This window comes from Nelusetta ayraudi, unplaced genomic scaffold, assembly GCF_046127955.1.
Source record: "Nelusetta ayraudi isolate G7.1 ecotype Tasmania unplaced genomic scaffold, CSIRO-AGI_Nayr_v1 ptg000071l, whole genome shotgun sequence".
NCBI classification, from domain to species: domain Eukaryota; kingdom Metazoa; phylum Chordata; class Actinopteri; order Tetraodontiformes; family Monacanthidae; genus Nelusetta; species Nelusetta ayraudi.
This window is the reverse complement of record NW_027466121.1, coordinates 186,247-719,347: the sequence shown is the minus strand read 5'-3', so window position 1 is coordinate 719,347 and position 533,101 is coordinate 186,247. Positions and strand designations below refer to the sequence as shown.

Below are 533,101 nucleotides of genomic sequence, written 5' to 3'. Positions count from 1 at the left end.
AACACCTGCATCAATTCCGTTGTGTTGAGCCAAAATGGCTGCAGTGTAAGATTTTTTTTTAATAATTTTTTTAATAAGCGGGAAAAAGTGTCGCCCCACCCAGTCTCGACACACCTGGAAAGGGATATAATGAGTATTTATGGCCAACGCACATTATGTCTGTTTCTGTTTTCAGCCTGACTGACTTTAACAACATCTCATAGTTTATTACGTTTTGGCTCATTTTTGCCTCCCACATGCGTAAACAAAGGCAAACAAAGGCTCCTTTATTGGACTTCACAGTAGCGTGTAAAAGGCCTTTGCCGGTTGTGGCTGAGTAACAAATGTGATGGATTGCGTTGCCACCACCGATCGTTTGTTGCGCGAGATGGGACATCCAGAAAGCTCAAGGACTGTTATGAGGAGTGTTTTGGCAACTCGAGAGGGATTTGGCCAAATCTGGTTGGCTGTTTTGGGCATTTTCGCAACTGGTTGCGATTGGTTGATAAAAAATATCACCTACAAATTCCCATAAAGGACTTTGCATATACTTCTAGGGTAACAAGGGTTACCGTGACTTAACAAACATTACTGCATTCAGTGTCTTCAATTCAAAACCTCCCGTTGATACAGTACCACCTGACTTAATGTGTATCGACGTGATCGAAGACAACCGACTTCATCAGTTAATTAAAATGAATTTGTCGGAAACACGCGCCCGGTTCTGATTCACCTGTCAGCTGGCAAATACTAGTGGAATCGATTCGATGTAGGTGCTTCCCTGGCGGTAATTATCATGCGCATGACATCGAAATCCCGCGCTTCCCAAGGTGCTAGCGACTGGTGCCGTGACGTGCCTCGCATCGGCAACAACCTCTCACTCCCGTGCTGTAAGCACGCTGTTTGATTTATAGCGCGGCGAACACACGATGGAGAGCCGCTAGTCGCTGAATGCTAATGTGCCAAAGTTGAGCCCTGCATACAAATGTGTCTCCCCGCTGCCTCCCGCCTCTGCCAGGAGACTCTCCGACTGCTTTCTCCCTCTTTCATGGCCGCTTCCCGGCTATCTCTCTCCGTCGCTCAGTTTCTCCGGAGACAACACGCCGATGACAAACTGTTGTCCTGCTCTCGCGGCACACTCCGACGCCGAGGAGCGGTTCCGGCAGTGGAAGCAACGCGCAAAACTGGGGGAGGCAGGGTCTCCGGCTCTTCCCTTTGTTCTCCTGCTGCTGCTTCTCTCTTTTTTTTTTTTTTTTTACCTCTCTCCGCTTCCTTTTGGGAGAGTCAGACGCTTCAGTGAAGACGTGGAACCGCAAAAAAACAGGATTTCAGACTGATGCAGGGGAGCTGCGCCTCTGTTTGGAGCAGTAATCCATCCATATGATGTGGTCGAGAGGTTTTTTTGCCGTTGTTGTCCTCAAGAAAAAAAACATTGGTTTTCGCCAGTAATAATGATGTGACTCGTACAGAACGGTGTGTCATCGTAGAAAGTGGGTTAAAGTGTGGCGTAACAAATTGGTTTTCGTGAAATAATTAGTTTCATGTGTCTCAATTTCTGGTCAGGACGTGGCCTTTTTTCCAGATGAATGTACATTAGCTGTGAAATGCAGACTAATTAGAGCTCTGATCAAACAGGCAAATGGAATCGTGGCATCATTTATAACTGGTTGTTGAAAGTTCAAAGGAAAAAGGAGGGGTCGTGCCAAATTCAATCGCGCTCATCCTGCCAAATTAAAGCAGAGCCTCTGTAGGACCATATGGAGCCCAGGTAATGAGATGATCGCAACCGCTTTGCGTTCATCCAATCAAACCCCAATCAAACTTTATCTCCAGTCTCTGTATTCGCGGGGGAGGCAGTGGCCCCGGGAAGGCGGGATCCTATGTAGAGCCACCCAGTGTTTGCCGACGAGCTGACAGACACTAAACAAAGACAAAATATGACAACAGCCTCCAACCAGTGGCCACATTTTTTCCATCCGATGTAACAAAATCAAATTTGGGTGTCTCCTAAACACGACAGCGCCTGTGCAGCGAGCACGGACTGTCTGAGATGATTCAAAGGGAACGGCTCGTTCAAAACAACTCGTGGATGTTTGTTTGATTCCCAGAAAGCACAATTGTGTGTGTGTGTGTGTGTGTGTGTGTGTGTGTGTGTGTGCCTAGCCTGTTGCTATGAGGAACAGAGCCAAACTGTAATTGACGTTATTGTCCATATTATGGTCTTTTGGGGGGAAGAATATCAGAGAATACCTCTGACAAATGTCTGTAAATAATCTCTATACGTGCCTCCAGTGCACGTATCAGGCCAAGGTTTGGTGTGATTAACAAAAATACATGTTGCTCACGACTGCTCCACTGCAAAAAAAAAAAAAAAATCACCCTTGCAGGTCTGACGTCTTCGCTGCCGAAGCCTGGGAGATAATGAGTGAGGAAAATGGTTCCAGTTCTCATCTGAAATTACAGAGCGCGTCCCCGCGCTGCAGCTCGGGCCCTCTCGTATATCGCCGGTGATGACTGAGAGTAAAATTCCTCCGCGTACACACTCACAAGGATGCCTTTTGTCCTCGCTGCACTTGAGGCGCCGCGATATTTCAAACTGTTTACAGCGCCCACTAGGATTACGCGCAGCCCCACTGCTCTGCAATTCCACCGGTTCTCCCCTGTGATATGGGATACGCCGGTACCAGGAGCTCCTGCGGGAGCCCTTTAATCTGTGCATCTTCTCAACGGGGAGCCGGGGCGGAGGAGGTGGCCGAGCAAAAATGTTTTGCCCCGGTGATAAACAGCGGCTTGATAATGTTTGGACGTATCGCTGCAACATTTCAATTTTGAAGGAGATTATGTTTTGCAGGTCCGTGTGTTTTTGTTTGAGTTTTTTTTTTTTTTTTTTTCTTCTATTTTTTTCGGTCAGGGAGGACATCTGGGATTGATTCGCCGAGAGATTTTTTAACCTTTCATGTACTCGGGGGTCAGTCGGTTTCTTGCGCTTTCCTGAGAGTATCGAGTTCCACACAAACTACAACACACAGCGTTCGCTCACTTTGGGGCACAATCCCACCGGGGATTCTCCAGCCACTCCGTCTGAGTGGGCACTTCTTCCTGTTTTTGATTGTGCTTTTTGGATAAGGAACGTGCTAAGTAAGTGACAATCGAAAGAAAAAAAGAAATCTTTCTCATGGCACCTGACTCAGGACAGATGTCTTTTAGGGACACCATTCCAACCACTCAGTGCTGCTCTACTCACTCTAACTGGAAACTAGTCAAGTCCAACACTTGACAAGAGCCACTGGGATCTATTTTTATTGCACGCTCTCCGTCCCCACCGCCACTTCCTGCTTTGTGACGTTGAGTGTCGCCTTTGCTAAGCGCGCACAATGCGATGCAATGGAAGTCTTCCGAGGCTTTTTCTCGCCACCGCAGGGTCAGCTGATGACCCCGTGGTGATGTCATCGGGGTCTAATAAAAGACGCCACCGAGCCGTATCGTGGCTGTTTCAGCCGTGTAACAGAATGCTGCTGCACGTACCCGAGCGTCCAAATGAAACTCTTGAGTTTTGGAAACGGCGCTGCGCGCATGGGAAGATGGTGAGACGATCAGCTTCGGTTTTCCCTAATGATAATTACACATTGAGTCATTCAGTGCAGGCCATAAAAAGGCAAAAAAAGAAGAGGAAAAAAAAAACAAGGATTAAAATGCTAAGTCACAAAATACGCTGATGTGACAAAAAAGACAATGATACATGTTGAAAACATGTTGATCCATTTTGACCAATAGGAAAAATTGTGTTGATGCATGTGTTGCTCAGAGTGGAATTTGTTAAAGTGTCGTGTATTATTTACTGTACTTACACATTTCATACCACAAACTTCACTTTGCTTTTTTCTTTTACTCTTGATTCATGATACTTTGAAATGTATTATGATGAGTAGAGGTACTGATTATCACATGATACAGCTGAGTTGGAATAATCAGTTGTGCGAGATGGAAAGATCAAAGTTTTGTTTCGTTTTCTCAGTGAACATAATCAAATGTCTCGTGGTTGTCGTTTGGTATTTCCTGGAAATAAAAATTGCATCACTGCTCCACAATGTCGTCGACAGCATAAAGACACCAACGCGTTCAACTAACTCTCCCGCTTGAGCTTTTCCGCGGCCTCTCACACAGCCTCCTCCTGCAGCGAGCCTGAGCTCCAGCGTAGAAGAGTTTGGCTGAGCGTCAAGCAGATGAAACGTCGTCAGCCTCAGCGTGTGACGACGCTTCAAGTGCCAGGCGCAAAAAAAACACACGAAATGTATTAGAGACTCTTCCAATAACTCCTCATATTTTTATGGCGGATCCAAATCCAGGATGTGTTCCCTCGCCTGGGAACGTGTCAGTATGTGTGCGGCACGCCGCTATTTCCCGTCTGCAGCTAATTCCGCCAGACTTGCGTGTTTTTAATGCGAAGCCCTTTGAAACCATAAATTAGACGTGCGGGTTCCAAGCCGCTCGAGTGTGACTTGGACGCGCCTTTGTGCCTCTTGGAGCAGGTAGCCGAACGCGTGTCAGATGTTGCGACATGTTGCGCTAGCCAAATCGGAATTAATTCTCCTCTCTATTTGAGCAACATGTTCTCCCCTTTCAACCACTTTCCACGGAGAGGCTTTTCAGTTTCCAGCAGCAGCTGTCAAAAAATACATCGCCTCCAATTCCCTTAATTGTGTTTCCCTGGACGTGTCCCAAGGACATGATTAAACTTGTTTACTAGCGGGAAAAATCCCGCTAGCGCACTTCCACCGTTGCGCGTGTGAGTCCTGTGCGTGGATGCCTGAGTGAGAAGAGCACCCGGCACGCCAGCGACAGGATATGACAACGCTATTGTCTCCCTTTGCTCTCACCCACTCTGCTCTCCTTCCTCTGGCTTTAAACTAGCATGTGAACATCTTGAAGCTCTTAATCTCGTCAGGGCCTCCTTTTTTGTTTTTTTGTTTTTTTTCCCACTCCTCTTCTGAAGTGGCTGCGCTGACGGACTGGCTGCCTGCTTGACTGACTGGATTGATCCCCGCCCGCAAGCGGCGTCCGGGAAAGCGCGGACTTGTGAAAAAGCAATTAGCCTCTAGTTAAATCCGTTTACGATAAAGGCATGTTGTTCAGATTTTCTACAGAGAAACATTGGTGGGCGAGGTGTGCTCGAAGAAAACAGCATCCCAACACAGGTGGGAGATGGTGTGTGATTTATAACCGGGGAATACCTGGAACAGAATAGTTCTCATGGATGAGAAAATGTGAATTCTGTAAAACTCTCAAGAAAAACTGCAGGGGAAAAAAATATACAGGAGACTTATCGAGATTTATAGAGTGTTTTCACGTAGCGTCATCAAAACCGGAAGTCGCCATCTTGGAGATACTCGCACTGCAACTAGGCTGCGTATGTAGCAACACAAACAGACCACAAATATGGCTTTTCACAAGTTCAACATAACTGAAAAAGTGATTGTATGTCAGTTCAGATGTTCCATTGACTTCATCGCATAAAAAAAAAGACTTACTGATGTGTTTCCGTCCATTTTAAACTCAGTTCACAAGTTCACAATATCTGGATATGATATTGATAGTAGAACCGCCGGCGGGTGATCTTTCCAAGAGGAGGGGGCTAACTGGTACGGAACTATACCTCCTATTTACCGTACATTTCATTATATCGCCGTTCTACACGTTCCTCTTGGCTTTCCGATCGTTTTGACATTTCAAATTCCACCAAAAATGTACATTCAACGTGCTGTTCATTGTATTGTTTACATCTGAGTATCGCCAATGCGGCCGTGCAAAGCCGGGTAACGGGCAAAAATGAGACTTCTGTGAAAACACTGTATTGCTTCTTCACTGTCAGAAGTTTCTTCCCCCCAACTTCACTTTGCGTGCGCCGAGGGACGTCCGCACTCGAGGAGCCCCAGGCACGTCCCATCCGACGCGAACCTGCTTGAGGATAAGCAGCGGCGCTCGAGTCTCGCTCGCCCACATCACAAAGCCACCGTTCATCCGCAGATCTCCTCCATCTGGAGGCCATCTTCACACTCAGACACACACCGACCCATCCCACAGGCGCTGACCTCACTCCCCGTGCACAAGAAGTGGAAGCATGACATCACCCTGGTTTGTCCTGTCCCGCAGGACAAGGGCTCGTCTGTGCACACGCACACGCATGCACGCACGCAATCGCACACTCGTGCGCGTGGAATTCCTGCACCGGTGAAACATGTTTATATGCACGCGCACGCACCCGATGGCGAATCAGTGCGTGAGTGGGCTGGTGCGGTGAACACAAATTTGACTCTGGAGTGGAAAGTTGGGCAGAGGTCGGATCATATTTCTGCACTATGAAGATGAGTTTGGATTCTGTGCCTGACTCACGGCTCTCTGTCTGCTCGGCAGATATTAGTTCTTCGCCCACCTACATCTTACATCAGTCGCCTGGAGCTGACTGATACATATTTTCTTCATAAAACAACCCCCCCCCCAAAAAAAAAACAAAAAAAACAAACAAAAAAAAAACAACAACCAGGTGCACATGGACATGGAAACACAACCATGCCAAATCACTGCAGAAAAAAAACAGCAAAATTCCCAAAGACTGGCACATCAATAAAACTGGTAGAGCAGTCGTGTTTACATGCGTACAAGGCGTCCAAACAGAAACAATGGAATGTTGGAACAGACGTTGTGATGTTTCCGCGGTGCCTCAGGAGGGAAATGCATTTCTACATTCACATGAATTTGCATCATGCTGAACACAGTTATAGGAGAAGAACAAAGCTTCTCTAGCTGAAAAAAGCAGCTGATACATTTCAAAACAAGACGAGAACAAAAGAACACCTGAACAAATCTGATTATTTCGTTCTTTATTGAATCAAGTGCAACATTTCTCATATCAGATTCCAACAATAAACACAGTACAACAAATTCATTTCCAAAAATAAAATGGTAGACAAACTGACACAGGTTGTATACACTGAAGTATCTCATTGAGTTTTCAACCAATAAGCCCTGATCCTTATTAAAACAATAAGGAACGGCTAATATTGCTAATCCTTCATTAGCATGATGAACGAGGTGGCTACCTCTCTTGTTGAAATTGACAGCAAAATCACTTTCCAAGTATTCATTTAACTCACTTTCTGAACCCTGCAGAGACAGGAAGTTGACCCCGTTGAAAGCCGTCTCGTCCTTTTTCACTGGGAGTTTTTGCGTCATGATTCCCAGGTGACACGCACCAATAAGCGATTTCAATATGAAATCGAACTTAAGCGGCTTAACACGTCTTTTTAGGGGGTTCAGTTGTAAACGATTTAAAGCCCCCTCGAAGTTGCGCCGACACATCTGACAGGTCCGGGATGAAAAACAGGATTCAGCTGTTTCATATCGTTATAATCCGAGTCTGTTTTTTGAGCCACTCAAAACACATAAACATGCCCGTGTGCTCGCATCGCGCGGCGCCAACAAACTGTAGAAAACACCACACTCGCTGAGCGCAGTTTGGAAATTTTTACCTCTGCTAGCCTGTCAAGATGAATGTTGTTTTAATCAGTGCAGTTGCAACGATTGCCGAACGCTCTCTGTGATGACATTATGTTGCATGTCACTGGGAATGTGGTTTGCCCTGCCCTGCCTTGCCTACTTTTCTTTTCTCTGACTGCGTTTGCATTGACTCCTCATGTTTTTGTGCACCTAAACATCGTGTCTCAATTTGAGGGGGAACAAAAAAACCATTCAACTCTATCCAAGTTCTGACAAACCCACTTTTGCAACCTGGATAGCTTTGGGGGAAAGCAGGATACTGTATATGTATTCATACACCTTCAGACGGTCGACTACTTGTGCAGCCCGGCTCCAGCCAAATGACAGTATTGCTGCACCAGAACTCCTCCAGACAGACACACTAACAAGGACTCAGGCTGAATCCATTTTTTTAATGGACATTTTACGCTTGTCTTTTAATCACCTCTTATGTGATTTTACTGGATGTATTGTTTTTCCTTGATTCTTGAGCCATGATAAAATAATGATGATTTGCATTTGACTTTTTTTGCTTTAAAACTGTTTGCAGATATTTTTATTTCATTCTACAGACAATGACATTGTATTTTCCTGAGCCCCAAGATGTAAACAGGATGAGGGTCACAGCTCAGTTAAATGATTCCAGTTTTTTAACATGGCATCATCTTCCTGATTCCAATCCAAATCAGGATTACTGCCAACGCAGTGTTGGCAGTTGGTTGATTGGAGCAACTTTAATAGTCTGCCTACCTAAAAATATGTGCCAATTACACTTTGCTGGCGGTCAAATATTTACAAAAAAAAAAGCTAAAATTTACTTTAATTTCTGCAAACCTGGAAGTAGGAACACATTTGGGTTGTGACTCTGCAGGTTTACGCTACAGACTATTTTTAAATTGTGTAAAATAAGTTTAGCTACTTGAGTGCCTTTACAGAATCTTTGTTCTGCAGTCTCCACGTGCACAGGCAGAACCATATCAGCATGCCATGTACATTATGTTTCCTGCCTCAGCGCAACATGTCAGACCGAGCGGCATTGTGTGGTCCCCAGAGTCTGGAACCGCTGTGCTGGAAATTACTGTGATGGAGGCAGTTAGTGCAGAAATTAGACACTGCTGTTTAGGCTGCATGTGGGGAATTTACCAGCACTATTGTACTCTGAGCACACAGGGAGATGTGAAGGGGTTCACAAAGACGTTGTCGTCTGAAGGGGCTTTATTGCCGCCTCAGAACGATGCATCCACTGCAGTGACCCCTCATGGCGTGGAAACGTTTGTCCGGGGGGAGGTCTTTCAAGCAGGAAAGCAACGGAGGAGTTTCCACCTTCCTATTTAATGTGCATTTCTGAGAATCACATAAAAAAAAGAGTAATGGAGGTGCAAACATTTGGGCGGGAAAAGTAAAATCCAGAAAGTGTATATATAGAGGGTTATTTTGTGCAGCATGATCAGTACCGATAGCAACTAATGTGTGTGAATTAATGATAAAACAAAGACAGAAAATACAAAACAAAAACCACGAACCTTCGCCCAGCTTGTCAAGTAAGATGTTGCCATGGCAACTTCTTGTTATATTTTTGGTTTGTAAACTCTACTTCTGTTTTTTGGAATGTTGCTTATTCCACCCATATATGCTGCTATACACAAACAGCATAGTTTATCTGCTCCAACCTCTTCATGGAAACATTTCTCCGTATTTCTTGGCTTGGATTTATATCCACTTCCCTGCCAGGTATTCAGAGCGCCTACACTGAAAACCATTATTCATTCACACTACATTCGTACTGGTGGTGGTAGCAACAGCTGCCCAGCCGCAGACTGATGAAAGTGTGGTTGCCAGTCCGCGATAAAACGCCCTGCCGATCACCACCGAACGAGATAATATGTGTAAAGTGCCTTCTCCAAGCACGCAATGACAGAGACAAAGACGCAGCCGGGTTCAAACTGCCAACCCTTTGGTTATTGGATGACCCGCTGCTGTAGAATTCAAAAGCTATTCCTTAATATTTAAATGCAAAGCAGGCAATTATCAGCTCCCTTTCTTACGAGCCTAATCACTACGGACCTGGACGCTTCGCTCAAGCCTGTAATGCTACAACTCTATAATCGTGCAGCACTGAGGCCGGTTTGACAAAGGAGGAACCCTAAATCACAGCCCATGTGGGAGCTCTCACCTCTCTGCACCATTGCATCATGTCCATAACTCAGCACTCCCACGCAGCGATAGGCCCAGCCGTCTTCGGGGACACAAGACCCTGGAAGACCCGCCGCAATCCACCAGAGGAAGTTCAGCTTCTCGCCCGGCAGGTGTGGAAAGAGCACGCCCCCAGATGTAACCGCTTATGGGGCAATTATGTGACAAGGAGAATCCCCTTTGGGTCCGAGGAACTTTCCCCTCTTTGCTCAGTAATCCTGATATCTGTCGCTCTCCTGCGACCGGGGCCTGCGGTCATGGAAAGCGATCAGCTGTATTGTTTCTGCAGAAAACTGGCAGATGGCTAGAGGTGACCTTATTGGGTTATGAATGGCGGCCGCACAATCTGATTAATCATAATACAGTTTTAATATCAGCAGTAATTTGCGGTGGCGGGAGGTTGGGGGCGCAGGGGGGGGATCGACTATCTATGAACCCTTCAGCTGCGTGGTTGATTTGCAGCAGCTTGGCCATCTTGAATGCATTACGGCAAATTCCGCGCAATGAAGCGCATGAGGCTGCGGGCTTTAAAAATGACGGATGGATACACATTGAGAAATATTTGACCTGACCATCAGAGGTTCTACCTAAACCGGTATGGTCTGAATGTACTGTACTTAAATCAGCGAAGTCAAAAAGCTCTCACATCCATGAGCAAAGTCTTACCGATGATTCTCGCTCCTTGTTCGGCTCCCGTAGAGTCGAGTGAGTTGACTTTACCAGGCACAAAGGACACACTCATCTCATTTTGCGATAAACTTTCATTTTTATCAATCTAATCTAAATATGATCAAATTAAACTACCTTTTTGCACCAAATAAAACCTATTTCCAGGGCAGAAACCAAAGTCCTCAATCCCGATCACTTGTCAATCATTCCAAAGCTGGTCTTCACTAGGGCCAAAACTTTATGCTTTTGATACATTCCTAAATTCCTTGAAACAAAATCAAAAGTATTAAAGTCAGAGGCAGTGATGTATCGCTGCAGTATAACTTTTTTATTTCCTCAGGTGCAGTACAAACTGAACGGACGGTAATTTAAAATCCATATATATTATTATCTGGTATTGATATAGAGTTTAGTTTTCCATTTTGGGCTGCAGATCATTGTTTGTTTACAGCTTCTTAAGTTCTTAATTTGATGCACAGTCCAGAGGGTGAGAGGGATTTAATGTAAAATAAGGACCCCAATATTTTGGTTGATTAAAAACAGACAACATTCAGAAACTATTTTTGGAACCAGGAATGTCAGAACCCATTTTCATATCGGTCTATTCAGTAAATATTGGAAAGGAACCTAAAACAAATAAATAAACAATTATCAAAAAAATACATATATATCCTGTCTTATTTTAGAAGGACCTTTGAACAGCATGTGTTGCAGCAACAAAGAAATGTGATGGAAAAGTACAAAGAAGCCAAGACACATAAACGTCAATAGTGAGTTTCTGCCATCTGCTGAGCTCAAATTTATCTACTGGTAGAACACTGATGTCAGTTCACTTGAAATGCGGTTATGAATGAAAATAGATTAGAATAAAGTGTTAGATCTTTTCAACTGGGCTGCGATACTTGAGTGTTGATGTGAAGAATCGTGTCTTCCTCAAGGGAGACATAAAACCGCTTGACACAAATAATAACACAACCCTGGACAGACACATTTTCGACAGCAGCAGCCAAATCCTGTTGGGAAAAAAAAATATGATTTAATAATCACGATCAGGAATCAAAGAACCAAATGCTGGAGGGGGCTGCTGCGGATGCTTTACACCATCCTCTTCTGAATAAGCTCGCTTGTGCAAACTCTGAACATGGTTCTGATTTTCTTGGAGGCTCAGACAAAACACATCACTGGCCCTCTAATAAGAATCCATCTTCTGCAGAGTGGAGAAGCCTTACGTCTTTGCACTTGACTGTGTTTTGGTTGGGCCAAAGGCCAGTTTGTAAATCGAGATTAAACCCTGAAGTGTGATGACCTCCAACAAACACTGCCTTGAGGCTGCCTGCACCACATTTTCCCCATTAACAACAGCTTTAGAGAACTCTCTTCTGTCTTCCAGAATTTATTTTTCTCGTTAACGTTTGTAAAATATTGGGCTACTATCTATCGATCTACTCAACAAGGTTTTATTGTGTGTCATGTTCCAGGAATCTGGTTTAGTGGTAATGGATTGGGTTTGAGTATGGTCTAAGTCTATGAAAGTTTGGACGCCTTTCTTTCTTGTTTTATTACAACACTTCACACAATATACAACAACAACACTGGCCTGGCTCTAGAAAAAGCTAGAATGCTATATCATTTCAGAAGGGGTGAGAAGAGACAAACATAGCACAGCCAGCAAGGGACCGGGCAAAGAATAAACCAAAGAACCAAAATAAACGGTTTCAAAACTATTGTTTCAAAAGACAAAAACTTCTGACACATTATGAAATATGGCGTCTAACAATTATGGAGCTGCAATTCAGAACTATGAATGCTGTGCACATAGATTTTATTTAAGTTTAGTTAAATTAAGCCAGAATGTGCTTATATTGAGTGTCTGAAGTAATTGCCGATACATTGCCACTTAGCAAGAAAACAACCAAAAAACAATTCAATGTCAGTTGTTTGGATTTTCAAGGTGTATGCATGAAGTTGGTTTGGTATTTGTAATATATAGTAGGGGACCCACGTGTAGCATTGTGATCCGTGGGAAGAAGGACGTCAAGGGAATATCTTGCAGCAGAAAAGTCTAAATAGATTATGAAGAAACCCACATTTCCACCCCATGAAAAAAGAGAGCTGTTTTTAACCACAAACAGAACCACAGCATGTGTTTCAACACATCATTTGCTCCCAATTCTGAACACTGCGCTAAATGTGTACGTCTCCAGCTGGAATCATGCAATCAAAGCCCTTTTATGGAAAATCTGAGTAAGTGTCCTAAAAAGACATTTCTTCATGTGGGGATGTAATGAATTATGAGACAAGCCCAGGAGGAAGCGTCAAACAATTGAGGAGTCTGCCATTCCTGTGCTGGAATCATTTTAGTACTTAAGTCATGTTTATTATATTTCACACGCAAATCCTCACAGTCCTCGGCCCGAAAACCAGCTGGTTGGTGTGGCCGTTGGCCGAGTGAGTGAGCATCACTGACAGACCTCAGTGACCTCAAATGTGTTATTTAGATCAGTCCAAAGAAAGGTAACATTATCAGTCAGGTGCAATGAAGAGTGGGATATGGATAAGCTCTATGCTGAATGACAAACCAGGCAACCAAGGTTAACAGACTTCCTAACCCTTCCTCCTTTTCCTCTTTCCTCCATAGCTAGATGACAGCTGCATTTGTCTGAGCTGAAAAATAAGGACTAATATACAATATTACATGTCAAAAAGAGCGTTAAATCAAACGTCTGGGCTTAAGACGCAGCCTTGAGGAACGCCAAGCTGATACAAATATGTCACTGTGGGACTTCAGACTTAGGATCCTATTGAAGAGTACTTGTTTGTGCCAACTTTGCTGATTTTATATGCACAGAAGACGCTGTCTTTCCACATAAAATATTACAAAAGCAAGATACTGGATATCTGTATTCACAGGTTAAAAGTAAGACCTATAAATTTAAATTAAAAGCGATGGAACAAATTTATTTATGTAAAAGACAATGTAAAAGATCAACCACAAATCAGAAAGAAAACTGTGACTCAGAATCAGCAGGCAAATGATTTGCTTTTGATGCATATACAGTTTAAGTCCTACGTGGTTAATTTTGTTTGCCTCTAAAGCTTTGTATCCATGCAAGGCTATTCAGCCTCCAGATACAGAAAAAACATGTCCAAACAAACAGGTCAGACTCTTCTCTGGGGAAAACATTCCAGAATCCGTCTTAAGGTGAGAGAAAAAACAAGGTCAAATCCAAGGGGAGATTGAGGATGAATTGCGTCATGGATCTCTTTCTCTCACAACAAAAGAAAGTTGATTTGTACTTGGGGCAATGGTCCAAGGTAATACAGACGATCAGACCCGATTATCACCCGACAGTGTCCGATAAGTTCAGCAGATGAGCTTCTCATGGGGTTTAATTTCCAATGCATTCAGATGTTGCACATTTCCGCCACTCTCTCCACCTACGCAGACAGGCAATAAAACACAAAGGAACTATTCACATGTGGTTCTTTATTATTTTGGACTTCAGCTATGAGTTTGGAACAGTTGAGAGATTACAGAGTTCAAAAGCGAATTTTCCTGCTACGCCTCAGTAGGAACAAGAATGCATTCCATACCGTCACCGATGCAAGACATTAAGAGAAAAATTAAGACGTTGGAAATCGGCATATTTATGCCACATGAATCATAACTGTACTTTTCTGAAACACCTGTTTCTAGCAATGAATAATAAAGCAATATGCAAAGAGATTCTTCTCTGTCTCTGGCTCTATCTGTAACCCTTGTCTCTTGTTAAAGCCGTGCACTTTTCAACAGCAGCATTTTTATAAAACGTTTAAAACGTTTACACTTTTTCCTCATTGTATTGAAACTTGTACAGCAGTTAAGTCAAGCCTCTGTATAAATAATTTAGGACAGGCATTGACTATTTGTCATAACAGAGTATATTTTGGACTGAAATGATCCACATAGATGGTAACGACAAGACAAGAAGTGCCTGTATCTGGTAAACCCAGACAAGCATCACTGCAAACCAAAACATTGCCCTCCTCGGGGGGTTTATAAAAAGCCGCGTTGTTTTTAGTGTTTCCATCCGAGAAGAATTGGCATCAAATTTACTGGCTTTTACACCCAGTGACTGACAGTAAACATTTTTTTTTTTTAAAGATCAGCCCACACATCATCTTTAAATCCTGTTTTGGATATGATGAGAAATAATGACTCACAGAAATATCCAAGTTCCAAAGTTGGTGCATTTATTAAGGGTGTTTGGTAAGTTTTCCTTCCTTGAAAGCTCCCAACAATCAAAGCTAAGACCAATTACTTGTCTCCAAGGCCAGTGGGGAAAAGTATCAACGTCAGCTCTGGAACATAATCGCTGCTTGTCGTTGGGGAGAGAAAAAAAAAGATGATTAGCTTTCAAAATCTCAAAATCTCTTTAAATCCTCTGAAAATCATGCAAGCAGTAGGGGAAAGAAAATATGTTTGGATCTGTTTATACCACGCAAGCGCTCCTTTCAAAATATTTGTAATCCATATTCATGGCTGACTTCATGTTGGCGTGTGAGAAACAGAACACAACAGCAAATACACATGGTTGATTAACCCTGAGAATGAATGAATCACACTGAGGGAACTGAAGACTGTCCAGTTTGTAAAAACAGGCGGATAATCAGCTCACATATTGACAAAATGTCAACACACTTTATGAAATGGACAAGACCTTCCATGTTGTCCTGAATGAACTTCATCACTTGGATCCTTGGGAATATTTTGGATGAAAACAAAGAGGGTCAGCGTGCAACAAACAAGTAACTAAGTTGTGATGTTGAACAGATGTGACAGTGGCGGTCCTGTCACTATGCCTCCAATTGATCCTCTGCGCCTTGCCACACAAAGAAGGAAGTAGCTATTGAACAGTTATATATGCAGTTAAGGTTAGCATGGCTCGTAGCGATGCTTTAATCATGCACGCTTTTGCATCTGAGGATTTTGCATTTAAAGAATCAATAAAGAATCTTGCAGTAATCAGTCAACCGTTTTTTTTGAGCGAGCTGGTCAAAATCATCATCATTTGCTGGAGAAGATCAGATTTGATTCATGCTTTCTATCTTTATTTCTTTTTAAATCCGAAACAACAACAACTGGAAACACATGGTGTGATGGAACAAAAAGCAAGATGAATGCTCTGCCTCTCAAAAGAGCAATTTACTTCAACATGCCTTTCTGTTTATTTATTAAAGTGAGCATAGCTGGTCAGTGCAGTTCGGAGGGATCGGGTGAATTTTCACCAAAATCTCATGGTCTTAGATTCAGCCATTGATTGGGGTTGCGCAGTTTGGGAACTGTTGATCATCTTCCCTCCACCTGTGAATTCAAAACAGAAACAGACACTAAATTGTACCAAGGACGCTATTATTCATTTCATTATTAAGCTCATTATAAGGGGTTAAGCTAACTGACACACATGAGTCGAACCCCTGTTCTCTGTTTGTGTTTACAGGAAAGGAGGCTGCAGAAAGGAAAGCAGAGCTACTATATCATAAAAAGTGGACAGCGAGTGGAAAATGTCAGTTTTGGCAAGTAGGAAGTTCTCTCTCTCTCTCGTTTTTATTTTTTTTTAACCTACTCCATTATGTAAGGTACGTAATGACAGCTTCATGTGGGTTTTATACACAGCAGTCCCTTACACTTTAAAACAGAGCTAGATTGAGCTCAGGACTTGGCCGTCACGGAGTCTTTCTTTGTTCCAAGAAGAGCAAGTGTGTCCTCCAAAGTTCACTTTCTTGTCTAAATATGATGATAATCCTTTCCAGAAAAAAAGAGACGCTACATACTGTAATTCCTGATCTCTTTAAATCAAAGACATGATTCCTCAGCTGATGTTGACTGAGTGATGTCACAACTGTCTTTGTCAAACTTTAACTACGCCGACGATGCTCACACGCAGCAAAGAAGGCCATCGGTTCAACCAGACACCCACAATCTGATTACTGCCCGCTTCTGCTTTAGTTTCTTCTCAGCTTGAATAATTATTTTTGCCAAAAACTAGAACTTGCCTGAAAGCCATCTCCAAAATGTTTCTACTTCAGGCAACATTCAGAGATGATTAATAAAATGAGCAGAACCAGTGGGACAGTGCCATTGACAAATCTGAAGCAGAAATCAAAAGCTTGCATCAAGTCAACTATCAGACTTTCGACTGCTTCATAGTTTGGTGATTTTTTTTGGAAGAACGCCTTGAAAGCTTGACAAACATTGCCAATGTTCACTATTCCCTCCTTGAGGTCAGATGTTGAGTGTTTGAATGATGATATTCAATACTCACATTGGCACAAAAGAATGATCTGTCACACGCCTGTCAGTCTTGCCTGCTGGGTTCAGTGTGCCCTTGGCTGGCGCGCAGCACCTGCGTTCTCTCTGCCATCACTGCTGCATATAAGCCCTGGTCCCACACACACTCGTTGCCAGGTTGTCCGCTAACTCTGTTATGACCTTCCAGCGGTTCCTGTTCTGCCTGCCTGCCTGCCCGCCCGCCCGCCCGATCCCGATCCCGACCTGTTTTCTGCCCCCGACCTGCGTTCCTGTCCTGGTAACCCGACCTCGCTACTGTTTCCGACCACAAGCCTGTTTCTCCTGCCCTGCTGCTGCCGACCTGGAAAGCCTTGGAAACAAACCCTCGATCTCCGCCCCGGACATCCGACCCGCCTTTCGTCCCCGACCAGCCTGCTCGGCCGCCGTCCCGGAGAATCCACCCGCCTTTCGTCCCTGACCACGAGCGTTAGCCTACTGTTGCTAACTGTCACAAATAAATCCTCTTTCCTTACCCATCTGCTGTTGCATGTGGATCCTTACATGACACGTGACATGATCATTGACATGAAACTGGTGGTTTCTGCTCTGTCACTCACACACTTAACTAAATTAATCCGACACAACGTGATGCTTTCTGGACAAACCTAACCCTTAAAGTCACAATCGATGCTGTGCAGTGCTCTTTTTTTTTGTTGACTGGAGGTGAATATGCCTGAATTTGGAAAAAGAAATGAGAATTTTAATGCCCAAGTGGAAAATGCTCAAAAATAAAAAACAGATTATGGATCTTCTCAATTCCGAAAACATCTGTTTGCGTCATTGCCAGAGGCTCCTCTGTAACGAAGGAAAAGTAACCGCTGCAGTTTTTGAAATTGAAACAGTCTCAAGGGCTCGTTGTTTGGAAAGTGAACACAACATTTCTCGTGATATTACATCACAGCCATAGGTGCTCACGCGGTGTTGCTGTAGAGCAGCTCAAGTGACAGTGTGCAGAGCCGCGCTTGTCTGGGGTTCGCGTTCATGACCCGAACATCACCGCTTCAAACTGGCGTTCCCACGTGTGAGCTGTGTGAAACGAATCTAATGTTAAACTTGTGTTTCCGTAAATCCGCACAGACAACCGGTGGCCACCTTTTCAGACTGTCCGCAACCAGTACCATATTCGTTCATACACGGCCCGCAACCGAGGAACATCTAGAACTCCTCCAAGATGTAGGCACAATTATCAGATTTAATGTGATGGCAGGCAGGAGCGACTGCAAAGTGGGTCTGCCTTGAGACAGACACTTGTGGCGCCTCCCATTTCACCTTACATCCTGACCAGGATGGGTGGGACTCGGTGTCTGCTATTGCACTCTTTCACAATGAGGCCACTGAAAATGGGGCTATATTAGCGTGAGCTGGAAAAGGTCTCGCCTCTGGATTCGAAAGAACCGAGGTTTGCAGCTGAGCACAACAGCTCTTCAGGGGTTTTGGTGCATAAAAATAGATCCACGTTCGGGATCATAAAGCGTAACGCTTCAAATGACCCGAGAGGCCTGGACAATCCATAATGTGGCTGTGCATCTGCGATGCAGTTTTACTGCAAATCCCGCTGACCTTTAGAAACCCGTGGCTGTGCTTTGGCAGCTTAAACGTCTTGCAGTTCAAACGTCAGATATTTCAGTCTACAAACTTCCACGATACCTCAAATTTGTCTCACTAAAGAAATGACAGAAACATGCAGCTCATCTAACAACAGCACGTTGAGCTCAGCTGCTGTGCAGCTGTGCAATTTTAAAATCTGATTTGTTACAGCTTGTCGCACCGGCAGGTTAAAGATAATCAGTTTTTAATAATCTGACTAGTTTTTATCGCACTTTTCTGCTATTATTCTTTATTTTTTTTGCCCCAACAGGCAAGAGTGTTTCCTCTATCATTTTGCTCTCTGATTTATCCTCAGTCTTTATGCTGTGAGGATGAGGTTATCCAGGCCATCAATCGGAGATCCACAGTGGTGGTGGAACAAATCTGTTTTTCAGTTTCACACGTGAGGGTTTTTTTTTCCCGTTTTCTTTCAGGTTGGAAGAACTGTTGCCTGCAATTTCTCTCCTAACACTTTCAGGAGGAAGATTGCGCGCGACGCTCTCGGGGGGACTGCCACTTGTGGATTTATTCCGCAGCGCACCTGCCTCCTGTTTTTTTGGTTGTCATAACGGAGACAGTTAGCTGTGCTTTAGCAACTCCTGGAGACAGTTTATTGTTCGTCACAAGCTGCAGCGTTCCCACAGAGTCAATTTACGTCGACATTAACTCCTCACTGATGATTCCCAGCGTTCCTGACGTCTATGATGGCATGCCGTAGTATTCGAACGGGGATCATTTTGCCACTGTTAGCATTAGGTAAATGTTCATTGCACAGAATAGGTTCGCTCCGTTGAGAAAGTCATTAAGCTTTGAGATATGGCTACGCTACTCAGTGACAGCTGTGCACTACTTATGCTGTCCTTATGCCTTCTGTTGTGTCACTTAAAAGTGTAAAGCAGGTGTACAGCAATGAAGGATAAACATGGAAGTGTTGGATTGAGTGACTGGGATGTTAGGGCTAATTCTGCTAGAACATATGCAACTAGGGGGTGTTTGGAAATGAATGCAATCTATGTTTGATGTAAGCAAAAGGAAGTTCTTGAAACTATTTTATTAATCAGAAAAAAATAATAAAATTTACATTCATCCATTAAAAATACACAGCAAGTCAAATATTTGACATAACAAGTAGCTTTTCTCTAATTTATTGTATGTATTGCATGTTTATTACTCATATACCTTCATTATCCATTGACATCACCTTTGTTTTATTTAAAAAAAAATCAATAAACTGAAGGAGTCTCCCTTGCACCCCTTTGATTAAAGACGCCAACATCCAACTCATAGATCACCAACCTTGTTTAAATCTCTTTATTGTGTCACCATCCAAGATGGATGGAGACCAACTAACCATTCAACAGCACAAGAATTCAACCCAAGCGCGGATTACAAATATAAAATGTAGGTGTAAGAAAACACAATGGGGATGGCTGCACTGCTCTCTCACCCTTTAAAAACCCATTGACCACAGTTAGAGCTCATCCAGAAAACTTCACTGAGTTATGGCTCACTGGCTGACATTTACAGCCTCACGGCTAAGCCAAAAGTTAATATATCCAATCGGTTTGAATTATCTATCAAGTTCACTCTTCGGCCCGGAGAATCTTAAATTATGTCTCGGGTGAAAAACTCTCCCATGTTTCTGGTGCAATCCGGACTTCAAGCTGCGAGGTGGAGGAGATTTGAGCAAGGACGCGGGACACTCGTGCAGACATACGGGGTTGTCTCGGTTCAATCCTGCTCTATTTAGAACTCCTTCGAAATAATTAAATTGGTAAGGAAACCGACGTCTCCGCTAACTGTAAGTCATCCTGTAGCCAGGAACCCGAGTCCTCTGCCCCCAAAAACCAGGCTGGAAATAATAAAAACCACACGAGAAGGCTGTCAGCTGTGGGTAGAAGGTCACGCAAGCATTCTTCTCTTCTGCCCCCTCAGGCAGACTGATGCCACGTCCTTCAGAGGGCCCGGGCCAAAACACGTGGCGGGCTCCTCTGTGGTATCCACCCTCCGGTTGGAGCCGGTGCCACCCAGAGAGCAGGCAGTGCCCATTCATCACACTGATTATCGCTGGGAGGTCTCCGCCGTCTTGCTTTCCATGTCTTCCCCACTGGACGTCTTATCTAGCGGCACGGTTCTCACGGCTCTGTGTTAAAAACTTACAAGATGTAATTATGGCATTTGGACCTAGACGCCATACTGCGTCGACCCGCTGCGCTTAATCTCCGTCCTAAAACACAAGCGGCGAGCCCTTAGAAGTCGGGGCCGCCTTCGCCTCTCGCAGACAACAGAAAGTCTCCGGGGCCACAGCGCTGTCTGGTGTATGGGCCATGTGGAGACGGCTGCCAGGACCGCTGAAAGAGGGCCAGGATGGAAAGAATCAGTAGGAGCCTGGCTGCGGAAAAGAAGCCGTAGCTCTTAACCGGACCCCCTCCACTCCTTACCCCCATCCCCTCCGATCCCGCAAGGAGGATACAGTTCTCACCACAGTGTGGAGCCTCCGTGCGATATTAAAAAATCGCCAAGAGAGCCTTGAAACCATTTACATTAGAGCATTTCTCACGGGGTGGAAAAGTCAATTTGATGTTTTCCCACAGCTATCACCAAAAAGAACGTCCACCAGATGAGGTAGGAACCATCGGCCATGGAAAAATCCTAATGTGACATGACATTGCAATGAAACGCGTGCAAGATACAGGCTTCTTTATCACGGAGAACAAGGTGGGAGTTATGTGTCTTTTAAAAAGTGGGGCAAAGTGCACTCGTGCATAAAGTCTAAAGCAAATGGAACGAGGCGACGGATGCCAGCCACTCCATAAGTAGGAAACTGGTGTGGTAACCAGATTTTCATCTAAGTATGATAATGGATCGACCACACACTTTAAAATTTTTGTTTCCAGTTCTTCTTTCTTTGAAATCTTGGAACCAGAGCCTTGATGCAGAGGGGTGGAGTTGCTCTGGAGAATAGAGGCTGTAAAAAGACTGGTCTTCACTGAAAAATCGATGTAGTACCAGATCAGCGTTTGTGGAGCCTGGGCAAACAGCAAAATGTAAGACAACATCGCAGTTGGACGGAAAGAACCTAACTTTGGCTAATAAGTACCAGCTATCAGTAGCCTTCTATAAGAGTATCACACAACCTTGTCTTTTTTTTCTTTTTCTTTTTTTTTTAAAAGGCAGCAATTTTTTGACGATGACGCCGACATCGAGAAGCTCTATTAAAGTGTTGCTTGTCACTTTCATTTCAGTCTCTTGAAATAAATCAAATGGCGAATGAATAAGAGAATGAATGTTTTCGGCGCCACTCTCAAAAACAGCTCAAAGAGGCTGCGTTTCTTTTTGTTGACCAACGTTGCTGCAAAGACACATCTGACGTGACGCTGACGTTTGTGCGTCTCCGCAAATGCTTCAAGATGTGGAATCCAAGGTTTTCTTTGCACGCTGTGTTGACATGCACCGACATGTACTTTGCTTCGTCTCATTCACCTCCTCAAGTGCTTCCTCCTTCACACATACTTCACCGAGCTGCAATATGACTTTCATCCGATCAAGAAACCTTTGCGGACTCTTTTATTCCACCTTTCAATGAGGTTTTGGCTTCCCAGATGAAACATTTCCCCCCAAATTCCTCGGATTTGCTTTGTGCTTCCATCTGCCAGAAGAGCCCATAGAAAACTTTTGGTGAGGTGCAACCCAATATAAAAAAAAAAAAAATCAATAAAAATTGGAAGATGATGAACAAACCCTTTGTTTTTTCTGTCTTCTTTCTTCTGTCTTGTCTTTCCATTCAAAAATACCATCTAGTTCAGATCTGCACCTATATTCTATGTGATAAACTCTTTGTTTTACCCATTTAGCTTAATGCATTCACTTCCTGCTTCATAACAATTTAAAAGTGCAACGTGTCAAAGTACAAAGTCAAGGATGTTTAAGCCCAAGTTGGCTCCATTCTTGAACATGATTTTGACATGATATTGAAGGCAAGTCGACGTCAAGTAAAAACCTTCGAGGCTGTGAACATTCCCCACTGAATAAAGCAAAGAATAAGACAGATTCACTGGAGACAGTTTAACTCAGACAATTAGACAGAAAAAATAAATAAATAAAAGATTTTGGGAGATTTGTGTGAGCCCTGTAAAAATAAAACAGGGTTTGAATGCATTTTTTATGACTTTCATTGCACCACATGAGACTAATTACAAGGCAGTTAGCAGCTCTTTAAGCGGCACTTTAAAAACGTCAAAGGTTGAAGTTATTCAAGCTCTCGGGCCCCAAAGAGAGGCTTCCTAGTCTCTTTAATTGATTTACTGCAACTGTGCAACACCAGCGCTAAACGTGGCTCGTCGCCAGTTCGGCTGCATGTTTCATGTCACGCATCCGCAGACCGACTGCTTTATTCTATCTGTCCGCACGACTTCTAAACAACCGCACACGAGCGACTCTGTAGGGATTTTCTCTGATGTCATCTTACGCTCTGGCTCCGAACCACTATCTTAAAATTCACAACTGGGCACCGGACCAGAAATGTGGAGGAAGCGGGAAGAGGAACATACCAGTGGAGGTGTTTATGAGACCGTGATTCTCTTCTTACAACTTCAAATTAATGCCGTGGGAAGTATTTTTATGCAGCCTTCTGACGAGCTTCCAGTTTCAGAACTCAAAATTCTAATCCATCATTGCCTCGCAAGGAGGCATGCCTCAACTTTATTCTCACAGCACGGCGTTCCATTGTCCTCTTGTTCTCTGGTTAGGCAGAAATTTGAAAAGAAGAAAGGAAAAGAAAAGAATCCAAGCTTGGTCCATTTAAACAACAATTTTGGACAATTTATCCTGAAGCGGGTCTATGACATGATTTAAATAACACCAGCCATTTATTTCTGAAAGCTGCATTTATCTTGTAGCAGCGTAGGCCACAAAAGTGACCTCTTTTTCTCCTTTAACTGCAGAATTTGTCTCGAGTGGGTTGTGAAAAGAGACCTGTTACAGTCTGAGGCAAATAACTGAAGAAAAGTTTTGAGCTTTGCAAAGTTATGCAAGTGACTGAAAGTAAAGTAGCTGGGACAAACTTTCAAACTTCACGGACGTCGGATCTCTGCAAGGTTCCACAATGAATGGGGAAGGGCGCATCGCTGAAATTTTAGTATTAAAATAGAATTACCAACGGAGTCATCCTAAAAATGAGTGTGAGAGATTTTAAGGATTTTTTTTTTTTTTTTCTTTGCTGGGGAGTTCTGGGGTACTTCATTGCAATCTTAAAGGAAGATACAAACATAGCTAGCTAGATATTCTTTAGTTGTTTTAGTTGTTAGATAAGCTTTATTTTGTTTTATATTGCAGTAATAATGACTCCTTCCCAAAAGGTAGTCTTTCTTAACCCTGTTTCACCCCCAACCCCTAAATGGTTGTCATTGCATCGGTTCTATTTTCACAGTATGGCAACGGTACAGTATGGCAGTGATTGTTGGCATTAAAAATATATTCTCTAATTGCTTCAGTGTGTTTTTGCTCTAAAGTACAAATAAAGACGCCCACGCGGCACCACAAACCTCCTGCTTTTGTGCAAATGCACAGAGAGCAACTCATCCTGTCCCCTGTTTGCCCTTCTGCAGTGTGTATGTGTGTATTCCTGCAAATATGGCATTGTGAGGACTTTTCCTCCTGACTTTATCATTAAATTTTATGGTGAAGGCCTGAATTTAGAGGCAAGGTATGAATCAAGGTCAGCTTAAGGCTAGGGCGAGGCAATCTGTGGTCAAAGTGAGCCAGCGTAAGGGGTTGGGTTGGACTTCACGGAAGAATGAAAAATGAAAGGAAGTCGAAAAAGGTTCTCTAAAAGGTATCGTTTGTGTAGTCGTGTGTGTCAGTGTGTGTTTGCTGCGCAAATCGTGGTGATGCAGGTCTTTGTTCTTGGCAGACCGAGAGCGCCGAAGAGAAACAGATCCAGCGACGGAACCCAGTTACATCTGGTTCGCCGAACATTTATGAGGCTTTATTTTCATGAGTCCTGAGTTCAACCCATGTGAAGTGTTTAATAACTTGCACCGTGACATCCAAAATCTCTGACGGCACGTCAGATAAGACCAACTCAAGACCACAGAACCAATCTGGCGGGCTAGTGTTATTTAGCGCGAGGGGGTTTAGGTAGCACGTTCCTCGAGCCAACATATCTGGCGCCGCTGCCAGCCTCTAGGGGGAGACATCGCAGCTGTCTTGTGTGATCAGGCTTTATTTTACGTCCAAAGACGCCGATGTTGGCTGGACGCTTCACACTCTCTTTCCAGTGACAAAAGCAGTGAAATAAGAAAACAAGCAGATGGAAGGATTGAAGGTACGTGACAACTTGACAGACCGCTCTGACCCTCAATGTGATTATTGTTGAGTACTTGCAGATTTTAAGGGAAAATATACGTTGGAAAAGAGAGCTGAGTCTAGCTTAGCTTAATATCTAAAAACTGGCAAAATCATCAAAACTATTTCCCTCTAAAATTAGAAAACTTTCCATCCAACATTTTCTTTTAAGTATTCAAAATCACTGTCCGTGCGTTTGTCCATTTCCTACAGCATTGAACTTGCACATGGAGTCCAAGCGCGGGTGGAACCTATCCCAGTTTCCATTGGATGGAGCCGGGGGAACATCACAGGGCCTGGCAATTAATGTCAAGCAAGCTAATTCACATTCATACCTCAGGGCAACTGAACCAATTCCAGTGGCCGGTTCTGACCACTGCACCCGAGTGTTGCCTTGTACATTAATGAATACATTACTTCTCTCGTTCAGAAATTTCTGACAAAATTTCTGCTAAATGCGTTTAGCATGACTGCACGCAGCAGCGTCCTTTGCTATAACGAACCCTTGCCAAGCCTGTCAAATGTTGAGAGTTGAAACAAGAAAAAGTAGTGATACGTGACTTTTGTTTTGCAATAACAGATAGCGATCTGATATAACTACTAATTAAATACTGGGAAATATTTTATATCAGTTTTAACCTTTGGAACCTACATTACGATGGAGAGAATTGAATGTTATGCTGTTCTGGCCCCTGCCAAGAAAAAGAAGTAGAAGCAGTAGCAAAAAAAAAGGTATATATAGAAGAAGTATGTTTCTGGTTGAGATGAAGGCTGGCCAGGGGTTCCAGGTTTGACCAATGGGAACTCGGTTTTGTAATTTGTCATCAGTGGGGGGGGGGGGGGGAAATACATAAATAACCGTGGAAATGCTTTCTATTGTTGATTGATACTTCCTGTGTTGCACAGTCTACACTTCAACTCTTAAATCGTAACCCTATTGCCCCTCCACTGGCTGCATATATATAAAAAAAAATAAACCTTTGAACGTTATCTCGTATAATTTTATTACCATTTCTGTAGTTATCTTGGCAAAAGCAACGCTACAAGGTTTCGCAATCAGTGCGCTCCAATTCAGAGCCAGCGAGACGCACTGTAAATTATGTGTGGAGGAAATTGGCCGCGCACTCAAAGTTTATCGCTTGCACCTATTCCGCTTTACTTCAACGACTCCCACGGTTGCCAACCAGCCCCGGAGTCGGACGGGACCACGGTGACGGAGAGCGAGCTGCGTCACGCTGGCTAGCAGGCCGAGCTAATCGAATTGCCATTGTGGTCAGTGCGAACACATGTGAAGACATGGCGGACTCTTTGCAATGTGATGAGAAACACATGTTGGCGCGTTCCCACGAGGGGAGGCCGATGGCAAGTGGTACTTACAGGGAATCATGTCTAGTGGCACGAATCCAGTGTCGTGTGTGTGTGTAAAAGGATGGCGCGCACAGATGTTGAGCCAGCTCGGCCACTCAGTTGAAGCTAACTCAATCATCTTCATTGGAACCCGCTGCGGCCGAATGGCGTGTGTGACACAGCGACGGCGGCCTCCAAACCTTTCCACTATGTCACACGTCAAGCCTAAATAAATATCTCAGCCCTCATGGCATGTTCGGCCGTGCCGTAAATGGAGCGTGGTACGGCTTGTCTTTCGCAATAAATCTTTGCATGATAAGAAGCAGAGCAGAAAAAAAAGTGCTCCTCTTCGGGGGGAACACCACTTTGGGCTTCCAGCTTGGCAACGGTCGGTGGCCAGGTTTCCACGTGGGCGCGCACCAACCTTCACCGCTTCCTTGGGGAGAGAGAAAAAAACAAAAAAAACAAGAGTGGCCGGGGTCCTTTCATCGCTGTTATGTATGAATGCACTGCAGAGAGCACGTCAGGCGGAGATGATTGGAGCAGATACATGGCAGTTGTGGTGTTTGACTGTAAAAGCATGTTCCCGTTATGCCCGAGACAGTGTTGTGTCTGTGCTCTCACAATAATATGGTTCTCTATAAAAACATTCATTTATGTACTAGGAGTTTGGAACACAAATGAAAAACACACAAAGATGTTTTTGTTCTGGAAAATATCATAAAGTGATTAATCGTATCACAATTGCAAAAGTCTTATTTTTTATATATATATATATACATATATATATGTATATATACAAGGCTGCCGTTCCAGATTAATCGCGGCACGTTTTTCCTCACATAGAGGTCTTATTAGTGTGGCTTCAGATTGAGCAGACAGGTGACTGTTGGACACTGCAGTAATCTGCTTTAGAGAGCCACCTAGAGGCCCTGCTGAGAATGCAAAACACAGGCTTTAATCTAAAGGAACCGCAAATGACATGAAACACATTTTGGATGAAGGGTGCAAAGAGGACGATGCATGAAGACCCAACAGCGATTATCAATGCGGTCCTAACACTCATTCTGATGAGAAACCATTCGTGGCAACTTAAACAGGCTGATTGTATTGGACAGAATAACGACGACAAAACACACAAAGTTTCTCTGCTGACAGCTGAATTTGAAATCACTTTCGGAAACCTCTTACACTGCGCTGACCTAAACATACATGACGCTCGAGTTCCAGCTGGAGTCCCGGATTAAAAATCAAAGGCTGGCACCGAAGCTGTCAGACATGATCCAAATGCGGAAAGCCTGGAGGTGGCGACAGCTCCTTTAAAGTGGGTCTGACCCACAAGAAAGTCTCCAATTGTTTACCCAGCAGAGGGACAGTGACAAAGGACCAAGAGCAGTTTGTAACGGTTCGCAGTCTCTCTGTCTGTGAAGGAGCTCTTTTGGACTCGTCTGGCACCAGAAATCTGAGGCTGGAAGCAGATCACAGACGGACCCCGAACTCTTTTATAACTGGCGCAGACAAACAGTGACGAAGCACGAGGCCCTGGCGTCGGACACAAGAACTGCCCTCGCTCGCATGCCCAGCCACTGGCGTAGCCGCGATCACAGCCGCTAGCGTGATCCCAGTGGAGCAGACGGAACGCTAGACCGACGGCGCAGACTGACTCCAAGGCTCCAACCGCACAACAGAGCCCTCAGTGAGATACAGAGCGAGAGTGATGATCTCCCAAGGCTGATGTCAGTCCTTCCAAGGCCTTAAACCGGGGCAGTGTGGTGACACGACGTATCGTCACTCTGCCTTTCCCTTTCTTCTGTTTTTTTATTTTATTTTATTTATTTTTGCCTCTATGACTCCCAGAGGACTGTAGCTAAGGGCTAAAATGTGTCTTTATATGCATATATTGGATACGGCCCCTTTAAACCAAGTTTTCGAAGTAAGGCAATGTTGATTTGTCATATTTAAGAGTAAGGATAATATACACGTACAGTATATATGTCTAAGCACATTTAACTTCAACATAATTGACAAAATGGCAGTTTGTATGCTACAATTGCTGTATAGGTCCCGCACTGGAGTATCAAGGCCTGAACGTCTACTTATCAGTGCGTGAAGTTTGGAAACAAGGCACAAGTTGCCGGGGAGATTTTTCACAACCTCTGGACTGCCGTTCAAGGGAGCGGACACTTTTCACGGTACATCAGAAGAATATAGGCCCATAGAGACCGAGTTGTTATGCAGCTACGTCTGAGCTCATCTCTGCACCATTTATTACAGTGCATCTGTCCAGTTGCGCTGCGTGTAAACAGGGGGTTGGAAGGACACGCACAAGTTTCCAACGCCATAGTGAAAAACAGGTGGAGTTTTTTTTTTTTTTTTTTGATTTAGTGGTGTGAACTTCTCACATGTCCTAAGATGCCCTCACCTGAGGTCTGTTGGTATTGCAACTGCGGGCTGCCAAACACTTCTGGTGGGAGAAATAAAAGGAAAAGAATTGTGGGGGGGGCATTTTATTTATTTCTGACTTTATTTTTGATGAGCTGCATTATAAAAATGTAATTTAAAAATGACCAATGAAAAATGAATTAAATTATTTATTCATCCCTCCAATATGTAAAGTTTAATTTGTTCTGACGTCAAGTCTATTTATTATGCCATCTGTGCCTGCTGACGTGAAGGTAAATCGCATTGGATTTATTATGCAATCACTGTCGAGACAAACCAATACTATTTGGTTCCAAGTTTCACAAACGCTGCACTATACATTGCATCTGAAGAACGTTTGACGGAGCAAAAGAAACTAGATGGTGTGTCGCCATCTAGCGGTGGTAGCATGCATTGCCACGTGATTTCACAGAAAAAGAAATAATATATATATATATATATATACATACAGCTGAGACAACAGTCAAGTTAGAAAATCATTTGGGGCCCTTAAAAAAAAATTTCAGTACTTTAATTTCAAAACAACATTAAGTTGAAACAATTATTGGTAAAATCAAGCAAAACATGAGTACTTTCACAGAGTTGCTTACTTTCACAAGACCGCAACAGATTATTTATGAACAGATACCAGTTAAAGTGACAGTGTGCAGATATCTATGCCCTCAAGGTAGCTATGCTTTGCTTGAGATAAAGCAAATTTGCTTAAAAACAAGAAAGTGATAAAGCATGCAGTACACTATAGGCTCATGTTCTCAGTGCATCAACACGACTTGTTATGGCATCGCAACCATTAACCTGAGGCACCAGCCCAAAGAACTTGGCAGACTAACTTCTTTTTTTTTTTTTAATTCTCTGCTGTCTTTGATCTCTTTACCAAAGCTCTGCAAATCTTTTGTCACTCTGGGCTTCTCTCGTCTTACTCTTCTGCAGTGAGCTGACCTTTGCCTGGCCATCGTGGTCATTTCTCTCCTTTCGTTACGGCTATCCTGGTCACGCCGCGCGCTGACCTCCAGGCCGGCTCAGGGTGAGAGAAGATCGACTGCCCGGCTGCAGCCTCGGTGGCCGTGGCCGAAGTGCACTTGCTTGCTTTCCTATGGGCTCGCGTGGCCTTGCCTTGTTTGGACTGCAACAGTTGACGAGTGTTTTCATATTGGGGGAAACGCTCCAAGAAATGGGCCCCTTTCTTTTCGGATTCGTCGTCTGAGCTGAAAAGAGATGTCTTAGGTTTCGGCTTTACTCTTGGGTTCGGCGGCGCAGTCTTTGAGCGGATGGCTGCTGGCTCACTCGCTACGTGAGAGGCTGTGGCGGACGGGCTGCTGTGCGGAGGGCCTCTTCTCTGACAGAACAGCTTGTGCTCGACGAGGCTCGCGATCGTCTCCCTGTGGCGCCAGGTCTCAGGTTTACCCTTCGCAAAGCTTTTCCTTTTTGACTGCACCTTGGCCAGAAGGGAAGTTAACTCTTTGCTTTTCAGACCTCTCTGTTCAGGATCAACTCTGAGGTTGGACAGCTTCTTGATAACAGCGTGTTCCATCTCTTTTCGGATATCCTTCCTGACTCTGCCGATGCTTTTCACACCACTCGAGACTGCTATCTTTTTCTTGGGTGCCGGCTCTGGCTCCGGCTCCGGCTCCGGCTTCCTCGCCTTTGGCTTTTTCTCAGATAAACATCTGGTGTCAACCCCATGCAGAGCCTTTTTCGGTACAAGCTCAGGAACTTCAGCGCTGTCGCTTGGGACCGCCGGTGCCAGTACAGCTCGTGCGGGTGGACTTGAAGACATTCTTCTTAGCTGCTTCTCCTGAGCCCTGAGGATCCTCTCCTTTTCCTGCAGCTCCCTCTCCATCTCCTGCTGAAGTCTCTGGTTGTGCTCCTGTTTATCAGAAACCGACAACTGCATAGTGATGAGCTGGAAAAGCAGATTCTTCTCGGACTCATGGTGACTCTCGATATCCCGTAATCTGGATTCCCATTTCTTATCGCGATCTTCAATCTCTTGTTCCAGTTTTTCCAATACTCGTGCCTGCGACTCAGAGCTGTCCAGATCCCTTTCTGCCTGTGACTTACCGGCAGACTCTTCAGTCATGGGCTGATCCTGCCTCGCGCCAATACAAAGTTGCAACTTGTGGTGAAGAAATTCCATCTCCCTGTGAAAATGATCCCTGCTGTCTTCCAACTTCCTGTCCGCGCACGCCACATCCGCCTTCAAGTGGCCGATTTCTCGGAGCAAGTCTTTGTACACGGACCGCTGCTCACTTTCCTGAGATCTTTTGCTCTGCAATTGCTGCTGCTGAAGAATCTGATCCTTGAGGAGGCTGATCTCCAACTTCAGGCTCTCCACCTGGGATGTCTTCTCGCCGCCGACACAATGCTGGGTCCCGCGCTCATCGGGGTGCCGACGCTCCATGTGACGCTGAAGATAGGTGGGATTGCAGAAGAATTTATCACAGTGCGGACATTTTGGATAGCTGTGGACACTCGGCGCGAGCATGGATTGCTGATGTGTGCGGATGACGTTCTTCCTCTGCTTGAGCTCAGTGGCCAAGGCATTCACCTTCTCCTCCTGCTTCTTCTGCTGAGCCAGCAGCTGCTTGCGCTCTCTGCTGGCGGCCGTCAGACTCTCCTCAGCCTCCTGCAGGCTGAGGGTGAGGAACTCCTGACAGTGGAGGAGCCACTCCACTGTCAGCTGGGCCAGTTGGAAGAGCTTGACCAGGGACGGGTCCACGGGGCTGCGACACCTCTGACACCGTTCGTCATCCAAACAGCAAAACGTGACGACTTTAATGTGCTCCTGGAGAGTATCCACATCCATGTGGTTCATGACCAGGTCAATGTCCACCGCACTGATCCGCCGCCAGTCCACATTCTCCCTGCGCAGTTGGAATTTGAAAGGGTGAACCGCAGCAGCACTGCCGGGAAGAGTCATGTCTGCAGCAGGCACATTTAGTGCAGGTTTTGGTTGTTAATATGTGTTTCTGACTACATGATGAAATCACTTATTTGAAGAACCTGGACATTCACTCCTCACTGGATTTGGATTTTGAATACAGAGGGAATTGTGGAGTTTGGTGACCACAAGCCATTTTAGCCTAAAATTGGATGGGGTTCTGTTGTTCAAAATGATTTTTTTTTTACCAGCTGATGACTTTGCATTAAATCATCGTTAGGGTCCTCTTGGGAAGATTTGTTACAACAACACTCATTTAGAGTTGATGCCTCGTAAAAATGTCCCTAAATACTAGTTGGAGAACTGGGGGGGAAAATGTGTCTGAAAGTTGAAGCTCCTCCAAGCTTGCATTATAAATGTGCTGCTTGCTCCGAGGTTATTATTTCAAGAAAAATAGAGAGTCTTAAAAATAGGTTCAACAAAAAAGAAATGAGTGGGTGGTAGCGAGAAACAGACTTGTGGCTGTGTGCATGAAAAAATAGTGGCAGGCACAAACCTTTTCTGCATTAAGGCAGGTATAACATTCTAGAATTAAACATCACAAGAAGGAACACATTAGAGTAGAAGAGAACACAGTCACTTTAGAAGCTCAGCAAAACAAAAAAGGCCTTTGCGGTAAATCATCATCAGCAGACTCTTGCTTCCCCAAAAGTTTTAGAAATGCCCTACAACCTCTTACCCAGACAACAGCAGTCAGAAAGTAACAACCTTTTTGCACACTGCCCAGTGTGAATGCACTTTGTAAAGAATAAAATAGCTGCTTTATCGTCATTTAACATTTCACATCGATTCAGCAGCAGACCACTGTGCTTAAGGTGAAATTACACTGCCCAAACACTCCTGATTCTGTGGAACCACCTCCCAGAGAGCAACAGGGTGACGGTGCCGTGGGCTCTGGTCGCACAGTGTTTATGTGCAATATCCCGGACGGAAGGAAGAGAAGCCCGAGTGACCTTCTCCACAGTTTTCACCACGCTTTCCCAATTTGAGGCCGTGCAGCTACCCCAAACAGATGGAGTTGCCACCCATCATCGCACTTTCTGGTCCACACCGGAAGTGCAAACGCCGCTTTCTTTGATGTCTGTAATCCATGAACTGATGGAGTGAAAAAATATCAAGCACGAAGGACAGAGGAGGGCACGTAGGAGCCAAGTGTCCCAAGTGTTTCCCTCACTTATCCATCCATCCATTTTCAATACCCGCTGCTTGCCGAGCTCAGGTTCACAGGGGGGGTCAGCTGTCATAGGGCAAAGGCAGGGTGACACCCTGGACAAGTTGCCAGTGCATCACAGGGCCACATAGAGACAAACAGCCATTCACACATACACAACTATGGAGAATTTTGAGTTTCCAACTCATCTCACACATTCATGTTTCTGGTAGAAAACCAGAGTACCTGGATAGAACCCACACAGACAGGGCGAGAACATGCAAACTCCACACAGAAAGGTTCCAGGCCCAGAATGGACCCCACAATCTTCTTGTTGTGACGCAGCAGCGCTAACTAATGCGCCACCGTGTCGACCTCCCCTCACTTTTCTCCTCTTTAATTTGGTTTTGGTCAGGTAGCACTAAAATTCCGGTAACCCTTGAAATGCCCTGTTCAAAAGGTTAAAAACAAAAAACAAAAAAAAACACTCAGTTCACACAAGGCGGTTTTGTCTGTGGCCCACCTCAGCCCTCCCATGAAGAGACAGCCGCAGCCTCAAGTTTCCACTTCCTTGTTACCGTTGCCAAGGCTCGAACTTGCTGTAAGCACCGCCCACCCGGTTTACGCCGTCACTTGTCCGTCAGTCAGAACAGAAGCGGGCGCCGCTGGCCGAGTTAACGAGCACCTCCGACCTGGAAGTCACTGTTCATTCATAGAAAGGTGAGTAACTTTATTCACTAGTCAGCCAAGCCAAACAGCCGAAGCCGGGTTAGCCGAATCTACCCCCGCCTCGCCGTGTCACAGCTGCACACGTCGCCCGCAGCCTCACGTTGCACCTGATGGGAACGTCGTCGTCGTCGTCGTCTGAGTTCAAGAGACAAAAGTTTATTTAGCGCACAGAAAACTCTCAAGACAGCAGCTTCACGACAAGTATGACTCTTCTTCTTCTTCTTCTTCTTCTTCTTCTTCTTCTTTTGATTCGACAGGCCACAGTTGCGCGCGGTTAAGGAAGTGTTGACATTGTTCAACGTGTCTCTCTTTGTCGAAGTTGCGCTTCGGATTGTGATCGTTGTCTCTCTCCAGGAAGTCGAGTCATTTACGCGAAAGGCGCCTCGACCTCGCGTGCCATCAGTGTTGTCAGGCTGTTCACGACAGAGACGCTGAACCTGCTCCGTTGAAACTTCATTACTAGTTTTTCAACACTCCCATTGTGTTGTTGTTATTCAATCCACATCTTCTTTCGCCTTTACAAAGTGTTTACAGTGTGTGTTTTGAACACACAAACCTCATTTGTTTGTTTTCTTCTATCACAGCACAAATGTTAAGCTGTACTTTACTTTTTGTTTGTTTGTTTGTTTGTTTGGAGTTATATTGCACGTTGACTAGAGTGACAAGTCGGAAAGTTTAAATCCGGTGTGGCCGTAACCGTCAAACCGCAAGCAAAAATGTGGGACGTGTAATGTCTTAAACATTTCACCGACATCCCGCTTGCAGCGTCGCCTCACCTCAGTCAGTGCAAGTAGGGGGGGAAGGCAACTCATGTCATCACACTTTATCTCACTTGCTTGCACGAGGGTCTTTCTCAGTAAATGGCTCAGCCACCTGTGGCTCAATTCGAGCAATTACTCATTTACCCTCTTGTTTTGTGAAACTTTGCTTGTGTGTGTCTTGTTTTGGCGAAGCTTGAACTCTTCATCAGTGAAGGCAACTTCATGTACGCGAAGCAGTTGAGAATAAAAAGCGAGATAGATTCAGTTTTATTAACTGCGCTTATCATTTACTGCAGCTCGGCGGTGTTTTGAAAATGTGATGTAACCTCGTCAGATAGGAACTCTTAACTTTTCCATCCTCCATCCCTCGTCTGTACGTCCTCCATCGCTGGCCACCTGCCTCAGTTGGCGACTTTATCAGCGGCGCCATAAAGTGTCTCATGGCCAAGAGGATGTTCTTCGGTTATTGTGTGCGTATTGTAAATATTATATCATGTGCCTGCGGGTCAAAAAAACACTGCGCTTTCGTGCTCTTTCCAAACACCAAGCCACCTTAGTTCTCTTTCTTGTTTCCTCTCTGGCGCGTGAGGTCAGCGTGTTGCTCTTCTTGTGGGTTTGCTGGGTTGTTGTTGTTTTTTTGTTCTTTTTATCCCTCCTCGTGAGTTCAGTCATGCCGGCTGACGAGCGCGTCAGCCGCAGTTTTCAAACGTAAAATATCAGCTTTTTGTGTGTGTGTGTGTGTGTGTGTGTGTGTGTGTGTGTGTGTGTGTGTGTGTGTGTGTGTGTGTGTGTGTGTGTGTGTGTGTGTGTGTGTGTGTGTGTGTGTTGACGTGCGTAGAACCGGACTTGCGGTGTTCGTTTTGCGGGATCGACCCAGACTGCCCTCCACAGCCGCTCTTCCAAACCGCTGCACAGAAAGCTCACAAAGTGACTGACGCAAGTCAATGTTTCCCAGGATGGCAAGACATTCGCCTTCATTCCACAACTTCTCTCTCCGCTTTGGTTTGACTCATCGTAATGTCAACCTCCCAAGGCAAAGGCCATCAGGCATGCATGAAATAGAGTGAAGAGCAGTTGTTGTTGAGTGAAGCATGAGCGAGTGTGTAAAATGTCACCGGGTTCTAAAATTTTTGTTATTTTCCATTCATGAAATAAATGAATGCTCGTGAAATTAAGCAGACAAAGACTACGGTCATTCATTGAAATATTGGTGTACAGAATCAAAACCTAGCGTGTTTCTGTGATGTCATTCATGTGATTATATCCATCTATCCATCTATCCATCTATCTATCTATCTATCCATCTTTTTATCTATCCATCTATTTATCTATCCATCTATCCATCTATTTATCTATCCATCTATCCATCTATCTATCCATCCATCTATCTATCCATCTATCCATCTATCCATCTATCTATCCATCTATCCATCTATCCATCTATCTATGAACTCCCGGGAAATCTCTCTCCACTCAAACTGAAGACTCTCCTCCCGTCCCTCTCCCAGGTTTTTATCGACTTTGCTACACGGGAGGTTGCTAAGAGATGACAACATGTGACATCGGCGATGAGCCTCTGATGCGGAGCGGCGCTGAAACTCCATTCAATTTTCCCCGGACGCTCCTCTCCCCCGGCTGCTCCGACTGAACCTGGCACATGTGGTTCTCGTAGCGACGGACTCGCGAGAGGCATGGCAGCTTCGTCCGCCGCCCGTGCCGCCAACCGCCGTAGCGGCGGCGGCGGCGGCGGCGGCTGCGAGGGCGGCACCGCGGTGCCCCGAGCGGCGCAGCAGAGCCGAGAGGGCGGCAGTGGCGAGAGCCTGGACATGGGACCTGCCACCGTCCTGGAGTTCTTCCGAATGTGCGACGTTGAGAACAAAGGCTTCATCACCCAGCGGGACATGCAGGTGAGGTCGCAGGTGCGAGCGGGGGGGGGGTGAGTGCTGGAGTTAAAGCTGCGTGTAAAGAGTTGAGCCAAAGATTTTAAAGAACCACTGGAATAATCAAGCTGCTCACTCTACGAGGTCGAGGCGTAAATGAGGCTTCCGGGAGGCATCGCCTGCAAAGCCACTTGATGTAATTTTATGCTTTCCAGCTTCGCCGCGGCGGCGGGGAAGCTTTGTCTTGCGGCTCCTCCGCTGGCATTGTGGTGCAGATTCACCTGCCCCTCACCTTTTCATGTCAGACAGCCCTTTGATGGAGCACTCGGCGGCCCGCTCGGCGGCATAAATACAAAGAGGGGAGCTTTGATCACGCGTTTACGGTAATGGATGGGAAGGCAGAGTGCAGCGAGCCGAGGGAGCGTTTCATTGGCTGCGGCCCGCGCTTAAAATAATATCTTTATACGCGTTGTCCGTCGTCGCCCGGCGTGCTCAAGGTGTTATGCCTCGCCCCAAATTATTTCAAACAGTTTTGTTTTTTTTTTGTTTTTTTTTTTTGTTTTTTTTTTTCACAAGCCAAGAGGACGTTTGTCACTGCTAACGCAGCAGTAGCGTTACAGCCCGGACTGTTTGCTGACACCAGCGATGTGGTCGGCCCTGATAACACACTTTTACAAGAACAGCTGATAATCTTACGCCGGCTCTCCCTCTGCTCTGCTCTGCTCTGGGATTCTAAGGGTGACCTCGGTCAACATTTTGCAGCAGTGCAAACACAAGCTGCTGGCAGCGATGCGGTCGAGTCGGGTCGGCTTTCTCTGCAGAGCCGTCCAGCGGCGGTGTCACGACTGACACATCGCACTGTGACGTGCGTTTTGTTTTCCTGCGGGGAAAAAAAGTATCGCAGTCGACTCGAATGCAGCCGTTGTTACTGTTGGTAAGTTCAACTGGTGAACTGAGCTGACGCGCAGCCGGCCAGTGTTTGGCCACTGGGGTTGGCAGCTGCAGAGCGGAGATCCCATGTGTTAGAAGGCTGTTTGACTTGCTGGTGGAAAACGTCTGTCATGCCTGATTAGATAGAATTCTTTCTGTTTGGGAGTTACATCATTATGTATTTGCACAGCTGCGGGTTAATGTCATTTGATATATTGTGGTGTGTATGACTATGTCATGTATTAAATCAGCATAAACTGTTTGGTAGTGACATAAAGGTTTTTTCTTCCCCCCCCCCTCAAAATTAGCAGAAAAAGAAGCAATGCATTATTTCTTTCTCAGCTACTCAGTCTCGTAAAACACAGAAGTTTCCTCCAGTCTGGCATGAGTATATGCCCCCCCCCAAAAAAAAACTGTTATTATTATGTGTCTGTTTTTTTTTCAACAATGTTTCTTTTTGTTAAATTCCTGCTTTTCTTTGTAGATGAGCTTTCAGGTCCAGTTGCACAAACTGCTCCTGCTGTCGGCGCTTCGGTAGATGCGACCCTTGCGACAAGTAGACAGTTCTGCCACTGTGTTCCGGTCAAGTGAAGAATGTTTTTCTAATCCCAGCAGATAAAGACAGGCTTGCACACGGGCACCGATCAGAATGCCATCAGCTTTTTTTTTTTCTTTTTCTTAGCAACATTTGGACCAAAGTGTCTTTTGAAACTGCAGGCCGATGGTGGATCAGAGACGTCGCTTGCAAAACCACCGCCGCTACCAGGCTTTGCTTTGCTGAACGCAATTCAACTCCTCGGAGCGGTAATGAGGCTGAGAGAGCCACTTGGAATCTATTCGCGGGGGGGGGGGGGGGGGGGGGGGACGCTTCGTCGAGGCCGTTTTTAAAATATTGGCGGGCGGCGGCCTCGATCGCCCGTGCGTTAGTTACAGCGCTTCTTGGCGCGGCAGCGGCAGTTGTTATAGCTACGCTCTGGTTAATGTCCTGGAGGCTTTGTTTTTGGCCTCAGCAGCTGCGTTTTGTGTCTCTCTCGTTAAACAGAGGCTGAACGGCGGACTCCCCCTCAGTGCGGAGGAGTTGGAGAACGTCTTTCACACCCTCGACTCCGATGGCAACGGGTACCTCACGCTGGACGAGTTTTCCTCCGGCTTCAGTATGTCCCCCACCCACCCCCCCCGCGCTCTTTTATTTATTCCTCTCTCTCCGTCTGCAGCGACGACGCTCGCATCGATCGCGCGCCCGAGCTGGCAATCGTTGCATTTCTCGCACTTCTTCTTCCCAGGTGAATTTTTATTCGGCCAGAGGAGTTGCGCGGCCGAGGCCGACATGGGGGAGGGGACCTCCGGCGAAAGCCCGGCGGAGGTCTTGTACCAGAGCCAGTGGGAGGAGAGCCTGGCCAGAGGTGACGAGGACGAGGAGAGGCGACACTTTGCCATGCTGATGGAGAGCCTGGGAGGCAACAGCGTGTTTGAGGAGTGAGTACTCACTGCGTGTGTGTGTGTGTGTGTGTGTGTGTGTGTCTTTGCGATGTGGGGCCATAGCAGTCCGCACTTGGCGGCGCAGCCTGGGACTGTCGTCACCTGTGTAAACCCGACCCGAGCTTGACGTTGTTTTTTTCCAGTCTCATGCAAAGCTGTCCCTCGTTGTACTCGACGCTACTGTACGCCAGGCAGCCTGTCCGGAACTGTTTGATTACGTGCGACACAAGACGCTAATATTCCTGAATGACTTTATCAAGACTCAGCCCGAGCCCCGTAACTGTTTGAACAGAGCTCTGCTAGACTGGCTGGGTTTGGCTGACTGGACTCACCTTTGACAAACAGCCTCAGCAGCGTCACTCACAGTAAACCTTGGCTGAGGTGGATCCCTGAGACTTTGTTGCCAAAACTAAACGGACTGGAGGCAGATCTAATGTCATCATGCAATGGACAGCTGCTACGCATTAGTAATTACTGCCTTCTCACAGTGGACGCGTATCCATTCAGTGATGTAACTGCACTTCACCTCGTTCACTACACTCAACAGAAACATTGCCCTGTTATCTTTTAGAAACAAATGAAAATTGCAAAGAATTTGCTCAACATTTTATTGTAAATGTACTAATCGATTATAACAGCAGCAGGGCATCAGAGAGAAGTCTTGGCCACGTGGAGGAGTCGGAAGACTAATTTATTATGGAAACAAATCTCAATCAGTTGTTGCTTACAGCAGTCCACACTGTGCTTTGTGCCGTCGCAGTGAATATGAACGCACTGCGATGAGAATAACAGCATAGGAGGCTGATATTCACTCACTCTTGCTGTCGCATTGCCCGCTGTTAAATTATCAGTAAAATGAAGAGTCAAACATACTTGATACAAGCTGATAAAAATAACTCCTCTTCAAAAGCGGCCGCACAGTTGCTGCACCGTTGCTGAAAAAACCCCACGAGTGCTTCACCTCAGTCTTACTGTGAATATGATAACTACTGTAGTTGCTTTGAAAGTGTCATTGTCGAGTCGTTGCCAGGCCAGACTTCGCACTCGCGTCCTTGCAGGATGCTTATTGTTGGTCTCCTTGAAAAGGCAGATTCTTGTAATACTGCAGGACGAAGGGAGCAAATGTGATAGAAAAATTATCATTATTATTATTGCTGTTGTTGTTTGTTTTTTGATTGTTTTTTTTAACCCACCTGTTGCGTCTGACCCGTCAGTCCGGCTGAGGTGCGCAGTCTGTGGGCCCAGCTGCGGCGGGATGAGCCGCACCTCCTGTCTAATTTCGAGGACTTCCTGGCCAGGGTGACGTCTCAGATCATCGAGGCCAACGAGGAGAAGAGCGAGATGGAGAGCGCCCTGAAAAGGTCCGGGGGGGGGGGGGGGTTACCTTAATGGCCGATCACTCCAACAAAGCAGCACAATCTCATTTATTTGCTTTGTGTCGTTGAACGTTGACTACTGTTGATTGTTTTTTTTTGTTTTTTTTCTAGTTTTAATTTTCCTTAGAGCTTTTACAGCGCTCGTAAAACAAATGTTTGTTCCGGGATTCCCATTAGTTCAATCTTTACAGCGGACACTTGAGTGGGAGGACAGATAAGGAATAAGCAGCTCTGACCTTTGACATGGCCATGTTTCTGCGTAGCGTTCACTCAGAAGTACGAAAGAGGATTGGAGCCGCACGAAATTTCGTCTTTGTTACGTCAACTTTGTTCTCGAAATTTCCACTTTATTCTCAAATTTGAAAACTCGGAAAACTCGGCCCTCATCCTCTTCCGTGCTGGAGTGCCGTGTGGCTGTTCAATTCATTCATGTCGGCTGAATTAAAAAATGACTTGATCTTTCTCTCCCGACAGAAAAGCGGCGACGCACGATTTCGAGATCCAGCATCTGTACGAGGAAATGGAGCAGCAGATAAAAAAAGAAAAAGACAAAATTGTCCTGCAGGTAAGGTTTTGACGATATTATACTATACTGTATTATTTAAACATTGTCTCTGGCCCCACTAAATTAAAAAAAAAAAAAAGATCTTGTTAATTGTGCAAAAACTTACAAGGATGTCTCCCGTTTGATTCTTCTCTTTTTTTTTCTTCTCCGTGTGTTCTTCCACTTCAGGACTATGAGCGTTTTGTGTCTCGCAGTCAGGACATGGAGCTGCAGCTGTCCAGTAAGGAGAAGGAGCTGGAGCAGCTCTTCCAGAAGCAGAGGAGGGTGAGGCGCAGGTCGAGAAATCACGCCGCAGAATGACCTTGAAACCGGAAACGGGAGCATCAATCAGCTCCCCGGCTCCCCTCTTCCTTTCTGACCGCTTCTCCGTCCCCAGCTGGAGCAGCAGTGCCAGACGCTCCACGGCGAGCAGCACGTCACCAAGGTGGAGAACGTCAAGCTGAAGCAGACCAACGACGAGCTGGTGAGCGAGCTGGAGCAGACCAGCCAGGAGCTGCTGCTGGCCCAGGAGCAGCTGAGCGTGCTGCAGGGGCAGTCGTCACGGCTGCACGAGGACAAGGAGATGTGAGTGTGAGGCTGGCCGCTTAGCGTCTCGACCGCAAGTGACGAGAGTTCAGCGGCGTGGTGGATTGTGGAGCACAGTGTGATAGTTGATGATCAGACTACTGTCCTGCATTCACTTTAAAGAGTTGTTTCAATGGTAGCGCAGACTCCTCGTGTTTCACGGAACATTTCGCACCCAAATTCACATTTATCGCCGTGTCGTAGGCTTTCATTTTCAATAAGGTCCTGCACTGGACTGAAATACAGTAAAAAGGGTGTTTTTTCGGGTTCAGGGAAATCTACCGACTGACCGAGGGACTCCAGCGAGAGCGAGCGGCTCTTCTGAAGCAGGTGGACCTCCTGAGGTAGGAACAACACAAAGCTTGAGTTCTAACCGCGGGAACAGGAGAGGAATGTGAGGCGCGCACACACACACACACACAAGCACACAAAGGATCCTCTTGTTTGGCTTTCCAACTGTCAGTCACTGCTGTTAATAGAAAGTAGCAGCAATTTTACCTTTCCTGTCCTCATTTGTTCTCTTTCGATCTCAGATGCAACAATCAATTATTAGTGAATCAAAGTCATCTTTTTTGTGCTATGCTACATCATTGTGTAATAAACACCGAAGATCACAATTAATGACATTTTCCTGAGATTCTATTTTAATATTTAATCATTCATGCACTTTTAAATGTCAAAAATATCACCATCAAAACAAAAGAAAAATTGTCATTTGACATACTGACATTTGACAAGTTTTGACTTTGGCCCCAAAGGCAACATTATGGATAGATTTTTCTTTTGAAACACACTATTGTTCATCATGCTGTTGTTGATTTGTTTAATTCATCTTTGTTGCAACCAGGGAAATGAACAAAAACCTCCGGGATGAGAAGGACATGTGTTTTCAGGTTGGCCGTCTTCCTGAACCGATCACCGCTGTCTCAAACCACTGTCCTGCTGTTGAAATCTCAATGTAGTTTAAAAAAAAATGTTTTGTTTTTTTAACAGGCGCCTAATCAAACACAGAGTTTGAAGCGGAGGCCTTTGATAGGCACTGCCAGCTACAGAAACTCAAGTGTCTTCAAAAGGTAACTCCTTAATTACTCATTGAATAATAATAATAATTTTAAACTTATTTTGTATGTTTGGAGGAAAACACAGAAATTGACTGTGTTTCATAGAAAAATGAAAAATGAAAATAGAAAATGTGACCAAAAAATGGAAAGATAAACTGATGAAAGAATATAAAAAAGCCAAAACCTATAGCATGAAGTAAAATCATCAAAAACAAAAAGTGCCCTTTCTCATGTGTATATGTTTATAATGTTTGTCTGCAGTGAGGATGAGGAGGATCAGAGCAACCTCACCTCCGCGAAGCCCCAGCCGGCCCCCCCGCCGACCAGAGGTCACCTCCGGAGGATCATCTCCATCGAGGAGGACCACCTGCCGCACCTGCTCCACAGCAGCAGCCAGGCCCAGAGCCCGCTGGAGGAGTGCAGCGAGGCGGACGAGGGCCTGGACAGCGAGGAAGACATAGACCTGGTGATGAGCGACATCTGCCCGCGGGCCTCGGCCGCCACCACCGCCGCCGCCGGGCCCAAGGCCGAGAAAACCGAGACTCCCACGTCTCAGAGGGGGCAGCCTGTGGGCATGGAGACCAGCATCAGCGTCAGTCGAGGAAACTCTCAGCACCACTGCTCACTTTATTAGGCAGAATGTTCAGTTGCTTGTCAGTTCGATGACGTTCTAACACTTTCCTTCCGAACCTGCACACTCTCTCAGGAAGAGGGCGCCGCCTCGCCGCCCGACCGCCTCTTCAAGATCGTCCTGGTGGGGAACTCCAGCGTGGGGAAGACCTCCATGCTCCGCCGCTTCTGCGACGACGCCTTCCACCCCGGCACCTCGGCGACCGTAGGTACGCATGATGACGTTCGTATTGGAAGGAACGAAGCCTTGCGCTCAGTCAGTTTTTATTGTCTGTGTCCAAAACATCAAAATACCGAAGCAAGAGTTTTCGCAACAGTAAAAAAACAACAAAAAAAAAACATCATTAGCATCATCATCATCCACTCCAAATTGCTAATAAGCAGCACAAGGATCAAGACTTTATGCAAAAAACAAAACAAAAAAAAAATCACTTAACAATAAAAAAAAAAAACTGGATTGATTTGTATGCTTGTAGATCCATTTGTAGTTTTTCTGTGTTGTAACAACATAAAAAAAAAATATAAACAGAACAAAGGGCGACTGACACTATGCTCTGTACCCTAGGCATAGACTACAGTGTTAAAACCATAACCGTGGACAACAGCCAGGTGGCGCTGCAGATGTGGGACACAGCTGGACAGGAGAGGTGAGGATCCGCTGCAGCACGTGAAGCCAAAGGAAACAAATGATTAAAGTGTCGGTGAAAACACTTCCTTCTCCTCCTCCTCCTCCTCTTTCACCCCCTTCCCTCGCTCTTCTTCCTCCTCCTCCTCTTCATCCATCATCTCATTCCCTCACCTCCCTCACCCCCCCGCAGGTATCGGAGCATCACCAAGCAGTTCTTCCGCAAGGCCGACAGCGTGATCGTGATGTACGACGTCACCTCCGAGCAGAGCTTCACGGCCGTCAGGCAGTGGCTGACGAGCGTCAAGGTCAGTAGCAAGCGATCAGAACAAACAACAAACTATGCGCTGCTCTTTTTAAAGGACAAACCTTTTCTTTTTTTCCCTCTGTAGTTTTTTTTTTTTTTTTTTTTTTTTTTTTGAAACATTTGTGAATTATTATTCAAAATCAGGGGTGGACAAACATTTTGACTGGTGGGGCCACAATGGTTTCTAAAATTTGAAAAAAAAAATGTATGGAGTGTTTTGGTGACCTACCTCATAGGAGGAAATAATATATTATTATTTGCTATTTTCTGTCTTATTGACTGTTAATATAATTTCTTCAAGTTTGACTGGCCGGATTAAAAAGCTTAAAGGCCTGCACATGGCCCCCGGGCTGTAGTTTGCCCACGCCTGAGCTATAAGGTCTGTCGGCAGCTGTGTAATACTTTCGTCTGAGATGAATAAAAGTTTGTTGGAATAATCAGATATCAAGCAAAAAGTGAAAAAGTGACCGGACACAGGCGGCACCTCCTTACTTTCTTCTTAGCAGCTGAACGCACATTGAGCTATGTGACGGGCCGGCCATGACAGGAAACCTTTCTGATGACTTTTTTTTTTTTTTTTTTTTTCTTCGCTGCTATTTTTGTTGGTCAGAGTAATTTGAGCGTTTCACTGTCTTTGCTTTCGCTTTGTCTCCGTTCGTCAATATTTTGAGCATCAGGCTCAAGCGTTCCCATTTTTGCAGGAGAGCGCCGGGGAGGACATTCCCATCATGCTTCTGGGAAACAAGACCGACAAGGACAAGGTGGAAAGACAAGTGCAGCAAGAAGTGGGCCAAAGGCTGGCAAAAGTCAGTTGCTGATGACAAAAAAAAAATGGCGTAATCATGACAAACGCATAAAGTTAGAGGAAGTTCTTGCCTCGCCTGATTTAATAGTTCTGTGTTCACCCTAACGTTCATATTTATGGCTGCATAGTAGTTCAAGCTCAGGTCGAGACACTCAAAATGATCTCCTCGCTCCCCCTCAGGACTGCCAGATGACTTTCTACGAGTGCAGCGCCTCCTCTGGACACAACGTGGCCGAGTCCATGGTTCATTTAGCGCGGTGAGCCGACTTAAACGCTGCTTTTGAACGCATCACTTTATGCAGCGGGAAAACAAATATGCGTCACATAAAACGAGTGATACAACTTTAATGCAGTAAAACTTTGGAAAAAAGAACAAAAAGGAGCACTGCTCTAAAGATAAAAGTTCTGATTAAATTATTCAGTCAGCTCTTGGGAGCTAATGCTCATGTCTGTACTCGCCCTGCAGAATTCTGAAAGAGCAGGAGGACCGAGAGAAGGAGAAGACGGTGCAGCTGGTCCACGTCCCCCAAGAAAAGAAGAGATCCTGCTGCTAACGGCTGAACAGTTCTCACACACACACTCAAAGAGTAGCACTACCCTCAAATGACACACACACTTGTGTGTGTGTGAGCACGTGTGGCCACGTGTGGCCACCACCATGGACACACCACCCTGTATGTCAGCAAAACGTCTTCTCTCTTGAGCGCCGAGAAGAACCCCACACAAAACTGTCTTCTTGCTGTCGCGTTCACACCAACGCACCGTGACGACGGCCGGTAAACACGTGCACACCCAGTTATTAATTATTTTAATAATTAGAAGCAGACAGCTCCGAGCCCAGTTGGACTTTAATTGTGATTGTTTCTGTGTCCGTAGCTCAGAGTCTGATTTATTTCGAGACATTTAGCTGTCACATCTGGGCTTTTTATGGTGTTGAGATGATGACCGGTGTCGATTATGTCAAGAACTGTGGAAATGTGCTGTTAAGCAGCTGTGCAATAAATCCTTCACTAGTGAAGCTTTGACTTTAGCTGGTTTTTAGGGCCAAGTCTGTGCTGTAACATTGTTATCGTATTATTTTTCTTAGATTGCTGGTCATTTTGGAAACAAACAAACAACAAAAAACAGCCAAATTAACATTTTTGTTAAAAAATAATAATAATACAAATGGGACTAAAGTTATTCTTAATCAACATTGTTTCTGTTATACAACTCAGTTTTTTTTATGCTGATTCTGGTCCTTTGGAAAATTGAGGCATTGATCAAATGAAGTTTACTGCAGAAAATACTTGTTTAAAGTATGTGCCAAGTATTCTTGTCAAGCTTTTGTAATTGCACTGTGGACCCCAGTGCATCACTGTCACCAATACAATGCCTTGCATATGACTTTTTATTGCACACGCGACATGTACATACATACCGAGAGCCAGGTGCATCATCAAACAAAACGATAGACCGCCATCTAGTGGATGAATTTGGCAATTGCCGTTTATTAAATCCAGACTTTGAGTTGCGCGTTCGCGTGTGGAACAACACTTTTCATATTCAATCCTCTTGACCAGATGTTAATATATAGAAAGTAACTTTTCAAAGTGTAAAAGGTTTTTAGAACACAAAAAGAAAATCTATTTTGTGTTGAGTTTTAAGCAGCCAGAACGTTTTTTATTTTTATTTTAATGTACTGTTCAATTAACGCAAGTGTTTCCTGTGAACAAATAAAATTAATATATTAACTCACCATCCGTCGTCGCTTGTTTTCGCTTCATGCTGTATTGCTGTTATTTGTACTACTGTGCGTCCTGCGGTGGCGGCAGTAACACCTTGATTGTAATTAGCGTTTATAACATGCTTGAATTATTGTCGATCATCTTCCCTTCATTTCATTGCTCTGCAGCTCTGAATGTGCTGTCGTCTCGGAGCCTCTGGGCGGTCGGTTGAGAAACCGAGGCTTTCCTTGGCTGTTAGAGGACTCGACAGTATCGTGACGCACACAGTCCACGTATTTAAGACATTTCTTTCTTGATATTCACAACCACAAAAGCAGCTTGACTGGTAAAAAAAAAAAAAAAAAAAAAGTGCCTTGTTGTCCGGAGTTTGCCTGGGAACTGAACTAAGTTGTTTTGCAGAGTCTGGAGAAGCGCAGCAACGCACCGAGCGTCGTTTCTTTTCTTACCCCGAATCGTCCCAAAATAATTCATAATCTGAGGTCAGATAGTTGTGAGGGGCTCTAAGAGGAAAATGGAGATAGCTTGGCAACTAAATACTGTGTCTTAAATTTTAAATTAGAACCACTTTTGTGTGTCTGAAAGTACAGTAAAAAAAAAAAAAAAAAAAAGCTGAAAGCAGCAGTGTACGGAGGAACCGGATACGCTTCGGCACTTGGTCAAGGCATTGAGGATGAAGGAGGAAGAGAAAGAGGAAGAGGGCTGGTCACATGTGGCCTGCGGCCGACCACCTTGGACCACGCGCTCACAGGAAGCTACAAGCACACGACTGACGGACGCAAGAAACACGTGTTACCATTCACATGACACACATTTGCAGCTACACTGGCAGAGAGTTTGTCCTTGGCTGTTTAGTCGTCCGACACCAATAAACATCCACTGATCAAAATATACCCGACTCCTAAATATACTCTACAGTGTGTAAAAAAAACAAAACAAAAAAACCTTCAAACAGATTAGCTATAATAGAGTGAAGCGGTGGAAAAATGTTTTTGTGGACGCCCCATTTTGGATTAGAATCAGTCTTAAACCTCAAAGTGAACTTTATTTTAGTCCAGTGACCCACAACCCACACACTCCCTCCTGCACGTGCACTCCACCGTCCCGGGTCAAAGCTGGATGTTCTAGAAATTATTGAAATTGTGTGTTTGTTTGTCTAATGCAGTCAAATCTTTTAAAACACACATACACACACACACACGAAAAAAAACATGTTTGCCCACAAATTTTTCAGATGATGTATAATCGTACGGTGGAATTTCTTAAAATTAGCTGTAGTGTTATTTCTAAATCCCCCTTACACCCAAGATTCTGAAGGGAAAAAAAAAAAATCAGCGAATCACATGGAGGGTGGCACAACACTCACGTCTAAACACGACAATCAGTAACATTCATCAAGAAAACGGAACGCGTCCCTGGCGGCCTTGACTAGGTCAGTTGTAACATTCAGGGACTGTTATAACAGTCGGCACCAGTGACTTCTTCTACATCTTTAAAGACAGTAGCAGTGTTTTGCCAGAGGGGCCGTGTCTCGCTCTCACGCTCTATTCTTTTGAAACCCTCCCACGCTGCCGGGGTCAGAGGAGGCTCTCTCCTCCTCCTCCTCCTCCTCCTCTTCATCTCCTCCCAGCGATTGTACTCCGGTCAGCCATTGCGCAAGGTTTGCCCCTTTCCCTTACTCCTCCCCAACGCCTCAGGCAAACCTAACGCATCTTGTAGTCGTGGGCAATGGCCGCTTCACACAGCTGGCCTTTGAAATCCAGCTCGAAGGTGAAATCCAAATCGCGCTGCAGGGGAGAAAGAGAAGGCAGAAAAGAGAGGGAAAAAGAGAGAGATGAGTGAGAGAAAGGAGGGCTGAGGTCTCTCGGGAGCAGAGCGGAGCGGGGCGTCTGTGTTAGACAACAGGAGGGAGTGATGGATGGAGAGGACAAGGTCAGGGATCTGTGTGTGTGTGTGTGTGTGTGTGTTTGTCTGGGAGTCAGTGAGGAGGAAACAGAACGGCAAACAAGGCTCGTCGTTGGGGCTGAAATCACACCGTGTTTGATGGAAGGCAATGACGCTGGGACGCTGCTGTAAACAGGCCCAGTGTGTAATGTTTGGCTTGATTTATGGTTTTGATATTGCTAAAAGTTTAATATACTGCCCATAAATACGTTAATAAAAGTGTATAGTCCCAGTAGAATAAAAGTCATTTGGTTTTCCTACCCTTAAATTGGTTCTAATATACACACACACACACATATATGTGTCGGCCACCGTAAGTCAAAGGGGAATGAGAATGACGGAGGAAGACGCCGCAATCTAAAATGTAAAAAACAAAACAAAAAAAACAAAACAATATCGACGCTCGGAGTGCTGAGCAGCTGCAGAATTTTTCAAACACACTCACGGCGTTTTTCTCATTGGGCTTCATGGCGACGCTCCCGCTGATCTCCTCCCCCCGGCGCACCGTCAGGTAGTCCTCCAGGTAGAAGACCGTCTGCTTCCAGTGGGTGTACGGGGCGTCTGGGGCTGCGACACACACACACACACACACACACACACACACACACACACACACACACACGCACATCTCACGTCAAACTGTGTCAAACTGATGCTATTCGGTAACTCTCGTGTGTTACGGAAAGAGCGTAAACGAGGCAGCGCCCTCTCCGACGTCACAAAGGGCCTCTCTCTGGACACTGTGTTTTAGAACACAGCTCCAGTGAACAGAATTAGTTAAGGATGGACGTGTTATGAAATGTGTTAATAAAGTTATTCTCCATAGTTTATTCTTTTCACGTCGTATAATATACACTTGGATGCGTTGCTCCCATTGTCGAATATTACGGTAGAATTTTTTTTAACCAATCATATTTCAGCTAGCTTGTGTTGCCGGGTGCCGAGGAATCTGCCTAAGGCCTTCAGAACAGAGATTGAAGGCTCCTGTCCGCTCTAAGTGAACTCAGTCCGTTGCGACAGCTAAATCAGACCTCGAGTCTGCGCCAACATGTTCAATAGTTTAAGAACTTAACAGTTCAATAGTTTGTTTCGTTCTCGCCTCGTTGGTCTCTCGGAAGACAAAGACGTCCGCCCGTTGCAAGAAATATCAACCAAAGTCTAGCGACACAAGAAACACTCAGAGTGAAGACGTCGGCATTTCAATCTCGACATTGAAGGTGAGAAGCTCCGCGGGGGATTTCTCTCAGCCAGACCAGACTCAGCTTGTTCCTGCTTGGAATTTCTATTGAGCCAAAACTCACTTCTTTTTTTTTTATCGCAGCAGCACAATGCTAATGTTTTTGCAGAGGTCAAGAGGTGGCCGTCGGTCCGCCGTGAGATGAAAACACTCCGGTCTAACTCTTGTTGCTACGTCCAGAATAAAGTTGAGTATTTCAGACTGTCGGGGTGTTTCGTGATGCGCTTTGCGTTCGAAAAGGTGCCACATCAATAAATAATGGACAGACCGTTTGTGCACTTGTTGTGAAGTTTGGCAAAGAAAACATCTCTGAGTTGCAGACGTGTGCCGAGCTCTTGTTGTGAACCAGGTGTGGCGCAAAAAGAAAACTTTGCTTCGCTTTTCGAATTTGAGATGACGGCAGCCTTCGGAGCCGAAGGCAGAACAGTGCAAGGCTGAGCTTTTGACTTCTCAGGAGATTTTTTTTTTTTTTTTTTTTCCTTGACTCAACCTTCCTTCAATCAATTGTCACTTCCCGTCTTCCTCGTGTGCATTCACTCGCTTCAAAATCCGTGTGCCCGTTTCGATTTTTTTTTTTTTCCCCCTCTGCCAAAGAAATGCTGCGAGGAGCTGCTCGGCGGTCCCGCCCCGCGGCAGGACACTCGGGCCAATATTCAGAAGGTCACTGGCCTTAAAATTGAATTCCTGCCAGCTGCTCGGTGGCTCCGACTTTTCAGGCGACCTCTTTTGGAGTCTGTCGACTGAAGGCTCTGCCAAACAAGACCGCTGCATTTTGCAACGGTTCAGTAGAGCAACGGACAAAGTTGTGTGCAGTGCAGGCTATTTTGGTCCTGTGTGGGCTGTGGAGTATTACTGAAATATTGCTAGCTACCACCAGGGGTCAGTCAGACACAAATATTAAAACGCGCTCCCCCCTCTACTCAAGTTCATTCAACAAACCAGTCACGTTTTGGAGAGTGTGGTTACTGTGATTGGTAGAAAGTAGAGAAATACAAACATGCATCCTGAATTTTCATCACACAGTGTGTTTCAGTCCCATTTTAAACCTTTTTTTTTTTTTTTTTTTTACTTCAGTCTCTCAACTGAGGGTTTGGATTTCAGGCCAACAGTAAATGGTTCCACAGAAAACGTAGGTCCACAATTATCTCTAATTTATGTGACGCACATTAAAATCCGTTTCGTGTTCCCAGAATTTCACTCCCTGGCAGTGAGGTATGAGCTGTTCGATAACACATTTTCATTCGGCGATCACACTCATTACCCAAACAATAAAAAAAATAAAATAATAATATTAATAAAAATACTTTCCAACTCTACTGTCGATGCTGTTAATAAAGTCATCGCGGTGATAATAAATAAATTGATAAATACATTTTTGTGACAAGATCATTTCATCAGCATCTTTCCATGTAAAAAAATAAATAAAGTGTCGCCCTACATTTCGTGGTATTTTACTGTAAACTACATTTGATTTATTTGTTTGTATATTTGAAAATATTTTTCAATGTACATTTTATTCTTATATGCTTTGAACCTTATTCTGTAAAGTGTCTGAGAACTTTGAAAAGCAATCTATAAATAAAATGTATCATTATCATTATCATTATTATCATTATCATTATTATTATTATTATTATTATTATTATTATTATTATTATTATTATTATTATTATTATTATTACATAGTGCATTATATCATGAGTAGGGGCCATTTTGGACAAAGTCAGTGCGTTAGTGTGTGTGTGCTGCACCATGAGGAGGCAGACAGACTCATCCAGTGCCTCGCCACTCTTGTTTCTTTTCCAAAGGAGAGAGCATTGTTCCTATAATAGTGCAATTATCTCCTCCATGGCAAGCTGCGAGGTTGCCCGGCATGGAGAATATACGTCAATATGGAGGTTGAGAGCATCCACAGCATCAGTATCCAATATCCACTTTCCACCGTGCTGCGTTCAAGGCTGTATTGAGGGAGCCAATCAGTTTGTGACTCAAGCTGCAAGCATCGCTGAGGTGTTTGCGCCCCCGTGATTCAGACGGCGGGGGAACGCGTGTTGCCGCGCGAGGCTCTCACCCGTGGAGAAGCTGGTCTTCTTGTGACACTTGGTGAACTCGATGTGGAAGTAGGTGACCAGCGCGTGGATGTAGTCGTTCCTCTGGATCTGCAGGCAGAAGGTCGAGGTGAAGGACAGGTCCTCGCTCTTCACCGTGTAGATATCCACCTCCTGCACGGGGGTCAACAGACGGCACACGTGACTCGCATTTCCCTGATTGCATTTTGTGCATTTGGTGTTAACATTTGCCAAACGGTTACTCTGAAACTCCCCCTTAATTGCCGTAAATCCATCAAAGCATGCAGAAAATGAATGGCAGCTTGAGATTAATGTTCATTTATTGCCTTAATTAGTACAGTGTGTAATTTGCTGTTAAAAAATAATAAAGCTTGCATGGAGCTACACCTTGACTGGTCAGCAGTTTATCTGGCAGCGTTAATGAACGCACTAGAAAAAAAACAACAACGTTTTTAACATTCTTGCGGGATTAAAGACGGCCTAATACTTCAATTAGTATGCTGCACATATGCTGGCAGCTTTATTTTGCTTCCTAGAGCCAAACTAGATGAACTGTGTCCTTTCAGCGCAGCTTCATTCTTTTAAATGCAAGAGGACCAAACATCTCGAATGTTTAAAATTTTCCTTTAACAGTACTTACTTCACTTTATGACCTCAACCTGACATTTTGTAGTGGCAGTGACTTGATATATATTTTCAGCCATACACAATAAACCTCCATTGTAAAGTTAGCAATGGAGAGTGAGGCCAGAGAGCGTGGTGAGGATTTCTTTGGCTGCAGAGGCGCTGGAACAGCTTGTTTTGCACTTCGCTTCGCCTCCTTGTGACACTGTGGCTTAAAGTACAGATGAAGTGCAGCAAGCGGTCTTGCTACTAAACAGGCAGTCTAGCAACTATATTGTTGTGTCCTTCAGAGTTTCTCAGCGAGACTTTTTACCGACTGCTCGAGATTGTTTTTCACTGAGGGGAACCGCCAAGTGGCTGACTTTAGAAAAAAAGAAAATGCCTTTTTGCACTTGGGATTAGCCACATTGGACAACGGCTGCGTTTCTCGTGAACAAATTCATTTAAGCAAGGCTGCAGCTGAAGCTTACAGTGAGCTGATCCCTCGCTCTGCACACAACACGCTTCTTTTGCTTTTCTTTTGCGGTTGTCCTTCTCGACCTGAATGGTAACAAGAGCTTTCCTGGAGCGCTTGAATCTAATTAGGGCTGTTAAGTCAGACTACAGTCAGTAGACCGGGCTCCTGAGCTTAATGTCCAACATATTCATTGATTTTCTGTCTTGTATTTTCACGGGTAGTGCAGATTGAAGGCCTCTCCTCTCTCTCTCAGCCATAGCCGCTCCTCACTTTCTGCCCCCTCTGTCCTGATTTCACAGGTAAAGTGTCTCGAGAGCTGTGTCTGTTAATTCCTGTTTTTTTGGCTTGGCAAAAGAAGGAATGACCATCACGTTTGTTGGGATATTAAAATTGGCATCAGCCTTATTGCGTTTTCCTGAACATGTAGAATTCTAGAACTGTCTGTAGGTACTGTTTAGGACAAGAAGGTGGACGGACACCTGGGTTTTAGCAGAAAACCACAACACTTTAATGTCTTTCCAGATTGTGTCCTCGGCTTCGACTGCTGCGCTGCGGCTAACCTGAGATCTGCAGCGTGCTCTGGGAAAAAAATCATGCAGGCAGAAGAGTGATAATCTAGTTTTGGGTGGCACCGGTGCCAATAAAGATTTCACAGCTTGTTTTTGGGCTTTGGTGCCAGATGGAGGAAGGGAAGCCTTATGCCTGCTGGTGGTAAAAAAATCACTGGGTTCCCACCTTCTGTGTTTGGAAGAAAGGCTGATGCACGCGCTCCGTTCAAGCAAACAATTAACTTTGCTGGAAAGTTAATAGACGTGATTAAATGCATGGTGCCGTTTATCGGCCAGCAATTAGCCTGAAACAACAATTAAAAAAATAAAATAATCTGCGCCACGATGCGGGTTATTCATCTAAAGCGACCAATTCTTCTTTGATCAGTGTTATCGAAACCGTCTAACATTAACCTGGAAAATCAGATGAAAAGGTGCCATCTGTGGGATTTATTTCATCCATCCATCTGGGAATGACCCCATAAAATGCAAACAAACGCTCCCTTTCAAAGCAGTGAACGCTGATTTTTACCGGATGCTGGTAACATATCTCCCCATTGGTTCGGGGCCACGATGTTTAGCGCTGTTTCTCGAAGCTCTTGTTAAAGCCAATGAGGAGATACAAACCTTTAGTGCAGTTCTCATGTCCTGCAGTGTTCATGACAAAAAAGAAGCCAGATTGCTAGACTACAATATTTAGAGTCGACCCCATACCAAATTAATACTAATACAATACCAATACTTTTTTTTTTTTGATGAAAGTGAATGTATTCCCAAAATTGTATCTGAATGAATTTTCACAACCTTAAAGTGTTTTTGAAATTTCCTTTTTTATATTTGCCCACATCTTTCAGTGCCTTTCAAGCACAAGTTTTCATAAAGAGCTGCTTGTTGTTTGCCTTCCATTCATTATTTTTTTTCTGCTCGAAATTAAGTTGCAGTCATTTCATGAGACAGGGTAAAAAAAAAACATTTTATTCCATCCTAATTAGGAAACTCTGTAGTTGTTTAAATATAGCAATCAATACAAATGCAATATCTAGATACAAATCTCAAGTATCGATCTTATTACAATCACAGTGATCAATACCAATACTGGAATAGGTATCGATATTTTTGGTATTTGGATCGATACGCTCGCTGCTATTCCTGGCTGTAACTCCGCCCCCTCAGTCCTCTGCGGACTCTGATTGGTCCCAGTCATATTCCGACTATCTAAAACTCATTCATGCGAAAGCTTTGTAGAAAAAAAATTGTCAAGAGTAAAGACTTGAAATCTCATCAATCCAGCAGCTTAGCACTGTCACAATGGGACTTTGCTTTGGGTACATTGGGGCAGGTTCGCTCGGTGATCCTGAAAGAAGCGAGGAGCAGCTCCATCGATAGACGGTGTTTCTCCGTTTGTTTAAATAAAAACCAGGAGATGATCCCTCTGCCCGGCTCTGTGGCTCATTTCAACGGGATCATTTCCAGATATCAAAGGGAGCAAAACGACAGAGTGCGCCAACAGCCGGCGTAGCCTCCGCCGAGGTGATGATCAAAAGGCAATATTCCCTCTAATGCGCGTCGTCTAATCAGCGGCGGCCCGAGGTCACCGCGACAAGGAGTCCAATCAGGGCGGGGCGAGACAGGGGCCGGCGTTGGCATGCCGGGCACGGCGGCAGTGGTGGCGGCGGCGGCGGCGGCTGCACGCCAAGGTCACACTCGCACAGCAGCCACACACCGCCAGACCAGCGCCGGCCGATCAGTCACCGCCACTACTTTAATGTATATCGGAGTGTTCATCATCGACTTGTAAATTGTAGCGTTTACCACGCAGCGCTAAGCCGGGGGAACATTTTATGTCGCAATCATTCCCGTCGGCTGATTTATTAAAAGTGAAACGTAGTTTTACAGTAGAGCGAAGCTTCAAAAGGACACGTTTTATTCTGATCTGCAACCGTTTCCCGGTCGGAGTTGTGCAGAAAATGTCTGGAAAGGCTCTCCGATCCGTTTGCCCTCCACTGCATGATGTCCAACATGAGCCCTGGTCGTCATGTTTCCATTTTTTTTTTTTTTTTCAAACAGTTGGCATGCGTAAAGTCTGGAAACAGGCTTTAAACTCCTGAGCAAAAAGCTTCCAAATGGGAATTCTTCCCAAATTATTTTCCAAGAGGAATTCAGAAAACCCCAGCGGCTACATCACTGTAAATCAGAATATTGAGCTCGGGGTGATAAAGTATGCTCTGTGAAGACGTCCACAGTTCTCCCTAAAGTCATGAGTCTTGAAAGTTATTCCAAAATTCCGTTGCAGCGAACAGACTGAGATTTGTACACTGTGTCTCCATAACCTCATAGACCAGCGGCTCCTCTCAGCCGTTTGTAATCATGTGTGTTTGTTTGCTTGGCTCTGCCTTCTTGCTAAAACCGGTGCCTTCCAGTGTTGGAAAGTGGATAGAGCGAAAACACACCTAAGCCGGTGGCGTCAGAAGGGAAGATCAAACACCACCAATCAGGGAGTTGTATCATTGCCCTTTGTGACATCACAGAAGGTGTCCAGAGTTGTGTACTTTAGCATAGACCCCATGAACAAGGCTATGCCAGAAAAGTGGTGAGCACGCAGATCTTTGCCGGAAAACTTGTAAAGTGGATTTTGTTGTTTGGATATTCTTGAAGCTGAGGCAGCGACTGCCGCTCCTTCACTCACCTTGATGAGGCAGGAGTTGGTCACCACCTGTTTGGAGTCGACCACGTCCACCAGCGGCTCCTTTATGGCCACGTTACGGATGCAGGTCATATCGAAGCCGTACACGTTTTCCCACCCTGGTGAACAAAACACATTGACTCCGCGTTATCTCCACTTTACTTCCAATTGTGGGAGTTCAAACAGATGGTCCGCAGCTACTTCTGGGTCTTCTGGGCGGAAAAGTCCCGGCTTTGCACCTCAAAGGAAGCCAGACCTTCTATCATTTTAGGAAAATAGTTCCCTTGGGCAGATGAAAGTGGCATTATATCTTGGATTATTGGTAAACAAGAGCCTTTTTCTCGAGAGCGCCTCTCCTCTCCTCGCCCTAATATGTCCACGTTGCCTATTGAGGAGCTCCCGCATGCATTATTCATGCTACTCCTTAAGATAGTGTGAGAGCAAAACATCTCCATCATGACCCAAAATGAGGGAGCTGCTCGAGTGAGTCGGGAAGCCACTGATAATGAACAGGTCATAAACTCCCGGGGGGGGTTTACTTTTTTTTTTTAATGTACTGCATTTAAATTGCAGGCTTCACAAAGAGTGCAGCCCTGTGAAGCTCTAATGAAGGCTGGAGGGTGTCGAAGCACCGCAGGGCTTCAGGAGGGCATTGAAAGTCATCTCTGGCCGACTTGACCGCCAACCTCTGCTCACATGCGTTCAGTCTTCACGTGCACCACTGACCTCTAAAAGTTCCCGCCAACGACTAAATGCTAACTAGACGTCAACTGCAAAGAGTGGCAAACTTCTTTTCGCTTTGTTGGGTTGCGATACGTGCCTTTGTTTTGTTTATGTTGTCATTTTACCTGTAATGCCCTCCGCTGTAGTCCACTGCATTCAGTGCACTTGAAGCAAACTGTTAGTTACTTTTTAGGCAGAACAGAGTTTGCTTCTTTGATCCTCACTGGTGTTTGACCGCATATCCACACCAAGCAGGCGCCCTGGTCTGAAGCTCTCTTGCTTGTCCTCTAAAGCTCCAGAAAAAACATTACACATGGCTGATGTTGCATGTTGCACTGGTAGGAATTCTGTAGTGAGCCGGCTAAACTATCAGTGATGTGATTTGCCCACTTGAAGAAGATAGACTTGGGTTTTTTGAATTCAATTCAATTCAATTCAACTGAAAGCCTTTATTGTCATTGTACTTTTCAGAACAACGCAGTTCAGCGTGCAACTCCACTTGGTACAAAAAATAGATATAAAGAAATTGCACAATAAAATACACTAATTTGTATTTGGAAGCTGAATTTGTATTGTCCTGCGATGAACTGGCTACTTGTCCAGGGTGTCACCCTGCCTTCGCCCGAAGACAGCTGAGATAGGCTCCAGCAGACCCCCGTGACCCTGAATAGGAATAAGCGGGTATAGAAGATGAATGAATTAATTAATTTGTATAGTGTCATTCCCTTCACACAGGGTGAAGTATCCAAAAATCTGTTTGGCCGCTCCTTTGTGCTGCATTTCCAAAAAAGTGCTGTAGAGGGCTGAAGGCCAATGGCCGATGGCCAGACGTCTGCATTAGGGAGTTGCACTTTTGAGATACGACACGCCCGCATGCACTCTGCAGAGCACAGCCACTGTGGTGGGTTTGCAGTCAGACGATACGGAGAAGGGCAGGCTTGTTGACGGCTAATTACAATTAGCGACCCCTCTGCTCCGCCTGACAGAAAGTTCAGACTTATTAGCGGAGCGGCAAAGGCCTCTGAACGTGCAGGTCTGCCTGCAACTGCGCGAGGGGATGCCTGATGTCTGGTACACACACAAACATCCGACTCTCCCTCTGTACTCACAGTGGATTTTGTAGTCCTTGTACTGCCTGTCCTCTATGGCCACCACATACAGAGAGGCTCGGTCAGGAAACATTAATCCACCCGGTTTCTGTCGGGGCGAAGAGAGAAAAAACAGTCACTATAAAAGGGTTGTAAGAGGAAAAACCTGTTACTGTTTCTTTTATTGTTTTGCTGCATCCTCTCATAAAGAGCTTGATTCATAATACACATTGAATTTGGTCGCATATTAACATGTACAAGTAAACCGCTGTGCGGAGCCCAGTTAACATCATCATCATCATCATCATCATCCTCATCATCCTCATCATTGTCAGTGCATTCAGTCAGGGCCACTTGCTGATCATTAAACTTGCACGGTTTGGATCAAATCGCCGCCTGATGCTCGTGCAAATAATCTTTCCCCCCACCCCCCCCACCATACCATCGTACTAAAACCAAATAACGTGCTTCCAAATTCCCGATCACGCAAAGTTCCCTTTTTTGGCGTATTTATTTTCCGCATGAGCTTCACATCCGTAGCCACGCGTCAACGGCGTCGTACCAGCCACTTGTCCCGCGCGAAGATGACGGTGTTGAGCATGGACTCGTAAAAGAGGCAGTAGCCCATCCACTCGGAGATGATGATGTCCACCTCGTCGACGGGGAGCTCCACCTCCTCCACCTTCCCTTTGAAGATGGTGATCACTGCAAACACAGGCGCGCCGGTTCACTCCTCACAGTCCTTGTTCCTTCCATGTCACTGCGGTTCCTAAAAACGTGTCGATTAATTCGCTCGTGCGGAGCGGAGTCTCTGCTATCCACCGTCCGCAGCTGTTGTTACCTCGGAGCTTTGATTAACAGACTTTAATTTTTACTCACACAAGTGATTAATGTGTCTGCCAGAGTGATGTGAGCACCTTAACCGTCTTAACAGAGACGGTTATCTCTGCTCACTTACTCTACAAATATTCTAAAAGGAATTTGCTTTGGCTTGACAGCCGGACGGCCTCGTTAGAGGAACTCTAAATTTGCAGAGGCACTATGTAAAAACCATTAAATGCGTTGGGGCGTGTTTGCGCCGATAAAATATTAACTCGATGGTGCATTTTAAAATAGAGTGATGAGTGCCGCCTTGTCCGCCCAATCTCAGTCCGAAGCAGCGGGATTGTATGCAACCAGCAACTCATCCTTCGCCTTCATCTGCCGGATGAGGTGCAACCGACGTCGGAGTGAAGGGAGCACAGGCAGCCGCAGATCTTACCGCTGTCGAGGTGGTTGGACTTGATGATCCTCTCTGAGTACTCGGAGATACTGGAGCATTCGATCTGCCGACAAGGAAGGAAAATGAATGAATCGCTGCGATGCGTTTTTGGTTTGACGTCGCGGACGGAGAGTCTGCTTCTAATGAGATAACACTCTGTGCTGCCGACACGTTAAGATGCTGTGAGTACCTCCGAAAAAACGTTGTCACCGTTCACGCACGTCGGAAAACTCTCAGATGAAAAAACAGCCTCTTAAGAGAAACGTCTATATAGAGAATAATTGGAGAGAGAAAAGTGAAAACAAGTCTTGTTAAAAAGTAAATACACAGTCATGAAAAAAGAACTACCCTTTGTGACATCACAAGGGGTAATGGTGCCTCCATCAGGCTAGTGACAGCCTTTCCTGGTGGCTGTGATCTGAAAGCCGGTATGACACGGGACCATTAAGACTCCAATTAAGCCCTTCAGCTGCTGCATTTGAGACGCCGTGCCTTCGCCCTCACCCTGTAAGGTTTTGTCACTCTGAATTCTTCGGATGAGTTAATTATATATATGCTGCTGCACAACTGCATACAACGAACCATCCGTGGCGTCCAGAAACAAGGTGAAAGATTCACGCGCCTTTGAATTTATTTCTTTAAAACCCCATTTTCTTTCTCTGCTTCAATGAGCCGCCTCTTTTTCTTTTCTTTTCTTTTTTTTTTTTAAAGGGTAACAATTATTTGAATTTCTGCGCTGAGGTTCAGGTTGAGCAATTAGGGCAAAAGAGTCCTTGGGCCAAGTGGACAAATTTGGCGTCGGAACCACTTTCCCAAAACTCTGCGGCTGCATCGCGCTCTGAGTACGTAATTAAGGTTCAGAATTAAGAAAGACTCGCTGGCACTGCTCTTATTAGACATTTTAAGTTATTTCAAACGGCCTAAAACGGGACACTTTGTTCATGTGTCAATTATCCGTCAGTCTTTTGGCTCGGGTCCCTTTCCTGTCTTTGTATTCCCCGTCCTGAGTTGCCAGCTCAATATATATACATATATATTTTGACTCTGCCCAGCTCGGTGCTACCGGGTAATTTATCACCAAGGCTGCGGCAATAACGGAATAACAGCCCCATAATACTCCCTCATTCGTCAGAATTAACTCTGGGCACATTCTCGTAAGCAGCTCCCAAACAAACTCGGAACATAATTTCGGTGGAAGGACTCTGTCAATACCGACCTCGTCCAGCGTCGGCCAGTCTGAGAGTATAGATTTTCCACCTGAGAGTGAGAGAGCACTCTCTCCCACCTGCCCCGGGACTTGAGCTCGTGTGCTCATTCACGCTGGTCCACCTGCTCCTCATTAAGCGGCAACCGTTGGGTGCGCAGGGTCGCTGAAAAGGTCGGAGTTGACTGAGACTAATGCGTAGAGGTCGACTGACCAAATTAAGGGAAGCCACTTGTGTATCTGTGCTTCTCTGCTTAAAGCATTAGTGTGTAATATTTGAAGATTTTTTTTTTTTTACGAAGCAACAGCAACATCAATTGGTTACATTTCAGATTGCAGCGCTCTTTCACTTAAGTCCCCTGACGGTCGCCGTACCTTCCCTCTCCCGAGCTTTCCAGTGAACTACAGCGCAAACCTAGATACCTTGTCCACCTTCTACCAGGCTTCCTTAGAAATACAGCGGTGCAAGATGGCGCTAACTAGGAGCCAGACCCTTGCTTTATGTACATGTAAATATAAGAACTGTTCTAAGGGTAGGAAAAGCAAATTACTTTAATTGTACTGTGAGTGTGCACTTTTACTCTTTTATTCATGTATTCATGGGTTTTTATCAATATAAATTTTCCACACTGGACGTTTAAGCTAAGCTAAGCTACGCTACGCTAAGTCCTGACTCCCTCCGTCTGCAGCCTCCTGTGCCGAACGCAGAAACAAAAGCCAATGCCAAAATGTAGGAACAGGTGTAAAACACGCAAATCATCGTGCGTTCGAATGTTTGATTATGAGCGTGCACGTGTGCGTGCCGATTTTGCCGGCACAATCATGGCGCCGCCGCTGAGCAGCAACACTAATTTGCAACAGTTCCACCCTGCCTGCGCGACAGGAGACAGCCGTCAGCCACATGTCCATCACAGACGCGCTGCTGCGGTGGGAGCGCCGAGACCCGGAGGTCCTGTTTACAGTCAACGGCTGGCACGCACCTCTCAGCCGGTGTCAGGAGGCCTCACTGTCACCGCCGTCTGTTACACCCGCGGGCTCTCGTTAGTCCCTGCACAGCGAGTGCAGCTTCCTCACTGCAACCCAGGTGGCACCGCTGCCGCTGCTGCTGCTGCCGCCTGTGATTTATCTTTTAGCTCCTAACTCTGTTTTGACTTTTTGTCAAGGATTTGCAGTACCTAAAGCACTACGTACAACCTCTCCGGTTTAATTGTTGATATTAACACGGCATGGTACCAAATAAGTCACTGCGGCCACTGCAGTTGTTGTCACAAGAGGACTTGCACCTCAGACCTTCGCCCACACAAAATAAAACCATAAAGGCATCCTGACAACATAGTTGTGCTCAATTTAGCAACGCCATGAGCATCTTCAAGACTTTAGCCTAATCTGAAAAACATGGTTGCATTTTCACAGGTTTGCAAAAGACAATGCTGTGCGTTTTGCTGCCTTCTGTCATTGCAGGGCCCAGCGACAGAGAACGCTCCCTCGCCGATGACTGCTCTCTACCTGCTGCGTGCTAGCGATGTTAGCATGCGCTCCCTTATGCTAAGGTCTGCTCCCCATCTGTCGGGGTTACTGACAATGTTTCAGGCTATCAGGGGAAAACATAGTCTGCTGAATGTCAGATTGAAACGTTGAAAATACTGTATTTATGTATGAAACATATTTGTTGAGTGGGAGACGTGCGCTATTTCTAGTACGCGGCCGGCTTTATGGGGTTCTGATACAGATGGCAGACACACATTTGATTCTTGGGCCAACACAGGTTATCTCTCTCACTTTAGGTAACAAGTTCCATGTGACGGTGTGGTCTCCTTGTCGGCCCTCAGCCCGACCTTGCGAGACCGTTATTCACTCGAATCTCCTTCTGCAGCTTCATGTTCGATGTGGCTGCAGCGCTGAGGGCAAGGGCAGCTAAACTGAACTGAATGCCTGGAATTTGAATCAGATTTTTATGGGAGAAGACTGACAGCGCAGAGTGTGTGTGTGTGAGTGATGAAGTGATATTTTGCCGCGGCGCGAAATGAAAGGACAGGAAAGCTCAGGTCGAAAAGGGAAAAACCAAGGTGAAGCACGAAATACGTGTCAATGAGAAGATCAGAATAAAATGCACCACTTCAAACTGAGACACAACCTCAGGAATGTCACCCATTCTGAGCTTTTTCTCCCCTTTTTTCAGTGAAATACCCTTTTACCCACTTGAATAATGTCTCTGGTGTCACACTGTCTACAGGATGCAACGAAGACCATACTTGTTGTTTCGTGTTCAAAAGCAGCTCTTTCTGAAATCGGAACGTGGATAACATGACCAATATATCATTTGTATGGTGCCGTTTCGCCGCATTAGAATCGTAATGCGATCCTCGCAACGTCTTACGTTACCCTGCTTCTGAAAGAGATACGGTCGCTCACGTGCATCTTGCTGCATCACAACTACAGAGAAAATCCCTGAGACTCGATTTGTCCATGGACAACAATTAGCTCAAATAGCAAAGAAACGAAGACCTCCACTCCAACCTGCCAACCAGTCTCACGTGATGCAGAGAGTTTGGAGATGAAATGCCTTCAGCGTGAGTATGAGATGGTTGAAATCCAGCAGCTCAGGCTCACTCCTCCTCCCCACACTCACCCCGTACACATGCTTGGCTCCAGCTTTGGCTGCAAACATGGACAGGATGCCGGTCCCGCTGCCGACGTCCAGCACTATTTTGTCCTTGAAGACGTGCTTGTTGTGGTACATGGCGTTCCTGTAGGTGAGCGTCCGCACTTCGTCCTTCAGCATCTCCTGGTCGGGCATATTTGAAATGATATCAGGGCGCTGTTGACTCAGCTAAGCCCCCGTGGAGGGCGCAAGTTTGTTTTGTTGAATTAAAAGCAGCGGGCAGCGGGGATCTGGACTGCCGGCGCTATCTGCCGCGCCGCACAGCGGCAAATAACACACAGGCCCTCACCTAATGCGAATCCGGCCCGGCGTTTTTATATTCAAACCCAGAGTTGTCTTTCTCACACAAAGCCCTTGAGCCCCGGGGGCTCAGCCTGCCTGCCTGCCTGCCTGCCTGCCTGCCTGCTTCTTTTTTCTGCCTTTGTCGCCTTTGCATGCAGGCGTGGAAGAAATATTAAGAAACAAAAGTGCAAAAAACAACAACTTGACCTACATTTCAAACACAGGAGATTCCACTGATCAGCTGGACAAGGCTCTTAATACACAGCTATTAGACTTTTCTGAGTTACTGACACAAGGCTGAAAGAAGATAATTAAGTATAATAGTGTCAAATATCAGAACCACAATTTACCCTGGCTGGTTATGCAAATTTCTGCATACTGGGAGGAAAATGTCTTTGGGAAAATGTTTTTCGATGGCTTGGCTGACTACAAACCCAAGCTATGTTACTGAGAATCCATGACAAAAAGCATTCGCTTGTTGGGCTGTTGGGGAGGCGTCGAGCAGAAGAGCAAACTACCTCAGAAGCTCAGCTTTGGAAAAGCATCAGACAGTTGTGATGAATATATTATAGTCACAGCTACTGGTCTCGGTCTTTGGCGTGTCCCCACTATGTAGTTTGAAAATCCAGCAAGCTGCTCATGTGCGAGGCTGCTAGTGGCGTTTCACAACATTAGCAAATCTCTCGGCTGCTTTGGGAATGGATCAAGATTGTGTGCACATATGAGTTTCCAACACAGTGACTCAAATGATTAACAAACTCGATTCCCCATGGTGGGTGATTTATTTAAAGAGATGTGAGATTGAAAGAATCGTACTCCCATCACCATTGCCTTCAAGCTGTGGAGCAAAATATTCCATTTCTGGAGAAATAAGCAGATAAGACAGAAACTGATGCTCAAGCGAGAAAACAATTTAAGCATAATATGGGATGATTCAGGTTGAAAGTCATACCATGCTACCTGAAAGTCTTCCTAATTATTCTCAAGGAGCTGTTCTTTTCCACGAGCAATCCGAATAAAGTTTCATCATTATTGCTGCTGCTGCTGCTGCTGCTGTGTGAGTGTCTACAGTGGCGTCGGTACCTCGTGGATGCCAAAGTGGGCGTAGGAGTCAAAGTAGTAGTCCCGCGAGGTCATCTCGTCTGGGCTGAGGAACTTGGCCATCTTGCCCCGGCCGGGGCAGGTAGGCAGGCTGGCGGCGTGAGGCGTGTGTGGCGGCCGAGGAGGCCGCGCAGCATGCTGGACGGAAGGCACAGGCTTGGGCAGCGAGGCGGGCTGCGCCGACTGCGACGGAATGATGCGGACGGGCTGAGGTGGTGGCTGCGGCTGCTGGTGCAAAAAAAAAAAAAGAACATAAAACATTTCCAGATAAATCGTGAGAATGTGTGTTTTTTTTTTAATATAGTTATATATTATTTGTAGCATTCGCTGATGATTTTTGAACAGCTATTCCTCGTTGGGTTTCCATTTGCTCCGGTGCCACGCGGCTCATCCGTCAGAGGCGGTTGGGTGAGTTCACAGAGTGCAGAACGCCCCACTGGCTCAGGAGAACATTCTGACCGCTGACAGGAAGTCAGCCTGTCTGTCAGAAGGCAGAGATGGCATGAGGGCTCTGTTCTGCACAGAAGGTACTCCCATAACGTCCTGATTATCACCTCTGAGACCCGCTGGGAAGGTCTGGCCAGGCGGAGGAGTGTGTGTGTGCGTGCGTGCGTGCGTGTGTGCGTGTGTGTGTGTGTGTGTGTGTGTGTGTGTGTGCTCGCACAGCCATGCAAGACCAGGCTTTTGCTGTGAGCACAGAGGAGAAAGACACTCCCACAATTTCAATTTGGAACAACTCTTTCTCCCAATTTCAGGCCTCTCAGAACACACTCGCCGGCCACTTTATTAGGTGCAATTCTCAATTGTCAAAAAAAACGGCTAATCAGCCAATCACATGCCAGCAACTCTTTGGATTTAGACATGGAGGAGGTGGTGGAGGCGACTTGCCGAAGGTCAAAGTGAGGATCCGAACGGGGAAGAAAGAGGGTTCACGTGACTTTGAATGCGTCAACGTGGTTGTTGGTGGCAGACGGGCTGGTCTGGTGAGATTTTCATCCAAACAACATCCAAATAATCAAGAGTTGAGTGGAGGAAAACGCCTTGTTGATATCAGAGGTCATACGTCAGAATGGGTGGACTGGTGAGAGGCCATAGGAGGGCATCAGTAACTGTGACTGAGTGTGTTTCCTCTGAGGTAGGTGACTTTCTGGAAGTGATTCAGTGCCTCTGGGTAACCTGCCAACATTCTCCTTCTCACCGCCTCCCAGCTGTTCTTTCACACCAGTCACTCATCTGCTCCCAGTCTTTTTTGTTACTGTTGTTGATTTACCGTATCATTTCTCGTTAACTTTGCTGTTTCTCCGCCCTCTTGCTGCGACCCTGTGAGGTGGTCTTTGCTCGTAGCTGTAACTAAATCAGCATTTCCACTGCACGGTTCAGGTGACACTATTCTATTTTCTCCCCTCTCCTAAACAGACACAGGTTGGATGTGGAACAGGAGCAGGAACAAAGCTCATCGGAATTGGATACGGCCACCGTGTATTTATGCCTTCCGCAAATGTGGAAGTAGAACTCGCCGAACATGAACGAGGCCACGGTGGCGCGGCCGCTAATGTGATAATCCGGCGACTTGTCCAGACTGTGACCCCGCCTTCGACCCTAAAACAGCTGGGTGCCGGATAAGCAGAGACTGAAAGGGGACTGTGCATCATTGAAAATGCTACTAATGCACATCCTGAATAATGTAGCACCACTACCTCACAAACATGCTAACATCCCAGTGATTCGCAAAATGAAACATTAAAGCAGCAGGTACAACAATGAGTAACCATAACCCTCATAAAAAGCCACGTAAAGTTCTAACTTTTGATTCAGCGTGAGTCATTTGTCTCTGTTCCGTGCATGGCATCAGATATGGGTTTCTATTAAAAACACATGAAGTCAATGAAAATTGAAATTGATAAGACCTCTAATGGGACTCGAGACAGAGCTGTGAGCCGATTTTGTTTTTGTCCTTTGCTGCCAAGTTTGATGTTTTGCTTGACTTGTGGTTGTAAGAAGACCTACTTCATGTTTTTCCACAGAGGGCATGTTGGCTTTGACGCCGCTTGCATGTAGCAGCGCCGTTCAGAAGGTACGTGGTCCTGAGAATGAGGCCAGAGGACCTTTTCCTCAAGGCATTTCTTGCGGAATTTTGTTTGGTGTCCAGAAAGAAACAAATTTCTCTTTTGGGACTTTTATTCAATCGCAGTTCCACAAGAGCCGCTAGCTTCAATAGCAATCGCGGGCATGCAAATTTCCCTGCTGTAAGATAAAAGTAGTATTTCAAAGCTCAGTCATTCTCTTATCTAGAAAACGTCCTCAGGCTTTAATGTGTCCTGCTGAGGTTCTCCCCAGAGCTGCCTTTTCACGCCGCTTTGACCGTTACATGCGTGTCAGCTCAGAATTACGTTTCCCCACTCCAGTCCGCCGACGTTCTCTGGAAAAACTGTTAGTCGCTCTCCAGCTGGCTGCCTCGGAAATATTACGCCGGTACGGAGCGGCGGCGTGCAGCCAGGTGATCGGTTCGCTCTGAGGTTTCCAAATGGGCACTTCTCGCGAGGCATCGCCTGTTTGGGATGGCTAAATTACAGCCAAGAACTTGCATGAGAGCCCAAGGTTTCAGTAGTAAAAGTTAGCGCGCTAACTCAGGCATTTTAGTAAAAAATAAAAAGATTTTGGTATTTTTTGCTCCATGTTCTGTTTCACTAATTATCAGAATTGTATGTTCTCATCTCATGGAGATTATTTAACCTGCTGCTATGTGATAAACTGAACAGATTATTACTGAACAGATCATAACAAATACAACCATTGAATGCCTTTGTTATTAACACATTTCTCGTGTACGTATCCATGAAACGAACTCAAAATGACCAAAGTTTTTGTGTATTGTAACTATTTCTGTACATAGAGACACCAGATAACTGACATATAGACTATTTTAGTAATCTGCATAGTCAACTGACAAATTAAGTGATCTGATAAAATGCCGTTCTTAATTAACCATGCAGCATTTATGAATCAGATGGGCAATAATGGAAGGTCCACATTTTTATTTAATTGTAATTCTTCCAATTCAATTGTGAGCATTTATAATTAAACCATTCAGAATTTTTCTGCTGCTTTTGGGTTTTGCCACATTTTCTCGCTCCTCTTCTCTCCCGGCTTTCCGTTGTTCATTTCGCTCCTTCCATATTGCTTCCTTTTCCTTAAATGTTGTTCGGGCTGCTTCCTCCTCCTCTTGGCTTTGTGCCTGACGTTAAGTGCATTGCGAGCTTAAAATGCAATGAACGACTAATCGAGGCAGAACATTCGCCTGGAGAAATTTTATGAACAGAAATTAAGGAATCCTTTCGGGCCCCCAAGATAACATCTTTTGCAAACGGCAAACCTGGAGACAACCAGCCCGTGTCATGTGACATGACACACTTAGGCGGGAAACCACTGCCACTGCAGCGGAAAAACTTAGCATCTTTCTGAAAAGAACTGCAGGAAAGGAAAACAAGGGGGGTGGGGGGGGAGCAGCGTGTTTGATAAACGCCTGGCCCTCGAGCCACTACTTTTTTCAAGGGTCGATAGATACAAGTCGGGGTCGCACAAGAGGTGATTAATGGCGCCGAGCTTTGACGCACAATCGATGAGGACTCTCCGAAAGTTGCTTTGCTGGGAAACTGAGTTGCCGCCGGCTGTCATTAACGGGCAGATGAGGTTTGGGTGTGAGAACAGCTGCGGTGAGCTCAGCAAAGTAGAACTGGGGATACGGGGAGTGAACACACGGCCATGAAGTCTGACTGTATGGAGAGCTCTTAGAGTGAGGCGCGGGATAGAACAATCCAAATAATTATATCATGGAAGGGGAGGGAAATAGATTCAAACACTTTGGTCTTCTGCCATTCTGCCACTTAGGAGCCTCTGAGGGGATGCTTCAAATGAGAAATGCCCCATCCATCCATCCATCCATCCATCCATCCATCCATCCCCGGAAGTATCCTCTCATTCCAGTTCTGACCTCTGACGTGAAGCCGACCGATCAAAGACTTCCTCTCGGATTGGTCCAGGCTGCACCCATTTTGAATTGCAGCGAACTTTATTTAATGAATAACGTTAGACAACACGAGGCAGCCTCCTCTGCGGGGGACCTCGGTCTTTTTGAGCGCTACTAAACGATGAGTCAGCATCAGTCTCTCCCGTCTCCTCCCCGGCAGCAGGCAGTCCACACTGTGCATGCAGATGTGGTCCATCACTCCGTCCTTAACACTGCAATGAATATATGGCAGGACGCGGGAGGGGAGGATCTTTCTTTTATCTCTCTATAGGGGGAGACAGAAAGTTGTTTCCAGCTCTTCTTTGCAGAGACTTCCAGGGGAGATGATGTGCTGACAACATTACATTTTATTATATTTTTTTGTATTTTTTGTATTTTTTTTTTTTTTTTTTTGCATGGAATTCCGCTCTGGTCACCTCCAGGTTTCCCTGCAAGGTTTGCTGCAGCACCTTGGAGAGCGCCAACTCGTCTGTCGGGAATTCGCAGGGAGTCGTCGTTGTAGTTGTTTTTTTGTTGTTTTGTTTTTTTTTAACGGAAACGCAGCTATCGGTTGTGTGACATCATGTGTCTGCTTCTGTTCTGCTAATCTTGATCGGAACACAAGAGAACAAGCACTTGTCGGAAGTCACAAACAGTCCAAACATGGTATCATGGAGAGTTGATCTGAGACGGTGCTGCTATTGCCGTTGGTTTGACTGAAAAATGTATGCGTATAGATTCGTTAAAAATAAATAAAATTACAATACACGAGCTGCCGAGTGGCAGTGTGGTCCGAGCTGCAACTTGCACCCGGTTTTAAAGCCAGGGCGCGTGCCGCAGGGACGCGCGTAAACGGCACGCGCGCTCCGGAGCCCGGACACTTCAATTGAAAAATTAGGGAAAAAAAGAAAGAAAAGAAGAAAAAAACCCGCGAGCAGGTGCCCACTTACCTCGCTGCTCTCGGACTCCGCCATCTTTCTCCTGAGCACCATGCAGCGGGACGAGTGCTTAATTCCCATAAGCGCCGGCGGGGGGAACGCGCTCACGCTCGGTCGCGGGGCAGAGAGAAGTCGCGAGGATGAGGCGTAAGTGCGGGTGGGGGTGGGGGGGGAGGGAACCAAGGGCGCGCGCCTCCTCTCCGAGTCCGACCGTTCACCTACACTCCGCCGATGCCCCCGCTGTGCGTGCGATTCTCCTCACACTGCCAAAAGTGCACCGGGTCCAAAAAATGCATCGCGGCCGGCGTCGCCACAAAGTGCGAGGAGCTCGTGGAGGTGGAGGTGCTGGTGCAGGTGGAGGGGCTCCACGGTGCCAAAGTTTGCAGCAGTCCGCCGGCGCGCTTTCCTGGGCAGCATCGCGCCGCAGCTGCAGCTGAGCCCTGGTGGTGGCGGCGGTGGCGGCGGCGGCGGCGGAGGTGGGACTCCGAGGGGGTGGGGGGGGGGGGGGGGGGGGGCGAGGAAAGAAGCAAGCGCGCTATCCGGTGGAGCCCGGCGTCTCGAAGGATTGCGGCGCTAAAAGCGGCAGATTGCCACGTCTTCACCGCTCCAGCCGCACTCCGACTGAACGACCCGCCGCCGCCGCAACATTGTTGCTAAAAATAGTCCCCGCCGCCGCACAGAGCGCAGAGACCGGCTGCGCAGTGAACGCGCCGCAGAAGTGTGCGGGCTCGCCTGAACGTGCCCGCGGATTTATTATTAACTCGTGGCACCATTAACTCCGCAGCCCCCTCCCATCACTCACACCCCTCGCGCAGTGCTGGACGCAAAGTTGTAGGGAGTGCAGACAGACAGACAGACAGACAGACAGACCTCGTGTGCACCGGTACACAGGTTCTCATCTTCTCCTCATCTCATGAATTGAGGGCAGCCCCAACATTCACACATGCTGGGAAGCCTTTTTTTTTTTTAAGGACCCATATTCTACAAATGGTGATGATGATAATCATCACCACGATAATAACAATCAATGCTAATGACCAGCTTCCCAAGCCTGTCATTGAACCCCCGACCCGCAACAAAAGCCTGCATTTTTTCCTTTTTGTTCGCTCCACTTTTCAGAAATTGAGCGTAAAAAGCGCAGTTGGGGAATCCAGCCCCCTGTGGTGTCACGGAGAGCACCCAAAACCTCTCGCCTTGTTGGTACGTGGCAACATCCTCAATAGGGGTGCTGGTTCCACCCTCTCTGATAGCGCCACACAGCAAGACTAAAATCACACATGTTTTTTTTATCAGATGACATTTTTATCAGATGACATGCCAAGAGATTAAATGTCACTCATTTCAAATGGAAGAGGACAAACACGATACACAGGAAGTGGCTGCGAGCCTTGCTGCTGCTGCTAACGAGATTAGCATGGATGGCTCTGTTTCAACGATTTCATCAGAGCTGGTTGACGTTTTCAAGAACTTTATGTTGGAACACGTGTTTTTGCCAAACCCGCTTTGGCAGGAGTTTAAACAACTCAGCTCACCACGGGGCTGAGATGAGCATGTCTAATGTTGCTCATTGTTCCAAATGAAGCTTTGAGCTATTGCTACCTACTTCAAATGTTGTTTTTTTCCTCTCAAAAAGACTGATTAGCTTTCAAGAAGGTTCCTTCAGTCCCTTGTTGTTGTTGTTGTTGTTTTTTTTTACATAGGCATCTCTTTCTGTGCACTCTATCCCACGTGCTCTTATTCTGAAAAAAATTCTCGACCAAGTTCACCTTTTTTCCCTCCCCAATTCTGCCCACGGCATCCAAGAAGAGCTAAACTGAATTGGTCTGGACCAAAGTGCCAGCGGAGAAGTAATGCGCTACTTCACCTCGTCTCCCTGAGTCTTCTACTCGAGCACCAAGAGTCTATTTCTAGTCGAGGCCCTCCCCCTACACCCACACCACTCACCGCTTCTTACATTATTCAGTGCAGAGAGTAGGCAGACACTCGGCAGGGGAAAAAGGCTGGCCACGGGAGAGGAGCCTGCCAAAACGCTCCTCCGATAGTCCACTCAAAAAAAGAAAAAAAAAATCACACAAAACATCCTCAACAAGTTGCTGTAACTTTTTTTTGGAACACCGGAGGTGTTCGTGTGAAGTTTTAGATTCACACCTAAGAGAACAAATGTTTAGTTTGTGAGATGAGCTCATGAATAAGTATAATAGGACAATGACAAAAACGACGTTTGGTCGCTGCCTTAACACGAGCATTTTCCTGCTTAGCAGGTTGTTTTAGATGGTCATGTGACATTGTGACTCGTCCTTGTTTGAAAAGTTGCCTTTAGGTGCCATTTTTGGCACCATTTAAGGTGCCATCTCTGCTGCTAAGGTGTCATGTCACGGCGGCAGAGCAAAACATCCCAAAACTACAGCTGCCAGCGACAAGTTGGGGAAATATTGAACTGGCCAAGATGGACCCAAAAAATGGACCCAGCGACTTCCCTTCCTTTTCTTTTACATGTGTTTGCAATTTGGACGTTGTCACTGGCAACGTTCATGTGTTGCTAAGGGTCAGTGTCGCCAAGCAGCCACGCCAGATTCCAACATTTTTTCCACTGCTGGTGGAAACGCGGATGCTTTATGCTGCCTCTCTTTGACGAGCCTGTCTCAGAATTACAATTTTCTGTCAATCCTGTGAAAACAGACTTCCTGTTACCATCCAAGAGGCATTAACTCACTCCCTCTACCCTGTTAGCTGATACTGAGGTCAACTGCATGCCCCGAACGTTTGCGCTGATGAAGCTCTTGCAGACTGAGAGCTCACGTTTTAAAAAGAAGGATCTCTTTAAAGCGGAGATCCTCTCTTTGCTTTTTTTTTTGCGACTTAGATGTTCCCAGACTGATGGAGGTTGACGGCTGTCCTCCTACAGCCGACACTGAGCCGAGTGGACGTGATCCTACTACTTCTCTGCACTTTGAAGATCAATCTCTGTCGAAGAGGCTGTCCACGCAGCAGTGATACGGCGGCTTCCCTTTTCGAGCGCTGGGTTGAATCCATAAGTTGGTTCTGGCTGAAAACACCCGACGAGCTCTCGGAATCCACCTCGTCGCGGGAGAACGCCGCGACGGAGCTCTCAGCGCGAGATAAAAAAAAAAGGACAACTGCGTTCAAGCAGATAACTGTTACGCCGTTCTTTCATCTCAGTCTAATTACTCTCCCGTGATGGGCGGAGTCACTCCACGACTGCTCAGAACTCTCTCCGACCTCCACAGCGGGAGGATCGTCGTCTTAAGCGAACGCCGACTGCTGTGAAAACACCTTGCCATTTCTGCTCCCAAATGAAATAAAAAGCAAAAAAAAAAAAAAAAAAAAAACGCAACTCATATCAGCGGCGCTGCCTGGTACTTTGTCTCAGATTCCAGTAATTGCCCCCCTCTGTCTGATGTAAGGCATAAAACGGCCTTGTGAGGCTATAACACTGACACGCAACACTGACTCTCCCTCGCCCCGGCATCCGTTTTTATTTTTTTATTTTTTTATTTTTTTGCTGGACTGCACTTTTGCATTCTAACGAAGACACGTAGCCACCTGGAAATGGGGGGTCAGGTTCAACGAGGGCAGCGAGAACAACTGTCACCAGTTGTGTAATTAGGCCCTACATTTTTTTTGTTTTTTATCTGCGGCAGCTGCAAAATAGAAGATTAGCGGCGCTCCTGCGTCGCCGTCTTTTCGCCGACGCGGCGTCAGATTTAATGAATATTCCGGCCGTGCCCGTGCACGCGCGTCGCCGCTCCGCTGTTTGCTTCCCGACAGCAAACATGACACGAGACGTGTCGCCGATGAAAGGCGGAACTGATGATTCCGCGTAGTCGCGCTCCGGCGGCGTGCCGGAGAGGCGCAACCTCGGCTGAAAAATGGAAAAATTCAGGCAGACACACACACATACTGTACGTTTGGCTGCCTTCCAGTTTAACAAAATACAATTAACTATGCGCTAACGTTACCTGCAGATAAACGGCCTTACTGCTTCGTTAAGTTTCTGAAGCATACATATTTTTTTTATTAGCTGATGCAATGAGAATGTTGATGATTGTTTTTTTTTTTGGGGGGGGGGGGTGCGTGTGCACATGCTCAAACAAAAATATTAAAACCAGGATGTGAACAAAATCTAATTACATTTCAAGTTGGGTGGTACAGTTAGAGGCAGGACGATCCATCATGGGGGAACAAATAGATGTAAAAAATGCAAATACAAAATTTTATGTATGCGCAAACCATTTATCTCAGAAGAAAAAAAGACAAGAGACAAGAAAACCTTGTTGCTGTTTCAGCTTCACGCTCATCACCATCGTACTGAGCAGCCCTTTCATTTTCTCCACTTCCGTGGTTACGGTGCCATGACTGAGGTGATGTTGCTGACTGAGAAGCAAACATTATAATATTGGAGCGTCAGTGGAGACTCTCTGCTGTTTCCTGCTGACTTGTCTTCCGCCCGGCTGTCATGTCCAGTGTTTCGACGTCTCATTTTCAAACTGCATAATCTCATGAATCATTTATTTCCCTTAATGGTCGCTCTGCAGTGAGATTTTACCTTGGAACGCCATGACAATAATCTTCTTTTGAATGACCTCAGTGAACTGGTCTCGATCATAAAGACTCCAGGAGAAGAGCCAATTACATTAATAAATATAGAACTTTAACACGTATACGCAATCAACTGTTTTGATTGGACTGGAGGTGTGTACTTGCTATCTAAACTTATCATTAAATTCTTTTTTTTTTTTTTTTCTTCCTCAAACAGTGAGCAGTTATGAAAGGACGTTCTCGCCAGCAGTGGAAACTCTCTGAATGCTTGTGTATAATATCGAGACGCTTTCTTGCTGTGTCATTCTCCAGTTGCAGCCCTTCTGCCGCCGTCTCTATTCCCCACTGATGTGAGCAACTGCTTCGTGTAGAATCAGGCCAAAAAACAAAAGAGGTTGCGTCATCGCTATTAAATAATCATGTAATATTCAGCAAAACAACCGCAAATTCAAAGAGAAAAAAAAAGTCTGGTTATTACAAGAAAGATGTAAAAATAACTAGAAGCATATGGGATGCATTTTTTTTTTTGCTCCTTGTAGAAATGAAATTCTGGCCGTCTTCAAAAGCTGCCAATGCTCGGCCTTCCGTGCCGCACCCTGTTTTTATCGTACCTCGGCTTTCTGTCTGCTTTTACAATTTGATTTGGGACTAAAAATAGAATCATTCCCAGGCCTCACATAGACTTCACCAGGGTTCTTAGATTTCAGGACGATGCATTAAAACCATCTGTTTTCGTGGATTGAATCGGAGCTATTTTTATTTGTTGTTTATCAGTCTTCCCTGCCTTTAGAAGTGCAGATTTGCTTTCGGTTTTCCCAGTACTGAGCCTGTAGAAAAAAAAAAAAGAAAGAAGACTTGATAGATTTCCCACAAGTCATAATTCTGGAAAGAAAAACCAAACTCACTTGTGCTTTGAGACCTTAGATCCTTATGACCTGGTTAAGAATGAAGCTCATTCTCTTTGCTGCCTGACTGAAAATAAGCTGCAGCTGCAGAGACTCAAACGGTCGGTGACTGTGGTGATCCACCACTGCTTTATTCACACTGCTACACCTTTCCAGCCCCTTCCACACTGGATCCCCAGGTTCATCCAGTCAGACAGACCCCCAGTCACCATCGCCGCTGCTTCGGCGTCGTCGTGGCCTTTTCAAGTGACGAGCCTTCTTGTTTGAGGCTCTGTTTTCCCCGTCAGTCATCTCTCACTCTGCCGCCGCAGCCCTCGGTAACCACCCCCCCCCCACCAACCCCCGGTTGAGGCGGGCGGCCCTGATGAGACGCGACGTGGCAGCATCAGATCTGATCTTGTCCGGCTTCTCTTGAATCCTGGCACGGCAGCCGTCTGCCGCGTCGCCGTCAGTTTTCTCCGCGTTTTGTCGGGCTGCCCTTTTGCTGTGCGTCAATTCGGACGAGGGCCGGCGTGGCCGTCGTCCGCTGCCGCACGGTCACCCCGCCCGTGATGGGAGGAAGCTGTTTGTAAATGCTGCTGACTGGACGAAGGCAAACTGCAGCTGGTTTGTGACACCGCCTCACTCACACAAACACACACACACACACACACAGACACACACTCCCCAGGCAGTCCTTGCAGCACGGCGCTGCGATATGTTGCGATGACGCTCCGCGTTGACGCTGACAGATTAACGAGACACGGCGGTGTTGTTTGAAGGTTGATGTGGAGCATTATATTTGGATTTAAAGGGCCAGTGGGTTGCATTCTCAGTGATCCATTGGCGTCAAATAGCTTGGAAGTCGATAGCGAGATAAATCGCCCCCCCCAAAAAAATGACTGTTTTGCTTTTAATTATACACTACCAGTCAAAAGTTTGGACACACCCTGTGAATTGAACGTCTTTTCTTTCATTCTCATGACTATTGGAATTGCAGTTTCTCACTGAAGGCATCAAAACTACGTTTGAATACACATGGTTTCTACTTAAATTCTTCAAAATGATCACCTTTCATAAAAAGCATATTTAGTGTTATTTGCTGCATAATTACATATATTTTCCTCATATATATCTTCAGTATCCATCTGCAGTGTAGAAAGATTAAAAAAAAAAAAAAAAAAAAAAACTGCATCAGAAGGTGTGTCCAAACTTTTGACTGGTAGTGTATATGAAGAGCTAGTTGACTGCAAGGGAGGTTTGGCCTTATTTTTGTCTCCATGTTTCCACAGTAGCTCAGAATATGGACCCACTCGGGGTTTTGGTTCCCTTGTCACCACAGCTGGGGGCGAGATGGTGGTTCAGCGGTTGCTACTGTTGCCTCACTGCAAGAATGTTGAAGGGGGGGTGTAGTTCTGATGCACTCACTGTACCTGTGTGGGTTCTCTTTAGGTTCTCTGGCTTCTCCCCCACAGTCCAAAGACGTGTCAGTCAGGCATATTGGGAACTGTAAAATGGTCGTAGGTATGAGTGCGAGTGGGAATGGCTGTTTGCCCGTGTAATAAACTGGGGGCTTGTCCAGGGTGAAGCCCCGCCTTCACCCAAAGACAGCTGGGATGGACCCCCCCAGCCGCCCTGTGACCCCGAGTGCAGGAGAAGAAGCAGGTACATTGAAAATCGCTGGATGTATGAATCGCAGCCGGTGCAGGCAAGATGTGCAATCAAAAAAAAAAAAAAACAGGAGTTGCATCTGTGTGAGCTGCACCCTCTTGTTTCTCAGCACTTTCTGCATTCTCGTCACCAAATGTGGTGTAACATAAATCCAGAGCGTCTGAAAAAGTTTCCATCTGGTGTGTTGGGATACTTTCCAACAAGGCTGAACTCATTTTAGAGCAAGGGAATCATCAATAACAATGATTAATCCAAAGGAGTGTATGGTTGCACTATGAGTTCAAGCCAAGAGCTGATGTATTTTTTTTTTTAAATAATTATTTACCAAATACGGAATCATTCTGCACTATGATAATTCCCCAGTTTCTCATTTTCCTCATTTTGTTTTTTTTTTTTAATTCAACCCTTATTTAACCGGGAAATCTGTTCAAATGAATGAATGTCTTTTCTTGGAGGATTGTGTTGCTTGTAACTCATTACGAGTCGCTCCAGCGAGACGCTCAGCGGGTCGCCACCGTGGCGGCGTCGCATCAAATTAATCGACTGTGGCGCGTTTCAGACTTGATGAGGTGCGGAGAGCAGACTGGCACGGGAGCATCAAGGACAGGCACGTACGGCCCCAGACACACACACACACACACACACACGCGCGCGCTCGCAGGCACAATATATCTACAATATAACAGAGACCAACAAGGTCAGAGGTTGCTGGGCAGAAAACGAAGCCATACAGCGCTAAGCCTGGCCAGCTGGGCTGTCGAAGTTAACGAGTTAATAACGAGTTAATAATGCGTTGCCTCGAACTCCTTTTAACGGCAATACTAATATTATTTCCACAAAGGAATTATTATTGTCCTCTCCAATTTTTCGGAGAGTTTAAGAAACAATTGCAATTCATTTGCGATTAATCGCGAGTTAACTCAAGGAACTCACGTGATTAATCGTGATTAAAAAAATTGTAATCGACTGACAGCCCTAAAAACATACATTGTTGTTTCAGACCTGTATGTTAATTTGTTTGTTAAATTGTTTTTGTTCATTTTAACTTGCGATCTACTGGTATACTATATACAGTATATACTATAATGTGCAGAGACGACATCTGATACATGTTGCAAGAAAGACCAATTGAAAAACAAAATGTATGCGATGTGTGCAGCGGGCACATTGTGGCTTTCCTCCAAATGCTCCGTGAGAAATTGAGGTCACGCAGCGGGGAAGTGAGATCGCTGAGCCCCGCCCACTGGCCAGCCTGAAGGAGTCCGCAACGTCAGAGATCGGGTAGATTTATCAGAGGAAGGGTTTTAATCCAGCATCTTCAGGCAGAAAGATGTTTTTGTTGTTTTTTTTATCATTTTTAATTACCGGTGAAAAATCAGTGATTTCGGGTCATCACATCTCTCCCAACCCACTAACAGAATGAAATGAAATTCTAAGGCTGACAGATTTAAGATAAATATCCTGTGGTCTGACTCCTGGCTTTTACCCCTTTTGTTTTCTGTACAAAAAGAGGGATTGGGCTCGGATCAGAAATCAATAATTCTTCTCAACATGTCAAAAGTTTTGTTGTTTTTTTTTTCTCCGTCTTCTTCTTTTTGCTCTCAGCACACGTTCACTTTCTTCCCGCCTACCGTTTTCTTTCCCTCCAGTCGCTGTGGTTGTGACTCTCTCTCCGGGGAGATGATCCATATTTAATGACCCAGCGGTCGTTCTATGGAAATGGGCCAGCGCAGGAGAAGTGGCGGCTGGCCCAAAAGCTCGTCGCTGCAGCGTAATTTGGGAAGACAAGGGACTCACGCTGGCGACCACATGTCCGCTTTCTGGGGCCTCGTTGCACTTTACAGTGGTTCCCTTTCAGAGGAGGCATCAGAAGAGGAGTAACAGATTGACGCTTTTGCCGAGACGAAAAGGATGATTTCAATAGGAGGCCAGCCAGTGTCATACTTCTTGTAACACTCAAAAGAGGACATGCAGAAATATCTGGGCAGAGTCAACGTTCAGACAAGTCTGGAAGTATTGCCAGGCTAATGTTGTGAGCTACAGATCTCTGTTTGAATCATGATCTTTATGTGTCATACCAAACTATTTATTCATTTCATTTGTACCACTCGAGATGGTCTCTTGTGTGCGTACGAGGCTGCGAGCGCAGCGTCAATCGCTGAGTCAACAGCCATTGTCACAGGCGTGAGTATCGTAATCCATCTCCGATATCACTTGACTCAGGGCAATGTATGCATGAAGGTACAAAACATTTACTAATACTGTTTGGAGCAGCAGCAGCATGGTGTGTGTGTGTGTGTGTGTGTGTTGCGTGTTGGCTTGATCATAAATTCCCTCGCTGATTCTTGTTTTCAGTTCGCGCTTTGTTGCCTCTGCCGTTATTAACACTGGCGGCATGTGTTGCTGTTTTGTGAGTGTGTGTGTGTGTGTGTGTGTCATGGATATACATGTACAACTAGAAAATCCCTCATCCAAACCCCAAACCCGGGCTATGAAACCCATTTCGCGTGTTCATCGGAGCTTGTCGGAGCTGCAGGCGACTCACCAAGTTTGCTGCAGCCCTCAGTGACGTCGTTTAGCGCCAGACTGCACTGATTCTTTTTTTTTTTTTCCTTTTTCAGCTGTTCAGTTGTGTCCTCAAGCCCGCACTTGTTCTGTTTAAAGATTAGAATCAGGAAACCTTTAAAGTGTGTGCAAGTGATTTTAGATCCGCAGCTTTCGTAAATCTCTTTTGACCAGACGTTTTGGTTTTTTTTCCATTGAAGGGGAAAGATATTTATTTCCCACGCTGGGTTGCACATTATTGGCAATCTGCTGCACTTTTAACACCTCAGACAGTCCAGGATTTATGTTGGACCATATCTCCTGAACATTAACCTCGCAACGCACCCGCACTGCTGCGATTTCAGGTCGGAGAGGTGCCTCGTATGTCTTGAAATGTGGATCTAAAATCAATCAGAAGCGTTTTTTTGTTTTTTTTTTGCAATCTGACTTTAAAAACCAGTCAGGTAGACAACCCAGCTGCATTATACTGTTGGAGAGGATGTGGAATGGTTGGCGACCACTCACACATATTTTGGGACTGCCCAAGGATTCATCCTTTCTGGACGGGGGTAAAGAGCGAGATAGAAGTTCTGGGAATTAATATAATACTCACTGCAGGGCAATTTCTGTTCGATTTAGCTCCGGAAGGCATGTGCACTAGAGACCAAAAGCACTTGCTACATATACTCCTGATGACTGCTAGGAAAATGATAACAATAAAGCGCATGAATCCACAGCCACCTACAGTGGCACAGTGGAAACTAGAAGCTGAGGGAAGTGTATGGAATCGAGGCTTTAACTGCTAAACTACAATTAAGGTCTGATGTCTTTGGGAGGAGGTGGCTACCTATAGCAAGATACCTCTGTAACTGAGGGGAACCTCACACTAGGCTGGATTGTCTTGGGTGTCCACTTGTTTGTTTGTTGTTTCTCAATGGCTGGCTCTGTTCAGCTTTCTGGACCCAACTGGATTTTGTTTGGTTTTGTTTTGATTTCTTGTCATGTCAGCTGCACTCATGCATGGCTTGTGATGTTGTCAAGGAACAGTTGTATTGTTTGTGCTGTGTTTCTATTAATAAAAAAGAATTAAAAAAAATAATAAAGTAAAAAAAAAAAAACAGTCTGAGATGGAGAAGAAGTACAGGAAGCGGAGTCGAGCGGCTGCTGATGAGATTATCGTGGATGCTTCAATGCAGTTTGAAACTAAGAGTTGCAGTTATTGTGTAGATAACACAAGATACATGATAAAAAAAAAAAAAAAAGTGGGCTATCGTTTTTATTTTTGTGGAATAAATGTGAGTGCTGTGGAATTAATTTGGGTCGCAACTTCATTATAGGTAAAAAGAATGTTTGCCCTGAGACTCCACCAGTTGAGAAGCACTGGCATAGACGCTGTGCAAAACCCACGTGCCCCTGGCACAATCCCCCATTTGTCATCCTTTGATCTATGGTTTGGTGCGTCAGATGTTTAAACATTTCGGATAAAGACCTGTAATTCAGAGAGATTATCACACCGTCGCCCCGCCATAAATCCTCCGACGGCGTGACCGGACGTCCGTCGGGGTCTAACAGACAAATCAGTCAGTCAGTCAATTGGTAGGTGGGAACCAGGGGAGCCATAAAAAAAAAAAAAAAAATCGGCTCATTGTACGTGATACCTTCCCGAGGGCGTTGTGCCAATATAAAGGCTGGGAACTCATCCATTCTGGAGCAGCAATTCATATTCGTTACACGTCACATCTGTGGAACATGACAGTTTGATTGAGGCCGCCTGAAATTGCCGATCCAAACCATTTCTCTGTTAGCCAACTCTCCGTCAGCGATAACCGCAACCCTGCGCCACTCGGTTAATTAATGGCCGTGGAGAGAGAGTGTGTGTGTGTGTGTGTGTGTGTGTGTGTGTGTGTGTGTGAGAGACACGCAGAGTGTGCGAACTGCAGGAGGATACAATAAAAAGAGATGAAACCTCCGTTGAGACTGTAAAGCTGTGCTGCCTCATCTCACTGTGTCCCGCACGTTGCTGTAGCTCCTGCAAAAAGAAATGAAAAAAAAAAAAGAAATGCATCCATTTGCAAGGCTCTGCAAACCAAAAATGTCACATGCCAACACAACGAACTGCACAAGATTTCCTCTCCTCCACTCTGAAGTCCATGAAGTTGAGGTTCTTGTTTTTCTGGTCGTCTGTCCATTTTTTTTTTATTACTGCCTTCAAGGGCATTGAGCTAATTTTATCGCCTCTCATTCATCATCTTACTCACTTATGGTAATAAGATAATGTCACACACTGGCAAAATAAGATACTGTCTGAGCTGTAACCTATTTTCAACATGAAGCAAGTACATTTAAAACATCTGCATTACCGTTGTGAGTGGAAACTCAAAACCTCAGCATATACGACAATAACAGGATTCTGAAAATGCAGCTGCCAGACTATCCAATCAGAGGCTTATTGTACATTTTATGAGCACATGGGAGGAATATGTAAAACACAATGGACGTTAATTGTATAATTTCCCCGCATAAATGTCTCATAAAGCAGGCAAGATTTTTGACACACACCAGCTGCAAAACTGCCTTCCGTCAAGTCTAATTGAAGTGGATTCTTCCTCAGCATAGGGAATTTTTACTGTCTTGCCATAACTTGACCAGCTCTGCATTAGTGCTAGTTTGGTAAAGGGTCAGTAGTTCCTGCATGGCATTGTGTTAAAAACATCCACATCCCCTGGCTGTGTTATAGATGGTCACACATACCATCAGCCCTCACCTACGTCCTTACATAAATGAACCTGATGACATTTTATTCCCGTACACCAACGATGATTCAGGGACGTCGCAGACTGAGGCCCCGTTTGCATTTTCTTCAGGTCACACCCACACTCACGAGATCTATGCCGTACCGCGCAGTTTGATGTGATCCAGCCACAGTAGATGTATTAATAGTGCTGGCAGAGAGATGCAACATCTCATTGGGTGCCATCCGCCACTTTAACCAGCTTCCTGAAGGCTTTGCAGTTTGACTTGATTTTAATTTAACCTTTCACTCAATTTGGCTAAAACAATCCCAATTAGCATCTGTTGCTTGAATTTGTGTCAAATGACAACAATAAGAACAACAGAAAATTCAAACATTGGCTTGGCCGCGTGGTTTAACTGGAAGCCGACTGGTGGAACTGCCCTTCAGTCCCACCTCCCATTAGTCCGACAAATTGCCCATTGGTCCGACCTCCCATTACGGTTAGAGTTAGGGTTACTGTTAGGGTTAGGGTTAAGGTTGCGGTTAGGGGAGGTCGGACCAATGCGCTCTGTCGGACTACTGGGAGGTCAGAGTAATGGTAGGACGAACCAATGCCATGCTCCCCCTTCTGCCAGGGGTTGGTATTTCGACGGCAGCAGAGATTGCGAGCCGCCCTCAGCGACAGCGCCGCTGATGTGTTTATCGATGGCTCTCCTGCTTGTCTGCGTGGCTCCGGCTGTGGTTCAGCAAGATAAGAGCAACCTGGCTGCTATCGCCCCGGCTGTGACGCGTGGGCCGCGGACGACAGAAGGCTGACGGACAGGAAGGTGTATGGATTTGACGTTGGAATCAAGGGGGGATCACAAGTTCAGACTGCCGCCCTCGCAGGGCATCGATGAAGACGCTCTGCCGGTGGCCTCGGGGGCTCGACTTCAGTCATCCCGTTGATACTTTATTGATTTAGATTTCAGAGATAAAAGCCCAAACCAAGTTGTTTGGTTTAGGCGAAGGTTGAAAAAGAGGATTCACTTTCACATAAAGCAACAAAAATGGTCAGTTTTATCTATTCCGGGTGGGTATTTTAGTGCCTTTTCTCTGGATGTTTGTATTAAAACAGATATTTATAGCTTTGTTCAGAACAGCATGCACTGGTTCCCTTATTGTTTGTGTGCGGATGGCTCTCTCTCTATGGCCCCTCAAACATATAAAAAGGTTTACATGAAAGCCGATCATTCGTCCGAGGGCATCAAGATGTCACAGTGGCCCTTAAATTTGATCTGGGCACCGTGAGTCTCTAGTGTTAAAGGCCAAAATCTGCCGGCACGAATGTTCTAATAAAAGATGAGGACGCCCTGTGAATTAATCGCAGCGGCTCCAAGGATACCTGACCTTAACTGGCTAAAAATAATCTGATATTTGCTCAAGTGACAACAGTTTAAGAGTGGCTCGATCCCTCCGACTACGATCTGGGAATTGGGAGGCTGGAGTGATAAGGACGTATTGGATATTCGGCCTGACCTTGGAATGAACTTCAACAGCAGATTCTATTTTCACTATCTTTATTGTAATAGTATACTAGCTTTCCATTGACGGTTGCCAAACCATTTCCATTTCGGATGGAATGGGAAAGTAAGACTAAGGAGTGAATTTTACTACCAGTTTGTAATCAACAGATAGGTGGTATCTTGTTTGACTATAATCTTGGATGTGAAATTTATTTTGCAAGCCATTACGCTTAAGTGGCAAGTCCAATCCAAGTTAATGTCATTTAGCTTTTTTCTACATTATTTTGAAAATTTACTTTGAGAATACTACTGCCACGTTTCCCAGAAACCAATTTTGGTGCAAATTAATGAGGCCAAGAGTAAAGTGTAGCCACATAATAGGACGGTGCAACATGTCTACCAGAAGAGGAGGAGGTAAATAAAGAACATGTAGAACGGAGAAAAGATTTCAGTAATTACTGTCAAGAATGGATGTTACATGTTTTTTGTGAAATAGGCCATGGAACATTTTGGTCTCCTCATTGGTTCAGAAAGCGGTGGTAATACAGCCATCCACAGCTCGTTACGGAAGTCCAGGAAAACTCAAACAGCACAGGTCACGTGAGCTGAAGGTTCAACTACACCAGAATTAATTCTGTCCTCGAAAACATTTCGCGATTAGCTCTGATTATAAAAGGACTAAAAGCTCAAGTGAAAATCCAAACTTTATTGGGTCTGTAAGTTTCCAATCTGTCAAATAACTCTCAAATAGTTGGATTTCTCACTGAAGCCTGTTTTGCCCCATGCACTTCAACACGCTGGTACGTGATGCGAAGATTTAAAACCTCAGCGAGTGAGTTTCTAGACAGAATAATTAGCCTCAATTTAGCCCCTCTTTCAAACACACTTACACACTCCAGGTCCTCATGAGATAATTAGAAAATGGTGGTGACGGAGGGGAGAGGAGCTCTGAGCAGCTCTTTCTCCATCAGTGGCTCCAAACGAATCTTACCAATCATCTCTAATCAGGTTTAACTCTGTCTGACTAGACTGTCTGATTGCTCAGTCAAAGCGTTCAGACCGGGCCCTTCCACTCTCAATCCGCCCCGCTACCCGCTGGGAGTAATGCACTTTGTCTGTAGCGTGATTACCGATCAGGCGGAGGGGAGAAAAGAGAGACTTGGAAGCCCGCACCCAAATTCAGTCTGTGGTTTGAGGAAACAGATTCTAACTCACACCAGGTGCAGTCCAGGCCCTCCGTTCTGTGGACAACGACGACAATTCAGTGCTTCACCAATTAGGAAAATCAGTAGAACCCGTAGCTGGAGATAATCCCATGGCCTTCTGAGGAAGTAAGGCACCCGATAGCTCTGGTGGGTTACACTGAACTCTTGAGCTAAGCAGCAGAACGATCAAAAAAGACACTCCTTTCAAACAGAGGCTACCAAATATTTTCGTACCAGGGCTGACCACCGACTCGCGTTTCAAATGAATTTCCCGAGGCCCCCCCATCTGATAAGATTTTATCTTTGTCGATGATTCACTCTGATCATTAAGCTTCATGAGAAACAATTTTTGCTTTGGCCCGAACTAGTGGAACCATGCCATCTACAGGAGGAAGTGGCTTCACGGCGCCCTCTGTGTGAGTTGTTCTCCCAAAGCTTGTTTCTTTTGCAAGAAACAACCCTCCAAAACAAACGATAACATAGCCTTTTACCGCGGTAACCCTCATTGTAATTTAGCAGAAACAAAATACAACAGAAACCATAGAGGGACATTCTTTCGATTGCATGACTTCGATTATCAGGTGATGGCTGCATTGCATTTGTGACGCAGGAAGTGCTTTAAACATTTGAGTCATGGCAACAAGAAACTGTCAGCACTGTCGCATGTGCACTGTGAACACTGAGAGTGCAGGACCAAAAGTTATCACCTAAATTGGACCGACCCAATTTTGTAAGTGTTTTTGCTATTTAATTCTTGCTCTAGACCAAAGCAATCAACCTGCAAGCTCAAAAAGCACCCCGGGACAGATTTGTTCAGTAAAGTTTGTCCCTGTTTCCCAGTCCCAACTGTCAATGCTCATTTGTTTTTAGTGCTTTTTAGAGAGTTTCATATCCCCATTTCCACAGGCCAAAAACAACTTCATAATTTTAAAGTTGAACTCCTACATGGTTTGTTTCTGCACGTTACCCCTGTGCAATACTCTTCCTGTGTCACCTCAGAAACGGTGGCGTGTGCTGGATGCTGGCGAGTGAGAATGCGGCAGGTGGCTCGGCCGGCCCGGCGGCTGCAGCCGCAATGTTCGCTGCGTCTGTCTGTCGTCTCCGTGTTGATGCATCGTTTCACAGGAACCAGCCGTCGTCTGCCGAGAAGAAAAGATTGTGCGCTGCAGATGCTCTCTTGTTGTCTGTAGTCCTGATGCCCGCCACACACACTCCCGCACGCACAGACACACACACTGTTTTTCATGGCGCCAATTACTTTGGCTGGGCTGAACATATCCATCAGAGAGAGTGAAGGGAGGACAAGGACTTGTCTGTCGCGACAGCGGCGTCTGCGGTTGCCGTCGCGGGTTGATTTCATGCCAAATTTAGCGGGAAACATTCAGTGAAGCCAGTTTATTGACATTGTGGAAGTCAGCGGCTGCCATATGGCACGACAGTCACGCTGGTGCGCCTTGAGGCCAGTCTTGGACCTGCTTGAGGAAATTCCCACTCTGACGTCGCACCGTGTCACAATTAGAATTTGGCCAGAACTGAAATTTCTCCCGTTTACCACTGAAGGCCTGTGGTCACTCCTCTAATCCACACCACCAAACTTGAATCTTGTGGCGGAAATTAATTCCGCCCACTTCTTTTCCACAGATTTTAAGAAAAACAAACACTTGCGTCCTTGCGGCGAGAGGCAAAAGAAAAACACATGTTGACTTTCCTCGGTTCTGTTCCGAGTCCTTGGCAACAACATTCTTGTGTTGAGGCAGAATTCTTTCCTGCTATAAAACAAAGGCAAATATTATTTGCACCAAGGAACATCACAACAGTCATCACATCAATCATCGGGCCGATTGGGAAATTTGTGTATTTTAAATTTGATGGAAACTTTTGTAGGGAGCTATTCCTTTAAACATTTTGTGTTGTTGTTGTTGTTGTTGTTGTTGTTTTTCCAAAAGCGCAAATCTGTTTGCGCCTCGAAAATTTGACTTGCCAATTCATGTCACTTTAAAGGCATTGAGCAACGGAGCAATTTTAAGGATGATGAGCCGCTTACAGTTCTTGTTACGCACCACTTTCAAAAGAGACGACGAGCTTGTGAAAAACATGCAAAGTTCCACTGGAAGTGCTTACTTTCTACCTCAGGACCTTCCTCTTATTTATCTTCAGGACAAAGGTTGGCTGCATTTCCTTGCCAGGCTTAGTAGCTGCACTGAGGCGAAGAACGTGGCGCGCAAAGAGCAAACAGGGGACAGTCTGAAAACAAAAAGCAAGCAAACACCGTAGACTGTGTACGATACATCAAGAACAAGCAGGATTGTGAGGACAGAGAAAACCCAGTCGGTTCAGACAGGGACAGGAAGGGACATGAAGCGGGAGCGGAGCGAGGTGGGTCAGACAGAAGTCAGTGCTGAGTGGTGGCTGGGAGACATCAAAGAGAAGAGTAGAAAATATTTCCTCCGCTAGATTTGAGAAAGTTTCTTCCGCTGTTTCCTGCTGACGACTTGTCTGACTTTCCGGCTTTTTGAACAACCTTGAAACGCGGAGGTGCAATGTGCCGCATTGCATCTATTATGCAAACACGTCCACACTTGAAATATTCAAATGCTTATTTCTATTCTACAGTTAGACACATTCACAACGACCAGCCCTCCTTATGTGTGGCAGAGCTGCTATGACTAACAGCAATAAGGAGACAACATTAAAATAGATAATACCAGGACTTTTCAAGTAGCTTTTAAATTAATCAAATTCAAAGTTTAAAGTTTCTGAGGAAAGAAAAAAAAAAAAAACCCTTCTAACAGCTGCAGCAAGGCAAGTTTTTATTTAAACGCTTCCAGAGGAAAGTGTTTACACACAGAGAGAATTCTTTACGTTGAAGGCTACCTGTCGGGTGGCTCAATAGTCAAAGCGGGCATTCCCCACACATGCACATAATGACATAGGGTTTTGTGTTCTGTTCATTGATTTCTTATACACCGCAAGTTAGTCAAAAATGACTGTAAAAAAAAAAAAATTGTAATTGTTCTAGCCAAACGTCTGCACACAAGCTGTTGCTGCTTTAGTGAGCTTGACACTGTACCGAACGTCTTGTGCTGTTTCGTCGTCAAATTTATTCTGAGATTAATCACGATTATGACATTGCCAATTAAGAATCAATTCACAATGCACTGCATTGCACTGCAATCCAACTCATGAGATGAGACCCTGACGCACATGGCATTAAAGACGACTGAAAAACGAATTTGACTGGCTCCTTTGGGGTTTAAAGCCAGCATGTGGCAGCATTTTGGGTTTTACGAGGTTGAGGGGGAAAAGAAACTCGACAAAAGACACACCGTTTGTAAGTTGTGTCACGCTACAAACAAATATTGTGGGAACATGACCAACACAAGGAACCTGTATTGCTTGCTGGCACACTAGTTGCTCCAAAGTCTATTGGGACTTTAGTGTTCCGCAGTATGTTGCATGCTTTTGATATATACATATATATATATATCTATATATATATATATATATAGATATATATATATGAATCGTGATAAATTGCAATTCTCGATTATCGCGATTAATTGCATTGTAGCCCTCTGAATTGGAATCGAATCGAATCGTCAGGTACCTATCGATTCCCAGCCCTAAATGCTGCAGTGCCTTCACTGGTAGCTGCAAGGCACTGCAGCTTTCATCCTCGCCTTATTTTCATCTGTGAGTTTGCCATTGACCATGACGAACAGGTGCTCCTGTGGGCAAGCGCTGACGTCTCTGAAGATGGCATGCAGGCCAATCTGGAGGCCAAAGATTGAATCAAAGAAGTTTCAATCTTATGAGAAAATGTGCTATTATTTGTCCTTAAAAACTTTCCTTTGACTGACGAACCAAAATCTTGTGAACCTTTTTTTCAATCATGACAACGAGACAGATGCGGGTCCATGAAGTCCGGTCGCTCGAGCCAAACTTGAACTCACTTCGTGTGCAGTCCGACAACCGCACCGCTACGCACTCGCACTGACGCACCTTCGGGCCAAGTGAGGCATAAAACAGGAGAAACACACAGTTCCCGCCACAGAGGCGATCAAAGCCACAGAATCGTCTCTTAAAATACTCAACACATGGCAAATAAAATAGTGGGTATGCCCCTTCGACGGGCGAAGCTTCGGCCGCTCGTGTGTGTCGGTGGCTGTAAAAGCAAGCTGTGTTGATGGCCGGCGGCCCCTGTGTGAGCTGTTGCTGCTGCTGGGCCGCCGTGCCTATAGTGGACATGCAGCTGTTCCTGCCTCCGTCTGATCCTCCGTCTACGGCTCTGTTGAGTCTCGCTGCCTCATCTTCCCACCGTCAGCCGACTTCTTTTGTTCCTCCCGCTGGTAATCAGTCCCTTCCTCTCCCGGCGGCCTGCAGCATGTTCCCTTTTGTGTTTCATCCTCTCTGGGAACATTTATGGTTTCCAATTAAACGCGAGGAGAGATCTGCTTTCTTTCATTCATAATTCCGTGAGACATCCCCGATTCTTTTTCTTTGTTTCTTTTTGTTTTTAGATACATATTTCCGCCGCTGCGCCCAGAGGAACAAGCCTAACGATGAGCAGTCCACGCCTCCGGTAAATCACATCAGCCTCTTCTGCGAACTGAGCCAGAAAATGAAAGGAACGGGAAAAAAAGTTCCAGAGGCAGGAGATGTGATTTGGCAGGGAGAGAGGCGGAGGTTAGATTCCCCAGTTTCAGGTGTATGCTCTCATAACTCCTCGCTAATAACACAGGCTGTGAGGAAAACTGCTGCTGTGAGACTCGAGCATCTCTGAGCACCAGAATTAAGACAGGCAATTTTTTTTCCCTCTCAGGCATAGAGTCAAAGCTTCACCATCATAGTCTTATTTTCATTCCAAGTTAAGACAATTCCTCAGTCTTGCTGCGTTATAAATGTATGCATATTTTATATTTCCATCTGACTCCTGATGTAAAAATAGAGCTGACGGTGCTTCAAGGCACCTTTTATCAATAGTGCATGAGAAAGTGTTACCATGCAGAGAATTCGGGACCTCTGGTGAGTCATTTTTTATAAAGGCTAGTCGCAAAATAATTACCAGGTCAGATTGGCTTAGGAAAAATCACACAAGCCGCCGTGAGTTCTTGGCAGCTCTGAAAGCAAAAATAGATCCCATCTAAGTGAAGGGCAATCTTACCACTTCTTATTAACACGGCAGGATAAAGTGTTGCTGGAAAGGAAACTCCTCACTGACCTCGTCAAGGCTAGTCACAAATGAAAACTTTAAAACGTGTTGATCTAAGACTTTCATTTTTCAATCTGTGATATCCATGCTTTAAATGTGACAAATACAAGAAGAGTTGCTTTGATTCTTTTTAAGCAGCTTATCTTGTTAAATCAAAGGGTTACACTGGATTGTGTGCCATATGTGTCACTTCATTAGCGCAAAATATGCTGTGTTAAATCTGTAATGAAGGTACACGTAACATTTTTTTAACGCCCAAATGTGATTCGATAACGCGAAGATGCGGCCGCGGCCGCCAACAGTGCCAGCTCCACTTGTGAGTGCAACCACACCCACCCACACCCGGGAGACACACTGTGCTCATCAGTCCTCACCGTTGCACAAACACACTCACTGTTTACACACGAGACCCTGCAGATTGGCCGAGATGAGGCGTTAAGCAAATTACAAAGCCATTAGCTTCATTGCTGCGGGGAGCAATCATTTCAACGTGAGAAAGTTTTTCGGGGATATTTCAGATCGCAGATGTTGGCAAAGAGCAAAATGTACGAGTGGCAAAGTCGTTTTGCAGGATGGAGTTTGCTAGGGTCACGGAACACGTGATGTGTTCAACAGGCTTCTTCATGGTCAGCAACGCTCTCAGCTTTAATAAAGGCATGTTTCATTCCCTTTACAGAATGTTCTCTCTGGAGGCCAGAAGGAGGAAGTTCAGAGAAACGGTTAAAGTCTCTGAAAACCAGCGCTGATAAATATTTGATCAAACAAATTTCTTGGTTATTTTTTTTTTTTGCTTTTTCAATGGAATGAATGAGTAAAGGCAGCTGACAGAAACATCAAACTGGTGCACAACTGAGACATTTTACACACTATTTTTTGTGAAATGTTTGGAGGTTTCATACAATTCAGAAAACAAATGAAAAAACATTTTTTCATCCAAATTGATGGATGCACATATCCAACATAGGAACATGAGTCTGTCACTACGATTCAATATGGTCCAATCAGATGTCTTCACTAGCACTTGGTGCACATCACATCTTAACAGTCAGCAGTCGGAAAATCCAGTAAGCGGAAAAGAAAAGGTCTTTGCTTTTGCTGGTGCTTGTCGTAAGAAAGTTGTCGTCCGAGAAATCCGGATTGCAGCTTCAGTGTTTACAGCCCCACCTTCAGATGTTGCCTCTTTCCCCTGATGAAAATGTCTCAGGCAGGAGCTTTTCAACCCCGACTGCAGAGGCCACAGCGAAACATCTGCAGGACATCATTTGCTTTCTTTGCATGGCAAAGAGTGAAGGTCAGGTGAGAAAACGCAACCACGTCCCGACGTGGGTTGCGACTAAAGGAAGAGGAGCGAAGCGTCCGGGAGAGGCACTCGCAGTGCAACGGAGCGCCAGGGGAGGCGGGGAGAGATGCTCGGCATTGCGGCGGGGTGTCTGCTGTTGCCCTCACACTGACCCGGCAGAACCCCGGCTGCTATATTTATCAAGCAGCTGTAAGATGTCAGCTGCGGTGAAAAAAAAAAAGCAGGCAGCTCCCCGGCTCCAACCCCCGAGCAGAGTCCAAGTGTAACAAACTGGAAAAAATGAACACAACCGGGCTGAGTGATTGTGTATATTTTCTGTTGAACTCGCGGCAAAGCACTGCAGGGGGTGAGGCCGATTTCCCGTCGTTCCTCGTTTCTTTTTCGCATGATTCAAGGAGAAGTGATGCAGAAAGTGTTTTTATGGGTCGCCTTCACGTCACAGAGTGTGAACTGGAGAAAGTGAAATGTTTACAGGCTGCCGTTAGACCGGGGAAAGAGACTGTGGCCGACTTCTTGTCAAGACATCGTTGAGCCTAATTATTTATTGCCATTAGCTGCGTTTCCATTACAGTTTTTCCCCCCCAAAAAAAGTACAATTGCGATTTGCAGTTGTTTCCATTGAATGGTGTGAAGCGCAGAAGCCGTAATTCCCGTAAAATCTGATTTAGTCCGTCTCTTCCTCCGTCCAATCATGTTTACTTGAAGTGAACTGGTCACGTGACCCCGTATGTCACGTCCGGTGATGCGCAAATGCGGGGGAAAAAAAGGGTTTCTATTACATTTTAGCAATATACCTCTATATTGATACGGCTGAAAAACCACCTCATGAGAGCATCAAAACCTTTCAGCAATATTTGAGAGGTTTTTCCGAAGTTTAGGCGTTTCCATTACCAGTTTTTATTGCGATATTTAGGTTTTGTTCAATTCTAGGGGTAATGGAAACGCAGCTATTGTTGCTGTTTGTTTCCATATTGACAATTTGTGTCCTCGTTGCCAGGTTGCCATGGGGTTGGATTTTCTCTTCCAGTTCTCTCCTGGCGCTGCAGTCCACAGACGTGCATGTTCGACTAACTGGCAACCCTAAATCGTCCATCGGTGTCAAAGCAAATATATTGTGCAGCGATTGCCGAAATAGATTGCAGACAGATGATGCATGGGTTGATGTTAAACAGTAAGAACAACTGCTGGACACTCTGCTGTATTTAAGAAAGAATGTCAACGTTGCTCTCAGCTCTGAGAAGTTCTGTGATCCATTTTTATGTGTGGAATATCTAAATTAATATATGTCTTTTTCTAATGCTTTGTTGACTTCATTTTAGGAATAATTTACCTCTTCCAAGCTCGCCATGTCTTAGTTGTCTCAGTTGGCGCTTTGCTCTTCAGAGTCATTCGCTAACAATAATGAGCAACTTCCTCCGTGTCCATTTAGACACATTTATTTAAAAAAGAAAAAAGACACTATGGTGGCACGTCTGCTCTTTCCACGCACCCTGTCCTGCCGCAGCCATTTGTAATGCAAAAAATATTCCATCCTTGGCTGACTCATGGCTATAAATAATAAGGCTCTGCTCCACAGCGGCGGAGGAGGATGTGGCTGCCGAGCGGGAGATAACGCCATTTATCACTGCTTTGACTTTCCTCCCGGCAAAATAATGCGGGACACGATGGATTGAGACGTGAGCGCCGTTTAAATAAAGCGTGACAGATATGCATTTGCCCGCCCCGTCCGTAATTAGAGATTTAGCGTCAGGCTTACGCTTCAGAATGGACGTCCAGCGTTCAACTTTGACAGCTGGATTCCTCCCAATCCCATTTTCTCTCAATTCCTTCTGCCGTCCCCGCTGTGAAATCTGCTCTGCGGGTGGCTTTTTTTATTTTTTTTATGTGGACGCAGATCCTCATTCAACACTGTACCCCAGCTATAAATAGACGCTCCAAGGGCCATCTGGACACCGGCTCCTTTTTGTCCTGGATCGTATCTCCCCCCCCCCCCCCCCACCCCCCCTTTACTACAACCCTCTTGTTTGCGCTGCACCAATAAGACGACAAAGCCTCAGATAATCTTTGAGCAGGGCCACACGGAGGCAGCCAGCCGTGGCGCCAGGAAATGAAAACGGGGGGTGGCGGACTACCCAGGAGCCTCGGGGCGTCGTCTCGTCCAGGTACGACTGCCTGCAGGATCTAGCGGAGAGAGAAAAAAAAAAACCCTCCTCCCTCTGCTCCCTCGCCACCCACCCAACTCCCAACGCACACACAGCCGCGTAACTAATCATTAACGGAGCGAATGGCGGCGCCAGATCAGTATTTCACGCCGTGTGCCAGCCAGTGTGAAGACAGCATGTGAGTACACGGCGAGCCAACGGTGAGAGAGAGAGAGGGAGACGAGAGCAGCGGCGTGAGTACGAACCCGAGGAGGTGGAGTGGTGGTGGTGGTGGTGGGGTTGGGGGGGGGTTAATCAGGCTGCCTACCAGGTAGCGCGGCTGGAGACGGCCAACGGCTCGATGATTTGTATGACAGTGAAGAGAAGAAATGAGAGAGAGAGAGAAAGAGAGGGACTGCTGATACAATTCCCACTTCACACTATCCTCCCCTCAGAGTGCTCTCTATTATTCTTGTTTTTAATTGCCTTCTCCAAGATCTCCGACTGCTATTCTAGTAATCCGATTCTGATTTAGTCCTCTGGGCTGCTCTACTATTATCTCATAACAGGCTGATCTCACCAAAACCAACTGATTCACTCCACCATTCTGAACCGCCGCTGAACTGAGTCTGTGGAAAGGTCATTCAGAGGCTGGTGGATGTAAATATGTTTTTTTCTTTTTATTATTTAAGTCCTACAATGCGGCTGCCCGATGTTCACTTGGCAGCCTGCTAAATTGTCCTCGCCCTGAGCCAACTCCCAAACTCCACTGTTCTTCCGGGGGCCGGTCAAACCTGCCACTGCAATTCTGTGCTTGAGCGTCGGCCAGTGATTGTTTTTTTTTTGTTCAGTTTAAACCTGTTTCGACCATGAAGTCCAGTTCAACCAGAGGGCTTCCTGCTCGTCCCTGTGGTTCCACGTGCGTTATCACCACTGGCAACATGAGTCTGAGGACTGCATGCGTGCCTGTACATTCACAGGGCATACATAACTCAGTTGCATCGCCAACGGTGGCAAATAATGGAAAGACTTTATGTTTGTGTTTCTGAGCTGCACCTACATTTTCTGAACTTTCAGTCACAATTTAGTCAGATGACATCCAACAGAATTTTTCTTTTCCGTTTTCTCTGACGATGGAATTTTTAACATGATAATAACAAGGCAGCCAATTGTGCTGCCAAATGAAATGTTTGCAACGTCAGTGAAACAATGTCAACAATGACGTGAGGATGATGTCATGATGTTGGTCACCATAAGTGTGGAAAAATAAGAAAAATCAACAGATGAGATAAAGCTTTTCTGTGACGTATATGGTAAGCTTCACTGTTTGAGAGGACCAATATAAATGCAAGACAAACCTAAAAGAGGGAACAAGTTCAGCTGAGAAGCCTGGAAATGCACAAATGCTTGGTCACATGCAGGATTTTCTGCATGCTTATTGGATGATACATCCCACTCACACCTTATCCAATCTCATTCTTCTTTTCACTTTCGATCAAACTGCATTAAGCTCATTCTCCTCTTTTGTTGCTGCCCCTCTCTTCTCCCCGTCTCCACTTCAGAGACACTCCCTCACCTGCACCCCCCCCCCCCCCCGCCCCCCCACAACGCCTCGACACTCCTCAGCCCTCTTGTCCCTGTTGTACCATCTCAAACTAATGGAGCACATTACAGCCCTTCTAAAAATAGCCGCCGCTGCCACTTGATTTATTTCCCCCCCCCTTTCCGTCTCTCTCTCCCTTCTTCCTTTCCGAAAGTCCCTCCGTTGTTCCTCTTTTTCCGTCCCTCCCCGGGGAGGGAAATGAGTAACGGCGAGAAGGCTTGTCAGCTCATTCATCAGCTGGCAGAACCGCGTGCGGCTCTCAGAGTCGGAAGGCTGCGGCGGGACTGTGGGAGCGAGCAGACCGTCGCCCTCGGCTGCGCGCCTGTCACGCTCGCTGCTATATGGCCGAGGAGCCACGGGGCAAAAGGTGAAAATGAATCAGTGGCCGGTGTTTATACGGGGGCTGGAGAAGCAGCGGACGTCACCTTGGGCTTCAGGCCGCCGGGCCTGGAATTCGCCAGGCGACGATGGCGGCAAAAGACAGACGGTGTGCACGCAGAATATCTATAAGGGGGCAAGAGAAGATGATCGCATGGGATCGGCGGCGTCCTTCTCAGGCTGCATTTACACCAAAATCCAGCACTGCGGCAGAAAGTGGAATTCATCTATTTTCCTGAACTGTACGCGGCTGCTTTCGCAGAATTGGCCACGATATGCACATTTGGTGCCCCAAGTGAGAAACGTTAACACATTAGACGTTACTTTCCAGACACCGCCGCACTTCGTTTCAAGCTGCGCTGTTGAGTTGAGAGCGATGCCAGCGGCCATCACCGGCGACAACTTGATACTTGCTGTTCCTCCCAACTGCTCTGCACTCCCTATTCTGCTCATGGCTCTGGAGTCATGGAAACGTCATGGTGACACCTTCCACTTCCCTTTCTGCTGGAGACTCATGGAAACTATCGGTGTGCCATGTGGACCATTTGGACCATTTGCAATTTTAGTTTGGACAGTTTCAATGGGAACGCACTTACTGACACTGGCAGGTCTTTCAGTTTGTGCATCGACAGAGTCAAGTCAGTGTTTTCATGATAACATTTAATTATATATAATCTTTAAGCTAAATATCAACATACACACTGCATGTGTAGATTGAATTCATTTTTAATCAAAAAGGCTTCTTTGTAATTTTTTTTCTTCTTAGTCTAGTGAGCTCCTCTTCTAAATTATTGGACTGCTGTGTGACTTTGACTGGCCTTTCAACTGTACAGTTTGGAAACTCTTGTCGCACAGATAGCCAAAAAAAACAACAACCAAAAAACATGCAAAATAGGCCTTTTTTTTTTTTTTTTTTGCCAAACTACAAATATTTGAAGGCAGCTTAATTCAAAACTAATGATCCCTCCAAAGTCTCTGCAACATTGCTCTTCCCTCAGACTTTGATGAAGGATGTCAACATTTCCAAACAACACAGCGAGACGGTTCGTAGTCTCAGAGATTGTGATATAATAAGGAGAGAGAGGGAAATGGGCAGAAAAATAATCAGATAAACGAGTCTTTATGATGTAAAATACGAAGATATTAATGGCTGTAAGACCGCAGCAGCAGCAGAGGTTAATGGTGGTAATCACAGAGTAAAAGCTCAGCTCATTACACTTGTTGTCCCAGTGTTCCTAATGAGGCTACTTGTGTTTCACACCCTTCATATATTCTCACTGTGTCAGAAGTTGTGGTGACGCACACGAATGCACGCGCACGCACGCACACATACACGTACACACACACACACACACACACACACACACATGCATGCAATGTTTGAATGAGAGTCCGTGGTCTCTTTGTGCAGCAGATATAATGAACTAAACAGCTTCCTTGGACTTTGTTAGAGGAGCTTACCAAAGACAAAGTCCCACAAATGAAAAAATTACAATGCAGTTACATCAGTAAGCACGGCACCCCCTCCACTTGTTTTTCCAACAGGTGACACTGAGAGGTCATTTAACAGAATTTCTAATTTCGAAACAAAAGATTTGAACTCCCCTGCTCATCTCCCCGAGCCCTTTGTCAGTTCTGTGTGAGAAAAGCCTCTGAGAGTCAGCGGTTAATGGAGGTGGCCGCGTGCCTTTGATTGCAGTTTCACTGGTTTGACCCGGAGACCCTCGTCAAGTCCGTCTGAGCCGAGTTTCAAAAAGGCGGGGCAAGAATGCAGCTGTTGTCGTAAGGCGGACAAAAAAAAGTGATTTCTGGTTGTCAGCTGTGGCAGCGATGCTCCGGAAGCAGCAGTTTGGTCAGAAGTGGAAGCACTTTCACATGAAAGGAGGAACATGGAATGGCACTGGAGATTTTGATGAGCGGAAAGGATTTTTTTTGCTTTGTTCCCAAGCAGCTCGAGAGGGAGTTTGGTCGAACGCAGACACAAAACGGTGTACTGTAGCTTATCACTTGGCAGTGATGTGTGTCTGTTACCTCTTACATCAACAGAAAGCCTGGAACTCATATGATAAACTCACTGGTGATTAAGAGTCAACTTTGCATGTAATAGACAGAAGGTTTGTCCATTCATTCACCTTACAAACAATGTGATTAATATTATTTTTTAAATAGTTTGGAAGGTTAAATTAGGTTAAAAGATCCAAATGTTTTCCATTCCAAAGGGCAAATGGGAAAAAAAAAGGATTTTGGAGACATTACTCCTGGCCTGCATGTTTGATATTGAATGCAATCCATTGCTTTTTCTCTTATTTGCCACTGAAAATAACAAACACTCGAGTGATGTGTGAGGTTGCATCATCTATTGAGCCCAAATGCCGCTGACGCCGCTAATGACATTCAAGGAAAATCAACGACAGTCACTGGGGGCCACTGGCAAATGGAGCGGCTGACATCACCGCCACGTGACGCAGGCAGGAGACGTCACAGTTGTGCGTTGCCTAATGAGGAGTGACACTGTGGTAGCGTTTCGCACGACAGGGGGAGGCTCCAGTGACTGCTGCGACTGAGAACTCGCTGGCTATTACACTTTGAAAGCGCTCTGGAACGAGAGTTTCGCAGATAGCATCTTTACTTGGATGCTGCTTTAATCCAAACAAACCCCTAAGTAGATTACTAGTCATTCAGGGAGAACTGTTGCGTGCAGAGCCTTTGCTCATGTCCAGCTGGGTCTGTCCTGTCAACATTAGGATCTGATTTTACAGGAAACTGACATCAGGCAGGCAGTGAAAGCTGCTCTTTTAATCTCTGGTCTTCAGGTTTCTATTTGTTCTCTAACTCCTGTTGGCCCGTTTGTGTCTGTTGTGGTCTGCCGTGTTGTTGCTATATGGCTGCTGCACCGATTTGTTTATGTTGTATCCCCAGAGAAGAAGAAGAAGAAGAAGAAGAAGAGGAAGAAGAAGAAGAAGAAGAAGAAGAAGAAGAAGAAGAAGAAGAAGAAGATGTTGAGCGTTATTAGTTTAACTGAATTTTTGACCTGCAGAGGGCAGTAGTAAGCAAATCAGATGTGATGTGATACACTATTTCTGTGAAGAGGGGGGCAACACTTAGTCCGGCCAGGACGTTCCAGTTTTGAAGGTTCCCATTTGGCACAAGAGGTGACATCATTAGCTGCATTTCCATTACCCCTGGAATTGCAGTTCACTTCAAATAGCTGCTCCAAAACGCAAAACGTTTTGTACCTCCATCCTCCAGCAAATCGCAATTGTACATTTGTAAATAACGCTTTCATTTTGTGACAAACTGAAATCGGAAATGTAGCTATTGATCATTATTCAGAAGCTCAGCAAAACAAACTTTTATCGTGAAATCCAGTTCTGGTCGAAGTAGCTGATTGGTTGGAATAATGAGAGAGAAAAAAAGACTGATCGATAATACTTTTCTGCTAAACGTGCGTATCTTCCACTGGCTCAAGTGTTTCCATCGGTGTCCTTATCACACACACACACGCACACACCCGCAGCATCGCTGTCACCAGCAGATGGGAGCTGAGCGGCTCCATTAATCCTGCTCCAGAAGGATCAGATAATTAGACACCTTGATTGGAGTTAAAACACCTTAATAAGTTAAATGCCACTTTCCATCTCCCGCCATGTCCCATCTGAAGCGGTTCATGTTAGCGGCCGACCCTTCATCTCACAAGCGGATCGCCCGCACGATTGGCCGCACGTTTTAATGCTTTGTGGCAGCTCCAGCACTCCAACGATAATTCATAGTGCGAAGCCTTAAACTAGATGGATTTAGTGGCTCTTTGTCGGGGGCTCACTTGCTCTTCTGCTACAGACTAATTTTGCCACTTCTTCTTTACGTCAGCGCAGCACATTATTTTGAGATATGATGAGAAAGGAGCAGAAAAACCACAGTGACAAGCAGCGTCGGCAGGCAACAAGCGAAAAGAGGCGAAAGGCCTCTAGTCATATAAACACAAATAAAAACAAACTGCCGACTTTCAGCTCCATTTAGTTCGCTTCCACAAAATCTTTCAAAGCGCATTAAGCAGAAGGTCGCGTTCGGATTAATGCGAGTTTATGGAAAACGGCATCATGGGAAACAATTCAGCTCACACCACAGAGGAGCCGGAGAGCGGCGTTCCCATTGGCTGTTACTAGCCCACCAACAACCTGAATATCAACTTCGAGTTGTTGCTGATATTTGATGCATGCGTCGTTCACGCGTGCATGACTTTTGACGAACGACGCCCATTTGCTGTCACCGATGAATGACGATGTTGTCGTCACTCAGGGCGACTTTGGGTGGAGAGTGAAGAGTAGCGGCTCCCCGTTTGTTCCACGTTGCAGGGCTTCACTGCTCTGTCCTGTTTACCCTCGGGGAAATTGCTCCATGCATCACGTCACACCCAAGACGCAATTGATCTTTTTTTTTTTTTTTTTTTTAATGGTGAATTAAAAATGATATGAAATCAATTCAATATGAATGTGTCCCCGCAGTCCGCTGCTTTCAATAATTTTTTTTTTCTGCATCACAGGAGACAATTTTACCTCAGAACGCACGTGTCCTCGCTGGCGAAAGCCTTGAAGTGTCTTGATCCCAATTCAGCTCACATCTGTTCTGTTCCGTCCACATCATCCTGAGGTTAAGCAACTGCACACACGCGCTGGTTTAGTAATCCACCACATCCTGCTTTGGCTAATTTCATTTTTCACCTCTCTTTCTGCTCTAATTAACACTGAAAATGGATTGATCCTTTCAAAAGATTTCCTTTCGTGTACCTCATGTACAAGCATGCACACGTGTGAAGTTTTCCTCCCTGGGCGTTTAAAAAAAAAAAAAAAAAACGTTTTCAAATCCATGCCTTTCTCCTTGACGTTCTCCGCCACGACCGAAAACTCACCCGCACTGTGGAAGCAACAGATGGCCAACAGATTCCACTTTGTTCCAGGTGATTATGGGACTTACTGGTGTTGGGTTGCGCTCCAACATAAATATGCAGTTTACCTTGGCAGGGCAGAAAATGTGCCGATAGTTGACACGTGTGAACGTTTTCAATGATTTGTGTACTCAGCCAGTTCATGATAAGTAGAAAATGTGATGAGAGCGAATGGAGGCAGGTTATATGTTAGTGCGTGTGTGCGATCACGATAAGCAAAGTGTAAACGGTTAAACAGCACATAGTCTGTACAGGACGGATTTATGAGCAAGATGTGCTGGAGCCTTGACCAAACTTCAACCAATAGGAGACTTGCTCTTGTCTGTGCTGCTTTTCTTAGCTCTGGATTTTCAGAGGGACTTTCCACCAAACCTTTCTGAAAGCCACTTAACTGCAATGTTGAACCTTCAGGAACAACTGACGGACGGAAGCTGCTCAACAGTAACTGTGTTTCCATTACTTTTTTTTTTTTCGCAAAATAAAAGCGCTATTTCTAAAATTTCAACAAAGTACAATTGCGATTTGCAGGTGTTTCCATTGAATGGTGTGAAGCGAATAAGCTGTAATTCTTGTAAAATGTCGTTGGAGGTTGGAGGTTAAAATAAAATTGCGATCAATCTGTATTTCAATGTTGTTTGCTGTCAAGAATGGTTGTTATATGTTTCTGTTTGATTACTTGTAAAAAAAAAAGATATTCTGTCTCCTCCTCTGTCCAAACAAAACGGACCATTTTCACTTGAAATGAACAGGTCACGTGATGTCCAGTGACGTGTAAATGCGAAAAAAGTGTTCCCATGACACTTTTGCGATATACCTCTATATTGATATGTCTGAAAAACCACCTCATGAGTGTGTAAAAACCTTTTAGCCATATTTGGGAGGTTTTTCCAAAGTTTCTGTGTTTCCATTACCAGTTTTTAATTGCGATGTTTAGGTTTTGCGCAATTCTAGTGGTGATTGATACACAGCTAGCGCCACAGACTCCAACTTAGGCTGCAGCCTCATTCTGACTGAAATCAGCATTATAATCTGTAGCCATATATCTTGATGGCGTGATGACCTAAAGCTACGGATCACTCTTAATAAGTAAGTAATCCGCACTTGTGTCACTTTAAAGCCGGTAAGAATTAAAGTCAACTCCCTCACTTCTCTAATGCGCCGGCATAAATCGGCTTCCTCCGTGAAGAATAGAGTGTGTTGAGAAACACGTGTACATGATCAACCCATTGCAATGCTATTAGAAGACCTCTAGAGTTGAAGTGATCTCTCTGAGGCTTGGCTGCACTGAAGCTGGAGTACAATGTTGAGCTCAGAATACTTGAGTAGCTCCTTAGTAAATAAAAAAAAGAAAAGAAAGAAAATCAGTCAACTCACAAGCAGAGTCAGAGTGTGGAGGACAATGGAGGATGTTAATGTAATTTATTGTGCAATTCCACTATTTCCTATTCTGATCAAGTAAACCAAAATTGCTCAACAATTTTGACATAAACCTAACATGTGAAGAGAAGGGCATTTTTAAACGCTGGGTGTTTCAAATTATAGCCATACAGCAAAACAATGAATTATTATCATTGTTATGATGAGAGTCAAGCCTGTGATACACACAATATTGTAAGTATTGACACATGAAATAATGCAAAATGGATATTGAAGAATGTGCTCAGCACATGCTAAACATGTACACTGAAATATTCCCAGAGCTGCTGTGCATGTCAGCACCTCATTCCGAATATTGTCTTAACCATAATACGAACCTTGATTGGAGTACATTGCTGGAGTAATGGAAGCCCATTAATCAAAGCCAGCCACCGAATACAGGTGTGAGGGAGGCTGAGATTTTGCCAAATTTAGAGAGAGAAAAAAAAGAAGAAGAACAAAAAATAAACAACTCTTCTAAAAGGTAGCGTGCTTGAGTTGTCGGAAGCCATGACAACATGTTTCATCTGAAACATCTGAAAGAAATCTGAGGTGACAGTGATTGGAATGGAAATTCCTAACGAGGAAAATCCATCATTGCTACCCCTGAAACTGTAGCTGCCTGGACAACATGCTGCAGTCGCTGCTTCTTTATCACCTTTTCTTTGCAGAGCTTCTCCCCCCCCCCGAAGAATATTGGCATTTCAAATGCAACCAGCAGATGTTTCACAGAAGCTCATCGACATTGGGTAAAATTAGATAAAACAGTCACCTCAATGCACAAAAAAAGAATTGCATTCTCACATTCAGTCCGTCCAGAGAAGCTGGCACGGTAGCGCAGGACAGAGCAGGTGGCCGCTGCGATGGTGGATGCAACGGCTCAATGACAGAAGGGTGATGGGAACAGCTGCTGTTTTTTTTTTTTTTAAATCTTTTTTTTTTTGCATAATCAAGCTGCTGGTAAAAAATGTATCACCATGAGCCACATTGAGTTCCAAGTCTTTGACCTCTGTGGGCCTGCACGATGGCTGCGAAATGAAATAAATAAAGGGCTTTTGTGAGTCCTGCTACACAACACGCTCAGGATTCCAGCTCTGACATAAATCTTGCTCATCCATCTGGCAATTTTAAGTGAAATCTGAAACTGTGGCTGCACCAATTATAAAAGGACAACTTGCATTTCAATACTCACCGATACTGATGCCGAGTACTTAATAAGGCCATTACACATTATGACTTAGATTATTATTTTTATTTTTTTCCACAGATGTTCTGTTATTTGAACAACATTCCTCAGCATGTTTTTCCAGAACATGGGTGACTGTCACAAGTTTCACTGCAGTACAAACACAAATTTAACAAAATTATCATATACATTTGCAAACTGGTATCAGTGCTGTGGTATCGGCAGTATTAGTAGAGTACTCAAACTGGTATCGGTATTGGTGCATTCATACCTAAAACTATACTGTTCCTGATTTACATGCAGCAGTATGCCAGCCTCAGATTGGTAAGGTGGCCACGTTAATGATCGGTAACTGGCAGCCTCACGTCACAAGGGGCCAGGCTTGACTGGCGCATGAGTGATATTCAACCCAGTAAATTAACTTTTAATGGCTTCCCAGAAAGTTGCAGCCAAGCGCCGTTGCAGCAGCTCACTGCACACAACGCAGCCGCTGCGTGCCAAAGCAAACGCCGTGTATAATCTCACATGAACACAGTCAGTGAGGTCGTTATACGAGCCGACACAGAAAGGTCCTTGTTGGCACTCCGAGTGACTCGGGCCCCAACATCCTTTTCATGGCGCAGTCAGGAGTGACTGTGAAGGTTTAACCAGCAGCAAAACGAGCGATTAGCCTTTGGTCCCCTGGGATATTAGCGCGGTGATGAGGGCCGAGGGCCGAGGGGACAAGATTTTTATGAGGAAAATGAGAGCGCCGTCCCGCTCGGTGGGAAATCCGCGTGGCAGTCCCGAGGTCGCGCGTCTGGGATCGGTTCACGACTCAGACAATAATGACGCTGCTGGGACGCTCATTACCGCACGCTGCGCCAGGGACTTAAAAGTGTGCTCAGAGCCCAGATGTGGTTGTCTGTCTCTTATTGGTCACTGTGGGAAATCTCCTCCACTGCTGGAGCAACTAAATGACGATTGACCCCGTCGATGAGCGCGTCGCCCAGCTGTGCGGCGAGTGCCGGCAGCCGCGGCGGAGGCAGGCGCGCTGGCTTGAAGAGCACTGGTTTAGACAGGGGAGCTTTAACAGCAAAGTGAGCACAGTGAATAATTAACCACGGGATTTCAGAGCGACTTTGATCTCCTGCCTGTCACATCATGTTCTGTCAAATTATTTTTGAGAGAGCATGTTTTTTTTATTAGTATGTAACATTCTGATCCAGTGGTTGCTGTTGCCACGACTGTCAAGCGCTTGCACCCGTCACGTCGAATATGGAGTTTTCAATTATATCAGCCAGTCATACACCGAGGGGAAATCATAGCAAATTTCTTGACTTCCTCCCGCAGGTGTGTGTGAGTGTGGGTGTCTCTCTATGTAGCTACGAGATAATTTGGTGGCTTTGTCCAGGGTGTAACCCTTGCCCAAGACATCTGGGACAGGCTTTGACGAGCCTTCTTGCACTGCGCTGATGGTAAATGGACAAATGGGAACATAGGTCTACAATATAAGTGTATGCAGAGTATTGTGAAATCCAAAAAAAAAAAACAAAAACAAGGGAAAAATGAGCATCAGATGATGCGCATCTTGACATTTTATGTGTTAAAAGCAGTTAATATTCACTTGTTTCATTGCGTATCATGCAAGGTTAGCTAATGTTAGAAAGCGTCTTATGTTAGCTGTATATTTAATATTTTTACGTAGCTTAGCAGTACATAAGACGAATCATGTCGTCTCACATCCCAAAGAAACCAACTACTCTGTGATCTCCTGTGTCAGCAGATGGTTGGCCACATGTCCAGCCTTCTGAGCTCTACACAGAGGTCTACTGCCGCCTCCAATCTCAGCCATAACGGCCAAGGGGGTACAGTTTTCCCAATACGACTAAAGTAAATCACACAACCGTTGGCTTGGCACTTTTCTGCAATTCTTATTGCTCTCTCTGCTGAAAGCTGCCTTTGTTTCTGACCTTTGGAAAAGTAATAAAATGGCCGATGGTACTGCTGTTGCCCCCAGGCAGGCACGCTGCGGATTGATCTGCTCCAAAGCTTTGCAGCAAATAGTTCACATGCTTGATGCTGGTGTGATGAAAATGTTATCCAAAGTTCTCGAGAAAGAAAATTAAAAAAAAAAAAGAAAATGGGGGGGTAGAGGGGCGAACATCTTTTCCTGGTCAGAGCTTTAAGGAAGCTGTGAGGAGGAATGTCGTGCCAGTCGGGCTGCAGAACAACAAGGAAAATGCAAACAGTTGTGGTAAAGATTAGGAGTAACACAATGTGCCACTTAATTCAAGACTTTTAAAAGCTGTTAGATGACAATTACTTTCTCCCCAGAATGAATGTGTCCATCCGTTTTCATGATTTAACCATCCAAAATTCTTCTCTGCATGTTCAGATCTAAATCATCTCCGTGAGATGCCCTTGTTGACTGGCCGTTATGTCCGTTTCCTCGTAGCACTAAATGGGTTTTCTTTTACCTGGCATGCACAGCTCTGCTTGATCACCTCTGTTCTTGGTGAGCGCTAATTGCAGGACAGGCTTCAGCAATTATCACCAGCGAGCTGGAACAATAATTAGTGGAGCTCAGACTCTTCTTCAGGTGCGCCCCACGCTGACCATACGGTCATTAACCCAGCGTGCTTCACCTGCTCGGCTGTCCCGCGATGTATATATTACCGCCACTGGGGAAGGCAATCCAATTATTCATGTTAGGGTCCCTGCTGCGATTCAAATTAGTGGTCATATTTAGATTTAGATTTTCAGATATACTGCCAAGCATCCTGCAGTGGCAGTAAATGTCTGTGGGATGGAGGGTGAATAAAGTGTCATTCCTTCCTCGGAAGGACTGCAGAGCAAGCACAATCTGCAAAAGGTTGGCAGCTTTTCAAAGCCCGTCCGCCAGTGATGAATTTTCGTGTTAGAAAAAGAGATTCACGCCTTGTATTAGATAAAGCCTGAGAAATTCAAGCTATTAAATAACAAACGATTAAAGTTTCAGTATTCTGAGGAACAACTGTAACATTGCATTAATGTCCACTTTATTTGGTGAAATATTTAAGTGCCTGTTAACACAATCAAGCAACACACAAGTCAATCAGTCAGTCACAATTCAGCAAAACAATGCATTTAGACTTGTGGATGTTGTGAAGGCGACATAAAGTAAATTGTCAGGTACAAGTATGTATTTACACAAACATGCATCAGGGCTATAAGAACCAGCACAAAATGATAGAAACCATCTTTGGTATGTCATTATTTTATTTGGCCTATTACATGTTTGATCGTCTGAGCCTTTTTCAGACTCCATATAACTCTATTGAATTCAACTTTATATAATTCTGAGTTGTGATGGACCTTGGACCTGCTGGACCCAGCTTCATTTTCTTTTATGCCTGAACAGCAGTAAAACCTAGTTCTGTTTAAAAAACAATGACCATCTTTTCACTGTTTTGATTCAAAACTGTTCACATGGTTGTTACATTGCACATATAGGTCAAACCCATTATGCTTTGCCATTACCTGGACAGAATCCCAGCAGAAATGAGTTTTTAAATACTCCATCATTACATTTAATTACATCAGGTTTTTTCTGTCTGAATAATCCCATTCACCAGGGGACCAGCTGATGAAGTTTAATGGTTATGTATTTTTAATTTTTCACTCAACAGCAGTGCAGCCATAGCAGGGGGACCAACAGACACTGAAAGAGACTGATGAGGTCAAGGTTTCTCACGCATACAGCAAGCAAGACAGAAAAGAAAAGAAAAAAAGAAAAGAAAATCTGATGCATTAAAAAAAAAAACTTTTACATTTTGTATTTAAAAAGTCCTCGAGTAGGATTAAAAGGTCAAATTGAGTTGAATAAATTGATGTTAGAAATTGAATAATTACCATGTTGTGTCTATACAAGGAGCTATATTTTCAGTTTTTCATTTCTAATGTTTTATATTTTTTATATGTTGTTTTTCTATGCTAATCTTAGTAGGCTAATTTATTTGCATTGTTTTTGCATTGTTTTTGTTTCATTTAATTTTCTTAACCGCGTATGCCGGAAATGCACATAATTTCGATGCAATTGTGCAAATGTCAAATGAACTCTAATGGACATTCATTGCTACAATAAAAGTGCAGCTTCTCCTCTTTTTTTGTCCACAATGTTTACTATGTTTTTTTCAACAGATATATTATATATGGTTAACACAGTTGGGCCATGTTAAAATCTGTTCTCTGAATCCATATGTACAATCGGTTTGAGATTAAAAACAAAAAACAAAAAACAAAAAACAAAAAAAAAAAACAACAGTTCCACCTGGGAGGCGGATGTGGTTCCCCTGTAAAAAGGCGGGCAGGGGCTCTGTTACGCCTGTAGGAGTCACTAAAAGTCCTCTTCGCTTCTTCCCTCAACTTCATTTCCTTGTTGTCCCGGCCGGAAAACTCTCAGCTCCCAAACCATCATCAGGCAGAGACGCGTTCAGCGGGAAAGCGGGCCGGCGCGGAGTGACCGGGGGAGCAGAAGGAGGTTCCTCCTGTAGTTGTCGACACATTTCCAGGGACTTTCCCCCCCCCCCCGCCCCCCTCCTCCTGTTCAGGACCAGAAGAAGCGGAAGGAGTCGGAGAAACGGCGCGACTGTGAAGTTTGCGTAGCAAACAAGTTGTGTTGAAACGGAGCCGGGGTCCGGTCTCTTTGTCTCGGACTGTCTGTCGTCTGTCACGTCCGCGGAGTGACACCTTCGAGGATTTGAAGCAGGTAAGCAGGCGTGACGTGACGTCCCGCTGCGGAGTTCGACAGTGTTTGTTTAACGGCGAACAACGTGACGTGATGACATGGCCGCGTCCGACTTTATGATGTAAGACGTGATGTGGGAGAGATCTCCAGAAGAGCTCAGGCATAACAAGCACTTCTTCGTATGTGTCTAAACTGTTCAAACAGTCCCAGTGTGGGCTTGTGATGTGTTAAAGTAGGAATGGTCAAAATAGAGCTCCTATCACGCTATTACAGCGTGGTACTGAGGCAAAAATAATATCAAGTAATATTAAAGTCTGTTGGGTGTTAAGTGGTTTTTAATTGCCTTTATGAACTCCTGTTAGGACTTGGCCCGCACTGCGAGCGTTACTTGAAGAAGGCAGACTGCTTATTCCTGGCAGTGAATCAACCGTCACATGGCGACAAGCTCTGAATAGTGACAAAACACACACGTATATATATATAGGATTCATCCTCCCAAAAAGAAAAACAAGGTTCCCTCATGACAAGTGTGCTGTCTACCATGAAGTTGCTGCTGGCAGGTGAGCTGTGCACGAAACATGTCGCGCTTAAGACATTTTGCATCAGTTGGAATTTTTAAGTTTAGCGGGAAGGAACATCCACGCAGGGACTCTTGTCAGGCTGCCGTGATTCCCGAGCAGCTCAGCCAGGGATGCCTTCGCTGACACTCACGGTCTCTCACTTTAGGGTTACAAGCTCGTTGTGTTGGAGCGAGGGCACCGCTGACAGCCCTGCTCATCACCAGCAAGAGGATCACGCCTGTGATATCGTTCCTAGTCCTGAGTGCAATTTCCCCGTCGGTCTCCCGACGTGCGTTAAGAGCTCCTGGAAAGCAGGTGATTGAAAGTGAGAGGTGAATGACGTCTACCGTTCCCTCTGATGAGGCGGCCAGATGTTCGGAGACGTCTGGCCCCAGGTTTATTTGACTGCGCCTTATTAAGTTGTGTTGCTCTTTAGCTGAGGCTTCTTTTTTTTTCTTTTTTTTGGTTCTTCTCTGCCCTGTTCAAGAAGTGCTAAAATCACAGATCCCCATTTCAGTGGTTTAGAGTCTCGGACCTCTTGGCCCCGTGGAGAAATCTCGGGGGACTGAATGAAAACAGCAGCTTTTTTACCTCGTGAGCCATGTGCCTCGCTGTGGATCGCGTCTATTTTGGTATGCAAGTGGGAAGAGGGAGAGGTCTCGACTCCGCATTCTAGTTTCTCTCATGGCACGGGGTCACGGCCTCCTATCGACTGTTGGCATGAAAGTACAACTTACTTTTTTTTTTGCAGTCCTGTGAGGATTAATGTTCTCTTCTGTCTGCCCCCTAGATTCTTTATGCCCCTCTCTGATCTTTTAAATTGCAAACACTGATTGCCTGAAGAGCTCATTTTCAGCTGAGTTGCCCAGCTGATTCCGCAAAATACGGGCCTCCGAATGTTTAGCTGTTGTTAACCATCAAATGCTTTGTCACAAGGCTTCCACTCTGGGACACACTGGCTGTTTCTCCACTGTGCTGAACAAAAGCACTGACATGAGCCCCTGGCTGTGTTTCCTTCCTCGGCTCTCTCTGTCCCGCGCGGTCACCGCCGCCCCCTTGGTTCATGAACGTTCCTATTCTCTGCAACAAGGGTTGGGAGGGAGCGGGACTGTCAGTTCTGAGCAGAGCTCAGGCTCAACAATGGGCGAGCTGTGCTGCTATATCAACATTTATTCCTCTCTGTCTGCCCCCCCCATCCTCCCAACCCTGCACTTCTCTGTTGTTTTAATCAGTCCCACCACGGACCAATCAGCAGCGGGAAGAGCCGCGCTTTGCACTCGCTCTGCGCAGTGACCATTGAGTTCAATGACTTACACTGACTTTCAAATCTCTGCACTATCAGCCTTATTTCAGGCCTGCATGGCAAGTCTTCCGGTGTAGATCAGGTATCGAACCCCCGGCTCTATTCAGAGCAGTGCATTCTGAGCCTATATTTTGACCTCGCTATATGTACAGCAAGCGGTTGTTTACGGTGGCATCTATTTTCAAGGCCGGGGGAATGAATGTGCTGCACGACTACTCTGTCTTGGAAACCGAGTCCTTTGCTAGAAATGAAAATGATTTATATCAATGGTATGAGATATTATGCAAATACTGTTTTCCAAATGTTTTGTATCACTAATTTGCTTGTGAACAGATTCGGCTTTACTCACAATTTGCTTACTATTTGCGTGGAATGACACCAGTGGTGGATGACACAGAGCTGGCTGTCTGCTCCAACTGTGTAACACAACCACAAGGTACCGAAACAAAAGTGGCTGGAGTTTACGGGACCTCCGCACTGTGAATGTACTTGTGCAGGATGGGTGTGGTTTAGCAGGATGTGTCAGCGCCTCAGCCGGCATTTTGACAGCCTCTAACTGCACGCTGTTAACAAACGATTTTGACCTTTGCAAAGATTAAAAAAAGATTTACAAAATCAAGTAGACAATCGAAGCAAGTAACCACCGTGTGACCACTGATTGGATGTAACCGTGTTTAGAAGGAAAAACAAAAAAAGGACAAGACATTGTGTGAATTAGTGTTTCACATAGAAGTTAGAAGCCCCCATTGAGATCCAGCTGAAAGCTAATTATGAGTGGATTCTTATCTATCTCCGATGCAATCCACTCATAAAGAAATATAGAATATTTTAGATTTTGTTCATTGGAAGTCAAATGAATGTGCAGTTGCTCCAGTATTACCAGAGTTTAATAGACATGTAAAAATGATTGTAAAATTACAACCACGCCCCTCTATCTACCTCCCAACACACTCAAGTCAAGAACCTCATGTTATGTCTATGAAACACACCGCGTAGAAATAAACTCTTGACTCTCTCATTTGAAATCTATAATTCAACTCCAGGTCCAAAACTTGTTCTTAAAGCGTCAGACATTTAAGCTATTTTAAATTTTCCCATTAAAAGTTCCCATTTTGCCCACTTTGTTGGCATACCTGGGGTCTGCTTCCTTGTTCTGTCTTATTTAGTCCCTTAAATTCTGTTAATACAATGAAAATGACCTCTAAAGAGAGATTTGTTAACCAGCTTTGAACCTACTGCGATTAATTGTACACAAGAGCCTCGTTGGGGCTGAGGCTCAGTGAGTTCTCCTCTTACCTCATGCCAGCACTCTAATCAAAAGCACATTGAGTCAGTGAAGTACCGGGCTTCTCTTGGAACAAGTCCTGACCACCCTGACTGAAAAAAAAACAAAACACCCAAAGCAAACAGCTGAAAACACGATTCTCCGTGCTTGAGGTTCTTTCGGGCTACACGACATGTGCTCGTCTCATCCCAGATTCTGCGAAACCAACATACAGTGAATATATTGTAACCATATATATGATATACTATAGTTTATTGTAATGAGGTTTATCAAGCTGTATCTCCAACATGATCCTGCAAAAAGCTGCAGGGGTCTGAATTTGTACCGAACAGAATAATCTTCTCCTTTGGGCTTCAGGTGTGGCCACAGCCAATCATCTGTCTCCATCTAACCCTGTCCTCCGCATCCTCTTTTCTCTCACCTTTTCCACTTTGTGCATAAATCTCCTCTTTGGTCTTCCTCTAGACCCCCTACCTGCTATTTCCACCCTCATTCTACCCTCATATTCACTGTTCATCCTCTGGATTTGTTCAGATCTTCTCAGTCTGGCCTCTGCGGCTCTCTCCCAAAGCGAAGCTCAACATTTTAATTTCTGCTACCTCTGAAAAGAATAAACATTCCAAATAGTCCAAAACAGGGATATTAATATTAATATCAATATTTTATCACGTAAACCTGGATACTAATACCGAGGTTTCTCAGTAAACTCGATATGAGCGAATTCAGGTTAAGGCTTATAATCAGGAAACTCCATGTAAACACAGTCTTTAAGTGATACATACACTTGCTTTTGTCCAAAGTCATTGTCTATAAGTAGCTTTCTGAGGGACCACTGTTGACAATTTTCATTCTTTATTATCAATCCATTTGCATAATGCCGTGCATAATATTAGTTTAAAATCTTTAAACTGTTCGACTTTATAGGAGTTTTTATGATCAAGTCCGAATGAGACAACAACAAAACCTCCTCAGGATTAATCTGCTCAATTAGATTCACTTGTCTGTGAAAACCGCTGTAGGGACTTGAGTTTTATGGATGCACATACTTCCTGGAAATGGCTAAATGTTGATTTTTCTTTTTTTTTTTTTTCATGCAAAAAGCTTCAAAGCATCGTATATTAAATCACAAAACATCTAATGTGGTTAAGTGTGTTTCTTATAACTTTTATAAAATTCCAGAAAGAGAGAGAGATTTCTTTTTGCTCTGCATCCTACGTTTCCAGATGTGATGCTTTCATGATAGGTCACAGATTGTCATAAAATATATTTCATATGGTCGTTTCTGAGCGTCTGGAGGCAATAAAAGCATCAGGGTTGCATTTTATTCTGACATCAGCCGTCTGTCTCACCCATTTTTGGTTTTTGTCTAATTCTTAACATTGCGGCAGTCCTGACATGAGCCACATGTTTCTGCACCTCTTTTTATGGTTTCCTGTGTTTCACAAATTGTCTTAACTGTGGAGTCAAATCCCTCTTGAACAGGCTGCCCTCTTGGTTACTGTCAGCTGGTCTTCTTTCATAGCAGTTGTACGTTTTTACTGGTGTAAGTTGGTTAGCCCTCTTCAAAAATCCACGATTTTATCATCTAAAACAAAGCATTTTTTTTTAAATACAGAAGTAAATGACCAACCAACCAACCAACCAACCAACCAACTCCAATAAAACCAGAACAGAACAAAAACATGCTGACCGACATCCAAAATCTCATGTCGATGTTCTCTAAAAGCAAAACCAAGCGTGATATCCAAGCGGTAGTAAAAGTTTCTGTCTGGCTCACTGGCATGACATCTTTGTTCTTCTTCTCTTTGTTGCCTTCTTTGTGTCGTGATCACAGACTTCCAGTTTAATTCCTTCATCAGCTCGAGGCTTTAATTTGTCACAAACACAATACTTAATGTTTAATCCCTGCAAAAAATACTGGCATTCCCACCAACCCTGAATCCTTTGTGCTAATTGCTTAATGGCAGCGTGCCACGAATAACAGAACTGAAACTGCTGGGTTTTTTTTAGCGTCTTCATTCATTCATCCTTTCTCTATTGCCACCTATCCTGTCCTCAGAGTCCAGTTGGGCACTGGATCTCATCTGGCTTACACCCTGGTCAAATCAGCAAAGTGTCCGACGCGACCAAGCTAACGACTTTGTAACAGAATGCGTACAGAGTCCTTAAAAATAGTCCTGTGTAACTGACGGAAGTTCAAGGCCACCGACTTGAAGCCTGTTGAAGTCATCCTGCGTGCCCTTTGCTCCTTTCACTGCAGCCCCTCCCCCCACAGCTTACCGGCCATTGCTGCTTAAGATTCAGCGGATATCTTGCTTTCCTTTATTTGTAGGAATGCGTTCCCAGCCCACAGTGAGCGCTAGTTTGAGAGGTAGTGAAGGCTTTTGATTGAGGGAAATCAAGCAGAGCATTGTGCTGAGTAACTGGCGCTGTCCTCGCATTGTTGGAAGAAAATGAATTTCTCCAGTCAGGCCTGCGAGGGTAGCGCACAGAGAAAACACATACGGCATGGTAAATTGCGCCTTGCAAGCTGTCAGCCTGTCGATGCGTGGAGGGGCATGACAATGACGGACTCTCGGTGGATTGAGCCGGTTGCTTTTTGCCGAGTCTTTTCTTTGTGCAGAGGGCATTTGGACGGCTTTCTCTTTTGGTGATCAGGGCCGTTGACTCCAGATGGTAGGCGGGCTCACACAAACCATTCCTTGGACCTTGCAGAAACATTTTGTAGCATATGGTGGGAAGCTTCTCTCAGCTCACTCGGTGGGATTCCGTCACTGCCACGTTTAGGGAATGTAAGAGGGTGTGCAGATTTCGGGTTAGAACCCGAGTACACTCAACTTGAAAGCTTCCCATCTGAACCGTCTTAATACAATTTGAGTTGCCTAGTTATAGTCGTACTCCCTCTCTTACTCCCTATCATGAGAAAGAGAGAGGAACCACAGCCATTGACTATACACACATATGGAGGGAACTTCCGGTTTAAAAAAGGAGGCCAACACAAGTGTATAAAAATCCTGCATTCTATCGTCTGGCCAGCAGGTACCGCTAAAGCTGGTTGCAAAAAGGCTAGAAATATAACTGGCTGTCAATACAGAAAGAAGCCCTGAATTCATACCGTTAGAAGCCGGTTGAACTTATTTTGTTGAACTAAATCACTAGTAAAAATAAATGAATAAATAAAGTATATTATCCAACTGTTGTCTGTTTACTGGCGTTTGATGCTGCACTCGCTCTCCAGTCATTGCTCACCCCCAGTACCATCCACGCATCCAAATGTGCAATCTTCTGGTTTCAAAACGGACTGGAAGCTCAAGACGGCGCTGACCATGAAGCCAATCCCGAGGCTTCAGTACGCATATTTGCAAACCAATGGGTGATGTCACGGTGACTCTGTCCGTCTTTGTACACAGACACTGGCCGCAGCATGTATTTAGTTCTGACTGTACAGGCAGCCCGTGCAAGCTTGTGACCCACACCAGGCGTGGCGAAGTTCTGTTGGTGGTGTGAGTTTGCTGCGATGGCAGTCAGTTCATCCGAGCTGGACGTCATTTCCTCAATGAAAGACGAGCTATTAAACAAACAAAAAACATAGCTATAGTTTTTTATTTTGTTCTGACTGCCATTGGAAAGAGTTTAGTCACTCACTGCAAGGTGTCAGCGACACAATGTTGGTGTTCGGCAGTTATTCGCCTCATACTTTGACTGGTGCTATTGTCGCCTCACTCAAATTGTGGGAGAACGCAGATTGTGCACTATACCTGAAGATTCCACTTGCTTATGCCCTGTATTCTCCTTGGAGGCGTGCCGCGCAAGGCTAAATTCTCTCGCTTGGCAACAGAAATTCCCTTTGTAAGATGTTTAAAGAATGCTACTTTTGACAGCCATGTGGTGCAAAGAGACAGCTCAGCTCCTCAGGTCAGAACTGCTTGGCATTTTGTGAAACCCCATTCCGTTTGGTCTGTGAAGCTCTTCTTTCTCTTTTTCTTCCTTTCCCTTTCTCCAAACACCCCTTGAGGGCTCTGTGTTCAGGCTCTGACTGCTCTTTGACACGAGCGTTCACAATTTTTGAGAGACGGCGTTTAACATGTGAATTTGGCGGAGCTGCCTCGTGCACGCTGGCTGGATCAACTGAGATGGAACTCAGTCAAAAAGTGCATATCTGGGTAACAGTTTGAGCTGCAGAGTGTAAATACAGTCAATCCACGAACGTCCTTATGGTCATAAAGGGGTAGGGTGATGTTTTTTTTCGGGTTGGTATTATTCTTTTTTCAGAGAGAAACGAATCACAGCAACGATTACCATAAATCATTTGAGTTTGGAATCTGTAAAAATGGATGTGTTCCCATGAATATTGTGCTCCTTCAGGAAGTGATTTTTTTTTTTTTTTTTTTTTTTTTACATCAAGTTCATTGGCTCAACAAGAATGACTTCCCGGCCGCGTATAAAATTGCATTCATTGCTGGCAGACTTGTATACTTTTTTATGTTATATATCTGATTACAAATACGAGTGTAAAGCCTGAGATTTAAAGTGTCCACTCACACAAGCAAGTCGATAAACTGTGTTTTTATAAGCACTGTTACATGGGAGCTTTTCTAAAAATATTATCCACCCGATCATGGTCACAGATGGCAAAAACTTAACCAGAGCTTTCAGAAATAGGAGGCTAAATTGACAGATGATCGGAGGCAAACTGATGTCATTTCATCAACCAGTCATTTATAAATTATTTCAGGTCAAGCAAAGCTTTTCCACAAAGAACAGTTCCTGACAGTTGCTTGGAAACTGCGGAATGTTTCGACACAGTGTGAACCCTTTTTTATTGTACAATTTTGCAATGGTTATTTATCCAAAAAATAAAATGATCTTTCGAATACTGTAATTCACGTCTCTCAAGAACGTGTTTGAAGTTCAAACGTTGCTATTTCCATCCTCGCTCACCAGCCGTGAGGTTTGAATTCATTTCAAGGATCCGGCCAGCGCTCCCGCTGCCTCTGCCAGGCCGGAGTGCCATCCACACGAGTGCTCGCCGAACGCTTACAGATGTTCCGTGCTCTTTTGCAATTTAGCTGCGACTCCCGTAAACAGCCGTCAATAGTGTGATTGCAGATGCAAAACTGCGTCGAGCCGCTGCCAGCGTTTGCACAATAGCCCCGCTTGTCAAACCCAGTCGCCAGCGCACCGCTGACTGAGGTTTTGTTCTCCGACCGGGTTTGTGGTCGTCGCAGCGCTGCAGCGGGCCTCGGTGCAGGCGGAGGCATAATGCAGAGTGTTGTTGGTGTAAATTTCACCAACAGCTCCCCTCTGTCTTTGAATAATGACTCTGTCAAAATAATCAATTACAGATGACTTCACTTTGTTTGTTTCGTGTCATATCAACCGTTCCCATCAGTTGTTGCGCACATGTTTCTGCTCAGTGACTACCAAGGCTCCGCCGATTTAAACGGTGCATCTGATATATTTGACTGCTTTTTAATGCCTTTGTGCTTTGGGCTTATGGCTCTTTTTTTCTTTTTTTTTTATAGTAGTTGTATTTATCAATTTTTACGATATCCTGGAAGGCAGATGTAGCATTTTCGAAATCGTGAATTTATCACATGTATCCCTTTTGCAAAAGGCATTCTGCTGGACCTTGAGGCTTCCTGCCTTACTATACTATATATCAATATATAATCTATAGGTATCATTAGGACAGAAAACGCGCAAAACATTTGCAACAAATTAGGCACTGTACATGGTTTCACATTTCTTGTGCTTTCAAGCTGTTTTAACGATGTCATGATCTATATTTTTTCCCATAACCACTGCACACATTTGTGCGAGCAATTTTTTTTTTATGTGATTGTGGTGAGCCTTTTACAGAACTTAATTATGCATGTAGAAATCATCCTTATACAACCATTCAAATTAATGTTGAGAAGAACCAGTCCCTTCACATTTGTGGAGGTTTTGTCTTTCTTTGCAGAATTTATTTATGCGGGGCACCGATCCAACTTGTCATTTAGGAATCTGTCTTTGCAGCCGATCGGCCACGGCTTGAATTGAGTGGAGTTGATCAATGACGGCTGTTTGAACGCGGCCTGCGCCTGATACCCGCTGCCTGCTCAGCAACAGTAGGACACTGCAGTCCTCGATAAAAACGCTGCGCTATCGCTCCAGGCCAGCACGACACACACACACACCAGAGTGATTGAGCTGTGTGTTTCAGGACCCATCTCACCTCCACGAAGCCAATCTGTCTGGCGGCCGACGGCGCTGTTGTTCCTCTCAGAGGGCACGAGCAGCTCCGGGTGTTGGGTATTTCCTGTTCAGCTGCCTGACCCGGTGTGACCCTTACCTTGTTTTTCCTTTGACACGGACGCGCAAGCAAGTGGAGCCACTCAAGGCTACGAGCTGAAAGGTCTTAATGCTCGACACTTGTGCCGCTTGTGCTAAAGTTAGCCCCCCCCACCCGATCAATTATTTACTGCAAGTTCCAAGCTAGACCCCACGCGCCTAAAGCCGTCATACATATTTTTGTTGAAGTGAAGCGTTGCACCCCTGTTCTCGAGACTTAAAATCTGCTGCCGCTTGACTGCAAATCAGTCCGATTTAATCGAAACACACAGTGTCTGACAACCGGTGGCTGTTGCCGCTGTTTCACATTTACAGCTGTTGTGCGAGGCATGCTAATGCTCGACGTCCCCCACGCAGGAGCCTCTTTGTGCGATTCTATTTGACAATCTGATCAGGATGCCTGTCGGGGAGGATATAAATAGACTTTATCTCGCCTGATTCAGCCTTCCTGTTTGGAAGGTGGTGGGCTGCTCCTCAGGCTCTACGGAGCCTGACGGCTCGCTTTGACCACACTGCGCTGTTTTCTCGGGCTAGAATTTCAGCCCTGATTCATCTCACGTGGGCAGGCAGACAGACGGGCAGGCCAAAGGACAGACACACGGAGAGTGGCGCACGCTCGGATGCAGACGGTTCGGTGGGCATGGGGAAGAATAAACAGTGTCTGCCTACTGAGCGGGGGGTTTAATAGAACAGAAGGCCAAATTATACCCGCCAAATCTGCGAGGTTAACTCCAGTCGTAGTGGTTGAGTGCTTTTAAGTTAGTTAGTCTATTTAGCACTCTTTTAACTGACCGACTGAGTTTCCCATCAGCCTTCTGGCCTGTCACCTTCATTTATTTCATCGTCCCTGGTGGCTCCTCGTGAGACATGTTTCCCTTGACGCATCAAAGCCAAGTGTCAGTCCAGTTGCTCTCCATCAAAGTAAAAGGGGAAAGTCAAAAGGGTTGTATGTTGCCGTCTCACGGCCGGATGGCTTTTACAGACTGAATGGAGCGTTTAGTGGGGTGCTTTTTCTTTCATTCTTTCTTGGTATGCGATGCCGTTTTTCCCAAAAACTATTTATTGTCAGAGTTTGTTATTTTTGTGACAAAAATGGAAAACTATTTTCTCATTACTCATGGACAATTGGAAATGAGGGCGGAAATGTCACTTCCTGACCTCAGGACGTTGACCACACACAGTTAGAGTTTTCAAGCATCAAAACTAATTAGGAAACAGGGGCTTTTTAACTTTCCATCTAGTAAAACTGAAAGGCAAAATAGACAAATACATTTTACATACTTATTTACTCTTTTTCAGCCCTTCTCTTTCGCTGTCCGTTGCCTGCAATCCTCGGGCTCCTCTTTATCTTCTGTCCTTCCTGTAAGTCTTTCCCTAATCTTTTTAACAGCAGTAATGGGCCCCGTATTAACTGCAGCACCAAATTTGGCTTTACAGAACCATGCCTGCTTGTCCAAAAACTCACATGGCAGCAAATAGAATAGCTGCAGATGACCTCAGCTCTCAGTGAGGTTATATACAGGAGTTGCTTAAGTAAATTATAGAAACAGGTTTAAGGATAAAACTGTGAAAATCTCTGCCACAGTGCAGGACAGAGCTGAACTCTGCATCTCCGTTATGCTAACAGCTGAGGAGCTGAGGACTGCGCTGGAGCCGGTTAAGCTTGTTGGGATGCTGCCCTAATGTGTTAACACTCTGTAGATGTTGCAGAAGGCAGATGGCAATGCCACTGTTGCCAACTTTGTGAGTTTTTTTTTTTTTTTTTTTTTTGCTGAGCCCGGGAACTTTCCAGAACCCCTCGGGCACATAACTTGTCAGAAACGACCAAAAAAAATAAAAAAAATGCAGCAACAAAAAAAAAAATTAAAAAAGTATAATTATACCGTCGACGCGAAAATTAAGACGTCGACGTGCTGTGTTGTTGTAAATTGATTGAATGATAAAATCCCACTCCAGCTGTTACGTGCTCATTTGTACCTGCAGTGCAGTACTGAGCGCTGAGGGTGGCAGTGTGGCTCGTTGTAAACATCCTGCAAAAAAAAACACAGAGAAGTAGAACGGGGTCACCTCTGAAAAGGCTCGAGAACTCCGACCCATAGTTTCTGAAGTTTAGGAATATTTCATTGAAAATGGAGCAGCGAAGTAGGTTTGGTGAAAACAATGCAAAGCTTACCCAGAATTTCATGGTTGCACTCCGGCGATACGCGAACACCTTAAACGCTGACAGCTTGTCACAAGTGACTAACAAATGCAGCAACTTTCAGAAAAATAATGTTATTGTTACATAACAGTGAGTTTTTGAATAATAAAAATCAAACTCTGTCCGACCAGTCTTGCCATCAGTCCAGTTCATTAAAAAAAATAACCGAAAAATAAAACAAATTTGAATATGAAATGCAATAACAACCAGCAGAACAAAACCATTTCTATTCATATTTAGGATTAGTTAAGTTAGTAATTAGTGTTAGTTATGTCCCTCCCTGACCACGTTATTTTGCTTCGATGTATCACTCCATTACAAGCAGATTACTTTCCTTGCCACAGCAGATAAACGGATGACATTGTTTTGGTGACTTCAGCCATGGCCAGAAGCTCCTTTTCTCACGTTGGCAACGAGGGTAAAAAAAAAACAAAAAATGGCTCGGTGGATATTCTGTAAAAACATGGAGTTTCCCCTGAAGATATGTTTGCGGCATCAGGATGAGCAGCAGGCTCCGTCCTGCAGCAGGACGGACCTGCCAGCTGCTGACTGATTGCCTGACAGTGAGCTGGCGGGAGTGAAGGAAATCCTTGTCATGGCCGGCGGGCTATGAAATGCATTATGGCCGGAAATGTTGAACGTGATTAAAGAAGAGTAATGCCCATAGTTGCCAACAGGGGGCGACCTTGCATCCTTTCTTTTTCTCAATTTTCCATGACACTTTTTCAGTTGTGATATTCAGTTTGTAATTATTGTCTTGTGTTCTGCTGTCCAGGAGTTTGTCTCACTGCCTTTTGTATGTTTTTATTTGACAGGCTGTCCCAGGAGAGAATTAGAATCCCCAGACCTCATCTGAACCGGTAAGAAATTCCACTGTGTTCCGGCCTATCCTGCTCTGTGGCCTTATTCTGTACCTGTCGCAATGCTCAATAGTTGTTGTATTTCTTTGCTCACAGTCTTATTAGAATAAGCAAGGCATGTCTGGTTAAGTCAGAAAACAAGCCGGCCCGTTGCTTGGCCTGCCCGGCCTGCAGTAGTGTGACGTGGTCGCTGTGTTAGTTTCCTTCGGGGTGTTTTAGGAGACAACAGACCATACAGGAAACTGACTCCTGGGACGAAATTATACAGTCTTCCTGGCCCGGCAGCAAACCTTGTATGGCCGTGCTTCCTGTCTGCCTACCTCCTCCAAACCTTGTGGCCAGTGTCTACAGGAAATAGCCCTTTAGGCATGTGCACAGATATTTTAAGCAGCTATGGCGTGTTATGAAAGTAATTTAATGTAATGTTGTAATATAAAGGTAAGATTGTTGTGCCTTTTATTTTATCGCCATGTCATTTGCAGTGTTAAAGCACAAACCTAGTGCTGGCCACTGCAAATAAAACAACCCTCCTCCAAGTCATCTGTGCTTGCTTTGTATGTCATAAAATTTTCATCCTGCTAATGAAAGTGTCAAAATGCGTCCTGTGTTTATGCCTGTGCACAATAAGCAAACATAGCACTGCAAATAACCAGATTCGTCAAAGTAATGAGGTGTCGTTGGATTGGCTGGTTTGCCAACAGTACAGTCATTTCATATCGAAGAAGGTGCTTAAATACAAGAATTTTTGTTAGTTTGGTTCTGTTAAATGTTACTTTTTTGTCATATTTGTTTATATATATTTTTTTTTATTTGTTTCACTATACACCCATTTTGATTTGCGCCTGTGTTTGGAAACAGCCTCTGGCAGGCGCCTTTATTGTGTTGTAGATGTGTTTATATGTTTACTATGTTACTTTGAAGGTGAATAGGCAGCAAACATTCCACAGAGGAGCTTGTATGCGAAGGAAAATGCCACTTTTCTTTTTTATATTCAGTGGCAGCAGCAGCCGGGTCTGCAGCGAGCTCTTTGGTAAATAAAGGAGGTTTCCCATGGAGACTGGCTGGTGTTGACGGGCCTTTTCTGGAGCGGAAAAACACAAATTAATTGGCCATGTTTGTGTTTTTTTTCCTTAAAGTGAAACTTTACTTTTGTACGTGGTGGCCAAAAAATAACCCTTGGAGCCTCCAAGGGGCTCTGACGAGGACGGGAGACAACGGTCTGCTTCTGGATACCGCCGTTCGACTTCTTCGACCAGATGGCTTCAGTCAAGGAAGTTATTTTGCAGATCTCATTTTGCACAGAAAAGTACAGAACTGGCTTAGGAGTTGTTGGTTATTGGTCGTTTGTTGCATTTCAGTATGTTCCTGTCAATGATTCATTCATGCAAACGCTTGGCCCTGTGTTGCCCATGTGATAGATGCATGAAAGATAAATCACAGATATCTATCCATCTGTTCATCTTTGTCAAGTATTAACCGCCGCTGCAGTCAGTCCACACTCTTTTGCACACAGGATTTTCGCAGTTCAGAGGGGATGGCAATGGCAGGAATAGGAGGGATTGCGGGGGGCGGGGGGGGACTTGAAGAGGAGGCGTCTAAAGGAAGCAGAGGTGGAAGCAGGGAGGCAAGGGCGCCGCATTTCACGGCCCCACTCATGTTGCCTCTGTGAAAACATCAAGGGCCGCGCTTCACTGCGCAGCGCCGGAGCCTCTGTTTGATGGCGGCTTAGAGAAACACAACCCGTCAGCGGCGTTCAGGAGGGGTCAAGTGGGTTCGGAGGGAGTCTCCAGAGAGAGCGGCGAGGAATGTGGCTGAATGTTGCTGCCGCCTTTCTCTATCTATTTATTTAGTAAAGTGTGAGCATTTGAGATCCACCAGGTAAAACAAACCGCACTGCAGTCGGGTTATTAAGGCCGCCTTTGCGCTTCTGCCCTTCACACTTTGTCTCTTTGGTCCAGTATTTTTGGATCGTCTCTTTGATGAGCCATATGAGCATCATCTGCATTTACACCTTTGTAGACTTTACTTGCGCTTGAGTCAACCTGCATTCACAAACAGGGAGTGGAAACGAGAACATACGTGATTAAAATGATTGATATCCAGCTCAGATTGTTATTGTTATTTCTATCATAAAGGAAGTGAGCTGACGATCATCCAACACCATTCCCACATCAGCAAGATGTTCGACTCGCATATTTCTACACATGAAGGCCATTATGAACTATTTACTTCCGACAGTCACATCTAAATGGTTTGTTTACTCACTTACTTACTCACTATATAATATGCTTAATGTGCTGTGCCAGAGAAAATGTACCTACCAAGACTAACAAAGCACAGAGAAGAGCCGATTTCAGTCTCTCACTGCTGATTCAGCCACTTTTGGTGACGTGAAATTACTGATTATCTTTACTCCTGCTTTGCTGCAGAGCTGCTTTGCCCTTGAGGCACCCGCTGCTGCTTTGACTTCAATTTGAAAGTGCATGTGGCTCTCCACATTTTTTTTTTCCTTTTAAAGCCACCAACCGGAGACCCAAAGCAGGAGCAACTAAGATAGAGAGCTTATAAAATGTGTCATAAAAGATAAATGAGATCCATTAAAAGGGGAAAGCAGTGCGTGCTGCCATTCCTTTTTTTTTTTTTTTGGTTGTTGTTTTCCAGAAGGTCAACAAAACTTTACATTTGCCGCAGCATCTGCTCAGCCATGATTTAATGAATAGTCTGTACTACAAGGGCTCGTTTTAGAGTTTGAACACTTGATACTTGGCTACACTACTTGGATACTGGCAAAAGATTTGGAAAGCAAATAAAAAGACTGTCCAAAGGCTACACGCTGTCAGCGATGATTTCATCAAACGCTTGTGAAACTCCTGCCTGCTGCACATTGCATGGCACTGCATCAAAGCGGCACCTGGCTGTGTGCAATTTTTCTTAATAGATTTACATGAAGTGAGCATAATTGAATGCTGCCCTTTGGAGCCAAGTTCACGAGACGCGCTCTTTAATGAAGTAGCAATTGACTTGGAGATCCAGGAATTCAGTCGCTGCATCCATCGTCTGTTTCTGCGCAGGGCAGAAGTGCTTCACAATCAGAACACGCGCACATGCAGCCTTTCATGGAGGACATTTCTGCTCCGAATCATCGGGCAAATCACTGTAACTATGCCTCAGATCAGCTCTCCGGCCCCGGCATAATTACACCCATATTCTCGCTGAGCTTTGATGGTAATAGTTCTGCAAATGGGGGGGGGGGGGGGTGTTGGGATGATGCCTCACTAAGAGAAACCGTGACGGCCCAATCATGCATTGTGTCTCCATGGTGGCAATGCGTACCTGTCAACGAAAGGATTTCAAAGGGACTGACTACATTGTGGCTACCTCATTTAAAAAAATAAAAAAAATAAATAAAAAAAAATAAAAAAATCCCCACACACGGATATTGCTGAGGACTGCATCCAGTGCACTTTGGGAATTTTTATTACATCTTGGCAAGACGGGAGATGTGTCAGGAGATTATTTAAGTACATTCTCATAAATCTGATAGCTCGACAGGTCATTTTAAATGAACCAACCGTGGAACATATCCACACGTTTCCTTGCATTGTGCGCCCTCTAGTGAATGCTAAGCGATGTAGCATTTTTACCTCCGCTTTGCAGGGCAGCTCGTTCACACAAATGTTGTCTTTATTAAGAAAATAGCTTAATATCTAGATAACACACTGCAGCTAAACCGCTGACAGGGCTTTAGTACCCAACCAAATCAGTTGGAGGAAACACCTGGAAAGTTTGTGACACCGTGGTCTCGCTGGGCCACACACAGTGATATTAAGCCTAGTCGAGATTTGGTCATGCTTGTGACTCACGGTCGTTTAACTGTTCAACCGGATTTCTTAAGGCCTCTTTTGATTACCAACACGGTGAGGACGAGGAGGCGGTGAGAAAGGCTTAAGAAAAAAAAAATAATAATACGGGAGGAGGAAGAATCCGTCGAAGAGTGATTAATAACGATGGAGTTGTGTTGTGCCCGGACAAGCTCTTCCTCCTCGGCCTCGCGCCAGTGTACCTCGAAGTTAATATCTCATTTCTAGGCCTCGGTAGTGCAGGGAACACGCCAATCCCCTTCTCAGTTCCATCGAGTGGCGCGACTGCCGTGTTCTCGTCGACGCCACTAGAGGTCAGTATGACCCTTGAGCGAGAGCGAGCGAGGCAACGACAATGTCAAGGCCTCCTCGGATGTGTAGGAGTTTTTTTTTTTTTTTTTTTTTTTTTTTTATGAGCTTGTCTCCAGAGTGACTGCTCGAGCTGTTTTCTCCTTCAAACAAAATATGTCTTTGCGTTGTTTTTTTCCCTTCTCATTTTCTTTCTTTTTTCTTTAAAAGTCCCTTTCCTTTTTTTCAGGTTCGAACCTGTTTATGACATTTGCATAAGCTGCCTTGACAAATGTACCTCCCGCTCCCTCCCACCACTGCCACCCTGCTGTACCGGGGCCGCCTCTTCCCAGAGTGAGAGCTGACGCCCTCATCAACGCGTGTCAGTCTATTTCAGGCTCTATTTCGAACGCTCTCGAACATGGCCAAGTAAGAGCTCAGCGTCGGTGTGGATGTTGCGGCTCACGCTCCGTCGGGAGTGTGATTTTTCAAGGGAGCCGGGTGGGTTGGGGTGGGGGGGACGGTATGTAATCCTCGCCGGCCTGTCTCCTCTCGTGTCACCGCCGCTGACAGCGGCTCCGCCCTGCGTGGAGGAGACGAGCCGGAGGTATCAAAACGTGTGATCTGACCTGATGCGATGGTGGTGGCATTTCTTCAACAGCCCCCCTCCCCCCGCATATATACCACCCTGCTCCCCTGCCATCCCTCCACCACCACCTCCATGCCCATAACTGGAGCCGTCCCTCAAGAAGGCCCCGCCGTCTCCTTATTGATCCCCATTTGGCCGGGCTTCATTCCTCTCCCTCCTCCTCTAGCCTCCGTACCTCCCCCCACACCAACCCCCCCGACATCCGTCCCGGCTCTGAGCTCATCCGCCGCTGACCCCCTGCTCTCAGGATGAGAGGAGCTGTAATTGGAGGGGAACCAGGGTGACAGTGGAAATGGGAGAGGGGGGGGGGCAGGTGACGACGGTGGCGTTTGGCCATAGATGGATGGGTGGGGTGGGGTTGGGGAGGGAGAAGGGGAGCGTGAAAGGGTGAGCGAAGATAAAGGAGGGGGTTGGGGGGCGGTGGGGGCGATCGGGCAGCTGGGCAAGAGATGAATGTCATTAGCCGGGGAGTGGAAACAGGGGCAGGAAGGGCACCGCCAGCTCTCGCATGACTCCCCTCCCGTTAGCCCGAGAGTAATAGAATCCCAACGTGATGCGTGGGATGCTCGCGGGAGGAGATGGCGCGGGGGGGTAAATTTAGCCCCGGCCGCAGGGGGGGGGGGCTCGAGAGAAGGGAGATGGGGGGGGGGGGGCGCTCTGCCCGACCGCATCGAGGAGTCACAGAGGACGACAATCACAATATGAAGCCACCTCCTCTCCATACCTGAGCAGGCCAAATGGCGAGGCGTATCTGCTTTCCGACGGGGATGAGGGTGGTCGGTGTGAATGGAGGCCGGCTTGGGGTGTGGGGACGGGTTTAAGTCAGCCTCGCATTATTTTCCAAGCTCTGTTTGGGAAGCGTCCGGCTGGCCCGTTGCTGGCTATTGCGTTTCAGACGAGTCACTGGCGTCACCGGCGCCCCCAGGTGCGTCTCCTCGTCCCTCAAGGTCACCACTCAACCCCCCCCCACCCCGAACCACCACCACCTTAAACCCATAAGCTCATCCGGCGTGAGCGATTCCGAGCCGAGCCGGCGGCCGTCCTCCCTCCTCATTAATACCTGCTTATGCAGTATCAGGTGAAGATCAAACGAGGGGCGGCGTGACTTTGAGGTCCGATCCTCGCATCAGTTGCTCTCGACCTGTTGTCTCCGCTTCTGCGACGGGTGAGGGAATGGATCCCCATTGGTCAGACGGTTCTGTGAGCCTGTGAAAGATTTCAGCGACGTCGTGTCTGTTGTTCATTCATTTATTTTATTTTTCAGACCAGACGCGAGCGCGCTCATTAACGTCATCATGTCCAATTACACCCTAGTCTAGTAAACAAAATAAAGGTGCGGTGTGGATCTTTGAAGAAGTCAAGATATGCCCGTGTATCGCAGTCCAAAGGAGGCCTACTAATTAAGCGAGAAATGATTTTTTATTTTTAACCATTTTTTTGTGCGATCACTAATTTCTGGAAGTAACTAAAAGAGCTTTGTTGAACATCAAACAACAGTCGTTCCATCAGAACCCCCGTGAATATTTATTTCACCTCATTCAAACGTGATATTATCCTCCACCATATGCCTCCATACCTCAACAAGTCAGCCCGGTTTCTATTTGTGGTTCGATCCGCCTCATGACACTGCCAAGAGCCACTGACAGACCGACGACTGCTGTGCATAATTGCAGCTTTATGGTATAGCTGCATCATCGGCGATAATAGATGCAATCCTATGAACAAAGACCTCGGCAGGCGGGCCATCTGTGCACTTTGCCGCGCAACGATTCGGCCTCTCGAAACTTGAATGCATGCACTTTGGGATCGGTCCGTAAAGGGATTCTGCCCTGCGTTGTAAAAAGCGGGCTTTAATTTATTTTTAATCTGTTCCGGTAATGGGCATGTTTGTCTCTGTAGCCAGGAACATAATTTCCGGTCTTTCTAGTCAGTATTTGCAGTTGCTAAGTGAGGACGTCACTAAAGCTGTGAAAGTAAGCATAAATATACGCGAATCAATCATACCTTTATCAGATTGGTCTCCATTGTAAACTGCAACCTAAATCCTATTTCAGCAACGGTCTTAAATCACATGCTAAAAAAAATACTTTTTCTTACGTTAAGACCCGCTGCAGTTTCCCGTAACACAAGTGAAGGACAAATGACCAAGATTGTATCCTATACATTATATTGTAAATACACATTTCAATGTTTTTGTAATAAGCCACACAAATGTACCAAACGACTGTTTTCTGCAAAGGTCAGAGACGAAAATACAGGCAAATACTTGCAACACGTTAAGTCTTAGTGAGATTGATTTTCACTTCGGCAGCAGAGATACAGAATTATTCAAAGGAGACTTTTAGTCTTTTTGTGCTCCTGTTCATCAGCTTCGGTCCGCTCTCGTCTGTTTCTCACACAGGGGGCTCGTATTAACGCTGCCTCCTCGTTAATGTAGAAGAAGAGTGTATTTTTTTAGACATTATGTAGGCTGCCTGCTGTGTCTTCGACGACTAATCAGCTCTCGGCACATCATTTGTCGAGATGATTGTGCAACAGCAACATAATATTCAAATCTGGCACTTTCCTTAAAGTGCAGATATCTGACGCAACACTTTAGGGGCCAGGGAACCAGAAGGTGTTGCGCAAGCTGTGATCTCGCCGCTCATCATCAGCTGCCCTGCCTCTGCCGCGGTCCTGAGAGCCACAATATGACAGTGACTAATTCCTTCCTAACTGCTTGTCTAGACGCCGTCATCCAGACTTGCCGGCACTTGAGTCACAGGTGGAGTTGTTCTTTATTTAGATGTCTCCAGCTCTCCTCGTTGCCTTTGTACGTAAAGGATGAGATTGTTTCCTGGGTGGTCCGTGACTGTGTTAGTGGTCACACTTCCAGCCTCCAGTAACATTATTGATAATGGGAAGTAAAAAAAAAAAAAAAAAAGTCCTTCCTGAGGCAACGGCTGCACCTTTGTTAACATCATGACTAACCATCATGATTCACTTCATTAGGCACCTTTAAGAAAGTAAAAAAAAAATGAATCGCATTAAAAAGATGAAAAGGAACTTTATTTAAAATCATCAAAAACATTTTTTTTAACAAACTGTCATCTTCACTGGCTTAAAAAAACCCACAAAAATCATTGTTAGTTTTGTGATGTTAAAACCAGTTCTTTTGTACTTGGGTGTCGCTGTCATTTCATCCCATCGTTTATTGTTTTAGGTGGCAGCCTGAGTTTATTGTCCCTGGACCCATTTATAGCTGAGAGGGAGCAGGTAGATTGAGGAGGATTAGACCCAACACTAAGCCTTGAGGCACTCCGCAGTAAACACCTGTTGCAGCTGACTTGCACAGAGACGCCGTGTCTACAAACTAAGCCTCTGCACCAGCAGGCCTCTTCCCCAGAACTTTGAACTCCTCTGATGACAGTTCAAAGTTCCGCAGCATCACACGCTGAGCATAAATCCAGAATTAGCAGAGAGAAATTAGCCTTTTCAGTCTTTTTTTCCACCAAAGTTTGAATAAAACTAGCGTGATGTTGCAGAAGTTGGCCAGCTGGAAATTTTACATTCGACACCCGCCCCAAAAAACCCCTGAAGGGATCAAAGCAAATCAGCCTCACACTTCAAGCTGAGCGACAAAACGAGACAAAACGAGACAAATACGTGTTAGACTTGGATACATGTCACAGATGCCAAAACATCAAAGAACACCCCACTCGAGTTTCCAAAATTTAGGTGTAACTGGTTTGTTTTTGTGACAAATCACTTGGTTCCATTACAGGTTTGATGAGCCACTCAAGAAACATTCCGCGACCGTGATCCAGCTCATATTTAAAACCTGCTGCTTTTATTAGCCGGCGAGTAATCCTGTATTGCACAGGGATGAGGATTTCAGCAGAAAAATAAATAAAACAATTTGGCCATGAATCTTCCCCTGTGTGTGAGTCCCAGGAAATGACTTCATATGCAGCACACCTACGTGCTCAGGTGTGTAAGTGGGGCAAGCGTAGGTAAAGGTGGCCGGTGAGTGATGAGTGGCGGGAGTGATCTTGACGTTCTGAGTCAGCCTTTATTCACTGTGCGCCTTCTGTCATCATGCAGCTGCCACGCTTTTTGTCCATGTCACCCACAAGAGCGCTGAGACACTTTAACAACACCCACACCCAATTCAGATGGCCTGCTTGAAAAAGAAAAGCAAAAAGCAAAACTTTCTGTACTGGCTGCACCCATATTTGAATACAATTGCCTCCCATCTGCAGCCTTGTTTTATTGGATTCCCCCAACTGCGATTTATTCTCTGAGTTCTGTGCTGAACTCTTGAGGGATGTCCTCTGCAAAGTTTTTCCTCTGCTTGATCATCTTGCAACTTCATTCTTGTGCATTTTCCCTTTAATTCGCACTTAATCTAACAGACCTCTTTTATGCTTCAACGCTGTCGTGATTACGGATTGTACTTTTGCACTTTTGTAGACCAGACTCCAAAGAAGCACGATGGGAATTATTGTGTAGAAAGAGAGAAGGCTAGACATAGACATAGACATAGACAGACTTTATTGATCCCCTTGGGATGGCTCCCTCAGGGAAATTAAAAACAAATTACCAGTAAACTCAGAAAATTGGGCAGATCAAATATGAATTAAGTGGTAAAAAGCTTGTTTTTTCTTCCTCGGTTTCAAATGTGCTGCTGCTGCTACTCATGACGTCTGGGATTTAACGTGCAGAATTATGCTTAAATGCCCTCAAAACACGTGTCTGCTAAAGTAAGCTTCAAATGATGTAACTTGTTCCAGGTGTCCTGTTTCGTAGGGATGGAGGTCACTCACTAATCCTTGTGACTGAGTGCGAAGGGCCGAGGGCCGAGGTGTTGGGGAAGGGCTAGTAGTAAAAATGAGAAATGGGACTGGGCCTTAGACCTCTGCTGTCTGGCAGCCATGCATAATTGGCTGCAAGTGGCCCATTCATGTGTCATGTGCACGGTCATTAGCGGAGATAACCTGCACCGACTAGAACCTAAATTAACGAAACATCTGCCTGCCAGTGGACTTTTAAATTCGGATCCAAATTTCTGAATGTGGGTGTGGTTACAGGTATTTTATATCTTATATCAAACTGCATTTCCCTCTCAAGGGCAAGTTGTTAAAAGCCCCGAATGAGAAAACCAGACAGACATGCACTGGAAGTGCTTGGGGATAATGAGGTCGGCCGATTTGCAAATATTGCCTTAAATGAAATTAACACGTAGACACAAAGTGCACATCTGGAGAAAGAGTTGTCGGTCGGTCAGTCAGTCAGTCAGTCACGGGCATGTGGTATGTCTAGACCCTATATACCCTCCAAATACTCCACAGGTGCTCTGGTGGGAGGTCGCCTTTGAGACATTCTGGTCACCGGAGCGCAGAGTGCAAACAGTGGCCAGGTGCCAGCGAGACGACAAGGCGCCCAATTCATCACTGCCGCTCACTGAGGATCCGACAGGATCGACGCTCGGTGTTCAGCGCCTGTCAATTCCCTTGCTTCTTTTCGGGGGGAACTGAAACGCATTTCTTTCCTCCCGCTGCCTCTTTCCGTCTTCCCCTTTACAGTGGAAAGGGGAATCGGTGGCGGGGGTGGGCATCAGTCACCCTGTCAGTCCCGGAAGGGCGATCAAAGCCGGTGGAGAGGTGCATGTCTCCCAGCCGCAACGCAATTTAGCCATTAGAGGAAGAGCATCCAGACGTCTCCGCCTCACGCCCTGCGTCTGTCGGTGGGATGAAAAATAGCAGTGGCGGGGGACGTGGGAGTAGACGCCTGGAGAGGGGAGAGAGAGAGAGCGCGCGAGGAAGATGTCGTGTCCTTGTTGTCCCGCGAGTGGATCAGGAGGCGACGTGGGCTGCGCGAAGGAGGAGCCGGGAGGAGAAAGGTTGGACGCTGCCCGAGGACTGAATCCGTCTTTGTCGCCGAGCAGCTGCGAGCGGCGATGAACCTACCCCCTGTGCCGCTGCACTCGTCCGCAGGCGAGGCGGCTCTCAATCATGTGACCTCGTCCACGAGGGGCTCGACGTGTCGCTATCCATCAAGCCCTCGGCGGAGACGACTTCATCCGTCTTCATCCGTCTCCTTCCTTCTTCTTCCATCCCACGCTCCAATTTCCTCGCCCTGTGAATCACGGCGTCTATGGGTTTCCCACTGTTTTTCTTCTTTTTTTTTTTTTATAAGTTTGTGATCTTAAGGTGCTCCAATGAAGTGGCGACTTGTCCAGGGTGTACCCTGCCTTGGCCCTATGACAGCGGAGATAGGGTATGCTGGACCCTATCCTATCCCGAGGGCAGTAATAAGCTGGTATTGAAAATCGATGGATGGATTGATCTTAAGGTGTGCCGTCAGATCGCCAGAACGCACGGATGGTCGTCCAGGATTCCTCACAGACACAGTCACAGTCCCAAACGACGGCCAAAGGAAGAATTTCGCAGTGCAACACGTGGCGCAGGAAACCATTTCTGTCAGTCATTTCTTGCTTCAAAATTCGACCTCACCAGCGTCAACGATTGCATTATTGAATGAATTTTAATATGTTCGCAGCAGCCGCATTGCACGAAGTTTGAACCAAAGTGCATTCTTGGGAGATAGCTTAACTTAAGCCAAACTTTCTGGACATGGCTTTGGTTCCTGGCCTTGTCTCTCGCCTCACTTCCCCTCTTTGCTCGAAAGTGCTTGTGACGAAAGCCGGACTTTTGAAAATATATATTCTTCGTCCGCGGTGTTCCAAGGCCTTCAAAGTTCTTGCCCCTCCTGTCCCTGTGTTTACGCACCATTGATGTCCCTGGCGGCCGCTTCCCTCGCTGAGTGTTCAGCAAATCTGTTTGTTTTGAGACGGCAGACTTCAGAGGTCCGACCAGGTCTGACCCTCCACATTTAATGTGCGCTTGGTCCATTACTCGTCAAGAGGTCGTGTTTACATTTCTGTTCTGCAGCCACTGGTTTATTTTTTTTCCTCTCTGCTTCTCAACATATCTTCCGCTGCCTCACTCTCGTATAAAACATATTTGCTTTTTCCACCGCTCCTGCTCCCGAGGGTTTGAAAGCGGGTTCTGCCTTCAAGCTCGGCTCGCTGAATTTTCCCCTCCTCCTCCTTAACGCATTTTAACTTTCCGCTCACACTCTCCCGTATTGGCTGTCACCGCGCCGGGCGGATGCCTGACACCCGGGGCTCCACTGTGTTCTCCTTCCCGCCTCGCGGGGCTCAGAGAATGAAAAGGCAAAGAGGAGGAGGAAAGGCCAGGATGAGCCCCGTGGTCCCCGCCACGTTAACGGGAGAGAGCCTTTTGCAAATAGCTAAACACCTGCGGGGTGATTCGAGGACAGCGGCAGGAAGACGTGGAGAACCTGGCGGTGGTCGTTGCACGCCAGAACGACCGTTCTGTCGACGGTTTCCTGCCCACAGTCGTTATTGCCATCTTTCAGCCTGCAGTTGTTTTTCTAATCACAGTTTCATTGAATAATAGCTTCTTTGCGTCGACCCACGCTGCCAGATTTCAAACGTCTAATGTTTAACCCGTCCCACTTTTACCCGGCGCCGTCTTGAGTTCTCTCATTAGCATTCCAAATGGTCCTAAGTGTTGCTGATTAGGTTTTCTCTCCGCCTCTGCTTCTTACCACGAACAGGTGACTGGACCCGCGTGCGAAAACAAATTGGTGTTAATGCTTTTATCTGACTGATATCTGTCCATTTATGTTTATTTTTTTTAATCATCCCCCATCTCGGTGGCTTTTGAATAAATGCTCCCCGGTTGTACATCTCTGTCCGAGCGGGCAACTCACCGCTAATTTTCTGTGATTTTCGCAGCTTTAAAAGCCTCATTTAAATTCTTCTCTGGCGCTGCTTTTCCATTTGTTTCACCCCTCCCTCGTTCGTCTCTTACCCATTTCACATTGGACCTCCAGAGAGCTATTAATATAACCTGTCTTGTTTTACTCGAGTAGTGTAGCACATATTCCCATTAGACCATTATATATCGAAAAATATATTTATATTTCACCCAATGTGACTTCTGTGAGTTGGAAATATATAATAAATGTCAGCACCTGCTATTCCATAAAGTTCCTAAGCAGCACAGTATTATTTTAATAGTATAGCACACAGGTTTTCCATTATTTTTCCTTCTATTATCTGAACACACTTAATATTTTTTCATCTTTTCACCTGTTAAATGTGTGACGGGCCAAATCTCTCCCCACACCATATTGAGTTTATATATTTTCTGTCTGTTTTTTCCCTCGAGTTTGTTTAATCTCAACTACATTTTCATTCATGGCCCCGGGCACAATTCTCGAAACCTATTTTTCTTTCGCAACGCCTACGCTCGGCACTCTGCCAAGTTGTTTCCCCATACCTGGCAAAAGCAGCGGGGCTGCCACATAAACTCACCGACCACTTTATCTGGTGAACCCATTAACTGTCTTAATGCAAAGTAGACATTGGAATGGGGAAGAATAGTGACTTTGAATGCGACATGCTTGATGGCGCCAGGGAAAGCGCCCAGCCGGGGGCACTTCCAGGGGTGAATATGCTTTGGCGAAGCCCGAGGTCACATGGAGAACAGCCAGGCCGATGACATGAAAGGCAACGATAACTCAACTATCCGCTTGTAACAACCGAGGCATGCCGAGGACCGTCTCTGAATGCACAACACGCCACTGCGTGTTGTTTATTGGCACCGCGCGCATGGCTGCAGGAAGGTTCCGGTTTCAAAGGCAGGGAGGACGAGGAAGTGTGCAGGCGTGACCGCAAGTGCGCAGCCCGGCTCGCCACGAAGCACACCACCTAGAGGGCGCTGTGTCTGCACCGTCTATTGTGGATCACCTGGTGCAAATAGTCGTGGGCTGAATTTGTCTTCTGTATGTGATACGGAGAGCGTCGATTGTCTTGTGATACTTGGAAGTGCATATTTTAAATCAGCGCTGATTGTCACGCGAGGGAATAGACTGAGTTGGCGTCTCCAAACAACAAGGGGAAGAAAATGATTTTACCGCCACATGGTAACAACTAAATGTTGTGGTAAAGAAAAAAAAAAAAAAAAGGCCTTGAGAGTAGTGCTTTGGGATCACATCTACATCGTGTCAACAAGTCGTCATGTAGACCTGCTAAAGTTCAAGGCAATTGTGTGGTGATGTGGTGAACATTGTGGTTGGTCTGACTGCTTCACAAACTGCTGCTGATCTACTGGGATTTTCCGCAAACAACAACCATCTCAAAGGTTTACAGGGATTGGTCTTCTCAAAAAGAGAAAATATGCAGTGGGTCAGCATTTGTGCAGTGGAAAATTCTTGCGCTTGTTGATGTACGGGGTCAAAGGTCGGACTGGGCAGGCCGGTCGGAGACCGTAGGAAGGCAACATCAACTCAAATCACCGCTGGTTGCAACCAAGGTCTGCAGAAAAGCACCTTCGAACACAGTGATTTAACAGTGTGTACATTTGTTGATATTTATATGTACAATCACCCCTCGCTGTTTCAGGTACTTAGCACGAACAAGGTGTACCTACCAAAGTGGCTGGCGAGTGTTTTGGTACGACAGAGTTCCCTTCTGCAAGCGCAGTGCGACTGCAGTCCATGACAATGACTTTGCTCATTAGAATTTCCAAGCACACACTCCTCTCGCCGCTGCCGCTTCCCCTGCCTGTAATTAACACACGCCCCCCTCGTTAAAAACCAGCCGCCGCTTCGGTTCCTCGGTAAGACAGTAGGGCCGACTCGCTCGACTGCCACTGTTTTGAAACGCCGGCAGAGACATGAAACAGAGGCCAGCGACGTCTGAATCCGGAGGGGGTTATCGTCGGAGCGCGCGATTTGCCCTGTCAGGAAGCGGTGTTGACGCACAAAAAACTTTTTATTTTATTTTTTTTAATATGCCATTCAAAAGCGTGGCTTGTTTCCGTCTCGTGAGAAAAAGGCAAAGGGAAAAAAAACCCCTCCCGTGTCAAAGGTTTGACTGCTTCCGTATTGTTGTACTCTGACGAGGTCTTTGATGCTCGGAGCTGAGTAGAGAGTCAAAGACTGTGCACTTCCCTAGCTGGATGCTGGATGCTGCTGCTGTGCTGTGCTGTTTGTCAAATTGTGAGAAAAACATTTCCTGCGGCATGCGAGATGACAGCGCACGCTAGCCGTAGCTCCTTTAACCTCCTTTCTCTGGTGCGTACATCAAATATATATATGTATATATATATATATATATATATATATATATATATATATATATATATATATATGTATGTATATATATATATATATATATATATATATATATATATATATATATATATATATATATGTATATATAATAAAAAAAAAGCCTGTGTGTGGGGGTGGAGTTGATTGGTGCACAGCTGTACCTCTCCGTGGCACAAGTGTCTCCAGACAGATGCTTCGCCGTGTCCGTGCGCATTTGTCAGAGAGGGTAGAATCCTGGCAGAGTGGATGCTGCAGATGCCGCTGATGACACGCTCCATTGGCGGAGGGGAGGGGGGGGGGATCAATTCCTCTCGGACAAGACTCGAGGTTGCGACTCGATTCGTTCGGCCGGCAGCGGCGAAGCGCAGCTTACGCGCTCGACCCCAGGCCCGTTTCGGACCAGCGGCGGCTCGTTTCGGCAGGCGAATCTCAGACCTGGACGAGGTCCAAGCCTCTGGTGGTGAGCACACATGCCGGCTGCTGTTTATCTCCTGTCTTAGGTGATAATCAGCTCGCGACGCTTTCCCCGAGACTCTCGGCCTTCTGTCGGCCGTGTGAGGGTTTGCCAGGGCAGCCGGGGACGTCGGTTGGGGCGGACTGGCTGCCTTCAGAGGGATAAGACGTTGTTGGTTTCGGTAGGAATTCAGGAGATTATTTTGGAAGCTGATCAGATGTTTTCTGATCCAAATTTCACTGTGAACTTTCCTCTTGTGAATTTATGTACTTTTCTTGTACTGGGCTCGTCGTCTAAAGGACCAGAGGTTGGTGATTTCTAATGTGCGAAAATAGAATGGGATCTCAGTCATGCCCTTGAAGTGTTCTGTAGGATGGCGGGTTGGGTTTTGGAGAAATGTGACCGCCGTGCGTTTAGCTCGGTGAATTAATGCGGCTGCCGCCTTTGCAAATGAAACTTTTGCGACTTGTCATGACTGGAATTGCATCTCATATCTTATTTGTGCTCTGTTGTGATTTTTTTTCCCCCCACCCCGTTCCACATCGCTTCTCAGAATCCATCTGTTTATGCAACTCCCACACACCAAGACTCATCTCAGACACAGAGACCGTTGAGAATTAAGAAAAAGGAGGGCGGGAAATGCCTGCAATCCTAATGTAATTGTCTTGCGAGTGTTTCATTGTTGGATTTTGATAGTCTCACATACTGCCGAGGAATGGCGGCAGAACTTGTAGCTTCGGTTTAATTACTCTGGATTTTACAGCAAGTAAAGTTGCTCGTGTTCAAACTAAATGCCAAAATGCTTCTGTTTCATTCTGGTTGCGTAATCGTGGTGACATTGAGAGCAGCAAAGCAAGAAGGTCGTGGGGTTAATTCTCCTCTTGTCTGTTGGACACTGAAGAAGAGGTTCTATGTATATATATGTTACTATTAAGTATCCTCTTCTCGAAAGAATAGTTGAGTAGATGGCTGCTTTGCTCAGCATTTATATTTAAATTACATTTCAGCCACAATAGGGAATAAAGGTTTTAAAAAAACAAAAGAGCATCAGAGCTGCTCTTTCTTTTTTCATTTTTTTTTGGTTGTTTTGTTTTGCTTTGTTTTTCAAATGACAAAGTCGAACCACGCCGCAGGGGCCCATTCTGGTCCGAGCGTTGGGAGATTTGTTTTTTCCATTTTGTCCGGAATGGGGCTAATGGTCGATTATCACAGCAAGCCTGCCTCAGGTCTATATATTTTTTTATTATTATTGTTTTTTTTTTTTACCTACTCTCTCCGTTTACACTGCACTGGATGTTTCTCAAATAGATGACTGTCAATGTGGGGGGCATTTCATTTATTCTGCTTAAAACTCTAAAATAAAGTCCTGGAACTGTGTAAGAAACAAAAAAAAGGTCATTGGAGCCGAGGATATGCAGGGCTGGAGTGAAACTCATGAGTCACACTGGCCCACAAACTATTCTATTTAAATAATGTGATATTATATGTATTTGAATATCAGTTACCCACAAGCTGGCTATAATAAACAAATTTCTCCGTTTAGCACATTCAGCTGCGTCAGTTTGTTTGCCTATTTTTTTTTTTTTTCTAAACCTTGCTTCCTCAGTGGCCGCCTTCACTGCCTCTGGTATCCATGTTGTCGCTGACGTTCAGCATCCTCCAACCAGCAGCACCACGTACAATTGGGCAAGGTTATGCCTGTGGGTGGAGTCAAAAGGTCTATCAGGGTGAGGCCCACAAGTGGATCAGCCCCAGGGACAGGAAAAGCTCTGAGCACAGCAGAGCAATGGCAAGGTTATTGGGTTATGAACAAAAAAAAAAAAAGAAGTTTTGTTGTAAAGAGGAAAGAACATTTCCCGTCCAATAAGTCTGAGAGGGAAACTTTGAATTTTAATCCAAAGCTGTTTTGCTCAATTGATTTGATCAGAACATTGTAAATAAAGATTGTCTGTGTCTTGGAGTTAGCCACAGCCCTGACTGAGCACTGAACACTGGACCGTGATGCCGATTGCAATGTTCCTATTCCTCTTGATTAGCAAATCCTGGCTCGATAAGGATGCATAATTACCTCCATCTGAATTGCATACGCTATTTCCACATTGCCTTGATATTCATTAGATTTTTGGAAATCCTTTTACACTAATGTAACCAGTGGTCGGTGTGTTTCCCTCATTATTCACTCTGGCTTTGGTCCGCTGGCGCTCTTTCCATTCTACATGTTTCGAATTTACAAGTTGTTTCCATTTATTTATAATGTCGAAAGAACTCCCAAACTAGCAGCAGACATCATGTGACCAGGTGCTCATTGGGAGAACTGCCCGACTCTGTATTGTTTGGTACGACATTCACGATTGTCTGTGAAGTGCACGTCGCACGGGTGGTCCCGTTGCACTGACGACCCCCAGGGACAAAAAAATAAATAAATAATGAAATGTTTTCTTCCAAACAATGGCCAGTTCTGTCACAATCTGTGTTCAACAGCAGTTTATGTTTGTTCTTTGGCCAATTCTGTGGTGTGGATAACATATGTGCCTAGCTATAAAAAGCTGTTTAAACTCTCACGTTTTATTTTGCTTTGTGGGGGAAAACATGTGTTGTGCCTCTAATTTTAATTTCTTGGTTTTAAAGAAGCAACAAAAAATACATGTGGTCCGTCTAATGTTTCATTTTGAATCTGGTACCGCAACTCAATCCATCCTCTGGTTGTTGGCTGTGGTCATACACATACATCCCACTCAGTCAATAGCTGTGTTTTCAGTACCCCTAGAATTGCGGAAAACTTAAATATCGCAATGAAAAAACTTAAATATCGCAATAAAAAAACTGGTAATACAATACATACGCCTACATTTTGAAAAACCTCTCAACATCGCTAGAAGGTTTTTACGCTCTCATGAAGTGGGTTTTCAGACGTATCGCAAAAGTGTAATGGAAACACTTTTTCGCACTCAGTTGTGATGTACGGCGTCACGTGACCAGTTCAATTCAAGTGAAAATAGCGTATGTTTGGATATTTTTTACAAGTAATCAAAGAGAAAAATATAACAACCGTTCTCTGCAGCTAACAACGTAATTCTCGTAAATCTCGCGGGATGAGATTTTGTGAGGACGATGCGCTTCATACCATTCAATGGAAACACATGTAAATCGCAATTGTACCTTGTCGAAATTTTAGAAATATCGCGAAGGAATATTGCGAAAAACTATAATTGAAACGTAGCTATAGATAAACCCGATCAATATCTCTGATGGAATATATTGACAACATTTGACAGGGAGGGGGAGGAGAAGCTGAAACGCGGCCCATTAATATTCACGCAGTTGCGACGCTCCCTTGCAGTCCGAGCCGGGGGCCCTCGGGGCTCGGAGGGACCAAGCGGGGTTGTCGCGACGTTTACTCGCCCGCCCCGACGGCGCGGCCGACTCGCGAGGCGGCTCGCTGACAAATCGTGGGCGGGCTAAGTTGACAGGTCGGGCTGATGAGATTGAGCGGCGCTGTCATAAGTCTTCCACACCAGCAAACGATGAACCTTGGCCCCCGCAGCTGACCCCCTCAACCCTCTCTTCCTCCAGCGACGGAGCGGCCGGCCGGAACGGGCGCGTCGGTCGAGAATGAGCGACGTCGCGACGCTGCTGCGACGGCGGGGCGGGGGGGGGGGCGACGGTCTCGGAGCGGTGATTGCCATTTGGGCTGTGAAAGCAAGAAAGCCGACGAATCGTATCTAAAGGCTGAATGACTCTCACATAGCCCGTGAAAACAGAGGGATTGTTTTGCAGTGAAATTATTGGTTCTGGATGGAGGCTGCTGTAGTTACTATCACCACGAGAGCCATGGCTACTGTTCCTCTTCACTGTTTATTCTACTGGTCTTTCCACTGTTCTTCTTCAATGTTTCTTCCACTGTTCCTCTTCCGTGTTTATTGAACTGTTTTTGCACTGTTCTTCTTCACTGTTTATTCAAATGGTTTTTCCACTGTCCTCCTACGCTGTTGTTTCCACTGTTTTCTTCATTTTTTTTTTTTACCAGTGTTTTTCATCACTCTTTATTCCACTGTTCTGCTTCACTGTTTTTACACTGTTCCTCACTATTTTTTACACTCTTCTTCCGTGTTTATTCCACTGTTCTTTGCTGTTTTCTTACACTGTTCTTCACACTTGATTCCACTGTTCCTCTCAGTTTTTTTCCACTGTTCTTCCTCACTGTTTATTCCGCTGTTCCTCTTCACTGTCTATTCCACTGTTCCCCTTCATTGTTTATTTCAAATTAAAGACATTATCTGTACTCTTGCTGCTTTGGTATATATATTTTTTTATTTAACCCCCAAGTGCGAAACAATGGTAATGTCGTTTTTTTTTTTTTTTTTGCGTTTAAGGCTGACCATTGATTTCCGTCCGGCCTCATATTAACACACAGACTCTGCAGGAGCCTCCAGGCGCGTATTTCATCACTCAGCAATGCGCCACACACCCTGGCACCGTGCCACAGCCCACAGTACAGTAACTCATCGGCAGCCCCCGCGACTTCGCTTCCAAACACATCTGCCTGCAACCAGAGCTTGGCCGAGCCACCCACCGTCTTGGATTACGCAGCCTCTCTACCCCTGATAAGGGCCCGCACGTTAGTCATGCATTCTGATTGAAACGCTGCTTCAACACCAAAACGGAAGTACAGTAGCGCGAAAAAGTGCGGGGGGAAAAAGAGCGCCCCCTCCTCCTCCTCCTCGTATATTTCGAAACGTGCCATTCAGAGAATTGCGTTTGCATAGTGTCACGTTGCCGTTGCTCACACGACCGCGCCGCCTGTCCCCCCCCCGGCTCCCCCAGTGGAAGAGGATATGTCCCGAGCGCCTTCCAGAATTCCCGGGATGTGGCGTCATGCACCCCCCCACCCCCCTCCGAAACCCTGCCTCTTCGCTCCGCTGTGAGGGATGGGGTGAGGTGGCAAAACTCTGCGAGAGCGAGGAGCCCGGAGGCCCATCTCTCACCCTCAGCTGTTGGGGATTGTGGAAGTTTTCTTTACTTTTCGCACTCCAGAGCAGGATGGAGCCAAAACCGCACTCGTCGTTATTGCGGCCTGAAAAAAATCTTGCTGTAAGAGAGAATTTAGGATAAAGTGCAGGGAGATTTTCTTCTTTAATCTTTTTTGTGAAAAAAAAAAAAAAAATACAATGGTGGGAGGAAAAAAATTGTTTTTGGACAAGTGCAATTTCTTTTAGTACAGTCACCCACAACCACATGCTCCCTTCGACATTCTTCCTTCTTAACAAAAGACAGAAAAATCTATGTTGTGCCTTATGTGGAGGTATATGTATACATATGGACGGAGCTTTTTGTGCTGTGAAACAAACTTATAACTCATTGCAACTCGCTGATTGGCAGTTCAACGGGAGCCTTGAAACTGGTGATTACCGAAAATTGAAGGCAATCCAAAGAGCCCAGCCCTGTTAAATGTAGCTATAACTATCGGCAGTTGTTAGTAAGAGGAAGAAACCCAGGTCTCAGCAGCAGCGTCATCGTTTCACTTTTCACCTCGGTAATACATCAAATGTGAAATAACACATCTAGTCCCAGGTGGCGGAAATTGAAAGGCGCAAATAAAGAAAAAAAGAAATCACACGCATTTAATTAACACAATGTTATTTCAGGAATAATTATATGCCAGTTGTCAGAATACACATTTTTCACCGGAAGAATGAATGAGGCTCAAAAAAAGAGAATTGAAGTTTACTTGAGCAAAAGTTAATGAAAGAATTCGAGACATGGCACGATTGGTTATCTGCTTTGTATTGTAAAAATAAGTCTACTCTGGTACTCTGGCACTCTTTAGACAAGAAAGGATGTCACAAATAGCTGAGAATCTCCTCTGAGAGTCACAAATAATTGTCTGTCAAAATGGTCAGAGGGTCTCTGATTCTCCTTCTGGTTATTTCGGGGTCCCCAGATTCTATTCTTGGAATCTGCTGTGAATAAATAAAAAAAATAATGTATTTAAATAAAATCTGCTGTGATTATGTCGTAAACTAAAAGTAGTCTTTGGGCAAAAATATAAATTTTTCCCATTTTACTGCAGTTCAAGAAAAGTAATAATGTATACAGTCTATAAATGTAATCAAGAGAGACACTGGGCATTGATTAAACTGTGGGATCATTTTGCATTCATGTCAGTGGAAATGAGTGATAATGTTTCGATCACATCGAAATACTAACTACTTAACTTAGTAAAAAAGTAACCAGATTTTAATTACTTTCTAAAATCTATGTCCATTGTCAATGTTTTCTCAATGGATGTCTTATTTTTTGTGTCTTTTTACTCTATTCTACTGCTATCTGAAAGGTCTCTCTCTGAATGTAATTTAAACACCTAATGAAATGTAATATTATTTATTCAATTACAATCATGTTTCCACTCTTCTGTCATTTTAAAATGTATGAAATACAGGCTTCCGCTCAGTGAATCTATAGATTTATTAACATTTCATAACAGCAGCCTTGTGCAGTCTGCCTCAGTGCACCTTTTGGGAGGTAAAACCATGACTGGCCTCTGTGAAAAGGGAATGAAGGGACAAGCGAGGTCGGCACTGAGCAGCACCAATCGATTATTTTGAGGACTGTACCCCCCAAAACCCCCCACCACCCCCAACCTCCAACACCCGCGACATAAATCCATTCTTGCGATGGGGTCTTTCTCGGAGAGTTCTTTCGATTTCTTCTTTTCTAGAGAAACAGAAACCACGCACTTCGCCAACAAGAGCTAAAAGAAAAAGATTCATTAACCAGTGGTTATATACCATGCATGAGAGTGGTCTACTACATAATATGAAATCCATAGAATACGTATGGAACTCCAAATTTCAAATGTCATAAGAGCCAAAGTGAATAGGAACTGCAAGTGACGTAATCCCAAACTGTCCGAGCGCCATATAATGACATATAGATTTTCCATGACTGCAAATCAAAATGGCATATTTAAGTCCAACGTGTCCCTCCTGGCTATGGGCAGACATCGTTTCTCTCAGGATGGTATCAAATATTTAAAGAACATCCCACAGCCATCCCGCTTCCGCCATATAATTGGCCAGCAGGAAAGGTGAAATCGGCACCTCCTGGAGGGAAGCTATAAAACGACTGGTCGCGGAGCAGGGCAAGGACGAAATGTAATGTTCCAATTAGAGTACCTTTAACACTTTTTCCAAAGGTCCAATGTCTTAATATTTCAAAGTGTTAAAAAGGTAAAACACACAGGTTGGAACAGAAAAGTTTAATTATTTCTGTGAAAAAGTTTCTAGTGCATTAAAGATCCATAAAAATAAATCTTGGCGTACAATGTAAAATAAATGTTTCATGTCTGTGTGTGGACTCAATTCAACATGTATTTTTTTTTAACTAAGGGAAAATATTTTTTTTTTTCAAGAAGTGACATGCAGGTGCATGTGACTAATCACCTGATTGCTTTTTGCTGCTACTGTAAGTTCTCATTTAGTTGCAGCACATGCTTCTGATGCAATAAGGGGTTGTGGTGTGGTTGTGTGTTGTGTTTTTAGAATCACAACTGTAGAGCACAACTCTTTGATCAAAGCATTTTTTTTTTACTTTGAGCTTACACATCTGAAAAGAATAGAAACGGAATAGAACGATTTTCACCAGAAAAACTAATATTCTTACAGACTAATTCAAATTATAAGAACCTGTTTGTCTCATTAACCTTCTTCCCCCGTTTGGATTTCAAACAATTCCAATTTATCTATTTCTTTTCAAACTGATTCAATCCGACAGTGAGGAACTGAAACATCCTCCAACCAGAGGGAGAGGAAATGGGGGAAGGCGAAAAGTCATTTATATAGATGATGTTCTTCTGGCTCCCCCTCTGGCCTGTGTTAAGACAGCAGAGTCAGCAGTTTGGGAACTGCAGTACAGCCTCAACACACCGATACACACCGATTCACACAATCAGGGCTGTGAAGCATTGATCTCAACGGCCTGTCAGCTCTGGAGGCATAGAAGTGATACCTTAATATTTCCTCCATTCCAATTCCGCCGGTATTTGCTTCTCCCCCCCCGTCTTAGAATCAAATAAAACGAAGTGAAAACGGAGGATTGTGGATACATTTGCACTTGAAAAGCATATTGGGATGGAACGTGTGAAACGCCGTCTCCACAGAATGCCGGCGCTTTGTTGCTCTTTACAGGCCGTTGAACATATGATGACATGATTCATGGAGGCGCAGTAAAGCTGGCAAAATAGCCCAAACAGCTTGTGGCCAGCTTATTTCAATCAGCAGACCTCTGGCAGCCATTTGAAAGGAATTATCGAAATCACGGCAATTAGGCAAGTAGACAACAAAGCAGCAAACAAACAAAGTGTCGTCCTCGCTCCGTCTGCTTTTACGACTCCGTACATCTTTCGATAAATAACGTTTATTTGCAGCGTTTTTTTTTTTTTTTTGGTGTTTTGCACAAGTCTAACACCCGGGCAGCATTTTTCATCTTTTTTTTTTTTACTGAAAGTTTGCTGGTGAGCCAGCTGTTGTCGGCTGACTTGCCGATGTTGTGCCAGCGCTCGGCCGATGGCGGCTCGTTCACAGCTGTGTGAGCTCAGCGGCCGGCCACAGCTGCAAAAGGCCGCTCTCGCTCCCATGACATAGACGGTATCCCCTTACGGGACACGGCACAGCAGGCAGCCTTTCAGCGCCTCTGCTTTCTTTTTGGGATATTTGTCCTCCAACACTCATTGCGTGACCACATTGTGTCTCCAGCCTCCCACAACGGACACTTTAAGTACCTCGAGTGAAAAGCAGCCCCCCCCCTCCGCCTCCCCATTTCCGACTCCGACTCAGCCTCGACACCGCAACGACCTCAAGTGATGAAATGTCAAGGTCGGCTCTTGTCTCTCGTACGACGGCGTGGGACCAGGATGAGCGCCAACGCCCACCATCCAAACGAAATCTCGGGTAATTCACTGTATACCATCGTAATCCCTGCGCACATCTAAGTCCCAGTGATTGTCACGTCCCTTCAGGATGCAAAATTTGTTCTCCGCATTTGACCCATCATCCCCTGGGTGAAAGCGCTGGACAGCAGCGGTGCCGCGCCTGGGAATCATTGGGTGATCTAACCCTCAATTCCAACCCCGAATACTGAGAGCCAAGCAGGGAGGCAATGGGTACCGTTTTGGTATGACCCGGGCGGGGATCGAACCCCCAACCTACAAGTCTCAGGACGGACACTCTCCCACTACACCGCTGAGTATCTGAGCAGATGCAATTGTGCACAGATGCTCCACATTCCGCGTGCAGACACACGTGGGGCGAAGCGCCGCAGATGGCGAGTCTAAATCACAGGGAGCAATTTGGATTGAACTCAAACCGAGTTGCGGTCCGTTCAGAGTGTCGGACCATACGCCTCGTATTGTACCGCGGAGCCGACAAACCACCGTGTATCTCCTCGGGGTGTCTCACTCCTCAGTGCTTGATCCCATATGAACGCTTGCAGCTGTCTCCTTCCCTCCTTCCTCGCGTTAAGAGTTGGCCATTGCCCCCTTTTCCAGTCCCTCCAGGGACAGGAAGGAAGCAAGCTTGTAAAGTTGCTGCGTAATTACGTCCGTGTCTCTGCTTCACAGTGAGCCATTGCAGCCCTAATTAATTTCTGTCTGCTAATGAGAAGAACACACACGGGTTGGACTTCGCTGCGTCACTCCCTAGTTGTGTTGCTGTTTGAAAGTCTCACCGGCTGCTAACACGTTTCCAGCGTATTGATCAGCCCCAGTCTCTCCCCTCATCGTCGAGTGATTGCTCCGTCTCCTAATGATCCACTGGCCAAGCATTCGTACTCACTCTCTTCTCGCCGTACCCTCTCCCTGCACCCCTCCAGTGTTGTGCCTGGCTCAAGTCTTTCAGCACTCAGCATCATTAGAGCTTGACAAGGAGTGGAATATACCATCTGAGGCTGATTTGTTCTGTCATCTGTGGCGCCACCAACAGTTTTTCGACAGAGAATGGACAGATTTGATCCACTTCACATCTTGAGAAGAACATTTCTAATGTGTCATCAAGTTGGAAACTATTAAAATGTAAATAGGACAGAACTAATTTGGCTGAGACCAAAACAGGAAGTGACAGCTAACCACCTTTAAAAGTGGCTGCAGCCTTGGGTAAAGATTTGAGCGGAGAAAACAGTTTTATCAATATTGGATGGAATTTCCACGTTAAAATAAGAACGGACAAAACTTTCCTCAGTGGAAACTTTAGTCCTCTTTACTTCCAAATGGTTTGGACAAGAATTGAGTTAAAACCCTCTGTGAGTACGTCCAGTGTTGCTACAACAGGAAGCCCTAAACTGCTCACAACTGGCTCCACTGGCAAAAAAATAAAAAAAATATTTGGAAGATTTAGAAAAACTTCTATCTGGTGTCCCAACGATTCAACCCTAGTGGAAGGAACGAGGGCAGATACTTGAAGGGTTTATTGCAGCGTGTTGTGTAGTTTGGTTGAGTCAAATTGATGGTGCCTCGTACTTCTGGCTGCAGGTTATTACTGTATGTATAATTTAATCATCGCTTTAAAACCTTTAAGAGGAAAGAGTTTGTGATAAAGACAAAAAAAAAAAAAGCTTTTGAAAAGCCAGAAAAGACAAAGCGCTGACAGTTCGGCTTTAGATTGCAGTTCATTCACTTATCGATCGCTGCCGAGGCAGTTTGGAAGACACCCTTCCTGGAAGTACAGCAGCCTTTCGACTCGTGCACTCAAAAGCGTGCATCTCTGCCCTTCTCAGATCTCGGGAAGACGAACCTTCCAATAGATGCACTGGATGAGCTTTCATTGCTCCCTTTGGAAGTAGCTCTGTGTACACTGGCGGGCGTCCTTGGAGTCTTTTACGGCAGGTGGAGGGAATCTTTACCCGCCGTACCTTCATGGTGTGGTGGTAATGTAAGCAGACGGTCTCTGCCCTCATACGTCATCCTCTGTGGTGAAAAGTGACCTCTCTTGTATTGGATGGAGGCGCTAAATCAGCCGGCCAACACCTCCTGCTGCTCCCGTGTTAAGGTGCACTCAGAGAAGCATCGCTCACGTTTAAGACCTGGCACCACACTTTGGTGTTTGGCACGCTTTTGTCTGCAGCCCTAAGAGATTTTTTTGACAGTCTATAGCACTCAACATATACAGTGTTAAAAAAAAAGTTTGCCTCTATGTCCTAATTGTCAATTCCGAGAAGTAGCTGCAACTCATATTCCGTAAAAACTTGCGCTTGGTGAACGCACCAAGCCGTGGAGGTTAAGCTCTTCAGACAATCAACTCGGATTTTAGGCTTTCTAGCAGCAAGCTTTGATATTCATTTTTTTTTGTTTTTTTTGTTTATTAAAAATATTTCAGAATACTGCCTGGAAGGAGAATGTTCATTGGTTGGATTGTCTCATAAATGATGCAGAAAGAGAAAAGTAGACAAGGTTTTTAACATTCCGGGATTTCATTTGCAGGTTTTGACCCTGAGTGAGCTGCAGACAGCCTCATCCCACCTGTCATTCTCTGAAAATAGGTAAGATCCTCACTTTTATTCTATCCCACCTCTCCTCCATCTGCTCTAACAATCTGTTAACATTGTGCGAGAAAAAAAAAATGAAAGTATGTGCCTGTGATTACCCTTGGGGATTTGACATTATTCATCCGGGAACATCTCCAGCACATTGCTCTATGTTCTCTGTTTATTTTTCTGTCAAAGAAAGCACCTCTTGCATTAATTCATGCTTCCAATACTTAGACCACATTGTTATCCCTTTGGTCGCTCTCTACAGCACGTTCATTAGGACAGAAACTTTCCCGAGTGGTTAATCTTTTAGGCCTGCTGGAACGGATTTTAGGATTGAATATTAAAATACAACTCATTGTTGGAATATCGTTGAAATCATTTGTCAGGTGTATGTGTTTTTATTATGAGTATTATATGTATTATATGAGGGGTTTTTTTTTGTGCCATTGTTTTCCTTGTTTTGCACTCATTTTTTTTAAGTAATTATCTTTCTTGTCCTGCTTTTCAATACACAGCAAAGTTGTGCAACAACCCACCCACGTTTTTTAAAAAAAGGAACAAGCAGTGTGTTCAAGGTATTTGAATGTACTTGAACCATTCTCTTCAGAAAAAAAGAAAAGCATCTTAATCTACAGAAAATGATGGACATTAACCAGTTAACTCCCGGGCTGACCCTTACGAAAGAGGATTAGGGCCACAGGAAGAAAAAAAAAAATACAGAGATTTTTATTAAAGTTTTCATTTTGAGTTTTAAGTTGAAATTTCCTGAATAAAGTCAAAATCTCGTGGAAAAAAGTCTATGTAAAAAAGACGAAACTTGAATGAATGAAAATGTATGAATAAAGTCGAAATTCTGTGATTAAAGTTGATCTTAAAAAAAAAGAAAGAAATTTTGTGAGTAAAGTAGAAATTCAGAAGTCCACATCAACTTTATTCTCAAAATTTTGACTTTAATCTTGAAATTTCAACTTTATTCTCGAATCGGAAACTTGGGGGAAAAATATTCTATCTTAATTTTTTTTCTCTTCTTGTGGCCCTAATCCTCTTCCGTACATGGTGCGATGACAAGATTTGCAGACTTTGGTTCGCTGTGGCTTACACCAAGAAACAAGTTTGAATTTGCTGCTCATGTGCAGCTAGCATTGAATATGGACGCGCATCAAAGTAAGTGCCCCCTAGAGGGAAAAATATCTGGTAACCACATTGGGTGAAAGAAACTGATGCTTAAATCTGAGTACAAAAACTTTAAAGCAATTTGAGCTACAATGAAATTTAAATTGCATAGCATTTTAAGATTGAAAGACCTTTTTTTCTCCTAAATGCGAAGCTGAAGTGCCTTCAGAGTCTCGGTGCGCCAGTGATAATCATCCACGGCTCCCTGCTGCATTGCTGCTGGTCTTCAAACGGAGGCGAACGTAAAGAGGTTACCTAAAAGTAGCTGGGTAAGAGATAACCTGCGCCTGCAGATCAAAGCGGCGTTGGACCGACAGGCGTTTCCACGGCGCCTGCGGTGGCAGAGGCAGAGGTGGGAGGAATGCGGAGCGAGAGCGGGAGAGAGAGAGAGAGAGAGAGAGAGAGAGAGAGAGACAGGGACGTAGAGACGAGTGAGCGAGCGAGCGAGCGGCTCTGTAATGCTATTCATGTGAAGGGGGGATGAGTGGTGAAGAGGCCCCCGTGTCGAGGTGTAAAGTTCCGCTGCAGGAGATTATTCATGGGGGGGTTTGGACTGAAGAGGTCAAGGTTTTTCTGTGCGCCGCACATCACACCGTCACCCCCGCAGTGAATGTGTGCCATACCCAGAAGCCTCAGCATCCTGCGCGCCGCCTTTACAGTGCAGCGAGGCGTGGGGCTTCTTGTGCCTGCTTGTACATTTTAACTTTTTCGTGCTGTTGCACAAGCAAAGCATGTCGTGCCCAGTGGAGGGGCAGCGTAAATTAGGCCCCATCTTCAAGTCGTCACTGTTGCCCGGAAGGGAAACCAAACGATAAAATGCGGAATTAATAAAACTGGCAGTGCATCCCTGCCGCTCCTGCAGCAGTTAACAAAAATGGCAGGCAGGCCAGAACTAAATGTGTTGTTTCACATTGTTGGTAGCGCCTAGTTTTGCTATAAGTGTCCACCGTCTCAAACAGTGCAGTGGGATGTAAGGTGAGTGTCTGCTGGGCGTTGGCAGGTGAAGACACATCGTATATCGGACAGCAGAGGACTTGAAGACGCAGATTTTAAAAGTCCATGTGTAGCCAACAGGGAAGCAATGGTCTGATTCCGACTCATGAACCCAACACGGCACTCTGCACGGAAGCCGAAGTCTGTGTTAACCCCAATCCCACAACTGGCGAAGGTACAAATCGAAACAACAGTTGTGTGATTCACCAAGACCGGCATAAACTCATTGCAACATATCCCACTCAATCTGCCTGGCGGTAGCCGCCAAAGCTACTTACCTCACTGAAAGAGAGACAAGCTTCATTGCAGGGACACACCTGAAGTATGTCGAACCAGACGGGCCACAGCAATTAAAATGAAGCTTGATGAAAAAGTAATTGCGCAGTAGAAAGTGAAAAAAAGTGAATTAATTCATTAAGAAATAGAAGAGTTCTTAAAAGGATTTACAATTGGAAATGGTAGATGAATGCGTTCCTTTTGAATTGCATTTATGTATCCCTTAATGAATACTTTCATTAGGAAATCAATTTTGAAGATCCAATTTTAAACACAGCATTTAAATAGTCAATTGCAAATCCATTTTGAAATTCAATTATCCCCGACGTTTAGACCCTCCGTGCCTCTTTGGTGCCTTGAGCTGGTGAGAGGATGCAAATGCGCTGTGGGTTGTTGCAAGCGTAGCCAGACGGAGACATACGGGAGGAGAAGAAGGTGGAAGACATCCAGAGTTAAAATGCAGAGATGATCGTTGAAGCTAGAGGGAAGTCGGGGGTGGGGTGGGGGGGGGGGGTCTCAGGAGTTGCCATGGAGGAAGGGGAGTTGGTGAACCGGCGGCGTGTTTGTGCGAGCCGGCGCCGTCAATGCCTGCCCGGTTTTGATTTGGTTTGAGTTATTCTATTTGCTCGGATGTCGCAATGTTGCGCTTGACTTCAAACGTAATTAGCTGGGGGTCGAGAGTGACACAGTCATGGGGCGCACGTTTCATCATCCGCGAAACACAAGTTCTCACCTCGGAGGAACCAGTGCGCCGCGTGTTTCAGCCAGTGAAAAAAACGACAAGTCCAACCGGCGCCTGCATGTGTAGAAAGCGTCATCCAGTCAAGTCCTACAGAGCACAGAAATGCACTCCGCACAGTGTGGGCGAGCCGGAGTGGACTTCACACGATTTCCCTGGCCAGAAATAGCAGCGACTCCCGTCACTCAAAAGGACCCCGTGTGATCCGCGTGAGTTCCGCGAGAGATCCAGACGGTTCATAATCCGTGTAGCGATCTGGACTCGCGATTATTATGTCCAGACAGATACAAGAAGTCCGGCCAAGTCACGTCAGTGCCGGCAGATGTGAGTGACTCAACGTGTTGGAGTTTTTTGGGAGATGTCGCCGCTCCCTAAAAGCTCGCCGTCGACAGCGGAGGCGATCAGAAGGGCGTCGTTGCAATAAATCAGTCATCTGTGCCACAATTTACGCTTGGCTGCCCTGACCGCTGCATCAGTATTCTTCTGCTTATTCTGAAAGAGTGTGACCAGATAAATACCGTGTCGGAGCTTCCATTAACATTTTAAATGAAGTTCCTACTTCCACCTGGTCCCAGGAGCCAAGTGGCCACAAGCTCCGTTTTCCACTTTAACGGTCCAAAGCAGCTTTAATTCAGCAGATAGTCTTTTCCCACTTAAAAGGATCGATGAGCCGTTCATTGCTCCGCACCTTTATTGATTTGTGCTTGCGATTGTGGCCACAGTTTACAAGCAGCCTTTCACGCCGCATCAAACACCCTTCGTCGATAAATTGGCCTCGTCCGTCGATTGCCAAATGAGGCGGTTAGATCATGCAAATTCCGCATGATTGCGAGCGTCAACGGAGGCTCGTCATTATCGAAGGGTTCTCATTTACACACCAGTCAAGCGCCTTATTTAAGACGCGCAGCGACGATGAGGACAAGCTGAACAGCAAACATTTGCCATGCTGTCTGCAGACGCACGCGTGCACTGTTTACAGTGGCACTTTGATGACGCTGAATAGCTCCCGTTTTAATCGCCTTTCTCCTTCTTGTTTTTGTTTTTTTTTTTAACTCACATCTGAGAATCCGTCCACATCCGGTTTGACTCCTTCTCACTGTGGAAATTGAGAGGAGATTGTGAGCAGCGGGGGAGAGGGGGTGGGGAGGTGGGGAGGATATATATATATATATATATTGTCAAAGGAAGAGGATGACTCATGTATTGAGTAGTTTAAATGAGCTGCTTGGAGAGAAAATTCAAAATATTGCCTTGTGCTTTTCGTCTGTACTGCTCATAGTTCAGCTACAAAATCAAACCGCCTTCAAAATGACGCAAGCCGATCCACCAATGAATCAGCCGTGGTTGCAGCGCAGTCTTCTGGTGGCAAACCTGCATTTTATTGCAGCCGTAAATAGTGTGGCAAAAGCCTTGGTAGTGAAAGATTATTTATCACAATTACATTGCAATCAACTTTCTATCACTGCCTACCCTTCATTCAGGGTTATGAGGGTGCTGGGTCCTGTCCCAGCTGTCTCAGGGTGAAGCGGGAGGGGTGGAGGGCGGGGCCACAGCCTGGACAAGTCGCCCGTCCATCACTGGGACGCAAAGAGAAACAAACCACATGCTGACATTCACACACCTGCAGAGATGATGTTGTGTTCCAACGCATTGCCGAAAAAACACCCAAATCCTCTAATCCATAAGTTATGACGTGAAGTGCAGGAAGCTCAGTCATTCATGACAAATTCATTAATTCAGAGACAGTCTTGTTGCTTGTTCGGTCTTGTGTGTTGGTTTCACAGAATAAAATGACAGTCACAATTTTTTTTTTTGGCTTAGAATTGAGATCCCGATTCTGTCACAATTTCTTTCTTTTTTTTATTTTCTTTTTTTTTACTATATTTACATATTCATGGCACATTTTTGTGATACAAATAGAAATGTAACAAAATGTAATGGTGCTTGATACAAGACTGTAGTTGTCTTTGCAGCGGTGCTGCTACTGAGGCAAGACACTAGCTGCGTTTCAATTACCCCTAGAATTGCGCAAAAACACGAATATCGCAATAAAAAAATGGTAATGGAAGCACTTAAATGTATGTATCAATGTGGAGGTATATAGCAAAGGTGTAATGGAAACAGTTTTTGTGCATTTACGCGTCACCGGACGTGACGTAGGGGGTCACGTGACCAGTTCACTTCAAGTGAAAATGGTGCGTTGGACGGAGGAGGAGAATGAACAATAATAATAATCATTTTTCCATGTAATCAAAGAGAAAAATAAAACAATCATTCTTGACAAAGAATTCTTGCATATTCTTGCAAATAAACGTAAACAAACAAAAGCAAACGTAATGCTCGTAATTCTCAGGGGTTCGAGACACCATTCAATGGAAACGACTGCAAATCGCAATTGTACTTTGACGAAATTTTAAGAAATATCGCTTTTATTTTGCGAGAAAACTTTAATGGAAGCGCAGCTGTTCTTTGCATGTTATGTTATTTGGACTTTCAATGTCGTCTCTGAAAAAGGGTTTATTTAAAACAGCGACAGGGACATTCGACAAAGCACAGGTGCATTTCACACGCTGTGGCGTTTTTTTCCCCTCCCTGCTGGCTTCTGCCGTTCCGCATCATGTGGTACGTTGTTGCTTTGTTGTTGAAGAAGAAAGTCGGAGCGCCACTTTCCACACAAATGTTGTCCCAAGTGAAAATGCGGCACGGTTATCCTCATTAAGAAATGAGATCGCTTATCAGTGTGACTCGAGATTCCCATCTTAATACGATTAATCGTGCTGCCCTACTTCCCTCTGTCTAAAAGTGCAAGTCGAATCTCTGGTTCAGATGTGTTTCAATGTCACTCTTATCCAATATGCCAGGAGGGCGGTCGGACATTTAATTTCTTTTTGAGAAATATTCAAAGCTGATTTTCGGCACCTGTGTGACAACTCTCAGTGTTTGGGCGTCTTCCTTGGAGGAGAGGAAAACAGAATTCGTGAACGCTCTGAAAGAAAGAGGTGGTCCAGAATATTTGTTTTTTTTGCACATGGGTATGCAAAGTGCGTTTTCACAAAGAAGTGTGCTGAAATGTAGCTCACTGCCCATGCACTCAGAATGTTCCAGCTTATCGTTGTGCGATGATGGACACTTCACACATTGAATAAAATAAAAGCTACGCCGGCGACAGAGCAGAAGTGGCCTCACGCTCTCGGCTTTGCTCATCAGGCATCAACTCCGTGCTGTGTTTTGCGGTTCGCGTGCGATAGTACAAACTGTCGTCTTTACGGCTTTAATTATCCGCTTGCAATTCAGCAGTGAAAAGGGGGGGAAAAAAGAAATTGCGTAACATAAAGAGGAGGAGGTTAAAATAAAGTTTGACTTCCTGCTGTGCACAAAGCGGCTGTGCGTGCCTGATTCCTGACAGTACTGCTCTGCTCCAGATTAGTGGGCCACACAGTAAGGGAGCTGCGCTGAAGTGTGCTGAGAGAAAAAAAAATGGAAGGCAGCTTATAAGCCTGATCCATTTGGCTTGAAGAAAGTGTTCTGCGAACCCGGAAAATCCAAACGGCAGCAGAGGGGATGTGTACACTGGAGATGTGTGTTAGTAATAACAGTGCAAAATGCATGTTAAATGTATTTTTTGTGTATTGCATTTTTATATATATATTTGGATATTTGTAGAAAGATGTAAAGATTAAAAAAAAAAAAATTGCACGATAAGGTCTGTCCCAACTTTTCACTGGTAGTGTATGTATATTGTAGAATGTAGTTTTGCAATAGTGCATTTTATCCCCTATTACGCTTCACAAATTGCCCCTGCGGGCTCAAACAAAATTCATGAATTTGAGTTTAGAGAAGTTGCAACCAGGTTGCAACTCAACCATGAGATCCCAAAATGTCCCGGTGAGGGTTCGGGTGGTTCACAGGGGCACGTGGCACCAAGTTTGCATCGGGTTGCATCGGCATCCAGGTTTTTCCCTGCAGATTATTGTATTAGTGAGATGATTCATGTTTTCCACTTGAGCCACCGCCGGCCTCGGCGCTGTGGCTAACCATAAATAAGATGTACAGCGTGAGCGCAGCTCCAGTGTCAGATTAATCAGTTATATCGGGAGAGAAGGACGCACACACACACACACACACACACACACACACGTATACACACTTTATCTCCCACAAGGCTCCAAGCCTGAGGCATGGGCTCCTTCGGGGCAACCCTGGCCGACCTTTGACCACCGTGCAGGGAGGTTGACCCACCTGGGGAATGTGGTGCCTGCGTGCTGGTGATGAAGCTACCAACCGGTGCTATTTTGCCAACAAGCTATTTACATATTTATTTCCTGGGCCAAACTGCACCACATGCACCGCTGGCCCCTGGAGACCCCCCGGTGTCCATATTTAATTGGCTATTGATTGACTCCGCTGCAGAAGAGGGAGACAATAAATTACCAACTGCTGGAGAAAGAGGGTGGGGTGGAGGAGCAGGTGGAGGAGGGGCGGGGAGATAAAATTGAGCAGGGTGGTTGGTGTCGGTGTTATTCACGGGGTGTCAAATCTGTGCTTGCATTATTTATACATCACTCATTTTTATTTATGTAGCAGGCAGCGGTGACGCCATACATAATGGAGCCGCAGCAGAGCCAATCCTTCCACCCCGTCCCAAACCACGCACACCTCCCTCGTTGGACACTGCTTATTTGTGCAGGTCATTTCACACACTGGCTGTGTTATGGAAACAACGGTTGCGAGCTGTTGCACAGAAAGACATGTTGTGTATTTGGCGAAAGGCGAACGTGGGTCCGAGGGGCCCGCAGCGGTCTCTCTCTGCACTCTTTGGTTAGTAATTTTTCCTAAAAATATAAAAAGTAAAAAAAAAATATCACAAGACACACGTGGCCGTTAATATATTTATTACGACAAATGAAAAACAGTCAAAGAAATTGTGCATGATAGCTTGCGGTTGCCAGATTGGGTGGTTTCACGCTAAATATTTAAGCCTGTTTCCGTGTGTTTTAGCCGGGGTTTCGCCTGGAAGGCTCTGGACATCTGGCACACTCCGAACTCTGAACGGTGCTCACAAACACCAGAATTATGCACGTTCAAAGGCAAATAATGACCGGTCCGCTCACGTTTGCCCAAAATAGCGTGAACCATCGTTCATCGGCACAAAAAAAAAATCCCACCGTGCACTGTTTTTATCAACTGGCATAAAGTAGGACCAAACAGTACTCTATTTTAATTACTCTGACTTTGCGGCCGCCGCTATTTCTCTGCTGTGTGCGTTACAGTAGTCGGAAGTAATTCTCCACGCCTGTGGTCAAGAATAAATCTCGATATTTTCTTAAAATTATCAACACGATATTTTACTCTCATTGTCGATCGATATATAGATAAAGATATTGACATGCGCATCACCACTGTGCAGCTGTTTTTTTTTCTCTCTCTCTCTCTCTCCCAAGCGCTCACGTGTAGGCGCGAAAGAACGAGCTCGTCTCATCAAAATGCGATATGCTAATTTGCGGTCCTTAAAGACCATAAATATGGGACGTTTGCTTCAGGTTGCGGCTGACAAATTACAAACGCCACCGCAGCCGACGAACAATAAGTGTGCGAGGGCGCATCCGTAGAGGGAGGCGTCTCATTTCTTCCTGCGTCGCTTCCGCAATTTCACAATCATTGTTATTATTATTATTATTATTGTCGTCCTCGTTCTGGTCCAAGTGGAGCCTGATGTGAGGAATCAGGCAAGAGGATGACTTCTAATGAATCCTCGCATATTGCACTCTGAAAATGAAACCAGGTGAACCCTGCGTGAGCGAGTCGCGGGTTATTGCTTGGATGGTCTTTATTACCCCACACGAAACCACATCGTATGTCGCGTGTCTTCCTTTTTAATTAAGTCATTCTCCATATTTATTAAAAGGTGTTGCTGAAGGTCAAAATTCACTTTGATAGAAATAACTGTTTTGCTGTTTTGAAAACCAAGATTTGAAAAGGCCAAGAGGCACTCTAGAGATTTTGGAAGCCCTAAAAGGAATTTATCAAGCTCATAAGTCACATATCAAAGCATCAGTCAAAGCAATTTGTTTTGAAATGACACGTCAACAACCATACAGACTCACCAGCGACTTCATTAGCTGCACCTGGCCAGCACCAGGCACCTAATAAAGTGGCCGGTGAGTCTATAAAGGCTTGACAAGTGAAAATTTTGCGTGCATTGTCGGGGCCTGTCGAAATAAAACTAAACTGAGATCACGGTGCAATTTATCATCATCCTTGCCTGTTTTATTGAATCCCATCATTCAAAGAACATGTTTAGCGCCAGCTAGCGCGCTCGAACTTGCCTGGTTGGGTCACAGACCTCCAATCTTTTGGACCACTTCAAATCCCTGTGTTTTTTTTCCTTTGCACGACAGATCGATAGAGTGATCAACGGGAACACAGCGATCAATTCTTCAGTTCGGCAGGGTAGCGGTGCGTGTTAGCAGCCCCCGGCTAAAATTCTCAACAGCTCTGGGACGCTGGGCCACAGATTTGGTGTGCCGTAACCTGTCGTGCAAAGAGCACGTGTTGCCCCTCGCTGGCAAACTGTCAGCTGCTGCCATGTGTAATTGATGTCCCTTCGTGTGATTCTCAGAAGGGGGAACAAAAAAAAAAACATCTGACTTTTCCATGTCGTGTTGCTCCAAAGGAGGGACCGTGATGTTTCAGGGCAAGACGCAAATTTGATTATCATGAAAGCAATTTTGGGGGGGGGGGGGAATAATGCAATTCTACTTAACAGACTCTGTTCCTGACTCTGTCTGTAGGAGCATGAAGTGCGTGCAGAATAATTGAATTTTCTTTAGTTTTCGAGTCAGTCACGACGAAAGCAGGAAGCGGCGGTTGATCTGGGGGGCGAGGTCAAGCCGTCACTTACAAACGACCACACACACACTGTCCCACAAAGGTGAAACACTCAGTCCGCCCCCCCCCACCCCCCACACACACACGTGCAAACAAGCGCACGCAGACGGGCGTCTGACAGGCGCTTGGAGCCGGCGATTGTTTCTTCAACCTGTTGCTTTGTTCACTCACTCAGCCACTTGGTCGGGGCAGAGCCAGAGGAATTTGCCAACAGAAATTCCTTTTCCTCCGTCATCCTCCAGTCACGCCGCTGCCGCTGCTGCTCCAGTCTGGGAATTATTCCAGGAATCCTCCCCCCCCCCGGCTCACCCCGCCTCATCCCCCTCCAACCCAGCGCCCCCCGCTGTGTCGCTCACATCCAGGTCTTGTTCCAGCAAATGCCACCCGGCTCAGCTCGGGCTTTGATGCCAGGCCTCTGCACGTGAACGCGTCCTGTGTGTGTGTGTGTGTGTGTGCGTGTGTGCGTGCACGGCGGGCGAGCGAGCAATGTGCTCATGTTTGTGCGAATGCTGACAGCTCGGGTATTGATCTGCAGCCGGCGCGGCTGCGGTGCGAAAGGGCAGGCTGGATCGTCTGTCAGTCGAGCGAGAAGGGCATCACGGACACACTGATCTAAGACCACCAGAGCCACTCAGCCGGGTGGGTGGGGTGGAGGGGGGGGGGACAGCGGAGGAAGTTGGAGACTAAGGAAGGGGCGGTCGAGAGGGGAAGCAGAAAGATGCTGAAAGCTTGAAATGGGAGTGGAAAGATACCGTGTGTGTGTGTGTGTGTGTGTGTGTGTGTGTGTGTGTGTGCGTGTGTGTGTGTGTGTGCGTGTGTGTGTGCGTGCGCGTGCGTGCGTGCGCGTGCGTGCGTGTCCTTCGCTGTTGATTGAGACAAACGGACACACCGCTAGCGGCCCCCCGGGGTGAATCCGGCGCTCCGCGGCGACCTTTTCACCTCCGCGGCCACCCACTTGCGTCGCTGATCCTCCGCGACAGGCCCCCCTCCACCCAACCCCTTCCCCGCCCAAACACAAACACGTTCGCACACACACACACACACACACACACGCACGCTTCACCGTGTCGGCTCCCAGCAGCAGCAGCACTGCGTCTCTCTACACAGTGGTGACAGCGGCATTACACACCACTCAGACAGCATTAAACACTGATACTCATCAAATAACGTACACGCACGTAAACATAGAAGCGCACACGCACACACGCATACTTGGCACCCTCCAGACAGGATAATAAATCACGTTGATTAGCGGAAACAAAACACAACTATGCCGATGATGTGCGTGAAATGACTTCAAAAGTAACAACTGCTCTCGCCGACAAAAAAAAATAAAAAAAATGTAAAAATTAGCTGATTAGATTCTTTCTTCCCACCCCGTGTTCCCTCGGGGCACAGTCTTGCCTTTATCCGGTCTGACTCACAGGCGGGAGGAAAACAACAAAGCGATCGCTGAAATCGGTTTGCGTTTAAAAGCGTCTGGCAGGTCATCGGCGTCGATCTGCTGAGACTCTGTGGTTGGACACGGCGCGGCGGTCGCACCGACCGTACGGCGGGCCGGAACGAGTCCTGCGTGACTGCGACGCTCCTTGATGTGCTCCTTCACGCCGGTTATTGCGTTATCTCCGATCTGCTGCAGCCTGTTCCCACCGCACATTTAGCGCGCTTGATGGGGAACCGCGTGGCTTCACTCGAACCCTTTCACGGCAGAAGCCCTCTGAGTGGGACCCATAAAGCACAACTGCCAGTAATGGATAAACAAGAGGGGCCCCGCACCAAACCTGATTAGGCTTCACCTTTTTATCCCCGCTAATGGACAAATGAACCGTGTGGGCAATGACACATGGACTGTGTGTGTCTTTTCACTAAGAGGCTATTGTGCTGGACGTCCATCGCTGTTTACGTGTCACTAAGTTTAGACCCCCCCAAAAAAAAGGTCACATGTGGCCTCGCCGGGCCGTCCTCAGACCATATTGGATAAAAGTCGCTTGTGCAACAGCCAATTAATTGGCACCAATAGACATTAAGCTATTTTGGAATTTTGGGCAACTGTGAAACGGTTGTTGTCCTTAATTGCCTTTCGACGAAGCGACGTCAATGCAACATTCAGGAACTTTATCTGGCTGGGTTTTAAATTATTGGAGGCACAGGCTGTACCAGCGTGACAGTCATTATTTTCAAATGCCTCCGTTGGATCATCCTGCCTTCGCTGTAAATCATTGCTAAAATATGACCTTTTTAATAACGGGGCGTTGGATTTAAACAACAGTTGGAATACGGGACTGGTAAATGGAGATGTTTATTACGAGTCACTGTATGCCATTTCTCATGTAAATGGGTTATCCGGCGCGTCTTCAGTGATGGATGTGGCCGTAACCTGGAGCTAAATCAATTACCACTCTGTGTGTTCTACCTTAATCGAGGAATTACTATGCATACTGTATTAGGCTGCATCCCGGGTTATTGTGTGCAGTCAGTGTTTCTTCATTTTCAAACTTCCGACAAACGGAATGTGAAAGTTCCACCTCGAACGGCAGATGGAACCTTTCCCAAATCCTGTGGATTTATCTCACATATCAATCTGCTAAATTGTCCATAAAAAACAAAAAGCCAGAAAACTGAGGCACTTTCCAAATGTGACGGGGCGAGCCGTTTGTCTATGATGTTCAAGTGGCCCAATAACACTTTTACTGTGCTACATTAGCCACCAATGGTTGCCCTGGGCCAGTAACTGTGCATCAGGGTGGTTAACTAACTTAAATATGTTGCGCACTAAGAAAAGCCCTCCGGGCTCTTTAAGCGCTCGTTTGAGGTGAAAAATCTATTTATCTGTGCTGCTACTGCAGCATCCACACCAGTATGGTGTTTAGCATGGACCACTGCACTGCATCTCCTGGCCTCCTGAAGTCTGTTAGCAGTATGAGTCTCACCAATATCTGCTGCACTTTTTGGTCAAGACAGAAGTCCACTTATGGCATCCACTGATATTTTTAGACCGATTGACAAAAATCCTTTCTGTCTGATTCTGGCCAAATGGATGATTTGGGCCCGCATCCAATTCCCCCCTCAGCCTTATCCCTCCATTTTGTGCGTTCACATGAAGGGCTTGGATGCCCCAATCCTCATTGAGACAGGTGAGTCGGGTGAAGTGTGCGAGCCCCTCAGACAGAGATTTTTCAGGACTGCGCTTCAAACGGAGGGTTAGGGGATATTTCCAGATCCCGCAACAGAATGGCAGCGGAAATGGCCAAAAGAACACCACAAACGCTAAGTACCAGTTTCCAAGAGCCGAGGGCTAAAGGCTAAGGGGTTGGGGTAAAAATGAGAGCTGGGATCAGGCCTTTAGATTTTAGAGGGATTATCAGAGTCATCTGGCTGCCCCAAATACTAATTCCATTGTTTAAAATTAGCATCTAACCCAAACAGATTATTTTAGCGAGCGAACTGTTTGCTTTCAACAACAACAACAGGAAGCTCCGAGCCCGTGACTCTAAGAGGCAGCCTGCATACGGCCCCACAATGAATGAACTGTGTGAACCAGTACGTCGCTTCATGAAACCTGCAGATGAAAGGTAGCGCACTTTGAAGGAGAGAAAACACTCTTCACACGCTGGCTTACGTCAACTCTTGTGGCGAGGCGCTGGCCAGGAACAAAGCTGAGGAGAGCGGCGGCGTTTTGTAACTGCTTAGACCGCCGCTCTGGGCGCAGACACGTCGGAGATCATCTCCGCCGGCAGGAATCAGAGTTTTGACCGAGCGGCACCACACAGCTCATTACTCAGAAATCTCTCGGCGTGCCGCTCTTAAAAGGTATGGATTTTTCACCCTAAATTAGTTTCTGAATCTTTGATCTCGCGTGCGCTTTCCTGACAGAGAATATGCTCGTGGGAGGAACAAAGGGCGCGCGCTGCTTCAATTGCGGCCCCCGCCTCCTCCTCCTCCTCTTTCGGAGGCTCCAGAGCGGGACGAGGCAGAGACGAGTCCATTTGTATTGAGTGATGGCGAAGACAGAAGGCACTTAGGGCTAATTGATTTTCCATTTGATATCAAAGAAGGACGAAAGTCTTTCGCCCCTGTTGCACATAAAGCTTCACCTTCTCTTTGCAAAATAACATCGCAAGACCTCATTCATGGAGCGTGTCTGGAGCCCAGGGACTGAGAGAGTCCAACATCAGCTAGCACACAAAGTAGAAACCCCATGGGCACCGTCAAACACACACACACACACATACAAACATACACACACACTCCAAAAAAAAGAAAAAAATGGAGCCGAGCTACCAACCTAGAGGGAAAAGCACACGCTCGCGAGCACGCGCACTCACATCAGAACAGTGAGATGAAAAAACAGAGTACTCCTGCCGGACTACAACTTGTTTGCAGCACAAGCTGTCTCTCACTCCCGTCCACTTGTTTGTTGATCTTGATTCTCAGTGGAGATTCAAAAACAGTGTTTGCTCAGCCGTAATTCTGAGACTTCTGCGGTAAATACGGCAGCATGCTGTGCTGGCCCGCGGTGTGTGTGTGTGTGTGTGTGTGTGTGTGTGTGTGTGTGTGTGTGTGGGTGTGTGTGTGTGTGTGTGTGTGTGTATGTGTGTGTGTGTGTGTGTGTGTAAGAGGCATGAGTGTGGGAGTGGGGGGATTATGATTCGGCACAGTGGCCAAACAGATCTCTGTGTCGCCATGGTGAGGTGTTAGGGCAGCCGCCATGGAGTCTCTGTGTCGCTACTGCATACATGTTTGTGCGTGCGTGTGTGTGTGTGTGTGTGTGTGTGTGTGTGTGTGTGTGTGTGTGTGTGTGTGTGTGTGTGTGGGTGGGTCAGTTTCATGTGCATGGTGAGAGGAGTGAGAAGGGATTAATGTGTGACATTAACCCCCAGTGATCTGGGGTATTTCTTCCTGTTGAGGTGTGTGTGTGTGTGTGTGTGTGTGTGTGTGTGTGTGTGTGTGTGTGTGTGTGTGTGTGTGTGTGTGTGTGTGTGTGTGTTCGAGCCTCCTTGCTAAATATGAAAATAGCGTCGTGTGGATTGACATCACAATCTGTAGCTAGCATGGTAAGTATATTGATACTTATCAGTATTGATACTTACAATAAAAGGCATTCAGTCTAGAATAGATTCCTATAATAAAGTATTTATTGTTAAGCTTGTCATTTAACATGCTAATCTGTTCTATTTGGGCTACATTCTCACGTGTTTGGTTGCTAGCGAATTAATACAAAATAATACAAGACAGATCATTTGTTGTTGTGTGCCATTGTGTTGCTATAATTTAGCCAAAATAATGCCCTTTTTTTTTTTTTTTTAAATCCCCCCTCCTTTAACATGCAATCTGTGCTTTTGTGAAGATGTTTGGTATCTTCAATGCCACCTTTGGCTATTTTTTCTTTTTCTTATTGATTTTCCAGTCAGAATGGAAATCACTGTTCACTCACGTCACTGACGCAAACATGGGGACATTTGCAGACGTCTCTATCCAATTCCCCGCGACACCCTGTTATTCCCCGATTATTCCCGGCCAGTTGTGAAGCCGATTGCATCACTGCGCTGGTATCATGCCCGCATCAAACATTTCATCCCATGTCCTCGCCCCCTTGCATTTCATTTTGAGCCTCGCCCTTTTTTATTTTTTTTTTGTTGTGCGTTCACCTCAACCCCAATCCTCTGACAATAGCGGCAATTTCCATATTTTAATCTCAATGGCGGGACGGACTCGCCTGCGTCACCGCCGTATATCTAAATGCAATATTCTGCGTCGATGCAATCTCTTCTCTCGCGGCCACGCCGTGCATGTGCCGTCGACACTCTGGAGACATGCGACGCAGGGACTCTTATAAATAAGGGATTATGTCATGATATAGGTCTGCGGCTGTTTTAATCTCCTGCCGGTTGCCAGCGCACGTGTGTGTTGGGCCAGAGGTGGGAGGCGGGGGAGGGGGATGGTGTCGATCTGAAGCAATCTTCCTCCGAATCCCCGAGGTCTCCGCTCCGGGAGCATGCAGACAGACAGATGGGTCGTTTTTAGCGGCGCTGTTGAATATTGCCACTAATGCCAAGGATCAAAGGAGATCAGTGGCGACCTTTGACACCCCCCCCCCTCCCGCCCCCATGTAAAGTCTCGCACAAAAGCAGGGCGACCTGGTTGCTCCGTGTGTGAGCTCGGGCTGCGGGGATGAAAAGCTCGCCCTGATTTGACACACACACACACACACACAGCAAATAAAGGAAAGTTCAAATACATGTAAAACCCTTTGAAACACCAGAAAGCTGATACGGAACAAACAATGGGTGCAGTACTTTACTGCTGACTTTACTGCATTTTATTCAAGGAGCCATTCGTGTTTTTCCGGTTATTAAACTTTTGGAAAAACATACTCGGCAGTACTGATTTAAAAGTGGCACGGTGTCGATGCTGATGCCTCCCAAACTGTTCTCTCCAACCCCCAATGCTGCGTCAATAAACAACAAACAGCAGGGGGGGGGCTGGGCACCCCTCGGTAGCTTAGCCCAGTGGTTTTTCCTGGGTGGACTGCCAGGTGCTATATAAAATTGGAAAGAATATTTTATAATTTTTGTTATTAACAGATAAAATAATGTAAAACAGGTATAACCTAATTATTGTTTAATCATTATTATTTATTATAACTAATAATAATATATCATATGAAGATGGGGTACACTGGGTCCTTCCCCTATTCCAAACTCTAACCCCAACTGAAACACCAAGCAGAACCCTGACCCCAGCCTTAACCCCACCTCCAACCCCAACCCTACAACTAATAGTTCGAACCCAATCTTCAGCCCCAACCATAGCTCTAACTCCAACTCCAACCCCAATCCTAAACATAGCTCCAACCTTAAGCCTAACCTGAGTTCCAACCACAGCCCTAACCCTAACCTCAACATAGACCTTAGCCCTAATTCCAACCCTAACCCGTACTGCAACCCTAACCCTAAGCCTAAAACCACCCCCAACCCCAAACCGAAACCCAACCCTAACCTCAACACTAAATTTAACTCTAATCCCAACCTAACCCTGACTTTAAACTATGACCTGTTATTGTTGAAGTGACATTGCATAGTAGTAGCAGCTCTGATTTCTAAGCAAATAGTATGAATGCTTTTGGATCTTGGATGCATTTTTTTCCCATCCTCTTCCAATGTTGTGTGTCACCGTTGCCAAACCCTTACATAAGTGGGATGCAGAGGATTTAAGAATCATTTCACCTGGACTGGAAATACATCTCACTCAAGTGTACAGGACTATTTTTGAGAAGGCACTTTCCTATTTTCTCCCCCTGTGGCGTCAGTGGGCTGAAAATGAAGACCGGCGCCGCTCCAAAGGTCCCGCATCTTGTCAGACGCGTTCCGAAATTCTGCTGCACGGCTCTCAAGGTTGCAGTAGTGCTTCCTGTGTGTTGCGAGAGACACCACCTACGGTGTTTGCCAGAGCCTTTCATCACTTCGACATAAATAACACATCCTGGTTATGAATAAAAAAAAAAAAACAACAAAACAATATCTCAGACTTTGGTGGGGGGGAGGGGGGAAGGGGGGGGGGGGGGCAGGATTTGTATGTTTACGTCAGGTGTGTGTGCTACCAGCGTGGTGGTATTTTGTGTGTTTTGTCGCACACGGCGGCAGCTGCCCGCTGTCGGCGGCGCTGGTTGAGGTGCCGCAGCCTTTGTTTGTCCCTCCTGAGGCTCCCTTTGTCTGCAGATCAGCCGGCATCGCATCCCTTAAGAGGATTACTTCATGTTATGACATTAAACTGGAGGCCCAGTTATCATCTCGTCACGATGACGGGGCCCTCCGCCGTGGCGCAGGCCGACGCCGTAGCGTCGAGACGTCCCTAAGCGCATTCATCCGAAGGAGCGGGTCGTTTCGCCCGCTCGGCGGATCTGCCGGATCTGACGGCGCCCGTGATGTTTGATTCCGGCGCTCCTCAGATCAGCGGCGGCCATTTGTTTAGCATTCCCCGCGCGTGCCCGCCTTCTAAAATAGCACCTTATAGTTTTTTTAGATTTATGAGGTGCATCCGTCGCCCCCGCGTCTCTGCGGTGCGGAGGCACATCAAGGTTCCTCTGTGGACCCCCTCCGCCCTCCCTCCCACCACATCTGGCCGACGCTTCGCCCGATGCCGACACATTTGCCTTGCGCTCATATCTGCATGCGGCTGATGGGAGAGGAGAGACAGTTGGGGAGATGAAAGGGGGGCTGCGCCGGGACAGGAGTGGGATGAGAAATGAAAGTGAGTCAGAAGACGGAAAAGTAATTGAAACACTGCCGACTGTTTTTTTTTCCCCTTTTTTTATTTTTTATTTTTTTTGCCTTTTTACTTTGGAAGGGTGCGTGTGTTTCCGTGAGTTGGCACATATGTTGGAATTGAATCCCTCCCAGATCGCCACAAGACTTTTTGTCTGTCATTCTCATGCTGTTTCTTCTCTTCTTTTTTACTTTTTTCGCATTACAGCAATGTAAAAAAAGAAAGAAAGAAAAGTTTGTTAAAAACTCCTCTTGTGCTCATTCAATCAATTTTCTTTCAGTCGGTGTTTGTCAAAATTAAAAGACAAAAAAAAACTGCTGCTATTTCCACGGTTCTCCATATCTTTGGCAACCTTTGAGGCTGTGCACCTGGCAAACGACACCTGCTAAAGCGCCTCCACTCCTGGGTCGGTCTGGACCTGTGCCCACCCAGTGTGACACATCCCAACATGGCCACAGGCTTCATGTAAATCAGGAACACGGCATCCGTGGCGTCTGCATTAAGTCCAGAAAATGCATTTTCCTTTTCCAACCCACTGAACGTTGCTTGATCCGTGTTAACTGTGGCACCGTGCAGGTGTGTCAAACCTGCGTTGGATTATGTGGGTTTATAAAGCGCTTTCGCTACACGTCGACTGCGTGTGTGTTCGTCCCCCGGGTTGTGCCCGACTGTACTCTGATTTATAGCCCGGCCCCTGCCTAATGGATCCGGTCTCGGCTCGGTGTGCCGCAACTCGCTCGCTCGCTCGGCCAGACGTCCTGATGAGAGTCGCGTCTCCTCGGCTCCGGCGTTCCGCCAGCCCTCCCCCTTGCAGCCGCGTTGTAACCAGGGGTGACGGCCACACCTGGCCGTGATTTGTGCCGTGTGTAAAAAGGACCGACACCTGAGCGGACGAGTGCAAAACACATTAGGTGAGGATAATGGCTTCAAGACGGCGCATGTGTTTGACTTTGAGATTGGCTCCGATTCTGACTTCCTTCGGGCCCTCCCCCCCACCGGCCCCCCCTAAGCGTCATCGTAACATCTACGGCACGTCTGCCCGCTTGTTTCCTGCCTCGCCCGCTGCGCCGTCGAGATTTCTTGGCTGAATCTAATGTTTCATGAACCGCCGCTTAAGCGCATCGAGCCCCTCACCGCCCGCGGCGACAGGACCTTTTCCTCTCGGAGCGTCTTTCAAAGAACCACGCGCGAGTTCCTGAAGAAAACAGATTATTCCGTTTCTCTGGTGTCATTTATATTCTTAATGCAGGTTTTTTTTTTTCCCCCTCCTCTGTCTTTTTCTCTGTGGGGAGTACGGAATAACCTCCATTATGCTGCCGCGGCTACCACCGGCCTGCCGAATAACCCGCGGAAGTCCGAGGGCGGTGAGAAACAAGCGAACGGCGCAATTCCGGCGCCGGCCCAAATGAAAGGCCTCGGGTGCTGGGAATTACAATGTTCTCATTTGATTTTGCCTGCGCCGTTAAACGGCGAACAACGCTAATCATTTGTCATTAGCACAGGTCCATTGCCTGCATTCTCGGCGAAAGTTCAGCCCATTAGACAAAAGGCTTCCGTTCGCTTCAGAGGATTTCGCAAGTCAATGGGTTTTGTGAAAATATTCTATTTCTCTTGCGTGACATAAGCTTGCAATAATTGTGCTTTTTGCTCAAATGTCCCGGGATGACTCTTTGGCCATTTTGCGTCATTAGAAATCACAACAAATCTTGCGAAGGCTCATTGAGTACGTGACTTAGAGGAATCAGCTGCGGTGTAAAATATGCATAATGTGAAATTAACAAATGTTCAAGAAAAACAGGAACAAAACCTGAATGTGTTTGGAGCTTCCGGCTTCGTAATTAAAGTGTTGGCATTTTCTGAGCTGTGGGCTCCATGAACATTCTGAGGTGGCACAAGACAAACTAAGCCTTAGTTTGTATATACATATATATATATATATATATACATATATATATATATATATATATATATATATATATATATATATATATATATATATATATTATATGTCAGGATCATTTTGTTAATGTTAATCAGTATCATTATCATTTATGCACATTAGCAGCCATTGTCACTGTAGGCACCAGGGTAATATGAACACTAAGTGCACTGACGATAAACTGTCCACTGGCAGCATTTAGATTGATTTTTTTATTTATTTATCTTTTCAATGGAATCATTAAAAAAGCCTCTAGAGGTGAGTTTGCAGTATGGCGATCCGTAATGGTAGCGACATGGTTCATAAATCTCAGTGTAGTAGTTGTTGCTTTCCCAGTTGTGTCCTAGGTGCATTTCAATCAACAAGTTTGTCGTACTTGGACCCACTGGGTTTGGAAACATTTGATGAAATCTCTAGTAGGCCTTTGAGAAGCTCCCCCCAGGTTCTGGTAAGAATTAATCCAGCCCCAGTAAGTACTACAGGACCGAACGGTACAGTAATACAATACTGTTGAAGTCTAAAGACAATCTAAAACCTTTAAGTTTAAGATCATGGTGTTGGACAAAATTGGAAAGATGTAATATAGCTGATATGAGATGCACAAAAACCATCTCTGTAGCCATCCTCCTCTGACACGAGCGGGGAGTGCCGCACTCGACATCAGCAACTTCCTGCTCTACTCCTACAAGGAAATCCATGAGATATTTGTCCCCATATTAGTCCCCAACAAGCCTGTCGCCACGGTATCAGTGGCATGGCTAAAGGAGGGGCTGAAAGTAAAGCAGATGAAGTTACACCGACTGCGTGTTTGTTATATAAGCCAAGCTTCAAAAATGATGGATGGTACAATTGGAACAAAGCAGCCAGCTAGTGTCTTTCATTTGACCCTCTCAGCTAATAAATAAATAAAATCTGTCATCCTAGAGCCCTACTCCCCGCTGTAGAAGGCAAGATAGTTTTAAAGCCTTGTAGCGTGACCTCCAGATATCTCAGATGGACTGGAACGGGTCCACTGTCTGCCCCCAGAATCGGAGTCACGAGCAGAATAACAACTCGACAAAAAGTTGGGGATATTCGACTTTAGGAGTGAAATTTATACTAAATGTAAAAATGCCCATGCTACAGTGACAGGATATATTGAAAGTAGGGCATTTAGGTAGAAGCATGAAACAGTGATATCTTCCCCATTGAAAGGTTTCGACAGTGTCAAGCACAAGTCTTGAGCGTCGGACAGATCAGAGAACTTTACAGACTCGGAGGCTTTTGTTTCCATCTGTGCTGCAGCTGCACGTGTTTGCGATGCCCATAGCATCTCAAAAACACCTCTTTTACCATCTCTGGCACCAGCGAGTGGAGAGGGACCATTAACCAAGACGTGCTGCTGCTGACAGTGATGGTGGGCGGGGCAAGCTGTTGCCGCCGGCCAATGAGACGCGAGATCTGGCAAAGCTTGCCTGACAACCCAAAGTGCAGACATACAACAAAAAAACTTTTAGACTTTTCAATTATTAATTTCATTAAGCACTCGAAAGCGGGAGGGGAAAAACTACATGATAATGTAAATTATGAGTTTATCTTGTTAGCAATACAATGCAATACAAATGAGGGACATTTTCCAATTTCCTATTTTTCACTCTTGCAATTGAAAATTGAGCGTTGCGTCGACCCTTCCAGCACGGCTGTTGGACAATGGAAAAGAAGGGGGGGAAACAAAATTCTTGGGCGACTTGGAAACCTGTGTCTTTGTCTTTGTGTGTGCGTGTGTAGGTACCCAAGTGGAGGCGGACTGTCTGCACGCGCTCCGACAATCTTATTCCACCCAGGAGAAAATTCAAAGAATGAGGAAAAAATTGGCCTTTGTGTCGAGTGCCCCCCCCCTCGCCCCCTCTCAGCCTTTGTTTCATGCCACTCAGGAGTAAATGTGCTCAGCGTGGGTTTCTGCTGGGGCACTTAGCCTGCCACGCAAAGCCCCTCCGTCACGATTCTCCCTGCTTTCAGTTTCTTTAAAACCTCCGCCGCCGCCGCTGCCGCCAACACACCTTGATCTCCGGCGCTGCTTCCCCCAGCGGGCCGGCTGCCAGCGGGCCCGGGCTCAAGACCCGCTGAACTCATCTGTTTTGCTGCGCACCGTCAGACATCAAACGGTATACGGGGCCATTTCATTAGTTTAATGCCTCGCCCAGTTGTGGCTTCATTAGCTAAATGCATCATTTCTCCGCTAATCAGATCAGAGGGAATCGGAAAAGGTCCGTATCATCATTTACCTGTTTCCAAACCGGGGAGAGCGGGGGAGGCTCTCGCGCTCCGTCGGACGCCTGCGAGCGAGATTGTTGTCTCGTGAAATTTGATCAAAACCGCCCCGCCGCTTCTTCATTTTCCTCTCCGCCTCCTCTTTTTTTCCTTCACTCCCCCGAAAGATATGCAATGACAAGTATGGCAGAACAGCTTTTTTCTGGGCCTTCATTTACTTTGCATTCCATATGCTCCCACTTGTTTGTGTGTGTGTGTGTGCGTGCGTGTGTTTTCCCCTCACCTCCCTCTCCCCTCACCCGCGCCCTCACCCCCGCTCATTTTAACCCAGCGCCGCAGCCACGGCGAGGGATGAATCCACAATTGGCCCCACTGTGCTTCCCAGAGGACTAAGTCCAAGGGGGAAAACTCAATCTTCCTCAATGTTTCAATCTGAAACAGCAACTCCGGGCTGACACCGGCGCGGCCTGGAAAAGTCGGGTGTTGAATTAATCATATTTCCGCGGCGCTCGGCCCAGCGTTTGGGGTTTTCAGGGTGACATCTGACGGGTGGCCGTCGAGGCGGAGATCCCTCCTCAGAAGGGGAAATAATAAAACCAAAGGGAAGGAATCGCATCGGGTAGCTTGAAAGGCGCCGGCAGCTGGAGCTCATTGGACATGAAACCCACCGGTATTCTTGAACCCCTGACCCCTCGGCCGCGGCGGCGCAGACGGGGGTGAAGCCCATTGATGAGATGTGCTGATAGATACTTTCGTCGTGAAGTCAGCGTTCTATGTTTTTTTTTCCCAAGCAGGACTCGACGCCCGCATCTGTTTTTGTGACTGGGCTCATAAACAGGCCGGGGTGCAGATATATACGATGTGTGTGTGTGTGTGTGTGTGTGTGTGTGTGTGTGTGTGTGTGTGTGTGTGTGTGTGTTAGTATAAAGTTTTTTTGTTTTTTTTTAAAAAAAAAGGAATTTGCAGAACCCGATCAAATCTATTCGACTTGATTTTTTGCTATTTTCTCCTTGATTGCACAAGTCAGTGATTGTTTTCCCGCAATGATGAGCTGGTTTTAGGTTAACAAGTTTGTTTGTTTTTTCCTCCCCTCACATACGTGCAAGACTTCCGGCACGGTACAGTTACATAAGCGTCAGTGTGAACTACATAAAAAGGGAGGGAAGTGCGCATTCCATTTACATATTAATTCATTTCTCCGTCTTTTTTATGTCGTCTCAAACGGCAGCGCGCCACAGAAAACACGGACTAAGCCTGCTTATGTTTGTCCTTCAGGATTTGCTGTGTTTCACGTGTGTGTTTCCCGAAACCGGCACGTTGCTCCACGCTCTTCAATCGCAAAAGGTGCCTCTCAAAAGTAATTTGAATGATCTCCCAGGTTCGTATTCTATTTTCTGCATGAAGAATGATTCAGGATGAAATGGATCCCCCGCCTCCCGCAACCATTGGCGGGCTGGATTCAATATCCACCCACAACTTGATGTTAAAAAGCCGGAAAGTTTAAGGCGGCAGAAGATTCTCCTTCTTCTCAGAAGCGGAACAAGTGGCTGTTTTCCCATCTTGATTGACGTCATCAGTCATCTGACCGCCGCTGAGTTGATCATGTGTTTCGGATCACTCTCCTCGCGGCGGAGCAGACACAACACCATCAGAAAGTTCCTGCGGTGGGGTCGGCTGTTCCGCCGGTAATTGACTGCAAGCCGCCACCGTCCTAATGTCACCGGATGGGATGTTTGAAATTTGGATTGCGGAGACACTCATTTCTAGGGGTTTTTGCGGCACTCGGGGAAGAAGGGGGAGGGGGGGATGAAATGGCTTTTGACAGCCTATTCTGTTCCATTAATGGTGTGTGGGAAAGAATGTTTTTTTTGGGCGGACGGTGCAGAGAAAGCCGCAACTTTTTAAAGTTGCCGTTCTCAGGGTGGACAATGCACAGGAATGACCCAACATTTCAGCATCAGTCCAAGGACTCTCGAGCCGTTCCAGAGCAACACTGTTTTTCTTCCTTTAAGGTGTGTGTGTGTGTGTGTGTGTGTGTGTGTGTGTGTGTGTGTGTGTGTGTGTGTGTGTGTGTGTGTGTGTGTGTGTGTGTGTGTGTACAACAAATTCAAGACATATATATATATTTGAAAATTCTGAACATTCTACCAATATACATACACTACCAGTCAAGAGTTTGGACACATCTTCTCATGCAATTTTTTTCCTTATCTTTACAACTTTTCTACACTGCAGATAGATACCGAAGACATCAAATATATGAGCAAGATATATGTAATTATGCAGCAAAGAAAAACAATTACTTTTGTTGTTTCCTAACTAATTCCATATGTGTTGATACGTAGTTGTGATGCCTTGAGTGAGAAACTGCAATGTCAAAAGTCATGAGAATGAAAGAAAAGACTTGACTTTGACTAGTGTGTGTGCGTGTGTGTGTGTGTGTGTGTGTGTGTGTAGGAAAATAGAGGGAATGTTTGTAGCCTGCGGACTATCCATCGATTTCCTATCACTGATTAGGGTCATGAGGTTGCAGGAAACTCTCCCAGGCAGTCTGAGAGTGAAGGTGGGGTTGCAGGTCTTAAAAAGAGCTACATTTCAACTAAAAAAAACAACAACAACACACCTCGAGCTTAAGGTCAGCCTTAACCTGGCATGCTGGGTAGTTTTCCGATTCTGTTGAATGTCCATCCAGCCACCCATCCATTTTCGATACCCGGTTTTTCCTGCACTCAGGGTTGCTTGGGCTCTGCTCTGCTACAAAAAAGATTCTTCACCACTATTTGGGCGAGTTTGGAACAGAGCAGCACTTTGTGTGGGCCACAGTCACGACAAACTCCTGCCTGGCCACTGGCACTGATAGTGCAGACACACTGCAGTACACTCGCGCAAGGTCGCTTCCGTTGTTTACCATCTGGCATTAGCATCTTGTTTGTGTCGCGACACAGAAAAATCCCACTTGCAGTTCCAGCCTCTCTCGCCTGCAGTGCCCCTGATTTATTGCACGCGACTCGGACGGTTCCAGAACAGAGATAAAAAGCTAAAAACTAAGCAGACCCAGTCGCCTTTTGATGTTGAGGGTTAGTTGTAGTTGCTGGAGTGTTGTTGTTGTTGTCTTTTTTTTCTATGACACAGGTGCCAAAAAAAAAGCCCAGATGCAGTGTTATGGGCGTGGAGCTTCCTGTGTTATATTAAGAGGACACCTCCACGGTAAAACTGGAAGCTGTCATGTTTTCCTTCTCCCCTTTCCTAGTCGAGACTTGCACCTTCTGCCCGTGAGTGTCAGGTGACTGACAGCGGGCACAGTGAGCTGTAACGTGCCTACTGATGTGAGACCGCTCCATTCCGGGAATAGTGATGCACCATAGTCCAGATAAAGGATTCATGTTTACTGAAATAGATTGTCAAACTGTGCAAGTCTGTATAAAGGCTTCTGCAAAAAAAAAATGAGCAAGATTCCCTGACAGGAGAGCATCATAATATTAACCAATTCATGGCTCTCTACTATGAAAATCAGACTTTTTCAGCTTTCGAGCTGTTCCAGGCTGAGCCACGGTCAGAGATAAAAACATAAAACATTCTCTTTAGGCTGACTGAGAGAAATTATTCAAACCTTATTTCTTTTTGGAAGTAGACCAGCAGAATGAATTCATCAAATCTGGAATTGGCCATAATGTTAACCTTTAATGTTAAACTTTTGATATTAACACATATTTTATATTGTATTATTATTATATTATTATATTAACATGTTTAACAGTAGATTAGAGAGTAGAGAACTGGTTATTATCACGGTGTCCTAGCTATGAGACGGACTCTATGACTAATAACACCACTCTGAACCGCTGTGTACCGGCTCACCAGCTTGATCTTGTTTGGAAAAATCCATCGGTCCAATGGAATCCAAACTGCTTGTTTTCATTGCTTTCACGTGCTCTGCAGAGCAAAATATGTTTCAGGCCTGTTCCCCTACATTCCGCTGTGACCCACTATACTTTTAGATTCCCACGTTGCGTCCCAATCAGATTATTCCCTGCTGAAGGGCGTCAATTTTTAAGTAAAGTTTCATGGGAATAAATGGGAACCAACCGTGTTGTAGCCTCAAATACAAAATGGAACGGGCTGGTCGCAGTGTGGAAGAGTTGCCTTGAAAGGACGGTGAGAGTGAAGCTGGGCTGGCGGTGGAGGTCGGCGCAGGACAAATAAAAGGGCCTGGCGATGGATGTTGAACTTGAAGGGCTGCCAGAATGCCCGGGGAGCTGCTCCATAACCGCTGTTTATGTGCGGTGAGGAGGAACACCGAACCTGGATGAAGCCTCATTGCGCAGGTCTCACGAGGCTGTGATGCCGAGCCTGGTCTCTGAAGCTGGAAGCTGAAAGCCTCCATGTGAAAATGTATCTCGGTAAACAAAGAGGCCGTTTTTTGGGGGGGTTTTTTTCCCTGTTTTATTTTCCCAGCGTACTAACCCTAACCCTGTGTAAATGCGATGTGGTCACAGGAGGAATTAAATAGTGCCAAGCAGACCCTCCAAATGGAGGTGGGCTGGTGATATAAAACCCGGTAGTTTTGTCAGCAAATACTCCCAGTGCAATCTTGGGAATTTTGTCCCCTCCTGTTTATGGTACACGCTTTGACTGAGCCCACCAGTGTGTGACTTACATGGAAATGAGCATCTGCTATAATCGAGCTCCTGGCAAACACATTTGTACATGCTGATTAAGCCTCTCGAAGCCAGGTAGGTTCCTCTGTATTCTCCAGCATGCCAGCGCGATTTGGCTCGTCGTGACTCTGCCTCGCCGGCGCACCGCTGGCGAAACGTCAGACTGAAAAACACGGAGCTGCAGGGCGGAGCAACTTTTAATATCGTGGTGGGTTGCGGCACAGTGGCATCTCGACAGAATTGTTTTTTTTTTTGTTTTTTTTTCTGCAGTGTGAAACGGAAGCCAATAATTTGTTGAAATCTATCCATCCATCTCTCTATCTATCTCTCTATCTATCATGTTGTTTTTTTAAATGGCCTATTCATCTATTGATCCGTTCAGTTCCACTCCAAACCAAAGTGTTTGAGAGGTTTTTCCTGAAAATTGGGGCCTGGGACTGAGAGCTTTGTGGTATACGAGTGAATGGCCAGCAAAGAGCCTGAATGATCTCTGTTTAGTTAAAATTTTAGATGGAGATTGAAACTTCTACTTATTTATCAGGACACCGTGACCTGTCGCATTATGGTTTTATGTTGGCAAGGAGTTGGAGGCCACCTCTGAAACCAAGTGACCCAACTGCAAGCTGCCTGCCGTCGCCAATAACACACTACAGATTTGAAACCATGGCATGCATGAGCAAGTGGCTGGCTGTGGCTGGAAATGACGTTTTATTGATGTACACTGTGTTTGCTGTCAGCAGGCACAAGAGAAAGACGGCTTTGTGGCTCGTTAGTTACCAAAGTGGGGCTGGGTCCGTGTTCCTGACTCGTGAACATCGCTAACAAGCTCTTGGTTTGTTGCCTGCACGTGTTTTTGGTGATGTGCAAGGCAATAAAGCAGCGCTACGTGTGGACTTCCCTCGGGGTGTAAATTCTTAATGTTGTGTTGCTTGGGAGTTGAACTTTTCCGTTGTTTGGTGCTGTCATGCCTTCGCTCTCCTTGCAACCGCGGGCTGAACTCTGCCTGGCCTCTCAACTTTCCCTCACTCTTAATTTGCCAGCATATATTTTTTTCCCCACTCCAATATGAATTACTCGCTAAAGTTTCTGTCAACTTGCCTTCCCCTCTAATTGCCTCAAAGTAGGGCCGCGCAGCAGAGGTTGCCATGTGACTGGACTCACTGAGCTCAAGATGGTATGAAGTTAGGAGCCCAGTTGGCGTGAATGATCCCGCGGCTGCAGCAGATGAATAAAATCGCAGCTCTGAAACACTAGAAACAAGCCGAGCCGTCCAGCCCTCCGAGCAAATAGCTAGCTGCTCGGCAAGGTTGCTATCAACTTACCCAAGCCGAGGCGTTTCAGCTGAGGGTTGGGAATTGACAGTATGCCCGTGTAACAGACCCCAAAGTGCATTCTTCAAATCCGGGGGGTGGGGGGGTACGCTCCTACCGTAAATGCTTCGGGGGGTGGGGTGGGGGTGGGGGGGGGGGGGGGGAGTTACAACTTGTAAGCTTAACTGCAGGTCTTACAACTCAGGGCTGTGTTAATTATCGCATGACTGCAGTTCCACGCCTGTCGCAGGTTCAAGCTCATTACTGTCATCGCCAGCGTCCCATGGTATTCCGCCGCGCACAACTTCAGAGGAACCCAACATCTGGTGGGTCAACAGGTCAGCGGTGGCCAGAGTGGAACCTTCCGCCCATCCATTGAAGCTCGAAGCTAATTTATGGCTATTTTTCTCTCAAAAGACAAACATGGATTTTGTCTCTTTGTCACGTCATCAGATTTTATCGATTATTTTGGGGATACTGTCATGTTGAGTCCTGTGTTTTGTGGTCCTGTGCCATGTAGAGCCATGGATTTTAGAAACCATTTTTTAACGGCATGCATCACAACTTGCCTGTCAGGTAGACTAGATTGGATTTTTCATCAACAGGATCACAGAGGCACTTCGGCCAGGTTGAGGATAGGTGAATATAAAAGCAAGAAGCAGAGGTAAATCTTTTGCCATTGTTAATATTTAAAAAAAAAAAAAAAAAAATTGCTTTCTTTTGTATAACCACTCCATGTGTCTGCAGATTGCAAACTCTACTCCTGCCCTCTAAAAATCTAACCTCTTTAAGCATCCATGTCCACTGCTCTCCCCATGGTCCATTTGTAGCCCCTCCAAGCGAAGATGTTTACCCTTTGAAAAGTGTCTCACCTTAAGTGAAAGAGTCACTTAGAGGTAAATTGTTTATAGCCAACTGGGACTTCCCTACACCCCCGGTTTTCAGGTTGTTCCAGACTTCTTTTTTTTTTGGGCTCCAGGTGGAGCTCCATTTTCCATCACTGTTTGGCCGGATTCCAGTAAAGCAGGGGAAGCCTTTTAAACGACTGACTTACTGAGTGAGTTGTGAAGTAACACTGCTGGTTGGCTGAGTGGTTGTGTTTCCCTGCAGGTGGTTGCTGCGACAGGTGTCTCGGAACAGCGCTAGTTTTGGAGTCAGACGCCGTGGAAACGGCAGGTTTAAACCAGAAGTTTATTAAAAAGCTGCTGGAAGGAACATGGATTTTGCGTTTGATTTGTAACTACAGCCAACAAGACCTGCTGTTGGCTCAAGTCAGGTCCTTTCCCTGCTGCTGCTTCTTCCCAACGTGCACGTTAAGCAAATTGGCAACTCTAAATTGTTCGTAGTGCCAACGGTTGTTTGTCGCTCTGTGGTGGCCATGTGATGAACCGGGTCTTCTGGCCTTCCACCTTTTAACCTTAAGACAGCTGTGACCCTGAGTGCAGGAAAAGCAGCCATAAAACACAGGCGACTGATGATCATGCGTGACTGTTTTTCCCAAATTCCATCCTTCTGTTCTAAATACTTCAAACACATATTTGCAAGTATGACAACTATAATGCTGCCGTTTACACATTCAAGACAGTCCAAAAAAAATACCGACCATCAATGAACATTTCTTTGGAGGGGCACAGCAGAATTAGCAAAATAACATCGATTTGCTCACTAACATTGCTAGTCCTAGCTTTGACAAGTTTATATTTTGTGGCGCGCGTGTGTGTGTGTGTGTGTGTGTGTGTGTGTGTGTGTGTGTGTGTGTGTGTGTGTGTGTGTGTGTGTGTGTGTGTGTGTGTGTGTGTGTATTTGTTGTCTGAACTGTCCAAACTGTCACTGAAACCCTTTTAAAATAATTTGCTTTTTGAAGAAAAAAAAAAATGTAGCCAAAAGGAAGGAAAAATTGCAAAATTGCAGCATGCAATTTGGAAAAACATTATCCACACACAGCAAGGTCACCGCGTAGACAACGTTTAAGTATGCTAACAAAGCAGGCGATTTGACAGACAGCTGCTTTCTCGCCTCTTGTGATTGAGGCTGAGGCTAATTCTCCAGGGTGACGAGAGGGGAAGTCGACCGCCTGGGACACCTGAATATGAGTTTTTGCCCGAGGCCTGTCCCTCTCCCGTCAGTCCTGAGTTAACATAAACAGAGGGTCCTTCTAGTGTTTCTGACAATAATTATATAGTCTGGCATCCAGAGCTTCAGGTTGAGGAAGGCTGTCAGGAATGATGACTTTAAAAAAACGCTTCCTTCGCTGAGAGTCTTCATTTACTTTGAGGATTTTCAGAGTAAATATAAAATATAGGGACCGTCTGTGAGACTGTTCAAGCTTGTGGTCTGTTGCTTTGATCACATAGCATAAAAGGGGTTTAAACTAAGAAAACCCCAAACAAACACTCAAGAAAAGGGAGTAATGTCAACACCAACGACAGCAAAAAAAAAAAAAAATCAATGCCCTGTCAAATCTGATGTCACAAAGGAATCCGTGAGAAAAACTCAGAGCCAAAGCCCAGATGTTGGCTTTTTAAAATAAAACAAAAAAAGCTTTTGCAGCACATTGACCTCACAACCCACCTGTGTCAACGTTTGTCCTCCGACTGGGAATAGCCGTCCTCCTTTTTTTTTTTTGGATCTTCTTTTACGTAACGCTGGAATTTCTCAAACTGCTGATTTCACGGCTTAAAGTGACTGAAATTACAGCCGAGGACCGGCTCCAACGTACCAGCCGCGGCTCGCAAGCGCGCGTGGCTCTCGCTGCTGCTGCTGCGGCTCACAGCATTCAGAGTAATGGCTCGGCAGATGAAGTCTGGCACTTGGACAAGAGCGGCAGTGGATCTACCCCGCCTGCCTCGGCCCCTGCCGCCTGCCAGCGTATAGGGCTCTGCAATATGAATAGGCTGCGGCTGAGAGGCTGCCGCCTGATAGCTGTGAAAGCACATTTCTGTTTCCTAAAAGCTCCCTCCCAGGTTACCTCTCTCTAACATCTCGGGCCGCCTTTGCTCATGGCAGCCCGGATGAAGTGGATCACTGCCCCGAGATGACCACAGAGGAAATTTTTAGCTTCAGCGCCACCAGGCCCTCCCAGGAGTGTCACAATTAGCCCGGCCCCCTATGTCACAAGCAGTCAGTCTTCATGTTACGTAAAACCATTTTGCCATCAGGGGCGGGGGTGGAGGGGGGGGGTGTGGATGTGCCTGCTCTTGTGTGGAGAAAGGAAGGGGGGGAAAAAATACCAACAAGAGAGGGAAAAAAAAAAATCATACCCAGTCGAGTTGAGGCTAACGTGACCTCACACGTGCATATTTTAAGAACTTGCGATGTGCATAAATGGAGGTTGGCTGCGCTCTGTTAGGGAAAAGGGTTCGATTCAGGGAACCTCTGCAGCTGCTGAGCCTCGGCGCAGCACCGCCTGTCTGTTCGGCTCGTCGTCCCTCCGTCGCACTGTCCCCCCAAGACGACTGCCGCTTGCCACCACCTGCGTTAGAGAACACACACAGACACACACACACACACACACACACACAAGTGAGATTATCCTTCACACTGACTTTTTATACTCGGCTGACTTCCCACCCTTGAGCTTGACAACTGTATGACGGCCACGTGTCTCGTCTCCGGCTTTTCATTCGCGACCCGACCTAATATGCCGCGCAGCTGCAGCCGCCGCCGCCGCCGCCGCCGCAGCTTCGTGCGCATCCCCAGGTGACTTCCGCAAACTCTCTTCCCTCAACCTGATCTGAACTCTTGAAAACCTATTTTTCCACTCATATAATACGTGATTTATTGATCCGTAGGTGTGATACAAGGTGAGGCAGCGTGTGCAAAACGCATGGGGCCGGGCGGAGAAAAGTGGCAGCAAGAGTTAAAACAGGGGCACAGAACAGTGGTTGGAACGTCGATCGAGGGCGATTGCTTCACTGAATTTTAACTGGGATTTCGATTTTGCTTTCCAATGATCGCAAAGTTAATAAAATTTTGAAGAAAAGAAAAATAAAGAAAACAAAAACAGCAGCATGACGAAATAGGGTGGACAGAGGTTTTGGAAACCCATGTTGTCTTTAACCCTCTATGTTTTCAACTGGGACGTTTCACAATATATAATTCAATAAATATTGACCAAAAAAAAAAAATTGCTATGTTTGGTTGTTTAGCGACTGCATCACTGACCGGAGGCAGAGGTCGAATGTAGCTGAGATTAAGATGCTGAGCTACTCTTCGGATCGGTGTACGATCTGGTTTTTGGTTGCGCCCTAAAAACATCACCTGCTGCCTCACAGTCAGCAGGATGGAGACGGACCGCGGCGTCAGACTGGTGTCTCCACCAACGCAGACTGTGGTTTCAAATGAAAATAAATAGTCCTCACTCCACCGATGTCTCACATACACACACACACACACATAAGAGCGCGGGCGCACTGCTTACAGTATCTGTGCTCATGGGTAATGCATTTTATTATTGCATTTGCAATGAAGCCACTCGGGCGGCGGCGGAAGGAGACTACATTAAATGGCAGCAATGTGTGCAGTGAAGGGAAAAGGAGATTTAGCCTTAAGCCCTGTCACTGTATCAAATATCCAGGCCTTGTAACTCACTTGTCAAGCGGGTTTTCGTTCTTCCCCGCCCCCGTGTTGCGACTTTTATTGCATTCGAGCGGACGTGAGCGCCGCGGCCATTCTGGAAACGAGCGCGCGGATGTTCAGATGTGTGAAATTAGGCCAATTTGGCAAAAAAATAAAAAAATAAAAAATAATAAAAACGACACGTGTGTGTCTGCGCTCGAGTCCGTGCAGCTGTGAAAATCCCCCCTTCGACCTGGACAGCGACTCTTAGAACTGACACGGCACAGGCTGTAAACATAACCCATATTGCGTGGAACAGGTGTTACGGTGAATGAGCGCCGCTCATCATTTATTTATGTTTTGGGGGAAAAAAAAAAACGCCCTTGCAGACGTTCTGTTTCGCTTCTAATAGGTGAAGAAGTGGCGAGCCTCAACGTTAATCGTGCCTGCAAGACTTTTCGGCACCATATCAAAAACCGTCGTGGAGGAAATTAAGTCATTTAAGCGGAATGAAGCTCCGGTTTGTCTCCGGTCTAATCGACGAGCGGCTGAAAATCACAGGAGGTGATCAGGGATGAGATCCCATCCCCCGCACTCCCGAGGGCTTCATTGTTCACTGTGTTGGTTCACTGTGTGAACCTTATGGATTTCACGTCACCCTCCCTCGCGCAGGTTTGTGCTCGGGTCGGGATGCTGTGAATCCTCCGAAAAGGAGAAAATCCACAGCGACGGATGCACAAACCTGCGGACGTAGACGGTTTCCAAAGGTGTGTAACATTTGGAATTAACCAGCACATCTTTCCCGTTTCTTCTTCCTTTTTTTTTTTTTTCAAAAAGTTTTCTGAAAACATTCAATTGAAAAGTGTGCAAGGGTACCACAGGATGGTGAATCATTCTTTGTGAGCCACGGCAGAGCACCGTGGACACCCTGCGCGCGTTAGCAGCCTCTTTCAGGCCGTCAGACAGCAGGATCCCCCCACCCCCATCTTTTATCTCCAACACAGAGGACACCAGCAGGGCTTCTGGGCTTGAAGGGAGCCGGCGGAGGAATTGGGATGCTCAAAGCATTCAGAGCAGACGAGAACGAGGTTTCATTCGGGTGATGTATTTTAGAGCCGAGCTGGATAATAACACAGACCTCCCCAAAAAAAATTGTCAGAAAGAATTGATGGGAGGCAAGGAGAAGAGGGAGAAGGCACGTTTGGGGGGGAGGGTTGAGGGGGGGAGGGGGGGAGATTGGATGCGAGAAAGGAGGTTCAAAGCAAATGTGATTTAGTGAGCGATGATTTGTCGAGCCGGCTGCAGCTGAATGGCAGCCGCGGCGGCTCCCTGCACCGGGCCCAGGTGAGCGCGTCTGACAGCCAGGCACTTAACTCGGTGACCCGGATCACAGCACACGGTGACAGCCATTAATCGGCCACGGGAAAGTGTCTCGTCAGCAGAGTCGCTTCCGGGACGGTTCTTCGGAGGAAAATGTGTTGGTTTAAAAGGATTGTTGACCCTAAATTGAAATGTCACCCCCACCACCACCACACTCCCAAGACCAAAAATGAAAATGCTGACATTTTCCAAACTGTCCCGCTGTTGTTGAAGGAACAGCCAGCTGAAGTATCCGCCGTAGTTTCTGGTTGGGGAACCAGCTTTCACGTTCGCTTGAGTAGCGTTTTAAAGCAACACGCCGGGAGGCTGCGGTTGACAGCTTGACTTGTTTTTCTTTCAGCTGCTGGAAGCATCATGAGGGCACGTTGCCTTTTGTTCACCTGGGGTTTGAATCCCGCACCCGGAGCCTTTTCTGTGTGTGGAGTCTAGATGTTTTTCCTTGAGTCCGCGTGGGTTCAGAGCAGGTATGCCTGCTTCCCTCAGGGTCCAAAGGCGTGCACATCGGGCCGATGGAGAGATTCTAAACCGATGGTAGTCCTGCGAGTGAGTGCGAACCCTTGCCTGCCTCTATATGCGGCCTTTCCGATAAACTGGCAACCGGCCGGGATAAGCCGCAGCGCCCCTGCAACTCAGAGGAAGCAGTAAAGTGGAGCCGAAAAAAAAGAAAATTAAAAAGGAATGCATGGATGGGTGGATTAAAAAGCCTCATTTTCCAGCTATGAATTCCGTAAGTCTTTAAGTTTCTTCTCTTCCCCTTCTGAGCAAAAGTCGTGTTCTCGCCCGTTTAAAGCCCAGCTCCATTAGTGCCGCCGCCTTCGCCTCCTCTCGCTCTGCTGTTTCACTGCCGCTCCTGTCGTCTTTAAAAATGGCAGAGTGGCAGAGCATCCCGGCACCGCGAGCAACATCGCCGCCTTATTTCCCATTCCCCACTGGTGCCATTAGGAATATATGGAGCTCGATGACGTCCATTCACCCGCTGAGATGACCCCGTTCAGACGGACCCTCGTCCCCATGCCAGCCCAACAGATCAGCGGTTAGGTTGCGAGGCGGTTTCAAGGGTCCGGAAGTAAAGTCGCAAAACCGCTTCAGCCCTCTCAGACACATCCAAGTGCGGCTTTTGTCTATTTTAACCAACGGCGTGATGCTTTATTGAAAGGGTAGCCGGCGGTATTAGGCGAGGCGGGGGGGGGAAGCAGACGGAGAGGCTAAGTGACGGGGCGAGCGGCTTGATGCGAAGCGCAGGGCCACTTTGAAAACGCTGCTGCCAGCAGGCCACTTAACACAGATACCTCTCCTCTCGTCAGGGCCTGATTTCTGAGGCAGAGAAGTTCTGAACTCATCTCAACTTTGCCATCAAGTTAATATCAGGACACGCGTCGCACTCCTGTAGCCATTTAAAAGTAAATGTTCTGGCTGAATTACACAGTGCGTTCAGAAGTGACTTCCATGTGAGAAAATGCCTTGCTCGCGACAGAAACTCTGGGGGGATTTGATCCGAACTTGCACTTCAGTCCAGTGCTGTGCTTCCAAATCTTTGGGAGCTTGCGGATGTATTTTACCTTTTGGCTTTTCAGGAAAAATACGAAAACCTCCTTGTTGGAAGAATGAACAGTTGGAAAATAAAAATCGTTGAACGATGGAATTCATCGCTGCCCAGTGGCAGCAGGCTGTGCTGCTCGCTCCAAATCTGCCTCCCACCAGAACGGCTTTCCAGCTCCTTCTGGAAGACCCCCAGGCGGCGATTCCTGGCCAGAGGGACATGTTATCCTGACAGTGAGTCCTGGGCCTCAGCCAGAGGTCGGTGTCCAACAGGCTCCCACAGCTCTCGCCAAAAACCGCCTCAAATGGGTTTGTTTGTTGGTTTGTTTGTTTGTTGGCCTACCCTACCCCCACCCCGATAGCAAAGGGCAGTGATGATACCTGCGGCTCTTCTGCTGATCTCCAAACTGATCTAACTGATCTCTACACCCAGCCATCCTCTAGAAAAACCTTCCAGCGCAATGTCCGGAAATTTAATACAGTATAATCATTGTATACAGTCAAGAATAAAGTCAACAGCGATCCAACAAACATGGGATGGCCGTCCAAGATACGCCCACTCAAACATATCTGTGTTTTTTTGTGTGTGTGTGTGTGTGTGTTTTGTTTTGCTTTTTAGGACTTTGCTAATACTCATTAAGTTCCCCAGGATAACAAGCAACATCTGGTCATTTATCTAAAGCTTAACCATTATGATGATGTTCTGCTTCCTGGCTCATGACCTCAGCGCTCATCCGGTATCGAATGGATGAGAAACCCCTTTAGGTTAATATGCTAAATGTTTTGCGCGCCAATCAACGTGCACGTTGTCTGTGCACGACGTCTGTTTAGCACCCTTCCCTCACGCCGCACTGTACAGCTGGTGTTTGTTCTTCTTGTGGCCAAAATGCGGATGGTTGAATAAGGAGGTCACGCAGCGATTCCCGACGCTTTCAAACTGATTGGGGCGGTTGTTTTTTTTTTTTTTTTTTAATCTTTATTCAGGACGTTTGAAATGCAGGTGCTAATTGGAACAGCTTTGCGCGCAGATGTTTATTCCTACTGTGCCGCGGAATGTGGGATTGCCATCACGGGCAGGCCTGATTCGAAGCCGTTTCTCGTGGGCTGCGGAAGTAAGTGTAGCAATCTGTTTCCTGTCGAGTTAGAGTCTAACAAAGTTACTCCCGTTAGTGTTGTTTTATCTCCTTCTGTTCCCGTCCTTCTTTATCCGCTGTATCGCGGGATCACTTGGGCAGGGAGAACTCACTGTGCCACTTTAATTGCCATTATATTATTATTATTTTTTTACCGTTGACATTTCCTCCCAATTTTGCATGTTGTTCATCTCATATTGCTCCTTGCTTAGCGGTAGCTCTCTCTACTCCCACACCAAATGCACCGTATTAAAATTCATCCTGTGATCGCAGTCGCCCTGATCTACATACAAACTCCCCATAGGAACAACAGTAACACATGCAAATCCTCGACTTAACTCTACCGTGTCTGTATCCGTTTGTCATTTGCCCAACACATCCACGGTCCGTCGCCCGCCAGACGCACACATCTGCTGCCGTGAGCTGGCAATTTATCGCTCTTTATCTATAGGATCATAGTTGATCAGGTGCCTTTTAACGATATCATTTGGTGAATGGATTAAACGTTAAAACACACAGTGCCGAGCCTCGCTGTGCTAAGATTCCCTTTCAAAAAAAGAAGAAAAAAACAACAGAAGAAAAAAATTAGCAACTAAAATATTGCTTTGTAATCACGAGCAGAAAGAAGGAACGGAGCAATCAGCAAACAGCGGGCTGCCAGCTGATCCTTCATTAATTATCACCACAGTCTGCCTTGTGTTTATGTTGTGCCAGAAATCACGCGGAAACATAATTGTCAGAGAAATGAGGCCAGTTCATACCTTTTCCTGAGCTGCGCTACGCCCCCTCCCCCGCCCGCCCGCCCGCTCGCTCTCCAGGCTGCACACAACGAGAGATAACACACGGCCATCGTACATTTAAGTCAACATCATCAAAAATTCAAAGAGGAAAATGACATTTTTCCTCTCCGTGTCTGCCATTTTCCCAACGTGCTCCTTGGCCGGGCGCTTGACGGCCTAAAGTGGGTTCACACTCTTCAATATTCAGTGGAATCTTTGCCATGCATGGCTACAACTCTCTATCTAGGTATTGTTGCTCGCCCTTCCTGAGTGCGCTTCCTCCAACGCCTCTCTGTGCACTCCGTCGAGAGCTGCATTGCGGGAGGTTATTACAGGAGAGCGGGGGGGGGTTATTATTCTGTCATCTCGCATTTACCACAGGCCAAAACTCTGCGGATACCTGGGAAGTGGTCACGGCCACTGATCAGTATGCCTACCTTGTCCGGACTGTCCCTCGGGCCTGGCCGGGAGGCTGCGCTCGGGGCTGCGTTCAGCGCGGTGGAGGAGTGCCGGCTAAATGAAGATTCTGGCACAGGGCAGCACTGTAATCACGGCGCTATCTGGCTCTGCGAGTGCAGAGCGCTGAGCTCCCGTCCCTGTTAGCTGGGAGGACGCGCAGCGGCTCAAGCTAATGCATTAATCCTCCCATGTCGGCTATCACTCAATCTCCTGGGATGACACTAGTGGCCCGTGATCCCTCTTAGTTTGCTGTGATCATTTTTTCTTTTTCTTTTTTTTTGGGGGGTGTGGGGGGCTAAACTGCGATGCATTCACAAACGTCGTGTTGAACCCGTCCTTCTAACACGCGACAAAACGTGGAGGGAAAGAAAAAAAAAACGTTTTGGGGTTGTTTGGCCGTTCGATTGTGATTTGTTGCGTGAAGAGTCGCTCTTCAAGTCCCCAAGTGCACTACAGCGCTGTCACTCACAACCCACATACCCGCCTCTGCACATGCACTGTTCCCAGTCCAACAAGATTGAAACTGTCTATACATTTCATTGATCGCAGCCAATACAGGAAGCCTCACTTTTTCAAGCTCCACAAAGTTTTTTCTACAATGATATAATATAATACAATATAATATAATATAATGTAATATAATATAATATAATATAATATAATAAAGGGCAACATACTGTCGGGTTCGATCCCAGCACGGGGCCTTTGTGTGTGTTTATGTGTTCTCCCTGTGTCTGTGTGGGTTCTCTCAGAATTCTCTGGCAAACCTCCAAAAACATGCATGTGAGGCCACCTTGCAACTCTAAATTGACCTGTAGCTGTGAGTGTGAGTGTGACTGTGAATGTGAATGGTTGTGTGTCTTGGTTTGTCTTCCTATGTGGCCCTAAGATGAACTGGCAACTTGTCCAGGGTGAACCCTGCCCTCGCCCAGCCCGATCCTCAGTGCAATGGAGGAATCGGGTATAGAAAATAGATGAACTGATAATATAATTTCATATTCGAGATCATGTTATAAATGTGTAATATGCGACACGCAGCCCGAGGAGAAAGTAACCCCGTTAAACATCTCTGTTTTTCTTTTGCGCTCTACTCTTTATTCACCGCTGCACTCCTGCGGCCTCTTTTTATTGTGGTGATAGGAACAGCTGCTCAGTCTTAACCAATGAATCAGCGCTCAGTTGGCCGAAAGTCGTACATTGTTCTTGCATTCTTCTCACACTCAACCAAATCCAGGCCCGCTGATCTCGGCACAGATGTGCCTGCTGTACTGTACTGTATCGCATCGTTGCAGATGTTGTTGCGTGACCCCGTCCGTCGGTCTCCATCTACGCGCCTCATCGAACCGGTGCGTTATTTGGCAAGATTTTGTCTTTTTTTTTTTTTTTTTTTCCTTCCCGGGCAGACTAACAACCTTGTCCCGCAGCTACGTCTGCCTCTCGGAGAGCGCGATGCGGAATAAGCAGGTGCATGAGAACGAGCGTTAAAGCTCACGATTTCAAGCGGCGCTCGCTCATTATTCATGCAGCCTCCGGTAGCTGCGAACTTCCCTGCTGCGCCCTTGAATATTCCAGCCGCTCAATGCAAACAAAAAAAAAATTAGCAACGAGAGCGATCGGCGATGTGTCGCATTATTCCAAACGCTCCTGCCGGTCCGACCACGTGACTCCCCTCCTCCTTTTCATGCTCTATTTCCGTGACGCCATCGGTAGGCAGACCGGACCAGACCAGACCCGCCGCAGATGGAGCTCGCGTGAAGGCCTCGCTCCCCTTCCGGCCGTTTCCACGTCGGCACTTTGCAGAGCTAATTTGATTTGCTCTGTTTGGTATGCGTTTGCCTGGCCGAGCCCGCTTTGCGTCGCTCGCGCGCCCTGCTGTTTGCGAGGTTGCGGCAGTCAGCGTAAATTCCGTCGACGCCGATGTTCGAGGAGGAGGAGGAGGATGGACGGGCGCCGTTGGCCCGCGAGGCCCGGCGCGACTCGGAGTTGAAGGTAAAAGACTGTGCGGCCACAGGCGGTTTACGGAATCTAGACAGGAAAGACCCCCAACCCCCCCCACCCTGATTTCCAGCCTGTCACGGTGGCAGACGGCCCTCGCGGACACGGCTTGTCATTGCGACGGAGACGCTGCGATGTCGCAGCATCGCGAATTGGAGCCCCCGAGGGATTGTTTTAATAGCTCCCCGTTTGGAATGCGTCAGCCAGCCCCCCCGCAGGACCCAATACGACGGCCGCCCATTCACTTCATTTCCTGGCCTCGGGCTTGCTTCCGTATGATGCGACCCCCTTAGAGCATGCCCAGTAGTGTCACTTCCCATCATGCCTCTGTAACTGCGAGTGATGCACCAGGATGCATCAGCCAATCACAACGAGCCGAGAGACGCAACAACAACAGCATGTACGACGACGTGACGACACGCTAGGAATAAATTATTTTCTTGGGATTTCTGGCCTTCGTCATTCTTTTTTCGTAATCTACAATACATTTTTTTTTTTTTTGTCAACCACATTTCAAGTCGCAGTCGTCTTGTTAGCCATTTCACAGGTGTTCATTTTTATATTGCGGCCTACGGGAGAAAGGCTTTTTGGGCCGCGTGGGGGTTTTTGGTTGCAGTACCTCGAGTGGCCACTGGAAAAGAATCGCTGCCATATTGCCAGTCCGGTATGCAGTTCTTATGATACATTAATGGCGCTATCTTAGCTGTAATTCCCTCAATTTCCTCAGAAACAGCTGCAACCGTCGGGGGCGTTGACTGCGACAGAAAGAGTAAATGATGAATAACTGGACGACCCAAACGAGACAAACGCGCGTGAAGCGGCGACCGTCGGAGCGCGAGCGCGGAGGCGTGTCTCGCCGTTCAGCCTGGCCACGCGCGCAACGCGTTGCGTTGACCAGTGGGAGGGGCAAAACTACGGGAAATTAGATTTCATTTAGCGCCGTGGCAGGACGGAAGGGAAGGGAAGAGAGGAGGTCGCAAAGTATCTATCTGCAACTCCCCCCCCCCACCACCACCTTCCCTCTCCCCCGCCTCCCACCAGCCGCAGTCACCTTGACTAACAAAGCGGGCTGAGCCGTAATGAATCGCGGGATGGAATTTGAGGCGGATATTACGAATATTAATGCGGCCGCAGCGGCCGAATTGCAATGAGCCCAGAGTCTGGCCTTCCGCCGTCCTCCTCGTTCCCGAAAAGTTGCAGTTTAGATAAAGGCCAGCGAGACCTTTACCTCGGCTCTGGATCTCATTTTATTTTTATTCGGTTCCCGCTGCCTCTTTATGAACTTGTCGCCGACGCCTCCGCTGCTGCTGCCGCCGCCGCCGCACGCCACCGCTGCTTTTGTTTGCCGGCGCCAGCAGCCGGCGGTATCATCAACAATGGCGAATTATTATCTGCGGGTGCCTTATTAGAGGAACCTGGACATTTTCAAAAAAGGTCTCGCCGCCGTCCCTGCGCCCTGCGAAATTCAAAATCCGTTCACCGCACCACACACACACACACACACACGCACACACACACACACAAAAAAAACAAAAAAACACTGTCATTACGTGAGCGGCGGCCTCGTTGAGATGGATGACAACCGCGTATTGTGTTGAGGGAGCCGAAGCGAACCAGCGCCCCCCTCTCTCCCTCCCTCCTTCCCTCCCTCCACCAATTCCCCCACGCCGAATTCTTATTGCAGTTGCTCCACCTGTGAAGCCGGGGCGGGCAGGGAATACCGCAAGGCAAGCGAGACGGCCGGGAGCCGAGCACGGGAAATAAAACTCCTGGCTGAGGCGGACGGCCCCTTGCTTTGGGTTGCATCACGGATTAGGGAAAACGCGCAAACGTAAAGCCGCGTCATGAATCCCCCCCCCCCCCCAAAAGAAAACGGCCCCGTCCACTCGTTGAATTTCGATACCGCCGTGCTCTCGGATAATCTGCGAAGACACCCCTCGCCCGACCCCCATCGAGCTGCGGCTACCGTCTAAACGTCAGGAATGCGTGACCGCCGGCTCACTCGTTTAGACGGAGTGAAAGACAGGGGCGCGCTGTGGCCAAGCAGGGGTGGCGTCGCGTTGTTTTTCACGGTGTATGTAGCAGGAAAGAGAAAAAGGTGGAGGAGCAGCGGGAATAAATGAGCAACCGATGCTGTTTTGTTTTTTTTTCCCCTTTTCTCAGCTGAAGGTCAGTTTGTGAATAAGGACCAACAAGGGAGAGAGCGTGCAATGTGTGTGTGTGTGTGTGCGTGCGTGTGCGTGCGTGTGCGTGCGTGTGCGTGCGTGTGCGTGCGCACGCCCTCGCAGCGCCTAGATGACTGCATAAAACATCCGCTGGATGAATACTGTATGCTTTATGCATGAGAGAGGAGACAATTTACTGCAGTAAATGCAATGCTGCTTGTTGGGTTTTTTTTGTTTTTTTTACAGAAGGGCCAGCTGGTCTTTACCAAAAAAAAAAAAAAAAACAGCAACTACTGGCCAATATTGGCTCTCATCGCGCTGAGTGTGCGGAGGTTCACCGGCAGAGGCGCAGCCGGTGAGGCAGGATTTCAGATTCAGATGTCTGGAGATGTTTCAGGGGGCCTTGAAACCTCTTTGAAAGAATATTCATCCTAACAACGTCTCTCTCTCCCGCTATCAATATTTTAAAGGTTGTGTATTATACCCATTTACGGATACAAATTTCCCCATCCTAGATTTCAGTGGAGCAGCCTCGCATAATTTATTATACGCAAAAAAAAAAAAAAAAAGCTCCACAGATCTCCTGAAAACGGCGTCTGTTGCTCCTCTTTTGGCGCCCCGTGTGGTGACGCTCGGTTTTAGCTTCCTGTTTAGTTTTTTTTTTTTTTTTTTTTTTTCCCGCTGCTTCGCACTTTCTGGCAGCTTGAATAGGTTCACCTCAGGAAGTGGCTCTCGACTGTGTTTATACTGCGTGTTGTCCGCTTCAAGGTCGAGATGCTACCCTGCAGACCTTGGATGTAGCCAGTGGTTATTTGACTGTTGGCTGTTGACTTTCTGTGGTCTCGGCCCAGACTGACCTCTAACCCCTGACCCTTGACCCCTGGAATCAACAGGGCATGTTCTTCCACTCGACTTCGGCTCTCTGGATACTTTTTTTCAGTTTACATTGTTTCATGGTTGTGATGTCATCACAACCCCGGTAGACCTGCAGTTCACCACGTTCAAAGTCACTTAAATCCCCCTTCACGTTCCCATTCTGACGCTCAGGTTACACGCCTGAAAACATTGGGCTGCTGCCCAGCGATTGGCTGATTTGCTGTTAGCTATTTTTTTTTAATAAGTACTTGCACAATGAACCTAATAGACATCCAGAACTGATGCTTTGCTGCTCCTGCTTGGAAGGCGATGAAAACAAAAACCAAACTGCCAGTTTGTGATGTCACAAAGGGTTAATCTTCCAGGACCCTGTTTAAACACATTGTTTTCCTTTAAGCCAAGCTAGTCAAGGATAGGTTTTCATGTACCCCGATTCCACATTAAACCTCAACGCTTGTCTCCAGCATGAACACTGCCGCTGATTTTTTTTCCCCATCACTCGAGCAGCAGAAGCGCTGAACCCACAACACGGGGACCCGTCCCATCCGTCTTCCTCCTGTTACGCCGAGAGTCATCTCCTTGCTTGCACGCTGATAATGATTTCAGCACCCGGCGGGAGTGGGGGGAGGGGGGGTATCAGGATCCACTGCACCAAAAAGCAGGTCAGAGGATAGCTTTTTCCTGGCCTTAAATCATCTCTGGGGAGACCTTGCGCTCTCGAGGTTGATGTAAAATTGATGACTGAGTGGCTCGCATTTCCTTCACAGTGGGCCTCTGAAGTTTTTTTTTTTTTTTTCTTGCGGAGGGGGCGGGGCAGGGGGGTGCATGCCATCCCTAATCTTGTTAGATTTGTGGGGGTGGGGGGGTGGGGAGGGAACCCTCATCCATTCAGGCTCCTTATTTACATAGTGTATTTTTAAACATAAAAAGCGCACAATGAATTGAATTAATGCGCCGCATAAACTGCCAGCGCGTCACGTTTTCCCCGGGATTGAGCGGTGAGATGGAAATTATTATTTTTTTCCATTTAAAGCATCCACGGGGTAATTTAGTTCCACTGTATCTCGTCGCCGAGAGCGCCGAGTTAATTTATAACCATCAGTCCTCGGAGGGAGTAGGCGCAGAATTGGGGCTACATCAGCGCAAAAAAAACCCAACAAAAAAACGGGGTAAGTAGGTGAAACGGCGGAGGAAAGTCGCCCCAACCAATTTCCAGCTCGGACTCTAAAGAGACTGCTGTTTTTTTGGTTTGTTTTTTTTTTTAATTGCGAATAAAGGCCCTCTCTCTCTCTCTCTCTCTCTCTCTCTCTCTCTCTCTCTCCCTCTCTCTCTCTCTCTCTCTCTCTGGGACTGTGTACCAGATGCTTGGGTAGGTTGAAGATCCTCACCAGTAATAGGTTACCATCCCCCAACCTCCTCCCTCCTCCTCTATTTACTAAACATCGGAATTAAACGGTTTCATTACCGCCGTCCTCATCCTGCTGCTCACAGGGCTGCCAATTCCAATTTCAGCTCCCGGGAGGGGGGGGCGGGGACCGTCGACTGCTCACCTCGTTTCGCTGGGACGCTCTGCGAAACCCGGCGACATGCATCATGACTTTTTTATTTATTTTTTTTGAAATTTCTCCACATAACCTCTGTGCGACTTGATTCCTCGCGTGTTGTACTACCCCACGCGGCATTATTTATTCAGCATGAAAACCCGATGCCGCGGCTATCAAAACGCCGAGCTTGTGTCCTCCAGCGTTTTTTTTTCCGTGGCGGCTCCGTGGCTACATTGTGTGTTCGCCCCCTGAGTCGCGGTTGTTTTTGCGTTGCTCGCATCAATTATCCATCAGCTCCTCTTTGCTCTCAAACAAGCGACCGCAGATGTCGCTCTCGGATTGAAGAGGGCCGAGATTTACTTTGCGACGGGAAGACGCAGAGGTGCGACGTGGACGTGCGCTTCCGTTGATTTACGCTCACCGGCCACTTTATTAAGTAAAATTGAAGTGTGTTCTGCAGCTCACCAGCCAATCACGTGGTGGGGAAAGTCAGTGCCTCCAGTCGCGTTGCCGTGGTGAAGACACAGAATGTGGGGAGGAAAAATGGATTTGAATGACTACGAACTACGGCTGTCGAACAATAACATTTTTTTTAATCGCGATTCATCCCAGAATCTTCATAGTTAACTGCGATTAATCACGGTTTGAATTCCATATGTAAAATTCTGCTGTTTTGCATTTCAAAGCAGTTTTTACCCCACAAAGTAAAGGATTTCTAACCATAAATCGTCCAGAGCAGCCGACTACGGGTTAGTAAGAGGGACAAAAAGGTTTACGCCAGGTTCACACCGGACGCGGAAAAATTAACACTTTATGGATTGCATTTAACTAATCGCGATTAACGCCAACAGCCCTACTATGAACTTAACTGTGAATTCGATAGATAACCAGTGCCTGCGAAGTGAACCTGATACAGGTTCCAGTGAGTGTTTTTCACTCTGTCTTGTAGACACACAGATGCTCGGCAGCTGCCTTTGCAGCCGAGGACATTCATCAGCTGCGGGTAACTTCCTGCAATGCAACGCTGAAGAGGAACAGGTCTTTGAGCCCCGTCGCGTCTATTCTCCCCCCCTTTGCACCTCTGCCCTTTCTCCCCTCATCTCGGCTTTATTCCGCTCCTCTCTTCTCCTCTGCCACTGCTCTGCTCTCCTCCCTCCCCTGTGACGTGACTATTTGCTGGTCCGCTGCCCTGACTCTCCCTGGACAGCCACGACAGACCAGCAACTCATGAGTGACCACAAACCGTATTGACAGAGCCTGCTCCAGGGGGCACGCACACAAGCGTGCGCACACACACACACACACACACACAGACACACACACACACACACACAGCCTGCCATATTGCGAGGGGAGTACAACCCCATATGGTCAGATTGGAGTCGCAATATTTGCTTTTTTCCCATTTCCGCCCTCCATTTGCTTGGGCTGCATTTATCTTTTTTTCCACTTTTTCCGAATCCGATGTCAACCTCCGCCCACTCGCCTGCGTCTTCCTCTCCTCGCGTCATACGTGGGAGTCTAAAAGTTGTTTGTATTTTTGTTTTTTTTGTTGAAGAAAAGGGATTATGCTAATGGGGCGACGGGCGTCATAGGCTGCGGCTCATGACTATGCAGCCATTGTCACACCCCCGAGGCACGAGCGGAGACTCGTGGAAACCATCTCCGCCTGTGAATCTTGCACCAATCCACTTTTCCGCTCTCATCATTTCGGCCGTCGCCATCTTCCTCTCCACGCCCGGCTCCGTTTTTTTTTTTTTTTTTTTTTTTTTTGCATTACAGCAGAAGACAAATCAAATATTGATGACGCTCGTCTCACCCCCTCTCGGCTGCGTCAGCGGCTTCTTTAACGGCCCCCGAGTGAAGCGAGGCGCTCCTCTGCTCCTAGGCTGTCACCCCTGCTGGTGACACGGTGGTGGGTGGCGTCAGCTGTTCGCCACCCGCTGGAAACCTGTGATGGGATGCTGGGCCCCCCCGCCCCCCGGTGGTAACAGTCTGGCCAAAGGTGGTAAAAGAGAGGAAAGCACTCCCTGTTGATATCAGTCGATATCAGTTTCAGTATTGATGGAATCAGTGGTTGGCTGTTGCGGGTTTTTCTGCAGCTGAGGAGAAGTTGACAGGTTGGCTGCTTGGCCGAGATCCATCCACATTCATTTTCTATCACTTCTCTTCCCCCTGCACGCAGGGCTGCTGCAAGTCAGTCCCAGCTGTCTCGGGGTGACGGCGGGGTCACACCCTGGACAAGGAGGCAGTTTATCACAGGGCCCTGAGAGACAAACAACCATCTGCACTCAGACTCACACACTCACACCAACAACAGCCGTAAGGTTTGTTTGGTTTGTTTTTGGGAGGATTTGTTTTTGTATTTGACGACATGTGTCAATTTAATGAGGACTCATTGTAGAACTAGACTGAACATTTTTAATTGTCAAGACAGAAAAAAACAACAACTTATTAATAGCCTCAGGTTAAAGCAAATACTATTCCTGCATTCCAGTATTTTCAAGAATCCCAGCAAATAAAGTAAAATATATAAAATAACAAAAAGAAAAGCATTAGCAAAAAGAAATACTTTTAAATTGGGGCTTTTTCAAACTCAACATCAACAGCTGAATAAATTGGCTATTGCTGATTACGTCACAATTCCAATATCTGCACTATCACTTGCCTAAATAACAGATTAGACAGCTAATTGGTGACTATATCACTAGATCCAGATCATATCTTGCCGACCCAAAGAGGCAAAGTAGTCGCTTCAGTTGTGTGTGAGATTAATACTGCCATTTAATGGCGGCTAGCACATGAAGCCAGTGTGTGGTCATGTATTGAGTCTCAGTTTTAAAGGCTACATTCTGTTTTAAGTTTGCGCTCTTTGCTTCGCACGAACATTGTGATTCCTCCACACTTAAACGTAAAGGATGTTTTACATCCACATCTAGATTAGTCTAACTTTATTTCTTGTTGTTTTACCAACTGCGGATGTAATCTCCCTTCGTGAAATAAAGATCCTGGCCCCTTCCACAGCAGGACGCTGAGTTTATGTCGTTGACGCTGGTATCAGATCGACACTTGGTGCTGCCCGATAACCAAAGTGCAGACACCCGTAGCAGGACTGAGAAAGTTGGATCCTTAATTTAAACAGATCTCTACACAGATCTCTTGGCTGTGAAAATATATAATGCTGTATATATAAAAGACACCAAGGAAAGGAGGGAGAAGGGCTTCAGAGAGGTCTGGAAAGCAGCACAGCCTGCAGCACAACCATGCGTGTAACAGCCCACCGTGTTTCTTCCTGTCTGCCGCACGCCTCGGTTCGACCCTCCGAGGGCGCCGTTCTTGTCCATTGGCTCTCCAATGTGCCCTTTAACCCCCTCATCCCATGCGAATCACGCCAGATTTAGTGCCTGTTGGCTTTCTTACGAGACGCCGCGTGAACACGGCGCGCTCCAGGATGGCAGAGGAAATAAAGATTCAGTGGCTGTAAATTCCACTTCCCCGAGAGCCTTAAATATTGTTTATGTCGCGCCGGCAGCATCCGCCGGTCGCCGGGCGCGGAGCAGCGTCGTTCCTTTATGCTTTTCTTTTCTTTTTTTCTTCATCCATACAACTTGTGTTTGGAGAGATAACCGTTGCCTCCTGTAGCCCGAGTCTACCTCACTTCTTGCGCCACACGACAGAGCCGCCGCCTGCTTATTTCCATTCCCTTCGCCTTTTTTTTTTTTCCTTCCTCTGCGTTTTCTTTTACTGGTCTGGACACCGGACGAAAAACATCGCAAATTATCTTCCTCCCCCGCGTTCTTTAAATGTCGCCGACGGCAGGTTTTTTTTACGGATCCGCGTCTTTTTTTGTCTGTATTTAAGCCTCTGAAAAAATCAGCGTCTCTGCACACACTGTGTGTGGTGCCTTGATGGCAAATGGCAAAATTCATCGCAAGGGGATAAATTATGTATAGTCTCGCCCTTTTTTCTAATTACCAATCAGCAATGTTATTTTATTTTACTCTTATTATTCAGTATACCAACTGAATTAAGAAACAAATCCCTTCGACAAAAGTAAAAAATAAAACAAAACAAAGAACTGCTTTCCAATTTATGCATGACATTTGACCAACAAGTTCCTTTATGAATAATTGCTTCTTTTCTTTTAATTTTTGCCCAATTTGGCCACTGGGGTTGTGTCATTAGCATATACTGTAATTATGCTGGAAAAAGTCAAGCTAAAGTATCTGTAAATCGCTAGAAAGGGTTATTTTTTTCTAACTGAATCAACATAGTTTTTTTGGGGGGCAGGGAGATGTTGTTGCGCCAGTGATTAAATTCTTATCATTTATGTCCGCACTTATTTTCATTCTACTGGGTTGCATCCGTTTTACAAACTTCATCAGAAGCATGCCGTTTAACCCCTGACGCCCTCCCGCCTTTAAATGACATCAAAGTAGTATGTCTAATTAGCCCGCAGCCGGTGAATCGATAAGCGGGCGGCGAACGCGGTGATTGGCACTGTACTTTTCCGCTCACGATCCATTTTGCTGATATTCCGTATTTGTGCGCGAGGCGGTTCTGACTCGTAAACTCTAAATCAAGCTGAGGACGCTGATCCTCCTCCGCCTTTGATCAGCGGCGCTAGAACACTGACTCTGTCACTCCTGATTAATGCGCGGCGCTATTCTTGGACCCGTATCGTACTGCCGCAGACATCACAGGCATTTGACCTCGTGCGGCAGCCTTTTATTGAACCGGGCTTACCTTCACTCCCGTGCCCGTGCAGCGGTGAAACATCGAGAGACGCTTCCGCTTGCCGAAGCTAACCCCTTAGCCTGCAGTGGTATGCAGCCTGTCTTGAAAAGCAGAACAAAAGAATAAAAATGCATTTCGGCATTGAGGTCTTTCACACCTGTAGTTCTCACACGTCTACTGTCAGGAGTAATTGGACACCTGTTGACGAATGCATTTGCCAGTTTGCTTTCGTCTGTGTGTATTTCCTTCAGTCGGCCCACTGGGAACGCTCAGCGATGTTATAAACAACTCACAGTGTCAGGCGTTTTAACGAGATGGTTTGCTAGACACCCACCGTTTATGACTCCCTGCTATGGAGGCTCTGGTGACATCATAACCATCCCCAGTTTTTGTGGTGGGCAATGTCTTTGATGTGTCTGTTGATGTCAGGGGTCAAAGGTCAAACTTGGCGGAGACCACAGAAATGCAACAGGAAGTCAAATAACCGCAGGTTACAGCCAGGGAGCGGACTTTGTGAAGACACACCACCAATCTCGCAGGAGCAGCAGCAAATATATAAACTGTATTCGCTCACCTGCCACTTTATTAGGTACCCAGTACTTGCAAGGTAGAAGGTGATGGTTTACAATTTGGGATCATTGTTGTGTTGAGACGAACTGGACGCCCGAGCCCTCCAGACTCTTTGAGGTCTGCCCTCTGGTGACATTGTTTGTCACTCCAGAACAATAATGTGGACTTGAAAATGTCAGCAGAACCTTTGGAGAGAGCGGTGGCAGTAGTGAGTCCTGGTTCTTTCTCTTCTCCATCTTGACTCGACCAATAAGTCAGTCAGTCTTATCCCAGTGCTGTGTCCGTCGTGTGACAGGTGATCTGACTGCGACTGAGCGAAACGCCGCTCCGCTCTTCTCAAACTCCATCTTGGGGCTTTTCAGATAAAGCTGACATCATAAATTCCTAATTAACACCCTTCCCAGACACCCTTATTGACTTTTGGATGAAAATCCCTCGGGTGCTCCTGAAAATGGCACCGCTGTCTGCCGGGCCTCACGTCCGACCGCACGGACCGGAGCGTCGTTGAAGGGCAGTTGAAGACGGATGAATCACAAATATCAACGCAGGCGCGGCACCGTGTCTTAATTTGACCGGGGAAGACTTGGCTGGCAATTATGATTCGCTGCCACGTCCCAACACCACTTCTCTGACAGTTCCAAAACACTTCCCATCTAACTGTGGAGTCAACGTATGTGACCTCGTGAGGACGAGGGAGGTGGGCAGTGTTGTTGGGAGTACTCCATAAAGGTAATACTGATTACTCTTTAATAGAGTAATCTAATTACATCTTCAGCTACTTTGTTTCATAAGTAATCAATTATTAATTACTGATTACTTTAGTTATAGAGGATAAAGTAACAGTTGCTCAGTGCTTTGGAATGAACTTTTTCAAAGTGCAAATTTTGCAATTCCAAATATTGCCTCTGTCCTCTTAACATGAGTGAATGTTTGCTCTCTGGCACTTTTCACAGAGCAAACTTATGTGCAGCGATGGTGCCTTTTGCACAGCCCATGTTGTTAAAATAATAGGAAGAGTTCTGAAAAGTAACAAAATTGTTACTTGATAAAGTAGTTATGATGCGATTACCAGTTTTGCCACAGTAGTCCCATTACATTATCCCATTACTCATAAAGTAGTTTAATTACAGTTGTGGATTACTTAGTAATAGATTACTCGCCAACACTGGAGGTGGGGCAGTGGAAAGGGGGGGAAAAAACACAACACATTTGGTTTGTTTTGCAATAAAACAAAAAAAAAAAAAAATGTTTGGCTAATTTGCCCTTTTACTCCAAAGGCGGGTCGTGGTATGTGGTCCATGTCCCGTTGTCAGCAGTGTCTGTTTGCATCCAAGGGGAGCACACTGGGTCCGGCGCTCAGAGGATCTGAGCGGCTACTACTGTTGGTGCCATCCTGCGTGGGATGAAACCCTTTGTTGTCTTAATCCTCTCCTTATGCTCAGTCCTTGATCTTCGCATTCGCGCCGGGCCTCATGCGCCGCGTCGTCCAGCGCTGTTTGTGTCTGCGCGCGCGGGAGATACGCTTCTCAGATGGGCCGGGCCTGTGCTATGCGGCACTAATTCCTTGTGTAATATGAGCACAGATAAATTAGCGGGTAATTATCGGCGGAGAGGTTCTCTTTTATCTCGGCGAGGAAGGGGAGCGTCCCCTTACGGGGGAATCGCAGCAGGGGGCATTCTATTTTTTTTTCCCACAGTGAAACTCCAAACGATGGCATTTAAAAAGAATAACCAAGTTTCCTCCAATTGGAATTTTAATGCGGCCTGGTGTTTTATTTTTGGGCGAGCGTCATGCATCTCGCAGCCTCGTGACTGCGGATGTGATTGCTGTGATTGAATTCCAGAAAGTGGATCGCTCAGGCGGACAGTCGGGGGACTGTGGATTTGAGAGGACATCAAAAGAGGGGGAGGAAGGAAAAAAAAAAAAAACAGACACGTTTTTGTGCGTGACAAACGCGATTCCGTCCCTTTTTCTTCTTCTTTTTTTTTTTTTTGTTTCATGAAAACTGGCGAATTCAAATTTTACTCCTCCAGGAGCTGTCAGCCGAGGCTTTGGAGAAGCACGTCAGGCAGAAAGAAAGTCGCTCGCGTACATTTGAATTGACAGAACACTCCCACTCTCCCCAAACAACCAGCATTGTCGTCAATGTTTTGATGTTTTCTGTATTGTCCGACACGATTCAGTTCAAAATTAACTCTCACTTTAAACTTTTTTTTTTTTTTTTTTGAACAAATCCATTAATGTAAAAAAAAAAACAAAAACAGTTTTGTTCATTACATTTTTTCGAAAAGTTTTTTTTTTTTCTAAATATATATTTTTTCCAGCAGGGCTAAATTTAATAATTTCCCAAAACATGAATCTATAGATTTTATTCTGTGCAACGGACTAATTACTTTTGACAGAACCTTATCGCGCATAGCCAGAGTCTTAAGTCGTGACACATCTGCCGCCAGACTGGGACATTTTTAATCGTCTGAGATTTCATTAAAAAAAAAAAAAAATACTGGCGAATCGAAAGGCTTCAAAAGGCAAAATCTATCAAAACAAACTTTTGAAGAACCCACCAAAGGCCGACATGACCCAAACAAGTGCACCCAAAACAAACACGCACGCCTTCACTCACACACACACACACACACACACACACACACACACACACACACAAGATGGAGAGGCTTAGAAATGCAAAGACAGTCTCTCTGATTCAGACTCTCCTACCAACTGCTCTGCCATTCTTCACCCGGCTCCGCTCTTCAGTTCGAACAGAGGTGACTTCGCTGCCGGTGCGCTTCAGCTCATCCGAAAAAAGCACAGAGTCACTGGAGCAGCTGCTCTTTCTTAAAAAAATTAAATGTTTTTCCTCTGTTAAATTGGTATTGATGGAGGCCTCGAATTCCACCAGCGGCTCCTAGTTTAACGGCGGCGAACAGGCATAATCAGTCAATAAAATCCCAGTCCTTCATTAAAGAGGCCCCATTAGGATCATTAGACCGATTTTTCCTTGTACCTTGCAGCCGCACAGGGCAGTCCAATCTTGTGTGCTTTGTGGAAAACTGTAAGCAAACAAACTTAATAGTGTTGCTACTGAAAGGCTGTTGTTTTTTTGGGATTGGAGGTTTTATGACTTGGGGGGGGGGGGGGGGGGAAGGCGGCACAGAGATTTTTCAGTGTGTTTAATGTTGAGGAAATTAGGATCCGCTGCTCGATTGCCTTTCAGGAAGCTGGTTCCCTTGTCTTGTTGGTGCCCATCCAGAAAACAGGAAACAACAATGTGTCACTTCTCTCCCTCAGCAGTGTGAATTTTATTAGCTTGCGATACCTTGAACTTCCCACAGTGTGCCTATTTACAGATGGTTGTTTTTAGACTTCAGTGGAGCAGGCTGACTTGTTGCATCTCCGGAAAACAGCCGTGTGTTTGCAGCCAGCTGCAGAAACAGTCAGTTTTTGGCATCCTGCTAAAACTTTGCTGGAATTGTCGTCAATACCTTGGCAACACGGTATCAGTGCCCTACGTGACATCGATAAAGGCTGATTTTTTTTTGCTATTTTTTTTTCCTTTTGACATTTACGATAATCCCTAGCCAGGCACATAAAGTGAAGCATGATCTCTTCTTACTCCTGGGAAGTTCACAGACAGACTGGAGACTCAGATTCCTGCTGGTAAAATGGATTTTATTCATTCTAAATGGGACGTTTAAATCCTCCTGACGTGGTTTGGTTTCAATCAGTGAAAATATGCTGCTTCAGAACAAACCGCCCAAAATCTCAGCAAAACACAGATGAGCTTCATAAAAAGTGGGAGGATATCCAACTTTATGTAGCTATTGTTTTGTTTTTGTTTTTTAATAATACAAAACTGGCCCTTGATTGAGTGGAGAGACAACGCATTAAATTAGCTGTGAAAGTCGAAGCACAAAAAAAAAAAAAAAAACACATTCACGCTGCATTACAATACATTACAATGCTAATGCATTCAGAAACACAAATTAAGCTTTTTCTTTCTCGTGCACTTGCTTCATCAGCTGTCGCCAAACGTCTTGTAAATGTGGCTCATAAAGAAATGTAATTGTTGGCTGATGAATGCTGCCGACTGCAAACAAGATGTTGACTGATGAGGCTTGTAATAGAAAAGGACTCTCTGCAGGCCCTTGTTCACCAATCAAAAGTTGATTGCATTTAAGACCGCATTTTGAGTTGGTATGGTGCACATGATTAATGAAAGTGACGCTCAGTCACCGGGGCTTTCTTATTGTTAGTCAAAAGTCGACTTCCTGAAGGGAACCTGTGCTGCATCGTTATTCATGTCTTTTAAAGTATGACTCAGCCTTTTAATGCATGTGACACCAATGAAGACTCTCATCAGGGCCTTTAATTTGCAATGAAGACGTGACCCCGGCGAACACTCTTGTGTCCGTAAAAACATGCAGTGCTTTAATTAAACCATGATTGCCACCGCAACCTGTTTTGAAATGCATTTTTCATCGCTTTTGTCACTCAGTTAATGAAAAAGTAAAGAAGCATTGCAAAGTCACTAACCCTTGGCAGGCGCTTAATATTGTATGCACGGTAGGTGCCGTGAGCTCGCAGTGATATTTCAAGCCAACAAAAGTGCTCTGGAGAAAACAGCGGTACTGCTTTTGCTACGGCACTGATATTTGTTTATTGGACTCCCCCCGCAACAAAATACACAAGTCGTAAAAACTCAAGCAGCTAAGTGCATTCATCAAGTTGCGGCCCTCCCTGTTTGGTCTGTGCAGACGCACTCGCCTGGTATCCCTGATGCATAATGCAGCCCGGATAAGACTGCAGCGCCAGCAGACTACGAGACTCCCGGGGTGAGAGAAACTGCAAATTTTATCTCCCGCTGACAGGACAGGGAGAAAAATAAAATAAAAATAAGAATCGTTTATGTAACATTCAGAGAGTAACCTTCATCAACAAGAGTTCAGATTTTTAGATTGCATTGCTCACTGGCTCACCGTCCCTCTCCCAAGCCTGCCGGTGAACTACAGTGGCCTTTGTGCATCAAAAATGACGTCCTTGACAACAAACTGGCCCAGTTCTCTGTCAGATTATGTATTTACCGGAAATACACCTTTCCAAATATTGAGTTTGCCTCAGTTCAAGTCCTCCTCATGCAAGACAGCCGGTATTACGATTTCTTTTTCAACGCTGGTAACGTTAGGCTATACTTTAACATCTAAATAGAGTTACCGCTATACAATCCTAGTTTTAGCTATTTCATCGGACAACTACTGCTGTGAGTAGCAAGATAGCACCAAAATTTAAAAAAAATTGAAACACCACCAAGAGCTGCGTACTCTCGTTCGGCTGAGCAGCGACGAAAAGTCGCACTGCTCTCCATCAAAGGAGGCACGACGCCTCCTGCTGCTAAATAAGTCCACGCCGGCTTCTTCTTTTTTTTTTTTTTCAAGCGCTCATGAAAAAGAACATTCAGAGTCCTTGGGCCAGTTCTGAGCGCGAGCAGAGCGCCGCGTAGACGCGGAACATGGCGTGACTCCGAGAAGCGACGCTTTATTTAGCTTTACATTGCGACAGCTGCCAGATTGACTCAACATCACAGAGAAGTCAGGAGCGCTCCGTGTGTTTATCTATTTCGTTTTTTGGGGGTTTCTGGGGGTTTATTTTCTAAATGTTCTCTCAAAACAGCAGCCTCCGTCGTCACCTCACCTGTGTCCGCTTCTCTCCGGCTCTTTTTATATATATATATTTCTCTCTCGCCTCACCTCTCAGAACCAACGCAGGCGGGCGTGCTGAGCGCCGCCGCCGCTCTGATTCGATGGATCTTGTTTGGGTCCCTGCAGGGAATGAGCTGTGTCCTCCGGGCGGCTTCAGAAATCAGTGAAATGCGCACACAGAGCCCCACTGATCTCTGATAAATGCGCGCGGCTCTCTGGGAAAGAGGCGCTGACGCAGATTGCATCGAGTTTTGAATTAAAGCCTCAAACCCTCGCCCCACACAAAGCTCCCAGTGTCCGACGGGCACAGCATCAGTGTTTTGTTTGTCTTCCTGTGTGGTTTGCGCGTTTGGTTTTTATTTTGTGAACAACTCTTTCTTTTTTTCCTGCCTCGTTCCGCAGCTGAAATTTTTTGATGGATCCGCCCCCTTTGAAGTTGTTTTCTCTGCCTCAGAAGCACGTGGCTAAAGACGTGATTGGCCGTGAGAGAACGCTGGAGTGAATTATGCTCCAGGAGAACCTCTCTGCCAGATCAAAGCTTTATTTTTGGCCTTCAGTCTGGGCAAACAGTGGACATTCTGTCGTCTCGGAGTGAAAGCTTTGCAAGTGCAATCCATTACAAAAAGTGTGGTCAACCTCACGTTTTATTAGTCTCTGAAAAAGTGCAAACGGAAAATTTGGACACAGGAGAAGTACCTGAAGGGGACACAAGCTAACGAGTGATAAGCGGTTTGTCGTGTTTGCAGAGTCGGTTTCTCAAAGTGTGACTGTTCAAAGCTGAAAATTTTCAATCTACTTCAACTCCTGCTGATGGTTTTAATCACCTCTGTTGTTAGTATTATTTGGCTTACCCTGCCTTAGCCGAGCTCCTCTCAGCGTGACTAACAAATCTCTCCCTCGGTCTGATCATGGTTGCATCACAACACCTCTGAGTGTGTTTTGACTGGGAGATTTTGCGGTGGTAATAAATCAATTCAAATGTTTCATAATTTCACGTTTCATTCAAAGCTTTTTTCTGATTTAGAGGCAAAAACACAAAAACATAATATTTAAACTTAAAGCCTTTCAGCGAGACGGATCACAAACACACAGATTCAGATTTTCTTCACTAATATGCCAAATAATAACACTTTCTAATCGTTCTACTCGAAAGAAAAAAGTCAAAGCACTGAGTTTTTTTTTTTGCTGTGTTCTTGTGAAGCTGTCGGCATCATTTAACATTTAACATGATGTCAAAGCGCGGCACATGTAAAATACCCCCCCCCCCCCCCCCCCCGTGGGGAGGAGGTTAGAGGCAGGACAGCCATTGGCCACACTCGGCATTACGGCACGCCGTTACCAACAGGTTGTAAAGTCGACCTGCCTTGAGTTTCTGCATTATGGCCACAATAAAAGAAGCCACTGCGCCGCTCTCCCACCCCCACCCCTCCTGCCGCCCCTCCCCACTCCGACGGCGAAACTCTGGAGGATTGGATTTGCTTGTATGCTCGGATGACGTCTTAGTGGATTTACCTTTAAGTCCGTTCTGTCGAAACTCTCCCCCCCATCTGCCCGGAACCTGACCCCCTGCCCTGCAGCGCAGCCACGGTGAAGAAGCGGAGAGGTGGTCTTATCACGGCGCTCCTGAAGAGAATTGACGCTGGCAGTTTCAGTAGCGTTCAGTTTTGTTTTTTTTTCTTTCTTTTTCTGGTTTGATATTTGTCTGTGTGGGTGTGTGTGTGTGTGTGTGTATGTTGGGTGGGAGGGTAGTGGTGGCGTAACAACGTTCCTACTGAGTCAGGAGGCGTTGATCAGTGCAGCGACTCCTTTGATTCCCAACCGCTTGACATACCCAGTTTGTTTCCTCCCCTCTCGGGGAACGTGGCCATCAAAGTGATGCTTCCAATTGCCGGGCTGCCAGTCGTCATGTTTACACATTCATTCAAAAAAACGTGAACGTGCAGTAGCTCCAGTTATTTACGGCACTGCTGATAAGTACAATAATCACAGAGTACAAATTAAAGCTGCTGCTGCTGCCGCTGCTGCTGCTGCTGCTGCGGGCATGTGTGTGAGAACCAAAGGCGTCTCCTCCGCCTTATCACCGGTGGCTGACAGGGAGAGAGAGGGAGAGAGAGAGAGCTCTTTGCATGCATAAGCGCCTGCCGCTCGGCCGTCTGCAGCTGTGTTGACACCTCAGTTTTTTTTTTTTTGTTTTTTTTGTTTTTTGTTTTTTGTCTCGTTTGATATTCCTAAACGCATCTTTGGCCTCGCGACTGCCGTGACGGCGCCAAAAGCGAGAAATGACGAACATCTATAGCCGCCTGCAAACAACGCGGTGATGGGCTTATCAGAGACACAGCGGGGGGATAGAAGAGGAGGAGGTGGAGGAGTAGGAGGAGGAGGAGGAGGAGGAGGAGCTCAGGTCTGGGTGCCGCTTGCATTGGCTGTCTTGCTCAGGGGGGAGGGGCCGAGAGAGAGAGAGCAAGAGAGGGAGAGAGAGAGAGAGGGAGAGAGAGAGAGAGAGAGAGAGAGTTGGGGGACGAGGGCAGAGGGGGGAATGCCTGTGAGTTGCGTCTTCCGATAATAGCACATCAGCGGGAGAGCTGCCATCGGGAGGGAGAGAGAGCCGGAGCGCAGCCAGTGCAGTGCAGTGCAGTGCAGTGCGGTGCAGCGCAGGGGCGAGCGAGAGGCTTGAGCGCGCACCGGAGAGAGAGAAAGAGAGAGAGAGAGAAGGAAAGGGCGAGCGGAGCCAGAGCTCATTTGGCGAGCGGAGGGCGCCGAGGGAGCACGGCCGAGGGAGAGGGGGAGCAGCCTGGCCGAGGGGAAAAGTTGTCGGCTCAGCAGGAGGAGCAGCAGCAGAGGAGAAGTTCCTGGTTGCAGCAGCAGCAGCAGCAGCGAGCAGCTTCAGGACGAGCTGGGGTGGGAGTGTAATGCTCTGGACCAGGAGCCTCCTGCGCCGTCACTTCAGGACTAGCGGAGCCGGACAGCGAGCGGAGGCACCCAGCGAGGAGCACCGCTCCTCCTCCTCTTCCTCCTCACCTCGGATCTGAGGAGGTCGGACTCGGGTTTCCAAGCGAGGTCTCAGCTCACTGCTGGCTGTGGGTCCCCAGAGAGAGAGAGAGAGCGAGAGAGTGAGAGAGACTTGCCTTGCCCCCCCACCACCCGTCACCTCTGAGACTATGGTCGACTGCGCGTCCGAGAGCCCCTCACCATCACCACCGGCAGCAGCAGCAGAGTATGGAGAAGTCCAGCAGTGAGGAGTCAGCCATCCACCGCAGCCCCTCCGTCGACAGCCGCGACTCGGACTTTGCCCAGGCCTCCACGTCTGGCCGCCCGTTCGGCGGCCGCGGCTTCACCGCCGGCGCCTTCTACGGCTCCACGGGGCCGCGCAAGGGCGCGCAGCAGGCGCAGCAGCAGGGGGGGCAGCAGCAGCAGCAGCAGCAGCAGGCGGCCGGAGCGGCGGCCGACGCAGCAGCGGGGGACAAGAGCAAGTACAGCTCGCCCAAGGGCAGCAAGTACGTGGTCTTTTACCTGGACCTATCCTTTGTGTTCCTCCTAGAATTCAAGAAGTGCAACATGGCACGGGGCTGCCTCTGCTGCCTGAAGTACATGATGTTCGTCTTCAACCTCATCTTCTGGGTAAGTGGCTCATCATTTTCTCTCTGCTTTTCTTCACACCCCTTCCCTCTCTCCCCTTGAGCGCCGATCTCATCAGACCCAGCGATTTTTAATCGGGGGGAGGCGGGCGCCGCAGCGATACGGCTCCCCGGCGATATTGGCGCTCGTCATTACGCACGCGCTCGGCTCGGTGATAAGCAGCAGGAGGCAGCTTGGGGGGGGGGGTTCGTTTTAAAAGTTAATCAGGGGCTGCGCAACGTCAAAGTGACGCTCGTCAGCGCAATCATGTGTTTCCAATTGTTACATCAGGTTTTTTTTTTGGTTTTTTTTTGTGCGCGCCGTGCGCTCGCTCGCTGCGTGTGCGTGCGTGCGTGTGTGCGCTATTCCTGGATTGTCATGACAAAGTCGAGCAGGACTGTGCGGTGAGACCACCGGGGGGTTGGAGAGAGGGGGAGCGGGGGGGGGGGGGCGGGTAGCGAGGGTGGGTGGGTTCAGCAGGGTCGCCCGTTTTTTTTAAAAGCTAGGCCACTTACGACGAGGAGTCGGGGGGTCGGAGTCCTGGCGTGGGCAAGCGAGCAGGGTGTGCGTGTGTGTGTGTGCGTGCGTGCGTGTGAGACACAGTCGGACGCACGCAGCGGAGAGAGGAGCCGACTTGAAATGAGTTTGTCTGCCGCCGATGGAGCCGATGTGATTCATGCTCTTCATTATTTGGTCCCACTCCGGGGATGAAATGTGTTAAGCGCGCATTACGCCAGGTCACCGGGAAGAGTCTGTGATTCCAACGGATCAGCGTTTGTAATTACACCATTAACAAGCCAGTGTGTGTGTGTGTGTGTGTGTGTGTGTGTGTTGGTGGGTCGGTTGGGGGACGTGGGGGTGGGGGTCTTGGTGTTGCTCTCAATTCACTCACACTTCCATCTCAGTCCCAGCTGCCTCCGCTTAATACCTGAGCGCCCCGGGGAGGAGCCGGAGCATCCTGGGCATCGGTGCAACGTGGGCCACCGTTTGAACGTAAACAGAGAGGATTAAAGAAATGGGGGGTGGGAGGGGGGGGCTTAACGGGTTGCCAGGCCGAGTCTTTTGTGTGGGTGCGGCCAAGCGTGAAGCGTAAAAACATCCCCGACACCGACCCAGCGCCCCTGGCTAACTGGGGCAACAGAGCGGGCATTAAGGGACCCGAGGCCAGCTGTGGACCTGGGGGGGGGGGGGCATTGGAAACGCGCACACGTACGCCTGTGAGTGCCATCCCTCTGCAATGCCTGTATAGAACCACCACCACCAACATCAAGTGCGCCGCTTCCCGGGCGACAAAAAAAATAAATAAAAATATCCTCCACATCATCGTCCGTATCATTATTCAGCCCGCAGTGGCCCCTGGCAGCCCGCGGGGGCAGCGCGAAGCCTTCATGTAAATGCTTGTGGTTGCTGGAAAGGTCATAAAGGAAGCCGAGTTGGATGCTGGTCGACGGCGCGGACGCTGATGCGCCAGAGCGGACTCGTGCAGAGACAGCGTTCGCTCATTCGGCCTCGGGCCCTTTTTTCGTGAATGTAACGTAAGAATAAAAAAGACAAAGAGGCGGAAATATGTCTTCATCTTCATCAGTCTTTTTTTTTTTTTTTTGTCATTATTATTTTCACAGCATCCTCTAAACGAACCGATAATTAATCGAGGCCAACGGGGCCACGCAGAGGAATTGAAAGCGAGCCCTCGCAGCCCCATTAAGCTGCGTATTACTGGAAAGACCCCCCCCCCCCCCCCCATTAGTTGGCTTGATGTCAGCGCCCGGCCCGCTTGGCTGATCCTGGGTCTGCCGTCAGACCTGCAGCCCCGGGGGTCAGAGGTGGGGGGCGGGGTGGGGGCTCCATCCTCTGGGGGGGGGGTTATTTCCCAAGCCGGCGATGTGGCCGACTTCCTCAGTGTGCGGCGGTTTGGCCCTTCGTGGCGGTGAAGCCCTGCCACTGATATCTGGGCTGCTGAGTAGGTTTGGAGAAGCAGGCCCAGGGCTCCTCGGACGGAGGTGAGGGGGGAAAAAAAATGCATCTTAAACGGCCGCGCCCCTTTAACGCCGAACGCACTTTCCCGCGGGAGGCGCACCGTCCCCCTGCTGCGCCATGATTTGCCAGTTTCCACACGGGTAATGTTCACTTAATGAACGCCCCTCCCCCTGTGTTTACCTCCACCATTTGATCGTCTCTAATGACAGCTGGTCACGTGGAGGGGGCGGAGGGTTTCCCAAAGGCCTCGGCTCCTCGCTCCGGGCTCCTGATGTTGGGTGGTTGGGCTCCAACCAAGGCTAAAGAGGCGGCGCTCTGTGGCTCCACACTCCAGGGACGCTGCTTCCCCAGTCCTGTGGAACTGCAGGACGGCCCCGCCCGCCGCCGCTGCCGCCGCCGCGGGGCTGAGTCCAGATTTTTACATCTCACAGGAGGACCGACGGTAGAACAGGACACAGCGAGAAGCAGCAGCAGCAGTGCATCAGATACAGCAGGGGTCTCCTCCTTCTGTACACACACACACACACACACACACGGAGGAGCAACCAAAGTGTCTCTCTCGCTCTATCTCACACACACACACACACACACACACACACACACAGTCAGCCAGCCTTGACAGAGCGCTCACCACCCATGCGGCCATTCGCTCCGCCGGGCTTACAGCAGTAACTCGAAGCACAAGGTAAACAGCGGCAGGCACCTCAGGCATCCCGCATGCATGAGCTCATCCTCGGGCTGCACCCCCCCCCCATCCCACTCCACAACCCCCACTCACCTCACCCCCCTCTGCCCCCCCAGCAGTTGTTCACCACCATCTGGCTCCTCTTTCTTACGTGGGATTAGGAGAGTCTGAGCTGGAGAGGGAGTCGGCAGATTAGAGCAGCGCCGGCCCGGGATTGGGAGCGCGACTCCTCCAGCCAACAGTCACCCGAGCCGCTGCGCTGGGGCGCTTCGAAAGGGCAGGGGGAGCTCACGGGCGCGGCGGCAGCGGCGGCCGTGCGTGAGCTCGACCGTCGACGACCCGATCGGGTGATTGACGTTAAGTCCCCGCCGGTTGTTTGCGTTGGGATTCTCTTAATCTGCTCCATTCAAGATTTGAAATTGGCCGCCACCACCGCCGCCGCCGCCGCCTCCTCCGCCGCCTCCTCCGCCTCCTCCTGTGACTCGAAAACAAAAACGCACCCAGGCCACGCCGCACGCCACGCAGCCGCCTCGGTACCCCCCCCCCCTCCCCCACCCCCCCGCCTTCTAAAGTGAACGGAACCGCCCCGGCTGCGCCATTACCGTGCCGCATCCCCGAGCCAGAGCCTCATGTGATATTCATATCGAAAAGTGTTCGCTCAGCAGTCTTGTCCTACAAGCAGAGGAGCTCCGTTCGCATCAAAGGCCCAGCTTGGTTACTTACGGGGTGGGTGGGTAGTGATGGAGGGGGGGGGGGAGAAAAAACAACAACACCAACAAATGTGTTTTACATTCATGAATTCCCGGGCTCGCCTTGGGGATTGACGCAGGATTTACCCACCATTTGGTCGGCGGCGGTGCCGGATTACACAGCCTATCGATTCAATCAGTGAATTTGACGCCGCAGCTTTTAAATGTACCCTTGCGGTGCCGCTACAAAGACGAGGTGGCGGCGGGATATGAGGTGGGTAGTAAGTAAGTAGGTGCTTGTCTGCCGGGTTTTTTTGTTGGTTTTTTTTTTTTTTTTTTTTTTTTTAGATGGAACAGTTTCACAGCAAGATGTCAAAAGATTTGCAAACTGGCATTCAGTGTCCACCCAGCTAACTGGTATGCGACAGAACCGGCGCTCTTTGAAGACGGGCCACTTTCATGCGTATTGTGTCGTTTTCCCTCAAACTTCTGTTCACGCTGGCGGTTTAGCGACTTGCGTCATCGCTAGGGTTGAGCAGTGTCCGTCCGGTGCCGTTTGCTGGAAGAGCAGGAAGAGGTTCTGAAGGCAGGAAGGAAGAGCAGATTCGCATGCTTATCAACGCGCCACTTCCCACTCCGGATGTCATTACGCCGGCAGTTTCTGCACACAGCGAAAAGATTTCACAAGTCCAATAAACTGAATTTTAGATGCGGCTCCTCTTCTAATGAGTTGCAAATTGAGTATTTCAAACATGAGATGTCTCTCTTTCCAAAAGGAACTCGTTCCAAGTCAGCCGAGTGATTCCTCTCCGCTCCTCTCGCACCCAACGTTGAGTCGCAACCAGTAGGACTCGAATCATTTTATCAAATAGTAGTAAAAAAAAAAATTTTTAAAAAAAGGAAAAAAAAATGTGCGCTGTCATTTTTCTCCTTCCCTGTGAAATGCAGCTGAAAGCTATTTTTCTCTGCCAGGTGTGAAACAAGGACGGGGGGCGGAGTCGGGGGGGGGGGGGTGGAAGAGGTTTCAGGCGGCTCTCAGGGATGACGAAATCAAGTGGAGTGCCAGGCTGTCGCATGCACTTAAATCCATCAGCCGGCTGCTGCTGAGCAGACAGCCTTTGCATTAGTTTTTGGACGGAGTCGGACTGCCGGGCATCATTCCATTCAGCCTGTAATCACGGTACGAGGGGCACCGTTAATCAATGGCCGGTGGGTTACACCAACTATAAATGATGGCCTCCGAATCATCATTAGTCAAACATTAGAATTGCATTATGGCACTAAAATGAAATACGACGCGTCGCCGCTTCCGAAGCTCTTTACAAATTGCCATGCGCACCTTCCTGCCCTCGTCAGCCCCCCTCCATCCCTCCACCCCCCCCCCCCACCCCCCCCGACTTGATACTGGCAGACCTGTGTGGTAAATAAAATCCGCAATGAATCCTTTGTCCCGGCCGGCGTCGGGGGAGATCGCCCCAATTTGCACGTCCTCCCCTCGCTCGCCGCTTCAATTTTTTCCAGTCGTGCCGCACGGCGCCACCGAGCTCATTAGCTGGCGTTGCAGATCAGCTGGGACTCTCAAACGCTGCCTTCCGCTCACGGAAAACAGGGGGGGGGGTGCAGTGGAGGCGTCGCGGCGGTAGAGCTGCGGCACTACGCGTCTCCTCATTTGGAGCCCAGCAGGTCGACGGAGACCTGGAGTCTCCCGCTCAGCAGTTCATGAGAGAACGTTGGCCGTCCACATCCGCTGCCAGGGCGCAAGGAAGAACGATCGATTGGAAAGATTGTTCAGCCACGGCTGAGAATTTCGCCATGAGGATCGTGGCTCCGGAGATTGTTCATCCTGTAATTCCCGTGGACAGGGGGTGGGGCGGGGGGGGGGGGGAATGTCTCGATAAGGTGATGTGAGACGAAAGAGGAAAAACACAACAACGTGTCTGGACTGTATAGAGGAGCCCAAGATCAGGGAGAACGTGTCTCGCTACTCAGCCGATGTGAAACAACCACTCTCCCTCTCACGAGCTGTGTTTCCATTGCAGATTTTCACGAAATAATCGCGATATTTCTAAAATTTCTACCTCTGTATCGATACGTCTGGAAAAACCTCCTCACGAGAGCCTGAAAACGTTTTAGCGATATCAACGTTTTTGGTGTTTCCATTACCAGTTTTTTATTGTGATATTTAAGTTTTGCACAATTCTCGTGCTAATGGAAACGCGGCTGTGGCCGATGTGGCCTGTGGATGGTTCCGTCCGTGATGGACGAAGGCACTGATCGAGGCCGCCGCGAGAAAATTCGCAGGCTAACTTCAAAGTGTCTTACAATCTTGCATCCACCAGGAAGGCGCCACAGCAGCAGTATGAAGACAGTACAAACGTTTGTTCCTTTTCAAGTATTTTACCTTTTTTTCCCATACGCTCAACTTTGCAAGTGCGAAATTCTTTCCATCCGTGAAATGCGAACAAGACAAATTGGCTAAGTGGGTAAATTCAATCTAGGTGCTGTGACATCTCCTCATTTACCCATTGCCCCGCTCCCAAGTCAATCTAAATCTCACGAGAACATCTGGAATGAGTTCCAACACTTTCCACGACATTAGCCACGCGGCTGCAGCTACTGTTTCAGCTGTGCGCCGCCGTCACCGAGCGACAGGTGCGGAGCCGGGAGAACAGGTGGGAACGCGGCAGCCACCCGGCCGCAGGAATTCCATGCAAAAACCTGTTTTTTTTTTTGTTTTTTTTTCTCCCCCCGACATTCCGTTCATTCCCCCATGTGTTTGCTGCCTCCTTTACATTGTGGATTCGGAGGCTTATTGCCCAGGTACAACAAGATCCTCATTTGTCGGTGAAGGCCAGACGGGAGCGTTAGCGTCGCACCAAGAGGCTCTGCTGTAAGCCCCAGCGTATAATGTAATAGCTTTAGGTTGGGCGCCGCAGCCTGCGAGACGCACAGATCTCTTCTTCTTTCTCCCCAAATATAGGCCAGAGGAGTTCGGAGCAGAGAGAAAACTACAGTAAAGGGGGGGAGAAAAAAAAAAAATGAACGTCATTAGTTCTGCATACATAAGCAGGATCTTTTGTAATGACTGTGTTCCACATCCTGCGCCTCCTGCGGAGGAGGAGCGCGGCGCCAGAGCTCCGGATTGTCTTTGCGCTGTAGATTCAAACCCAATCAAGAAGGCAAACGTGGCGAAGTGTTTGTGTGTTTTATCGCTGGCCGGCGAATCCTGTCTGCAGAACACGAAGAAAGGAAGAAAAAAAAAAAAAAAAAAACTCCCTCGCAGCCGAGAGTGATTCCACATCCCGTAATAGAATTCATCTCTTTGAAAATTGATTGGTATTATCAGGCGAGGATACAGCCGCCTGCTTTAATCCTCCTAAGAAAATGAAAGCGGCCGCCGCTCTCGCTGCGCCGCAGCCTGGCGGCGCCTCGCATCGTCTCGCGTCGTCTGCCGTAGTGACACTTTGCCGGGTAGCCGGGAGTCAATAAAACAAACAAAAATTGAGCCCCGCTTGTTTGATCGACTCACCGTTTCTACGTGAACGCTCAAAAACTCAAAAACTGCTCCGGCATCTTTTCACTGCCTCGGTTTTTCTCTGACTTTATGGCGCGTGGCCTTTTAGTTCGCGAGCCATTTCCAGATGATTCTTTACTTTTTCATCAAGGTTACAATGAGAAATGTGCCGCGGCGGCAAAACGCACTGCCCCTACTGCTGCTGCTGCTGCTGCTGCTGCTGCGGTGTTGATTACAGTGTTGTATTTATCCTAGCGACTCCTCTCACCTCACAGAAACCAATCAATGCTAATCTGCAACGAGGCAGCGAATGCATGTAAAATGCCGGCCCGCTAGTTTTCCACCTCGGTATATTTCACCAGAAGGCAGATCAATGTTTTTTATTTCTTCTTCTTCTTCTTCTTCTTCTTCTCCTCCTCCTTCTTCATCTTCCTCTTCCTTCTTCAGCCAGCATCCACCTCCGGCTCCGCCGAGGAGGCTGTGAAGGCATAAAAATTCATGGAACGGGAGCAAATCTTCTCAGTTTACCCCGCTCATTTTTAATTAGCGGTAACCTACGCCAGCTCCCGATGCTCACAATATCCCCTAAATAGATTTAGCGGTGCTTGTTTTTGCGTGTCACTTCGTATTTTTATCACCCGACGTGGCGAAGCTGTTTTTCCCGCGCCGCGTGAGAAAATAGATAAATAACTAAAGGAAGAGGGAAGAAAATCCGGGCGAGATGCGCAAGAAGACGAGCTGCCTCCTGCATCCGGCTCCCTCGGTCCTCCGGAGGTTATCTGCTGCGAGCTGAGGATGCATCATTGACTGACTCTATTACCCCGGGGGCTTCGCCCAAATTGATTCAAATGGGGCCTGAATCCGTTTCCCACCATAGACCAACCCACACAGGGTCCCTCCAAAAAAAAAAAAAAAAACTGTTTTAACAGCTTCTTTAAATAACGTTTGGAGGCCGAGGTACAGGCCGTGCCGCGCTCCACCCACCTTTCAACGTGAGCAAGTTATTGACCGTGATTCTCTCTATTTTTCATCTGCCGTGCAGAATTTGGGTCAGGGACTCGAGGCTGCATCCGCCGGCTGCATGGTAACGAGCTCAGGACACGCCTCCCGGCAGGGCTCTGGATCCTCGGAGCACGTCCGCGGTGTTAGCCGTGACAAACGAGCCTTAAAGTGCAGAGCATACATTGATTTATTTAGCTCGGCCGCCTGCCGATCGCTGCTGCACTTCAACTCAGTCAGAGGGCGGGAAAAAAATTTAAAAAGAAAAAATGGCTCATACAGTAGCTCCAAGGAGGAGGACTCCTCACTGCGTACACTGATGATCGCCCGCTCTTCCGTCTCGTCCGATCGTGGAGATTAGAAAGGAGGAAAGAAGGAAAGCACAGCAGGTTCCGACGAATAGAAGCTGTTTGCCGCGATTGGATGCGGATGTCTAACCTCGCCGCCTGCAGAGCGAGACCCAGATCTTCGTCGGAGGTGCTGGTTTTTTTGCTCGCCGTGCTCTCGTTACGTCTGATCCAATTTGGGGCTCGCCTCTCGTTCTGACGTGCACTAGGTGCACGCTCCTCCCCGGGAAGGAGGAGGATGCGGCAACCAGTCCCGATTCCTCCGGCGGCCACATTTAGCGGGACGGCTGAGTGGCAGGCGGACAGACTGCGGAAATTTAAGAGGGATCGTCGTTCATCCGCCGTCTTATCGCCTGCCGTTTCTGAAACGGTCTCCTCCGCAGAGTTTTTTCCTTTCCCCCGGCTCTTATCTCTCGCCGCGGAAAGCAAATGCTCAGCCTTGTTTGTTTCACACCGCTCCGCGACTGTAGCCTCCTTCGCCAGACATGAAAGAGCGTTCGTTTTGCGTTGCTCCTCTTTTTTTCTCCCACTCCCTCTGTTTCATGATATCAGAGGCCTGTTCTTTTTTTTTTTTTTTTTTTTTTTTTTTCTTGTCCCGCAAAAACACAAATCTGAAGCTGCTCGTTCGCCTGCGGCTCCAAAATGTCTTAGAGACCCCCAAAAAAATAATCAGGAAAAATGCGGAAACGCCACCACTTTCCCATTCCACCCCTTTAGCATTCAGTCTGCGGCGCGGAAGCGGAGTCGTTTTTGACAGAAAATTCAAGTCATGCCATCCGCCTAAGTTGTCAGTAATTGCATATATGAGCTGTAAATGATGAATGATCGGGTTAAAAGGTCCTTTCACCGCGGGTCGGAAATTTCAGCCCTTCGTAATATGAGCCCGTTTAATAATACATGTAATAAAAGAGCAACTGTTTGCCTCGAGGTCTAAATCCATTAACCTCTAACACGGTTCAATTTAGTTGGCGGAGTGACGCCTCAGACCGCTTAATATCACCTGTGCACGTGGTGCGTGCGTGCGTCCCCCCCATCCGCACCCCCACCCCACCCGTTTATAATTGAGGACATTGGCCCACAGGTAGTTCCCCTTCCCGCCTACCTCCCCTGCACACACGTCTCCATTCTTTCCTATCGGGGCCGCACGGGCTCCTGTAATGGGCGACCTGGGATGGCAGCGGAATACTGAGGAGGCGGCCGGGTCGCGGCAGAGGTGAACGGAACCGGCGGGACAAAACTGAGAGAGGATTTCAGGAAATTCTGTCAATGTTTGTTTTATTGGTGAAAGAGATTGAGGGTTAGGGTTAGCTCGTCCATCCCAGGCACTTGTGCTAACGGCAACAAAAGGCATCCGGGAAGACGCAGGCAGCGCAGGTCAGGTAAACTGAACCGTTCCATTAGAACCTGTTGTGCACGAGCTCTCAGTCAAAGAAGACTAAAATCACATCACAATCACAAGGAAAACATGTTCCTTCCATCAAACGTGCAACCTGCGTTTCTTCCCATTGTGCATCAAAAGAGCTTTTTGCGATATCTGCACTGTTTGTGACATCACAAAGGGATGATGTCTCGCAGGCAGGCAAAAGGACTCAAAGGATGAACTTTCCCCCCCTCCTGCGGGGTTCATTGGAAGGCCAGACACAGCAGAAAACACAATTTTGCATAATATGGGAACTTCAATATTTCATCCCAAAACAGGGTTCCCTGTTTTTTTTGTTTTTTTTATCCTCATGTCTGAGTTTGCAAACATCGTGCGAGCAGACGGCCCCTTTTTCTTTGAGCGCCCAGTCACTCGTAAGATTTGACAGATGGAAGCGGCCAGATTTTCTACCCCCGGTCGCCCCTGTTGAGAGGACAGACTGGCAGACCCAAAAAAACGCTGTCTTTTTTCCCTCTCTCTCTCCCTCACTCTCTCCCTCTTTCTGGGTGAGAGGAAGTGAAGCGTGAAAGCAGGAAGTGGGGGAGGAGAGCGGGGGGGGTTCGGGGTCGCCAGTCTTCCTCGCGCTGATGTTTGATGACAGCGCCCAGCGAGGTGAATCACTGTCGCTTTTCCGCCGTCCCCACCCTCCCCTCCGTCCCTCCCGTTTGGCATCTTGTGTCTCATGTCGAGGACGGAATCTTTGAAAAGCGCCCGCCGCCGGATTTACGGCCGCGCGCCATCTTGACCCCCCCCCCCACCGTCCCCCGTCCCTCGCCGTCGGCGCCTGATGAATTTTGCGAGGTAGCACGCGGGCCGCGCCGGGCTGAGTCCGCCAGTCACGCGTCGTCCTTGATACCGGAGAAGCCACGCGAGCTTGGCGGGCCGTAAAACCTGAACCCCGACCCCTTTCAAGGCTCAGGTTGGGGGGGCGGCGCGGGCCAATGTCGCTGAGTGATATTAAAAAACGCCTCTAATCCAGTTTGCGGCCGTGGAATTGTTCGCCGTCCAGCAATTATTTTGTGATCCGCTGGGGGATTTCCGATGCTCTGTTTTGGTTCTTTTTTTTTTTGCTTTTTTCTTTCTTTTTTGTTGTCCTGCTGTGCACCCAGCTTGGAGTGTCTGTCTGGCCAATATCGGGTCTTTTGAACATAATCCAACTCGAGCAGCGAAGGCGTTAAAAACAGTGACTCCCGGCCGCCACTCGTCTGGCTCCACTCCTGCAGCGCATGCTTTTTTTTTTTTCTCTCTCTCTTTTTGGCTTCCCTGTGGTGCTCTTAACCTCCACTCTCTTCCGCATTTACATCGCTTCTAATGCCATCGAAACAATGTGAAGCACCCGTGGGCCACTCTCTACCGCCGCGGATGACAAATGTATCATCCGTACGTGGGTTTTTTTTTTTCTTCTTTCTTTTTACGAGAAGAGACAAATAGCCATTTGATGAAAGTGATGAAAAGACACCAGCGGAACGCAGGCAGACAGTCGAATTAAACTGTCTCAGTGAGTGAGCTGTGAGCTTTTTTTGCTTTTTTTTTTTTTTTTCTTTTTCGACAGCTAAAAGCTCCCCTGCCTGATTACTTAGCTCCAGATAAAAAAAAAAGAAAAACCCTGCGGCTCAGCTGAAGTTTGTTTTCTGCCTGGTGCAGCGTTTAAGGGCTGTGTGTGGTATAGAAGCAATTAATGCAGAGCCCCCTTCATTTATTTATTAATCAGGCGTCAGTAGTGCGCTTGTGTACATATGTACGCGCATGAATTATGCACCCGCGAGACGGAGCCGGGCCCGTAAATATTTTCACTTGTGAACGTGTCAACCAGAGGATGGTGAATTATTAAAGGGATGCACCGGCGAGACACCTGCTTCCCTTCCCTCGCTAGACAACCGGAGCGGGAGACCTCGACTCGACTTGGATCGCACGTCAAGGCGGAACACGGGCAGCGGTCGGGCCGCGCCGTGGTTGGCAAACCGGCTTCAAAACTTCCCCACCGCGGCTCTTTCCCCCACTGAAGCGCTCGCTTTGCAAAAGGCGCGTCGCCTCCGGCAGCTCCGACTTTTCTTTGATTCGGTCCAAGTGACGATGATGAGGTTTCTCCTTTATTATTTTTTCTTCCCTTAAATTTGAAAAAAAAAAAAAAAAAAAAAAATTGGCTGCCAGGGCCTGTGAGACTGTTTGACGGCTCCCACTTGCAAAGGACAAAAGCACCCAAACTAAATAGTTAGAAGATTAAGCGCAAACATGCCAGGCCCGATGTTTGTCAAAGCCTCACTTTTTAAGTCCTTCGCATTTACACGGGGACTCGTTTAATTCTAAAGGAATGACGGACGGCGGGGGCGACTGCGTTGACGCGCCGACGTCGTCCTGGAACGCGATCGCATTTCACACCGCCGCTCGTCGTAGCGCGTTTATCACCCGGCGATCCGCCGGCGCTCTGGAGGGGGACGCCGGGGACCGACGAGTCGAGCCCGTTTCTCACGTCGACCGCGGTGGCCGGTCGGCTTTACCGCCCGCGCCGCTCCTTCGCCGGTCAGCACTTTCCATTTTGGTTGCCAAGACAATAATAACTCCCGTCTATTTGCGGAGGATGCGCTGTGCTGGGAGTGACAAAACACAACAGCGTGAGCAATTTCAAAGAGTTTCTGTCCCTCTCTATCTCTCTATCTCTCTCTCCCTCTCTCTCTGGGCTGTGGAGCCTGATACTCGGGCAAGGAGAGTGCAGCTGCAGGGGTCTTCGCTATATCAGAGTCCATCTGAGAGGCAGGCCAGAGGTCCGTGGAGATTATCGGCGGAGATAGCCGTTGCGTCGCGGCTTCGCCCGAAAGTAGAGCCCCGCGGTTTGTATTCGTGCGGCTGCATAATACATCCGTTTGACTTCCCGCGCGCTAATAGAGGAGTGAAGGTCAGGAAATGTATATGGTTGCCCATGGGGTGCGCCTTTGTGTGTGTGCGCGTATGTTGAGATTATCCATTTGTTGTTGTATATGCGGCCTTATTAAAAGAGACTCATGGTTGCTGGCCTTGCCTCCTCCTCTGTCAGTCACTGGCAGATCTCATTTGCTGCCGCGGAAGGTGTTATTTGTTGTACATTAGCTGGCAGGCGTGGGCAGTCTGAAAGGTTCCTACGGCCTTCTGCTTCGCTTCGGGGTTCATATTTATTTATTTGTTTGGGTAGTTTGCATTTATGTTTGGCTATGATAAACTTTCACCGAATTCCCAGTCAACGGCTGTAAATTCCCATCATGTCCTGAAATATCCATGGGATTCATGGCATTTCCAACATTTGATGGTAAAAGAAACCCAAGAAACCCAGCTTCCCTCCATGGGATTACTTCCCCTTTCTCTGCTCCCATCCAAACCTGGTTGCACCTGTTCCTCCAGGACGCCGAGGGGCGGGGAAGTGGTTTTGTAATTTGTCCAGTGATTAAAGAACAAAATTGTAAACTGAGTAATGAGCGTTGTAAAGAGGAAAAAAAAAAGGGGGGTTCAGGTGATGCTGCTGTAATTAGCCGTGTAAAATACGGTGTTGTGTTGTTGTAACCCCTGATCCACACCCTCCTGCCGGCGCGGCGGCCGTTTGGTTTTACAAGAAGAGCGCAACGTCGTTATCCTTTTAACGATGTGCATCGTCCAGTCGAGTTTGCTTTCTATTGCCATTTCATGTTTCATTTGTTGGCAATTTATTTCTCGTGGTTTTGTTTTTTTATTTCCTCCCTTTAAATCGCTCGACTCCTGTCGTCCGCTGCTGCTCGATCAATTCAAACTAGACAAACAAACAGCGGTAAACGGCGGTAGAGCGGTATTTGTTCTCCAGTTGTCTGTTTTATCCTCACCTCTGACCGTTCTGACCTCTGACCCCAGTTTTCCCCCCCTATAGACAATTGCTGCTCGCTGGATATTTTCTCCCTCGGGACCAACCTCCGCAAAACCCTCGATATAGTTGTGCGTGTACGTGTATCAATGTGCATGGAAAGGCTGCAACAAAACAGAACAAAACAAGTGGTGTCCAGATTACAGAAGGATGAACACTGCCACCGAAACCCGCTGGCTCAATCAGCAGGTTCGCTGTTCGGGAACGGCTGCCGGACGCGGCGATAAGTCCTGATGGCTCGGATGAGCTTCCGCGCCGTCTTCTGCCTCATTTTGTCACTGTCCAAACGAGATAGGGCTCGACTATCAGCTGGCAGGCGTCCTGCAGTGGCCGCGGCCACGGAAAAAAAAAAAAAAAAAAAAAAAAAAAAAAACGACGGGGGGTTGGGATGGCTCCTCCGGTGCGTCACCTGTGCGGCGCGCGGGATTACAGCAGCCTTCTCCCGCTCCACCATTATCCGGCGCCATCTCCGGCGCTCGAGGACAATTAGGGGACGAGGAGGACGGGAGACGCCGCGCGGCGGAAGCATGTCCAGCCGGCGGGGGAGCGAGTGAAACAAGCCGACACCTCTGATTTTTGCTCCCGCGGGGCAGGAGGAGTGCGTGGTCATTCTGCTGGCGGCGGCTGCTTTCCTGTGGAAACTAAAATGCTCGTTCTGTTTGTCTCGGGATTGCTCTTTCTTGGTTTTCCGAATCCAGCTGAAGATTCAAACAGTGTTTGTTTGAATGCGCTCGTCATCTGGAGACATTTCGCAGCCAACGAGCTCCAGCGAGTAATTATCCAAAGGTTGAGTGTGTAAAATGTTTGAAGGAAGACCGTCCCACAGCGGGTTTTCGAATTGAGGGCACTGTCGGGCTTAAATACCGTACTTCCTTCAAAAATGGCAATGCAAGATGGTAGCTAATTAGGAGCAAGACCCTTGCTCTTGCTCTATGTATATCCGTATACCATTCTAAAGGTAAGAAAACAAAATTACTTTTATCGTACTGCATGTGGAGACTTTTATTAATGTATTCTGGCCAGTATGTTAACCAATATAAAAATCACACACAGTTACAAAAATTTTACAATTTCACGGTCAGTCAGGAGTCAAGAAGGAAAGACGCCTATTTACAGGATCTGGCTGCATGTTGCTGATGCATTGCGATTTCGGATGGAAAGCTGTCAGTTTCAGTCTCTCGCCGAATTACTGTAACAAATCGTTTTCTTTGGAATTGGCTTTCAAAGAGCTCCCTGCTTTAGCAGGAACTTCAGCGGGCAACGGATAACAACTCACGCCGACCGTTCGGACAACACCTGCACCTCCACTGATCCTGCGTCGATCACGCCATTTTTCACAGTGTTTAGGATCTGTTTTTTATCAACGCTTGTCTTTCGAAGGAGATCCGCAAGGGCCAAAAACGTTTTTCTGCTTTAGATCAGAGAGCCACTGTGCCCCGGGCTCAGGGCAGAGGCTTTCTTCTCTCCCTACGGAGTCTTCAAACACTCCCACAGGTGGTTAAATATTGCAATCATAAAGGGCAGCAGCAGAGGTTAACAGCACCTCTGACCACACTTGGGTGGCAGGGTCAGAGAATTCAGCTACGCTGCCCCAGTTCACTTCGGTTCACATCGCCGACCGCCAACTTTTCCGCGTCGCCCAAAGTGAAGAGCCGCAGCCGGCAAGGAAACAATTTTGGGCTGAGGAATTTATTATGTGGTCGGCCAATCGGCTGGTTTACTGGGAGATTAGCTTCCTCAATTAACCGGGACCCCCGGCTGAAGATGGAATCTTTCTGTTTCCCTCGTCTGATTATCGAAGCAGAATGTTCTTCATTATCGGCCAACGTCTGCGTTGATCTCAGACGTTGCCAACACTTTCTTGTCCTTGGTGGGATGCTGCTCAAAGACTAATATTTGCTCGCGCGCTGACTCCCGCTGCAAAATGGACTCGTTCCCCCTTTTTGTTAGCTTTGAAGCTGCCAGGCCTCTTAGTCAGCACGCGCTTGTTTGCAGTGTGCACGCTTTGTGTTTTTTTTTGTTTTTTTTTGCCTTTAATAGTGTTGTGCAGGTACCACATCAGACTGTTCAGGAGGAGGCCTTTCAGATGTGGTTCCGCCTTAATTCAAATAGCTGTGAAAAAGTAGAAGAAAATCTCACGTGTAATGAAGAGACATGAACAGATCAAATGTGTGCCCATAGGGGGCGGCAGACTAAAAAGCCTTTCAGGAGGTGGATGTACCAGAGGTGTGAAAAGCCAGTTTACCCTCCTTGCTTTTCAACTAATATTACACTGCAGACATGGTTTGATCAAGCTCGAAAGGCAGATTTAGACGATGAATTTTAAGCGAGTGCCCGCCTTGCTTGGAGAGACTCGAGGGAACGAAAGGTGCATAATCAATCAGCTAAAACAAAAATGCAGACAGTAAAAAAATCTAATTTACAGACCCGCTGGCGTCAATCCCGCCAACACTGGGAATGCGGATAGCAAACGGAACGCAGATGCGGCATGAGATGGGGTGACTCACTCATTTGCACCACCTCCTCATTAAGAGAGGAGTAACACCGCTGGCGATGCCTTCAGGGCTCACAATTTTGCCCGAGGGTCGGGGAGTTCGGAAAGGGGAGGGGTGGGGGGCATTGGGGCACGATGGCTGCAGGATCGGGAAAAAAAACACAACGTATCCTTTCAAGGATTAGGCCAACGAGGTGAACGTCATTCGATTAGCATAGCCGCTCCGGACCTAGCAGCGGTCAGCTCAAGGTGCTTTCACACCTGAATCGATTGGAGGAGACGTTCTAGTAGACGTCTTTGTTTTTTCTCTGAAGGGCTTGACTCATTTGGATGCAAGTGAAGGCAACGATCCAAGAGGGCGAAACAAGGAGGAGGAAGAGGTAGTCAGGAAACAAGTGACTCCACCTACCAGAACACATGGCCCTGATATATTCCGCCTGGCAACAGGAGCCCGACGGTCCGTCCATAAATCCTGTTCTTTTTCTATCACCGCTTCTCCAGCGCTGAGACTTACTAGGCTACTGGAGCCAGTCGCAGCCGCCTCGGGGTGAAGGAGGGCTGGGAGTCGGACCTGCCTTCTTCCCCTCCTTTCACACCCATCACGGCCTCCTGGAAATCAACTTCTGAGTAATCTCACCCCCCTGCTGCACCGAGTCAACCCCGCGCCTTGTTGTTCAAGGTTGGAGGTTCAGTAAAGGTTTCTTTATTTGCACCTGGCAGTAAAAGAGGGAACTCCGCAATCCCGCCGTGTTGCCGTCGTCGTTGCCATGACGCTGCCAACCGCCACACGAGGCAGCAGTGCTCAGCCATGCGCAGAGTCACTTCAGATATGAAAGCAGCCTTAATGTAATGCTCGTTATTAGCACCGCGTCCTCGCTTAATTAACCTTGAGGACACTGTTGTCGTGGGAAAATTATCGCTCATGTTGTTTTCTATGTCCATTATCAAACTTTCAGGTTTTCCTCTGTGAGTTTACGCTTAAATAATGGCCACAGTGTGAGTCCATATATATATATATATACATACACCTTATTGTGTTTCACAGTGTTCTTTGACAGGCCCTGAGACGTGCTATGTTTTGGCCTAGTAAGTCTGTTTCTCCCACGGGAAAAGGCATATGTATCTACTCATTAGATTCTCATTTTCATTCAAGGGTAAAAAAAATAAAAAATAAATAAAAACTTTGTCCAATTTGTATGTGTTGAACATGCCAGCGCGAACGCTGTTTCAATCTGCTAGTGCTCAATCTTTGTCGTCTTCACTCACTTGGCTACACGATGGCGTTCGCCTCCGTGACGCCGTTGACTATAGCCCTGCTTAAAAAAAACCCGTCACAATAAACGTCTGGACTCCTCCCCGTGTCCATGTTTGAGTTCAAACCGCGAAGCCTGTGGCGCCATAACGAACTCCTTTGCCTCACAGCGAGCGGCGCGCGACTCCGGTCTGGATGAATAAAAGATGCCGCCGCGCTCACACAAGAGTTGACGGCCGTGGCGGCGGCAGGGTCGACGTTTAACTCTCGGTTCTGTTTACATCACGCTCAGATTTATAGCCGTTCAGAACACGTCGTTGGACGAAACCAGCTGGGCTCGCCATGGGTGGGGGGGGGGGTGGGCACAGAACCTGGAGCGGATTACAGCTCGCCAACGCCAGAGTCACGTTAGTTAAGAATTATTGCCAGCAAAAACTCTGTGTGACTTCTTATAAACCCTAAACCCTCCCTCTTGATTAGATGCAAGTGTGCAAACACATGTATACGACCGTTCCAACCTGCGGCAAAGGGCCAAATGAATGTGGCCTTGTGGAAACACAGGTTTCTCTTTGATGATGACTTACAGCTTCGTAGCGCAGAACAGCGCAGTGTTCCTCATCTGGACAACACAGATTTTTTTTGGGGGGGCGGGGGGCATGTAGAGCGCTCAAACCCTTTAAACTCTGTATTCAAAAGAGTTTCTTCTTAACTTGCACATTTACATTTTGGATTTGGAGGGTGTTTTTTTTTTAATGGCTTTTTTTCTTTTGACAAAATGAAACCAGTAAATATATATATAAGTGTGTTCGCTTTTGACTTCCTCTTTTTATTTCCCTGTAATTTGGCCACGCTGGGCCAATTGGGGAGTGGGAACCCCATCCGGTGCCATCAGCCCATGCGTGCCAAGTCATTATCCTACTGTAAAATCATCCCATCCAGACGTAACAGTCATTTCTTGTGCGCCATTGATGGTGGAAAATGCTCCCTAAATTGTCTCCCCAAAATAGTGTGAAATCCAATCTCAAGAAAAATCCAACAATGTAGTAGTTCGTAGTTAGTAACTCTTTCTTCTCTGCATATCAAACGTGTTGTTCTCCCAAGTCCAGAACTCTTTAACCTCTCAGATTGGAAACTTTGGGTGATCCAAACTTCCCCCAGTCTGACTGACTGACTCACTGACTGACTCATTACGCTTTATCGGTTTTAACTGCCACCGCTCCGCCCCATTTGCGTATTGCGCATCCGCCCGTGTCGCCCTCTGACTCAGACACATAAACACAGAGAGCCAAACCGAAGTGGGAGCATAAATCCCAGGAACGAGGTCCACTGCCGAGGCACGTTGTTGACCTTCCGGATAAATTGGCCCCCGTTAGCGCGTCTCAGCCCTCGAGTCTCTTGATTTGACACCCGTTTAATTCACCGCGTTCCAGAAATAGTTTCTAGCGCGTCTTAAATTCAAATGGAAATGGGTTTTTGAAAAACGACGGTACGCGGCCGGGACTTTTATTAAAAGCGACACAAAGTATTTATCCAATCTCTTCTCCCCCCACCCCCAGAGCTCATTGACTTTTCGGAAGAGAGAGAATGTCCTCTTGACAGAGAGATAATTGAATTGACCACCGTCGACTCCCAGCGCGCTCCAGGACGCCGCCCTGTTGGGCGCCGCCGATAGTGATGTCTCTGAGCTGTGCGGTGAAACATAGTGAAAGCTTGGGGGAGCGTATTGATCATTCTCCTGGAGAGTGGAGCTTCACAGATCGCAGTTTCCTCGGCAGACGGCATGTTTTTCTCTCTCGCGCTTTTTTTTTGGCGCCAGAGGGGAACAAACGCAGCTCTCACCCGGCCTCTGGTTATCTCTGGCGGAGCGCGTCGGGGCTGCTAAGAGGCTTTACCTTATCGTTGTCTGGAATATAAATCACCCCATCCCTGCCTGCCCCTCTCCTACACGCCCTCTCGCCAGCCGAATAAACAAAACAGCCGAGTATCAGCGGGCCGCTTCTTCCCGCAGCCTCATCAACCCTGGCAGCCGTGATGAAATATCACCCGTAAAAATTTTGGATGTAGCCGGGAGCTCCGGGTGCAAGGGAGGGCGGAGGGGCTGCAGGTTCCTCTGAGGGAAAGTTACGAGGCAACGGACTGTAGCTCAGCGGGGGCAGAGGCGCAATCTTTAATTATTGATACCTGTGCAGACAGATGGAGGTGGAGCGGGTCCACCGTCAGCGCCGCTTGTTTTTGCTATTTTTTTTTTTGGTCTCTTTGTTAACACAGCTGGATTCATTTACCCTCCTGTTTTACAGGGGCGATAAAGGTTAATAAGAAAAAAAAGAAAATGGCCTTCCGACTCGCGATAATGTTTGCGGCTCAGACACTTTCAGGTTACGGCGGCAATGAGTCAGCCCGCTTAACCGAACTTTACCGCACCGCGTAATTTCAATTTACGGGCCCTCGGGGTCCGCTCGCAAGCCGCCACCCTCCGCTGGAAAATGATGGCACTGCCTACAAATGCGATGGTGGAGTCGAGGGCTCACATTTGTTTCTCTTTCTTATTTACCCCGGATGTCGTTTCGTCTCGAGATTGAGACGTCTGCCCGCCTTCTTATCCCGCCCCCTTATGTTTTTAGCGAGTTTCCAAGTAAGTGCGGCAAAATGGGCTCCAGCCTTAATATTTCAGGAGCGAGCAGCTCGGCGGCGGTGACGGCGGTAGCGGAGGCCCCCGCCCGCCCCACGCCAGGACGTGAGGAATCCGAACCCACTGATGTGTCAAAGCAAGTTCCCCGAACAGCCCTGGAACAGAAGGACATGTGCACGTTTGTGTGTGTGCACGTGTGTGTGTGTGTGTGTGTGTTCTACCACCGTCGATGGGCAGCTGTGCAGAACAGAGAGTTTCTCCAGCTGCGATGAGCTGACTCTTGCGCCCCCCATTGCCGCCCTTTGTCCTCTAATTCCAGTCCATTATCTCGACTGTACAGCTGTGATCAGGCAGCCTGGACGCTGGTGACGGATTCCTTTTGTGTTTGCGCGCCCTCGGTACTGATGAAGACGCGCACTTGCGTTATGCACGAGGCTCAGTTGGACACGATCCTCGTGCCTCCGGCCATTTTGATTTATAATTAATGAGGTTGTTTTTTTGTTTTTTTTACAAATGCGCGAGTGACACTTGTTGATTGTGCAGCCGTGGTATGCAATTTTTAACCTTGTCCTGATTGTAGCTCATTGCGACAAAAGCCAAAGCAAACGCGGCAGTTTGCACGTGGAGGCGAGGCTCTCCTCCTCCTGCTTCCCTTTTCACTTCTCCCACGTCGCTGCCGGATCTTCATCCTTCAAACCTCGGAAACCTGCCACGTTGATGCGATAGAGGGGAGAAGCGGCGGGACGAAAGCGGCCCCCCCGGAGATGGCAAGAAAGATTCCATTCGGTCTTGTTTCCCAGTCCAGCCGGTCTAATGGCTGCGCCGAGCCGAGACGTTATTGCCTCCAGCACCTTATCGTTCAGCTTCACCTATCAACTGAAAGTGTGCTGGATTAGAAAGACGGCAGGTGAGGATTTTTCTTTTTCCTCCCCTGAAATCTAATCAGTCCACAGTGTCTGCGCGCACACACTGACTGGGACCGGCTGCTTCCCATTCGCACCCAGCAAGTTATCGGCTACGATCCTGATTACCCGTGGCCTCAGCCAACCTTCGTATAGACTCCAAAACGCACACGCCATGTTTTATTCATAACCTGGAAGTTCTCTTCCCACAGAAAAAGACCCCAGATTAGTCACTTCAAACATGCCGTTAATTACCTGGCAGCCGTAATGCGGACGCGACGCCACTCGGGGGGGTGCGGCTGGCGTGAAACCTGTCTTTTTTTTTGTGTGTGTGCATTTTTGTCAGCGATCCGGAAGGCCTAAATATCCGGATTAAAAAATCTGGATTATAAGAGCGACCAATACGGAGGCTCAATCGGGAGGAAAATTAAATGTGCTCGAAGCTGCCAAATGTCGAGCCTCTCGCCTTTAATGACTGAAGTGATCGGAAATTGAAATCCAGGTTATTGTTCATTGTGAAGCCTCCCAGACTTGTTTTCTTCCTTCTTTTCCATCCGTCCGCAATATAAACGTGACATCCGAGTATGTATGACGATGACTGTCTTTATTTTCTCTGCCTTTTGGCCTTTGTGGCTGCATCAGCCCCTTTCGGTGAGTCAGAAAGAGGATGAACGCAGCAAAAGCGTCACACAATTTTTTTTACAAGCCTCCCCACAACCCCAACCCCCGACCCCTACAGAAATGGGGGCTTTGAAGGCGGGGGGTTTACACACTGTGACGGGTTTGCGCTCGCTTTTTTATTACATTTAAGCAGTTCTCTCTCCCCCCGCCACCCCCCCTTTCAGCCTACTTGTTTCACCCGTCTCTCAAAGGGTATTGACACTCATTCATTATTCATCAGCCAAATTGCTGCCTCGGCTGTCTGCCGCAGAGACAAATCGGGGGGGAAGGTAGCGCGCGTCCATTTGTCGGCGAACCTCTAGGAATAGCACAAAAAAATAAAAAAAATTCATTCATTCATTTTGAAAAAATGAAGAAGCGAGTTGGTCATTTGATGAGCGTCCCTGGCAGGGGAGACAGGGCCGGCGTTTTTAAAATATTTTTGTTTTTATCCGCCGCCTCCTGCCGCCTCGCTTGTTGCCCCCACTGCTCTCCCAAAGAAATCGCTTCAGCTGCAACACAAACAAACAGGGCTGGAGGCGGGAGATGCCATCTCAAATTGGATTTGGAAATAACCCTTAAGGGGTTTTTTTTGTTGTTTTTTTCTCAGGCGGTGACGAATACAAGGAAGCAGTTTTTTTCCTGTTTTGTTTTGTTGTATTTTTTTTTTCGGATCGCGACGATGAATTTTCATTTCGGAACCGGGGAGGCGTAGAAACCTCTTGGTTCACTTCCGAGGGGACGATGACTCGGCACATTCCCAATTAGCCTGCGCGTAGCGACGCCCTCGTTAATTACGCTGCACTTGCACCGATGCGGGGAAGGTTTCAGCGGCAGAGACACTGAGATGCGAGATGTTTTCCCGGGGTTGCAGAATTCCCTGCTGCTTGGCTGAACCTGCGACTTTTTTCCTTTCTTTCTTCCGAACTAATAAGCAAGACAGAGTAGCTCCATGCCGCCGAGATGATAGCGGCCATAGCAGAATCCACGTGTGGTTTGGCTTCTGGAGTTGCACAGAGACATATGAGTAAGGCTTGTTTTCCTCATATTGTAATAATGGGTTTACCTTGAGCATTTTTCAGCCCTGTCTGAAGTGCAGGACTGATGTGGGTGGCCAATGCCACAGCTCCTTTCAGTTCTGACCTAAATTGGGATCTGGTCTCCTTTTATATTGTTTTTTTTTTTTTTTTGCTGTAATTACAGCGATGCCTCCGTCTTATATTCATGACTCCCGACTGTGAGAGGCTCTCCTGCCCTCCTGAAGCCCCAGTTAATTATTAAATAAACCCAGTGGGGAGCAACACATTCAACAGGCTCTGCCGACTTCAGGGATTTAATTGAGGTTGCACCATGAATCAGTTGTGTTTAGATAAAGATTTTGAGCTGAACAGGCAAATTAAACCAGCTGCATCGACGTTGATAAAAGAATTTTTTTAGCCCTCTGCCTCTTTCACAGTATGCCTTTTTGGCTTTCATAAATGTTCCCCAACACTCCCCTCTGTCCGCCTTACATTTTCATATCGACCGCAGTTTCAACACAGTGAAATATTTGACGTTTTCTGCAAAATGTCAGCCTTACATTTTATGAAGGTAAATCGGAGGATGGTACGGACGGGGGAACATGAATCACCAGCCTCTCGCCCGCACCTCTCAAATCTTACGGCTAGCTGTCAAAAAATAAAAAATAAAATCTGATGTGCCCGGACCATTCCTACAAGCGGCTGCAACCTTTAAAGAGCCGGGGGAACCTTTGCCCGTGCTCATCGGGTCGCTTTGCCTTTCAAGAATCTGAGAAGTCACCCGTCGCTGTAACGTAGCCGCCGCGGTTCTGCAGTGTCATGGAAGACGGAGGGGGGAGGGGATGAGAAAGAGAGAGAGAGAGAGAGGAGCTGCGGGAGCAGAGGAGCGAGCGAGGCATTAATGTCAGCTAGCAAATATAGCCCTGGCTCGTAGTGGCCGGGGCCACATGGGAGGGATACGGCGGTGTCAGGCCTGCGCGCGCCAGGGCCTGATGGATGGAGTGGAGCGACTCGTCAATCACGCGCTCTCCCATCGCCGCTAATAGATCCGGCGGTGGGAGGACCGTCTCAGTCGCCTCCAGTTAACCTGCGGCAACGAGGGGCCGCCTGACTGGATTCAGAGCCGGGCTGTGGGAGTCAAGGAGGAGGAAGGAGGAAGCGGGGAAAAAAAGAGAGAGAGAGAGAGAGAGAGAGAGAGAGAAAGCTAGCTAGCGCTGACACGCGATTAGCATCCTCCGGTCTCATGCATAATTTAACGCAGTTCTTGGAAAGGCCCGTTTTTCAGCTCACGCCATCTGACACTTAACAAGGACTAAAGGGTCATGGGTAATCACACCCACACCTAATTAAGCCTCCTTTCATGAGCTCCTGCCTCATGGAAATGTAGAAAACTCATAGTCCAGACAGACCGTTGCACATTTCCAGTTATTCCATCGCTATGCTTGCAGATTAATGCCAGGTTAGTTGGCATCTTTCCTTTGAAAAAAGGGGACGGGGGGGGGGGGGGTTGAATGTTTCAAAGGATAGCGGAAATTCTGCCGAGGGCCGAGAGGACCTCTTACATAACCCTTGAGCGGCGAATGCAAGTGCAAGTGCATCCTTGTTTGTGTTGCTCCTCGTTGTCAGTGGCTCTCCGTTGCTGTTTGTCACCGCGCTTGCCGCCAGAAATAGACCGCAGCCGGCCCCAGAATTTTATTTAGATGCACTCTCCAAATTCTGCCAGCCTACTAAAACCTTTTCTCCGCCCCGTGCATAATTTTCTTGGAAAAGTGACAAGTCAACGCATGCCACATCGTTGCATGCGTTAAGAGAGAGGAACAAAAAGGGACCCGAGATCCTCAGTTGGGATTAAGTCCATGTATAGACGGGAGCCTCTGGAAATGGGAGCAGCTCTGAACAAACAATCTTGGTGAACTCTTTTGAAAATGCCGCAGAGTGCACGCCAGAGCACGAGCCAGACGACGGTGCTAAAAGCATGCATTTGAACAGGACGGTAGCGGTAGAGGACATACACTGGAGTGTGCATTAAAACGCGCATCGATCCATCCGGATGCACTGATGCAGGCGGCGGTGCAATCAGCCACCTGTGTGATGCCGAACTGGTGACCGACGTGTCGGAATCTTGAGCACAAGCGCAGTTTGTTTCTCGATGTTGTCAAGTGAGGTCGCACTGAATGTTGTTTCAAAGCTGAAAATATGAAACTGCCTTTGCGTTTCTATTAAGTGACGCGATGAAGCAGAATGATTGAGAGAGGATTCCAGGAAATGCTTTGATTGCGTTTGCTTTCGCTGAACGAGGCTGAGGAAGACTCTGGTCTCCTCGTCCATCCCAGCAGCCCCTCACACTGCAAACAGTCGTGTTTGTTTTTCCACGCTCATCATGGAAGGCAGAAACAGCGCCGGTCATGTGAGCTGAACGCTTTGAAACGACGTGTTTGGCTTTTGTGTAATATCCTCACGTTTCCACAGTGACCTTTTCCCTTCGGGCCACCATAATTAGCTTGTCAGGCTTCCGAAGACGTAAAGAAAATTAGATGTCCCGGGTTTGTTTTCGGTGGGGTTTTTTATTTTTTTTTTATTTTTTTCAGCTAGCGGTGACAATTCTTTCCCTGAGCTCTTGAGATCAAATGAGGTTCCTGGCGTGGAGAATCGTCTTCACACCTGGCTGACATATTGCGGTACAGGCAAGATTGTCTCCCTGCAGGCAGGACTTTCTCTCCAGTTTGCAGGAGGGAGCCTCCACTGCCCGGTTTGACCAAGTAGCCGCTTTAAGTTTTATGTCCAAACGCTCGCACGCAGACACACACACATACACCCACCCTAAATATTTTTTTCAAAGGAAGATCTCTTGAACCTCCACACATGAAGTGCATAAGACCCAACCTCTTTGTTGCGACGGAAATATGGAGTTTGTGAGATTCTTTCACATTATTTACGTCCGTTCTCTTAGAAAATGGTAAGAAATGTGTCTCCAGACATTCCATAGGTGGGCAAATCACTGAAGGAATTTCCATGCTCTTATCACCCACTCTGCGGGTGTGATGCTCTTTATTTTCGAGCTGGCTGCGTCGTTTGATCCGAGCGCGTCGAGCGCATCCATTCTGCGAGGCTGCGGAGAATTTCTCCGGCGCGCTTGCTCCGAACGTTACGAACGAAACTAAGGCAGACTGCTGCAAGCGAGCGGCGCGGCGGCGCCTGCCAGGCTGCAGATGTGCCTAATTTGTTTTTGTTTCGTTGTTGTTTTTCAATATGCTGCAACTGTATTTGCAAACATTAAACAGCTGCTCGCGTTTTAACTGGTGTAAAACAAGTGGCTCTTTAAACGTGTGAGAAAGTCACGCCGGCTGAATTTCCTGGCGGGTGATGAACTTCCTCCTTCTTGATTCCATTCTGAGACCTTGAGGGTGCTATGTCTTTAGTTTTTCTATGGCCAGATGGCAATCATTTGAAAACTGCTGCTCTTTATTTCCATGGCGGGTTTGGAGAACCGATTTACAGCGCAGTAGCCCCACAAAGACCACAGACACTGTTTGACGGCGTTAAAAGGCTCCGTCCATCAGCGGAGACTCTCCTGTGCTGTGGCCACAGGTTGCAGCTCAGCCTCTCAAAGAGGACAGTAGTGAAGAGCGCCCGCACAGAAAGCAAATATAGTCTCGGCCGCAAGGCCACTGCATCTCGGGGAAGAGAGGGAAGGTGGGTGCAAATTACTATTGAACCACTTATTTTCCTGCCACTTTAAAGGAATTCCAGGTCTTCTGGAGCATGTACTCTGACCACTGGTGGATTATCTGTCTGCTGTAATATATCTCATTGTGTACTTTAGGGTTTGTTTTTTTTTTTTCTTTCCCCCAAAGAAGAAAACTCCCAAAACTTCGACTCGCATTATCACATTGATGAGAAACAGGTCTCTAAAGTCCTCGTATCGATTGGATGCACACGGTGAAAATTAGACAGAGAGGTCAAATCACTTATTTGCTCCACAGTCCCTCAACCCGACTGCTGAGTCCTCTTCATGCCAGACCCAAAGCGCAGCAGTAAAAATTCTTCGCCTTGCAGTATTTTTTTTTTTTTTTTTTTTTTTTTTCGCGGAAGCTTTCTGGCTCGTTTGGTGTGAAGCTCCGGGCTCCTGCTTTATGTGTTTGCTCCTCAGCTCCAAGTGGATAAACATGTCTGCATGTTTTGTGTGTGTGTGTGTGTGTGTGTGTGTGTGTGTGTGTGTGTGTGTGTGTTTTCGAAGTGCAGAAGCTCGTGTGTTTGGCTGGGAAACAAGGCGAATTTCCCTACAAGCGTGAGAACATGGTGGAGATGGGAGAAAGGATATAACGCACATCTCCTCCGGATCACGATTTGTCCGGGGTTTGATCGCACAAAGGAAACGACTTGTTCAATTGGAAATTTGCGGTCATCGTTGAAGTAGCAGGAAAGTCACGATTCCGGAAAAACGCTCCTTGGCTGTTGAGTCTAATCCACTGGGAGACCCTCGGCCTTCTGTAGTGAAACCGGACTCCCCATCACATTTATTCATGTTGAACAGAGGTCATCTGCCACATGTGAAACCTTCACACTGTGGGCTTCCCCCCGCCCTGGCGGCTGACATTAACTACAGTAAGTAGACATGTGAAGAATATGTATTCCGTGAAGCGCTTCGCTCTGCTTCCCCGTGAGATAAGAGCTCTGCGTGCCGTTCCCTTCCGCGAAGAAGAAGATAAAAGGAAGGCGAGAGGGTAAAGCCGGGTCTCACGCTTTACCCTCTCAGCACGTGTCGCCTTCGCTTACCTCCGACCCCTATCACCAACGTAGTCATGTAAGGTAAACTTCATCCCCTGGGGGCAAACGTCACCGCAGTTTAACGAGTTCGTTCAGTCGGCGAGTCTGAACTCCTCCAAAGTCGCGTTTAGTATTTTGGGGGGCGCGCCTCATACCTGCGGCCGGCTACCTGCGGCTGCCGCTGGAAGTCCGTCAGCTAAGCTAACCGCGAGCAGCACGGAGGACAGATGTAGATTAAGCTCATTAATCATCCCTGACATTTAAAGAGAGAGAGGGAGAGAGGGAGAGAGAGAGAGAGAGAGAGGGAGATACCTCTCCTCCACGACCGTGTCGCCCTGCCAGTCCTTGTGCACAGGTTACACAACCCTCCTTCGCTCACATTCCTTGAGTTATTATTAGTAATAATGCAGTCCATCAGTAATACACTGGTACTGCAATGGTACCTCATACAGGGATTTTTCATCCCTGTGGATTGTTCTTCATTTAGATCAATCGTAATTGGAAATTTTGAAACCACGCGGGCCATTCTACTCAGATTGTTTTTCCCATTCATTTAGATGAGAAGGAGACTGGTTTTGCTGATGTCGCCGCTGTTTCCTTCCATCTCGGCCTTCATTTAGAGTGGTGCGCGAGTGAAATATCCTGTACCTCGCTCGCTCGCGGAGGTGGCGAGTGAAGTCCCCGATGCCGAAGATCAAGCCTAATGAATGTCTTTCTATTTTTGCGGCGAAGGAGCCCATAAATCAACAAGAAATAAGACTCCACTTGTGATGCAAAGTGGCAGTAGACAAGGTCCCCAGACCTTGAAATATGAGCGCGAGAACTGTAATAAGCTACACGCTCTCTCAACATCACATGGATGGAAAAAGGAAGCACAAACAGATGTCCATTACCGGGGCTACGGGGACAGACGGCTTCAGAGGGCTAGAGCAGGGTGGTGGGGTTGGGGTGGGGGAGTGGCTGAAATAGCTTTATACAAATGGCATACATGAATACATTAAGTAGATGGAGCCTCGGGATGAACTTCCAAAGCGTCTCGGTTAGGTGAGGGGTGCAATGAGGAGGAAGAGATGATGATATCAGGGGACACTGAGGACTTTCCTTGGAATGGATTACTGTCGCGCAGCCCGACGCCGAGATTCCCCCAATGAGGACGAAGAGTGACTCAGCATGACAAACAGGAACGTGTCCTAAGCAACAGATCCGCGGTGGCAGGTGTCGGCTGGAGGCACATGCAGCCAAAAGGTTGACGACGCCGGCCTGTGGCGTGTGCTAGCCGGGGTGCGGGATGCAAACTGGGAACGACATACGGCGCCAGGCGCCCCCAAGTGCCTGGAACTGGACTGGTTTTCACTGCCAGATGGCTAAAAACAAGCCCGTCTGTCCTGCGCCCAGTGCTGGTCAGCTATCACTACTGAGCCACAGGGACAACAATGTGATACAATCAAACATTATATGGTTTAACAATCTCCTTGTATTACCGTTCCAGTCAGATGTTGGCACACCTGACTACACCAAATAGTCAATAATAATTTTATACCAAATTGTCTGTAAATCTCGTCAATCCAAGGATGGCTTTTGGCTTTGACTTCAGCCCTTCTCTTTGTCCGTGACCTGGTGTATCACAGGAAGTTCATTTCCCTCCCGAGGGAATCTCAAAAAACCTTTTGTCAACTGGGTCTGACAGTGACACCAATCTAACACGCTGCCCTGTTAGAGATCTCCCGTTTTATTAAAGAACTCCGTGTTCGAATGCGGTGCCCCTTCCAGGCGCTTTATGGCACAATATGAGAGGCGGTATTCGCTAAGAAAAGGCTCTGCTTTGTCCTTTATTCTCCTGGGTGGCACCAGTATGAATACAGCTGAGGAGACCAATTGGAGCTTCTGTTTTGGCTGATTCATCTTTGAAAATGTCATCCAGGAACGTTTTGAGGATAGAAACTTGACAGTCCAAAGCAGTCGGTCCTGCTGTTGGTTCTGATGATTCTGTTCGCCACACGTGACGGCGTGCGGAAAGTCCAGTTCCCACCGTAGGATCAACGGTAGATCATTTACCAACGCATATCCTACACTTGGCTGAGTGTGTCTTCACGGACGGTGAGCGTGAAAATGATTTCAATCGTCGTCCCAGACGCCGCCACTTCATTTTGAACCTTTGCTGCATAGACTGAATAGCCCATCTCACATTAACGTCTTCCAAAATACTGAGCTATTCAGATCACGTCCCCTGAATCCCACAGGCATGTCCCCGCTTTGAGTCACCGACTTAAATGGCGAGCCGGCCTCACTTCGCCCCGGCCCGCCGCTGTGCACTTGAGACCCTGAAACTTTCTGCAGCTCCGTCCCGCTGCAGGAGTCGCGGCGGCCGGCCTCCCCACCAGCCTCCCATTTGTTTTTAATTGATGCACTTAGCGTCCTCGGCCGAGCGGGGGGGAATGTTGTTCCAACTGGTGTCACGGGGGTAAAAGAAAAAAGGAAAAAAAAAAAAAAAAAAGGTGTTGCTCCATTACAGCGTTTGCTGATTTTAGAATGAAGATGTTGCACTGAATCACTTCAGGCCTTGTGACAGAGCCGCAATCCTCCCCGAATGACTTGGCCTGCCAGCGCCGTCTAATTATAACCGCCTCAATCAGTTCAACGGATGGTTGGACTTCAACTGACCTCACTGCATTATATGGGCCGGAGGGACTTGCGGTTTTTCTGACCTGGCACGTAGAACGAATGGCCCTCGTGAGGAGGTGCAAATCAGGTTGCCCGATAGGGGAGGGGGGAAAAAAACTGCAAACAGCTGTTAATAGTGAAAAGGAGCAGCAGCTACGTATTATTTCAAATCTTTTAGAGGTTTCACAGGGTGAGCCTGAAACTAGGATCTGAGGATCTTTGACTCAGAAAAGTCGGTTTGGAGAATTCAGTTCTGTCTCCAAATACACAACTAGAAAGTATCGACCACTTCTGATCAGACGTCTCCGTTACTTCCCATCCCTTGTTGCACAAATTGGTCAACCCTGTTCCATAATATGTGAGGTCTGTGTATTTGAAACCGCTGGGTTTTCGGTCAGTGGAGCCTTGAATTCTTTGACATTTCTGCCTCGTTTTCAATCTGAAATTCATGTCAAATTCACCTCTTTCCAACGCACTTCTAAAGACACATGGTGTGTATGTTCATAACTGTCTACTGCTGTCAGCATAGTTCAGGCTGCCCATTAGTGAAGAGTGGGAGCAGACGGCTATTAAGACTGGCACTGGCTACTTTGATAGCAGCGAGGCTGTTGGATGGTGGCAGCCAGAAAGTGGGAGATAAACGAGGTGAAATCTTTGTTCCTTTCTCAGCGTTTTCTGCATTGATCTGCGAAGGGTTTGATTAACACTCAGACTGTCAATACGTCTTCTCATTGAAAAAGCCGTTCAATACTCGTCCAGTGAGGAATCCTTTTTGTTAATACAAGTTTTTTGGTGCGTTTGAGTCGAGATAGTCAGATCCCAAAAGACAATTCTTTCGTTCTTTTTTCTTTACTCTGGCATATGTCCCAAAATTAAAGTCTAATTAAGTTCTTGAATACAATGTGACCAATTTTCGAACAAAAGACGTCAACCTCGCTTTGCTCGCCACAGTGTGCGCGCGTGCGTATGGAATTGCACAGGACGTAGCTCAATCTTTTTTTTCCCCCCCTTCTTTTCGGAAAGAGGAATCATTTTTAATTGTCATTTCTTCCTAAGTGGCAGCGTTTTATATCTGCAGGGTAAATACGGAGGCTTCGTTTTATTTTAAATGCAAATGAATTCCCACTCCCACTGCATCTCGGAGAATGAGTTCATCCCGCCGCTGCGTTGTGTCACCGCCGCGGATGAATATGAATGAAATGTTTGCAGTCGAAGCCCCAGAAAAGCCAAACCGTCTCTGCCTGTTTGCACACGACTCTGTCCTGGCCCAGGTGAAATTGATACACATCTGCTCCGAGGCGACGACCCACCAATGTCAGCCTGTCCATCAACGTCCTTATGCGTATGGTGCATTTTTTTTTCACCGAGCCACCTCACCTCTGAGCCCGATTCTGTAATGACCTGAGTCAGCGTTTCTGTCCTTCTGTCCTTTGCACCTTTCCTGGTTTGAGGCAGAGAAAATGACACTTTTCTGACCCCACTCAAAAAAAAGAAAAAGAAAAAGTGAGGCTTTCTTCTCGCCGCATATTGCCGCCGTTCAGGAAAGGGGCCTTAAAGAAATGATGAACCCTGTCAGCAGTCAGACTCCCTCACAAAGCCGGCAGCCCGCAGCTTCTCCGCCTCCCATCGCGTTGCGCGGCGACGACTGCGGACGTACGGGTGGAAATGTGAACTTCTCCCAACAGGAAGCGGCGCTGTTGGGCTCTTCCCCCCCCCCGCTCGTGTTATTCTCCTGCCAGGCGCTGGCCCAGGTCAGCCCCCCAGACGCTGACCCCGGACCACAGGCGTGCTTGACAGGCCCCTAAATCATTCAGGGGCCACTATGTTCCCACGAGGGCACTGTTAACAAAAGCAACAAGAGAAATGCATCAGACACTCCGACGGGGACATGCGCTCCACTTATACCAGGAGGCGGTCGGGGGGGAGGACGGACGGACGGACTCAGAGTGATTTTTTTACGCATTGAGACACACACATATGTACAACAGAGACCAAGCTGTAAATCGATCTGACGATCAGCTGCCCTGCACCGACGTGCGAGCTGACACCACAGGTTGACCTCGCCTGAAGTTCTCCGTGAACCCTCTTGCGCTTTGCATACCAAAGGCGCAGCGCATCCGCCGGGGATGAGGTTGGTCAACAGTTCCATCAATATTTCAAGCGACGTCTCCGGAGGAAAACTTTGATACTGACGTCTTCTCCCCGTGGGGGCCGTGATGATCCCGGTCGAGTCAGCGGCAGTGTTTGTTTTTCTAATTTTCACGATGGCCTTCGACGGCACCTGAGCATGTCGAACAAATTTCCAACCTAAATAATTCATTATAATATCTGAGTAAACAACCCAATCTAATCACTCCATATTTATTCACCGGTGAAAACACCGGTGAATTAAAGTATCCTTGAAAAAAAAAAAGGCTTTAAGTATTAACAATCAAAAAGAAAGACGGGGTTTATTATATTTGAAGAAACAGATGAACACAAAAGATAAAATGAAAAGAATGCACCAATTATGCGTTCATTTCACATACAAAGGAAGACGCACAAGGCTAATGAGAAGCATAAATAAGGACACAGTTAATTTCAGGTGAAAATTTGATTGCATTTTCACATTTCCATTCAGAGTTTCCAACCTTTTCTCCCCACACTAAAAACTTTGTTTCAGAGTGACTTTAAAGAAGCCTTTGGGGTGGTGCAAGGTGAGCGTTGCTAGCGTAATCAACGCATTGATTGCATTTTGCGGCGGCGTATTTCTGCGAAATTCTGCTGACTCAAAGGAGTGGCGAGTGTAACGCACATGGCCATCAGTCAGGTGTGAGGCCCCCCCCGATCCCCCCCAACAAATATCTCTGCGCCGCCATCTGTGTGACTCACATACTGGCCGGCGACCAAGCTAACGGCTAGTGTTGCAACGTGACGAGCACGCACAGAAATTACACACTCGGTTCAGTTGAAATGCACACCCCACCACCACACGCACACGCACACACACACCAGCAGCAGCAGCTAGCTTTGTCTTTGAACCGGTGTCTGGTGACAGCACAGCCTCCGGTGCGGGCGCGAGAATTCCTCAAGCTACGGCTGCTGATCACCGGTGGCATGTGCAAAGTGGAGCACACCTCCGCGCAATCAGCGCCGCCGTGCGCACGGCGAGCCGCGTTGTCTCAATTATTCAGCACTCAGTCTGTATTGATTTCAAAAGTAACCTGCGGTGACTGAGCACGTGATTTCGCGTGAGGTGATTGAAGGGTCTTTTAAGTGGGGGGAAAAAGAAAGAGACAATAATATCCACGTGATGGCAAGATCACCCAGGAAAGAGTGCAGTAGCTGTAAGAGACCAAATGAAAGGTATGAAATCACCCTATGCAAGTTATTTGTACTTTTTTATGCAAAACACAAATGTGAACTGCATGCAGGCGTTTGAAACAGGACTGAAAGAGCTTCCGCCGGGTGAAAGGATCCAACGCAGTGGTGGAAGTTGAAAGGCGGCAGAAAGGCTGAAGGGATAGTCAGAGTTAATAGGGGCTGGAAAGAGATAAGAAAAAAAAAGAAAGAAAGAAATAAAGTCCATTATATGTCAGAGAGGTAGACTAGCGGCTGAAAGCAAGAGATCAGGTCCCAGGCTCGAGCAGAAGTGGTCAGATTTTTATAGCCATTGAAGTGGAGTTGTGCTATTTTCTGTCAATTACCAACCGCCTCTGCATGGAGCCCTCCAGATGCACCACACAGCCATTCTGATAAAATAGCCTATGTAGATTAGAGGCTAGGCTGATTAGTCGCTTTCAGGTGGGTATTTAGTACCAGCGGCTTCAGGCTCAAGAACCTTTATCATCCCTGAGGGGCAGTTTTATCTCAAAACAGCGTAGAAACAGACACATCTGATCGAAGTCATTTTTTTTTTATTATTTCACATTTTCAAGTGTTTTCACTACAAGTACAGTTACAGCTGAGAATCTTATTTTCCGTTTTGCGATCATGAAAAGTGGTCGCGACCAATCAAATGTCAAAAAGACAACATGATCTCGACGGCCCTGGCGGCACACGGCCGTTGGAAAAGCCGCATCAGTCAGCCGCTGACGTGCGCGTGCGGCATGCGACCGCTGTGTTTGATTACAGGAGAGCGGGGTGTGCGGTGCATTAATGCCTCGCCGGCCGGCCAGCAGCGGGGGGCGATCAGGTTGCCGCGGCTCGGCTCTCGGGGACACATGATGAGGAGGCGGTGACAAGCTGAGGGCGGGTTCACGGAGGACAGACTGTTTTCCTTGGGCCGACGTCTTGCGGCGGACTTAAACGCGGCTCTAATGAGTATCGATCGGCTCCCAACGCCGGGGCCGGACATTGATCCCCGTGTTCCCTTTTTCCCTTCTGCCACTCACGCTGGTTAACCTGCCACCTGCAAACAATGGATTCCCTGTGATCCCAGAAAACACGTTATGCTCTTTAACTGTATTTTCTGTTTTGTTTTATTTATTTATTTTTTGCTGATGCTGTTGGGAGTTTGACGGGGATTAATGACCGTCTGGGGGGGGTGGGGGGGTTTCCAGCGTCACAAAGTAGAGTCGGCGTTCATTTCACCACCGGCCGGGTTTCTTCGTTCGGCCGCCGTATCTTTTCAGGGCTTCGCGGAGTGAACGATGCGTTCACGATGCTATCGCCGCATTAAATGCAGGGAGTCGATGTCGCTCTATTATTTAGCCGCGTGCCCGTGCTGTGCAGCCCGGTGCATCGAGATAAGGGGGCTGACGGGGATCCTGGGGGTCGGCTGGCCAGAAAAAAGGCTGCTTACACACTCCATTTGGCCGCCCCCCGTGCTAATTAGCATGTCAACTGTGACGCCACCGCCAGTGAGGCGTTTAGGGCGCGGACGGGAAAAAAAGAGAGCGCCATCAAACCGCCACCGAAACGCGACCTTTGCTGCCGCTCAGAAAGCAAAAAAAAAAAAAGGCGGCCTTTCATGGCAGGGTACGCTGGCCGGCGGCTGAAGGGGGGGGTTGTTGGGGTGGGGGGTCTTTGTGCTGCGCACGCGGTCAACTGAGATGAGTTTCGCCCCTGAACGTGTGGAGGCGGCGTCGGAGCCCTCGACCGCTGGCTGAAGGTCGTTCCGAAGTTTTTTGTGAAAGTCCGACAAACACACAATTTTCCTCCTCCTCCTCCTCCTCCTCCTCCTCTCCCCCGCCAACCTTCCTGACCATGCGAAAGGAGTCAGTGGGGTTCTCGGAGAGCAGTCTCCTAGAACCCCTTCTCCTTCTGTCAGGAGACGGCAGAAGAAGTCAATTGAAGGGACATTCAAGTTAAACGGTGATCAGTTTATGAGTTGCCGCATCCTTCTCTGACGTCCACGTGTCCTTTTTTTTGGTTCTTCTCCCATTTGTTCTTCACTCTCCTGCTGTAGTTGGTTGGTTCACGTCTTACCTTTACTTCTTTCTGTCTTTGACGTCTGTGACCCCCCCACCCCTCCCTGCGCCCCCCAGTCATATCACTCGTTTTTGATTTATTGTTCTCCTCGCACTGATTCCTGCTTTGACCGCAGCCGGCGGCGCTGAGTCTTGTGGGGTTTCGGTTATTTATTTATTTTTTGCATTTAATAAAACACCGTGGAAGCTTATCATCTTTGCCTCTGGTGTCTGTAATCCCACAATATCTCGATATGAATCCCTTTTTTTTTCTTTCGACCCAAGAGGGGGGAAAAAAACCAAGGGCTTTTTTTTTTTTTCGCGGTTTTAGGTGGTTCGTGAATCTCATCTTCTCGTCGACGCTGAAGCTGTCACCGCCTTGTCGAGGCGAATTTGCCTCGATCGCTCTCACTCCTTCCCCCCCGTCTCAGTTCGCGAGGGCCGTGACTGACGCCTGAACGGAGCCTTTTGAAGAGGCCGGGGCGCCGAGGGTGTCGTAGCAGAGTTGAAACAGAATTCTTCGCACGCGGGGCGAAGTCAGACGGAACGCCATCGACATTCGAGCGGTGGTGCCGCCGCGGCGCGGCTCCGTGAATACAGAGAGGCTCTGTTTATTGCTTAATGTGGGGGTCTTGTTTTCGCCGCGTGCTCCCCGACTCTCCCAATTCATCATCTCTTAAACGAAGCCGGAGTGGGCACGCGGCGGCTCGGCGGGACCACTTTTCCTCCATTACCAAGGACAGATGGCGGCGGAAGACGCTCAGAAGCGGCGGCGCTCTGTTGCGGCCGGACCAGAAGCAGCAAAGATTTTTGAATTGCCTGGTGTTGTGCAACAACCTCGCCGAATTAGCCCGTCCCCCGGCATTATGAGAGCAACGGAGGGGAACAAATAAAGCGCGAGTGAAAAAAAAAAAAAAAAAAAATGAGGCGAAATATTACAAATCCTCAGTTGCCCCGGCCGCTTTATCACCTCATAGCGCAAAATGTAATAGCATTAGCGAAACCCCTTCCCGCCGCAGCAGCTTCCCCTCGTCCCGTCTCCAAGTGCTGTGAATAATTCAAGAAAGGAGGATATTAGCAAACCTTTTAGTGGTGCAGGGAAATAGTCACGTAGCCCGTGGCAAGGCCTCAGCGGCGAGCGTTGATTATTATTTCTCCCAATTTGAGCGTCCTCCACTCTCTGGCTCGGCATCGTCTCGCTTTTTTTTTTTTTTTTTTTTTTTTTTTTTTCCCCCTTCCTCTTAAGACGATGTGCGTATTTCGCGTCGCCGGCCTCCCTCTCTCTCCCTCTCTCCCTCCCTCCCTCCCTCTCTCGCCCCTTTGGGGGATTCGCAAGGTTCTGCCGTTGCGTAACAGGAGTGTTTCACGGCGCCGGGAATAGGCTTGGATGTTCACAGTTTAAGTGGGATGCATTTGTTAAGGGGGGTGGGGGGGGAAATAAATAAATAGTGTGTTTAGCACCTCTGCAAGCCATCCGAGAGCATAAAAGTCAAGGTGGATTATTGCACAGCTTCGCTTCCGCTTTTCCGCCACCTCGCAGCACCTGTTTGAAAACGTTGTCGTTCCTGTTAGTTCGGGCCGTGAAAGAAAACAAAAAAAAAAATCCTTCATCGCACCGCGGTGGAATGTAAAGCCGCATCCTTCCCCCTGATGCTCTAATGGATGCTGAGCTCCAAATGCAGTCGCAGGTCAGGTCCCGGTGGGAATTGCTGAAATGATCTGATCCGGTCCAATCCGACTTCTTGCCTATGAAGGAGTTTCCGGAAGATGTACTAAATGACACTTGTGTGTATTGCAACACCGCCTCATGCCATAAGAAAAATGAACAATGTTTGCATGTTTATCAGGTGTCTCGTTGTTCACGTCAACAGTGGGCGCGGTAAAAAAAAATATGCACACCTCACTGATATAAATAGAGGTGCGCGATGTTGCGCCGCCACCTCCCACAGCGCAGCCACACAGGCCAGAATATCCTGGATAGGAGAAGTGCCATCTTGCAGCGGTGACGTCTTTTGGAGGCGAGTCAACCGTCGCGATTGGCTGACGGGGCCGCGGTATTGAGTTCCTGGCCATTCATCCGTGTGACTCACTCGTGAGCACCGGGGGCCCAGCTGTCAGCGATGATGAGCGCTACCCCCCCCACTGAAGTTACGGCGAGCCTCATGTTCAAACATCTGCCCCGTTGGAAAATGGAAATGCGATTTGTACTCGGCGAACGCGCTTCCACTTTAAGCGACGGGATCTCCGACCTGCGCCGCAGCTGGGGACCGGAGGGGGAGCGAGACGTCTCGCCGGTGCGTCTTATCCCGTGCTGAAGGTGTCTTCCTGTCAGTGCACGGCGCAGCTCTGCCGGGAAACTGTCTCTGTCAGACGTGCCTCTGTGCACTCTTGAGTCGCTGGACCTCGGCATGCAGTAGTAATGAGCTGTAACACCAGGCTTACAAAAAGTGAGAACTGACAAATGCCAAGGTAAAAAAAAAAAAAAAAAACATCCACTCTGTATTTTGCTGGGATCACTCTGTCGCCCGTGCGGCGCGTTAGGGATTTCCTCGTTTCTTTGAATGTGTCGGTCGCCTGCTCTCGGTGCTCTGCAGGTAACCGGTCAGGTCCAAGGCTGTGCTCTACCTCTGCTGAGCCAGCATAATCATTAAATCCCCTTCCACTGGTGAAACTCAATGGGAGGTTGCCTCGGCCGTCTGCCCGCCTCCGAGGATTTTCGGCATGGCCGCACCGGTGGAGCGGTATGATACATTTATACCGGGCCAAATGTCTGTGAGCATCCATCACCCGGGCGTTTTATGTGGAGGAAAACGGGGACTCGTAAAAAAAAAATGAAAAAAAAAACAAAACCTTTGCATAAATAGATACTTTTCTTAAGGCACTGACTTTTATTTTGCTCAAATGGCTTGTAAGAGCCTCGTAAACACCTTTTTTTATGTGGCAAATGGCACAACATTCACATTTAATTAGCGCCTTGTGGAGGTACGTCGCCCGCTCTTATCGCCGGCATTTATATTTTTTTTACGTCCCATTGTCCTCATTACAGCATCAGTAGGATTGCATCGCCCTTCATCTCTTGAAAGGGCGAGGCAAACTGAGAGTCTGCTGGCTCACGGAGCAGAGATAGCAGTAAGATGAGGCTGCAGCCTTCCCAGCATCCTCTCTGCTTCCCAACAGCACGGAGACGATAAGGAGTTTTGCTCACTGCGTCGTGTTCGGACCAGGTGTTAGTTTTTGGCACCGTACCCTGCACTTGGCACTTGCATTGCGGACTCCGATTCCCTTCATGTTGGTCTTAGTACCAACTGGCTCTATTCGGTTGTTAAGCTTCTCCACCGCAAAAGAGTTAGTACCTGGAAGTCGGTTCAATACATACTCTGGTTTGAAAGTAGCTGGGTTTATCCGCAATTGTTAGGTACAGAGTGCAGACCACTGATTGGACATAGACTGACGACACACGACGCTTCCTCCCATCGCACAAATCAAACCCGGCATTTTTGGAAACCATCCCTGAAGTAGAGGAAGAAGAAAGAATAAAGAATTTATATAGAATAGAAGAAAATGGTTAGCAAACCAGCAGCACAGTCAAACGACGAGGTGTACACGTTTCTGTACTTGATGGGACACAGTAAGGTCTATCAGGTCTTGGAGCTGATAATATCAAGCTGAAAAAACTAAACTGCCATTAATGTAGTAGGAAAATGTCACCTTAGCATACGCCAGGAAGGGACGTTTGGGCTGTCTTTCGCTGACGACTTGGTTTGTTTTATGGAAAACAAACGAATCCGAGTCAAGTCGAGTGGAGTGGAGTCCAACAGTGTAATGGAAAAGTGCCATTGCTGCCTCAAACTGACTGACTTTGGCAAACAGAGCATCCACGCTGTCTGTCCCCAGTCGTGGCATGACTTTCCTCTTCCTGGTGCTCCCCGTCTTGTTCCCACTGCATAATTAAAGTGCCATGGGCACTCAGGCTGATTGAAGAGTCTTGTTGGGATCGCCGAGATCTAACAGCTGAAGTAGTCAGGAATGTCTGGAGGTATTCCTTCAACCATTGTCTTAGCTCATAGCTTCTCTTTAAGGGTGGGTCGGTGATGGGGGACGGAGGGCTGTCAGGTGGACCCAACGGCCCCCGTCCGTCTTTAATCCCCCCCCCCTCCCCCCCACACACACCCCTCGTGATTGATTTGGAGTCACTTTGCGGTAAACGTGCACGTTCAGCTTTTCTCAGGAGGGAGGGAGGAGACCCGGCGCCGACGGCTGACGTGGGGCGAGCGGCCCCCGAGCAAGGTAATCTGTGGTCCTCGACAGTTCAAAACTGCCCGGCCAACTCAAGCGAGCAGAAACCAACAACGGGAGCGGCACCGTTCTGGACGCCCGGTCGAGCATGTCATTGATGTTGGAGAACTTCGGTCGCCCCGGCGAAAACACATCGCCTCAGAAGCGATTGGGCCATTTTCCCCGGAGAAAGTCAAGTCAATGGACATGCGATGATGAAAAGCACTTGACCCCCCCAAAAAAAATGAAAATCTCAATCTGAGCGTGCGGACTGCCGTGCTCGGTCGCTATCATTTTTTGAAATCTTCTTGCGTCGTGCAAATCCGAGAGGAATCCGCTGCGTCGCGGCCAGTTTTGACCGGGCGGATAAAGCTTGTTTTAATCTTACACTCCCCATCTGTCCGCGCCCCTCTGCTTCCATTCAGTTGTGTCAGTCTGAGAAGACCAGAAGCACCGTTTCCCTGAGCCAGCCGGGCGTCGCAAAACTACCTGAATAATTGAACTTGTTACGCAACAGTTGTACGCTGCCCACCGAGGAATCACCATGGCTCCCGGCGGAGGCCTGCGGACGGAGCTGGCGCCAGTTTTACTGGGGGGGGGGGAGGAAAAGCGTGCGCGCACGTGCGCAACTTAGCCCGCCGGCTTCCGCTGGCATAAATATTGTGTGAGGGGATGCCATGAAACACACGGGCCTCAGCAGAATGCTTATTGGTTCATTTCTCTGTGCACACGCTCCGCTGAGCGGGCTGGATTAGAAGAGTCTGTTTCCAACTGTAAAATTGATGCCGTGAAGCGCTTTGACGGCGCCCCCATGTACATAATATAATCATGCGGCATAACTCTCGCAATGATTCCGAGTCATTATTTTTTTACATGTGTAAACTAAATGAACTGTCCCAAAGACGAGTTTGCTTTAAAAAAAAAAGTCATTTTGCAGCGCCGCGAAACGATTTCATAACAACTTAATTGAATTTTTTTTCTTTGTTAGAATAGACAGAGCTTTGAATTATCTTTTTCATTTCGCCCACTGTTGGCACTAACAAGGCCACCTTTTTTGTTTTTTTGTTGGGTTTTTTTTTGTTGTTTTTTTTTTCGGAAAGCTTCCCAACAAGCCAAGGTGAACCCAAACGCTGATAGACGTCGTGCGTTTGCCCGTGTCGTCGGATAAACGTTGTGCACGTCAGTGTTCACGTCCCTTTTTTCGTAAAGTTTTCCAAGAGGCACGCAGCTTTCGCAGCAGCTCCTCTTTTCACCGCGCGCCTCACCAAAGGCGCTGTTTGTCGGAGATAAAAAAAAAAAAAAATCCATTCACTTTCCTGCTACTTTTCTGTTTACCTTCGGCGGCCTAGTGAGCCATTTTCCTGCTTACGCTGTCAGAATCGCAGGCTCTGGGCGGGGGGGGGAAGGAGGCGGGGAGCAGCGAAGCATCCACTTTTGTCTGAAGGGACAATTTTATCCATCTTTATTTCAAAATCGATGGCGGCCGAAGCGGGAGACGCTCTGAGCCGCGGGAGAAAAAAACAAATAAAAAAAGAGAAAAGAATTTTTTAATAAAAACAAGATGGATTTTCCTGCGGAAGCCACGACGGCCACTTTGGTGTTTTCGCCTGATTTACCGCTTTGTCGCGTCGTAACGGCGCCGTGCTGTCAATTGGGCGGGGGGGAAAAAAAAAAAAAAAAAAGGTATTTCGTCGGCGTGGCGCAGCGAGCAGACGGTTGACGACTGGAGGGGCGAGTCTTTAGCGCGTGCCCTCCCGTCACATTCGCCCGGAGCCGCTCGCCGACGTCGTTCCATCACACTCCGAAGAGTCTCGGTGGCGCCGGGCGACGGACGGCAGAATCTGTCAGAGACCACCCACGGTGCAATCCCTTTCCAACTTTTTTTTTTTTTCCTCACAGTCTTGCACACCCACCCACACACACACACACACACTCGTGCGCTTTTCTCTCAGAAATCCTCCTCAGCTTTGGGATTTTTTTCGAAGCAGGGTCCAGTGTCGTGAGAGACAGTTATTGCAGCAACCTATAATTCTCCCAGGCTGTCACTCGCATGAAGGGTCAGCTGCTATTTTCTCTGCGTCCTCTCTCTCTGAGCTCTCTCTCTCTCTCTCTCTCTCTCTCTCTCTCTCTCCCTGGCACTCCACGATTTTGTGTGTGTGTGTGTGTGTGTGTGTGTGTGTGTGTGTGTGTGTGTGTGTGTGTGTGTGTGTGTGTCTCTACTGCGTCGGGCTTCGATATGTTCCATCTTTTCTTTAAAACACCTCATGTCTGACTCCTCGACTCCTGATTCTCGTAGGGCAAGTGTTCCCGCACCCGTTACAAGCAGGGTCACGGCAATTACGTCTCTTTCCCTTTTGAGGTTGTTGTAGAGATACAGGGCCGCGTCGCGTCGGCGTGCTTTCATCGAGAAGTTAAAGTCGTCCTACTTTGTGTCCTTTTTTTTTTTTTTTTTTTAAATCTGATCCAAGTCGCTCCTCGTGTGAAATGCCTTTGTGACACCAGACCCCTCTCTATTTTAACTTTTTCTCATAACCTTTTTTTTGTAAGAGATAAAAAGGTCAAACACTCTCTCGCCTTAATTGATTTTTATTCATCGGAAATGAAAATCAAGGACATGTACTCGCACTTTGTCTCCCCTCAGAAAAAGCCGTCGGCTCCGAATCAGATAAATGCTCGGGAAAGAAAATTCATAGTTTTTTTTTTTTCTTTTTTCCTACTCTTTCATCGTCGCATCCGCGTAAAAATGCCTCACCACGACTCCCCGATACAAAAGGAATATTCACCGGGAGGAATCTTGACTGAAGCGTTTCTGTCACCGAGACCAAAAGGGAAACATCAAAATCCCGAGTCAGTCCAAACACCGTTTTCTCACCAGCTAACCCAGAAATTCGTGTTTGAAGACCGAGAATGCATAAAGGATCCCGTCACTCAGGGAAGCTCGTTAAAATTGAAACGGTGGACCTGGCAAGCTGTCACGCCTCGGCCCCGCTCGTCTAATGACGTGTCCGGGCCTCTGCCGGAAAGAAAAAAAAAAAAAAAAAAAGTTGTGGGCGGCGCCGCATGATAAAGCGGAACCGCTCCCTTCCCCCCCGCCCTGGAGACGAGCGCCTTTTCACTGTCTGCCGAGGTAATTGGTGTAGTGACATGGCACCAGGGACCCGGGCAACAAATACACTCGCGTCAGCCGTGGCAGGGCTGAGAGCCACGTATGGACCTGATTATTGACTCGCGCGTTAGCGTCAATCTTTTGTCCTGTCCGTGCGCTAACAGGCTAATTAGTGCCCGATTATCCCGCCATTTGTTGTCGCACTTTGTTGCTTGGCTTGATGCCGAACAAATGAGCCGCGTCAGCGCACGCACGTCTACATCGGGCATGGGCAAACTATGGCCCGGGGGCCCATAAGCGGCCCGTTGAGCTTTTTAATCCGGTCCGCCAAACTTGAAGAAATTATATCAATAGTAAGTCATAAAATAGCTGTTTTTCATCCATTTTGTCAGTGTTTTAAGGGTAATTTCAATAAAGAGCTAACTATTGTAGTTGGAACTTCAATATCAATTGACATTAAAGCACATTTTCTACTTATCCCATGATATATTTTTTTCTCCTGTGAGTTAGGTCCGGCCCCCTTTGCAAATTTTAGTGGTCTACGTCACTCACCCACCACCTGCTCCCCCTCCCTGCCACGCAGATGGGGCTTCCCTTGAACGTGGCCGTCACACAATTAAAAGTACATAAGAGGCTCAGCGGGAGGAGGGAGGTCTGTAGGTCGAGCTCGCAATCCACACACACTCATGTGCGAGATAATGAAAGGGATCAGAGCTCACACCAGGGGTATTTTCCCTTGGCACCGACCAAGAGGTCCGATCAGGACACGCCGCCACCGGTGCTGCTGCTGCTGCTGCTGCTGCTGTTGTTGTTGTCGCAGTGGTAGTAGTAGCGAGCGGGAAGTAGAATCAGGCCGGGAGATTAGCTCGCAGCTCCCGCTAGGCTGGGAGAGGACAGATTGAGCACGGGAGAGGGGCGGGCCGGGTGGCTTCACACTCAGTTGAGGGAGCGACACACTTGGCCGAGCTTCCTCCCCCCCTCCATTCCACCTCCCCCCCACGTTTTAAGCACAATTAAGTGACTGTATCCCTCGCCACCTGGACCCTTAAGCCTCGCGGCGCTGGCCCCTCGCTCTCGCCGTAAATCCACCGCGGCTATCTGGTCGCTCACTAATTCCTTCCCTTCTTTCTCGCTCAGCGTAATCTGGCCCAAGTGTCAGCGGCGATCGGGGTTTATTAGCCCGGCTCGGTGGCAGGGGGCGTGACATTTTAGCCGCTTTTTCTTTTTCAACGGAGGCTCAATTCTCCCGTTTTTAATCAGGCGGGAAGCGAGATGCCTCCCAGCGAAAACATCAGCCCCCTGAATAATTTAGACGATAGGAGAATGGATGGGCTTTTGAGGAGCGCTCGCCGCGCCGCGCCACGCCGCGCCACGCCGCTCTCCCCCGCCTTCGATAAGACCGCTCGTTCATCGTGACGGATGAATCCTAATACTTGACTGTCATTTGCACGCCACTCAACGCCCAAATCACTCAGAAGCCGCTGGGCGGGATCCGCAGGCCCGGATGGAGATGGGACTTCAATCCCCGGCAAAATGCCACTCCAGACACTCAATCAGTGCTGGGAATTTTTCCCTGATCTTCATCTGTCCAGAGTCATTCGCATGCTGCTGTCTAAATCAGGGGTGGGCAAACCTTTTGACTGGTGGGGCCACAATGGGTTCTAAAATTTGACAGAGGGGCTGGAGCAGGTGCAGATGAATGTGATGTGTAGAAAACAAGTGCTTTAATGTCTGTTGAAAATGAACAAAAGCAAAAGTTACAACAAAATACGTGTCATTGACGCCCCACGGCATGAAGCTCTTTGTTGAAAAATGGATGAAATGCAGCTATTTTATGACTTGCTTACTATTAATATCATTTCTTCAAGTTCGGCAGGCCGGATTAAAAAAAACGGCCACGTATGGCCCCCAGGCTGCAACCATTGAATGCAACCATTTCCATCTCGTGCGCCCTCACTGAGGCGCTCTCATCCCCTCTGGTTGCGCCTACACAGCGTCGGACCTCAGAGGTGGAAGGTTAACGGGGACGTTTGAGATGAGCCCTCTTGAAGAACGAGGACTTTGTGTATCTGCACTTTCCGCCGGGGTCTCGTTAAGCATCCCTTAACATTTAAAAAAAAAAGGGAAAAAAAAACGGCTTACATAGCAAGAGACCTTTTCGGTGAGCTCAGCGACGTGCTGCCTGCAGGGCAGGTCATCGCACTGCTGCCCCGACTTCAACATTTGTTTGTTGCCCCGAGTCTCCGTTTCCCAATTTGTTATCACTCGCTCCTGTCGAAGCAGCAGAATCTCATCAAGTCATTCCATCACGGGAGGCGAAGAAGGAGAGAAGCCTGGCGAGTTATAAGTCACAGCGGATGACGACTGTCTGCGTGTGTTTATGCGTGTGTTCTGTGTATTAATGAGAGCCCAGGCGAGGCGAGGCGATGTTTGTTTGTTTGCATGCGCAGCAGGTTTGTTGCGCATATTGCTGACAGGCATTAAAGTGTTCCAGAGCGGCGGGGCGAGCATGAGAAAGCAGGAGCGGAATAATGTGAGGGGTGGACGGATGGGGAGTAAGGGGCGGAGCGGTTGGGATGCAACCCGGTGCCCCTGCAATGTTTACCTGCCCAGCTTTTAAAGTCACAGCGAGACAAAGTTAAACCCATTCACTAATCACCTGACTGCTGTCAGAATTGATGGCTCTCACAGAGGGACGGAGGGGTTTAGCCCAGTGTAACAAGGGCCCCTGGCCGGGAAGCTCCAGTGGATGTTTGAGTGTGAAGAATTTGGTGTCAGCCTCATTATACTGAGCAAAATTGCACAAGTGAGACTTCCAGAGTGACTTTTTAGCCCAATTTTCCCCTGTTTGAGTCCTTGGTAATAACTCTCTTCCATCATGTTCGAGTCCTTTACCCCTGATAGACTCCAATATGGACGCGTGGAGTAGAAAATATCACCAGAGCCTCTCGGCTGGATAAATGAGTTTAGAGTGAACAATCTGTTCGAAGGTACAGTGTGTAAAATTCTGCCATCTAGTGGTCAGATTGTAGATTGCAACGCTGATTCACACATCCTCTCCCACTCCCAAGCCTGCCGGTGAACTACAGAGTACAAACTTGAATGAATATATGTACAGGCAGTATTTTAAGCTGTTACCAATATAAAAAAAAATTTAAAAAATCATAAATCAGGCCAAATTTTGCACACTGGACCCTCAGCGCTGCTGATGAGAACATCATCACTTTGTCTCGGGGTGGCGGGGGACGCTGCCGTGCCAACCAATCATCAGGTGGAAGTGGCGCTCGTCGAGTGTGAGCCTGAAGGCCCTTCCTCCCCGTTTTTCGACAATCACGCCGCAGACTCATCGCACTCATCAGCCGAGGCCCGCCGGCCCGGCGGAGGAGCCTCACAATTGCCTTTTCCTGAGTGCAGCTCAAGTCCTCCAAGCGAGCCTTTCTTGAAAAGCTTAGAAAATATTCATCTTGGAGGAGGCCAGTAATTACATCTTTATTTGTTGGGGATTTAGCGTAATCAGCTCAACTGCGTGGAGGAAAGAAGAAAAAAAAAAAGACTAGCGCGGCTCAAGTCCCAATTTTTGTTCTAATCTTTTGTGCACTTGTTATTGGCTTATTACGGCTGTAAGTGGGGTGAACCCGGCTTGTCAGTGTTTCGTGTTTGATGGCTGGGTCGGCGACTCCCCGGGGGTTGGGGGTTGGGAGGGGGGGGGGGGGGGGGGGGGGGTCAAATGGAGCCTGTTGCTCCCTGGGACCTTCCTGAACTGTGGGGATTTTTCTTTCTCTCTGTGGATTAGAAGCCGAGCTCTCCCGCTACTACTTAGCCTTTCACTGTGAAAAACGACATGCAATTTGTTCCGTTGTCATTGTTTTCTTTTTAACACCTTTTCCTGCTGTTTGCTCTTCTAACCTCGCCGTCTTTTCTTGTTGCAGCTGTGCGGCTGCGGGCTGCTCGGCGTGGGCATTTGGCTGTCAGTGTCCCAGGGCAGCTTTGCCACCTTCTCGCCCTCCTTCCCCTCGCTGTCAGCGGCCAACATGGTCATCGCCATCGGCGCCATCGTCATGGTAACAGGCTTCCTCGGCTGCTTGGGTGCCATCAAGGAGAACAAGTGCCTGCTTCTGAGTGTGAGTTCATTTTTTTTTTTTTTTTCAGAAATATATATACTTGCTTAAATCGCCTCAGTCACCGACTATTTCCCGTACCTTCTCTCCTTCTTCTCCTGTCTCCTCTCACTCCACTCAACCCACATATGGCGAGACTTGTGCATGTGTGTTTTGCACTCAGGCGGCAGCGCAGGTATATGAATTCCCCGTAGGATCGTCTGCGGCTGCAGAAGATTAGCAGCAGGCTGCGGGATTCTCCCATCCTGTAAATGAAGACAAACAGTCTGCGGTCACAGCGCAGCAAAGGAGCCGTCAGTCAAAAAGGAGCCTTTTTCTTTGTTTTTGCCCGAGCCGTCGCACGTACGCGTCGGTGCACCGAAGGGATGTTCCCCCGCTCGTTAATTGAGAACGTTCTATTATTCATCACGGGGAGGGTGGAGACTCCGCTGTCTTCGCGCCGCACTGTTTGCCCAAGTCGTGCCAGTGTTTTATCGCCAGCGCAAGTTAATTATAACGGTTCGACGCGACGGTGATGAGGTTGGCGGAGAGAGAGAGAGAGAGAGAGAAAGGGAGGGGGGGGGGGGGGGGGGACTTTTATGTATGGAAACTTTTTTTTAAACGGGAAAGCCTACTTAACATCACAAACACCTCAATCCCTTGAAGCTCTTGCATCAGGCTAAAGCCCCACCAAATCCGCGGCGTTGGACACGGCTCCCTTCACCTGCCTAACAACCAGGAAGCAAAGAGCTCCGGGGGGAGGGGGGGATGGGATGGGGGTGGGGGTGGGGGGTAGTCGAGGAGGACAGCTGGAAGAGGAAGAAAGCCGCCAGTTAATGAAAATTCTGGACGTTCTGACGGCTCTCATTAAGCCGTCCGCGCCAGAGCGCCGTCTTATTTTTGTCCACATTAATTCCGTTCGCTCCAGTCGTTTGTTTGTTTGTCCGTCCGTCCGCCCGACTCGCCGCGGCCCAGTGGAGGAGGGGGCGGGGGAGGGGGTGTGGGGGGATGAGAGGGAGGAGGAGGAAGCGCGTCTGGGTGGGTGGGGAGTTTGAGGAGCGCAGGACGCGGAAACATCAGAGCGGGTTCAGATCTCCCTGAGCAAACACGTCGGAGCGCCTCAAACACCTCGACGCATTATCTCTGAAGCAACTCTCGCGGACGACTCTCCCCGGATTGGAGATACTCAAAAGCGCCACGCACGCACACACACACACACACACACACACACACACACACACACACACACACACACACACACACACACACACACACGCCTTGCCGTGAATCTACAGTCTCTCTCTTTCGGCGCCAAAAACTGTTTAGCGAGACAAATTTCAAAAGAAATGCGCGGCGAGATCCAGCAGCTCAGACGTCAGTGTTTTAAAGTCCCGCAAGCTCACGCACGCGCGCGCACACACACACACACACACGCATGCACTTTTTTTTTTTTTCTACCTAGAGAGCCTTTGCTGCATTGACAATCCAGTGTACCAAAGCTGGTCCTTTAGCTTTCAGCAGCAGGAAAGTGTGAAAAACGGTCTTTGAAGGCGCGACAGCCATTGACTGAAGCAGCAGCAGCGGCGGCGGCAGCAGCAGCAGCTCAGATACCTGACGAACAATAAGACGCGGCAGCTATTTCATTTGGGCCTTGACACACACACACACACACACACACACACACACACACACACACACACAAAAAAAAAAGAACAGCCAATCCCCGTCCTCCCAACAGAGCGACGGATGAATGGGGCTCCTAACGTGTAGGTTTGTGTTGGTGCTGCGCAGATCTGCAAGCGCTGAGCAAAGTGTTGAGAACCGAACAGCGGCTGGAAATGAATTTAGCGAGGTATTAAATTCTTCTTCCCCCTCCTTTCCTCTCCACACGAGCCCTCCAGCGCTCGGGAGTCTCCTTTTTATTTTTCTCGCGCTCCCACTGCTTCCTTCATCTCCCGCTCTGTCTGTCTCTATCGCTCTCTCTCTCCCTCTCCCTCTCTTTGTCTTTCAACCTTTTTTTTCTGAGGGGTTTTTAAGCAAGCTGTTTCATTCTGTAAATCCAGATATCTGCTCTGCTGAGCTCGCTGCCTCGTAATGACGTGACAGGTCCAACATTGCGCAGATGAGGCTTGTTTGCTCACTTCTGCAGCCGAATCGATTTCGCGGCGCGCTCAGTTAGCTTAGCTCGACCGGGCCTCTGCCGCTAACCAGAGGGGAATAAAAGTCCAGGCTCTGTCAAAAAAAAAAGGCAACAAACGCCTCCTAGCTGCACCTACGCAGAGCCCGGCTAGCTCCTTCTCTCTTGTTTCTCCGCTGCTAAGCTAGCCGAGCTAAAAGGCAGCTGGCTGCGGTTCCCTGCCACCGCACAGATACAGTGCACACACATATACAAAGCTTCCGCCCATCGAACACTCGGCAAAAAAAAATATACATTTCATCAAATCAAATATCCCGCTGCCGCTTTAAGCTTAAATTGACTGTTTGTGGCTCTATACATAGATTTAGCAGAAAATCTCACGCCCACACACATAAAAGCACTCGCAGAGCCACAGATGGAAGGAGTTCAGATACTGACATTTTGGCAGCGTAAAATACTCCAGCAACTGCAGCAGCAGCAGCAGCAGCAGCGTGTTTGTTTGCACTGCCCAGATTTACATCCAAAACAACATTTATTTATATGCTTATTTCTCTCTGGCAGTTCTTCATCGTCCTGCTGGTGATTCTCCTGGCGGAGCTGATACTCATCGTCTTGTTCTTTGTCTACACCGACAAGGTAAGATCCTTCTGCGTCGCCGTGATGCTTTATGGCGGCCGTTCTCAACTGGTGGAGTCTCAGGATCCACAGTTTTTTCCTTATCATCAGGTTGCGACCCAAAGTTATTCCCCAGCACTCAAATTTATTCCACAAAAATAAATAAAAACGCTAGCCGACTTTCTATAATGTCTTGTAAATAAATTATTGAAATTATTGAATTTAGTTGAATTTCATTGAATTTCATTGAATTTCGTAGAATTGAATTTCGTAGAATTGAATTTCGTTGAATTTCATTGAGTTTCGTTGAATTGAATTTCGTTGAATTGAATTTCAATGAATTGAACTAAAAAAAAAAACACCAGTTGTGAAACGCTGCCTTATATGGGGTGAGACTCTACTCTCTACTCTACAGTAGCTTGCACCGACCCGGACGGAAACGGTGAACGGTGTTAGCGTGTCAAACGTGCTCATGCCCGGGATCCGTTTCCTGTTTTCATACGTATATATATATATATATATATATATATCTTGGTTCCTTCTCTTGCAGATGGTTGAATGTTGTTCACTTGGCTATTAACCCCGGGGGGGTCAGAGGTCGGGCCACCAAATGCAGCCCAATCCCTAACAGTTGTCTCGCTGTAATTGCTTGCGAGAGCGTTTCCCATGACCCCTTCCCCCGCGGCGGCGGCGGCGGCGGCCACACACCGCCAAATGCAAAGCTGGGAGAATCGCGTCGGAATCGCCGCACACTAAATTAAATTGCGCCCGACAAATGCCGCGCAGCGAGGACGACCGAAGCTGGAGGAGGAACGCAGATAGCAATCGGCTCTCAAGGACAAGTCGCTGATAGATTCATCTGTTTTTCCTTTCTAAGGCGCTACGTCGCCCGGCCTGTGGGACATCAGCTAATTCTCCGCCTTTGTTCTGAGGGGTCTCGCGCATACTCGGTCTCTCTGGCAGATAAAGGAATTCATTTAGCAGCCAATCCCCTCTCAGATTCGCATCAGGTCTCTGCGGCAGCCCCCTTCAGGAGTAAATATCTCGTCTGCCTTATCTCCAAAATATTACCGGCTTAACTTTGGGAAAGCGAGGGAAGAAGCCCTGATCCCTGTGGTGGAATTTTAATAGAGAGCCTCTTGACTTCACAGCGGCTTCAAATCACGCGTGAAAAGATAGTCGAGCGGCGCCGAAATCCAATGAGTTTTTGTTTCGATCCGGCCGCGGCAAACTGGCCGAATTTCAAGTCCCGCTCCGGCTCCGCTCGCCAAATTGCGCTGGGTTTATGCCGGTTTAGGTCTAATGAAGTGTAAAACCCAGGCTAATGCTCATCGCCGCCACATACATTTCCCTTTATTGGGCTTTCCAATTGTCATTGGAGAGCCGAGCCCCTCGCCGTGAGACGGTATTGGAGCTGGCACTTTCAGGCTGAAACAGGATGTTCTGCAAACTTCACCCAGTGTTTGCCGCTATTACTCTTGATTTGTTTCTGTTTTTTTTTTTTTTTCACTGATTCGGTTCACTTTGAAACGACGGCGGAATAACAGGGAAGACGATTGCTGTCCGTCTTGCTCCCGCCGCCCCACCCCGTCCCCTCGTCTGCTGCGAAGATCCTCGTCTGCTCCACTAACAGGGCGCGATCAGAGGAATCGCTAATTCACATCTCCCATTTGATCCTCTAATCACAAGGCATTTATTAACAAGCCTGGAAGACGTACAGTGGATGGGGGCCTTTAAATGCGCGATGACGCGCGTGCCCGCGCCTGCAAAACAGATATTTTAGTCTTTCAAATAGGTCATCTTTAAGTCATGAGTGGCGCCTCGGAGAGCCGCGCACCGCTCCGCTTTCTGACGAGCCGCTGACAACACGCGAAGAAGAAAGGAATATAAAGTGTCTGCTTTGGCTGGGGGAGACACGGTTTGTCACTTTTTTTTTTTTTTTTTTTCAAACCCACCCTACCCCCCGCCCCCACCCTCCAGTTCCGCATCTCTACATCTTTAATCCCACCCAGGGAGCCTCATTCCTTTTGCCCTTCCTGGGTAATTCCAAGTCCTGGACTGCCGCTTTCGCACTTACGTATGTCTCGCGAGTCGCCCCTCCCCCCGCCTCCCCCCACCCGGCAGCCCCGTCGGTGTTAAGCCCGCCGATCAAGTGGCATGCCGAGGCTGCGGTGGCGTAATAAAGGCCTGGCTCTGCAGTTAGCGGCCAGCTGACGGCGGCAGATGGCCGCGACACGGAGCAGATTACAGCTCTCGGCCTCTAACGCCGCGACCTCGTTGTGCCTCCCCGCGGCCGATGCCGGCGAAGGTCTGTTCGCTCGGAATGTATATTGGGATGGGATGGTGGGAGGGAGGGTGAGGGGGACCAAGGTGTGGCGCCTGAAGGGGGACGGGTGAGTGAGGCAGGTGTTGATTTTCGCGCTTCCTCCACCGTCGGCGTCGTGCGTCGTTCTGCTGTTGACGTTTCCTTTGACGCAGCTGGAAAACCTGCTGACCAGGAGGAAAAGTTCGTGGCGGCGCAGATGCCGGCGCTAAACACGACTCCTCACGTGTGAATCTTCCCCTTGCTACACGTCTCTGGTTTATATTCCGCTTTATTTTGCCAGGAAGGTTGTGTGTGTGTGTGGTTTTTTTTTTGGTTTTTTTCTATTCTTGCAAGTGCCACGCTTCATGTGGCCGCGACGGCTGAGCGCTCACTCGCGAACGGGAAGACTTCACGTCTTGTGTGGATTCACTTGATTTGGTCTGAACGCAGCTCGGCGCATTCCGGCTTTTCTTTGCGAGCGCTAAAATGTTACCTGAAAGGTTGTTTTGTTTTTTTTTTACAATAATATTAGACGGAAAAGATTTCCACGCCATCAAAGCCGGGGGTTCTCAGCGCAAAAAAAAAAATATCCCACTTTGGAAAGCAGAGTGCGTCTTCAACACTCTGCCTCACTGTCTGATCCGCAGACAGTTGAACCATCTGAAACGACGATGATCTTTGGAAGCGTTGTTTTGTTCTTCCTCCCCCAGCACCGCAGTCTATCAGGCTGATATTTGTTGAGCTATCAGTTGATTGTTACCAATGGGACTTGGGTGTAAATGTATTGTATATTTCTATCAGAGGCCTAACATTTCAACTAATTGCATTCACACTTATGCTACTTTTGTTCGATGAAGTCGCACAAAATGACAAAACACATTTTTGTGTGTGTTTTCTTCACTCATAATATGTGTTGCTATTGACACGAAGAGCTCGTCCACTCGTCAGGAGGCAGTTTTTCTGCACTGCCACGGATCTCCAGAAGTCCACAACATGGACACAGCTGATGTCTGGTGTCTGTTTTCGCTCTTGTCGCCAGAAATGAGGCGGCTAAACGGTGTCTGCGAGGCAAAACCAGGTCATTGTTAGCAATGTGCTTCCTCACCATTACATGTCTCTGAACTGTAACTAAACAAAACGGCTGTGCAAAGCTCGCAGAATAAGTAATGCAGCACAACGAGCCGCCGCTGTACCGAAGTCGCTCTTTGAATCACTTAGAAAAAAAAAAAGAAAAGAGGGATGGCTAATGCGCTAGCACGCAGCCGTACGCTAGGCGCAGCAGCGGTGAATTATTGCGGGATGTGGCTGTTGTTCCTGTGTCCAGAGAGCCCCGATAGCTCTGGGTAAACACGACTCCAGAGTTCCTGGAGAAAAAACACTGTACACTGAACAGGGAGGAAAATTGCCAATTACGTTGCGAAACGAGGACTTTTTGATTTTTGCGCTGAAGTGAAGTTGACATCTGAAAGAAACGTCTCCCTTTTGTTTTGGGCTTTTAAAGGCTGCGGCAATTCAGTTGACTGCAGATCAGCCAGGGGTGCCTTTTGTTCTTTGACAATAAAAAGGAGAGACAATGAAGAAAACAAGAGAGGCTTCAAAATGTAAGGGGGGGGGGGGAATGACAATTTGTTCCGAACGGTTCCAGAATTGCTGGAATGAGTCATGTTTAAGGAAGGAGATGATGAGAGGGGCGAGCGAGGTGAAGACACAGAGCCCTGAATTCACAAGCAGAACGAGGATCCCAGTTTTGCCTCTGCTGCGCCGTTATGTAATCTGTTTTTTGTTGAATTGTAGAGCCTTCAGCAGTGGGAAGTAGAGGGAACGACTGAATATGTTTGGAGCGAAACAGGGATTTTTTTTTTTTTTTTTTTTCTAAAAAAAAAAAAAGAAACCCTGCACGGGCTGTCGCAGGGGGTCGTGTGGGGTAACATGCGGGAAGAGACACTCGTCTATAACAAACTGGCAACGCGCAGAAAGCTCACAGATTCACACCGACGGACGACTTTGAGTCGTCGATCATCCTTCCCTGCACCTCTTTGAGACGTTGCAGGGAGAAAAAGAGCAAATGGAGGCACAGAGATCAAAGTCAAATCATTGGTCTTCTTCTTCTCCTTCTTCTTCTTCTTCTTACGCATTCAGGGAGTAGACTTGCAGTGCCACACCAGGCCTGGCATAGGTACTACATCGTTTCCAGTCGTTTCCAGCGTCTCCGTGTAAATAGGATTTTTTTTTTTAATACAACTTTGTGTAAACGTGTTGTTGTTTTGTTTTTTTCGAGAGCTTCTCTCGAAAATTTGCAGTTTCAAAAAAATCCGTCTCTGTGTACGTGGCCCCTCAGAACCAGGAAAACAAATTTGCATTAAAACAAATTTTATTTTGGCTCTGTCACCAGTGACAAAATAAAAAGAAAAGAAAAAAAGGGCCAATTGCATGGTTATTGAAGGGGGCAGGGCTTAAATACAACGTCTCCCTGTCAGCCGTCGACAGGTTTGCACTCACGAGACCCAACAATTCAATCGACGAGTCGTTTCCGGTCCAGCGCCGCCCCTTCAAAGTTCCCCTTCGCGGCTGCCGACGTGGCGGAAGGTCCTGATTAGCTTAATGAGCTCGGCGGTGCCAGTGTCACCCTCTGATTCCGTGTTTAGTCAAGCGCGGCTACATATTCATCGGACTCTGTCAGGTCGTTACCACTCCGCCCGTCCTCGGCTCGCTTCATTTAAACTTGCGAGGGAGCGGCGGCGCCTCGGGCCGCCAGTTCCGGTTTGGACGGAGAGCAGACAGATCGCTCACTTTGGTGTTAATCCACACTCTGCTGGGGGGGAAAAGAGAGAGAGAAGAAGGGGTTGTTTGAGAATGCACGTTCAAAGAGTGGGCTTTTCTGCCGTCTCTGCTTTGATTCAATGGTAATTTTTGGCTAGCCGAGCATTGGCAGCGACTCTTCTGTGCTGCCAGCGAGCACAGAAGGTGCAGAAACCTGTTGGTCTCGACCGACGCGCGCTAGATCTAACGTCGCAGATGTTACGCTTTAGAGTTATGTATGGTAAATCACACGCACAGTGATTGGACGCGCTTTTTTGGGGGGGAGGCTTTCGGGGAGGGGGGGGGTGGAGGGGTTGATGAGATTGCACTGCTGGGACTATAACTCAAGTGGAATTAAACTCTGTAGCATCATTTGAAGTAATTGCTCCACGTGATGAATTGTAGTCGCACTACAGCAAATAAAGCCGAGGTAAGCTAATTGCGGCTCCGCGCCGTCATCACGAGGGCTGTAAATGAAAACGATAAACAGAACGTTGATGTTGTTTGGGTTTATTTTTGATGAATTCACAACTGTCCACTGAGACACCGGGAATTGGACAAATAGTATTTAAAGAAAAATGAAGGAATGGAACGCAGCGGTACAGACAGACTTTTCTGAAAGACGCCGCATCAAGGTCTGTTTTTCATTTATTTAGAGCCGTTTATGCTGCGTAAAGCCTGGGAAATATTGCACACTTTCCCAAGTATGGGCATCGAGCAGATCCTCGGACCGCCGGCCCCTGTGGAAGTCATGCTGGGACATTAACGAGCCGAACCTGTTCAGCGTCAAAACAAACGGAGGAGGAGGAGAAAACGAGATCAGGCATATCTTAAACGTCCTCCATTTGCTAATTTCATTTCCTGCTGGGCCGCATTGTGTTATTGGAGCATCTCAAGCGGCCGATGTTTATCAGGCAGCCCGCTCTTCTTCCCCTCCCCTCTCGTTTTGTGCGCGGCAGCGGGAAGCGCACCCGCTGGTGAGCGTGTTCCTCCTACGCGTACATGCAGACGTCTCCGTCCGGCTGGCGGGGCCCGACCCGATGAACGCGCCGGGCTGTTTCGCTCGGGACGGAGTCGCGCGGCGCAGCGGCGTGACGTGGCGGTACGCCGCCGGTGAAAAGTTTTGGGGTCGCTGACTGATTGAGCTCCATCGTAGCCAGTCCTTTATAAAATAAAGATCTGAACCGCTGCGCCATCATTACGAGTGCAGGGAAATGTCGAGATGCGCTACACAAGTGTGGGAACGTTTTAGTGTTTCATGAGAACCATTTCCGATGTCTGCTCAGAAGCGATTGGATTGGAAGTGGGCAAAATTCTGTGTGAGCGCGGCAGAAAGGAGGCCGTGGTACAAACCGCGATGCTTTGTGGTTTTGGCGCACGCAACCGAGTGTGATTGTCATACAAAGCTCTGTTTTTTTTTTCGAAATATTGACACTTTTAGCAATTTCAAAGCATTCAACTTCAAGATGCTCATGATGGCTGCACGTTGCACACTTGACAGTCATTCTCTGAAATCACATTCAGTAATTACATCTACCAAGATGTATGACTGGAATCTTGGAGTTTTTTTTTTTTGGGGGGGGGGGGGATGTGCCTCAACTGAATTTGTGCATTAGAGGCCTTCAGGCAACTTTCAAGTTGGTAAAAAGACTCTCGGTAGGAATTGTTTTGGTCGAGAAGTTAGTTTCCCTTGCGAGAGGTGGAGTGGGAGGAGGCGGGAAAAAAATAGGCTACTGCAGTTGAGACGTGTTTGTGTGTCTCGTCTGCTGGCGCCCTGGTGAGGAAATTGGGGGCGGCGTGGCGCCGCCGTCGCATGGCCGTTTGTTCTGCAGTCGCCCCCGCCGGCCTCTCGTTAGCCGCGAGTCACGACCGCTCGCGCTTCTGTCCTCTGGCTTTTTGACGAAGAGAGAGAGAGAGAGAGAGAGGGAGAGGGCGCGGACGCGAACGCAGACTGCAGGATGTGTTTTCCTTCCCCTCCGCCCTCCCCACGGGCTCCCCTAATGACTGCGTCAGGGCCGGGAGTCGGTAACGAGGGAGCGGCGCCGCAGCCGACGACCTAGATGGAGAGGTTTTTTGGTGTGTGTGTGTGTGTGTGTGTGTGTGTGTGTGTGTGTGTGTGTGTGTGTGTTTTTTTCAAACATTTTTTGGTGGCAGCCAGAAAAGAGAAGCAAGCAGAGGCAGACACGGATGATGCCGCTCGTCGTCTCATTTCAACCCCCCCCCCTCAACCACCACCACCTTCACCCCCCTGCCGCACAAGGACAGATATGGCGGCGGCGGCAGCCAGAGGTGCAGCTGCATCAGTTGCACCCAACAGAAAACTGTGCTAATCTCCTTTCAAAGGTTTTCAGATAATGTTTTTTTGGGGTTTTGTTTTTTTTTTTTAAGAAAAAAACAGAAATGGGTTTTGCATGATTAATGATAGCTAACGCATTTTTTTTTTTATTGCCGGTGAAACTTTTATTAATCGGGGGCTGTTTCACTTTTCTGTTGATTTCAGCAAGTTGTTTTCTTCTGCCCGCAGCTCAGACAAGGACTCTGGGCCTTTTTTTCCCCCTTTTCTTTCCTTGTCATTTTTTTCTTCCCGACGATACACTTTCTCAAGCCTTTCATTCACGCGGCACTCCCAGTTTCCGGCGTGATCAAAGGGGAAAGTCTGATCTCCCGTCGGGAGCGACAGCCGCGCGGGTCTCCTACAGCCATGCAGCAGGTCTGAGGATTCTGATGAGGTAGACGAGGCTAGGAGTCAAGTGGTTTATAAAAAAAAAAAAGAAGAAGAAGAAGAAGAAGAAGAAGAAGGGGGAAAAAAAGGTAGCTGATGTTTTCTACCAGGCTGCTTCGGTGGGAACCCCTCGGCGCTTTAACGCCGAGCTTTACTAAGCACTCTCACTGCGGTGACTTGCCACTCTCTGCGTAAGAAAACATGCTTGAATCCTGAGAAAAAAAAAAAAAAAAAAAAAAGGGAGAGCGTTGGTGCGTGCAGCGTGAAAACCCCTTTATTCGCTCTTGCCTCTCTTTCATTTTTTCCGGAGCGGGGAGGAGGAAATCGGAGGCCTTAAGACGAGCGAATTAAAGCGAAAGCGTTCCCGCCGTTGCGATGTAACTTGAAACGCCGGCGAAGACGCGCAGCGTGACTCTGACAGAGCGTGTCATTTCTCCCGCAATAATTACCCGGCGTTTGCGGCGCCTCTCAATCTGTCCTGGCAGTTAGCGAGACAAAAAAACCCTGCAGGCGACGGCGGGAGCCGCGGGACGAGCGAGAGCTCTGGGTTTTTTTTTTTTTTTTTTTTTTCCTTCTTTCTTTTTCGGTATCTCATTAACACATCCAATGAGATATCAATCTCCATCAGACGTGGCGCAACCCCGAGCACGTCGTTGGGGCTCAGTCAAGGGGAAAATGATGTTGCTACGTCGTTGCTCGAGGGCACGTTGGCGCTCGCGTTTTGTGCACGTGTATGTGTGTGTGTGTGTGTGTGTGTGTGTGTGTGTGTGGAGCGATTTGCCGAGAGGACCCTGCCGGCTCCACCGCCGTCGCGCAGATGGCCCAAGTTTTGCCGGAGCTGGTTTTATATTTAGACGTCGGATCTGAAACTTTTGCCTACTCATTGTTGCCTAAACGCCGCCCGCTGCCGGCCCACTTTCCGTGTCAGCGACGACGTACGCCGCGCGATCGAATATCCGACACACCTCTGAAAGCGGCTGAAAGAACTCGGCAAGACGCTGCAATTATTGCCACAATCGTAGCGCGCCGGCAAGAAAAGACTACCACTTTGAATGCATCCTTTAAAAAAAAAAGAAAAGAAAAGTCCCTCCGCGGACGTGCTCCATTGTAAAAGCCGTAATTACGGCTCTCGCCCCGAGAATGCCTTCACGGCGCGCTGCCTAATCTGGGCGTCTCTTTTATTCCCAGGTGAGGGAGAACGCCAAGCAGGACCTGAAGGAAGGCCTGGTGCTCTACAACTCCGAAAATAACATTGGCCTGCGGAACGCCTGGAACATCATCCAGGCCGAGGTGGGCAGCAGCCACTCCACACACCGACTGCATTGAGACTTTGGGCTGTTTTTTGGGTTTTTTTTTTTAGTCACTGCAGTCAAAGTTCTTTCGAAACACTGCGATTAGATACAGCGCTCGCAAAATGTTGGTGATGTTTGACCTTTAGGTGAAACGCATGGGGAAAGTTCACGCTACACTGTTATTATGTCATGAAAGTAGAAGCTCGCAATGTTAATTTCTTCATCCTGAACATTTTAAAGTATTGCACAACAGCAACGCGTCATGTGACCTTTCTAAAATACTGTTTTTCATTCAGATTCAGATTCTGATTTAGATTCCATATACTTTATTAGTCCCAGGGTGCAGTTGACCTCACAGTCAGTCCTATTTAACTGTTGAAATACAATCTTTTGGGGGGTTGATCACCCTGTCAGAGAGCAGCCTGTTATGCAATAGAATATTGAACAGTTGGCCATTAAAAGTTAGAGAAGGTCAAAGTAAGTCCACATGTAAATTTTACAGTGGATTTTTGATGAGTTCTGAAATTTCAGCCGAAACCAGAAAACTGTGACTAGTGTGTAAATATTCTAGCATTTTTTTTTCCCTGGCTGGCAATGCTACAACATTACATCTTGTTTTACAAAGGGAAGGCTTTTGAAGTGCATTTATCTCTATTATCACTGTGCCTTTTCAAAGCAAAGGGACTCATTAAAATACTTGTTACATTGTACTTGGTCAGAACTCCCCAAAGACCTAAAACAAAGCCCTGAACAAAACTGTGTGTTGTGCTTGTGTGTTTGTTTCGCAGTGGAAGTGCTGCGGTGTCATCGCGTACACCGACTGGCACGAGGCCTTCAAAGAGAAGGTGGTTCCGGATCGCTGCTGCCAGGAGCACTACCAGAACTGTGGGCAGAACTCCACCAATATGTTCTGGAACCGGGTGAGTGCGCGATGGCTCGCGACGTGGAAGCATCGTACAGTGTCCCATATGGTGCCATTGTACATCAAACAGATCTACAACGACAAAACCCACTTATGCAGAATCAAAGCAAAGCGGACTGTACAAAGGGACAAAGAACGTTTAGCGCATTAGCCGTCTCACTGATACAACACCAGACGTTAACTCTCATCATTTGCTTTTTCATCATCGTTCCAGACTGTAGATGGATGTCCTACACGTCTTCCTTTGATACAATTAGTGAAATCCAAATGATGTCAGTCACTGGGAGCAAGAATCTGTGCACCAGCCATTGGCACCATTATTGCATCAGTAATCCCACCCAGTTAACTACAAGCAAAGATACGGAGAGTTCTTAGACTTCAGCTAGAAAGACGTTCACGTGCTGCCGAAAATCACCACCAGGGGGCGACTGGTACTGATTCTTATCTAACCTGCTCTCCCTTGAATTTAACTCGCACCTCCATCCGGTAATTTGCGCGTCTCAACTTGAAGGCGTAACTTCTGTTTGTCTCCTTCAAGCAAACCAGCTGTTGCGGGCTTCACCGCTAGCCTCGTGTCGCTCACGCCGTTAACGTCATTCTTTTGACGTCAAAAACCAAAACAGCGGAAACGGCGCTAATCGCCCCGGCGGCAGGCTTCGTCTGCGGCTCGTAACAACTTGGCCTCCCTCCGTCTTCTTCCTTGTTTTGTTTTTCCTTTTACTCTTGTAGTAGAAGCCGTCTGTTTACGCAGAGCAAGCTGATCGATTGGGGAAAATGAAGGCTGCGGGAGATTTGTGCGGCGGGCGCGCAAGCTTTTCCGAGGTGTCCGTCTGCCACGCAGAGGTTATCTCACGTCCCTCCGAGTGAAGAACAGTTATTTAGTCTAAGCTCCGTCGCTCAAGACCCGAGGATTTACCGAGGGCCTGGAAATCATTCATTGTAAATCTCCCCTTCCACCTGTTCAGTGTGTATGTGTGCGTGCGCGCATGTGTGTGTGTGTGTGTGTGTGTCACCTAAACTTCCTCCGAGTTCCAGCGGCGTTATAGAAATTCCGATCACGCCCGATCCAGCGGAATTCCGCAAGAGACAACAGCCGGCGCGAGTGGGAAACTAGCACAGCGCGCTAGTTTCCCACTGTTACAAGGCTAATCTGTCGTCGGTCTAGCGGGCCCAAAGTGAGGGGGGAAGAGAAGGGGGGATTAAAAGCTGTAGTCACATAATTGCAAAAATGAGAATAGGCAGACACAGAGCCGGCCCCACCGGGGCAGAGCGGCGCTAAAAGGCTGCGCGTAATCCGGCCCGGAGGAGCGGGCCGCACACTCGGCTGCGGAAGTCGTCATCGGCGCCTCGGCGTTCAGGGCTTGAGTGAGTCTCCGCAGCTGGGGTCGCCAGCGGACGCGCGGCGCCGGGTGACCCGCGCATGAACCCAAGTGGGAATACACTCTGGAGTTCAGGCAGGCGGGCGGATGGCAACGTCCGCGAATGGAAGTTGTCGTTCATGGGTAATTTATTGGCTTTACACCTCACCTGCGCGCCACACGCCTCACCGGGAGGGGGGGGGGGGGAGGCGTCTCGTGTTAAATATGCATTTCCCCGCCCGCCCGCCCTTTCTTTCCGTGACTCTGAATAGATACAAGGCCATGTGATTCCCCTGACGTGCAGAGAAATGCATTTTTCCTTCAAAGGCGCACATTCTCACCAGCGTCTGTCCCACTTTAGGGCTGCTTCGAGAAAGTGGAGGAATGGCTGGATGACAACAAGCACCTGCTGGGAACCATCGGCATGGTCATCTTGGTGGTGCAGGTAGGTTTGCCCCCCCCCACACACACACACACACACCCTCACATTGGTGATTGGCTTCTCCTCCACTATTTCCCCCCTTTACTCTCTGTCTCTTGTGTCTTGTGTATTATCAGTAGCTTATATAAGCGGTGGAAGCTTATATCTTCCTTCCACCGCTACACGCACAAGGAGAACCGGGCAAGACTGAGGGAATATCAATACAATATAGAAAGGATTCATTTCTGTCTTATTGCCTTTATTTATATTATTGATATTAGACTTGATCTGAGATGAGTTTCGTCGTCTTCATATAAGTAATATCTTATTACACCGGCTCTGATTAATATGGTCATAAATGCTGTAATCTCTGATATTGTGCCTTGTGAAGTTAAGAACAAAAGAGAGAAAGAAAGACAGAATGACCACAGACTTATTTCCCAGCAGCCAGATGGAAGGTTTCCCAAATCCTTTGGCTTTGGCTTTATCCCATGTGTCCATCTGGTGACGAGTCCACTGAAAGTATCTGAAAAGGGGTAATTTCCACCAGTGAGAGTCGACTGGGTGAACCATCTGTCCGTCACGTGCGAGCTAACCAATCAGACTTGGCCTCTGTGCAGCGTTAGCCGCGTCGCGTACGGGAAGCTCCTCCCTCCTGATTGGTTTTTCAACAGCAGCCGCCTCTCGTCGGGATAATGCAATCAGGAGGTTTGGCCACTGATTGCGGGGGAATCACTGTGATTTCAACAGCGATCAACCAATCAGAAAATCCAGTGCTAGCCTAAAAATGCAGTTCGCCACATGTTTGATTGTGGTAATGATGAAATATAGCACCAAAAGAAAGTACAGAGAAGAATGTAAGCGTGTTAATTTTTTTCAATAACCACATGCAGCACAAATCAAAAAGTTATGCATTTCTTTGGAAGCGATACAACCCGCATGCGCTGACACTGCACCACCCACAGGCCTGGGGTATGTACTACCCCATGTACTACCCCATTACTGGCATTGCACGGACAGACACATACCTTCTCAATGCTGCGACTCCGGAACACGTTTCTGAAACAAAGCTTCTCGATTTGCAAACATCAAGGCAACAGGTGAGGCAGCAATCTCAAACATTATTGCTGGAAGCAAAGCGCTGTGGTAGCACCACGTCTTGTGGGTTCCCCGGTAGTTCCCTCCGCCGGCACGTCCCCCAGACTCCCACGCACTTGACTGATACCTTGAAATATTGAAGTGACTGCACCGTGCGAATAAATCCTGGCCGAGAGTCGCAGCCTCTCGGAGTTGTGCCAGGCTTGCTGCAGCCATGCAGACGCTGAAGTCAGGACTGTAAAAATGTGCAGATTAAAAGCGTCGGGAGGAGGAGGAGGAGGAGGAGGAGGAGGAGGAAACGTTCCTGCCAGGAAACCTCTTTCTCTTCCTTTTTGTCCTCAACTCCTCTTTGCCGCGAGTGTCTCTGCAGCAGGTGTTCCACTTCCTCAGACATTCAGACCTAACAGTGCCAAGCGGGATTTTTTTTTTCTCTCTCTACGCATTTGCACAAATTTGACTGATCAAGCGTCTTCTCTTTTTTGCTTTCACGCCGTATTCACATCATAAGGAGTAAAGATGCTACTCTCACGACTGCAGAATCAGAGGAACCCCTGACGTGAAGGTGGCGTCCACCCGCTGCAATCCAACTCGCCCCCGTGACTCGATGGTCGCTTTATTTTTTTATTATTTTATGTGATATGGATCTCACAAATAGATTAACACTGTCGCAGTGGAGAAATGAGATGCTTTGCTCAAGTGTTTTTAGCGTACTTGCTAATTTCCGACACCAGTCCATAGGCAGCTCTTCTAAAAACACAGATTAAACTCAATATGAGAAATAGATAAATAGAAGTTGATCAAATTTGTAGTGTTTAATGAGTGTAGCAGCAATATTCTTAACAATAAATAACAAAAAAAAAGCAAAAACAATAACGTTTAAAGCCCATATTTTAACATGTGAGCACTAGTGTCTTGCTTTTGGCCAGTTTTCAGTCCTCTGGTGAAAGCATTTGTTTCCGTTATTAGTTTCATGGTGTGGGTAGATGTTCCACAGGTGAACTGCTTTAATTGAGAAGGCAGGTTGTCCAAATGTCAAAGAAGGGGACTATAAAGTCACCGTTGCAGAAGGCTGGTGTGTTTGTTTGGCTGCAGCTCCGACATCTTTTTTTACCAGTGCGGAAAACAGTGGAGAGACATGATAGTGCAGACATTCAGAAAACAGCGCAATTCTCATTTGAAAAAAAAAAAAAAGACATCTGCCAAGGAAAACATGAACCGATAAGACTGAAGTTCTCTCGCTCCGCTGTCAAATGAGTAATAGGACGTTGCTGCTCGTTCCTCACGTCTCCAGCGGTGCAGAAAAGCTGGCCGCGGCGAGACGCCGGTGAAAGAAAGAAAGAAATCCAGCAGAAAAACACGGCGGAACGCGTCTTTGTTGCATTCGGCACGTCGAGGAATGTTCATTAGGTACGCTGCCAGCTCGCCGCGCGGTCGCCGGCGACATCTCGGGCTTTTCATTATCATCGTTATCGTTATTATAATCTTTATTATGATTATTGTTCTCCGCGGGGGGTCCGCTGCTCGTGTTCATTACACCATCAGCCCACAGCCGCATACTGCCCCCCCCCCCCCCGCTGTCCGACATGTTTCCCCCGCCACCTTCACCTTCAGTCGGCGGAACGCTCACGACAAGCAGAGAGCCACGACTCTCCGATGCTGATTCCAAGCCCTTCCTCTCGAGAAGGGAGCCGTGGAGGGAGGTCGGTTGAGGCTTGCGGGAGCGACAAGTGTCCTCACGTTTCGTCAGGATCTCAAACGTTGACGTTGACTTAAACGACTTGTCTCATCCACCCCCCCCACCCCTTGGAGGTTTTGAGAAGAAACAGTGACATCAAGTGGTTACATTTTAGATTGCAGCAGCGATCACCCTTTCTCCCTCCCTCTCCTGAGCTTGCCAGTGAGCTGCGTTGGCCTGCACACCCAAACCTGGATACCTCGTCTACGTTCTTCTTTGCTGGTTTGTTTGAACACGCGAGCAGTCACACTCAACTGCAGAACGCGCTGTCAGGCGGGCTAGATTGTCCACACCAGGCTTCCTTAGAAATACGGTTGTGCAGTGTTTCCACTGGCCCCTACAAGGTTCCAAGGGTTACCATTTTGGTCCCTGCTTCCTTCGGGTTCCAAGCGGACTGACCAGGGACCATAGTGGTGACGTAGCACAGAGCAGGGAACTGAGTGGGTAGTCTTTCACGAAAACCAAAAATGCCATTTTCAAATGCCCCGTGTTTAAAAATGCATGACAGAGAAAGTCTGAGAGCCACTGACTTGAGAACCTCCTCCATCCGTATACACTTTTATGAATGTTATTTATGGACAGCATATTAAGCTTTTACCACTATAAAAGTCATGAGATCATGAGTCATGAAATCAGGCCAAATTTTATGTCCTGGACCTTTAAGAGCTTGAGTAGTTTCCGTCACGCTAGGAAAAAAAAAAAACTCAGCCGCATGTAAATAATTGGATTGGTTTCGGAACGCCGAGATGTGTTTTATATTTCCTTGTCGTTCTAAAGGTCCTCGTCGCCGAGGGCGCACCTTCTCTCCCCGTCTCGTCTTGATTGGCAGCAGCTTAAGGTGCTTTAAGAGGTTTTTTTTTTTTTTTTTTTTTTTTTTGGTCTCTCCCGCGCACAAATTAGCTTTTCAACAGAAACCAAAGGAAGGGAGCATCAGCGGCTTTTCCCGAGCTAATCACGTCCCCCAGGAATCCCCAGCGGAGGCTGTTTGCCGGAAGTCCACGTTACCGCGAAGACGACGCATCGCACTTCTTCTTCTTCTTCTTCTTCTTCTTCTTCTTCTTCTTTTTTCTCCTCTTCCTCTTCCCGCCACCATCAAAACTTTTGCCAGATAATGGTTTTAGGATCAGCCTTCGCGACTGTGTTTGATGTCGGAGGGAGTATCAGGGGTGGGGGGTGCGCGCGTGTGTCGGGGGGTGGGGGGGGTAATGGAAACTTCAAAGCGATAGCCGGCTACTTTGATTCAGTGGCATCTCAATTTTACTTCATTGACTTAATGCTTGCGTGCTTTCGCGCATCCCCCCCCCCCCACCCCTACGCCTCAACCCCTCACCATCGCGAAGATTCTGACGGCGTCGTTTGAAGGCCGTCGGAGCGAAATGGAGCTCGTGCCTCACCGCGGGATTCGTCTCGCGGCGCCGGCGCCGGCGACGACATAAAAAAAAAACCTATCAAACACACGCAAACGCGCACAAACACGTTGCGTGCGTTTGGACGACTCACCACTTCCTCTCTTCTCCCTTCCTTCCACAGCTCCTGGGCATGGCCTTCTCCATGACGCTCTTCCACCACATCCACAGAACGGGGAAGAAGTACGACGCCTAGCCGGGCCGACGGAGGAGAGCGGCGGAGAGGAGCCGCGCCGCCCCGGCGGGACAGGACTCTGATGAATCGTTCCCCCCGCCCCCTGCTCACCGCCGACCACCCATCACCACTTCCCTCCCACCCCCTGCTCCTCCCCCTGCCTCCCCAAGACGATCTGTACAGCCGCCCCTCCCCCCGCCGCCATTCATTTTTGCCAAAGAGTAACACAACCCGGAAGAGGAGGGACGCACCCGCGTCGGGCGAGGAAGATAATCCCCATCCCAGGACATTTCTCGATCATCAAGGTTTTTCATGGGGGGGGGGTTCTTGTCGTTGTTTTTTTTTTCTTTCTTCTTTTCTTTTTCTCTTCGCTTGGACTAACAATGCATTTGCCGGAACGATGGACGTTGAGACTTGAGACGGACGCTCGACGGCGAGGCGGGACCGCCAGCGGCGCCCCCTGCTGCAGGAGTTCTTGGAGTGGTTTCCCCCCCCCCCCTTTCCCTTCGCGTAGATGCAAGAAGTCATCCCACTTGTAAATGAACGAGCTTTTCCAACGCGGCATGCTAGTTTTTTACTGTCCTCAACCCCCCCCCCCTCCCCCAGCTTCTGTTGTGGAAATGTCTTTTTGTGTCGCGACACCCCGGCGGAATGTGAGTGCAGCGCGGAAGCAGGTCGGCGCCACGAGGAGCTCTCAGACTTTCAGCATTTGACGGCGCGGAAGTGGGGTGAAGCGACATCCACACGTCGGGTCACTGTTAAATATAATTGATTCAGTGTTTTGTTTTGTTTTTTTGTTTTGTTTTTTGTTTTCTATTTCATGGCCAAAATCTGCAATCTCTCCTGAATTATGAATAGCTTGTTTGGGTCGTTTGTTTTTTTTTTGTTTTGTTTATTTATTTATTTTTTGCGCTAATCTGCTGCCCGACAAAACAAGACACATTTCTCGCTTGTCACACTGCACCCCGCCCCACCACCCACCCCCCGTCCGCCATCAGACAACCAACAAACTGTCATCGTTATTATCGAGGCCACCGCGTGAAATCCGGCTGATGGAAGTTCCCACCTGGAGTTCCCAGATTGAATTCTGCACGTGTGTCCCTTCATGTGCGTGTGCGTGTGTGTGTGTCTTGTCACGTTGTCCGCAGGAGTGATAGCGAGAAGAAAGAGCGTCGCCGGGGGTGAAAACGTCGCTCCTTCAGGGCCATCAGTTACGCCGTGGTCGCAGATTCTGGGGTTTTTTCTACTTCTTTTTTTCCCTGCTGTGTTCTTGAGATCTCATTTATTTGTTCCCCCTCGCCCGCCCCTCCCCCTCCGTTTGTCTCGGTCCTCACCCTCATTTTCCTCCCACGCACGAAATTCTGGGTTCCGGCGGCCGTGTCAGCAGATAGACAGACACACAGACAGACAGACAGGTGCAAACACACAGACAGGTGCAAACAAACAGGTGTAAACAGACAGAAAGACACACTAACAGACAGACATGTGCAGACAGACAGGCAGACAGGTGCAGACAGACAGACAGGTGCAAACAAACAGACATACAGACATGTGCAGACAGACAGACAGACAGGTGCAGACAGACACACAGGTTCAAACAAACAGACATACAGACATGTGCAGACAGACAGGTTCAAAGAGACAGACACATAGACAGAGACACAGACAAGCGTAAACAGACAATCAAACAGGTGCAAACAGACAGACAGACAGACAGCCTCTCAGCCTCCAGGACCAGTCTACTCCCCCGCTGCTTCACCACAGGGAGCCCTGAGCGCGATGCTGCCTCCTTGAGACTAAAAATATCATGCACCTGCCCGCCAGGTTCTCGTAGGACGGACACACAAGAGCTCTCTGCGTTTCCGCTCCGAGGCCTCCATGCATTTATCATGGAAAACGCCGTTTCAGCAGCGGCGATTTGACAGCCCATCAGTCCGAGGCAGCACTACCGCCTCGGTTCCGGGAATGCCGTTGCCTTTTTTTTTCCCAGCAACATCCATCGTTAAGGGCGAGGGAAACCTGAAGGGAAAGGCTGGCGGGAATCCTGTCGATCTTACGGCCACCCACTCAGGGCCCCCGTGTGAGGCGGAATTCGTTTGGAGGTCAGCTGACTGTCGCAGCGTGAGTCATTTCTTACGGCCGCCACTAGAGGCGCTGCTGCTGCTCCGCCGCTCATCGCCTCGGACTTCGGGAAAAGCTCCAGCGACAGATTGAGAAATTGTACTCTCAGCACACCTGCACCTGCTTAGTCTGCGGCCTTGGCCGAGCCCCAAGTGAACTATTTTGAAACCCAAACCCAGATTAAGTCGCCGAGAGCGGACGGAAAAGGCCCGACCTCGACTTTGTACGTTATCGGAAACATCTGCCCGCGCACGTAGAGCCGTGGCCATGTTTCTCAGGTAGCCAGCCGTCTTACAAGATTAAGATAACCCGTGCCTCTGCTAACCGGCGTAAAACACCGCGAGGCCCCATTTCACCACACATCAGCTCCGCTTTGTCGCCAACGGCAGCGGCGGCCGCCGCCTTCCCCGTGATTCGGGCTGGGGGAAGGGACCACCAGTATGGGACACGTGAGCAGGCAGACGAGATTTAAAAAAGCCACAATGTCTCTCTTAAGGCTCGTCAAAGAGTTCTTCTTGGGAGCGACGCAGCCAACCGTCATTTTGGGAGCGGCGGAGAAATAAATGGCCAACAAAAACAAGAGACAATGAAGTGGAGTTACTGCTAATAGGAGGAGACAGAGGATCGTTAATGTTTGGCTGCAGGGGGGGAAGAGGAGATGATTAAGGGCGGAAGAGACTCTACCCTAAATTTTTTATCCGCGGTAACTGTTGGCGGAGGAGTCTGTCGTCTCTCTTTCTCCCTCTCTCCCTCTCTTTCCTCCTTGATGGCTTCCCTAAAATGAGACGTGCGGGCGACCTGAACTCGCTCATCAACTCCCTGCCGGGCTGCTTCCCCTCGCTGTCTACGCTTTCTTTGGCCCGGTTGGAGAGACGAGGTTTTGCGAGTGGTTTTGGATGGGGGGAGGAAGGAAGTGGGAGGTGGGCGGGGCTTCACGCATCGCGAAGCAACAGATCTGGCGCCGTGATCTGCAGCGACCCTGCTGGCTGGGACGCCGATCCCCTTCCGTACGCCGCCGCCGCTCCTCTCGCTGTGTCCACAGGCTGCGAAGGACATGCGACAGCTGCTGATGTACCGCTCAGACGTCGCCGTCGGTCGCATCCCTCCCTCCTCCTCCTCTTCCTCCTCCGCCTCCTCCTCCTCCTCCTCCTCCTCCGCTCGGCTGCCTCCACAAATCCTTTATTTACTGCCACCATCCCCCCGGCGGCCCGCTGACACCAGCAGTTAGGAAATATGTCTCTGCTCCTCGGTCGGGTGTGAGGCCCAATTCTGCCTCCGAGTGAATTGGGTCGGGTCTGGTCGGGTTGAGGCGCCCGAGCTAAACGGCTACATCCTGATTCGCTGCAGCTATTTCGCCTTTGAGCGACGCCAACAGGCCGCGAAACAACAGTTTCAAAGTTGTTTTTTCAGGTCCATTGACTTGTAACAGGGAGAATCACTGGCCTGCCATCGGCACAGTGCCCCCTACTGGACTGGGACTATATAATTGAATTTGCCTGCCCAGCACCCTCTGGAAACGCTCACTTGTTTCCGTATCCTGGTAACCAAACACTAAAGTAACTGGAGTATCCTGGTAACTAAGGTAAAACAGCAAGCCGGGCAGGTGCAGCAGTAGGAGAGACATTCTCACTGTTGTAAGTGAAAGTTGAAAAATGAAGCTGAAGCCATCATTAAACCACCTCATTTGTCTGCTTCCATTTAGCCTAAATTTAAACAGGGATGGTATTTTAAAGGGCCAATGTTCCACCCATGAATCTTTATTTTTTCTTCTGAGACTCTCGTGGATGAGCCTTGTAAGGTGACACAAACCCAACTGTAGATCTCGAGAACACAGCATAGTTAGCTCCCTGTTTAAAGCCTGCCACAAAAACTAACAGCCGCATTTTAACTCCCCGATCTTGTTGGACTCTTTACATGTTGTCTGAGGGAAGAATGAATGAATGGAAGGTTTTAGGGGAAACCATCAGTGCTCTTTGCGACATCAGAGAGGGCTGGATAGAGTCACGTTATCGCAATCGGACCCAAAGGAGGTGAATTTCGTATTGAATGTGAACCCAAAACCAAGATGAGATGAAACTTCCGCAGGGTGAAAGAGTTTTTAAAAGTGGAGACAATGTGGGAACTGGACTTGGAAACCACTGCAGTGTTTCAGAGACGTGACGACGATGTTAGCTTTTGCCTGCACTGACATTCCCCGCTGTCTCTTCTCCCCCTCCACATCAGCTGCTGTCACCCACTTTTCCATGTTTTTTTTTTCCTTTTTTTGAGAAAGTGTTCCTCTTCTATTGTTTTCAGGACGCTAGTCTGATTGCCATTTTAACAATAAAGGCATTAACAATGCTACTTCTGTACACTGGTCGCAGCTGTTCTAAATGTTTGTTCCAATTTGTTTTGATACGATTTGCAGTTTTTGTTTTTGATTTTGTCTCCCCGCCCCCGCCACTGTTTCCTCACCATCACTGAGAGAAAGTGACGGCGAAGCGTTTGTTTCTCGGAGGATTTGTTGCGATGTTCCTCTAAAAGACGGGGGGGGGGAGTGGGGGGAAGCCTCTTTGTGTCGACATCGCCACGAGCGGTTGAAGCAATTAAAGTCGGAAGTGAAAGAAAAGTGAATTTGTCGCGTCGCGGCCCGACGTGGCGCTCCTCCGCGCGGTCTGCTTTAATTAAAGTGGGACGCGACGGTTTGAATCCGCGGGAGGAGCTGCTGCCACCGTGTGTGTTTGTGTGTTTGTGTGCGTGAGTGTTTGTCGGACGTCGACGCAAACCCCGAGCTCTTGGCGCAACGACAGTAAATCGCTCCTGCGTTTCAAGCCCCACATGTAAATACGCCCCCTTTTTCTTATTTTCTTCCTTTACAGTTCATGTAACTCACAGTCATACTTTGCCTCCGCCGCATGTAATCACTTTTACTTGACACTTTAATTGCCATCCTATTAAATCTGCGCCTGCCGAGCAGTCCGCTCTGTTCCGCGCTGATTGAATCTCCCGCCCGTATGTTAACCATTTTCTCCTCGCACCCAATGGGTTTTTTTTTTTCTCTCTCTCTTTCGCTCTCCCCTCCTGCCTCCGTCATCTTCTTTTCGCGCAATTTCTATGCGAGATACTTTTTTTTTTTATTTTATCAGCACGGCCTTTTTACTTTCTTGCAAAAATGTGTATTTTTTCGCTAAAGGGGGGAGGCGTTCAATCGGCAGCGAGAGAGACGGCGAAGGAGGCTCACACACGCAGGTTGTTTGAGGGAGGTTTTGTCTGCTGTGACGTTTCAACTCATTTTTTTTAGTCTTTTTTTTTTTCTTTGCTATTATTTCTGTCCGCCCCTCCTAATTCCCCCTCGCGCCTCGACTGACTCTCAGCGCGGCGAAGTTGTCTTCCTCTAGAATTGGTGTGTGTGTGTGTGTGTGTGTGTGTGTGTGTGTGTGTGACCCCGTACCCGCAGCACCCCCACAGCAGGTATCCACGGCGACCAGGTGGCGCACGACCCTCTTTGCGATTCTCCCAAATGAACTATTTTTTAAATGAAGCGAAAGAGTGTCACGAACCCCCCCCCCCCCCCCCCCGGCACCGTGCGCGCTCCCCCCTCTTGCCTTTCATGTCCAATGACTGGATGCTCCTGATGTATTCCCTTTGTATGTCACTGTCAGTTACGCAGGCGAGCGTTTAAGCTGCGTCTGATTTCTTTTTCATTACTGTTTTTTTTTTTCTTTTTCTTTTTTTAGTAGCGAGCGGGTGGGGGAGGGGCTGGGGAAGTGGGCCTGGAAGGGTGAGGGTTGGGGGGGGTTTCTTGGCACATGAGCAAAGAAAGAAGTGAAGCGGTGACGCGTCACGTCCCACGGTGCGTCGAAAACGAGTGGCGCCATCTGCGGGACTTTATTATAAATAAATAATATTACATTGAACAGAAAGCGCGACGAGCTAATTTTAGGCGGCCGGGTTTGGCAGAAGGGATTTCAGACGACAACAAAATCCAGGGTTGGAGGGGGGGGGGGGTGCAGATGATGAAAGTGGAAACTGTCATCTGTCTCATTTCTACAGTATTTAGAGTAATTTTTGTATGGACCTTAATTCCTGCCCCCTCCTGCCCTCTCCCATAACCCTTTTATCCTAATTGTTATCAGGCCCACGTGTGCTAGTGAGTGGTGTTTATTGTGCCATTTCATTCTGGCTTTTTTTTTGTTTTGTTTTGTTTTGTTTTTCATCACTGTTCCTTCTATGCAAAAACATGCCCTATTTTAGCCTTTGTACAGATTATTTTGTATGAGTAACAACATGTACTGAAATAAAGTGAAAGGAATCAGTTGTGGCTACTGTTTTTTTTTTTTTTTTTTTTCCCTTTCTTTCATCCCAATTACGAAGCCGTTTCACCGCCATCCTCCACACGGACCATTTCATTAACCCCGTTTGGGAACTTTAGGGAACGCCGCTTGTTTCTGTTTCCCACGCAGCGGCAACCTGTAAACCCAGCCGACACCGTTTGATTCCCAGTCTGGCATGTTTTGCCAAACAAACCCCCCGCCACCCCACCCTTCCCAACCCGTCTATACCCGACGATGTTGCAAGCCGAGGTTTTGTGTCTTTGTCATGCTAAGAAGCGGTGCCCTAGTTTTACTGTAGCGTCGCGTCAGATTTCTCTCGCAAAAAAGACAAAACAAAAACAAAAAGAAGAAATTCTGCAGAAATCCTCGCAGGATGACTCAATTAAAGGTCTTCAGTATTCCACCTGAAATCCAGGAATCATGTTTTATTCAAGTCGGCGTTTCAAGGTTCCGTGTCCCTTTTGTCGTCTAGATTTTTGTTTTCTTTTCTTTTCTTTCTCTCATTTTTAAATTTGATGTAATAAGTGAGCGCATGTGGGAAGACCCCACGGTGATCACACAGTCCTGATCAGCCACGAAAGACCAACCTTGGCTCAGGAAGAAAGAGTGGAGGGGGTGGATTATGGAACATGTCAAGGATGTTTCTGGGCCCTTTCAAGTCAGAAACCTCAGAGGGGCCTCGACAACTCGGCTCGCAACAAGCAAGCAAACTGCGTGACTGCAACGTGATTCTGCTTCTTCCTCTCAAAGTTTCCCCGGCAGACTGGCGCTTCATTTATTTAACGCCCGCCTCCGTCTAGACTGGATCGTGAGTTGTAACAGGTCTAATTACTGCCTAGTGCCTTAGTCCTCATCACCATCACCATCACCATCATCATCATCATCATCATTGTTGTCGTTGTCATCATTGTAGTCCTCATCACCATCATTATTATCATCATCGTTACCATCATCATCCTCACCATCATCGTCATCATCACCCTCATCATCATCTTCTTCTTCATCACCATCCTCATCATCATCAACACCATCATCCTCATCATCACCACCACCATCTTCACCATCATCATCATCAACACTCCATGGTAATTCTTCAACCTTGTCTCGTCTTTGTCTCTGCTTCATTGGCAGGACGGCAGCCCGTCGAGCTTTAATAAACCTGCAACAGCAGCAGCAGCAGCAGCAGCCAGTGAGGGAGGTTTATAATGAAAAGTATTAAAACTGTTTCTCATCCATCACTATCGCATTAAATACACGGATGAATCTCTCACTCACTAACAAAACACTGCATGTTTTAATGAGGTAATGTTCTCGAGGAGGACTTTTTACACTTCTCTGCATTATTAACAGTGGAGGTGAGGGGGTGGGGATCGGATATTAAGTGAGAAGGGTACTTCGGTGTTGTAACAATGGGGAGTTGTTCACCTTTTCTCCATTCTTTCCAACCAGTACAGAACATTGCTGGAATCCTTTTTGAATTCAGACATGCATTGTTGTTTTTTGGGGGGAGGGAGGGGTGAGGGGGTTTCATTTGTTCATTTCACAAAATATTTTCTCAGAACTCAAACATGTGGAACTCCTCAACTCTCTGAACGCTGCTCCCTTAAGAATAATCCAACCTCAGAATCTATTCTCTACAGAAAAATCCATCTGTTTTCTTGCAAAAGTGATCGCAGTTATAATGAGGCATAATTGGACAGGCATTATATCAGGAAGCCAACCATACAACAGTACAAGCAATGCATGCAAGCAACCTATTCCATTACAACTTCATGTATAATTTTCTCACTTGGGAGGGGAACCAAACTCAAAGGAAACACTCGGCACAACCCTTGTCTCTGGGGAAAAAAACCCTTGTCGTCCATTTGACATCAAACACTCACGGTAAAAAAAAAAAACCCTTGTCGCCCATTTGATGTCATCAAATGGTTGACATCACTTTTAAAACGTTGGTCACGTACTTTAAAAAGTAATTATTGTTTTTGTCCTCTGTCCTTTATTTAACTCAACTGTTTATTCTTTCACAATTAAAAGATAAAGATGTGCTTCCTCCTCGTCTGCTGCTCACAACGCAAGACTCTTCCGTTTGATTGATTATTTATCTATTTATGAACGTCCTAACCGCGCGTCAAACATCGAGACACACCGCACGTTCGTAAAAAAAAAAACAAACAAACAAAAAAAAAAACTGTCGTACAGATTAGAAAAAGCAGGTTGTCCGACACGTGAGGAGGCCCCTAAACGCATCTAATTACTGTCTCAGCACAGCTGCGGCCTCGGCACAAAAGGAACGTCTTCGTCCGGGTATCTCACCGCAGGAGACACTTTGACTTGACGTGACGAGGCAACGGTAGGGAACTTTTTTTGATTACAAATGCGCATACGTTATCGCAAGGACATTTTGGAACAACCTGTCCACACGGTGAGCAAACAGCGCACCTTCATCCTCAGATAAGGGGCTGCAACGCGGCGACGGATTCCATTCGGCCGCCGCTTGCAATCGCTCTGACGTCTTTCCTCATTAAAAAAAAAAAAAAAACGCCGGAGAGACTCGCACCTCTCCGAGCCCGGAATTAATGATATTTTTGGTCACAACTTGTCCGTATCGCTCTTTAGCAGCGGTGGGTTGGCTGAAAACGCAAACACCCCGGCGTCGCCTAATGAGATGAGACGTCCTCCCTCTCAGAAAAAGTCACTTCCGAAGCCGTCGTCTGCTGCCGGTTCACAGAGGTGGGAAGTAACGAAGTGCTAATACATTGATAGCATTTTCAGGTATCTCTGCGTGACTTATTGTGTTGTCAAAAATATGGATGTATCGATATTTTTGTTGGATACTGAAAATTAAAAACGATACGATATGACTTCTCCGGAGACTTGTATCTACAATCGTATGGGAGGGGGAATCAATAATTTTCCAAATGTCGTATCGAAGTCTGAAATCCAGTATTGTGACAACATATTTATTTTTCTGACGACTTTTTAATTTTACTCTCTGTATTTGTACACAGATATCAAAGTATACACTCCTTGCAGTCTGGCAGTGTGAAATGGCCAGGTGGTCATTGTTTTCTCTGCGTCACGCACACGTGGTTGGAGGTTGCACCAACTTAATACTGTAAGTACTCCGCGCCGTTTCACTAACCTCATATTTCTCCTTGTTACGTGAAGGCAGAAATGCTTGTCCAAAATCAAATTTTGAGTTAAGATGTCTTTCTTTGTGTTTAATTTTGATTGACTTGTTAATAAGTTAACTTAAAACAGTATACATGTAACAAATTGTATTTTTATGTTGAAAAAGGTAATGTTTTTAAGTCGTGCTAGCTAACATCCTGAATCATTTTATGAAGAGTATATTAGGGGAACAAAACGGCTCATTACTGTTGTATTTAAAATATACAAATTATGTTAAAAGTAATGCTTGTTGTTGCTTGAAGTGAAGCTAATTGAACCAGGCTGTCAATATAAAACTGGATCATATTTTGGAGGGAGATTAGTTCCATGAATAGCAAAAATCATTTTACTTTTTACTTAAGTACATTTCAGAACCTGTGCTTTCTTATTTTTACTTGAAGAAAAGAACTGAATCAGTACTTTTACTTTTAGCAGTGTATTTTATTTTTTATTTTTCTAACACAAGTATACATAATTTTACTACAATCCAGAATGTACTGTTTGGTGGTGGTTTGTCTTTGAGGTTGTGAACTAGAACAGAGAGCTGAGAGCTGTTTATGAGGTCAAAATGCTGGTAGGTCCGCCATTGCAGGACGTAGTGACTTGGACGTAACACAGAGAGACAAGCACATGGGACTGTGCGCCGAGTTCAAACAGGCGATCTGGCAGCAGGCTGACAATACTGCAGCGCTCCGAGGCCGTTCAGCTGCACTCGGCCGCAGATATTTTTGTGTAATCTGACCTGCGTGCCTGCGTGGACGGTTCTGGGTCTCACCAGCACGGCAGTGGGGACAGCGTCACTGCATCATGCCTCCCCCCCACCCTCTAGCTCCTCTCCCCCGTTTTTTTCCTAAGCTTTACACTGTCACAGCCAGCCACCACCACCCCGCCTGCTCATGGCGGCCAAGTATGTGCAGGAGCTGATCCGGGCCCAGTTCTGAAGGGAAGCGAGCGACGGACACGATGGACAGGCAGCTGAACTTGAACCGAGCGGAGACGTTCTCCTTCGTCAACCCCTGGATCCGATATTTCCTTTTCTTCTTCAGCTTCTTGTTTTGGGTGAGTAGAGTGTGTAAGGTGCGACGCTCTCCTGGGGTTTTTATCCAGTCAAAAAGCAAGGAAGCCATCACGAGGACATGCAGTTTTTAGTAACTCGTCGAGAGCCTCAGCACAAACACGGGGCCTCCTCACCGCCCTGGGTCTATTTCTGGTTTGGCACAGTTCTATATATATATATATATATATATATATATATATATATATATATATATATATATATATGCATATATTTGGAGGAGCACGTTAATCACACAGCACTGCAGCCTCGGGTTGGTTGTGCATTCAAACAGTGTTGACTCAGGCAACTCCTCATACACCTGCTAACCTTGTTGTAAGTCACGATCTGCATTCCCCCCCCCCCCCCCCCCCCCCCCCCAACTGCTTTTGACTGTGCGGCGCAGCGGTTTTACAACACCGGCATGTACAGCAACAAACAATCAAACAAACAAATGGGTGAAGTTCAGAGCAGAGACCATAAATAAATAAACAGCCTTTACCGAGTCCCACGTGAAAAGTGAGCTGCTGCTGAAGGTTGACGGATGGTTTCCGTAGCCAGATACAAGCTAGTTTAATGTAGAAATGAAATCAACGGAAGAGCTAAATCATGACATGCATGAAAAAATGAATGACATTAAAAGAAATGCGAGATAATTATAATCAGCCGAAGAGTCAATGGCTTCACCATTCATTCATCATCTTCCATTTGTGCATCGACTCAAACTACGGCGTTAACATCGATCATGACTTCATTTCTCATCCCATCCAATTCCAGCTTCCCGATAAAATGCTATGTTGGGCCGTCTGGAGGACTGGCAATGAGGTATCGGTGCCCTTTGTGATGTCACAAAAGGACAGTTTCGCGATTGGTGTGTCTTTGTAGGCTCAAGAAGTACAGGGTGGGTTTTTTTCATCATCACAGAACATTGGCAAGGTGCATTTTTCTCATCATGTGATCTTTGAAATGGCAACTAATTGTAGTGTGTGAATTTTTTAAGCTAGCCCGCCTGACGGCACGTGTCGTGTCTGGCAGGCTTCCTTAAAAAAAATGGCGATGCGAGATGGCAGCTAACTAGGAGCAAGATCCTTATTGCTCTATGGAGCTCTATGGAGCAATAAGGCCAGGAAAACCAAATTACTTTTATTGCACTGCAAGTAGACACTTTTATGAATGTATTTAGGGGCAGCATGTTAAACCTTTACCAAAATAAAAATCATAAATCAAGCCGTTTTTAACACACTGGACCTTTTAATGAACCGCCACCTGGTTTTAAACGGTACAAGTGAACCCAGGTGGAGGGGAAATCAAGCTCAGCTCTCACATCTCAATCAAACGGCTTCAAAGCCTGCCTGTGTATTCACTGCGTTCCGTTGGCAACTCTTAAAACCCAGTGAACAATTCAAACCAACTCCCAGCCGCCCCCCTCCGACTTAATTAACGCCGCGTCCGTTCAAATCGATTCCGCCTGTGTTGCGTTGCTAGCGGTGAAGATCATTTGCGAGTTCATCAACGCAATGAATAAGTTCCCGTAGTCGGCGCGGCACCGCCGTGGCCGTTGCAGGAATTAAAAAACCGCCAACAGTTCGATACGACCATTAAGCTCCCCGGGAGATCGATGCTCCCTCACCGCCGGTGGCTCACCCTGTGTGTGTGTGTGTGTGGGGGGGGAACCATTGTGTCTCTTTGGCTGAGAAAATCACATCCGCACCTTCGTCATACCCCCCCCGGTCCCCCTCCCCCCGGTCATTCCCATTCAAACGGTGTCGCGCACGCCCGCCGTGCTTGGAGCCAATCGGGGGGAGGGGGCAGCGGGCCCGCTGTGGACTTTGTTTATCAGACAGAGGCTCAGGAGTGAACACTGGCGCCCTAATCCATCAGCCCTTTGTGATGGGGTCCCCGCGGCTCGCTCCAGCCAGCTCGCGCCCACAGTCCTCGGGGAGAAGCCCCGATTCGTCCCTTTTGAAGGGGGGAAAAAAAAAAAAGAGAAAGAAAAGCGTGAAAAACCAAACACGGGTCACGTACGCGCGCTCGTGTGTCTCCTCGTTACAAATGGTCGCGCTTCCCTGACAAATGGAGGCGCTGGAGCTCTGCTGCGATGAGGAATATCCAGCCGGAAAAAATAAAGGCGAGAAAAAGCATTTCTCTCCGATATGCGGCACACGTTCCGGGGGGCTCGTGCTTCGTCAGCCTCTGCGTTGCCCCGGCAGATGATTACTGATTCAGGAAGTTTGAACGATGGTCCGGCTGCGACGGCTGGCAAAGAAAATAAGTAATATCTGTTTGGCAGCGACGCAACCGACCGTCCACACTGCAGCTCCCAGCGCAGTTTGAAAATCCTTTTTTTTTTTTTTTCACAAATGGAATAAAAGCACATTGTGCTGTACCTGCCAGAGGCGGCAAAGGTGTTTGCATACAAATTTGCATGAAAGTGTGGATATTTGTATCCATATCTAAGTAAGCGGTAAAGTAATGATTCAACTCCTTTACTTAAGTAAACGTAAGGGAAGTACAGGTTCTAAAACGTACTTAAGTAAAAAAAATATATTTTTGCCATTACTAAAACGCTCCATTCTTTGATAAATTTGCAAAAAACGAAATGGCTTTGGAACGCTCATTACTTGACTTTTCTTTGCTTTTTCAGCTGCAGCACAGCCAATTTGTAATCACTAACAGTTGTGACCAGTCAGCCGTTATTGGATCTTTGCACCATTAATAACAATAACCAATGTTATTTTCTACATTTTCATTTTTCTCTGTACTGCAAACGCACTGAGCAGTGACCCCCTCCCTCTCCCCCCAAAGCCGACATTCTTTAAAATATCATTCACATTTTTTTTTATTGAACTGCACGACGGCATATTTCAAATAGCTCCACTGCCATGCATCACTGACTGTAACTGAACTGTAATAATAATAAGTGAATTACATATTTTTGTGTCTTTGAATACTTTTAAACGCATCAGGTCAGATTCCAGATACCTCTACTTGCTTAGTACAATAACATCGTATTTGTACTTTGTTACTTCCAACCTGTGCTACATTCAGACCGTACCGATACCCAGCTGCACCGCGTAATTAAAGGAGCGTGTAAAAGTGCAAACGAAGGACGAGCTGGCGGTGACAAAGCGCACGCCGGGTTCACGCCCCCTTTGCTGCCGGAGCCGCGGCGCCTATTAGCTCACATGCTCCGCCGGCGCCACGACGCGTCCTTTAAGCAGCGCGGCGAGAGCACGAGCGGCGGCCCCGCCGGCGTCTGGAGGCTGCCACTGTTTTGAGAGCTCATTAAATGAAAAAATAACACTTTGCATCACCCGCCACACGCACAGTGTGGGCCGCCAACGTCTCCTTCGCGTTCAATATTTCACACGCTGGGTGCTTCTCTCTCTCTTTTTTTTTTTTTTCACCGCTGTAATGCATTCTTGTGTTTTCTACTTCGTCTTCTCTTTTCTTATTTTAAAGCACCGCTCCGCCTCTGACTGAGGAGATTTTCTGCGCTTTCTCTCGATCATTGACCTTTTTCTGTCATGGTTTTTTATTTTCTTTATCTCACCGTGCTCTTGTTCTCCACGCAGGTTTGCATTTCTAAAGTGCCGCAAGTGAAAAAAAAAAAAAAAATGTGAAAAAGAAAATCCAGACCGTGGCTTCAGTCAGTCACGGATCAGACAATAGAGTTTGAAACCAAGGTCGGGTCTGACTCAACGGAGAGATTCACACAGAACAACTGCAGGGGTAAATTTCAAAGGACCGTCATTAAATTGTGTTGTGAACTGAGAGAAAGAAAGGCGACATTTTGATGTTTGCAATGGAAGGTGATGATTAAACCGGCGCTGCTAAAATCGCCACGCGACCCTGCTATTTATTTTTTTCCCCCCCATAAGCATACAAACAGTGATGGTTAAATCTGGTGCAGCTTTCCATACCGTCGTCTCATCTTCATCCGCTTCCAAACCAACCAGATGATTGAAGACTGAGGACACGTTCTCTGCCAACTGTCTCCTAATGAAGCCAAACTATCTGTGGGACAATCGCAAGGACACGGCGCTGTTGGCGCCATTTGAAGTCCCAGTCTTCACAGTGTGAGTGCGTTGGGACGGCTGTGCTGGGGACCACAGCAGTCTGCACTAGTTAAGACGCCAGTAGAGCTCATTTGGCACCCGTGACAATAAAAGAAAAAATATATATATATATATATATATATATATATATACATATATATATATATATATATATATATATATATATATATATACACACACCCTATCCAGGGGGCCTCTCTTGGCTTCAATCTTAAAAAGCTTTGACGTTGTATTTCTTTTTCACTATTTTCACTGACGGTCTGTTTTGACAAAGTTAAAGTGTTCATTTATTTTGACCAATAAACATGTAGAACACGTACTCATCTCCCTCCGGAAGAGCAGGAGGACTGTCTGGGTTTTGCACCGGTCACTTGCGAAGACATGATCCAGCCTTGACCTGCCTGGTGCGTCTCTCCCCCTCCAACAGGTTTTCTCCCTGCTGATCGTTGCCATCGGGGTCTACGCCAAGATTCAGAAAGCCACAGGTAAAACGCACCATCTGTTTGACCACACCCACTTGTGTGTCTGTTCAGCGATAGGCTACCGTTTGCAAGGTCCCACGTTTAGCGCTTTGCCTTTGTTTGCGCACGTCACAAAGGGTGCCGACACGTCTCTTGTGTTATTGACGCACCCAGCCGGGTATTCATGTGGCTTCGAGATGTGCGGAAGTCTGACGAAACGTCAGCTAGCGCTAGCTAGCATAAAGCTAAAGAGCTAAATATGCTTTTGTCAATCATGTGAGCCCGTCTGTGGTGAAATAATATGGGGCCTTTAAACAGAACATGAATTGTGTGAGTCCTTGCTCTGTATTTCTGGTCCTTTAGCCTTCCGGTGCAGAATTAGAGGTTTAGAAGTTTAGTGGGTCAGTGATTGTTAGCCATTTTCACCACTCTAGCGTGATTCATTTTGACTTGTCATTTATTTCTTTTTTGGGATGACGGATGGATTAACCTGGCTTTGGACTGATCACCTGTCAGTGCTCTGAGAACATCCTGCACTAATCCCCAAATGATCAGTAGCCTATGAAGAGAGTGGAGAGGGCAGGCATGATAATAAATAAATAAATACATATAAAAGCGGAAGAAAATATGTGCAGGCCGAGCGAAGGTGAGGTGGAGATAAACACGGGATCCTGTCGTGTTTCCCGTCTCCCTGGCAGACGCGGTGCGGGACACGTTCCTCGTCGACCCGGCCGTCATCCTAATTGTGGTGGGGGTGGTCATGTTCTTCATCACCTTCTGCGGCTGCATCGGGGCCCTGCGAGAGAACATCCGCCTCCTCAAGACGGTAAAAAGGCACCACGGGCCGGTCGTTGAGGCTGCCCGTGCTCCGCTTCAGAGGCATCATCAGCCAAATTTGCATTCAGCCATCGCCGAGGCTCTCGCGTCTCATGAGCAATAACAGATCCGCAAGTCGGTTGTGATTATGTGCTGTGCTGCATTTTTTTATTTTAATTACCACCCTTCTCTAGTTCTCCTTCAGCCTGACATTGGTCTTCCTCACCCAGCTGGCCATGGCAATTCTGGGCTTCTTCTACTCCGATCAGGTACTTGTGTTGCCGCTCTCCCTGTGCGCTGATATTTCATTATGTAAATCGCACAAATGTGCCCGTACTTAACTTTCATTTCTGGATCCGTCACACGGGTTTTGGCGTCGGCACGGCTCCCTGCGCAAACCACCTGGCAACATTGGAAATAATAGTGATAATTATAGCTGCTGCCATCTGCGAGTCCTGAAAGTTGACACCACCTCATTAATTAACATCTACGAAATAAAGAAAATTCCATTGTCAACCACAACTTCCTTCAAGTGGTCAGAAACTTTGGCAAACTGCTGTGGAAATCCAACGAGGAGGGCCCGGCTCCAGCGGTTGAGTTTTACAATCACAGCTGGTTTTCAAATGAAGCAGGAACTTTGGGAAGTTTTCTATTTACTCTTTAGCTGAATCACGCCATACACCTCTCTGATCCCACAGGTCAGTGGTGCAAATCCAGTGTTGCTCCCTGCACCAGCACGAGGCCTTGAACTGGCTCAGCTGGTTCCAAAAGAATCTGATTGGTTGGTTTGAAATTGATGTAGACAAAGGGTGATCCATTCATTCATTCATTCATTCAATTACTACTTATCATTTCACTGCTTTTAACCATGTTTTCAGCATCAACACTGCTGAAACCACTGATTCTGTGAGAATGTGTTTGCGCGGACACAGAGCTCTGTCACATGAGCATCTGGCCCTTTAAGAGTAAGCACAGAGCAACCAGGTGATCTGTTGAAGTCACTTGACGGAAACGCACTTGAAGGGCAATTCCGAGTTTTCAGAACTTTCCAACTTTTGCGTGTTACTTGTTTGACTTTACTCAAACAAGTCTGTGAAGCCAATTCCAGACACTTCTGTGTTCGACTTCGCTGGCGGGGAGTCGCTTTGACCCAGTGGACCTGCCGCCACCCAAAATGAACAAAGATTTTCTCCGACACTCTGGATTAGTGGAGACTTTGTGCTTGCTTACTTTTTGGGCTTTGCTTCCAGGAATTAAATTCCAAAATTTATTGGTGGTGTTTGCGTGTGGCACCGAGATTAAAGTGGAATCTAACTCCAGACAGGCAGCCGGTTCAGGCCTCCTCGAGAGAAGCCAGGCCTCCGTGGAATTTATCGCAGGCCATCGCCACACAAATCCGACCATTTAGATTTCAGCCTAAATTTAATCCATCCTCTTCTAAAGCCACGCACATGCTATAACAATTGTCTCATGAGATCAGGCCCTCTTAAGTGCCAGGCACGCTTTGAGAGCTTTGCATGGACCTCGGACACAGGGCCATGATGGGAAGTTTTTCATTGTGTTAGATGTTTATTTGTAACAGAGCACATCTTTCAGCTCTTCGGCCAGCAATTCGTTGTCAGACAGACAGACAATTTGGAGCGGCCTGTGCTTTAATGCTTCAATTTTTTTCGTGGTCTGCCATGCCGCTTTTTGCCCTTTTTCCCTCTTGGCTGCCACCACTATTGCATGGTCCAACATTAACAGGAGAAAGAAGTAAAGAGCAACTGGCCAGCCGTACTATTCTATGATGGTTTAGTATGACAATAAGTGATTGAAGGCAAAATCTCAGTGTCTGAAAAAGTCTGCTACAATGAGTAGTATCACACACACACACACACTGCAGGGTTTTTTTGGCGAGGGGCAAAAAAGAGCGTGATAGAATGTAAAATCTCAATATATCCAGAAATCGAGAAAAAGCTTTATCCCAACCCTAACACTCGGTCCAACCCCAACCCTAGCTCTAAACCTAACCCTAGCTACAACCCCAACGCTAACCCTCCTACCCTAACCCTAACTACAAACCCAACTCTATCCCTTACCCTAGCTAACCATATCCCTAACCCTAGCCCCAACCCTACCTCAAACCCAAGCCCCTCCCTAACAACAATCCTAAACCCAACCCTAACACTCGGTCCAACCCCAACCCTAGCTCTAAACCTAACCCTAGCTACAACTCCAACACTAACCCTAACTACAAACCCAACACCTACCCTAACCCTAATCAAACCCTAACCCTCCTACCCTAACCTTAACTACAAGCCCAACCCTATCCCTTACCCTACCTAACCCTAACCCAACCCTAGCCCCAACCCTAACTCAAACCCCTCCCTAACAACAATCCTAACCCCAAACTCAACCCGAACAGTAATCCTAAACCTTGCTAACCAACCCAAATGCATCCATCAATCAAATCTCCTGGACCTCCCTGTGCACCTGCAAATATGTCTGAGCCATCAAACTCCAGCTGCTGGAGTTTTGAGTCCACTGAGAATTAAAACGCATCGATAGCAATGGAGAGATTCGCTGATATTGGTGTCTGTCAGAGAGTTGGCTGGCTTGACGACACCTCCCTCATCCCATGCGTTCTGTCAGCACTTGGACTGCCTGCTGCTAAACAGAGCAGTTTAACAAGCCTTGCAGCATCCTTCCTCGCTAAATGATTCAAAAGCTTTGGCACTTCAAAGTGGAACCGAATGTTCTATTTCAACAGATCCCTTGAAGGAGAGTTTGCTGCTAATGACATGGGGAGGTGTGGCGTTTGGCTGTGAGCCCTGAGAGTGCACTGTACCGCGCAGGGAGGAAGGGGAGGGCGAGTGTCTGAGCATGGAGAGTGGGCGGGACAGGGAAATCCAAACACAATTTAGTAAAAACTACTTTAGAGTAAAAGAATTTGGAATATTTTGATTCGGCTCACATTTGTTTTTTGTTTTTTTTAATCAACATAACCTGTTGTAACGTGGCTCGTAATGGAAAAGATGAAATAGCCTTCAGCGAAAGTCTTCGCCAAGGTTAATTTTCAGCTTAATGGAATTTTAAAGTTCAGCCACTAATTAGCATAAGGTTCCCCCCATTAGCATACATTACATCTGAGGACAGACTGCACAGCCCTCTATTATTTAAGGAATAAAAAAAAAGTTTTATTTTTACCTTTTCCATGCTAAATAGAAAATAAAGAATAATATTCTGCACAATGCAATCAATACTCTGACGTTTGTATGATTTTAATTGTATTAATATTCTGCACTTCTGCTCGCCTACACCACTATTTATGATAGATTCATATTATGAGAGGGAGGGGGAGAGAGAGATGTGTTTTTAAGTGTACATAAATATTTGCACACAGACATATACGTGTGTACATATATTTACATAAGGATTACAATAGCTGCAAGACAGAATGAGTGCGCATTTTTTATGCATACTCAATTTTATGCAAATCAAGTCCTGTCTGTGAATCTGAAATATCTACCAGATCGTTTTTTGTTTTTTTTAAACAATCCTGACGTGCTCCATTTGGAGTTGGTTAACCCAGTCACAAAGGCTATTTTTATGCAACCGATGCAGCAGCAAAGTAATTAACTGAGCCACAAAAACCCAAGAGGGTCCGGCACCAAGGTCACCGCGCATCTCCGCAACTGGTTAATGGAGGAATTAGCAGAATAGCTGCCCCTCCAGCAACTTGCTCTCTTTTTTTTTTTTTCAAAAGGACGCCATTAAATATTAACGGACTAAAATTCGTCCGAACGTGGGATAGCTTATATTTTATTATTTTGTTGGTGAACTTCACTCCGTGCTCTCCCTCTCAGACTCGGGATGCTCTGGGGAAGTTTGTGAAGAAGGCAATCGTGCACTACCGGGACGACTTGGATCTTCAGAACCTGATGGATTCCATCCAGAAAGAGGTTTTTCCCCGCCCGCTACCGCTTCGCGAGAGCACGTTTGGCTGCTGCGCCGCATGTCACACAACCGTGTTCACAGCGTGCAGAATGGGAACAGTGAAACCAGGAAGGCCGTTGCGGCCGTGGGCTTCGGAGCCGTCTGTTATTTTGGCCCCGGCGAGAGAATTTTTCCGGTCCGCACGCTCCCTCATGGTTCCTGTGCGCTGTGGGTCCCCGCATTCCGTGTCACACTCCCATCTGCATGGCCTGGCACGCCTGCGAACCTGGGTTTTCCCACGGGAGAAGCCCACGCTGGCAGGATGTACGGCGGGAAAGAGCGGGGCCGTGTTCCTGTTGCTAAATATAAACCTGTCCCGTGTTCTCTCCTCCCAGTTCAAGTGCTGCGGGTGGAACAACTACACAGACTGGTCGTGGAACCTCTACTTTAATTGCACGCAGGAGAACCCCAGCTACGAGCGCTGCGCCGTGCCTCATTCCTGCTGCATTCCGATCCCCGGAGAGGTGTGTGAGCAATTTTCTTTTTCTTGTTTTACCCTCGTGACTTCCTTTCTGCTGAAAACTGATAGACTAGATCGATAGACTAGCGATATTTCTAAAATTTATACAAAGTACAGTTGTGATTTGGTGTTTCCATTGAATGCTGTGAAGCGCATAAGCCGTAATTCTCGTAACATCTCGTCCCGAAAGATTTACGAGAATTATGTTTGCGATCGTTTCCGTCAAGAATGGTTGTTACATTTTTCTCTTTGATTACTTGTAAAAGATGTTCTCCTCCTCCATCCAAACATAACGCACCATTTTTACTTGACGTAAACTGGTCATGTGACCCGCGTAAGTCACGTCCATGACACGTAAATGCGGGGGAAAAAAGTGTTTCCGTGACACTTTTGCGCTACGCGTCTATATGGATGCATATGAAAAAGAACCTCACGAGAGCATCAAAACCTTTTAGCGACATTTGAGAGGTTTTTCAATGTTTAGGTGTTTACGTTAACAGTTCATTGCGCTGTGTAGATTTTGCGCAATTCTAGGGGTAATGGAAACGCAGCTATTGTCTGTGTAGCTACACACAAGACTTGAATTGGGTCTTTGTGCCAGACAAAAGACATGTGTTAGCTGTTGAATGAGGTTTAGCAGCCTTCAGCTGTAGATGCTGGAGGGTGTTGCAAGTTGATCCCTACAAGTGTCTGTAGTTCTGAAATGTGTATATTGTAATTTCTATGTAAAAAGCCAACAGCTCCTCCAAAGCCCAGCATAGCTAAGGAAACAAGACAGATTGTGCACGATGCTGGATTAATGGGTGAACCAAGAGAACAATTTGTCTCATTGTGGCGTGTCGACTCATACAGTGACTCATTCGCACATAATATCGAGTGGCGTCTCCAAACGTGATGCCTCCAGATGACAGCTGCAGAAGCTGAATGGAGACTTGCACTGCGGTGACAAACACCATTTGATTCATTTCGACGCCCGGCGAGCCCAAACTGCAGGAGCTATTTATTGCCTTTGCCTGCGGGCAACCTGTCTGCGTCCACAGGTATAAATTCTCGCTGGCGGTTTGGGTTGCTTTCCTTTTCAATAATTCCTGAAGTGACACACAAAGAGCTGGTCTGACGGTCGCCCCCCCCCCGCCGTCCCAACTCCCTTGTGGAAAATCGGAAGCGATAAGTCCTGACGAGTGAAACAGTCTTTGGGGTGTGTGCATCATGAGGTCACTTTGTCATACATCAATGGACCTAATGACATTATAATTATGACAGGAAGTTGTGGCACAAAAAAAAAGAATGTGGGAATGTTAATCATGACTGACCAACAGATGCAACCTGATAGTGAAGAACACGATCAAAGATTGCGGCTTGGTTAATACGTTTGAATGAATATACTTCAAACAAAAAGGCAGAAACGCAGTCTACTGCACCCCCGTAAGAAATGACGGCCTTCACTAATGCACGCACGGCCATGTGGACACCCAGAGGTTCTTGTCTCACTGTCAGCGATGACATTTTCCTCCGGATTGTGGAGCGACTGAAGACTCAGGAGTCCGTGTAGTCGTGACGCGTGCATATTGATCCAACATCGGCCCACGTGGTAAAAATGATCAAAGCAACCTTTTCCTACAAGAGGCTGGAAAAAAAAAAAAATCAAGTGCCAGAGCAGCTGACGCAGTGCTGCACCCTGCTGCTCACAACCAGCAACTGCACCTGGTCTTATCCTCGCAGGGGGCTCGGTAGCAGCGCTTGTCACATCATATGGATTTTTTTTTTCCTGTCTTTGTCTTCACCCTCTTTACTCCAATTCTCTTGTCAGCGCAGTTCTGCAAAACATTGCCTCCGCTGCCAAAATGCTTAATGTCCTCGCGAGCTAGCGCAAGTGAAGGGAAGCGTGGGCGCCTGCCAAGACTCCCTCCCAGTGCTTTGCCTACTTTCTGCTCACCGCGTCTCCGCCGTCTCTCCCTCTCTCTCTGTCGTGCGCAGGCAGTGATCAACACCATGTGCGGTTTCGGCGTCCAGACCCAGAAGTACCTGGACGCCAACAAGTTGATCTACCCGGTGGGATGCGCCGACCGGGCAGTGATTTGGATCGAGTCCCATCTCTTGTTGGTGGGAGCACTCGCCCTGGGACTGGCTTTGCCTCAGGTACCAAAATACAGATGTGCGTATAAATATATATATATATATATATATATATATACATATATATATATATATATATATATATATAATCTAAAGCGCACACACCTGAGGCGTTCTCTTCACTAATTAGGAGCAGTTTTTTTCCCTGCACTGGTGACCCTTCCAGCCAAGAGCGTTGGTGGAACCAGAGTGGGCGTCCTCAAGAAGCCTAACGTGCTCAAAGGACTCAATGAAAGTATCGACAGGAAGCTCCCCGCGATCGAACGCTCGGCCTTCGACATATTGACACCGCCCTGCTCCATCAACGCAGCAGAGCGTTTAAGTGGCCAAAGGCTCTCAGAAACGCTCAGTTAGTCAGCAGCCAGTATTCCTCAAGTAGAGGAGCGGGCTGCCGTCGACGAGGGAGCGTTCCCGGAACTGAATGTGTTGGGTTTCAGTTGGGGAAATTTCGGCCACCCGTCTCTCTCTGACCCCCCCGTCAGTCAGAGTTGCCAATCACTTTCTCTTTAGCTGTGGAAAACACAGGAAAAATGAAAATCTGCAGAATTTCTTACCATGACAACCGTCGCCAGGGTGAACCTCGGGTCTTGACACTTGATCATGAATTTCGCGCCGATCTATTTGCGTTGCAACAGGCAGCCTGCGACGCCACATAGTGTTTGCACGTTAACAGAAAATGAAAGATTGTTCTTCCACCCACTTTGCCCTCAGACTCATTTTGAGCCCTGTAAACACAAATCAAATAATACTCACATCAGCAGAGAATCAGAAAATATAATTTCTTCCCGTCAAGTGGATACAAGCGGCTCAGAATCTTTTTTCCAGTCGATGCCATTTTATTACAGATAACTTGAAGAAAATAAATCTTGATTTATGAGAATTGAAAAGGTGAATCTGTGCGCTTCAACCAGAACAGTGCATTTGTCCAATTAGTGTTGACTATTTTTGTCCAGAAAGCCTTGTTTTACATTGACCCATAGGGGGCCTCGTTTTATGAGCTAATAGGAAGCCTAATTTTATACAAGCCAATAGGATTTTTTTTTAAGATTGGGGTTTCGAGTCTGTGGTTTGACATCTCTGGGTTTTAAATAAATAAAGAGAGAACACTGAGAAACGAAGGCTTTGGTTCACCATGATAAATAGCTCGGGGGGGTGTAACCTGGACTGTGGTCTGGCAGATTGGTTTAAGTCTCTCCTCTGTCAATGTTACAGGCTTGTATCACCCTGGGCTGTCCGCCCTGACCAAATTCGGCAGGATAAAAATGAAGTGTCCTATCCTGTAAGCAACACGGAGCTGAATTTGTCAACATTTCAGTAAATAAAGACACAATTCAATCTGTCAATGAACTATAAGTTGAAATAAATGCACAAACAAATAATCAGAATGTGATTTAGTTGATCTGAAGTCAATTTATTAGAGAAGAAGACTATTCTTCATCACATCAAAAATTTCAACGGTTAAAACAATTGAGTAAATGCAATGGCACAATTTGCCACAGCGATTTATTGATAGAAGATAAAGTTTTATTCAGAGAAACCTTTTATAAGCAGCAAAATCACGTAGCTTTTGCAGCGCCGGCTGAGTCGCGGCTGGGGGAGAGCAGGGCAAAGCGGCTGTTTGGATAGCAAGCGCTGCCACCTCAGGGCTAAATAATTAGTCGGCCTGCTCAAGGAACTGATTCAGGTGCTGTCACATTGCGTTATCACGCCGCGGTGCCGCTCGGTCTTCCGCCTTGACTACCGGGCCCAGTGCCTCCCCAAAGATTTTACTTCGCGGGGAGGCGAGTTCCTGTCAAAACAATTGTATCAGTGCTCCGAGTCGCCTTGATGCACACCGCGCGACAAACCTTTGTCTCTCGTTGCACATGCCGACATCAGAACCTCGCTGAACTGATCAAACTGCTGTTTGCGGGAAAAGCAACAAAAAAATATGCAAAATCCCTGATCTGAGAGATGTGACATAATCCCGTTAGGAGCGACGGCCGAGTGTATTCCGGTGACGTAACCCAGGCTCATTGAAATGTTTCCACTCTGCGCCGAAGGAGCTCCGCAGCAGCAATCCAGGGGGACCGGGGGATGCTCGGCGCATGCTGTTAAGACTTACAGAAGAGCGTGCTCTGTAACTTAAAGTGGCTGCCTCTGTCCTCTAGATTGCTGGCATCGTGTTGTCCCAGATGTTGATCTCTCAGATCCAAGATGAGATTACTTCAGCGTTGTGAGCGGACACAGAGGAAGAGGAGCGAAGAAGAGAGCCTACAGCACAGTGTTGGGCCGCTCTGACATAAACAAGGTCATGTCTGATTTTATTTTTTTTTTTTTTCCAAACCACTACTGTTGTAGCCTTCGAGAAATCTCGAACAGTGCTGCTAGAATAAAAGAGTACAATTTACTGAGTAAACCAAGAAATCACCAAGACATGAAGAGTGCAAAATGTATCTTTATTGCATTAAAACAAGATTTTTGTATGGATCGTGACAGTTTTATGTTATTACTTGTAGAGTTACATTGATTTAAGACGGTTTATCTAAGAAAGCTACACTGCTGCAGACTGATTACAAGTACATCGGGTGGAAATCGGCCCCTAACCGTTGCACATGCACGTTTTTTTCGGAATGTTATATTTTCCCCCGTGACGCAGGGCGGCCGCTTCCTTTCACTTGGCAAAGTCGCCTTCGAAACGGGAAGCTTCGGTAGTGTTTGCACGCTGGGAGCTCTTCAGTCGTGAAGGGCCAGGGCTTTTTTCATCAGGCGATCCGTCAGACAGGAGTTGGGCCTGATGGCCTCACGCTCCACCAAGAGACATCTGGAGGGGGTTTGGAACAAACACAAAGTGTCGGTAAGTGCCGGGGTACCGTCGGACCAACTTGCTTTCGGAAAGGCGAGCGAACAGGCAAAGCTGATGTGTACTGAAGCTGCAAGCAGCGACGGCCCAATACCACGTCCATCCTGCAGGTTAACAGATGTAACTGTAGGTGGCCAAAAAAACGTTGCGATGTTCCGCGACTAATCGGTATTTGGTGGCAGTGGAATCGACTCACCGAGCCGCACTGTTCCGCGACATATCGGGACAAGCGACCCGGGTAATAATCGGCTCCGATCGGCACCGCACTGATCGGCTTGCGATGGAGCCAAAAGTGGCCAACAACTAAGAACACTGGCCACCGCCGGACTCCTGAATTCTGTAGCACTTCATCTACGCAATCTCGGCGCGATGACGTCAGACACACAGCATTGAAAGCGGAGGGGGTGAAGGGTTTGGGACAGATGCGTCTCAGTGTGAACAGCTCCAAACATGCCGATCTGGTTCGACTGTCCGGGACGCCACTCTACGCAACGATTTAGTTTTTGCCGCTGTTGCAATCATATGACGTCGCACTCCAGCCGCGCTAAGCGACGCCTCCGCTCCGACGTCGTCGCTACAGCAACCTGTCAGATGGGTCAACGATGTGGCCCAGTCTGAACAGAGCCAGATCCCATTTGGACACTGGCTAAAAAAAAAACAGTGTGGACAGTCGGCCCTAAAAATCGGATTTGAATCACATTCGCCTGCAGTCTGAACGCAGCATTTGTGTGGCAAAATTTGGGAAGTGTGTACAAGTCAGAGGTGGGCAAACTTTTTGACATTGGTGACCCACCTCATTGGAGAAAATAAAATATATTATGGGATATGTAGAAAACCTGTGCTTTAGTGTCAATTGAAAATGACCAAAAGCTTTACAACAAAATATCCAAGATATGAAATGACTCTTAAAACACTAAAGTAAATGAAATAGTGTTTTTTTTATGACTTACTTACTATTAATATCATTTCTTTAAATTCAGCGGGCCAGATTAAAAAGCTTAACTGTCTGCATTTGGCCCCTTAGGCCTTAGTTTGCCCACGCCTGGTATATATTTGCTCAAATTCAGGTTTTGGAGAGGCGTGATAATAACAGAACAGACATCGGAGCGCCGCTCGTATGTTTGAAATGCAACTTCAGAATGTTCCAGTGGACGGCGGCGCGGGAGCTGCTGTGATGATGAAATCCAATGTTTGGAGAATCTTTCAACGGAATCCGGCATGAGAAAACAAGGCCCCGAAAGGAGGTCAGCGGTGAAAACGCAAGAGGCCGGCGCCTCCGGCGTGCCGTTACCTTCCCACTTTCTGCTGGTGTCTGTCGTCCGATTTCAGGGCGGTGTGGATGAGGAGTTGATTGAAGACGTCCCTCTGGAAGAAAATAAACAAAACAAATGTAAACCTATGAGTAAACGGCCGCCTTCGCGCCACTTGGCAGCCCCTCTCCTCAACCAGCGGTGGACTGTGTGCTTGTGCGCCGGCCAACCCTCCTCTGGAACCAATTTCCACGTACGGAAGAACACCGACTGCTGGCGAAGCCATCAGCACCCTTAACAGGGATTTATTATTCATGTCTGCGCAGTGTACTGCCGGTCCCCACACCGCGCAGTGTGTTTACACACTGGGAGCTTTCAGGCTTTTCACACTGCGGGGGCACACTGCTCCCCCCCCCCGCCCGCCCGGCCTGTTTCGCAACACAGATTTCTATCTTATTCAAGAGGATGTGAAGCTCCTCACTAGTATTAGCGGTGCGTTCATTATCGTACATCCCCTAGAAAGCCATGACGGAGGCTGCGTCGTTGATAACCACAGCAATACCGATTCCTTAGTCCGTTAAAATTACACTTTTGACTGAGGTTGATTAAATGTGAAGAATTTTAATAACTTGAGATGCAGCGCTCCGTATGCTGCTACGAGCTCCGAGCATCGATCCCGCACAGCTTCCACTGCGGCACCGGCGTGGGGGATCGATAACGAGATCAATCCGCCCACCGCTACTTGGTATAGAAGAACCCAAGCCGGCGTTCTAATTTGTCATCGCGATTACTATTCCTTCTCCCGTGGACTTCACCTGCGCGTCGCTGCCTCCTATGTCCACGATGCGGTAGCGCAGCGGGTACAGAAGCTCAAACGCTCGCTTGTAGTTTCCCTGGTCGTACTCCATCATGGCCTGGCACATGGCGACGCCGACGGTCTGGGCCGTCTGGTACTGGTAGTTGTCTCCCGGTTCTCTGCAGAAACATCACAGCGAGAGGTGAGGTTTTGGTGAAGGCGGAAGGCAGAAGTGGAATCCCGGGAGGTAAACGTGTGATTATGAAGCAGTTTTTCCAATTTTTTTTTTTATCCTTTCCCATTTGCCTTGTTTGTTATCATGAACAAAGACAGGCAACATAATATTGCCAAGATGTTTTCAGACATAAAAACCTGGGGAGACGCATGCTGACTAAAACTACAGGATACTGTTAAATGAGAAGGACCCTGGATATAATAAAAAGCTGCTTATTCAATCTGCTGTCGTTTGAAGGCGGACAGACTGTAGCGCTGCATCAAGTAAAGTCAACTTGTCACCAACTCCACTATAAACCTAATTTACCACCTCGTGAGAGCCTCCAAGCAACAGACACCCATTTACTGTGCGTCATGACTCGGATAACAGGTAGGTGAAGGTAAATAATTGCAGATGGAGGAAAAAAAAAAAAAAAATGCTTGTTGGATGATCGATGACCCTCCAGTATAAATAAGTGACATGTTTCACTTCCTGACATTTTTTTTATAAAGCAATGGTGAAGTCTATCTAAATTACAGAAGAGGATGGGGACCACAAGAAGAGAAAAAAAATATATAAAGATTTCGAGATTATTCTTGACATTTTGACTTATTTCACGTAGACGCTAATTGCAAAATTTTGATTTTATTCACAAAATTTTGTCTTTTTTACATCAACTTTAAAGTCAAAAGGCTCCGTGCGCAAGTCTAGTGGAGTACCTCCGTTTTCAGCAGGTTACCTTTAACTGTGGGTAACTACGTTAATCCACCATCCGTCCAGTCTGCTCGCCAATTTCCACTTTATTTGAGAAATTTCTAATTTATTCATGTATTTTTTTAACGTCAACTTTTTTCACGAAATTTCAACTTTATTCACAGAATTTCAACTTAAAACTTCAATAAAAATCTCCTTCCTGTAATATTTTTGTCTCTACTCGTGGCCCTAATCCTCTTTCATACTAAACATAATATCCTTGCATTGTCAACATTTATAAAAAAAAGAAAATCGGTGTATTTTGGAAACCGTGACCTTGGATCGATCATCGGCGTACGAGCAAACTCCCTGAGGTCATGAAAATGAAAGAAAAAAAAACTCAATACAGCAGAAAATCTGGATTTGCTTGGATTTCCTCAGACAGTAAAGTGTGTTGGCACGATTCACTTCACTTCCAGAGACTCGGCGCTGCTGTGAGCTTTTAAGCCTCTGCTCAGAGTCGCCGCCTCAGAACGCCAAAGCAACTACGTGAAAATTACATTAAGGCAAAAAAAAATAAAGAAGAAGAAAAATATCATGGATTATGAAAACTATGCAATGCTCCCAGACCCAAAGTGCGAGGGACGGAATTAAATATACACCGAGCTCCGACGCGTCCTCGGGGCTTTCCTGATAATTCAAAGCGGAGCCGGCGCTGAGGTCTCAAGAACTCCCCGCAAAAAGGTGCATTATTCTTCATCTCTCGCGTCTGCCGCTTTCTTACGCAACGGCAGGGGGGGTGTGAACATGATGTGGTTTTTAAAATGCAGCCTCCCCGTGGACTGCGGGCTGCGCGAAATGGAAAACAGCGTCTGCGGTCAGATGCCACGGAGCTCCGCGGAGAGGGAAGACCCGACTCCATCCGAGAGTTCTCCTTCCGACTGGGTCCTCTCTTCCTCCTCTGACCAGCCTACGCGCCATCGTGTTTTTTTTTTTCTTCTCTTTTTCCTCATCTGACTTTTACATAAGGCCTGAGTGGCTCTTATGTAACTCCTGGCGAGATCTGTAGAGGTGCACGGTGAAGGGAGAGGAGGGGGACGGCTCGGCTCGGCTCGGCTCTTACTTGGCCAACTCCTGGAGGCCCTCCAGCAGACGCCGGGACGTGGCGCTCTCCTTGGCTCCCAGCGACGCCATGAGGAAGTGCACGTCATTGAACAGGGTCACGTGATCGTCGGTGTGAGGCTGCGTCACCGGGAGCAACTCCCGCCAGCGCTCCCCCACGCACACACCTGACACGGGAAGTAGGGGACGTTAGGACAAGAAGTTTGTTTCTGAACGTGAGAAAGGAAGAAAATCACCTAAGAGAAGAAAACGATTTAGGACTATTTGGCCTCATTAGGAGTTCCCTTTAAACCTGCGCTATCTTAAATAATCTCAAATGAGATGCTTGCGCTGAATCTTCGGCCTGCTTGCAACACATTGGCTGATGTTGCAGCACCGCATGCAGGGCTAATCCCCGTTATTCCCGAAGATTCCTCCCATCTCTCCAGGTTGCTGTATGCACCAGAGTACGCTGGGTAAATCACCGGTGGCTAATCACCGTTGGCTGGTGGTCAACTCCCTTCCTTACCTTCCATTTCCAGCCGGTAGAGCAGCGAAGAGGAGTCGACCATGTCCAACATGGATCCTGTGTTCTTGCACCGTCTGAAAATCTTCGGAGAAACAGCACAGACCCACAGACTTTGACTACCGCGGCCCGGAGACCGCCGAGGGATGCAGCCATTTAATGGCAGCCGCAAATATAAAAAATAAAAAAAAAATGCATTTTTCAAAGAAATGAATTTTTCAAAACAACATTTATATCTTGCCGGACGGACGCCGCCCGAAACGAGCCGTGAAACATTCATGAAGTGCCGCTGACGTGAGAATTTGTGTTGTGTGGGAAGTCGGGCCAGAGTGGTAAGAAACACCATGGCCTCCTCTCGAAGAAGGTGCAAGACATGAAAGGGCTTTACTTTAGATTAGTTCCCCTCTCTATTTTTAGTGTGGATGAAAAAATAATCAGCTTTGGCAGCTGACAGCAAAATGTGTCTTGCTGCAGATTTGACCTCCATTTGTACACACTTGCCTTCTTGAATCACAACAAGCAGAGCGCATTGCTTTTAGTCGGTCTCCCCCGTGTATTGGTACACGCACGGCCTTTCAAAGGGCTCGGAGAGACGCGCCATTAAAGTCTCGGGCGCAGGCTCTCACACACACACACACACACACACACGCGCGCACACACACACACACACACACACACACACACACACCAACCTGAGAATCGAAGATCTCCAGCGCTTCCTCGTACTGCCTCTGCAGAGGAGTGGGGTGGGGGGGTGGGGGGGGGGAGAGAGATTGACATGAATAACGCAGTGACACGAGTCGGCGCTGACAGACTACGGGATGCGCAGATGCCGGCATTATTGTCACAACATCATAAAGCCAAAAGTCTTAAATGACCCGCAGGACGGGGAATGATAGGCGGGAGCCACGTGGCCGCCACTGGCGACCGTTCAGCCGGCACACAGATCTCTTACCTTCTCGATGAAGTACAGCGCCCAGTGCCAGTAGTTGTGGCTGGCCAGCGAGTCGGACGGCTGGAAGGGAACGATGAATAACGTAATGAATTAGTGATGATTGATCGCTGCATTTCAACTCTGAAATCTCTCCTCCGTCTTGCCAAGCTCCGATAAAAAAATGTTTTTTTTTGTTTTTGTTTTGTTTTTAATGTGAGACGTTTGTCATGTCTTGTGTTTCCTGTTTTCTTTTGAAGTCTAGAGTAACCTTCCTCTCATTTCAGCTCACGTTCCCTTCCTCGTGTGCCACCTGTGCGTCCGACCTAATTACCTATTGTCTTCACCTGATTACCCTCCGCGTGCTTCAATAGTCCTCGTCTCCCTTTGTCTTTGCCCATTCATTTCTGTCTTGCCGTCGTATTCATGCCTTGTTTTTTTTGCCATGGAATTCTCGCCTTTGTGTTCTTGCCATAGTTTAGTTTTTTTGTTCTGTTCTTGTACTTTCATTGTTGCGTGCTCTGTTTCTACCTGCCTTATGATTTTACTCATGTTCTGACACAAACATACTTTTCCTAATCAAATAAAACACAGACAGATATGACCTTCTTTTAAACCATGACTTTGCTGTGTAATGATATGGGAACATGCTAACCCATTTTATCCTATTCATCCTTACATTTAATTATTCATTAATTTATTTATGTATGTATTTATTTATATATTTATTTATTTATTTATGTATCACTGGACTAGAAACATGTTTATGAATTAATGTGTTTTTCAATTTTACAGTAGGTGGATCATTTTGACTTGGTCATTATATGAGTAGCTTGCATGTTGAAAAAGTGTGTGCACTCCTGACCTATTACTTGTAAATGGAAAAAAAAAAAAAAAAGCTTCTGCAGTTCTACTTGGAAAAAAGCGTCAGAGAAATGCAGGAAGTGAGAGCAGCGGGACTCGCTATGAAAGTGACAGAAATAAAACGTCGGTCCGTTCAGCTTTCAGCATTTTGCCTCGCCTTCTCCAAAACGCTTTCTATTTCCTGACGCTGGAGGAGCGTCGGCACTCACCGCCCAGTCCTTCTCTCTCTCCGCCATGAACTTCAAGCCTTTGTCCACGTCTGCCCTCATCTCGTAAACATGGGCTACAGAGTGGACGGACCAGGCGTCGTCTGGGGTCACAGCCAGACCCTGCACACAGAGATTTAACATAAAGAAAAACAACTATAAAGAAGAAAAATGTTGGATGTCAGTGGCGACAGAGCAGAGGGAGTGGTGAAATTCTGGACCTCTTTTATTCCGCCTGGAAAGTGGAAGGCATTCACAGGCGAATATGCAATGTTACAAAATACATGCTTTCTATAAACCAGGCATATATCTATATTTATTTATATTTCTATATCTATTTATCTCCACAAATACACACACACAGAGGTAGATACAGATGTCTATATGTATATATACATATATATATATATATATATATATATATATATATACATACATATATATATATATATATATACATATATATACATATATATAAGCAAATTAATAATCGATCGCTAAGGTTGAATCAAACTTTACATTACATCAACTAAAGAATGAATCCAAATTTTTTTTTTGCATGTTTGCGTATCCATCTACATCGTTCACCAATCTTGCCTCCAGTCACTGTCAGACCGCGGTCAGTGCGTGAATTGTGCATTCAGAGCGGGAGCGCCGGGGCCGATGAGGCGCTCAGATAGCTGCTTATTACTGCTGTTTGGCAGCAAATTACTTGCAGAATTGAACTGACACAATAACGGCCCGCCCGACTCCGGCAGTGCTGCCGCGGACCATAATGACAGGCTGGAGGACTCACCTCCATGGCTACTTTCTCAGCCTGGTCATAGTAGCGGCTCTCCATGAGTCCAAAGGAAAACATTCCATTCAGATATCTGAGGGCATGAAAAGTTGACTTAGGCAACAAGGAAAAACAGGGATCTCAAAGAGCTTTTACTCTTTCATTTAGTTTGACCTGAAAAGTCAGGCAAAGCCGCAGGCTCCTGCGAGCGTTTCACGGTGAAATAAATGACCGCATATTCTCGTAAGGCGGAGAAAACTTCTCTTTAGACTGCAATGTTTTCTTTTTATCCTTTCCACCTCCACCAAAGGCGGAGGAAGAAAATAATCATTCACTTGCTTCGACTTGCCGCCCACAAAGAAGAGGATTTCGATCTTTATTCTCCCTCAGGTGCATTGTGCTGCGCTGCCAGCGGTAAGAAAAGCACCGGCAGCCAAACAAGTCACCAACATGGGTTCTGCTCACCGGGTGGCACACGGCGGAGCAATAAATCGAGTGTGTTTGATTTGGACCTGCGGTCAATGTTACCTTGCCTTCGTGTCAACAGCCTAAACTCAACCCCCATTGGACTGCGTGGATCAGCCAATCGGAAGGCACGTCTTCAAATGTTGCTGGCATTTAATGCTACCCATTAAGAGTTCCTTTTGATTGCTTGCACTGTTTAATTTATTAATTGCGCTGCATTTCTGGTTAGAAACAAACCCATTCATTAAAAATACAATACATTTATACAGGTTAGTAAAAGGGACAAAAAGGCTTACGTTTGAAATGTGATTAAAAAAAAACAAAAAAACAATGCGTTAACTAATCGCAATTAACGCGTTTACGCATGAACACATTTTGAATCCTCAGTTTTCTATTGTTTCATCCAAGACGATCGCGAGGTGTGGCGAGATAATGAGGAGGCTTTTTTTTTTTTTGTTGTGCGCACCTGTGTGTGTGTGTGCGCACCTGTACAATGGAATGTGAGGCTTCCAGTATGGCAGCACTCGGGCCACAGAGTCCCTCATGGCCACCTGTGCTCCCGTATAGAAGTATGAATCATGAGCGAACTTGAGAGCCAGCATGTCGGTGGGGTGGTCGACCAGAATGTCCTCCCACACGTCTGAGGCCTTGGGGAAATTTCTGCAAGAAACACGAGTCGCTGTGAGACATAAGATGGCAAAAAAAAAAAAAAAAAAAAAATTGTGCCAGAGAATCTCATTGGTTCAATAAGCTTTGTTGCTGAAAAAGCACAAGCGGGAGCGGTGCTGAAAGAAGAAAACAGACGTTGCAGGACAGCAAACTGTTCTTGAAATTACAACGCGTTCTCCAGCTGCATGGGCGTAGAGAGGAACTGCTGATTAAATACAAATATAAATGATGTGCCAGGATGTTTTATCTGCACAGTGCAAAAGATCCGGAACCCGACTGCATTAAACGGGGCGTTACGTGAAGTAACGATGACAAATTAATGTTGTCAGGGAGACAAACGCATCCTGCAATCTTCCATCAAAAGCGAGCACTTCTCCCCCAGGGTAAACAAAACTCCTCTTTTCCGCATCAGTGTCGCCTGACTGCGAGCCAACACTGCTCATATTGTTCGGCAGCTTCGGATTATTGTGCACACGTCTCCGGTTCCCCTTCGGCTGTTGACCCACTGCAAATGGCCGCTCTGCAGCGACTTTACCGAACAAGTTTTCGCATTTGAGAAAAGTTTGGAAACCGTGAAAGAGAATCAAATAGTTTTTTTTTTTTTTTTAATGCTTCGGCAAATAGGGTCAAGAGTCGTGACCGTGGCAGCCAGCTTCTGGGTCTCACCCCTGGGAGAAGAGCTCCATAGCCTTGACGTGAAGCCTCTCTCTGGGTGTGATGTCCTGACTGTTGGCCAGCTCCACTGTTCGCTTAATGGCGCTGGCCAGGCGCTGGTCCAGGCGGGGGGAGCTCGCCGTCCCCACCAACTCCAGGCCCGCGCTGATCACATTGCCCATAACTGCAGGGTTAAACACACAAAGCAGGAGGATTTTATCTCCAGGCAAACTGCAGTTCCTCGGCAACACTCGCTCTGCAACTTGGCTCCAAATAGGGTGATTCAGGTATTTAGGTTATTATTAAAACTTGTCAATGTTTATTCTGTGTCAGGTGCAAAGGGAAGTTTGTTGATTTGCAATGGCCAAACAAGCGGAAAGCAAACATTAATGTGAACTTGAACTTGCTGCTTCCAGCAGAGCACAGTGTCAGTGCAAGTCACTGTGGTACAAATTACAGTTGTTATGTTGTAAAGAAAAAGAAAAAGAAAAAAAGGGGTGTGAATGCTGAATAGAGTTCATTTGTCGCACGATAAGAACATAATGACTGTAGGGTGTGCGCATGTGTGCATTCCATAACTACTGTAAGCAAAGGTTGTCACATCGTTTGACGGACCAAGTGTTCCTCGGCGTCTATTTACACCCGATTACAGCTAATTCAAGAGTTCCCACTGTATTTACATACAGTGGGCCTGAAAAGATGTGGTTGAGCTTCAGTCTTTTAATAGCTTTTTAATCTACCCAGACTTGGCTGGTGCGCTGTGAATTTCAACAGGTCTTTCTACTCAGGTTGGAATGTCACGGAGACCAATTTCTCGCATCCAAAAACAGACACTGTAGAAGATATCTGTGTGGGAAACTGAACAGAAAATGAAATGATTTATCTGATGAAAATCATCCACTCGCTATCAAAGGTTTGAAATATTATACGCAGTGATATGGACTGTTTTTTTGTTTTTTTTTAAAGCAGGAACTGGTGTGATAGGAAGAAATTTTTATTTATTTATTTATTTTTTAAAGAACGGAAATCAGTTTTTATTTTTATTGAGAAAGTTTACTTTCAGTGGGGTTTTGCTTGAATGACCTTATCATTATTATTAGTAGTAGTAGTAGTAATAATAATAATGTTGCCATTGCAACACGTAAACGTGCACAACAAAATATATATAGTATTGCTATTATTATTATTATTATAATTATTATTATTATTGGCACTGACTTGCAGACGCTTCAGTTCACACTCACCGAAGTTCGGGTCGGCCGCCCGCAGAGCAGAAATGCATCCTTCCATTCCTCCTAAGCTCTCATCATTGCGCCACTTCACATACTACAATTTCACGAGACACACCGCACAAACATATGTATTATTTATCAACGCCACACACGCACAGCTGTCGACCGAATGTCACGTCACTTGGCCCACCTGCGTGATGATGGCGTCATACAGTTTGCAAGCCTCGTTACTGGTGGTGGACAGCGGCAGACCCTCGGCCCTCCACGCCTGCAAGCGGTTAGGGGGACAGAAACATAAAAATGCATTTTTAATTAGGTGCCTACATCCCGCACAAACACAGACACGACGTGAATAAAGTTCGCCGCCGCCGCCGCCGCGAGGAAGCACTTCCGGTCAGGCTGGACGAGCCGCATCGCACAGCGTCAAAACTTTAAATAACTTTTGGAACTTCTCAAAAGAACATCGTTGCAAAATGCAACTCCCGTCGCCACTATGCAATATAAATAAAGTGCTGCGGAGGTTTCTGTCGCCGACCTGACAGTCTCTGAAACTGGAGGTTTCCATTCTCGCTTGGGTTCGGCAGAGCTGCTTGTATCGGCACCGATTTGCAACATACAAGAAAAAAAAAAGAAAAAGTAGGGGGAGAGAGACAGGACCGGATATCGACACACGGTGAATCGATTTCAAAATAAGCGCATGAATGACAGCGCGTTGAACCAATTAAAAATGTTTTAAGTACGCGTACATACGTACATATATACAAAGGGGACAAAGAGTATTGGAAATGGTGTACACGCACCATTTCCAATCATTCTTCGACTCCTTTGGGGGGGCGGAATCCCTCAAAGCTGTATGGGAAAATACATTTCTGTCTGTTGCAACGCACCTAGCGTAGAATCAGTTCGATCTCTCTCTCTCTCTCTCTCTCTCTCTCTCTCTCTCTCTCTCTCTCTCTCTCTCTCTCAGATTTAAGGCAGAGATGAGTAGGAGCTCAAGCCAATTATGGAGAGATCAGGTAACAATGCGTTGGCTATAGCTTACAGTTGGGAATTTCACTCCATTGGTAAAACGTCTTCATTTCCATAATCGACACAAAGTAAAGGGTGGGGGAAGCAATGAGGAACAAATACTTAAAGAACTGCATTGTTTTATTGCCATTTTGCAGCATACATCCAACCAACACTATGCATTTTAGCTACATAAAGCAATTTACATTTACAAGTCGTGTCAACGGAACAGTTTTAAAAATTAGGATTCAATTTCTTTACATATGGTACAGTTTTCACACATGTTAATAAATATCAATACAATCATGGCAAACTTTTTTTTTTATTATTATTTTATCACATACCACCTAAAACACCAACCCTCAAAACACGTAGTGTCTCTCTTTTGTTTTTTTGTTCTTATTCACAGCTCAAAGCAGCTCATAAATAAAACCTCAAGTGTGTTCGTGTACTGTAAAACAGTGACCCCCGCCTTCCCGAGTGGAACGTAAAAACCAGATGGAGATATCGCAGTTTTCTTGTTTTACATCGTAAAAGTCGTAGATGGAAGTTTGCTTTTGTCCAGCAGCTCCTTTGGAAAAAAGAAAAAAAAAAGAAAAAAAAAAAATCTGTTTGGTAACAGATTTGCTGTATAGCAGTATTAAAAAGTAGTATATAAAAAAAAAATCTTGTGCTCCAGAAGGACACGGAGAACAAAACGCAGAAAGAAAAAGCATAATAAATTATAGACAAACTCAATTTAAAAAAGGCCTCATGTTCAAAGTGTTAACACTGCTATGTTAATGTAAGTGATGTGTAGTCTGGAAGTGCTCGTGGAGACCCCCCGATGTCAGTCCTGTGGCTCGCAACCCGGGAGGTCCGTTACAGAAACGTCAGTGAAATCGCTGCGGCTGACGCTAAAGTTCCAACGCTAGCTCAGTAGCTAGCTAGCTAGGCCATGGGAAACGTCTCAAAGGGGAGACACGAGCACGTAATGTTGAAACATGGCAGTTCTGGGGGGGAAACGTCACCCGTCAGTGCACGTTATGCAGCGGGAAGCAGCGTATGCAGACAGGCGCCTGGTCTTTGAAACGCGTCGGCGTATCAGCGTTCGCAGCCTGCTCCAGTTCCCAAGATAGCTGAAGACCTCGTCAACGTCCCTTTGTTACTTCCGGGCATGCAAATGGCTTGTGGGTGCATAACGACTTATGCACAAGTGCAACAAGAGGAGAAATCTGGGCACTCTCATGTGAATGCGATTTATAAAAATAAAAATAAAAAGTTTGTGTTAAATAGCAAGAAATTAAAAAAAAATAGAGAGAGAGAGAGATATGTGGTTGGGAGGGTCAGCAACATCTGGGAGATTCTTAGTGTTTACTTTCTGGAGGGTAAAGCAAAAGAAGCCTTTTTGTCGGTTGTGGGTGGTTCATTGGGATGCAGGGTCAGTCAGTGTGACGCCAGCTAAAGAGGATGTCACTGCAGCGAGTCCGTAATCCTGTGGAAAAAACAAAAAAACAAAACACCGCCCATCCACTTCAGATGGGATTCTTCCTACACAACTATACAGGGACAGGAAATAAAAGATGTGTTTACAGTTTCTTTACATCAGCAGGACCGCACTGCACTCTTCCCTTTAACACAACTGAGAATGAAACGTATCTGGAGACAACAGTCTCCCACTTCGGGCCGCCCCCTTGTCTCCTCGCCCCTCCGCTCCAGAGGATTCTCTTCAAGTCTGCGGCGATAAAGCTGAGCAAAAGTTCTCGCCTCTCCACCCACGAGTGCGCACGCACACACACACACACATACAGAGAGAGAGAGAACTAAACTGCAGAGTGATTAACTCGCCCTGCCTTCTGGCCAGGGGGGGATACTGTAAACGTTGGCGGCTGCAGCTGTCGGAGGCAGTCGTCGTTGTTTGTGTGTGTTTTATTTTCTTCTTGTTCTTCACATTCACTGCTGCGGGTGCCGGGCCAAGCCAGGCCAAGCCAGGCCAGGCCAGGCCCGCACTGCTCGGAGGCTCCTCGTTCTCGCTCAGGCCCAGTTGAGGCTGAAGCCCTTGGAGAGCATGACGCCCTCCAGGTCCTTGTCCTCCTCCTTCTCACGGAGCCGCTGCTCCTCCAGGAGGGCCACCAGAGCGTCGCGCTGCTCCACCACCTCCAGCATCTCGTTCAGGATCTGCTTCTCCTGCGCCAGCTCCTTCTCCGGCTTCAGGTGGTCTGAGTGAGGGCGGAGGAAGAAGAGAAAAAAATACACTTATTAACAGTCATTCGGCATGTTTCCATTGCGCGTATTCACATTAAACTTTTTCAACCCCACCCCCCAAGAACTTTAGATTGTGTATTATACAGAGGATTTACACAAAAGCTTATTTTTGTGAATAATATAAATGTAAATGTTGATGCATTCACCTTCCACAGCCATCCGCTCCCGGAGCTCCTGCTGCAGTCGGCTCTGTCGATCCTCCAGCTCCAGCTCTCGAGCGCTTGGGGATGAAAAAGGACCAAGATGCGTTATTTCAAAGTTATTTCGAGACCGATAATTATTTTTCTTGCACTCAAATTAATCCAACTTGACTTTTTAAAAAAACATAATTAGGTGGGGCAAAATAAATCACAAGTTAAATGAGCTACTTTCTGAAAGCGGGATACTGGAGACAATTTACCAAGTTGTCGGACCACAGTAACATTTTTTTTTTTTTTTGCACTTGAACTGTAAACATTATCTCATTTGTTGTGCAACAGAGCTGAGAATCACCGAGGACTTTGATTCGCCTTACGAGCAAATCGGAGTCAAAGTTTGAAACAGCGCAAGTAAAGCAGACACAATATTGAGTGAGTACTTTTCGTTCTTTCTTTTTTTTGATAAGCCGTCGGGTCATGAATCCTCTTACAAAAAGGGAAAAAAAAAATAATGATGAAATATTTTTAGGAGAATGAATCGATCTTACATCACCCTGCAATTCACCATCAGGTATGAAGGGCACTTGCATAACACCTTTGTTCAGGCTCATGCCGAGGCTCTGCAGCCTTAAATTTCTCTTTTAACGGAGACAATTTCTAGTTACCAACAACCGCAGCACAAAGACTTTAGCTTTGAACCAACCAAAGCTAAGCTAAATTAAGTTATGTTAAGCTAAGTTAAGCTGGATTATGTTAAGTTAAGTACAGTAAAGTTAAGTACAATATAGTTAAGTCATGTTAAGTTAAACTAAGTTATGTTACGTTACGTTAAATTCATTATGTTACATTGAGTTAAGTTGAGTTACGTTAAGTTGAGTTAGGTTAGGTTAAGTTATGTGCCGTTACATTTGGTCATGTTACGTTAAGTTACTTTAAGTTATGTTACATTACATTATGTTATGTTAAGTTAGGTTGTGTTAAGTTATGTTAAGCTGAACTGCACCAGATGACTAAAGAGCATTTTTGTGGAAGGCTTAAAACACAGGACTAATTATGCCGTTTTCTGCAGAGCTACAGAGATTTTTTTTTCTTTTCGACAACTTAATTATGCGAGGCTGCTCCGCTGGAGTCAGGAAGGAAATACGAAAAAAAGAAAAAAGTACATAATGGGATTTCAGGCAAATGTCTTTTCAACCAGTGACGGGAGAGAGAAAAAAAAAAGATAAAAGTCTCCGAGGACAAAGTGCTCCGATTAGAATCCGCGTCTGTCGCAAAGCGGCGACTGGCGACCCAACTCACAAGATCATGAGCTCGGACTCGTAGCGGACCAGGGCGTTCTTCTCCTGCACCAGCTTGAACCACTCCTGCATCAGCTTGGGGTCGTCCTTCTTGCCCATGCCTGCGGAGGAGGAGACAGTGAGGGACAGCCGGCGCGGAGGGGACAGCGACAACGGCGACGACAAGACTGGCAGTGAGACGGGCGATGACAATGACAGCCAAGCCTGGGGGGGGTCAGAGGTGTGGGGGAGGGGGGGACGTCCTCGCTGACGGACGGACGGACGAGAAGGACGGTGAGGTGCAGGGATGGACAGGACGCCGGCCGCCCCGCTCGTCACGCCATATTTGGGAGATGGAGTGACATCGTGTGTTTCAACTTTGGCTCGCTCACACACACACACACACACACACACACACACACACACACACACACACACACACACACACACACACACACACACACACACACACACACACACACACACACACACACGGGAATGTCCTTAAAAAACCAAAGTTGACTTTGTGTAACCCAGTTTGGGACTTTGTTCCCAAAGGCAGCAGCACTTTATGAAGCAGCTGCCTCCTCCTGTCATGGCCCCTCCTCCCCCCCCAAAAGACTCCTTCCCGTTTTTTGCAGAGGTTGGGGGACAAAAAAAACAAAAAAAACAAACAAGAAAACCTAAAAAAAAAACACCCATCAGTTGCAGAGAAGCAAAGAGCCAAAGACAAAGGGACACTTTTCACAATCCCCCTTGTGCACATAATGACCTGCTGGAAGAAATAAAACAATAAACCCCCCCTGGTGGACCTCCTCCGGGCGGAGCCTGTTTAAGGGGCGTCGGTGAGAAAAGGCACAAGTGATTTCCAGCAATTTTACACCATCGACCGCAAGGTCAGATGTGATCCCTTTAAAGCGAGGGTGTCAAACCCTGGTCCGTGAGCCATATTGGGTCCACAGTGTGGATATATGTGGGCCGCGAGGCGATACAAAGTCACTGCTAGAGCTGCTGGCCCGCCGCTATTAAACACATGTAGCGCTAACACTACAAATCCCAGAATGCTCTGCTGGTATTTTGGCACATCAACCAGGACGGGAGCCGTAAACACCCTCTGCTCTGTTGATGGTAGGTCTGTGGGAAAAGGTCACTGCTGAAAATCAATCAGAAGGTTCTTTTTCATTTGAAATTCAATTTAGGATGTGTGCAATATTAAGTTATGTATTGCATGGTATTAAGCTTTGCTTGTTCCGTATTTAGTGTTGACGCTAAGCTCGTTCGGGGTCCATGTAAAAAGGTTCACCGTTACATCTGGGGGGAAAAGATTTGTTTTTCAATTTGTTGAATTTTGTCCAAATTCTAAATTTTGTCCCCCCCGCTGTGCGTTTGAGTTTGACACCCCAGCTTTAAAGTGTGGCCACAGTTGCAGCATTCACACTCTAGCGGCACTAAACGCCTCGTAGGGGAGGCGCTGCTGGCATCAGCCGGCTGTGCACCTGCGGACGGCCGGCTGGCGCCACGCAGGTTGAGTTTTTTTTCTTGTTTGTTTGTGTGAGCGCAGCCAGCGCGGAGAGACGCCCCAAGGTTAACCTTGAAGCCAGCAAATTGGAAAACGTTGCAAGGACGTAAATCTCGCGGTTGTGGTCTCGGCGCGGAATTCTTTTTTTCTTCTTCTTTTTCTAATTAACCGAAAACAGACATGGAGGCAAAAACCAGAGGGAGGTCGACAACACTGGATCCAAATATGTTGGGTTTTTTTTTTTCCCCGCTACCAACTTTTTTCCTCTCGCGCTTCTGCCTTTTTTCACCTCTCCCAACCTTCGGGCCGAGGCCTCCGCTACGGCAGGGTCAAAAAAATAAAAACAGAAAAAACAAACAAACCCCATATTTGCAGAACACGGGGGGATATTTCTTCACCTGGATTAGATGCTCTGACAACATTTCCGTCGAACAGGTGTTAAGAGACGGGGAGACCGAACAGATGAGCCATTAATTTTTAAGGCTTGTTTTTCAGCGAGACCTGAATATTAACGGCGGTGGAGTCCTTGCATCACGCAGCCTCCGCCGCTCGCTCGTAACTGGGGGTTTCAGTTGCGCAAGTCAAAACGGTCGGCGGCGGCGGTGGTGGGTTGCAGGAGCCGTCAACACACGTTTATTAGCTCGACAGAAAGTGGAACGCATGCTGTGCGGTTAAAAGGCACGCGGCAGCAGAGCGGTTCCCCCCCCCCCCCAGCGAGTGAACGCCGCCACTGAGTGAGCGGTGAAAAATGAAAGAAAAAAATCTCTGATTCTGCATCTGGATCTTTAATTATTACTCATTGCTGTCGTCAGTGGCGTTTATTTATTATTTTTTTTGTTTTTTTTAATCAGTCTTTTTTTGTTGAAATGGTCATTAACTGGTCATGGACAACTGGAATGCAAAAAAAGTCGGCCAATCGAGTGAAGTGTTTGTTTGAGTAGAACAAAGTGCTCAATGTTCCGGTGATGTTGGGCAACAACATCTAATCAAACCAAATGGGAAAAAAGCCACCAGGTCCTTGACAATATAATGGATTTTATTTCAAAATTTGATTTGAGAGCGACTGGCACCATTTCCAGAATTTCCTGGTGATAAGAATCTCCGTCTTCAGAGTCTCTTTCTTTCCGACAGCGATTGTGGGGTGGAATCGCTTTCTAGCTGATCTCGGTAGTCTCGGGGTGGCCGATAACAAAATCCCCAAATATCTTCGGTTCAGGTCAAGAGGGCTGCAGCCCCGTTACGCAACAGACTGCTAATAAATGACGGATTTTCTGCATCATTTGAATCATTCTGATAAAGGTCTCAATATTTCAGCGGTATTTGTTTGTTTGTTTTTTTGGGGGGGGGAGCGCTCTTGGGGAAATCGACCGCGCTTAGTCACACACACACGCACACACACGCGAAAAAACAGGCAGAGGAGGGGGAGGGCAGGGTGAGAAAGTAAGGGGGGGGGGGGGGGGAGTCGGCCGGATTCCAGAGATCGAAGGGCCGCCGCCAGCAAACCTGCAGCAAAGGCGGCTCGGTGATGTTACCTTCAGCGGGGGAGCAGCAGGGGCAGAAGGGGAGAGGTCGCCGGCGTGGCCTCGGCACAGAAGGCTCAACTTTGACAGGGCAGAGGTGGGGAGGAGGGGGGGGGGCAGAAGGGATGGAGGGATGGAGGATGAGAGTGCAGCAGGAGGAGCAGTCGTGGACAAGTTAAAGGAGAGAAAAAGAAAGAAGGATGAGGAATAAAGAAAAAAAGAGGAGGGCATGACGAGGCGGAACGCCGAGGGGAAAATCTGAGCACCGCGGTGATAAGCAGACGACAAATCAATAGGACGCGAGGTGTGAATGATGCGAGACAAGGGGAAGGAAAGACAACCCGACTTCCTTGCAACGGCGGCGACGGCGGCCGGAGAACAGAAACTTGCAAATCCATTTTCACAAAGCAAAATCAGATAGGGTTTGGAATTGCAGCAGATATTCCTGCTAGGAGCAGAGCAACAAGAGCCGTCTCCGAAGAGTCCAACCGCACGCCTCTCCTATCCGGTCCCACGCAGCATGGCCCGGGGCGGCGATTGGAGCCAAGTCGCTAAAGGTCTCATGGACGTCTTGGCAATGTGATTGAGAAACACCAGAGCGACCGCGGCCAGGGCCATTATCCTGCAGTAGATGGCCGATTGCAGCGATATTGGAAGAGGATTTGCAGGACGGGAGGCCTTTCTGTGAAATTTGTTGGCGAGCTCGTCGCAATCTGTTAAAGAAATCTTCAAATCAAGTTTTACCGGACGACCTGAAAGCGGCAACCGGCGGGCGGCTCTTCTACCTTCAAGCGAGAATTTCAAAAACATTAGAGGGACTCCAACACTTGGTGCAGGGTGAGAGGAACTTGCGACATTTGACACAGGTTGCCTGCCAGGCGACCTCTACAGAAAATGTACCTCCGCGCTTTGGACACAACATAAAAGGATGTTAAGTTCCTTTGATAAGTTCTGTCTCTATATTGTTGGTATACTGACTATATATGTATATATATAGTCAGTATATATTATATATATTCTGTTCACACCATATGTTATAGCTAGATAACGACTGTGTTTTTAACGTTGGCTACAGTTAGCTAGCACCTCTACTGAAGTGTTTCCTACAGCATATGTCAGGTATCCAGGTGTGAAAATGTGACAGAAGATAGAATAAAGTAAAAAAAAAAACCCCAACAAAAAGCAAACTTTGAGGTGATGCGCAGCGAGGTGCTGCAGCCAGTCGGGTGTGATGTGAAAGAATGTCGTCCACCAGATTTGCCGTTTTTTGTTTCGTAAATATGAGGTATTTACAAAAGTCCATCTTTGCTAGCCTCTCTAGCGTTAGCTAGGCCCGCGGCTTCCTCTCTCCCCGATTCTTCTTCTGTGGCTTATTTAGCGGCAGCTCGCCTCCGCTTCCCGCTTGCTCCACATGGGGGCGGCGACAGCAGAGCGAACAGACCGTCACCGTTGGCCACGACGGCCCAGTGAAAACACTTTGTATTGGACGTTGGCTCGGGCGCAGCGTCGCAGACGCTCACCAAACAATCACCAAATGGTCCGCCAGAAGTTCCCCGCAATGACTCTATAATCTTGGCAGTCCATCACATCATAGCAGCTGTCAATACAAATTACCGCTCGCTCTCTTCTCTCCCCCCCCCCCGCCGCAGATGCTCATTATCGCCGCCTCGAACGAAGGTTCGGCTCAATTTGTCTGGGGCAGCAGGGGGGGGGGGCGCTTCAGGTGCAAATGAAGTCAAGCAAAGCCATCAAAGTGATTTGCAGTCCAACCAAGAAAAAAAAAAATTTAAAAAATAAATAAATGACGACAACGGAGAGAAGACGCTGCCTTGATAAAAGCTAATCAGAGTGAAATAAAGGCTTTGGAATGGGAGACACGGCGGGAGAATACAGAGACGCAGCGAAGGGAACTGGAGCTGCTCAGGAGCATCTCAGGGAAAACATAAAAATTAGATAAAGTCTTATATAAACTACGCAGCTACGTGATGCTAACCGGCACTTCAGATTGATTTTTATTGCAAAGATTTTTTTCCCTGATCATATTAACAAGTTTCTAAAACACGGGGCAGGTGCAAACGCACTGAAAGGCAGATCCGTGCAGGAGTCGAGCGGCGGACTTGTGCGGCAGCTGGAATTTTAAACAACTCATCGTTAACCTGTGAACTGCGACCGCTTGGACTCGAGCGAGTCAAACGTTAACAATGGCAAAAATAAGAACCGTGCTGCGTGAGGAAGATTTTTTTTTTTTTTTACTGCAAGACGCGACGCGCAACCTCCCTCCAAATGCACAGGAGTGGCGGCTGACGTGAGGAGGAGGAGGTGAATTCCAATCATATTACCCACACACACACACACACACACACACACACACACACACACACACACACACACACACACACACACACACACACACACACACACACACACACACACAGAACAAGGTGTCCGGGAGACACAGAGTGACTGCTGAACGCGGCGGCTAAGCTAAGCGAGGGGGTCAAAGGTTGTTACTTGTTACTGCACACTAAACACAGACACACACACACACACACTGAGGGAGCTGTACGCTAGAGCTGAGCAGGGAGGGGGAGGAGGAGGGGAGTCGCACCAGCGGTTTTAGTGCAGGAGTGAGTGAGTCCAGGCGAGTTTGTTGTCTGCCGCGTGTGAGATGTTGCACACTTTGCATTTCTAAACAGGTTGGACGCGGCAAACCAGAATGCAAAGACGTGTTTTAGATGCAAAGCGCCACACAATTTTAAAATGACAGAGAAGAAAAAGCTGCAAAGATGCAGGCGAGAACTTTCGGGTTTCTGTTCTACGCAATGCCGTGCATCACCTTGCACCTTTTCTTCTTTACTTTTCTTCACAGGTTGAAGACTCAAAAATATATCTAAAAAAAAAAAAAAAAAAAAAAATCAACGGCTCATTTGAAAAAGTGTAAAACTTGCAGTTGCGAAAATGCAGGATTTGTACTTTAAAAAAAAAACAAATCTTTCTTAAAGCTGTAAGTAAATATCACTGGTGCAGGACGGGCGGTTGAATCAGAACACAGGCGGTGGTGCAGCTGATTCACTGACACAGACTAACGTGAAGAGGTTGCAATTCTAAAGAACAAAGGAGAGGAAAGGAATCTAGTTAATTGAGGTTTGAGAGATTTTTTTTTTCTTTCTTTTTAAAGCCTGTTCTTTCCTGACATTTGCTACATTTGCCCTTTTGCTTGCGTCGCTTTCCAGAAAGCGGGTGCAAAAATCAGAAAAAATAAGCCTTTGCTGACTCCCAAGTCAGTCACTGCAGCCCTTTGTGATGTCATTGATTTGCGATATTGACAGCTCTTAATGTTCATCTGATGGATGAAAAACAAAAAGGGGGCAAAAAACAAAAAACGAAACCTCGAACAAATATGTTCTATGTGTACCATGCGCCACCTCCTTTTTCAATCTCTCCGGGGTTTTCCCACATGGACCACCGGTTCGGTTCAGTCGATTTTCTTGACTATGCAAAGGTGATTCCAAGTTGCAGAAATCAGCAGCAGCCTCAAGGACACGGCGGGAGGCCGAGCGTGTGAAAGGCAGCAACCATTGCACGCACAAAAAAAAAACAAAAAAAACACCACACCAAAAAAAAACCAACAGTAGGGTTGGGAGGGGGAGGGGAGCTACAGCAATGGGAGATGTTGCAACGAGGCTAAAAGCCAACCAGCTAATCAGCCAGCCAGCCAGTCAGTCAGTCAGTCAATCAGGGTTTGACGGAGGTACAATAGTTCAAGTTGTGTAATCAAACAAAATCAAAGAAAAAAAAAAAGTGGGGTAAAGGACAGATGGGGTTAGCCATTAGGTTAGTTCAAAGCGACAGGTTTGAAATACATACCGCCCAGATGCAAGTCCAGGATTTCACTGTAATTAGAATCTCCCCAATAGTCTACAATGACAGGGATATATTAGAGTTATTCCACACTGGCCCCAAACTGGGCACGCAAACACACGCACAAAGAAATAAAAGAAAAACATTCCCTCGTGCGGCGGCGCCAAAAGTCATGCACGGTCGGTCCGGCCGGCCGCACTCGAACACACACACACACACACACATACACACACACACACACACAAGACAAACGGCACGCGGCCGCGCTCCGAACAAAGAGAGTCCGCCGGTGCTCGCCGCCACACGGAGCGGCGCCGCCGGGGCGTCTCCAGGGGGGGCGGGGGGGGGATATGGAGACGAGATTGCTCGCAACTTTGATCGCTCGAAGCCTCTTGTTTATCACGTGCGAGAATCACACGCCGCTTTCGTCGCCGTTACGAACAATAGGCGTTAATTTGAGCTGCGGGAGCCGCTCGCTTTTTTTCAATTGTGCGCGACGTTGACGCGATGGCGGCGACGGATTGTTTCAGAGCGACAAGGTAAAGCTGCGAACTTTTCACACACAAAAAAAAAAAAAAAGTAAGAAAGAAAAAAAAAAAAAAAAAAAAGGCCCGGCGCGAGAGCTGTCAGCTGATAGCATCTTGACCAATGTGCGTTTGCACAAAAACATTTTTTTTTTAATAAAGGAGTTGGTGGCCAATTGGTTCGGATTGGATTTGGCTTTTTTCTTCTTTGCTCTTGGCCAAACGCGATCTCTGATTTTCCAATGCGGAAACTCTCCTCGTTGAGAGGCAGTGAGGGAGACGCACGGGGGACACATGCCCACACATGTTCAGAATGGTCCACACACACACACACACACACACACACACACACACACACACACACACACACACACACACACACACACACACACACACACACACACACACAGAGCACGACTCCTTATGCTGAAGGGGGACAAACATTCTTTCTGATTGCATGCAGCTCGGGCCGACAGGCAGACGTTTGATGGACGGACAGAGAACAACACCCGCTGATGGGCGGCGGCGGCGGTGGGTGGTGGTGGTGGTGGTGGTGGGGGGAGGAGGACTGTTGCATTGTGTCACCACAAGATGGAGCCGTACGGCGAGACATGTCATTGATCAAACGGGAATAAGAAAAGCGGCTGCGGTGAAGCGAATACCTGATCTTCTTTTGTGCTGTTTGGGTAACGTATAAGTACCTTTATACAATCCTTTGTAAACAAAAGAGAGTAGAGTGTTAAAAGTTAAGTTAAGACGTGCAAACAGGCCAATCGCGAGAAAAAAAGGGAAAAAAAGAAAGCTGCTGGGGCCAAAAACGGAGCCACACTTCACAAGGACCTGCGTGGATTTTGAGGATAAACGCACTTGCTTGCATTTGTCGGCGTTTTGACTTTTTGACCAATTTGGATTTGAACGCACAGGCTACAAAGCCTCGCGGGGTGTCGCTAATGATGCGCGAGTGCCGCCCGGAGCGAGTCATGCTTCACTGCCTCCGGAACGGAACGGAATAACGAGCGGCAAAAAAAAAAAAAAAGAAAAATTGAAAAACGAAAAACGAAAAAAACGTAGCGCTGATCTCTCCGGTTCCCTCTAGTGGAGGACGGTTCGGCTTTTTTTTTTTTTTTTTGTTTCTCCACGACTTCGGAGGACAAACTGCACTTTCAGCACACAAATCTGCACGCTTCATTACGCTTCGGGCAGCCAGGGCGAACGGCGCACACGGCGATTTCGGCAGAGTTGAAACGATAGCGGAGGGAGAGGTAAATCCTGAGGTAACGCAGCTCTGCCTCCACTTCCTCGTTTGATTTGATTATCACCGTTATTATCAGTCCCTCCAGGACCGATGGAGAGGCCGAGCTCGGAGGATGTAAAGACGAGGCGCTGCCTCGCCGAGGCGCCGGGTCGCTGGGATATAAAAGATTTAATTGGAAGGCGTGGAATAGCTCCATTACCGTGTTATTACTAAAGTTCTGAAACTCTCCAGACCTCTTTATTTCACTCTGCGAGAATAAAAACCCGACAAGAGTGACTGGCGCGACTGGCACGTTCGTTTAAGAATTAAAAAAAAAAAAAAAAAAAAAAAGGGGGGCGGGGGACGCTCAGACAAACTGATGTTTCCATTAAGCCTTTTTTTTAATGAACATTAGGAAGAATATCGCAATTAGAAAATGTACGGAAACCGCAAATTCAAAAATAAACAAAGAGTCTCTACAGCTGGGAAAGTTTGCTGACGGAAAGCTTTCAGGTTCGTCAGACCAAATGTGACGCGGCCAAACATTCAGCTCACGTGTCCAGCGCGACGCCACAGCTGCTGCAAGTGACATTAACGCGACTCGGCCTCGGTCGAAGAGCAGCGGCTGCTCCCGGCCAATGACGGCTGACCTTTAGGAATAATTGCAACTCGGCCAATTGGAATTTCCTCTCCGTTATTGCGGCTCCGTCGCGTTGCATCAAAACTCCCAATGGAAACAAACACCTGTGCTTTATTTGAACTCCTTCACGCAAACTCCCCCCTGAAGTTTTGCGCGAAGTTTTCTCGACATTCCGCGGCAAAGCTGCAGCGAGTTACCTGCTTCTCCCCGTAACGCCTTCTCCACTGCCACGCCCCTCTCCTCCAGCTGCCTCTGCTTCTCCTCCACCTGCTCCAGCTGTCTCTGGATGATCTGGATACACACACACACACAGGTGGGTTGCAGAGTTGTGGAATCAGGTAAAACAAATGGGGTGGGGGGGCAATAGTTGAAAAGCAACTCCCAAATTACGATTTCATTTTTCTTTTTTTTTTTTTTTTATTGCTTCTCACAGCTGCAAACTCAGCAACGCCTCCAGCATGTTAAACACACGTTTCCACCCCAGAAGTTTATGAGGGCGCATTAAAGTGCAACATTAATCTTTACGATTCCGCAGCCTTTTCCTTTCCCCCCCCCCTGACGCTTTTTGAAGACCTGTGCTTTAACTGTAACTAGGAGCGCGTTAAATGCTGATTAGCCGGGTCTTATTCATTTCCGTCATTGTCAGCGCTAATTGGTTTCAGCTCGCTGGGAACAGTGAACGCGCGGCCGAATGAAGAAAACGCAAAAAAAACCTCAAAAGAATGAATCGGCCGTCTTGGTTGGCGTGTCGTCACCGTGAGAGAAAAGGCCATAATGAGCCGAGGCTCGGCGTGTCGGCGTGTGCCCAACTTACTCAGACTGTAAAAAGTGTCATCCGAGACTCTGCTCACACCCGACAAAGCCGAGCCAGAAACTATTCGCTTATTTCTGGTATTCTACTAATAATGAAGTCATATAAAAGAAGATAAACCAATGGAAATCCATCATGCATAACATTTTATGCAAAGATCTTTCCTCTCCTGTTTTAATAAACCACCCTGACTTTAAAAAAAAAGGAAAAATGCTAAACTCTGCCAGCTGACTGGCTTCAAACTTAAATGTCTTGTTACGCTTCCGTGCTTTTAATGCAAAATTAACGCTTTTAATTTGAAGCGAACACTGGCTTGAAAGCATCGAGTCGCCGCTCATCTCCAACTGATTCGGTCCCGAGCGGTTCGTCCGCCGCCCGCCGCCGTTACCTGGGCCCTGTGCAGCCTCTTGAGCTCCTCCTGCTTGGCCTGCCTCCGCGCGGCTTTCTGGACCCTGCGTGTCAGCTTGGCATTCAGCTCTTCGTCCGTGTAGGTTTTCTGGTGAAAGGGAGCAAACGCGGCGGTCAGAGAGGACTAATTCACTGGACCCACGGGGCAGAGCTGCCCCTGCGAGAGAGGGTGGGAGAGGGGGAGAGGGTGGAGGAAGCTACGCAGGAGAGGAGGGAGGAAAGCGGTTGGGACCTTGTTGAAGGTGAAGAACGACGCCGACTGTCAGCGGCGTTCAGTCGTGATATTTAAAGGTCCCGTGTCATGGCAACTGGGGCCAGGCCACGATGATTTATCACAAACACGCTACACGGTCCCACGAAACGGCACATTTAGCCCGCTGTTTAAAGCCTCCTGCAAAAAACACTTTAGGTTTTCCTGCCAAAATGCTGATTGCCAACAGGCCGCTGTGAAGCAGTGTCGGAGGGCAGAGCACCTGGTTAGAGGTGCTGTGGCTAACCTGGGGAAGAAGCCAAGCCTTGCAGGTGCCCTTTATGACGTCACAAAGGGACCATTAATATTTCCTTTCCCAGACCCGTGTGTGTCTTAGCGCACCTTTAATGAAAAGTTGGGGCGAGCAAATGAACTGAGGAACTTATTCCTCTCATATCTGGGGAATCCAATGACAAACACGTCAATGTGAATTTTGCACACTATGGGACCTTTAAACCACGGCCACCAGCTTCTCCAAACTGGGGAACTGGTGAGCACTACCTACAACACAGCGCAGCGCACAAACCAGCTTGGACCCGCCCCAGCGCTGCTGTGCCCTGGCCCCGCCCCCAACCCCGCCCGCCCGCCGCCCGCCGCCGCCGCTCCCACACACGTAAACCAGTCTTCACATCACGGCGCGCTTCATTACGACGCAGTACGCAGATAAGCAGGCGCGCGTTTCTCCCGTCGGGCGCCTCGTGAGGACGAAAAAGCATGAATCAGGAGGAAGAGACCAGGCGTTATTCCACAGGTTAGACTGGCAAGGAAGGAAACAGAGTCAGGAGACAGACTTGGGCCGGGGTGGGGGGGCAAAGCCAGGTGTTGTTGAGAGATCCAGCAGTGAGGAAGAGGGCGCTGCCGTGTGACTGTCACATGCATCCGGAGAGGACGGTTAGTTCAGTGAAGGCCCCGCTGGCGCTGCATGTAAGGCGTTAAACTGCTGGCACATGCGCACAAAACAATAAAGCCTAAGGACAAAGAGGGCTTATAGGTGGGTGGGTGGGTGAGTGGGTGGGTGGGTGTGAGTGCTACCACGGTGGTCTGTCATACTACCTTGGTGGCGTACGATCTCTTGAACGCCAGTGCGTGAGGGACATAAACAGACTTGGCGGGAGGAGACAAAAAAAATAAATAAATAAAAAATAAAAAAAACGGGGGAAAAAAAGGAAGGGGGGGGGGGGAACAAATACACAGATGACATGATTAAAATGGGTTAATGGTCGTGTTAAATTGGTCAAAAATAAAACAAAGAGGTGGTCACAATGAATTAAAACAAACAAACAGGCATTGGTTAATGACCCACAGACTATACATGAAAATGGCAGGGTGCAGCGGCGTCTACTACATTGTGTTAACGGGAAATTAGTCCCACACACACACACACACACACACACACACACACACACACACACACACACACACACACACACACACACACACACACACACACACACACACACACACACACAGACAAATACCAAACTGCTTCCCTGAAGACAAAACTATCAGGGGGAGCAGCAATCCTGCCACTTGAGGTCAATCCTGCATGACAGCCACCACTACAGCACTGATCTTACACTGACTTACACTGGGGGGGGGGGGGGGGGGGGACACTAGGGCTCAACAGCAAGTCCAACCCTGAGGAGGCCTTACCACACACACACACACACACACACACACACACACACACACACACACACACACACACACACACACACTCCGACTGCAAGAGGACTAGTTTGTGGAACCTGTGCCTCCTCCCAGCTGTGCTAACAGCAACTTTAGGGTCTTTGCACTAAATGACTTCCTTCTCCTGCTTTCGCCGCCACCCTTTCTCTCCGCTACGTTTAATTCGGAGGCAGACGCACTCATTATGCCACAGCAAACACACCGTTGATGTCCCAAACTTGTGACAGGCCAGAAGCAACGTTTATTCTAACCACAATCAAATTTGAGGGAATAATAAAAATCGATCCAAAATAAAAAAAAAACAAAACAGACACAGCTGCTCATAGATATTCTTCGATATAGATATTAGTGTATGAGAAATACCCGAGCCTTCACCAGACGGTAACTTTCTCGTAAAATAGATTTTAAATTGGACCCATTTTCATTACTTGACTTGGAAATGTGATTTTGAAGACAAACCATTGCCAATTATGACCAAATGAACAGGAATAAAGGTGAAACTTTCAGCAGACTGTACGTCTGTGAAGGTTCTCAGTCATCCAGGTCATTACAGTCAAGTCAAGTCAAGTCGAGTTAAGTTGGATTTTGTCAACCTACACTATGTTAAGTTAGGCTAGGGCAAGTTACGTTATGTTAAGTTAAATTAAGCCAAGTTGCGGTAAAGCACAGTTATGTTAAGTTACACCAAGTTTAGCTAAGTTATGTTGTATACAATTAAGTTAAGTTATGTTCTGTTTAGTTCAGTTCCGTTGGGCTAGGTTTGGTTAGGCTTAGTTAAGCTAAGTAAAGTTTGGTTAGGTTAAGTTGCGCTACGTTACGTTACATTAAGTCATGGTATGATAAGTTAGGTAACATTAAGTAATGCTAAATAACGTTAATTCATGTTAAGTTATGTTTGTGTTACGTTAAACCAACTGGGCTGGTTTAGTGTAATTTGAAACATTCTTAAAGCACCGTAGTTTGCCTACCTCAGATTCCCTTTCATGATTGACTTGTAACGGATAGAACGACACCACCGTGACTGAGCCAGGTCCCCTGGTTGCTCTGCGATAGGACCGCACGGCACTGACCGCCTGGCGCTGATCACATGACCTCGGTCGCCTGCCCAGCAACCTCTCACAGGAGAGCCGGGTCCTTTTGCCCGAGCACTCTCTCCTCTTTGCACCTCCTCAGACGCGTCGGGCTGTGTCGATAACCGGGCTGCCGTTCTCACCGTCACAAGCCAATGAATCTTAGAGATAATACGCACACCAAAAAAAACAAAAAGCCCCGTGGCCTTCAAGCAGCTAGAAGAGCTTGAAGGCAGCGCGCAGCTTGAAGCTTTTGGTATGCCGGAAAAAAGAAATGTCAATTGCTTTTCAGTAACAGTTGCTGTCAAAAAAGAAGAAAAATAAAGTGGGAGCGTGTCCGAGTTTCTTGGATGTGTTTACAGCAGATAATGAGTTCTTGCCTCTGGACCTCGACTCAACTGTTTCTATCTAAAACCACCAGCAACACACAGCTACACACAGAGAGACACTGAGCGGCAGAGGAGAAAATAAGTTTGAATTTCAGACTCGCACAATCAAAGCAAAGCGGCTTCAAACTAAAGACGTCATATTACAGAAAAGATTATCTGTTTGAAAGCGTAAAAACAGCGTCTTTCTGACCAAATCTGCCAAATCACAGATTCAGATTCAGAGTTTTTTGCCAGCCTATGTCATGTTTGTTCTGGCTGGTGGCCTCAAAAGTTTGTTTTTGGGTGTTTCTAATTTGACATGGCTGCAAATCAGTGATACTTTATTCATTTCGATTACTAATTTCGTCAATTCCTTTGAGATCTTTTATTTTACCATAGTAAATGATAATAAAACATGAATAGCGCACGTGCTCCGACACATTATGTCAGTGTGAAATTCAAAGCCACCCTCCTTTCTGCAAAATACCTCCTTATTGTCCTTCCCCTTTTCCCGGTCAGCCTCTTTGTCTCTCTCTTTGCCTCTATTCAACTCCTTCACCCTCCTCCTCTCTTTAAACTCCCTCTTTTTCTCCTTCTCCAGTTTCTCTTCCTTTATCGCCTCCTTCTGCATGCCTGACACTAGGTCAAAGATGTCCATGTGCCGCTGCTGCTGCTGCTGATGGAAGACATCGTTCAACAGAGGACAGTGAGACAAACACGAGCGAACGGAGCACAGGGTCCAGCCTGGAAAAAAATATTTCTGGGAATGCATATTGTTCCTACTTAAACTTCAAATCAGTTGCAAACATGCCGAGCACACCCATCACAAAAAGGTGAACATTTAGCGCCATCTAGTGGAGTGAAAAGTCAACGAGTTGAACATTGTGGGACGTCCGAATAAATGAAGTTACATATTTCTACAACATACATTATTAAGAATTAATGTTATAATCGTCCTCACGCTGTGTCCTGTTGAAAATCCCTGCGGTGTGAAATTGCTGAAGCAGCTTCTGCTTCATTTATTTTGCCTGCACGGCACAATTTCATTAAAATGACACAAACAAATCGGCCTTAGAACAAATATGAGGGGGCAAAGTGTTCATTTAGTTTGAATGCTGCATTTTAATAAATAAGTGAACTCATAAAAAAAAAAAAAAGGATGTGAAGAGTTTAAAAATTCTATATTAAATACAATATATTTTTCTTACTGATTTACTCACATCTGCCTTGGACTTCTGGGACGATCTCTCCAGGACGTCGTCACAGGAAAGGTCCGAGTCCTCCGAGAAGCTCAAGTTCCTGCGTGATTTCAAGTCTGGGACGCACAGCAAGACAAAATACGTCTACAAAAAAAATTCATCTTTTTACCAACAAAAAAGACTTCTGGATCTTCGCTTAATCTCACCGGATGATTTCCCCAGAGGCGACGTCCTCTTCTTGCCCGAGTCCTGCGTGGTGGAGCTGGAGGACGGCGTGCTGGGGCAGGATTTATCCTCCTTCTTCTTCTTGTCCTTCTTGTAGCCGGAGAAGACGGCCTTCCACAGCGACTTGTGCTTCGGCGGCGTCTCCTCGGCGCCTGAGTGCCTGCCGCCGCCGCCGCTGCCGCCGTCGTTCTTCTCGCTCTTGGCCTTCTTCTCCTTCTTGTTCTTGCGCGGCGAGAAGAGCGAGCTGCGCTTCTTGCTCTTGCTGATGGTGGAGCCGTCGGACGAGGCCACCGAGCTGTCCAGGCTCTTGTTGCTGCTGAAGAAGCGCTCGGGGAGGATCTCCGCCTTCTTGGACTCCAGCGCCTTGACGGCCGACGTGCCGGGCGACAAAGCCGAAGCCGCCGCCGAAGCCGCCGCCGCCGCCTTCTTCTTTCCCTTCCCGGCGGCGGCGGCGGCGTTCCAGGGCACCTTGGCTGAGACGCTCTTGTCGCCGTCGGCCTCTTTCATCTTGTTCAGCTGCTTGGCCATGGCGTCCTTCAGCGCCTGGCTCTTGACCGACTTCTCCCGCGCTCGGATCCGCTCCTCGGCGATCTCCCTGGCCTCGGACGAGAAGCGCGTCTCCCTCTGCATCTTGGTCACCGGGTTGACGGGGATGTTGGGCTTCCCGTTCTGCATGGCCAGCGCCAGGTGCAGCGGCGGCCGCTCCCGACCGGGCCGGCTGGTGGGCGGGGTGCTGCACCTGTCGGCGCTGGTGTCGGGCGTGCGCTCGTCGTAGGTTTCCTCCACGTCGTCGGCGAAGGGGATCTCCTCCACCGTCTCCACAAAGGACTTCCTGCTCTCCTCCGGCGGCGGCGGCTTCTTCTTCTTCTCCCTCATCACCACGACCGGAGCCGTTTCTGGAGCCGCCTGAGGCGACGGGGCTTTCCTGGGGGCCGGCTTGGGCTCCGGGGCGGGGCTGAGCTGGGCCCGCGGCGCCGGGACCGGGACTGGGACCTGGACCAGGCTCTTGGCTCGCTCGGACGGCGACTTCTCCGCCCTGTTGCTCCAGGACACCTGGTGCCTCTGCTGGCGGAGCACGGCGGGGGACTGGTTGGTCGGCACCGGCGGCGGCGGGCTGGAGGGCGGCGTCAGCATGGTGGAGTCCGAAGTGACGTAGCTGTCGCTGGTGGCCGTGTGGCTGGTGGCCAGGCTGCCGTTGAGGCCCAGGCCGGAGCTGCTGCTCAGGTCGCGCTTGTCGGAGCCGTTGCTCTTGGGCTCGGCGGGCGACACGGGGGTGATCACCTGACCCTCCAGGGTGATGTTGAGCCGGCGGATGACGGCGCGGCCGGTGAAGGCGGGCTTGGACTCCTCGGGGGGTTGCGTCTTAACGGCGGGGACGGCAGGGGGGAGGACGGCAGGGACGGGCGCCGCCCTTTTCTCCTCTTCCTCCACCGCCTCCACCAGGAAGCTCTTCTCCAGGAGCTTGCTGCTGCGGTCCAGGGGCGTGAGGCCGAGGCTCTTCCTGATCTCGGCGCTCTTCAGCCAGAACTCCTCGATGATGTCCGTCTTCTTCGACGGCGTCTCCTCGGCGGAGGAGTCCAGGAGAGCGGGGCTCTCGTCCGTCTTGGCGATGGGCGTGGACGTGACGCCGGGCACCGGCTGGCTTCTGACAGGGGAGTCGGAGGCGAGCGGCGAGGACGGCTCGCGGCAGGGCAGGGTCTGGGTGCAGATGGGGGAGAGGGGGTTGCCGGTCAGGGGGCAGACGGAGCGGTGAGGGTAGACGGGGGATTGGGGGGTGTGGGGATCCAGCAGGGAGGTGGGCTGGGAGCAGATCGGGGAGCGGACCGCCGGCTGGACGGGGGAGGCGGCGGCGACGGCCAGACTGGCAGGTGATTTGTCAGCCGGCGTCACCGGAGAGCTGACGAGGGGCGACTTGGCAGTGAGGGCCAGAAGAGGAGAGGAGGGGCCGCTGGCAGGCAGGGGGGAGGCAGTGGGGGAGGAGGGGGAGAAGACCGGAGCCGGCGAAAGGAACGCTGGACTCCTGGCAGTCGGGGAAGGGGAGGGCGTCGTCTTGGTCTCGGGGTTGGTCTCATCAGGCAGGAACGGGTCCGGGAAGAAGCGGCTGCCGGGACTCTTCAGCAGAGACACCTGGAAGGAAGCAGAGACGCTGAGTATTGGAGACGTTGTTCTGAAATGGACATGGAAATGGATCTGAGAAGGAATCAGAGGTGGAGCGGCTGGAGGACGACTCGGCTGGACTGAATTCACACAACACTGCAGCCCATCCATCCATCCATCCATCCATCCATCCAACCCTTGAATAATACATTTTTACATATTAATTTTTAAACATTTATCCTCTGACTTTAAGTTGACTTCTAATGGGTCACATTTCAACTTAGAAAAAAAAAAGAAAAAAAATTGCCTTAAAAGTAACTTGTTCTTGGTATATTATGACCATCACAGTATCTACAGGTGAATTGGCCTTTCCTGCCGCTACACTGTTACCTAGTAAAAAAAAGTTAAATTAATTGCGACTAATTTAATTTAATTTAATTTAATCAATTAAATTCTTAATCGACAATTACTCGATAATCAATTAATTGTTAACATCCCTGATATGGACGATACGGTCTCGTGCCTCAGTGTGTTGCTGTCTTCACGTGGCCTTTGATTCGTTGTCATTCACTCAATCACGTCGATTTTATCCACTCTGCTGTTTCAGCAACCGGGAAATGTTGTTCATCAATTCAAATATTCATGAGGCATTTCACCGCCGGGCTGCACCAGCTTCATGTTGTTTTGGCTGTCCCCACAAAGGGCAAAGCGTCGCCGTCATACATGCGGTAATGCTGCGAGACGCGTGGATGTCATCCTACCTGGATTTCAGGATGTGGAGATTTTTGTAAGGGGGAAAGAACAACATCTTCCTTCTGCGTGGGGCTGCCGCTGGACTCGTCTGAGGACAAAGAGAGACAAAATGTTTGAACGTCCATTTGACCTTTTGACATAATCTAATGCTGCAGTAAACTGATATTTACAGGCTTCCAGCTTGTAAAAAAAAGTTAAAATTACAATGTTAAAATTCACGACTATTCTACTCTGCTGACCTATTTAATGAGAAGCGAAGAGTCCTCATTTCTGCGCCATCTTCTACAACTAACAACCATCACCATGCGTGAAAGTTTGATGGGCTTTTTTTTTTTTTGTTTTGCACAGGGACTCCTGTAAAAATCCCCAAATCCCTCGGCTGCAGTCAGCCGTGACTTTTTGAGAGCTGCTCGCGGAGAGGAAATGACAAGAGACGCGTACCGATACTGGAGGACATCCTCAGACTTTCCGATCGCTTGGCTTCCTCAGGAAGCGGGTCGGCGCACTCCGATTGATGCAGACGAGCCTCAGCCTCAGCATCCGACGGGATGTTGTCTGCGGCGAAAAGATAACATGATGAAATATTTAACCATCGCGCGGCTACAGAGCTCCAATTACTCAGTTCCGCCGGCTGCGATGGAGCGGAGATGGGCGCCCGGGTGAGAAGAACTGATGGGCTTTCACATCCAGCGCTCACCTTGATCCATCTCCGTGCCGGGTTCCATATCTGGACTGTCTGCCTCCGCCTCCTCATCGCCGGCCGCCTCTGGCATGACAAAGACATGTGAGGGAAAAAAAGTTACTCACCTGCCGAGTCACTCAGTCTCCTCTTAGGCAGCGAGAGAAAGAGATGCTGCCCGTCAACCTTTGCTGAACTTTGCTCAGAAATTCTTACTGCAGGCTGTTTTTTTTATTCATTTATTTACTTTCTTATACCTGCGAGACTAAATGTAGAAAAATAAAACTATGAAAACAGTTGCAATGCAGCGGGGAAAAGTCTCCGACGAAGGATGAAAGGCTTCAAAAATACAAAAATACAAAAATTCTCCCCTCGACAGTTAAGCGCTAAGCAAAAGTTGTGTTCTGGCAAGTTCTGGCAAGTAAATCGTATTAGTGCTGCATGTCAATGAAACCCAGCGGTGTTCAGAATACAGTGGAAACATGCAGCTCTCCATTTGTTAAACAACAAATGGCTGGAAGAGATAAACCATCCAAACAAAAGTGGAGAGCAGAGGCAACACAGCGCGCTAAATAAAAAAAAGGCACTTCTGATTAATTCGTGCGAGTCACACCGTGGCAAGGTCACCCCTGCTAAACGCACTTAGCAGGTTATTCATCAGGTGAGTGCAGCTACAGATACCCATTTAACGGCTCACATCGGCCTCTAGTGGGTCTGAACGCAGGAAGAACACAGGAAGTCAATGATTGAAAAACACGGAGGATGCGGTTGATTTTCTATAGGCTGTATTTTACTGTTGAACGTCAACGTGACGTATCGGCTTCATCACTGTTCAGTTCGGCTGTCCAATAATAGAACAGGCACCACTTTAAATCCGAAACTAGGATGAACGTAAACTTTAAATACCTGCACTGTTTGTTACGAGCAGTTCAGTTTATTATCACTCTTCTTTTTTTACACACAGCGATACAAGAGACACCGTTGGGACGGGCAAACGACTCTTGTTTGACTGCGGTTTTCTTCGAACACACGCAAAACTACCTGCGCCGTCGCGCCATTTCGCATTTTGCTCGCGTGAACAAACTGAGCTCGGAAACGCGTTTGGTGTGCGAGCGGTTTCCACTCGGCTGCGCGCACGCACTGCGGACGCTTTAGGTGTAAAATTGTGGGTTATTGGAGCGACAAGGATTGGTGAATGAGACAAAGAATTCAAAGCGAGGCACAACTGCGGGGAGGTGAAAGAGGCGAGACGCGGGAGTCGAGCCGACCACAGGGTGTGGCGGCGGGCATGCTTGTGAGTGAGTGAGTGAGTGAGTGGCCGAGCACACTGGCCTCTGCACATGCTTGTTGCATGCATCCAGCAGCTGACAGGCAGCAGGCAAGGGTGTGAGTGCGTCTCAAGACGGGACGCCGTCTGTCCCCTTGTTGCTTTTTATCGTTTTTTTTTTTTTTTTTTTTTTCTTTCAAAGTCTGTGCTACCTCCAGACATGGACTCCAACCAGACTCTCACTGCCTCGTGCCGGGCGGACGTGTGGGCAGGAGCTACGTTGGAGACCGCAGGACACAGAGCGAGGGAGAGATGGTGGCGGGGCGGGGAGGGGGAAATAACAGCACATCAAATGAGACACATGGGGAAAAAGGAGAGCAAAAACACAAAGGAGACACAGAGAGAGGGAGGGGGGGCGACAAAAATCAAAAGGAGCTGCTACGGCGGGAGGATGGGGAGGGATTGGGGTGGGGGGTTACAGGGTGCGCTGGGATGCGGCGGAGGAACTTTTTTTTTTTTTCTTTTTTACATCCCAACCCCCAGAGGAACCTGCGGCGGCTCTGGATGACAAATGAAAAGACTGAGCACAAAATTAAGACATTCCGGTGAAGGGGAGTCGGGTGAAATGACAAAAAAATGCACACAAAAAAAAACTGGGATGATTAAAAACAGCAGCAGCAACAACAATGACAACAACAACAACAACAACAACAGGTGGGTTAGTCGGCGGAGGCGGCTCCTCCTGCACGGACATCACAGACAGGACAGCAGCAGCCAGGACGGTGAGATGGAGACGACCTGAACCGTTTTTCATGGCGAGACTCCTAACAAGATGAGCGCTCGGCAAAGTTCCAGCTCCTCGGTTTACCTGTGGAGGAGGGCTGGGTGAGCTCGGAGGGCTGGGAGAGCTGCGAGGCCGCCCGGCCGTCGCCCTCGGACTCCAGGCGGCTTCTCACCAAACCTGGGACGTCCCGAGGGTCCACGGGCTGCAGCAGCTGTTGCACACGCACGTTCCTGGCTGCAAGCCGCCGTTGCGCCAGCATATGTGATGTGACGGGGTTTTATGTTTTTTTTTTTTTTTTAAATATATATATATATATATGTGCGCCGACGTGTGGATGAGGAGGAGATCAGAGAGAGGAAGAGAAGAGATGAAAGAGAGTGTGCAGGAAGGTCAGAGAGACAGAGGTGGGAGGAGAAGGTATAGGACGAGACACAACATGAAAGAGAGAGAGGGAGAGAGAGAAAGAGAGCCAGGGAGGGAGATGGTTAGAACAACAGGAGCGGTGGAGAAACATCAGAAAGGTACAAGGGCAGGAGGATGCAGCATGCACTGGACTGCAAACAAGTCGAGCCAAAGGGCGAGCTTCAAAGATGGAACTAAGAAAAGAAGAAATTCAGAATAAAATCTGTTTCTGGAATAAAACTCTGCAACTTAAAGGGGCCCCACTATGGTGAATTTCAGGTTTAAATAAATCAATTGTTTCTGTTGGTCTACTTCTAATCAATACAGTTTGTTCAGTCAAAAAAAAACTCTTAGTTGGAGCCGCACAGGTCTTACAAAACCAGCGTTTCTCTCACTCAGCCTGAAGATGTTTCAGCTCACCCCCCCACCCCCCGTTCCATTTGTGGCTCCGCCTTAGAACACCCCACTGCCTTGTGATTGGACAGTCTGCAGAGGCTTTTCTATGGTAATCAGCTTGACTTGTGACATAGAAAGTCGAGCAAAATCCAAACAGCTCATTTCAGCGCAGTAACACAGACAAAGGCCATCTAGAGATGTGCAAGTTGTCATTTTTCGTACTCGGTGTGAAATTCGTACTTGGCAGAAATTCACGTTAAAGAGTCGGAAAATGTCTGCTTTTCATAATAGGACCCCTTTAAAAAAAAAAAAAAAGCAATAACTGCAGCGCCTGGAGGGAAAACATCATCTGCCATTTATCAGGTTAGTATTATGAAGCCAAATGACACACACGGGTATTAAACAGCATGTAAAAGAAATCAAGTCAGGAAAACAGTGAACAAAAAACCAACAGACCAAAGAAATGTAATAAATAAATAAACAAATAAAAAGCCAAACTCTTCATTTTTTTTCTTGGCAGCCAGGATTGTGAATCACGCTCTTAGTTACTGCAAACACACCAACAGGCACTTCTGCCGCTACCTTTGAAGGTACCAACATCGTCTTCGTCTGTCAGGTGTTTCTCCAGCCAGAGGCCTGACCGGAGCTCTCTATCCCAGGGGCAGTAATCCCCGGCTGCCAGCAGGGGGAGACAAAAGCACCCCCGCACAGGCACGCACGAAAAAAACAAACAAACAAAAATAATCACAGTGATGCACACAGACACAGTGGAGATGGGGGATGGGACAGGACAGGAGGAAGAGGAGGAGGAGGAGGAGGAGGAGGAGGAGGAAAACACATGAGACAGGAGCAGGACACATGAAGATTTTGATAAAAAGCCAGTGTCTGGAGTCTGGACAGTGTGGACAGAGTGTAAAACCAACAATGATGAGATCACACCAAGACGGGAGAGAAGCTTTACCATCGCTCGACTCCTCCTCGTCCTCATCTTCCTCCTCTTCCTCTTCCTCCTCCTCTTCCTCTTCCTCCTCCTCCTCCAGCTCTCCGTCCCTGCTGACGTCGTCCTCCACGTTGGCCCTCAGCTTGGCGTGAAGCTCCACGGCCTCCTTCCAGGGGACGCCGCCGAGGTCCGACGGGCTGGTAGGCTGGAGCTCAGCCTCGGCCTCGACCTCCTCCTGATCCTGGTCTTGGTCCTGGTCCTGGTCCTGGTCCTCCTGCTCATCCTCCTCCTCCATGTCGGACTCCGAGCTACTGTTTTTGTCAGAAAACAGGGGAGATGAGACCCAGAAAAGCACTTAGAAGGAATAAACTATCAAATTATCAATTCATGTTTTTAATTATCTGCAGGTTCTGTGGCTGCATATCACACAAGTGTCATTAGAAAAAAGAAATGCTCGACTCATAACTTATTCAAATAGATGCAAGTGAAAATCTATTGAAAAACAGAAAACATCGTTTGAGTTCTAAGGCTGCGTTTAGACTGCAGGCGAATCCAATTTTTAGGGTTGACACTGTTTACACAGTTTTTTGTTTTTTTTTTGCAAATGTCCAAATGGGATGTGGCTCTGTTCAGACTGGGCCACATTATTGACCCATCTGACAGGTTGATGGAGCGACGACGTCAGAGCGGAGGCGACTACAACAGAGCCATCCGGGTTTCACTCTGGATGGGCTAAAAATCGGATTTTGGCTGGCAGTCTGAACGCGGCCAAAATGTTTGAAAAGGTTCCGTTCATAGAGCTACATATTAAGGGTTAAAAGTGCAAGGTCAACGCATCTGAAATCCTTCTCTTTTACCTGGAGCCCAGGTCGGCGTCGGTGGCCTTGTCCAGCACGCTGCTGAGGTTGTGCTCCGCCAGCGTCTCCTCGGGAACCTCCTCCAGCTCCTCCTCCCTCTGCAGCGACAGGCGGTAGTTCTCCAGCTCGATGCGCTCCGGAGTCCCCCGCAGACGTTTGGCCAGGCTGGGCTCCTGCACGCCATTGACCTCCGGCACTGAGGTCACAGTTCCGGGTGGAGCAGGTGGGTGCGGGGCGGGAAGGCGGAGAGGAGAGAGCAGAAAAACAGTGTGACTGGGAATCAAGCTGGTGCGACAGCGCAGGAGGAACGCCTGTCGTGACTGAGTTGACATTTTACTCTCATTGTTCTGGGATAAAATCTTTGTCATTGACATTTACACACATTACAACCAGGTAATTTAAAAAAGAAAAGGACAAACTGACAAAGACACGGTGCATTAAGATCTACAAGTGGGTTTATTGCATTAGTTTATATTCCTACAATTTAAACAGTGTCAACAGACAAGAGTGCACTCAACACTAACACACTGTAGCACTGCAACACTACAGGCGGTTGGTGCCTTGCCTTTTTCCCATCCTTGGAAGCACATCTTAAAACTGTTTGTTACGACACGTGCATCTCTTAAATGTAATTTGCCTTAATAATTATTAGTGGGACGCTACACTGACTCTAGTTCTGGTTCTATCTCACTCATGCCTGGGATTAATGAGTGTCTCGGGACATCATGTTCACTAAGAAGTGTAATGTTTAAAAGAGCGATGCAACAGAGGCATGCGTTTCCGGTTCTTAATGAGGCTCTAAAAGAAACTGGAGGTTATTCTTGTTGCTGAAACATCCTAAAATTAAAGGGTGCAAGCGACTGATGATGAGGCAATAATCTGTTTTTGCCTTGGCAACATGTACAATAATTGAAGATCATTTTACATCGAAAAAAAGTCTCAAACAAATGTGATTCAGTGGTTATTACAGTGTCTTAATATTTAATGTACTATAATATACATATATTTTAATTAGGACTGTCAGCGTTAACGCATTAATCCTGATTAATTACATACAATCCATAACTTTTTTTTTTTTTATCGCATTTCAAATGTAAGGCTGGGTTCCCTCCGGAGGTGGGAGCGCCGCGGAATGGAGGCCGCTTCCTTTCGGCGCCCTTGTTAACAATCTATGACTCTGCGATTAATCGCGATTAAAAAAAATTAATCGTTTGCCAGCCCAAATTTTAACAGAATTGATGTTTTGTATGTTATTGGTACTACAATCTTAATTATGACCTACAGTTTAGATTCACTATGAATATTACACTTGCCGCACTGTGCAGCAGGCCTACACTTACTCTGTTACTTAATACACTTATCTCCATCTCCTTTTTCCTCTTTCCGCTGACCACCTCTCTCAAACTCTTCCCTTACATTCTATCCAATCATCAGAAGGCATGCGCTATGTTTTGCATCCCCACCCAAAGAAACAAAGCACTAAAGTGAGCAGTGGCAGGGATCCCCACAGGGGAGAGTGAGGAGGAGCAGTGTAAAGAGGAGGGAAAATAAAGAGAGAGAATCACAGGCACTGGCTGAAGCGCTGCCACACGACCAGTTTTAAGCTGCTCTGGCAGGAGGGGGGAAAGGTAAAGCTTACAGAGGTAGCCAATACAATCACAAGTAAGTAAAGTTGTTTTTGCTATTCACTGAGAAAGGACAGTGCAGGTGCAGAGAGGAGGAACACACATCACACAGCAGGCTCTCAAGAGGGACACATCACCACAGGAGGAGGTGGGAACAAAAGAGTGCAAGTCACTGGAGGCCACAACTGGAGGTTACAATCACAGAGGAGGGAAAGAAAGAAAAAAAAAAGGGGGCAGCTGTACAAGCAATCCGCATGGCTAAGGTTGCCGAGTCTGAACGGGACATTTGGTGCTGGTCTAGTCTAAGATTCAAGGCCCGATGGAGAATGAAGTAAATTACTGCTGCCTGTAGAGCTGACCCAAAGGAAATCTCTCCAGCTTTTTTTTTTTTTTTCACAGAACTATAACTAAAGTGAAGATGCATCATTCGTTATTAACTTTCACGCTGCCAGAGCGCCGCTCCGACAGCCTCGGCCAATCGCAAGTCTCGAAAGGAATGCTGCATCCTCGAGCAATCAAAACCCGACCACAAAGACAAAAATAATTGTTTTTTTTTTCCCACAGGGCGGGGTGAGTAAAAAAAAAAGAAAGAAAAAAAAAAAAAGGACGCAGACGGCGGACGCCGTTCAGTCCCATCGACGGAGTAAAGTTAGAGGAGGGAGGCGAGAGGAGGAGCGTCATGCTAGAGGAGGTCGAGCAGGACATTGATGGTGAGACAGCAGAGGAGGTAGATGCAGTAGGTGCACAAGAATGGAGAGTCAAGGGGGTCGCGCGCCACCTGGTGGCAGGTCCAGGAAAGCGTGCGGCGGAGGGTGCGCAGCGGAGCTCCCGCGGCCTCGGCCAGACGGCGAGGAGCGGAGGAGGCCACAAGAAGAGAGCGGAGACGTGTACCTGAGGGTGGGAGGTCGGCCGAGGTCGCCGCTGCTGCTGCTGCCGCCGCCGGAGACGCCGCTGAGGCTGCCGTCGTCGCCCTTATAGGGGCGTCCACGTCCACCGTGCCCGACTTGGGCACCTGGTTCTCCTAGGTGGAGGAGAAAGTAGAAGGACAGCGTCATGGGGAGCCAAACGTTTGGATTTGTTGCATTATGTTTTTTCTTATTTCTTATTTATAAATAAGAATATCCATATTGCTCCCAGTTAGCAGCTATCTTGCGCTGATATTTTTAAGGAAGCCTGGTGTGGACAATCCAGTCCACAACAGGTGGGTGAACGCTCGCTTCCTCAAATGAACCAACAAAGACAAAAACGGGCGAGGTATCCAGGTTTTTGTGCACTGGCCACCGTAGTTCACTGGCAAGCTCAGGAGGGGGAGGGGGAGCGAAAGAGCGCTGCAATCTAAACTGTAACCACTTGATATCGCCGTTTCTTCTCAAAATCTTCAAATATTACACACTAAACCTTTCATTTCTTTCTTTACTCGCCAGCCAGCACTGATTCCCACCAGGATTTCGGCTCACAAGCAGGAGTAAGTACCTTAGCGTCGACTGGGACGGAGGCAGGAGCGGGCCTCTTCCGCTGAGCGTAGCCAGACAGACGGTAGCAGTAGTGAGGCTTGCAGTAAAATTTTCCTGAGGGGGGAAAAAAAAGACACACACACACACACACACACACACACACACACACACACACACACACACACACACACACACACACACACACACACACACACACACACACACACACACAAAATAGATGTATTTGTTAGATAAGCGTGCAAGCATATTGTTCATATTTTTACCTCATGAAGTCCGCCGGCGTCATCATGGCTGTAGAAGAGGAAGGCTGGATGCCATCTAATTCATTTAGTTTTCTGAAGTGAGAAAAATTCCTCTTATTTTTTATTTTTTTTTGCCTCCTCACTCGAGAACGTCAGCGAGTGTTAATCCCACGGCTGATGTGTAAAGGACCACTTTGTCCCTGTGAACAATGGAAGGACTGTCGCTGCGCACAATGGCTTCCAGGGGAGGAACAGCAGAACATTTTATGAGCGAGATTTTCTCTGTGATTCACGTAAAGTCAGAGAACAGAGGCTTACGTATTGAAATGTCAGACTGTCCTGCTCAAAGGCGGCGGCGGCATTTAGAAGTTCCTCTTAAATCAGGTGCTTAGTCAGGACTTTGATGTGGGGGAAAAAAAAGTGGCTCATTCATCTCTGCGGGAGGACAGAATAGTGATGGAAAACTCGATAATTTTTTAATGACGCGCTTATACGACTCGTTGGTCAAAGGGAATCGTTGTTTTGGGTCATTTGAGTCACCGACTCCCAGGGCAAAAATAGTGATCCATTCATTATGTGACTGGCCCGGACTACTGTTAGCAGCTGCGGGATTCTGCCATTCATAGCTCATCCTGATGACAGGGAGAGAAAGAGTGAGCCGAAATAACACAAGGAGGTAGAACTGATGAGTCCAAGGCTACAGCCATTTACTTGATGTATTTATACAGTTCAGCAGTTCAGCAGGTGACAAGTTGCCTGCTGGTCTCTTCTTTGCAGTTAGCTGGAAAACAGTATGAACAGGGAAGGAAGCGCAACAGAGGAGTGACTCCCGATTCGGTCAAATGACTCGACCAGTTTTGAACGGTTCGTCGTCACCGACTGGACAACGCCGTGGCGAGAACAAGCAGAGCTGGGCCAGAAGGGCGAGTGCGAGACCGTCTTACCGTCCTCGACGTCAAACGCGTAGGAGGACAGTCGCAGCGTGGTGCCGCAGTAGTCGCACTTGAAGCAGCTGCGGTGGAAGAACTTGCCCTCGGCGCTCAGCCGCTCCATCACGTAGACGCGCTTGCGGCAGAAGAAGCACACGTCGCTGCCGCCGATGTTGACGGGGAACTCTTTCCTGAGGGAGCCCTGTGGGAACACCAAAAACGCCGTCAGTCTTTTTTTTTTTTTTTTTTTTTCCCTCCCCCATTTTTACGCGAACGCAACGCGAGCGACGAGCGAAGACGAGGCTTCGACGCATCGAGATGTTTGGAGAGAAAATCCAGGAGCTCACGGATCAAGACGACAGACGGCTACTAACGAGCTAGCACGACGTTATTGCTACGACCACACAACAGTCAAGTCAGTATAATCAGTTGGACTTCGTAGTGAAGGAGCTACGAAAAACAACAACATTTGACGGCACCTCAAACTGCAGTTACTCACACCTTACAACTACAGGGAAGTGGATTAAAGTTAGGCTAATATATAAAAAAAAAAAAGCCAAAACAAATTCATTAGTGTGGCAACTGCATACTGTGTTGACGACCAGCCTTTGACATCTTCTACTTCCTGCTTACCGAATCCCTCTTCTCAGCCGGGGGCTTAGGGTCTTCGGGAGACTGAAGCCGACCGGCTATTTGCTCAGCCAGTGAGCCGACTCCACCCGTGTACATCCTTACGTAGCGCTAGCGACGCCATCGGGAGAAGAAAATGCAAAAGCATGTGGGTGAAAATTGAGAAAGCGGTGGTTGAGGGAAGAGAAAGGAAACGTGGGAAACGGAGGGATGAGCAGGGTGCGGATAAAGCAGACGGATGGCTGAGAGCAGCTCTCGCAGACGTCAACCGTCCCACGTGGACGTTAGAGGAATAGTTCACCCAGAAATGCCTCGACGTTGACTCCGATTCCACCCAGTTCTTGTACAATGGAGGCCTATGGAAGCTCAAACACCTCCCTGCTTGTGCTTAAGACCCAGAAGTCCGATATCCGTCTTAAAATGGTAATGGAGCTGCAGATACTTTGACTAAAAACGATGCATTAATGTTGTGCTGTTATTAAGACAAATTGATCTACAGAGTCCTCCAGACACTTGGATGAAACCACTGAAGCTGTTGGAAGATGTATGATACTTAACTAGAGGCTACCACTGTATTGGCCCTGGGTACAATATTTCTCCTCTATGAAATCCCATGAAAGCAATAAAACATTGGGGGAGACATTTAAATACTGGGTGAACTGTCCCTCTAAAAAAAAAAGAAAAAAAGGGTGGGGGTGGGGGGGCTCAAAACGATTTCTCCATGCCGAGCATTAACAATCTTAATATGTGCTGGTTGTGCCACGGCAAACTCCAGTGTTTATCAGATCCTCAAACCAAATCTATCTGTGTGTTATTCACTCGCCAGCAAACAGCTTCACTGTTCAGGACATTCAGAGAAGACACTCCTCTTTGGCCAGTGTGTTCCGGGCCAATGAAGTCCAAAAGTCTGTGCTTAAACCTTTAAAGTAAGCCGCCATGCATGTTGGGACACACACACACACACACACACACACACACACACACACACACACACACACACACACACACACACACACACACACACACACACACACACACACACACACACACACACACTTGTAACTCCACCATGGTTCGGACTGCGCTTGCCAAACACTGGAATCACACTAGAGGAGCTTTCAGCTGCCAAGCCTCTTTTGCGAAACTAAAACATCAACAAGAGGCTCCTTTGGCAACAAGAACCGTGCAAATTCCGATATAATTGAAACTTCTCGCTCACTGAAAATATATTTTCATCTCTGTTCAGACAAGATTCACAGTCGAGCAAATTACATCAACACTGCAATCACAGCCAGAAACGGTGAATTAATAGTGATTACAAATTGAACACAGAGGAGGCAGCTCTTCAAAAACCCATGCTTGCTTTAATTGCGACGGCGCAGCTTGCCAAAAGTGACCACGTGCAGCATTGGCTTTGCTGGCACACTCCATTCCAGCGGCTACCTGTCTGGAGGCGTCAGAGGAGCAACGAGGGGAGTCGGCTGAGGACTGGGCTCGGGCCGAGTGCCACTGATCCATGAAAAAACGAGAGGGTTTTTTTGGAGAGGGTTTTTTCTTCTCCACAAAAAAGGAGGGGGAAAGAAGACAAGTCACTTAACATTAAAGATAAATAAACCATTTTCTTTATATGTTCCTGATAGAGAGCTGCCCGTTGGCAAGTTCTGTCCCCGGGTGCTAAACTGAGCTAGCCTGTTGCTAATGCTTCACTAATGTTGTTGTTCTTATTCAGTTTAACGTCAAAGTTTCAAATATTTCTGGACCACTATCTTCTCCGCTAAATTGGGATAATGAAAAATAACCCCCTGAATCTGAACCTAAATCACAATTATTCCACAGTAACATAAGTTAGCTATGGTATATTTTCTTTGCCGCTAATTGCTAAGTAGCTAGCACCAGACAGTGAGCAGGTTAAATACTCTTTGGTTATGATTGTATTTTTTCATATTATATATATATATATATATATATATATATATATATATATATATATATATATATATATATATATATATATACATACATATATATATATATATACATACATATATATATATATATATATATTTTTTTTTTTAAAAGGCAGTTTTAAAATAAAATCTCAATAACCCAACTATGAGTATTGAATTGAAAAAAAAAATGTCCAAAGAACTCAACTTCTGACATTTACTTGTGACTTCACCTCTTGTGCCACTGGCTTGCCCTCAAACTGAGAGGCAAGTTGCTCAGCTCTCTCCTGAATGCTAAGCACATAAAGGGGCATTTGCTCGTCAGAGAGTATCGGCCCCGCAGGCTCCTAAGGAAAAAAACAAAAAACAAAGGGCTCATCACCAAAAGAATGTGCAAAAAGGAGAATCCCCCCCCCCCAAAAAAAACCCCAACATGCCATTTAAAAAAATAACAAATAAAAACAAAAGTGCTATCACGTATGAACTGTCGTTAGCCTTTGTTTTTAGTCCCGGCCGCCAGCCTTTAGTTCATGCAGTACTGCAGGTAGTAAAAGATAACGGGAGATTAAGGACTAAAAGCTTTTTCTCAAAAGCCGTCAAGTGCACTCTCGATCTCAAGCACGGGTCTTCACATTCTCCAGGAAAAAAAACAGGAAGTGAGGTGTTAGTCCACCGCACCAAACGCCAAACCTGTCTGGGAGACTCAGGAGAGCAAAGGCGTGAAGCGGGACTTTGGCTCAGGCCGTGGGAAACTTTCCACTGCTCTACAAAGAAACGTGACGGCTTTCTCTTGGGCTCCAGGGGGGAAGGGAGGAATGTTGAAAAGGGGGGAAAGTTAGATTGTCATAAAAATAAAAATAAAAATAAAATTAAAAATAACCCCTGCATTAAAAATCCCATGCTTGGTGATCACCTTCGGTGGCCTGTCGGGTTTGCCTTTAAACCGGGAGACGAGGCGCTCGGCCCTCTCCTGTATGCTAGGTATGTGTATGGGCCCGGGGTCTGCCAGCTGCAGTGGGATCCACTCCTGCCAATGAAGCTCTATTAAGATTTCCGGAGCACCTGTCTGGGGAAAACCTTAAAACCTTTGACTTGTGCGCTCCACAAAGACGCCTATACCAGGCCAACACCGAGCTGCTTAGTTTGCCCGTAACTTATATAAGGTTTCACTGCTTCCATATGAGACAACAAGCACAATGTCTGCCTTTAGAAATACATATATATATATATTTATAAATAAATAAAAAGGGTTCCCGTGAGCCTACATTTATTTACAAGCAGAAACACGACCCAACACTGCATAAAAACAAGCCACTCCTCAGATAATAACACACTCCACGCACTCAGACTGAAATAAACAACAGGCAGCCTCTCAGGGGAGGCTGCTGGGGAAATGCAGTGTTTTGATTTCTTTTTTTTCTTTTTTTCTAATTTAGTCTGCGCGCCGCGGGGGTCACAAGGGCACTGGAGACGACGAGGGCGGGGGAGGCAGCGGGAGTCTAGGAGGGGTCGATGTGTATTTGAGGAGGGGCGGAGGGAGCAGAAACGGAACGCCGGGCGGAGGCGGCGGACGGACGGTCGTGTGTCACCTCGGAGTGGAGAGACAGCGAGGAAGAGGAGGTGGGAAGGAGGATGGTTTTCTTTGGGCAGCCGCGAGCGGTCGAGCTGGACTGCTGATCGGCGGCGACTCTGGCCTTGAGAGGTGAGGAAGAGGAGCGGCGCGTTGAGCAGAGGAAGGTGATGATGATAATGATGGTTGAGAAGAAAGAAAGAAAAAGAAAGAAAGAAGAGCTGAATGCAAATGTGACTCTCATTTTCACTAAAGGCCACACGCGGATGAGTAGTTTTCGGGGTGGTAAATTATTGAAGGGTGGGGAAACTAACTATTAACAACTGTAAGCTGTTTTGGTAAGTACTAGCTAACGCAGACACAATCAGACAAGACTAAACAAACACAGATATTAAGTAACAAACTCATGGAAAGTTTGAGAAAAATTAGGATTTAACGTAACAAAGAGATCCGCAGAATTAAAAGGCCAATTAGCTAAATCAAGAGCGTGATTGAACTTGTCTGTAAACTACATGATGACACTCCAATTATGCCGGAGGGCATCTGAAAAATTAGACACAGTGCGTTTTGTCCTATGGGACAGAAACTCCACAGGGACTATTGAGCTGCATCACAGAAAAGCACAGTGACAGGAGATAAAAGTCTCATATGTCGTTAGTGCGACTGATAGCCTCTAACAAAGACCAAAATAATCTGGTAATATTCAGAAGTAATTTACAGTTCATAAGAATTTTGTTTGTGTGTTACACAAACTACAAACTGACAACGGAGACTAGTTTGCGCAAACTGCTAGCCTGCTAGCCTGCACTCTCACCAAGAGACTGTTAGCGGCAGGAAACAATTAGTTCTCAGTTGGTGTTATTTAGCATCTTGTACGTATGATAGTAATATTCCGGGTAAAATACCTGCACCTACTGGGGTGAGACAGAGGAGTTGGAGGTTTAGGACGTCTGAACGGCTAACAGGCGAACTAGCTAACTAGCTAACCGTACCTGCTCCCCTCCGTTGGGCAGCGTCTGACACTTGACCATTTCTTTGAAGCGAATGCTCAACTGCTCCTGCTGCTGTGTGCGTCTCTGAACCGGGAGCAAGGAAGGAAACAACTTCAACACACATTCTAAGAAAAAACACCTCTAGAAAAAAGAAAGAGACCACACGCTTCTGCTCCCTCTACGTGCATTTATGTAGCACATAGAAAGAGCAGAAGTGTGCGGCCTCTTCTTTTTCTTTATCTACTTAAGATTCATTTTGGGTCCAGAACTTATTTTACGGACGTGCGCGACTTCTCTGCTTTGGAACAAAAACACCTCTACCTATTAAACCAACTACTGTGGGAAGGCCTCGCTAGTCAGGTGACGCAAAAGCAGCCTCCTCCAACACGACAAACCACACGGACACACGGCAGGAGTCTAGCGTCTAGCTGTTAGTCGCTACGGGGACACACGGGGGCACGGCGGCTCCACTCTGTTACCTTTCTCCAGGCTGGAACCGGCGGCAGGCGCACCACCGGCTCGTGAACGGGCATTTGGGGCAGACTGGGGGTCAAAAGGCAGTCCAGATTGGGCAGAGATTCCACCTTTGAGGTGGTGTATAGTATCATGACCCAGCCGTTACAAAAAAAAAAAAAAAAAAAAAGGTGAAAGATGCCATGATGAGATTTGGGGGGGGAGGGAAAAAAAGAGGAGAGAAAAAGAAGGAAGTGAGTTAAGGGTGGAGTGGAGTCAGAGCGGGCGGAGTTAAGGTGCGTTCACAGATGATGGGAGAAATGACAGGAGAGGCTCCCGGAAATCATCACGCTGGAAGAGATGTGAGGTTTCTGTGCTTTGACGGGGAAATAATGATGAAAAGAGGACAGCAACAACAAAAAAAAAAGAAAAAAAAAAGAGGATGACAGCAACAAAACAAAACAAAAACAAACCAAAAAAAAAAAAAAACACTAAAGCGCAGCATTACAAATCAAAAGCCAGTGCAAGACGCAGCATTCCTCTCAGAGTGCGAGAGCTGAGAGTCGAATTCTCTCTTTCAAACAATCCCAGCGAGTCTCCCGGCAGCCCACTACTGCTCCATGGCAAGAAAACTCGAGCTCTGACAGCAAAGGACCTTGCAGTTTCTCAAAATATTCCCTCTTAGGGGACCCCGTAACACAAAGTAGGCGATCGCCCGCGGCTAAAAGACACAGCTGTTGTGTTGTCTGGTCTTCTTCAAGCACTCTCCACTCCGTCCTACCTGCCGCTTGAGTCCCGACTGCTGAGCCGGAGCGTTCTCCTCGAACTTGGCCAGCAGCTGCGTGGCCATGACCTTGACTTTGTTGTGGTTGCCCACGGCGGAGGAGTCCATCTTCCTCTCGGCGAGGATGGCTGCGACAGACGGCCTGTCGTCACGGCCGGCCCTGGACACCTCCTCCTGCTCGAGACAGTGGAGAGAAACCCTCTTTTCAGCGACGACAGCAACGACAAAAATCGACTCTCTTCTTGAAGGCCACAGCGCATCGGCTCCGATTCGATCAGCTGGTCGTGAGTTCATCCGTCACTTCGTCACCACAGTCACTCACGTCTTCGGTCTGGCTGGTCCTCCTCCTTTTCCCCAAACCGTCAGACTCCTTCTCTTTTTTGTCCTGTCGACGACGCAAACAATTACAAATCAGTTTTCCACTTCCGCTGCGTCTGTCTGTCTGTCTGTCTGTCTGTCTGCGCCATTATTAGAATCCCTCTGTTGCACCGACCTTTGGGTTCCGTTTTCTGGAGATCGCGATGCTCTGGCCCAGTTTGCTCAGGAAGGAGATGGGAGACTTGGTGCTCGATATGAGCGCCGCCTTCTCCTCCGGACTCAAGTTGTGGTTATCTGAGGATCAAAAATAAAATAGAATAAATAAATGAATCAGAACAAACAAAACAATAAAAACCCATCCAGATTCAAGCCGTTTCCCGATGCACCGTTGCAGCCTCGCTGTAGAGCCCCGTTCTCACCTCCGGGTGGCACTGTGTCCTTAAACATCTCGTAGAACTGGCTGAGGTACATGACCATGGAGAGCTTGTCCGGCTCCACCACGCAGGACATCTCCTTGCCCGTCATGCAGGGCGAGATGCCGAACTCCCTCTCGGCCACGTCGAACGCCAGCTGGTTGTTCTTCTCCAGGTCCTTCTCGTCCAGCGAGTCGAAGTCACTGCGGGCAGGAAAGCGAGAGTGAGAGAGACACACAAGTGGGTACGATCGCCGCCACGCCCGCGTGGCTGCAAAGTGTGCGCTGTGTTTCTAAATTACATTATTATGTCATTAAATACCTCCACATGCAGCAGCTTCTCTCAGGGACCGCATTTAACGCCGCCCCCCCACCTCGGCCTCAGCTGCTACACCGCTTGGTAAAAAATAAAAAAACGGCCCTAATAGCCCATCATGCTAATTTCGACGTTTCCCCCCAGAGGGCAACAAACTGCATTAGCCATCAGCATTAAGACGGTTGCCTGCGTGAGAGCCTAAGTGACGTGCATGCATGTGTGTGTGCGTGTGTGTGTGTGTGTGTGTGTGTGTGGGAGGGAAGGCGGGAAAAGCACAATGCGGGTCGTCTGAGGGGAACTGGAGAGGCCTTTACGACCGTTAGCCGCCACCTCATTTAACGCTGATGTACGACCATAAAAGCCAAGGTGCCGGCCGCCAGACAATAAACACACAAACACAGCAGCAGCAGCAGCACCAGCACCAGCACCAGCAGCAGCACCAGCAGCAGCACCAGCACCAGCACCAGCGGAGTCACTCCTGGCTCGGCACAATAAACAATTGCAACTGTTTTTGTTTTTTTTGTTTTTTAAGAGAGTGAGAGAACTGGAACACGACAGCGAATCTCAACACACACACTCAAACAATCTGAAATGCACTGTAACCTTAAATCTGACCTTTCAACACTCATTACTTCTCAGTTGCGAATCGTTGCTCCTCACTAACAACAAGGTGACCAACCGCAAAAGAATTCCAAACACAAAGTGCCTGATCTATGAAGCGACCATTAAATGATCTGGTTCAATGACATTTTGTATGTAAACACTCCCCTTTGTCTTGCGGTTGACACTACTATGACATCATGAAACGAAGACAATGCCTGATTAAAAAAAGAAAAAGGTCATAGGACGAGGCTGAGTCATTTTTTTCGTGTGCTGCACCCACCACGGTTGCCGTTTCCTTCAAATATATTGCTGACAACCCCCCCCCCCCCACCCCCCCGGCATGCTTCTACTGAAATACCTCAACTTATGACATTTTCCACAAACGTATTCAACAAAAAAAAGTCCAACAAATCCAACTCTCAGCGAGTCGTATCCGAGTGTTTGCGTGTATCCTAATTTGTTTCCCTTGGCCATAACACTGCGCGCACTCACATGAGGTCCGGCCTGTATCGGTCAATCAGGGCACACAGTGCCAAGCCGCTCTTCCAGGACATGGTCAGGTCCGTCACTTTGACGTTCCGGTATCCCTCCGTCTGCCTCTGGCACCAGTTGAGCAGCTTGCTGGAACGGGCGATTGATTCTGAGATGGGGGGGGGGGAAAGAAAAATGTCACTTTCGTGTAGAAGCAGCGAGTTGAACAGAATCCGGACTCGTGTAAAGTGAAAATAAATAGAACGTTTTCCAGGCAGCAGGGCGCTTCATGGTCTTGACCTTTTTTTTGTCATCCGTGGCCACAAGTTAGTACCAGTTTAAACCAGGCAACCAGTAAGAATTAATAATAATAATAAAAAAAAAAACATACATTCTTACACAAAGGGGTAAGGAAGGAAATGCAAACGTTATGGAGTCTAAACATCTGCCATGAAACGAGGAGATTCATCAGGACCAGAGACGAGTTAGTACTCAGGACACACAGAACAACCTCTTTGCTGCAGTCCGCCCGTCAACAAGCTCCACCACTCCTCCACCGTTCATTCCATCCTTTGTCCGCACACGGCAGGCCGACTTTCAAACCGTTAAAAAAAAACAAAAAAACAAACCCAACAACAACCCTTCCCGAGAGGCAACACCATGCAACTTGCGTTACCTTGCAGCTGCTTGTCAAGCAGACTAAAGTCTGGAGTGAAAACAATCCGTCGTTATTGCAACACGTGGGCGAAAATAAAACACTGAGCCGATGGATCGACAGACAAACACCTACCGTTCCTGGCCAACTTGGGGGTGGACGAGTTGATCGCGTTCTCGATCTCAACCCGCATTTCCCCGGACTCCCCGGTGTCGCAGAGGTGCCTCATCTGCAGCGGAGACACGTGGCGTTAGGTCAACGTCAATGCCCAGCGAGCTACAATACAGAGTTATAAGGAGAGCCCACCTGGCTGGGTTTGAGGAAGTTAAGGCTAATGTTGGGGTAGCGTGTGGTGGGATCCAGGCTGTAGTGGCTGAAGTTCTTGCTGACGTTCTCTGGCGTGGTCTGGGGCAGCAGACGGTAAATACTCTCCCTGAAACGGAGCGAAGGCCGCTGAATTATTCAACGCACTCGAGTGGAGTCTTGCGCAAGAGGGGAGTGCGGGGAGAAATATTGGAAATGGGTGAAGAACAGATTAACGCCGGTAGCGAAAATAATAAATACAGAAGTGACAGATAGCAGGGTCGCACCAGTACTATATTTTTACACAACGAATAGAGTACGAGTACTTGCATTTTGGTACCCACCCATGCCAAGGACTTAATAAGGTCATTACACATTACAGAATTACTTAGCAGAACATCTGTGGGAAAAAAAAAAATCTATTTCAAACACATTCCTCAGCATGTTTTTCTAGAACAGGGTCACAAGTTTCACTGTAATGCAAACACAAACTTGACAAAATTGTCATATTACATATACATTGGGTATCGCATCTGGCATGTATTTTATGAGTACGAGTACTCAACCCCGGTATTCGTACCGATACCCGATACTGGTGTCGGTATCGCTGCATTCATAATAAATACATGTATATAAATATATCAAAATTACAAATTAAAAAGTCGCTTGAGAGACTGCAAGTCAGGGGCGGGCAAACTTTTCGACTGGTGGGCCACAATTGGTTCTAAAATTTGACCGAGGGGCAAATTGAAATTTTAAAAAACTTTATTGAAACAACTCTTAAAATGCTGAAAAAATGGATGAAATACAGCTTTTTTTTATGACTTACTGGCCAATAATATCATTTCTTAAAGTTTGGCCGGCTTAAAAAGCTTAACGGGCCGCATATGGCCCCCGGGCCGTAGTTTGCCCATGCTTGCAGTAAGTGGTACTCAGAGGTGGGACTGATGCTTGACACACGCACATTTCCTGGTAAAACACTTAAGAGATAGCAGGCGCGGTTGTGCGCACGTCTGCATGTGCGTGTGTGTGCGTGTGTGTGTGTGTGTGTGTTTGCACTTCCTGACCTTTCAGCCAGCACCTCCAGGGGAGGTTTTCCCTGAGCCCAGCTCTTCACCATCCACCCTGAGTCCATGGCTGCCAGGAAACCTCGAGCGATGCCGGTGCCCATGGGCCAGAACGGCTGCAGAAGAAGAAAAAGAAAAAAAAACAACAGGACCACATTCAATCACCATATAAGGCCAGAGAAAGAATTCCGCCCGGCCGCGCTCGCCCTCACCTCCAGCAGGCTGTCGCCCACCAGCGCCACCAGCAGCTTGTGGCCATGCCGCTGCCGCACCATGGCGGCGTTCTCCGAGGCGTACATGCAGGTGAAGTCGAACATGGCCACGTCGGGCTGGCCGTAGTGGTTGATGGCAAAGTCCAGCGTGGGCAGCTGGTGGTTGGTGGAGAAGTCGGCGGCCTCGCGGGCGTAGGAGAGCAGCGCGGCCTGGTCCACGTTGGCCCTGGAGAGCAGCATCTCCGTGTCAGCGTAGTCCTGTTCGGGAGGGGGGGGGGGGGGGGGGGGGGGGGGAGGAAGAGGCGGGCCGGTGATTTACAGCAGCAGGATTTTTAAGTGAAAGCTCCTTGGGAAAACAGCAGGTGCTGAGGGAAATACGCGATTCCACAATCAGAGCCGCCGAAGAAGTCGCGAACGAGCACTCGGCCGACCGGCAAAGTGAGTATTTGGCAGCTGTCGGCGGCTAAAACTGCAGACAGGCAACTACTAATGACAACAAGCTTGATGACACGTGCAAACACGAGAGACAAGATCTGGTCTGTTGCTGTGCTGCTGCTCCACCACAGGAACCACAGCAGACTCCTGAAATAATCACCCAATGTTAGCTTATTCTAATTACCAGATTGTTGTCATTATATGTCAACACAAGTTCAAGGCCCATTAACTGGAACACTGTTACTAATAGACTGACGTAATATTAAGGTGAAGGTGGAAGGTGGAAGGTGAAGATTTAGTACAAAAGACTGACTTCTAAGGTTTTCTTTTTCTTTTTCTTTTTTTGTTGCATAATTATGGACCCTTCAAGTAGAAAGCACTACTTTGTTCAATTTTGAGAATAAATGTTTGTATTAACTGCAAAGGAAGAAATACAACTGCAAAAATAAATAAATAAATACATAAATAAATAACTTGACCTCATTCATAAAGAAAGTAGAACCAATATCTGATAAATGTTTGTTTTCATGAGACTTCCACTCTCCTCTTGGTCTTTAACAGGGACTGACAAATTTACCGCACTGCTTTTATGGTGTACTCCAACAGAACATGTCCGGTCCAGCCAAACCATTGCATCCCGGCGTGAGCGCCGTTCACATGGCAATCAAAATAAAAGCGTTGACGCGCCGTCCATCACGTGACTCATAACAACAACCTCTCATGATTTTCAAAACAATAAGACGGAGTTCCCCAGGAAGCAGTACGGCACAGGTGGCTGCTATGTACTGTGTAGTATTGCCAACTCCTCTCTCTCTCTCTCTCTCTCTCTCCCTCTGTCTCTCTCCCTCTCTCCCTCTCTCCCTCTCTCCCTCTCTCCCTCCCTCTCTCCAGTCGGGCTGCCCAGACAGACACTTGCGGTTCTCGGGGCCCCCCTCAGACGTGCATCGTCAATCCGCCGCCGTGTTTTCACAGGAGGCGGCGAGAGGTGCATTCCTCCGCCCTCGGCCCTCGGCACTGCAAGCTGGTCTGCTGCCAGGCAGGCGGAGGTGACGTGGGCGGCGGCGGGGAGGAGCAGGGCGGCGGAATATGTGAGTGAAATGGGGGGGGGGGGGGGGAAGAAGGGGAGGCGGTCACTTTGTTGCAGAACTATTTCCTCTCCTCCTCCTCCTCCTCTTCCTCCTCAGAATGAACTCAGTGTCGCTGCTATAAAAAGGGTCCTGCATTGAAAGGGGGGGGGAATCCCGAAAAATTATGACTTTTCCTTCACGTTCCCGTGGAATCCAAATCCCCTCCGGCGACGCAGCTCATCCCACAAAAAAAAAAAAAAAAGCCTCCTTTGGTGTCTTCGGTGGGCTGGAAGAGCACACAGACCTGCTCGCACACGCGCTGGGAGGGTTTCGGAAATACGCACGGTGGAAAAAAACGAGCGTCTCGGGGAAACTAAAACGACCTGAGCGATAATAAAGTTGATGATTTTTTTATTTTTTTAAATCACAAGTCTGATTAAAGAAGGGTTCTGAGCCGACCGACGCGTCAAAGGCTCCTTTCCTGTTTACTGTGAGAAGTGGCTGGCAGGAAGGAAACTACCGTGCAGCGAGAGAGAGAGGGCAAAAACAGAGAGCGTGCACGTACTTGGCACGGCGTTTCTCGAACACTGCTGGCACGGTCTGACCATTAGCGCGATACCGAGGAACAGACAACACGGGAACAAAAGACAGAGAGAGAGAGAGAGGGAGAGAGAGAGAGAGAGAGAGAGAGAAACCCAGAAAGAAGGGCAGATTTACGGCCGCGCCTGCAGGCGAGTGCGACAGGTCCATCCCCGGCAGCGAGAGGGATGGAAACAACGTGCACGCACAAGTACACACACACACACACACACACACACACACACACACACACACACACACACACACACACACACACACACACACACACACACACACACACACACACACACACAGGCCTCGGACCACTCACATGTAGAATGACGCCCTTCTCCAGCAGGCTCTGCTTCTTGGCCGTCATCACAAAGTAGTGCGTGTCGTCCTTGTAGTAGACGATGTTTTCCAGGTCGATGCCTGCGAGGAGACGGAGAGACGGCGGACGGATTGTCACACACAAGCACGAGCGCCTCGCTCATTGTTTCTGCCGTGTCATCGTTAGAGGGAACAATTATGCGTCTCGGAGCACGCGGAGGGCCGTTTGCCAACGGGGAACGTCAGCGGTATATTGTGGCAGGCCTGGCGCCGGAGCCGACGCCGAGCGTTTTTAATTGGACGATCCGACAAATCCGGAGCCTTTGATCCGAGGGGACGGAATCACAAAAGCAGAATCTCGTCAAAGAGGAAACTTCCAAGAAACTTCCGGTTTAAGCTTTGGAAGCTTTCTATTCTGTCGTGGGTACAAAATCTGTCCGGGCTACGAGATTTGTCCAAGGTCTTACGGCAACTCTGTTAGGACAAATTACATTGCGGTCGAAAAGAGACCGTGATGTAGTTTGTCCTAATACAGTTGCCGTATGCGACGTCATCGGCAGTCGCCGCACCCCCGGAAAGATTTTGGACCTACACAAGGGCCCACAATATAGTTTGTGGATTTCGTTTGCTTCCCAGATTACAGAAAAGCAGCTTTGTGGAATTCACTATCAGAAAAAAAAAAAAAAATAGCCCTTTGTTTGCAACTTCCTGCTTTAAAAATAAATAAATAAATAAATAAATAAATAAAAAAATCAAGCATTGATGGCCATTCACGTTAGTGGTCTCACAGTGTGGCATTGTTAATCTGGGGGCAAAATAACTTCCCTCTGTGACATCACAAAGGGTTACTTGCAGAGAGAAAATATAGCAAGCCAAAGAGGTTTTATATATTAAAAAAAAAAAATGAATTTCATTTCTGGGAAGTTTGCTGGCTAGAAAGACCCTTTAAAAGTAAATTTTGCATAAAATGAGGCCTTTTATATCAAGCCGCCACTGACCTGTGGCCTCTCTGAGGTCTTGGAAAAACTTCTGGTTGAAGATGAAGGCCACCCCGCTGATCTCCTCCACTTTGGCCTCGGCGCTCGTGTTCCGGTTGATGAAGTTCGCAGTGATGGCGATGGCGAGCTTCCCGCGGAACTCCTTACGTCGAAAACCTGGAGGAGTGGGAGGAAAAAAAAAAAGAAAAAATTCACGTGGGGAAAATGTGGACGAGTTGGGAGCAGCTCACACACACGCTCGCTCGCGCGTGTGTCACACCGTAAATCCCGAAACAGCGAGGCCGCAAAAACAAGGATTGCGCTTTGTTTCAACAACACGCCAAACCCGACAATTGCACACTCGACGGCGTAAACGCAACCAGATGTTTGGTGCCATGACAGCATAAACAGCCCCGGAGTTTTTTTTTTTTTTTTTTTAGGGGCTGCTGGAGCTGCGAAAGCGTGCGGCGTTCCCAGCGTTCCCACTTCCTATCACCGGAGCGGCGGCGAAGGGGTCAGGGTACTCGGTTCGGCAGGGGGTTTCCTCTCAGAGTGTGTGTGTGTGTGTGTGTGTGTGTGGGAGTGTGTGTGTGGGAGTGTGTGTGTGCAGCCCCCGTACAGGAAACAAACACCCCAATCCCGACAATTCCCACTCAGCTCCAACGGTGGGGGCCGTCCCCAGTTGTCACTCGAACGCAGCGGCCCAGACACAAACACACACACACACGCACACCGTGACCGACGTGCACAACTGCTCATTCATAGAATGGGCAAACGTCACCGCCGCAGCTCCACACTAAGTGAGATCATAATCGTCTGCAGCGGCAACAACGCTTCAGAAACGGGGGGAGGGGCGCAAAAAAACAATCAAGCATCGCCTGCTTTAAATGGATTTCTATCTGTCTTTTCATCAGACATAGGATGAAAAGACAGATAGACATGTCAAAGGTCGGAAAAACCTATGTCCGATGGAAAGACGGATTGAAATCCATTCAAAGCCAAAGACACAATGAACAACAATGAGGAAGAGCTGCGCTAGCGCGCCCGTCCACTTGCCTGGCAGCGTGTTTCGCTTTCCGTCCGCGCCGATGATGACGTCGAACTCCAGCTCGTTGACTGGGTGTGTCCTCGGGTGGATCTCGGCCCTCCAACCAATCTCTGTTTTAAAAAAAGAAAGAAAATAGATTAAAAAATGTATGTATCATTAGAACGGGATCCCCCAGTGGCCACTCGAGGTACTGCAGCCAAAAATCCCATGCTGCCCAAAAAGCATCTTCCTCATAGACCGCAGTGCAAAAATAAACAGCTGGAAAACAGTTGACAGGATGACTGTGACTAAGGCACAGTTTGTAACAAATCTTTCTATTGTAGATTTATTAATCTAGGAATTTTTATCCAGAAAATTCCAGAAAAGAGTTTATTCCCAGCATGACATCACGGTGTCGTACGTGCTGCATTTTAGAACCCATTGTGGCCCACCAGTCAAAAAGTTTGCCTGCTCTGCGGGGTCGCATAATACGGAAAAACTCACTTTCGGATTCTTGATCTTCCGGAGGCTCGATGAGGCCCTTGAACTCGACGTTGACGTGGATCTCGATGCCGAGCAACAGCGCCATTTTGAGCAGCATCAGCTGAAGCTGGCGGATACCTGCACGGCCAACGGGAGGGACATGAGAACCGGAAGACGTGCACAGGGACGGACGCACGTCGCCTCGCGCTCCACTCACTGATGTGGTCGATGGCACCGGCGCAGAACTTCCCGTAGAACTTTTTGGCCCCCAGGCCCCTGAGGTCCTGGATGGTGAAGGGCCAGAGGTGCAGCACGTTGTTCCTGGAGAAGGCGTCTCTCTTCTCCACCAGCACCACCTTGGCCCCGAGCAGAGCCAGTTCGATGGCCGTGCGCAGGCCGCATGGTCCAGCACCGATGATCAGACACTGCCAGCAGGAAAAGAAAAGGCAAATTTGATGCAAATGCGTGAAAGCCACTAGACGCCATACGCATGGAAATATCTGTCAGGACCTGAGGGGGCCCCGAATGTCATATAACACAAGGGCTCGCTCACATGTAGTGCTTAACTCCTTTACTAAAAGCGCATTGGCAAAGAGCCATGATTATCGGCTAGAGCCACACGCATTTCTGTTGGTTATGTTTTTGGTTTTTGGTTAACATTAAAAAAAAAAAATCGAAAATAATACTTTTGCCAGCTAAAAATGAAATGATAGATCAAGTCTTTGGAAGCAAGGATCTAAAAGTCAGCAGAATCAATGCGTCTTCAGTGCTTCATCACTTTAATACTTTTAGCATTTTAACATCTTGTAAATAACTTTATTGTCCAAGTTGCAGACGTCATAAATATGCAAATCATCAAGCTGGCTGCAAACACATAGCTAAAACCTTACAATTAAATCAAGTGTCAAATGTTCGTGGTCTATTTCTAGTTTTACTCCAAAAATATGCTCCGTCAATGATAGAATGTCAAATTTTTGTCTGAGCTGAAGACTTGAACTGTCATTTTATTTTGAAAATAAACATCATAACGTTGCCGTGGCTCCACACTGACCTTTGAATTCACGCACGCCCGCCCCTTCTTGTACTCCTTCTGGCCCGCCCTTTTGTCCAGCTTCACCCAGAGCGCCTTGGCCTTCCAGTAGTTGAGTTTGGACTTGAGCTTGTGGTAGAAGATCCTGGACTCGGTGGGCTTGAGCTCCAGGTGGTCGCAGAGCTCCTGGAAGGCTTTCACCGTGCCCTTAAAGGTGGACGCCTGGACAAAGTTGTCGAAGAGGACGTGGGACAGGTTGACCCCGTCGCCTCCAGCCGCTCCCGTGCTTCCATCCCCCATGGTCCACCCTCACGGGGCTACCGGCGCCCCGCGCCGCCCCCCGCCCCCACCCCTGTAAGCGGGGGTCTGGGTGTCCAGCCCCAATCCTGGAAGACTCTCCGTGAAGTTGGGGCGTAGAGGCGTCTAACTCCCAGCCTCTGACATCTTGGTTCTGAAAAAGAAAACAAGCGGTTCCCGGTGAGACAGAAAGTTTTAATTAGGTGCAAAGTTCTGCAGCTGTTGCATGCGATGGGGCTGGACACGCAAGCCATCAGAGTGGCAATTAGGGGTAAAGACAGAGTCATCTGAGGCCACTCTGTCATTCTTGGCAGCCAGATAACCTCGGGCCAACCTCTGGACTGTCTAGGAATGAGGCCACTGGACTCAAGAAGGCCACTGAACCCACACGAAGCCAAACAGGAAAAGCACAGGGCACCAGTGTCTGTGTGACAGAAATAACAGGCCCTAGACGCAGGAAATGGCCCGTTCATCCTCAAACACTTCCAAACACAACAAAATCACAGTCTTTCGATAAACCGACCCGGCCGACCGAGCAGCGACTCAATGGGGCCCAGATGGTCCTGACCAACTGATCCACGCATCTCGGCCCCGGCACCCAACGTGCCCTCTCAGACTGAGGCGATGGTATATCAATAATAAATCGACTTTGCAGAAGAGAGCCTTTAATAAAAGAAAATACAAATACCCTGCTCCCAAGTTCAGCGGCGTAGGAGCCGGCTTTGTTTGCCCCAAGCTTCAGAACTGATCTGCAAGCGATAAACAGCACTACAAACCTCTTCGATTCATCCTTGGCAACACAACAAGGGTGTTATTTTATAATATTTCTGAAAAATGTCAAGCTGTTCCTATTGAAAGCATTGGCTTGACGTGTGCAGGGAAGGTAGCGTCAGCGTCAAGGCTTCGGTCGCACAAACGCAGCAGCAGATTACAGCAAGACATCACTCTAATCTCCCTGATCAGAATAAAGTATGGACGTTCAGCAAGCAGCCTAAGCCTGCAGAGCTTGACCTTCAAATTCCTCCTGAACAGAATGGAGTTGGATCAACAAAAAAAAAAATGTACATCAGAGATACAGTACACGAGTCCCAAGATGTACACTAGATGTAGAATCAATCTGCAACTACAGCAGGCAATCTTATAATATAGCAATCTCGAATAATCTTGTACACATTCAATCAAGCAGACACACAAACACCCATGGCGGATAAATCACGTGACGACTGCCGGTATCCTGAAGCGGATCGAAAATTTCAATAATGCACAGCCGGGAGTAGATTACAGCAACAAAATGCAGGCACTTCAACTGACTGGCTAGTGCATATCACATTATCATATCCCAATGTCCAGCGCTAATTGAAGCGCTCGATGGTCCTTAATTCTCTTGCCAATCTTCATGATTGGAAACAGTCTGCAGCGGAATCACTCAAATGATAAACTGGCATTTGATGCCCATTTCTGTTCATGCAGAAGAATACAAAGACTAATCAGAGCAGGACTTCGCTGAGGCTCAGTCCCAAATAAGGACTTTATGATATTGATATAAAAAAAAAAAAAAAAAAGATAACGTGGCATCATGTTCATGCAGTGAGGAGTCAAGAACAGAAGACAAGAAAACGAGAAAAGTTTTAAGCAAACACTTTATACATCATGAATGATTAACACAAATGACACGGGCCTTTAGTATGATGCTGTTATCTGGTTGAATCTAATAATTATTTAGTAGACAAAGTCCACAGCCCAGGTTGCCTTGTTTTTTTGTGCCACACAACATAATCAGAAAGAACCAAAAGAACCCCGTGTGCGAAGTAAAGTTTGTACACGTGGCTGCCGCTGCATTTTTTCTTCCCACAGGAACCAGCAGCGATTTGATTCAGTCGCGTGTTGAAACGTGATGGAAACTTTGGAAGAACCTCTAAGGATACATCAAAATAAGTCTGGAATTTATTGCATTCTTCAACCCGACCGGTGCTTCGTCAACATCAAAATATAAAAGAAAAGAGATAGAAATAAGAACAAAAAGGAGGACTGCTGTCACAGGGTGAAGAATAGCAGGTAATTTCCAAGTCCTCATTCAGGCAGAATGTCATCTTACATTTAAAAAAAAAAAAAGATTTGACTGCAGAAAAGGAGGCAGCTTCAGCAGTGGAAGTCTCAGATGAGCAACAAGTCGCATCAGGACAAAATCAAAATCTTTGTTTCAAGGATCAATTGGAGTCTTTCGCTCGACTCTCCCTGTTCAAACCTTAACTGGTCCCCTTTCCTGGACTTGTCATTTGGACTTCTAGAAAGACACTGTTTAGAGCAACACGTCGTGTAAGATGATAGCCTCGCCTTTATGACACATCTGAGACACAGAGGGAGGGAGAGAGGCCGCAGCAAACACCGAACACACTTTGAAGTCTTGAGAGGCAACCTGGGTGCGTCCGCCGGCAGAAAAGCCGCGTCACAGCTTGCGTGGTCGGCCCTACTCCCCGACGCTGCCCATTGGCAACCCTAAACCTGCTCTATAATTTGAATTGTAGTCGCCTCCCACAGAGACCCATCTGCCCACTCAACACACTGCGCCATATGCTTCTGATGGGAGGGGAGAGACCGCAGTCGGGGAGGCAGGGGGATGTCGACCTAATATGCAGTTGTTGTTTTAAATTAGCTCCATTCTGAGTCCAACTCTACGTCCGAACAACGCGTGTACACAACGCATGTCTGAACATATTCCAGTGCTCAAGGAGCATTAAAAAAAAAAAAGACTTTCAGAAATCCTCAACGATGTCTTCCCGCAGTCGCCGCGGGGCCAAAAGCATTACCTCTTTCTGGAATTACAGCTGCTTGTTCGAGCAGATGCTCTGCAGCAGAAAAAAAAAAAAAAAAAGATGCCTTATTGCTTTTAGATTGCTGTCAACATGCACAGGCAAGCACATTGAAGACACGGCGTCATCTTCTCCACGCCGTACGTGGGAAGGACGTGGATTACATGCGAAATCACGCCCAATCCTTTTGCCTTGATTGGGTGTTGATTTGGCTGCAAGAGCTATGAAATGAAAATAATATCGTCCTCTTTACATATACATAAGTACGTGTGGATTGTGTCTCCTGACATCTGGGTGAGCAGGATTTCACACATTCTCTGCAGATATTACACACATCCGCAAGAGCCCACGCGGCGTGGTTTTATAGACTGGCGGCATTGCGTCATCCTCTAATCTAAAAATAAAGCCGCAGATTAGGTCAGGGCTGCACTTGTGACGGCGCAACTTCTGTTATGACAAGTGGGTAACAAGCGACGAATATGAGCGGCCTCGAAAAATCAGTGGGAATTCATTCTACGCAGGAATAGTCCAGTCATTTATGCACAGCGTAAATTGTTACACCATTAACGTTTTGTTGTTTCCCTTTGTTCACAGCTGAACAATAATCCGGAACATCACTTGGCACTGGTGATTTTTGTTTTGCTTGTTTGTGAGAATTTTTCAATCCAGGATTAAAGCCAATGAACTTTTACCTGAGAAAAGCCAAACAAATCAACCTAACCAAATTTCCATCCAGACATCCATTTTCTATTATTGGGGTTTAGGGTTAAGGTTAAGGGTTAGGTTCATTGCAGGGCCACGGAGAGACAATCTCTTGCACTCAACCGATAGCCAATTAGCGTCACATGCTTGTCTTTGGACTGTGCGAGGAAGCCAGAGTACCTGCACAGATGAGAACCCACGCAGACACCGGGATACCCAGGAATCAAACCTGCAACGAACTTTCTTCAGTCTAAACAGATTCTAGAGTTTGATTATCAGGGCCTGTTTTGACCATCATCTTCCAAGAAAGGATGCAGTGCATTAAATTGGTATAAATGCCAAGAGAAGGCTTAATGTCCATTAACTCCATTCTTCATATAAATAGAAGGTCTGGAAGGAAACAGGTTGACAAAACCCAGCAGCTGACTCATTTTAATGATCTTGAAAACAACATGTTTAGCCTGCATTAGCCTTCAGTTGTGTAATGGCCAATAAAGAGAGCACTCTGGAGACGGAGGTAATGTCTTGGCCCATCCCAACCATCAGGCTTCTTGGCAGCGGAGAGTGGGTGGGAGCTGTGATACGATCCTTCCATCCCATGATGGAGATGTTTCGAGAAAAAAATGGGTTTGCACTCCGAACGTCCGATTCCATCAAGGCTGTTTTAAGACCAGCTCCGATTCACCAGCTATTAACTAAACTCCACATGAGACTTTGTGGCTCGGGTTGCTTCTTCCCATTTCCTGTACAACCACTGTTTTGGCCGGTTTCTTAAAAGGCTATGATCCCATGAAGATCCCCCTCGTCCTCCTCATTATGGCCGTCACTCGAGATGCCTATATTACGGTTTGCCTGAAGTGCCAATTAGACAGATATGCAGCAGCAGGTGTGGTCTATTCACAGGCTGCCCGCTGGCTGTAAATAGATCTCGCAGTCAGCACCAGCGCAGTTATTAACTGTGGTTTGTGTGTGACATTATGACAACAATCAGAAATGTCTGATCTTACATAATGATGTGAATGACTAAAAATGCTATAGGGGTAAACAACATTTTTCTTCGGACAAGTTTTTGGACTAAGAAAAGGTTACAGATTAGTCTCTGCATTGATTAGCTGAATTAAACACCAGGAGGCTTTTATAATTTCAATTACATCTAGGTAAAGTTGTCTGATCTGAGTCCTCGGTAGTGAGCGTGCAAATGAAACGTAATATTTATTTAAGAGGGAGAATCGACTGCAGGAAATGGTCCCTGTTCATTACCAAAGTGGTAATATAAAACCACTTTGTAAATTGGCAGACTACCTGATGTGTATCTTTGATACTGGCAATGTACTGTTTATTCAGAGCAAACATAAAACAAAACAGATTCAATCAATATAACTCAGGGTTTACACAGTTATTGCAACCTCACATTCTGACTGCAACCAGGCTGCTAGAAATAACATTAGGTTGGTACTTCATGAAAGGATACTTTGAAATTCATTGTCATGAAATTCCACAAAATAAGGGCAATTCAGAGGCTTGGGTGCAGCTTTGAAAACTCAACTCAACCTTCAACTACAAAAGAACCGCTTGCAGAACTAGCTGAGGGTTTGGGTGTTGGAGAAAAGGCAAACTAGTAACCGTATCGACAAGAGTTTAACATTTCATAGAGAAAAAGAAATGGCATTTTCAATATGGCACTTTGCAGTAATAGGACGCTTTCTTAAACTACCAATAACCTTCTGAAGTCAGAACAATCATGTTCTTACAAATGTCAGCTTTATATAAGAGATGGTATTAAAAGAGTATGACTGGTTCCAGTTTGCTCAGTAATGCTGCCAGAGCAATCACAAACACTTCATTTAACGTAACCCTGTTGTATTTCCGAGTCTCCTGGCTACAACTATGCTTCCTGCAACCAAATTAGACTTCTTCCAACCCCGTTTGAGAGATTTCAAATGGACTGGTTTCAAAGTGAAAGCGGTCTCTCAGACGGCTCATGGGGATATTTAGTGACGACAAAGGGTCTTACGAATGAATTTCATACCTTGCCCAGTACGTGAGCCTGAGCCCAGACAGCCTGTGTATGGTTTCCAAACACGGATGCTCAGAGGCGCCTGCCAGCACTTGCACAGCTATTTGATTTTGGAAAACCTCTCAAATCCCAAGTCGAGTGCCACCTCTCCCACCTTCGTGCCTTTCATAACAAACACACGGCAGCTATGAAGACATAAACGGGCGGACCACAAAAATCGCTGATGCTTTGTTTGAACAAAACAGCTACAAGCAGCCTCACTTACACAAGCAGGTTTTAACTAATTCTATCACTGCTGATAAGATGCGTATTTTTACACTCTGGGCTTTGTATTTTCATATTCATCATTTTGCATGAGCTAGGAAGTGTAATCTGAGCACGGCAGAGGGTTTTCAGAGATCACTGTGGAACAGAGGCACGCAAAGGATGATGCCTCGGGCTGGCTTTAGGACCCGTTAGACTGTTTTCGTATGAAAAAAGAGCCAAATTAGGAAAACGTGATTTTTTTTCTTCATGTAATCAAGGCCGAAAATAAAGACCTTTATTTCCAAATAAAAAGTAACACAATTTAATTCTATAAAAGTCTCTGCGTGTGTTCCAGCTGGAAGGATAATGGACAGGAACCTAAACATCTGGGCCCAGACATTTGAACTGCTGTTGTAAGCCTTAGCACATTTTAACACAAAGGGAAACCCACAGTATGTTTGCTTTTCTGGCAGGCCACCAGAAACCAAAGGAGAACTCTGAAGCCCCACCCTCAGTCTGTGTGGACGGCTGCTGAACGTAATGACCAGGAAAAGCAGATTCATACGACCGGTCTGGAACCACCTGAAACAAACACATGTATACCTGGATCATCATTTAAAGTTTGTTTGTTGCAGATTGAGCAACACCAAATGGCTCATTTGTCACAGTTTCACCGCTGACATGACGAGAACCAGGCAAGCTGCCGGCCGCCGCGCAAAGCCGCGACGGGACCTTTCAACGGTGACACACAGCCAGCGCGAGCCGTAATCCTGTCAGATCCACACTTGGCTTCCTCTAATCTGGGTGCGTGGGCACGGCGGCAGTGGGCAGCTCAGATGGTAAACAAGTCAGGTCGGTTGCCGGCGCGGGGATCGTGACGTGAGGGACTCGGCTGAATGAGCTGCTGGCAGTTCTCACTACAACAACGCCGACGAGCCAACACCCATACCTACACCTGCCGATCGCCTGACCTTTTCTCCAGGGCTCAGGCGTCCTCCGATTTGGACTTGTGACAGCCTGCCGGGGCTCAGTGTCGATCGCATACTTACATTCTCACAGAATCTGCTGAAGGCGAAAGCCTGGGTTGATGCAACTCCGCCAGGAGAAGGAATTTACATGTGGCCTGAAAGACCCAAGGAACATTCTTGCCTAAGGTTTACTGTGCAATTTGTCCACCGTCTCAGACCAGAGGCAGTCAGTGGGACAGTAGCATGGCAATATTTTAATATTTTGGTCTTACGGCCGTGTGTCGCCGGGTGGAAGGTACAAAAGTGATCCTCGTCACAACCTTGGGACCAAAGACATAGATAGATAGAAATGACCATCTCACCTCCTGTTGGGATGACTTACATCAACTCAACTAACAGAAATAAGAATGATAGCTTTATTTTTGTGCACTGGTATCAATAGGCGGAAATTCAGTGTGCAACACACAGCAAACTTCATGGCATACCCTAGTTCATCAGGGTATGTCATGGAACAGGATGTGACTTACAAGATTGTTGGAATTGCATGGTCGCCGGATGCCTCCTACGGCAGTTTAACCCAACAGACAGTCTAGACAAACGACAGATTAAGGAACTGCGTGAACCGTGCAGAACATCGGCCCCATCCAGTCCTCAGGGAACTGAACACCTGCACAGTACCAGGTACGGCACAGAGAACTTTGAAACAGAAATCTGGAAACGGGTTCCTGCTACAAACTAAGGCTTTGATCTGGGTCACAGGTCACAGCTCTCTAATTGAGTGTTTAATAAAGGCAGCAGAGGTCACATTTCACCACTGAATGGAAACATGCAGTGGTTGGCTATGAGCCGTGCTTCAAATTAGAAAGTTTTTTTCTGAATCAAAGTTCCTTGCAGAATTGTGGCCCTAATGAACAGCTACAACACAGAAGCATAGTCTCCGTGTTCAACGCAGCAGATCATATTAGGGAATGCAGCGCATTTTTGTAGCTTTTAAAACGATGCACTGACAGGCTTTCTTTTTCAATGTGTAAGTCTTTAATGAACTACAAACAACCACGTAATCTGTCCGCTAGCAGCCAAATGTTAGTTTTTCATTTATTATGTGATGTTGAAAAGTGACACAATGAAAAAGCACACCGTTAATCTGAAAACCAACAAAGAATTTTGTTCTGGCAACCACAGCTGGAGACAGAGACAAAGCCCAAGAGTGACGTCACATAATAGTGAAGTGTTATCTTGTTTTGATTTCACAGTATGGAACGGCCCAAATAACACAGTACAGTGTAAAAAGAAAAGGAGCATTTTGAGGTTAACCTTTGGATGTAGCCAAGCCTGCACACTTGTTTTTGCCAAGCTCACCAACAAACTAATGTTAAACATTAAATTCAGATAACAAAATGCTAAGCTAATCCTTAAAACAATACATTTAAGATAATAACAATGAAAAAAACTTGATTATGCTTTTTCAGGAAAGGTCTCTTGCCTGATGCAAGCAAGCTATCTTCCTAAAGTACAAGAGTGCCTGAATAACTTCTAACTGGTAATGCAACTTGAGGCTTGCTCGTCGACCTGATGCATCTGTTCATACAGAAGTGCTTTTCACCGTGACACTTATTTTTGAATGAGATTCACAGGCTATTCAAGTCAGTAAGTGGGGTATAAAGAGCAGGCAAAGATCCATGGATCCCGGAACCCACCCAGCTTGCTTCCAGCCCACAGAGAAATGAGCCGTGTGTAGGTTTGTTCTGGGAACGAAAATGTATTAGCGGGATTGTTTCTCCATCAGGCTTGCCAGAGAAGAATTTGTCTCTTGTCTACAGATAACAAGGCCCAACGGCTCCTCCGCACACAGCCAGAGACTAAATGTGAAATATGATGTAGCCTCTAGAGAAACGAACGCTCGCGTAAAAGGGCCCAGCTTCAGAGAAAGGTCAAAAGAAATAGGCTGAGCAGCTGTTGGACGCGTTCTGAAGTACAACAGCTGAAAGGGAGAAGCTGTTTTGTCGATTTCAAGGTGCAAGAAAAAAACAAAAAAAGACCAAAGTAGCTACAATGACGGCCAGATCCACCTGAAAGATACAATCTAAACACACAAGGAACCTTAGATAAGGCTGCGAGGGCTTACCTAAGGCTAATATTTTGTAGGACTGTAAACTAGCAAATGAAATCAGCGCTAAACAATGTGATCTTCAGGTGTAAAAACAAAGGTTGAAGAATTAGATTCCACCGCTGAGTGCAGAAAGTAAAAAGCTGATCTTGTCATGATCAAGGGCCCACTCAGTATGGTTGTCAGCAGCTCATGTACAGCTTAAACAAATAGTCACATGGCCAGAGGCTCTGTTTGAGTAGCACAGTTCTCAGTCTTGCAGCCTCAATGTTTGGGTAGCATTGGGTACGAGTTTGGTGTGGTGAGAATGACATTCGTGCCGCACAGAATACGGATTGTGTCTGCGGCCATGTGGTTGAAACACGTCTGACCTTAATGGAGAATCTCTGTTGTGTATCCTGCAAAAGAATGTCCAAATGACAAAGCTCCAGCTCTTTATATACTGTAGAATCATCATTTGAATCTAAATTAAAATACTTACACATCATCCACAATAATTGCAACTTTGAATTGAATCACCAGTTTAAATTATCAAACTTCTTCATCTGCAAATCTGCAAATCCGATAAAGCACAACCTTTCAATATAAAGGAAGAGGTTCTCATGGAACTTAGAGGGGAATGTTGACATGGCAAAAATCACACACAGGTGGCGGTTCAAGAGTCCAGTTTGACAAACTGATCTTATGACAGTTTTACAACCACCCATGGAAAATGGATCGACACTCCAAAGCTTTGACTTTGACATATGAGGAAAAGTTAGATTGCGTGGCTGCGCTCAAGTGTTCTAGGGTCAGCAGACCGGTGAAACGTAAACAGTCTTATTGGCCTGACCTCAGGAATGCGTTTGTCATACTGGCCTATTTCTGACCTGCAAGGTAGAAGAAACAGCCAAGGCCTTTAAGTCTTTAATCCAGGACTGTGAGAAATTGCCAAAGCAAATGGACTAGGGCCACACTTAGTGCTCATGCACACAACTTCAACGGGCGGCTTTGCTCTTTCTTAGCCCTTCAAATCCGATCTGACCAGCACAACATTTCCAAGTTACAAATTGTTTTGATAGTGAGGGCTGGCAGCCATGTGGAATGCAAATTCAATCTAAGACTTGCAACAAGAATTTTATCTTAATGTCGGTCTTGAATTAGGCTCAATCGCTCCCTTGCTACATTAGCCTCCGTGATGATAACATCCAGTTACATCAGAGAGGATTTTTCTGAACTGATATTACAAGTCATTCATAAATTACATATTACTACTAAATTAACTCTGATAAAAATGTGTTTAGTGTCATCAACCTGTCAACCAGAGCTACAGACAACGGCTGACCGCAGGGTTAGTCCATGCAAACGTCATGCTTAGAGTTATATGAAAACAGTAACACTCTCACCCCAATGGAATCTTAATAGCTGCCATTAGGCCATTTGGCTTTACGATACCCATTCGTGTCAACAGCCTGGAATTGCAATAAACCGGTCACATCATCCAGTAGACGACACAGCTGAGGGGCAAGCAAGGTATCAGTCCATCAAATCTCCATACAATAAGTGCCTCCAGCAGAGCATCTCCCTGAAATCACTTAGACATACCATTAGCATCTAGTGAGTTGTCTCTGTGAGCACTTCCTGAATAGGCTGCATGCTTTTTGGTGGAAAAGGTTTATGGAGCCTGGCCCTGCGAACTTCTGATGAGTCAGCAGCAGCCACACGCAGTCGGATGCAGATGCCAGTGACAAAGCAGGCACTGCCTGAAGAGGACTTTCGCAGGACACAAGCGTACACAGGAACTCACTCTTTCCATGTGATGCATCGTCATCGCCAGGTCAAAGTCGGCGTCACACCCACATTCAAAACTTCCATGGAAGTGGATGATGGGAACGCATCGATAAATTGAGCTCTTATCTAATTCATAAACTTTATGATGAGTGGAATCAAGTCGGGCTTCCATGATATGCGGTTACAAAATATAATGAGTTTAAACAGTGACCTGCTCCTTCATTTTGCCGTTGGGTCATTTTGTGCTCACTCTGCATAACTGTTGAGGCGTGCCAAAGGTCACGGCCTCGCTGGACTCTCCTTATACCCGCATATGTCACCGCCTCACGCGTGCGCGCCCGTAGCTCCTCGGCATGGCGGAACAGCGCCATGACAACTGCTACAAAAAGACATCTTCTGGCACCTGTTGCCAGGCAGATCGCACAAAAGCCTTTTTTTTTTTTTTTTGTTAAGGTCGTTGGGGTCATTTGCGTTCTCTCTGAAAATAAAAAGTCAGCCTCCATAAGTGCCTCTTTGGGCCGAGTCAGCCACCAATGCAGACATCCTGCCTCGTCTCTGCTCCACGTCCCGATCCCTTAAGAGGGAAATTATGAGTAATGATAAACCACGTGGCTCGCCGGAGGCTGCACATCTCAATTAATGTCTGCCTGCCTGCCCCTGGACTGGAGAGACGTCCCGAGCGAAGCACTGAAGCCTGTTTCAACATCAGAATGTGGTGGGCGATAATGGACGAGCCGTCCGTCGGTGCGCCGGGACACTCGGCGGAAAATGTCTCTTGGCCTCGTTAGTAGATGCTTCACCGAGTGAGACGCAGACTCCTGCAGCTGTCTTGTTGACATGTGTTTCAATCTGGGATGGTCGCGACTGCGCAGCTGTGATACGCTGCCGAATGACTGACGGTCAGTCATTCAACGAGGCTAATCCAAAGTAACAACCATCATCGCGAACAAACAAACAGTCGGGAGCCGCGAAAGGAACTGACGCAGCTTGCTTACATGCACGTAGCACCAAATGAAATGTGTTGCAGCGACTGTACGCGATTCCATGGTTACATGACTGTCTGCATGATTCAACTTGTCACATAGATGACTGAATGGAAACAGGAGGGAGAGGAAAAGTATGCGGCCTGTCTGTTTCACATCTGAACTCAATGCAGAGGAGAGGAGAGAGACGCTAGCTTGAAAGGCGGAGGACGTGGAGCCCATTGACAGCACTTCAGTTGCCTCAAAGGGAACACTGTGCAGTTCAGAATCATTGCAAGAGATAAGAAAAAAAATATTGTCATGTGCAAAGAAAGTATGCTCCACACACACAATACTTCACATCAGCGATGACAATAAACCATGCGTCTAACACCATGAAGTAGAAGATACGTCATCAATAGCTGGCGGGCATATTCGCACACTCACGTGTGGCACTGAAAAAAAAAAAAAAAAAAAAAAAAAGACATCCGGATAGTGTCACTATCAGTCCCATAAAATTATTAAACACACAAACCAAAGAGACGGTAGCCAAAGAAACACTCACCAGCCAAAACTTCCCGGGAAAATACAGAATAACCACCACGACATTCCACAGGCTGTCCCCCCCCCACCCCAACTCCCCTTACATCTGCACCAGGCGGGCTGCCGTCTACCCGCCTTGTGCAACCGCATGCACGGGTTAATACACCATTTATTGTCAGCGCACTTCGCTGATGAATCACGTCGCACTTTAAGCGGAGAGCAACGCGGTTCCGGACCTCCCCAGTGGCTCCACGAGAAGCGGCAGACCGTGACACCCCCCCCCCACCACCACCACCACCACCACCTCCCGAACATGCAGCGGTGCAGCCGGCAGCAGGATCCAAGGGTAACGTTCAAAAATGCACCGTGTCCCTCGCAAAAGGGAGCAGCCACATCTCGCCTTACCTTTCCATAAAAAAAAAAAAAAGCACTGCTCGTGTTACGATAATCCACTCATGCGGGGGCGGAATGGATCCATGTCAGCGTAGGGATCCGGAATTCCAAATTTAGACGAAAACAACAACAACAACAACAAAAAAGGACAACAAACCCGAAGCGTAGGTTGTGTGTTAATTCAGCGGAGCTGTGGTGGCGGTGGTTCGGGTCGAAGCAGGGAGCCACACACACAGCCAGTAGAGAAGGCAAGGCGCAACTTGAAACTGACAGGGATCGGACCGAACCAACGGCGAGGCAAGGAAGGGAGGGCGGGAAGGTCTAATAATAGCAGCGCTTTAGCAAAACTAGCGTCGCTTTGGGTTCACGCGGCCACGCGTCGCCTTGGAATAATTGTACGGCTCAAATGTAGGTGGAATTCTGGTAGGAGGCCGCGCTGCTGGTCGAAGATGTGGGGGTTTTCTTGAGGCCACACGGGGACAAACCCCCCCGCCGGTCAACCAGGAGCAGGCTGCGTGTTTTTGACTCGGTTTAATCCGATTGGTCTCTTCCAGAGTGACGCGGCAAGGCGCTGCTGCGTTCGCATGGCGTCAGAAACATTAGAACCGCGAGACACAACAAGGGAAAAGGCGGCGGAAGGCTTGGCGCAATGTTGTGTTTCGATGTGAATTCGACTTGTCCCGAGGACGTCGACACCCGAGTTGTTAAAAGTGTTTTTTTGACGATGAAATAACCAATAGTGGATTTTAAGTGAGCCGAATATTTTACATCCTTCTCATTGATTTTCGATATGATTGTTTTGAGAGACTTTTTGGTCAGGTTTTAGTTACAGTTTGATTGTTTTGTAGATTTTTTTTTTTCTGAATCATTAACAACGTTATAACTGAAAATTGAGTATTTTTTTTTCAAGGTTAAGTACATGTAATGTTGTGTTTGGTAACACAAATAGATAAATGATGTGACGCCTTTATGGGGTGTTCATTAACCAGGAGAGGTATCAGTGAATCCATGTGTCCTTTGTGTGATCACGAGCAATTTTTTTCTTTTTTTTTTTTTTTTTTTACAACTGTGTGTCCAAGCACTCCCTTACTGAAAGACTGTGAGCCACAGAAGTAAAGGCCGGACTTTTTTTTTGTTATTTTATAGGGAGCTCAGTGAGAGGCACAAGATAATATTGCATTTAAAAAAAAACGGAAAAGTGAATTTTCCACCATATGGCCTTTTTGGGGCCCCAGGATCAAGTTTGGCGGGCTAAGAGGCTAAAATATAGATGACAACAATCTCCATTGTTAAATGTGTCTCTTTTCATAAAGTAATAAAGTCACCAGCTGTGCTGCTGCTAGAGTCAAAAGAATTGCAATTGAGGCCAGCGCTTCTCCAAGCTCACACTGTCACCAGCGTCAGATGAGCACCGTGTTTGGGAAACGTCTGACTGGTTTGCGTGACATAAAGTCATTTTCAATTCCTCAGTCTAGGTCACACAAAAATATGATTCCCTGAACCTCAAAAAAAAAACAAAAAAAACTTGTGTTTGTTTCGTAACAGCGCGCAGACACGGACTGTGCGGTCGTTTGAGACGGGCTGAAGTTTGCCTTAGCAGAAAACCACCTAAGATGACAACTTGGGAAAATTATAACTTCCAAACAATCACACGGGGAGAAAAAAAAAATAAATAAAAAAAAAGGACAGTTGAACTCCACTGCTCCCCACAGACAGAAATATGCATCGCAGATACACAATCCCCTCCTTGTGCGCCAAGTACAAAAATATATTCCGCTGACGGTCGAGCCGTCCACCATTGGAATTGCAAAGAATCTGTGAGGCTTGAATGACTGGGATGTTTGAGAGGCGGCGTTCGAAAAAACGGGGCTGCGCTGAGCTCGCTCTTATCAGCTGTCGCAAGGAGGAGGAACCAGCCCGGCGCTATCTGCGAGGCGGCCCACCTTCCCAACACCTCCTATCAATGGACAGACGGGCTTTTGTGCCCCCGTGCTTGTGAGAGGCACACGGAGGGACACACTTGTCGTTTGTGACGCTTAAAGCGCGACGCGACCAGTTGCGCAGCGTTTGTGCAAGAACAGGCTTTGGGCAAACTATGGCCCGGGGTCCATATGCGGCCCGTTAAGCTTTCTATGTATATGTGTTTCTCCTCTGAGGTGGCTCACCAAAACACTCCATCCAACTGCTCCAACTACGGCCCCTCTGTCACATTTTAGAACCCATTGTGGCCCCACCAGTCAAAAAGTTTGCCCACCCCTGTGCTCGATGATTTTTTTTTTTTTTTTTTTTTTTTAAAGTTGGAAAACTTATTAGAATGAACGAGGAATGAAAAAAGGAAAAGGGAAACAAAATAGTAGCTGGTAGCAAGAAAACTGTAATGTCATTTCAAAACAGTCCTTTCTTTTGGATGAAGTAAGTCATACACTGAGTACCTGAGTTAAATATTCAGGTGATTCGGATTATGTGCCGCTTACGGGACATTAATACCGCACTCCGTCTCTGACACGAGTCGGCCAGATTAGCTCATTTAAAACAGCAGCGTTTTGACAGCCAGGAGTTGGAGAGCTTCACTCCCTCCACCTCCGCCACCAGGGAGGGAACTGAAGGACTCCCATCAGAACAAGCTGTCCTAGATAGACTGGCACGCATTAGCCAATTAACACACGCGCATACGCATGCACGCCGGCGCAAAAGCGCAAGTCCGTGCACGCCGGATGCCTCTCGGTAAAAAAAAAAAAAGAAAAGAAAGAGCAGTAGACGGATCACAGAACCATCCCAGAAGGTTTCAGCCGTGTTATGAAACAGCGCGCGATTGTTCCCACCACACCTCTCCGCTCACTTGTCCTCGGGCATCCGCTGGGGATTGGCGGGGGAAAAAAAGAAAGATGAGTGAAGCATGCAGACAAAAGGTGACGCACGTTAGCAACACAACAAAGGAAAAGACACACGGTGACATGCCAGCGCGGGAGCTCCTGCATCCTGAGCGGCGGCGCATCGCATCCGCACACTCGGCCATGATGAAGCCAATCAGAGAGCAGCAGAGGGGAGAGACACTCACAGCGCACACCGACAGAGGACAGAACTGAAGGTCTTGAGATTTTCCTCCTCTTCCTCCTCCTTCTTCTTCTTCTTCTTCTTCTGCTGCTCCTTCCTTCCACTTCCTTCCTTTCTTCCTTCCTTCCTTCCCCTCCCGCCGTCTCCTTCCACCTTCTCCCCCCCCCGGTTTCTCCTCACCCACAGCAAGATGCTGCCCGGACCGGCGCGCGTTGCCACGGTAACCGTGACAGAGAGAGAGAGAGAGAGAGAGAGAGAGAGAGAGAGAGAGACTGGTGGCGGGTCGGGGGAGGGATGGTAGAGGGGGGGTGGAGGTTCTCACGTGACCGGATCTCCCCGGCAGCCCATTGGTTTGACGCACCAAAACACGGAGGAAGAGGTGCGGGGGGGGGTGAAGTGATGATGTCACACACGCCCACCAGCGAGGGATCCTCGCTCGGGACGCTGCTCACAGACACAATGGCTGTCTTGTTTTTTGTTTTTTTTCCTCTTCTGTTTGTTTTTTTGTTTCCTTCTTTTTTTCAAGGCGGGGCCGCGTTGACCTGCAGCTACAGGACACCAGAGGTTTGATTCCACTTGACTGACTGACTCAGAGGACGTCTGACTCACCCCAGCCTCCCCGCCCCCGACACACACACACACACACACACACACACAACAGAACCGGACTGTCATTTGCCAGAGGGCCGCTTCTCCGGCATGTGTGTGTGTGTGTGTGTGTGTGTGTGTGTGGATATATGTGCGCTCGCCCATACGCAGCAACTTGACCTGCCAGCTGAGCACACTTAAAACTCCCCACCCACCCCCGCCGGCCGTTATTTATAACGCAGGAGAAAAGCGGACAAAGGGCCCCATTCACGGCGACGGCGGCGCGGAAATCACAGACACTTTTTTGGAATATTTTGACGGCAGACGGTGTCGCAGCGGCGCAGAGAAACAAATCCGCCCAAGTCGCTCCTCTAAACAATGAGGAATTGCGTCTGCGAGGAAAGACAGACTCCTGCTGGAACGCGCAGTTCCGTTTGTGATGTCACAAAGGTCACCGGGTGGGGAATACGTAACAGTGAGCAGCATGTTTGGCAAGAGTTGCACAGATTGAAACCTGAGGAGAAGACTTGGCTTCAGAACCCCCCCCCTCCCCTGGCTCGGAGATAGTTTTGCATCCTGTTTGAGGGAAACTGGGTCTCGGTCATCTTCACACTCATCCCCGCTGGCGAGTAATCGTGCGCAAGGCGCTCCTGGACCAGACTGTTGTGCAACGGTCTGGAAAGCATCCAGCGCGGACAAAAAAGAACCACGAGAAGTCTTTGTTCTGAGAAAATGAAACGGCTGCATTTCTTTTTCTGAGCAACTGCAAGAAACGTCCCTCATCCTGAATGGATGCAGAGGAGTTTCACTCTCCCGCCTGGTTCTGTCAGGTCACGAGAGGCTGCAAAGCTTCCCAACCAAGAAAAAATGTATTTAGAGTTTAGGAAAAAATTGTTTCCACGTGACTGTTTTGAACTGTTTCTGTAGTAGATCCTTGATTCTGCACCTGTCTTTCCCATTTTCTCGATTCTACTCTACTCTACTCCATGGCCTTATGGAATGGGAGGTAACCCTGCAGATAGACACTGGCAGGTGCTCAGTGGAAATCAAGCACCTGCCCTCTATGGGTGTGCCACTGGTCTCAGGGCAAACAGGAATTAAACACACTCCCTCCTCTGTTTGGCTTCTGCACACTGCACTTTGTATGTGAAACATTCTTTTGGCCGGGGGAAACATGAGCGCAACATTGCTCTCCTAAAACATTATACACAAAATAAGCATATCGACTGGGATACATTTCCACTTTGATTCTCAACTAGAAGAGACTTTTTTCAGTGTTTACACTTTTTTTTTTTTTTTTTTTCTACTACTCTGTTTACCTCAAACATCATTCCAAGCACCCGTCACAAACACCCGACAGAGGTAACCGGAGTTTGTGCATTATGCAGCCATTTTTCCCGGTCAGTCAGTCCAATAAATTATTAACAACACTTGCCTCACTGCCTCCAGAGCCCATCTGTTACTGTGCACACAGCGCACACTTAAAGGCAGTATTTACTTTCCCCTGAAGTCCAAATGCTCGCCCCCCCCTGGCCTCACGTAAATCACAGGCCATTCAAATGAGCTGCGGGGGGGGGGAGTAACAGTGAAGGTGCAGATATTATTAGTCTACACAAATTCTTTTCACTGTGTGCCCACACAGGGACGGTAAAGCAGCGTGAAAAAGACAGCCGGGCCCCTGAGCGCAGGCGGTGATAGACTGACCGACGGGATGGAGAGAGGTCTTTAAAAACTAGAAAAACCAACACGACCGCATACAGAGGAGAGTGTGCGCGTCTTGTTGAAACCCTAAACAGCGACTCTTGTCTACGTGTTTGTACCCGTACAGACCTGGCGGTCTGACCCCGGGAAAATGCAACGTGCGGATCGTCCCGTCCCAAGCTGGTGCGACATGAACCCGCTGCCCGACTCCATCAAGTGTCTCTCTTCCCTCCAGCGGGTCGTGAAAATGTGAAGGTGATGATGACCGAGGCGACGCCGGCAGAACATCTCATCATGTTTATGGCCGGTCATTAAGGGTGGCTGCCACGGCCCAGCGAGCAGCAGGCTGCTGCACACGAGGGCAGAGGAGCTACAGAGTCCTGCTACTCCTGTAGTGTCTGTGTGGAGACATTGAAGTGGCATTTGGACATGATTTCTTTTCGGTATTTAAGAATATATATTAATTTAGATTAAATGAAATGCTACGAATATTTTGGATAGATAGCTAGACAGCTAGCTAGCTAGCTAGATGGCTCGATAGATAGATAGAGGGCTAGCTAGATGGCTAGATAGCTCGATTGATAGCTCGATAGCTCGATAGATAGCTAGATAGCTCGATAGATAGCTTGATAGCTTGATAGCTCAATAGATAGCTCGATAGATAGCTTGATAGCTCGATAGCTCGATAGATAGATAGATAGATAGCTCGATAGATAGATAGATAGATAGATAGATAGATAGATAGATAGATACAGGAAGAAAATGCACACAGGAAGCATTGGGAAGGTTTCTTGCCACACTATGACCTTCTTGCCACAGAGGCTGCGGATCTAACAACCATCCACAGTAATGCGCCACTATTTAGCCAGCGAAATGAGAAAAGTTCATCCTGTACTTGCTTTCTTCCTCCATATCTTGCACCAATTCTGGAAATCTGCCCTTTGCGACGTCAGAGCGGGCTCCGATAATTCACCCACACCTCTCACGGGTTAGCGGCGACACCTGCAGTCAGGCACCAGGGAGTGCGACAAGGTCAAGTCTGTTGCAGAGCAAAGGGACCTCAAGAGACACTGAAGTCCATCCCCTAGAAAAGTGTGAAATTTAGTTCCGGCACGTAGAAAGTAGGAAAATGTATTCAGATTCGCCCACTCAGCTATTTATAGTCCGCAACATCAAGTCATGTGTGATTAAATCTGTCCTCAAACACAGAGCTATGAGGAAGGCTGCAGCAGGCATCTGAGGCAGGAATCAATAAACCGGAGTGGCTAATTCCATTGTTCAGTGTTTTCTTCCTGCTCGGTCATTAGCGTAAGAAACATCAGCGGATTAGACGGTGATATAAGGTGACTGTCTGGCACTGGACCAAGTGCATACTGGAACACACACGCACGCAAGCAAAACCGGATGAAAGTAATTGTTTCAATCCTCAGAGGCACACAATATAAACCCTTTCTCCCTGCAACCAACAACAACAAAAAAAAGTCACAATAACCCTCCGAGAATCACATCAGCATTTTAGGGAACGTGAATCCAGCCTGTGCTGTAACTCCAACATTTAATTTCCTCCCGGGCGAGGAGCGCTAACCCTGTGCAAACACCACGTAAATCAGCCCCAGTCGGCCGCCGCCCCTGGCCGCGATGGGCAGCGCCGCAGACGGGGGGGAGGAGACAGAGAGGTGTTTGTGTAGCCGGTGTGGCAGGAGGTCCGTCAGAGGGAATCAAAAGATGGCGAACAAAAGCTGGAGAGGGAAAACACAGCAGGCGGGCCGGTTTGGAGCAAAGAGGGAAGGAGGGAGCGGACAGACAGTCGCTTGCTTCGGATTTCAGGAGGATTTCTGGCTGTGTCTGTGGTCAGTCCGAGCCGGGGCTGCTAAATTTAACTGGATGAGTTTGGAACTCCGGGGCAGGACCGGCGCAGCGGTCACGGTGCCGCCACACCGGACAGGGTTCTCAGTTCCCAGTGAGTTCAGTTCTCACACGCTGCAGGCCGTGGACGGACGGCCGCACGCAAACCGAGCCGATTCCTTTCCGTGTAAAAGTATCAAAGGTCACGGTTGTGACCCCCTGACCCCTGACCCATGAACCCCCTGGTCTGAGCAAAAAATGCTGCAAACACCCGCGTTAGATTGTCCCTCGCTGGTTCCCAGGCTGAGACGGTGCATGCGCCCACGTGTAAAAATAGAACTTACCACAGCACACAATGTCTATTGTGCTTAGCAAGGACTCGCCGCACCGAAATTGGCAGTATCAGTTACTTCTTCAGGCAAATGCTCAAGGAGATAGTCGGGACTGTAGTTGCAAACGGTCACCCGTAACTAGGTTTTATTTTGAAAAGCCACCACTGGGAAACGCGATATGTAAATAAGATGAACGCTTTTCATAATATCGTCTCTGCACACAAAGCAAACCGCTGACATGCTAAATGATGCTGATACTTACAGACATGGAAACGTGATACGTGTGTTAGCATCACACAGACAGGTCATGCTAATATAAGGTTTGCAATGAACATTTCATCCGAGGCTGAGTTTGAGCCTAAGATGCCGTTTTACCAATGACATTTTACCTCGATCGGAGGTTTCGTTCCACAGTCTTGCACGTCCATCTTGAAAAGCTCCAAACCCAAAGCATTTTTAACTGCTGCTCATGCGGTTTTCTCATCGCGTTCTCTCGCCACTCCTGAACACGGCGCTGCTTCAAAGCTCTCAACGGGACAATTTGCATTTAGTGTCACTTCGTACACCCAGAGGCAAACTCAAGCAGTTATAACGAGGACAGGATTTCGAAAAAAAAAAAAAAAAAAGTTCTATCTGGTATGTCAGAAAAAAGTCCTCGTTTGATTTCTGATTCTTTCCAGTACGTTAAAGTGTGAACGAATGATCAAATTAGACGCAAAGAAAGGAACCAGTTCAGAGCACAACTGTCGGTTTCAGACATCACCGTGTCAGTAATCTCGCGCCCCGGTTGACTTTGAAAACAAAATGCCATGCGAAGGCAGATCTAAAGGCTTTAATCAGCCCGGCTGTGACTGGCAGGCTGCCACAGATCAATGTGCTGATCCTTAGGTTGCCTAGGGAAAATAAATAAATAAATAAAAAGCTTCAAACGTGACCAGTTACCACGGCAACAGTGATGTCTTCCCGCCATGGCTGCCACTGTACGGTCCACCTTCACTCTTTCACTCGAACTATTACCAAAAAAGCTGCAACATTAGCCGGAGGGGGTGTCACAATTTGAGGAGCCCCCCCCCTCATGCGCATTCAATCTGTCGTGCTGCGTTGCTCACGTATGAGACAAATCAGTTAATAGCGAGTACAGTTCCCCGCGTCAAGGCTGTTATCGAGAGGTAAACATTTGCAGAGTGGAAGTAAACAAATAAAAAAAAAAAAAAATGCTTTTACATACAGCAGAAACTTCAGCGCACCATGCCAAGCAAAACAGAGGCTCCGCTCGAGCTGTCACCTGTCATAACAAACACTGACTCCAGTTTGTACTTGTGACCAGAGCAGAATTTTAATTGTGCTCTGCTGCTCCCTGCCAAGGTGCCTGTCCTCCCTTTTTTTGTACCTTTTCGCGCGCTGCTAACTGACTTTGTCCAAGTGTCGTAGCTCTAGCCATCAACTGACCAGCGGGAAAAAACTAACCTTGCAATGGAGCCGGATTTCTTGGAATAAAACCAGCTTAAAACTAGATTTAAAAACTAGCTTAAAGTTTTGCACATCCATCTTGTCCGGCTCTCATGAAAAAAAGTTTCCAGCGATATTTTTAGCTGTGACAGAAGTAGGGAGCAAGCCTAGCTGGTGCTAAAGAGATTAGCATGGATGCTGCTGTGGTCGCACTTTCACTTAAAAAAAAAAAACAAAAAAAGAAGGACATTGAAGGATTTTTATTGTTGGGAAAATGTTTTGCTACTTTCCACCCACAACTATGTTTTAAACGCCACTGCACCGCTAATGTTGCCCTTTTACGCAAGTAGGACGCCCAAACCGACTTCCCAGTGAATCCAGCAGAACATCTGATTGGTGGGAATTGAATTTGAACAGATAGCAGTTTTATCTGGTCATCAACCTTTTTTTTATTTTCAGGTCAGGGGAAAACTGCTTCCCGCGGGCAGTGAACAGTGCAGCGCAGAGCTTCTTCATTACAGCTGAAGACAATAAGTGCGTCATGCTGCACTTTACATCATGACCTCAGCGTTCCAAACAAATTAGTGGTCCGCACGGAGAGGTCTGCAGAGGGATTTTTGACCAGCCTATCGCACGGGAAGATGTAAACACGGCCGGAGCGCTGCGTTCTTTCTCAGCGTTCAAGCCCCGAGCCACGCTTGAACGCAACTCGACCTTCATTAACCGTCTAAAAACAGGCCGTCTAGTTTTCTGGTTGATCGGCTCATCCGTCCGTACACTTAAGGCCACGCGTCGACTATGTAACCGGAGGACAGGCTGAGCTCACGGTTTCACCGTTGAACCGGACACAGAGCGGCCATGACAGTCAGCGTTCTGCAGCGCCTCTGCACAAAAAGCAGCCCAAGGACAGAAACTAAATAGTCGCTGCAGAGTCGTTTGGGCGCGTGAGCCCGTGAACGTGAACCCATGAGGCGCTTTGCGAGAGCTCACAGACATAAAACAGCAGAACGGAAAGCTGCGTGCAGGACAGCAGCTCTCGGGAGACGAACACGTCATTTTCCTTCGGCTCTTTTCTAATCCGTCAACTCCTAAATTAGCAAATCTCCCAGTGCTGTGAAGAAATCTGTGTTACATTCCTTAGTGGGAAATAGCGGGGTCTAAGCGCTATATAGATAAAGTGTTGATTGAGCGATTGTCAGCAAGTAATATTTATCTATTTCAGTAATTATGTGTTCCAGTGTGGGCTGCAGACAAATATGTAAAGTCATTGCCTGCAGATAGAAACCCAAGCTTAAGAGTTCAAAACTTCAACTTCAACGGTTTGTCAGATTGGTAAAACTAATGGACTGGTAGCAAATCGGTGTTTGACGCAGTCGCGGCTTCACCGTCGAACGAGTTCCTAGCGGGACTGTAACTGGAGACGACCACAGCAAAGACAGAGTGGCACGGATGAATAGGTGGAGCGCCTAGAGGAATATTCTGTCAATAGACAGCGTGGAGAGCCTGCAGGTGACGGCAGCGAAGGTTGTGTTTTCAATGTTGACAATGAAATAATAGAAATTGAAATAGGAGTTTAAGACTTTTACATGGTCTACACACAGGGCTTGAAACTGTGTGATCATGTGTTTGTTGATGAATACTGACAATATAAAATAAACAGTGGAGCAGAGGACTCACTCACTCACTCACTCACTCACTCACTCACTCACTCAGCCCCTCAGACCCCTGAACATCCGACTTCTCCTCTCTGTCCCCCACTGAGCGGCTTCCCAAATTCTCACACTGCGACTTATCAAAGCAGATCTCTGCCCTCCGTGTCGACGGAAAAGAGCAAACACTGCAACTATCGCTTGCAGCTGTTCAAATATTGTGACGCGGGATCTCTGGATGGCACAAAGAGCGCTTGTAATAAACCTCTGGGATACAGACGGAGCAGGGGAGCGGCGGCGGCGGGCGCGGCGGCGGCGGGCGCGGCGGCGGCGGGCGCGGCGGGGAGACCCGAGCGGCGGACCCGGAGACGTTGCCGCCCCGCGGTCGACGCGGGTCGCTTCAGCAAACGGGTCGATCAAGGAAACTGAACGTGGAACTGAAATGAGTGTCTTACCTCCCGAACGAAGCAAAAACTGCTCCCGTTCCCGTGTTTGCTGCACTCCAACCAGTGTGTGAAACACCCGTCAATATTCGGGGGGGGGGGGGGGGGAGAGGGGACACCGTCCTCTTGTTTGTGACTCTTAATACTAATCTATCTGAATTTCCTTAACACGCAACATGTATATTTTGAAAGACTGAACATTAGACAGGGCGGTCAAAGACTGCGTTCAAAGACTTCTTTTGTCTGGCTCCGCTACATTACAGCTCCGCACCTGGAATGGCGCCCTCTGGTCGGATTGAAACGGATTGAAACGGATTGAAACCCCCTTCGGGAGGTGATTTCAATCCGTTTTGCAAAAATGGGATTCCATGTGATTTGCGACTGTTCAGACACTCAACAGAGCCCTCCGGTTTCAATCTGGATGGGCTAAAAATGGGATTTTGGCTGGCAGTCTGAACGCAGCTTTAGAGACATTCTAGTGACCATCAGTGACATTAAATACAGAGAGAGTTTTCTACACCCCAATTTTCAAAACCACAGCATTTCGCACACCGGCTCCGACCTCTCTGGACGAGACGTCGAAGGGCTCCCGAGTTGCACTCGCACCTTTTTTCAAATGGAAAATCCTCCCTGTCAACAGCTACGCTTTAAGCAGCCCGGACGGGATTACGTGAGGCCGAAAGGCGGCAAAGATGACGACCAGATGAAAGAGACCCAGAGCGATTTGCGGCCTCTGGAATGAGGCTGTCCAACGAAATCAAGACTTTTGCGTTACCGAGACCGCGAGAACGCGGCGTATAAGCAGGGATTAGCCGGACCAGAACGATGACAGGGAGAGAGTGGAGTCGGCGGCGGTGATTCCTGCGTCCGCGGCCGGGGAGAGGCAACTGTCACAGAGACGCCGCTTGGTTTTCCAAACCACAACGAATCATCAGAGTGCTTCACAGCAGGGTCGCTCAGCGTCCGAGAGTGGGGCTGCGGAAGGACGGCTGAACTCGACGGTTTTCTTTTTTTGCATTAATTGCAAGTGAAATCATGCAATTCCAGAGGAGTTATCGCCGTAATGAATCTGCCATTCGACATGTGACTTTGCTTAACAGTATTCAACAGAAGACCGGCATCAAAGCATTTCAAAGTGCTTGATCTCGAATAGAAAATACACCAGACGCCGCCTCCATCCATTAGAGTAAGATAAAAGGCTCAAATAAAAAAAAAAAACCCAAGTTAAAATTAAAAACTAATTAAAATCACTGTAAAAAAAAAAAGAGCAAATACCTCAAAGAGCTAACAAACTACAACACAGTCAAAAGCATCAATATATGAGAGTTTAACAGAAGTAATTCCATGGAAATCGACAAAAATCTATCCATCCATCCATCCATCAATCTGTCTATCTGTTTTTATGTCATCCGTCGTTCTAGTCATCCATCTGCCAGGGGTTGGAGAACGTCTTACTTCTAATCCACATCAAGACTCGTAGTTGAATTTCTGCAGTTCAAAACAGAACGTCTGGCAGTTGGTCTGCAACACGAATAAATACATACCCCCGCTCACATTAATAGATCCCATTAACCCGATTCCCTTTGTAATAATTAATCCATTCCGACAGCACACGACGAGCAACTCATCGGGCCGATCGGAAACACGTGTGGGTTACAGTGGAGGAGCATCAAGTCAGAGTTCGTTAATCCCGCACATGAGGCATGAGCTCACTGAGCGCGTCGCGTCTGATGTTTGTCATGTCCGCCGCTCCTCTCTGATGAGGCCCTACAGACTCGGCTCCTCGTGAAGTAACGAGACATGAAGCCGGGCTTTGATCTCGGCGGCCCGGCGGCTCTCTGCGGGGCTGCGGTTCGTCTGGACGCAGGAAATCTTGTAAATAGCCCCAAAAACTAGCGTGCTTTCCTAATGAGAGAAGAGGTTTCAGCAGGTGGGTGGAAGGCGGCCTGGGGGGGGGGGGGGGGGGGGGGGGGGCTTTGTTGCTCATGTCCACTGCACATCCATCCATCCATCCATCCATCCATCCATCCCTTACAACCGATTTTCTCAAGCAGCCAGGGTTGCAAGAGCCTGTCCCAGCTGTACTGGGGTGGAGGCGGGGTTACACCCTGAAGAATCTGCCAGTTTATCAAAGGGCCAGTCCATAGTTCAGGGTGATTCATACCAATGATATGCATTGCCAGGAGCTATCTGCACTATGTCCATTATTGCAGATAAATACATTCAGATGCAAGTTCTGCTCCTTTATGTGCAAGGGGAGCTCACTTCGAAGTCGCCCTGAAAGCACTCAAGGTTTTCTGGAGAGTTTTGCAAAAAAAAATTAAAATGTTCTGAGCTGATTTTTTTGGACAAAAAAAATTCATTCAATGGATAAAAGTCTCCATACACATATCCGTCCATGCATCTCATCATCTCATCCATCGTCTTTCTGTTCAATAGGTTCTGTGAGTCTCGTGTAGAAAGAACTCAGTAGCAGCCTGTTGGAGATCAAGCTATAGGCAAAAAAAAAAAAAAAAACTTTCTTTTTATCTAAGAGAAAAGAGAGTTTGTTTTTTTGATCTATATAAACCTGAGCAGACGTCTGACCACACCGCTGTAACCCGTCCACGTCCATCTCCACTCTGGCGATAAGCAGCTCAACCAATCAAAGAAAGCCCATTGTGCGAGGACGCAGTGGGATTATTATTATTTCTTTGCACGGCCTGGACGGCACTGCAACGTCCCGGTGCCCAGCTGGACCCTCAGCTCTCTCTCCGGTAAACGACTTTGGCCAAATTATTCCAAACTGGGACTTCTTCATCACCGCGAGGAACACCCGACAGCTCCTCTCACCGCTTGCAAGTCGGTTACCAGGTGACACGCCTGTTTGTTTCCAACTGTTATGAAGCAGTCCAAGTGGAGAGCAATGTGCTTTCTTTTCTGCTTTTTTTTTCTACAATGAAGAATGTCAAAAGAAAAAAGTCCAAGTAGGATTTGAAATGAATGATCTCATTTCTAACATTCCATTGCTGCTTTCCCACAATAAATTCCACATTAACTATAAAAGAGCCATTTATGGAAGTTGGGAAAAACTGCAGCACAACCTGGTGACGTGAAGAGTTGGCGGCCATTCTTTTCACCTTTCCCCAAGAGAACATTACACAAGTATCAAATCAAAAAAAATAATTAAAAGCTTCTCCAAACTGGAAATCCCCTCATTTTCTCATTTGTCCCATTTGACTCTCGCTGATATGTTGAAAAAAAACAAAAAAAAACAAGGCCCAAATAACGTTGGCAGCGCTGTTTTAAAAACCGCTGACTTAACTGCTCCGTGACCTTGCAATCATTTTTTTTTCATCCTCGGTGGAAGTTGTGTTTCGCAACTTGGTGACTCGGGCTGTTTTTCCAGAGGGACGCGCTGCCTGTCTGAAAGTCGATCCTGCTGGGACTGAGAGGAGGATCCAGGGGGGGAGACAACTGCACTGAGTACTTAAGTCCACCTCGGACGACCTCCTGGTGCGTGTGTGTATGTGTGTGTATGTGTGTGTGGTGTGAGGACATTGGGTCGTGTTTCCGTTTGTACGCTGCTGCTATTTATGCACTACCTGACCCCATCAGTGACCTCCTGCCACCCGTCCCCGGTGTGTGTGTCCATGCTGAGGAGTGAAACACGGCCCCTCTCGCTCTTCACAGTTCGTTCGGAAGAAGCTTACTGACCGACTGCTCGGCATCAAGCGCCAAACTTGGCTTCAAGGTCTGCGACATTGAAATTTCCCAGACGGAGGAACAAAGGTTTGAAATTTTGCCACTGGTTCGGGTCTCGGCCGTCTCCTGGAAGTCTGAAGATGTGAAATGTTCCGTCAAAATCCCCTTTAGCTGCCATGAAATGGCAGAAAAAGCATTAGATGTTAAAATGTGTTCAACGATGTTAAAAAGATATGTTTGTAACGTTAAACAAAAATATTTTTTAAAATGTTGCATAATGTTTCTTGAACGTCTTATCTATCTTTTTATTTTTTAACTTTTTACTTTATTTTCTTCAACATGTTCAAAATAAAGTGATCAATCTGAACTAAATACGCAAGATGAACAGTTAGCACGCGAGAGCAGCCTGGCAAATAGCATTTTAGCTCAGACTTAACACTGGGCATGACAAGCACAGTTTTTCCTCCATGTCCACAGATGCAGATACTTAATGGGACACACTGGCGTGAACCCGTCTGGTGCGACTGCCGCTGCGCTTCAGCACCGTCAGCCTGCAGGGCCCCCCCCCCCCCCCCCCAAACCCCTCTGTCTCCCCCGGTGGAGCAATTACATGCGTCCTGCGGTTTAAAAGGGTCACGATGACAGTTGATTGGCTGAGGTGAGTTTGCGGAGGTCACTTCAGTTCAAGCGGCCGAGCTCCTGTTACGGTAAAAACGAGAGTGAAGGGATGATAAAAAAAAAAAAAAAAGGAGGGGGGGAAAAAAACCCCACTGAGTCAGGAACCGAGAGCTGCCAGGAGTCTTGAATCGATAACGAACCACGGTTGGAGGGAAAGAGAGAAAAAGGAGCAGCCGGTTCAGGACGGTTAAGTGTCCCATCTTGGCTCGCCATCAGTGAGGAGCTCCGTCGCAGACGAGCGCAGCGCTTCTGGAAATCTCAGAGGAAATGATTTCCTCGTGGCCGGCCGGCCGGATCTCTCAATCTGCCCGACGTCTGGACGATATGCTGCGTAGCCACTAGAAAAGCTTCTGAATGAATGACCGGACAACCACTAAAAAAAAAAAAGTGTTTTTCAGTATGTTTTTTGTTTTGACGCGACAATAAATAAAGCGTGTTGATTATTTATTCATTTGTCTTCATTTGAGCAAATTTATCCTGCGGCTGCTGCTCGTCAGTTAATTCAAGTACAGCTGTAAATGAATGTGTGAATGTGTGAGCGATGTTAGACAGTTAGACAATACATCATCGGCCTTTCATGATCTCACTGATATGTGGCTGCGTCATAAATCCATTAGCGAGAATAGTGGTTGTTGTTTAGCGTTGCTTTGAAGCAGCTGCTGCCGGACAGATGTGTATGAGGCCAATAGGGGGGGAATAAATTCAGAGTATAGGCTACACCAGTGGCGTCACGATGCAGATGAATTTGCACCCCCCCCCCGCCGAGGCTGCTGAGTGAGGAGGACGCGTGGGCCGAACACCAAACATCTGACAGGGGCAGAATCAATCAGGGCCGCGACTCTCCCGAGTCATTGCGACAGACGTGTCTTTGTCTCCGGCACCGCAGGCCCACAGAGGAATATTCTGCACTCGTTTTTTGTTTTTTTTCCCTTTCTTTTTCCTCTTTGTGTCTTTGTCGACCATGTTTACCGCGGCGTCGCCGTCGGTGGCTCAGACTCGCCGGCCGCGGCTCGTGACTCCTCGCTCGTTTGAAGCGCCGACTCGGACGCGTGCTGAGTCGATTCAGGGCGGTTCGTGTGTTCATATGGTTTGTTTTTTCATCTCAACACAAAAAGCGTCGGTCACATGGCGGCCATATGGGGTTTTTTCTTTCTGTGCAATCCCTCAGGAACGCGGCGCTTTCCTGATCAGCGGCATTAACTCATTGTGGAGGATTGGGGTTTTTATTTTGAAGAATTTCTACCGACTAACTTCTAACTTCCAAAAGTTCCACTGTGCAAAACTCGGCTTGAGTTATGATTTTCATATTGGTAGAAGCTTAATATAATGCCCATAAATACATGAATAAAAGTGTATAATCGCAGTACAATAAAAGTCATTTGGTCTCATATATAGAATATGAAGAATAAAGAATATACATAGCGCAATAAGGGTCGTGCTTCTTGTTAGCTGCCACCATTTTTTTTTGAGGTAGGCCTCCTAAAAGTTGCCTCCTTAAATTCCGGGCTTCCATAAAAATTTGACACACTGGACGTCGAATGCCAGCACGTTGTCCCAAATATCAAACAAATAATTTCACCTGGAGCGGTTCTGAAGCCCCATGAAGTACTTAAAGGTTCTGCATTAAAGAAGTGAAGGATGGACAAGTCTTTATTTTTTTTGGTGGGAGGGGTTCACCGACTACAGAAAGTCTCATAAGAAAACAGCGGGCAAAGTGACTTTCACACCATACAGGATCTTTAACTCGACTCCCCGTGGAGTCAGACGGAGGGAGGGGCAAGGGGGGTGGGGGGGCGTTAAAACAACAAGCTCGGCTGGCACGACAGTGCCGAGGTCCGGCGGCGCCCTCGGCCGCGGTTCGGACGGAGGTTTTTTCAGAAGCCAAACAATCCTTTTGAATAACGGCTCCCAACCAATCATGGTGTTTACCGTCTCGTTCTGTCGAAACCTCTCACATTCACCGACGTAAACAGCGGGCGGGCGACGCAGAACCGAGGGGAGCTTTGTGCTCTCGCCGGCCGAATCGGTTTACTCGACTGAGGTCCGTCTCCACCGCAGGCTCTGGCCGCTGACAGCCCGACACAAAAAAAACAAAACACTTCTTGGTTTTTTTTTGTTTGTTTTTTTTTTTTCCTCCGGTGTGAGAAACAGATATTGGAAAGAAGCGCAGCGCAACGCGGGGAGAAGCTCTTGAAATAAGAGCCGCTACTGCGGCGGAGCGACGCAAGGCCCGAGGCACTTTTTTCGCTGAGTGGGTGAATCCTTGTTTCTGCCGCCCCCGGCCCCCCAGTTAAACAGTACGAGGTGCTGATTCAGTTCTGGTGCAGCAGCATGGCGATCAGATGTGCACCATCGGATGACGGGACGTGTTTTGCATTCCGAATCGCAAATTTCTGCACACCTTCCAAAAAAAAAAAGCATTAAGAATTCAGCCAAATATTTTTTTCAATCGCTCGAGTGCAAAAGTCAATGAGATCAAATGCATGTCGGTTCAAGCTGCGTGTTGTACAGCGATTACAAATCAACAATTAACTCAGACACACAAACAAACCCCTGTTGTGGCTGTCTGCTTTTCAGCCATATACTTGAGAAGTTTATCTGCTGATCATCACAAATGGAGGCCGGGTATTATTGAGGCCGAGAGAATGCATTTTTTTTTTTATGCTTTCCCCGCCGCCGCGTTCCGCAGAAGCCTCCTCCTCCCCCGCCCCCGCCCCCCGTGTGCAAAAAGTGCAGACTAACGGCCAACTGGCTGCCAAGAGCGCCGCTGCCGTTTGCTGATCAGAGTGAATCGGTGTTCCTGCAGGAAGAGCAGCGCAGAGACCCCGACCCGACTCTGCCAGCATCAGGGGTTCGACTCGGTAGATGTGAGAGCATCGGGTGGCTTTGCAGCAACAACAGGGGGCAGTACAGACCCGGCAACCTCATGCCAAACCTCGAGTTCAGTAATGTTTATAAAACCATAGGCTGTGCTAACCACAGTGCCACCGTATACCACATACATTGCGTTAGCACAGTTTTACCTGTGGCTGAGTGCGCTGAATGAGGCGATAACCCTGCGTTCCAAAAAAAGTGCAGACCAAGGACACAAGAATGAATGAAGTCCGGGGCAGCGCTTCAAGTGTGCTCTGTAAATATTTTGACTCTCAACACGTGATGACATCATCCAATGTGTTTAACCCCCACGCCGTGTCCCCTTGACATGCCTCCTCCCTCACAAAGACAATAAAGCCTGTTCTCAGCAGGCAGCAGCTGACAGGCAGGATCAGTGTCTGAAGTCGGGGGGGTGAGTGGTGGTGAGGGGGGGGCGGGGGGCGGGTTAAGGGCTGGGGTCAGCTGCCCAGCAAACGGACGGTTCCTCCGTGAATGATGGCTATTCACCCCACCAGCAGCGCTTCAGCATCACATGAGCGCTGCCTCCTACTCAGCGCGGCACGGCACAGTGTCACAATGCGTCCACTGATACAGTAGGGCCTGACTGGCTGGAGGGGGTGTGGTGGTGGTGGTGGTGGTGGGGGGGGGGGGGGGGGTGCTGGGGCTCGGAGATAACCTGCACCGTGACCTCCAGGACGCCGGCCGACAACACCCGCTAGTTAGCAGTTTGCGCAAACAAGTCAAGCCGGACCTGCCACGCAGCCGCGTTGAAAAAAAAAGAAGCGTCTATTTTTGGCTGTAAGTCTTCCAAAAAAAAAAAAAAAAAAAAAAAAAAGAGCATTTCTGTGTCATGAAGCAGCAGCAGCAGGAGCAGCAAGTAGGGCGCCGCCGTCCTCCAGGCTATCACTCTCTCATCCTGTGACCTCCGCCCCTCCTTCGCACAGCTGCTTTGTGTTGCGCGTCCGACACGAGAAGCTCTGCGCTACGTCGCGCAGACAAGCATGCTACACACACACACATGTGAGCGCAGGCTCCACCCTCTATCGCAAAAAACCTGGTGTCTGCAGTCGGCATCTCCCTCCCAAAGGTACCCCCCAACTCCCCCCCCCCCCCCACCCCCCATCCCGCTGCTCCCTGACGCCGACGTCACGTACAGAAAACGAAAAGGAGGAGGAAAAAAAAAAATGACCCAGTTATCAGACAGGGACGGGCTTGCAGTGAGAGGACCGGCAGAGGGAGCAGATGACGATGATGATGATGATGATGATGGAAGCGGAGTGAAGGGCCAACAGGTGGTTGTTACACAAGGACTCGGGTAAAACTTCCGGGTTTATAGCAAAGACGTCACACGGCTCAGATGGAGGTTCAGCAGGTAGCTGAGGATCACTCGCGATGCTTTGCGTAGTGTACAGTTGCTCCAATCGCTCTAACCGAGAAAAAGAAAAGGACTTTTTTAAGAGTTCCAACCCAGACACAGACCTCACCTGTGGTCGGGAGGAGCGGAGTCGGCTAGCGCTAATGCTAACGCCGATGTCTGCAGTGACCACTTCATCGGGAGAATGTTAGCTAGCTCATCGGAAAACGGGCTCTAAATCTGTACAATACTGCCTCTCCACTTTTCAGAGAGAGAGAGAGAAGGGGGGGGGGAGTGTGTGTGTGTGTTTGGGGGGGGGGGGGGGGGCAGCTCTTTGTGATGTCACAGAGGTCAACTTGCTGATACCACAGCCTGGCGTACCACCTTGCAGCAGCTGCCCCTGTCTAAACCCTCTATCAAAACACCAGCAAGGTCTTGTCTGTTATAGCATCAAGCTAATACTGAGCATTTATCAGTAGGCTATAAACACAGGGCTAAGTGGGTGGGTAAGACAGCTGCTGAGGTGAGTCCTGGAAGGAACATGGACATAACGTAAGGTCTTGATAGAGCAGCGCTACTCTTCTACTCTTGTGTTAGCTTTAGCGATGAGGGATCGACGATTCTTGGAGGAGTGGGAATAGAACCACCAACTAGGTTTCAGCCTCAAATGGCCAGAGAGTCTCTTAGCCAGGGGAGTTTAGCAGGAGAGTTGTTGGTTATTGTGGGAGGCTGTAAACGGTGGGTTAAAAAAGCTGGCAACCCTGCAAAACTCCGCACTCTGAGTTGCCAGCTGGAACAGAAGCAGGATGCTGCGGAAGATGCCTGCACTGCTGCTGCTGCTGCTGCAGCGCCAGCCGACCCTGCCGGCATCGACTCACGTAACAGCGAAGGTCGGCAGTAATGCACAGCACTGCACTGCAGTGCGCAACTAAACTAACAAAACAAACAAAAACAAACAAAAAACACAACAACAACAAAAACAACAACTGCGACAGTCGCTGAAGGACTTTGCTCAAGTCATCGTCGCTGTCAAGCGCGCGGGAATGTCAGCCGGGAGGGACGGCGACGTGCGCAGCTCCGTCGCGACCGCGTCACGCAGGAGACACGCAAATCGGCGGCGTGGAGCACAAACGCAACCGCAAAGTCGCAAAGTCATTAGCGTGCAGCGTGGACTCAGTGTGACACGTGGCTCGTGGGACGCAACTCTTCCCTACGCAACCTGGGGGGGGGGGGGGACCTTGACAGGTGACTCCCGTCTGACACACACACACACACACACACACACACACACACACACACACACACACACACACACACAGCAGCGTACTCACAAGTGTGCAGGATGAGTGCAGAGCCGGAAATCCTCTTGTCTGCCGTCCATCAAACAGTTCCTCTTCCTCCTCCTCTTCTTCTTCCTCCTCTACTTCCTCTTCCTCCACCGGCCCGCTCGGCTTCTCCTCCGTGGATCCGAACACGAGTGCGGCTGCGGACAGCGAGGGATCTGCAGCGGCTGGGACTCTGTCAGTGTGCTAATGCTTGGATCTGCTCCACTGCCTGCCTCTCCTCCTCCTCCTCCTCCTCCTCTTCCAGCCCTCCCCGACGCTGCTCGTTCTCTTCCAAGGTCAGCGGGTAGACGTGCTTATTTGACTCCTCCCTATTGCTGGACTCTTCCTCCTCCTCCTCCTCCTCTTCCTCCTCACAGGCTGGACACCCAGGCAGTAATTACCGTCATGATCCAGATTAACTCCTGGGTGTGCTCTTGTTGTGCCCTGCTGGGACTGGACCAGGGACGTGGGGAGAGGGCCTTCACACAGACTGGATTACTGTGTGTGTGTGTGTGTGTGTGTGTGTGTGTGTGTGTGTGTGTGTGTGTGTGTGTGTGTGTGTGTGGAGGGGTGGAGGGGTGGGGGGATTTCAGGGGCAAAGGCAGACAGATCAGGATCTGATGGGACCGCCTTAAAGCTCTGAGGTGGACACGGCTGAGACCCCGACAGAGGAAGACGAGAAGAAATCAGAGAGGAGGAAGATGAGTGCAAAACAACTGCAGAGACCAAAAAAAAAAAGCAGCTGCTGCAGGTGTGACAGCAAAGGCCTCGTGTGGTGACAAAATATCGGCCCTTCCTTGCTTCTTTTGCTTTTGTACCCTCGAGCTGAAACTGGGTGTTTATTGGGAGGCCACAAACAGAGGGCTAAACATTTATATTTTACACTTATCTACATAGTATATTTTGGATCATGCATGGACTGCATGGACTTGTAAGGGGCTCTGACTGCTCCCACGGTGTTTTACTCTGAAAAACGTGACGTGAGACGGCGCAGGAGATCAGAGCGGCGGCCGCTCAGTAATACTTGCTGAGTCGCTGCTTGGAGGAGACCTCTGCCCTGCTTCCTCCAGGAGCCCCGGGGGCCGTTTAGCTGCTTCACTCGGTGGCTTTAGCTCCTGCGATGGGATTAGAGGAGGGGGGGCATCTGATGGGATGAGGAGACACAAACCCGATGCGGGAGGAGCAGGGAGAGGAATAAGAGGAAGTCCTTCAGCCCAGCGGGAAGTGCACCGGGACAGAAGGTGGAGTTGACCCGCAAGTCTTTACGGCGACAGGGGAAGAAGTGGCGCCATCTGCTTTGCGGCTCGCTGATTGAGCGGCGTGCACGTGGTGTATGTTTTGTTTGTTTTTACTTGCGTGAGTGTGTTTCAAATTTCCAGATTCGTACAGTATTTTGCTTTGCGAGATCCGCCTTCATTTCCTCAGAAAAAAAAAATACTATTTAAATAAATAAATAAATAAATAAATAAATAAGTAGACAAAAACAAGCTTTCGCAACCGCTCTGGGAACCGGTTACGTCATTCGCGGCGTTAGCGTTGTTTGTGCTATATTGCCACCTTGCGGCTGCTTTGGCTCACTGCAACACCCGCACACTTCCTTTCATGCCTTTGAACGGGACTGGGATTTTGGGAACATCAATGACGTCATTGATGTCTATGAGAAAATAATTAATCTGTTGTCGGCTTAATTTCTTTTTATGTATCTGCTAATGGGTGTAACTTGTGTTGAGCAAAAAAAAAACCAAAAAACAACAACATATTTTTTTTCTTTTAATATTACATAAAAAGAGGCAAATGTAGACAGAAGCTCTTCCCAATTTAAAAAAAAAAAAAAAGATATTCTCCAAATACTAATTAGGATGACAGCAACAATTTTAATTTAAAATGACTTTTGAGTTTAAATTACTTTTTGAGATAGGAAAAAAAGAGGACAAAACCAAAACCTGACTGTATATTTGGAGCTCTACAAGCGTGGCAACTGAAAATATTAACAGAGCTTAACGGACGTCGATGACCATTTCTTGTTTTCCTCCTTTTTTAGTGTTTCGATGCTTCGGAATATGTAGAGAAACAAACAAACAAAAATGGAGGCATGCAACATAAAACACAGAGTTGGGCCGGCCAAATTATATTCATGTTACAAAAAACAGGTGGCAAACAAAACAGAAACGTTCTAAAATAATAGAAAATAAAGAAGGAAAGCACACACACGGGTTGTTGTTACCGTACCGAACCAGCAGATGGAGCCATACAGTGTTAACAAAGAACTTAAAAAACAAACGGGAAAGGGGGAAATAATAATTTACTGTTTTTTGTTGTTTTTTTTAGTTCGGTCAGATAGATTTTCAGTCTCAATGTCATAATTAATCCAAACATTTGAATACTATCTGTTACTGCAGGTGGAAAATGAAAAAGTGACGGAAAAACAAAGAAGCACACGGAACAAAAGAACGAAGGACGTCCTGCGTACCCAAAGCATCTGATGTGTTCAGGTGAGTCCGGAAAAGGCACATCGCAAAGTTTCAGTTCATTGCCGAGTCTCAGTTATCGTGTTGGAATGACATAAACACCACTACATCATACTGGTGCAAATTCTACCTCTTCTTTTTTATTTTATTTCATTTAAATAAAACGCCACTTTGAGCCCCCAAACATTGCAACATGGTGGGACTTTCATGTAAAAAACAAACAAAAAACAAACAAACAAAGAAAGCCAAGAATAAATCCAAACCATCGTAGTAACTAAAAGACAACGTGAACTAATTTCACAGGGCAAGATAGATCCTAAAAAATTGCAAAGAGCACATAAACACAACAGGTTCAAGTAAAAGCCATGAATGACGAGTTCAGTACACTCCTCTTTTTTTCTTTTTTAAACTAGATGTGCAGATAAAAGGCAAAGCAAACATGGAATACTGCATTAAACAGAGGTGGTCATCTAATACAGGTTGTCTCATCATCATCATCATCATCATCATCTATTTTCTCCTCCTCCTCCTCTCAGAGGGTTCTTCTTCTGATTTGCCCTCAACCAATCTCTTCTTTTTGTTTCATCTGACCTGAGCCGGACTTAAGTAGTCCGCATTCAGTGCATCAAAAACCTAACACTGAGCACAAGCAATGACAGCCTCCATCCACAAGGAGATGCTATAAAACGTCCGTGTATTACCGGTAACCTCCACATGAACAGGATTTTCGTTCAGGTGAAACTGCAAACAGAGGCCGGGATAAGTTTGTCAAATACGTGGATGCTCTTATTGTTTTTCATTATTGTTAAAAAAAATTAAAAAAAATAAAAAATAAAGATAAGTTCTGAATGTATTTATTTTATATTGATTGTTTATCAGCCTGGATTTTAATACTGCGACTTCAATGACATAGCAAAAAATTTAAAACATTTTATTTATTTTTATACATTTTGAAAATAAGTTACGTGGCTGGTATCTACCGTGCAACCCTTTCTAAAGTCCCGTTCTAATACTCGGCTTGCGCCTTTTTCTTTCTATCACTTCTTAGCTAAGTAACAGAAATCGGGAAATTTACCACGACGAAACTAAAACTGTCCAGTATCGTAGGACTCTGACTAACGTGTTTTGCTAACGGCGGAAAAGTACAGAAAGAACGGGTGGCGTTACAGAAGAGTTGTTAGCCTGTGCAGATGCTGTCAGCGATCCCCGCGGATGGTCCGGTGCCGACCGGTCGGGTCAGGTGGGTGACATCACAGTGTGCGGGCGCAGCGTGGCTCATCGTGGCAGAATACGGGACGTGTCGCCCCAAAGACGAATAAAGAACAAAACACCTCCATGGCGGTTGAAATATTGTAGAAATAATGACAAAAATGACAAAGAAGAGAAGAGGGAGTTTTTTTTTTTTCTTCCAGTATAGTGAAGGCAGCATGAGAATGAAAATATGACACGGGACACGGAGAGATGCAGAACAAAAAAAAAGAGAAAAGAAGCCCACATAGTTCCAGGATGTGGATCCACAGCGAGGGAAATGAGAAAGAAAAAAATCAAACTGCGGTGGACGTGTCAGTCGCCAGAGCTTCGTCAACGATCCCGTCAGGCAGTTTCATCAGCAGTTAGAGAAGAAATCTCTCTCAGCGCCGCCTCCTCACTTCAGTCCAGCAGGAACATCTCTCTGCTGTGCAGAGTGTCAGGGACTTCCATAGGAAGTAATGTGAGATCAGGCCAAGCAAGGGGTGGGGGTGGGGGTGGGGGTCAGTGGCGTGACTAGGCTGCAGCTTTGGACCCCCGGACACTTTAGCTGTGGTAGGAGGGCACGGCCGCCTGCTTCTGGGAGAGACGCAGAAGCTCCTCCCTGATGGCTTTGATGAGGGAGGCGGAGGAGTGGGTGGGCGGAGACACGTCCAGGGGCGGCGGCGGCAGCGGAGCCGCAGACAGGTAGCTCACCACCGGGGTGTCCAGGTGGACGGGGGGAGCCGAGGGCTCCCTCACCACACCCCTGGCCGCCTGGAAGATAGAGGGCGGCAGGAAGTCAGGGCAGTCCAGGAGCTGAGGACAGGAAGGAGAGGAAGGAAGGAAGGAAGATAAGGAGGTAGGAAGGATCGGAAGGAAAGGAAGAAGTAAGGAAGGAACAAAGGAAGGAAGGATCGGAAAGAAAGGAAGAAGTAAGGAAGGAACAAAGGAAGGAAGGAACAAAGGAAGGGAGGAAGGGATGGAAAGGACGGAAGAAGCAAGGAAAGAAAGGGAGGAAGGAAGGTAGGAAGGAGAGGAAGGTAGGAAGGTAGGAACAAAGGAAGGAAGGGGGAGATGAAGGGAGGAAGAAATGAAGGGAAGGAAAGGACGGAAAAAAACAAGGAAGGAAATGAAGGAAAGGAAGAAGGAAGGAAGAAAAGAAGGTAGGGAGGTGGGGAGGAGAGGAAGGAAGGGAGGGAGGGAGGAAGGAAGGGAAGCAAGAAGAGGAGGAAATAGGTGAGAAGCGAGTTAGGAAATACAGAAATGCGAGCAGTGAAAGCTTTTAAAATAGTGCTTGTGTGAGTTTGTGAAGGAAGGAATGAGTGCTTATATGAAGGTTAAAGGTCAGGAAAAAAGACCCAAGAATGAGTTGTGTTTAAAATGTTAAATGACAGTAAACTTCAAGTCCAGTTTAGTTGGACTGAGGACTCCATGGGATTGACTCACTGCATCTTTCTCGGGCTCGGTCCTGGAGAAGTGGTCGTCGTGGTAGTGGTTCCATCCGAGGCCTCCGTTGTAGCCTGGAGGAGCCCTGAGGCCCACTGGGAAACCGTTCAGCCGGCTGGACAGTCCCACCTGTGTGAGGTGATGGAGCTGGGCCCCTACACACACACACACACACACACACACACACACACACACACACACACACACACACGCACACGCACACGCACCAGGCCTTCAGTTCCTGTCGATCCCCAGCAGCACCTCTAATATTCTCTGATGCGATCAGCAGCCTGAGAGGCACTCTGTCTGCGCGCGGCGCTGCACTCTGTGCGCTGAATGCCAGAATCCATTTGTATTAGTGCGCGTCACGTGACGGCGGCAGCGTCCCGCCAGCCGCTTCAATAATTTAGGATGAGAGAGACGGGGCTTTCTCAGTTCGACAGCCTTTATGGATGGATGGGGAGTGGGGGGGACGGGGGAGGGGCTCACGGCAGCGCCGCATCCAGAGGGATTCGACAGTCTGAGTTCATTCATTAGACGCTTGCTGCTCTCGTCAACGATCGTAACCAAAACAATCCCTTTGATTCGGCGGGTACGAAGCCGCGGCCGTACCTGTAGTGCCGCCCACAGGCCGAGGCCTGGCGGACGAGGGGAGGTCGTCGGCGTAGAGCCCCCTGGTGGCGAACAGGCTGTCCGCTTGGAGCTGCTCGCACTGCAGCCCCGCCTCCCTCTGCGGTAGGTAGCTGGAGCCCAGGGCCGACCTGAAATGCAGCACACATTCACACTCTGTCGAGCTGCGCTTCCATGCAGAACAGTAGGGATGAGGTCAAAGGGTCACAGGAAGGTCGTTTGACCTTCTTCTTCTTCTGGTCCTGGACTTGTGTATCAGGCAGAGAAGGTCAGTACAGTGTTACTCTTGTTGTTGATTTACTGATTATATGTTGTTTTCCGCATTGATTCCAAAGGGGCAACATTGGACGTTGACAACGCTGTGCCCCTCATTTGGCACCAGCAGCTCACCAGTAACACTCCACACACCAGTGTGACCACTAATGGCCCGCGGCGGTGTGGTTTTGTTGCTCTGTTTTGACTTGATTAGCAAAACAAAACAGCTTTTGTGTGTTTCGGTGCTGTTATGACCCGTGATGCTCCTCCCTGAGCCATTTAGGAGACCACTGGGTGAACCCCCGCCATCAAGCCAATGAAATAAAGATGGGTCGTCTTTCATTATTTATTACCACCCACCTCACTGGATGTGTCTAAAAGAAAGAAAAAGTCAGCGGGCATCAGGCTGAGCTAGTTCATGAGGAAGCCTTCAGGTGGACTTGGAAAACACACCCAAATTATCATCGTTATTATTATTTTTATTGTTGGTTTTGAATCACAGCTGAAGAACAGCTGACGTTCCTACCGTGATATCAGGCCTTGAACAGAAGGTGGAGACAAAGCCGGCTCACTGAACCTCTGCGGATGACAAAGACACACACACACAAAGCATTGATGAGCTCAGTTCTATTTCATATTGTACACACTGTTAGTGTTCACATATGTATGTATGCACATACACAAACGTGAATACACACATATATATACATATATATACATATATATATACATATATATATATATATATATATGTATGTATATATATATATATATATATATATATATATATATACATATATACACACACATATATATATGTATATGTATATATGTATATATATATATATATATATATATATATATATATATATATATATATATATATATATATATATATATACATATATATATATACATATATATATATATATACAGCTTTTATAGTAGTAGAAGTGATTAATGTTGATAGCTTTAAAATGAGTATGGAAAAAAAAAAAGATCAAGAACAAGGTTTTAAGTGGTAATCATGGTAATCAAGCAACGGATGTAATGGACGAGTGCAAACTTTCAGCTGCACAGCAGCTCAAACAGCTCTCTGTTCATAGACCTGCAGGATTAATGGCTTTGTTGGATCTTGCAGGTCTTGCAGGAGAGAATAAAACAAAAACACAAATCATCAGGTGGTTTCATAATGTGGAACACCTTGGCTGTGGGTGTCACTAACCCGGAGGTGCCCTTTATGACATCACAAAGACTCCCTGAACTGTGCGTTTTAGAATACGGGCCCATTAATGTGATGTATTACGGCTCTACCGCTGCTTTCCTGACCGGTGAAAAATGTTGATGGCTTTAAAATGAGCGTGAGGTGACGGCGGCAAAAACACTAATTACCCACTGCCATTTGTAATCAAGCAATGGCAGAAAGAAGCAAATAAACGTTGCTGTTGCATCGCAGAAATAATAATTGTAATACTTCTTCTCCCTTGGCAAACACAGTAGTCTGAAATGACTGTAGGTTCAGCCACATCTTTTGGTAGGATCGCTGGCAACGCGGCAAACCATTTGTAATTTTCCCCCTGAACACTGAAACACTGTGACCACAGCGTGACACACATGCTGCTGCTGCTGCTGCTCTGCTTTAAACCAGAGCAAACTGTACAAACAAATCCTGGACCGTGGCTTCCACACAAGCGTCACTTTGATGAATCGCTAAAATATGAACGCGGGCGCAACACTGGGCTCATTATTCAGAGCCAACGACGTGACTGAAAGGCAGCCCCGCGCTGGCGAGACAGAGCCAACGGAGGCGAAGCACGTGTAAGGTCCATTACCGCGAGGTAATTAGTAGCGGACGGGGGCCGGTAGGTCGCGGCTCGGTGGGGAGTGACAGATGGGGGAATGCTTAGCTGATTAGCCTGCTCGGAGGACACGATTAAACCAGGAGCCGCCGGCTTTCCTGCTGGGAATGAGCTGGGAAAGCACAGGCGGGAATGCGTCTACTTACGCTGGGGAAGGGGGCGTAGGAGGGGCCCCAGTGCCGCGGGCCGCGGCCCGGCGGGCTGGACGCCGGCGGCGGGTTGGCGCCGACCCCCGGCAGGGTGATGCCCGCCGTGCTGCCCTGCGAGGTGGGCGACACCAGGGCGAAGGCGTCGTCCAGCAGCGAGTGCATCTGCTGCCGCGCCTCCTCGATGCTGGGCTGCGGCGGCATGTAGGGCGGCGGCGGGGGGGCGTGTCCCGGCGGGGAGGAGGCGGGGCCCAGGAAGACGTCATCGGTGGGGGAGGGGCTCCGGTGAGGGGAGCACCCCTGGCCCTGGTCGGGGTCCGACTGGAGGGAACGAGCGGGACAGTTAGCGCTGGGGGAACACTGGGCGCTTCTCACATCGCCTGATGCTGAAAGGAGTCGATCGTCTGATTGGCTTGGACAGGTTTTTTTTTTCACGATTTTGAGGGTCAGACATTTTAGATACAGTGGCAGATGAGAGGTCACACACTACACAAGTCACGTGTCAAACAGACTGAGCGCACCAAAGTCACACTAGGAGTGAACAAACACGGATGGATGCATTATAAGAACCAGGGATGCACCAATACCGATGCCAGTATCGGGTATCGGTATCAATACTGGGGATGAGTACTCTACTTGTACTCATAAAGTACGTGCAGATACACCAATACCAGTTGTATATGCAATGCATATGACAATTTTGTACTGCAGTGAAAAATTAACTACTGTGGAAAATTTTACTGTGGTAATTCTAGAATAGAATAGGATAGATCTGTGATGATGTGCAATGGCCTAATCTAGTACTAGTACTGCAATGCAAGTACTCGTTCTCTTTTCGTTCCGTAAAAAAGTGGTATCTGTGCATCCCTAATAAGAACTGGATACCAGACTGATAATATGGCAGAGCAGAATTTTTGCTCCCCCGTGGCCACTTGAGGTACTGCAGCCAAAAACCACATGCGGCCCAATAAAGCATTTTTCATATATACCACAATATAAAAATACACCTGTAAAGCGGCTGACAGGACGGCTCCATCTGAAAATGTGATTCATAATAATAATATTAAATTTATCATAATAATTAATGGACTTTTAATCTTTTTTAAAAATGTGTAAAATCAGAAAATCCCCAGAAGAGTTTATACGCAGCGTGACGTCACAGTGACTTATGTGCTGTGTGTTGGCTCGTTCTGATTGGCTGATTCGTCCTGGTGGATCACATGTATACAGAGGCATGATGGGAAGTGATATTACATTTGCACAATGCAGTAGTGACACGGAAAACTGAGAAACTCCAGTGAAATGAATGGGCTGCTGATAATGTGTGTAAAAAAATTCCTTTAGAAATCTTGTGTCTCCCCATGTTGACAGTACATGTAGGAATAATAGAGTGCGCTTCTCCTGCGTCACTCACCACGTAGGCCACATTATTGACGCCGGGACACTTCCTGTAGGCGGCGTCGGCGTCCTCGGTGATGAGCTGGTCTTTGTCAGCCTCCATCATGCCTCCGTTCAGCTGCTCCTTCAACCTGTGCTTGGGGGAGCGCCGCCCTCGGCCACTGAGCGACAGAAGTAGGAAGAAATGCTTGTTAATTTTACTTCCACTGTAAGTGTCCTTGCACAGATGGTCAAATTCACTAATGATGGTCTAATTCACATCAATACAACTTGAGTTACTCTGGTGCCTCTGACAAGGCCTGCAACTGGATTGACAAAATCTGCTCCAGAGTAGACACAGCTGCTACTGGCTGAGATGGTAGTTTGTATCGTAAACTACGCCGTGAGTGGATCCCTATGACAATCTAGATGCAAACAGAGACTGCAAAGGAACAATTCTCCACCTTTTCTTGGACCCCATGAAGATGGACGTGACTTGAGCGTCCGGGTCCAAAATCTTATCGATTTGCATTTGCGCTTTGTGATAGATGTGATCCTGATCCTTGCCGTCAGCGAAGCCGCCGGTGACATCGTCCATTGCGGGGAAGTCGTAGTGGCCCTTCCTCTTGGCGCGCAGGCGGATTTTGTTGCGGTGGTGCTCAATCTCGGACTTGTGCCTGAGTGCGACCTGGATCTGAGGAGAAAACAAACCTTTCCTTAGGTGGAAATCTTAAAACCAAACTGAACATTAACATGCAATTAATGGCAAATTAAGTGCAAGTTTTTTTTTTACCCTGTTCCATATGTGACTTAACAACAATTTATTGTGTTTCTTATACTCTGGAAACATTGGAGAGGACAATAAGACACTGGCTATTTCACTGTGTGCCCCTTCATCGCTTGTGTGTGTATGTGTGTGTGTTTGTTTCATCTCTCCCACACTCTGACACTAGATACTGGCAAATATAACGTGCACAAATATGATCACTTGTCAATCGTGGTATTTTATTTTGAAAATTGCTTTTATTTTGAAAATTAACCGGACTCTCTCATGTTTCTTTAAGTGATTTTCTGTCCACCTTAACTTTATTAACTCATTAACTTGGAACTTGGACAGATATGTATATATATATATATATATATATATATATATATATATATATATATATATATATGTATATATATATATATATATATATATATATATATATATATATATATATATATATATATATGTATGTATGTATGTATGTATATATATATATGTGTATGTATATATATATATTTATACATATATATATATACATATATGTATATATATATATATATATACATATATATATATATATATGTATATATATATATATATATACATATATATATATATATATATGTATATACATGTACAGTATATGTACTATTTTACATGTCTAGCTATAGAGATTTGCAAAGCACTTCATAAAATCCAGATTGATTCTGAAGGTCAATACAAACTCAACCTCTTTGTTGATCTGGTTGGCGTTGCTCAGTTTGCCATTGGCGGCGGCGGCGGCGGCGGCGGCGGCACTGTGCAGCGGCGGGACAGCCATGGGCTGCATGGCGATCAGCTGGACTTTGTTGGGGAGCCTCTTGCTTGCATCTGCACCCCGAGACATCCGGTCGACGTGCTCGAAGATGGAGGCCGAGGACAGCTGCTCGCCTGTGCCGTTCATGGGGGGAGGACCTGAACGGTCAGAGAGAACGCGTGCACAGTCAAGCCTTTGTAGGTGCGAAAGTCTCGCCGAGCCTCGGAGGTCCGAACGAGATCTCGCACAACATTCTCTATTTGCTGACACGGCTGCGTTTGGGGGAACACAAAGAGCGCGGGGGCGTCTGTTGTGCGCGAGCTGACGGGCGTCGCAGTGTGACCGACAGCTCGGAGGAATGACGGATGGTGGGAAGAAGCCGACAGACGGACTGACAAACAACAACAGCTGGAGGTCGAGCTGGGTTTCTATGGAGCTTCACGAGACAAAGCAGGGGGAGCCTTACCGATTCTATTCTTGCCTGCAAAGCGCGAGAGAAGGAGGGAAGAAAGAAAGAAGAGTTAGACTGAGACAGATATCAAAGGCAGAGGTTTAAAAAAAGAAAAAAAGAGTTGTGTGAAGGTTTGTTGCAGTTTCAACTTGAAGAATTAAACGGCTAAACAAAGAAAGAAAAGGACGATGAAAGGAAATGCAAGTCAGACGTTTTAAAGACAGGAAAGAGTTGAAGACGAGCTCATCAAACCAGCAGCTTGACGAGATAAAAAAAAAAAAAACCCAGACAAAAAAAATCAGACATGATGTCATGGTGAGCGTGTCTCCAACTCAGCCTCCCTGCAAACACGGCAGCGCAGCGTTAACACAGAGCTGGCCGGCTGGCCGGCCAGAGATTTATCAATAAGAAAACAGAGAGCATCATTCCTGCGCGGGTGAGTCAGGCTGCGGCGTCTCGCTGCCTGCGGCTCCGCAGCTCCGCTCCCCCACACTTCCATCTATCAACAAGCTTGAAATCCCGCCACCTCTTTCCTTTATACTTCCGTCTCTGGCGTCCGCAATGCTGCCGTCACGTGTTTCTTTTGCCCTCATTGTTCCCCTCCGCCACCTTTAGGTCGCCGCTCGATTAAGAGCTTTGACCTTCCTGGCGCTTTTCTCCTTTTTTTCTTTCTTTTATTTTCTTTCCGTCCGGCCCTCTTGTCAATCAAGTCGCGAAGGCTGGAGCCGCTCGCCGTTTATCTCCGTCTGCCCCCCCTCTCCCCTCACCCCGCGGGTGGAGGCGTCTCGTGGAGGCCACTTGCCGTTTAAAACACCGATGGGGACCTTGCGGCCGTGCTTGGCGTCGCTGGGCGTGGCGAGGCCTCTCAGGTTCTCCTCGGTCGACTCGCGCTCGCTGGAACGGTCGCTGACCACCGAGTCGCCGTCCGACGGCGAGATCCTGCGCAGAGGAGACGCGCATGAATAATGGACGGCGCACGCCGACGTGCTTGAAAGGTCAAGCGTAAACAAAAAAGTGAAAGGGGGGGGTGGGGGGGAGTGTTTTGGCCGGAGAAGTGAAAGCTGTCAGAGCACTCTGGCGTGATAAGAAGCATAAAGATGCGAGGTTTTGCCGCAGTTTGTAGAGAGATTAACAAAGAACAGCTGTAAAACAACAACTGGTTGTTTGGAAGATATTGATTCACGAAATAATTCAACACTGCTATTACAGTTCACAGCATGCTTTCTGGTTAGAAATTCCTTCAGATACTTAAGTTTGAAGACAAACTGAGCAATAATGTATAATGTGATGAATAAACACCAACAGTGAGCACTTCTGTGAGGAAGATAAAAAGTACTTATTAAATCAAAACAAGCGGCTTCTTTTTTTTTATCCTAAACCGCTGTATCAAAAAACCACTACATCTTACGTTGTGGAAATAATTGTTTTTTTTATATGGTCGTCACTTTAATAGCTTCACTAGTTTCATGGCATCTATTAGACCTCGCAGAGCAGCAGCCCCGACGGCCGACGCTCCGCACTCACCGCTCCCGCCGGCGGCTGCCGCGCGAAGCCTTGGAGGAGGAGTTCTTGGAGGCGGGAGTGGGGGCATCGCCGCTCTTGGATGGACTGAAGCCGTCTTTAGCGGGCATGGACTGGGCTCCGGGGCCCGGGCCGGAGGAGGCCGGCTCCTGGATCACCATGATGTCATCTTTACTCTGCTGGCCGAGGTGCAGCTTGGCAAAGTCGAAGCCCTTGACGCTGGGAGCCTGCAGCTACAGGAAATAAGAGCGGCCCACAGATTGGACATGGTAAAAAGTAGATAGTATGTAATAGATAGCATGCCGTGTATACTAGATACAGTAGTATGCAGGATGTAAAATACAGTATGTACTAAATGGCCAGTATTATATATACGATTGTATGCACTGCAGTATATAGAATATGCTAGATAGTATGGTATGGTATGTTGTACAGAGTATGTAGTAAATAGTTTATACTAAATAGCATGGAGTACATAGTATATATGGACAGCATGTGTACATGTAGTATGTAGCATGTAAATTATAGTATGTGTTAAATGGTCAGTATTATATACTACATTGTATGCTAGTATGTAGCATTTAAAATATTGTATGTGTTAAATGGTCAGTATTATATATTTGATTGTATGCAGTATTTGGAATATGCTAGATTGTAGGTAGTATGTTTTACAGAGTATGTAGTATATAGTGTATACTAGATAGCATGTACTGTAGTATGTACTATATACAGACAGCATGTGGTATATACTACAAAAAAGTACATGTGGTATGCATGACAATATGCAGTGTGAGATGCAGACAGACAGACAGACAGACAGATAGACAGATAGATAGACAGACAGATAGACAGACAGACAGACAGATAGATAAATAGATAGACAGACAGACAGACAGACAGACAGATAGACAGATGGACAGACAGACAGACAGACAGACAGACAGACAGATAGATAGATGGACAGACAGACAGACAGATAGATAGACAGACAGATAGATAGATAGACAGACAGACAGACAGATAGATAGATAGATAGATGGACTGATAGACAGATAGATAGATGGACAGACAGAATAGATAGATGGACAGACAGACAGATAGATAGATGGACAGACAGACAGATAGACCGAAAGACTGAGGGATGGATGTCCAGGAATGGCATCATCAATGATTAAAGGGGAGTTGGGTTGTGGTGGGGGAGGGGTTGCAGGCGGAGGTGTGGGGAAGCACGCAGCTTCCCTGTTGACCCAGAAGCCCGGGGTGAACACGGGGAAGTCGGGAGCTGCGGCGCGGCGGCACTAAAATGAACTCGCGTCACATTTAAATTGCATTACGCATTCAATACCCTTTTTACATAATCTGTCTGAAAAGGCCGGTTGTTTGTGTAAGGCTGCTAATCCCGCACGATGCCTGCCACAACAATGCCTCTAATCCGCTGAACGCCGGAGCGCTGAAGAGCGTCTGCGCGCGTTTGCTGTCGCTGCGGAAGGCAAACACGGCCCGGCGACTGACGGGGGAAGTTTCCGGAACAGGCCGCGGCTGTAATGGTTAAAGCTGTTTGCCGTTGCAAAGCGGAGGGAGGCTAAATTCAATAACACACACACAAACAGAGAGCTGGGAGAGAACTGCTGCACACACTAGCTAGCAGCTGATTGCTACTCAGTCTGCTCTAATGGGGAACTGGGGAGCCACAACAGGCACAGGACGAGCCACAGTCACATGTTGGACTCTGTTGCCAGCGTCTCGATGAGACAACCAGACAAAACAAAGCCGGAGCTTCCAACGGTCACAGACTGGCACTAGTCACTATGGCTGCAGGGTAGAATACCTCCTCCTCCTCCTCCTCCTCCTGCTGCTGCTGCTGCTGCTGCTGCTGCTGCTGCTGCTGCTGCTGCTGCTGCTCGGCTGCCCTCCTCCTAGACGACCCTCTCGGCGCCTCTTCTTTCTTCCTCTCACCGCTTTTCACTCTGCTGTCTTTGTCACCTTGCCCTCTCTGCTTCTCAGGCGCGGGCCCCTCCTGTTTAATCTCCCTCTTTGTCCCCTCTTTGCCATCTTCTTCCTCCTCCTCCTCCTCCTCTTCTTCCTCTTCCATCTCCTCTTCTTCCTCCTCCTCCTCTTCTTCTTCCTCCTCCTCCTCACTGCTAAGAGTCAGTTTGCCCTTTGGAGGAGCGAGTGACCTCTGAGGAGAAGTGACGGGCAGCACAAACACTGAAGTGAGGGATGATTTTTATCTCTGCATTTTGGTGACAAACCACCGACACGCTTTTGCTTCTAATGAGGCTAAAACCTTCAGCTACGGTTGGGAGTAGACAGCACACGTCTCTGTTTCTAAAACCACTAGACACAGCCGTCTACCTCCCCTCCTCCTTCTTCTTCTTCTTCTTCCTCCTCATCCTCTTCCTCCTCGTCTTCCTCTTCCGCACTCTCGTCAGAGCCTGACTCCTGTTTACTCCGAGGAGGCGTGCGCAGGAGGGAGGTCCTGGATTCGCCGAGCGAGGCGGTCGACTGCAAGAGCGGGAGCGACGTTTAAGCGACGACGGCAGACAGTGTTAAGTGCGGGAGGGCAGGGGCCTGAAAGCGGCGGTTAGCTTAAGCTCTTGACGTGAGGACGGTTCAGTCAGAGCTCGGTTAAAGTAAGAGGAGCACAATAAAGAGAACGGGAGCGGGCTGGAAAATGAAAATGAAAAAAAAAAAAAAAAAAACAAAGCCGAAAAAAGCAGCAGAAGCGGCTTTTTAATGCAAGAATAGATGCTTATTGTTAGCATATCAAAACACAGCAGTCACTTATCTCCCTGTCTTTATCTCACCAAAAAACACACACGTGCTATTTTCGATCGCCCCCCCTCCTGCCATCGGATCTCTTTAATGACAGAGCTGAGGAGCGGCAATGCACTCAGAGGGAGATCGCGTTACTGATGTAACACGCAGATCAGGGCGGCTTCCAGCAGACACAGGAGACGATTCATGGAGCATCGCGGTTAAATTAGCAATTACTGCCCTGGACCGATGACAGCCGAGGAAGCGGAAGTCGTTTTGCGGCGAAACGTGTGTGCGGCTCCTCGTTGGATGATCTCAAAGAAGGACTTCTGAGATTAAGAGTATTTAACTTGGTTTTTAATAAAAGGCACAAAGAAAAATTATCCCTTTTGGATCCGAGATCCAAAGCGAGCTGAATCACAGGCTGGTGAGAAATGCCAAAAAAAGGAATGCAATGAAAAATGAAAAAAAAACAAAAAAAAAAAACACATCATGACTTCCTGTCCCAGTCTCCTCGCTGTAACGAGCGGTGGTCGGGGATCATTACATTTTTAATGACCTCGTCCTGCCACGTTTCCTGGCAATGACAAATTCTCCCAGATTAATTAGCCGTCTCAAATTGAAAAACAGCCCCCTTTTTTCTGCTTTTTCAGAGCAAAGCACTCTGGGGGAATTTGAAACCTGTGATCAAGCAAGAGTCGTTTTAACATGGTTTGAAATGACAGTGTGACAAACTGGGGTTGTGTTTTTAAATTGCGGCATGTGATAAAACTAAAGACCATTGTCGTGCAAAACGATTCTTCAGATTGGTGTTGTCGCAGAGACGCTCATTCTCTTGTTCAGAAGTAGCAGGAGCTTCCTGGTTGGTTAACAGTGGTTGTAGTGGCTGTAACAGGCCAGGCTATAACCATCTATATGTATAAAATGAATAAATAACAAACCACAGAAACAAGTCTGATGGGACTCTACCTTCTGCCTCTGCTGGATGGAGGTCATGGCGTCTGGCTGGAACTCCAGCTTGTCCGTCCGACACAGCTTCCAGTAGAGGACGGAGAGGATGATGAAGACGACCAGCAGGGGAACCACCACGCCGACGACGATCCACACGTTGGCGTTCTCGGCGTTGGAGGGCGGAGACGCCACTTTTTCCACAGCTGTGGGCAAAGAGGGTGGGGAGGGATTTGGAGTTTGTCACCTTTCTGCGTCTTGACATTTGAAGTGATTCCACCGCAGCCACTTAAAAGGACCACGTGCGCCTTGACGCCGTGTTCCAGACTGCCGGCTCAAGCCAGAGTTCCGCACTCCTCAGTGTAAGTTGTCGTTGGTTTTAGTTAACGTCTCAGCCCCTGGGGATCTACCAGAAGAGGGCAGAGTCAGCTCAGACACTGAGGCCCCCGGTGGGCTCTCATTAGGGTCCTCGCGCCTTGTTTTGATGGCTAATGAGAAAACGGCCTTTTGGTGTAGGGAGCTGTAATTAGCTCATATGCTGCCGCAAACATGCACACACGTGGAGCCAAGAGAGTGCTTGCGTTGTTGTCACAGTTGTGCTTTAGGGGCCGTGCACATTTTTTTGCCTTGTTTGAAATGGTTGCAAGCGATTCGTTTTTTTAATCGCGATTAATCGCAGGCTCTTCATAGTTAACTGCGATTAATCGTGGTTTTAAGCCCATAATGTAAAGTGTTTCTTACCAGAAATCAGCCAGAGGGCCGACTACGGCTTAGCAAAAGGGACAAAAAGGCTCATGTTTGAAATGCGATAAAAAAAAAAATGAATGCGTTGATTGCATTTCACTAATCACGATTAATGCGTTAACGCTGACAGCCCTAGTTACAATTAAAAAATATTTTAATTTTTTTACTGCTAGAATGTAAGTATTGTTGTTATCCTTATTTCTTGATGTCAGATTATTGATCACTTATTTGCAGTCCTGAACAGAGAAATTGATTTTATTGGTTGAGTGTTATTCTTTATTAATTTTTGAATTCTCAGAATGTGCTTTATTTAAGAAAATGTGAAAAGGACTATTGGTTAAAATAAGATTTTTAAAAGGTTTATGTCTAATTTATATGACAAGAGGGCTAATGAAATTTGTTTGTCACTGTTCATGCATGTTTGTGTACACGCACACATATGTCGTATACATCGTGAAGTGCATTTCTCATCCTCGTCCTCTGGAGACACTCACGCTGGGCCAGGACGCCCTGGACGCGGTATCCCAAGACGATGGCGGCTCTTTGGACGTCCATGCTGTTCAGCAGGTGGGCCGCCTCGGTTGCAGGCATCCGATGACCGCTGGCGCCCTCTATGAAATACACCACCTCTAACGGATGGTCCTCACCGTCCAGCCGGCTGGCGCTGACCACCTGGGCGAAGGAAAAAAACAAAACAAACGTGAACGCAATGCATATTAACAGAGTATTATTAGTAAGTCAAGGAGCCAATAGTTGAGTAGTGGGTTTTAATTGCAATTTAGACATGTTGTAGACAAATTGAAACAAAGTTCATTCATTTAGTGAATGAACTTAAAATCTGTGAAATCTCAGCCGACCGAACCCCAGATTTCTCAGCAAACTGCCCAGTATTTGAACAGCAGTGTTGTGAAAACATCCATCCTTCTAGAAGGAAGTTGTGTCTTGGGAATGGAAATAACGCCAGAGCTCTTTCTTGCTGTTCTGCACTGCTGTCCCACGGGGTTGGTCACCACGCATACTGATATCTGCGGCTGCCAGTCCAGTGGAACCCTCCAGCCGACGGCTGGCAGACATCGCGGCATCGTATGTCTTTTTCCGAACGTTAACGTGTCCATACTCTGGAAAAAAGCTTGCAGACTCTCACTCTCACTCTCGCATTCGCTCGGCGACAAGAGGCTTGAAATCATCAGTCCTGCGGCTCCAAGCAATCATCTCGCTGAAGGGCTACGTGTCGGTTGATGAGGGCTGCGCGTCTCCTTTGGTGTCTCTTCCAGACCACTGTGTCTTTTACTGCACATCCATCACGAGCGACAGCAACTACGTGTGACTTGCTTTAATTCCGATCTTTTCTTTTTTTTTTTTTCTAAACCCCCCACCCCCACCCCCACCCCCCACCTCAGTCCTCATTTTAACATTGAGGGCAGTAAAACAGTGCTGGACTGGACTGGAGATGATGTATGAGAGTTGTGGCGCTGTGCGGTTTAAAATAGAAGGTCTGATGGAAGCGCTAATGAGCAAAGTGTCACGATTTAAATAATAAAAATGGATTTTTAATGGATAGTGCGGCTGCTCATTTTCCTACAAAACGCTGGGACATTAATCACCTCATGTGAATTTGTATTCTTCCTCTTTTGCGTTATCCTGCATGGAAACAGTCAGTAAAACAACCTGTGCATCACGAATAACAGGTCTCAGAGCCCAAGAATGCTGACAATACTTTTCCGAATTATTCTTAAACATCACACACACATGCGTACATCCACAAACTCATGTAAGTTAGACGACACTTTAGGATTATTCATCGCATTAATATTTCCCCCACGCCGTCTAATATCTCCTCTGCTGTGCATGCGCTCCCTCTGGATGCCCCCGGGGCGCAGCGGCAGTCTGCTGTCTGCAACACTGGAAAGAGTGAAGTGCAGGTCACGCCTGGGTTGACACAGAAAAAAAAAACGGGTTTGGCTGGCTCAGTCATCCTGGCTCTAATCCAGTCAATGCGCGTTTATTAGAGTGGAAAGATGGCAGCGTGAATAAGCGCGCTGCAGCCAGCCGAGTCTTTTTTTTTTTCTTTTCTTTTTTTTGATCTGTCCGGCCGCGCTCGTAAAAGATTCTCATAGGTGAGAGCGAGAGTGTGAGGGGAAATCTGTCTGTGTGAGTGCAAGCCAGCCAGCCAGCCAGCCAGCCAGACGGAGGACTCTTAGCGGTTCACATTTCTTCTATCTGAGTCACGTTGTTCCCTTCAACATCCAGACAGACAAGGATGAGACTTGCGAAGAAAAAGAATTGAAAAAAAAAAAAAAAAAGAGCTGGTGCAGCAAACGGCTCCCGCGAGTCTGGAGAAATTTGGCACAGATAGAAAAAAAAAAAAACGGCTGGTGCGTGTAACCCACTTGTGACGGTGTGGAAATGCCATGTTAAAGAAGAAGGGAAGGAGGCCAGAGATTTAAAATCTATTCTTAGTGTCAAGCGCAGACATGGATGATTCCCTGCCAAAGTTTTTTTTCCTCGTTTGCTTTGCGGTTTTCACGCAGGGAAGTTCACTACAGGTGGAGCTGCTGCAGGTCGCAGGATGGATGCTCATCGAGCTTCAGGGTCGCCGCCAGCGCTCGGATCTTGTGAGGTTTTCGGATGAAAAATGCATCTCGTGCGTCTCTCGCAGCAAGCCGAGAGTGTTTTGCCCTCCCTGTTGCTTCCGACTTCTGGGCCCCTCCCACCGTCGCGCCGTGTCCACCCTCTCACAACACACACACACTCGCTCATAATCATCCCAACGGCAGGATACGGAGAAAAAAGAATTAATAATTGATCGGCTCTTTGCAGCTCTGTGGTTCGCATCGAGTAACAAGAGTGGAGAAATGGAGGTGGTGGGGTGTGGAGGGGCGGGCGGAGAACAAGGACTCATTAGGTTCTGGTCTGTGAGTGCCTTGCCCTCGGCTGAATGAGATGCTGTTGCCATGGCGACGGAGCCCTATCCTGTCCCCTTTGAGATGAGCGGAGCAGGTGCGGAGCGAGCCCCACAAAAGCTCCAGCCTGATTAGTAAAGCAGCGGGGCTGTCGGCGCTCGCGAAGGGCCCGCGACGCTCACATAATGAGGCCTCAGTGCTCGGGCAAGGCGGTTAGCGTCGGCGTCAGGGAGCCGGCGCGCGAAATGGTGCAAGACGGGAAGTTGTTCCAAGATGACTGAGGGATCCGTCAGTAAACACCCAGACGGAACTGGTTGAAAATCTTGCCGTGAAATGGCAGGAACTTTTATTTACTCCGACTTGTTGTTGAAAATGTAAAAGTCTCGTCTGCTCATGTCCTCGGTGTATTGAAAAAAAATATCAGGCGAGACACGTGAAGACGGGACGGGTGTGTTTTTTTTCCTCGTTTAACTCTCATGTGAAAGTGGACATTTGGAAGTGGCGTTTATCAAAGAAACAACCCCTGTGAAGTAAGTTTAACTGCTAGCAATCGCATGGCAGCAACTCACTGCATTCAGGCCAGCGGAGGCGGCAAAGACGGCTTGCTTTAGTTCTAGGTGAGCGCCAGAATGGGTAAGAGAGGGGATTTGAGTGACTTTGTCGATTTTGGTTGTTGGTGCCAGACCTGCTGGTCTGAGTGTTTCACAATATGCTGATGATCTACTGGGATTTTAATGACATCACAACCATTTCTAGGGTTGATAGAGAATGCTCACGAAAAAAAGAAAATAGTAAGTACATGTTAAATGCATTGTTGATGTCAGAGGTCAGAGGTCAGACTGGGTGCGGCAGAAAGTCAAATAATCACAGGTTACAACCGAGGTGTGCAGAGTGGCAACAGCCCTGACACAGTCTACATAACCTATATCTACACTCACCAGCTACTTATATCAGTACCTGAACACTGCTGTTGCCAATGGACGTCGCTCTCTTTACACGTCTGACCAATCCCATCGCCTCGCCAAGCAGCATGGCCATTCGCCGCTCCATGCTGGCTTGGAAGGTCCTCTCGCCCACCTTCTGGTCCTGCACACCCAGCAGCACTGCGCACAGACACACGCACAGACACACACACACACACACCTGTAAGGAGGGGAACGCCAGAAATCAAGCGGCTGCAGGAGCTGAAGAAGAAGAGCCCACCTGTTCTGAGCCAGGAGGAGCGGAGCACCTGACTGGTGTTCAGCTCCGGGTAATGGAAAGCTGGTTTAAAGAGAACATCAGTGAATGATTCAATTCAGTTCAGTTTGGATCTTCATGAGCTTCAAATTGTGATCGTGTGCAAAAAAAGAACTTTTGAAATGAACTTTTTAGGGACTCACGCTCGGCAATCTGTAGCACGGGGAAGCCCATGTAGTAGCTGAACTCGACAGTCGTGAGTTCCAGCAAGGCATTGCTGACCTCCGACCCCGGCAGGTAGCCGTTTGGCCCCCGAACCGTGAAGGTGATGTCTACTGGCTGCCTCACTAGTCGCTGGTCCTTATACTGAGAGGAAGTCTTTGTGATGTTCACGATCTGAGACGCAGACAGACAACGAGGTGCGAGTCAGCGGGCAGAGAAAAAAAAAAACACAGAGGAAAATGCAGTTAAGTTTGTTCCACTGTGATGTAGTTTCCACAAGGTTTCCCAGTCTGACAAGCAGTAGCTCAGCAGAAAATGGAGCACACGGCGATAGTCGGGACGTCAGGTTTTTTAGTTGTGCATTTTCATTCTGCAAATGTTTTTTTCATTTAATCCTTAATTTATTTCAGCTAAGAGGATAGGAAAAGCATGAATTTAATAAGATTACACAAACCACTACTGATGCCAGCTTAGTGCATAGGAAAACAAGCTATGAAATATCAAACAACGAGCCGCTTCAATACTCATGAAAACGTGGCATTTTTCAAAGTGCTTTCTGAGCATTTTATATGAATAAATGATTGGATACATAAAATAACAGAACAGAAATGTTAAATAACAAAGACGTCACCTACAAAGAAATTAAGTCAATTAAAAAAAAAAAGGGAGAATTAATAAAAGAAAAAAAGTTGTTGCAATAACTTTTAAGTGCAATGCTATTTTCTTCATTCTGGAGTATAGCGTGTCACTGCGTCTTGGCACTCAAAGATGAAATGAGAGGTTTGTATCCATGATTGAGCTAAGTAACCACAAAAGATGACTTAGCTGGGTAAGCTTGGCAAGTTAATAAGCTGGTCTTGCATTAATAAATCCACATTATTGAAAAAAAAAAAACATATTGGTTTTAAGTTCTTTAAAAAATGTTGGCTTTGGTGCCTTATGCAACACAAGACAAGAGGCACCTGATCTGGTTTGAGAAAAAAGACAGATTTCCTGAAGTTAAGATTTCCAGAACAGAGCAACTTGCACCAAAACAATCTATAAAAAGCTCGACAGGCAGTCAGAGGAAGAGACCGAGGAAGAGAAATCTATTTTGTTTTTTTGGGGTTAAACTCGCCCTTTAATAAACCGGCTTTGTTGGAGTCGACCAGAAGCCATTTCTGTCTGCATTTTCTGAGTGAAACCACTGATTGACTGGCTAAACTGAACAGCTCCTGTTTGAGTCGCACAATCCCCGCCACAGTCACCAATCACTGGGAGTCGGGGAGTGACTGGAGGCCATCCAGGACCAGCTCAGTCCACAAAGTACACAACTATAGTTAGTGGAGTCCTTTTTTTCTTTTTTAAATGTTTTCGCATGCATAGCACAGAGTTGAATGTTTTTTGCACAGTAAAAAAGGCAGCATCTAAGTCATCAATAAGGGCATGTTTATGTACACTGCGGCTCAATTGCAGCCCATTCGGGTTACACTTACATTCACTGTGAAGTTGGTCGACTTCTTTGATCGTCGACGCACTTCTGCAAAGGCCATGGTCAGGCCTTTCTCAATGCTTTCGCTGAAGTTGCAGAACCGCACATCTACGTGACCGGGAACAAACTGCAACACTGCACAGATTAAGAACGAAAAAAAAAATAAATAAATAAAATGAAGTGCTTTTGGGGGAATTTGTTGAGCGGCTAGAATTGATGAGAAGTGGCGGCCAGTGAAAGGAGAATTTACCTGTGTGGATTTGATATTTGCGGTCCGGCAAAATCCAGCTGGGAGTCACAGACATGAAGTGACGCCGAGATCTTCGCAAAGCGCTGATGACAGATATGGCTGTGTACACAACAGGGCCAGACGCCACCCGAAATATAAACCTTGGCGGAGGGTTCACAACCTGCAAACAAAGCCGGAATAGAGAGCGTGGGCAAAAGACTTACAGACATCAAACACTGTGACTTCTGTTACATTGTAAACTGCTTTTGATTTGTTTCTCTCGGTGCTTTACATACCTGGAGCTCCACTGACTTGTTGAACTCTACTTTCAGGATGTCTCTCACTTGGGATTTGGCGTAACCAACGGTGGCTCCAGAAGGAAAACCTGGGGGAGAAATCCAAAGAATTGGTTTAGCCCTTGTCTGCATCATAAACGTTCCAAGAGCCAAATTCCAAATAATTGATGGCTTAATTAAAGCAACACAATTAAAGTTTTCTACTTTGAAATGGTGTTTCAGATGAATTGCTAGCACAAGTCAGTGACTTGCAACGCCAGAATGGAAACTCCTGCCTTTGATGCAGCGTGCCTGGCTTCCCTGGTGTAGGACTATATACCTGTGGTAGCCTGCCCAGCACCCTCTTGAGAAAACTAACTGTGATCACTGACTCAGCTATTCTCTGTTTCTCCTTCTCGCCACTGCAAACACCTTCTCTGGGCTCTTTGTGCCTTTGCTATTATGAACGTAAGAAAGAAATGGGCTGCCTAACTTCTTATAGGCAGTCAAGAGATATTGATGATGCAAAAAGTGCCATTAACTGAGATGTGTTTCTGCAAGGAAAGGAAGTTTGCAGCTTTGGTTGTGGGCAGGCAACCAACATTATGTAGTCATATAAAAAATTCAGCTGGAGGTGCTGCATGGTCATGGTGAGATTCTCCTTTTTAAAAGGAAACTTAATTTTGAAGCGAACTTGAACAATAATTTAGAAAGTACAAAAACTACTGTGTGTTGCTTTTAGCCTCAATTTAAACCATGAAAACATGCAAGACATAACTAACAATTTGAAGTGATCTGGCACAAAGCATAATAAGATTAATGATATGGTTCTTACTAATTTTTACGAGATGAGCAGGGCTTTCCAGATTGCAGAGGTACTGCCTTGACGGCGTCACCAAAGTTGTGACTTTTCCACTGGTGGCCGAGTTGATGGTGACATGACTTTCAGCGTTGGTGGTGGCCGTCGCCCTAGTTGTGGCTTGATGAAAAGTAGTGGTGGCAGTTGTTGTTGTTGTTGGTGCAGAAGTGGCTGTATTAGCGTCACTGCTAGTTGGGATCAAGGTCATGGTGGCTGGGATGTCAACCACATCTTCAGTCACGCCCTGATCCCCCAACACGTCTGGGGGAACCAAAGTGACATTATTTACGGGTCCACTAGTGATCGAGCTGTTGTAGCTTTGGTGAGTGGTAAAAGCAGAATCGTCCGGAGTTGATTCTGTTACATGAGCAGTGGTATTCAGGAGAAGTGTTGCGGGAATGGACGTGAAGGCTATGGTTGCGGACGGGACGGGGGAGGCAACTGTGGTGCTTTGTGAAAATGACTCCGTAACGAACCAGTGGACGTCGGTCAGTGAGGAATAAGATACAAAATCATCAGGCAGTAGAGGAGTGGCACTTGTGACCAGAGGTTCTCTTAATGGGGTGCTATAATTGCCAACACTTAGTGTAGGAAAAGACCAGTCCTCTTTGGTGGACACCTGACCAGGCCAGGTGGAGGAGGGCAGGGTTGGCACTACAGAAGGTTGAAGAAAAGGCTCAGAGACATTAAACAGCTGAGGACCCTCCCCTGTGGTCGCGACCGTGGTCAGTTCTTGATGAGGCTCCAACCCTGAAAGGTCATCATATGATTGGTCCTCAGTCACAACTGTATCATTGGTGAAGCTGCTGGTTGGTGAGATGTCAGTGGCGCTGATAGAAACAATGGAGACATTGGCTCGGTGTTCAGCTCCAGTGTCTGTGCTGTTGTTGTCCTTGGTTAACTGAATGGTGTAATACTCCAAGCTGTTCATATCGGGTAACAGGACGTCCGTCGGTTGGATGGTGAAGGTATCTGGCCAGTCCGCATCAGACGCGCCGGGTGTGTCAGTGTTGGTTGTGAGAGTGGGTTTCAGTACGTGGTGAATTGCAGGGGTGGAAGAAGGGGCATTAAGGGGAGCAAGAGTGCTGTGTGCTGAAACCATGCTGGAAGTTGGTGTGCCACGAAAATGATGGAGGGACGAAGGGATTATACCCACTCTAGAGGGGAAGGATGTGTCGTAGACTTCTGCATAGTCCTCAAAATCGTATGAGTCAGACGGCAATTTAGTGACAGGAGAGTAGTCTTCACCCTCAGGGTTTAGAAAGGACATTGTTTCCAGGTAGTCCCCAGAACCCCAGTCCACATCCATGGTGTTGGTCGGGTAGAAGTCCTCCGGAGCGACCTCAGTGGGTTCAGATAAAGGGGACGTATGGTCGGGGGCAATGAAAGGCACATTGTAGCTCAGGGCTGGAATCTCATCTGGGTGCGGTAGGATGTTTACATCAAGAGGTTGATTCTTCTCTTCCAAAGGGCCGATACTTGGCCTCAGCTGGTTCACATCTAGGACATTCCCATATGATTGGTCCGCCTGAGTGTCGGCCAAAGCCAGATTAGGGGACCCAAGAGGCTGGCCAGGAAGTGAGGTCAGGACTGCCAGCGTTGGCTCAGAATTACGACCTTGCTGAGGAGCTGTTAACCTTGCATAAGCAGAGGGGCTTGGTGATGCCATGTGTTTATTTGACCGAGGCTGCAGCTGAGATCCCCAAGGCGTTGCAGAGAAAGGTTGCTGGGCAGAATTTGACCTGGGTGGCTTCCAGGTCGGGGAGAGTTGAGCTGCTGTCTCAAAAGATGAACTAGATCCTGGTTTTGAGGGCCTTAAGGAAGGTAGGGGCAGGGGATCAGTATCTTCTGCAAAGAGGTGCTTTTCTGTGAGGGGTTTGGAGTTTTCAGAAGTAACACGCTCCCACTGAAAATGTGTTATGTCAGCAGAACTATCTTCAGAACTGGATGGCAGGGCCCTGGGTGATTCTGGGCTCACAGCGGCAGTATAATTGGAGGCTGGTAAGGCTGATGGTGGTGACCCTGTTGAGCCTGGAGTATTTCCAAAGAATCCCAAGGGGTTGTGTATGAAATCCAACAGAGGCTCATCTAAAGGGAAAAAAAGAGTGCTTCAGTTTTGTAGTTAATTCAAACAAGGCCAATACATACTGAAAAAAAAAAAAAAAAATAGTAAGAGCTAAGATCTTGCATTAACCACAACCACTGCGAGTTTTCCAAACATTCACAAATATATGATGAGACCACACATGACTTTACGAGTTACTCCGTATAAGTAGGCGCGAAGTGTGTTCAGCAAAACTGCTGGGCTTTCTGGGCTTTGGTGGAAACAGAAACTCTGGACGTTCTCCCAAGAGTTTTACAGAACCTCTGGAGAAGAGGTGGCTCTGAGAAACGCCCACTTTTTTAACCATAATTAGTGAAAGACATACGCTTTGCAGAAACCATGTCATTGGTCAGATTTTGAGTACAACCTTGACCTATATTTAGGCCAAAATCAATATAATATTGACAGATAATGAATAAACCAAAGGTATTGACAGAAGGAAGAATTTGAGAACAATGTGATGAAGGTATTGGCTTACGAGAAAAACAGGCAGTTTAGCTTTTTCAATTTACTCTCAATCAGAACCTAGGAAAATACTGAAACACTCTTACTAACTGGTTGCGAACATAGAAGATTAAGACACTGATTTTGTACTTTGAATGTTGCACAGAGAGCACATTTTAAAGCTACTATCACTACGTTGGCAACAGGGAATTCTGTCCACACAGTGATTCAGCAGTTGCTGATCATTTTGTCGCTCTGTGCAAAAAAAACAACCAAAAAAACATCTGCTCGGCAGTCTGGTGCACAAGGGAAAACTGCAGAATCAGCAAAGGGATGTGTTTATTTCCGACACAAGGATCACATCAACAGAAAAGAATATACTTCTGGAGTATCATCATCGATTTACTGCATGGCTTCATAAATGTCTGCCTCCGGCTTGGCCTGGGAGAAAACTCCCAACATAATCATAACCTTTCACTGGCACCTTAATTTGATCAACATGCTATTACAACAGAGCCCGTGAAAGAGCACTTGTGAAGAATGCCTAGTTTGCTGGGTCTGCTGCCATCTGTCTGTTTTGCCTGTGCTTAGAAAGTGTTTAAAAAATGGGCAGAGCAAAGATTTTTTTTTTTTTTTTAAACCAATAGTGGTCTGTTTGGTATACTCATGAACCCATTTTCATTGTACAAATGCATATAAGAAAAAAGTAGAAAGGAAAACCATTTTTTTTTGTTGTTGGAACTTTTACATCTAGTTAATCTCAAGAAAGATCTTGACGTCCTCTCTGCAGTGGAGGCCAGAAGGTTCTCTTCCGTGGTCAAGTTCCATGTCTGATTTTATTCAGACTGCACTCGAATGGGTTTCAACTCAGTCAAACGAGGGAAAGAAAATGAACGTGGGTTAATAAACTAAGGCAGGAAACCGCACTGATGTTTGAGGTCGTGGTGTGGGACATGACCCCAAAACGCCAACGCATCTCAGCACACTCCTACTGTGACTTGCTCCACTATTGTCACAATCAAACGTGCCTGAGCGGATGGAAAATCACCCAGTCCATGGAGACAGACCATCAATAGTGGGGGTAACTGATGAGCGTATTGGATCATTCCTGCTGGTAAAGACGATCAAGACCGTCAATTCTGTTTTTGGAATTCTTACTTTCGTTTTAGCAAATTGAAAAAAAAACAACTAAGGTTACTCAGCCAGAACAAAGTCAAGCCTACTGTATGTTGTTGGAGATGTTGCCTCCTTAATAATTAAAGCAGTAACAGTGGCTGATTTTCGGTCACGGCGCTCTGAGTGGCAGACAGCCGCCAGGCAGGGGGAGAACTGTGAAACGAAAAGTGAAACTGGACGTGAGTGCGGCTGACGTTACGGTAAACAGACACCGGCGAAGGTCTTCCACGCCGAGCAGCGCTGCCACCTGTCCCCCTCGCTGTAACAGGAGCGTGTCACACTCGGCTGAACGCCGGTCGGCACCGAGCGCCGTTCCAAGACCCACGCAGGGTGAGACCTTTAAATACCACGTCCAGTGAAAGAACAAATGTCAAGTGGGCGGCTCCTCCAAGGCGACCGGTTTCCCCTCGTTCTCTCAAACTTCACCACGAGACTCCGGCTGGAGTCGAAGCAGGCTCGATAAGAATCCCATTTTTTTTTTTTTCATGTCCTGGTACGCATCATATCTCAAATTTCGGGGGAACCGGGAGTTTTTATTTCAATTTTTGAGAGTCCGACATCTCACAGGTGACTTCCAGTGCCTGTTTATTGCCGTGTGGCGGCCTCAGCCAAGTGACTGCGTCTGTTGATGTGACACATGAGAGCACTTGCCTACACTCGCCGACACTGCTTCCTACCCCCCAGTAATGACTGTTTCCCCTTGATCACGTTGTTTAGCTTCCAGTGGAAGGCCTCTTTCAGAGGGTATGATGAATGAATCAGGCATTCCACTTTTGAAGTTTCCACGTCTGCGAAATGCCCAGAGTGAATCAGTAACTACAAAGTAACTACACAGTCATACATGAAAAAAATCATGAAATGTGAGTTAGCGTTAAGTGCAATAGCACAGAATTAGTAACATACTTTTTTACAAAGCACGCAGCCTGCAAAATACCATAGTGACATATATATTTTTTATCCTGTATTTGTAGTTGCTTTATGTTTTATGCATTTACCTCACAGGTGAATTTGTAACCACAAGGGGATACACTCAATGTAATATAATTTCTGCTTTGGGTTTTAACGGCACTAGAAAGAAAACAAACCGTTGGCCTTTCTAAAAACTCAAAGCGGGAACAAAGGAAGCGTGTCCTGCTTTGTTTTGTTTTTTTAATTATCTTGTTTACCACATGAATGAAAGGGGGGGGGGGGAGATACACATGCGACGCAGGCTCATTACTCCCAACAAAACGGAAGGACGTATGCATCTTAAGTTATGCGTTGCATGAAAAGTGCCACGCTAATGACCTCCCACGTGAATTCATCGGTCCTCTGTGAGCCTTTCAGCTCAGTTTGGTTGACGTGATGATGAAAAGCGGCCGAGCAGGTGAGCTGTCGACAAAAGCGGAAAAATGCACAAAAACCTGCAACTTTTTTCTGTGTCTGTTTAAAGGATTTTTACTTTTCGCGCGATGGCATGTAAGTCCCGTCTACCACGGCTGATCCAGAGGAAACCTTGTCCTTTTATGTCAAGGCAGGCGGCAAGATGAAAATGCTGCTTGTTGTGGTTGGGGGTGTGGGGGGGTGCTGGTAGGGTCTGGTAGGGTCTGCTGCTGTTTATGCACAGACTCAGACTCGTACGCTTGGACCCCCCCCCCCCCCCCCCACCCCCCGCAGGCAAATCGTGTAAAAAGGATCCCGACAAGAGAGGGATTACGAGCGCTGATGGCCGCCCCGATGCACCTCTTACGAAATCCAAACAGTGGATGAAAAGAGGAGCGGCGCAACAAGGCGGCGCAACAAGGCGGCGGTGGCGGCGGCGCGGCTGCAGACACAACGTGGGGCCTCTGAAATAGCAGTAACCCAGTTAGCCTTGATAGATATTGGCAGAGCCTTATGAGATCACGCGTCTGATCGTTACAGCTCCCCACTAACCTATATGTGTGCGTGACTGCGCGGGAGAGGGGCCGGCGCCCGGCGGAGGCCCGCTGTGCCTAAATAAACCAGTTTTTATGCGACACCGCGGAGAGGAAACGGCGTTTTTACTGTTTCACCAGTGAGGTTCTTGCAAGCGGCGCGTCTGTTCTGCCCGGACATATTCATCATTTTAAATGTTTTAGAGTTACAGAGGCTCTTGCGTCACATTTTTTTCTACGCAGCTCTTCTTAATCCAAATGCCTGCTGCATAAACACGGCTTGGGAATTTGTGGTACGATAGGAAAAGTGTTTATGTTTTTTTGCGCGGGTTTTTTTAAAAGGATTTTTGATCTGCTGGGAAATGAATAATTGAAGCGGCGGCAGGTAAAAGGTGGATGGGTGAATAGGGGATGGCTACAATACACCTATTGAGCGGGAGTTCTCCCTTTTCAAATTAAAAATGATTGCCTTCATTTAATTGCACAGCGAAATAGTCAAGTGACCGACTCAAATGCTGTCAAACACATGAAACACATGAACACATAAAAGAAGACACGATTTTACAGGGAGAACTGTCATGAAACATTGGGAGGACTATGCGGTTCTTTTCTTGGTGAAACCTCAAATGAGATTACAGGAAATAAATTCTTAGAAGGAGGCACACGCTACAGTGGAACATACTTGTTCTCAGAAAAACCAACCTATACACAGAAATGAAACGTGCAAACTTGTAATGTAGGTGGGTACACACAAAGAAAGCTTCAAAATGAATGTGAGCGCCGCGGGTTCAGTGGCTCATATGCACGCCATGCGAGCCGGGAAACCCGAGAAACCAAACGCAGAGCCGTCTAATGATATCATTTCCTATGTTTGGCAGGCTCCTATTTGCAGAAAAAGTCTTTTAATGGTTGTGTAATTTAAAAAAAAAAAGAAGAAGAAGAAGAAAGGGTCTTTTTGGTGTAGCGCTAGCAAACTGCAGAACCACACATGGTTCTGTTTTTGGGCTAAGCCCATTGCGTGACTGGTTTCTCTCAGTTGGCAGGAAATGGCGAGTGCCGAGTGCAGCTGAACCAGCGAGATGCGACTGTGACGACGTTCAGTGTATTGAGAATTTTGGGAGAGCTTTCGATGATTTTATTGGCGACGCGCAATTGTGCCCGAGCCGACAGAGCCAATATTTTGCTTTTAGATGTGATGTCAGTCAGTCACTACCTGGGTTTAAGTAAAGACAATTTAACATGTCAATATAGAAAACACTGCAACCACTTATCCAGTGGAGCAGTAGATCGGATCATCTAGATCAGATTTCTTTCAGACTTATCGGTAGCAAGTAGCGACCCAAAACGACCGTGTTAAACGCAAACCTCCAATGAAACACGTCAAAAGTATAATAAAACAAAGCAAAACAAAAAAAACACCTAAAAGATTCATAGTCATAAAATGTGCTAACAGCTATAGTGGAATGACTCACTGGAGTGATTTGGTCAAGGAGGAGGCTTGACTTAAAGTCAGCTCTTATCAAATATTAATGTGGCCCTTGTTTGCTTTTCCAGAGGGAACACTTTAGTCAAGATAAGAGAAAAGGAGAGTGCGGGGGGGTGCTGGAGGTTGAGGGGGGGGGGGGGGTGGCAGAGGAGCGAGGCTCTTCTTAAACTGTAGCAAATGGCGCAACTGTGCTCCGGCATATTTAAGGGTTTTTTACGGGCTAAAAAAGCACAAAAGCCGCCAATTACGCTCTGCATAAGCGGCGCGGCGCTCCCAGACTTCAGGGTTCGGGAGCAATTACCATTTTATTTTATTTTTTTTCGGGAGAATGGGACCTCGTGGACGCACTGCGTTTTGGCTGCGCTCCTTCACTTCCTGCAGCACTGATTTTCCTCCCCAAAGACAGGAAGAGGAAGACTGGTAACAGGAGAAGCCCGGAGGACGGCGTCACTCAGCGCACTCCTCCACTTCTCTCTCCGCTCTGTCCTCCTCCAGCACGCTGCTCTCCAGCTTCACGCCCTGGGAGGACTGACCGCAGCCGGCCTGCGCAGGCGAGCGTGCGTCCTGGCGCTCTTCCGAGAGGTAAAAAAAACACGTCTGTCTCGAGTCGTCGTTGGAGGAACTTATTGTTTTCGTACTGGAAAGTCCAAAAAAAAGCAAACGCTTTAGCCCGGAGAGGCTCCAAAGAGGCCGGCCTGAGCGGCACCATCTGTTCCGTGAATATATAAATTATCAGCTGCACTTCGTCAAACGCCCAGCGATTCGGGCTCTGCGAAAAATATGACCTCAATGTTGCCTTCTGTCTCGTTTGAAGTTTTTCCTCGCCGAACTCTTTGAAGCGACTCGCCGCAAACTAATGACCGTGACCTTTTGGTTTTGAGACGACCGTTGATGTAGACACACGCGGGAAAATTGGTCAACGAGATGCACAATTACACAAATGACAAAGAAAGAAGCAACTTAGTTGCACAGCAGTAGAGCCGATGACTGGAAGGGAGAAATATTTTACCGCCACCTAGTCGCAGTTTTGGTGAAATGAAACTAGCAAAGCGTGGCGATGCCTTTGGTCACGCTCATAAGCTGTGTTTCCATTACGTTTTTTCGCAAAGTAAAAGCGACATTTCCAAAATTTCGACAAAGTACAACTGTGATTTGCGGGTGTTTCCATTGAACGGTGTGAAGCACATAAGTCGTAATTCTCGTAGAATTGCGTTTGCTTTTGTTAGTTTACGTTTGTTTGCTGTCAAGAAGGGTTGTTATATTTTTCTCTTTGATTACTTGTAAAACAAAATACTCCCTCTCCTTCTCCGTCCAACCACAATACGCCATTTTCCCTTGACGTGAACTGGTCATGTGACCACGTACGTCATGTCTGCTGACGCGTAAATGCGATTTAAAAAAAAATAGTGTTTCCATGACACTTTTGCGATACCCCTCTATATTGATGCGTCTGAAAAACCAAATCATGACGGCGTAAAAACCTTTTAGTGATGTTTTTGAGGTTTTTCAAAATGTAGTTGTTTCCATTACTAGTTTTTTTTTTATTGCAATATTTAGGTTTCGCGCAATTCCAGGGGTAGCGGAAGCGCGGATAGAGTTGCAGTTTGGCCACTTGCTGGTACAGCTACAAAAACTAAAGACTGAGTGAATTAGAAAGTTGGAAAGACCCCAGGTTGGGACTGCTGTTGCTACTTGTGGGGGCCAAACGCAGGTAAGGGTGACGTCATTTCACGCATGTACCTCATTGCATCAGCTCACCCTTGGTTTTTTTTGGGCTATGACGCAATCTGCAGCCGGAAACCCTGTGGTGCAACAGAGGTTGCTGGACTTCCGTCGCGCGCTGTGGCTTACTGTAAATCTACACGACTGTTCAAAGTCTGAGAGTGTGCAGGCGGCCTAATGAGGATTGAGTTTTAGCATACTTCAAACGATGAGGAATCGCACAATGAGAGGCACTGTTGTTCAGGTTTATTTTCGTCCTGAAACAAGCAGCATTATTGTTCGGCGATGAATTCTCGTTAGGTTTGAACTCCACTGGGGGACCTGAGGCGGCTGCGGAAATTTGCCCTGGTAAAACACGAATGAAAAGGCCGCTCAAAAATCGCTAACAGATGCAGATCGCTTCCCAAGAACCCCACCGTCCGTTGTACCTTCGAATCGCAACCCGGCAGGTAGCAGCGGACCACTGAGGGAAAAGACACCGCAGCCAAAAACACATGGCTGTCGTTGACCTGACTTGACCCCGGACCACAGAACCGCTGCGGTCCAGGTCGGGGGCTGGTAGAACCTTCCTGCTGGAGCTGCAGTGCAGCTAAAGCTCCAACTTTTTGGCTGGCCGGTGCTTTCGCCCCATTGATGTGCAACTGGCTCCCAGCTCCGATGAATAATGAATGGCCATATTGTCACCCAGCGCAGATCACATTTCACATGGCAACGGGCGGCGCTGGTGATTAGGCAGGACTTTGCTGGCCCGCAGTTGGCCGCGTCACAAGCGACAGCAGCGGAGAGCCAGAGAGAGCTGAGCTTAGAATGACAGCCTTCTGTCTTTGTATCAATATTTACTCGGGATGCAAACTATCGATTAATTCATTAATCATCAGTTGATTGACCGTATCAATTGATTAACGATTAATTGATAAATTTTTCCCGACAACCTAAATTTCACAATGAAAAATGTGTAAGGACCACATTATTTCACCATTGTGTTCATTTGTGACCCATTGTTTACATTAGAGAACAGTAAAAACACCCTGAACATTTATCCTCTGACTTTAAGTTGACTTCTAATGGGTCACGTTTCAACTTTTTTTTTTTTTTGGAAAAAAGTTGTTTAAAAGTAACTTGTTCTAGGTATATTATGACCATCACAGTATGTACAGTACATGTGGATTGCTCTTTTCTGTCACTACACCCGTGTAAAAAAGGTCCAATGAATTGCAACCAATTCGATTTAATCGATTAAATTCTTAATCGACAATTAATCGATTGTCGATTAATCGTTAACATCCCTAATAGTTACCTTTCCTTTTAAATTCACGGTGGTAAAACTCGGCTATTTCAATCACGAAACACAGCCAAAAGACAGGAAAGACGAAGAGGAAGATACTTCGGCGGTGAAGAATCTTCATTCGATTTGGATATGTAAAGCCACATTGCCTGAAGCTGCTTGACCACAGACTTCACAGTTAAAAAAGATGAAAGCAGAGAGGTCGGTGCTGTAGCTCTGATTCAGCAGCGGTTCCAGTCATTCGACAAATGTGACTGTTCGAACACACCCCGTGAGGATTTCACAGCAGAGAGCAGTGAATCATACCTCAAATCTACCACTGAGTTTGAGTAATGAGGAGAAACCACGGCCCTCATATTCCAGCCCGCTGTAAATATCTGCAGCAGCTCTGTAAATGTTTTACAAGCCGTTTAGCGACCTTACGTGTTCGTGGAGAGGAACAGCTATTGTTCCTCGTTCATTGCAACTTCACCACCCTCCCCCCCCCACCCCCCCACGCCCCGAAACCACTAAACGGTTCCACGGTAAAAGGTTCCTTCTCCTCCAATCATGCAACCAGCCGCTTTGGATCAAATTCACGCGACTGCTAGCAAGACAGTGTAGGTTAGGACTGCACAGAGCGTGGTTGATAAATCAGTTTGGATGTGATGCAGGGGTTCGCTGTCCTCCGCAGAAGAACATGCCACCGGGATCGACGGACCACAAAAACACTCTCACCACAAAGACACAAACCACCCAAAGCGAGACATTATGTGTATTTTTGCCTCATTAGGTTTGCTTCATGGTAGTTTTTCTTGTGAACTGTAAAAAAAAAAAAAAAAAAAAAAAAATATTGATATTGTATTGTGTATGTTGTTGAGTTTGTTCTCCCGAAAATCCACGCGAAAGGCTTCCCGCAATCTTTAGTCCCATATGTCTTTTGCATGTTAATCGCAAGTGAATGAAAACCAGACCGGTCAAGCGGTTAACAGCATACGCAGCGAACGACAAACAAAGCAAAATTAACTAAAGCAATGTGCATGGTGCAAAGAATAGGAATTTCATGCAACAGATTTACAATTCAGCATTTTTAAGCTTAACTGCGTCTATAAATATAATATTACATTCAAAAGGGGACTGACTATTTTTTTTAAAGTAAATACGAAAAGGGCAGATTATTGATGCCATTGGCTGTAAAAATGGGGGGTGGGGTGGGGGGGTGGGGGGGAGCTATGAATGGCATTATGACGAGAGTTTGAGTTTAAGATTTGGGGATTAACCACAAGGTTTCCACCCAAGCGTTTACAACATAATCCTATTACAGCCTAATATCGTGAGTTTACGGCTGCTCTTAAAACGTGTTTCACTGGGCAGTCAGTAGGTGGGGGATCATGTCAGCGTCTATAAAGGTAAACCAGGGGAAAACCGGGCCAACGAGTGGCTGGATTAAGACCTTTCTCTTTCTCTAATTGCTCGAAATTGATTTAATTCCACACAGAAAAAAAAATGCACTGAATGATGAATAGAAGAGAAAGGTTGTGCTTCTGGAAACACACTTTTCCAGCGCATTTGTTGCCGTGGAGGTGACGGAGCTTTGCAGGAAATGCTCGGCGCTCGTGGCCCTAATAGCAGGGGGCGGCAAGGCCTTGACTGGAAGTCGCTGGTTGAGATAGCCTCCAGCACGTTAGCATGATGACCTCCACTGCTCCAGTGCGGCTGCCAGCTTCCCCGCAAACACCACATTTAGTAGTGCAACGCATCCCCTGCACCGCTGTGTGTAATTATGCAAAGGGCTGCTAAAAATGCACGGCAAACCTACTCTGAGTGGAAAGTTCAATTAAAGGCAAAGATTTAAAGAAGGTTAAGATGTGGCGTTAAATCCTTTTTTTATTTTAAGCAACGTTATTAAGTAATTATTATTTTTTATTTTTTTTAACTTTCTTTCCTTTTCCCACATAAATTCTTTGAGTTGGACTCACACAGGTGGCATTTGAGAAAAATGCCGCTTATTGAACCACTTGACTGGATCAGTGACAAAGTAGTTGGGTTATGGCAGGCGTGGGCACATGTGCGGCACGTGAAACCAAAATTACATTCATAGTAACCAAGTCATAAAAAAGTTGTATTTCATCCAATTTTTTCAGTGTTTTAAGAGTAATTTCAAATTAAAGCACTTTTTTTTTTTTTTTACACATCCCAAAATATATATTTTTTCACCTATAAGGTGGGTCACTAAAACACTCCACCCATCCGCTGCTACTTCAGCCCCTCGGTCAAATTTTAAGAACCCACTGTGGCCCCACCAGTCGAGAAGTTTGCCCACCCTAGCGCACTTAGTCCAACTTTGCCGGCATCGGCGAAAAGTGTTTCTTCTTACCTGTGACAGTCGAGTCTGCCGCGATCGCCGTCACCACCGCCGTCAACAGCAGCAAGACTCCACGCCGAGTATGGGCGTGTCCGCGGGCCTCGAGCATCAGCGCCGAGCCCGCAGCGGAGGAGGAGGAGACGGAAGCTGCCATGGTGCGTTGGTGGGGCTCTGAGGTCAGGCCATTTCACCCGGTCGGGAAGACAAGGTTCATTCCACTGTGACGACTTGAGGCTGGGGTTACTTGGGGCCACCGGAGCTTAGGTCCTTCAGTCGGAGGCCTCTCCTTCCGAAACATGTGCTCTCATCGAGGAAGGGCTGTCGAACACAGAAGAACGACGTTGAACTACTTGAGCGTTGCTCCGCCGCATAAACTGGCAACTTGAATTTGGTAAAGTGTGCGTGAGAGCGTTCTCTGACGGGAAGCGCCTCTCGTGAAACTCCCCGGGATGGTGAGTCATTTTTTTTCTTTTTCTTTAGAGAATCTGAGCTAAAACACAGAATTGTGAAAGTGCAGGTGCCAGGTGTCTGATCCGCCCACCGAGGCTGCTAGAACCCTGCCTTTTTTTGGTTCCCTTCCAAACATGTGCAAGGCCCAAAAAGCTTCCTGCCAAAACTGAGCATTTTTATTTATTTATTTATTTATTTTTCATTTTAATTTTTGTGAAAGCTTTAAATAGAGGGTCAGAAATGATGCAGTTTGAAGAAAAGAGCTGGACAGTAATAATTGAATTGGTAGAATTCTGTATCTTAAAGGACAAAAATAAATAAATAATTACACTAAATAACTCATTTGTAAGTCATATTTCATTGGAAGGTCACACACGTTCATATCATGCATGCATTGGACGGGTGGAATTGAATCTGGTTATTGGAGAAAAAAAATATTCTTTCTTTTTAAAAAAAAAAAATAAAAAAAAATGAAGCTTCCATTATCATTCTGTCTGACACAAAGCGTGCCTCTTCTGCGCATATGTGCAATCTGCAAAACCCTGACAATCTTTTCAACTGGCTAGCCAGCTCGTCATGAGTCAAGTTAACGCAGGCGCTGAATCATTGCTCAGACGGCGCAATTTGCCCCACACTGTATATTAAAAAGAAGGGGGGGGGGGGGGGGGGGAAGAAAGAAAAGAAAAGAAATGAAATGAAGGAAGGACGTGGCACGCAAAACCAGACCAGACTTTATCCTCTCGTCTGCCGCTGCTAGCTTCCAGCCGCTATCTCCAGAGGTCTCATCTCATCACGGTGATAACGGAGCTGCTTCTTGTCCTACATCCCGTCCCGTTACTGCCAAGTTTAACGGTCATGTGGCTCTCCGCGGAGCCACACAAAGCAGGCTGCGGTCACGTCACTCCACGAATGCGACGCGGCGGGGGATGCTAGCGCGTCCACTTTAGTAATATTTTCTCTCAGAGGCTAGCAGCAACAGTATGTAGTGCAGAGATGATTGATTCTCCCAGCCATCCTAGCTGCGCAGTCACACTTACCCATAAAAAAAAATCGGGGATGCTCCAACTCTATGAAAGCGCCGTGGCGGTATTCTCAGGAGAGAAAAATGTCCTTTTAAATGGGGGTAAAATGTCTCCCGAGTCTTCAGCGAGAACCTTGAAATAAACACGTGTCGGTGTTTGATATTTTGGGTAGCACCAGACGTCCTGCTTGCTGACCGCTTTCCTCTGACACTCTTTGGAACTGTTACCTTCCCCGGTCCGGAGCATCGGTTTAGCCCCGCCCCCGGGCTCATCTGAGTGGGTTACGAGTTCAGTGGCTCCACTCTCATTGGCTGACGCTGGCGTCTGTCAGAGCGGGTGTTAAAAACTAGGTTGGTCACTCTCGACTGGCGTCTGCTGCTTCCACGGCAACCTTACCTCATGCGATAGGGCCATGAAAGGTGTACATGTCAGTCCAGTCACCGTGATATGACAAAAGTCTTTTTCTCAGGTTATAAACCAAAACAAATCCCTTAAATTCCATCAGATTTAATAATTTATGCTATCTTCTGCAACCTTACTGTGTTATATTCCGATATTTGATTTGCACGCAGTGTGCCTATTTAAATATATTTGAGCAAAACCTTTTCTTTTTCTTCTTGTGGTTTCTTTTTTTTTTTTTGGCGGGGGGGGGGGGGCGTAAATCAAACTATAAAAGTCTAGATATCCTTCTTGTGCACGCAAGTCTTTTTCATGGAAAATAAATAGCATAACTGAGTGAGGCACTGTTATTATCTGTCTAAACATCGCCATCTAGTGGCATCATACGTGACGTTTCTGTCTACCCTTTTGTCCAAGTCTACTGTACTCTCGAATAAACCTCTGTTTTAATTTTCTCCTCCTGTCGACCTGGTATTATCAGTTAAACCTGCATTATTTGTGCATTTTTACAAAGCCAAATTTTAATTAAAAATTGTTTGTTTATCCCCATGATACAAACAGCATGTACAAAGATCTTCTTATGATCATCTTCAATGGACAGGTATGCATTGATGCATGCATAGCTTCATCCAACATTGACCTCTGGTCTGATGTGTGAACTCTATTGATTTATTTTTTAAATTTCTTCACTTGTCGAAGTCATGAGGCTTGAATTTGTGCACAGGCACGCACGCACGCACACACACACACACACACACACACACACACACACACACACACACACCACAAAGAGAGAGTACTTTGGTGCCGTGACTTAACAGTTTAATGTAAATCCAAGACAAAGTGTGATTACATTTCTACACATATACAATATGCATATGTGAGCATACAAATTCTCATTAATAACTCGATTCACCTCGGAGACCGAAAAAATGATCAAAAGTAACAGTGAATAACAAGCTATAACAAAGTTCACCACAATGCGAGCCCCTTCTCCCCCTACAGTTAGTAAAGAGGACAATTAAAATAACTATATTCTTCTATTTGACGAAGCCGTTTGTCTGTTAAAATCCTCCTGGAAAAATTTACAATGCTATCATTAGTTGTTTTTTTTTTATTTTATTTTAATTCCCCCCAAAGCCTAAATATAAATCCACTCCATTTTTCTACAACGAAAATGATTAAGAGAAGCACACAACATCATAATGGTAACACAAGCGCTTAGTAGCGAGTACTCAACCTGTTAGGAGGTTTAATTAATCCTTCTTCTCATTGTCATTATTATAGTTATTTTTAAACATTCTATAGAGCCAGTAAAATATCCATTCTCATTACATACTTAATAATAGTAAGCTAAGGAACAGGGTATACATAGAATGCTACATCAACAGATTGAAATAATGAGACGTCACACCCCCAATGAAAAAAAACAAACAAAAAAACAAACAAATAAGAAAAGACAATAAACAGAGAAGTATACTAGAAAGTACTGCAGCACACATTAGCTTTATCGACAAAGAATGAATGAGATTTTACACCATTGAAACCATTACAGCAAAGGACACAAAGGGGGTCATGGTTTGATGCCCTCTTAGCCTTTCAGAAAATTTAAATTATGCAGCTGTTGCATGAACGTTACTTTGGGCTATTTTACTTTGGACTACACACAGTTTCTGTGTTTCAATTTGTTAAATTTTTTTTTTTGTTGTTGAGAATTTTAATTTGAACATCATCAAGTTCGAGAGAAATTTTCTTCCGAAGCTTTGGCCAACATCTCCCACATTCCATTTACGGAGCTCATGAAGGTCATACAAAAAAAAAAAAAAGAGCCAAAAATGCCATTTCTGTGAACTAACTGAGGATGAACAAGTGACATAAATGAAGTTGTCCTTCTGACTGCGTGGACCATGAAGGGCTCTCAAATTTCTCCCATCAGTGACCGACGACGGCATCAAACCATGACCACCTCACCCTGAATTTCCCCAAGGAACAGCCAGCGAAGGGAGCGCAACTCCTCGACGACGGCTTTGAACAAAAGACGAAAAACGCACACTTTCTCACAGAAGACCGGGCTTTGAGAATGCTTGTGTCACTGACTTTCCTGGTGGCATGTTAGTTCAACTCCTGATGTAACTGCTGACTTTCTCTCGCTCTCTCTCTCTCTGACTTTGGTGCTTCCAAACTCGCGGGAATGTGCAGGAGGCCGCTGCATTTCTGGACGAGGAGGAGCGTTCACGATGAGCACAGTTAGGGAGGTTTGAAGAACGCCTCTGCTGCTGCCCCGTGTTTCACTCTGAGTGTCGCTCTGAAACCTTTGGAGGTATTTTTTTCAAATTTATTTGGAAGGCAATGCGCTCGAAATCAAAGTCGCTAGCTGGGCAGGCCGCGCTCGCCTCGACAACACGACACTTTGTTTTACACACTCCACCGAAGCACATTTTGGTAATTGTAAGGTCACTCGCTCTATTTGAAATTTCTGGTTCCCCTTTCTTACTTAAAAATAAAATTAAAAAACAAACACCAAACATTGTTTATGTGAAACAAAGCAACGGACATACACATCAATTCCTTTTCAGGTGTGCGCGCAGGGCTACTCTTCACCGGATGTTTCCTCTGAGAGAATAGTTTGATTTGTTTTAGTGTGATCCCTAAAAAAAAACACACACGTTGTCTTTCCATTAATTTTCTCATTGCAGGGGATCAGATATTATTGCGTCATGCGTGGCGACAAACGGTGTGTGAAGGAAACGAACGGTCGACGCAGTGTGTGAGATCTAAAGCCATTTCGAGTGTCACAGGTCACGTATTACATTCATTTTGTGCAGGTGACCGCCATTTAAAGGTATAGTTGGTACACTTTTTGATTAATCCATTCCCCCCAACCCCCCCCCCCCCACACACATCACGCTATTTCGTGGCACGCTAACGAACACGACACTCTTTTTTTTTTTCTTCCTTTTTCGCAAAACTCATTTTCGCACAGCGCCGATAAAGCTACGACATCAGCAAAGGTAAATAAAACAAGCACGCAAAGAAACAACAAAACAAACTGGCTTCACGATTTGGAGAGAGGTTAGATTATTATTCCATTTAAAGTGGGAGGAGCGACGAAAGACAGCACGAGCTCTTCAAAAAAACAGACCGCGCCTCCTCTACACAAATTGTCGACTGTGCTCTTCGTACTGAATGTGTCAAATTCTCGTGTGCACACGTACATTTGCCTGTGTGTGTGTGTGTGTGTGTGTGTGTGTGTGGGGGGGGTTATATGTTAAAGATCCTCAAAAGCACTTGTTAAAGCATTCATCGACGACACGGGGAGTTATTGGCCATCCGCTGTGGCAGAAGGAAAAACGCTGCGGTGGATTTCTTGTCGTGGAGCCGCCAGACGATCGCTCCGAGGAATTCTTTGGTGGTAGGATCGAGAGAAAAGAGCACGAAGAGCAAGTCGTCCTCGCCGCAGCAGGAAGTTGGGTGGTGGTTGGTATGGGGGGGAGGGAGGGGAGGGGGGGGCGAAGGGCAGCAGTGTAGCACAGGTAATGCCAAGATAGATGGCCCCTCTGACAGTGGAATGTTTCAGTAGTCTGTCTCAAGCAGAGGAGCCCAAAGACTTCAATGGAAAAAAAGAAAATTAAAACAAAAAACACATCTCCCTTATGCATGTATGAGTGTGTGTACGAAACAGGATTGGGGCCACAAGAAGGAGAGTTTTATTTAAGTTTTCATTGAGAGTTTTAAGTTGAAATTTTGTGAATAAAGTCAAAATTTTGTGAAATAAGTTGACGTGAAAAAAGACGAAATTTCGTGAATAAAGTCGACGTAAAAAAAGACAAAATTTCGAGAATAAAGTGGAAGATTCATGATAAATCCATTTATGGAATTCGCACACCTTAGTCAACTTGTGAAATTGTACTTAGTAACATGGAAATCCTCGCTCTTCTAGCACACACACACAGTGTGGTAATAAGTATTAGGACATTGAAAGACTGTGTTGAACTTTACGTCTGTTCAGAAGAAAAAAACAGACAAACTTAGGTGGAGTTGCCCTCAAGGTTCACCCACAGTAATCAGGAAACTGGCAGAAATGGAAGTGCTTCAGTAGACTTGCATGGAGACCCTTTTGACTTTATTCTTGACATTTTGATTTACTTCACCTCGACATGAATTGCAAAATTTTATTCACGATTTTATTCGCGAAATTGTGTCCTTTTTACGGCAAGTTTATTCTCGAAATTTCGACTTTAATCTTGAAATTTCAACTTTATTCTTAAATCGGAAACGTAAAAAAAAATTCTACCTTAATATTTTTCTTTTCTTGTGGCCCTAATCCTTTTCTCTAGTGTGTGTGTGTGTGTGTGTGTGTGTGTGTGTGCATGTGCGTGTGCTTAGGCCTCCGATGGCCTGCAGGAAATTAAGTACTGCAAAATAAAAAGACAACAAGAAAACACAGAGAAGCGCGATGGAACCAGTCACGGACTATGCAATCACATCTTTCAAAAAAAGGTTCGTTTGCAGCCTCGGCTGGCAGGAAGTGGAGAGTTGTAATGTGAGTACCAAGAAAAAAACAACAAAACAAAACAAAAAAACTGTCAGCGCAGGCAGGGGATTGTGGGACACCCCTCCCCCTTTCCCTCCCAAGACCTGGGCGTGGCCACCTTCAAGTCCCAAAGCATCAACAGGTGGATTTCCAACACTGGCTCTTTTAACACAGGTGATCCCATCTGCACGGAACACCAACCATTACTGTACATCAGCCTTCCCCATGAGCCTGACATGCCATAATAAAATCACTCACGCGCACGCACGCGCGCGCGCACGCACACACACACACGCACATCTGATAAAACGTCCACAAGAATTATTGCAACAGTCTCTAAATAAAAAAAAAAAGACAACAACCACAACAAAACAAACACTACAGCCTCGACAAGGAGATAATGTTAAGTTAGAGAAAAACAGGACAATGAAACAAACAAAAAAAAAAAACATCACTTCAAATGCAAGTACTATGGCATACCATGACGGTTATTGGGGGGCGGGGGGGGGGGATTTGTATCGTCGGCTACGAGAGGGGGAGAAAAAGACGACAACGACGACAACAATAATAATAATAATTGAAATATCGAACTAAAAAGACGTCGGTTGGAATCGAGCAGCAAACGAACAAAGCGAAAGCCCTATTGGTTCCCTAAAGCGTTCAGGCGTCCTTGTTTAGCTGGCGTGGTGATGTCTGCGCTGTACCTGCGGGGTGTTTTTCTCTCTCTCTCTCTCTCTCTCTCTCTCATTTGTTTTTGTGGTTTCCTCGAAGACAAATGGAGCGGTGACGTGCTCGTCGGCCACAAGGTGCCCTTCCAGGTGTACGCTGCAGGCACACCAACCCCCTCCTGCCCCCCCGCCGAAGACTCTACAAAGACTCTCGAGCGCGACACTTGCAAAATATCCTCTCCAAGTCTGGGGGGGAGGAAACAAACAGCGTCGAGTGTGCGTGTGTGTGCGTGTGTGTGCGCGTGTGTGTGCGTGTGTGTGTGTGCGTGTGCGTGTGCGTGCGCGCTCGGTGTAAGGCGGCGGCTCCTCCCCCTCCTCCTCCTCACGAGGCCGCCGCCTTGGGCTCAGTGTTACTGTCAACCTGCTCAGTGCCAACTTGCTACCATTTAAAAGTCCCATTGAAGGTCAGGAGTTCTGCACGGGCCCCTCACCTCAACAACTGATCCTACACGCTTTCACCCGGACCTCGCAACCCCTCCCCCGCCCACCAACATCGCCCCCTCTCCCCGCCGAGTCGGTCCCGCCCTCCTCACCCATCTCCCTCTCAAAAACCCCCTTCACGTCTGTCTGTCTGTCTGTCTGTCTGTCTGTCTGTCTGTCTATCTCGCAGTCACTCTCCCCCTCATGGCAACCATCACTTTCCGTCAGGCCTCTGTCTCGGCTTAGCTTTGAGCCTCAGTGATTCAAAAAAGAAAAGAAAAGAAAAGAAAAGAAATGAAAAGAAAAAAAAAGCCCTGCTGCAACATCCTCCAATGTGTCCTGTAACTCTTTCCCTGTGCTCGAGAAGCTAAAAATCTCTGCTCCCTAAATCAGGTCACGTTAATTCCCTTGTGTGCTTCAACGAAAGAAAAAAAAGAAGGAAAAAAAAAACCCCCAACACATCCACATTTTGGGTGCCACAGCTGTATTCGCTTATTTTTAAATATATATATATATATATATATTTACATTAACACCCAGCGCAAACATATCAAGAATTAGCTTTGGTCAGTACCCCAAGGTGAGTCATCTCGTGCACGTTTGATCTAAAGAGAAAACCAACGGAGCCGCGTCGTCCACTCTGACGTTCGCTCCACTCGCGGCCGTCAGGGCGGAGGGATGTCGGGGGGGCCGAGCCTGCACCTGGAAGAGAGAGAGAGCCGCAGCCGCGTCTCTCGGAAAAGCACGCCAGCCCAGAGTCCCTTGTGGCTTTTTTTTTTTTGTGTGGTTTTTTTTTTCTCAGGATCCAAGCCCCCGGTAAACTGTGTCGATAGAACTGTAAGGCACTACGAGGGGTTAACGATGGTCGGAGCCTAAAGAACTAGAGAGAGGGGAGGTCCGGGGGAGGCGGGGTGGCGAGGACGCACGCATGGCTGGGGACAGTAGCACACACAGACAATCACGTTTGTACATGCCTATGTTATTATAACCACTTTTGTGCAATCACATTGAAATAAAACCAAAGTAAAAGGAGGGGGCGAATCAATCTGTTCAGATTGGAGGAGGAGGAGGAGTAAGGGGGAGGGGCTTTAAAACTGGTGCAGACATTTGCTACATTCTAAAAACAGGGCCCAGCTAAGACACCTAGAGCTAAAACTTAAAAATTGTCATAAAGGTGAAACATAAAGGAAAACAAAAATATTTATAAATACAGTAAAAAGTTTGTTTGTCTTCTGTTGGTTAAATTTCCAGTGGCCTCCTCGGCTCGAGAAGGTGGAGTGGGAGGGGCTCGCCTCTCCTTTTTTTTTTTCTTCCCTCACCCCACGCCGTATATGATTTGGAAATATTAACACAGTTCAAGGCCATCAAATTTTTTTTTTTTTTAATTCTTCGAAGAGCAGCAGGTTAACGTATTTCACCTTCGTCCCAATTCCTTTGGGATTCCGAAACTTCCAGTCAGTAACCCCTGTTCGACAGTCACTTCACGCAATTTCAGAGGGATCAAAATAAAATGGAGACCAAAAAAAAAAAAAAAAAGAAAAGAAAAAAAAAACACCCACAAAAAGCAGAAAAGCTCCGCCGTCCCGAAAGGCCTGTTTCAAGCATCCCTGTCGGGCTGACGCCACCTCACTTCCAACGCTTAAGCAAAGCAAAGACGGGAAAAGAAATCACGGTTAAAAATGAAATAAAATAAAATAACTGGGCCTTTCGGGGGGGGGAGAAACCAAACAAATCTGAAAGAAACTTCTCAGGGGTTGGGGGGGGGGGGGGGGGAAGGAGGGCTGGGCGCGAATCCTTCTCCCACTCTCTCGTTCCTTTCTTCTCCATCTCTACATCTTCAAGTTATACGCGACAGTTTTTCGTGAGGATTGCATGTTCCTCTTGTCTCTGTTATTCGTCTGAGGTCGGGGAAAGGAAGTTTCGGGGGACGGGGCGACCGATTGGGGGGGGGGAGGGGGCGAAAAGGAGGAGGAAGCAGCGGAGCCACGCGTGGGCGGGCGGCTCTCCAGCATCAGTCAGTGTCGTCTCTTAGAGGTAAGGGTACTGGTTGACCTTGGTGGGGCTCAGCGGGTATCCAGTGTAGACCGTGGAGGCGGGCGAGGCGCTGATGTAGGCCTGGTGGGCGAACTGGGCCTGGTACTGGCTGTGGTGCAGCGTGGGCGAGGGCAGCACCCGGTGGCCCATGCTGACGGGCACCTGGTGCACCAGGCTGGGCGGGTAGCTCCCGTGCTGCACCGTGTGGCGCGCCGAGCTCTGCGACGCCACCAGGTGGGCCACGGTGCCGCTGGAGCCCAGGGCGGCGGGCGCCGTGTAGGTGTAGAGGTGGGGCTGGCTGGGCAGGTGGGCGGCGGCGGCGGCGGCGGCCGCCAGGTGCGGGTGCACGTTGCCTGTGTGCGAGGGGCTGTTGTGGTGGAAGGAGTAGGGGGCCTGGGCGGCGATGGTCGGGGCGATGTAGGCCTGCTGCCGCCGGTGGCCGCCCGTCCGCTCGGCTACCATGTGCTGCTGGGCCTGCAGGGACGAGGAGCAGGGATAAAGTTCGGTGACCTTGAAGGAGGGAAAATTCAAGAGGTGCACGTTGACATTTCAGAAATGCATCTGTCAGCAAGAGCAGCAGAGCAGGAGACGGGGGAATTTGAATATTTAGTTACTTATTTAAAGAAAGAGACAAAAAAAACGACAAACTGGGATTATGAGGGAGGGACTAACGCCCCCCCCCCCCAGCATAATATAATTCACTTGCTTCTTCTTGTTTAATTACATGCAGCAATTAACTAGTACAAACATGAGCAGGTGTGGGTATTGTGAGGTTCAAGAAAGGCCTTGGTCAACAAGCAGCCGTCTTTGTTTCTGTCTTTTTTTAAAAAAAATGTTTTATTGTAATTTGTTGGTTTTTTTTTGTCTCATTACTTGTCTTGTAATATAAGTATATGAACATGTGCAACGCCTACTTTCCTTGCTGAAAAAGTCTGCTTTAAAAAATTAAGCCTGCTTTCATTTAAAAAATAATTTTGTAGAAAAAATACTGTGACAGCATCTTGGGATCAATAATACTTTGCCTTGCAAATGCTGAATGATTATGTTCTACTGATTTTCATCCTTAATGCTATCCTTATGCTGCCAATAATTTTTTTTATTTGTCTATTTTGTAATTTTCAAATTTTGCTTTTAAATTGAGCTTTTACTTTTTCTTGCTTTACTACTTTCATACTTTGTTGGATTGTTGGATTTATTGTTGTATTTGTGTTTTTTAATTTTAATTAACTGTACAGCACTTTGTTGGTCTGAGGTCTTGTTAAAAGTGCCCTATAAATAAACTTTGGCTTGACTTGACTAATACTTGAGTTTCTATTCAGTTCTAGTTCTAGTTCTCATCTTCAAAGTTTGCTTATAAACATTGGCCAATGTCATTGGAAAAAACTATCCCTTTAAATCTTAAAAAGAGGCGTTTTGAAAAGAGGACGTCTCCCCGGAGGTACCTGGCTGAGATTGAGGGGCTGCTGCTGCTGGAGGGGGTGTGGCCCTGAGGGCTGCTGTCGGTAGGACCCGCCTCCAGTCACGCCCCTGGGTAGGTGATTATTGCCCGACACCACTCCATTGGAGGACTTGAACTTGTACACTGAATTCTGATGGTTCATTGCATCTGTGAGAGAGAAAGAGCAGCCTGTTTAAACTCGGGAGGCAACGACCTCGACACTCTGAACTGCAAAAAAAGGGTGACGATCCGGACGGCGAAGCTGGGCTCCTTCACCTGGCATCAGTCGCTCGCACTCGCTCAGGACCTCGTTGCTTTGGGTTTTGAGAGGGGGGATGATGATGGTGCGGGGGTTGCCGTTGTTGTAGTTGTCCAGGATGGTGGTCTTTGTGTCGTAGCTGTTGTTGTTGGGGGGTCGGGACTCCACCGCGTAGGGGCTGTTGTTGCTGGAGCAGTCCGACTCGGGCGAGTCGTGCACCGTCACGCAACTGATAACATTCTTCCGCTGCTTTGAAGATGAACTGGAGGGGGAGGAGGACAGGAGAACAGAGGGAAGAGTCACGGAGAAATATGCGTAAATAAGTAAAGGCCTGTCAAATCGTAGAGGGCTGCAAAACACACCGCTGTTTTATCAGACACAATCCTCTGTTTATTCCCTCTCCTGTTTGTTTATTCATGACTTCTGACCAGATGGAATGATGCCATTAAACAAAACAAACTCATGCATAAAAATGTTTTTGCACTAAATCAAAGAGAGGTAAAAACATTTTATTCTAACTGTCTAAGCAACAGTGTACTCATTGTATGCATATTGCAGCGTTCCAGCGTTACGCGACATAACTTCCAGCAATCTCCTCCTCGCGTTCTTGCCTGCCATCGCTTTATTTGGCTTCCGCACGTCACGCCACGCTGGGACCCTTGAAACACGTTTGTCTTTCTTGTTGACACATGACCCACGTGGCAATAAACTTGATTTGTTCAAGGGTTTGGCCTTGGGGGGATTCGGCTCGCGCTTTATGACTTCACACCCCAATAAACACAAAGTCATCTTATCCCACAGAAGACGACGCAATACATAATAGGCCATGAGATTGAAAGAACGCCGCTCTGGTAGGTTCCTTCTCTTTGCTGTCTCTCCTTCGCTAATTCAGGGCAGGAAAGATGTCGATGCTGGAAAGAGCGGCTCTCCTCATTTCTCTTTCTGAGGCTCACAGGCCTTTGGGAATGTGCTTGTCCTGAAAAATATATCCTGTGACAACAGGCCTATAAATCTTCCCCACTCGGCCGCGATCCACAAAGGATCGGGACGAACCCTGCAAGCCTGAATCGAGACCCAGGACTCACCTTTTGTTATGCTTGTGATCCTCCTCCTCGTCCGTGTCGCTGCTGATGGTGATGATGCTGACGGCAGGGCTGGGCGTGTCGGGGATGATGATGGTCTGTCTGGGGACGGGATGCTGGTGCTGCTGGTCGCGGGCGTTGGCAGCGGAGGAGGTGGTGGTGGTGTTCGTGTTGGTGGTGGTGCTGCAAGCTTGCTCGACGTCGCCCGCCCCCCAGCCGCCGCCACCGCCGCCGCAGCTCTGCGGGGGCGGGCAGTTGGCGGCGGTGCCGTTCTGTAGCACGGCGCAACGAGGGGGCGTGTTCTCCTTCACCCGCTTGGAGCGCTGCGGCGACAGCACCGCCTGCGAGGAGGACACCTCGTAGGATGACATGTTCCTTAAAGCGTAGCAGGAAAAGAGGGCGAATGTTAGCATCCACTTGAGACACTGAAATAAAAAAAATAATGGACGACGACTGGTGTCAGTACCTGGCGGACATCTGGTGCTGCTTGTTCTTTTTGGAAGAGCTGTTGTTATTGGTCAAGGGCTGCCTCATCACGTGCGCCACTCCCACGTTGAGCGTCGGGTTGGACGGGAGGGTGACGTGGCCGGCCAACAAGGCCGGCTGTTGCATGATGGGATTGTAATGGCTACCGTGAGGATGGGAGTTCCTGGAAGACAATGCATATCCAGTTACCAGGACGGCAGAAAGAAAAACTGCAGATGAAGCATCCATCCATTTATCCATCCATCGCCTATCAGCCGTTCATGAACTCAGGGTGCTGAAGACTGTCCCAGCTGACACAGGGTGAGGACACGGCTGCTTCCTGGACAGGCTGCTAGTTTATAACCCGGATCGAAATGGAGAAAAAACAAACCATTCTCATGATAAACTATTTTAAAGGTCCAATATATAAAATGTATTTGTGTGTTGTATTTAGGGCACTGTCAAGCGGACTTCCTTAAAAAATAGCAGCGCGATATGGCAGCTAGCAAGGAGGCAAAACCTGTGCTTTATGTACATTCTTATGTAAATGGAAACAGTTCTATGGGTTGTACTGCGTGTAGAAACTTTTATTAATGTATTAATGTACAGTATGTTAAGCTTTTACCGATATAGAAAAATCATAGATCAAGCCAAATTTTACACACTGGACCTTTAAGTTGCCAACTAGCTTAACATGCGTGTCGTCGGACTGTGGCAGAAGGCCTGAGTACTTGGACAGAATCCACACAGGCACGCGAGAAACTCCAGACAGAAAGGCCAGGTGCGGGAATTGAACCCACGACCTTCCTCCTGCCTCGCCAAAAGCTGCGCCGCCCACACGATAAAGCAGCCAAGACGCAAACTTTCAGAATATAGCCAAGGTTACAGTGATTCAACCGCGGAGACGCAATTTCCATCCGACGCCAGCAGGTGGCAGCAGCTAACCTTCCCACAGGAGGGAGGACAAAGCTGAGAAGGAGGAGGAAGAGGAGGCAGCGGCGGGGGAAAACTAGCGAGAGTGGGAGAGAGAGAGAAAGAGAGAGAGAGAGAGAGAGAGAGAGAGAGAGAGAGGGCAGCGGGAGGGAGCTGACACCGGCAGCTGTGGAGCGATAGCTCTGCAGAGGAAGTGCGACACTTTCCCGACCGTCTCTCCCGGGGACGAGCGAGCCGCCACCGGACAGGAAGGGAGGGAGGGAGGGAGCTGCGGTAACAGATGGACCGCGTCAGACGGACGTGAGCGCACGCGGCCCCTGCAGCCCTCGCACGTACCCGTTATATACCTGCGCCCCTCCCCCCCACCACCTCCCCTGCTGTCCCGCCCATCGACCGCCCGTCTCCGCGTACACACGAACAGCCTCCCCGAGGTAAACGCTCGTCTGCCGCCGCCGTTCGTTACCGGTGGTACCGGTGGATGACGAACGAGCTCTCGACAAGGCGGCCGACTCGTCGATCAATCAGTCTCGCGTCAGGCGGACTTTTCCCCCCCTCGCACCGTTTTGACCTATAAAACCCATAAAAAACACCGCTGGCCTTTCCAAATCAATTTTTCTGACCCGGACCGGAGATTTCGCCCCGTTCGTGTTGTGTGTGTAAACTTCGTTTCAGAGAGAGCTTAATGTCTGAAGCCTGTCAGCCTATAGGTCATATTTATGTTTTGTCGGGTGAAAACCAGGCCTGGGGACGGTTATGGGGACACGGATGTCGACGGATGCAGGGAGCAGCTGGAGGTAAAGGTTTAGCGGTCCCAGAGGTCAGGCATCTCTTCAGGTGATGTCACAACAAAGGTTTTTTTTTCTGATGTCACATGGAGCTCTCAGGGCCAGGTCAAGTTAATGACAAACATCCGGGCGTAGTGCAAATCACTGCCTCACTACTATCATCTTCCCAACACCTGGGAGGCCCAGTGAAGCGACAAAGCTGCAAAAAGACGGCGAGTAAGTTCCGATTTTTTTTCCCCGACGATGTGCAGAGTTCTTGATGAGTTCAATGTGTGAAGCAGCTCCGCTGGCGTACGTGATGGAAAATAAAGATCCGGAAAACGGCAAAGTGTAGGACGGGAATGGCATTTATTGATCTTTTTTTATTGGTTTATTCCAGTTACCTCCAGTTGGCGAGAGGCTGCGTGCTGCCCATGGAGTCGGGGATGACGGTGGCGTGCTGGACTGAGGTGTGGGTGAGCTGCTGCCACGCTGGAGGCAGCAGGATCTGCTGGGTGCCGCTGGGCCAGGCCTGCTGCGAGGGAGGCAAGCACATAGGAGGAGGAGGGGGAGGAGGGGGAGGAAGAGGCCGGATATAAAGATTGAAGGACAGAGAGAGGACATAAAAACAGTTAAGTGTCACATAAAAAAACAAAATGATCATTTTCATTAAAAAAAAAAAGAAAAAAAAAAAGGAGTCTCTTTAAAAGGGCTGCCGCACTCCCGCAGAGTTTGCTCGCTGCGGACGCGACCCACTCCCGACCCGCTTTTTGTGTGAACACGGGAGGCCGTTGACCTCGTAAGATAAATAATAAACAGCAGCTTAAAACAGGCCAGTGGGCAGCTTCGGGGGGGGGAGAGACACCCATCAAGGTGATAAGGGAGGAATTCAATAAAGACGTACAGCGGCTCCTTTGTTTACGCGACGAGTACGCGCATGTGTCACTGTCATTTTGTAATTACTGCCGTTCTTAAACTCGGCCTCGAATCAACCTTTATGATATAATTAAATTCCTCGGGCCTCGTTGCGAAAGAGGCAACGCGGCGGAGGCGTCAGGCGTGAAAACGCCTGAAGACGAACGAGTGAGCTTCTGTCTGCATGTGCGCCTTTCTGCGTCAGTCCTAATAGTTTAATGCAGTTCTATTGATTAGCACTTGAATGCCAGCGATAATGAATCGTTCCTTTAATGCCATTCCGTGCATCTGTTTACGATCAGAGAATGGAGATGAGTAGGAGGGGGAGGGCAGGGGGGAAGAGGAGGAAGAGAAGGAGAGGAAGGAGGAGGAGGAAAAGGAGGAGGAGGGAGAGGAGGGGGAGAAGGAGGACGACGAGGAGGAAAAGGAGGAGGAGAAGGAGGAGGACGACGAGGAGGAAAAGGAGGAAGAAGAGGAGGAGGAGAAGGAGGACGATGAGGAGGAAAAGGAGGAACTGGGGGCGACTTTATAACTTCATAGTTCACCTTTATCTTCTAACACCATCTCCGTATAGAAGTCTGTATGTGTATATCAGTGTTTTTTTGTAGTGATTTCTTTTTTCTGGAATAAAGTTTATCGACTATCAACATCTCCTCCCCACACTGTCTTGTTCCCACTGCACTCTGACACTAAGTCGCCTCTGCTGTACGGCTGTGCAGGAAGCGGAAGCGTTTTTTAATCGTGGCGGCAGGATGCACTGCGGCTGCGAGCGCCGGAGGCGGGGGCGGAGCTTCCAGGGTCGGGGGCGCGGCCCGTCTCCGCACCGGTGACTGGCGTCTCCTAATGGAACATTCCGGAGCCGCTGACGGCTCTCGCGCAGGACGAGAACATCCAAGGCCTTTTATCAAACGTGCCATTAGGAGCCTCTAATACGTCCATCCATCTCCTGCTCCTCCACCTCCTGCGCTTCGCTCTCTATCTGCAGCGCTGCCACTCGGCATGCCTTCATCCCTCCCTCCCTCCCTCCCCCCCTCCATCCTTCCCTCGGAGGGGCGCCTGGGTTGTGTAACCTGCCGCCGCGTCCGCCCTCAAACTCTAACCCAGTTTCAAGGGCCCGTTTTCTTCCCTTCTTCACTCGGGAGCCCCCGCCGCCCATCGCACCGCCCGCCTCCCACCTCGACCTGCGCTCGCTGGGCGAGAGGGCCCTTTGTCACCTCGGGGGCTTTGAAAGCTCCGGCTCTCGCTCCTCGATTGTTCCCACATTTTCTGCATTCCTGCTCCAGATAAAGGTCCTGCTGGGGTTTTTGCCCGGGAGCCTCCTTCGCTCTGACCGCCACACCTACCCCCCCCCGTCGGCGCGCACCCTCGGGGCTAAACCAACATGGGTGCGATGCGGGCAGTGGGTGCACACGGGGGCACAGCGAGGGGCTGCTGCCGCCGCCGCTGCTGCTGGGGATCATGCAGAGTCGAAGCAAACAAGGACTGAGCCAAACCAGTGGGACCTCCCACAGTAAAGGAGCAGACCCACACACACACACACACACACGCATACCACATACCCAGTTATTAGGTGCGTTGCTTGCTGCCCTATATAAACCATCTGCTTTTGTTAACCGCTGCCTGCCTTTTGTTTAACATTCGTGCTGACAGAAGCGAAAGCCCGTACAGCGCGTTAGCAACGTCTGACCCGACGCGAGGGGACGGCCGGTTCCGAATTTTGGGAGGTCGCGCTGTCCCCCCCAACACCTCCCCAGATGGATGGAGACATCGTATTCCACAGGCCCGGCCGGTCGTGTTGTGAGTCTGGTGGTCATGCAGAGCCTCATCCGAGCCTCCGCTGACCTCCCAGGATCCTCTGAGGCCTGTAATTTGGAGCGCCTGACTTGGAAGCAGCCCTCGAGCTAATCACCATTTGGTATCTGACAGATTAACCCACCATGGGCGTGCAGACGCACACACACACACACACACACACACACACACACGCACACACAAACGCAGCTCTGCTGCCTGCCTACTGCATGATTAACTGGAGATAAGGGAGTGCTTCAAACTCCCTGGATTGTCAGGGATATTTAAAGCCCTGATGGAAATTTCCATAGGGAAAGAGGTGGGGTGCCGATGCGGGAGCGCCTGCCTGCCTGCCTGCCTGCCTGCGTGTGTGTGTGTGTGCGCAGAGCGAGTGATGCACAATCACTTCTGCTGCCTGAGAGGCCAGGCACAGTAAGTAGCGGCCGAGGCAGCGGGCTTCACTGTGCAGGCTCCAGTGAAGGCCTTCAGTGTGTGGAGGGGGGTGGGGGTGGGGGTGGGGGGCAACTTCTGCCTTTGTGTGCATCAGACCGTGGTTGCCTCAGCCTCCAGGAGAGCTGGGCAGGAGAATTCGAGCGAGGCAGATAGAGAGAGAGGGCGAGAGAGAGAGAGAGAGAGAGAGAGAGAGCGGGCAGGGAGCAATGCACAGGGGAGCTTGGCCTGAATGCACTCAGGAACAAAAACAGCTGCCAGCAGAGGCAGGGTCATGAACGCCGAGTGATTTCCAGCCTTCATCGATAGGTGCTATTCTTTGCAGAGCTTTATGAAAAATAAATAAATAAATAAATGAATGAATAAATAAAAAAAAAACAAAAAAAAACAGCCAGGACCAAGAGTGCATTGTTTGAATACGAAGAGTTCTGGCAACTCTTCATATTCACACCTCCAAAAATAACTACATAAATAAAAAATCCATCTCCTCGCGATGCCTGATTGTCTTCCTACCTGTGTGAGGAGGCCAGGCTGGATCTGAAGAGGCTGGGCTCCAGGGGCCTGGGTCACTATGGGAACAGCATTCTCCATCCGCACCGAGTAGCTGGTGTGCTTGGAGGGGGACGCCTGCAGGCCTGCAGGCAGAGCACAGAGCGCACGGTGTCCGCAAATACAGTACAGTAGGCCCGACACGAGCACCAGCACCACCAGCACCACCCACCCACCACCCACCACCCCGGGAGCCCTTCAGAAACCCCCGTTGTGCTGCGATTTATCGGCTCCGAGCAGATGTCGCAGCTCTCTGGTCGCGTCGGGCAACGAGACAACAGAAACGGCAGCCATGGCGACGCAACAAAAGGCCGCTTTTAATTCCCCCGCTCGCTTGTCTTTAATCGACGATTTCACAGAGGGAATAAATATACAAATAGAAAAAAATACAAACAAACATGAAAAAAAAAAAAAATGCCTCGAAGCACTTTTGAACCTTTCCTGCGCCCAGCGAGAGGTCGCATGAGAGCACGAGCGAGAGACGAACAATGAAATTTCTCTTCAGATAGATAATTGCCCGAGTTGTTTTATAAAGATTTATTTATTTATTTATTTTAAACTTAAAAATCACTTCTTTTAAGACGAGACTGTGCCTGCGAGCCGAGCGTCAGTCGCCTGCTGTTGTATTTTTATCCTGAAATGAGAGCTCTTCTTTTTCGGCGCAGATGCTCCTGGCCTCAACAAAGAAATAAATAAACAAACATACAAATAAATCCAGCTTCTGCACAACCCCGCACGGCGTGTCGGTGCGGAACTCACCTTGGAAGGCGGGCGGGCACACGATGAGCGCCTGCTGGAAGGGGTCGGGCCGTGCGGCGCATAGCTGAGGAGGAGCCCCCGGCTGCAGGGGCATGCTCCTCTGGGCGACGGCCGCCATGGAGGCGGCGGCGGGCTGGTAGAGTGCAGAGTGGTAGTTTAGTATGGAGACATCGGGACTCGCAAAGGAAAGGGCGGTATTGTTGGCGGCGGAGGAGGGAGCCAGGTTGGTGGCCTAAAGGGATGATGGGACCGAAATAAAAAAATCATGAGGGTGGAGGCACCGATGGCGGTGGAGTTGGGGGGAGGGGGGGTTTGGTTGGAACAGCAGGCAGCAGTAAGCAACAATATTGGAGCAGAAATAACACACACGGTGACGTAAAAAAAAAAAAAAAACAACAACCCCGCGAACAACAAGCAGCAGGGTAGGAGTGCCGAGGACCATTCATCATTAATGAGGGGAAATGCGGGCAGCGGGGATGGCGGATTTCGGAGAATGTCCTCAAATATGCAGAGTGTGATTAACCCGGAAGGAAGGGGAATTGATGCGAGCGGCGGTGGAGGCGATCCATTAAATTCTCAACGTCGTCAAACCCCGACACTAGCGGGGGGGGGGCTTTCACCCGGAGAGATCCATGCGTTGTCTCGGCCATTATGCGTTTGTGTTTTTTCCTTGCTTTTAAAACGACACGACGCGAGGAGAAAATGTTTCACACACACACACACACACACACACACACGCACACACACAAAAATATATAAAAACATAGAACATAATCTCCAGAGCATTTCCCTCATTACTTATGAGGTTTACGCGCCGGAAGACCATAATATGGGTTCGCTCAAATTAAAATGTAACGCAATCGATACGAGCTGAGCGAAATATGACGTTCCACGCAACAGCTCCACTATCTCGCCTCCGGATCGATGCGCTCGTCCGGAGCGGCGTGTCCGAGCCGATGAGAGGCGTAGTGAGATCAGCTATGCCTTGACCATTAGCGAGGGCGTGCGAGACTGGCGAGGGACACCCAGGCAAAACGTTCCGTCCCGTACAAACAAACGCTTTAAAGAGCGTCGCCCCCCCCCCCCCGCCTCGCGAGGAGTATTTACTCCTGGAGACGGACGTCTAATTTTAGCCCGCGCACATTAGACGTGCGCCGGGCGTGGGGGGCGGGGTGGGTGGAAACGGCCGAGGCGGCGCTTTCATTTTTCATTTGCACTCTTTAGCGTGTTCGATAAACACCCGCAGGGGGAGGGGTAGTCGGGGGAGCGCAATCAATAAGGCGCTGTGGCATCCATCATTAGCCGCACATAAGGGGAGGGGAGGGGGGGGGGACACACGGCAATCCGGTCCCGGCAAATGAATCGGAGGGAATGAATCTCTTAACTTTAAGTCTGTCCATAATGCGCCGAGGAGCCTGGCAAGGGGAAAATGACAAGCCGAGGGAATGTTAATCCATTTGGATCGGCTGGATGTTTTGCTCCCTCCCCCACCCCCCCGGCTCCGCACTCCGCTCAGATGTGATCGCGGATTGATAGCGGAGGCCGTTAAAGAACTCTTGTTTACAGCGGCGGGAGGCTATTACGCGGCGCAATCTGGAAAATCTCGCAAGGCCACGCCGTGCGATTCCGCCGTTCGCCGGGAGTCAGCAGCCTGGAGTCGCTGGCTGCGGAAGAAGGGGAGGGCGAAGGGGAAGAGGGGAACGGGTGAGGAAGGGGGGCGGGCGGAGAGGCAAAGCACCGCAGGCTCAACCCTGGGAAATGGCAGGAAAAGAAGAGGAGACGGCGGAGGACGAGAGGGAGACGAGGGAGAGGAAGCCTGGCGAAGGTGTTCTGGAGGCCTGAAAGCCCCAGAATGCAAGGCAAGCAGGAAGTGGGGGGGCTTGTCATGTGTGTAATCAGCACTTTGCGACAATCCCACAGGACCCGGGGCACAGACGGACAGACAGAGAGAGACAGACGTGCGTGCAGGCAGGCATATATATACATGTGCCGAAAGGCACGAGAGGCAGGACAAGGCAGCGTGGAAAAAACAGACAGACAGGAAGAGAAGAACAACGAGGCCAGCAGCCACTTCACTCCACTCCACTCCACTCCACTCCGCTCCGCTCGCAGGCTGCAGAGCCTCTCTGAGCTTCTCTTCTGACACTTTGCTGCTTTGAATATTTTGCATTTCCATTGCATGCATCTTATTGTTGCTGCGGGGTCTCAGCTAAGCTTTAATTACCCTTTATTATGCATGTGATATGCATTTACATGCATGTGTTTTAAGGCCCGGCGTGCACACACACACACACACACACACACACACACACACAGACACACACACACACAAACACACGCGCGCACATGAACGCACACACACGTGCACGGCACACATGCAGGGTTTTTATAAATTAGGCGTGTCACTTCAGAGGTCACACAGGCTTCATTTCTGTATCTGCGGGCTGAGATCTCACCGGAGGCGTTCATTCAATCACATTTTGGTCGGAACGCACCGCGCAAAACGCGGCAAACCGTGGCTGAAGCGATTTACATGCTTTGCATCAAGGTAGCGGGTAAACGCTCGCTTGTAAAAATAAACAAATAAATAATACATTAAAAAAATACCTGGCTGTGCACAGTGTTGAGCTGGTTGTTGAAGGTCATGGTGAGGTTGTTGGAGGTGCTGGGGGCCACGTGTGTGATAAAGGGCGTCTTGCTCTGGTTGACCGTGTCGTACATGTTGACGCGGCGCTTGCAGATCTCCATGTTTTGGAAGCACGACTTCACGCTGCACAGGGGGCGAGACAGGAGACGTGGTGGGTGGGTGGGTGGGGGGGCAGTTGGGGGTGGATGAGCACTTCCTGCTGAGCTTACACTTAACGACTTATCAAGCAGTCTCCGAGTCACAGGCAAATTTTCTTAATGGTGTGGCTGCAGACCCCCGTGGTCTCCCTCTTTTAGTGTATCATTAAACCCAGTATGCGCTTTAAAGGGAGTCTTTGTCTCGTCTTTGGCATTGCGAGCAAATGAAACCAGTATAACATTTCCACAAGTCTTTTCTGGTCAGATTTCATGTATCACAGATGATACAACCAGCTTTGGTGAAGTAGTGGAAGTGGGTTAAGAGCATTAGCATTTCTGCTAATGCTCGTATCTGCAAGCTAGTTAGCTAATCATCATAACACTGTGCTCGATCTTTGGTTTACGAGAGATAAAAGATATTTTGTCCCTTATATTTTAGTAACACTATCATCTGTTATAATGGAAGATTTAAACTGGGTTTGTACAACATCCACAGGCTTGCAGGTGATTAACAGCATTAGCATTCCAGCTAATGCTCGTATCTGCAAGCTAGTTAGCTAATCATCATAATATTATGCTCAATCTTTGGTTTATGTGTGATAGAAAATATATTTTTTCCTATATTTTAGCATCTGTTATCATCATGTAAGATTTACACTGGATTTGTACGTCATCGTGCAGACTTGCAGGTGATGGCCCTGCCAGATTCGGGCAGACGAGGACGAAGACGAAAAAGTACAGGAAGATAAAAATTCCTGACAGCCCTCTGGCATATGTTGAGCATTAAGCAAACAGTCCGTGTTAAACATATTTGTAAAAGTAGTTGTACGATGAGGACGAGCTCGTACTGTGTGCTGTGAGGGAAATCGAGGAGGTGGGACATGGTGACGAAGGGGTGGTTGAGCGTCTCGATGGGGGTGATCCTCTTGTCGGCGTCGATGGTCAACATCTTGGTTAGCAGGTCGATGAACTCCCTCCGGTCCGCCTTCTCTGCCAGCATGTCGCTCCCCTCCAGGTCTGACGTCATGTTCACCTGGAAGCACAAAAAACATCTATGACCTTCGCCTCAATGGCACAATCGCTGACTGCTGGTCCAAGGTTCTCCAACGTGTCTGCAGATGACGGAGAAAAGTTTCCTCTCCCGCAGCTCGTTCCCATACAGGCGCCTATTAATACTCACAAGGCCTCATCAGTCAGAGTGTCACCGCTCGGCTGTGCGTGCATGTGTGTGTCATTCGCCCCTGTGATAACCCTGCACCTTGGTGAGAATATAAACATTTGCACTGGTATTTTTAGCACCTCTTGGAATATCTCCTGGCGCCTCCGTTTAGATTTTTATCGGCTCCTGAGATTTGAAAACAAACAGAAAACTTGGACCCCCCCGGCCTCCTCCCCCCCCCAAAAAAAGAAAAAATCCTGTCACTGGCTGCCCTTTTCGCAAAGGGACACCAATCAGCGAGCGTCTCTGAGACAGCTGACACGAGACAACTTAACCTAAATATGGGCCGAGGCAGTTCTGGGAAGCTGCTCTGGAACATCGCGCCGGTCCATCTGCATTAAGCATCGCGGCTTAAGGTTTGGGGATAAACACTGGGCAAAGAAGATTGCTGCAGATTTATTTTTTCTTTTTCGCTCTGATGGAAAAAGAAAAAAAAAAAAGGCACACGTAACTGGGAAGAATTGATTCGTTAGGCAGGGAGGCTAATTCCAGGGACTGGGATCACATTTTTTTGTGTTGAGAGACGAGGCCTGGGCCCTGGCAGGCAGGCGGACAGACAGACACGCACATCGACAGGCAGTGGCAACAGACAGGCAGCCTTGTTTACCTCGACTGCAGTGCAAGAAGGTAGCCGGCCTGTTTTTAATAAAGACGCGGCGCTTATCTGGGGGGGGGGCGCTCCAGGGGCTATCAGATGTTCTGCCAGTCAACGCTGCCCATCTGATCCAATCCCCTCTCAGGCTCCGTAACCATCTCTTCCCTCGCCCCCCCCCCCCCCCCCCCCCTGCCGTCCACCCTCGCTCGGTGCGATAAAGGATTTAAAAAAAAAGAAGAAAAAAAACAACAACATGGGGGTGGGGAAAATAATCACACCGTCCTCAGCAAAGGTGTTTAGAATAATATAGAAATACTAGGGATGCACCGGGTAGAGTGCGACTGCTTGCATGTCAGTACTCACCGATACCGAGTACTTAATAAGACCAATACACATTATAGAATTACTTTTATTCTTTTTCCAGAAACATTCCTCTGCATTTTTCCCCCAGAATATATATATACATATACAACTGGTATCGGCCTCACCACGTAGTAGTACTCAACTCTGGTATCGGTACCGATACCTGATACAGGTATTGGTATTTGTGCATCCCTAAGAAATGCTATACAAATTCTAAGGATAATAACACAGTATAACTCAGTCATGCAGAATAATGTTTATAGTAGAATAGAAAGAATAAGACCAACAACAACAATAGTTATCAGTTTGCCTAGTTGGCCCAACAGGAGCTGTATTCAGCGCTTGTTTCCATTTGGCAGACGCGAACGGGCTGCACGCAAACAGCAGCACAGCGTGTTGAACTATGTTGGGAGAGCGGCCTCGTTTAGCACGGTCGGCCAGGCGCGACTCGCACGTCAGCCGCTGATCGCCCAGCCACATCTGCGCCGCCGACACAGATGTCGAGCAGAGACGCAGCTCGGGGCGTCGCATCGGGGAGACGTTGTGCCGGCCGGCCGGCCGTCCTTACGACGAGCGCCGCCTCGGCCGTAAACTTTTATTCTTCTCTGCGGGGAGTAGCAGCCGGCCGCGGGAAAGAGAGAAGGATTGGTTTGCGGATCAAAGTGGATCACTTCTTTTCTTTTTTCCCCCCTTCCATCCACCACCCGGGTCGGGGCCCTGCAGCGAGGTCTTGCTTTTTCCGCTGTTTGGGCGGCTCTCTGATTTACCCAAATTAGACATACTTGTGACTGAGGCCTCCGCCACATTTCCCATGACTGAAGGGGAGGGTTCATTATCTCTCGCTGGCACCCGGCCGCCGTTGCTGCCGTGTCTTTCAGGGCCCGTCAGCGACATCATCCATTATACACACGGAGACAGATGTCCACAATGCTGACTTGTTTATACGGGTTGGGGGCTTTCGGGGGTGGTGCGGATAGCGAGACGGTGTAGAAACAGGCGCTTTTTTTTTCTCCCACACAGTCGGGTTTGAGCAGCTCGGCTCGTGTTTTTCCAGCGAGTCGAGCAGCGAGAGGGAGATGAGACGCAGAGCTGGAAGCGTTGGGAGACAAGAGATGACCCAGGGGATACCGAAACCGGCGCGGGTTGGTTTCATTAAACCCCCTCCGCCCGCCCGCCTTCCCCGCAATGTTGTTTGCCCGTGTGCGGTAGGTGCAAATTCAAACAAGTCCGAGCAGCGATAGAATGCCGATAGATCTCGTCCCCGCGGGGGCTGCGTGCTATTCCAGGAGGACCTGACGGGCTGCACTGGGCGACGGCGGCGGTCTCAGACGTCCACGTACGCCCGCATCCACAAGAGACGGTTTCACAGAAGCCGGTTGAGCAGCAACATGGAAGCGATCCAAAAACACGAGAACATAAACAGTTGGGTCAGTGGGGGCAGGATCGAGGGTCCGCTGTCGCGGATTCAAAGGGATCTGGAAGAAATCGCGGTATTTTTTCCATCGTCGCCGGCCGTATCTGGCTGCCAGATGGGTATTTGGCCGGGGCGAGGGCGAACAAACAGCCCCTATCATCCGACGGTCGGGCACACGGCACCGAAATGCCACGGAGCTCCCCGCGCGGAGAGATAAATTCAGCCTGACTCATGCTGGAGATTGACGTTAGACGCGGCTTTTCCGCCGCTGCAGGCAACCCCGGCCGGAGGCTCCGTCCACAGGTGGCGCTAACAAGGCCGGGGAGCCTCTGGGAAACGGCCGTGAGATGTCTGCGCGCTTCGGGGGAGGGGGGGGGGGGTCGACGGAGAGCGCAGCGCTTGCACCCTTCACCCCGCGTTACATGTGGTGAAGATGTTAAAAAAAAACGTTAAAAAACAGAGACAAGGCCGCAGCCCTCAATGCTGCTCGGCTTAAATAAGAAAGCAAAACTGAACGCGTAAAAGAAAAACACATTTGAAGCGGCCTCGCCACATGTTCAGCTCCGACTGTCTGTCTGTCTGTTGCTCATTACGCGGCGGTCGAGCGAAATGAAGAGCAGAGGCAGAGCCGGCGAACAGCTGCGTTCGCTTTCGCCAAGTAGGGAAAAAAAAAAAAAAAAATTCAATATTGCAGTCGAGCTACTCCCGCATCTGGAGCTCAGGCCGAGGCCGGATAAATATTTTAACTCGATACAAAAGTTTTTTGTTCGATTTGACATTTTCGGAGGACAAGCCTGTATCACACTGGACCCTCCCCACCCCCCCCACCCTTCTCTTTTCCCACACCTCACTCCCACTCCTCAAAGCGAGGAGGGCGGGGGTCTTGATTTGATTAGTGGGAGGGAAGCGGCGTGCTTACCTGCGCCATGTCATCCAGGCAGTTGAAGATGTACTTGCGAGCCTCCTTGGACTTGATCCCCGTTTCACCCTCATGGTCCTCTTGAGTCTGCGGGAGACACGAAGCAGATGTTGCTCTCCAAACCCGTCACACTCACCCCCCCCGCCCCCAACCTCTGGATAGGCACTATTTACATTAGGGCCATTACAGCCTTGTGTTGTCGGCGCGCAGCAGGAACTAGCAGGCCCTCCGAGCAGCCCCGGGGTGACACACAAAACGCTAATCTAACAAGCAGGGGGGAAATACATATATATATATTTATATAGAGGGCAGCGGGGGGGAGAGTGGGCCGGGACAATATGCACATCTCAGCAATCTGGGCCCGAGCGCATTCCAACGGAAACCGCATGGAATCCCATAAACAAGCACATAAACACATGAGATCTCCTCTCGCCGAAGAAAAACTAACTTGTGTCGACCGGCGAGAACCTCCCGCGCACACGATCTGTTGAATTACGACGAGGGAAGCCGCGCAGCTGCCGCTACGTGGAACCACATGGCGGAGGTCGCGCCCGGGTCAGGGTGAATGAAGCGAGCTCGGGATGCCTGGAGGTGTAGCGACTCGCCGCGGGAGGAGCAGACAGGTGAGAGGTGCCTCGTGACGATCGCTCAAGCACCCCCCCCCCGCGCCACCCCCCCTGCCTTCAGGGCAGTGAGGAGGGTGGGCAGGTTCACATTCTTCATGCTAATCCTTTAGTTCTTTGCATTTTTTCATTATAGATAAAAACAAAAACCATTGCATCTCCAGCAGACGGGAAAAAAAAAAAAAGCCTTTTTTTTTCTTTTTAAGATCGTAGCCTTTCTTTTACAAAGCAGCATGTGCCCTCGAACCCAGAATGGATTCCAGAGTGAAGGCACAGCTGCAGCTGCCTGATATGATAGTCCACTGTCCATTCACACACTGTTTCCATTAACTTGTCCACGTGCATGTAGGTGGACGGCATGCATGATCACCGAGATGCATCTGCGCTGAAGATTCTGATGAGTCTATTAAGTCTTGTTAAGGCCACTCAAATGTTTTGCAGCGCGACCGTGATCAGACATAACTTGTGTTATGCGTCAGTGGGAGCCTCCAATAGCTGCGTTTCCATTACCAAGTACTATTTGCGATTTGCAGGTGTTGCCATTGAATGGTGTGAAGCGCATAAGCTGTAATTCTCGTAAAAATCTTGTCGCTGCGAGATTTACGAGAATGACGTTGCGTTTGTTTGTTTACATTTGTTTGCTGTCAAGAATGGTTGTTATATTTTTCTCTTTGATTACTTGTAAAAAAATATTGCGTCTCCTCCTCCGTCCAAACATAATGCGCTATTTTTACTTTTTTCGAAGTTCCCATCATTTTTATTGCGATATTTAGGTTTTTGCGCAATTCTAGGGGTAACGGAAGCGCAGCTCGTGTCATCCTGTTTGCCTGTGCTAATGGCTCTGTAGCAGAAAGTGCTACCCTCTTATTCTATATTTTTGCCAGCTTTTTTAGAACCTGGCAGAAGTCGAGACCTTTCCGTTTTTAGCATGCATATGTCGTGGCTTGTTTAAAATGTGGCCTTAGCCCTCTGTTTACAACGCCCAGAGTTGCTGCTGCTGAAACTGGCCCTCTGTTGGACATGTTTGGAAGGGGAGATAGCTGGCTCAGTGTTTGCGCCGCGGCAGCACAAGTTCAACGTGAGTTGAAAAGGGTACGAAAGAGAGGAGACCTCCTTATTGAGTGGCCTACATAAGAGAGGGGAGGTTGGGGGAGGGGGGGGGGGGGCGTCTCGTTTGCCAAATCCTCTCACACAGATCCGTTTCACTCTCATTAGCCCCTCGCATTTGGTTTACGGCCAGTCAGTACCACACACGGCGGCGTTTCTGAAATACCGCTGAGATGCCCCGGATGCCTCTGCCTTGCGGTTCGTGTTTTGTCTAATTGCGGGGTATCATTTTTTTATTTTTTTATTTTTTTTTCCAGCTGTACCTTGAGTCTCCAGAGGGGGTAGGTGGAGTCTGGGTCCCTGTTGAAGAACCTGGTGGTCTTTGTCCCTGAGCTCAACAGATACTCCGCCGGCAGACCCTGCGTCTGAGAGATGTACCGTATCTGCAAGGCACACACACAAAAAAAATGCATTGAAGACTTTTCCCCCCCACTTTTTTTTTTTCTTTTCAAATGCACGACTGAAACACAAGTTGCGTTTAATTCCGAAAAGGGGGACGAGGTGAATCTCAGCGTGTCGTCCCTGAAACTTTAGGACGGATGTTCTTTTTGAAATCTCTGAAAAAGGAGTCCCGGGGGCGGGGGGTGTAAAATAAAGAATCTTGTCTGACATTTATGACTCCAGACTGATCCCGCTGAAATATGCATGGCGCCCAAACATGACCTCAGCTGGAGAGCCTCAGATTGAGACTTGCAAATGAGACACTTTGCCAAGGTTTTCGCGCGCAAGAGAGACAGAGAAACAGAGAAACAGAGAGAGAGAGAAAAGAAAAGTAAAGGGGCTCGTTCGTCGACGGGGCGCAACTTTCGCTCAAGGTTCTCCCACCGAGGCTCGTCTGACTGATAGCTGGAGAGAGGGGAGCGCCGCAGAGTCTTGCTCCGGAGCGCAGGGGCTGCGCTAATTGGACAAGTGGCTCTGTGGCATCTGTTCAGATAAACACGGAGGCTGAGCAGGAATCATCAGGGGCTGTCAGGGTGGGTGGTTGGGTGGGTAGGGGGGAGGATTAGAGAAGCATCCTACCCTCACAGAGGGAATGAGGGAAGGAGGGAAGGAGGGAAGGAGTCCGGGCAGGCGTCAGAATGCACGCACTAAAACGCTAAACATGCAACGTGGTATGTATGCGGGCACGTTCGCTCCGTGTTACCTGATCGTACTCCGAGGCCCCCGGGTAGAGGGGCCACCCCAGGAAGAGCTCGGCGATCACGCAGCCCAGGGACCACATGTCGATGGCCTCGCAGAACGGCAGGCCGAGGATGATCTCCGGAGCTCTGCAGAGGAGAGAAGAGAAAACACACTCGGTCACTTCGGTGGAATTGTCGGATTTTGAATTGTTGCATTGTACTGCATTCTGTTTATTTTCATTTCGTTTTCGTTTCGCAACAATTTCGTTGTACCTTTGCTTTCATTTCAATTCAATTTTCAATTCAATCCCAATGCACGAGACGCACACGGAAAGACGAGCGCCGAACAAAGGATCTTCCCTCCTGCACTGCGCGTGGCGAGCGGCCAGCTGGGGAAAGTGCTCCGCAACGTTCCTGCTGGAATCACCCAAGGCGAGCAGTCGCTCAACTAGACACACGCCGTGTCGCAGTTCCGCAACATGTGGTGTTCAATTTTACATTAAACTGCAGCAAACAAGGGGAAAAAAGTTTCTCAAGAATGTTGTGGAGGGCGGGTTCCAAGTCGTCGCCGTGCTGATAAGTGATTGATGACAACGCAGTGGCTTCCAGCGAACGCGGGGAGGGTGGGGGGTGGGGGGGAGTCAGCGGTCCCGACGTTGAGGAGGAGGAGGAAGGGAAGGATGAGAAGGAGGCGGAGAAAGAGCAGGAGGACGACAGCGCAGCCAGTGTCGCTCAGTCCAAGGCCACCAAGCGCACGCGCGCATGTACTCGCGCACGCACACAGCCACTGTGCTGGAAATGGGAATCTGCTGCGTTCAATGGGAAAATTTGCGTCAGATGTCGGAGAGGAGCTGCCGTCCCAACTTCCACTCAGCGCGATGCGCATCCTGTCAGAAAGACTAATGCAGTCCCAGCGAGCGCGCGTCTCTAACGGAGCTTAAAATAACCGGGAACGCAGTGACGCTGCTCCCTTAACGAGACAACAAAGAAACTTTCAAGAGGTTTTCCAACAGCTTTCGTCGCTTCCCCCCCACCCCCCCCCACCCTCATCATCATCTTTTCTTTTTTTTTGGGATCCAGAAAATTTATTGGTAGAATTACACTTGGTGATCTCTTTCAAAAAAAAGAACAAAAACACAACAAACAAGTCGGGGGTTTCCACGAAAGGAAAACAGAGCGCTTGCTGCCCTGCGACCGCCGCCGCGGCTGACATCAGGGGCCGGCGAAGCACAGGCAGAAGCTCGGGAAGGTATCTCGCAGAGTCGCCCGCGCAGAGCCCAGTTCACAACGCCGCCGTGACCATGGCAACCGTGGCCGGCCACCCCAAAAAGCCTCCGAGGCCCCTGACAGAGTTTTGGCCGCCGATACAGAAAACGAGGGTTCCTGGCGGCGGTCCCGCTGCGACTGCGGCTGCCAGGAGGACAGAGAATGCGGACGGGGGATGGGTGGGTGGGCAGGTGGGCGGGTGAGAGGCGAGGGGCGACTGCTGGACTTTATTAACCTGTATTGAGCTGGTGGGTTAGTCAGAATGACTGAGTATAAGCCCGCAGGAAAGAGCGAACCTTTTGCTATTTGGCGGCTGCGCATGGATATATTGAGCACGTAGAGGTGGCTCCGCACGTTAGATGGAGGGAGATGTTGGTAGGAAGCCACACTCAGGGCCTGCTTTTGCCGCACGGAAGCCAAAGAAATAAAAGGGGAAAAAAAGCGGCGGCCGGCGGTGAGAACGGCGGTTATTGGCGCCCCGGAGGGCAGCGGCGGAACAGACGAGCCTGTAGCAACGCTATCTCGGGCCACACAAAACAACAGAGGCACCTTGGCAACAGAGCCAGCCGGGACGCCAAAGAGGTGTAAAGGAGTGTGCTCCGGGGCGATAGCGGGCTGAGCGGCGCGGTCTGCTCGGAAATGAAAGGAAGCGGACGCCGAGGCGGCGGCGGCGGCGGCGGCGGAGTCGGCGGGATCCTCCTCTAACAGCCTGTTAGCGAGGGCTCGGGTTTCAGCGCCGGAAGGCACAGTTAGCAGCCGCGCAACAAAAACGTGGACCGCGTTGTGTGCGTGCGTCGTGTGTGTGTGCGTGGGGCTAAAAAGCCAAACCCGGAATGAGACGCGGAGTCTCAGGAAGCTCCTTCGGAGGAGTGAGATCGTCGGTGGGAGACGCACTCGGTCGGTGACACCTGAGGAATCGATGCACGTGCGGGCACACACACACACACACACACGCTCTGAGGCGTCTCCACACATACAGTGTGTGGGTATTGTGATAAACACAGATTTTTTTTTTTTGTCCATGCGTTTGAACTTTCATCCACACACACCAGAGTGGCTGCACCTTCTCTTAAAGGGCCAGGCTGGAGTGGAACTGTTTAATGTCACCAGAATAATAGAACCAGTCTATATATATATAAAAAAAAAGGAAAACTTCCAAAAGTCTTTCAAAATAAATCCTCAAAGTCCTTATTCAAAAAGTTCAAAAAGTGACCATCACATCTATAAAATGGATCTTTAACTAAGACTAATTGTGTGAGAGGGCGGAGCCTGGGCCTGACGGACAAGTGAGGTCCCGCCCATCGATCATTTTATATCCGTAATCATTCGTTCGACAATGGAGAGCTGGCTGACAAGCTAACTGACAGGCAGTCGGTTTGCAGAGCGACTTTTTTTTTCACTTCGCCAGACGGCAAACAAAATTGTTTTCGACAAACATACTCAAGTGCACACGGACGAGGCCTAAAAGGCGTGCGATTGTCCAGCGAGACGCTCGCTGGAGTCAGGTTCACTTTGGAGTCCTTCGGAGGTGAAGTCAGACGCACTCAAACGGTGGAGGCCGTCCGTCGACAGACACAACCGACAGCCGTTTGCGAGGATCACATTCTGTTTGTCTGTTCCAGGCGTCATCGTTTGCGCTCCGCTTATCAAACTGTGAGGACGATAGCGAGGCCGGCAGCGGTCCATCATCATCATCATCATCGTCGTCGTCGTCATCATCATCACAGAAAGTGCATCCTGGGAAAAATATCCCTCCAATGTGATGAAAGCAATCCGCCAGCCCAGTCGAGCAGCTCGGCCCACCATAAAGTCAACGGAACGGGAGTCGCACGCGAGCTGCTTATTTGCATGGGTGTGAGGTAGAACAAAAAAAAAAAAGGTGGTTTGGCGCCAAATACGTGAGAGGAGATGGAGGCCGGCCTTCGCACGGCGAGGGAAACTCTGACGAGAGCCGCAGGAGATCCTTTCATCAAACGACGCCGCGCGGCCTCCACCTGAACTCCGGAGCTTGAACCCCCGCCTTTCAGTTACGCCAATTAACCCAGTGACTCCTCACACCAATCACCATCATCATCATCATCATCATCATCATCATCATCATCATCATCATCACCATGATCACGGCATGTAATTCAGCCTTGCTCTTCTCGCAAACAGACAGCAGAGCCCACTGCAAGGGGTGGGGGGGGGATGGGGGGTCTGACCTTGACCGCGGCTCACATCAAAGAGAGGTTTCGGCTTGTTTCTTTTTTTTTTTTCTGTTCCTTCCTCCCCCCCCCCACTGCCTCCCCCACCCCCCTCTTCTTGAACTTCAACAAAACCTTGAAGTGTAATTAGCGCCGGGCTGTTAGAGCGACCAGTGTTCCCGGAGCCGTGCGCCGTGACCACATGGAGACCTTGAGCGCGATGGAGAGATTTGCTCGGTGTTGATGTTATGCTTGGCTCCGTTTCAGGTTTCAGACCCCGAGACCCCGTTCCTGCGTTACGCTCCGCCGCTCCGCTTTTGGCCGGCCGCTCTCACGGCTTCCCGAGAGCTCCGCCCACTCGGCGGGTGGGAGGGGGGAGAGAGAGAGAGAGAGAGAGAGAGAGAGAGAGAGGAGGAACGTCGCTGGCCGTGATATGAAACCACAAATGCAAATTAGTCTCGAGCGACTCGCCGCTGCTCCTGCATGCAAAGCAGCCCACAGCTGTTGCTGATGCAGGGCCTTTCACTGGCAGTGACGAACAGCCTCGCTCCCACCCCGACGCCACCAGCCCCCCCCACCCCCCCCCCACCCCCAACTCCCTCGCCATAGAACGACAATTCATGCGCAGCACAACCGTCTCATTTCTTCCCTCACCGCCACAGGTGATGGAAACTTACAGCCAAACGGCCCTCGAGTTCATGTTTAAACGCCACCGTGCTGCGCGATATAAATACTGCACTTGAAATAAAGGAAAGACTTCACAGTCAGAACGGGCAGTGAGTTACGCTGCCTTCTGTCACTCTGTGTTTGTGGATGAAAGAGCCAACATGACGCAGGCCCGCCCGCCCGCCGCTGCTCCTCCGTCTGCTCTCGATGCACAGCGGCCGGCGACGCAACGTCCAGCTGCCGCTGCGCTCGTCGCCACAAACCCCCCCCCGAAGAGGCCGCCGCCGCTGCTTCCAACTGGCGTCAGTCCTCCCAGTCAGTGTCACTTCCAGTAAAGTTTGAACATTTATTTAAAGCTCTTTACGGGCCTCGCCCCACCTTATTCATCTGAGAATTTGCAAGCAAATCAGGGATCTGATGTCATCAAACCAACTGCTATTTGAAGTCTCGAGGTCAAAGTGCACAGGTTGAGCTGACACGGCTGAAACCTTTGACTGGTGGTGTATCAACTGTCACCGAGCTGGACCCCAATAACGTGCCAGTTTGAAACGCAGTCAGCCCGTCTGAGAGATGGGGCATCTGTGTTTTAAAAAAACAAAACAAAACGATTGACCGTTTGCAGAGACGTCGTAATCACGCGGTCAGGACCACATGGCGACGCTGGCAGGAAGTCAGCGGGGATCACGTGACTAACCATGAAGACAAAGCACTGAGTCTGACTGCGAACGACACGTGACTTCAACTGCAGTCTGGCACAAAATGCGCGCGCTTAAAAAAACAAAACAAGCGTCGACCCACAAAAACCTACAGCCGGCAATTGATCATCAGCCTTCTGCCCTGCATCCCACCTTGATTGACCTTATCGACTGATTAACGATTATTTGTTAAGTGGCGATTTTTCCTGAGAACCTAAATTTCACAATGAAACTTTTTGAGATTGAGAATTTTTTTTCCTTTACCTTTTTTTTTTGGGGGGGGGGCTTAAAGGTAAAGGTATACAAGTATACACCAAGCCATTTGACAATACAAATCCTGTGTGAAAAATGGTCAACTAATTGCGACTAATTTCATTTCATCGATTAATTCTTAATCGACAATTAATCGATCATCGATTAATTGTTAACATTCCTCCCACCAATGTAGTTTACAGTTTGAAACCGAGTGGCCTCATTTGAAACCAGGAGAGTGCGGGGGTTGGGGGCTGGGGGGGGGGGGGTGTCTCTCGTGTTTGGGTGAACGGCCCTCGACACGAGAGAAAAAAAAAAGGGCGAGGTTGGAATGGAAAGAGAAGAAGACGGAGAGAGGGTGGGGTGGGTGGTGGGGGGCGGGGCAGGGGGTGGCGGTGAAAGGGGTCTGCATGCTGACATCCTCCCAGCTGGCTCGGCCATTGATGAGCCCCGGACCCCCTTTGGGAGGCAGAGATGGCACCGCTCATGAATGGAGCCTTTCTTTTCGCCCCCCCGCCCCCCCACATCTCCTCCACCCCTCCGTTACCAGGCGAGCCAACCCCTCTACACCTTGCCCTGCCCACCCCCCCCGCCCTCTGCCTGCAAGGCCCCCACCGCTCTCAAAAAAACCCCACCGCTTCAAAACTGGGGCGCCAAGGCCGACACTCGCACCTCCCTCCCTCCCTCCCTCCCTCTCGCTCGCCCTCTGCTCCGCTGAACCGTGCCCGCGTTTCGGCGAGCCTGCCAGGCCACGTGCGCGCACGCACATACACACGCGCACGCCCCCGCGCACGGCTGACATCACAGGCTGTGTGCATGTCAGGATGTATCCATCAGGCTGACCTTCCCTCAGCTTGGCTCCAGACGGGGAGGCTGATGGATCCCTGGAACCCTGCAGCAAGTTACACACAAATGCCCAACGTAACACACACACACACACACACACACACACACACACACACACACACACACACACACACACTGGCTGGCTGATACGGTTTGATCACTCTCCTTTGCACCCTCCATGCTTCATCGCTGGCCCTTGTTATACCTACGCCTCAGTCACTTGGAAAGTCTCTGCAATTAACTTTGCTCACCTCTCACTCCTTCCTCTCTCTCTCTGTCTCGCTCCTTCCTCCCTCTCTCTCTCTCTCGCTCCTTCCTCTCTCTCTCTCTCTCGCTCCTTCCTCCCTCTCTCTCTCTTCCCTTCCTCTCTCTCTCTCTCCTTCCTCTCTCTCTCTCACTCCTTCCTCTCTCTCTCTCTCTCTCCTTCCTCTCTCTCTCTCACTCCTTCCTCTCTCTCTCTCTCTCTCACTCCTTCCTCTCTCTCTCACTCCTTCCTCTCTCTCTCTCTCTCTCTCTCTCGCTCCTTCCTCCCTCTCTCTCTTTCCTTCCTCTCTCTCTCTCTCTCTCTCACTCCTTCCTCTCTCTCTCTCCTTCCTCTCTCTTCCTCTCTCTCTCCTTCCTCTCTCTCTCTCTCTTTCCTTCCCCTCCCGCTCTCCGCCTTTTCCTAATGTGAACAGTGTTGTGGGGATTACTCCATAAAAGTAATCCAACTACTGATTACTCCTTTAAAAAGTAATCTGATTACTCCTTTAACTACTTTGTTTCATAAGTAATCAATTACTAATTACTAATTACTTTGTAACAGTTGACAACGTCTTGTTTCCTGCACATAACGCACAACGAACCACAATGTTCTTCGACTGAGACGAGATGAACTCGAAACAATGTTTGCATTTCCAGCTATCAAACGCTTTTGCTGTTTTTTCCTTTTGCCGCCGCCATGCTTGTCGCATGTCAAGGACGTTGCACGCACAGCTGCAGCATCAATCCGTGACATCGTCGTTTTTGGCTATTGTTGTAAATTTCAGGTATTTTGTGGATAATAAGACATTTTTAGCTAGCAAAAAAATTTCTGAAAAGTAATGGAATCGTTACTTGGTTAAGTAATTACGATATAATTACCGCTTTTGCCAGAGTAATCCCGTTACGTCTGTTGCTGTGAATGACTCCCTGCCTCACCCTCCTCACCCGCCGCCAGCCTCCCCTCCACCTCGTCTCCATATTCATGGCCCTCAAAGGGTTCCTTCACACGGAGGCTCTTTGAAGACGCGCCATTGAGAAACACTTTATCTCCATACATTGCACGGTGGTCACCGACTGTGAAATCAATGTGCAGATTTTACACGCCCGGCCCACCCCAACGCCCCCCCCCCGCGGTGCACCTGTGGCTCACAGGAAGACCCCTCTCCCAGAAGACCCGGCTCTCTCTCTGTCTCACACACACACACTTGCGCTGTGCAAACAAGTGCTCTCCCTCCCTGAAATCTTGCGCGGCGCTCGACTCGCAATATTCATGTAAATTTATGTGGCAGGGGCCCGTAGATTGCATCCTATTTAGGAGTGTTTTTTAAAAAAAAAAGAAAAAGAAACAAACAAAACAACAGGTGCTCCAGGTGAGTTACCATCGAAACGCAAGAAGGCGACGTCTGGCTGAGACCATTTTTTTCTCCAAAGGAGTCCTTCAAAAATGCAAGACATCAGATTGTATTAACACAAAGCGAGAAATGACGTGCTTTGATTAACTGTTAAAAAAAAAGAAGAAAAAAGCAGTGGGGCATGGGTAAGATTTTCTGAACTTTAATCCAACACCCATTACGAACATGGAGTATGTTATGTGGTCATAAGCTGCGTTTCCATTACCCCTAGAATTGCAAAAAGTATCGCAATAAAAAACTGGTAATGGAAACGCCTTAAGTTTGAAAACCTGAAATATCGCTAAAAGTTGAGGTGTTTTTTTAGATGTATCGATATGGAGTTATATCGTATATAGTGTCATGGAAACACTTTTACGCATTTACAAGTCAACGGACGCGACGTACGAGGTCACATGACCAGTTCACTTCAAGTGAAAATGGCGATTGGACAGAGGAGGTGCAGGTGTTTCCATTCAATGGAAAGACCCGAAAATCGCAATTGTACATTGTCGAAGTTTTAGAAATATCGCTTTTATTTTGAAAAAAACTGTAATGGAAACGCAGCTATTGAGTTGTCTTTTCACATCAGTTTTATTGCCTGAGCATGTCAGCACTTTCAATACACCAAGCAAAGGGCCGTGTGAGGGCTGCATGAGGGCCGCATGAGCCGTGTGACATTTCACCACCTTTGCTAGCGACTCGTAGCGATGTGGCTAGCCCACAAGCTAACTGGGACTCCACAACTGCGAATTGACAAGTTGCAGACTGACAACACAGACTCGCATCCAACCACTTTTTTTTTTTTTGTTTGCTTTGTTCTTCGTCATGTGGTGAAATGTTTAGCTTCCTTCCCGCCACCGCGGGTCAATATTAGCACTCAGGGACGCTGCTGCTGCTGCATCCTCCCGTCGCGAAGCGCAAGCTGTTCCCCGAAACGGCCGTTCTCGCCGCGGTGCGAGGCGCCACATCGAATGTAACCTAAAAGACACACATTACGGCTCAGCATTCTCTTTCGCTCTCTTCGCTCCATTAGCGCCGCCAACTTAGATGTCTATATAAAAACGCACGGCGCTTCAAAGCGGTAAATGGCACGGCAAATAAATACCTTTCCTCTTCTTTTTTTTCCTTTTTATTCAGCCTGCATCTGACCCGGAAAGTAACTTAATGTGATTCCACCTGCAAAACCACACAAAGCCAATGTGCGGCTGCCTTGCTGACCTCTTGCCTGCCTGCCGCAGAGGTCAAAGGGGCGGACGTGCGGTTAAAGGTGGTGGAGGTGGAGAGAAATGAGAACGTGGGCTGGGTTTTTAAAAAATAATACATGTAAAAAAAAAAAACACAGTAGAGGAGCTGCATGTATGCATTTTGCCATTTTTGCCTGTCTGGTCAGAGAGGGGGGGGGGGGGGGGGGGGGTGCCAGAAAGCATCCGCGGTCGGTGAATGACGGCGATGTGACATGTCGTGATGCTTCTTTCTTTTTTTTTTGTTCTTTGCAAGCAGCCTGGTGGGAAGGCAGCCAATCAGGTCCCCCCCCCTGCATCATTAGAGCGGCGGTGCTGTGACAGACAGACAGACAGACAGACAGACAGACAGACAGGATTAGGTCACTTTCCCAGCCAGCGGCGAGACGGCTGACCCGAACCCTCGGGCAAGCGGCGCCCTGGACTGAGAGGCATCAATCGCCCAGCGAAGAGCAAAACAGAACACGGAACAACGTGCAGGTGTCACGTGCGCGTGCGCGGGCTCGTGCGCTCTCCTGCACCTCGTTTTCGGACGGGGCCAGATTCTGTTCTGCGTAGCCCCGCCGTCAACGAGAACCCAAAAAGGAACAAAAAAAACAAACAAAAGAAAGCGGGAAGAACTCGCTCGAACTCGAATGAAACGGCGGCGACAGAGGAGAAGTTGGACGAGAGAGAGAGAGAGTGAGGGAGAGAGAGAGAGAGAGAGAGAGAGAGAGAGAGAGAGAGAGAGAGAGTGCAGGACAGGGTCGGTCAGCCGGAAGGGAGGAGGGTTCGGGGGTGTTGAAACCGAAGCGTCGATCACTTCTGTAAAATCAGAGCGGAGCGACTCAGCGAGCCAGACTGCCAGCTTTTTTTTTCCCGGCAGGGCCGGCCGAGGTTTTGGCATTGGCCGTACATCACACTGTCATAATCTGCCGCAGCCTTCATTTAAAGAGCAAGAAGAAGAAGAAGAAGAAGAAAAAAAAAAAAAACAGAGAGCAGGACAACAGTCAGAGCGCAATCAAGTGAGAGCCAAACCAATCACGGCCTTATCTGCCTGCTGGACCGACTGTCTGTCTGCCGGCCTGTTAGTTGTCTGTCAGTCTGCCTGCCTGCCTGTCTGTCAGTTAACATCTTAGTCTGTCTGTCTGCCTGTCTGTCTGTGAGCCTGTCTGCCTGTCTGCCTGTCTGTCGGTCCTTGCCGCCTGCCTGTCTGTCTGCTTTTCTGCCTGTCTGTCTGTCTGTCAACCTCTGTCTGCCTGTCTGTCTGCTTGCCTGTCTGTCTGCTTCTCTGTCTGTCTGTCTGTCTGTGAGCCTGTCTGTCGGTCCTTGCCGCCTGCCTGTCTGTCTGCTTTTCTGCCTGTCTGTCTGTCTGTCAACCTCTGTCTGCCTGTCTGTCTGCTTTTCCGCTTGTCTGTCTGTCTGTCTGTCTGTCTGTCTGTCTGACGGACACTGCTGTCATCTCACACCGTCAGCCTCCAGCCTCCAATAACACCAGAAAGATTGGCGACGCCGCGCCCCATTCGCTTGATTTAAGGCGAGAGGGAGATCAAGCGACAGGCCGGGAGGAAGCAAAGAAGGCCAATGAAAATGAAAAAAAATAAATAAATAAAAAAATCGATGTTTTCCTCGTCGGGGGGTGGGGGTGGGGGGCGTCCATCCGTCCTGGACGTGCGGTGGAACAACCTGATGGCCCAGAGGTAAAAAGAAATTTGAAATGCGGCGCCTGGGAGACCCCCTGGTAACCACACGGGGTCTCCCTGCCGGTTCGGTCTGGCACACATTTGGCAAAACACGTGTAGCACGTAGACAGTTTCAATCATGGGCGACGCTCCGGTTGGCTAGTTCCTTGTTTCAGTCCCTAAGAGAGGAAGAGCACGTGTGTGTGTGTGTGCGTGCGTGTGTGTGTGTGTGTGTGGTGGTGGCGGCGAACATTTGCGAGACAAACTGAAGAGAGAAAAGGAAAGGAAAAAAAATGTTCCCCTCCATCTTTCTCACCCCCCACCCCCGCTCCTCTTGTTTGACTACACCCCCCCACCACCCCCCACCCCCATCTGACCCCCCCCTGCCGGCCAGTAATACCATCTCCTGCCTAATCAAATTCCGCCGTGTGTGACATGAATTCTCGGTGCCCAGGGCTGCTGGGGGGACGAGGGGTGTCTGTGTGTGTGTGTGTGTGTGTGTGTGTGTGGGGGGGGGGTGTCTGTAAGTAAAGCTCACGCCTCTCGGCCCCCAGTGGAGCAGCTCGCAGCAGCCCCTCGCTCAACATTTTACATTTTAGCCCTGCACCGGCTGGAACCACCTGGACGTCCCGGAAGCTTCCCGGCTCAGTCCGCCCATCACACGAAGAAGAAGAAGAAGAAGAAGAAGAAGAAGAAGAAGAGGCTGGTGTTTCAGAGCCCCCCGAACAGGACCTCGGCAGGTCACCATGAATTAATCTGATCGTATTCCACCCAAACGGCCGCCGACTCCCCTCCTCCTCCGAGAGGTTCAAATTATCATCAACCATCCACTTTCTGTCTCCCGCTCCATCCTGCACTCTGGGGTGGAGGTGGGGGTGGGGGTGCTGGAGCCAATCCCCATCCCCGTCTTAAGGCGAAGGAAGGCGGGGGGGGGGGGGGGTCACTCTCCGGACAAGCGGCCAGGTTATCGAGGGGGTCGCGGCGAAAAGACAAACTACCAGTCACACCCGCGTTGCACGGCTGCGTCTTCATATTTCACACAGGCAAAAGACACACGCACGTCCTTCCATGCCGAGTGTCGTCGTCCCCCCCCCCCCCACACCCCCCGTCCCCGTCCCCGTCCCCGTCCCCGTCCCCACCCCCCCGCTCGGACTGGTGTCCGCGGGCACGGCCGCCCCGCCGCGCCTCCAGACGCTCTTAACGCCGTTTGTCACGCCGCATTCTCCGCTGACGAGAATTAGAAATGTCATCACGTCGAGGAACAACAGCAGGATTATTGAGGCTTTAGGGAGGAATCTGGACAAATGGGCCGTTCCCCTTCTAGCAGGCCCATCAGGAGGCGGGCGGAGGCAGCCGACGGGACGTGGATCTGGCGTGTGTGTGTGTGTGTGTGTGTGTGTGTGTGTGGAGCTTACTTTGTGAAAAAAAAAAGAAAGAAAAAAGACAGAGGCGGGTGACGGCGGGGGCAGGTTTAGCTTTCTTGTCGTTTTTTTTTTTTTCAGCGCAGAGACTTTAAAGGTAAAATTATTCAAAACAGGGGGGAAAAAAAATGCTAATTGCGCGCTTTAATTAACGCGGAAATGCACGCGGAGATTTTTACGATTCAGGTGATGCTTCCTGCCGACGCGAGAGAGAGAGAGAGAGAGAAAAAAAAAACAAAAAAACAAAAAAAAAACAACCAAAAAAAAAATAAAACAGGTGCGCAATCTGCAATTCAGCTCCGCCGCTCGTTTCTTCTGCCGGAGAAGCCGCGAGAAGCCCGGCAAAGCGGGCCGTCATCATAAAACAGGGGGGTCTTCAAAAACCATCCGTCACGATGACAGGTAATTAATTTGGCGGAGCGACGCTGCCCCGCCAGTCGTTTGTGAGTATAGCCACAGTTAATCACCTCTCAACGACGGCCTGCACAGCTGCATTGTTGCGTGTGCGCGCGTTTTTCTTTTGGTGTTTTTTTTGTTTTTTTTTCTGTCACAAGGACGGTGATAATTCTGCCCCTCTTCTCTTCTACCCCCCCCTCGCACCGCCGACCACGACAAACGATGAAGACACATGCCGCCTTTAATGCGCCGCGCAGTTTAGGTTGGAGAGAAAGCAATCGCCGCGGCGCCGCCAGTCAATAAGGCGTCCCCGCCTTTCGCATAGCCGCACTTGAGGATTCAATTATTATGGGCAAAAATGATTTTTTTTCTTTTTTTTTTTTTTTAATTTCTCGAGCCGTGGCCGTCGAAACGGGCCGGACCTCATCGACGGCGTTATTTCAGCCGGATACTCGCTCCGAAGAAACGTCAGTGCCATTAATGAGTGAATTGCTCCTTTTAATTAATCAGCGTTCACGGAGCGAGAACGATCAGAGGACCGAGCCGCGCTGCCGGTTACAAAGACGCGAAGCGGCGAACGAGTCGATCGATGAGTCACATCGCCTGGAAAGATTTCACATTTCGGTCTAAACTGACCCGAAGGCTTGCCTTGAAAAAAATAAAAATAAAAGCACGGGAAATGCCATATTTCTTACTTTGCTCCTTTAATAAACACTGACCTCCATTTCACTTGTAAAATGTTGCGCGCTCGTCTGAAACATCCATCGGCGTTTCGAATGGTGCCCCCCCCCCCCCCTTCCCACACACTGATGAAATAGCTTCATTTACGTTCATTTCAAAGACGCAGGCAAACTGCGCTGCTGCTGCGTGCGAGACACAAAGGGAAGAAAGGTCACAAAAGGTAACGAAGAGGGAAAAAAAAAAACAACAACACAGAACTCCGGCCGATATCACCGCCTCAGATCGCCGCCTAATGACAGACGAGGCCGCTCGGCTCCTTCCTGGACGCGTCGCACGCCCTTGCCGCAATGACAAGACGAGATGGGGATGGGGATGGGGGTGGAGGTGGAGGTGGAGGGTGGGGGCGGGGAGGGCAGATATGCTTTCAATGCCGTTTGCAGAGGGGGGGGGGGAGAAGAAAAAAAAAAAGGGAAAAGGAAAGAAATAACATCGCCGCGCAGACGCTGGTGTCCTGTGACGGCCCAGTAACTGATGGTTGGCTGCTTGAACCAGGTGTTTCCCCTGTTCTTAGCGGCGCCTTGCCCAGAGGGCAGAGCGTCATCCCTCTCGCTGAACACACACACACACACACACTCACGCACACACACACACACACACACACACACACACACACACACACACACACACACAACAAAGGCATTCTGGCTGTGAACTTCTCCTTTTGTTGTGAGAAAGCAACAGACGTGCTTTACGGCGCGAGCTGCGCGTCGAGCAGCAGCAGCAGCAGCAGCAGCAGCAGCAGCAGCAGCAGCAGCGGCGGCGGTGCTGGAGGTGCCTGCCAGAATCAATGTGAAATTTTTCAAACCGGCACCAAACATGACACATTTACACTTTTCCCAGGCAAGAAGCCGCAGCACTGGCGGCAGCGCGCTGAGGAATTTGCTTCCTTTTCATCTTGTTTGTGTCTCCTGACTTTATTTTGTGCCGCCCGCCTGTGTGAACTCTCGGAGGCTGCTGTTGCTGCTGCTGCTGCTGCTGCTGCTACTGCTGCTGCTATTGTTGCTGTTGCAGCTGCTGCTGCCGCTGTTGCTGCTGCTGCTACTGCTGCCACTGCTGTTGCTGCTGCTGTTGCTGCTGCTGCTGCCGCTTCTGCTGCTGCTGCTGCTGTTGCTGCTGCTACTGTTGCTGCTGTTGCTGCCGCTTCTGCTGCTGCTACTGTTGCTGCTGCTGTTGCTGCTGCTGCTGCTGCTGCTGCTACTGCTGCTGCTATTGTTGCTGTTGCAGCTGCTGCTGCAGCTACTGTTGCTGCTGCTGCTGCTTCTGCTGCCACTATTGCTGCTGCTGTTGCTGCTGCTGCAGCTATTGCTGCTGCCGTTGCTGCTGCTGCTGGACAGGCTCCAAGAAGGACACAGTGTGAAAGCAACACAAGTCTGACCTCCCAGACGACCCCCGACACAGCCAATCAGATCACTCCTTGTCCATGCACAGGCCGTAATGACTGGTCAGTACGCAGGCGTGTGTGCGTGTGGATACGGCCGGTGGAGATTCAAATGGCGGGACGGAGAAGGAGGAAGGGAAAAGAGGTGAGGCGGGGGCAGCTCTGCCGCGCACTTTATTTAACCTCCCCTGCGCTCGGGACAGGAAATCTCCAGAACAAAAAGTTGGCATGTCGGCGGCGGCGGCGGCTGACAGGAAATAAAAACAACGCCGGTCCTCGGCCAAGTGGCAAAGAGAGCCTTGAGGGAGGTTTATTCCAGCGCATTCCAGACTTCATCGCCGGAGGGAGGCGGAAGAGGTGACAGGACGGGAAATGAGCGGGAACGTCGGAGGGGGGGGTCTCAGCTGCGAGCGGCGGAGGGGACACTGGCCCTCAAGTTTCCTCCGTCGCTTCTTTTAAGAGGAGGACGTGGACCCTGCTAGACCCCGAAACTGTCAAAGCAGGTAACATCATCACGACTTCATTTGTCTGAACAAAAGAAAATGAAAGCAAATCAAGATCAACGTTTTTTAGTCGCATCACTTGCATTCCACAGCCTCCCACAGCCCCTCTGGGTGGTGGAGGGGCTTCACAGCTGGGCGCCAAGTCCTTCCCCCGTCCACCTCCCAGCCGCCAGACAAACTAAAAGCACCCTAACAATGAGCATTTCCTGCCTCTCACCCATGCGTCAATCGCTGCTCCAGCCTCGCATCCAGTTCACGTGATGAGGTCAGGCAGCCGCGGCGGTGGGAGGTCGAAGGCGACGAGGAGCCGGCGGAATGCTAATCACGCCGCTATATCAGCGGGTATCGTTTCATTCCTCCCCCCCCCCTTTTTTTTTTTTTTTTTAAATGTTTACTTTTTTCCCCTCTCAAGGTGCGTCACGGTGACAGGAGCCGACAAACAGAGCGCACAATCTAATTACCTCGCCCGCGGGGGCTATCTCGCTTCCAGCAAACAGCCGGAGCTGGACGTGTGCGGAACCCATCGCACGATAGAATAAATAAGAGGTAGGAGACAATCCGTAAATCCCCGGAGAGACGGAACCCCAGGGAGGCGGGGATCATCCCCCTCAAAAAAATATCTGATCTTTTCTTTTTTTTTTTTTTCCCATTTTCAGCCTATCAAGGAGTGGCTCGTTTACCTGGCAACCCGAGGAGGTGAAAATGAGTGCGATGGAACACGCACATCCATATTTAGACGGCGAAGTTCAGACGCACAGATCATTTTTTTATGCGACAAGAAGAAAGACACCATCACGCCAATCGTTGTAAACGTTGGGAGGTGTGGGGTGGGGGGGTGGGGGGGGAGTGAAAAATAAAAATGCACAGTTCACACAAAATGTCAGTCTGACTGCTACGGGCAGAAACTCGCATCTGCGCTCCCTCGGCAGCTCAGATCAGAGCGTCTCAGCAACGGCAGCAGCAGCGGCGATTTGAAAAACGCACAGTCAGTCGGTCAACGCAGATGGGCAGGAGCGCATATGGGCAAGAGAAATTAATCATGAGTGGAAAGTGGGATAAGGCCTCGTGCGCACAATACCGAACCCGAGGACTTGCGGCTGCTTCAAATGTCGCCAGCTGAGCTTCTCCGACTGATCCGACGTCGGGGAATTTAAAAAAAAAAAAAAAAAAAAAAAAAAACGATCGCAAAGAAAGAGGGTGGGGGGGGGTGGGGAGAGAAAAATAAAGGGAACAAAGGAAGTTGAGAAAAAAAAGATGTGCGGGCGTAGTGAGCGTGCACGGCGGGCGCATATTAGCCTTCATGGACGGCTGCGTGTGCGCGTCTGTAAACAGTTAAGGGCCTCGGCTCGCTTTCATTATTCCGGTAAATGCCACGCAGTATATCAGTCTAAGTGCCGCAGACTCGGCCCATTTCCATATCTGTAATAGAAAAAAAAGCCTATTCCCTATCAGAGGGGCCAAATTATATACCACACACACACACACACACACACACACACACATACACACACACACACACACACACACACACACACACACACGCTGCATCTCTGATGAGCTGACATAGAAAACGGGATTTATGGAGAGGAGGAAGAGCAGGAGAGATGGAAATCCGTGCTGGGGGTGCAATTTCAGTAAAGGACACAGGTTGTTGTCGGCACCAAAACCCCCCACCCCCCCAAAAAAACACAGACACAACCCCCCCACCACCACCACCACCACCACCACCCTCACACACACACACACGCAGACAGTGGCGGACGCGCCGTGCATCAATCTCCCCCTGAACAGAGACCCTGTTTATTTCAGACCCGCGACACAAAAGCCACGCGGCGGCGGCGGCGGCGGCGCCTTATCACTGCGCATCCCTATGAAACCCCCCACCCCACCCCACCCCACCATCACCATCACCACACACCCCCTCCCCCCCCCAAAAAAAGAGCTCCCCGACACGCCGCTTGCCACTTTCAATCAGTTCCACAAAGAGAACGTCCCTCCGACCAAACGGAGGACGGAAGCTCATTACGGAATTCCACTCGATTCCCGCCTTTGAAATATAGATCAGGAGGCCGCGCGTGCACGTGCACGTGCCCGTGCCCGGAGCAGATGAGCGCCGTCTCCTGGATTAGCCACTCCTCAGGTTTAGCAGCAGCCCCCCCCCCCCGCTTACCCTCCGTCTCGCCCATTAGACCCTTTTTCCTCCCCCTTCCCTTCCCATGCGCATGTCTCTGCATCGCTCTCTTCCCACTGAACAGGTTCCCCCAAAGCTACGGGGGAAAAAAGGCGGAGAAAGAAAAGGGAAAATACTAATAGTCTGACAAGAGCATGAGAGAGTGAGAGAGAGTGAGAGAGAGAGAGCGAGGGAGAAGAGAGCACCGGTAAATGTGGATGTCCTATTGAACAGCGGCACAGACAAGCAGAGGGGGCAGCGGACACGGAGACACACGCTGATACGGCGCTCTCTCTCTCTCTCTCTCGCACACACACACACACACACACACACACACACACACACACACACACACACTTCTCCTGAAGACACTTGAGCTCCAACGTGGGCCTCAGTGCAAATGAGCCGCCGTGCAGAACTCTAAAAGGCGCACCGTCGAATCCAAAGGTGCTTTGTCGCAAAATTAACGGCCCGAGAGCCCATAAAAGCCATCACGTCCATCCGTTTTCCTCCCAGCACTTACAGCTGAGGACCTCGGCGGTGCTGGAGACGATCCCGGTCGAAGCCGACACACAGAGACAAACAAACAAAACCGCTAAATTTTTTTTTTTTTTTTTAGAAACTTTTGAGTTATTACACGCGTCTTTGGACGCTACTCTTTGAATAAATAAGTTACACTAGTAGGCGGCTGGCCGCTGTCATGAGTGAAAAAACCTGACGAAACACGATATCAGTGAGCCGACTGGTTAATGTTTCTCCTCCAGGAGCAACAACACTGGGGTTAAACAGCGTCCCGGCGTTTAATTTTTGACCATGTTATTGCACTGGCTAATCAACAGACGACGGCAATAAAAACACTGCGTGTTCCTCTCCGGGCTTCACTCCCTCTCCTACACCGGCAGCCGGCTTATCAAGCAGCTAACGTCCAACAACGTGACCCAACACTTCTGCCAATCTCGCACATTTGCACATTACCAAATTGCGCTGTAGAAATAGCGGCGTATAGACCTGGCTTTGTAAGGTCCATTGTCCAGTCAGACGAGAAATAAACTGCTGTGTGGAAACTCCTAAACATCTGGCTGTAGCCTTGTGCTGGATTTTAGGCATACGCTTGAATGTGCATTTAATTTGACATTTGCTTAACCTGCCCAGGAGGTTGTGGGTTCAGAGTTAACTTTAAGCTAGCAGTTGAAGGAGCTAGCTGAATCTGGACAGTCGTGTTTCTATGTGCATCGCACGTCATCCACACTGTTAATGCCAAAGAGGCAATGCCGTATGTAAATAATTCCATGATTGGAAGCCCAAGTTAATGTTAAAAAATATTATTGACATAAAAAAAAAAGCAGTAGATGTTTCTGTATTTAGAACATTTCATTTACATTTATTTGCATTTAGCTGAAGAATGAAATGGTGATTTTTTTTAATTCTTGTTTTGTCACAGTTTTCACTCTGTCCCTGTAAGATGTTGTTACAGATCTACAGCAAAGTACAAGTCCTCGTTTGCAAGGATGAGTTCAGCTAATTGTGTAGCTGCAGTAACTACACTGTAGTGAGGACAACATACGACTCACTGGTGCTAACCGGCTAACCGGCTAACCGGCCTCGTACGCAACCATTCGCGGTCTGACCTACTCGGGCCCATCGTCACAGTGCATGGGTTCATAGCTTAAAGGAGGCGCGTTGGGGAAGAGGATGAAAGGAAGTGGAAGGGGCGGAGGCAGTCGACGCGATGGCCACTTTCAAGAGAAACGTTTTCGAGCCTCGGCGCTCGGCTCGTCCCCGCTCGCCCCGCTCTGCAAATCGCAAACAATGGCGGGCAAAACGCCGGGGCCTCAGCTCGAGCTAATTGCCGCGGCAATAACAAAGGCGGAGGAGGGGCTTCCTTCGAGCGGCGGGGCAAATTAAACATTAGTTTGGAGTTTTCTTGGAGACCGAGGGACGTTGTAATTACCCCTATATAACCCTAACCCTAACCCCCCCCACCCCCCGGAAACTGCCGCATCAGCAGTTTTTGCACGCCACGCGTCCCACTCTCGCAGCCCCGGCGGCGGTGGAAAACAAATGCATCTCATATTCCGGGAGAAGGTGGGGGGGGGACGGGGTATAGTAGCGAAGGGGAACCGGGAGGAAGATGAAACAGGAGGGTTTTAGGGGAGGCAGGCGGGCGGGGGGGGGGGTCGACGGTGAAGGGCACAGCACAGAGCGGGAGGACGGGGGAGGACAGAGATGGAGAGAGACACGGGGGCATAATGAGGCCAGAGGAGGTGGAGAGTGATCGCCTGCCTCCACAGGCCTGGGCGCGATAGCTCGCGAGGCATCAAAAATGCACGCCCGCCATTAGCATACTGACCCCGCCCCCCCCCGTCCCCCCTGCACTCCTCCCACCGCCCCCACCCCCCACCCGACTCCTCTACCCTCCTCCCCAGCAACCCCTCATTATGGTCAGGTGGCAAACGCGAGGCGACGGAGCTCATTTCCCTGCGAGGCGCTCCAGCGAATGTCACGGCCGCCGCGGTAACCGAGGATGAATGAGGCGGCTCGTCTGGCTGAAGGGCCGAGAGCGCTTCAAATAACCTGGGTCAAGTTGTGTGTGAAATTAAATAATGAAGTAAAATGAGAAAAAAAACCCAAAGAAGGCACGGATGCAGGAGAGACGCACAAGCAAGAGCCAAAGCGGGACGACACAACTGGGTAAAAAAAGCAGACACGATCACATAGGAAGCTGATGTTTTCATAGCTCGAAGGTTTTCGTCCTTCTTCTTCTTCATGTCTTCATCTTAATGTCTACTGGAAATGAACAGCATCGAGCATTGCAACAAAATACCCCCCACGATATTCAGCTCTTCATTGAAATTACCCTTAAAGCACTGATAAGATGGGCTCGCAGTGACTTACAGCTATCTTATGCCTTACTTACTATTAATATCATTTCTTCAAGTTCGGCGGGCCGCATATGGCCCCCGGGCCTTAGTTTGCCCGGGCCTGGTCCAGCCTGTCGGCCCGTTGGCTCCGCTGTTTGTAGGTCAGGCCAGAGGGAGCGTCTGCCTTCCCTCCATCACGCTCACACACAGGCGGACGGACGCATGATCTCATCCGAGCCAGCGGCCGTGCCCTGGAAATCTAATCACCCAGGCACGCTCGCCAGAGGTTCCACTGCGTGTGTGTGTGTGTGTGCGCGCGCACCCCCCCCCTGTGCACGCACATCTGTGCATGTGCGAAAAGAGACGGCCGCCGAGCTGTAATCAGCCGTTTTCATTATTTTTTTCCTAATGTATTTTTACAGGCGGAGACGGAGGGTGGGGTGGGGTGGGGTGGGGGGGCGCGGCGCTATCCACATGTTGCGTCGGACGGCTCGCTCAAAGCCGGCCCGGCCGGCCGGCCGACTCCCTTCACACATGCAGACATGGGCGAGCACGCAGATGCCTGTGCGTCAGCAGACCAAAGTCATAAAGAAACGCCTGCCCTCTAATTGGCACAGAGTCATTTTGTAATAAACCCCCCCCCCACCCCCCCAACCCCCACCCGCCTCCCTTCTCTCAAGCCCCAATTACCTCTACATGTTTATGTAATGGGGCCTGTTATTTCCTGCCTTTTATTATCCCCCCCCCCCCTTTTTCGCATGGCTCCAAGCCGTGTGAACGCCGGCATTAACAGACAACGGGGGGGGGAGAATCCCGGGATCCAGGATTGGTTACTTTTTTGTTACGCCCGATCCCCCCCCCCCCCCTTTTCGCTTGTGCGTGGAGCCGTTCCCGAGCGATCCAGAGCGGTGACATCAGTTAATTACATAAATTGGAAGCGGGATCCGGTGGTCCGGCCATGAGTGGGGATTACGACAAAAGCGGCGAGTGAAAAGGCGTGAGGGGGACGCGGCCCGGTGTCTCCCTGACGCCCGCATTCAGCGCGAGACGGCGTTACGTCACCGCGCCGGGGTTATGTAAAGCAACTAGACCTGCGCCGAGACAGAAACACATTTAATTGGACGTTAGCCCCCTCGACGAACAGAGAACAGAGCTCATCGGCTCCAGTCGGGAGTAACAATGCACGCAGCTGGGTGATGGATGAAAGCGCGACGGTCCGGCGTTGCAGGATTTGGCCGGATGTCATGGCGAGATTGCATTGTTGGGAAAAAAAAAGTTTTCAGTCTCGGAGTAAAACGGTGAAATTCCATGAAGATCATCGCTCCGAACTACTGTAGATACGCTGAAGACCACCACGTCTTTATAAATAGACCTGCTCTTTGTGTAAATCTAAAGGCTTGAGATGAGTAAATGGAAGCGCAAAAAAAAAAAAAAAAAATGCATTTATTTTCAATGCCGTTGGCTCGAAGCGTCATTTTCCGCTGTACTTCATGCCGACAGACCCCTTTGAAAATCACGCAGCAGGCCTTTATTATCTTTGGAATAATAATAAAAGTCACGCACTTTCAAAGCAGAAGAAGAAGAAAATAACGTCTCCCGATAATCAGGCCGACAATATTCTCAAACAAAGCGGGAGCTGCTGAGACAGGAGGAGCTCGTGAGGTCTCCAACCTTCTCATCAGTCGGCCTCAAGTCGCCCAGGAGCCCAGAGGCCAGATCAAAGCCCGCTGATCCAGGGGGCTGTTATATCACCCGCAGCCTGCTCTCCCACTGCAGGGCCTCCTGTTGAAGGGCAGGCAACAGGGCCGTGGGGTGGGGTGGGGGGAGTGGGGGCGAGGATGGGGGTGGGTGGCCGACACTGACCCGCTCCCGACCGCTCATGCAACTTGACATGGGCTTCTTCAACGCCGTTTTTAATCCCTCCTCCTCCCCCTCCTCCTCCTCCTCCTCCTCCTCCCCCTCCTCCTCCTCCTCCTCCGCCTCAGCCTCTCACATTTACATTCCACTTTGCATTGTATTAATTTCCATTTGACCACACTTGCAATGTTTTTCTTTTCTTTTCCTTTTTTTTTTGCCGGCAACGAATGAATAGTCATGAGGTTGCACATGCACAAAGAGGGTACACAGCCTCGAGACTAACAAAGGCTGAGGGGTTTTTCGCCCCCTACTTCTTCTTCCCCCCCCCCCCCAGACATTATTCACATTTTGAAGAAGAAAAAAAACAAAAAAAACATTATGTTTAATTTGCCTTTTTTTTTTTTTTTTCCAAACTCAACTTTCATTCCGAGCGGGGCTCGTCTGATTGGAACCGAAAGCCCCCTGCTGCCTCTTTGTTTCGCACACCCTGATTTAAAATCACCACCTCAATCTCTCCGTTTTTCTCCATATGCTGGGTGGGAGAGAGGGAGGTGGGGGGGAGAAATGAAGCGAGGGGCTTGGAGAAGAGCTGGTTTCTTTCCTCAGCGGAAAGGCATCTCAACAGGCCTGTTATTGACCACATCCACCAGGGGAGGGAGCAGGTCAATGCAACAGAGAGCAGGGGACCATTTTGGCCCACTTAACTATAATCAGTAAATGCACCCCGGTCGCAATTAGCGCAGGGCCACCCCGAGAGTGTTCATCTGCTTTTTATTCCGCTCGGCGGGAACCTTGTAATGCAAATGGCACTCATCACTCCCCGGGGCAGCGACGGTAAAGGGAGGCGGGAGGCGCAACCGGCGGCGCCGCGTTTGGTGGTCGTTTTTCTGTGTAAATCCCAACGAGTAAAAAAAAAAAAAAAAAAAGGAAAAAAGATACGAGAGGGAAAAAAAAAGCCTCCCTGCACTGCGTTCACACGGGGGGAGTAAACTGGGAGGTTAGTTAACGTCACGACCGTTTCCCAGATGCTTTCTTTATTCCAAGCCCCCCCCGGCCCCCGAATGCCGTCTTTCTTTGCAAATTGAGAGCTCGTGGAGGAGGACGAAGTACGGAAGCGCACGTGATAGTAAAAAACGTAAAACTATCACGTTATAATGTGAAACTATCTCGTTTTCACATGGCAATTTTCACGTTATAACTAGATACTGAGGGGGGCTTCAAAAACGCTGGAAGAGCTTAACGTAGCTATGTACGTTATTTCGTGGTAGCTTCACGTTTTTACGTGATCATTTTCACGTGATAATGTGAGAGATTCACGTCATAACGTGAAACTTGTCGGGTAAAAACGTGAAAGTATCACGTTATTTCGCGAAACGCTCACGTTATATATAACGTGATACTGAGCCCCGTTTTTTTTTTTCTAGGATGGCAATAATACGCTTCCATAATGAAGCGCCTTTTCTGACTGAGAAAAAAATGTAAAAAAAAAAAATGTAAAAACAAATTGACAGCTAGCTGGTGCTGTCAAACAGATTTTGAAGCACAAGAGGAAGAAAAAGAGGCGACAGCGACGGACGGCAGACGCCCGTAAAACACACACACACACACACACACACACACACACACACACACACACACACACACACACACACACACGCCCTGTTTTAAAAACCAAATCTGTCTTTTCTTGCAACGGAACAGATGTTAGAGCTTCGACCGACTCGAGCTGAGGCGTGCACCGACGATGCAAAGCGCCGAGCCCTCACACACACACACACACACACACACACACACACACACACACACACACACACACACACACACACACACGCACACACAAAGACACACGTTGGAGGTCTGTTTTGCACACAGCCAGGAGGCTCCTGACTGCAGATTTCTGAGTGTAGGACACCTGTAAGCACGCAGGCGAACCACTAAAACCCGCCACGCCAGAGCTGCACATGTGACCTTTTCTCGCCCCTTCTAACGTCTCCTTTGCATTCCGCTAAGTCTCTTTCCCATACATCCGTCCCGCGGCGGCTCAGCCTCCGGTCGGCAGTAATACCCGACTGTCCCGTACGCCACCCTCCATCCCCCGCCCCCCGGGTTTCCCCCCCCTCGGCCCGGCAGAGGCGGGATGAGGCTTTGTCCTCGTGTGCGACTCCCAAGATGTGATGATTGAAATGCCAGGCAGATTTGCTCCGAGGGACAGAGGTCAGGGAGAGAGGAAATTGGGAGTGGAAGGGCAGCATGGTGCAGGAGCATGATGGCGGGTGTGTGAGGGGGGGTGGGGGGGGTAAATGGAAAGATGCGGACAGCAACTGGGTAGGGGGTTGGGGGGGGGGTTGAAAGTTCACCGTCCAAAAAGCCGCATTACGACGGTAACAAACATCCAGAATTAAAACAAAAAACGCCACTCAACAGATTTGTTGCTCACTTTGTCGTTTTTGTGGGTCTTTGTGTTTGCGCACGTCGACGACATTTCAGCCGTCAGTTAATCCTGGAGCCGCTGTAATGTTGATCCCCCGGTGGAGCTTTTTTTTTTTTGCATTGCATTAACATTTACCAGCAAATGTCTTGTGAGAAAGAAAGTAAATAGGTGGAATTTTCCCTGACAAGAGATTAAATACTGTTGTGGACATGGCAAATAACACAAATTTGTCTAAGTGCACTTATTATTATTTTTTTTCAACAGAGCCTTTGAGACTATTTTAATAATTCATTGTTTCGCTTGCAGTTCACTTATTTATTTATTTCGAGAAATTAAATCGTTTTGCTTTCTGGCAGGATTTATTTGCACCACTATGCAGTGAAACAATTAATTCATTAATTTTACGATGCAATCAATAAAATGATGCAGAGAGTAACGACGGAGAAGGCGATGCGACAGGAAGTGAACGCACCAATCAGCTGCAGCCGCAGCCGCAGGCAGATTATTAGGCCCTGGTGAAAGCTCAGACAGGTTTGGCTTGACCTCGTGTCACCGTGTCGCCGTGCTGCTGAAACATCTTGACACCGAAAAGGGTCGGTGTGGGACTGTTGGCTTCTTCTTCTTCTTCTTCTTCTTCTTCTTCTTCTTCTTCTTCTTCTTCTTCTTCTTCTTCTTCTTCGTTTTTTTTCTTCCGAGGGTTCATCCAGCACCTGCATGTGTTATGTCAAGAGCTCCGCCACTCGCCTTCAGCCAACGAAGTGGAGACTGTTCGTCTGTGCCCGGCGGTGGGTGGCTGCTTTCTAACGTTCGCCATGTTTCAAATCGGAGGGGGGCGGGGGGGGGGGACGGAGTAAAGACTCACAGGCTCACAGTGGAGAGCTACCAGCAAAGTCATGCCAAAGACTTTAATAAGAAATCAGGTGGCGCACCCAGGAGTTTGCCGGAGAAGAAAGCCTTCCTCGGAGGAGAGCGACGACTCAGAGCCAATAATAATAACAGTGTCGCGGGGAAAAAAAAAAAAAAAAAAAAATAGAAGAAGAAAAATCTCCACTTTCCGACTCCCTTCTTCTCCCCTCTTCCCTCTTCCTCGCGCTGGGAGGGAGCGCGATGGCGCGGCTGGTAACAGGCTTCAGATGAAAGCCAATTTGGTTTTCTTTGTGTAACTGAGAGCTTCGGTTGGACCACAGGTCCCCGCGGAACAAAGGCGGGAGCGGAGGGGTTGCTGGAGAGGTGGGTGGGTGGGGGAGAGACGGAGAGACGGAGAGAGAGAGAGAGAGAGAGGCAGGGTGGGAGCGAAATGTGAAAGACGAGCGAGAGAGAGAAAGGAGAAGAAGGGGAGAGAAAAAAAAAAAAAAGCCGGGCGTCCTGGCCCACCTGGGCAAACAATAGCAGCGAAGATGAGAGCCTGCCTGGCTCAAGGGCCCCCAACCCCCCACCGCCCCCCACACACCCGCCCGCCGCCCAGTCCCTGAAGTACACAGCTGCTGGTCAGGGGCGCGCCCATCACAAACGGCCCCCGGACCGGTTCAGGTGAGCTCTCTCCCAGGCGAGCCCGCCGTCTCGGTCGCCATGGCGACGGCCGCAACACGGAGAGAAGAGAAGAAGAGAAGAAGAGAAGAAGAGAAGCCTTTGTTTTTCAATTTTCACGTGAAGTGATGTGAGCCCCGGCCGGCGTCCCCCCCCCCCCACGTTCGCCTCGACGAGAGAGAGAGAGAAATGAATTAATATACGGAGTGTGAAAAATAAAATTGAATTTAAAAAAAAGGGGCTGAAAAGATTTCGGGAACGCTCTTAGCGAGCGTTAGAGGAGCTTTTTTTTCTTTGCCACCTGGGAACTCCGGGCGTCTCTGCCGCCGCCGCCGCCGCACCTGAAGTTTGGATCGTGCGCCGCCAGCAGCTCGAGGAGGATTCAAGGTTGCATGTTAATGACTTGCGTGTTACGTCCGTCCTGAGTGGAGAAAGGCCTCATTTCCTTAACGTGATTTTTTTCCCCCCTTTCTTTCTTCTCCTCCTTCTTTCTAAAAAGGTGTTCCAGCCTTGGAGTGGGAATTTAAAAAAAAAAAAACCTCCAGCTCACAGATTCAGCCTCAAGGGTAGTCGCTCCTCTTTCTCGCGGCTTTCTCTGTGCGCTCGGACGAAACTTCACATTGGGAGGACCAGGCGCGGCGACTGCCGACTGATCAAAGCCTGACTGGAGAGCTCGCACAAAAACCACCCTGAAACTTCACACAGCGGCGTCGCATCGCCTCTCGACGAGAGGCAACGAGGAGCTGCGTGTAAACCAGTGTTGGCGAGTAATCCATGACTAAGTAATCCACTAGTGTAATTAAACTACTTTTAAACTAATGTAACGGGATTACTCTGGCAAAAATGGTAACTGTATCCCAATTACTTTATCAAGTAATGAAGTAATTCCATTACTTTTCTGAAATATTTTGCGAGCTAAAAATGTCCTATTATCCACGAAATGTCTGAAATTTAGAAAAACAAACGAAAACAATGACGTCGCAGATGGACGAGGTGGTTCGATCCCCAGACCGCGGGAGTCTGTCTGCGTTCCTCCTTTGTTGTCTGCGTGTGCGCATCTGTCCAGGTAATCTGCTGCCCTCCCACACCGCAGTCACATTCGGCCTCAAACCCTGAAGACCGCTTTTTAAGGGTCTCAGTCTCCGTCTCGTCTCAGTCTGGGATTGGACGGACTCTGGATTTTGGATCAAGCAAGACCGGTTGAGACTCGGCCGTCACTGCAATGACAGACAACGAAAGAAAAGAAAACTTTTATTTCACCTCCTCATCCCCGGTGCCATGAAGAACTCTGAGCTCTTTCACAACCACCATGAGGGAGATGAGGGTATTTTTACCGTTGAGCTCAGACAGGAAAGGTTTTCACGCAATTTGATCGTGCTTGGCGCCAAACAATTCCTCTTTTATTTTTACATTTTATGAGGCAAAGTTTTTTTTGTTTTTTTTTTGAAAATGGTTCAAAATAGCTGGCAAAGCAGCAAAGGCTGAAAAGAAATGTTGCTGCTCCATTTATGTAGAAGCGGACTTGACTTAAAAGATACTGGTCATCTGTTCTGTTTTGTTATGATTTGGTCTCGAACCCCCAGCGTCTTGGTTTTGTCTCAATCTCTTGCTAATCGTCTTGGTCTCGGTTGGTGCGGTCTTGACTGCAACCGCAACCCCCGAACCTTACGGAAGGTTTAGGATGGAAGTTCCACTGGTGTGACGTGGATGTTTGGCCCTGCAACAAAATGGGCCGTGACCCTGATCGCAAGTTCAGTAAACGGTTGGATAGACATAGAAGCAATGCCGCAGCTGCTGCTGCTTCAACTGCTGCTGCTGCTGCTGCTGCTGCTGCTGCGGCAGAGGGAAGTGGCGGGCGGAGACGAGCAGAAGCGGCGTGCACCACTTTGAGCTCCCGCTGCGTGGAAAACCTCCTCTTCACCTTCAGTCGACGGCGGCAACAAACAACAGCCGCGTGTTTGTTTAACATGAAACCATCTGCTTGGTGATGCATGGACTCTCGCCTGCAGCCGCGTCAACGCCGCCTCCCGTTTGAAGGGGTCGACATTCCACGCACAAACACTGCGAGGTGTTGCTTGGTTTTATTCATTCATTTATTTGTTTATTTATTTATTTATTTATTTATTTATTTATTTATTTCCAGGAGGTGCCCTATTGTGTGTGATTCGCGACAACATTCGTGTTTGTACGAGTGAAGGATCGGGATTCGGAGCTGCCGGCGGTTTCCGGAGGTAAACTTCACAAGAATAGAAGAGAACAGAAGCCTCTGTCAAACCCACATTGGGGGAAAGTCGCACACGATAATTGATCGGAGGATGCGGGCATCGACGCCGCTGCCTCTCGCGTGCCGTCGGGGGGGGGACCTCGGCCTCGTCACAGGAAGCTGCGTCTCCGCAGCCACTGCGGCCGCTGCGGCCACTGCGGCCGCTGCAACCGGGCCGAACTCCGGCAGACACTCCGACGCTCCCGGCGCGTAAAACACCGGGTCTTTGTCTTCAAAGCACGGCTGTGCCCAGCGAGCAGGAGGGAGGGAAGGAGAAGCTCATTAGATTTACGTCGCTCCTTTTTTTCTTTTTTTTCTTTTTTTTTGGTTTGTTTGTTGTTGTTTTGGGGTGTGTGTGAAATTAAGCCGTAAACCACAGCTGCTTTTTGCTTCTCCTTTTTTTCAAATTTATGACACGTCTGCGGCAATGATTAAACGCCGCGTTTTAGCCGGCGAGTCGCCTTAAAGGCAGCCGTGAACGTCGCCCCTGTCCCTATAGCGCTAACCCTTTTAATATTTAATCAGCAGCCGATGCAGAAGTAATTATTTTCCCAAACAAATTAAGCCTCGGGGCCGAGAAAAAAAAAAAACGAAAAAAAAAGCGGGCGCAATCTGATACACCCCGCCGATACATTTTCTGTCACAAGGCGCTATTAGTCATTTTAAATTATTCATCAGGCTCGGGTGAAACAGGATTTGTGTCAGAACCCATTTTTCGACGCCAGCGTCGGGTCCTGGAGCAGGATTTTGAGCATTTTTTTTTAACTCGACAAAATAAATTTGAAAAAATAAAAATAAAAATAAAAGAAGCCTCTGCAGCTCAACGAGAGCACAAGAGCAGCCGTGACTACAGTGAGAGAGGAAGCGCATCTCAGGAAACATCTTTGCATATGTCAATAATTTTGTTCTGTCAGATCTAAAAAAAAAATAAAATAAAATAAAAAAAACTAAACTAAACTAAATCTTACGACTTTTCTCGAAGGAAATAAAGTCGGGCATCTTTTTCGTCTCTTAATTTAACCCTTGTGATGATGTTCCTGCACTGACGGCCATGAATACTGAGCGCAACGGTAATAATTGCGAAGCCAAAGTCACGCCGCCGTCTGCTTTTACGGCTTTTTATGAGCGGCGATGAAAATAGCCGGCACGGGCAGGAACACAGCCTCGTTCCACTCAGCCATCTGCAAGGAGGGTGTGTGTGTGTGTGTGTGTGTGTGTGTGTGTGTGTGTGTGCGCGCAGAGAGGGGTGTGGGGGGTTGGGGGGTTGGGGGGGGTGGAGAAAATGCGACGTTTTTTTATGGAGCGACAACTGTCGCCGTGAATGCGTTTAACTGGGACGCTGAGCGTCTTCCATTCAACACAATGAGCGAGTTTACAAAAAAATAAAAAGGAGGGGGCGGGGGGTGCGTAAAAAAACAAACAAAAAACGAGCGGATGCACGCGTTTGAACGGAGTGAAGTCAACTTCCAGGGACGGCGGAGATGAAGAGGAGGAGACGGACGAGAGACGCGCGGCTGCCGTGATCGCTCGACTGCTTTTTGTGTTTTTTCCCTCCCTTTTCATTCTGCTAGCTTATTTATTTTTCTTTTTTTTTTTTACACGGGGCCCCCAGCTGGCCGACGGAGGCGCTGTGCCCACTTGGCTGCCGCAAATTAGCCAAAGTATTTACCCTCGTATGCGCACATTAGCAAAATTCCTTCGATTGAGAAAACAAACGCATCTGTTTCGTGCCGTTCGAGAACTTCATGGGAAGCCTGCATGGCCCTCTGCACACCAGGCATTCTCTACAGTCACAGTGGCACACACACACACACACACACACACACACATACACACACACACACACACACACACACACACACAGATAAACACACACAGAAACACGCACAGAGTCAGCGTGCAGCCAATTGCTGGTCCACGCTGCTAGGCCCGGTCAATCCCCGCCAATCCTCCACCCCCCCACCCCCCAGCTGGACGGCTACAGTTTGGAGCCCCTCCTCTCCTCCTCCTGCCCTCTGTCCTGTTGTTGTTCAAACTCTCTGTTTACCTCCATCAGCGCAACTCTTGGACCAGTTTCCAGTTTACACAGCAACAATGGCTTTCGGGGGTGAAACGCAAATGTTTGTGTTGCGTTTTGCCCACCCGTCCACACAGGAACAGGATTTTGGATGACCCCCCGCCAAAATAATACGTTTTTTTTTTTTGTTTTGTTTTTTTTTCAAATTTCAGGAATTTTTCAAATTTTCAACACAGCCTCCTGACTGGTAGGTTTCTCAAAAGCAGGCTAACAGGTAGGCAGATGTTGTACGATTCCTGCAATCAGCTGCAGACAAAGACTTTTAATTCTCAGTTGTGTTTGGTCCATCATGAAACACGTCCATTCGGGCCTGCAATTACCAAGACTGAGCAACGTCTGGCCACTAAAATCAACCCAACGCCCCTCAATGCATTGTGGCACGATGTCAGCTCCCATTCCGTCAGCCCACGTCACCAACTACTGGCCCGGGATGCTTACTGCAGGATAAACCCCCCCAATCTTATCCACTCCATTGTTGTGCGAACAGAAGAAAATGAAATTGTGTTTTTTTTTTTCAGGCCTGAATTTCAACAAGACCCCCCCCCCCCCCCCCCCTCACTCACACACACTCACACACACACACACACACACACATACACACACACAAACCTTTGACCGGCTGAAACTGGGACATTTGGATTCAAAATCTCTGTTGTTGTTTCCTCTGCGCACTTTCGTTGCCCTGCGCCGCATGATTTACATGGCCGGTGTTTTAGATTTTAAATATTCATGCCCGCGGATGGCAGCAGCGAAGTGAAGTGAAGGTGGGGAGGGAAGGGAAGGACAAAAAAAGAAGAAAGTGGGGGGGGGGGTGGGGGTGATGAGGACGATGATGATGGGACGAGCCGCTGCAGCCCTCCGTCCTGCCGCTCCCTGCGGAGGGATGCGGGCCGCTCGGTAATGGAGGAAGACAGGGGGGGGGGGAGAGACCAGCAGGGCCCCTCATGATTTATTTAGACCCGTGGGGGTGGGGGACCGGGGGGGTGGGGAGGGGCACCGGTGCCAGTCAGTACGCCGCCACCCCGGTGCTCAGACCCCAGAGAGGAAGGACCCGGTCTGCGGCGAGATGGGGACGTTTACATCGTCCTGCCGCTGAGAGGAAGTCCACCTGTCCGGCAAATGAGCGCCAGACTCACGTGAGCAGAGCACTGCATTGTTCCCCGGCTGTAACCCGACGCTCGTGACGACCCGCGGCATGCGTTCTTTACGATTCCCCCCACCAGGCCCATCGCCAGAGCCGCTGCTGCAGAGCCAGCCAACACCTGGAAGGCCGAACAAGTCCCTGCTTGCGCCGGCCGCCCTGAAAGCTAATGAGCTAACGCGCGTTAATTATCTATAAAAGTGCAATTTGCAGATGTCTTCGTTGAACGGCGTGAAGCGCACGAGGCGTAATTCTCAGAAAATCCTGCGGGAACGTCTACGTTTTCACGGTGAAGTGAACTGGTCACGTGCAAATGCGGGAAAAAAAAAGCGTTTCCATGACACTTTTGCCATATACTTCTATACTGATAGGTCTGAAAACCCATCTCATGAGAGCGTCAACACCTTTTAGCGATATTTGAGAGGTTTTTATCAGAGTTTAAGTGTTTCCATTACCGTTTTTTTCATTGCGATATTTAGGTTTTTGCGCAATTCAAGGGGTGACGGAAAGGCCGCTTCTAGGTGGGTATAAAAAAAACAAAAAAACGCAAAGAATAAAAATTAAACGTTTCACGCAAACCGATGGACGAGGAGGAGGAGCCGGACGGCCCGGGCGAACCGGAGTGGGCGTCTCGCTGCGTTTTTTATCAAGGCGGCTTAATTTCCGTCGGCTTAGCATCGAGGGAAACGTATGGAAATTGAACGGCGGGAGGGAGAACAAAGAGCGCGAGGCGAGGATGAGACGGGGGGGATGCGGCGGAACTCGGAAAGCCGTCTTATCGCCGGAGCTCTCTCGCTCTCTCTCTCTCGCTCTTTCTCTCTCTCTCTCTCTGGTAGCATGACGCTGTGCAAACACAAACACAAACGAGCATATCCGGGCAGCCCGTCGATAGTTTCGCTGAAATACGTCCCCCTCTCACTGTTTGCCGGAGTGACAGCGAGGGGCCGACGGAAGTGGTGGCTAATTGGCTTAGCAGATAGCCGTCTCCGCGGAGGAGACGCGCGGACGGACGACATATTGGAGATGGGGGATGGGGGGGTTATTAAGATTCCGTCATGCGAGTCGAGGCGCTGCGATGGGCCGTAAAAAGCAAACAAGTGAATCGCAGCATTTTTTTTTTTAAGGCGGCTCCTCTTTCCATCGGCGCGTCGCCTGTAATAACCGACGGCTCCTGCAGCTCCTTCAGCAGCAGCAGCAGCAGGACGGGAGCTGAGCGGCCGTGAGGCAAATTGAAGAGCGAGTCGAACCAGGAAGTCACCTAAAGAGCAGCAACTTGCACCGCATGCACGCAGCAGCAGCAGGAGCAGGAGCAGGAGCAGGAGCAGGAGCAGGAGCAGGAGCAGGAGCAGGAGCAGGAGCAGGAGCAGGAGCCGTCCGAACGCAATACAATTTAATTTGCATTATTAATGACGATAATCTGTCTGTGCTGGAGGGAATGTAAGAAGCACAGTTCCAGGAGTCGGGTGATTGCAAAACAGCAACCTCTACCCCGTCCCCCCGTGCCCCCCCCCCGACCTCGCTCTCTTCAACCATCAAGCTGCTCAATCTGCACAAAAACAACACCTGCACCGCGGTTCTTCTCTTTCCATTTCTCTTTCTTTCTTTCTTTTGCCCAGTTTATCTCTTTTACCCAATCCTGCCGTTCACCGAGCTCTCTTTCACGTTTTGCAACACACACACACACACACACACACACACACACACACACACGCGCGCGCGCACACGTACGCACGCTTCACAGAGCAGTAACTAATAGCAACCTCGTTCATTAAAGCGCCCCCTTGATGTTTTGGCACGGAGGCAGGCTAAATGTGCTGGAACGCTCACCCCCGTCGGTGCGGTTGCGCAACGCTAACAACAAGATAGCGAGGCAGATAGACAGGTGGGGCCGGAGCTCGTCTTTCACCGGGGGTTGGTGTTGAGGCGGGGGGGGGGTGTCTGGAGCTGCCTCACAGCGGCAGCCCTCGACGGAGACAGATACATATTTCATCAGTTATTAAAGCTAACGCCAGACGCCGGGGGCCCCCGTCAGGAGATCCTGTCTGTAGCGCCGGCTGCCACTCTCCGCGGCCAAATGTCCCGCCTCTAAAAGCGGAAGGAGAAAATGCCGCGCAGCCACCGCGCAAGCTTCTGGGTGAAGGTTTCCATCTGCTGCCAGAGGACTTTGGCCTTCACGCTATAAGAGCGTCTCGGCCGCTTCACAGCCGCGGTGACGTCAACGAGCCCCTCCCCCGTCCCCCTGGGGGGCGGGGTGGGGCGCCGCCCGCTGCACGTCGAAGACGCGGAGTCGGCAACGCGTGCGTTTCCGAGTAACGTCTTCGCGCTGGCAGGTGGCGCCGAGCGCGGCGCAGGACGCCGTCGCAGCTCCAGACCACTGCGCTGTTAATATTGATACGTCTAATTATTGAAGGGGAAATTGCTCCGTCCTCTTGTCTAACGGTGATTGAGCGAGGCCACTCGACTCTGCACGTACACCAGCTGCAAAGTGATCCGCAACACCATAAGTGATCGCGAGCGATCCTGAGGAGGAACCCGAATGCAGTCAAGTCACTCTTTCTTTTCTATTTTAGCTCTTTGCACTCTCGGAAAGTAGAAAATAGTCGAGGAGCCTCGACACGGACCATTAAAACCAAATTCCTAATCTCCATTGCGAGTTGGCACTTTATGAGCGTTGCAGGAACGGCCCTCGTAAAAAACGAGTGCCAAGACCCTCTGACAAGCATCTCTGTCGGTGCATAGGAACATGATTTTTCCCACAATTAGACAAATTAGGCTTTGGTTGTTTATTGGCTCGCCCGTCACAAGGAGAAGAACCGACAACAGGGCGAAGTACCGGGAACTGAAGTGCTTCAAGAAAATGAATGTGTACTTGGAACAATCTAAAAAAACAAAAAAAATCCCTCCCTCTAAATTCCACATATGTAATGGCCTTTACGCGATGAGATAAATAGGGCAAACATGCTCAACCGGGACAAGACAATAATCCCCTTATTTTGCACAGGGTAAGCTTGACCGGCCAGATTATCTGTTACATCATTAGCAAACCGCTAGGAGGAGGAAGGTTGGGGTTGGGGAGGGGAGGGTTTGAACATATTTGAATAACAAAGGAGAAAACTGCATTAAAGCACAAGGCAACCCGCCGCCCGCGCCTCCGCCCCCCCCCCCCCGAGTGTCGAGGTGCCGGAGAGACGGACCTGTGACAAGGACAGATGAGCTCAGCAACACGAGTCTGGATCGTCGGCGTGGCCGAGCCAACAGAGCGGAGACGCCTCAAGCGCGTTCCTGCGAGTAGCGCGTTGCTCCTTTTACCTTGACGACCCGTCTTTTATTTGCATGAGTCAACCTTGTGGAAAATCCATAAGTAATTTGCGAGCCGCGCACGGCCTCACGGCTGTCCGCGACACTTCCGCGGGCTATGAAACCGCCCCCCCCCCCCCACCCCCGTCCGTGAGAGCAGGAGCGGAAAGTGTGTCGGCTTTTCTTTTTCTTTTTTTTGCAGCTACAAGCGCAGCTCGTTCGCCGTCATTTCCACGAAAGCGTTGGAGAAAGAGGGAGACGGAAACTCGCAGCCAGCTCTCAAGAGTCTCTGCGGTTTTATTCAATTTCACCTCTCCTTGCCAAAACATGTACGCAGGATCATAAAAAAATAAATAAAAAAACAACGGGCCGCTAATGCTAATGCTAAAGACGACGACGCTGCAGGTCCTAGCTAGAACGTCCCGCCTGCAAGTGCAAATATTTACCCCCTCGGCCAATAAAAGGGCGTCGTCGGCATAAAAGAAACAGAAAACGTCTAAGACGCCCGCGTTGCCCGCGTCCTCCCCTGAGGTCTGTCTTTGAAACCAACACCAGTTTCATCTCAGCGGCGTCCCGCTCTTCAAGCTAGCACAAAACGCCTCCATCCATCCAATCCAAAGTCTTCTGCCTCGGCTTCTTCTGCGCTCAGTGCGACTGCGGACTATCACGCGGCACGGTTGGACCCTGGACAAGTTGCCGCTTTATTGCGGGGGCCCGAATACGGAAAAAATTTCAAGTTGCCAGTGAACCTGACGCGCACGCACACTGGGACTGGGAACCGGGAAGTGCCTGGAGAGGTCCCATGTAGGTCGTAAGCCTGTACCGCCCTGATGGTACACAGCTTAACACACAAATAACTGCACTGTGACAAATGCACCAACATACACTTGTTTGTGTTTCTCACACACACACACACACACACACACACACACACACACACACACACAGCAGCGCAGGGTCACTGGTCTGGAGTTCTCCCGCAGCTAGCGGGTAATTTTCCAGTCAACATCAACCTCCCTCCGCCCCTTCCTACGCTGCCCGGGAGGAAATGAAGGGATGATCCCCTCGCTCTCCACCACTTGTCACTCCCAGAAAGGAACAAACAGGAACATTTTTTCCAGCCCAAGTAGTTGACCTGCAGCCCGGTTGCAGCAGCGACAGGCTATTAGCGGTCTTTATCTGCGGATGGAGGAGCTACTAAAACGGCCGCTCGCTACACCCTGTCCATGGGCTCGGGCCAATCCCCCCCCGGGGACGTGCGCAACACTCGGCGGGTGACGCAGGTTGCAAAACACGCGGGTCCTGATGAAGCCGCGCGGATGCGTTTCACCGCCCTGTCGTTTTAAGAGGAAACTGTGCTCCTCGGCGTTACATATTTTAAATGCCGGGAGCAAAGCCGTTAAGATCGGCGGGGCCACAAACCTTCTTTTCAAAGCTGGCCGCGCGCGCGCTCGCTCTCGCAGGGCCAACCACCTGGCGTGTGTTTGTCTGAGCGAACGTTTGTGGGCCATGCGTGACACCACACACACACATACACACACACACACACACACACACCTGTTCCTCCCACAGCGCCATGAAAAATGCCACGAGTCTCAAACAAACCATCTCTCTCTCTCGCTCCGTCTCCGTGCACACACATGTTGAAAATTCCTCGCGCAGCTTTTTTTTTTTTTACCCCCGGTGCTGCCGCCTCTGCAGCGAGAGAAACGCGCTGTTTTGCAACGGCTGAGAAGTAAAAGCAAAAAAAAGAATTAAAAAAAAGTGAAGACTGTTGAAGAGGTGGTGGGAGAGGAAGTCGAGGCCTTCCCGGAGACTCATCTGGTTCTAATGCAGGGCCCTGGCGGTGTGGATTACAGGCACATATTACAGGGGAACTCAGGCTAACCCCCCTCATCTCCACCCCGGGGCGAAATGGGAGCCAACGGACACTGATGGGAGCGCGAGGGTCCCGAGTAAGCGAGCAGGGGAGGCGAACTGAGAACCCGCAGGCAGCCTGCCACCAAACGTGACAGGCGCCCCCGTCGCCTAGCGTGAGTGAGACCCGTGGCCAAGCCCTTGCGAAAAGGACGGGGACGAAAGCACTTTCGCCTCTCCTCTTTCTTTTGAAATTCGGCTCTGACGCTGACTGCAGGAGAGTTCACCGACTCGATAGCGAGGATCATCAAAGCAACTCGATTTCGGGCAAAACTCGTCTGCGGTAAGCGCACACAGAGAGCCGCGGCGGAAATCAGAGCGAAGAGCAGACGTAACCCGAGCCAACGCGGCCGCTCTGCCAAACACTTTGCTCGACGAGGATGAGAAAATAGTTCCTTTTAAAAGTGGAGATGAATCGAAAACCCATCGACCGTGCAAACCCAAAACAAAGATCTCGCGTTGGGGGAAACGTGTCAATCAGGGATTCTTTATAGTTTCCGTCTCGCAACAAACCCAGCAGTAGCAGAAGCAGTAGCAGCGGCTCTTACCTGTAGTATCTGGACTGTAGGTAAGTGGAGCAGACGGCCTTGGACACGTGGCTGGCCGAGCCGAAGTCGATGACCTTGACCCGGTAGGGCTGCCGGGACGGGTCCACCAGCATGATGTTCTCGGGCTTCAGGTCGGCGTGGATCAGCCCCAGGCTCTTGAGCTTCATCAGCGCGGCGGCCACCTGCTGCAGCACGGGCCGGATGTACTTGAGCGGCAGCGGGCTGAACTTGTTCTGCTTGAGGAAGTCGTACAGGTTCTGCTCCAGCATCTCGAACACCAGGCACGTGTGGTTCTTGTGCTGGAAGCACTCGTAGGCGCGGACAAAGTTGTAGTCGTCGGCGCTCTCCGTGCTCAGCCGCGCCAGGATGCTCACCTCGATCTGGCCCTGCCGGGCGTACGACGGGTGGTTCTTCAGGATCTTGATGGCCACGATCTCACTGGTGCCCCTCTTCCAGCACTTGACCACCTGGCCGAAGGTGCCCCGGCCCAGGAACTCCAGCACCTCGTAGGTGTTGGTCATGGAGCAGAGCACCTCGTGCTGTACCAGCTGGTAGTCGCCCTCGCTGTTGGCGCCGCTGTTCTTGGACGTGGCGGTGGTGGAGGTGGTGGTGGTGGCCGCCGTGGTGGCACCCGCCCCCGCCCCGCCGCCGACCGCCCCGCCGGCCGCGCCCCCGTTCTGGATCATGTGCGGGCCGTGCTCCTCGATGATCTGCACGCTGCTGTTGTTGTTGTCCAGCTCCTCGCTCTTGCGCTTAAGCCCGCATCGCTGGTACGTGTCCAGTAGGCTGACCGTGCTGCGTCGCGTCAGGTTGTGGACGCCCAGAACTCCGAGTCCTCCTCCTCCGCCGCTGCCGTTGCTGCTGCTGCCGCCTCCGCCTCCGCCTACGCCGCCCAGCAGAGACCCCACGGTCCCCGAAGTGCTGCTGGCTGAGGCCACCACGATGTGGCCGGCGCTGGCCGGGAAGATGAGCGCCTGCTCGTAGGGCACCTGCAGGGAGCTGTTGATGGTGAGTGGGGGGGCGCCGCCGCCACCTCCGCCGCCGGCCGACAAGTTCTTGCCGCTGTGGTGGTGGTGGTGGTGGTGGTGATGATGGCTGCTGTAGACTTTGCTGTGCGCCGTGCCGTATCCTGTCATATCCCAGTTGCAACTCTGCTCCACCTTCAGCTTCTTCACGCTAAAGAAGGCACTTGACTGGAGAGTGTGAGGGGAGAACACTTGCACTTGCGAGGCCATACCTGCAGAGAGAGAGAGAGGTGGTGGGGGAGGTGGGTGGGGGGGGGGGTGGGGGTGGGGGGGGGTGCGGGTTGAAAACGAGATGTTAGAAAATTGAGAGCGTCTGAAACACGAGCGACACGCTTTAAATAAGGACAGCTCGGGGGGGTCAGAGCGGGTCGCTTCCACCAGCGTTCGCTGATGCGTCAGCGTCGTGAAAAACCCCCTCAAGACGGCGTCGCGTCGCGAGCCGCCGGCTCACATTCTGACCGGGCATATCTGGCTTCGACATTAATGGCCGGCGGTGGACGGCGGCAGATACAATGTGAAACGGCCTGTGACTAAAGTTCTGAGGAAGTGAGAGTGGGGCTATTTCTTTCTTTTTCTTTTTTTTTTTAAAAAGCGCTGATATTCATTTTCATGCACGCAAAAGACGAGTGAAGAATATCTGGCAGAAAAGATAAGAAGGCCTCGATATGCAGAGCGGAGGAGAGGAAATGGCATTTTCCAACTCTGTCCATCTGCGGGACCGCTGCGGACGAAAGAGTCCACACAAGTGTTTCTCAACTGGTGGGTCGCGACCCTAATGTGGGTCGCGGAGCTGTTTTGATTGGGTCGCAGCTTTGTCGGCAGTTTCCCTTATTTTGAAAGAAATATATTTCTATAGAAAATGTTGGGCATTTATTTTGCAGGACACACAATTCAACAACTAATTGGAGTGCTGTGGAATGAATTTGGGATGCAACTTCATGATAAGGAAAAAAAAATGTGGTTCCTGAGACTCCACCAGTTGGGAACCACTGGTCTACACAACACAAAAACCTGTAAACAACAACAAAAAAAAATAACACAAAGAAAAAAGGAATGATAGCAATTTCCTTCCTTCGCTAGGCGACCCTGACCGGCTAGCTGGCCGCGCATGACGCAGCTCTCAGGGAGAGGCGTTCGGGGGGGAGAAGGCCGGCCCGAGCCCGAAGTGGCTGTGAGAGCGGTGGCGGCGGCGGCGAGGGTGGGGGGGGGGGCAATGAACTCTCTCTCAACTACAGATCCCGGCGACGGCACAACAAAAGCAAAAAAAAAAAAAAAAAAAAAACTGCAGTGCGCGCACACACAGTGCGCTGAACTCCTGGGAACGAGCTGCCTCAGAATAAGCAAAAGCCTCTCCAAGCAAACAAACGCCCAAAAATAGTCCCCCTTTTCTTTATCTCTCCCTCTCTACTCTGCAAAACAGGCTTGTCAGTAACGCCAAAATGATTATTACAGACACACACGCACGCACGCACGCACACAGACAGATTATAGGAAAGCAAGTCACGCTACATTAGAATAAGGTCCAGCCGAAATAAAAAAAAAACTGAAATGGAGGTTTTTCCCGCCAAAAAAACAAAAAAAACAAACTAAGAGCTTCCACCTGGCCGCCGCCTCTGATCAAGCGGGACGCTGACGGTCGGAGCTCCAACACAAACACAATCAATCCGCGCAAACACGGCTTCGCAGTTTGTTTGCTGGTTAAGAGCAGCGGGAGTGGGGGAGGGAAGAAAAAAAAAAAAAAAAAAAAAAAAAAAAAAACCCGCTGCTTTTTTTGTGTGTTTCAACAGGCGTCTTCAAAGGTGGGAAGTGTTGCTCGGCTCAGACGTAATTAGAGGCCCGTCGCCCCCCGCAGGACGGGAGGAGCGGGCGGACCTGGAGCAGGGAGGAGGGCGGCGCGCTTTGTCATTATTAGCCCTCTGAGCAGTGATGATGATTAATTTAGTAGGAAGTTGGCAGCCCTCCACTCTACTTTGCGTCATTTGTCTTTTTTAACTCCTCTAACCTCTTCTCTCCTTCCTCCTTCCTCCTCCTCCTCTTTAGGATTTTTTTAATGTCTTTTTTCGCCCGCCCGCCCCCCCCCCGCCCCCCCAGATACTCCCCGACCTCGGCTGGGCTCGCCAGCTATCTGCGTGGTCATCTGGTCTTAGCCCTAATGCTGCCGGATTGGAGCTGTGCCGCACATTAGAGGGCTCACTGTTAAGCTCCGGCGAGGCTTTAAGCGCTTCGCTAGCAGACGCAGACCGTTTCCCTCCGCGGCGCCTGCGACGTCGGCCATGAAATACGTTGCGCATTCGTGGGCACGTACGCGCCCAAACGCGCACATGTATGGAAAATTCGCCGTCCGCGAACCGAATGTTTGCGCTGCGGCTTCGGCCGGCCAGGTAATGAAGATCGTCCGCTACGCTATTCGGGGCAAGACTCTGTGCTAATCACATAAGCCCCGAAGGCCAGATGTCACTCCTTGGATTACCAATTCCTGTGCCTGGACTTTACGCTAAAAATAATTTGAATGATGGGGTTGCGTCACAGGGTGGCGTCAACGCCGCCGCTGGGCGCCCTGATGGATGAGAGTCGCACAGGAAGGGAGGACGGACGGACGGGACGGGACGGGCTAGCCTGTGCCCCTTATAGAAAATACCAGCGTCTGAGAGGGTCTCGCAAAGTCCAGTCGCGCCACAAAAGAGAGTGTCAAAATTTGCGCCGCGACGGAAAGGTTCGTCGCTTGATAGCGACGTGTTGAAAACGGCCTCAATGACGAAGAAATGTGATTTCAGAGCGTTTTATCTGGGAAAACACTCTCCAGGAGGACCAAGGCCAACATAAAGACCCCCGTGCTGGACGCAGGACGGAGTGGGCCAGGAGTGAGAGGTCACGCGGCTGGAATGTTATCTCACGCCGGCGTACACAATCCACAATGTGACCGTTTAGACGCTCGCCATGAATCCCTCGCCGGCCAGACTGAAGTTCAAACATATTTATACTCCTATTATCTGAAGCGGGGGGGGGAGAAAAAAAAAAAGACCACCCCCACCGGCCGAGACAAACACACGCGGTGAGAGAACCTTTCCTTGCAAATGTCATATTGAAGTTTATTTGAATTTCTCAACTCGGCGCCAGGAGAGCGACTCCGAAAGGTCCGCTGTATTGTTGTGCGCTCCACAATGCTGGAGCGCCTTCAATGAGCCGCGGCCGCTCCGTTTAGCAAGACCGCCGGAACGCCGCGCGTGGATGTGGCGGAATCAGGAAGGACGGCACTTTTCTTCTTCTTCTTCTTCTTCTTCTTCTTCTTCTTCTTCTTCTTCTTCTTCTTCTTCTCCTCCTGTCTCTCTCTCTCTCTATGTGTTTGGGAGCGCCGCGTTAAAAAAAGGCAGCGCTCGGTATTTCCAGCGAGAGATTACTGCTCCGTCAGGGCCCCGTTAATCTTCTTTTTGGGAGGATCAGGGCCGTTTCTGCGAGGCCATGTGAGGCCGGGGAGGAGGCGCGAGGGGAGCGGAGCGTGGCCGCGAGTGGCCCTCGCATGTGACCCGCTTCTATCCGCTCGCCCTTTACTGAAGCCGTCGCTCGCTCTCCGCTGACAGAGGCTATTGGACGAGGATGCGTTTGGACGCCGGCGGACCTGCCGAGCGGTCCCCCCCCCTCTTGTGATTGGTTCCTCGCTCAGCGGGCACGTAAGAGGAGTCATGGTAATGGCGCAACTAGCATTTGTTCAGATCCGTCTGCTTGATCTATGGAAGTGGTTCTCAACTCAGTCTCAGGACCCACATTTTTTCTCCCTTATGAAGTCTCAACCCAAATTCATTCCACAAAAATAAAACACTAGCCCACTTTCTATCATGTCTAGTAGATAAATGATTGAAAATGATTGAATTGAATTGGGTGTCATGCAACGCAAACTGCCAACACGGTCCTGGAAACTCACTGGCAGCTCATGTCAGAAGCTGTCACAACTACACCACCTTTAAAAAAAGACCCTTGAGCAGTGGTTAATAACAAATGGGACCTGCTCTCATGAGTAATCTTCTTATCTTTTGTGTGTGAATTGGAACTAATTCAGTTCGTAAGATCTTTGCATGTTTTATCTATTTGTGAAAGTGTATGTTTCTAAAAATCTGTTTTAGGACAACAGATTAAAATTAGCATTCATGCTAACTCCAGCATATTTAGATTGATGCTTTTGCTGACATGTCCATTGATGTGCATTGTCCTAATCAATATATATAAAAAAAAAAAGAAAAATGGAAACTGGAGCAAAGCTGCGACCCAGGCCCGCAAGCCACCAGTTGAGGAACGCTGATCTACCGGGTATATATATATCTGGACTACTTCCTGTCCCTGTCCTCTTACTGGACAACTTCCCCCTACCTCACCTCACCCCAACCCCAACGTGTGCAGTGTCTCGGTTGAAGCCAAAGCTGACAAGTGACGGAACTCCTGACTGTCTAGACGAAGCATTAACTCCGTTATCGTGCTGTTTGCATTTGGTTATTGGGGCCACTGGCCGCTGCACCTTTGACCCCCCGCCAAACCCTCCCGTCCTCAGCTGAGACAACCAGAGGGCGGGACCAAACCGGAGAGTCTCAGCCTGATATTGAGCCAGAGGGGTGGCTTGAATTCATCTGGTGGGCAACACCTGGCGGAGGGGACACCCGGCGGAGCTAAGCTGACAAACGAACAATCCAATTTCCCATTGAGCGTTTTCAGCAGCTACTGGCTGAATTTGCAGTTTGAGCGTTTTTTTTGTACACCGCCTCCACGTCACGCCTCCAAAAAGGCTTCGGGGGAAACACTTGTAGCGGGGGGCCGGCCGGCGTTGAGGGGTTAAATTAATGTGCGAGCGGCGCAACAGAGGAAGCACACGCTGTCCGCGCGGAGCAGCCAGGACCCGCGTGTTCCGGCGTGGTGGATGAGCTCAGCCTCTCGGCGGGTGAGCTGGAGCTCCGAAGCGCTGCACACGACGCCTGTCCCTCCTCCTCCTCCTCCTCCTCTCCCCGCCCTCCCCCCCTCCAAACCCATGACGACTATTGACTGCTAACCCGTCTGCGTTTTTAGCTCCCTCATCTCGGCTTATTTATAGAATAATGCATCAGACGAGCTCGCGGGGAGGAAGTGTCACGCAGGGCTGCCGCTCCATCAGCATTTGCAAACATCCCGACTGCAGATTTCTGACCGGCTCAGATGCCCCCCACAAACCACACAAATACACACACACACACACACACACACACACACACACACACGTGTATATACATACATATATATATATATATAGAGAGAGAGAGAGAGGGAGAGATATACATATAGATAGATATAGATATACATAAGGCATATATATATGCAGTTCATATATACATATGTATATCTATATATGCATATGTGTATACATATATATGTATATGTATATATATGTGTGTGGTTTATATGTATGTATATGTGTATGTATGTATGTATATATATATACACACATACATATATATATAAATATGTATACATATGTATATGTATGTATGTATACATATATATATATATATATATATACATATATGTATGTATGTATACGTATATGTGTATACATTTCTATGTTGTATATATACACTTGTACTTATGTATATATACACACATGCACACGTATATGTGTGTGTACACATATTCATCATCCCGTGAGGCTGTTATGAATGCTGTGTGTGTGTGTGTGTGTGTGTGTGTGCCTGTCAGCTTGAAAAAACAACAACAAACAAACAAACAAACAAACAAGAAAACCTTCCTGGAACTCTTAGCAGCCCAAGACACAGCATGTTGTGTTCGATGTGAGGTGGCACGTTCCGTCGGCGCCCGTTCGGGAGCACATGCGCGGGCGGGTACACGAGCGGGAACGGACACCCGGGGGCCGGCGGCACAGATGTCCTCGCGTTGGCAAAACATTTGCGCAAACTGATAGGAGGGACGAAAGGACGTCAGGATCCCGCCGGAGCCGCGGTCCGCCGCTCGCGGGATGAAATATTAACGTTGGCAATCTGAAAAGCAAAGCTGGAGCACCACCGGCGTGACCGCGGCGGAGATAAGGAGGGGCTCCGCTATTCACGTCGCGAGTGCGGCCATAAAAACAGCCGTTGTGTGAACGAAAACGGGGGGGAAAAAAAGAAGAAAAAAATGCCTTGTTTGCGCTGCAAGGTCAGCTTAACCAGGCACTGAACCCAGACACACAGGCGGAGGAGGAAGAGGAGAGACTGGGAGGAAGGCAGAGCGAGCTGGATGGACACACAGAGAGAAAAGAAAGAAAAGAAAAGAAGGAATTCAAAGATAAAGCCAACGTGCAACGTTGCTGGCAAACTTGTGTAGCAATGCGCGGTGGAAAACAGGAGAAAAAAAAACCAACCGATAGCACCTGTTAGCTCGGGCCACGCGGCTGCACTACCGCTATCGTCCACTGCGCAAACTGCTCCGAGCACACAAACACACACCCATGCACAGTTGCAAGGCCACGCAGGGACACGCACCTGATAAGCAGCCGTACCCCAGCGTGCACTCCCCCTTCCCGACCCCCCCCGCCCCCCTGCCCCTTATCATTAGCACACAGCAAGAAATGCCCCGCCGCCCAGCACTTCCCTTTATGTCATTAAGATCAACAGTGACAGCTGGACAAAATGTACTGTAACCAGATAAAACTGCGCGAGGAGGGAGGGAGGGAAGGGAAGGGAAGGGAAGGAGCGTGGGTGGAAGGTTTGTTGGATCAGCGACCTGCCACAGACGACAACAATGGGACGGCGGGGATGCACTGATATGTACATTGTGGCAGCAAACAGCGGCCGCGGGGCAGTTTGATCTCAGGAGGAGGAGGAGGAGGAGGATGGGATTTTATTTTATTTTTTTGTAGCGTGAACGGTGGCGTTATTATTATTGTTTTGATTTTGCAAAAAAAAAAAAACAGTCAGCTAGTAAGGACTGTTCTGGTCCTCATACACCCTTTAGGTTCAAAGAGACAAAGACTGACCCTCAGTGAGGTTCTGTAAGGGACCGTTTCTCAATATTTAATTTCCAAAGCGCCTCTAAAGATGCAGAAATTACATTCGTTTTCTCAGGCCACTGGCAGAGAGATGAGAGCAACGCGGGGGGGTGTGGGGGGTGTGGGGGGGGGGGGAGAGAAAGGTTCAGAGAGGGAAAAAAAAAAAATCACCATCACTTACTTATTTGATCCCCGTTGAATCATTTGAGGCGCGGAATTGTAAGAAATGATTATCACATCTAAAGCAGTGAATTAGATGGCCGCAGTTTGGGAATTCAAGCAATTTCTTTTTTTTTTTGTCCAGTGTATTGGGAGGGGAAAGGGAGGGGGAGGGGGGGCGCAAAGTGAGAATGAGGTTGTGAGGACGGAGGAGGAAGGACGGGAAATTATTTTTCGGAGGGTGTGCGCAGGACTTCCTGGACGGCTCGAGCTTCCCAGAATTCCCTCCTGGTCTGATAGTCGCTGATGTCAAGAGTTTGACGGTGCATCGCAAGTTTGCTGAAGGTTTGATGTGAAATGACCTGCTGTGTGTGTAACTCCAGCAGGGGGCTGCAGCTAACACTGCACACACACACACACACACACACACACACACACACACACACACACATGACAAGTGGATGACAAGAGTGACTTACATCCTCACACTTGTGATCCTTAATGGCTCCATTATCACTTCTATGGTTATGCATTAACAAAAACAGGCATTGGAATCGCAATCACAAAGACACACATGTGCACATGCACGCACACAATAAAGGGATCACTGTGAGGCTCCGCCCCCTGCTGCAAACCCCCGACAACAGAGGAACCGGTCCAACCTGCCGGGGAAGACTGTGCGCCACTCACAATCCGAGGCATTAGCGGCACTTCCTGTGTTTTCAAAACACTCATACATCACAAGCGCCGACAGACCAGGACGTCCAGCTTCCAGAGACGCTCAAAGGAAGCCAAACGCAAGCGGGGCGAAATGGACCTGCCCTCCGCCACTCCGCCCGGGCCATTTAAAATTTCACGCCGATTGTGCGTCAGAACTCGTTTTCACGTGTCGAGACGACCGAGATAAGGAGGAAGGGAAAAAAAAAAAAAAAAAACCCTCTCTGCAGCTGTCACATGTCTCTGTGCCAGCCTTCCCAACTTTTCCTGTGGACTCTGCACTCAAACATGAGCCAAGAGTGGTGCACATGCCACCCCCGGGCGACAAGGGTGTGTGATATTTCAGCAGGGCGTGTGATGCTGCTGCTGCTGCTGCTGCTGCTGCTGACGCTGCTGCAGCTCGGAGCCCGTCAGGGCCGCAGATCAAACTAATTCAGCCGGCAGATGCCTTTTGTCGTGAGGTCAGGTGACTCACCGGCACCAACAACCTACACATTCTTAAGAGGTTGCAAAGTATTCACATTATGTACTTAAGTGATGTACGGATACTTGTAGAAAAAAAAGTAAAAGTAGTAAAAGTAAAAGTAAAAGCAATGATTCAACTCCTTTACTCGAGTAAAAATAAAAAGTACTGGTTGTAAAATGTACTGAAGTAAAATTATTTTTTTTGCCATACTCTTTTGATAATATATGGCAGTGTTTTTTGTTTTTTTTCAACTGCAGCACTAATATCTATGACCAGTCACTGACACAAACAGCAACATAACAGTGACCAATGTTATTTTTTACATTTCTTTTTTTTCGCTGTACTGACACTGTACTGAACAGTGTCGAGTACCTCAAAGCCAAAGTACTCCAAAATAATCTCTCCCTAAAATATGATCCACTTTCTTATTAAACTGCATAACATCATAGTCCAAATAGCTCTGCTTCCATCAATAACAACTGTAATACTAAGTTTTAAACCTAAAAGTAACTAGCAGGCTTTCCCAATGCAAGGAGTAGAAAAACACAGATTTTTGTCTACAAATGTGAGGAGCAAAAGCAAAAAGTCATCAGAAAAGTAAGCATTCAAGTAAAGCGCAGATACCTGAGAAACCTCCTTAAGTACAGTAACAAAGTACTGCTCCATCCCATCTACACACGCCTGACACTCAATGCAACTTTGGCCGCGGCAAAACGTACATTCAGAAGGGCTTTTAAAAGATTACACCGCGCGCACAAACAACAAGCGCTGGCGAACAAATTTAGCAGAGCCTTCGTGTCCCTAATCCAGCGGGACGCCGTCCCGTAAACATGGCCGCCGCCGCCGCCGCCGCAGGAGCCCGAGGAAGCAAACACGAGCGGCCGAGTCGCGTCGCTGATTCAGCGTGAAAACCCCCCCCCCGCGGCCTCAGACGATTATTTTTACGGCGTCCTGACGGTCGCAAATAGCAAAGCCGGGGGCAGGCGAACGGCTATTCTGACCGGCGGCTTTAACGCCCCACATGCCGAGCAGCCTGTGTTTGAAGAGGGTCCTGTTTGGAAATGGCCCGCGTCTGATGCTGAAATGAGGGCCCGTTTTTTTTTTTTAGAGCCTGCGACAAGAGCAGTGACTGGTGGGAGAGGAAGAGTGAATTAAGCTGAAACGTTGCTCGACCAAAAAATGGCCGGTTTCGATTTCGATTCCCGCGGTCAGTTTCTGAGGCTGCGTTCAGACTGCAGGCGAATCTGATTCAAATCAGATTCCTTCTCAAATACTTTTTTTAGCAAGTGTCCAAATGGCGCCATATCATTGCGACAGCGGAACCTGTTGCGATACATGGCCTGGAGCTTGGCTTGAATGGAGCTATCTCGCCCGCAGACTGATGAGCCAATGAGCTTCCTCCTCTGTCCAGGGACTGCTGTTTGCTACTTCTTCTGTCCGCTCCTTTACATCTTGCGTCCCGTAGGAGTGACGTCCCGTCACGACGGTCAAAACCCATCGGTGTGTTTTGGAGCTGTTCGCACTGAGACGCGTCCGTCCAAATGCCATTTGAAACGACCTCCCAATAGGTGGTTTCAATCCGTTTTGGCAAAAATGGGATTTCATGTGATGTGTGACTGTTCAGACTACAAAAGAGCCAATCCGGTTTCAATCGGGATGGGCTGAAAATCGTATTTTGCCTAAAATCCAGGTCTGACACAATACAGAGAAAGACCGCTGATACGATGAAGCTGTTAGAAGAATCAGAGAGTGACTCCGATGCCTCCTGATGTCCTCAAAGTTTTTTTTGTTTCATTCTCCCAAGTGGCCTCTGTCTCACAGGGGGGCCCAGCGGCGGGGAGGGAGGTGTGAACCAGTTTGCTGACCTGGGCCGCTGAAACAGGGCCCCCTCCCCACATCACCAAGCGGCTGAATGTCAACTTTTGCCCTCTTTCCCCTCCTCTCTCTCTCTCTTCTGTCTCTCCGGCCTCTCTTGTAAAGTAGTGAAGGGGTGAGAACATGTTTGTGTGTGTTAGCAGCTGCTGGGCTCCGTCAGTGGGGGTGGGTAGTCGGGGTGGGCGAGGCGCCTCGTCCGGAGAGATGGAAGGAGGAGGAGGAGGGTTGAAAGACCTCCACCCACCACCACCCACCCATCCTGCCCTCCGATGCCTCAAAATGAAATCCCCCCACCCCCCGGAGCGGACCTCCCCTCTGGCCGGACCAGCAACCCCCTGACCTCAAGCGGTGCCCCCCCCCCCCCCCGGACTCGAACTCCTCCCCCGACCAACACCCTGACTACCCTCCCTCCTCCACCTCCAGCCTCTCTTTCTCTCTCCCTCCCTCCCTCCCTCCACCACTTCATTCCCTTTGAGGAGGCTGCCGGGCGTTCATCTGCATTTTCATTTAACGCTGCGACGCATCCGGAGCCCCAGCAGTGCAAACACACGCTGCCCTCTTTACCGAGCCGGGGAGCCTCAGAATGTTTACTGAAACTTTATAAATGACAGGCCGCGCTAACACACACACACACACACACACACACACACACACACACGAGGAGTGCACGCTTGAGGACCCCCCCTTTTTTTCCACAATAAATGTCACAGTTGTTTTCTTTTGGCTAAGCACAAGAGTCCTTCACGGCAAGCCAAACACCCTCCGCTATCGCTCGGCGGAGGAATAACATGATAATGAACAGGTAAGTACCTTGTAAAGCTGACAAAGCCACAACCCCTCGCTTTGAAAATAAAGATCTGAACGATCTGGGGGGGGGTTTCCATCCGTTGTGTATTTGTGGCAATGAATATATTGAAAAACATATTTGGGATATTATATATCGGCATGACTTCCACCGTCTGTCCCTCGCAGAGCGCAGATATCCTGAATGAATGAATGCCCCTGAATGCATCACCTGAACTTGATTGCATGAAGAACAGGTCATTTAACTTCCCTGCTCGTGGCCATGGGGGGGGCAAAGTATTCCTATTGTGTACTTAAGTAATGTATGGATACTTCTAGAGTAAAAGTAATAAAAGTAAAAGTAATGATTGAACTCCTTAACTCAAGTAAAAATGAAAAGTACAGGTTCTAAAATGTACTTTTCAACTCAAAGAGCGCAGACATCCTGAATGAATGAATGCCCCTGAATGCATCACCTGGACTTAATTGCATGAACAACACATCCTCTAACTTCCTTGCTCGTGGCCAGGGGTGGCAAAGTATTCACATTATGTACTGGAGTAATGTAGGGATACTGGTAGAGAAAAATAAAAAGTAAAAGTAGTAAAAGTGAAAGTAAACTCCTTAACTCAAGTAAAAAATAAAAAAGTACGGGTTCTAAAATGTACTTTTCTACTCCAAGAGCGCAGATATCCTGAATGAATAAATGCCCCTTGAATGCATCATAAAGAGCGCGACATAAAGAACCCTTCATTTAACATCCTCTCTTTTATTGATACCAGTTGCTATAAAGGAAAAAGAGACTTTACAAAAACAAGCCGACAGAAGGTTTGAGCCGCGAGAAAAGGACCTGCGAGCGAACACAGCGCCAAGCAGAGCGAGCGAGAGAAGTCTGAGGCTGCTCATTTCCATGCCTGTTGACTCCTTTGACTAGCGCGGTCCTTGTCCACGGCACCCACCCCCCTCCCCCCCCTCTCCTCCATCCGTTGGTCTGTGCCTTTTTGCCTCCTGGCACTGGGGGCAGAAATGGGCTTGAGTGCTCGACTGGGCTTTGAAGTCCTTTTGGTTATCAGCCAAGCGGAGCGCTGTACCTGCAGCCATCTGTGAAGGGGGGGAGAGGGGGGGGGGGCAGCAGCCGACCCATCACTCCGCCGTGGCGGGGGCTGAGTGGGCAGCGGCGTCGGAGCTGGTGGCGGCACTTAGTCCGTGTTGGCTACCCGCAACACAGTAAAGCCCTTTGCTGTGTCCGTGTCAATGAATACTGATGCACGGCGGCGAGCGTAAAAAGCACAGGCTGCGAGTCTTGTATAATTCAGTCCACTTTTCTTTTTTCTTCCCCCCCCCCCCTCCAGCTTATTTCCGGGATCAGGCTGTATACTCTGCCGTCCTCGGGGTAAAGGGGGCGGTGTTGGAGCGGAATTGCAGCGGCGGCTATTAAAGATTTGATTAAAACTAAACAACAGCTTTTCATTTCGGCGCCGCCAAAGATTGGGATCTTTTGTTTTCACAAAGCGGCGGGAAAAAAAGGGAGGAGGACAGGAGAACAGGAAAAGGACGACCATCCTGTTCAGCTGTAGCACCTCACATCAGTGGGCCCCCCAACGATATTTTCAGGGACTGGCACGATAAATTGAAACTTTATTAGCAGCGTCCTCTTAACATAGCGACAACAAGGTAACATGAGCAACATACGCTTTTTTTCTTTCTCAATACTCTGAAGGCTGCTGGTCTTTGAATGCAGGGTGCTTGGTTTCTGAGTGGCAAAGCAGTTTTGAAGGCTTCATTAGAGAGCCGGTCGCCGCATGTTAAGCTGAGTGGGCTTGTTGCGTAGGACTCCCGGTATTGTCAGTCAAACGTTGCTTTCTTTTTCTTGGAAGTCGTGGACTATTCTGTCTTCTCGTTGGGCCCTTTTCCTCTTTCCACAGACGTTTGTTTTCACTCATGTTGTTCGCTAGCTTGCTAGCTGCTAGCTTGCTGGCTCGTGGGTTTAATCTAGTGGGAACGTATCACGTGACCGAGACAATCTAGTAATTTTTCAGAATGAAATTGTTCAGAGTCAGATAACAAATCAAATAGAATTAATCTAACGGAACTGCCCGTACTGGTCTGCGACCCAGGGGTTGGAGACCACTGCCTTACATCATCCGCGGCAAACTTTTAAAATTTGTTTTGCACTCTTTTGCATTGGCGTGGCCAAGGCTTCGAGAGGCCCGACAATCCTGCGACACGCTGGACTGGTGTGACAGGCAGGACATTATCACAAACAATAGGATTAAGACCTGAGGCTGCGCGTTACAAAAAAAAAAGCCCACAATTGTGTGTGTGTGTGTGTGTGTGTGTGTGTCTGTGTGTCTGTGTGTGTGTGTGGCTAAAGATGTCAATAAGAAAAGCTGGGGGGGGGGCTAGAAGGGAGGACTGGGACGGGGGGGTGGAGGTCTTGATTAGAGAGAACAAAAAAGCTACAGTATTAAGACCTCTTCTCTTCAGACTGGCCCCTAATTACGCACGCACGCACACACACACACACACACATACACACGCACACTCACGCGTACATGTGGGCTTCCAATCTGGCCATCAGGCTGTTGCCGAAGTGTCACATGGGCAGCATGTGCGCCGGCCCATCCCCGCTCGGCTTATCAACAAACAGAGTGGGATGGAAGGGCAGATAAGAGATAGGGATGGGGGTGGGGCAGAGAGGAGAGACGCCAGCCCAGGCGGCGAGGGAGAGGAGGGGGGGGGGGGCACTGGCAAATGACGATAATGGCAGAACGAGCGGGAGATATTTGCGCGAAAAGCAAGAACACAACATCGTCGGTGTATCGAGTCCCCAATTTTTCTCTGGCCGTCGGTGTCCCTGGCGTAATTATCCCTCCACCCGGCCGAGTTCACAGGAGAGCCTCTCTCACCGTCGAGAAGGAGCAAAACGTGAACCTTTGTGCAGAGAATTCCCAGCACCGGCGGCAGCAGTCTGAGCAGTTTCCAACGCAACCCCCGGCTGTTTTCTGTTATTTCTTCACGCTAAAAGGGCAAAAAGCGCGGGTATCACATGCAGGAGACTACTGATAAAAAAAAAAAATGGGCCGGGACGATCTGGAAAGTTCATTCAAAAGGCTGCAAAGACAAAATTAAAAGTGCCTTAAAGTTCCTGTGGACAAAATCTTTCCAGTCTTCAAGACAGATGAGAGGAGCTGGCGTTTGTTTGTTCGCTGCTTCTCCGTCTCTGAGTTTCGATTAAGTTTTAATTGTGTTGATTCACACTGTTTTTCCATTATTTTTTTTATCTGTGGCACTTTTAGATTTACTAATGAAAAGTGCTTCATAAATAAAATGTATTATTATTCTTATTATAAATGGCAGTTTTGCACGATAAAGTGAAACTGGGGCAACGAATCTTCAGCTGCCCCCTTTTTCTTTCTCCTCTGCAAAAAGCAAGAGCGAGAGAGTGAAGGAGGGGGAGGACTGAGGGACAGAGTGAGTGTACAAAACGTACACTGACTGAACTTTTTCCAAGTCTTTCTTTTTCAAACAATCAGCTATTCTTGCATCCTCAACGTCCTGACACTGTTACATAGGTCGGTCCTCTGCGGTCCCTCGCAGCCTGGAGACGACCCGCTGCTATCCGGACCAGTGACACCACCGGGGTCCTTCCACGTGGGCAACACGGAAATGCCTTGTGTAAGCAGTGGAGGGGACTGAGGGCTCCATCCTGACCAGCGAACGACCTCACTCTCCACCCCCAACCCCCCCTCCAAACACACACTTTCCTCTTTAATAGAACGTCATGTCAGCAGCTGATGTGCTCCGCTGCCTCAAGGGCCTTGGCGGCCGGAATTTGGGGGTGGGGGGGTGGAGGGGACTTTGTTAAAGACACTAAAACAGGAGGCTTAGCGGCCGCCGAGTCCAGAGCCGCAAAGCCGTCAAATTTTTTCCGGGCCGGGGCCAGCGGAAGGATGTCGCTGCTCCTCCGGAGGGGGAGCGACGACAGAGGATTCAAGGCTGAGACTCCGAGAGTCACACTGGCCTTTACCTCCCGACCCGTAGGCCTCTTGTTCAGTCTGACCCAGCCCGCACCCCCACTGGCGACCTCCTATCTCTGCTCCCGAAAGCCCCACATGACACCTGTGAACTAGTAGCTGCGTTTCCATTACCCCTAGAGTTGGGCAAAATCTAAATATCGCAATAAAGTGGCAATGGAATCCCCGACATTTCGAAAAACCTCTCAAATATCGCTAAAAGGTTTCGACGCTCTCATGAGGTGGTTTTCCAGACAGATCGATATAGAGGTATATCTCAAAAGTGTCATGGAAACACTTTTTTCACATTTATGCGTCAGCGGACGTGTTGGGGGTCACATGACCACATCACTTCAAGTGAAAATGTATCAAAGAGAAAAATATAACAACTCTTCTTGACAGCAAACAAGCGTTAACAAACAAACCGCAAACATAATTCTCGTAAATCCCGTGGCACGAGTTTTTACGAAAAATGTGTCCCGCGAACCCAGATTTTACGAGAATTACGGCTTACGTGCTTGCATTCAATGGATTCAATGGAATTGCATTCAATGGAAACCTGCAAATTGCATTTTTACTTTGCAGAAAAACTGTAACGGAAATGCACCTAGTGTCGCATCATGCAGCTCCCATATCCTGCCAGTCTTGAGAAAAACTCGCAACTCGGCTACTTTCTGCTCAAATGCTCCAACAAATCAATAGCGCCGAGAATCCCCCCCCAACACTAGATTTCACTTCCTTTTTTTTTTTCTTCTTTTCAAAAAGGAAGCTTTGAATAATGCAAAAGCAATACTTGTAAAAAAAAAATTAAAAAAGAGAGAAAAAAGGCGGCTTATCCATTTTCATAACCCTTTCTTTCCCAGCAAGCGAGGAACAAACCAGTCCGTTAGGCTGTGCACGGGGTCAACAAACTTGTTGGAAACTGCCACTGAGTTGGAGATAAACATTCGCGCTGGCACCTCGGTGGATTCGACGACTGTTCCTTCCTGCCAGATATTTAACTCTGCTCAACCCCTGCGCTCCTCCATCGCCCAACTGTGGATGGTTAAGAGCTAAACACACAAGCCTGCCTGTCATAACAGAGAGGAAGGGGAGCCCCCCGCCCCTCTCCCCACCCACCTCCTCCTCACTTCTCCCTGACCCTGCCACCCTGCTCGAACACTCGGCCCCAAAAAAAGCTCTTCCTTTAATTCTAATCAAAACTTTAAAAAGCTGCAACCTTGGGACTCTCGAGGAAGACATCAATCAAGCGGCTCCAAACAAGAATGAAGGGAAGTGAAGGGGAGGCCGGAGAGAAAGTCCGGCCTCCCCCTCTTCTCGCTGTGACCACCTTCTGGGCCACTCGGTCGGAGGAGTCGCTTCCCAAAAAGTCTCGCGAGCGTGCTTTCACTTCGCTCCAGATGAAGTCGCCTCCTTCCCCGCAGCCGTCCGTCTAATCAGCAGCGCGTACCCAGCGAACGGGCGACGGCGCGTGCGTAACGGAGCCACGCAGGTGCTAGCACTGCAACGTCCACATCCAGTCCGGAAAGACAGCGGGTACGAGACGGGACGGGCAGAGAGAGTTCGCTGGTGTCTGGCTGAGAAGCTTCTTGCACTGGAGCTGCTTCCATTTACCAGGCTGTGTTTGGGTTCACAAGGGGCTGAACTTCCAGGGTGAGCAGGGAGCTGCAGGAGGCCCCCCCAACTGAAGGCCATTGAGTCTGCGCCGAGAGACGAGCAAGAACTTCAGGGTTATTCGACAAAGAATGACGCGATTTCATGACCAATTGCGTCCATGTCTTAAACGTCCGATGACGTCAGGGAGGGATTCGCTCATAGCGTCGATGCTGTCCGTGCTTCGGGTGGTGAACACTTGTATAAGACAGGAAATAGACGTTGATTGTGAGTAGAACACTTGTGCCGCTGCAGGAGTTTTCTATTTCTACTTCTCCTTCTCCTACAGAATAAAAAAAAACAACAAACAAAGTCCACAAAGTGAAAAACACCAAAAGGGACTTCAAGTCCGGCTGAAAACTCTGAAAAGAGTCTTGAACTTGAAACGCCGGCGCTAAACGGCAAAATTGGAGGAAGTGGTTAATCATGTTGATTTAAGTTATTAGCTGCCCCGTAGCCAGGGGTGACTAATCACCATAATAGCCGGGGTGTACGTGAAGCACCCCCCACCACCCCCCCCCCCCCCCCACCACCACCACCCCAACCTCTCCCTCCCCTCACCCCCACCAAGACCTATTTTTCCACCCGAGACTTTGGCCATTTCCACCAGCGCTCCACATAGCAGGCCTCCCTCGGCAACCAGGGGAGGAGGAGGAGGAGGGCGAGGTCATTAATCCCCCCCCCCCCCACCGACTCCCCCCTCCACCGCCCCCCCCCCCCTTTCTCTCCCCTTCTCCCTGTCGCCGTGGCGAGCGGAGAAGCCCAGGAATGTAATTTACACTAATTACCTATAGCGCTCACAGAGCCTCGTTTCAGCTTTTTTTTTCAGCTATCCCCCCCCCCCCCCCTCTCGACCCCCCTCTCCGCTTTTCTTTCTTTATTTTTTTATTTTTTTTCCTGCGGCACGTACTCCACAACAAAAAGAATGGCGACAATGTTCCCCAAAACTAGTGACACGAGGAGGGTGAGTTCGGGGTGAGTTTGCAGCGAGCTCACACCGCCACCGCCGCCGCGTCACCCACGGTGGCCCGGTACATCCACAACATGATCCCGCTAGGACCCCCGCATCTGCTGCTGATTTGCCTGTAATGCCACTTGACATATTACTTTTCAACAGTCCCCCCCCCCCCATGGAAGTTTCGGAGAAAGAACACTTCCCTGCACCGCCGCTAGAGGGACTATAGAGTAGTTATCAAACATGAGGCTGTTGGGGGGGAGAAAAAAAATAAATACAGGAAACATGACGGGTCGATATTTGCCCCCACCCCCCACCCCCCTAAACTCCATGCGTGCGTGTGATCTACGAGCACTCCACATACACTGGGTGTTGCTCGTCCTCCTGTCACTTCTGACTGATGCTGGAGAAAACTGAACACGGCAAATCCATGCGTTTGTGTTCCCATCACCAGCCCCGGCGGCTGCCATTAAAATTGATTGGCTCGGCTTGCTTGCAGCAGGGACCGGCTGACAGTTGCCGGATCATAATGGGGCCGCTTTGCATTGTTTTACGTGAAATCGCCTTGCAGCGACGCAGCAACTGCAAGTACGTTGCTGTTTTGTCTGTGTGCGTATGTGTGTGTCAGGGCAGGCGGTGGTGGTGAAAGAGTCATTTAGAAGAAGCTGCACTGGCTGCAAACAATTTGGGGGGGTTCTGCGTCCCGCTCCAATTGAATTAGTCACAGCAACAACGCTGCAGCGATAGCGAATCTGGCTGCGTTCAAGGCTTCCCGGAAGAAAGCACGAATTTTGTTTGAGAATAAATAAACAAATATTAAAACAAAAAAACAAACAAAAAAAAAAAAACAACAGGGCTTGCTTGGGTAGATGATCCGATGCAGGGGTAACACATGAGGTCAGACAGTTTGGGGGTGGGGGGGGGATATTTGGAAACGAGAGGCTTTTGAGCAGTGAATGGAGTCGGGACCGATCGCTCTCCGACCTCCTGTCTGTCTGTCTGCCTGTCTGTGCCCGTAGCAGGGACGAAAACATGCGCATTTCGCCGCTACAGCTGCTGTTTGTTTACCCTCTTTCTCTTTTGGTGACCCACCATCAGCGATATTATCAGCAGCGGAGCTCGGCTCGGTTACGGGGGAGCGAGCGCGATCTGATCGGACGAGATTCTACATAACGTTGCGCCCCTGGGAAGGTACCAAAAAAAAATATATATAAAAAAAAAAATGACCAAGAAGCTCCGAGAGGCTGCAGCCGCTGCAACATCTGACACGTCCAGAATAGAAGCAAAAGCAAAAAAAAGAAAAAGAAAAGCAAAAAAGCAAATGCAATGTTTTTGTGGTTGGGGGGGGGATACGAGGCAGGGATGAGGGGGTCAAAGGCATCCATTCTAGCCGCAATTCACTGCACCGACAGGGCTGTGCGCGAAGTGACGGAGCCCCGCAGAGGAGGATGAGAGGCGAGCGGAACATCTTACCTTCGTATACAGGGGCCATCGGTGCAAGGGTTTCTGTTATTCATGGCAGAGAATAAAAGCGATGTTTCTTGTCAGAACTCAATGAAAATCTGCCATCTTGAAACGCTGCTGATGAGAGAGTCGCCGCGGTCTCCTGCATTACTGGCCCGGTTCATTAGTGACGGGGTGGCTCATCATTCATATCCAGGCGTTTCGATGGTTTGTTTGGGTTGTTTTTTTTTTTTTTTTTAATCGGCGACAGGAAGAGAGGCCGAGTTGATGTTAATCCACACACACACACAAAAAAAAAAAAAATAACACCGCGGCGTGGTTTCCTTGTGTTCCCCTCCAGAGGCTCCCGGTGATGAGCCGCGGTCACGGGCTCTGTTTTTCCCTCCTCCTCCGGCGGCTCCTCTTAGTTCAGCTATTGTGCGACATGTCTGTGGAGTGAGGAGTCTCGGCAAAAGTTGCAGTGGTCAGAGCGCAGCGAGTTTGGCGGCGTACAGTGAGCGAGTCGATCGCCGAGCGAGTCGATGCGGGGCGACGGGGAGGCGCGTCTCTCTCTCTCTCTCTCTCTCTCTCTCTCTCTCTCTCTCTCTCTCTGGGTCGTGGCTTTATCAAAAGTATATATATACATATATATATATATATATATATATATATATATATATATATATATATATATATATATATATATATACATATATATATATATATATATATATGTATATATATACTTTTGATATATATATATATATATACATATATATATATATATATATATATACATATATATATATATATATATATATATATATATATATATATATATATATATATATATATATACACATATATATATATAAAAGCCTTCTGCACAAAAACATGCAGAAAGAACAATTTTAACGCGTAAGGGTGTCTTCACAGAAAATAGTGTAGGGACCAAACTTCCATTAAGTTCAAAGATATGGAATAGAATTAAACGAGAAAAAAAGAGACGTAAACAAGAAGACGCAAATAAATAAAGAGCCACATTAACAAAAAAAAAAAAAAAAAAAAAAAAAAAAAAGCCATACATTGAAAATTAGTTTTTAGATTATTTTGTGTATTTGTTTCAATCCACGTTCTGTGATGATATACGCATTTTACTTCAGCAGAACTATTTAAAAAGCATATATTAATGTGATTGTTCTAATGAACAATACTTTTTTTAATTATCAATTATTGAAAAAACAAATTGCTATTCTGCCGGCAATTATTGTTTATCACCATGATTATTTTAAATACTTATAAACATTCTTAACGTTAGTTTAAACTTAAATAATATAGTTTCCATAAAATATGTTCGAAGAAAAACTGAATAACAGTGTAAAAAAAAATAAAATAAAATAAATTCAAAACTATGTTAGTAGTCGGGTAATCTATCTACTGAATGGGAGAATCGATTAATCTGGGTGCCTTGGGTCGCGTCTGTCCAAGGCTGAAGCGTCTCTCTCTCTCTCTACAGTCGGCTACAGTATGACGACACGAGATTTGCACAGAATGAACTGGAGCGGAATCGGATTACACAGGCTCACACAAATGTGAGTAATCTGTCATTTACCAGCGACCCCTAAACTGCACTCACACAGCGGTTGAGCGCAGCGGCCTCTAAATTAAACATGCCCACCAGGACATGTGGCCGGAGTGCAGCTGTGCATAAGAACAGAGCAATTTATCCATAGCCTCAACTAGGATGCGTTAACGTCCGTCAATATAAAGCAGGTGCTAAAGTAGTTTTGGTTGCAGCACAGAGAAATGTAAAATAAGAACCAAGTGCAGCCGCAGTTTACATGCTGTGACCCAAATGCAGCGGACTGTACGTGCACTAATGCATTTGAACTATACAGAGAGGAGTTATGCAAGTTCTCGTTCTCATCATATATGTCACGGCGCCCGCAGCCTGCTTCAGACGGAGCTGACCGCTGCGCTGCCAAGTGGGGGGGGGGGGGGGGGGGGGGGTGACGTAACTTCGTGACGAGCATCAAAGTAGCGCTTTAAAAGCTGCAGGGGCAGGTGCAAACAAGCGGCGTTGCATTTTTATGCACTGTGCTCTGTGTTGTTTGTAGTCGTTGCAGCAGCAGCAGCAGCAGCAGCAACACAATCACCTTGCATAACTGCTGACAGGAGAAATTTGTGTCGTTTCAATGACAAATTTCAGCGGTTGCCAAGTTTGGAGCAGACGGCAGTTAATTTAATTCACTTGCATGTTGCCTGTAGAAAAAGAAAAAAGGGGGGGAAAAAAAGTAATACGTAGGTTGCAGCATCTTGGTAGTTTCCACAGGTCAAGATGTCTTCTAAAGAAAATGTATTAAAATTTCAAAGCTGCATGGGTTTCTTTGGTGTTGCAGCATTCTCCCGTCGACATAAAACAAAAACAAAATGAAACATACATGAAGTCTGCTGACTCGTTTATTAAAGGTCGGTGTGCAAAACTCTTTTCAAAACATTTTCACCCTTCCAATCCCGTTCAAGCCGAACACATTTCTTGCGGCTGCTACGTCGTAAAAATGTGAACTTTTCTCTGACTTTTCGTACAAAGTGTTTGACTAAATAATGAGTGTTTACTTTGACACAAACTGGCACTGCAGGTGGCAGCCTAATGACAAGGAGGAAGCAAAAGGCCATGGTAATTTATTGTTCATTGTGAGTTTTGGCTGAACCGGCGGCTCTTATTCAACCAGCCTCGCTTGCCAGCAGCCCTCAGGACAAACGACCCAAAATATGAAAATCAAGCAATCATTTCTGTTGTCATGCTCTAATTCTAACCTGAAACACCTAGTTCATCGTGTCAAAACCAATTCTCAAAGCCGCGTCCCTTCCGAAATGATATCATGTTCAATTAAAACAAAGGCTAAATGAGAAACAAATATGTTTTTCCTTTTAAAAAAAAAAATGTAATTATCCGATAACAAATTTCTTAATTTTTTTTTTTTTTTGAAGACAATATTAAGAGCGAAAAAACAAAGCTGCATGCATTAAATTGTATCCACAATTTATTCTCAAAGTAACACAAGACTGTGTTCGCCGCTGACTGCGACTCTTCACACAGACGTGCAAACCGACGGCAGTAATCAAGACGGACAGAAAAACATCCGTATTCAATGGAGAGACTGACAAGCAGATGGTCCAGTGGAGTTTTCTATTAGATTAAAATGCCCCCAAAACACACACACACACACACACACACACACACACACATTCAAGCAAATCTTATTAGACTGAGTGAGTGATGATTACGCACATGCTGTCGTGGTGCAGGTGGTTACACAATATACAAGCTCTGAAAGGAACAACTAACATCTTAATGCACTGGAGTAAACTGTAAATAAATACAGCTACTGTTTTGTTTTGTTTTTGGCAGTGATATACACACGCTGACATAAAACTGATCTTAAGCTTTTAATAATAGCCTTTATTCTATTCATTGATTTCTTAAATGTCCTGCTCATTGGTTTGCTTATTATTAAACTTGGCTTAATACAGTTATCAGTATGCATTATTTTCATCTTCTGAGTAATAATCTCGTAAAGAAATACTTTTAGCAGGCCTAAAACAAAACACCTCCCATTTAAATTCTGCTGATATCAAAGCTAAAAATGTATATTTTTGGCTTTTATGCATCGTCTATTAAAAACTGCAGAACATCTGAAGCCGTTTTTCGCCGACTTTCCTCTCTCCCCCCCACACCCCCCCCCTCTCTCCCTCCCTCCCTGTGTTTTCGGGACCTTCCCCGTCTCACCTGCAACAACAACCTCCTTGTAAAGGTTTGTTTTTCGGTCCCTGTTATGAGACACCACGCTCCAGCGAGTAAAGACTATAAACTGTTATTACGTGTGAGCAGAGAAACACGGACCATGTGCAGCAGATGGAATTAAAAACCCCCGGTAATTACAGAGACGGCGAGCGCTTGGACGCTGCTGTTTGTGTTGCCGGGGCAGAACACACACACGCGCGCGCGCGCGCGCGCGCACACACACGGTTTCACCGCAGAGTTCAGCACGGGGAGATAAATCCGGTAAGTGCGCGGCCGCATCGGCGGCGCAGAAATAAATAAAGAACTGTTTGAATTTTGGCGAAGCAGCATGAAGAGGGAAATGTTTCAGCTCTGTCATTACGCACTATTTGCCCCCCGCTCACGCACGTGCGTCATTCGCCGGCCGCCGTTTTCTCTCTCTACGGCTTTTAACGGCCGAGAGAGAGAGAGTGGGAGAGAGAGAGAGAGAGAGCGAGAGAGACAGAGAGACGTGTAGGTGGTCCTTTCTAAATAAACACCCTCCCCTCAACCCTCGGCGCGTTCTTCTACCCTCCGCTGTACTCCCCACCAACCGTAAACATGAACTCCCGGCACCCACGGCTGCCGCCGACCTCTGACCTCCAGCACGGCGGTGAGAAGCCGAGTGTTCCAGCTCTCGTGCTCCGCCGCGCCGCAAACCCCCAGGTCCAATTATTACCTCATGATCCGGGGGAATGGAAGGCTGATGACCATTAAGTGGACGTTTCCATGGGAGAGGACTTTTTTTTCCCCCCCGCTCACTTTCACCTCTGTGGCGTTTTGTTCCAGGGAACAAAAGAAATGAAATAAGAAAATAAGCGGCGCAACCACGCAGACGCGACGCGAGGGCTAATTGCTTTTCATTTCAACAAAAAGAAAAAGGCCACCTTCAGTTGCAGGACGCGTGGGAATCAAGGGCACGGCATTAAAAGTCTGCCGTTCGTGTCCATTCACACTTTCAACTTCTGAGGATCAAAGTGTGGCTTCACTCTTTGGCTGGAGGTTGAAACGCGTTTCCTTTAAAGTGTTTTTCCCCCGCCAACCCAAAACTACCAGAAAACTCCGTGTGAAGAGATGAAAACCTTCCATTTTTGCGGCAAGCCTAACATTTTTAAAGCTGCACATAGTCTGAAGTCGAGGTGCAGTGACCCTCACACTGTCACCGTTGGTGTTTGGTTGCCTTGAATAAAGTGATGCTGGAGGGAAACGGGGGAAATGTTACTCAGTGAATTTCCATTCTGTACAAAAAGCGGCACATCCTGTACGACAAAAACAAAAAGACTACAAAATAGTTGCAATTTTGATGAATTCTTGCGCTTCGAGATGCGAAGGTCAGGCCGGTGAGATCATCAGTGAGTCGTGGATTATGAGATGAAATCAGAATCCGGAGAATTCTTGCAGATTTTGTGAAGAATGCTGCCCGGTGCGGAACTTTCCTCCAGGAAAAAAAGGGAACGTGGCTTCCAAAGAAAACGAGGACGAATAGAAACCAAAGGTGACGGCGATGCAATGCTGTGGAAACTAACTCAGGCTGAACCAGGGGTGGGCAAACTATTGGACTTTTTGACTAAAATTTGACAGAGGGGTTAGAGCAGGAGCGGATGGATGGAGAGGTTTGGTGACTCACCTCATGGGAGAAACAAAATATATCACGGGATATGTAGAAACCATGTGTTTTAATGTCATTTAAAACTGAATGCATTACAACAAAGTCAGTGTCTTTAAAGCCCCACTGTACTGTACTTTGCTCTTTTTTGAAATGACTCTTAAAACACTGAAAAAAATGGATGAAATGCAGCTATTTTATGGTTTACTCACTATCAATATAATTTCTTCAACTTCAACGGGCCGGATTAAAAAGCTCAACAGGCCACATATGGTCCCTGGGCCATAGTTTGCCCACATCTGGGCTAAATCTTGCATCTACATGTAGTTTGCACGATCATGCAATGGTTCAATCAGCGTACATTTCACAACGCGGTTGACTGTGCCGTTCCGGGACGAGTCAGGGGTCGCGAGTCTCTCTGCGAGTGAGTGATGCTCGGACGTGTAAACGAATGAGTAATAACAACCCGTCTTCAGAGAGGCGGCGAGCAGCGGCGGCGGGGCCTGTGAAGCTAGGTGTGTTTATTACGGGCTTGTTTAGTGCCGCGTGAGGACGGTCGCGAAGCGGGGGTCATCGCCGCGTTCCAGCTCCGGCATTACGCGGCTTGATTATTTTAATGAGCTTCCTCTCAATGACAATTAAGCTTCATAATTAACTCAGCGAGAGGCCCAACCCCCCCCCCCCCATTTCCCCTCCCCCACTTATATGCCTTAGTGTTCATTAAACCGTCTATCTGCCTGAAACACGCTTTTGCGAGGCCGCATTTTAAGAGGAAATAAAACCGGCGACGACGAGAGAAAAAGAGAGAGAGAGAGAGAGAGCGAGTGGGAGGGGAGGTGGGGGGGGGGCAACATGTGAGTGACAACTCTCCTACACAAAAGCTGTTTTTTTTCCCCTCCCTCGCTCTGTGCAGAGGTCCTTTCCACCGTTTTTTTCTTTTCTTTTTTCGTTGGCGTGTGCAGGTGTGATGTCGCTCCCGCGTGTGAAAAGCTGTTTTTTTGTGTTTGTGTTTTTGTTTTGTTTTTTTTCCCTCAACCAGGCATCTCGGCCTCAGAGCGAACAGAATTTGGATTTGTCTAACGATGAATTTGGCAGAGGCTGTCTCTTTGATTGAGCCGCTGTATGTTATTTTTTTTTTGCATTCCAAGCCGGCAAACAAGCGGTATAAATTACCACCCAAAAGCCGTAAATGATTATCCCATATGTTTCACACGCGCCGCTGCGCGCAGCTCAACAATCGAGCCGTTTGTCATGCCTTATAAAACCGGGGGGAGCGCACCGAATAACTCCTCTGCCCCTATCGTTTTTAATATATTTATATAGAAATTGGGACGCTCAGCAAAACTGCTGGCGCGGGCTGTTCCGCGTCCCTTCCTCATGCTAGCCTCTCTCGCTGCGGCCTCCTGAGCGGTTACACCCGTATGGTGGGCAAACCTTTGGACTGGTGGGCCACAATTGGTTTTACAATGTGACACGGGAGGGTTTTAGCAGCAGCAGATGGATAGAGATAAAAAAAATATATATATATATGATGGGATACATGTCAATTGAAAACGAACAGACGCGTTGTCTTTGAAGTCCCAACGGTATTTAGCTCTTTATTGATATGACTCTTAAAACACTGACAAAATGGATGAAAAACAGCTAATTGATGACTTACTGGCCGGATTAAAAAGCTTACCGGGCCGCATAAGGCCCCCGGGCCGTAGTTTGCCCACGCCTGGGTTACACATTGACGCAGGGTTACGGAGGACAGGGCAGGCTCGGGGGGGCGGGGGGGGCGGGTTGTCACAGGCGGGAAGGGCGAGAAACTCCGCCAGCCGCTCAGACAAAAGGCGGCAGGAACAAATAATTGACAAGTTGCTTTGGAGACGAGCCAACTCATCTGATCTGCATGAGACGAACGGAGGAGAGGAGAGGAGAGGAGAGGAGAGGGCGTCACGTGCTGTCTGAGTGCAAAGGAGTGCAAGGGTGGCCTGCAGTGAGCGGTACACTTCAAGTATCAGCCGAGCTAAAAGGAAATCATTGCCAAAAAGAAACAAGACATCATCGAGGTATGTTGCCTCTCCCACTCCTTCCACCAGATGAAAGTGTTCCTCCGAGCGCCGTTTCTGTTTTCACCAAGGATGTAATTGATTTCTAAATGTATTCCACGTCGGGGGTGCCGGTGAGTTTGTCCACGTCAATCAAACTCAGCCTCCTCCTCCGTGGCTCTTCCCCCGCGGTGGGCAAACACGTTCGGCCTCGACTCGGCTGAGTTTTCCAGGCCAGGTGGGAAAATAAATGCTCAAATTTGTTGATTGGCACTGAGTGTTTTTGTCGTTGAGTGAAGGTTTTGGGAACGGGCTTGCGGTCTTTGGTTGATGGTTTATCAAGCGACCGGCCAAATCCTAAAAAAATGACTTGTCAAGGGTACTTTAAACTAAAAGTAAAGGCCTTGTACTGGCCAAATCTGGCAGTGCTGATCCAGGCAACTTGAATCACACAAGATCGAAACTTCCTTTTTTGGCCCAAGCTCATCCTGAGAAACAATGACTAAGTATTATTTTGAATAACAAGCGGAAATCCTCAGTGACGTAACCGGTGCTTGGCGATGGTTATTAACGGCTGCCAAGTGGCCGCAAAGTTGATGACAGTGACAGAAATAGCAAAGTGCTCGGATAAGAACTGGGATTTGCTCTAATATGTATCTCTCTTTTGAGATACAGGTTTGTCAAAATAATACGGTCGCAGATATTTTAAATTTTTTGACAGGTGGACCCACAAGCATGACTTTGGACTGTCTGGAAGTACTGTCCAATCACCTTGATTGCAAATCTGCCGATTTGGGCAAACAGTTTGCTCAGCCGCCCAGTCGTGTTTTGTCTAGTCACAACAGTGAGGCGCTGTCTATTGGTGTGAGGGCCACTGTCACTGTCCCACTGAGGAGCCCGAAGCACCACAGTGCCACGCAGAGAGTCTGGAGTAAAGCAAAAAACAAGTTGTGCAACAATAAAGTCTTCAGCACCAAGATTTTATCTTCTAGTTTAATGCAAAAAAAACCCACTTCTGCTGCAGCAGCAGAACTTCCTGTTGCTTTGTTTTCCCTCCTGGGTTTTTTTTTTTAAGAAGCAGTTGCTTCCTGGTTTTTCTCAGAGTCAACAGTTTGGTTACGGGATCCAACCGGGAAGAACCGACCGATGACGGAACCTTCTGAACGGAGGTTGTCGAACGGCGGGCGCGCAAAGGCTTGCGAAGAATCTCGCCGTTCGAGTCGAAGTTCTCAGGACGTCTTCGGCCCAAGATGCTCAAAATACCACAGCGGCATTTGAAGCGTCACTCGAGGGGAACGGGGAGAGGAACAAGCTCGTCGTGTCTCCATCCCATCGACGCCTTCGCCGCTCATTCCAACGCGCTTTGACACGCCGTCTTAGCTTCTGCATTCTTTTTTTCCCCGAATTTCTAAAGCTTTTCTCCCAGCAGGCGAACGCTATGTTGATCCTTGCGTCACTTATCGGGTTTTTGAGGAAGAGGAAGAGGGAGAGGAAGAAATCGAACCTGCATGACGGTTTGATGGTGGTGGTGGCGGGGGTCGGGGGGGGGGTGAGGATTGGTGTCACATGTCAAACAAAGCCTCCAGGTGTGTGTGTGTGTGTGTGTGTGTGTATTTGGGGTGGGGGCGGGTGGTTCTTTATGGGTCTGTGTTATAAGCATAGCATGACCAGACCACAAACAAAAAAAGAGCAACGGCTGAGAAACGTCTCTGCGAAAGAAAAGAAAATTCTCACACGCGTTGCAAATCGAAAATTAGCACGGAGAAAACCAGCCCGCCGCGCATGCGATGGCACCACCCGATAAGGGAGCCGACGCCGGGGCCCGCTGCTCCCTCCCGTTATCTCCTAAACGCTGTTCGAAAAAAAGGCTCATTTGCAGGCGGGACTCGGCACAGCGTGTCTTGTTTACGCCAAACTGAAGACTTTCAGCTCCTTTGTTGTGGGACGAACTTTCACCACATCAGAACTCCACTTCGGTTGGCAGGAAGCGAGGGCCTCTGATCCAACTTAGTCGGCTGCCGAAAGTGCCGTGTTTATTTTACCTTTTGCACTGTTTGCACTCGCTCCTATGATTAGACAACCCCGTTGCACCCGTGCACGGAGCGCACGCACGCACGGGGCAGCAGAAACTGGCTGCAAGAGAGCAGCCGCTTCCAGAACATGTAAATTCCTGTCTGTTTGTGGAGCCGCAGCTGCGGCGAAAGTTATGCAAGCTGCTATCGATATAGATGAAGATTTACGTGCCGGCGGAGCGCCCAAGGTGCGCGTGGCTTGGAGAGCTTCGCTTTTCCGCGCAGCCGCCCCGAGATTGGAAACGACAGAGGTCGCCGCAGTTGAAACGTGGAGGCAAACAGCCAATTACACCCACACGTCCAACTTTATCCCTCAGCGAAAAAAACAACAAACGTCCGACTAAAAGGTTTTCGTCCTTGAAAACCTGCGACCCGCCGCACTGCCGTCCCCCTCTTTCGGCCGACACATTTTTGCAGCAGAAAAACCCGTCCGGCCCTGAGAAAATCCAAACGCTTCCCTTTCCCGTTGCGCCTCAAAACAAACCCCTCTCCTCGTCCATTTCCTCGCCGTGATGAATGCTCTCACGGTCTGCATGCCTGAGCCACCGAAAGAGCCTTAATGATCGTTATCTCAAAGTGGCTTAAATGATCAGTTCAAGCGTTTTCGGTTCACACGCACACAACACACCGAGGCAGGGTCTTTTTTCCTTTTTTTTTTTTTTTTTCGTCCTCCAGAGCGGTAAAGAGAAAACATTTCCTCCCCCTGAGGCCGTGGGATCAGCAGAGTGTGGCAGGCAGACTGGGTTTCACACTCCTCTACTGGTGCAGGCTTGAACCCCCGGTGAACTCTCTTGCGGTGTAGGCAGAGCAATGACTGAATGATTGATTGACTAATCCCACCTCCGAGCTCCGTGCGGTCCCAGGCCCGGTCTGGAAACAGCGCCAGCAGTGTGTCTGCAGCGGAGCTCCCAGGTTAGAGTGACACCTGCTGGAGTCTACGGGAAACACGACGTATGTATTCTTATATGTAACGGCCGCTCCACATCTCCGGTGCTTTGCGATTCTTCCAGTCCAACCAGGTGAGTGATGATGCGGGGGGGGCAGGGGGAGGGGTTCGGGGAAAGAGGGATCGGGGTTGTGTAACCGTAACCGAGATGAAAAGATGTGACGTGCAGAAACGTGAAACAGAAACCCAGAGAGGGCGGGGGTAAGGGGGATGGGGTGGGGGTAAGGGTTGGGGGGGGGGCACATGGATCTTTTCACCGTGGGACTTCGTACCGAGACCGATAGCAAGACGAATGCTGTCTGAAACATGGCGTCCAGTGGCCCAGTAATCCACCTCCCTTCTGTTTTCCCTCCATATAAAATCACTCCAGCGGCAGCGAATCACTTCAGCTTTGCAGGTCGGTGAGGAACCAAAGCAGAGACGGAGATCGTTCGGGATCCGGGGGTGGTGGTGGTGGTGGTGGTGGTGGTGGTGGGCAGTGCGGACTGATGACATCTTCTCATTTTTTCTTCAGATTTTTTTTTTTTGGAGAACAAGTGAGCTCTTTAGCCGCCTTGCTAATTGGAGTGGCTCCCCCGTGCTTGCACACAGAGCGAGGCGCACGCGTGTAAAAGGGAGCGGGACGACGATGGTGATGGTGATGATGATGAGAGCTTCTCGCGCATGCCGCGCGTTGTCAGAGTGGTTGAATAAATCAGCATATTTTGAATTTTGATTTTTTTACGGGACGGGTTTTTGGAAGAGACGATTGCGGATGAAGTTACAAAAACGCACCGAGTCGTTTCAACCTGCAAAGGGACTTTCGCTGGGTGTTTTTTTTTCTTCTTCTTCTTCTCCTCTCTCTCACCCCCTCCTCCCCCCCCCCCCTAGAGGATAGATAGGATGCTCCAGCCTGCTGGGAACCTTCGGCTGAACGCTTCGGCAGGATAACCGCCGAGTACTCGGCGGTGATAAAACGCTCAATGTCCTGTCCAGATTGTTCAGGAATGTTGGAGAGGAGCTCAACGATCCATACGCTCTTTTCCACGTGGCGCAGCTATCTGAGCCCCTCAGATCACATCCAAAGCCAACGTGTTTCATTAGAGCTGGCCGTGTGCTCCGCCTGTCCGGGTGTGGCGGGGATGGTGAGGGAGTAGTGTGTGTGGGGGGGGTGCCTCTGTAAATCACGGCTGGATTACTCGCTGAAATCAGCAGCAGGCTGGAACCCCACTCCACCCCTGCCCCTCTTCCCCAAATCGGAGGCGACTTGATTGCGAACGTGAGCAGTCGCGACTTTCTCCTAGCTAGCGTCTGATTGAAGGGCAAACATTTTCGACGGGGTGCGTTTAGTTTATTGCTGCCTGGTTTCAGATTCCAACACGTGTAAGCAGACCCCCCCCACTACCCCCAGCCCCCCGCTGGAGCGAGGAGGTGACAGCCACTCGTAGTTAAACATCGACACCGTGTAGTCGGGCAGAGAGGGAGGCCGCGGCTTACCACCGGCAGGAAAACACATTATGCTTTCTCTTTTAAAAGCGGCACACAAGCTGTTAATCAAAGAATCCTTTTGAAAACCAGAGGGAAACCTGGCCGAACTCTTTTAATTATTCCCTTTGCTCCTGCGCTGTTATTTTGCATAGAGTGGTGTTTTGGGGGGTTTGGTGATTTTTTTTTTCAGTCCTGTTAGGCTTTTATACTCTCCATTATTATTCAGCATTCTTCTGTCTTTTTACATGTTTTTGGGCTTGCTACAAAATGCAACAAAATGTGAGTTCAGATATTTTTTTGTAAGGCTTATGAAAGAAAACAGAAGAAACATTCCGCCTTGCTTTCACGTTTTTTATGGAAGGGTCCGTGTTGCTCGGGGGGGGGGGATGAGGAGCCTTTATAGCCTTTACAGCCCCTGGAACAACTGGGACTTGTCTCAACTCCCATATTGTTGAAGGTGTCGGCAGCCTCTGCCAAGGTGTCACATAAAGAAGCCCCTCTGCTTCTACCCTTTACACGCAACAACACATACAACGCCATTATATTGGCCAATAGACAGGTCTGCTGACGAGGCAACCCCCCCGCTCGACCTTCCGCTCCCTACATTGTACAGATTGTCCCCGGCCGTCACGCTAAGAGCTTGTTTGAAAACGGCTCGCTGTTAGATTTCCATTGTTGTGTCTTACATTGTTGCATTGTTGGAGTTGGTAAATGTGAGTGAATCAACGTCACGCCATGCTTCACCATATACATTTACACGACGTCACATCGCAGCAAAATTCTCTTGGTATTTTAATCAAAACAAAAAATAGAAATCAGAATCAGATCTGTTTTATTTGCTGTCTGATTATTTAGAATTAAACGTTTGTGTCTGATCGCAATTTAATTTAATATGATTTTATACTGGATATATATTGTTGACACCACCTGAGTTTGGATTGGATTAAACTGATTACAGAAAATGAGTCCTTTGCAACACTGTTTTAATCTTAGGAGTCCCACAGGGATGTTTTCTATCTCCCACATAATTTGCAGAACAGACAACAAGACTCCTCTAACTGTGGCCTTGGTGTCACATTTTGAAAGCTGCCACTATTCCAGCAGCAGCATAGGAGCATGATTGAAGAGAGTGTCACGTAGAGGTGTTGTTGGCAGGACTCTAAAAAGAATATCTCAAAACACAACAGTCAACTGAAAGTGTCATCATGGTGAGAAGGTTGCTAATTTCCAAATGGCACTTATATGGAAAATGGAACCAACAACACAGGTACAACCGGACGCACACACAGGGAGACAAGGACTATTTATACAAGAGGGCAGAAGAACACAGATGAGAATAATCAAGGGCAGGACCGACAACGAGACACAGGTGAAAATCACGGGGCAACAAAAAGGCGGGAAAACAGGAACAGGAAGTAAAACACAGAGAACGCAAGATAACGCAAGACTATCAAAATAAAACAGGACATGCGAAGGCAACGGATCATGAAAGACAGATAACTGTATCTACTGTATCTCTTAACTCATTCTCTCTGGAAAACCAACATCATCCTGCTTGACAATTCAACTCCTCCCACCTGCCTGTAGTTCACAGGGACAAATGAGAACACTTCCATTTGCATCATCAACGAGTCCAAAGTGTCTTAAACAGTTCGTAATCTTCTCTTCTCAAAGATAAATAACAAAGTTTATCTGACTCTGATTCTCAAACACTTTTCCCCAGCCTACAGCCACCCCCCCTTATTTCTCTTAACATCCCTTATTCCTCCAAGACGTTCATCCATTAGAAGATAAGACAAACCCGGGTGCCTCCTAGCAACAGGAAGAGGGTCCTGCCCCCCACCCCCACCGAGAGGCTCCTGTTAATCTCCAGCCTCGCGGCTGCATTTACGTCCGCGATGACGTCAAAAAAAAAAAGAGGCTCCTGTGTTATTGTTTTCCCTTCGCTTCCTGTTTGAGTCAAGAATAGCCGTCCTCGACCCCCCCCACTCCACCCCGGTCCAGCGCCCCCCCCCAAGGTAGAGTGGCGGCGATCGTTGCGGAAGTCGTCCCGCGGGGGCCGCCGCGTGTCGCCAGGAGGAAGGGCCGACTTTGTGTGTGTGTGGGAGGCGGGGGGGGGGGGGGGTTTGCTGGCGAGATGGTGGCGTCAGAGGTGTCACAGGTGGTGGTGGTGGGAGCGGCGTCCATGTGACTCACCGCGGGGGAGGCAGGGGGAGGGTGGGGGAGGGATTAGGGGTCATATGCGCTCATCCCTTTGTGTCGCTTTGTGTCGTTGTGTTGCCCTGAAGTACACCTGACCGACGACGTGTTTTTTGTTTGTTTTTTTTGCCTCCCAGGTGCTGCCAAAGCACGGCGTCCGACCCCCTCCACGCCTCCACCTCCCACCCTCACCCACACCCACCCACACCCCACCTCCTCTACATTGTCTTCATCTCCCTCCCTCCTTCCCCCTGCTCTCCGCTTCATCATCCGTCTTCTTTCTTTTCGGGAATAAAAAACAAAACAAAACCACCCCCCCAATCCGACACCCGCCCTCCCTCACCACCACCACCACCACCACCTCTCCCCCCTGCCGTCCCTCCCTCCCACCTCGGCGGCTCATTTTTTTTCTTCCTTTTTTTTTGTGTCTGTCTAGCGCTGTTTGTGGAGGCTCAATGGAGCGTCGCTTACTGGCCCCTCGACGGATTCCAGACAACAAACTCGGCAGCTGCGGCGGAGGAGGAGAGCCCGGCGCTGGCGACGCTCCCCCAAATTGCTCGGCGCCGCTCTCGGCGTTTAAATAATGGTCCTCGCGCCGAGCTAATGGCGGCGGTGGGAGGGCCGCGGCTGATGAAGAAGAACGCCAAGGGTTTTTTTTTTGTTTTTATTCCATTCCGGCGCGGGACTTCGGGACGGCCCCCGCGTTTCCTCGGGGAGTGATATGTTGTTTTAATGGAAATGAAGGCCGCTAGAGGGTGGGGGGGTGGGTCGAGGGGCGGGGTCAGGGTTGGGGGATGTGAGTGTGTGTGTGTGTGTGTGTGTGTGTGTGGGGGGGGGGGGGGGGGGCATTAGTGCGATTCATCCCCGTGCGATGTTTCGAGGGAGTGAATGCGGCCATTATCTGCCGCCACTGGCTCCCCCCTTGTTGCATCTTTGGCGGTGGCGGTGTTCGGGGGCGGGGGGTCGGCGGGGTGGGGTTATTACAGTGAAAGGGTTACAGTCCAGCCAGCGCTCCTTTGTTAACTTACATGCGAGAGAACAAAAAGCCGGGCGGTGATCGACGAGCGCGTGTGTTTTCTCCGCTAACTCCTCCAGCGTTGCAGAGACAAAGGATCCGTCCCGCCGCCGCGCAGGGTGCTTAATTTTCCACTTGTTTATTTATTTAGATCCATTTTTTTATTTCTTTTTTTTTTTTTTTTTTTACCCCTAGACTTTCCAGGCCTGTATTGCAGTAAGATTGTTTCATTAGGGGAATATTCATGGGCGGGGAGCACAAGCCTCGGTTATTGATGCAGCTCATTGGTTTTTTGTGAGGCACAATGGGCTCCCTTGATTGATTGCGCTCGACAGCCGATGATGTGACACAGAGGAATGGCAGACATGTAGGACGGCGAGCTCGAGACGGAGATAAAATTCCCCCAAATTCACTCTCACACACACACATGCACGGATCCCACACACACACACACACACACACACACACACACACACACACACACACACACAGCCCCGAATATAAGTTTATTGCAGAGGAACGTGTGTGTAATGAAGACGGCTCTGTGACAGTAATGAACATTCGCTCCTTTATGGTGAGATCCCAGATTCATGGCAGGGCCCCCCAATAGGTTTGATGATGAAGAAAAATAAATGAGGAGAACCTCTGCAGACTGGATAAACCGTCCCAGAATGAAAGGGCAGAAGAAACTAGTTTAATAAAAAATGGTTTCCTTTTATTTTCTAGATTAAAATTCCAAATCTGTCCCAGACTTTTAATGTGACTCAAGGGTCAAAGGTGAAAGGAGGAGGTGACAGCAATTGATGAAAACCTATGAAATATGCTCAACTCAATTATATGTAACCGAAAAACAAATCACGGTGACACTTTGACAGCGTTTTCCTTCGCACAAACTTCCACAGCGCTGTCATCCATTAGGCTGACGAGGAGCCTCGCGATTGGCCAAATGTGACAAAAAGCTTTGTATCAATCACATATTTAATTGGTCTTAGCAGACGTGGGTGTAAATTGCAGCTTAATTGCTTCGCAAAGGCAAACTACCATGAGGCAATAATTATAAAAAAAAAAAAAAAAAAAAAAAAAAGAAGAAATTTGGAGGGGGAGAAACATCCCATAATAAAGCACAGCTAACCACATTTGGTCCGATTCTTTCGGCTTATGACTTTGCAGTGCAGCGGCTTATTAATCAGCGTCCTGCTGTCTGTGATAAGCCTGTTTATTGTGTATTGTGCGGCCACGGGGCCTGCATGCGCGTGTGCACGTGTGTGGCTACTATGGTGACCACCAGCCAGGACGTGGGATCCGAGGCTGAGCTAATACAGACAATGCTCAGCAGCGCAAACACTGGCACATGCTCACTCACACGCTGGTAATAAGATGCTGCTGCAGCAGCAGCACCTGCAGCAGCAGCAGCAGAGCGGGAGTCTCACTCTCTACCTGATTCCGCCCAGACTTCCCTCTCCAGTCTCTCCTCTCCTCACTTCTCCCCCCCCCCGTCCATCTGGACACATCCATTTATTCAGGCCCCAGTCCCAGCAGGTCTGCGCGCAGGTCTCAAGCGGACTCATCAGGCGCGGCGGAGGCGAGTTTCCATAATGCGCGCTGATTAGCATTTTAAAGCGTCGAATTAGAAATTCTTAGCCGGAGGAAAAAAAAAAAAAGAAGCTGCGAGAGACGTTCGGTGGCTCCGAGTCCAAGTTGCCGTGCTGCACTTTGCAGAGACGGGGTTCTGGCCTTTTCCTCTGGTGCGGCAAATAAATCATGGCACATGTTACATTTATCTCCAGTGTCTGACTGATGTAAGAGGCGCAGGTCTTCCCGGATGCCCGACAACAGCGCGGCCGATGAAAGCAGCAGGTCGACATGGTGCAACACTCAGAACGTGCTTCTTATTACAGCGCCAGCTTGTTCCGTTTCCGCTCTGCAACCTTCCTGCAAAGCCACTTTTCTCACAACTTACCGCTGAAACAATGAAAGAGCAAGAAGTAAAATAAAATGAAATTAAATGGAAGACCTCTTCTTTTTTCTTTTTTTTTTTTTTTTTTCTTTCTTCCAAGATTTCAAACATTTGCCCAAAATGTTTGCCACGTTTGCCGTGGGGCTCACAGCCGCACTCGGCACAAATCAGTGGCCGCGTATCGACGCCTCTTTTTACGAGGCACTTAACAATAAAAAGGCAATAAGCTGTGACACGGATAATGCGGCGGGACATCGCGGGAACCGCGCAGCTCCCGTTCTAACGGCTCCGCTCTGCCTCCCTCTGATTTACCGACGCGGCTGCAGACTTAAGAAGCTCTCTGACACCGGCTACATTTCCAGGAAGTGAAAGGAGGATTTATAGAGCTGTTTGCCTGGTATCTATTTCCAGGGTTTAGTTTTTTTTTTTTTAAACGATATCGAGCTAAAATGATATCATTAATAAACGGAGCGACTGCAGCTTCTCCCCGGAGCCTGAAGTGCATTACACTCTGCCGCTGCGTGTGTGCATGAGTGTGTGTGTGTGTGTGTGTGTAGGTGTTGTCTCAAATTGTCACGTATCGCTCTCCCTAATCTCTCACAGCAGACAAAGTGCGCAGCTCCCCGCAAATAATATCGGAAAAAGTCTGCGTGTGTGGGCTGATAATATTGTTTGTGGCTTTGCCTACATGCCGATCACGCCGGTGGGTTAATATGTGGAAAGAAACCACGTGGAATTACGGTGAATTACATGCAATTACGCCGCACCCCGGGGTCGGCGGCGCGTGGGCGACACTTGGACGGCAAACTCACACGACGGCAGTGAAACTCAACGTTTGATTGGAGCCGGCGTCGGCGCGCTGTTTGCGGGGTCGTCCGGCCTGATTGCTACGCGCCGTCAACTCTGGATTGTTGCCACTATTTGCGCGCGCGTGGGCGCGAGTCCATGAATATGCGGTCGATTTTTGTTGATGACTCCAAAAAAAACAAAAGCCGATGTTTACTGTTGAATGCGTCGTGCGCACTTTTGTGTACGTACATTTATTTACCCAATGAGGTCACGATATATATATATATATATTGGTGAAAGCTCAACATGCTGCCCCTGAATATATTAATAAAAGTGTATCCTCACAGTACAATAAATAACTTGATTTTCCAACACATAGAATGGTTCTTATTTATACATAGGAACATACATAGGGCAAGGGCCCTTCTTCCAGTTAGCTGCCATCTTGCAGCACTATATTACTAAGGAAGCCTAGTGTGGAAAATCGAGCTGCCTGACAGATATTTAGGGTGAACACTCGCCTCTTCAAGTAAACCAACGAAAAAGAAGGTGGACGAAGTGTCCAGATTTGTGTGGACAGGCCACTGTAGTTCACTGGCAGGCTTGGGAGAGGGAGGGATAGCGGATTTTAAAGCTCCCATATTACACCCATTTTGAGATGCTTTTATTATTTATTTTTTTTGAAGAATAATTTCTCCTGACTCAAAGTGAGCAGCGTTTCAAGGTTAATTAGCTCCCCGCAAAACTCCATAGATCAGCACATTTATCCCACTGTTTACAACTGGCCATAAAACAACACCTGGCTGGGGTCAGTGCCAATAACCTGGTGGAGGTGTCAGTGAGGGATCAGCACCCCATGTGACATCACAAAGGTTTCCGGAAGAGTTTGCTCGAGCGCGAACTCTCCGCGTGCACGAGATTTAAAAAAAAAAAGCCCAAAAAAAACGTCTTTTCTCATCTATGGACACGTTATTAATAGAAGGCATCAATTGAACAGATTTTGCATAATGGGAAACTGTTGAGCGTCTTCGATAACCGACAAGTGACTCGACATCTCAAGGACGAAGTTGACTTCGCAAACAAAAGATTTGCCGAACGGCCCCTTTAAAGACGAGCGCGCGGACGTTTTCTTGTTGCGTTATTAAAGATTCATCCGTCGTCTGTCTGCCCTCGAATGCACAGCGAGAAGCCTGGCAGCGGCTCCGACGCGCAACCCTGGGAGGAAGTGCGTTGTTTTTAAGCGGGACGAGTCGGCACACAGGGGACTCGCCCGACTGACACGAGTCGTTAAAACGTTCTTCGGAACCACTGCGCACTGCACAGCCTAAAAAAAAGAAAGAATGAATAAAAAAAAAAGCCAGGCAGACTTTGCCCTTCCGTCTTTCTATCTGGTCTTTTTTTCCCCACCGCCCTGCAGGTTCTTCCCACGGCTCTCGCCTGTCACGCGCCCCTAGCGCGACGCGGCACTTAGCATCTCGATTCATCGGAAAAAAAACCTGCGAGCGGCCAAAGTGTGTCACAGCCTTTTGTCAGGCCACCGCAACAGGGGGGGAGCGGTGGAGGGGTGTGTGTGTGTGTGTGTGTGTGTGTGTGTGTGTGTGTGTGTGTGTGTGTGTGTGTGTTGTGGTGGCGGTGGTCACATTTGGCTCCGGTGCCATTCTGCCACATGGCTCCGAGGCTTTGCCCTAAATGTCAGCGAACGGGGAAAATATTTAGATGCCTTTCACAGCCCAGCGAGCCTAAATGCATCGTCTGACTCATCGGGG

At 47.8% G+C, this 533,101-nt stretch overlaps 9 protein-coding genes and 1 long non-coding RNA gene across 20 annotated transcripts; 4 read left to right on the top strand and 6 right to left on the bottom strand.

Moving 5' to 3' along the window:
• Positions 1–28,926: 28,926 nt before the first annotated feature.
• LOC142899196 (cilium assembly protein DZIP1-like) lies at positions 28,927–31,813 on the bottom strand. Its single transcript, XM_076042680.1, has one exon. It carries the CDS (start codon positions 31,344–31,346, stop codon positions 29,385–29,387), a length of 1,962 nt encoding a protein of 653 aa, XP_075898795.1. The 5' UTR covers positions 31,347–31,813; the 3' UTR covers positions 28,927–29,384.
• Positions 31,814–32,986: 1,173 nt separating this feature from the next.
• LOC142899199 (uncharacterized) lies at positions 32,987–35,605 on the top strand. The gene is made up of 2 exons (XR_012928704.1): positions 32,987–33,237; positions 35,516–35,605. It is a non-coding gene; the product is annotated as an uncharacterized LOC142899199 (long non-coding RNA).
• A 223-nt stretch (positions 35,606–35,828) lies between these two features.
• Positions 35,829–45,967, top strand: cracr2aa (calcium release activated channel regulator 2Aa). Its single transcript, XM_076042679.1, has 17 exons — positions 35,829–35,914; positions 37,860–37,971; positions 38,101–38,293; positions 39,511–39,657; positions 40,147–40,237; positions 40,406–40,501; positions 40,614–40,801; positions 41,074–41,145; positions 41,649–41,694; positions 41,795–41,874; positions 42,124–42,454; positions 42,569–42,701; positions 43,058–43,139; positions 43,311–43,425; positions 44,126–44,230; positions 44,410–44,486; positions 44,696–45,967. The coding sequence occupies exons 1-17, from the start codon at positions 35,834–35,836 to the stop codon at positions 44,781–44,783; spliced, it is 2,037 nt and encodes a 678-aa protein (XP_075898794.1). The 5' UTR covers positions 35,829–35,833; the 3' UTR covers positions 44,784–45,967.
• A 1,321-nt stretch (positions 45,968–47,288) lies between these two features.
• On the bottom strand, positions 47,289–69,272 carry LOC142899180 (protein arginine N-methyltransferase 8-B). Of its 3 annotated transcripts, none has more exons than XM_076042656.1 (10): positions 68,793–69,272; positions 63,819–64,064; positions 62,421–62,576; positions 58,588–58,651; positions 57,889–58,031; positions 57,348–57,435; positions 55,519–55,634; positions 51,206–51,356; positions 48,343–48,464; positions 47,289–47,740 (listed from the first exon to the last, which is right to left on the bottom strand). In XM_076042656.1, exons 1-10 carry the CDS (start codon positions 68,859–68,861, stop codon positions 47,657–47,659), a joined length of 1,239 nt encoding a protein of 412 aa, XP_075898771.1. In that variant the 5' UTR covers positions 68,862–69,272; the 3' UTR covers positions 47,289–47,656. The 3 variants fall into 3 exon arrangements, with proteins under 3 accessions (XP_075898771.1, XP_075898773.1, XP_075898774.1); XM_076042658.1 differs by having other exon boundaries at positions 63,819–64,061; XM_076042659.1 differs by lacking the exon at positions 68,793–69,272 and adding an exon at positions 65,844–66,017.
• A 37,138-nt stretch (positions 69,273–106,410) lies between these two features.
• On the top strand, positions 106,411–277,957 carry tspan9a (tetraspanin 9a). 3 transcript variants are annotated; one of them, XM_076042715.1, is made up of 11 exons: positions 106,411–106,790; positions 119,269–119,313; positions 146,223–146,281; positions 175,743–175,820; positions 205,736–205,815; positions 252,390–252,581; positions 255,256–255,330; positions 264,324–264,425; positions 265,216–265,347; positions 267,069–267,152; positions 271,492–277,957. In XM_076042715.1, the coding sequence occupies exons 5-11, from the start codon at positions 205,753–205,755 to the stop codon at positions 271,561–271,563; spliced, it is 720 nt and encodes a 239-aa protein (XP_075898830.1). In that variant the 5' UTR covers positions 106,411–106,790; positions 119,269–119,313; positions 146,223–146,281; positions 175,743–175,820; positions 205,736–205,752; the 3' UTR covers positions 271,564–277,957. The 3 variants fall into 3 exon arrangements, with proteins under 3 accessions (XP_075898830.1, XP_075898828.1, XP_075898827.1); XM_076042713.1 differs by lacking the exon at positions 175,743–175,820; XM_076042712.1 differs by lacking the exons at positions 106,411–106,790; positions 119,269–119,313; positions 146,223–146,281; positions 175,743–175,820 and having other exon boundaries at positions 204,731–205,815.
• Positions 277,958–282,024: 4,067 nt separating this feature from the next.
• Positions 282,025–296,420, top strand: tspan33b (tetraspanin 33b). 3 transcript variants are annotated; one of them, XM_076042689.1, is made up of 8 exons: positions 282,025–282,206; positions 286,708–286,765; positions 287,440–287,567; positions 287,752–287,826; positions 291,406–291,501; positions 291,871–291,999; positions 293,973–294,134; positions 296,282–296,420. In XM_076042689.1, exons 1-8 carry the CDS (start codon positions 282,111–282,113, stop codon positions 296,348–296,350), a joined length of 813 nt encoding a protein of 270 aa, XP_075898804.1. In that variant the 5' UTR covers positions 282,025–282,110; the 3' UTR covers positions 296,351–296,420. The 3 variants fall into 3 exon arrangements, with proteins under 3 accessions (XP_075898804.1, XP_075898805.1, XP_075898806.1); XM_076042690.1 differs by lacking the exon at positions 287,752–287,826; XM_076042691.1 differs by lacking the exon at positions 291,406–291,501.
• Positions 296,421–296,548: 128 nt separating this feature from the next.
• ttc38 (tetratricopeptide repeat domain 38) lies at positions 296,549–307,959 on the bottom strand. Its single transcript, XM_076042688.1, has 14 exons — positions 307,888–307,959; positions 307,543–307,620; positions 307,365–307,446; positions 306,133–306,304; positions 305,284–305,457; positions 304,351–304,426; positions 303,558–303,677; positions 302,509–302,568; positions 302,246–302,284; positions 301,557–301,638; positions 301,050–301,215; positions 299,039–299,198; positions 298,265–298,338; positions 296,549–296,934 (listed from the first exon to the last, which is right to left on the bottom strand). Exons 1-14 carry the CDS (start codon positions 307,915–307,917, stop codon positions 296,847–296,849), a joined length of 1,401 nt encoding a protein of 466 aa, XP_075898803.1. The 5' UTR covers positions 307,918–307,959; the 3' UTR covers positions 296,549–296,846.
• Positions 307,960–308,483: 524 nt separating this feature from the next.
• Positions 308,484–369,712, bottom strand: mical3a (microtubule associated monooxygenase, calponin and LIM domain containing 3a). The gene is made up of 48 exons (XM_076042681.1): positions 369,415–369,712; positions 356,464–356,893; positions 355,630–355,837; positions 355,434–355,550; positions 354,959–355,060; positions 353,924–354,079; positions 352,927–353,027; positions 350,515–350,772; positions 350,303–350,418; positions 349,239–349,365; positions 349,068–349,161; positions 348,954–348,983; positions 348,299–348,446; positions 346,895–347,091; positions 346,651–346,769; positions 346,480–346,542; positions 346,155–346,331; positions 345,400–345,504; positions 344,921–345,004; positions 343,948–344,052; positions 343,272–343,385; positions 343,049–343,153; positions 342,580–342,705; positions 341,856–341,969; positions 340,416–340,523; positions 339,798–339,984; positions 338,610–338,704; positions 338,033–338,157; positions 335,512–335,712; positions 334,676–334,965; positions 334,297–334,389; positions 333,001–333,150; positions 332,345–332,407; positions 330,884–330,952; positions 330,628–330,741; positions 330,195–330,274; positions 327,318–329,463; positions 327,133–327,227; positions 326,400–326,576; positions 323,839–323,889; positions 322,516–322,623; positions 321,514–321,607; positions 320,105–320,155; positions 318,925–318,975; positions 315,070–315,138; positions 312,041–312,140; positions 310,751–310,824; positions 308,484–310,558 (listed from the first exon to the last, which is right to left on the bottom strand). Exons 2-48 carry the CDS (start codon positions 356,740–356,742, stop codon positions 310,374–310,376), a joined length of 7,821 nt encoding a protein of 2,606 aa, XP_075898796.1. The 5' UTR covers positions 356,743–356,893; positions 369,415–369,712; the 3' UTR covers positions 308,484–310,373.
• A 23,107-nt stretch (positions 369,713–392,819) lies between these two features.
• Positions 392,820–427,636, bottom strand: LOC142899198 (UPF0606 protein KIAA1549). The gene is made up of 24 exons (XM_076042682.1): positions 427,237–427,636; positions 414,745–416,856; positions 413,931–414,019; positions 413,656–413,815; positions 413,410–413,540; positions 411,916–412,108; positions 411,737–411,796; positions 411,491–411,636; positions 408,125–408,302; positions 406,908–407,092; positions 405,632–405,686; positions 405,537–405,595; positions 405,091–405,306; positions 403,185–403,414; positions 402,463–402,599; positions 401,676–401,690; positions 401,144–401,367; positions 400,109–400,338; positions 399,682–399,826; positions 398,268–398,588; positions 396,789–396,841; positions 395,990–396,138; positions 395,378–395,532; positions 392,820–394,747 (listed from the first exon to the last, which is right to left on the bottom strand). The coding sequence occupies exons 1-24, from the start codon at positions 427,376–427,378 to the stop codon at positions 394,496–394,498; spliced, it is 5,637 nt and encodes a 1,878-aa protein (XP_075898797.1). The 5' UTR covers positions 427,379–427,636; the 3' UTR covers positions 392,820–394,495.
• Positions 427,637–435,286: 7,650 nt separating this feature from the next.
• Positions 435,287–513,917, bottom strand: hipk2 (homeodomain interacting protein kinase 2). Of its 5 annotated transcripts, none has more exons than XM_076042527.1 (15): positions 513,459–513,917; positions 493,337–494,573; positions 456,385–456,508; positions 455,504–455,623; positions 453,511–453,597; positions 449,849–450,033; positions 448,824–448,986; positions 446,217–446,448; positions 445,422–445,543; positions 442,157–442,287; positions 440,057–440,239; positions 439,594–439,965; positions 438,526–438,770; positions 438,254–438,417; positions 435,287–437,321 (listed from the first exon to the last, which is right to left on the bottom strand). In XM_076042527.1, exons 1-15 carry the CDS (start codon positions 513,475–513,477, stop codon positions 436,806–436,808), a joined length of 3,900 nt encoding a protein of 1,299 aa, XP_075898642.1. In that variant the 5' UTR covers positions 513,478–513,917; the 3' UTR covers positions 435,287–436,805. The 5 variants fall into 5 exon arrangements, with proteins under 5 accessions (XP_075898642.1, XP_075898643.1, XP_075898645.1 ...); XM_076042528.1 differs by having other exon boundaries at positions 442,157–442,284; XM_076042530.1 differs by having other exon boundaries at positions 446,217–446,349.
• Between the last annotated feature and the right edge of the window lie 19,184 nt (positions 513,918–533,101).

Excerpts from the sequence above, each read along its gene's own strand:
- mical3a (XM_076042681.1), bottom strand. The coding sequence starts at position 356,742 with ATGGGGGATGGAAGCACGGGAGCGGCTGGAGGCGACGGGGTCAACCTG. Across the intron at positions 354,080-354,958 it reads AAAGCGAAACACGCTGCCAG|GTTTTCGACGTAAGGAGTTC; the intron begins GCAAGTGGACGG and ends CCACTCCTCCAG. Across the intron at positions 346,332-346,479 it reads GGACCAGCCAGACCGAAGAC|GAGGAGGTGTCCAGGGCCGG; the intron begins GTGAGTGACTGT and ends TGTCTCGAGCAG.
- ttc38 (XM_076042688.1), bottom strand. The coding sequence starts at position 307,917 with ATGGAAACCTCCAGTTTCAGAGACTGTCAG. Across the intron at positions 306,305-307,364 it reads GGCGGCCGACCCGAACTTCG|TTATGGGCAATGTGATCAGC; the intron begins GTGAGTGTGAAC and ends TTAACCCTGCAG. Across the intron at positions 296,935-298,264 it reads CACCAGCAGAAAGTGGGAAG|ATGTCTCTTGGTGGAGCGTG; the intron begins GTAACGGCACGC and ends AACCCCCTCCAG.
- cracr2aa (XM_076042679.1), top strand. The coding sequence starts at position 35,834 with ATGGGACCTGCCACCGTCCTGGAGTTCTTCCGAATGTGCGACGTTGAG. Across the intron at positions 38,294-39,510 it reads GGCAACAGCGTGTTTGAGGA|TCCGGCTGAGGTGCGCAGTC; the intron begins GTGAGTACTCAC and ends CTGACCCGTCAG. Across the intron at positions 41,695-41,794 it reads AGAAGGACATGTGTTTTCAG|GCGCCTAATCAAACACAGAG; the intron begins GTTGGCCGTCTT and ends TTTTTTTAACAG.
- tspan9a (XM_076042712.1), top strand. The coding sequence starts at position 205,414 with ATGGAGAAGTCCAGCAGTGAGGAGTCAGCCATCCACCGCAGCCCCTCC. Across the intron at positions 255,331-264,323 it reads TCTTTGTCTACACCGACAAG|GTGAGGGAGAACGCCAAGCA; the intron begins GTAAGATCCTTC and ends TTTTATTCCCAG. Across the intron at positions 267,153-271,491 it reads TGGTCATCTTGGTGGTGCAG|CTCCTGGGCATGGCCTTCTC; the intron begins GTAGGTTTGCCC and ends TTCCTTCCACAG.
- LOC142899180 (XM_076042656.1), bottom strand. The coding sequence starts at position 68,861 with ATGGGAATTAAGCACTCGTCCCGCTGCATGGTGCTCAGGAGAAAGATG. Across the intron at positions 64,065-68,792 it reads CGGAGTCCGAGAGCAGCGAG|CAGCCGCAGCCACCACCTCA; the intron begins GTAAGTGGGCAC and ends TTTTTGCACCAG. Across the intron at positions 51,357-55,518 it reads CCAACTCCTGCCTCATCAAG|GAGGTGGATATCTACACGGT; the intron begins GTGAGTGAAGGA and ends ACCCCCGTGCAG.
- tspan33b (XM_076042689.1), top strand. The coding sequence starts at position 282,111 with ATGGACAGGCAGCTGAACTTGAACCGAGCGGAGACGTTCTCCTTCGTC. Across the intron at positions 282,207-286,707 it reads TCTTCAGCTTCTTGTTTTGG|GTTTTCTCCCTGCTGATCGT; the intron begins GTGAGTAGAGTG and ends CCCCTCCAACAG. Across the intron at positions 291,502-291,870 it reads TGGATTCCATCCAGAAAGAG|TTCAAGTGCTGCGGGTGGAA; the intron begins GTTTTTCCCCGC and ends CTCTCCTCCCAG.
- LOC142899196 (XM_076042680.1), bottom strand. The coding sequence starts at position 31,346 with ATGACTCTTCCCGGCAGTGCTGCTGCGGTTCACCCTTTCAAATTCCAA.
- LOC142899198 (XM_076042682.1), bottom strand. The coding sequence starts at position 427,378 with ATGGCAGCTTCCGTCTCCTCCTCCTCCGCTGCGGGCTCGGCGCTGATG. Across the intron at positions 405,596-405,631 it reads CCTGCGCACGCCTCCTCGGA|AGGAAGACGAGGAGGAAGAG; the intron begins GTAAACAGGAGT and ends AGAGTGCGGAAG. Across the intron at positions 399,827-400,108 it reads TTCATGGGGTCCAAGAAAAG|TGGCCGAGGGCGGCGCTCCC; the intron begins GTGGAGAATTGT and ends TCTGTCGCTCAG.
- hipk2 (XM_076042527.1), bottom strand. Across the intron at positions 438,771-439,593 it reads GATCACAAGCATAACAAAAG|TTCATCTTCAAAGCAGCGGA; the intron begins GTGAGTCCTGGG and ends CTCCCCCTCCAG. Across the intron at positions 438,418-438,525 it reads GTGCGAGCGACTGATGCCAG|ATGCAATGAACCATCAGAAT; the intron begins GTGAAGGAGCCC and ends TCTCTCTCACAG.